This window comes from Melospiza melodia, chromosome 1, assembly GCF_035770615.1.
Source record: "Melospiza melodia melodia isolate bMelMel2 chromosome 1, bMelMel2.pri, whole genome shotgun sequence".
Classification (NCBI taxonomy): Eukaryota; Metazoa; Chordata; class Aves; order Passeriformes; family Passerellidae; genus Melospiza; species Melospiza melodia.
Window position 1 is genome coordinate 17981587 of NC_086194.1, and position 576716 is coordinate 18558302.

The following is a 576716-nucleotide window of genomic DNA, read 5'->3' on the forward strand; positions in this document are numbered from 1 at the left end:
TGCTTCTCTGCATATCTTGCATTTTGATTTGCTCAGAAAACAGAGCAGTGAAAACCCCTGTTGTAATCAAACTTGTTATGCATGCAAACTGTAATTGATTCTAGCTACCTTGAAAACTTTAATTTTCAGTTTCAATTAAAAATCAGAGTCTCAAAAGAAAAACATTACAGGGTTGTGTAGCAAGAGACAGAAGGATTCCTTGCCCTTTTGTAAAACAATCATATTGGAGAATACTTTTTCCTTCTTTTACCTTTTAAATGTTTTCCAAAACCTCTCATAATCTAAATATAAAGATCTGACATGAATGCAGTATCTCCATGTACTGGGAAAAGTATCCTAAATTCTTCTTCTCCTTAAATTGGAGGGAGAAATGTAGATACATAAGTTAATGTAGGTGTGTGTTACCTCAGCTCAGTCTTCCAAAAGTCAGCTCTGGCTGTACCCTCCGCAGGATGAAGGTGGCTGAGTCAGCCTCCTCCTGTGCTTGTCTCAGTGTCCCCATTTGAAATCTTGTAGGTGAGAGAAGCAGGCTCTCAGGTGCTTTAGCCATCCTTTCAAAACACTGAGAATACAGTGGAGGGAAAATAAAAGCTTGTATCCTAATTTCATGCACTTTTCACAGTTCTTTTTTAACACCATGTGCTTTCCCCTGGGCAGGCAGCCTTGTCCAGCTATCCCAGTACCTGGCTGAGATGTTTGCACCACTAGGGAATGACTGCTGTGCTTGCCAGGGATATTCAAAGCAGTGACAGCACCACAGCAACACTTGGACAGCTAGAAAATTTTGGTCACAAGCCATAAACTATACTGTGGCATTATTTTGTAGTGTTAAAAGGATAATTATTTATGAAGAAACAGCACTTATAAGTGATTAGAAGGGAAAGACACCTCAAATAAGGAAGGCAATACAAACAGACTGAGGAAAGGTTGTCCTTTATTTTGCAGAAAACACATAACATTTTTTAGAAGGGAAAAAAGGAGACATTAGTTGTGGGTGAGGCTCTGTGAGGCCTTTGAAGGCTGTCAGCTGTAGTTTGGATGCCTGTGCTGTTACGCAGAGCTGGCTGACCCTGCCTTCCTTTCTGTCAATAAAGCAGAGCTTGGTTTCTTTGTACCTTCTCATGGACACATGCGTATCCGCAGCTGAACCTTTCACTGCTGCCAGCAGTTGTTTTGGAACACCAAGGGGTTTCCAAATGCAGAAATTTAGACTCAATTAGTTAAATACTTGCTGTCAAGCCTTGTTCCTTCTGCTGCTGCATGGAGCAATGAGTTACTGACAAACTATTGGAGTCTGCAGTACAGCGATTTATGTCTAATACTAAGTTTTGGATACTGTTCAGAGGATGACCTTTAGTTTGTTTCAGGAGTGGCATGAAAGTTTTTCTCTGTTTTTCCATAGCAGAATGAAACAGAAATTACTTTAGTACTGTAGTTCTAGAAGTTTGTCTTCAACCTGCATGATTGAGCCTCTGATAATGGTAAGAAAGTGTTGTTTCTAACCATGACACAAAATTTCATTAAATGAACTCATTACTGCATGTGTTCAAAAATACATTGTCCCTACTGTTAGTAGAGCTTTGTACATTTATCAGTGCTGTTAAGTCATGAGGTTACACAAGGGACAGCTATTGCTGGAAGACATATGTTATGCCTTCATAGCTATTGAATTTGCATAGAAAAACATTGGAATTTAGCTAAGATGTTTTGGAAGCAATGCCAGAATACAGAGTTATCTTGAAGTGCCTTTTCTCAGTTATCTTCCATTTTCCTAAATTTCTAGAAGCATTACTGTCTTTACTTCAGATTTCTTATCTGCAGCTACACATTGGTTTTACACTCTATCACAATGTCTTTTAAGCAAGTTCTTTCTAATCCTGTGTTTTTTAAGGGCATTCACAAATGCTTGTTATTTGCCAGGAAACTTCAGTCCTTTTTCTGAAACATTCAAGAGCAGATTTTCAAAGGTGCTTATGCATCCAAGGAAATTGCATGGGGTTTCACCTGCTTGGATAGGTGCCTAGCTGCATCCTTCAGTGACCATGTACCTTTGAAAATATGTTTCTTGCCTCATCTAGATAGACTGGGGAAATATGCAGTAACATAACTTGGGATGAAAGCAGGAGGATATCACACAAAAAGAAGAGGCAAGCACAATCATGTCATTCTTTCACGTGGGCATGAATATCTCTTTGTTTTTCTGAATCATGCAAGTGTTTAATTGATTTATTTGTTTGGGTTTTCATGAGAATTATTGAAGTAGTGTTTCTGCTCTTGCTTTGGAAATTTGGAATGCAGTGAGAGTGCTCAAAATTTAGCTTTTGGAAATAATAACTCGGCATAAACATTAGCACAGAGAGACAGAAAACAGATCAGCTACAAAGGAATATTCAACAACAGTGGCAGCAGAGTCAAGGGGAGTAAAAAATGAAGTGTCATAAAAAAACCCTGAGCCATAGAGTATTGATTGGAGTGGATCCACCAGTGGGTGTACAGGCAAGTTATCAAAATTGGTTAAATATGACCTGCTGAATGAGTGTAGAGATGGGAGCTTTCTGCTGAGAGCCAGTTTGGTCCTAGGCCCATTTGTGCCATATGGGAAAAAAAACCATAATAAACTGAAATTGTTTATCTTCCTTCAGAAGCATTTCAGATAATAACATGATGCTATTAACTGTGTTCAAGCTTTTAACTGCAAACACCCAACTGAAGCTTCCAGTACTATTTTGCCTAAACTGTAGACAAGACAATCTCAGCCCTGTAAAGTCAATCTCAACCTCTCTGTTTTAAATTTAATCAAGTACTAGACACTGATGTTACTCCATCTGTATAGATTCCAGTGTTGTTCCTCACAGCCTCTCTGTCCTATTTTCTGAGATTTTAAGATCTTTCCATCTCAAGCTTTACCCCTATTCCTTACATCTTAATTCATCCCAATTCCTCTTAGCCTATTAACCAATTTACAAGCTTAGCAGATGCTGGGAGAGAGGTGAAGAATGATCTGCAGACAGACACTGCTGAGTTTGCAATCCTAAGAGAAAACAAAACCCACAAAGTGCTGAGATACTCTGTGGGGTGGCAGTCATTGGCCTTTCATGGGAGATTTTAAGAAAAGTAGCAAATACTTGACTTTAGGAGGGGAAAAAATCTTTGTGTCCCAAAGCGTCAGAGGGGAGGTGACTGGCTTGCAAGGCATGGAGGGAATTTTGTGCCACCACCACTGTCCAGTGTGGTTTTGTTTGCTACCAGAGCTGGAACACAAACCAGCACAACCAACATCCTCCTTTGCTGCAGCTTTTCCAGCTCCAGCACTCAGACAAACACAGAATAGGGTTTATCCTGGTCAGGTCTGGCACATTGTTGATTCTGTCAGGCCTCAGCCATATCTCACAGCAGTCTAGCCAAAATACGCCTCAAAGTATTTGAATATTTTCCCCACACAAGTCACAAGCTGGACTCCAAAGCTAGCAAGTGCTTTCCTGATTATGGTCTGTTTTATTTATAGAAAAAGAGTCAAATATAAAAACACATTTCCTATGCAGAAGGGAAGAAGGAAATCAAGGGACATCATGGCACTGCCCCAGGCAGATCTGAAGTCTTTAGTTGGGAACAGATTCACCATGGTTATTTTCCATCCCCTAAACTGTGTTTAGACTGTCTCAACTTCAGCAGTCTCTGAGACATGTAAATTATTTTATGCAGAAGGACAACAGTATTTTGTGAAGCCAAAATAGGTAGTGAAAACTGTATGTAAAGCTGCTTAGGAAGGAGTGCATACTCTGTGTGTTTGAATGGGACACTCACCCCACACATACAAGCCCCATTCCTACAGAGGAACTCACCCCAAGTTAAGCCCCTATGGAGTCTGAGCAAGATTGTACCAACAGAATTTTGTTATTATAGGTGTACACATGAACATGCTGTCATTTTCAATATGGATGTTATTCCAAACATTCTTTTTGAGTCCTTTTGCCTCCTTTAATATGACATCAGCCTAAAATTAGGAATGGTGGTACTATTGTTAACTACAAGAATGTAAATTTTGGGCACAAAATTTCATACATCATGAAATGTGATGGGAAAGCAGCCATGCAGTTTGAAGTGAGGATCACCACAGGTTCATCCATCAATGTTTTCTTGAAGTCTCTGCTGCTGCGGTAAATCTTCATTACCTGAGGAGACAAAGGCACATTGTAGCTCTTCTCAGCCATTATTAGGCAGACTTTTCAAATTCAAAATAATTTACAAGGCACATTTCTAGTAAAGCAAAAAGAGTAGAAAATAAACTCTTGTTTATGAATCATAACAATCATCACAGAGCACAGCTGCTTTATTCTCCTCTGTAGTTCACCTGCCCATGAATTCCAGGGCTTTCTCCCTTGAAGCTCTTCAAGACCAACCTGGCCTGCCTAAAGCCACAGTTTCATCCACAGCCATTATCCTGACAGAACAGCCAGAACCTTTGTGTCTTCCACCTTAATTTGCTAAGAGAAACCCTTTCCCAGCCAAAGCACTAAATGATGTAAAATTATTATCAATTATGTAGAGCAGGAATGGCCACAAAGTACTGGGTATCAGCACAGCCTGTGGGGTAACAAGCTTGGGAAGAACTGGGATGGGATGGTGCCATTTTACCCTGCCATTCTTGGAAGGCTGGGCTGGCAGGATGAGAAGGACAAACCAACTTTGGTTTATGCAGCAGCCAGAGCACCTCATCAGAAGCACAGTGCTCCCCCAGGGCCCAGAGCCTCTCCTGGCAGCTCCCAGTGTCAATCCAGCACCCTGCTGACATCTCCTGCTATTTTCCAAGCTCAGCTCCCAGTGTTTGAGCAGATGGGATCACAATTTAAAACTGTAAAGGTGTAGGAGTTCGCTTTTCACCAAGAACAAGCTCTAAATAAAAAATGTCATCATGCTACCTTTAGAAACATCCCTGCCCTTCTCCTGAGGGTTTGTGCTGCTCTCCCTGGCTGCTGTTGCTGCCTTGGTTCAGCTTCTTTCCTGAACCAGTTTTTCTCACCCTCCACTGGCTCTTGCTCTTGCCCAAGACTGCTTCATAAATGTGTTTTACAGCTCAAAATTACCATTCCTGACCTACCACTCCCTCCCAGCCTGTGGCTACAACTGAAATAATAGGGTGGGTGGGAAAAAGTTATTTTGAAAATCAAGAAACTAGGTGATTTCCATCTTCAGGTTTAATCAAAATTATAGTAATGAGATATGTGAAACACCAAGGCCTGGCTGATATTCTCTGCTGCTGCTGAACAAAGCTGCTGCCTTCACTCCTTCAGACAGTTTTGATATATAGGGGAATGCAGTGTCCTAGTAGGCAATACTGGAGTTGTTGTAAAAAATGGAGAGCAAACAGATAAAAATCTGCCAACTTGTAAATAATTATTTAAGAATTTAGAGTTTGGAGAGATTTTGTCTTTTTAAAAAATTTTCCTCTTCCCTGACACACTTTGCAAAGGTCCCTCACCAGCTTATTTTCAAGAGTCTTCTAATTAGTAATTCCAGGAAAAAACACATTTATATTTTGTTATTTTGTCTATATGTTCACCTAAGTTGAAATTCTTGGGAAACTGCCACGACTCTTCTGAATTAATTCATATCAGATTTGCTCTAAATGTTAGTTTTAAAATAGGCAGTTAAAATTCAGGTGTCACTATCTGCATTAATTGCTTTATGAAAGACAAAAATATTCTTATTTATGTATAATGTTCTTATAATAGTTGTTAGTAGAAATGTGGACATAGAAAAACAGCTCAAAATAAAAATCAGTTTTTTCTATCCTTGCTTTGATAAAGTCTCAGCTAAAAGGTATTTTTATATTTCTCATATTCTCAGTGATTTTCCAGAATTCTACCTGAACCTCTGTGTTCAATGTTTTAGGTCAGTAAATTTTAGTCACACAATTCCTGCTCACTGCATATCAAGTGTTCTTCATTAGCTCTACTTTACAGACTTTAGAAATTCCAGTTAGGGGACTCCTCACAACTCTGGTTTTAACTTAGGATTCTCACTTTTTATACTTCCAGCAAGTATATTTCAAAGGTGGCAATGCAGATTGTTCATCCAAATTAACTTTATTGTTGCCCTCCCTTGTGCTTTCCACAGCAGCTCATTGCTCCTTATTCCTGCTGATACATCTTGCCTGTGTTCCAGTGGATCACGTTAAGTTCTGAATTATCTCAGCAAGTATGGAACTGTTTCCTCTTGCTCCTGTGACATTTTATGGACAATAAGGCAGCCTTGAAGTGACAACAGCTGGCTTTAGAGGAATATCCTTCATCATTTCAGCCCTTCCGGCCATGACAATAGGATAGAACGTACACTGGGCCTCATCTGAGTTCCTGCTGCAGATTTCTGTGCCAATGCCAGAGATTGCTGAGCTGCTTTTCCCAGTGCATTGCAGTCAGCAGCTGTCTCTGCAACCCCAGGTTTGCTTTCTGGACTGGGCAGGTGCAGGGGGATACAGTATGGGAAAATGAAGGTGGTATAGAGACTCTAGAGAGCTGCAGCTGAGCCAATTATTAAGCATTAGGAGCAGGCCTGATGTTAACAGGCCACAGCTGTAGCCAAAAAGAAGAGTGTTATAGAAGAGTGGATTGGTTGGCTGAGGGAACTGGAGTCAGGTGGCTGCTGTGAGGACAAGGAGGAGTCAGTGCTTAGAGGAGCTGCCTGCAAGAAACATCAAGGAGGTACAAAACTCTAGCAATATGGAACCTTTGCAACATGTGACAACAGGCAGGCACCTGCACAAGCTTTACAGGCTTTACCTCACCCCCTTGGGACTGGTTCTGCACTCAGGCATGGGGCAATGCCAGACCACAGCCCAGTGCCCTGGGCCTCTCCTGCTAGTTTTAATTGTTTGCAACACCTGGAGAAATTTCCAGAAGCCCTGCTTCTGGATTAAGTCTGTTTCTCCTGTGCACCAGCTTGCTCCTCTTTGTCTTTATAGATCTGTCAGTCTTTTCAAAAACAAGAACTTTTTTTCCTGACAAAGCCAGATTCTTGGCACATTCTTTCAGCATTCCTTTGAACATCCAGTCAGCAAACAACATCACAAACACTTGCCTGCCCCCTCATTGTTTCCTGACCCTGATTTATGAGAGGTCAGTGTGATAGATGTTTAAACTAACCACAGGCTCAGTTTATGCCAGGCCGTTCCATCTAAGCTTTCATCTCATATTAATAACAATTTTTTAAAATTCTATTGCAATTCAACTAAAAGAAACAGCTGTATGCTTTCAGCTCCCACCCAAATATCAGGTATTGCTGAAGGCCAGATTCCACCCCTGTTCTCCTTTCTGGATATCATCTTCTCTTCTATATCTTCATATTTTCTGATCAGTCTTGAAGAACATGGAAGCTCATCTAATTGAGTGGACAGCCAAGTGCAGTGGCATCCAAGAGAAAAGCACTGCATTAGATAAGACTGTTACAGGTTGGCCCTTTGCAGATATGTCTGAGCTGGCTTTCACAGCACAAATCCAGGATGAGGGCAAAACCACAGATTTTCTGTTTCAAAATTGAGGAGTTACATGTATGTATAAGCATTACTTTCAAGCCATTAGGGAGTTTGCCACAACAAATGAAACCCAGGTTCTGCAGGGGCTGAGGTGTCCCAGCTTTTCATCCCCAGCAGTGGACACTCCAGAGTGTCCTGTTGAGCAGCACCAGCACCCTGAGGGGATGCCCCATCGTGGGCCTGCCAGGAGTGCTGGGGTTCAGCTATTGGCCCCTTGCCCAACAGATCAGCTGCTAGATCTTACACTGCTTGCAGAACTTTGGCTTCTTCCTATTCCCATTCTCTTCTTCCCTCACTGCATTTCTTTTATTGTCTTCCTGTATCTTTTGTTGTATTTCTAGCTCTGCTTTGTCTTAATTTTGCTGAAACCAGCAGCCTTCTGCTGGACTCTCAGACTGAAGGATCTGCTGCACTTCCTTTCTGGTCTCACAGGACTGCTGCTGAAGCTTCTGGCAGAATTTCTTTCTTGTAGCTTTTTTTTTCCCCAGACTCTACTGAAATAGCTGTTTGCCTTTCCAGTAAGAGATGCTGCATTACTACCAGGAGCAGGTGGTTCTCGTTTCAGAAATTCCTGTCAAGAAACTGAAGCATGTGACAATCTTGTGAATCACAGATTCTTGCTGTCTGTCCTGACAGTTTCTCTTATCTTTCTGAGCTGAAGGCTGATCCTTAAAATTGATAACTAAGTGATATTGCATACCATGCCACTAGAGTCCAGCCAAATAATATCAAGACAAATGGCTTAGGTGGAGTCACTGGAAAATGCAGAATTAGAAAACAATTACTTGATGTTGGTCTAGACAAAACTTTTATATTTGTACTATTGCCTCCCAGATGAATTAAAAATTACATAGCCTTACAGCTCCTAAATCAGTTTAAAATATCCTAACATTTTACAACCCCTGATTTATTTTCTTCTTCAAAAAGTTCAGCTTGAGATCCTATTAGCCATTTTGCAGCCTTTCTTTGTTCCTGCCTGACAACTGGAATGCTGGTGACCCTAGTGAGCTGCCAGGCACTTCAGCTTGTTCCAGAACAAATGAAAATGTGCCCCCTTAAACTGGGCAATCTGTCCAATGAGAAAAAAAATGCATAAGGGAAAAAAGCAAGAGGTTATAGAGAAAACTAATTTTTAAATATGTATTACAGAAGGCTATCCAAGAGTGGATATAGGGTTTAAACTTCTACAATTCAAAATCTGAATGTCTTACACATTTTAAAATCTATCTCTGGGCTTGGATGGCTCTGGCTAGGGTCGGTCTATTTGGCATTATCTGAACTGAGCTAGCTGAAAGGAGATTCTGCTGTCTCCAGACGAGTTCTTCCAGTTTCTATCACTAGCCATCACATAACAACAATAACTTTACACTTAGCTCATGAAGATATGCCAGAGAATTTTCTTCCACACCTCACTGCAGTCCAGATGGGCTGGAAGGCAATGCAGTGTCCTGGGAGCAGCCATGCCTGAGCCCATAGCAACTTTCTGTCCTACTTAGTATCTGAATGTCCTTGTTTTCACTGGTGTGCAAAGGACAAGAGCCTGGAGCTTGTGTGCATGCTGTTGGAGTGGCCCCTGATAATGTCAGTGCCATGCAGTTACAGTCATTATCCCTGATAACAGCAATGTTCTCCTGCTGCCTCCTCAGTGCATTCACGGTGAAAGAGGAAGCAGTGTATCTGCAGGTGCAAGGAGCAATGCTTCCCAAGGATACTTCAGTCTCTCCCACCTGAAAAAATCCTGTCCTTGACTCTGGTTGTCCATCCAGCTGCTCTCTCCTCCTTGCTGAGGGTCTGCTCCTTGAGCAGCACATCATTGCTCATGAGTTTTCTTCTTCAGTTCTGACCTAACTCTTCCCTGACTCAGCTCCTGCCACCTGTGCTCCACTGAATCAGTGTGCTTGGCCCATGCTGTTCATGAGCTCAGAACTAGAGGGAAGGTCAGTCGTTCATTCTAATTTTAAACTGTCACCCTAAAAACATGTTAAACTGTCATATGTAAAACTCAGGTACAGTAAAGACAGAAACTCGTGGGGAAGGAGAAGGAATTGTGCATCTCTCTCAGCAGCTTCCTTATAATGAGGGCAAAGCAGGAACAGACTGTTCTGTTGATGCTGCATTTTAGACTGAGCTTCCAGAAAGCCCTGCTGTCTGCTGAGGGTCCCACAAAAGCCCCTATTGATTTATTTCTAGCTGATACTACCTTCCTCCTCTGATCTGTCTCCTGCTTTCACAGATTTGCTCAGGTCAGTCTCCATTCTTTCATTTGGCTTCCAGGATTCTATTTCTGCTTCCACATTTTTAATCTTTTTTACAAGGTGTTAAGGGATCCTTATTCTTTTTTCAGCACTTTCTGCAAATTCAAGAAATAGCTGTATTCAATCACCTCATCTTCCCTTTCTGTACTTTGCCTCTGAAAGATCTCATCACAAACACCATCTTGGCAGCTTTCTCCATAGTTATGATTCACCAGCTTTTCTACTTCCTATTTGTCACATTCAGATATTTATGGTAATCTTTTAATGCCACTCCACCAAACACATTTTCCTTGCAACTTCTGTGTCCTCTTATTATAGGAACCTGATTTTGGTTTCTCACATCCGTTCCTCCCACCTTGTACAGCTTCTGTTCCCATAAGTTCTGATATGGGTAGGAAAGTGCTGATGGGTTTGTGTGGGGTCACCAGTCACTGTAACCTAAAAAATATGATCAAGTCTCACTGAGGTTTGGTGAATGGAAATAGATCAAGTCTTGAAAAGATCCTTTAGGACTAACTTGTACTAACTTTACTCATATTTTTGTTTGTTTTTTCTTTTTATTTGAGAAGGTGGATAAAACATAATCAAGACTACCAGATTTTTCTAAAGACAATTGTATCCAACTGTGAAGGTGTAAACACAAAAGAGAGGGGCTGAGTTCTTGGCACTGACTGACAGGGAATAACTGGGAGTAATGAGATTAAACTGAACAAAGGAAAACCACTGAAGGTTGAACATCAGGAAAATATCCTGACTGTGTCTATCAGACCATGGACTAATTTCCCACGGGAAGAGGTGGAAACTCCATCTCCTGAGTAATTTAAAATTAGAACAGATAAATCACTAAAAAACAGAGGGTTGGGAACAACCCAATTGGAATTGGAAGGGGATGAACTAGACAGTTTTGAAAGATGCTTTTAGTCTCAGTTTCTCTTCCCCTGAAATTAAATATCAAGCCTTGTTTAGGGTTTGCTCACGTGGGACTGACAAACCTGCAGCTGCATGTGTTCTACTCACTGTGGCCAGGTTGAAATGCTCATGTGACTCTGTCTGATCAGTTTTCTCTGCTGTGGCCACATCGCAGCTAAAGCCTGGCAGGGTGACCAGAGGACTCCTGTACAGGCCCTCCTCCTCCCCAAATCACAGCCCTGGCTGGCCTGTCCCTGGACTGTTCTGCCAAAATCCTTTGTCTTTGATGTGTTCCTTGTTATTTCCTATAGCACATACCCTGCTGGGCTGAGCTCCCCTAGATGGCAGAGCTGAAGCAATTTACAATGCAAAATGCTTTACACAGCCCTTCTGGAGCAGGGACTGCCATAGCCAGCCCTCTAGTTTCTCCAGAGGTACTGGCTAGAAACAGCTTCTGTTGCCATGGGTCACTTTTTGCTGCATGTGAGGGATGCTCCAGCTCCATGTGCAGTAAGGCCTTGGCCCCAAAAGGACATTGTTCCTCATAAACGATTCAAGTCTCCAGTTCTCAAAACCAGCGGGCCAAAAAAGGGTTCATTTATGGTTGTGTCTTTAGCAAACCCCCAGGGTCCAGCCACACTGACTTCCTGAAAAAAATCAGCCATAATACACTTGTGCAGATGCTTGGAAAAGCAACAAAGGTGATGAGGCAAGTTCAGAGAAGATACAAGTGACCTTCTTGTGTATTTACATTTTCTACCCTTCTGTTATGTAACACAAGGGGTTATCCTGTCAGCAGCATCAGTCACCCAGCACTGCTCTCCCTGCACACAGCACTGCTCTTGGTCCACACTCAGCTCTTCTTCCAACTCACTGAACTCTACTGCAATGCATTTTTTGGAGGTTGAAGTGCTGAGGAAACCTGAATACAAGCTGGGCCACATTTTGAGGATTTCTTCTGAAATTAAACACATAACTTCAAGCTTAAGGATCTGATAAAAAAAAATACTTGAACTCTGTTATCTCCAGAATTGTCTTCATTTTCTATGGTTTGCTGAAGAGGACAATAAGTCAGGGGCTTCTTCTGTGTGTTATTTCTTTTTCATGTGGACTACTGTATTTCTCAGTTGGCAAAAGACTTTTTTAAACACTGTTGTTGGAGTAGCATGAGATGCCTGACAGTTTCCCATCTTAGAGTCAGAAACAAGTTAAAATGCTGACAATGGCTGTGGTAGATCTATGGAGGGGAAAAGGGAATTCCTTGGGAAGCAACAAGATTGGTCTGAACTATTTAATGAGTCTCCCTTTGTTACCTATCTGAAATTGTAAGTTCAGATAATAAAACACAATCCAAATCAAGAGCTCTGAGTACAACATAGCGAAAGAAATGAAAAATCATCTATGTTTATAAATGATCAGTTCAGAATCAGGCTAACCTTCTTAGCTCTGATGTTGTATAGCTTTACAGTTTGTTCCAGAACTTATTTCTCCTGTAAGGAATATTGTGTTTGCATCCAGTCTTTTACTGATAATTTCCTTGTTACTCACTCTATATTATATTTCCCATTATTTTCATATCTTTTTTTTTGATGAGTTTTATAATTGCTATTTTACTTAACTTTGCTTATCTCCAGCTCATTTCAAATTTATTTTACCAATTTTGTCAATTTTTGCTTCCTCCCTGTATCTGTTTTATCTTTATAATCACTCTGTATCTTTTTTGATTTTCCACAGTGCAGCTTCTCAGTATCAAACACTCATGTTGCAAAATTTCCCCTTGTATAAAGATCAACAGTAAGTTAGCTGGAAGTCATCTGTATTTCATGATATTTGGCACTGAGAAGTGCAGCTTTAAAAGAGCCTCCACCCTGCAGCTGCATCACATCATTGATCCATTTAAATGCACTAATCTAGCCAAAAAGCCAATGTTTCCCATTACAACCTGTCTCTAAGTGACATCTATGTGCTAGTTTAGGAATAGATCTTCATAACAGAGCTACTTTGGAGGTAAACCAGGAAAAGATATTCTGGTTCAGCACTGAGCACTTGCATGCTTTTAACCTGAAATAAGTATGGAGCTGTGTAGTTCCATCCAGTTATGCAGTGGGTAAAATAAACATTGTGAGTGTAGCTCACTGAACACAAATTCTGCAATTATGAGTTGTGTGTATGACCATTTAGGTGACTAGAAATTGGTTCCTGCATTGGAAAGGATTTCTCCGCATAAAAGGAAAATTATTGAAAACTCTGAAATTCACAAGGAACACAGGGGAGGAGATCTAACATGTGACTAATATCCCAAAGGCCCTCAGGTCTTTATAAGAGTGATCATAACAGTATAAAAGCTTCATGAAAGAGGAGCAATGAGGCCTGATCTGCTCCCAGGCTATGACAATAGGGTGTGAGATTGTTTCTGAGTTACTTTGACTTTGTTGATATAGTTATAATTCTGGAAATCTTGCTAATCAAGATGAAGGGTCTTAAAAAAACCCACAAACAGGGACTTACAGGCCCTGTGACAGAGATACATTTTGATATAACCCTCATAGATGAAAAAAGGGTTTCTTACAACAAAGAAGAAAAACACACAGTACATTCTATAGCATATTCATTATTTCAGATATATGAAATAATGATCAATATCCTGTGCAGATCTTCTTGCAGTGTGATGCTGCCTTCCTACACCCTCCAGGAGCCGGTGGGCTGCAGGACCCGCGCCCAGCACTGCTCCAGCAGCTGTCACAGGAGAACGAGAGGGTTTCATAACAAGAGAGTGGGCAACTGTAATTTGGGTACTCAGGAACTCGTGGGAGGCTGTTTCTTGACTCCAAAGGCAAGTTGATAAATGAGGATATATAGTGGGAGATGCACAGGCTTCGGAACACTTTGCAGGAACTGCTACCAGGAGATCCGTGGGGGCCATACCCAGCTACTTATGTCTTCTGGCACCTTCAGAAATACTATGGTTTCTCCTGAAGGACCATCTTGCTGCCAAATGCTTTTTGCATGTGTTCAATGGATGCCTGAGTCACAGATTCTACACAGCTAACACTCACAAAACTAAGTTTATTTTTGATCTCCTTTCCAAAACTTCTCTTCTAATTCATAATTGTAGTTGACAGCACCTTTGACATGCCTTTCCATAAACTGAGCCTTAAGACAGACATACAGTGAAAGCCCTGGGTTGTATTTGCTTTCTAAATTAACATCCAGGCTGTGATCAATGTGGCAGTGCGTGGATAACAAAGTTATTGTTTCAGGCTGTTTGCTGGCAGCATCAGCAGAATAACCCCAGTGGTGTCGGTTCAAGTCACACAAGAGTGAAAAGCCTCCTGCTCTAGGGTGGCCTTGGTTCCCAATCCCAGTTCCATGAAAAGAACACCTCTCCAATCACTGTCTTGTCCAGATGAACAAGATAAGGACTTAATCACTCCTTCTTCCAGAGTAGTTTAAATAATATCTGTACAGAAGGTTTTTCTGTGATGCTGAAATACAGATTACAATGAATAAAAACCCCCCGGCCCTCATGAGAATGTGTACTTTGAATTTAGTTTTAATGCATTTGGCACATAGTTTATAATGTTTCTTCACCTCAAGAGAAGTCACTTATATCCTGTTTCAATATTTTATTTTTCTCTGGACTTACACACAGTGTAAGTCAGTGAAAGAGATCTTCTAATAATTTCCTGTGATAGGGGACGTACTGCTCAATTTTCTATTATGATTAAATGGACCAAATTTCTACATTAAGAAAAATTGCATGTATTAGGTATATTGTTTCTAGGGTCACAACCAGTCTTGATATAGTTTGTGACAGCCAGACTGCTAAATTTTTTAACATGATGAATGAAACTAAACTGAAAATCAATATTTTCTTTTACAGAAGCTTTCAAAGTACAAAGCCTCTTACCTTGCTCAGAGTAAACAATTCTTCCTTACTAAAGACAAACTTCTAGTAATACAGATCCTGCAGCACAGTCACACTTGCTCTCACCCCACAAAATGGCATGACAATCTACAAAGCTAAAGAATTAGACAATAACTAATTAACATAATTGAAATGTCTCAGTTAATATACTTGGTTAACAGCAATGTTGTGTTACCAAGAGAAAAATCCCCCTACACACTTGGATGAAAGCCTTGCTGTTACCTCATGTCATATTTATTTCTTAATATAGAAATAATTAATACTTTTATGTATACAGTTATACAGAGCAGAATTGCACAGCTGTCCCTGGCCAGCCATCAAAGGGATGTCTTTTATACACAAGAATAAATTGTTACTTTTTCTGTAATTCTCCCAATATGAGGGTGGACAAAAAGAAAGTGGGCTAATATGTCATTGCAGTTGCAGTAGTCTGGGCTTTCCCAGAAGTCACTGGAGAGAAACAAGAGCCCTGAGAGGTTGATGCAAGCCATCTTCTGTGTGGTACAAACGTGCCTGGCCAGCTTCTTTGTCCTTCATTGACTATTGAGGGAGCATAGCTGATTAGCTCAGATCAAATGAATAATTTATAGATGGGTAAAATCAGGTGTCATGAATACCATCCTCAGTGCCTAGTGCATTTGGAGAGCACAAGGCAAGCAGAAAATTTCCCTTGCCTCAGGATATTAAAGGGTTGTGTTATTAAGCTCCTGTTTGCCCAGAGAGGAAGTCCTATTGCAGCCAAATTTGTAAGGATTTGCTTTCTCCTGGAATAAACAATAGTGGCTGTACAGGAACACCTGTATCTGCAACAAGAGCCCCTCATTCCTGTCTTCCCATTGAGCTAAAGTGAAGGTGAATAAGACATTCATATTTTTGAAGGAGAGTACCCAGCATATACTTTGATAATCCATTAGTGTTTTCAGTATTTCAGCAGTGCTCCTGCTCTGAATTGGAACCAAAAGAAGTAATTTCATTAAAAAGAAGAGAGTATGAGATCTATTTAATTAAAGCTTTTCCAGCCAATACACTAAGGAACATTTAGATTCTGCAGGCATCTTATGTATAATCAATGGGAATTGCATGAGCAGTAACTGTAAAGGCTTGCAGGAAGCCAATGCAGAATGAGCAAAGACTAATACAAACTAGACCCCAGATTACAGGGCTCTGGCATTTATCAGAGAAGAACCAAAATATTTGACTACTAAGTGGACCCTGTCTGTTGAAGGGTGGCAGGTGAGCCCTGCCATGGTGTAAAGCACCCTGCCAGTCTGCTCTGCACCAAGTGACCCATCTGACAGGAATAGGTGCTCCTGCAGGAGCAGGATCATTGGCCAGCACAATCCCATCTCTCAGAAGTACCAGTCTCCCTAGAGCTGGCATCCCCTCCAGCTGGGTCAGTTGTTCCCTCTCTCAGTGCAGAGCAGCATGAAAAGGAAGGGGGTGGGGCACTATTTCATTAGTCCAGCAGCCTGTGAAATCACCATTTAGTTTCAGATGCAGCTAAATCAGGGAGCTGTTTGAGGTAGCCATGTTCAGGCAGCGCTAACGTGGACCATCCTTTCCCAGGGATCCAAGCAATGTGCCTCACTCTCTGCTCTCAGCTCTCATCTTTGTTCTCGTAAGAACAGTATTGTCATGAGCAAGAAGAGCATAATCCTCTGAGCTGGAGTCAGAAAACACATCTTGCAGGAGGAAAAGCCAAAAGATGACTGCTGCAGTGTTTCCAAGTGGTTCACCCCCTTCGCTAAAGCAGCTAAGTATTGGAAGGGACTTGAGCTCTGCACAGATGTTATTTACCTCTATTTTGAAATGCAGAAAGTTGCAGTAATCTGTTTATTTTTCTTTAACTCTTTTGTGCTTTGGAAGTATCACACAGTTCAAAAGACAATATAAGTAATTTTTAAGAAATTATTGAGCTGCCAGTGTTTTAATAACTATTGTTTTATAAAAGAAAACAATAAATAAGGAAAAGCAGATTAAATAAACATAGAAGCTATGAGCAGCACACAAACGAAGTTTTAGTGCATAGAGAAGTTTGACAAATGATGACTGCTGCAAATCTTTGCTTTTTCTCTGGCTTTCATCAAGATTTCTCTAAAATTAAGACCATGTCTCCAGAAGAACGGCCTGACACATTGCAAATGGAATAGAACCTGTTGCTCCTGCAGCTGGTCTCACAGGGGATGAGAAGAGCAAACAGGAATCTGTATACCAAGAGGGAGGGTTTTACTTTGAATGTATTTTTTATATTAATCATATCCATTTACTCAGGCTAATTACCTTTATAAATATTGTAAAATACTTGTGGCCCTCAGCTCAGGTAGTCAAGCAGATCTGAAGCTAATAGTCCATCCCCACCTGATCAAAAGGAAAGAACACTCTTAATATATCAAGAATATTAATCCCTGACCCTAGACATCAGGGCAAAATGCTTTGCATTACTGTGCTCATAGTTTGTTTTGTATTTTGCTTAGGCCCTAAGGACTGCCTTGAGAATTAAACTAACTTGGACTGCTTTCCCTTGCCTCCCTTGCAACTCTTTGGTCTAATCCTGAAAATGACCTTTGTGTGGACATACTTTGCATCCACAAGGAGCCATTTGGAGTCTGGTGCATACGAAACAGCACAATACTGCAGCGAAGAGTTCAAGTATATCTAATGAGTTAAAATATTTGGCTGCTGCTTTTTTCTGGGAAAGCAGCTCTGAAATGAACATCTGAGAGTGTCTCAGCAGAAGACTGGGCTGAAAATATTCTGTAAACGTGGCTTTGTTCCTTAGCTCATTACTTTAATTTCAACTTCTCCCAGCATTATGTTTTTGCTGATCAGATTTCTGGATTGATTTTTGACCAGATTTGAAGTTGTAAGTCCATTGCCAAACAGGGACAAACTGGTAGAGGGTGCTGATGATTAATTTAGTCACACTAGAAATGTGTTACACGTAATGCTTTCTTCAGTCAGTTCAAAAGCATGTTTCTTCTTTCCATACTACAGTTTGCTTAGGCAATCAACACAGCCCGTTCACAGAAAATTAATGAGCATTTCTGTTCATTAGTTGCAATAATTTACATGGCTGGATTCTAACATTGTTGCTTTTTTTTTTTCTGTAAAGGCAGATGAGCCACTTGAAACCTGACCCCAACCCTGGGTGTCCCTAAATCCCACAGTTGTCCCTGTGTTGGTCCCTAAAGCTAGAGCAGAACCAGTCATTAGATAATATCTCTAACTCCAAGCAGTCAGCATCTTCTGCAGCATTTGTTGAAAGGGTTTGTAAACCACTGAAAGAGAATGAATCGTGTACTTTCTCCTTCTTGAAAGAAGCATTCAAATATAGTCCTTTCTCTGGAAGCAGGATATAGCTTGCTCAGGAATTCATAATTTTTTTTTCAGGAAGCTATAGTAAAAGTTTAGTTCTGTTAAAATACCAAAGATATTCCTAATCCAGTCTCTTCTGGGAAATTTATAACCTACAGACATAAATACAATCCAGCTTGTTTTACACATTTTGTTTGGTTTTTTTGTTGGTTTGTTTTTTATTTTCTTGTGGGGATCATGCTTCTCTGGATGCTGTCTCCCCATTTTCCATCTCACTTTTTAAAAGCTTCAGCAGAAAGATGGGTGGTGGGAACGTGGTGGGGAAATAAACCAACCAACAACCCCCCAACCAAGCAAGCAAAAAGAAACCCCACCCCAATGTAATATCACTTTCAGAGCCTAGTCCCCATAAATAGTAATCAGCTTACAGGTTTAGACACCTTCTGGCCTTTGGATGACTCCTGCTGTCCTAGAGAACATCTCTTGTGTCTCTTCAGTGAAAAGAGAGCTGAGCAGAGGTCGGGTGGCGTAAGTAGCAGCACATGAAGTCAGGTTTAGAAGCCAGGAAAAGCCATGCGCCTGATTTCTACAGGGTATCTAGCAGGGAGGTTCTGATGAGCTCAAACTGAAGTATAAGCTCTTTGGACAGAGTAGGTAAAATGTGGGAGCAGCAACTGACACATTGCCTTGGGGTGGGGCACATCATTTTTGGAAGGAGGGAGAGTTTGAATGAAATCCACATATTCATGTGATACATTTAATTTTTACTCCTGAGCTTTTCCTTAATGCCTGAAAGCAGTCTTGATGCAGCCCAGTTTTAGAGGCAGATCTGTTATGTGGCAGAGCTCAAGAGAAAGCTACCACACTTTGTTTATTTAAAGGGAAGCAGTGGACAGTCAGAAAAAATACAAGATGGCTAGCCTGAACCTTGGAGATGGCTGCCAGCACCTCTGTGCTACTAAAACAAGGCTTTTGCTAATCAGTGGATCAAGCTGCTGATTATGTGATAAAGCAAAGAGAGAGAGACAACACTGTTGTCAATTCCTCACCAGCTACTTCCACCTAAATTGTCAGTTCAGTAGTTAAACAAAACATTTTACAAACTAGGGCTGATTTATTACCTTCCAGTCAGAAGCACCAAACACAGAACTGTTATTTCAGTAGAGAAGCTAAGGTGACTCAAATCATCATTTCACTTTTCTCTGTCATTCAGGCACTTAAACCTTTGCTGTCATGGCCAGTTTTAGATTGGATATTTATTGTGTTGAACTCTTTTAAACTGTGTGTGTGTGGGAGGGGAGGGTTTCTGAGGGAAAATGCTGCACATGTAATAGTCCCTGCTGGCTTTCTAAAACAAGTTAACATTGTTTGACCTAATGTGAATAAACCCTCAGCAGAACTGAGGCCGATGACTTTATCTGTTAGATTCTGGCTCCTCTAATTTAAAACAAATGAAAGAATGTAGATAGTTTAAGTGAATGCAGAAAAGACTGGAGTGATTTTTTTTCCCCTCGACCTTTAAAAAATTAGGAAATCCTCTGAAAACAGGCACAGCATCTTTAGAAACACTGTCACTGTTGTTATTCCACAGTGACAGTTTCCAACAGCAAAGCATGAAAAACATGTTTTACCCTGCTCATGGTTTCAGAGTGTGTCAGTAGATTTTCATTCCTAGGAACCCAAGTTAAAAGTCTTAAATGAGTTCTGCTGGGCTCCTCCTAACCATAATCTTGCTTGCTCAAATTTTATACTGCAACTCATTCTCCAGGGCTCACTGAATTATACTCAAAATTGTTTTTGTCCCTGGCGGGATGATAGTAAATTCCTGCAGGCTTGAACAACTTTGTATTGTTTTTACAGAGTACCAAGTTTGTGGTCAGAGCTGAAATACTAATGCTGCAAACCCACCAAAATGTATCCAGCTCCAGACTCAGAATAGCAGGGGTGATTGTGTGAACAGCTGAGGCTTACTGCTGTAAAAGCTGTGCCAGCCTGCCTTGGGGCACACTGGTAGCCTCACACAAACACTTCTGGGTCCAGCTCAGGAAGACTGGCAATGGATTAGGGATGCTGGCCAGGAGGAAGAGTCATCTTCCTGTCCACTCCTGGCTTCTCTTTGTGCTTCAGACATTGTTACCCTCTCCACATCAGGAGTGCCATCCTGACACAGATCTCCCTTTACACACAGCTTTGCTGTCTGAGAAGACTACACTGAGGAGCAGAAGAAACATCATCTGAGACACTGCTTTTCATAGCACAGCTTCCCAAAAGTGGACAAATGCCAGAAGCCAAATGGCTCCTTTCTCCTTACGGTGCAGCAGGATAAGAATTAGATGTCCAGACTTCTACCCAACCTGCAATGTCACTCTCTATTGGCACCCCCAAGCAGTGATTTTCCCTGAGAGTATTCTTGCCAAATTCTGTATGCATTTAAAATGGTGTTACTTCTAGAAGGTATTGCCTAACACCCTGTGACTGATGGAGATGGCTGACTGAAGCTCCAAGGTGTCAAAACCCTCTCTTACTATGGACCCAGTGGTAGGCCTTGCTGCAGTTCTCTCTGGCAGTGTTCTGAGTACTTTAAAAGCATCAGTACCCATGGCCAAGTGAGGAAGGTGTGATCTCCTGTGAAGAGAAGACTGAAATAAAAGAAAGGAAACACATTTGTAAAGATGCAGTGTTAAAGGGGAGCCAAGATGCAGGCATGGCAGCAATGACATTTATTTCTGTTGCCTGAGTATTGGTGATAGGAACACCTACAGAGCAAAAGGGGAATATTGTGGTATGGTTACCAAGAAAACAGCCATCACTACTGATGTCTAAGATGACTACTGTACTAGTGCTGGACAGGAAACAGATGCCTGTATCATGACTGAATCACAGGAATTTCAATGCAGAAATCTGTAAAGCAAATGCAGTTGCAGACAATGGTCACATTACTGTGTAGCTATAGTAATGATTTCATGGCTTTTACATGTCTAGGAGGGACTGACTATTATCTGCAGTATCTTGGAAATACCAGTGAATGAAAAATGTATGTGTAGTCCAATCCTCAAATTCCATGCTGGGAAGAATCTACTGAATCCTTCTTGGGCACCTGTCAGCATCTTTGGGGAGCAGGGACACTGTTAGCTGATGCCAGTGATGAAAACCTGTAGCCAGGCACACTGTGGTGCTTGCAAACACTTCCTGCAAAGGTATCTCTTATGCCCAAAACAACATAATAGAGGTGTCCAGGTTCAGCCTGAACCTCTCAAAGCAGGCCCTGATCATGAGATTAAAGCCACTGGCAACTACAGCAGAAACTGTAATCAGAATGATCATTACCTCAGCAGCTCCTACAAGTGACAATTTCTGAGGGCAAACATCAGTACAAACATCTACTTGCCTGAGGGCTATGTCCGCCCACTCACTCCTCCTTTCATCCCTAAACTCAGGCCCTGTTAAACTTGGACCTTTTCCTATTTAACTTTTCAGGCTTCTCCTTAGGAGAGAAGTCCTTATCCCAGCACAAAATACCCAGGATTTACTGCTATCTCCTACAGCTGCCTATCTAATCTATTTTACTCAGGTACTCCACACTAATCTAATCTAAAGAGTCCCGTAAAAAACCTGCTCTCACCTAAAGTTCTTTTTCTCTCCACTCCTGTTGCTGTCTAACCCAAAGGCTGGGCATTTGGGACAGGCTATGGCTGGGTCTCCTCAGTGCCTGTGGCACCTCAGGTCTGACATATGGTGGGCTAAAGGTGGTGAAAAATGGGAGAGCCTTCAAGATGGCAAGGACAACAGAACTGCTTGGCAAATGGATTGCTTCACCTGAGTGCAGGTTACAGGTCTGTGCACTGGTGCATGTGAGGGAAAGGCACGCCCCTGTGCCCTGCCAGAGGCAGGTGCTATGCACCATCTGGAAAGGAGGCAGCTGCCAAAACCATATTTAGTGTTCCAGTCTACCTGGCCAAGTGAATTTTGATGTCCGCAAATTAGCCTCTAGAATGTCTATATTCTCAACACATCAACACGTTCACTCAGCAAATGATAGTTTAAGAAGACAGAGCCCAGTAATTGTGCCACCACTGAGCCAGCAGAATGGGCAGAACAGAATGACTGAGTACACTTTATCCCCCAGACTGCAGGACAGGCTTAACTCTGCCTACCTGGGCAATTTAAATTAGCTGCTAGACTTTGCACTGAAGAGTCTGAGATGTGCTCAAAGATGTCTGCAGCAGCTCTCCTGTGGCATGATACTCTTTAGCAAGGAGTGATAATAAACAGTAGGACAGTGCTAACACTTTAAGCTGCTGCAGCTGCCTGCTAAGTGAGTATGTGTCAACACCTTCAGACTGGAAGGTGAGAAAGTGAAATTATAGCTCTCAGTTACCCTATTTCTGCTTTTGCAACCTCTTTATTTAATAACTTTCAAGGATGATTAGTGGACTCAAAGGTTTGCTTGTGCATTATGAATCCAGGATACTGAGCACATTTCTGAAAGTTTGTGTGTCCTTCTTCAAGCTTGACAGCTTATGACACCATAGAACAAAAAACAAACAGCGAGATAGTCTTATACAGGAGAGTCCTAAAAACAGTCCAGTGTCTTGAATAAAAACATCTGCTGCTAAAAAAACATACAACACTGTAACAAGAGGAAGAAAATTAAGTGCACATTCTAACAAAGGTTTGTGCAGCCTGAACTTTTGATAATTACACAAACATAAACATCTCAGCCAATAATGAGATCTAGTCCCTCAACCTAGCAATGAAGTAATAAGTGATTCTAGGATCAAATTTTCCTCTGTTATATTTTCATCTCCCTGTTAAAGTTTGAAAGCTAAAGCTAGAGAAATTGATTAGCAATGTAAAAAAAAATAAAACTGGAAATTTTGTCTCTGTATTGATGCAGCTATGCTGATATGGAGACTTGTTAGACACTATACTCAGAGTCCACTTGTAGTTCAAGCTCTCCAAGACACTTTGTAAATCTGACAACATTCTATATAGGTATTAGTGATGATGCTAATTTAGATTTGGAGGCAATACTATGTCTTCTATTAACAAAATTATTATGAGTACATGAACTGATTTTCTATACATCATAGATTCTTGATATTGTTTTGCAGATTGTCATGATGACTCCAGTGCAAAGAAAAATACACAGCCAAGCATATAGCTACACTTCTTGGCTCTGTTTGATAACAGTATCTCAACAGAAGTGTCCCAACTGTTCCCCTTCTTCACTCTTCAAAAAACTCAAGTGATTTTAATTCTGGTCTTTTCAACTTCTTGACAACCATTGTGCAAACAATATTATAACAGTTTTCTCTGGGTCTGGATGGCAAATAAATCTTTTAATGTTGTAGGACGGTGAGCTGGGAGAACCTTCCTGTAGATTGCCAGATGCAGAGCAGCATGCTTATTCAAAATATGTGTATGTAATCCCTGGTCCAGATCAGGTTCAGCCACAACATAGTCTTTAACATCAGAAATTTATGAGCAACCCAAATTCAGAAACTACCACACATTTTAAACTATATATGTATATATGCCTTATGAGATCCACAGCAACATGCAGCGTGGTGGGCAAGCACCTGAATCAGTGCGACAAGCTGTGAGTCGTAACACCCTTTTAAACTCAGCAGATGTGACCTTGGTTGACAATAATTAGCATATGGGCCTTGAGACTTTTCCTCCAGCTACTGGAAATAAGCTTGTTCTTCAGTTCTCTGGATACCAGTATTCATCCCTGCTGACAATGCAAGTTGCTAATGGATAACCAGGACAGGCACCTCTTTTCAGAGATAATGATCTCATGGGCAAGGGTAGCAGAGTTAAAAAGCCACAACCCAAAATATTACTATTGTTTTCAGAACACAAACTAGACACAACCCTTCGTTTCACTCAATTCTTTACCAATTCTTGCAAATGCTTTGTTTTTCTTTGTTTCCTGCCACAGAGACCTTACTCGTCCAACATCCAGGCTGGAAAACACCATCCTAAAAACCGAAAAGAAATTTCAAATCACATACACCGATGATGATTAAGTACAGAAAAAGTCTGCGTTTACCGCCTTCGTGGCTACAACAAAACCAAGCTCGCCCCCCCGCCACTGGCTCAGGGGCGGCTTCGGCCGAGACCGTCCAAAGCCAGCCGAGAGGCGGTGTCCGTCTCGGTCCTCCCGAAGCCAGGTACAGGTGGAGCTGGCGGCACAAGCACCAAATCCTGCGTTAGGGCGGAAAGCCTGAGATCGTGTGATCACCCCCCGAAACCGCCCAGGGAAGCGGCGGCAAACGCCGCCGCCCCAGGCCGCGCTGGCGGGCGGGGGCCGGCGGGGCTCTGCGCTCCCCAGCCGCAGGGCGGGTGCCCTGGACGGCAGCCGGGAGCCAGTTCCTGCCCTCGCCGTGCCGTCTCAGAAGGTGGGTGGATTTTTGGAGGGAAGAGAAACCGCCAGTCGGGAGGCAGGGGAAGGGGACATGCTCCTCCATCAGCAGAGGCAGCGGGAGCCGGCAGCGCCGGGAACGGCGGGGGCAGGGGTCGGAGTCCCGCGGGCCGCCGAGGAAGAGGGGCCGGCTGCAGGGCCGTGAAGGCGGCGCCGCCGCCCTTCGCGGGGTCGCGCTGCCGGCCCGGCGGGCTGGGGGCGATGGTCAGCCCTGTTCCTGTGAGGGAGGGGGCGCCTGCGGCACTGGGACTGCCCCGGGGCCCGCCCGCAGATGGGCTGTAGTGCGTCGGGGCAGACGGGGGGCCGTGCGAGGGCCCGGGGAAGCGATCGCGGTGAGCGGCACAGGCGAGGCGGCACAGCCGCGCAGAGCCCTGTGCCTTCGGGAGGGCGCTAGCTGGAATGCCCCGCCGCTCCCCCCGCGCCGAACCCGGGCCAGTGCCCAGGTAGCCGGGGCAGCCCTGGGAGGAGCCCGGGGGGCGCAGCTGGCGCGGCGCGATGGCCCTAGCGCCGAGACGCCCTAATTGCCGCCGGCGGGGCCGCAGCGGCTGCCGGCTGCCGCTGTCGAAGCGAAGCAACGTCCGTGCGGGGGGAGGCCCGAGGGAGGGGCGCGGGCGGGGCGTGGGGCGCGGTGGTCTGATCGCGAACGGCTCCGGCTACGTAGACGGGGGGAGGGAGCGGCCTGCGAGCGGGGCAGACCCGCGTAAGAGACAAAAGCTCGGCACGGCCTCGCTGCTGTCTGAGGGGTCTTTTGTTGCCACTTCTTCATCGGGGCTTGTGCGCTTTCTGCTGCTGCCCCCCCCCCCCCCGCCCCAGCACGCCGCTGGACACAGCCGGGGCGGGAATCGTGAGCTGGCGGCGGCTTCCGCCCGGCCCGGAGAGCGAGCGGCTCCTCGGCCCCCGGTCCCGTTCTCCTCGTCCACCAGTTGATCAAAGTTCGGCTGGGCCGAGGCGGGGAGCGGCCCTACCGCCCCCACCGGCCGGGGCTGCCGGACAGCGCAGCTCCGTCCTCGCTCCCTCCGGCGGCGTGTAGTGAAGTAGGAAGGATCGGACACCTCCCGCCTCTCCCCGCTTGCCCTCTCCTCCCCGCGGCTGGGGCTCTGGATAGGAGGAGCCGGAGGAAGAGGAAGATGACGGAGTGGGTGCAATTAGCCTAACAAGGGACGGGCGGCGGAGGCGGCGTCGTCCCCGCGCCGAGGACTGACACATCTGCTCTCTCTCCTCCTCCAGCCATGAAGGCAGCAGCCGGGGAGCGTAGCTGAAGCCCAGGGTCGTTCCGGTGCTCTTCCCTATGGCAACCGCGTGAACGGGGCCGAGCCGTCCCCCGGCGGCGGGGCTGGGCTGGCCGAGCCTCGCCTGCTGTGCGCGAGTGGCTCTGGCGTTGGTTCCCTCCTCCCGTCCCTTCCCTTCCCCGATGTGGGCTCCAGAGGATTTGCGCCTCCTTTGTAACCAGGAATGAAATAATGGCGACCCGGTGGGCAGCGGGGCCACCCGACGGAGATGGAGACAACGAGCCCCCCCCGGGCGGCGGCGGCGGTGCCGGCGGCCAGGTAGGAACGGCAGAGGCGGGCGGGGCGCGGGCCGGGCCGGGCGGCCGCCTCCCGCCGCGGGGAACGGCTTGGCTGGAGCGGGCTTAATGGCCGCTCCCTCCCGCTCTCCCTCCCTCCCACTCTTCCTGCCCGCCCGCCCGCCCCGGAGTTGCTGGGAGTTGGACGCTGGGAGTGGTGCGGTTCCCCAGCAGCGGAGGGGAGGCAGCCGCCCGGCCGAGCGCTCGCCGCGCACTCGGGGCACCGCTCCCGGGCCAGGAGGCGGCGGCGTCTTCGCTGCCTCACGGGCCGGGCGGCGGCTCCGCTTCGCGCCCCGCGGAGCCGCCGCCGCCCTCGCCCTCGGGACGGAGCTTTCCCCGGGGCCGCCCCTTGGGCCTCTCGCCCCCCCGGCCCCGCGGGCAGAGCGTGGCGTGTCGCTCCCACGCCCAACCTGCCCGTCTTGGAGGAGCGCTTCGCTGGGCGCTCCGGAGTACGGCTTCGTGCCTGTCACATTTCTATCGTGCTGATTTTCAGTAGAAATAAGGATCTGGCCTCTGTCTGCTTGTAGCCAGTGCTTGCCACTTTCCTGACTGTCCCCACCCGCTTATATTAAGGATATTTCTATCCATAGCATTTGGAACGATCCTCTGTGTGTTTAGTTCAGAAGCTTAATAGCATGCCCTATGGTGGCACCATTGCATGTTTTGACTTGCAAGACAAAGTTTTTAACACAGAACCGTGTCTGATCCTTCTGTGCTCCCTATTAATAGTAATGTCTCTGAAACCACTATTAACTCTGGATTCAACAAAATAACAGCTTTAGTAGATTTGTTTTCGGATTTGCCTTAAACTTTACTTACAAAGGCAAGCTCGATTTTGTATCTCTCAAAATTGGAGTATGTATGTTGTGCTGAAGAAAATGCTGATTTAAATCCACAAAGGGCTGTGAAATATATGCCCTTTATGTAGATATTCCCCCTTTTGTTTGCTGAAGTTGAAATATAGTTGAGTGATTTTTAGGCATACAGAACTTTAAAAGTGTGGGTGATTTCTGGCTTGGTTGTGGTTTTTTATTTTGTGTGATTTTTTTTTTCCTTAGGACACTGAGTTTTAGCTTACTGCTATCTTGAATTCACCCTTTTGCCTTGGTTTGGAAGTGTCACATATGGTATTGTAGGATTTTCCTTTCTGCTATCACCTCAGTTAAGAGGTTCCCACAGTCTCTTAAAGCCAGGTGGGTTAGGTGAGGATAAAATCAATCTTAAGTAAGAGCACAGAAGATGTTAAGACTTTGTGATAAAATACAGCTCAAAAACAGTGCCATGTTTGGAGAACCTGTTCTTCAGTACCGTTCAGGTGGTGTGGGAAGAAGGAGAAAACTGCATGTCTAAGGGTAAAAATTAATATCTGCTTTTTAATTCTGTGACATTGAAACTTCTGGTCTTTGGCACTGGCCCTTGTCATAATGTACCCCTCCCTGTGGCGGGAAGCCTGAACAAGGCCTGTGGCACTATTGGAGCTCATCGTGTTAAAGCTGTCTAATTGGGGACTACTAATAGGCGTGGAATTGCAAAATGGACTGCTCTGCCTGTTGTTTTGCCAGGTACTTACATGTTGGAGTTAAAATGTAACTGGTAGAAAACATGTGCTGGGACCTGTGATTGCCTTAATCACAGCAGGCCTGATGTAATCTTCGCTTGAACTTAGACAGCCCTGGTGAATGTCTGATCAAGGTTGCAGTGCGTTCTGCAGTGCCTTCGTGTAGTATTGCTGCGTGTTTTAAAGTTCAGTTTATTTTCTTACAACTTTACTTTCATAGATTTGTGTAAAATGCCCAGAGAGTGAGAATTTGTGGCTTGACATCTGCTCTGTTTGTTTGATATAATAGTTGCTGTACAGTGCTCCACGTGGTATATGTGAACAAATCCCTTCAATTGAAGTCTCTCATGTTTGTGTTGAACAGTAAGAATGGCTTTTCTGTTTAAAAGATCAGAAAACACCTTTCATGAAAAACATTTACTATAAAAAGGGACTTCAGGTTTCAAAAAAATTGCTGCAGTTGTAGGGATTTCTAGTACTCTAATACTGATGTGCAAGGTATTAGCAATTTTGGGAAATGATTTATGGTTTTGGGACAATGGATCCCATATGGTGTTTGTATTATAATGCAGTAATTAAGTAATCTACATTTAATGCTTAGGTCCAGATATACACACAGCAGGCTGTCATGAGGAAGACTCCAGGCATAGCTGTTGTTCACCACAGTCAAGGGAGTTGCAACAGAAATTAGGACTTTAAATCAGTTTAAGTTTTTGGAAATGCACAACTGTAGTAGTCTTCAAGGTTTGAGTAAGAACTGAAAAACTTGTGCTCTATCTTCAGGATCATTGCTCAGACTAAGAAAGGGAATGTTTGAGAAGTGGTGCTTCTGTGGGTCTTTGTGTACACAGGTAGGAGAACAGAGGACATGCAGTTTGAGTCCTCTGGATATGTTGGTTGATAATTGTGTTTTGTTTTGGACACCTGCCTACTCTGATATTAAGTTCTGTTTGGTCACGCCTTGCTGTTTTCTATTTCTATTTTCACTTAAATTTTTTTACATTTGTTTTCCCTTTGACACTGTACCTGGTGGTCTTCCAGTACCGAGCCCCTTCAGTGAAACGAACGTTGCCAACAAAGATCGCGCATTGAGGCTTGCAGGCTCCGTCTGAGCACAGAGCGCCTGTTCAAAGGACAGGTCACGTATTCTGGGCTCCTGGGGGAGCTGGCAGAGAGGGCCGGGGACTCTCAGGGCTGTTTGCCATTCTGTTTGAAATCTGACACACATTTACAAATGCAAGAATTGCTGGGCTTATGTTCCTAAGGGCAGATAAGTGAGAGCGTGTTCTTTTGGTTTTTAGATTAATAAGCGTTGGCTATCTCTGTTCTGTCAGGTTGCAGCGGTATTTTGCTGGAGAGTTTAAGCCCTGCTGAGGTACAGGCAGTACTGCTTCAGTCATAACATCCCACGTACAGGTCTGTCCAGATTCGAGGCTGGAAGTGGTGTCTTCATTAGTGTAAATTTAATTTCCCATCCTTTGCCTAGAAAGGCGAAGCAAAAAGTGCTTTTTTAAAAAATTTTTTTGCTTTTCTGTTCCTACTGTTGTGTGTTTAAAGAAGTGATGTGTCTCTTTGTGGTATAGTTTACTGTTACTCTATATTAAAAGTACATTCTGAATATTAAATGAAGATTTAAGAAAATATTAAGCACAATGTGTGTGGCCTTAAAAGCCAAATTTTAATTCTTAACAATACTATGTCTTCAGTTTATGAATAATAAATAGAAAAAGTACCTTATCAAATAACTTTATTAAGACTGATATTTTTCTTCTGGTTACGTGTTTTTGTTTTGCTTAGCAGATGAAATGTTAGGAATAGTGAATGGTCTTTAGTGATTCCTAAGAGCTTCTGTATTTGTTGAAATTTAGGAATATATTTCCAAAGACTTCTGTAAAAAAAAAAGAGCAGCTGATCAGTACTTGGTTTGTAATCACAACTGTTCAATTTCAGAGAAGAAGAAAGCCCACAATATTCTTACTCCTACACCTTATCAGAGAGAGTGCAACTGCATAAACTGAAGACAAACATGTGCTGGGTCAGGAACCAGAGAAGGGCAATGATGGCGCTAAAAATAGAAAATCATTTGGCTTCTCGCTAACAATAATGAATAGATCGTTTACTATTTTAACAACCCAGTTGGGATGACTTTGGTAAATTTCATGTGTGAAATTTCCCAGGTGTTTCATCTCTCTACTATCAGAGCAGAATGCCAGTCTTTGTGTAATTGTGCCTGTAAACATGTGAACTGTTCTGGAACTCTCTGTTGTTGGGTATTGATGCTTTTTCTATGCCTGATACTCAGAGGCCGGAAGGTTTAATCACAGTGTTAAGGATCAGCATTAGAAAAATCCATTTATAAAATTTGATATGTCTAATATTACACAATACTGATTGTTAAAAGTGTACATTACTTAGGGTGATAGAGAATTCTGCACAAAGCTTCCATTAATAAATTAATTATAAATAGTAGCCTTACATGGAGTTTTGGTTGCAACTGTTCAAAAAGCTTGAGTCAAATCCTATTTAATCGTGCAAGCATAATGCTGACTTCTGCTCTGATTTATGTCAGCATAAGCCTAGGATAAGTTGACAAAACATGGACCTCTTCCATGAAGAAATGTGAGGTATTTGATAAGTGACAATATGGAGCAGGAAGTAGTTCTTCAAGAAAATGAAGGTATCTGCCTTCTAATGTAGCTGTGTTTTATATGTTTTTCTGAAGTGACTTCTTGCTTCCCAGTTACACAACTTTGTTGATTGTACCACTTTAGTATAGTTGTCTGAAAAAAAAAAATACTTTGGCAAGAGAAATGCAGTGGACTGAAAGTATCTTGAACTGTGTTCACATGAAATACCTGCTCTTACTGCACGCAGTATATGCATTATACAACTGAACTTTTTTCTTTAACAAGTTGGACAAACATCAAAGCACTAAGTTGACTTTATCTGTATAAGCTATTTGTAATGATTTTTAATAAGATGCAAAAATAATGCTTGCTACTTCAGAGATATTATTTAATGTAATTTTTATTTACTTACATGCAAAAACAATTGAGAGAACAGCTGGGGAAGAGGAGCTATTTCATCTCACACACTTGTACTCACACACTTGTATGCATTTGTGATCTTTTCCCTCTTGTACCTGTGAAAACATCTTACTGGATGTGGATAATCAAATCATAACTGAACAGTATGGACTCTGAAAAGAGTAAAAGCTGGTATATTTTTCTTTATTCTCTGACTACATGTGTATGTGTCTGTGTAAATGATAATGGTGATATAAACATGTACAACCTGTTAGCCTTACTAAGAGAAAAAAAATATCTTTCCAAGGAAGTCCAAGTAACAGTGTTAGGCTAAGCTGTTAGGAATATCTGCTGGTGCTTTGTAGCTGCTGTTTTGTTTTTTGTCTCTGATAACAAATGGAAGAAAAAATTGAGGCTTTGTAGCATTCAGAGGTTGAATGCTATTCTTCCTTGCAGTTGTTTGTGTCCTGAACTGCATAGAATAGGAAGCAGATATAAAAAATTATGCAATGGTGTTAAATGAAAACACGATTTATTGATTGTGGTTAACAGGAATCATTGTTTTTAAAAAAGCATGAGTTAGCCCGGGTGTAAATGTTGAGGCTTCTAAACTGCATTGAAACAATCTGAATTGACAGTACTCCAGAAGTCAGTCTGGTGGGCTGTTAGCTACAATTCCATGATTGTGGAAGCTGTCAGAGCCTATGATCTCGTCAAAACCTTGAACTTAGGGCCTTGATACAGAGGAAGTGTTTGTCTGCTTGCCACAATAGGTAATGCATATATACTAAAAATATGTTTTGCTAAGCATAGTATGCAGACAGTGGATGTGAGTTATGCTGTCTGGTCAGATTGATTTCTTTCTACAGAAATCTTGTAACACTTTGCCTTTGTTTATAATATGAAATGTAGATTATTGTAAGTGCTGTGCATTTCTGCTGTCAAATCCTTCTTATGTCTTGTAATTTTTATTTTTTTTGCAAAGACATTCCATGGTGTTTTTTGCCCATCACCCAGTAGTAGGCACACACAGCAGAAGTATAATGGGTAGGAGCAGTGACATCAAACAGGCTTTGGTTGTGTTCATGTCAGAGGCCTGATGCATCTTGTAAACCTGGAAGTGCATAATCGTGGAGCTGCAAGGTGGGATTAAACTGTTTTGTGTGTACAGTTCCTGGGTACATAAAGGTTATTTAATGGGAAGGCTTCGTCTGTGGTGTTTTTTCTTTTTGTTGAATGTTTGTTTTTCTTTGGTATGGATTCTGTTGTTTTTTTTTTTTTTTTTTTTAACCATGGTGAAATGCATTTTTCATTTACATTAGTTAGATGGGAACTCTGGCTTCTCCCTGTTTTATTGTTTACTTTGATAACAGGGAAACAATCTTCTGAATTTATTGTTTGATGACTGCTGTTGGATTTGAAGAGAACTCTTCTGGGGAGGTGATACTAGAGTTTAGTGGTTGGGAACAGGATGGCAAAGATTAGGCACAACTGTATGCTTTGTTCTCTGCATCTCTGTGCTGGGGGGCTGGAACTACTGCATTTTTCTGAATTGGTGTACCCTGTTGTTCTGTATGCCAGGGAATTGTGTTCAGCAAAAAGTGTTGCTGCTTTAAATTTTCTGTTCTACATTTTTGCACTGAGAACTTGTAGATAAGTGTTTTAATGAGGCCTTGGGATCTGTTGCAGCTCTCTCCAGCCTATTTGAGAGAGCCTGATACAAATCACTTTAGTAAATATTTGATGCTGGGCCTGAGAGGTTCTGTGTGGGCATTCTGGAAAAACACAAACAGCTGTTTAGATTTTGACTCTAGCTTGCAACTCTGAGTATACACCTTTGGGAGTGTAGGTAGTGGGCTTATTTTTGTTCTAAAATTCTTAATTTCCATTTGCCAGCAGCTGCTGCTTTGGTGAGAGTGAATGAGGTGCCTCCTTAGAGGACATGGCTAATTACGGATTGTCTGCTGGTGCAGGGGGGCACTCTGAGATAGACATTTTCTTTCATGTGTCTCTCATTTGCATAATGTGTTAGGACACACAGTATGGACTGCATTAAGCACTAGCAAATATGCTGTAGGGAATAATCCTGCACTGGCATCACTAAGTTGTCTAGATAACATAATCTTCATATTTTAAATGTTGAGGTTTGTATTTGTCTATTTGAAGGGCCGGGGACAAGAAATCAATAGAAAACCATATAAACTGTAATGAGGAGAGAAATTTTAAATGCTTCTGAGTAACAGTTGCAGTTGGTATAAATAGGTTGAAAAGAGAAGCCTGAACTTGTGTGGAGATTTGGGTTTTTGTTTGTTTGCTGTGGGTTTTTGGTTTTTTTAGTTGGCTGCTTTGTGGGGTTTGTGGTTATTTTTGGGAGGGTTTTTTTTTATTTTATTTTACTTAATGTAAATGGCAGTGTGCCCTCCTACTTGTATGTATGTATGTATATCTCTTTACACTTTGATGAAATACTGTTTCTCATTAAAAATTCACTGCAAACCACTCACCCTTTAAAGGACTGTGTTTTGTTCTCTTCTAGTTAAGTTCTTCATCTTAATATTTGGGGCTTTTTGTGTTGCAAAGTTCAAGGCATAAGAGAGTGAACAATCCTGTAATAAAAAAGGTTTAAAAAATCAAATCTTAACTTTTCTGAAATGTTAGAGTTGAATATATCTGTGAAATTCTCTTAGTCTAAGTACAAGGGCAGAAAAGACTAAGATTCAAATGCTGATGTGGTTTAAAACTTTGGGATGAATAGGGTCTTGGATACAACTTGTTCTGTCCATGGGGTGAGCTAAAAGAGAATCTTTGAACTCTCAAGAATCCCTTATGGCAGATAGATACAGTCTGCTCAGTGATACATTCACAGCATTGAGGTGAACTACTCAATTTTGGAAACTGAAACAGAGCTCAATCTACACCTTAAGGTGCAGTTTTATATTGGGAAACTGCATCAGGAGAGGTGTTGTTCAAAAACTAGTTTATGGAGCTAAAGTCATATGGATTTCAAAACCATAACACAATTCCAGTTACTTTTGAGAAAAATACAACATTATAACTTGTTCAGGTCTGTCCAGATGTAATAGAATGTGGAAGGGGTTGCTTTGCTAAGCAGCTTGACAGATACTTAAATACAATTCTGTCATTAAAGTCTATGGTGGTTTAGACATGCCTAAATGGATATGTCCTCAGTTCCATAATGTTTAACAGAGCTAGAAGTCAGTCAGCATTTTTAGGAGTATACAAAGCTATCAAAATTTCCTTTTGATGCAAGAATTGAGAACTGAAACATTTAGCTGTTGTCTTTTTTTGTTCAGCAAAAGAAGCAGCAGTTCTAGTATGTGCTCCTCAAGCAGGTGACTCTTCTTACCTGTGGGTTCTGACCTGTTTTTTGTAAGATAAAAATCTGTTTAGAGTTATCTCCAAAAGAAATGCTGCAGTTTTCATGGAACAAGCTGCCCCATTGCATTTCATGCTTTGTTGTTGTGCTTTTCTTCTAATTTTGATGCAACTTTAATAGGGAGCCTGTGGCTCCAGTGAAAAGCATTCCTGTGTAGAGCTGCAAACATTTCTTACTCATCAATGGCTGTAAAATCTGACTTGTTCCTTCTTGCATGCATTTTAAAATTTTATTATCCTCAGTCATCATGGTAAAAGGTGAGTAAGTAAACTTTGCCCGGAGTAATCAATTTTCATGGCAATTTTTCAGACCTTCTGCTCAATTCTCTGTACTTACACTGTTTTGGTATGGATCTGTCTACATACAGTCTCACATTTTCTGTATGCTTTAGTTATATTTTAAAATATGTTGGAGAAGTTGCTTTGGAGCTGCTTGTGAGGTGGGATTTGAATATGATCTTTCTTTTCTTAAGGAAAAAAAAATGAATGGCTTGTGTGCTGCTCTGAGGGTATTAAAGTTTCCCATCTTGCCAAATTACCAATAACATGGAATTTGGAAGAGTGAAACAAGTGAACATGAATGACCTTCAGTATGCATTGCAATCTGTGTATCTGAATCAGATGCTGAGTAATTCAGTATCAGTAAGTAGTCTGGCAAGCTGGTATTCTGATCCTGACATCATGGAGGTGATTTTACAACTTCATTTCTTGCATCTCTTTTGATGGCATTTTCATTTTTTTAAAACATGAGAAGTAGCCTTCTCACTTTTTATAAATACTGCATACAGAACCAAAATGGTTGTAGCTGAGTCTGTGCAACAAAGGGCTTTTTCTATATGAAGGTGTTATGAAGTGTCATGTTGTATAATGAAAGCTGGCCAATACAAGTGGCATTTTGTAGCCTATGCCCTCTAGGTGTTTTTTTTGTGAGTTCAAAACTGTGGATGATTTTGAGTAATTTTCTCTCCATTTGCACTGTGACTGAGGCTATGATTCAGCTGTGTATCTAAACAGGTCTGGTAACTGTCTGCTGTCTTCATGAATTTAATGGCAGTGGAGAGGTAAAAGTGCTTCTTTTGTTATCTTTCTTTGTAGAGCACTTTTGCCTGCTGATTGTTATTCAGATTAGTGAAGATGAATTGTCTGTGCAGAAATGCTCAAGGACTTTCTTCAGCACTAGTTGATATAAAATGTGTGTTAAGTGCCAAAGTATTATGTCACATATAAAATACTGAGAGGTAATGATTAACCAGGAGCTCATGGGTGAAATCTTAAATGTTCTGGTAGGTAACTCCAAGGATTAAACAGCACCTTAATGCTTGGTGTTGTTCAAAAGAGTGAATTGTCATCCATTTTCTAATAATTCTGGACGTGTTCTCTGTTATGCCTCAGTATGTAAATCCATAATACACTTGGAACTGATGTGTCTGGGTCCCATCTCTCTCCATTTTTCCCCATCTCAGAAACTATAGTAGAGCTAGAAAAGTTGTGGAGAAAGGCTATCTATGATAATTGAATATATGGAGTTATTTCTGTATCAAAACCAAAACCAAAAGCTAGGACTTGGCAGTTTGGGAAACAGGACACTAGGGACAGGTGATGCTGATATGTTGTAGCTTTCTCTGTTTTCATCTTGAATTTCTGTGGATCAGCTCTTTCCTATCTGCACCAAGAACTTGGCAGTGTCAGATGAGCACAGTGGGGTGAGATCAAGCAAAAGGAGAAGTTAATTAAACTTGTTACTCTGCTCCTTAATATTATGAAAGCTAAAAGCACCTGTGTAGTCTGGATATATTTTTGAAAGAGCAATGCTTTTAGAGTTACTCAGTACCCTTGTAGTGGAATGAATTACGGATTTGTGAATAATTAGAGCTGGGAGGATAGTCTTGTGATGCTTGTTTTTGTGTTCTTTCCTAATTATTCACAGCTATCACCATTTGGTCAGTGTTAGAGCTGGGTTAGTTGAGTTTTCGATCTGGTCTACAGGTGTTCTTACATGTTACAGTGCTGATTCCATAATAGCTCAGCAGGGTTCCTTCTGCTTTCAGGAGGTTCTGTACCAAGCCTGATGAAACAAGGCAGCTGTTGGTGATCAGCAACAGGAAATGGAGTTTTTCAAATATTCAGAACTGAGCCTATTTTTGCTTCTTGAAGATACCAAGCTTATGTCTTTGGTTTTACTCGGTTTTGTTAAAGTTGTTGCATCATATGGGTCTAATGTTCTCCATTTTTAATAAGCTAAATGAAATGCACCATTGCCTACTCTTGTGTTCAGTCCATCTCTTCTCCATCCCCCCTACCAGATGGAGAGCTCAAGGTGATTGAGGATTGTACACAAAAGTTATATATGCTGTCATACTGTTATTTCTTTTCTACTTGTTTGCAGTCAAACAAGTGCTTTTTTTGCCTGTGGAATAGTTTTCTGTGCCACCTTTTTAGTGGACTGCATTACATTGCAGGACTTAATTTTTTATTACAAGTCTTATGTGCAGCAGCAAACTCAGTAAACCATTTAGATCCTGTGGGAAACTCCTTTCTCCTTTTGTGGTGAATGATGCTGCTGGGACTTCTGTTTGTTCTGGAATAGTTACTTCTCTTTCACTCTATTTCTACAGCTTAAGGGAAGGAAATAGCACTTTCAGAGGCTGCACAGCAAGCTACATAGCTCCAAAGGAATGGGACTGGGTGATGTAGGGATAGGGAAAGGACCGGAGGGAGCAGCTCCCTCTGGCAAAATGAAACTTCTCCCCTTCACGAGTCCTGAAAATCAGTTATCCAGAAGGTAAGGTAAAAAAAGGTAAACTTCTACCTGAACAACTGGGAAATGAGATGGCCACAAAAATAGTTTTGTTGAGTTGGGGTTTTTTTCTTTTGTGTAGACAAAAACCTCCACCCCCAAAAACTATTTTTAAAGCTAGATCTAAAGTGTTAAAAGGCATCTGTGGCTAAGAGGGTTTCTGGTCTTGTAATCAGTGATTCATGACTGAGAAACTAAATTCTTTAATGCAAGTGAGTAGAGACAGTGGTAATATTAGACAGTTACTCAGCAAGGCGTGTTCAGGGTAAACAGTCCTCACTGGTAAGTTTGTCTGTGGAGAATCATTTTTTCCTTGTTTCATTTAAATCCTAGACTTGGATAAACTTAGGAAAAAATCTTGTATTCAGTTAAGAATTCAGTGATGCCTGTTTTTCACACTATCCCAGTGTGAGTTTATTTGGGAAAAAGATTCTCCCCTTGCAACTCCTTCAGCATGTTAACCTTTATACATGTCATGGCTGTCATTCAATGGCTTAAAGTTTGGATGATGCAATGTGGGTAAGTGATGTAATGGCTGTCTGTAAGCTGCTTTGCAGTTCACAATGGGAATCTGAAGTTTGGAAACCAGATTTTTTTTGTGTTAGGTTCTGTGTCTTCTGTAAGGGAGGTGAAGCACAAACACCACAATCATCTTATTTTGGATAATGCAAAAAAAAGTGTGGTTTTTTTTTTTTTTTTTTGTAGTTATTTGGTATGTTTTTTGGTGGTGCGTTGTGGGTGATGGTTTGTTTGGGTTTTTTGTTTTTTTTTTTAATTATTGGATTTTTAAAAAATTCAAACTCTTAATTATACCAAATGAGTTAAGGGGAAGGCATTGTGTGAGATTAAAACCAGGATTTGTGGGACTGACTTGACCTTAAATTCAGTTAATACTGTGGTGACTTCTCCCACTTGGATAATCTGGTCTGGCAGATTTCTCTTTCCTGCTTAGGACCTGAGATACCTTGAGCTTTCATTCCTTGGAAAGTGCCTCTAGTCTTCCCTACTTTTCTAAGTGGAAAAGCTGGGTTACAAGAATATGTCCTGACCTGAATGGTGCTAACCTTTTCAAGGCATGAGGAACAGTGATTGTCCTTCTTTGTATTCTTTGTCCCATGGTGCAGTTGTTTTTTGTGGAACTTGATTTCTTTATTGCAAAGACACTTCTCATTTGGGAAAGAAATACAACTAGTTGTATTTTGGAATGACTCACTAGAGAAGGATCTTCCAATTTATTCTTACTGCTTAAAAAGACTGTTCTGGCCTATGTGCTTGTTATTTCACAAGCCTATTTTTCTCTGTTACCTTATTTACAAATGGTGTTACAAAGTGGCAGTAGAGGCTTTACTTTTCCATTATACTGCTTTGTACTTTGTGTTCCAATGAGTTCTGAGAAGTTCCATTGTATTTAAATGGTTGAAGTCCAGACTATTTTTTATTCTTAAGTGCAGATTTAGGTTAGATTATTTCAGAAATGATAAAAAATATGTCAGAAGACATCTTGTGTTGTTTATGTTAATAAAAGTTTTTTTAATAATCGGTGAAAAAAAGGTATTTGGTCTAATTTAACATATAAAAAAGGGGGAAAATTACATTTATTCTTACTTCATAAATAGCCTGTATAAGTCTTTTCAGCTGGAGATGGTTCTGGATTTCAGCAGGCTTTGGATCAGTGGTTCTGATAAACAAGCCTTTGGAAAAAACACTTTAATTCTTTTCAAAATGACTTGTGCCTATAACTGTTCTTTAATGCTGACTGCTTTTTGTATTATGTCCTAGAATATAAATAAATGAATTGTATACTTTCTTCAAACCTTCTTTTGGAGAGATCAGTGTCAGGTCAAGTAAAAATATCCCAAGCAACTAACATTTCTTCACTTGTTAGAGTAAAAAGCCTACAAATACCAGGTCTTTGGATAATGCAAGACCATACATGCTATAGAAAACCTGACATGCTGTTATATATGAAGTCACAATGTGAAAATTTGAAGGAAGTAAAATAACTGTATATTGAAGCTAAACTCAGTGGAAGTAGATACATTTGTTTCAGGAACAAACTGTTTGTCTTTTTATACAACTCCTTTATTCTTGCTCAAATTTAGAGGGTGAGAAAGCTTGTCTGTTTAAAGGAAATCTGTGAAGAATGAAGCCTGCTTTTTTGAACGTGTGCAACTTGAAAGTGTTGTAGGTATGTCTCCAAAACCAGGCAGATAAGACTCTTTGTTGTAAAAGTACTACAAGTTGTGAATTTTAAAAATGTAATTTTAATCTAAAAAAAAAAAACAACTCAAAAGCAAAACCAAAAGAAATTCATGAGCATCTTTCTGTAGCAAGTCATGGACTTAAGTATAATTATACTTCATCTAGTGTCTCCTTCCAGCATTAACAGACTTTCCCTGTTTTAAGAGAGTTTTGTCTTCCTGGTGTGGTTTTCTTTTCTGTAGCTACCACAGGATTTTGCCTGGAGCCTGGAAACCACTTCTATACTGCAGCATTCTCTCTTCAGTGTTAGATCTATGACTTGAGAGTTTCTGGCCCTCTGAGAGCAATATTGAGGTGAATTTGTTCTTCTGTTTCCTCCTTCCTTCCAGATACACCTTTGATTTTATGTTATAATTGTGAAAGTGGTTGCTGAAGCCAGAGGAGCAATGGATACACTTTTGTACTTCTGTTGAAAGTCCTATGTGCATGTTAGCAGGGGGTATTGCAGACTGTTGGACATGAACAGGTAGGGGATGTTAGGGATTTGAGCTAGAATGCAGCACTTCACCAAAAACAGTCTGAACCTGATTTGCCTGCAGCTCTGATTTGTGGAGCTGCTGTAAAATGCTTTCTCACTACTGAAGATACAGCACAGATTTAAAACCAGTATCAGTGAATCATTGAGGTTGGAGGGCACTTCTGAAGATCACTCAGTTCAGTAAACTGGAGCAGGCTGTCTGGGATGGTGTCTAGGCTGGCTTTGACCACAAGTATGGAGACTCAGCAGGTTTTCTGGCAACATGTTTCAGTGTTTGATCATGCTTATAGTAAAATTTAGGGTGGTGGTAGTGATATTTTTATGGATTTTCCTCTATTTCAGTTTGTTTCTGTACATTTTCTAATTTCATACTTGGCCTCCTGCTGGACCTCTTCCTGTTGTTCATAACCCCTTCAATTTCCAGTTCAGTTCACTATTCTTTTTTATCTGGCCCATACTTCATAAGTTTGTCCATAAGAGACAGTGTCAAAAACTCTCCTGATGTCAAGGTAAAGAAATACCTGCTGCTCTCATCTACCAAGCCAGCCAACTCTTTACAAATGGCCATCAGGCTGATTAAGCATGTTTTATTCTTGATAAATCTACCTTCTTGTCTTTTGTATGTTTGGAAGCTTTTCTTGTTGCCTTTCATGTCCCGTACCAGATGAAAATCCAAGTGGGTTTTGGCTTTCCCGGGGGCTTTGGCTTTCCTAACACCTATCACTGCATGCTCAGACAGTGTCTTTGTTTCTTCTGGATCCCCTGGATTATGCTTGTGATCCTTGTACACTCCCTTTTTCATCTGAGCTCAGCCAGAATCTTCTTGCTTGTCCATGCAGGCCTCCTGCCACCTTTGCTTGATTCTTTGCACGCTGCTAAGGATCATTCTTGAGCTTGTAGGAGGAGATCCATGAAAATCAACCAGCTCTCCCAGACTCTTCTCCAGGACAGCCTCCTTTGAAATTCTTCCAGGCTGATCAGTGAGCACTTCTGTTCTGTAATGTGGCTTTGCTCTCTGCTCCCAGGATCCTGAACCTCGTTGTTCAGTCACTGTAGCTGAGGTGGCCCCTGCACTTCATGCTCCCAAGAATTCTTCCTGTTCTGTAAATACGAGATTTAGTAGATTGCCTGTTCCTTTTTGGAGTAACAGTCACTGGTGTCAGAAAGGAACTATTAGCACATTCTGAAACCCTACTGGATTGCTTGTGTTCTGTTCTGATGTTAAAAAAATTATTAAAAATAATACGTATTTTATTGCTTATGTTTTTGTGAATAACATAATTCTTCTGAATTGGTCTTGTACAAGGTAAAACCTTTACAGGCTGCTGGCCAGGAACTTTTACAGGGGAATTAAATGCAGAGAAGAGGAAGTTTCATTAGGTGATTAATCTGTTTCATCATATGATATAATTTGAAAGCCAGGATGTAAATTTGATAAGAAAAGCAGTGAAGACGTTTGGAAAAGGACTGTTAAATAAAACTGAAACAAGAGCTTGAATTTCTGCAGTTAAGTAATTTTTAGTTATTGTTGATGTCTGTTTAGTATTATTGATGTCATTTTGAAATCTGGTTGAAAGTATTTTGGTAAGTTGTGCTGTCTTTATGTCTTGCTGCATCTTAGTGGAGTGCAGGTGTCCTATCGTTGTTTTACACATAATATTTTGTGCAAGCACACCCAGGTCATGGAATTTCTGCCATTTGGCCTGAAGTTGCTGAATGGTGATTTTTTTAAAAAATAATTTCTCACTTGAAAGACAATATATTAGGAAATATATTGTCTTTTTACAGACATAGTAAAAAATGAAAGCAAAAGCCTCCAGAAGAGAGTCAAATATTTTTGCACAGGCTGATTACTGTCACTTATGTATGAGGAGCTTGGCACATGTGTAGTAGTTCATGATTGATGGGTCACAGTGTGTGTACTCACACTTGGGACAAGACTGGTAAAATACATTCCTAAGATATACTGTGAGCTTAATATGATGTTAGGTGAAATTTTTGTTAAGGGTCAAGACCTGCAGCTGGCTGAAAGGTTGTGGTGACACAAGGCAGACTTTCTGCAGAAATATAAGCAACTCTGAATTTAATTCATGTGGCTTTGTTATATAATAAATAGTCAACCTGTAGTTTTCCACTGATAAACCTCCTGCTTGTTTCTTGGTTTCTGTTAGTATGTTGCTTTTCCCCTCTATTCCACACATTCAACTGTGTTGTTTTTCTTTAATTTCTTTTTAATGTTGTAGCTTTCTATGTCTTGTTTCCTAGGATTTTTTTGGCTGTAATATTAGTACTCCCCTGAGTACTGACAGAAGTTTGATACCTGATATATTATGATTGATTTAGGACTTGCTTGTTGAAAAGGTATGTTTTTCTTGAAATGGTAATTTCATTAAGTTTCAGTGGCACATCAATTTCAGACTTTGAATGTAGCTCTCACAGACTGTCTCAAACTTGTTGATAACATTTTGTGTGGTGTGTTCTTTTTCATACAGAAAATGTGTTGGTGGCTGAACAGTTTTTCAGTCTGTTAGAATACACTGGCTCGGGTGGGTTTATGTACCGTATCCTGGGTTTGTGCACCTGAATTTCTGTTCAGGTTGCTTGTATCAGTCTTTAGTTATTAAAAGTTTCTTTAAGATTTTAAGTGCTAGTACATTTATTCCTTATTTACTAGGAGTCCTTAGAGTGGGAATTTTTTGCCTTTTTAATTACTTCTGCACTATAGTGCTGAACTTTTCAGTTAAAAAAGTAATAAAAATCCTTGACACTTATTCTATCCAGCTTTTTTTAGGCAGGGAATCTGTTGCTCATTTATGTACTTTGTGCTTAGTATTCAGTACAGAGGTAAGTTTTTAATGTGTGACAGATTATTCATGGTCAGTTAAGTCTTTTTGTGCCTTTGTATGTTGTCAATCACACCTGCCATGCATCTTAAAAATAAGGACCACTTTGTGCCCTCTCTCATCCTCTCCTTTTCCTACTGAACTGTTTCTTCCTCCGTTGCTGGGGTTTCTTTCCATTTAGTGTGTGGCAAGACTTTAATGAGTAGAAGACTTAAAAAAGGCCAGGGAATTACATGCTGATTTTGCAGCTCTGGAGGTCATTGAGGTGAGGGGAAAAAATTAATATCAGTATAAGTAATGCTGTTGGTGTAATTGTTATTGCTGTGCTTGTGTAGCATATCTGTTTGGCCATGCTGTTCACAATGTTTTAGGCATTTGTACTCTGTAATCTCTGGACATTGTGTTGGTGTCCTTCCCAATCTGTTTGCTGTTGTGTTTTTCCCAGAAGACCATGCCCAGTGTTTGGCCCTCTGTGTGGGGACATGACAAACTGGAGAGAGGGCCTGGAGTGCCTGCCTGGACAGGAGGCCACTGAGCCCAGCTTTGCCCAGCCTGGAGCAGGGAAGGCTGAGGGGGCTGCTGGATGGGGCCTTCAGCCTCTTGAAAGGGAAGGGATGAGAAAATGGATGTAGGAGGGGAAGCTCCAGGTGAACACAAGGAGAAAAAATTACTGTTTAGGGTGGTTAAACATTGGAACAGCTTGTGAGAGGTCCTGGAACCTTCCTCTTTGGAGACTTCTGGGACCTCACTGTGTGAAGACCACAGCAGCCTTTTAATTGACAGTGTCCAGTGTATGCAATTAGGGCTATGTGTTTGTCACTTCTTCTTAGAAGAAAAACATTGCTACATTATAAAAAGTCCTACTGGCCTGTCCTTTCTAATAAAAATGAGATGTTTCTTAATGTAGTTATGTGATGAAAAGGACACCTGTCCATAGAAATCTTAAAAGTCTTTAGAAGTCTTTAAAAAAATCGGAATTAGATTCAATACAGAATACTGCTGTGGGGCTTTTTTTCCTCCCAAATATCACCTGTAAAATGCCTCATGAAGAATATATTTTCAATATAAAGTAAAGCTCAGTGAAATTTTGTTATTTTGGACTAGTCTGTTTTAGAGATAAAGGTGTTCTAGGCATAAGAAAAAACCAAACAAATGATAGGTCTTGGTTTTAAGCCTGTCTCAAGAACTTCAGTGGAATGACTGCAGAGGATGTGGCTTTTCATCATCCAGCATGAATTTTTACTAGGGTGATGATTAGGTCAAATTTACAGTTCCTCTTAATTGTCCAACTTTGCAGGATGAAATTTCAGTGAAGAAAATGGGAATCAGGTTGACTTTCTTAGGACTGTTTTCTCTGTGTTTCCTGTATTAGCAACTTTTTTGGGTTCAGCACTCAGGAAAAATGAAGGTACAGATTTGCTTTCTAGAGTTTTCTTTCTTTCTTTATCCTTACATTGGGGAATTCCAGAGATTGGGTTTTAAACTCTGTTCTTGGAAGCCCTTTGATTGTGCTTTAACTTCTCAGTGTAATTAATTCTGTCTGTCAAGATCTTGGGAATAAGGAGTAGAAAAGATGGATCTCTAGGAGTGATAAATCTGAAGGAAATAGTGGATTTAGGATTTAGACCATCATACCACAGCCACCTTGCTTGGCCTTTATTTATTAGTGAGATAATAGATGTTATTACTGATCTCTAAAGAACATTAGTTATGTGACTATTTGTTATGTGCAGGGTTGGCGATAGGCTTGGGAGTGGCTCTCGACTTGGTGGATGGAACCCTATTGGCCAGAGTTTTGGTGTGGCTCTGCTTATACCCTTAATAGCAAACACCCCAAAATATTTTCAAGCTTAAAAAAAAAAAAAGTTTTTGCACAGCTTTCTCCTCTATAGAAAGCTGAAAGGAAAACAAAGTTATTTTATTGGTTTAGAAATTAGGGGAATGTATCTCCACTCCCTACTGGCTAAATCAGAATAAGTCTTTCCTTCTAGAATTAGCTCCAGGTGAGGCTTTTTATTTATTGGTTTTCTGTTATGTATTGAGTAAAGATGGTATTTCTCAGAAACCAGTTCCTTCTCGTTCATAGGTAGGCAGTTCTTCTCCAATCTCCTCTGAGGCCAGGCTGCACTTCTGGGGCATTCTTAGTAGTCTCTGGCTGAGGTGGTTCACTGAAGGGGCAAGCAGTATGCTGTTAGGCTGGCCAAGCCCATCACTTCTAGAAATGTCATGTATGCTTGAGAGATCATTTGGAAAGTGGAACTTAGTTCTGGACTTTTTGTGCTGATGAATGATAATGTGCTAATATGAGCAAACTTCTGTTTTTTAAGATGCTTCCTGCATTTAGGGAAGCAAACATTCTCCTTGTCTTAACCTTTCAGAGGATAGCTGACTTTTCTAAGAGTTTTGGAATGATGAATTGTGCCACCAGCATAGTGAGGTTTAAGACTGTAATTCTAAGCGACACATCATTACTAAGATCTACTTAGATACCATCCCCACAGAGCTACATGTGTTGAGTTCTGTGGTTTTTTGCAATCAGTGTATTTCCCTTTAGTGGTAAGCAGTAAAAATTACCCTGGGTTCACAGTGTAATTGAAATGTTAAGGCCAGAGGGTGAAGCTATTGACTTCCTCTGTAAATGTAATGGGGCAGTGCTTCTAGTTGACGAAAAGCAGGTCTTTGCCAGTGCTACTGTAGTGTTTTGCATACTGTGTGTTTTTGTCATAAAAGTTCCTTTTATCCCACGGTTAAGAAATAAAAAGGTTTTTAATTCCATTGTATGAAAGAATTATTAAGTATTGTGTCAAGTCTCTTTTTGTGCCACAGCTAATTTGCCTGTTACATGCAGAAGAATTCAGACACCTGGCTTTTCGCACATTGTATCATTTACAGTGCATTGCAGTAATTTATATAGTAATTTTTCACATTGCATCTGAAAATATGTTATGTTGTCTGAACTGTAAAAAATGTTGGGATTTCAGATGTACTCCTTTCTTCAACATAATGCTGCTATTAGCATCTGCCTGGTCTGTACTTCACTGTTTTGAATTTCCTAGCTAGATGCTTAGACCTGGAGCTATACCCTGTTAAGAAAAGTGCAGCACTACCTTTGCTCTGCCTGTGTTTTCTGAATTTGAATTCTTGCTTCCTGGAAAAAAAAAAATCTTTGCCTCTACAGACATGCAAAAAATGAGGAAAGTACAGTTTAATCTATTGGAAAATGTATGTTGATCAGAAAAAAAGTAGTTCGTTGTTCCGCCTGTACTCATGAATTTTTGCAAAGAATATTTCTGATTCCTTAATTTTCAGTTATATTTTTTCCTAAATAATGTATATAAGCATTATTAAGATCAAAATGTATTAAAAGTGCTAGCTTATGATCCTGCAAGTTTCTTCTTTTACTTTTGATGAAAAGATCACAATATCTGCATTTCTGTAGGATAACTGCATGCTGAAGTAGCAGAAGGCACTACGGGTGAAAATGCAAGGCTTGTTTTCTTCAGGCAGAAGATAGTGTCAGAAGCAAGTGGTGTAATGGAACAAAGAAGTAAAAATTCTTGAATCTGATTTCTTTTGTTCATGGCATCACTCTGCCCATCTGTTGGTTGTTCTGCAGTTGCTCTTGAAGGTCCCTGGCCAGTTTTGGTCAAATTTCAAGAGAGGAAGATGGTCTCAGAGATAATGAAGTGCCTGCAAATTCAGAGTCACTCAGTAGGTATTGGGAAGCGAAGCCCTGCTAATGCCTTGCACTGCTGGTGAGGTGGGGGAGCTGTTGTGGCCAGTCAGCACATGTGGGACTGCCAAAAAACCATTCTTCCCCTTACAGGGGATCTGACAGGACCAAAGAACATGAGGGTGAGTTACAAGATGTATGAGACCGAAGTCAGTTCTGCTACTCAATGTAGCAACTTGATATGTTTGATTGGTTTCTAAAATAAACCTTAAGCCTTCTTAGAATTCCAAAGCTCACTGGAAAATTTGCTGACTTCTTTTAAAGGATATTTTCTTCCAAGTGAATCTACCTTTGCATGAGTGAAGACTTTTGAGAAGAGATGGAAATTTGCACAATGGTGGGGAAGAGCATTGATCAAGTCCACATATTTTATAAAACAAAAAGGAATGGAAGTCGTGAAAGTTAGTTTCAGATTGTGTCACATGACTGATCTGATAACACTGTTCATGCAAAACTGGGCTTGTTCCTAATAGAAAAAAATTATGGAAAAACTGAAGGAAAATCTGAATTTTTGAATCTCTTCCTGTTATATAAATTGCCTAGAGAGATTACTAGATATTATAGAGATCAATCTTTGAGATTTTTTAAAAAAAGACCGGTGTTTAGCATATGGAGGCATGGTTATGGGGTCTAAACTGAAATTTTTTTTAGTGCAGGGAACAGGGGTGTTTGATTTTATTTCTTTGTACCTCATCTTAATTCAAGTGAATGAAAGCTTCATCAAGTTCTAGACAAGCCTCTGCACTGTGCAGTTCAAAATTTGGGGACAGTCAGAAGAGAAAGCTAGGCATAAGTCACCAAGCTGTATTAGTTAACAGGCTGTTTTTATTTAACTCTTCTTCTCTTGGGAGTGACATGTGGTGATGCTTGTTTCTCTGCTGGGTTCTGTATCTTGAGTGTGACAGGACTCTGTACTGCATTGTGTTGTCTGTAATCAATACAACAAGTTGCCTGACAGATTTGAAAACCTAGCCCAGAGTAGCTTTATTTGTACCATATGTCAGCTGGTGTATTTATACATTACAAAAGGAAAGTAGAGGTGCAGGTCTGAAAAATGTTGCTCATTAGTAATCCAGTATCTTAGAGTCTATGTTCCCTGCCCATGCATCTGCAGGAAAAAATGTGCTGGCAGAGGACTTCAGACTGCACTGAGTAACCCAGTGTAAATAATGTTTCTACATGGCACCTTCCTGTGTAGCATTTGTGTAACACTAACAGAGTGGGAGTTCTACTCAAGCTTTACATGTGAGACCACAGGTGGGAAACAGAGAAAGGCTTTTGGAAAGGCTCCTGTGGAGGGTGCTTGGAGCTCTCCCTTGGTGTGGATGTGAAGTGGCCAAGAAGGGTGTTCAGCACCATGGGTCTCGCCAGCTGGGTGCAGCAGCCTTGAAAAGGTTTGCTCTAGGAGCTTAGAGTTCCTTGCTCTGTGGAGACCTGCAGGAAGGTATTAAGGAGTGTAATGTTCACTTAGAAGTTTTTTTCTAAGGTTTTTAGAACATGTGTACAATGTCTGGTCATTACTTGAATTTTGGGAGAGCAATTCTAAAATTGTCATTCTTAAGTCTAACACCTTGAAGAGCTAGTGCTGAGTTTGAAGTGTTTTGACTCTGATAGTGCAGATGGTAAAGTTTAACACTATAGAGATATCCAATCTGTAAGGGTGAGTTATCATTTAATAAAAACATTTTTATTCATGGAAAAAACCTCCCAACCCTGTATGTTAAGAATAGCAAAATAAGGGTGTTCTGTGAAAAATAACATCAATAATACTATGTTATATGTTTTCCAGCATGCCCAAATTGATTTTCTGGGTTTGTTTTTTGGTTTTCGGTTCAGTCAGTAAACTAGTTAAGTGAAAGAAATGTTTGGAAATTTTTTGTTGTAGTTGAGATTAGACTTCTGCTTTCTGAAGCTGGAGCTTACCTTTCTGACTGAGAGCTCAGTACAGTCCCTTTCTTATTTCACCGGTGGACTGCCTTCCAGCTGAGGGAAAAAGGGAAAGGAAGCAAATGTGATTATTTTGCTAGCTGATAAACTCACGTGGCTTCACACGTGCTCTCGTAATTTTATTTTGATGAAGATTTTATTTTTCTCATTTTAGCTGGCTTCAGGAAGAGCTCAACTGTTCTGATTGCAAGTTAGGCGAGGCGATGTTAACTTCAAAATTTGTACTTGGTGTTGTAGGACGATTCTGCTGTTATTCTCTATGTATCAGAGTTGTGCTTTGAAGTAGACCATGTAGTCAAGTACTGAGAACATACTATTCTAACAGAAATAGGAGGACTTTACTGAAAATGTTGTAATATTTCAATAGTTCTTGTGTTTAACAACAGTAATATTTTTAATTCTGGTTCTCACAGTCTGAATGCAGGAAAGCAGGAATGTGTGTGTGTTGTGATTGGGCTGGCACTGTGTCTGGAGTGACAAGGGTGTTGCTTTCTGGGATTGTCTTTCAGGAAGGCGGTTCTCTGTGCACAAACAGTTCAGCCTTCTGAGCATCCCCTGGCCTCAGTAAGAGGGCATTGTGCTGCGATGAAGAAAAGTGAAGGTGCTTCAGGTGTGGTCACAATTGGTGATTACTTTTATCCTTGTATTTAGAGATCCCTAGATTATTGAGAAGATTTAAATTTATTATAATAGATTTGCTATCTAAAGAAATGTCCCAATAAATTGAAAGGATTTTCTCTGTAATCACTAGAGGTAACACTGTATTTTCCTGTGTCTTTCTATAGGGATTAAGGTATGTAGGGATTCTCTTTTATTACAGTGGAAATTTTAGGATTCTGAAGCCCTGTCTTAAGCTGCAAGTGACTTAGGTCTGGCTTTGTGCTGGGATCAGAAAATGGCTGAGCTGATTGCATGGCACTGCAGTGTAGTAGTGAAGAATGGAAAGACAGCAGGAAGTCCCTGTTAGACTTTTCTTCCTGTGGTGGTGCTCAAGCCAGTTGTGAATCCATGTGTGTTCAGATAGGATCGCTGATACTGCAAGTGAAAAGCCTTCTGTAAAAGAGAAATGTGTGTTGTTGATACCAAAGCCATTATATTTGATATGATTCAATTTATATGCTTTTACCATCATTCCTGGGGGTAAGAAAAAAAAAAAAAAAGAGGAAGACCTGCCTACTTTTTAGCTTGATCATGGCTAGTTCATTGCTGATGTGTACACTGTCTTCTAGAGTTAGAGATTCAGCTGTAACCTAAAAACAACTAGTAATGTATCTTATTGTTTTCATGGGGATAAATAAGTGATGGTAGGTACTGCATTATGGTAGGAATAAGCATTGCAGTATTTTCTTTCCATGTTTTGCTTGGACATGAAAAATTACCATATAGAGACATTTCAAATTAAGTCACATTGCATTTTGTCTTGGACTGGAGATGATGTAAAATAACCAGGTGAATACTACTAATATGATCTAAAATGCATGTGACAAACAGACTTTTGTAAAATTTTTGCTAGATTTTGCTGTTTTAATCTTCTGCTGACGTAAAAACTAAAGATAGTGAGAGCAAGTGGACACTGAAACAATACTGGTATAGTTGTGTGGACACTGGATTAGACAAACAGGAATTTCCACAGGAGCAGTACATTTGCCACCCAGGAACTTGCAGGTGGAAAACAAGTGATCTGCTCTTGTGAGACATTGAGCTTGTAGGTAGCAGTGGTGATAGCTTCAGTAAACTTACATATTCTCAGGGGCTTGGTCTCGTTAACTCTGTAAATGTTACCAAGTGCTTAATGGTGTGACAGAAGTATACTTTGCATGAGAGTACATATGGCTTTTATTTCTCACTCAGTCCTCACTAAACTTGGCTGTGCATTTCTTAAATAAAGCAGTGTTAGAAGTTTGCTTCCAGTTTCTAAAGATTGCCAGCTGCTTTACTAGAGTGCAGCTTGAGGAATCAAAGTATATTTGAGTATATTCATTTTTATGGGATAACATGCAAAATGATACTTTCCTATAGCTAAAGCTAGTAAAAAGTCAGGTTTTGTTTGCATGTTGATTGTTCACTGAAACAGAGGGTCTGTAGCTGAATATGTCAGATAAAGAAAAGGAAATGCTAGAAGTTGGTTAAAGAAAGGAAACACAGGACTGGTCTACTGAAAATGCCTATGGCTAAAATCCAAGGAAGTGGGCACTACTTGTGCTTAACTGCTGAACTGAACTGATTGCTCAAGAGAAAAGGACTTTTCTATGTTGTGACTCAAACTGACTTGACAGATCAATCCTGCTATTGCATGTCCTTCTTGGAAGTAAACATGATGGTGAAGTTGTCTTGAGAGTTGGTGCCGGAGAATTTTTGGAGAATTAGGCAGCCAAATTGATGATTACCTCACTGCATGAGTTTTTAAAACAATTACTAGAACAACTCTCTTTATATGATGTAGATATTGTGAATTTGTTTGTGTTTACAAAATGCATTATAAAATACATTGTTGAATTAATTAGATGAGTTTATACATTGATAAAATACAAGTTGCATTTGTACAGAAGAAGAATGACAGTGATGCTTATCTCAGTTATTTTCTTTTGCCCTTAGTTTCTGAAGGAAAAGTGATATGTCTTGTGTACTCCCTTAGTTTCTCAGGTTTTGGACTGAAATACCAGTAGAATTGTAGCAGACTGGTATGCATGTGTTAAACAGCCTGAAATGGTGCTGTGCCACCATTTTGTACCCTGCATTTCCCCCCGTCCAAAGTTCTCTTGTGTTTCTAACTCTATGAACTGTGTTGCATCTTAAAAAGGAGTCATTACAGAGGGAAGGAAACACTCCCGATATTTTTTTCCCACTACAGAGAGAGATGGTTTTTGTATTTACTTTTTCTACCTTTTTTTATTTTTAATGTTCATAGATTTTTTAACAATTTCAATGATAGGAAAGAACTCAGAATGGAATCATATTTCAACTTCTTCCTGCTGTTGACTTGGTTTGTAAGAACTTTTTTCCTTGTCAGTCTTTGCGACCTGAGCAATGAAAACACCTTTTCTTCAGACACATTTTTCCTTTTTGTTATTGTGCGCTTCTCAATTTCATTTGCTAAAAACCCCCCACTTTTCCACCAGCGCTTCACCATCATGATTGTCAGTCTGCACTTTGTTAGTAAAGGATTTACCCTTTCAAAGAATTGTTGCAAGTTCTGAACAGCATCTTTCTGGTGCACACTTCATTGTATGCTGCCCATCTGCTGACCCTTGTGTGTGGTTTGCGTATTTACTCATGTAGAAGAAGTATCTGGAGTTTTAGGGAAATGGAAGCCCTTCCTTTCTGCCAGTATGAGCTGTTTCTGTTTCAGAAAGCTCACTGCAGTTTTTAGAGAAAAGTCTAGATACTTGAAGGGCACAATTTTAGGGAAATTGTGCCTCTTTTCTGCTGTTTCTTTTTAACCTTCTAGAATATGCATGCAAAGATGGAGAGTTGTGAAAGAGTTTAGGAAGTTGTTTCTGAGCTGTTTTTAGTTTAGTTACCTCAAAATATTGAGATCTTAAACTTGGTTTTTAAGAGCAGGAGATAACACTGGATTTCACAACAGATGTGAGAGGATATTGGATGGACTCTTGACTTTTTAAATTTAATAAATTGCATAACTGAGGTTCAACTTCATTGTGTTCTCTCAATTCTTAAGTGGTCCCTTCATTATTTAAAGAGGCAAAAAGCTGACCAGTGTAGAACTTAAACCTGGATATTTTTTCAGTCAAAGCTCAGTGTGTGATAAGGAGCTCTCTGGGCAATTGAGTGCTGGACTCAAATTGTCTCTGGATGTGAGTCCTTTGGTGCCTGCTAATGTTGATTTTGTCATCTCTCATTCTCTAGTTATGCTGTGGGTGCATCTTTAAGTGCTCTGTGGACCTCCAAACTGAAAATTCAGTGTGTAAGCATTGCTTTTTTATTTTGAGTGAAACTTTAAAAAACTTTAATGCTTACAACAAAAATTACTTCAGTTTTACTTCTGCATTAACTTTTTCAAGAAATGCATGAGTTAAATGAATGTTGAAGGCAAAAAGGGAAGAAGACCTCTCTTGATTTGATGCCTTTTTTAAGGAAGCTTCATACATAGGAACTATGCTCAGGAGAAGTAAAAATGGTCTCCGAAAAAACATGTTAACAGTAAAGAAAATAAGGTTATAACAGGGGAGTGCTGAATTAGTGGAATTTGATTTAACATCATGCCAGTAAGAAGATTTATCTCTTGTAAATTAGGGCATTGTCAATCTGGCTGATGATGATCAGGAACAGTTTTCAGTAACAGCAGGTTCAAATTTACAAGTATAAAGACTGACTTGGAGAAAAACATTCAGACAGTCCATTTTAAGCAATAACTGCAATTTACTGTTGAAGGTGCTGCTCTTGATGCAGTTTGTGAACTCCTTTTACCTGAGACACCTTAATGAAGACTCAAGCTTGAAACAACTTGTCCTCAGGCTGTTCTTGTGCCCACTGGAGTTTACAGGCATTTCGATATTAACCTTTGGCAGGAACTGACTCTATCTGAAAGTGATCTACTACTGCTCTGTATTGCTATTTATGGGCTTGTCTGCTGTATTTAGACACTTTTGCATAAACTGCAGTGGTGTTTAAGCACTGTCCAGATTGTAGGAGATAAAAAAAGATTTAGGATTTCCTTAAAACAGATTTGAAAATGAGTGGAAGGTAAAGGGTAAATAATGGCTGCTGACTTTATGGAAGAAGTTACACAAATTTGATTCTGAGTTGTAACTGCTGTTTTTAAAATAATAACATACTGTACAGTAGGGGATTCTTAATATAATATATTGAATGCTTATTAGGAAGTTGAGTGCTTAATAAGAAATAAATATGGAGTGATATTTGATGAATCTAGAAGTACATAGTTGATAGTAAAACCGATCACTGCAAAATTGTACTAAAATACTTTTTAGGAAGATCTTGGTTGATGTTGATTTTAGTATGGAACAGCAGTCTTCTTTTAGTTTTCCAGATCTACTTTCCCTCTTCCCCCTGCCTTATTTAGTTGGTGACAGCATTTTTCCACAGTCCAGCAAATGTGCAGCTGGCTGCATTTCCAGCCATGTGCAGGCTGCCCCACAGGCTCTGCCAGCATCCCTGCTGCCAGTCCTGCAGGGTGCCAGGTCCTTCCTCATTCCAGCATTGCTGTCCTGGGGACTTCACTGCCTCAGTCTGCTCTGGCATCTCTGCAGTGACCCCCTGCTCCGCAAAACCTTCCCAGACATCCTCTCCAAGATTTCTCAAGCTTGGATAGTTAATGGTGTCTCTTGTGAGGAAGTGTATCTGTTCCACCTAGTAATAGTTGCTAAGCAGGACATTTCTTCTAGCCACATGTCATGTCAGCCCTGCCTGCTTCACTACAGACCATCTAACTGGAGATGTTTTTGTTCTATTTTTTTTTTCACCTGAGAACACATTAATTTTGTGCTGTGTTGTTGTTCTCCCATTTGCAGAATTAGATGTAAAGATAATAGAGGATCTCCTGCCATATCTCTCAAAATGAACCAGAATAGATTTTTTTTTTGTACACAACAGGGTCTTGGAAGTTTTCAGACTATTCACATTGGCAAGAAGGGAAGAAGTTGGCTTGGACTCTGGTATTAATTTCCAGGGTCCTTTGGATGAGAAATTGGAACAAGATTTTTTTTAATTTGGTTTGGTTAAAACAAATGAGGCCTTATTTGTATAACTGTCTCAAAGTTAGAGCTGCTCTTTGGCCGCACCATTTGTTTAACTCTCATGTACAAGTTTATTTCCAGGCTGCTTTTTTAGCACACATTTTCTTTGCCATTTGAAGTCCTTTTCAGTCATTTGTCCATTACTGAACCAATGGGGTGAATTGGCCACTTGTTCCTGTTGCCTTTCCTCCATCTTTTCCCAAGAGTTTTCTGTCTCTTGCATCTCATGGATGTTGTTAGATAATTGTATCACTTAAACTGCAGGTTATTCTGCGTTGGTTCTGTGACTAATCTAATAGTTTTTGTAGTCACCAGATAAAATGTGTATTTCCTGTATTTCTGAATCTCACTTTAGAATGGGAATATTAGGTAAGCAGTCAAGATACAGTAAGTGAGGTTCATGCTAAAATAGGATTGTTGTTTGCAAATTGCAAAAAAGGAATACATGAAGGAAGGAAGAAACTTTTCCAGTATTTCTTCAGTTTCTCAGGATCCCTCTGGTGTGGCAGCCCTGATCTATAGGATGGTCATCTTTCATTACAGAGGGCTGCCACAATATCTGTGCAACACTAACAGTACTTTTACAGGTTTAAAGAGAAGTCTTCTGTTAAGGAATACAAAGTAGATAAACCGGTATAATTTTTATGAACACTGTGATGTTCTCCTAACTTTGAAAAGTTGCTTGTATTGTGCTGTTTTAAAAAAGGCATCCTAAGCTTTTGAATCTCAGGTACAGTATGGGGAGCCGTCATCACAACCATGCCTAAGGAGGTTTTAAGATTCATATGATGTGAATTATGACACTAAATTGTTTATATTTAAAGTGATTTCAGCAGGAGCAGAAATGAAGGGGGTAGGGAAAAATAATAAGTGCAGTTTGAGAGTGCCTTTGCTTGCTTTAGTGTGGTTTCTTAGGATGTTCCTATTTCCCATATATTCGTAAGAATGCATAATTTGTCAGCTTTGGAAGTATTATTTTGAAGAATGTTACGCAATTGTGTCAATTTATCTTGTTGACTTGACACATAGTTGGGGTGGGAAGGGAGACTGAACAGGAAGGAAAGTCCTTGTTCCTGAGTGCCGTTGCTGCATAGCTCTCATATCCTCGAGGATCACCCGGACAAAAGCTGAGTCAGAGCACAGCAGCACCGAGCACCGCAGCAATGGCCCAGTTCAGGATTTTGGACTGCGTGATCAATCACAACTGGAGTTTCATATGTAACCTCTACTGTGCATGGAGTGACCAGGTTTGTCTTTTGCTTATCCTTGCATACAAGATGATTATGTAATTTAGTATAAAGGGAGAACAAAAAGGCTCCAGCTGATCTCTTCTCCCCACCCCCAGTCTTACTGAGGATGAACTGTTAGAAATGCTGCTATTTACTAAGGAGTTTTCTAGAGTTAGTAAGCATACAAAACATGATTTGACTATATAATTGCTTTTTTCACACTTTGAATACTTTACTTTGTTCTCTTTATAGTCTTGTGCTTTGAGGGATTTTGTTTAATGAATTGCACAAAAAGGTAAATATCATGTACAGGAAGGGGGAGGTATGCCAAGACAAACTAAGTTGTTAATAAATATAAAACTGATTTATTTTCTTGCTTTGAAAAGACTGAGCATCTTGGCTATTTCAAAATACTTGATCATGAACAGGATTAAAATAAGTGTGGGGGGAAAGTTGTTACCCTTTTTTTCTTTTAATATACAGGATTAAATAAATCACAGGATGCTATTCAGTTTTTAATATGGACTGATATACTTCTTATTCACTATTTGGCTGTAGAACCGGAGGGTAAAAAAGCCAAACGAAATTGCCTAGATTCTCAGTGGAAATGTTTTAAAAATGCAATTACTAAAGCCTTTTAAATAGTGCATGCAGTTGTAATACTGCTTTAAAATTACTCTAGATATTACCTGTATTTCTCATATAACATTCAGCGAGTCACTGAAGAAAATTTTTTTTTTTATTTGGTGCAAGGGGAAGGTAAGCAATCCTTATAAAGTTGTAGTTTCAGTACAATTAGTAGAGATGGGTGATTCAGAATTTTTTTCTACTCTGCATAGAGGTCCTTTGAAATAATCTGCTGTTTAAAAATGCCTACAACCCCTGTATGTGACATCTATACTGAAGCTTCTTAATCAGGGAAATACACTGCAAGGTGATTGTGGTGGGGTTTGGTCTTGTTTGTTTGTAGGTATTGGTTTAGTTCTTTTGTTAGCCTGATTGATGGTGCCTGGGTTTTTCCAGTACTTTAGTTAATGTGACAGGTAAAAAGTATCTTCTGTTGAATTTGAAAAAACAGAGGAAACATGATACATTCTCCTAAACTTTTAACTTTTACAGATGCCCAACTATTTGATCTATTTACTTACATATGTATAAGAATTCACCTGTCCAATCAAATGCAGTATGACAATTGCTTCCCATGCTTCAGAGGAATCAAGAAGAAATAAGAAAAGGCTTAGGATGTGGGCAGTCCTGCCAAGTTTTAGAATGGATTTGATATAACTAGATGGAATATAAAAGAGAATTTCTTTTTGAGCATACTGAAGTGGAAGGTTTTAAAAAACCCTAAACACTACCCCCCACCCCAAAACCAAACCCCAAGCACTTCCTTTTTCAAAAAAAAATCAAACCCCTTCAACCAAGTCCAAACAAACAAACAAAACCACCAAAGCCCCCTCTCACCTCCATGCAGAACAGGGTTCACTTAGTCTAAAAAATGTTTCTTACCAATATGGAAAGAAGAAGAAACAAGCTTTAGATCAGTACACCCTGAATTAATTGCATGGTTGAGGTAGTAATGGTGCAGAACTGTTTGATCTTGCTAGATTTTATTAAGTAGATTATGCAGTTGTTATGTGTGTTTGGGGTTGTTTTGTGTACTTTAACTGAAGTCCAGTCTCTGTGAACTATACAATTTAATGAGCTGTTGCTGATACTTTTCTTGGAAATGAAGCTGAAGTTTGTTTATGGGATGGATATTCCAGTGCAGCTACTCTGTTCCTGCTGCACTGAAATGGTGTGGCAGAAGTGGAAGCTGCCTGGCCTGGGGAGAGGTGCATGCTGCTCCTCACAGCAGTGCTTGCAACAGTGCTGCTCCTCACAGCAGTGCTTGCAACAGTGCTGCTCCTCACAGCAGTGCTTGCAACAGTGCTGCTCCTCACAGCAGTGCTTGCAACAGTGCTGCTCCTCACAGCAGTGTTTGCAACAGTGCTGCTCCTCACAGCAGTGCTTGCAACAGTGCTGCTCCTCACAGCAGTGCTTGCAACAGTGCTGCTCCTCACAGCAGTGCTGCAACAGTGCTGCTCCTCACAGCAGTGCTGCTCCTCACAGCAGTGCTGCAACAGTGCTGCTCCTCACAGCAGTGCTGCTCCTCACAGCAGTGCTGCAACAGTGCTGCTCCTCACAGCAGTGCTGCTCCTCACAGCAGCGCTGCTCTCCACCTTTCCCACCTCACAGTGCCCAAGCAGGCTGCTGGTGAGAAAGCAGATGGGTCACCTCTAAAGTTTGTGTCACTAATAATATCTCAAATTAGGTTGCAGTCATTCTCAGGATTTCTTTTGTTTTTATTGTTCGCCACCCACTCCCTTGGCTCTGGAGCATATATTTCCCAAAGCTTATTTTTTAAAACAGGAAGTGCGCAAGTATGAAATATGCAGGGATATTTTCTTCTATCATGGTGGTTTAAATTTTAGAAAACGTATTTTCATGGTGTGAAATTAAAGTTACTATGGCTGGGCACAGTTGCCCTTTCCACTCTGATACAGCAAACTGTTATGTGTATCAAAATGTTTTCAAAGGATATGCAATATTTCATACGAAAACAAAAACCCTTAAAATAAAATTATTCTATGATGTAAATCAGTGACATTCTGTTGGCATCAGTGAATTATAGTTTTTAGTCCAAACATTGAATGGAATTGATGACTATCACACGGTGATCCTTAAAGAACAACTCAGAAGCCTTCACTCACAATAAACTTGATTACTTGCAGTTTTGCATCCTTTTTGTTCATGGGAGAACTGCACTACCTGTGTTAAAAATATTTCTTAAAATGAGTTATTAAGAAGTGCCAAAGTGTCTTGCTTCCTGCAAGACAGTATGTTGTCTGTGACAGTTGTCTTGTGGGACATGGGGTAGATTCAAGTGTTACTGTCTTACTGGCAATTCAGAGCTCTCCAGCATGACTGCAAATGTAGGATTAGTGAAGCCAAGTAGTAGGCAAAAAGTTTGTATCTTATGGGGGACCTTGGTACAGGAAATTTACCTTGGTGGAAATTTATGTTTGTACTTATCCAGATTGCCCTCTCAGAATCATAAATGATTAATCCTATTTTTAATATAGTCTGGTCTTAGTTTTTAGTATTTTTTCTTAAAGAAGAAAAAAGAGAGAGAGGGTGAGAGTGCCTTAAAAAGTTAAAGCAATTATTTTTTTATATGGTAGTCTGATGTTTATGGAGTTGTAATCTTGGAATGATAACTTAGTATGCTAGCTGTGGTCCAAGAGGAGTTCCTCAATGAATGTATGGAAGAGCTAGGTAATATTTTTCCTCAGTAATGTATGGACTAGGCTCATCCTCAGTAAGATGTAGTAGGAGCTACTCCCTCTGTCCTTGTAAGGATGTCCTTTATGAGCCTCCAGCACATGAGCATGCTCTGGAGATGCCTGCTATGTCAGTTCACCTTGTGGCCATGATGAGATGCAGTAGAGCAAGTATGCCTAAAACAATAAATTCCACCGCTTCAGATGTTTGGAAGGAGTACTGGTAGGTAATATAATGTAGGCAATCAAGTGGTTTTGGATTTTTTCCTTCCTTTTATCACAAATGCCTTTCTTTCATGTGTTAGATAGGGAACAGTAGACCACAAATTGAGTGTAGGTTGTCTTCTTACCAGTACAGAGCATAGGTCAGCACTGTGCTCTGAGGAGACTTCTAGTTCGAGGAGAGCCGATCTGGTCTTCCCATGTCCTGTTCTCATTGGTTCTTTGATGAACTGCATCAGTTTTCCTTTTATCAATCTTATTACTGCACCCTAGCATATAAAAATAATGATAATATTCTTTCAGCCATGTAAATACTTAAATCTTGGGTTTTTCAGCCAGGGGTAAGTATTTTGCAAATTCTGTAAACTTGCAGTTGGTCAAATTTCACTGCACAGTGTGGGCCTCATCTTTGCAGTTGTTGGTCTTGGAGAAACCTTCTCATCAAAGAATATTTTGATGTACATGAACGTTTGTTGTTAGTGCTGACCTAGCAGCCAAGGTGTCTGATTTCTGTTCTTTTAGCTGGAGTTCATTATTGCAGGCAGTGTGTGAGAATGTGCTGTTACAGTGCAAGCTGGGCTCTCGCATCACCTTCGTTCGGGCCCCAGAACGCAGCAGTGCTGCAGCAGCTGCTGCACTGCAGCTATTTCCCTTCCTCTGGAGAATCTCCAGTGACATTAAAAATGCTTTTCTGTCTTCCACATGTGTCATTTTGGAGGATGAAATAACAAAGGTGTCTGCATTTCTTCTGAAATATTTGCAGCTGATGATGGTTTTGAAATGTGATATTTATTATCTTACTGTGCTCTTCTATTCATCTGCCTCAGAGAGGGAGGGAGGCAATATGATAAAAATCTGTCTTGGTAGCAGTGCAGGGTGTGCTGTTTTCAGTTTAAGCAAAAAGTGTAAAATCATTGCATGAAACAGCTGGTGACTTAACTCCTTGTGGAAATTCACATTGCCGGAGAAACATTTTGTAATGTCAGAAATACAGGGAAATAACTTGGCAGCAGTGAGCAATTCAAGCCACAATAATAGGCACGCAAAGACAAGTAGTTCTTAAATAAGCAAACAGATTTGTGTTAAAATAGATTTCTTCTCTCTCCCCACTGCATCCTCCAGACAGAGAAACAAATGTAGATTTAGTTCCCCTATGTCAACTGACATGCGCAATGCAAACTGTGAGGAAATATATGCAGGGCACATATGAGCATGGCATAAGTCAGTGTTCAGAAGCTTTTGGATTTGCAGTTAAACTGAAAATCCTGTGGACAACTTTCTCCTCTTTATCCTCTTAGTGTCATCTCTGTGCATAAAGATTTAATATATTTTTTCACGTTAATGATTTCACACTCCTTTTTTAAGCACTTTCCTGAGCATTGTATCTTTGTAAAAGAAGTTATTCACTGAAAAGATTGTTTTTTTTCCCCTCTGTTTTATATGCACAATAGATGACAAATTTAGAGGTTGGTCATAATTTAATTTGGGTGTTTGGATATGTGGCTTTACATCTGTGTATGCTAATTTTATTTTATTTTGTTTTACAATGGACAAGCCTTTTCACTTCCAAGTTTCGGACTTTGAAACGTAAGAGTGTGTTGATGTGCACATTATATAGAATGTTGAAATTAAATGTCTTGAAACACAGGACCAGGATTGTTTTTAAGTGGTGAGTTAGCAGGAGTTTATTAATAGAAGTCACTATCAGAGAGCTTTAACACTGAGTATCTCATGCTGTATGTAGATCTTTTTAGAGGTTATTTTTGAGGAGGAAAGCTGTGTATGTGGGGTGGTAAAGAATCTTGACACACTGGTCCTTTTTGTGTTTTGAGCCATGTTCTCTGTGTTAAAATTTCTATGCTGTTATTTAGCCTTGATCCACACAGTTGTTCTTAAAACTTCCCCCATATGTCTTGGTAAATCTTCTACAAATGGAATCAAATTCTGGAATAACAACTTGCATGCAATAACCATGTTTTTTAGGTTACTGTTTAGATTTGACTTTGAAGGTTCAAATCCCTGGTCTTCCAAAGGCTTCTGTTTGGCTTTGGGCAGGTTTAGAGACTTTTCTGGTATACATGAAATAAAATCCCAGGTAGAGCTACCTTAGTGCAGTACTGAATGAGCTTAAGCCTTAACAGCTTGAATTACCAGCAGGTACAGTGATGCACTTATGCAGATGAAGTGATATGTCTAGTCTCTGCATGACCTCATTTTCTTGGTTTTAGAACAAAAATGAGCATATTCTGTTTATGTTGCAAAGTTCAGTAGTTTCAGTAAGAGAAGGTCAGCCTCATGCTTACATTCAATAGAGAGCAGGTATAAGGATGCACTGTCCACTTTACTCCAAAGCAGTAAAGCTCTTACTCAGTATTGTAGCTGCATCCTGGAGTAGCCTAGTCAACATAGAGGTTTGCCATAGGGACAAAGAAGCTGAGCAAAACTGGTTGTTCTCTTGGGTGGTTTGGTAAATTTTAACTGTGTCCCTTGTGGAGTTAATAATTTGATTCAAGTCATAGTTTCTGGCTGCAGTGGAGAAAAACACTATGAAGGGAAGGAAATCTGTAGGTAGTTTCAGGGCTGGTAGTAGTTTCAAGTGTGGAGCATCAGTTTATTGAAGTGGGGTCTGTGCAGGTGATTTTGGTGATTTTATATTGTGCAGTGGTTTTGGTTTTCTTGAAGGCTTCTGCAAAGCTATTTCACATGTAAATACATTTGTGCTTATACTGTGGTGGAAGTGTAGTGGAAGCTATCTGGTATCTTGTGTGTTTGGTGAAGACCAGGTTATTCTTGAAAGCAGAAAGAGTACAAACTTCATTGACACTCCTTCCTATTTTTGCACTAGTGTACTTAGCTGGGGACAGAGGTGGAGTTTTTATTGTCCTCTCCCCATTTGTAGGAAGCAGAGTGGTCATGGGACAACTCATAGTCTTGGATCTGAAAAAGTTCCTATCGGTTGAAAGAGCCAGTATAAGCCAGCCCTTGACAGCTGGTGTCTGTGCAAGGTGCTCTTACCACTTCTGTTAGACTGCTGAGAAGGTTCTTGTATCTTGCATGGAATAATCTCAGACATTTCTTCATTTCTTCAATGCTGAGGAGCAGAAGCATGCTTTCTTTGTCTCCTGTCTCTGATATTTCCACATTGCACTGTAAGGTGAGGACAGAGAATTTCCTATTCCTAACAAGCAATGACAGAACAAGCAGAGAAGGAAAATTTTCAATTTAGCTAAATTAAGATCACATGATATTTTGCTGTTATGCTAGCTACCAACCCTGCAGATGTTTCCTTTCTTTCCAGTTTAAGGATGTAGCTGTTAAGAGGGGAGGCTTTTGCTAATGGTTCTATAAGAAAACAAGGAAGCTGTCAATTTCTCTTTGTTGTTAATGTTTTTCTGACTAAATTTAATGTTATGAACTCCATGTATGTTGTTATGAATAACAAAATTCAAGATACAAACAAAACGCATTGTGAAAATAGTGTGTGAAGTGTTTCATTATATACTTCTTACTCTGTGTCTTAGTGCTGTTGCTGTTGTTTGAAATGGGCTGTTACTCTGTGGCAGTATAAATTATTATCTGAAGCCCACTTAATTAGCTTTGTAAAGAATCTCAATCAATTAGTGTACTTTTTGGATGTGTAGAAGCAAATACATGTACACACACAACACAGTATACTTAATTTTGTGTGTATTTATGTATATAAAACTAAAATAGACATATGCTAGATTAATGAATTGAAATATGCTACACTTGGTACTATCTAGAGTTTAAAGCATTGTTCAAAAGATCCAGCTGTCAGAAATACTGTCTAAGAAAAAACAGAGATTGTGCTGTCTAGAAAAAGAAAAAAGTTACATTAAGTCTAGGCAGCACTTAGTAAGTTGGAATTTTCCTTACTTCAAAGTAGCACAACTCTTTCTGAACTCACCTGGCCTGGGAAGCTGAAAGCTGCTTTCATTCAAGCAAGTATGTCTAGCTAGGTGCAGTTTGCAGAACCACTTGGGGTATTACTGCTTTTAATGCAGAGCCAGGTAAACTGAAAAATTTTCAGTTGAACAGACACATGAAGGGGGCATTTTTGAGATCATCCTTGCTGTAGAAAGCCTTCAGCTTTGCTTTTTGGGTTTTGTGGTGAGACTGACATGAGCACCAACTGCTTTACAGAGCCGCCTTTCATGAGCAGTAGAGTGCAGTAGGCAAGTTTGAGCTGTGTAGTAATAACATGCACACATGGAGGTTTTTACTGTTTATTTTCTGTGTATGCCTTGACCTTTATGAGAACTGAAATCCTTTATCTTGAAAATGCTGTTTCTCCTTTGAATGGGTATGTTTGCTACAATGCTAGTACTACAGAAGTAGGCAGAAAGTACACAGAAACATGTATCCCTCTGTCCTGCTTCCAAGCCAGCTCTGTAGCCTGCATGGTGCTTGACAGAATTTTGTTTCCTTCCCTGTGCCTCCCAGCCATCTGCCATGCTGGCACAGATGCTTGGCTTTTGAAAGGTCGCAGATTTCCCACTTACTTCATGCACTGAGAGTAGTTATGTATTGCCATCTTAGCTGCCTTTCTCCTCACCTGGTCTTGGTTTAAGGATATGGTTTATGTATTTTATTGAATTAAAGTTTTCAGTCTTGAGATGCACTTCAAAGTTTGGTGTCCTCACTAACCTCTGCTGCTGGCAAGCAGCTGCTGCATTTGTTATTGAACTATACCAGCTTCTATTCCATCTGGGTGAGATTCACAGTCCTGAAGGAAAGATAGGTTTGCTCCCAGGGTGATGTCCTAACACGTGTCTGAATTCAGTTTGGTTAGTCCACCAAAAAACACCCAGGCTTAGTGCCATAGTGGTGTGTTAAAGTGATGAGAGGTGAGCTCCTGTGAGGGACACACCTAGACCGTGGTCACTCCATCGGGGGATGCTCCCATCTTTATTGCCTTCCCTTGCTCTGAATTGTCTCACTGTGAGTCTTTGCAAGACCCATGAGGGGCGTAAGAGAGGGAGAGCAGCTCATGGAGACCACCTTGCTGTTATTGGTGGCTGCTTGAGTCCCACCTCACCAACCCAGGTGAGCAGCAAACAGGAGGAATGGCATTGCCTGTCTTCCCCTTAGTCTTATTGTGATCACTAATAATCTGTTCCTGTTTTCCTCTTGTTTGATATTGAACCATAAATTGTAGTGAAAGTCTCCACTTGTAGTCATAAAGGATTTGCATCTTGTTCTAGTGGCAGTTGAATTCTTCAGCTTGTTTGCCTCTATTGCCCTTTCCAGTTAGTGCATCCCATTCAGCTGCAATACAAGAGAAATGTTAGTGTTGGGATGTCTCAGCAAATATGCTGCTCTTCATGCATGCATTACCCTTGCCCAGTAAGAGATATATGGGAACCCCAGTGATTCTGAGTGCTCGTACTTCCCCTGAGTTTGGGAGTTGAAGTCTTCCTCTGGAAACTCTTACTTTTTTCTTTCCCTTCCTCCCCTCAACTTCACAAAGAACTGTAGCATGGAAGAAGAGCTGTGTCCCCAGTTCCAAAACCAGATAGCAGTGACCCCAGAGTGAGGGCCCTGACTAGACCAGCTTTTTCTGTCTCTGTTAATGCTATCTACTGATGGTTTTATGTGTGTGGACTAAGGCTGTGTTTATCTCCATATCTTGTCTTGTGGTGAGTGTGGTTCTGTAGCTGTTTGATCTTTTAGAGCTTTGAGGTTTTGTTTACATCTGCATCTCCAGTTTCAGGTGCTTCATGATGAGGCAGCCTCCTCACATGCTGAGCAATTACCAGCCCTGAGCAACCAAATCCTTCCTGCAGCTTCCTTAAATATGTAGCACTGAAGTGGCCAGGATGGAGACAAAAACCTTCTGTCTCATGCACTGAGGGTCTTGCTACCAGTCAGATCTGTTGAGTGGGATCCATTTCCCTGTGGCCCATTCTGCAAAGAGGAATGGACTGCAGGGAGATGTGGCCCATTAGATGTGAAATGTGGCCCACTTAGAGATGTTTGGGATAGGAAACTCCTCTATGCTTCAGTACATCTGTCTCAAACCACCTGATTTTTCTGTTTGGGGAATGCTCCTGCAGTGTCACTCTGTAGATAAAGACTTTGTCAGTGGAGTGAACCAATTTCACTTCTGTGTATCAGCACGTAGTAAATGTCAGCAGTCACATAAATGTGGTCGAAACTGTTAGGTTGATTGTATTGTGCTGTGAATCTCTATTGCATTTTAGTTGTATGTTGTATGTTCAGCTCATCACTGGATTGAGGGAAATTTACTTTTAAATTAGTGACTTATTTCTGCTTGGCAAAGTTCACTTTGATAGGTGTTGATTACATTCAGCCATGCCCAGGTAATGTTTGTATTTCTAAAAGGTAGACAAGAAAAAGGATGTACTTTTGGATTGAAGTAGGTAGAGCATGTTGGTAGGAACAGTTACTTATTCTTTATTATCTGTCATCAGGTTAAATCTATACATAAATTTAACATTTTTCTTTTTTGTAACCTTGTTGCTTGCTCAGTGTGACGGGTGACACTGGAGTAACATGCAAAAATGAATGCTCCAGTTTGACACTAAAAATACTGAAACATTTGGGAAATTTATTAATTAACTGTGTATGCTAATTTTGACGTTAATAAAGAAGGGACAGCTTTGGTATTATGCATGCACTGCTGCATTCATCTTTGGAATTTGGCTGAGAGTTTTTTAACAAGTCTAGCATGTACAGCTGTTAAATATTCAATTGGTGTTTTTCTCAGGTTTTGTTTTGTTTTTTTTTTGTTTTTTTTTTTTTTTTGCCTCTCTTGCTTTCTGTGGATTCTAGATTTTTTTTTTTTTTATGGTGTCAATTACCATCAGCAATCTTACATTGAGGATTTTTATAGATTTCCTCATATCTCACCCATTTGGCAGACTGATTTCTCACCATCCATGTGGTTTTGGAGAACAATGTTGGTTATACTCTGTAGCCATCTTTCAAGGGCATAAAATGATGAAACACTCCTTTGAGGGAAGGACACTGTTGGTATATATACTGACAGGTTATATTTCCTGCCTTCATTTCTGTCTCTGTCATCCTACCTATTCAGGGTGAGATTACAATTTTTGGTAAACATAAGAGTCAGTCAGAAGTTTAGAGAAACGATTTGGATTTGAGGTTTTCTGTGTTCCAGTTTTGCTGCTGGTCTCTTTGCAGTGAGTAAGAGATGATTGTATTTCCCGAGGCTAAAAATGATGGAACTGATTTGTCTTGAGAAGAGGGCTGTGTTCTGAATACCTGGAAGATGGATTTACTTAATGTCAACTTTGTGTCAGTAATGGAATAACTTCTGTGTAAGATGTTGTTTGTGCATTCTAGTTTGATTTAAAGATACATTAGAAATTACCTCACTACATCTTTAGACTGTTTCAGTACATGATTATGGTGACCCATTTCCCTTCAAATTTTGGGTTATTAGCTTGAGAACTGAAAGAAAGACTCAATTTACACCTTGTGGGAGTGATCCTGCTATTTTACTAAGATAAAATACAGTCTTTGTATGCTCGATATGCCTTCCTGTGCTGCAAAGATGTAGACAATGTATCTCAGAAAAGGTTGTATAATCTTTTATACCGCTGCCTTATAGTCAAGTTTTTTTTCCTACATATTCTCTAGGCTTAGCCAGAAAAGGCTTTATTTCTTTGTTAGCTTTTTAAAGAATCTATTTTCTTGTCACATTAAATAAGGCAAGACTGTCCTAGAAAAGCCTTTTTCTCTGCAGTAGCAGATATTTAACAGGGCAGTTAGCTAAGTGATAGTGACTGAGTACAAAAATGGGGAAAGCAGATGACCCTGTACAAGAAATATCCCTGCTTTCAAGTCAGTCCAGCTATATTAGAGCATTTGGAATATTCTGTCTGTGTCTCAGGAAGATTTTAGGGATTAATAACTATGGTTTTTTCCTCTGGCTTATGTCAGTAGCTACTGAAAAGCCCTAAACATCATATATACGATGGCTGTTGAATCAGTAAAATGGGTAACACCAGCTCATTTTCTGTTCAGCATATATCAGTCTAGCTGAACAGCTGTACCAGGTATCACTTTTCTTGGTAGACAATCTAAAAGTTGAACATTTGTTAAGTGCAGCTGAAGCACGTACTGCTTAGCCCAGGCTGTCTCCATGTTGTGACTGAGGTTACTGATAGGTAAGTCCCATGGATGGTCTGGTGGGGGGGATGTTGTTTGGTTGGTTTGAGAGTTGGGGATTTTTTTGTTTGTTTTTTAAATACAGATGTAGGCTCTGAAAAATGTAATGTGGGAAACCCTGACATCTACAATGAGACTTTTATTTACATAATTGATTTGTGAAGCATTCTGTATGGTAAAAGACACAAACCAAAACAGTCTAAAAAGGTAGCAAATCTGGATGCCAGTCTCATGCCCCATTTCTTTAGGGATAATTTTGAATTTGGGTACTGAACACAAAATAAAGATAGAAATTGATTGCTCATACCAGCTTTAAAAGGGCTTGAATGATTTTTCCAGAATAGATGGTACAATGTATCAATTATTTCTTGTGTTCACAATTTTTCACCTTTTCAGTGTTCAGGCCTGAGACCATACCTGTTTATCTGTTTAGACAATATGACTATTTATAGCTTTGATTGCAGTTGCCTGCAACTGTCACGTAAGGATTTTCAGCTTGTACAGTACTGCACATTGAGATCTGGAAATTGATGAGAAGATTAAAAATCAGAGGGGCTTTAGAGGGCATGCAGGCTGGATGTGCTAGTTTTTTTAGACTGATATAATGGGAAACTATTGCTTTGAGACTTACTTTTAATTTGAAATAATATTATTTACAAACATAATGCTACTTACTGATTTCTTACTGATAATTCTGTTAGTGCATGTTAAGCTGCCAGTGATTCATGTAGTTTTTTGTAATGCCATCTGATTTTTCATGGATGTTTTCATTGCTCAGAAAGAAGGTTAAATACAATATTAAAAACAAAGTTTTCGTTTTACAGTGCATTTAAGCATCTGTTGTATGTCCTTGCAATTGCATAGAACAGGAAATGATGCTTTGAGATACTTTGTGCAGAAACCTTGTACAAAAAATTCCCCAGGGAAATGATGCTTGAATAATTTTTAGTAGCCTGGGATTCTTCAGTCCTTGAACTCGATTGTATGCATTCTGACTTAGATTTTGAGGACTGAATCTATAGAGAAATAAACATACAGGTCTTCAGTAAGGACTATGGCACAATGATCTTTGGTTTGTTAGATCTTAAATGAAAATGAAACATTCATTTCTCATTTCTTGTAATGCAAATGACTCTACCCGAAAGACAGATTCTCTTATGGATATGAGATACTTATGTATTTGTAACTTAATGTTTGATTTGCAGGGAAAACTGTAGGGACTTTGCCTTCAGTAGTGTGTACTTGTCTGTGCTAAACATCATCTGTTTCTTGCTTGCTGTCTTGCATCCTTGTTTTGTTTATGTTTTTAAGAACTTCTCTTGTTCCTTTTTAAAGCTTTTTCTGGCAAGGGATATTCTGATGCGTGTGCTGTGGTTGGAAGTGTCAGAGGGTTACTGAACAGATGTTGATTCTCTTTATAAATCAGATTCTTGCTTGTTTGAAGTGGTGGCTGAAAGTTGCTATTACTGAACATATCTCACATTTATTACTGATACTGCTGGCTTTTTCTGTTACCCTGTTGGCAGAGCTTGCAGGGGGTCCAAGGCTGGCGTGAAGTTCACCTTTCCCTTTTAGTGTGCTCTTTCAAGAAATAATTGACTGTGGGTTTATGAGTAACCTCTAGTTCAGTAACTTGTGAATGCTAAACATTTAAATGAAATTACAAGGAAATTAGGGGTTCTCTTGCTACACTGAAATGCTGAAACTCCTGTTTCTAAAAGTCAGTGAAGTTATCTGTATGGGTCTATTTTGAACTGAGGTTGCAGTACTTCTGTTATGGAAATTATAGTCTTTACTTGTTGCACATACTAAAACTACCTTTTGGCTAATTAAGGAGGGTTTTGTTAGAAAAAAGATGCAAGTATATTGAAGACTTAGATTTTTTCAGTGCTACATTTAAGCTTGCTGGTTACCTATTTGTAACTATGGATATTTGCTTATGGACATTTTTCAATATCTGTGGTTAGATAATTTGATACTTTGCATCATGTCTTGTGTATAAAAATCTGAGAGAAGAAACAAAAGATTGCAGGGGAATATTAAATAGAGGGGTTGCTGTGAGTCACTTGATGGAGGAAATCACTGTCATTTTTTAGAGGCCAGTGATATTTTTCTTACTGGGAGCTATTTCTTTTGCCAGTTTACTAGGATCAAGATGTTCTTCCTGGCTCCAGTTTCTGCATGTGTTCTGAGATTGAAAGCCTGAAAAGCAACATTTATATGTGCAGAACTGATAAAATGCTCTTGTGTTCAGAAGCTGAACAGAATGGTTAGGAACTCCTCAATAACAAACTCCATCCTTAGGCTAAAGGATTATGTAAATTTTACTAATCTTTGCATTGTTTGAACTTTAAGCTCAAGCCTCTCATCTTGGCAGTTCTGCAGTGCTCACTAATTTTTCGTTCATTAGTCATCTAATTGCAGAGTCTTCTCGGTTTCACACTAGCACTTTAAAACATGAATGAAGATGATAGATGAGGACAGACTAGGCTGAGATGGAGTCCTTGATATTTATAACTGTTCTTGCCAGAATCTGCCATTAATTCTTCCAGACTGTTTGGGAGAGCAGGCTGTCAGACTGCTCTGGTTTCTCCATATTTTCTTGTTCCTGAAGCAGCTCCATTTCTTGGCTTGGCTGTAGTGTCCACTTTTATGTTTTTCTCTTGCTGAAAACAGGGTTGTTGGAGGTAGGGAGGCTGGTTTTTGGAGCACTTGCTGCTAGTGTTTGCTGGTTCTCCCTGTTGGACAAAAGCAAGATGTGGGTTTCTGAGGACAGACTGTAGCGTCTGTGGACAAATGTGTTGTGTTTTACATACCTGAATGCAAAATGTTATTCTGGTGGATTAACTCTCATTAAGGTGCTGCAGTATTTTCCTTGTAGTAATGTGTTGGTCTCCTTGTGATTAGAGTGGAAATGCTCTGTTCTCTGTAGATGTTGGTTGGAGCTGGCTGAGTCCACCTTGCCAACTAGCACTGCAGTTTGAGATTCCAGCTCTAAGACTGAAGCAAAAGAGATTATTTTGGAGTAAGACAGGGAGAAACTGAGCAGTAAATTCTGGCACTGATCAGCCAGTTGCTGAGCCACAGCAGCAGAGCTACTGGAGGACAAGAAGACTATTATTTCTGTTTGAATACCCTTTGAATAGGCTATAGGCTCTGGTATCTAAATTTGTTTCACGCATCGTTGAACTAGAATCTTTAGAGGAGGGTCATAGAATTTTGCATGCTTTCTTTGTGTCTCCTGCCTTTGAGTGCTGGTGTGGCACTCACTTGGAAAGTTGAAATGAAAGATTTTATATAAGGCTGAGAAAGTAGATATTTTAATATGTTGCTTGAGTCATAGGTATATAAAATTACCCATAAGGAAAAAACCCACCCAAGATTGCTTATTTGAGAGGAAGGATTGCAGTAGGATTGTAAAAGGAAAGGGGATTTTTTTTACTTTTGTGTTTAGAATTCGCATACTGAAATGTTTGGAGACAATAGCTGAGGGTGGAAGAAACAAAGGTGAAGTAATAGATATGACTAGAGAAAAATGTCTCTGGAATCTAACCAATTGCATGTTCTGTTTTACTTGTCTTAAATGAGGAGATAGTAGTCAAGAAAATCATCCCTGAATTGTGTGGGAAGGATAAATTTGTTTTGTACTTGTGTATGTGAGATATGTACAGCCAGAAATGGGGTCCCGGAAGTCACATGTTTATCTCTAAATAGAAGGCAAATAAAACATGCAAGCTGTATGCATTTCTTATGGTTCCTTCAAGTCTTTCACTGTTGAATGCTGATTTTTTAAATATCTAACCTCATTTAAAATTTAAGTGTCATTCTATGTGCAGTATGACTAGAGATGCAATGGTGTAAAGGGTGCTGCTTTAGCATACACATTTGAAAATACTACTGATCTTCAGGTTGTTTTGGTTATGGGGGGAGAAATTCTATTTTCTAGTGTACAGGCATGTCTGGGAATTCTTGCTCTTGTTTTCTTTTTATTTTTCAATGATCCAAATTAAAACTCCTCTATCTTTTTCTCTTTTAGGCATCAAAAAATAAAGATGGAAAAGAGCAGAGTGAAGCTATATCACCATCAGAGGAGGAAGAAACTTTCTCTTGGCCTGGTCCTAAAACTGTCGTGCTAAGGAGGACATCTCAGGGTTTTGGCTTCACCTTAAGACACTTCATAGTTTACCCTCCAGAATCTGCAGTTCAGTTTTCTTTTAAAGTAAGTGGAATTAATAATGAAGCCCTTTATATAAAGCCTTGTACCTTTTAGGGTCATAAATCCCACTTACTTGAAAGTAAATGTGTTTATAGATCTGTCTTACCCAGATGAGAGATCCCTTGTAAGGTGGGTGGTTCATGACACTGTTTAATAGTTTTTGCTGATCTGTTCCAATAAAATGGAATTGACTGAGTTTGTTAGTCAAAAATAATTGTATCATGGATAGGAACAGTGGTCATTGCAGAACAGGTAAGTATTTCTCTGTAGATTGTTTTTGCCCAAAGCCACTGTCATTACTTAGTCTGTTGTAAGTTTTGTTCACTTCAGAACAGGTAGTTCTGAAGAGCTACCTATTCTGAAGTGTAGACTTGAAGGGTAGGGTTTGGGTTTTTTTGCTGTTGTTATTCCCCTCCCCAGTTGAAGTTTGTCACACCATCACATTAAGAGATAAAGAAGAATGTTTACCTTGGTTTCTGAGTATCCTAAACTCAGTTGTACATTAGAAAGACAGATTATGTTTCAGTGTTACATTCTTTCTGCTGAAAAGAGGACATGCAGTTGAGATGAATATAAACAAGATATATACTGGCCTACATTAAAAGACAACTTTCTTAATGTATTTTACATTTTTTAAAATTTAAAGCAAGAATATCTGAATGTTAAGTAGCTAATTGGTCTTCCTTTCTCAAAGCATGTACATGTTCTTTTTTGTGACTGGAGCTTTTGAAAGTTGCTGTAATATGGGGTGTTGAGAAAAAGTCCATTTAATAATGAGAGGAATTTGAAAATTGAGAGAGGCTGTTTCTTAGTGAGTTCAGATAGCATTTGCTCATTTTAAAGGCATCAAGTGTAGTAGTTTTCATGAGCCATGCTACCCCTCAGTTTTGCTTTTGCTTTTCCAGTCAGGCAGAAGAATAAGTTCTTACCAAGCTGGGGAAGGGGTGATGACACTTTCTGGAAAGAGCATGAGGTCAATTGACTCATGTGTCTCTGCAGGTGTCTTTCAGTAAAGTTTTCTGTCTTTGCTTGCCCTTGGTGGCTGTAAGATTTCTTTTGAAGTAGAAAAAGCTTTGCAGAAGAAAGTTGGCACATTTTTCCAATTTACCTCAGCTATTCAGCCTTTGCTTAAATGCTCAAAGTTTTTTCCTTGACAAGGAGTCACTGAAGTTACATGGAAGTGAAACTGTTAGCAGTGTCAGGTGTTTCCAGCATTTCTGTCATTGAGCACAGGTAATAGCAGTCTCTGGTTGAATTCAGTGTGAAACAGAGGAAGGAGGGTGGGGAAGCCTTAGCCTTGAGCAGAACAAATGACATGTACTTGTTAGCATCTCTCAACAAGAGCCCCCGTTTGTGCAGGGGGTGAAAATAAACAGCATAAGCAGGATTAGCCTCCTTAACTAAGAATTGACTGGGATATGTTCTGGAAAAAAGCCATCACTAGATGTCTCTGAGGGAGTCAATATGTTTTTCACATGCAAAAGGAGACAGGCACAAGGGAAGGACATTAAAAAAATTAAATATCAGTCCTTTCTAGTTCATATCTGATGGTTTGAGAGACTCAAGCAGTTACTAGTGAGCCCAGCACCTTGTCTTGAAGCTCTTAACTCCCTATTTTTCTGCAATAGAGATCTTCATGCCTTCTTAATTTTTTCTCTATTTCTTCTCTGACATGTTTGAATCTGGTTCATTCATTCCTATTTCTGTCTGATTTTGAAAACGGAATAATGAAATGATTGGATACTGTAACACCTTTATTCATGGATTCAGTTACATATAAAGAGGGTAAGGATCATTTGGACCGAGCCCTTTTCCTGAATGGTTATATTAACCTGAATGGTTGTATTCTCTTCTCTTCCTTTTAATGTCCATGAGGTGAAGCAAAAAAAAGTACAGATGTTACTATTTACGAGTATTCATATGATCGCTTTTGTAGAAATGTATGTACCTGAGTTATGGTGCAAAAGAATGAAATTCACCTATTGTCATCCTGATCCTAATATGAGGCAAATCTGATTTCTCAGCTGTTAAGTAGGATCTTTGATCAGATAAGGTCACCAGCTAATTACAGTCTCTGTCATTGATTGTAAGCTCAAGTATCAGTCCTCTCTCTTTCCTCATTGATCAAAATTGTAAGTGCCTCAGGAGTCACAGATGTTTCACTTTGCACTCCTCAAAGGGAGTATAATAACAATGAATATTATTTGGCTTTCTGTAGTAGCCTTGTCCCCCCTTCACACCTGAGGCTGCAGCCACTGCTGATATAAGACAGAGATGACAGCTGGATGTTGAAGATGCCCTTTACATAACAGCTGGAGTCTCTCAATCCTTGACCTGTTTCCCAGAGCCACAGCCCCTTTGTTATCACAAGTGTCAGTGGGATGCTGGTGCTTTCCCTCTAGATCAGTGCAGAAGTCTCTATTGTTTACCTGAGGGTAAAAAGCATTTTACCTTCTTTATTTTAGTGTTTGTTAATTCCTCCCTGCCCCTTCCCCCCAAGGTAAGCTTGCTCTCTTAAATTTTACTACAATTCGACATAAACTAGTAGAGGTAGTGAAAAGAGAGAAAAATATCTAAAAGTGCTTTTGAACAATGTTTCCACATTCTTGAGGATATATATATGTTTTTGATTTTTTAGTACAGACTGTAGGTTCCCATTCAGAAATACTCATGAAAGTGTCTCCATTCAAAGTTCTGCTCCTGTTGCTTGTGTTTTCCATGTTTGAAAAAGCTGTTAATGAGTCAGGTGGAATCCTGTGGGAAGAGGAGGACAAGATTCTTCACAAGGGGCAACAGTAGCATCTCAAGAACATAGAGCATAATATTCTTAGCCTGCAGGGTGTGGTAAAGATCACACCACAGCTGCATATTCCATGGGAATTGGAAAATAAGCTTTCTGTATGCTGGAGGATGCTGCTGCTTGGAAAGCCACTGAGGTGAATTTTCTTGCAAGCAAAGAACTGCCTGCCAGAGGATATATTTGAGTGGAGAAGAGTGGGCATTACTTCATAAAATGTATAATCTGTTCTCTAGTTAGGTGTGTTGGAGGTGATCAGCTTTTAAATTTTGAGAGGTTCAGTGTTCTAGTTGTTAGTCTAATAAAACCTTTGCTCAGTTGTAAAGCCTTTTTGTTTATTGTCTGAAGAATTCAGTGCAAGGAAGGAGATCTAGGCAGATCTGCCTCTAAGATGTGGCTGACTGCTCTGAGTCCCAAAACACTCTTGTCTTGATTACATAAACTCCTTGTAGGACTTCAGGTGATTTTTTTTTTTTTATTGTGACACCCTTTCCCCATGTGAAAATGATTGGTTATGATCAATTCAGGGAAGTGAATCTGCTTATTTTAAAATGGAATGCTTTTATGTTGCATTTTGATTGTTTATATTTTTGTTATATGTGTATATGTATATATATATACACATAATATTTTAATATCTAATTCATTTAGCATTCCATATGTATGTAGTGGTGCAGGTCTCGGTCCAATTCAGGGTATTTTGCTAAGTTCTACTATCTTTTCATGATTCCTGCACAAAACAACTATATAAGTAGAAATCAAGGGTCTCTTTCTCACTGTAATTGGCCTTAATTAACTAACTTTTAAACACTGTGATAGGTTAGGGAAAAAACTGTTGTCTGGTCAGTCTCTTGGGAGGGACAGCCCTGTGTGAAAAATGACCTTGGAAACTGAGGGTGTAATTTGACACACTTCATTTTGGCAGAAGTACTTGACCATGCTTCTGTGGGGACATACACCAAACTGGGAATAGCTGCACATTCAGGAATGACCCATTTATGTATTGTGCTTGCCTCCTTTCCCTTAAGAAAATTAATATGGAATGTGTGGAAGATTTCTTAAGCTAGCATTGCAAAAAGCAAGTGTTGCATAACGCCTTTAACATCAGGTGTTCATTAGGATTTGTTAGAAGCTCAGTTTCTGCATGTGATGTTTGTTCTCCCAAGTTCATTTGCCTGAGAAGCAAGTAAGTGATAAATTCTTCTCCTCAGGTATGGATGCGGCATATACTGACATCTTGTCTCGTGTAAGGGGTGAATGTAGGAGGAAAAGCTGGTTTCAAAACACTTGTGTTATAAAGCCTTCATTCCATTTTTCAAAGACTGATCTCATTGGCTTGATACCATGTAAAAATAATGTTTGCAGCTGTTTTTGGTAACAGAACTTTGCATGACCAGTGACAAAACTGACAAAACCCACTGCAGTATTTAATAAATTATGGTATTTCTACATTGGCTAAATTTTCTCTTAAAAAATATTTGTTATATAGCATCAAACCAAGTAGCCTCCCAAACATGTAACTCAGATTTTTCAGGTTATGAGTTCTAATGTGTCAAGTCCTAAAGATGTCTTTTCACTTGACAGATAGGGCCACAACTCAGTATGTGCAGAAGTTACCCATGTCTAATTCTAGGCTGCTGATTGTAGTTCAAAACCAGCTGACTGTTACAGAGCTTCAAGAATAAGCAGTCGTGGTACTTACCTTCTAGTGTGCCATTTTTACCAAAGTATAGAGCAGACAGGACTGTCCAACTTGGAGATACACTGTTGGGGCAGCAATAACATTATCATGGCTTTTTAAAAGTAGAATATATGCTAGATTTTTGTTAACTCTGTATTTTGGTTTTGGGAGAGTTCTTTTACTCTTTATTTCTTTGTCTCTTTAAGTTATCTTTCAAGTATCTTTCAAAGCTCCAGCAGAACTTTGTATTGTTGTAAGAAATTTCTTGCTCCTAGGACAGACTTGTCTTTTCCTCACCATTATATAGTGGTCATATCTGCATCATTTTCCTGTCATTCTTCAAGACTTTCTCTCTTGAATGGATTGCTCAGGTCAGTGTGTAGTTGATTTGAGCTTATATAATTTGAAAAACATAGTGATTTTGCTTTAAATACAAAATAACTAGAAAATTTGAGTTAGTCCATCTAAAAGTAGGAGGAATTATCCAGGTGAAAATTATTTCTAAAATTGCTCCTTCTTTCCTTCAGGACAAAGCTGTTCTAATTAGCTGAGTAGTTAGAAATATTTTTGAAATACTGCCTATTAGTCTCAGAAATTGTATTTGATTAAGTATTTATTACTCTATGAAGTTTAGAAAGCAAGCAGGTGTTTACCGTGTTAGGTAATTTTGCTTCTTAAGTGGTAGAACTTTAAACAAGGTTAACCGTGGTGATCTTCATACCAAAATGTTGACAAGAAGGTAACATAAGTAATATTTTTTTTTTTTTTTTTTAGTTTAAGCATGCCATTTTCCTCCAGTACTTTCCAGTTGTGTGATTTTTGGGATCAGTGAGCAGAAGGAGACTCTTCAAGGTTGTTACTAAATAGTGTTTGGGGTACATGTTTTCCTCTAGTAGCAGTAGTAGTACTGAAGGCAAAACAAACTTGTATGGTTCAAATTTCAGGAACCATATTCAGACATTGCTTACAAAATATTTTGTATCTCTTGCATATGCAGCTTGAATGGTGAGGTGATTAAAGTGTAACCTTTCCTGCCTGGCTTTCAGGGTGAAATATGCTTGCAACAGCACAGAGTGCAGTATGAGGCTTCATGGAAGTATTTCATGGGGTTTAGTACATTTGTTTTCAAATAATCCTGTTCGTGTTGTTTCTGTGGGAATGTTTCATAGGATTGTGATTAGCTGTCTTTAAAATAGCTATTACTCTACATTCTCAAAATAAGAGCCTTAATTCTCTAAGTTAAACAGTTGTAGAGAAAGTAGGAGGTACCAAAATACAGACTTTACCTGTACAAGTTCACTTCAAGTCTTTGTATCTTAGAGCTGCCTATGCATTTTTTCCATTTATTGAATTTTTAATATGCACTCTTTCTTCCTCTTTAGGATGAAGAGAATGGGAATAGACAAGGTATGTCTTGTTTTTACTGTCTTACAGATCCAGTATATTGAATGCTTCAACTGTGTAATGGACTTGAATTGTTACCTAAGAGCTTGAAATTTACAATCACTTCAGTGTGAACATCAAGCTCATTGATCAGTCACTTAATTCTAGGTTATGCCAGTCAGCTCCCCTCCATTTTCATAGCTTTCTCCTTCTCACATTGCCTTTATCTTCTTTCTTTCTTAATTCACTCATGAACTTATTTTTTTATAAATTTATGCTAAATCTCCATCCCAGTTAATTGAAGTTTCTCTTTGATATTTAGCTGTTTTCTCATCCATGCTTCCTTTTTGCTGATATCTTACTTTTCCTTTAAAAGAGTGAAAAACATGTTGATTTAAGGAAGATGGTTTCCAGCTTGGGAGCCCATTCCCACTTTGTTTCCCCAGTCTGTCATGATGGTGAGGTACAGGGGCAGTGGGATTTTGTGCATTGGGTTCCCCTGGTGCTCTGCCTGCCAGAGCAGTGCAGCTGGCTGGGGGACAGCATGGGCTGACTGCTGCTTCTGGTGGTGGCTTCTCATTTCTAGCAAAGCATGGGAGCTGCTTCCAGTGTGCCTTTAAGTACCTCCTTTAGTTGGAAGACAAAGAATATATGTGAATTCCTGTTTCCATTTACTTTGTGTAGTTGTGATATATTAGAAGCATTCTGGGAAATACTAATTTATTTGAACTTTCTTACTTTTCTCTTGGAAGCAGATGGATTCATACATTTCATCCTCCTAGTTTAACTCAGCTGTCATCACCTGTGTGTTAAGCAGTGAAAAGTTAATCTCTTCCTACTTCTTATCACTCCCTAAACATGAAGCATCCTTTATCTGTTTTGACTTAGGAAAAGGCAGGTTCCTTTAGGAAAGGAAGGGAATTGATCTTTTGTGCCAAACCAGTATGGAAGACACCACTTGTGGCCTAGAGAAAAAAGTTCTGTGGTGTTCTTATTCTTGCAGGGAGAGCTCAGGCAGCTAAAGATGTAATGTAGGTCTGTTTATCTAAAATGTTATCTGAGAGGTATTTTTCAGTAGAGAAACAGCAGTGAACAAATCCTTGGTTCACCATGAGACCTGTCAAGGTGGAAACAAGATTACTTTCTGGAAATTTTTATGTAACTTCTAATCCCATGAATCATAGCTCAACTATTGCTTATTTATAGCACCATGGTATGTTGTATGCCTTGAAATACAGATCAGAGGGCACAAATGCCCTGAAAGTTAACAGAATTCTCATGAAGGAGAGAAGGTTGGACTTGTCCCGCTGGAAAGAGAAGATACAACTGTGTGGCAGAGGATGTAGATGCCAATAAAAAATAACCTGCCAGTTTTGTGTATTAAACCTTTAAAAGCAAAAGGGGACGAAGTGTGTTAGACACTTTTCTCCAGCATTTGACATGATCTTTGGGGGTTATAGGGTGGATGAAACTCTTTACATTGCTGCAGGTTGCCTGTTCCCAAATAAGGGGAGCAGGCAGCTTGTGCGGAGAGAGTGAGCAAAACTGCAGGTGTCATTTCACATGTTGGCAGCAGCGATGTTTGTGCAGCAGCAGCAGCAGCAGCAGGAGGGGCAGGAGCTCCGTGCCGGTTATCCCGGGATTGCCGGAGCGCTCCGCAGCCGAGCTCGGCCCCGAACGGCTCCGCTGGGAACGGCGCGCCCGGGGCGGGCGCTGCAGCCACCTGGCGGCCGGTCCCTGCATTGCAGCCAGATTGGGAAACGGGCTCTGTGAAACCCTGCCGAAATTAGCTGGAAACACCCTACTGAGAAACACGTCACTTTTCAAGTTTGTACGTGATAATTCTCTTAATTCGCTTGATCTTTCCTCTCTGAAAGACTAAGCTAAGGGGATCCAAGCATTTTGTTTTTGTGAAGCAGTGTGTGCCAGTACAGAAGTGTCGTTTTTTTTGTGTCAGTTTTCAGTGAAAATTTATAATTACCCGCCCTGTATGCTTTGCCCTTGTCATAGATTAAGCTTGCCTGTTAAAAAGGAGGGTTTCATACCAAATTCAGCATTTATATATTTGATTAGGTGAGTGTGGATTAAAGCATCTCTATTGCTATTGCCTTTCATTGCGACCACTTGAATATTTTTCCAAAGGATCAAAGCACCTAATTAAGTCTAGAGGGCAGAAGATAAAAGCATGTACCCTGTTTGATGTATTCTAACAGTGAAAGAAATGTTTTTTATATTTTTTAGGGTCTGGTATAGAATTTTAATATTTAGTTAGTTCAAGCTCCTGGCTTGCATTAATCTTCCTTTTGGTAAGCAGTAAAGTTTCAAAGCATTTATAATGGAAGGTTATGCCAATTTGTCCAGGAGAGCTCTTAAATAGGAGTGACACCAGAGGGAGATGATGGCCTAAAAGCAGGTTTGGGTTGTCAGGCAAAGGAGTTAGGTGTCTCCTGGTCACAGCATCCTCATGGTCAACAGCAGGGACGGAAGGGGGCCACCTCAGCTGTGCACATGAACAAGAGAGAGCCTACAGGACAACAGCATGGAGCTCTCGTGCCTTTTTCAGGAGCTGGCTGAAGTCCCTGCACACCCACCCAGAGGGTGGTGCAATCTCCCACAGGAGAGGGCCAGGGTGCTGCAGGGGCTGAGCAGAGACACTTGGGGAAGAACAGGCTGGGAGACCACAGGGCTTGAGTTGCCTTTGTGGTGCAGTTGTGAGGACAGCAGGGATGCATGGAGCTCTGGCTTGGGGTGAGGAGCTGGCTTAGAGCCTGTGGCCAGGGTCTGTGGCAGTGTCTTGGTGGGTGTCTGCTGCTGCCCTCCCATGGAAGAAGTAGCCAAGGCTTTCTTCAGACAAGCCATGGAGGCTTCAAATATGCACATGCTGCTTCTTGAGGGAGACTTTAGCTAGCACCCTGTTATCTTCTGGAAGGGCATCAAAACAGATTTACCCCAAATATTTTGTTATTTTTTAAGGTTATTAGTTCTTTTCGTACTTTCACTGCTCCAGGTTGTTGATCTTAAGCCAAGAAGTTGAAAGGCTTCTCTAACTGGGTGCATTTTATCAGAAGATACAGATTTTCCACTGTGGATTCATTGGTCACTGATTGGAAACTTTTATCAGCATATACTGCTTTCCAGGGAATCTGTTATACTGACCAGCCTGTATTACCTATTTCTTGGAGTTGTTATTCCCAGAAATAACTTGAAGTATTTATTTTGTGTGTTTTGAGGGTGTCTTGCTATCAGTTTGCCATTCTTCCTATTTTCTGGAGTTGCTCTGTTTCAATACTCAGTTATTTATTTAAGTGGTACCTCACAGGTAGAAGTCTTCCAGGAGAGCATTTCAGGAATATTTGGAGCCAGACTGAAAAATACCTATGCGTATTAAAAACCTAGCATTCTTATTAAAAACTTGCACCTCATTAGGTATATCAAGACCTAATGAGTGGAGCTGGAGGAAAAGTTCATGCCATTTGATATGATTGTGCATTTAATATGATTCCATATCTTCTTGTCCTTCAAACATTATTTAAGTTGTAAATGCCAAAACACAGGTTTTGTACATATGAAAGTAGTTTCTTGTAAATTGTCCTAAAACATGTTTTCCTTTAAAAAGTTTTGGCTTGGTGATTGTGATTAAAGTGAACAGGGATGAGCATAAAGAAATAGAATGAAAGAAATTTTATTTTTCAATAGAACAAAGCTATTTTGTGTCTAACATAGTATCTGGGGATCCAATATCATTATAATCCAGTATCTTTTTTTCTTAATAGTATGATCTTGCTTTTTGTGCTTTTATCTACATTTCTATGTAGAAGTACCTGTAGCAACTAGGAGCTCCTTTTTCCATAAAAATTAAAGTCAACCTTAGGTACATTATTCAGTGTATTTTTCTATAGAGTCCCAGTGTGTGCTTGTTAATGAGACCTTAGACATGTTTTCACTGAGAAGTCTAGAACATTAGATTTTATCCCCAGGCTTTTTTTTTTTTTTTTAATGTGCCTAAATATGTATAAAAGTTTCTACCCTTCAGTTGTCTGTGCTAAATAGTTCCAATTCATTACCTGTCCTTCTTCAGCTCTGTGCAAATCTGCTCTGGCAGGGTAGAGCCTTTGAGAGAAGGGTGGAAAAAACACAGGAAAAGGATTTTTTCCTGCATTACTGCTGCTTACATAAGGCCTGGAGTTTTTAATATTTCATTTCTTTTAACAGACTGTTGATTTCTGTACTGTAGTTTGTGTTCTCCCAGGATTTAATTTAATCCCACGTTTTTTAACATCCTGGTCTATCGGCTCAGTCTGTTATGAAATAAACATACTGTGCCTGTGATGGTGGGAAGAAGGTAGGTAAGAACAAGAGGATGAATGTGAAAGCAAATATGTGGAAAGGTCATAGATGGCTGGACTGTGAGGGTCCAAGGCATATGGTAGTAGAACTAGGAGTAAAAGACAAGAGGTGTTTAAGAGTAATGCTTCAGGATAGTGGGACAGTAAATTGCCCTTTTTTGTGGATTTTTGATCCAAGTTAATTTTTTAACACCTAAGTGTTGAGAATGCTAAAAGAAGGCTCACAGTTTTCCACTGAGACCAGAGCCTGATGATTCCTTGTTCCCTTATAGTACATCCAGAATGTCTAATGGACTCTCTTCCAGCTTGTCACATGTATAATGTTTCTCAGTGGTTTCTGTTGAGTTCAAATCATCTTTGACTTTGAATAAAAACATGAAGTGTAGTTCCCAAGGATTTAAGGGAGAGTTCATAGATTGACCACTCTAGATAAAAATTGTATTGCTCTATGCTTATCTAATGACTGTAGTAAATCCTCTAGACTAATCATAGATTAAATTTTAAACTTAAAAAGGTTTCATTTGAGAGAATTGAATGAAGTCCTAGTAATGGCAAATAATGCAATGAGAAAACAGTTTTGGAGAGTTTGTAACTAAGCTGAACCTGTGTTACATATTTTCCGTAACATTGCCAAATTATTTTCTCATCTTCTCCCCCTACCTTGGCACGTAGATAGGGTTGAGGTTGTATTAGTCAAATGGTTTACAGAAAAGTAAGCGAAAGAAGAAATACCATTTTGGAGTTGCCTAATCAAAATGCCAGAGGTGCTTTGAGAAATAAGTATGTATTTTTCCTGTGTTAGAGAGTTGAATGCCAAGTGTTTTTCTGCTAAATGACTCAACAGCACTAATTTACTTATCACATTCTTTCAGGGGCTCATCCCTGGCACTGTGTTTCAGCCAGTGTTTTTCGGTTGAGTTGCTTTGAGCTTGACAGTTGGTGAAATAAGCTCTGTTGGGACTGGGTTGAGACCTTTGGGCTCCTTTTCCAGAGTGGATTGCTAGTGGAGAAATGCTTACTATGTATGAAATTCACTTTGCAGATTATAATATGCAGAATGAGCTGTAGTTGGCCCCCCTCAGTTAGATGTAATCCAGACAGGTTTGTGATTTATATTTAATTAAACACAATCTCAGTTAATAAATGTAAGTTCTGCTGTAGTTTCAGCAACCTTTTTTGAGTAGTTTGGGAAATGATTAACAGGTTTTTGATTGAGTAATCAATGTGAAGCATTTGCCATGCTGTATCTGTTCCCCTGAAAGGCATCCCAGGAATCAGTGTCACTCAGCATTGTTGAACCAGTGGAGCTCACATGCCTTGGATACCCAAAAGCATACTTGTAGATCTTCATGCTCAAGAGGAATGTTCCTCCTGCTTGAGTCAGAGAAAGATGTGCATAAGAGCCTGTCTTAATTGATTAATCTGAGGTGTTTCATGAGGCTAATTTCTTAAATGTAAAAGTGTAAGTCATCCTTTTGCTATCTGCTGAGCATAGGGCTGGGAGTAAAAATGTTCTACAATAAGTTATTTTACAAACTTCCGTAGACTTTATTGAATCCCTGTGTTATGAGGATTTCTGAGCACAGTTCAGCTGTCCTGAGCAGAAGAATTTTTTTTCTCCCCTTGAGGAAGAGGAGCAGTGGCATGTTTTTAAGCAGTGGCTAGTTGGAGAGATTTTGTAAGAAAGTATGTACTATACTGTGTTTCAGCACTTGCTGGTTTGTGTTCTGCAGGTCTAAAGGAAGAGCTCTGTCAGCATTAGCACTTTGGCATGAGATTGTTTTTTCTTTTTTCCTTTCCTATTCAGAATGTAAAGGTTGTACTTTTCATAGTCTTTATGACTCAGATGTTTTAATCTGTGTTTTATATCAGAAGGTTAATGACTTCAGAGAAACGAGGTGCTTGTTGCTATGTTGTAGTGTGTTGGTAGATTAGATAGCATAACTTCTGCCATGTCATTTTGTTTTCCAGGTGAATCATAGAGCATACAGTAATATTGTCTGGTCTGCAGGGAGTAATTTAAAAGCTAAGTCATGGTTACTGCATTTGACACAATACTAGTTATGTTCCTTGAAGCAGCTGTATTTCAAACTAGATTTTTAGGGGATTAAACTAGAATTGGCACCTAGATAAAATTAATTTCTATGTCAAATTTGGGGGAGTTAGGAGAAGCCTTGCAGAATATCACCCCCTAGATGTAAGTCAGTTTTAAATGTTACTTAGTCTTAATTCTACTGTTCTGTTTAAAAGTAGTTTTTTTAAATATTTTCTTTTATCAGGGAGAGCACGTTTGAATTCTATGATTTTATAAATGTGATGGTTGCTAGTGCAACATATTCCCCTCTGCCTCTTGAGGCCTCTTAAGCATTTGTCAGGAAAGCTTCCTTGTAACTTTGCCATGGGAGACTTGTTTTCTCCTGTCAGGCTGTGAAGGCATTATTGACTTGAAGTCTCAGCTCCTAGATCCAGGCAGTATAAAGGTTAGATCATGAATGATTCCATGATATGTGCTATGAATAAAGTCTTTGTTTTGCAGTCATTTGAACAAAAACTAAAACAAGGCACTAATTTTAGTTTCTAGATTTTACTGTGATCTCTGTGGTTATTGTAGGTGGCATGTAGTCTCTGATTTATTAGAAGATTTGCATAGAGTTATGAAAAGGCATATTGGCTCAGAAAAATCTTGTTTCAATACATGGGTTTTCTATATTTGTCTTGCATTTGATTTACACATGTTAATGCTTCTTCAGGCTACTTTTTCTTTGGTTGTCTAGGCTAAGGACCTTATTATTAAGACTCACCTGATTCCTTACTATCCGTGTTGAAGCCAATGAATTTTTGTCTTGAGCCTTCTCGGTACTTGGGTATTTATTTTCTTTCCTTATTTCTGATGATGCTGAATCTCTGATTAAAAATTCAGACACCAGTTTGCTTACTCTAAAGTAATATTTTCATTTGGATAACATAATTGAAGGGAGTCATAGCACTGCAAGCAGTATTTTAGTTGTACTGTTAGCAAAACTACACTACTGGCTGGACAAAAACTTGCCTTTGAATTTATATTGACTGGTGACCATTTAGTCATGCTGGAAATTTTCATGTGCTTACAAAAGTGATACAGGAAAGGACAACCTGATGGGCTTTTTCAGTTTCAGATCAGCTGAGTTGTGTACTTACCAGCTTTATTTGCTTTTTTCTTTTTTTTGCCCTAATGTAGGAATACGTATTTCTTTATAGCTACATTTAAGAGGGAATGAAGTACAAATGAAGTTGTGCTTTTCATCTGTGCTGTTTCCTTGCATATGTGAATGCATTACTGGCAGCTCACACTTTGTTCTTTGTGTGTGCATGATGTCTTATTTTTCATTTGCCATTGAAGATTTGGGAGAATTTGTTGTATTTGCTGGTAGCCTGCAAGGTAATGCTCAATTACAAAGTATTTTGTTTTGTTTACAAAAGTATGGAGAAGGAGGCAGAATCACATGCAGTAATGAGCACTGGAAAAGCACAAATAAGTCTTATATGTCTTACAGACTAGAGGCCTGAGGTGCTTTTGCTGTTCTTTGTTGTATCACCTTGTCAGGAATTGCTGGCATGCTCAAAAAAAAAATTGGTCTTTTCAATATTAGAAACAAAAATCATGAATCCTTACAGTACATAGTGCAGACCTGGAGAGCTTAGTGTAAAACACTTGGCTGTGATATTCTCTTCTAGGTTGTGGTGTTCAGGAGGTGGGCAGTTTAGGCTCTCATTTCTAGGCAGCATTTTGCTTTTGCCTGATAATTGGGTGCAGACAGGATCACAGGGAGATTTAGGCATAATTTAATCAGAGTGTAGTGAATGTTAAATTTTGAGACATGAGGTGAGTTATTAGATAATCCTTTTTACTTGAGATTTATTTCTATGATGATTGAGTATACATTTTCATGATTTATTCCCCTCAGCTGGTCTGAAAAAGTACTGTTAACTTCTGTCAAAAAATATTGCTTAGCTTTGCTTGAGTTTCAAACTCCAAGTATAAATGTACATTGAGGTTATGTATTCAAGGAAGTTCATTTCTATGTTACTGATTAAAAAATATTTGGTTTGTATCCAAATGCGTAGAAGATCAAGGAGAAGTGAAGAACACATATTTACCTAACAGAACTTGAGAGTTCTAAGATTTCTTCTTGTTTCTACTTGTATTTGGATAGTGCTGAATTGTGAAATGAATATGCAAATGTAATCAACATTTTGAACCTTTTATCCTAATTTTTTCCCCTTAAATTGATTTTTTGTTTAGTGGTTGACCTTTTTTAGGAAGTAAGAATGACTGTTTAATATAGCCTCCTTCTGCAAGTAGGACAAAAAGCCAAGTTTAATACGCAATTAGCTTTCTGAATTGATTGATAAAATCAATCTGTAGAAATGTGAAGTGAGTGCCTGTAATGTGCCTGGTGTAGCTGACAGGCAGGTCAGATGAAAGGGAAGGCTGCAGTCTCTGTTCTCCATAAATTGTGGCAAGTTTCCCCTCTTACTCAGAAGTGGGAAGTGTATTAAAGGAGTTCTGTGTTGCATACTGAATGGGAGTAGCTTTATCTGCCTGACCTCTTGATTTGCATGTTCAGGTATGGACAAGGCATAAAGCAGCACTTGAGTGTTAAGCAAACTAGCAGTAGGTCACTAATATTTTTTGAAGAGTATTTTATAAAGGAAGCTGAGATGTGATAAATGTGCTGTGGAAGCTGTATTATTTTTATTTTTCTTGCCACTTTAGGAAATGTATGTGTCTTCAGTAAAAGATAAGTGGCAGCACTGGGAAGGATGTTTGGTGGTCCTGTAAAAGGTCATATTTTAACTTCATTCTTGCAAGCGGTTGAAGCAACCTTTTGTTCATGGCATCTGGGTAGATTAATCTTGGAGCTTCTCTAAACTTTTTGAAATGTTACTGGCTTTTTAAAAGACAAGACCCATCACATGTTCAGTGTCTATTTAAATCTGCAAATTAAAAATGACAGATATTAACTTTGGCTCACAAAGAGCATTTTGTATGTTTTGTAGCTGTATCCTGCTAATCAAATTTTAAGTATTTGGGGACTGAGCTGCCAGCTGGAGTTTCTTGATTTGTAATTCAGTTGCTATATATATAGTATTTATCTGATTCTATCAAATAAACTTTTTGATTATTTGCTCCCAATCTGGAACTATTTTGAGAAGGCCATTTAGAGCCATTTTGTTGAACTGTTTTATGGTAAAATGGCAGGACACTGAGGATCTGCACAATAAAGGCATTAGGCTAAAACCAGGATCTGAAAAACTGAATCAGAGTCACAGGGTGGTCTGGTTTTTTGCAGTTACTAAAGTTTTTCCAATGAACTTTGCCCACATGGAAACTGAACTAAAAAAAAAGAGGTGAAGAGGGCACCTTATTAGTATTCAATAAATACTACTGTGATTTATTAAATGTTTTAGGTGGAACATTTAAAGCTGTGGGGAAAGTACTTTCAAAAGCCTAAGCCTAAGACTTGTGCCTTAGTCAAAGGCCAGTCATTTCAGAAATGATTAGAACCTAATAATGCCAGTTTTAAGGAGTTACTTTTATCAGCAATGCCAATTTTAAGTAATACCTTTTTTCTTTCATGCTGTTCCTTCTTTTTCTGCAATTTAAGCCTCTCTCCACCAAGCCAGGGTTTCCTGCTAACCTGGAGCATAGACCCAGCTTATTTTTGCGCTGTGTCAGTTCCCTGGGCTGGCTCCTCACACAGCCTCCAAAGGTGGCATTTCCTTAGCTGGGAGTGTGCAGCAGGGATGGAAACTGGAGCCTGAAGCTGGGATGGGCCAAGGCTGGCAAAGCCAGCTCTGACACTGTGAGACTGAGTGGATCTGGCTGGAGCCTTTCAGGTTGTGCCACTGCTTCTGTGAGCACGGGACCATGCAGGGCCATAATGGATGCATTTATTTATTTATTATTCATTATTTATGGGTGGTTTTCTTTGTGAATATTTGGGGGTTTGGGGGGTTTGATTTTGGTTTTTAACTTCACTGGTGAAGCTCTAGATGCTGTAAAATGGCTTACTCCAGCTGTGTGCAAATGTAGGACAGATGTACTGTATTTCAGCCTGCTGTATAACCCTGGAGTTTTTTGTTTATTTTACTGTACACACCCCCACCCTCCTATCTTGATTTTCAGAAGCTTTTACTACTTAGCAAAGAATGATTTAGCTTTGATGACAGGCATGTAAAACCAAAAGGTGCCCGTGTTTCTGGAAGTATAGAACTTAAGTGTGTATTGAGAAAGCAAGAAAATACAGCTGTACGTGGTTTTTAACTACTGTAGATTAACTTCAGATTATATATAGAGACATATATAGCATGTGCAAACATATGCTGTGTATATAATTTGAATTATAAATTTCTTTTTGAACCTTGGTAAATCTTCAAGAAAACTTTATACTTCATCTTGGAGGTTCTGAAGAACACTGTTGGAAAATCACTTTAGTGGTTCATGAGAACTGTAAATCAATGTTTTTTCCATCTACGGGAAGATTTTAAAATTTTATTTTTCACTTTCCATTACATTACTATTTCTTTGTATGTCTCTGTGAATGCAGCAGGATTGCTTCCCAAAGTATTTTAAAATGAAACATTGTAATGCAGTACAATGAAATGCAATTGAGATATTCTTTCTTTCTCAGGAAAACAAAGAAATAGACTGGAGCCAATGGATACCATATTCGTTAAACAAGTTAAAGAGGGTGGACCTGCTTTTGAAGCTGGGCTGTGCACAGGTACTGTTCAATAGCATGTTCATGTACATTATGTAAAATACATATGATTTAAGTTTGCTACTACATAGTTCTATCTTCCATTTAAACCTTGTTTTTTCCTTTAGAAGCTTTTAAGTTGTCCTCCAGTGTTTTTCACCTTGGAACCTTGTTTTGCTTATTAAGGCATCAAAGTCCTAGTCTTTCTGATTTGCTGTCTTAAAGAGAGTAACAAAATACATGAAGAAGAGGGAAAAAAGGAAAATAAGACCTGTAAGCTCGTATTTCTTTGGTTTGGGGCAAATTGGTAACCTGAAAACATTTAGGTCTTTGTACATGAGATAAAAGTTTTCTACTCTACCTCCTTTAAATCAAATAGGAACAGTCCAAGTCTGTCTGTTCTTACAAAATTCTTTTCAATTGCTCATTTAATCAAACTGGAGAGCAGAAAACATGGAGGTTTTTTTGTGAACTGGTTCATACGTTAAGTGCTGAAAGAAAACAACCAAACAGTATTAGAGTAGAAAATCTTCCAGGTGATAAAGTTACATATATAGATGGATGCCAATATGAACACAAGTTTCTTAAAAAGGTGGCAAAACTTCTATTCTGTGAAAGGCTTGTGCTTGTGTCAATAATGGGATGTTATATTTTTAGAAAAGTTATATACCTCAAATTGACTGGAATGGAATAAGTTTTGTATGTTCTTCCTAAAGAAATACAAAGTTCCTAGGTTGATCAGTTTAAAAACAGTTCTAGATCCCACTTGTACACCATAAGGGTTTTAGGTTTTTTTTTAACTCCTCCTTAAATAGTTATTTAGAGAAGGGATACTTTGGCAGAATTTGATTGCTATTATATAAAGATGTTTTGGCTTGATAAAACGCAGCATATGTTGAATTTGTACAGAGGAACCATGTTAATTTCTGCTCTGTTCAGTGTCTGCCAAATTGAGAGAGATGAAATCTGTAGAGAATTTTTTTGGTTTTTTTTTTTTTTTTTTTTAGTTATAGAAGAGATTTTTAGGAGCCCAGAATAAAGAGCAGAAAATAAATGAGAGAAGACATTTTTAATAAGTAGAATCTTCTTAAACACACTGCTTATAGCAGTTACATCTAATTAGGTCATGCCAGTATTTCTTGTTTATGAATTTTAGGGTGAAATATATTACTGTATCTCTGTCTTGGTATTATAAAACATTTAGGGAATAATCAGCCAGGTAGATTGCTTAACCTCTCATGCAGACACTGTATACATTTATTTTGTAAAATCAACTGTTATTGTTATTACCTGGTTTTGTTTGGTTTTTTTTTCTAATGTAATTTTGCTCTATTTCATGGTCACACCAATGAAAACACTTAATATTCAATATGAGTTTAGGAAATTGTTTGTCAATTCTTGTTTCACTCCTGCAGGGTCCTTTGTAATACTGAAAGTTCAACATATGTTTCATCACTGGTGATAAATGAGCTCCATTTCAGGAGCTTACTTGTCTGCTTCTCACCAGAAAACTTGAAATATTCTGGCAAATTTGAGGAATAGCAAAAGATATCTTAAATATAAGACAGAATATAAAATTCAGAAGTATTTTTGAATACTCCTGTAAAATCATCTTTATTAGAGTTAGAAAGGTAATACCTCTCCCATATTTAACCTCTAAGGCATTTAATTAAAAATAACATATCCTGGAGTTCATAAATACTAGAAATATTGAAACATGAACAGCCAAAACAGATCAAACAGATCTGTATTTCCCATGTCTTGATCTTCGTGCTGTCATTTATCTTTATGTAGGAATATAAAGAATTAAGTGTATGTGGATGGGGCATTCTGATTAATCTCTACTTTGATCAAAATATGTAGCAGGCTACCAGACTGATGGAGAGCTGTTAGAAAAAGCCTTCATGTTTCTGTGTCCTTTTTTGCACTACAGTTTTGCACTGACTTCCCTTCCTATGGATCTGAAACAGAACAAAGTTGCACTTGCAGAGTTGTCTGTGCTCATGTCATTTATGTAACCAGTTCTGCAGTGTGTCCCCATCAGATCTTTTGGCAGATCCGTGGAATGCCTATTTCAAGTAGACTTGTGTCACTGCTGTGTGTAATCTGGTCTGCTTCTGTGAAAAAATAAAAGCTGCACAAGTATAGATAAAATTATATGACCTACTCTAATGATACTCCTAATTATAGTTTTTAGTGGGAATACTGAGTAAAGATCTGTGGCAATGTAGCCCACATAGCAGGCTGTTCTTAAACAACCTGGAAAAGAGCCAGTTGAAGTCCCAGAGAAGGATCTGGTGTGTTCTGGGGAAGTTCTGCAGTATGACCTAGCCAGGATTCAGAGCTTGTTGCCACCAAGCTTTCTTTCATTGCTTAGGAAGCAGGAGAGAAGACTCAGGGTTCTTTCAGGCAAGAAGGTAACTGGTGGATGAAGGGGAGTAGGTAAACTTTATAAGAAAGTTGAAAATATCATACCAGTTTATTGGCATGATGTTTTACCTTGTGCGCAGACAAAATTAAAAAGTCAGATCTGTGTAGTTTGTTAATCCATGGGGTTTGTGTGGGGAACCTCCACAGAGCACAAGTATTTAAATCATTATTGTCCCCAAGACAGGGTGGGTAGTCAGAGTGAACAACTTTTTCCTTGCTTTGATTTGATTTGATCGTGCCAGAAAAACAAAAAGGGCTTTTAAAAAGTTTCTGAAGCAATGTTGAAAAAGCCATTCCCTTTGCCTCACTTTGCACAGGTCCTTTCTTTCAGCTTCTCCTCCTCCAGTAACTATTTCAAGCTCCCTGTCTGTAATCCTTCAGACCATTTTCTCCTCATTAGGAAATTCAAGATACCTTTCTGCTCTTCTGATCAGAGATGTCTTAGATACCATTTGGTCAAAAGAGCAGGATAGGTTTTTCATCACAGGCTAAAAACAGCTCTACACAATATATTTCACGATTAATTTATGAGAGTGTATTAAACTCTAAATGAGGACAGTGTTACAAAATATTCGGAGAAATCTTTTTTGATTTTTGAGGCAGACATTTTACCTTGAATTTAACATATGGGTGTTCTTTATTTTGTGAGGTATAGAAATACAAAATAAAAACTGTTTTACAAACATCTAGACAAACTAATTTCAGTTAAAATTTTTCCCTCTACAGGTGACAGAATTATAAAAGTCAACGGAGAAAGTGTTATTGGGAAAACATATTCTCAAGTCATTGCATTAATACAGAACAGGTAAGATAATGGTATTATCATTATATTGGTATATAATAGTATTATAATTATCAATTAAGTATTGTATTATCATTATACTTCTTATATACTGAGCATTAAGTGCCCGCTTACAGTAGTTTTGAAAAGTCATCGTATTACTAAATCTTCATTAATACACACTCAGTTTTATTATTTCTTTTTTTCATATATTTGCTGCTTGCTGAGAAGAGTTTGAGAATAGATGTGCTGAATTGTACCACAGTCTTTTTGTTGTTGGTACTTGTCCCTTGTTAGCAAATAACACCAAGTGTTATAGAGGAAGTTTGAACTGAAATAGATTCGGTATTTATACATGTGTCAATTGGAAAAAAAAGATTATAAAATCCACCTTGCTTATGAGATCTCAGAACTAGAAATCAACATATCTGGTGAAGGAAAAATTTATGCTAGTGCACACGTGCACAGTATCTGCAGTAAGTCTTTGCTTTCCTCTGTTTTGCAGCAGATTATGAACCTTGCTCAGAGCTGAGAAAATACTGATATTTACTGCTCCTTCAACTTACAAGCACTTGTGAAATTATGTCTGTGCATGAGTCTAGACACTCTTTCATGTCTCATGTCTGCTTCTTTTTACAGTTTTCTTGGTGTCAATTTCTGTTCTATAGCAACAAGTTTTCAATATATTACTGAGTTATGTGGCAAAAGGATGTATTATGATCAGTATGAAAGAATGTTTTCTAAGTACATCTCATGGGTCATAATTTTACTGGCTCGTCATGTGTTAGATATGCTTACTGTTTGGAGAAGGAAAAATCAGATTCTAATTTTCCTATTTCAGTGATGTCTTCATTCAAGATTTTGTTCAAAATGTGTCCACCTAGGGTGGTTTGTGTCTGTGGTTTTGGTTTGGATGTTAGTTGTTATTTTGGGTTTTTTATAAACAACAAAACTGTATTCAGAGATGTGATGGACAAAGTAGACTGAAACATGTTTTGTGTCATTAATGCTGTCTGTACAAGAGCTGGACAGATGGGCTTTTTTATTTCCTTCACTGGACATAACATAGCCATGGCTTGTTTCTGTATTTTGTATTTTTACAAGCAGCGCTATTGTACAATAGTGTATACCCAAGATACATTGTATGCCCAACTACATAGATCAGTCAATCAACTCTCTTCATCCAAGAAAGAGACCAGTCACATCTTTGAGTGCCTTGTGTGCTCAGTGATTCTTAACTCTAGGTGTGCCTGGGAATGGAGTGTATTTTCAGTGAGGGTAGGTAGTGAACTGTTCAATAGGACTGAACCCCTGCCCCCTGTGGGTGAACTGGGCACCCCTGAACAAGCCTTGTCAGTGATTTTCTAGTGCAGCCAGGGAGGATGTAGCACACTGCTGCATCTATCCCCCTGATTTCCATCAGGGCAGGGAGGATGAAGGGATGCTATTGTGTTAGGAGAGAACAGTTTGTTTTCTAAAGCCAGATGTGTACATCACAGAAGATCGTAACAAAAGGTCATGTGTATCCTCGAGCATTTTATACAGCATATTCAACCATCAGGAAGTCTACAGCTGAACCTCTTAGGATAAACAGATAAATATTAATTCTGATCTGTAGTGAGAGCTCAGACTCCACATCAGGTGTATCTTGTAGCTTACAGACAGTACTTCTCATGTGCCAGAAGAATCAGCTGTCTCTCATTCTTTGCTTGAAAACAGTATTTTTGAGCTCAGAGCAGTTTGGTCTGAATATAAGTTCTTTTACTTATTATGCTGCCATTTCATGGCAAATAAAATGGCGTTATGGTACATGCTGCTCTTGCATTAGCATTGCCACCTGGGCCAGACTGATGGTCTGTTATGCCATTATCCTCTGTGATAATACCCAGTAAAGATTTCTTTGAAGTCTGTGAAAACACTGAAACCACAGAGTGATTGAGTGGGCAGATAATACCAGCCTTCTTTCTGTAAATACTTGATTCAGGAAGTTGCTGGACCACAGGGTTTATCTTCATTGATTTAGTAATTCTTCATAGGTTGGCCTTGCACAAATTCACTTTTGAGTGTCTTCACATCAAAACCACCCAGTGATAACAGTTTTTATTGTGTTTTTGTGTCTTTGCTGATCTTTCATCCAGCACACCTTGTCTGCTTTAGTTGGCCTTGTGAAGGCAACTTACTGAAAGGCTTTTTGAAAGGCAGAGTTGTCTGCTGAAATATTTTTTATGAATAAAGATGTTTTCTTCATAGTCTTAATGTGTTGTATGTTGGTTTTCTAGAAATTTTAATTGCTGTACTTTTATTTTTTTAATTACTCATTCAAACATATTGATGACAAAATGCTTATTTTGTCATTTTACTCATCATCCGAGCAGTTTTTGAGGTTACAACACATTTTATCCTCTTCTCTCTAAAGAGGGGGCTTCCCCATTGCTCACTGTTCAGCTCTTTGCAATAAAACTCAGTGCAGGCTGACAGATCTTTTTAGATTACTTCTGTGGCTTCATTTTTCTAGCTGCTTATGATTTTTCTAAAAAGTTGTTCAATTTTAGCTGCTTGTCTTCATTATATAATGCTGCAGACATCAGAACTTAGCTGCTTTGGGTGAAATGATACCCTTATCTTCCAGTGGGACTTAAGGATGGGATATAATTCAGACATGCTGAACATTACTGTTCCCAGAAAAGTTTCAAGCTGTGTCTAGAATGTTTTCTATTTTCCTCTGCTTGGAGATAGCAAAAAATCTAAAGTTACAGTAGTTATTTCCTCTGGGAGATAAAAAGCACACCTCAGAAGAGATGGTAGAATTAACTACAGTCCTGTGAGATTAATCATGGCTACACTTTTAACTCTATATTTCCTACTTTTTTGCCAACAGTTGCTGGTTTGGTCCATTAAGAATTTATTCTTATCTGTTTGCATGTATAATCAACTTGGAGATATATGGATTGCTAACATAAACTCTGTAAATTATTTATTATTCCAAATAAAAGAAGAAACATTGATTTGCAACTTCTCTTTCCTCCCCCTTTTTTTCTTAAACTGGGGAATTTGAATGATTGTCTATTCTGCTTGTTTCTCCTTTCAAACTGTTCTTGAAAGTGTTTGGATTACTCAGAAATGTAGAGAGTTTAGCTACTGAATCTGTTTCATTAATACAAAATAATGCATCAGAAGATAGACTTTATGATTACTGCTTTAGTTTGATGACTTGGAATCAAGACATTTGAATTTAACTCTCAGAATGTGTAATTAAAGTAATTGGAATGATAAATACCTTTGAGAGTTCTGAGTACTGTGTCTGGTGCTCCAGTGTAGACTATCACTTTCTGTGTGGTGGTTCTTACTAACACTTTCTAGTTCATAATTTGCATTTACAGGATATTGTACAATAAACCAGAAGTCTTCCTTAATACTTTTTGTTTCTGATATGAGAAATAAAAAATGTCCTTAGAGCATGTCTCAAGATACGAAGTAAGAACATCCAAATTGTCTCCAAAAGGCAATTGTCTCTTCAGGCAAACAGGAATAGAATAGTTAAGTAGTTATTAGAGTTACATGGAAAACATTGTTTCTGAATGGAACCCTTTAGTCCTCTGAATGTCTTCTAAGAAGATGCTAATTGTGTAAATGGATTTAATCACTTTCTTAAAAAGGGAGAGGAGGAGAAACATGCAAAATATTTCAATGAGTATGGTTTGTTCTGTGTAAAGTTACATTTTTTAATATAAAAAGTACTTCAAAAGGAGCAATGCTATCATAATTTTGACATCCAAGGTCTTAATCCTGCAAGTAAACAGTTGCCTGATGTGATATTTACATCCATGTGTAGAACTGAAATCTGAACACTTTGTTAAAAATGCCTCAAGCTGTTTATGCATTCAGTCAGTATGGGAAATGCTATTGTAAGTGCACATAAAGTCAATACTCCTTTGTTTCTTAAAATTCAGTATTTTAAAATAATCTTCACAAGGCTTTTGAAGACTTACTTTTACCTAGATATGTGGGGACTTAAAAAAAAACCCCAACTTAAATCACTGCTAATCTTCAGTTTTTAGACTAAAGTAAATGTTATGCTGCTTGGAGAACACTTTTTTCCAAAATGAATAGTAGTTTAAAAAGATTGTGAAACCAAATACCCATACTCTGCTTTTGGAATTCAGCCTTACGTCTGTGGTTGCTAGAAAATGGAAAAGGAACCACAAAATAGAAACATTTTTTATATGAGAAAGCATAATAAATCACACATTACATTTTGAGATGATGGCTTTCTTTTCTGCACAGATAAACTGAGGTCCCTTGTCAGTGCTTTCATAGGCTGATTGCTGTGCCCTGCAGCTGGGCCAGTCTTTGTGCTGGTTTTGTCTTTTGTCACCTAATGCAGTGAACTAACCAGTACAGATGAGCTGATTTCGGAGATAGCCACTTAGCTTGCATTGATACTTATGCTGAAACTGGTGAGATTTTTTTTTTTAATCCTTTTTTTAATTCTTACAGGTGAGATTTTCTAAGTAATGGTCACAGTAACTTCATTTTGGTTTTTTTGCCCTCCTTAGAATAGGCTGTACATTAGTCTTTTGTAGTCCTTCTCTGTACCTGTTCCATTTCACATTTAATGAATGTGAACAGATTATTCCATTATCTCAGATGAGATAATAAATTCACCTGTTCTGTATCCAATGTGGCAAGCATATGCTTTTCTCTTGCTTGTGAAAATACCTTATTCTGGTAGATACCAACTGCGAATTTCACTGTTTAAAATATTCAAGTGAGTAGCTGGTACATTGTACATTCAGTGTCCTGGTTTTCCTTGTGTTTGAGTCACACTGATAGAACTATTCAGATTCCTGGATCTTTATGCCACTGCTGCTGCTTGTTGTTTCAGCAGCTCAGATGACAAATGGAGCACTCAAATAAGAAGTGTTTTTCATCCATCTTTCAGATATCATGTGAATGACTGTTTAAGTTGATCCTTCTAGGAGGTGATTGGAGTGGAAAGGTGTAGGTCAGTACTGGCCTTGGTATTGCTCCTCTTTGCAGATGAAGTGGTGATTATAATGTCACCACAGCAATTTTAAAGAAGTGCTAAGAAACTTTAGTTTTAAATTGAAGAAAGAGGAAAGTTTTAGCTTTTATTCACAGATTTGTCACATTGTTTTGTCCAAAAAGCTCCAAACAAGTAGTGTCCTTTAGGACCTAAGGGAAAAAAAAAAGGAAATAAAGCTACCCAAAGTGTTGGCTCAATAAACTGGCTCAGTCAGATTTCTCTTCTACTCTTCCTAAGATTCTCAAGCAAGTCTTTGCTATTATTGTGTCATGTGTTTGTCATAATAGCTGAGTGTTGGAGTTTTTGAAGAGTTTTCCTCTATGGAAGTAAATGGATTATCTTTGTAATAAGAATTGAAAATCTCTGAAAGTTTATATGTGATATTTTTTTTCTGTTTCTTTCAGTGACAGTGTATTGGAACTTAGTGTTATGCCAAAAGATGAGGACATCCTTCAATTGGTATGTTTATGAAGCTTCTGTTCAGAGAGTATATTACCTAACAAAAATGTTCTGTTGTTGGTTACAAAGTCTTAGAAGTGTGCTATCAGCAAATAGTTAGAGTTAATATTTATCTCTTTGTAACTTCTTTATTATCCTACCTCATTGTCGTGCCTGAAATTTCAGGGGAATCTAAATATAGGGAGTACTGTCTTCACATGATATTTGTAGCATGTTAAAAAATACATCTTGTTCATATTTTTACTGTAATTTGGATTAATTTCATTATGTTAGAATGTATGAATCAGATTGCTTCCTTTAACTAGGTTGTCCAGTTCTAAAGGATTTGAATTAAAAAGCTAGTATATGAAGCCTTTATTAATAACTCAGTAATTGGTGAGTGGACTGAGAAGTATGATGAATGGGCCAAAGGTTATTACCAAATTTTAAAGTTGTGACTGCTGTAAATGTTTTGTTGCACTAGTTCTTATTTGTTCTTGATTTTAATTGAGGTCCTGCATGTGTAGTAAGATGATTCATCTCCCATTTAGTGTCTCTAAGTCCAAAAGAGTCTTGAATAATACATGATATGTAAGGGCATATTGTGAAGAATCAAAAACAACTCACCTAGTATATTGGTATGTGCTAGTTTATTTTTAATTGGAAGCAGAGGAGAGGAGAAGATGACAAGAAGGGTAGATTTTCTTGTTGGTATTTGGAGAAGTCTGTTTTCTAATCCATACAGTAGTAGTAAGATGACTGTGTTAAAAAAAAAAATTATGGGTTTCAGTAGCTGTTTTCCATTATTACAGACCAAATTAAAGGGTAAAGGAAAAAACAGACTTTGTCATTAAAGTGAAAGTAGAATCTAGTACAGGAACTCTCCAGCTAGGACAACAAGCCAAGATTATTAGAATAGAATAGTGATATTTTAGAATAGAATAGAGATATTTTGAGAACATTTGATGAAGACATATTTCAGTAATCCAACACAGAACACGCTGGGGGCAGGGTGTGAGTTTTGATTGCATGAATAAGTGAGAGAGAAAAGCTGTTGGGGTGTTTTTTCATGGTCGGTTTTTTGGTTTGTTTTTCCTTTTTTTAAATGGGAACTGTGAATACGTATAAATGCAGGGATAGTACTGACATTTAAATTATATGAATGCCCTATGCATCTAATGCAGTCTTATTGCCATAATAGTGTAAAAATCTGGACAAGGCAGGAGTTGTAGTTTTAAAGTTAAACATTTCTGTTTGTCTGGATGGAAAGACACATCATCTCTCTGCTGGCAAAACACAAAGTGCAAACTTCAGGTGATGTAGATGTGTAAAATAATGGGTTGTACATAACTTGTTATATCAACAGGTGAGATGGGGGCAGAGGGCAGAAGAGGATGATTGTTGCCATTATGGGTTAGGAAGGGATATTAACAAAAAGAGAATAAGGTCATTGTCCTTGAAAAGATTGAGGGGCAAAGAAAAGAGGAAAATATCTGACTCTGGAGGTCCTAGGAAAAGATTGGATATATGAAAAATCTTGAGGTGTCATTATAAAAAAGGTCCTTCTGAGTTTTCAGATGTGATAAGAGTTACGAGTTTTGTATGTGAGGTAGCTCCCTTGAAGATAGGAGGATTAGGTTTGACAGGTAAAGTCATCACTTTGCAAAAAATGCTTTGCATTGACCCTGTAGCTTGTGTGAGTTGCTTCAGTTGTTCACTGTTGGGTTGGGTCATGTTACCAGAAGGGTTTTGTGCTACTGTTTGCTAAGGTACATTTGTTTGGGATAAAGTGAACTACCTTTGAGGGCTTCCAGTTGCACATAGCATTTTCCAGAGGAAAGCCATGGAGGCACAGGTGTTTCCTGTATCCATAAGGCTGAGCACTGGGTGTACTTGGGCCTATAGGAAATGACCTCTGATAGCAGCAGTTTGTTCATTCAGTCCTGTCACTGAACACTTCAATATATGTGTTTCCAAGTGTCAGTCTTTGATGGCTGAGCTGCAACTTGTGAAGAAAAAGATTATAAACATGAATTGCATCTTACAACAGTCTATCGGTTGTGGCCTGTAATTGTATCTGTTTTAACCTACCACACAGGAGGGAAGGTTTTGGCACTTCTAAAATAATTTGCAATCTCTTGAGACAGTACATTCTCAGTAACTTCAGTAAAATGAAGAATCTGTACAATTCCTCTGAATTATAATAGAGGAGAAACACCTGAAGTTGTGTTATGTGAGCTGTTATAGAATGTTAAATAACTTGGTTGTTTTCTGTGACAAATGTCACTGTAAATGTCTTCAAATAGTGTTGCTCATTGTAAATTGATGTTAAATACCAATATGCTATAAAAATGCAAAACTCCAAGCATTGCTGGATATTGTAGTATGAGCTAGCAAGTGGTATATCTAGTGCAAAGAGGATGGAATAGTTTCATTATATTCAGGAATGATGCTGGTTGTGCTACATTTTATGGTACTTGGCAGTCTACTCCATGTGCTCATGACTGAGGGCTGGAAATACAGTTGCTTGTTTCTATCCTTAGTTTGCTATTTATAAACCTTGAGTTTAGTCTTCAGAAATATCCATATATGTCTGTGAACCTCTTGGTATATTGAGCTTCCAGAAAACAGGGGCTTCAAATCCAATCATCAATAGTAACAATGAAGTGGCCCAATCCCCTCTGTGGCATGTGAACAGTGCTTACTTGGAAGGGAATTACATGTGAAATCCTACCATTAGTGAAACCAATGCCACTCGTGTTGGTTCACTCATGTGATGTCAAAAATGTCACTTTGTGGATGGGGAAAAGGATATTTAAAGCATTTGTATCCATAACAAAATCTTGAACTCTTGACAGCTCTATATGTGTTGGTCCTCCTCAACTTTATGATAAATTTACTTAAATTTATCAAAAGAGATTATTTTGAAATATTTTTAGGTATATGACCATTTTTAAACTAGGAAGAGGATTATTTTTATGTCATGCTATTCTTGGTGGTTCAGATTTGATGCATCTATATGCAATTTCTGTAGCATTCTTAACTTTTTTTGACAGAATTTTGGCATCTTGTAGGTTTTAGTACTGCTGACTTTGTGCAAATGGGAAGACGCATTTAGGTCAACTACAAATAGTTCCTATTTCTCAAGTGTATTAAATGAAATTGTTGCTGTTTTGTAGCCTTTGGATAACAAGTTTAATGCTAAAATGCTGTTTAAATTTTGACAACTTTCCAGTTGTTCAAAAGCTTATTGTGCTATGTGGAAAATACTGAATGTAAAGGTGCTCCATAGAGTAAATTGAGTTTTCTAAGCCTATTTACAGGTGAGCATTATTATGAGTATTGTCAGTAGGCTTTGTTGTGTCTAGCATGTCCTCTGTATGCAGGATTTTTGGACCATTTTTTCTGGGAATGTTTCATCTTGGAAGATACTGACTAACTGTTCCTTGTGCATGCAAAAAAGAATACAGCCTTCAAGTCACTGATTTTCTAAGTACCAGGCACTTGAAAATAGCACTCTTTGAAAAATGGTATCTTCAATATGATCTGCATTGGAGCTGTTTATTTGGAAAGTTATTTGTAATGTATGTAGCATATTAATCATTATATATGATGCATATTACAGCTAAATATATGTAGATATTATTTTGTAAAGTATATAACTAGGTTGTGTATAAAACATACATACTATATATAAGGTAACCTTTTGATTCACCATTCATTTTCTAGCACTTTTCTCACTGCACTCACTCAAAAGTTCATCTTCCCTAACTTTTAGCCTATCTCCATTAGTTTCATTTCTAAAAAAAACGTTTCCTTTCAGGAATGGTCCCTAAAGGTAAGAGGTTACTTCTGGTCTTAAGTGTTGTCACCATTACATTTAATTAGTCTCCAAATCTCTTGAAATGTTCCTTAGCCTTCCAGAAAGAACTTTGCAGTTTCATTTACAGAAAGATGTTATTGAAAATTCTATGAATAATGGTAAAGGTGGAAATGAAAGGTGGCTGTTTACTACTGTGTTTTTGATAAATTTAGAATCTTGCCGTAGAATTACAGACCAATGAAGCTGCAGATCAGTAACTGAAAGTTTACCACATTTGAACAGAAATGTTTGTTTTGTCATAGATACTAGGGGAACCAAAAATCCTAGATGGGAATTACCAGGAAAATGAGTAAAAGTCAACTGAAGCACAGATTTTCTTTTTTTTTGTTTTTCCTTCTTTCTAGTCAGATAATATGGAAATTTCCAGTATATTGGAAGATCTGTACAGCAGGGGTGTACAGTGCTGCATTATCATTTCTGATCTTAGAATTTTTGTGGGATTTAGTGGCTCTCAAGGCCTTGTAGTACCCTGAAATTGCCAGCTGTGCACCTATAATTAAAACAAAAAAAAAGGGGGGGAGAACCCCCTTTAGCAACAGCAAAAAGAAAAATAACTTCAATGAGGGAATGTATCCTAGAGTTTTACATGCCCCAGTAACCTCGTGTCTCTGACTACAGGTCTGCCCACCGTTGGCTTCCATGTTAAATACTGCCAGTTTAATTTTGTTTTACTTCCTGTGACCATCCAGTTGCATCAGACCTAGTGGAGCAGCATGGCAAACTGTGAAATACTTTCATTTGCTTTATCTTTTAATGAAGATAGAGATGTTTTTCTAAGTAGCTGTATTTAGTCCCAAGACTTGGAGCACTTTTTGGTTCCAGGTTTTGTGCTGAGTTACTGATGTGCACAGAGGTTGATATTAAAGCTGTGGCAGCAAGTACAGTGGAAGGCAGGGTGTGGTGTGAAGACACAGTGACCTAGAAGAAGAGATTTAAATTTTGTTGTCAAACAATGCATGCTAGAAAATACCATTTGCATCAACACTCCTAGCCACAATTTAGACTTCACATGAAAATCTCTTACACAGCTTGTATTTGGAAATAAAACTTATTTGGCCCAAGGCATTAAATTTTGTATACTAAAAATGCACTGCCTTTAGGAAGAAAGGATATGCATTTTTTGGATTTTTTTTCAAATAATATTATCTGACTGTAGTGTTTGGGTGTCTCAGAGTAAAATGAAAGCACTTGAACTGTATTACTAACATTCTTGCCAGAACAAACTGTAACTAGAAAATGTTTCAAGACAGAGGTGAACCTATTCTGGTGTGCAGTTTCCACACTCATGATAACAGTGAGTATAGGTTAAGACTGGGGAAGAGAACAATTTACTAGTGAAGAAATAAAGTCTGAAGCCAAACTGGTTGTAGAAGTAAAGAAGAATGCCTCAAGCCCAGTCTTGCGAGGAGTTGGGAGTGTTAGCTTCTGATTCATCAAAATGCTTATCACCAATTTGTGAATAGTTCTGTTGAAATTGGTGTTGTTATTCACCCTGTAGTGGAGTGAAGCACACCCATCCTCAGTGAAACATAGGGCTGCATGTTTTCATGGATTTGGGCTGATGGGTGTTGGGTGTGGTTGGTTTGAGCTTTTGAAAGTACAGGGTTTCCCCGCGATTCTTTCCCAGAGGAATCTCCATGCATTTGGCTGTTACTGTTCTAGCATCTAACAGCATGAAATCAGGGGGGTAAAATTCAGCTGAATTTTAGGTGGTTAATAAATACCTTGTAAAATTGTTTATTTGCTTAAAATGTATTTTGCCTATCATGAATGTTTTACCTTAGGAGTTAAACCCTTAACGGTTCTACAGATTCACAGTAAGAAATTAATCCTTTACCATAGGAATTTGCAAACTTTGGGCAAACAAAACCAGATTGCAAGGTGGGAAGAAATGGTACCCAGTAACTAGAAACATGCTGAGTTCTTACTGTAAGAGCAGTAATTTTCGTCTAGTAATTGTTGCAGAGCTGTTAACCATCAGAGCAGTTAATGTTACTCTAAATTGCTGCATTTGTATGTTAGTCTTTTGAAACTGCCATTGTTTTGAGAAGGTAAAAAAGAGCTCATAAAACATCTAGACTAATTTTGGGACCATGTTGGGACTTCTGAATAACTGCTGAGTATCCAGTTCTGGATGGAAGGCTGGTGTCTGAATCAGGAGCATCACTAATCTGGATATTAAAAAAAAATTTTTTTTGTTCTCTAAATTGTGAGCCTTTTTTTGTTTGGCTGATTTGGTTTTTGTTTTAAGACTGTAAACACTTAAATTCAGCCATACCCTAATGATACTTTTATTAATGTGTCGTGTTGCAATCACTTAGAGATTAAGGTAGCTTTTTTCATATGATTTTTTGTTAGAGAAACTAAAGAGAGAAATACTCAAGCTGTGTTTTGTGTGGTTGCAAAATATGTTAAATATCAAAACAATGTATGAACTAATAAATACATTGGTGTATTTCAAATTTCTTAGTCTCTAAACCTCTTCTAAAAATCTCATCACTTTGTGCTTAAAGCAGTTAAAATATTTCATTAATAAAAAGGCTGATAATACATCCTTCAGTGTGACATTTGCAGGATACATCCATCAGTTTCTTTGTCATTTGCATTATTTTCTGTAGGCCCTTAATCAGAGTTATGAAACAAAGATATCAAATACTCTTTGTGGAAGTATCACAATCTCTTTCTTGAAAGTATTCTCTGCTTTGTTTCAGTGCTTTATTGGGTAGTGGGTGGAATGAGATTGAGAGGAGAAGTACACTTTCCAGTAACTGTCTTACAGAGAACTGGCAATCTGTCTGTCCGAATATACCTGCAGTCATGGAAATATAATTTGTGGGGGGAGGAGAAAACCTAGCTGATCTCGTTTTGGACCCTCATTTTGTGGGAATGCTGTCTTCTGAAGGTGATATTTTAATACCTGTGATAAATTTTGTCAAGAGCTGAGAACTTATTTTTATACTCACTTGTAGTCTTTGGCTACAATCAGATCACACCAGCTTTGGAATTTAGCCTTTCTGCTGTCAAAGTCAATGAAGCATTGTTTGTCAGGGGAATGTTTTACAAAAATATAGAATGGGTTATTTTCTGTTGGTGTAATGTGTGCACATCCCAGAGAAGGTGGGATATCGGCTGTTTTATCAGCTGTATAAATTGATAATTATTTTCTGATTAGGGGGCAGTGTATGATGATTTTTGTTTGTCTTGCATGCCAGAAGGATCTCACTCAATCTGTTTTTTGAGTCTTCAGCATCTGTTCAATTTTTTTCAATTTAATTCTTCATCAAGATCTTAAATAGCCATTTATTTAAAGGTTTAGAAATACTTATCTTCATACATTCCTTCCCCCCATTAAATGTGTCAGTGGAAGCCTGTCCTGATTTTTACTATAAGCGGAGGGAAAAAATTACAGATCACATGAGGAGAGTATTTCTGCAGCATCATTCCTCTAATTTCAGATGTAGAGGCTGAAGGCAGCTGCAGTCAGCTGACGGTTGGTGGTCATGTTCGGATATACGTGAGGAAGGGGCGTGCTGTTTCAAGTGCATAATGAAGCCGTTGTTTCGTCACCAGGAAGCAGGGATGGATGGTAGCAGCCCAGGGAAATGAGAGACAGTGATGTTGCTGTAGTGGAAGGGAAATCTCATCACACGGAACCAGAGCTCTCTGCAGGCAGCTGTAGGGATGCACAAGGCAAAATGGCACAAACGTGTTTTGCTTTCAGTAAAGGTACAGGATAAACGTAAGGAGCAGATTAAAGCCTGAGATGGACATGCTCACAAGGAGGGTGAAGTTATTTTTTATGCTCTACTGCCCTTTATGTCTGTTGGTACCTTCCAGTGAAATCAGTGTTAGCTGTATTTTTAGCTTGCTGTAGTCAACATCAATATAACAAGATAATTCTGTCTTTACATCTGTAAGCAGTTTTTACTGTGTTTTCCTGTTTTCTGCCAGCTGCAGTTTACAAAGGATGTCACAGCACTGGTAAGAAATGTACAGTAGCCATTTCTCTGATGGTTTTGTAAGGCATGTTTTTCTTAATGATTTGTGAGAAGCAAGAATATGAAACAGCAAGTTTTGATAATGAGCTAGATAGTCAGAGCTGAATTTTCTTCATAATGCTGATCTCTTGATTTGTGGTTTGTGCCTGTGTTATTTGGTCTGTTTTCTCTCAGTATGCTTTAATATTTTGCACTTCACTAATGCTCGGTGTAACATTGCAGCAATATTGGAAATGCCTCGCCCTCCTCTCTACTTTGCTCTGTGTTAATTTTATGGCTGCACTTGGGCTTTTATAACTGTCTGCTCTTAAGGCAGAGCACATTGATGTACTGGAATTGAGCATGTTATGATTTGAACAGGAAATGCTGTGATATGATAGCACTCCTAAGTGTATAAAAGCCCTGAGAAATTATTTTAATCTTCTGTTACATTGGCAGGCTCTGCATTGGCTCTTTATTTCATTATGTTCAAACTGAACAAAGTCATGCTGAAGTTTTTCAATAATAGAATATTGTTTAAGTATGCTGTATGCTTCTCACTGATATATTATTTTGAATGTTCTGTTAATTTCACAATGACAAATGCTGCTTTCAGAAATGCTGCAGAAACGTACTAAGTATAATATAACCATCTTTTTCTTAGGAGTCAGGTTGTTATGCATGAAGATGCAAAGTGCACTAAGGAAATTAGAGATTTCATTTTGGGTTTCAATAGTGCATGGGCAGTGGTGAATATGAATTTTCATACTATTTTTACCTCAAAGTAAAAATGCTAAATATCATTAATATTTTTACAGTAAAATTTATGTACCATCTACTTGCTGTATCCTGTAAAATATAAGATGACTTACAGGGTGTTGGCTCACAACAATATGTTACTGCTTCAATTTATTCATTAGATGTTTAGGAAGAGTAGCTTATATGTAGAAGACATCTTATTATGTATGCATATTTATTTATATAAAAATTATTTATTTATATTTTGTGTGTGTATGTATATTTATTTGTCTGTACTTTTCATATGTACTGCAATAAGTGAACAGAGTTGTTTTATACCCTAAGTGTATAGAGAATTTTCTAGTGCTAGTTGAATTTATTATGCAGCATTTTAACCTATTGAGCGCTGTGAAATTCCAGTTTCCAGCAATGGGAGGCTTAAACAAGAAAAATGTGTGAAGTATCATGTTATAAAGCAGAATTAATGGGGAGGAAAATACTGTGTTGTGTGCTCATGGATTTTGAGAAACCTGACTCAGTGCCCTGCTCGCAGTATTTCCTAGAATTCGTCATCAGTTCAGTTTTTTAATTGTTGAGGAAAGGAATGTATGTCATGATTTTGCTTGTTCTGTTTCTGCTCACTAAGGGGCTGGAATGCTGGTTTTATCTTTTGAACTAACATTTTGTCTGAAATTAGGGGAACCTGTGCTCCCCTCCCTTGAAGCTTGATCATGCAAATACTAAATGGTGAACTTTTCCATCTCCCTCACTACTGAATACTCACTTAATCTTCTCTCCACAGGCGTATTCCCAAGATGCCTACCTGAAAGGCAACGAGGCCTACAGTGGCAATGCCCACAACATACCTGAACCACCACCAATATGTTATCCACGCCTGACATCCGCAGCCTCTGTTAAGGCACAAGCTGGAGACAAGCTCCCTTCTGACTTCTCACTGGGGAAACAGCAAGTCAGTAGACCAGTCCGGGCATTGACGCAGCCAGAGAGGGCCTACAGAATGGAAATACAAGTGCCTCCATCACCAACAGACATTGCAAAATCGAATACAGCCGTGTGTGTTTGCAATGAAACTGTAAGGACTGTTATTGTGCCTTCTGAGAAGGCTGTAGATTTGACGTCTTGCAGAAATAACCATGCTGGTCCATCACACAGGACAGAGGAAGTAAGATATGGTGTAAAAGATCAAACCGGTCTAAAAACATGGACCACCACATCACCACCATCTTTAGTGTCCACTGCCATTGTACTTCCTCAGACTCCAATAACGAGACCAGTTGATACAACTGTAACAGTAAGTAAAGCTTCAAATTATGTAGTATGTCCTGAAGGCATCCCAAACACTAGACCTTCTACTCAAGCCACAGACTCGCCCTCAGTCTCTACTAATCACTACAGTTCTCCAACCTCCCACCAGCACATAGACTGGAAGACCTACAAGACTTACAAGGAGTACATTGATAACAGGCGCATGCACATGTATGGCTCCAGGACAATACAGGAAAGGTTGGACAGCTTAAGGGCAGCTTCTCAGAACACAACTGAGTATAATCAGGTGGTGCCAAGTCGCACTGCTTCTCAGGTACGGCGCAGGAGCACCTCGCACGACAGGGTTCCGCAGTCTGTCCAGATCCGGCAGAGAAGCGTGTCCCAGGAAAGGCTTGAAGAGCCCATGCTGGTGAAAGAATGGCCACGAAGTGCTTCACAAGATACTCTGACTTCGCCTTCAGCCAATGCTAGAAATCACAGGGCTCGGTCCTGGGATTATCTCAGCAAACAGGGTGAAGTGCTAGAAAATTTTCATTCTGAAAATATGATTGCAGATGCAAATGGAGATAGGAGAAAGACTTACAAATGGACAGGCTTTACCGAACAAGATGATCGGCGAGGTATTTATGACAGGTCTAGACAACATGCATTTCATATGTCCCTTCGAGGTCAAAATTTTCCTATTTCTCCAAATACTTATATTTCAGACAACAGGAGAGCAGGTAGTAGAGCTTCTCTGCCTGGTTCTCACTTTCAGAAAGTTTCACCAGATCTCAAAATGTTACAGCCTTCTCGTGATTTGCAAACTCCTGGGGGAGTTTCAAAATCTGCAGGTGTTTTACAAGAGAGATTGTGTGTCACACCAGCCAGAAGTTCTAAAAGTAGCTCTCTGAAGAACTCCACTCCCTATGCAGCAAAACCATCAATTCCCCTTAACCAGGGCCTGGATGCTATTGCTAGCAAAGACCAAAGAACAGTAAATCACTTGCATCAAAGCAGTCTGTTAAACCAACAGTCTAAGACCCGAGCTGAAGGTGCCCCAGATCACAAAACAGAAACCGGTAAAACCATCCAGCCCTCCTCTCTGGCTCCAGCTTCTGCCAAACTTGTTCAGCCAACAAGTGAGTGTTTAACTACCTCGGACAACATAGATGGTTCCATCAGACAAAAGATTCATGGTATTGAAAGGGAAGATGTTCGTGAGTCTGAAAGTCTGCAAATGGATGTTCAGGGAAATGACAAAGACACAGTGGTCATGAGGGACAAATCACCTTCTGGCCACCAAACTCCCCAGCCTTTGAGGCATCAATCCTACATTCTTGCTGTAAATGACCAAGAGACAGCCTCAGACAATACCTGTTGGTTACCTAACGATGCTCGCAGAGAAGTCCACATAAAAAGAATTGAGGAAAGGAAAGCATCGAGTTCCAGCCCACCTGGTGACTCTTTGGCTTCAATTCCATTTATTGGTGAGTTAAATTATTTCAGTGTACATCAAATGCTTTTCTCTCCTAAAGGTGATGAAAAACAAGATGCCAGGTAGCTGACTGCTATTCCTGTAAACCCTGAGGTTGAGAGTCATGGGAGATTTTTCTCATCTAAAATAACTTCGGGTTGATAAAAGGAAAAATATTTTTCAATGGAGAAAAATAATATTCTGTTTTGTTTGGGGGTCCTGGAGAATGAATGTAAAAAAGCCCACAGTGATGTAGTATTTTTCTAGAGTTTTCTTTACCCTCTGGGTAAATCTGTGTTACATAACTCCATCTGGTTGTCACTCCACATAATGTTTGTGATGTTACATATATGGACAACTGGCATTTGCAGCACCTTTCAAATACTTGTACTTCTCTAGTAAAAAAACATACTTGGAATCCAGTACAGAGAGAATATGGATGCAAATCCACGTCAGAGTGATTTGTGGGGAACAAAGATGTTTTTCAGCTGAATAGGTACGGTGAAAGCCTTCTGAGACAGATGGGGAATAGATGAAAGCTGTTTCAGGTGAAGGGATAGCAATAAAAAGAAGTGGATTTGCAAGTAAAGATGCTAATATGGATATGAATGAAAGGATCTGTGGAAGCAGAATCTGAGAAGGCAAAATGGATTTCCTGTGTGCTGTGACACAAACAGGATTGGAATTATAGGGAGTTTCTGGGAAGGGCAGTGAAGAAGAAAAGAATCAAAGGAAGGATTGGATATAATAGAAAAAATAAATTTATATTGGATGTTGGATATGCGATGATGAACTAGTGTCTTCTGCTGAAGAGGGAGTTACAGTGGCAGAGCATTTCTGTTCTATCCAAGTAGTCAATGCCTCTGTTGTCTTCGTCCTGCTGTTGTTTTGGGTTGGATTTTCTTTTGTTGTGGCTGATTTAATCCTTTGTAGTCTGGATGTCTGTGCATCATTTTCCACAGGAGTTGATTTATACCTGACTCTCTGTGCTCATGAATTTAGTGTAGGAAGTATTTAGAAAGTACTGAATATGGAATTTTGATTCTCAGTCTCAGCAGTGTGAAAAACAACTCTTTTTAATGATACTTTTTTTTTTTTTTTACACATGATGTTAAGGGAATTACAGTGTCTTAGCATAATTGTCGTCTGTTGGGGATCTGAAGCAGTGATTTTTTTTCCCCCTAGCATTATGTATAATATCTGCTACTAGTTGAAAGTGAGTAACCAAAAAACAGTGAAGAAGCTTTGTGTTCATCAGAAAATGGAAATCATACAAAAGATACAATAATTCTGTTCTTTTGACAAAATATTGGTAAGACATTAAAAAGTACTTTCTTAGCAAGCAGGTACTGCTTTTGTTGGGTTTTTGATTTTGAATGGGAGTTGTATAGATCTTTTTCATTCTTGTTACTACTGGATGCATCAGTGTAATTTTAGATTCTTATTCAGACCCAGCCAATCTTTAAGGATTAGCAAAGTTTGTGAGGCATGTAACTGATCTTTGTGCAGGATTTTTCAATACTCTGCCTAAAATCATTGTTGGGCTCCTGATAAACATTCCGTGTTTGCTGGAAGCATTTTAATCCTGTACAGTTGAAATGTCATGTTAGAGTCAGATCAAGATTGGTAACATCAAACCCAACCTTTTTGCTCACTATCTCCTTCCTTGGTTTTGTCAAAGATTTCCCATGAACTTTTATTTATGTGACTTGTTTCCATATTTTGGAGAAATGTGTTTTCCATATTTTGGAGAAATGTGTTGAAAGTTCAAAGAAGCCTTAAACATGTCAGTTGAACTGTATTTGGTAGCAGCTGAGCAGTTCTGAAGGAACAAAATTTTAATTCTCCATTGCAGCCTCTTGGCATAACACCACATGGGATTGACTTCTTATAAGCCTCTTGGAATGAAACCTCCTGAATGTTCCAGAAATACTGAAACCTGATGCTTCTGGAGCTTGGGCACTCTCTGAGTCAGCAGGGTCCTTGTGGCTGTCTTCCTAGCAAGAAATTCCTGTGCCAGTACAGGGGCTGTGGAAAGTTTCTACCCCAGCTCCAGCACCTTGAGGAGGAAATAATGGATAGGAAATAATGAATATTTCCTTGAGGAGGAAATAATGAATATTCTCTGTGAATAGAAAGAACATGAGATGTTATGGAAGTGGACCACTTCTTATGTTAGAGTTTATATGCATTATTCTAACTTTGCTTGTTTTGCTATCATTATGCCTAATTACAACTTCACTTGTTAAAAGCTGTACTTAATCAGGCAGATAAAGCCCTAGATCTGCTTTGAAATTCAGTTAAAGGCTTTTTAACTCTTCAGATGGAAAATCACTGGGAGTTTTGGTTTAGGGTTTTCTTTTGGGTTTTGAGTTCTTTTTTCCTTCTCTGATTATTGAGAAGGATCTTAATTTGAATAAAGACATACCTTGGAGTATGGCAAATGGCTTTATTTCCCTTATGCTTATATCCATGGAGTAGGGTGTTTTGCATTCTTAGGTTTTATTGGGTAGAACTAATTTAATACACTTACTGAAGTTACTCGTACAGTAGATACTTGGAGTAGTGTAGAAATATAAATTTGGGGGAGGGTAACAAATATCTTCCAAGGTCACAGATTGCTAGCTTTTAAAATATGTGTGGTATTTAAAATATTTGTGGTGTGTCTATTTTTATCACCGCTTTCTGCTTATTAAAAGTAGTAGATATGGCCAGGACTGTATTTTGGTAGAAATTCAGCCTGGAACAATTTGCTTTTGTAGCAGTGTTTTGTGACTGGCGCACTTCTGAGAACAGCACAACATCAGGGTGATTTTAGCTCTGGGTAAGTAGTTCAGTGTCCTGCACCACAAACAGAAATTCAAGCTGAGTATTTGTTGAGCTGCCTTACAGCAGATTCTTGCAGGGATCGTGGTGGGTTACTGAATAACTGCCTTTCGACACTAGTATTTTCACAAAGGTTCTTCAGAAGCAGGGAGATTTAAATTTTAATCTCTCATTTAAATAGAAATGAGAGATCTGTTCAGACCAAACCTAGTAGGTAGCTGTAACATCTTTTATTGGAGAAATCAATTTATTTGAAAATATTAGATAAAATATTGTGTATTCAAACTCTTCAGGTAAGTACCTGTTCTTGGGGGGTGATGAAGCTGCCAGCTTTACAGATAAACATACAGTGGTATTGCACACTTTACTGCTTTCCATGTGCTACTAAATGCAGGATATTGTGGTTCTCAGAAAGCTGCTCTTTCTATTTCAGGTCCAGAGAAAAGCTATGTTCTTAAAATGCTCTCTATTGTTTCAAACTATACAAGTTAGTCTTGTGGCAGTCTACTGTTTTTACCCAAAAAAGGTCTCACCTGTTCTCTAGACTAATAAAAATACCATTTTCTCTATCAGTGATTATATTAGCAATTGTGGTGTTTAATGTGCATTTTTCGGACTTGCAATTTTTGCATGATTTCTGTGCTAGAGGACAGCAAATGATAATTTTCTGGCCTACTTGGTAATTTTTGGATGAGTTAATCTTCACTGGAATGGAAAGTAGAATGCTGCTAAACATCCTGATAGACGTGGATGACAAGTGGTGTCTCTCAGGGGCCCTTCCTGGGACCAGGATTATTAAATATCTTCATTGGTAACACGGACAGTGCTGTTGAATGCACCTTGGCAGATTTGTGGATGACACCAAGCTTGAGACGTCCTCTTGCCACACCTGAAGGATGGGATGTCATCCAGAGGGACTTGGACAGCTCAAGAAGTAGGTACATGGCAATCTGATGTGGTTTAACAAGACCAATGCAAGGTGCCCTGAGTCAGGGCAACCCCTGATATCAGCACAGGCTGGGGAGTGGGCAGAGTGAGAGGAGCCCTGTCCAGAGGGGCTTGGGGGTGCTGGTGGGTGAGAGGCTGGACATGACCCAGCCATGGGCACTCACAGCCCAGAGAGCCAAACCTGCACTGGGCTGCATCAAAAGCAGCCTGGGCAGCTGGTAAAGGGGGGGGATTCTGTCCTTCTGCTCTGCTAGTCAAGGGAGGGGATTCTGCCCTCTGCTCTGCTGGTAAAGGGAGGGGATTCTGCCCTCTGCTCTGCTTTGGTGAGACCCCACCTGCAGTGCTGCATCCAGCTCTGGGGTCCCCAGCAGGGAAGGTGTGGACCTGTTGGACCAAGTCCGGAGGAGGGCCAAGTTTATTAGATGAAGCACCTTTCCTATGCGGAAAGGCTGAGAGAATTGGGATTGTTCAGCCAGGAGAAGAGAAGGCTTTGGGGTGCTGTAATTGTGGCCTTCCTCCTGAAGGGAGCCTGCAAGAAAGATGGAGAGAAACTTTTTGCAAGAATGTGTAGTGAAAGGACAAGGGGCAATGGATTATTTAAATTGATAAATTGTTAGGAGGAAGTTCTTTACTGTGAGGGTGGTGAAACACTGAAACAGGTTGCCCAGAGATGCTGTGGATGCCCTGTTTCTGGAAGTATTTAAGATCTGGCTGGGTGGGTCTCTGAGCAACCTGGTCTAGTGGAAGGTGTCCTGCCCACAGCAAGGGGCTTAGGTCCCTTCCAACCCAAACCATTTTATGGGTTTTGTTACTTTGTTGAGAAAATGTTGATTCAGAATATAGTTATTTTAATACATTTCATAGACATAAATGTCTAATATGCATGTCTGAGATTTACAGCAAGGTTGAAAATATTTTTTACTTTTTACAGTATTTAGTGTAGCGTAGAAAGAAATAAAAAAGAGGTTAATCCAACCCCCATATTGAGTTGCATGAACTACCCACTGGAGAGAAATGGGGTTGCTGCTTCAATGCTTAACCTGATGGCAGCATGTGCAGCTGTCAGGCCAGCTTGCTTTGGCCGTTGCTACTGGGTGGATGTTCTTTCCAGCTTTGCAGAGGCCTGTCACATGAAAATTAGTTTTAAACAGATATGTTTAAAAACCTTAGCCTAAATGTCATCTTGAAGTTCAAAATTATTTTAAAATAAAATCAAGTTCATAGCCATCCTATTAAAGAGTTTTTCCTTATACAGTACCATTACATAAGTACAAAGATTCTTCCTTAAAGGTGTGATCCCATTTTGAAAATATTTAGCACATGCTTACCCCAGAAAAATTTTAGGTGACTTCATTCCACTATTAATTTGTGAATAACTGAGGGAAAATTAACAGATAAAAATATCTGACCAGACTTTGATAGCATAAAAATATTGTAAAAATTAGATGAGTGTTCTCCCCCTGACTGAAACTCATATGTTAGGAAAGGTATAAGAACAGGACAAGGGTATGTGATACTTAATCTTGGTACTTTCTATTCTCCCACTATTTGCACTTTAAAATATTTCTGAGCCAAATGTGATTTTAAGTGTACCATAAATTTCTCTATTCTCTTCTGTATTGCAGTAAAATTTTCTTATCCAATCCCCTGTATTGATTCAAATAAAGATTTGCCAGGGATTTCACAGTTGAAACTACATGGTATTTATTCCCTTAGTGTTTGTCTACGTTTTTCTAAAATATGTCTCCTGTTAACTAAATTCACAATGTGGGTTGAAAGGGTCCCTAAGGACCATCTGGTTCCAGTCCCCTGCCATCAGTGGAAACACCTTCCACTGGGTTGCTCAGAGCCTCCTTCAAACTGGCCTTGGACACTTCCAGGAATGGGACGGGCACAGCTTCTCTGGGGAACCTGTTGCAGTGCCTCACCACCCTCACAATAAATCCCTCTGTTTCTTCTGCCCTTAGTGCAGGCAAACCACCACAGCAATTTCGGTGCTGGTAATCAGACACACTCTGCTGTTCACCATGATTTAAAAGCTGATCTTCATGCTCATTTTCAAAACCAAAAAGTTTGGGGGGGATTTTGGTTTTTGTGATTTTTTGGGGGGGAGGTGGGGGTGGGTTTGTTTTGTTTTTGTGGGGTTTGATGCTGTTTTTGGTTTGTTTGGGTTTTTTTTTGTTTTGTTTTGTTCTGTCTTTTTGTATTTCATGACCTGTTTTTTTTTTACAAACATGTCATAAATAAAAGTACTTGGGTACTTGGTGATTAGCAGATAGGGTAAATTTACCTGGCTTCCAGTGAGTTCTGCTCAACCCTGTTTTTATTTTTCTTTTATGTTGTTCTTGTTGTTACTGCATATTTTTTTAAAGTATATTAACTAAGAAATCAGGAGTTGAAACATTCTAAACCACCTAACCATACAATTAATTAAGCTTTTCAGGCAACTGCATTATATGTGTGATTGCATTTATCTTCATTAGTGCTGGAAGTAGGGGTGTATAGCTTTACCTTATCAATAATTACCTTTAAATCCTACGTAGTGTACTCCAAGTACTTTTTGGAGAGTGTAAAGACTTTACTGTCTTGTCTTAGTGGATTATGTGCCATACTTTTCCTATCCTCCCCCTACATCTTAATGCCTCTCTCTGCAGGCTGCTGGGGTTTGGAAGATGACAATGTGAATACATTGAATGCATTTGAAATAAGAAAATAAATTTATATGGTTGCACAACATGCTATGAAAAAAGGTTATGATGGTAGAAATAAACAATTTGGGGAAGCAAGCAGAAACATTCTCGTAAGCAGAAAGGAAGCGGTTGAAAGAATGTACTCATTCTATTTTCTCCTTATGAGGAGAGAGAAGCTAAAAACCTTGGACTTCTCCAGCAGAGATTGTGGTTCATCAACTCAAAATGTGTGGATTTCTTCAGGACAAATGGTGGCTGAATACTGATGGCTGATATGCTGTGTTTTAAGGCAAAACTGCTGGCAGTCAAGATGAAAATGAAAATCTTCAGCTATTGTGATAATTTTCTTTTCTACAAGTTCCTGCCTAGCTATTCCAAACTATGAAAATAGAAGTGCAATTGCAGTAGAGATTAGGGCTGACAAATGTTCATTTTTGAGGGCTGTTTCTTCCATTATTATCGTGATAGCATTGGAACAGCTTTTAACATGTCATCAGTGTTTCTAAGATAAGCATCAGTCTTGTATTTTTTTTCCAGGGTTTTACAGTGTGGCCTGCCAAATTGCTGTTGCTCCAGGCTGAGCATTTCAGTGTTTCTTATCCAAAGAACAGTTTTTAAATCATCGTGGTATTCTAAAGTATAGCGGCCAAAACACAACATTACAAGTTAGCTTTTTAAATACCATTTAAATGCTTCTGTAACTCAAAAATATTTTTTTAATTAAAACTTAAAATTGGGAGCAATAATTCCTAACATCTAGAAGAGTTTTAATTGAGTAGAAGCATCAGATTTGCTTGATAGTGAGTAATAATTTCAAATCATACATCATCCTCAGTGTATCATTATAACTTCAAAATTGTAGGTAGTAAAGGAATGCTGTGGGGTTTCTTGGCACAAAAAATATACTGAGAATTGTACTTTTTGGTTTGATGGGGTAGCATGGCAAGCAGGAACCTTTAGAATTGCTTTGTGTAGAAAGATAGTTAAACTTTTGTTTGACACTGAAATAAACAATAGACCTCCATAGATACAGTTTTCACCATAGTCTGAAGAATAACCTTGGGAAGCCTTTTTTGTTTGTGTGAAACATAGTCAGTGTGACAAACATAGTATTTACATGAGTGCATTAGCAGAGGACTGGATTTGATGATTCAGGAAGCTTGTTCCAGTCATGTGTTTCTGGGGCTTAGAGCCATGAATGTGCTCAGCATGCAGACATGTTTCCATTCTATTCTTTTGGCCACATGAGGATAATTACATAAAGTAGATATATGAAGTTCTTTGTAAAGACAATTAGTGCTGGAAGTACTTAAAAAGTAGCAAAAAAAAATTTTTCAAGATTCTTTTTTGAAAAAATGAAGTAACAGGTCATGAGGAATCCAGGCAATAGAGTTATCTTTTTTCCAAATCAGTTATTAAAGCCTTGGAAGTCAATACATAAGGGAGCTTTTAACCTTGCAGACTGAATTATAAATGCAGCAGTTTTTACTGCAGAATTTAAAACAAGAAGTTACTGCTGTGGGGAATTTATTAGTCCTTTGTGCTGTCTTGTATGATAGCAGAGTTAATTCAGTGTAGTTTACTTTTGATTCAACAATTCGTTTTTGTTTGTTGATTGTTTCTGGCCTTCTCACTACTGCTGAAGTTGTATACATGGTGTTTTTATTTATTGTCTTCCTGACAGGCTTTTAAGAATAATGCCCTACATTAGTGTGTCTGTGTTTACCTTATTGGCAGCGTCTTCTGGGGTTTCTTGGTGACAGACCTTTTTTTTTAATTTCCTTGCCTGTGTGTGGATGAGGATCTTTTTCCTAATCTGTGTTATCTTGTCCATGCTCTGTCCTTCCTTTCCTCATTCTTCTCACTGGTGCCACTTCCCTGCAGTCTCTGTCCCCCTGCTGTGCTGTCCCTTGCTCCACTTGTGCCTCAGCAGCCTTTTCTCCATGCTTTTGTCCTGCCTGCTGCTGAGTTTAAGGAAGGGACATCAGTGCACATGTGTGTACTTTAAAGGAAGTGCTGCCTGTAGCAAGCTGGAGCAAATCTAACTTGAGAGGCACAGAAGGTGTATTAGACATTAAAGCTTTTACCTACTGCATTTAGGAAGAATACTTCAGAGTAAAGTATTGTTGGTGCATCATGAAGATGCAGAGCCTGTCATGGTATCATGTACTGTGGAGTACTTGGACAGGCCAAGGATTTGGAGTGCAAAACAGTTGTAGACAAAGGGCTGAAATTCAGTAAGGCAGTGCCTCTAAAGTCGGTCCTGCTGCAGGGTCACCGGCACATCCTGTCAGTCCTTCCATAAAGAGATGATTAGGGTTTATTTAATTCTACTAATGAGTACTTGATAGTTTGTTCCTTTTTTTGTTACATAAGCAAATTAATTTGACATGTAAGATTCATTCTTAAATTACATCCCAGAGCCACAGACTGTTGTTCAAGTGAACTATTGAAGAACTAGAGAGGCAGTTATGAAAATACTTACTGTAGTGGCTGTCAGGTAGATGCCATCTCAGTCTATAAGGAACCTTGACATCTGTGGCTCAGTTGAATGAAAATAATGTTTTTAATGACTCTTTTAGCCCTGTGCTTTGCAGACAGCAGCATGAGCTACCTCTAGCTTTCTGTGGAAGGCTGGGCTTTTTACAATCGATCACTGATACATTTACACAAGATCTGAGTAACCAAAATTGCATTAAATACTACAGGAGCATTTATAAACAAATACCCAATCCAAGAATTTGGTATAGTTGTCAGAAAGCCAGTAATATTAAAATACATTTATCTCCTTCAGTGCATGCATTTTGGGAAATTATATGTTGGATAACTTTTTTTTGTTTCAGGGAGTGCATGCTGTCTCAACACTCTTCATGGGACATGTAAAGCTGTTTTTAAGTGTGTATTACTACACAGCTGTTAAATTTTTATGATCTGAATCTTTAAATCAGGTAGTCTTTGATAAAATACATACTTGTTGAATTAAGCTTTGTGGCCTCATATTCACATTGTTTGTTTAAATTGAGATGCCCAATTAGTGTTTCAAATAGTAATGTGGTCTGCAAAACATTTACTAAATAACACTGTTTGTTCCTAAGGCCTTCTGAGGTATTGAAATATTGCTTGCAAGACTGCCATGCCTGGAGGAGAATACATGTGAAGAATGATTTTAGCCTTTATAAGCTAGTTTTTTTTCCAGTAATTTTTTATTACCAGTGAAGAAAAGCTTTGGCAAACTGAATCTGTATGGACTGGAGGAGCAATCACCTTTCTCTGTGAATAATCCCTATTAAAGCATCCCTGCTGGTGGCTGTATTAAAGTCTCTCTGTGAATTTATTTCCCATGTGTGTATGATTCAGTTAACTAAACAGCTTCCTTAAACACCTCTCTCCCTTGCTTTCCCACCACCACAAAAAAAGAAACCACCAAGCAGCCAAAGCTCGACAACAAACAAAAGCAAACCCCACAATCACTACCAGCTTGGATAAAAAGGGTGCTCTTACGACAGCTCCAGTGCAGTTCAGCCCATACCTGTCCATGCAACCCACTGAGGTAGTGCCTAAGTGTTCATGTTCAGCCTGAAGGCTGGTTACAAGTGACCATCTTGTTTCAGGACCATCTTGTTTCATGTCCATGATCTTGAGAGGAGATAGGAGATGCTTATTAAGTTTGGCAACACTAGCCTTAGACTCTCCTAGTCTGTATCAATAAGAAAGAACACAACCAGAATACTGAGGGAGATCTCCCCCTCTATTTGGCACTTATTGGGTAAGAGCCTTCACCAATATGGTCTGAATTCAGCATTATCACTGCCTTTGGAGAATGTGAGCCTAAGAGCCCTTCCAAGGCTTGCTTCCACCTGAATAATTCTGTGATTCGTTTAACTTATATTTGAGGCTCTCAAAATGTGCCCCCTTTTGTGTTCAGGTTGTTCCTTTCAAACCTTAATGTTTAAGGGACTGCTCAGGAGATGGGCTAAACAAACACATGGAATGCTATACTAATCATGATAAAATTGTATTGTTGCAGCTTAATACGTTATAATACAGATCTGTGGTTTTTTTCAGTGATTTTGTGTCAGTTTCTTTGAGTAGCTGATAAATTGGTTAATACTTACTTATTCATTGACATAGTGGGGATAGTATGTCCTGTTAGTCGTGCTTTCTTGCCCATGGAATTCTCAGTTTTGAAATCTGGTTCTGCCTCTGAACCCATTCTGTATAAAACTTGTCTGTATCAGGTTTTTTTCACCTCACCTACATTGTGTGCAGATGCTTTCTATCTTTGTAGGTCCCCAGCCTCCAGCTGCATGGCAGTACAAGCCTACTGTGATACACAAATGTCTCTGTGCCTTAGCTAGAGGATCAGTCAGTTGGAGCTGTGTTGTGTTACAAGTTTTCAGTGTCTTACCCCCATACATGTTTTTGTGTTTTAGGGCTCTTCCTGAAAATCATTAGTTGCAACTCTTGACCACTTGCACTCTCATGCAAATGCAAGTGACATCCCCCCCTTGGCCAGAGAGAGGCTCTGTCACTGTGCTGGTTCTGATGGCCAATCTCTTGTGTCACTTCATAGACAAAAATGCAGAACAGATTGTATTTGAAAAGTATAACATAAAGTAGTCCTGGAATAACAGAATCTAACTCCTGGCCTTGTGCAAGACACCCCAAGAATCATACCATGAGCCCAAGAGCATTGTCCAAACTCTTCCAAATCAGGCTTTGTGCTGTGACCACTTCCCTGGGGAGCTGTTCCAGTGCCCAGCAACCCTCTGGGTGAAGAACCTTTTCCAGATATCCCCCCTAAACCTCTCCTGACTCAGCTTTGTGCTGTTTCCTTGAGTCCTGTCTCTGGTCACAAGAGTAAAGAAGAGATCAGTGTCTCCCCCTCTTCTTGTGAGGATGTTGAAGGCCACAATGAGGTCTCCCCTCAGCCTCCCCTTCTCCAGGCTGGACAGACCAAGGGACCTCAGACAGCTCCCCTCCAGACCCTTTACCATCCTTGTGGCCCTCCTTTGGATGCTCTCCAACAGTTCAATCTCTTTCTTACATTGTGGCACCCAGAACTGCCCCCAGTGCTGCAGGTGAGGCTGCCCCAGGGCAGAACAGAGCAGGACAATCCCTCCCTTGCCCTGCTGGCCATGCTGTGCCTGATGCCCCCCAGGACAGGGTTGGCCCTCCTGGCCCCAGGGCACTGCTGGCTCAGGTTCAGCTTGCCATGGACCAGGCCCCCAGGTCCCTTTTCGTGGCACTGCTCTCCAGTCTCTACACACCACCAGGGCTGCCCCATCCCAGGTGAATAATCTGGCACTTGCCCTTGTTGAACTTTATATGGTTGCTCAGCTTTCTGACTTGTCAGTGGTCTCTCTGCCCTTGACAGGAGTTGACAATTTAATATTGTTAGCAAAGTTGCATGGTATTACTTTGAGTCCTGTGTCCGGGTGATTAAAATGAAGATGTGGAGGAGAACTGGGCTGAGGATGGATCCTTGTGGAACCCCATCAGTGGCAGGTCACCAGTGTGGGGTCACCCCCTTCACTGTAACCCTTGGTGCCCATGATCCAGCTGGTCACCCATTGTGTAACAGGGCTGTCCAGCTGTGAGCCGGATGCTTTCTCCAGAAGGACACTGTGAGAGACAGTATGAAAAGCTTTGCTGAAGTCCCAAAGGCTTCATCTGCTGGCTTTCCTAGATCAGTGGGTTATAGAATGAAATCAGGTTTGACAAGCAGGACTTCCCTTCATGAAGCTGTGCTGGCTCTGACCAATGACTGCATTGTCCTCCAGGTGTTTCTCAGTACCTCCCAGAATAATCTTTTCCATGGAGTCTTTGACCTTTTTGTTGCAAATATTTAAAGAGATGCCAGTAATTTGAGGTAGCAAACTGAAAGAGAATTATTTTCTGTGGTTTCTCTTCTGGCTTGTTCTTTGCACTTCACTGCTTTTTGGACACAGTCATTTCATTGATGGGTGAGCTGAACACATCCATTCACATGCTGTGTGAGGAGTTTTGGGGTGCAAATATGTCAGTCAAGGAAACTGAAAAGGTTAACAAATATTGCAAGCACTTGAAAGAAAGATCAGAATACAAGGAATATGTGTGGTTGTTTGGATTTTGTTTCTTACTGGACAGCAGCAGTGGCATTTACTAGTACATTGAATTAATAGGCAGAAACTCCTAAGGTGTATGCCATGATTTACACCATCATCACTTTATATTACATAAAAGCTTGCTGGCTGACCTTCAGCCTCTTCTGGGGCTGAATAGTTATGCCTCTCCTATACCAATGTCATTTGCAGTTCCTCTAAAGTTTGCATATTTCTAAAACAACTTTAATTTTGATTCATCTGCGAATTAGATCCACTGTGAAGTAATAATGATTTGAATAATTATTGTTGCTTTCAGAGACTTACAAACTGTTCTTCCTCATCTGAATTCTTGGATTTAAGTGTTGTGGGAAATGCTGTAGTGTTGCCAGACATGTTTGTGTTCGCAGCTCGCACAGATCTATTTCAAGTGCCAGTGTTTTTATAACTTTTGGGAGTAGAGTCTATGACATTTGAGATATGTCTGTTAACATAAATAACTTTAACCTGAGCACTTTCAGTCTGCGTGGTATAACTCAATCAATTGTGCAGTGATTGAGTGATTATATTCCTTAGTCAACATTAGTTTCAGGGAAGCTCAGCACATTAAAAAAAATAGGAAATTGAGCTGTTGTAGGCTTGAAATTGAAGTACAGCTGAGCTTTTTCCTGTGTCCTAGTTGTTGTCGTGAAGTCATCTGTAAATGCTTCTAATTTATCGCTTTGGATGGAAGTAAAACATGGAGATTTTTTAATTGTAGCATCAGAGTTCAGTGTGAATTCTGTTGCTTTTCCTTTTTATTAAAATTTCTAGTTTGTAGCCGGGTTTTTTGGGATACACTTTTTTAACTTTTAAAGTTATTATATTTTTCACACCAGACAATTTAGAGGCATGTTACTGCTAAACTATCCTGTACTTTGTTTATTGCCTTGTTCTGTACATTGCCAAATTTTGATGGTACAAGTGCTGCCTTAACAGAACTGTTAGTGACTGTTGGAACAGCACAATGCAGCACACGCAGTTGTGTTCGCACAAAGCAAAGAATAAACCTCTGTCTGTGAGTGTTCATTGGTTTCAATAGGCTTTTCAGTAGCTCTGCATATTACAATTCTTAGCACCTAGAGTACATTCATATTCATTACAGCAGTACAGTTCAGCCCCTGCTCGTGATTCTTTTTCTTTTCCATCCCTTTCTCTCTACCAGAGGGTGAAGTAGAATGAATTTTTTTGTGCTAGCAATGTGCTCTAGAAGATGTTATGGCTCTTTTCTCAAAATGATGGAAAATGCATCTTTTGGCTTCTTCCATCTTATAAAGAACGTGTTAAATACCAGAATATTTAAAGCTTTTTGGAATCTTTCATGATGACCCTTGTGGCTATTGAGACCGAGAGGTGCTGGGCATGTATGGCATGCAGTCGTTTCTATGAACAATTAGTGGAAGAACTGATTGGTATGTAATAGTCCCATCTTTTAAAGCTCTGAGTACTTGCTTCTTTATTTGAATGTACTGAGGATGGGGGGATTGGTTCTTTGAATGCTAGACAGCTGTTTAAAATGCTTTTTTTTTGTTTGCTTGTAACTTGACTGTTTTATTTGAACACTGTAAATCAAATGACTTTTGATAGTCTGCCCCTGTTTTATTGTAGATGTCTGTCTCTTGAGCTCAAACTTACTGATACAATGAGTGTGGGTTTTGCTTATGCATGCAAACAAAAATCTCTACTTGCAAATAATATTGAGAGATTACCAAATAATTCCTGTTTCTTTTGCACACAGCAAAATTGATTTTTTTGCCTTTATCTCTAATGTACAATTATCATCCCTATGAAATGAAACAAGCTTCTCTTAATGAAAAAAAGGGTACATTTGACAGTGTGAATTAAATGGACCCTTTTGTTTGTTAGAATGACTTCATGTTTAAGATATCTGATATCCCAGTAATGAGAAGTTCAGACAGCTATTTGATTTGAGCATTTGATTAATGCATTTAATATGTTAATATATGGCATATTACCTTTGTAGATGAACCGACTAGTCCTAGTATTGACCATGATATTGCACACATTCCTGCTTCTGCTGTTATTTCTGCATCTGCTTCTCAAGCACCAGCTATAACAGCTGTTCCTCCCAGTCCTACATCTCCAATCCCTTTAATTCGGCGACAACTTTCACATGATCATGGTGAGCGTTGATTTCATTCTTGTTCTCTTGCAACTTTTTTCCTTTCACACTCTGGAAATCAGGAGTGAAAATTGTAGACACTTCATTGCTTGAAATAAATCACAAAAATAAATTCAAGTTCCTGCATACTCAAAAATATCTATTTCTTTGTAGAATCCATCCGGCCTAGTGTCCTGGATAGCCAGCCTGCTACAAAAACAGAGAGATCAAAGTCATATGATGAAGGACTGGATGACTACAGAGAAGAGGGAAAATCGTGAGTTCATGGAAAAATTAACTTAATTTGGACATCTGTTTTTTTAAGTGTTTAAAATCTCATTTTAACATTTGTTTTTCTTCCCACAGATCCATTAAGCATGTGTCTAGTTTAAAGGGGATTAAGGTAGGTAAATATATATGTATAACAACTCCTAAACATTACCCATACTGCTGTGATAAATGGTTTGAATTGTACAGGTCTGTTTTATGAAGTGATGTGCTAAACAGACAGGAAGTTTATTGGAATTGCTACTGATCAAGTTGCTGATGTATGCATCATAAAAGTAAACATGGTCTCTTTTCCCTGGACCCATCACATGGTCCTTGATTTTCATTTTCCTCATTCTCTGTTAACAAAGCATATTAAACATGGTGGCTTTTTGTGAAAACTCACTAATGAGAGTCTAAGATTTGTGAAGTTTCTTAAAGTATTCTTGGCATGTGTAAGGCATGTGCAAGTTTACACACTATTGTTGTGTGTAAACTTCAGAAATTGTTTGTCTGAGACTATATTCCTGGGGACATTTTTAAACTGAGAAACATTTTGAATGCAGGAACTGTAGGCAAATGCCTATAGAATTACACTGTGGAATTCTTTCTGTGATGTTTGCCCTAGGTCCCAGACAGCCAGAAATCTTCAGAAGACTCTGGTTCCCGGAAAGATTCTTCTTCAGAGGTGTTTGGTGATGCCTCCAAAGAAGGATGGCTCCATTTTCGACAGCTTTTTACAGACAAAGGAAAGGTACCTGTCATGTTTGAGGTTTTAACCTAGGACAAATGCCAAGCTGGTGACAAACTAAGATAAGAAACTTCAGGCCTTCCAGTTTAGGTTTTCTTATTTTTTTGGAGGGTACAATATCATCAATAAGAACATAAAAATTTTAGATCTGTTAGAAATTGACTTCAGTAAATTCCTCAGCTTTGTCTACAGACTGCTTTCCAGACTTTTTATTTTTAATTTTTAATTTTTATTTCAAAATTTTAATTTTAATTTTACATTTCAAAGCATCTCTTGAAGTAAACTAATTTCTAATGACTAAATAAATAATAGGAAGCAGTCCCTTGGCAGGTGTAGTTGCACTTTTCCCCTCTCTCCTGATAATGAAGAAAGTTGTAATTTTTGTGAATGTTGTGGAGTTGAGTTCAAATTAACCTGCTGCACCAATATAGACTGATGCTTAGGGAAAATTGGGTGTGTGGAATTGTCGTGGTGTGAAAATGCCATTCTGACTTGGAGGCAGTTTAAAAGGCATGGGCAAGAGTTCCCTAAACACCGGACCAGAAATGGTCTCATTCTGTTTCTTACCTGCTGTCACATGTGAACTCACACTCAGTGGGTGGTCTGGGAGGGCAGGTTATGGAGCAATTCACTCCTCTCATGGAGAGCAAGAGTGAATCCCACTTTGTGTAGTCATTCTGACAGGTTTTCTTTGTAAAACTTCTGGAGGTAGTTTTGCAATCCAGAAAGGGGCACTGTAACAAGTAAGCAATCTGACACCTTGGTTGCTGTTTTTCAGCGAGTTGGTGGGAGCATTCGGCCATGGAAGCAACTGTATGTTGTTCTTCGAGGTCATTCCCTGTATTTGTACAAGGATAAAAAGGAACAAGTGACCCTCTCTGAGGAAGAACAACCTATAAGCATCAATGCCTGCTTGATAGACATCTCGTACTGTGAAACCAAGAGGAAGAATGTGTTCAGACTCACCACATCAGACCGCGAGTATCTGTTTCAGGCTGAGGACAGAGATAATATGTTAGCGTGGATTAAAGCAATACAAGACAACAGCAACTTAAATGACGAGGTGATTTTATAATATTTAAAGCAGAAGTTGTAGTTTTTGCATTTTAATTAAAAATGCGTTGTGTTTTCTTGTAATAAATACTTGAACAGAAGAATTAACTTTTAATTAACCAGTTGACCAGGTTTGAACTGGAACATAAAGGAAAATGAGGTGAAAGGAAGGGTACTGAGTAAATTAACAGAGTTTAAAAAAGTCAATGGAATCAAATTCAGAAAACAGATGTTTGAAATAAATTGGTTAATGCTGTTGCTGATTTAACTAAAGATACACTTTATAGTAAACTGATCTGCCAAAAACACCTAAGCTTTTTAAAAAGATAATTGCAGATTTTGGACCAGTGTGGTCCCCCTTCAGACTTGCATTGCAGAGTGTCAGCAGTAGTACACTTTGAAGAGTTTCTCAGTAGTTAAAGAATGAAACTTTGAAGAAGCCTGCTTCTCTGATTAAAAGCTGATGTTTCTGTTAATTAAGTCAATGCTTATTGCCAAAGGCAAATAGCTGCTGTTGTACATAAGGTATCAATATCTGTCCCAATATTGTCCAATGTGTTTTCATTGCAGTGATGAGCAACAGAGGAATATTTTATGTCTGTGGTCATGCACATCTACTCAGATTCAAAATAATTATCCAAAATATTACACAGAGAGAACAAAAGCAGATTTGAATTCATGTCTTTTTCAGCTGTATTTGTAGTAGCAATTAGTTCTCTAAGTACTATGTGCACAGAGGATTAGATTATTTTGAGTAGTAATATGCATTTGCTTGCATTTTTTCTGTTTAAACTTACTTTCAGTTTAAGAGGTATTAATTAGATCATACTGCTTTGAAAAAAAAAAACCCTGTAAATACCAGTACTTGATTTGTAATTACTCACTTTCATTTTCCTTGTTGTTTTCAGTGTTTGGTCTTTACTGTGCTCAGGAACTGCCTCTTAGGATGTTTGGTTTGGTTGAGGGTTTGGGTTTTTTTAAAGTGGACTGAATTGTTGAATTCTATACTTATTTGGTTACCAGAAGAGTTAATCATATTCTGAAAGGATTTTTTTTTTCTATTTTATTAGATTATAAAGTATTTCTCAATTTATTTTCTAGGATACTGGTGTTACTAGTAGAGATCTAATTAGTCGAAGGATTAAAGAGTACAGTACAATGATGAGGTGGGTGAATTATATGGTGCCAGTGGTCTTTGTAGAGTTTGTATTTAGTTTCTTTCAACCTAAGTAGCCTCTCTTGTTCAGTTCTTCAAGCAGCAAAACAGAACCATCTCCCAAAACACCTCGCCAGAGTCTGAGTATCAGACAGACTCTACTTGGAACTAAAGCAGAACAGAGGACTCAGAGTCCACATTCTCCTAAGGATGAGACAGAAAGGAAGCTTCTCACTAAAGGTCTGTATGTTTTGTGTATTTCTGTAGTTCCCTTCTGCCCCAGTGCAAGGCCATCTAAGTGCCCTTCTCAGATATTTTTGAATTCATTAATATACAGATGCAAAGCAAGTATTAGCCCAGGGGTTTTAAGCTTCGGCTTTAATTGCTCATTTCTAGGAACTACTTAATCTCAGATCCTGAAACTTTTATTTTAGTTCCCTCTCAAAAAGTTTTTATGGATTTTTTTTCCTTCAGCTCTATGTCGGGCTAACAGTAGTAAACACAGGTGTTAAGCTTCTTGAGAGCAAAATTTTGCCAATCTTTGGAAATAATTATGTGTGTAATTCATACTTCTGTCTCCTGCTGACTCAGAACTGATAAGGTAAATTTTTCCACTAAAGTGCTTCCAAAGTATAGAAAAGATTTTTTTTGTCTTAATTTTTAAAACACAGGAGTGAACTTGTATTATTTTTTCCAGAACAAAATTAATGCCTCCTGAGTTCTAAAAAAGTATGATGAGCTGGCACTGCAGACTTGAATCAGTATCTGAGCTCCATCAAAAAAATGTCACTATCTATTCTTTTTTATTCTCTTTTTCTTTTATTTTACTTTTTTTTTTTCACCACATAGTGTGTAGACATATAGTACATCGCATCAGATTGTTGTTTAAAAAACATTGTGTACAAATTCAGGCAACTGGATAAGCAACCACTTTTGATCAACCACTTTGGAGTGATTCAGTCTTGAATTTAAGCTGTCGGTGAATTCTGGTTTTTGTTGCCAAAAAATGTCTCCTTGTTTCTGCAAAGCTACACATGTAACTAAATGGCACATGTTGGGTAAACCTCAAATCTACTGAAAGAATATCTCCAGAAATAAGAAAGAAGTACTTATTGTGTTAGATGACTTGCAGTGCAAGATAAATGGGAATTGCAGTTTGTTACAAGAATTCTATAGGAGATGTAAACAGAGCAAGTGAACTTTTAATCTGATTTTTGGATAGAGAATATTTGAAGTGAGTAATGTTTGGAATTACTTAGGAGTGACTAAAATCTGATAATTTCTGAAGGAATGAGTAAGTCTGCACAAGTGTGAGCATGGCTCTAGAGTCTGATGGGTATTTCGTGCAGCAGTGTGATTCCATGGAGACATAGTGTTGTGATAATAAATGTAGATTTCAATTTTTAAAAATTTTAGTAGTTTATATAAATACCAAGTTTAAATTTAGTAGTTTATCTGCTTTTAGTCTTAGAATGATAAAATGCTGCAGTAGCATCCGGCTCCTTGCTTTTCTAAGTCCAGGGTGTGAGTATGTTCAGATTTATCTTTTGAACCACAGAAGAGTAACAGAAGTTGTGTTTAAGACAGATGCATGTTTAATGAGTTGTTGCATAAAGCCAGGCTGGTAAAAGCTGAAAACGCAGCAGGTATCACTTGCTCTTTGCAAATCTGTTACCTGTATTTACAGTTGGTTTTGTGGCATAAATGTTCTTGTTTTTCTTCTTTATTTTCTTTTTTTTCCACTGTCCTAACAACAAAAAGATGAGACAAGCCCACCAAAAGACAAAGGGACATGGAGGGGCATTCCAAGCATTATGAGGAAGACATTTGAAAAGAAGCCTTCTGCTGTTGGAACATTTGGTGTTAGACTTGATGACTGTCCTCCAGCTCATACCAACAAAGTATGGAAGTAGAATTTTTCTTTCATTGGGAATGTAAAATACCTTTTAAATCACTTACTTATCTATAGAACTCTTCTTTTTTTTCAGTATATTCCACTGATTGTTGATATATGCTGCAAACTGGTTGAAGAAAGAGGTCTTGAGTACACAGGTATTTACAGAGTGCCTGGAAATAATGCTGCCATCTCAAGTATGCAAGAAGAGCTCAACAAAGGAATGACTGACATTGATGTTCATGATGATGTAAGTCTTTAATCACACTAGTTTCATATTAAAATCCCCAAAACTTTTGGTTGTGTTGTGATCATAGGAGTATAAAGCATGTCTGACCTTTTCTTTTAAACACGTAGAAATGGCGTGACCTGAACGTGATCAGCAGTTTGCTGAAATCCTTCTTCCGAAAGCTCCCAGAGCCCCTCTTCACCAACGGTGGGTTGTTTTCTCTACAGTTTTGTCTTAGGAATTGCAGTTGAACAGTTGTCTTACAACATTCAGTTTATTTGAGAGAAAATTTAGGGAAATCATCCCACTCTGCATTAAATGTTGTCTTTCCTAAAGAGTAGGGAGTCATGGTGATCATCTTAGGAATGAGAGGTGTAAATATAATTTCTGTGATGTGAAGGGATTATGAATATGTAACCAAAAGAGTAAAACTTTCATTTCTGCTATTGCAGTATTCAATGAAAGCTAATTTTTTTCCCCTACTGTCATACAAAATATGACATACACTTATAATATAATGGGCTAATTTATGACTTCCAGAGGTCATTCTTTTATGTATGTTACTAGTATTCAGGGGAGAAGTGGGGCTGGCAGATGGGGGTTTATATGCATACACATATAGATCTAAAAACTCCTATATAATTTCTGCTTTTTTAACAGACAAATATGCAGATTTTATAGATGCAAATAGAAAAGAAGATCCTGTTGAGCGTCTGAAAACACTGAAGAGACTGGTAAACTAAAATCAGTTGTGTTGTAGGTGCACTACCAAATTAGCATTAAATGTTCAGTGTTCTGAATAATGATTGTTTATTTCAGATTCATGATTTACCTGAACACCATTATGAGACTCTCAAGTTTCTTTCTGCACACCTGAAGACAGTAGCAGAGAACTCAGAAAAAAACAAGGTATTAGAAAGAAACATATAACATATTTTGGTTTGTCTCATTAGTATTATTATGTATTATAATATATATAATAATATATAATATAATACGCAAGTATTATTTTTGTGCAGGATCATTTCTAGTTAAGGTGATAATTTATTGCTGTAGATGAAATGAGGGAGTGCTGTTATGTGGAGAAAATTTTTGTAATAGGCCAAGTACTCATGCAGAATATGCACATTTAGTGTGAATTAAGTTTATTCAGACTGGTAGTCAGTTTTAACTCCTTGCATCCTAAATTTATCCCAAATCTAAATTTTCTGTAATCCAATCTAGACCCCAGTAAGACTGTGCCTGGGCAGGGCACAGGTGAATAAACCTGCTGACAGACGTTGTCACATCAGCTTTCTCTGAAGCCTGGCTTATGGATGCTTGAGATTTTTAAGACTAGGACTTGCTATAGTTACTTAAATGATTAGCCTATAGGTGCTGTTAAGCTGGTTTTAAGAAGGAAGATTCATAATATAAATGGTGGTAGTTCATCACTACTGGATCTTTTTCCACCACTTAGTATAACTTTTTGTAATTTAGGTGGTTTGTGTTAAGTGCTCCTCTACATGCTGTAGTCCATCAGTAAATGCTAATAATAGTGTCCCCTTTTTCAGCTCTCAGGGAGGGGTAGCTGAGTGCAAAGCTGTTTATAATATGGGTGTGCTTATGGATGTTTACCTCAGGGCAGATAACGTGGTAGCTTGGCTACCAATGTGCAGGGTACAGGAAAAATTTGATATAATTGATGGTATATCGAAAAGCCTGTGGCCAAATCATTTAAATCATCTTAAATAATTTAAAAGATCAGTTGAATATGGTAGGTCCTGCAAATAATACCTTCCAGTTAAATATGAAAGAAAAGTATTTGTGTGTTCATTAAAAAAATTCAACAGATTATAAACTTTAGTGAAATTACAGACAATATTATAAGGAAATTATAGTAAATGTCATTTTTAAGTGCAGTGCCTAAAGGAAGCTTCTCCATCATTTTATGGTTTTGGTGGGCTGTATAAATGTTGTTAAATACTGTTAATATTGTTGAATATACAAGGCTAGATCAATGAGGTGTTGTTGCAATTGTGTGACTTGTCAAAAGACACAGTTCAAGAGAGCATTAGGGGCTTGTGTCATGTTTGCATCTTACTTCTGGTAAGCACAAATTCTTTGCCTCCTGTATATTACTGGTCTATTCTGTACCAGAACAGTAAACTCTTAACTTAAAAGAAGTAAGCAAAAATAGAAGGTAAGTTCTGCTGCTGTTTCTTGAAATTATTTGTCACAGATATAACATTAGTTATATACTTAATTCACTGCTAAACTAGTGACCTGATCACACAATGCTGAGCCTGTCTCACAAATAGATGTCTTGGGTCCATGATGTTTGTTCTGCCACCTCCTCCGAAGTTGGTGCAAATTGAATGGGGTCTTTGTTGGTAGATATAATACAGTATTTGACTACCAGCTTAATTTTGTGTGTGTGTCATATAAATGTTTTCAGGAGAAAAACGGGGAACTATCAATGCCTTTTTATAAAACAAAAAATTCTGAAAACACCAGTGTTTCCAAGCAGCAGTGTTTCTTCAAGGAAAGAAGATCCCCCTGAAAGTGTAAAGAATATGTCTGGGTTCTTGAGTTTTCTGTGCTTGTGGAGCCATTTGCTTGCAGTAGGTTAAGGAAGGCTGGAATTCTCAATTGCAGAAGCATTGGGTATACTTATTGCAGCTGCATATAGGAGAGTTTTGTTGTAGTGTAATATCCTGAGTCATGTATTTTTAAAAAACTCTTTCATGTCTTTATTTTAAATGGTTCTCATATATTTTAATAGTGTTGTATTAATATACTTAGCCTATATTACTGTATTTTCTCATTATAAATGTATGATGTGGAAATATTTCATTTCTTAGATGGAACCAAGAAACCTGGCAATTGTATTTGGTCCAACACTTGTGAGGACATCTGATGATAACATGACACACATGGTTACCCACATGCCAGACCAATATAAAATTGTAGAAACACTCATCCAAAAAGTAAGTGGATGCATTTCATTATTGAAAAAATAAGATCGTGCACAGATCTGACAGCTTTTCTCTCATTGGGCCAGTTTGGGTCTGGTATTTATCCATCAAACTCTCACTTTCAGTAAAATCTATGTTTGATTGTGCCACATTTGGGTTTTGAATTTCTGTGGGGTTTTCACCTTCTTTATTTTAACTTTTAGCATGACTGGTTTTTCACAGAAGATGATGCTGAAGAACCTCTTGTAAGTATTATGGCATAAATACTTGTATTCCAACTGCCTTAGTTTAGAATCTGCTTCTGCTGCCTCTAGAATGCCTGTATATTTTTTACTATGTCACTGTATGGTTTGCTCTTCAGAAGCACCTTTATAGCTTTTCAGTCCTTGTAGTAATGAATTCTATTCTTTTTTTAAAAAGCAAGCCATGCATTTGTTTTAAAAGCATAAAGGAAAATAGGACACGCTTTCCTCGTGTTCTTCAGGTGAATAATGCAGTTTTCTAAATGCTGTTGAATCGTAATGAACTATTTGTGAAACGATGATGAAGAGATCTTTGTTTATTAACTGTAGACAGCAGTTCAGGAGGAAAACACTGTAGAATCTCAGCCAGTGCCAAACATAGATCATTTACTCACCAACATTGGAAGAACGGGAGTATCTCCTGGAGACGTATCAGGTAACTCTTGCCTGGACAGTGTTAATCCATAGGCTAGAATAACCTACTCTGTTAACTCAGTGTAACTCTCTCTTCCTATTTTCTTTTACTAATAAATTGTTTTCCTTTTTTCCAAAAGATCATTTAACATTTCTTAAAGACTTGAATTGTTGATAATCATGCATGATACAATTTGGAAGACTTTTTTTGTCTAACAGGAATTTAATCATGAAAAGATGAGGCTTGCACATAGTATTTTATTTATTCACAGTATCCATGCAATCATCATCGTGAGGTCAAGCAGATACGCTGCTATAAAGTGGTTTGTTGTGATGGCAGAAAGACTGATCTTCAGTGGTGTTCTAATATTGCTCCTTGCCAACGTTAGGAATGCAAAAATTTGAGTTATATTTTCTTGTCAAGTGATGGACACTTTAGTATGTTGCCGTATGTTTATACTAAAGCTGGTTTCCTTCTGTTTATAAATGCCATCCTCTTTTGTGGCTAAGGATAAGCATTAAAGGCTCTTTTTTGGTGACTTTTTCCCTTCCTCCCTTCACTCTACTATTGCACTAACCCAGCATGTTGTATCCCACGAATGTTATCCCTCGTCTGTAGCTTTTATTTCAGTTTTCAAGGGGTTGTTCAGCACTTACTGAAACAGTCACTTTGTCCTGATGTTGTAACAGGCGAAGTGGGAGGAGTCTATCACACGGTGATGTCATTAGTGGATTCTGTGATGTCACTGATGGACAACTGGAACTGTAGGAAGAAGGAGGACTGTTGCCCACACTGTAGCTGCCTTGTCTGCAGAAACCCCCGTTTCTTGTAAATGGAAAAAAACCCAAGTTGATCTGTGCTGTAAATTTTCTTTTAAGAGTCTTTTAAACAGATCAATGCTACTTTTTAAAAGTTTTTCTGCTGTTTCTTGTTATCTCTGAAGCAGACCCTGAGGAGAAATAGCATGGTATGGTCTACCAGTCTTTCTAGTCATAAAGCATTAGCCATGTGTCAAAAAGGGGTGTGGCAGGGGGCTCAGCTCTTTCTTCCCAGGGAGAAAGTCCCAAGTTCATGTTTTTTAGTCATTGTGCTAGCCCCTTCCTACCCCCTTTATAATTGTATAATCTTGGGTTTTGCGAGACAGTGAAACTATGGTGTCCATTTTTCATTTCATAAAAGCGCTTCTTGTGGGAAAGTACAAAACTGGTAGCTGCTGACATCTAGACAATTTAAAAATAAAATTTTACCTGTATGTAGTAAGAGGTGGAGAGAGATGTATAATTGGGGATTTACACAGAAAATACAACTTAATTCCTTTAAAACCTCACAAAAAGAGTATGACTACAAGAACATTGATTTGTAGCTAGGAAGCCAACTGTACAAAGACCCCCAATTTTGCTTTGTGTATCCTGAATCTCAGGAGAGTACACAGTGCCATCCTGAAAAGGTCTCTCAGCTGCGGTTTTGCAGGGGCTGTATACTTAAAGCATCGAATAAACATTAGTATTTCTGTTTTTTATTTTGAAGAACAGGGCTCCTTTGCCATTCCTATCATTGAGCTGGTTCTGCCTACAATTCACAGCATCCTTTCATGGCGGTGGCTTTCTGTGGTGCAGCTTGCATCTTTGTGAGCTCTGACTATTCACTCTGTTCTGGTTTTAATTTGCTTCACATCTTGTTCTGTGCTTGTCTTTTTCATAAGTCCAGCATTGTCTGTAGCAACAATTAAGAAGTTGTACAGAACTGAGCAGAATTTTTTTTTTAATTTCTCCACAGATTCAGCTACTAGTGACTCAGCAAAATCTAAGGTAAATAATTTTTTATATCATATAGTTACAAGCTTCTGAAATCTGTTAGATGCTTCCTTTATTAAATAGCTGATAATGCAGGTGTACTATAGAGCTTATGTAGAATTTCTTGAGTACTGTTTTCTCATAACCTGTTTTTGAAGTGTTACAATCAGTGGAAAAGGACTTGTGTGCAGTTAGCTGCATCTACCAAAGCAGTCAGCTGCACACAGCAACAGCTTTGTTCCAAGCTCTCACAAATGTGAGCACTTAGCTTACCCCCTTTTTGCATCTTATTTAGTAGTGGTAAATGTATATTAAAAAATGTACCAAATGTATATAGCATGCTCCCTGTTGTTGGCATAGTACTAACTCACAGAGAGAATTTATGTTTCTCTGTTTCACTGAGAAAAGTATAGTTTTATACTAGAATTCAGCCTGTTCTTCAGGAGGTAACAGCTCCTCCTCTAGAGGGAAAACAAAGGCTGTGGTTAAAGGTTGCTCTGCAGAATCTCCCTCGGAAGTGTTGCTGTGCTGGGGAGGAACTCCTCACAAAACAGGGGAACAAGGCTGGAACGTGGCTGTTGGTTCAGTCCCCAGTTCAGTGACAAAGCCCTCATGTGACACATGTGGTTTGTCCCTCGTGGGGACAAGCCTTTGTCTCCTGGGCTGTTGTTCAAACACTGGGTGTGTGTAGCATAGGCTGACAGGCAGCACCCAGCTGACCTCAGTGAGGCTGTGGCACAGCTCTGTGCTGGCCTGCATTCCAGCTGTGGCACTGATGCCCCCTGGGAGCTGGGAACAGGACTCAGAGCATCCTTCTGGTTCATTGTGGAGATGCCAACGCAGCTGCTCTGTGAGGATGTTTGGTGGCTCAGCTGTTTCCTCAAAACAGCCCAATTTCCAGAATACCTCATCACACTGCCTGTAGCAGTGAGGCTCTAAGTAGGAAAGGTGATAATGATAGAGTATGGAAAATAGTTTTTAATTCATAAACTGGAATAATGTGTCTTGTACTTTTAGTGTTTCTGTGCCATTTTAAAAGTAAGTTCCTCTAAAATAAGGAAGTTTATTTTTTAATTTTCTACACTTAAACTAGTAATGAGTAACATTGATTTTATTGGCAGTAATTAATTGGTACCACCATTTACAAACTCATTCTGAAAGATGAACTGAAAAATGGAGCAATTAGCCTTTTTGAATAGGTAAGACCTTGAAAGGAGGAGGGATTGTGAGGCATCTGTGAAGCACTTGCAAGCCAGTCTTGAGAAGGTTTTCTTACTGTAATGGGGTCTGCTTATTAATCACTCAAAGACTAAATAGTATACACAAACCAGTCTTGGCTAAGTGGAAGGGACTCAGATAAAAAGTGGAATGCTCAGGAAGGAAATTGACTTATTGGGCAATGTCATTTCAGCTACAGAAGGAGCATGTAAATGTTTCCTGAATGAAGATGCACTTCCTACTGTGAAGCTTAGGATGTGTTTTTAAATTGTTTCAAGCTTTTTGACTTTAATTATGCCCTCTCCCTTTTTTTAACAGGGTTCTTGGGGTTCTGGAAAAGATCAGTATAGCAAGGAACTGCTTGTGTCCTCCATTTTTGCAGCAGCTAGTCGCAAGCGGAAAAAAACTAAAGAGAAACCACAACCAAGTAGCTCAGAGGATGAGTTGGATAATGTGTTTTTCAAGAAGGAGCTTGCAGAACAATCTCGTGGTGACACAGCAAAAGAGAACACAGCTAAAGGGGAATATGAAAGAGAGAAAGAGATAGGGAGAAAACAAAGGATGTTTGTCCTGAAGGAAAAAGAGAACAGCAGTAAAAAAGATGTGAATGTTGTAAAGGATGAAAAGAAGTCATTAAAGAAGGAAAGTATACTGACAGAGGAACCTTCACTGCCTTACAATGAAAAATGTACAAAATCATCAAATATCAACTGTCTGCAAACCGTGCAGAAGAATAGCCCAAAAATGCCTATGTCACAATCTTCTTCCCAGGTTGAGGAGACAGTGTCTGACTCTGGCACTATGCTAAGCACTTCCTCCCAGGCTTCCCAGCACAGATACTCATGCAAAAAAGTAGCCAGCCCTGAAATTAAACACAATGAGTTCTTAGCAGCTGATGTCAGCTCCATCACCTCAGATTACTCAACTACTTCATCTACGATGTATCTGACTGGTTTAGATGCCAGTATGCTGAGCCCTGAGGTGCAGTCAGTGACAGAAAGCAAGGGAGAAGATGCAGATGATGAAAGAAGCGAATTGATCAGCGAAGGGCGTCCCATGGAGACGGACAGTGAAAGCGACTTCCCTGTCTTTGCCACCAGCGCTGCTGCCGAAAGGCTGTCCAAAGGGAAAGGCCCAGAAGCGGTGAAGACCAGTCGGAGGAACTCTGAGGAAAGTGAAGTAAGTTGTACTGAGGGAAGTTCCACGCCAAAGTTAGAGAGCCGCAGACTGTTCAGCTCACACAAACTCATTGAATGCGACACGCTCTCCAGGAGAAAGTCTGCGCGGCACAAAACGGACAGTGAGGGGTCAGGGGACGCCAAGAGTGAGAAGGACTTGCCTACTGTGACCAAAATGTTCGACATCATGAAGAAAGGAAGATCTACAAGCAGTTTAGCTACATCAGCCAAAAGTGAGCCTGACAAACAAGAACCTACGTGGAGACTTAAGATTACAGACAGGTTAAAGCTGCGACTCAAATCATCTGCTGATGATATGTTTGGAGTTGGGAATCAAAAAGCTAACTCTGCAGAAACTGCAAAGAGAAAGAATATCAGGCGAAGGCACACGCTTGGAGGGCAGAGGGATTTTGCTGAAATAAGTGTCCTGAATGCTTGGAAAGCTCAAGAACCAAGTCAAAGCAGAGAGAAAGAATCTGAGCTTTCAGCTGTGACTCGGTTGAAGCCAAAATGTCCAGCCCAGGACCTCTCGATCTCGGACTGGCTTGCACGAGAACGTTTACGCACTAGCACAACTGACCTTAATACGGGTGAAACTGGAAAGCCCAGACTTGAGAACACTAACTTAGCAGAGGTATCAAAGGTAGAGCTGCCCTCATCTGCAGAGATGCAGGCAGATGAAGGCAGCTCTTCCAGCAGCTTGACTTTAATTAATAGAACACCACCTTCGGGACCATTTCAGCCACCAGACCAGGTAAATGGTGAAAATTATCAGAGCATGAACAAAAACAACTTCAGCCCAGCGGTTGATGCCCATCCTCATAAACTGTCTGGGACCCAAGTGGTTAGATCTCGATTTTACCAGTATCTTTGAAATGGGGAGATATGTCCACTGCAGCAATTCATTAACTTGCCCTTACACTTCCCAGTAACTCTGCGTGTGTGTGTGTGTGCGTGTGTGTGTGTACATATATAAATATTTTTTTCCTGTACTGTTGTTGTTCTGCAGCCTTCATTTGGGCTGGTTTCATCGATGTGCTCTGTGGAACGTCTTCACAGTGCATTACCACAGCCAGAAGAACACTAAAGTTAAAGTATATATATATATATATATATATTTTAAGAAAAAGTATATTTGATGGCTGCATACAAATGTTGAACAAAGCATCTGATGCAACATGCTGTGTAGTGTATACATGGTTTTCTGACTGAGAGTTGGCCTGGCATTAGTATGCAGGAAAATTGTTCTTTTGGTTTAGTCACTAACAAGTGCCTCATTATAAATTCATTTGGTTTGTTAGGGTGCCATATTGCTAAATTAGAGAAACTTATTACAAACAAATAAATGCATTTTACTGTTAATGAGTTTCATTACATTTTACAAATGTTAACACAGGTGGCTACAGAGCTTCCATTCCTTAGGCATTCCAGTAAATATTGGAGTTTTATATTTCCAATTTTAATACAGATTTTGAGTTTTATGTGACTTGAATTTCTAATCTTTCTGTAAAATAAGTAACTTAACTGTACATATTACATGTGTATCTTTTCTTCAGATACCAGATTTGATATAAATGTTGTAACATAGGCGTGTAGATAGTGGATACTGGATGGAACTGGTTTCTTTTATTGAGAATATAATTCTGCATGAAGACCTAATGAATCCAAACCTGTATCATGCCTGTGTGCATACCTACTTAAACACTGGAAATAAAATTGTTTTGGTGACTCTTTGTGTGATTTGAATTCTTTCTGATGAATGGTTCTGAAATGTCTCATTTAAGTTGCAGTCAGCAACTGCACTTAGAATCACCAAACCTGCAGTTCCTCCTGGATGAAGGACACCTCTCATTAATCTTTTGTTTGTGGGGCCACACTGTGCAGGTCAGCAGGTGAGAGACATGCAGTTGATTAAATATTTTCATCTTTATACATAATTTGATTCTTAGGTACGTAGCAAGTGGGTTTATGTTTAATGTGCAGGTTTTGTAAACTCAGAATGAACATCAGTATCTGCCAGTCAGAACAATACTGTAGTTTGGTCTTGGACTTCTCATAATTTTAACTAAAAAAAATGTTCTTCTGCCCTAAAAACTCATCTGGGTATGAACTCTATCAGTTATATTTTTTCATTGTATGTTCTTCCACACCAACTTGAAAACAAAGCAGCTGTTCATCACTTTGGGTGTCCTTGTGTCTTACACTGTTTATTGCTTGGCAGGGGATTCAGCCTCTGTCAATGTGTCCAGTTACTGCAGGGAGAAGGGATTGTGGAACTGGGATGTGCTGGCTGATGTGCTTTTAGGCAGACCTCATTTCTTTCCCGAGTGACTGTTACAGTCCTGTGCTTTGATCTGCTGTGGGTTTGTTCCTTCTGAGAAATCACAGAAATTGGCTGTGAAGAAAAGTCCCAGATACAACAGCTGACCTCTGTGAAAGTTCTCACTACATAATTGGGTGCATCTAATAGCAGGTCCCATAGAAATGAGCCATGTTCTTGTGGTTCCCATGCAAACTAAAATGCCATTTTCCCGGAGCAGAGAGGATGTGGATGCATTAGCAGTGTTGGGGTGTGCTGTGTCAGGAGGAACAGGTGTGTTCTGGGAAGGGCAGAGGAGCTGAGGATGGTTTTGGTTTCAGTTGTAGCAGTAAAGTCTACCTGAACATCTTACTGGGCTTTCAGAACACAGTGCTGTGACACCTGCAATGCTGTTCATCAGTGAGTACCCATTGTCTTTTACTGGAGCTGTATTTTGTCCCATCACTAATCTCAGAATCTCATGAGTGTGTGCTGAGCATCCACAGCAAGTCACAGAGGTCTCTCAGTGAAGGAGTGAACTTAGGGAGGTGCACAGGAGAGCCTGGGGGTCTGCACCTTCCTCTGCTTTGACAGCCATTTTGATGGGTTAATTCCCATTTTGTTGTGTTTATAGAGAACTGATAATTTTACTCCTGAACCCAGACACATGGCTGTCAACTTTTGTCTTCGAGAACATAGAACTGTAATTGTATTAAATGAACACAAGATCATCTGAAAAATTAGGAACTGAGAAAACAAACACAAAAATCATGACTTGTATTGGCTGACGGTGCTGCAGGTACAAATTTATTTACACTCATCAGCCTCCATGGTGTTCTCTGCTGCTGCACTGGTAGCATAGAACATGTAGGGGAAACCTGGGGGCAGAGATGCAGGGAGCATCTACCAGGGAGAGGAGGTTACTGAGCTGCCCCTGAAGAAAATACTGTTCTTTGTGCTTCTTGAAGACTGCCAAGATTTGGGTCACCCTTAATTTCAGCCAGTGTGGCAGCTGAGAAAAACGACATTTTTAGGAGTCATTGCTGTACCCTGATCTTAACAGCAGCTACCTCAGACCCTTATCTGTAGTGCTTTTTTTTTACTGTGTTGGGGATTTGTTTTTTCTTTTTCCCCTTCCTGTGGAAGAGAAGGGTGACAGTCTGCTTGATTGACTCAAGAAGGGAAGTGCATGCCTACAATAGACTGTCCTGAGGTGGGTACTGTCAGTATTTCTCTGGAAGCTGGAGTCTGGAAGCTGGGTACTGTCAGTGTTTCTCTGGATGGGGAGCAGGTGAGGAGGGCAGGCATCACTGAGCCCCCCAGCTCAGCCACGTGTGGCCAGGGCAGATTGCTCTGGGCTGGGGCTGGATTTGGAATATTTCCACAGATGAAAGCTCCACAACTTACCTGGGCAAGCTGTGCCAGTGTTTGGTCATGGAGCAAACAGGGATGTTTTTCATGTTTAAATAGACTTTCTAAACATTGCTGTTTGTGTCCATTGTTTTGTTTCTGTATTTCATTAGAAGGGTTCAGACAGGTTTGGGAAGTACTTCTGATCTGAGGACTGTTTGCAGTTGCGAAGCTGCACGTTGTTAGGGACAGGATAAGCTGAGATCTGATGGAGAAATAATAAAATGTGTTGGTAGCAATGGTAGTGTTTGGATTTCTTAAATGGTTCCTAACAGCAATTCCTGCTTCGGTGGTGATCAGTGGTTTAGTCTGAGCTGCCTTTTTGGAGTGTGGTAGCTGGAAGGTGCTGTGTGGCTGCTTTTTAAGATTTTTAAAGGGCTTATTAGGATTCCCATTAGTATCACTCACAGCACTGTTGATGTGGAATTAAGACATGGCCACAGTCCAGACAGTTTCATACCTTCTTTAGTGCTGCTGCAGAGCTGGAGGAAAATTCTTTGCTGAGCTGCACATTAAGGGCCTCGGGTGCCTGTGCAGCCTCTGAGAGCCTCTCCACTTTGGTCAGGCAAGACAAAAGAGTTTGAAATGTGGCCTCATTTACTACAAAAACTCTGGTTTTGTTCCCAAAGCCAGGTCATAACACCATTCACATTTAGATAGTAATTAAGTGGGCTAGCCTTTGGAAAGGGATGTGGTTGTTGCCTGGAGGGGGAATGTGTTAAAGCTGGGCTGCAATACACCCTGATGTGGTGCAGGTACCCGTGGCTCCCAGTCAGGAGACTTTAAAAAAACCATCTGCTATTGAATCCATGAGTTTGTAAGCCTGCAGGAAGGGCTGCCTTTCAGTGGGGATCAGATGGATTTTGGCCCTGCACACTTCATCTGTCCTGCACATCGCTCCCTTTTCCTGCTGTATGCACCTCCTTTGGCTCTGCCTTCCCACCTGTGTCCTGCCCAGAGCAGGGGCTCTGTGCTGTGACAGCTTGTGTGGTTTTGCTGCAGTCCCTCCCTGTAGGAGGAACTGGCTGACACAGAGATGATGCTCACTCTGCTATGAAGCCCTTGGCTGGCTCTGACTGAGCTCCTTCAGTGAGCAGCTGCCTCACTGCTGGATTTCAGAGCAGTTTGCAGTGGTACCTGTCCCATGGCCTGACCCAAACTTCAGTGGCAGCCACCTCCAGCAAAACTGCTCTTCATAACCAGTCTGCAGTGGGAAAGCTGTGTTCTTCACTAGTGTCCAGTTCTGATTTCTTCTGTGTCCAAGGAATTTATTTACAAGCTTGATGGTTTTGCTAAGCAGCAGCCTTGTACAGCTCTTCCCTGCCTGTGTTTGATAACGCCATTGCTGGACAAGCAGGATGGAGAAGGAATAAGCATTGCCTGACTTGTGACACCAGCAGTGCTGCCTGTGCAGTGGGTTATGAGCTGGCTGAGCCTGTTGTTGTTTCCTGGGGGTGCTGCACCCCAGTACTGAGCAGGTGCACCAGAATTGCAGATCACAGTGTGGCTGAGGTCTCGAGTGGGTGTAGAGTTCCCTGCCTGATGGCAACTTCACATCACCAGCACAAGCAGTGAGCACAGCACAGCCTTGCTGCCCGTGCACACCAGTGACTGTGCAGGGTCATTGGTTAATTACACAACCATTGTCCATATCTGAATTCAGCCAGATACAGACAATGTGCTGCTATAGCCCCTCACCTGCAGAGGCTCTGAGAAGCAGCTGTGGGAGCAGTGCCAGAGCCACAGGGACCCTGCCATGGCTCCTGGGGACACCTCCCGTGTCACTAGAGGCAAGCAGTTGTTTGTTAGTAAGTCACTGTTGTTCAGAAGTGTCCAGTCCTTCATTCAGCCTGAGGTGACACTTTGGCTGTGTGAGGGGGGAGCAGGGTAGCCAGAGCTGTGCTCTGTGTGTGTGCTGTGGCACGGGGAGCTGGTAACAAGCTGCAGCACTGGGACAGGCAGGCTCCCTTTGGAGCCAGGGAATGCCATCCTCCATCTGTGAGCAAGCAGAGAGCAGAGCAGGCCCTGGAGCCACCAGCCCCACTGCTGTGCCCTGGCTGGAAGGGAACTGGCTCCACTGCAGAGGGGCCGTGTGGGTGCTCTGACCCCGCCTCAGGCGTTGCTTTGCTGAGCTGGGCTCAGCTCTGTGCTGGGCAGTGCCTTTGGTGCCGGGCCAGAGCAGGGGATGGCAGCACCTGCCCCTGCTGGAGCAGACTGTGCTCTGCTCCTGGGGAAGGCTCAGGGTTATTCTCACCCTCCGAGAGCGCCGCCTTGGAATGATGCTTCTGGGAAACCTCCCCTTTCACAACAGGAAATAAAACCAGGAATACCTCAAGGTGGAAGGGCTGATACCTCATTCAATCACTCAAAGGTTTTCCTTTGCTTGCTGGTTTTCTAACTTGGAGTTTCAGCAATAAACTTTTATTGACAGCAATTTGAAAGACCCCATTTTGAAATGAATAACCGTGTATGGCTTTAATCTAGGGAAAATCAAATCAGGTTTTCTCCTGATGGCTTAACACCCTCAGGCAAACAGCTGAACAGCCAATTGAGCCCATCCGAAAAGTTACTAGTGACAAAATACAAATATATAAGCATGCAGCCCTTTATTTTTGTAAAGATCTTTGCTTATCATAGTTCCGTATATTACATTTTGGTGTTATACAAATAAATTTATTTACAAAACCATTAGCTATGCAAGTTTCTTTCTCTTCTCCTATTTAACTGATATCCATCTTTTTCAACCCTATCCCATATATATTTTTAAGCATGCATAAAAATTAACTTTGGTGTGGTAAAACTACTCTATGTGCCCAGCCACATACAGTATTTATTTATTTATTTATAGATATTTATAGATATGTACAAAAGTTTGCCAGTATACAGAACAGTACTGAAGTGTACATTTTAAAATCCACAATGCAATACATTAATGGGCTACCAGGTCTCAGTAAAATAAAAATGAAGGAAAAAGGGTGGATTGAGCTAAGAAAAAAAGTAATCAGCAACTATCTATATGTGTAAAACAATTTATTTTTTTCCTTGTCTGTCAAATTCTTAAATATAATCTGATTGGCAGTGCAATAAGTTGAGTTGCCTCATACACACATTAGACCAGTCTTGTTCTGTTTCTTGTGCAGAGGTTTACTGTCCAGCATACTACTTTCAAATGTACATTACAATAGTATCAAAATGTTTTGGCAAAAAGATCTCGAAAGGAACCATGACATTTGTTGACAAAAATAGAAATCTGTAACAAAGCTAAATAACACCAAAATAAAAGAAAAATATTTTAGTTTCAGTTTTACAGTTGAATATAATCACACTTTAGTATATCTCTGTTCACTTCTAGACCTCATAATGAAAAATAGCTTTATACAAAACAACTTAGTAAATTTTTAACCATACAATTCCCCATGCTCAGTACACCACTGTGCACACGCAGTCAAGTTCACTCACACACCTTCACACTTTTTTTAAGAGGTGCTGCTTCCTATAGAAAGAAAATGCTCTTTTATCATTACAACAGCAACTGTTTTCCAAAAAGCTTCACTCTAGTCTAGTGTAGTAATTCAGTATTTAGCACGTGATTAGTATTAAGCCTCCAGCAATACAACAAAATGGTTACATTCCCTGGTTAAAATATTGGCTGCGGATTCTGTGAGCAAAAAGCCTCGGTGACCTGGCAGCTGTGCTGTGCTTAGCCTCTAGGATGGCTCCTTGACCGTGGATGGGGCGGACTTGCTGGCATTCCCGTTCTGTGCCTTGTAGCTGTTGAAACTAGGGGTGTGGATTGTCCTGATGCTCTTCATACCTTGGCTCAGGGAAGGGGGGGAGACAGAGGAGGGCGGGGAGGTAGAGGAGGAAGGAGGGGGTGGTCGGCCGTTCTGAGTCTGCAGCGAGAACGAGAGGTGGTGACCTTTCCCTGGGTAAGTGGGGCTCTGAAACTTGGAGGAGCCGTTAGAGACAGAGGGGATGAGGGAGGTAGAGTAAGTTATGCGACCTGTCTGAGGAGCCAGAAGGGAGGAGGAAGGAATGGAGCTTTTAGTAGGGGGATTAAGAGGGTTAGAGCTGTCACCGCTAGAAGCAGGTGCTGAGCTGCTTTTCCCAGAAGTGGGAGAAAAGGCTGGGATCTTAGAAGCAGGTAGGGTAGGAGAAGTAGCCTTATAGTCCCCACCAGCTTTCTTAGCACTTCCATTAGCCTGCAAATAAAGATGTCAGGAGACAGTTTGTCAGAAAGCCAGTAACACGATAAACCAACAGGACCTGGGAAAACAGCCCTGCAGAGAATCAGAACTAACAGTTCGAGGCCTGAGCTAAGTCCTGCAGCCATGGACTGGACCTGGTAGAAAACCCAAAGTGCCCAAGGGAGAGTGCATAGAGGAAGAGGCAGGAGAGCTTTGTGAGAAGGCGCGACCTACGTGTTACAGAGCAGGCACTACGTCGGCCATGCCGCGCGGGTTAATGCGCCCACCGCCACCTACACCAACGGGTTAGTGTCCAGGGCTTCCTGCAAAGACATTCCCAGTTCTCCTACAGAACCACCACATGAACCAAATGGAAAGTAAACAGGTAGTTGACATCTTAAAATTACAGCTGAACACTACAGTTTAAAAAAAAATAAAAATAATAAATTAAGGAAAAAATAAAAAGCCAAACCCAATAAACAGACAACCCAAACCCCAACCAAACAAAAAAAAAGCAGCAGGTGTTTTATTGCAGACATGCATGCACAAGCATGGTGAAAAGATCAGTACTGTCATGCCCCCAGGATCCAGGATGTCCAGTTTGACCTCAGGCATCCGATATTTGGTATAATCACAGTCAGTTACTGGAGTTTTTAAATAAACAAACAACATGAAATGTCCATCCAAACACCGGGTTTAGGGTAAAACTACCTGTCTGTATTGGCGTGGATCCTGCAGCTTGTGCTGTTTGCCTGATTTCTCCATGCTTGCTTGTCTAGTTTTTGAAGCCATGGGGACTGGCATCCGGCTGGTCTGGGAGGCAGCGCTGGAGCCCTGTGGAAAGGAGTGGAGGGGCAGGGAGGGGAGACAAGAAGGTGTGGTCAGTGCCAGGGTGCCTGAATGGAGGCCTGCACACCATGCGCTGAAAAAGCCACAGTACTACATGCAGGGAAAGTTCAGGAGCTTCACACCGCGGGTGTTAATTTCCAGAATCACATGGAGAAAACTGCTCAGCTACTGATCAGCCTGGATTTCATGTCAGTGACACTTGTCATTTCACACAGCGGATTATTCGACCCAGCTCCCCTGCATTTGCCCATCACCAATCAGCAGCAAAGATTTTAAAAAACCCCAAAAACCAATGGTCTATTAGCTGTTAGACACCTCGTGGGGAGCCCAAACAAGCCACCTGAAAGGAAGCAAACAAATCACAAGACCGTCTTGTTTAATGGTGATTATTGCAGATTTTAGAAAGCAGCTGGAGGTTTGATTTCTTGGACTAAGGTACCTTACGTGAAGTGGCTGGGAGTGATGCAGGGGGCTCTGCACCAGCAAGGCTCTCATCCAGCACTACATGCTCTCGGGATGGGGTCTCTGGTACTATCTGGGCAGAGAAGGGGACAGTGCTTCCCTCAGAGGTGTATGTGTTTTCAGGGACAGGTTTTGGACTCATTTCACTGATGGTATTTTCCAGCTGCTTTATAGTCTGCTCAAGGCTGTCTAGCGTTCTGTATGTACTCTGTCGAATTTCATCAGTCCTGGACAGGGACACGGCAGCTCCAGAGGGGCCCTCTTGCTTCCCAGAAGGACTTTTATCACTCTCCTCAGACTGAGACCTAGAAATTTCAAATCTCTTTGCTTCTTTGTGCTGCTTCAGTGTCCCATCTTCCTCCTCTTCTTCGTAGACCACAACCTGCAATGTCTTCTTCCCAGTCTTGGTTCCTGTCCGTATTGCCTGCGTCAGAGCTGCCAGCTGCTTTTTAGGGAATTTAAATTTAAATTTTTTCTTCGAATCCTGCCTGCTTCCCAACTGATCAGCAGAGTCTGAGTTTGCTTCTGTGTTTAGCCCATAGATCTGACGGTATTTGTTAAAATTTGTCTTTGTGTTTTCCTCCTCTGCTGGAGGTCTGGTTTCTGCAGAGTCAGGCTGAAGGTTAAATAGGTATGGTCCCTGGAGACCATGAGCTGCAGAATGCTCTGTGGTTGCTTTTCTGTCATTAGCTACTGGTGACTCTTCCTTCTGCCTCTCAGAGACTTCATGTGCTTCATTTTCTTCCTCCTCCTCCTCTTCTTCTATCTTTTCATCTGTCATCATTTTTTCCAATTCCTCATCACATTCCTCAAAAATTGTAGAAAGCCGTTTGTAGGCTGACCTAATATCCATGGGTTCATCGAAAATGATGATGACAGGCTTTTTGTCCAGACACACCACAGGCTCTTCACTGTCTGTGTTCTCAGGGATGCCCTTCTCTGATGCCACATCCTTCCTGGCATCGATGTTGACTGTTTGCACATCTCCTCCTTTCCGGCTCACTATGTCGTGAACCTCCCCGCTGGAGAGCACCTGGACAGCTGTTTTAGTAATCATGAAGGCAATGTTTTCTGTGGGTGGGGTGTCTTCACTTGGAGAGCTGGCTGGAGAGTCTGTCTCTTCAGCGCTGCTCACACTGTTTGCTCTGGACACTCTGGGTCTCAGCACGACCTGACTGTAGCTGCCTGCAGAAACTTCTTGCTCCTGCAAGGAAGGCTGAGGCCCCGCAGCCTCCTGCATGTGCCTCAGGAGAGGGGCAGCGCTGCTGATGGGCACGGGCTTGCCTGTGCTCTGCAAGGCTTCACCCTGGGGAGCGTCTCTCGACAGTCTGTAGTTTGGCTTCTGTTTCCCAGTCTCAGCGGCTGGAAAATGTGATCCTAAGATATCTTGAGCCCCTCTTTGTTTGTCCTCCTCTGGCAAACTGACACCAGACAGGTTTGTGCTCATATTCTGAAGGTGTTTGTTAGAATAGTCTGTACTGTCTACAAACAAACCCTTGCTAAGTGTAGGACTGTCATTCATTGAAAAGCCACTTTTACTGTCAGCTGTACTGGATGAATCAGAACCCAATTCTTCTTCAGTTCTCCCTTCCCTCTTCTCTTTAGGATGGTCACTATCTGTGGGAGATCCTGTTGTAGCCCCATACACCTAAGGGGGAAAGTTGGATTACTCAGTTATTCAGGGCTTTTATCTTTACAGGACTTTTATTTTCCCCCAGATTAATCTCGGGGAAGCGCAGACCTCATGAACTCACCACTCCATTTACTGCTGCAGAGACATGGCTCAAGCTGTCATCTGATTCCTGTCTTTCTTCAGGGCAAAATTCCAAATTCTGGCAGAACAGTGCACGATGTTACTGCTTTGTGCTATGCATTAGGTCAGGATGGGATGTTACCTTGTTTTAACAAGGCCTCCAGAAGATGCATAAGCACATTAATTACCTTATTTCCAACACAGTGCTCCATGACCTGTTCACCTTCCTGCTAAACCCCCCAGCCCCACCATGTTTTTATAAGATTGAAGCACAAAGTCTCACAGTATCTGATGACATTCTGCTGCTGGGACACATCAAAAGGAGGCTGATATGAAAGGGCTGACAGCGAGTCTGGCTTGCCTTGAAAGGATGTTTTATACCAGTAAAAGCTGATTTTCAAGTTACATTTTGCTCCTCCTAATGTTGGTCACACCTGAGCAGTGCTGCTCCATCACAATTAGAATCATTACATTCATTAGTCTGAGCACTTCTAAATCCTTGCTGCATTAGAAGTGTTCCATCAGAATAACCAGTGACACCCTGTGGTGCCTGTGGAAGTACAGAATGAAACACTGAGCTACATTCACTAACAGCAGAAATACCAAACACCAAACAGAGGTCATCCACTGGCTCAAAAGAAGTATATTTATTCCCAGCAATGAAACTTCAGGGGGACTTTTTTCTTTATTTGCAAGTGAGGACCCCTGGAAATGCTGTTTCCTAACACCAGGCTTTTCTCTGGGGTTTAGTTTAAGTGCAAGTGACAACTCAGGACAAACACAAAGCATCAGGATGAAGAATTGACCTGAGGAGACACCAGGACAGTGAATAAGAGAGAAATCTACAGTCAAAAGACAGCTCACCAAGAAGGAAAGTAATTTGGCCTCAAGTGCCTGAAGGCAGTGAACCAAAACCAACAATGCTGACATTGCTTGCTTGAGTCTAGGAGCTGACTCCTAACCCAGCAGAAGGACAGATTATACTCATGTGAGCATCAAGACATGCAGAACAGTCAGGAGCACTGCTCTCCCAAATGAGATGGATGAGTGACAGTGCAGAAATGCCCAGGCTGGCTGTGCATGCACACCCCATGCATACAGAGCTTCACCAGGTCTGGTTTCTACACCTTGTGTGACATTTTCTTATGAACTGTTGGAGGATTTTACAGAAAAGCTTTACTCACAATCAAAACACAGAAGCAAGAAAGTCACTCATACACCAGAGTCACTTCCACAAAGGCTTGTTCACCAGTACAAGGACGAACAGCTGCTTCCTCATGTTTCTAGGTGAGGAAGAGCTCTCACACAAACCAGCACAGCAGCAAGGACTCAGTGGGAGGCTGGCAGTCTGCACATTGTGCTGAGAGGCACTTTGGGATCCAAACTCCAGGGCTTGTGATCCCCTCAGGCCCTGACCTGCTCAGTGCTCAGCACCTCCCCGTCCCAAACACGTCAGACCCCCCAGAATTAGGCCAAGCTACTTAAAGGCACTTGCTGCCTCTGGATATGCTGACTGTGTATCTTTTTTTAGCATGTTCCACTTCTAGTTCCAAGCACCAGTGAAACACCTCAGAGTGTCCTTGTACAAGGTGTCTTATTTTAGGAACTTCCGCTTTTCTACTAAAAAATAAAACCACAACAAAACTCATTTCCTCAATGATTTTATCGTGACCATAATGTTCCATATTTAAAGCCAATAAACACTCTGTCACATCAGATTACAAAACCAGATCTCATTAACCTTAATTTCCTGGACTCTGTGTTATTCAAATAAATATCAGTTTATGGCAAATACTTGGCAGCACCTTTCAAAGAAATGTTTGTGCTACAGGATATGCAGTGTCCTGAGTGATGACCCAGGATTTCATGTAACAATATGATCTTCTCATCCTGACAACAGCAGTAATGAGGATGCATTCACACTTTTTTTTCCTCTGTAACACTGTCATAGACACAGAACAGTTTGTTCTTTTTCCTTCATACCAAGGGACCTGGACCCTCACCCAGGCAGCTGTTTGCAGCTTTAGACCAGAACTGCTGTTTGGGCAGCTCCAACACGAGTCCTTGAGTGCAATGTCCTGACCTGGCAGCATTTGCACATACACACAAAATGCACAAGAAGGTTGAAATGCTGCGCTGAAGAGCTGTGTTTCCTTCCCTACCATACCCACCTTCATGGCATTTGGCTGACAGGTTGTCCTGCCTGCACAACCCCCTAACCCAGCAGTGATGCAACTCATTATTATTATACATAAAAAAGAGGTCTGCAAGGGCAGAAGTACTTTTGTCCTTTTCTTGTCCTGCACATTAGCTGATGCTAAGTCAAATCAACTCAATTGGCAACTCCAGTCCAGGCACAGCTGTGAGATTTAACCTTGACCTGTCTACAGCCCCACACACACAGCACCTCTTCTCAGTCCCATGACTGAATTTTGGGCATTGCCCTTCAGCATAAGGGCAAATTCCTCCCATCCACTTTGACTCTGTCATCCAATAAACTGAATGGGATTTCTGAATATCTAACAACTACTTATGGAACCAACAAATGAAACAAAATAAAGCACACATTCTCAATAGGCTCTAGAGACTGAGAGGAACCATTAACTCCCCTCAAGCTTAGGAGAGATGCTTCACCATCCATCACCAGAATAGCTGGGGAAGGATGTTCGAAATAGTGTGAGCATCTCTGACAGAAACTGACAGATCCTCTTTTGATGTCACAGAATTATAAAGCTTCATGCAACCATTGTACTCTTGCTGATGAGACACAAAATATAGTTTAACACAGAGCTCTGTATGAGCATTTCTGAGCCATACAGAGATAGAAGGAAGGAAACTGCTGGGCAGTGGTGGGTGGGGGTTAAAGAGAACAGGACACAGGATGTAAGATTAGTTTTGAAGGAAAGAAGGTTATGCCAAGACCGGGTGGCATGTCTACAATTGCCACTTGTTACCTTCTTTTCCTTGTGATGCATTAAAGTCCCAGGCCTTATGTCTTTAACATGTGTATCATTTCTGGACTGCTCAGCATGATTGTTTGAGTTTACATCCATAAAAGAGCACTTCTGGAAAGCCTAGGAAATAAATACTACAGGTTATCAGGAGACCAAGAACTTTAACAGAGAAATATCTGGAGATGACCAACTACAAAGAGAGCACTTGTTTTTAACAGTCACAGCTCAAAAATGTTTTGTATAAGCCCATGAGATAATAATAGAGATTTCAGACTATCAGACTCAGAGAACCAGGGCATCCCTTCCAGCCTCTCAAGACTTTAACATCATGCTGACCTCAGTGCTCCCTGTAAGGAGGACAAGCTTGATTTCTGAATTTGCAGACAATGGAGACCCACAGAGGTGCTACAGACTATCCAAACTCAAGTAGGAAACCCATGACAAACTTGGGGCTTGTGGCAGCACCTATTTCCTCATGGCTGATAATGTAAGAGTTACATAACTCCACTTCTCCCACACAAACTGTAATTAAAACTTTAAACATGGAGATGTGCCTTTGTCACAGTCTTTGATAATGAGCCATAAATTGACTGTCCCAGCCTGTGGGTTTGTGGGCACTGGCCTCTCATCCCACATCCTCCAGGTCATGGCCCAGACTTTTCAGCCTTTATTCTGCTCTCCTCCTTTCACTTCCTTTGAGTTTCTCTACTCAGCTGGCTCCCAGATCTGGAAGAGCAAAACTACCACTGCCACTATCACTGTGCAGTGCAGGCAGGGCACAGCAAAGAGCAGGGAGTGCTCACAGGAGTCAGGCACACCGTGACATGCAGGAAGATTCCATTGTTGTACCACACAGTAGGGAAATTTGATTCCTGGCAACTCATGCAACTAATAGCCCTGATCCCAGACTAGAATCAGGCCTGTTCTTTAAATACTGTATTCTTCATAAGTATTGCATGTTTATGCAAAATTAGAAAAGGATAACAGAAAAAATCCAGGGCAAAAAATCAGGATGTAGACTTCCTTCTGGATTTTTCATTACATCCTGTTTGTATGTGTTAATAGACCAGAGTACCTAAAATGACATGAAACTACTAGAAAAAATAGTCTTGCTCCCCACAATAGGGGATATGGACTTTTCCCCAACTTACCCATTTGTGAGACCAATGATGTGGGTTTGAGTAAAGCATCCTCAAAGTCCTTCAGAATTTAGTGTCAAAAAAGCTATTTCCCTTTGGCATTTTTATTAGCACCTTTGCTCTGAAATATCTGTAATAGTCTCCAAATAGCTTGTGCCACAGCCACTGATTATTATGATGCCTTTTCCGGCTACATTAAAAATCTTCACGTTGCACTCAAGTTTCTTCTGAACCCTCATATTCTTAACAGGCTTTTCAGATGGGAGGCACATGGATACTTAGTCATGGATGCAGCAGCACAGTGTGGATCTCACTGATCTTGCACACAGACATAAAAACACACCACGTTTTCACATCTACTCCTGAAGCAGACACAATTTTGTGGCAACATCACTGACCTGGGAGCTCCTGTCAACTTGTTACTGCAACTCCTCTGTTTTTTCCAAGGCATGCAGTTGTGGCCTGTCCAATATGTTGTTGCTCTTCATGTGACTTTTTATTCAGCAAAGCATTATGACCATTAAATGATTGCTATCATGTCTCTGCTGTCATACTTCACTGATCTGAACTAAGATGATTTTACACAGCAAGGATTTTAAATGTATTTCCAGGATTTTGATGAAAATACAGAGAGATACTGGGCCTGTTGCTGCTCCCTATGAGGCCCGTCTATAAACACCTGCATCAAGGTCAGCGATTTCAAAAGCAGACAGGTCTCAATTATGCTGCAATAGGGTTTTTTTGGTACACTCTGAGGTGCCAGATTTTTATAAGAATCTTGTATAATGTTTGATCAAATGTCTTACCAAAATGTTTACAGGTATACAACTCAGTTGAAGCAGTCAAACCTGTTACTTGATCAAAGAGTGTTGTTGCCTTTGTTCCATTACATTGTGCTCACTGGAATAGCTGTTTATGTCTGTCCTTTAGTTCTTCAATGATTGAATTCCATATCTCATTTTCCATCATTCTGCCTATGACTGACATCAAACTAATGAGCCTATAGCTCTCAGATCAGGCAATTTGCCCCTTCTAAAACATGGTATTCTGTTAGCTTCTAAAATATAGCTGGTATTTGGTATTGGATTGAAATGAGTATTGCTAGCTCCCAAAGCTAGCATTTAAACACCCATTCCCTGCTGAATGCCATTCCCATGCCTATTTCTCCTCCTCAGCTTCCCTCAGCCCCCTTTCCGTACCTTAACCTCCACTTCACTGCCCCCACTTGCAAGGCAGAGGTTGCTCCTGGAGACAGAGATGCTGTGACAGCCCCTGTGTCCCCAGCCCCGCTGCCTCGCTGGTCACCAGCACACGGGGGGACAAGGGTGACCTGCTGCTCTCACTCCTGCAAACCAGCACTGGTGGGAGGGAGCTGAGGGAAGGAACAGGGTGCACCCCTCAGACTAACAGCTACAGCCCAGTGCCCACATCTCCTGTGCTCTGAATGCCCCTGGGCAGCACCAACCCTCCTGCTGGCAGGTGGACAGCAGGGATCATCTCATGTTGTGACAGTGCTCTAAACTACCAGAAGTTATAGCCAGGTAGGCTGGTCCACATCTCCCTTCCTCAGGTGGGCATGGCAGAGGGCAGAGGGTGCCCCTGGGAAGCTGATGGTAGCAGGAATAGTTGGCATTTACTGCAGCATTTTCATCACTGAAGTGAACTGTCCTACGCAATGCCAGATGAAGGACCAGCAGGAGAGCACCCTTCCATGCCACTGGCACAGTGATGTACCACCTACCTCCCAGGGAATGGGCAATGTCTCAGTGTTCAAACACTGGGAAACTCTGGAGCATAGCACAGCCCACCAGGAGCAGACTCAGTTATTCTCTGTTCCCACCAAGGACAGCACACATGACTGCTCTCAGCACCTGACCAGTCTGGTACTAGTGAACAACACTAGGCCAGGGACAGCCACAGAAATGCACACCAATGTTTTACTTGTCCCATTTGCATGTGCAGGCTTCTCCAGTGGCAGCTACTGCATTCTTGACCACTGTCTCAGCTCCAGACCTCTTGGACAAAATTAGGTAGTACTTCCAAAAAGTGACCACTCAGTGCAACAAAGTAGTACCAGGTGAGGCTAGCAGACCTACTTTCCTTCATGTTCTGAGCTGGAAATTGCACTGAGGCCCTAGAAGTGATATTGGGCACAGGTGTCCTCATGTGCAACCCAAAAGGAATGCATACCTGTAATTCTGCCATTATTTTATCCCCTTCCTCTTCCTCTTCATCTTTTGCAGCTGGTGCTACAGCATGCCCTGTGCTCCGAGACAGTGCCTGGTCCTCTTTAGGGGCTTTGGATTGTGCTGTTTGCCCAGCATCCTCACTGCACTCCTACAAGGGGATGACAGACACACAGACAGATAACACAGCTGAGCCCTCCTGATGCAAAGTAAACACCAAAATTCAGCACTACTGCAACTCCTCTCTTGCAAGGCCCCTCCTCCTGCTACTTCATCAGTTCAAAAGCCACCAATATTGCTGATGTGATTATATGTTCACAGATTAAAAAGCTTCCTAAATTGGACTTCCCACCACTTCCTTCCCCAGAACAGATGGGGAAAACAAGCCCAAAGAAACTAATTTGCAACATTTCTGTAAAAACACTCTCAAATCTGACCCAATCTTCCCCATCTGTTTAAGGCATGCTTTGTTTTTTTTATTTTTAATCTTCTTACCACTCTAAATGAAAGCAGCCTGTGACTTGCCTGCTGCACTGCTAGGAGATAAGAGCAGAAAGACTCCTGTAAACAGAACTGATCAAATCTTACTTGCTCATTTGGCCTAACAGAAGTGCATCCTGGTGAGCAGTTTCAGTAGCTCTCCAGGACACAGCTCTGCCTCAACTTATTTTGTGGTTTATAGGCCCAAGCCTGTGTCTTGTCTCTTTCCCCACCTCTCCTCAGGAGTCTGGCTGCCTAGAGTGTGAATCAGCAAACCTTGAGGGCAGCAGCCTCTTTCCTGGCTGTGTAGATGACATCTCCTGATCTGGCTGTGGTCAGTCCTGAGCCTGGCAGGTAACTGCGCCGTGGAGGTGGAGGAGGTGGAGACTTGCTCAGCTTCTCATTATCCTGCTCTCCATCAGCAGCTTCTTCTGCAGGTAAACAGAGCAGCACAAAGTAAGCATAGGGCAAGGAGAGGAAAACAGTATTTGCATACCTGTCTCAACTGGAAAGGAAAAAAATGTCTGAAAAAAGGTTCTGTTGCTGAATGCATGAACAGAATCACACTTGGTATTCAATGTAACTTGGAATGAAAGTAAACAGTGCTGTCCTTGCACAGAGAAACCCGATCACTTCCCCCAGAATTTTTCAGCAAAACTCCTCTCCTTTAGGCCACTGTATGTGGGTGTAGCCATTGCTGTACAAGTGGGAGAGCAGAGCACAGTGTGCAGGATCAGGTAAGGCACAGGCTCTGGGTGCCTCTTACAGACAGGGCCCCCCAGCCTCCTTTGAGAGCAAGGCCACTGACATGGAGACAATGAGACCTGGAGGCTTCTCGTTGCTCTCAGCAATTCTAAAGCAACCAGCACACCTTTCTGCTCTGCCTGGGAGGTGCTGCAGGCAAGGTGCAAGGAGCTGAAGAGTTCTGTCCATCTCATAGTTGGACACAGTCTAGCTAAGTTCACACAAATGCTGAGCGAAAATGCAAGCAGTACTCTGGAGACGCCACCCTCGCATTTCAGTGAGTCCTCTCATCTCTGAGCAGGGCAGGGGATCACCAGAGGCAACTGCACTTGCTCCTCTTCTTAGGGAGCATTTGTTTTCACTTAACTTGCCATAACTCCAGGAATGCAGAGTTTTGCCTTTGAATTACCATATAAGAGCCCTACACATGTTTTTCTAAGCCAAGAAGATTCAAATACCAAATGCAAAGGCCAAGCAGAGCCAGCCCTTGCTTTCTGAGGAGAGTCTTCCTAGAGAAGAGCAGTTTCAAACTGGCATTGCCCCTGAGGATGCTGCCCCACCAGCTGTCCCTGGACAGCATTATTTCCAGAAGCAGCATGACCCAGCTCATGACCTGTCCCTGTGTGTTTCTGCTAACAGAGTAAGCATCATAAATATGGCAACAGCCTCTGTTTTCACACTGCTGTTTACAGTGTTTGTTTCCAAGAGCAAAAGAATGACCTTTCTGCAGCTACTCAGCGTTATATAAATAGCTGGAATAAATATAATCCAGAAAGACAAAACATCCTGATTTTGGGATTACCCAGCTATTTAGGGCTAAGTGTTCCCTCTGGGGAAATTACTGCATAACTGCCCACTCCTGGGCCTCTGTCAGGCTCCTCCAACACTCCAGCTAGCCCTGGGGACTGGATGGAGCCCTTGTCTGACCCAGTCTCATCTTTGTTTCCTTCTTAGCTCAAATGTTCTTTGAAGCTGCTTAAGCTTAAAGAAATGCTCAGTTGTATTATCTCCCTCCCTGGTTATCTGGCACTCACTTGCCAGATTGCAAGAGGAGTGAATTTCCAGATGCACTTTACATTAGACCACTTCTTTGGTCAACACACACCACTCAGTTTTTAATTACATCAAATGTACTTCTGCTGTAAAATCAGAGTAATTCTCTAAGATGGTCTTTAGCAGACTATGATGTAGGGCTTCTGCAAATCCCTACTCCTTCTAATGGGCACAACCCATTACCCTCAAACTGGTAGTGACCTTGATTGCAAGAATTCCAAGTTTTTCCTCACACTTAATATGTGCAAGGTTGGATGAGAGACACAGAAGGCACAAAGAAAACATGATTCCTACCATCTCATTCACATCTCTGAGACACTCATCCATTTCCATCCTCAAAATGGGAGATAAAAACACAGGCAAGAAATACTGCCACTGAGTGTGGCAGGTGCACTGGTTATTGAAGGCTAATCCCTCTCACATCCTTTAGCTGGAGTCACTAAGGAGAGGCTGTCATGGGTTTGCTCATGTCAGTGCAGTGACATTAGGCTGCACATAAAACTTCAAAGATGGATTTCTATTCTATTTACTAAGCAATTATATTTCCCCAATATAAATGGGAAGGGAAAAAAAAAACCTAAGAGGAAAAAATGTAGGGAAGATATTATTCTGGTTTTTTTTTCCCTCCGGCAAATTTAAAGAGAAAGGAGTAAATGAACAAATTCAACTCACTAGGCCTGAGACTGCCCATGAACAAAACCTTCACATTATGGAACCTTTGGTGCCAAAGGGCTCAGCACTTCTGTGAACAAAATGGGACTTGTTTGTCACCAGGTGTTTCACTAAACTGCAGAATTTTTCAACAGGCACAGAGAGATGGGAACTAATTGCTCTCACAAGACTTCTACTTGTACCAAAACAAATCCAAAAGGTTTCAAAGTAATAATGCCTGCCTTGAGGCAGACTCTGCAGTCAGATAAACTCTCTTTAATGGAAGTTACTGATCACTCACCACTTGCAAAAATCAGGGCATTCTCACATATGAAGGCACAAAGAGAGATGAAGGAGACCAATTTCTAATGTACATGCTAGGAAAAAAATAACATTTTTCATGGAACAGTCTTGATACCATGTCTTAGACAAGACATTAAAGAAATGTTTACAGTCATGTGGAAAACTGTGTAAAGTGTGTGATTTTACTTTGCTTTGTGCTTTGCAGAGACAAAAAAAGAGTTTCTTCACTGGGAGAGGTTCTGTGTGGAGAATGGATGAGACAACACAATCTGGCAACATGATCTTTCTGGGTTCTGCAGTTGAGCCAATGAGCTCTGCTCATTTATGGCCAAATTTTTTTACGTATTGTATTGGTACATAGATGGTCTGTCTTTTCCTATGCTGCTCACTTTTCAAGTCTGCAGCAGACTGGAACTGAACTTTTCATCCTGTCATAGAAGAGCTGAATGGTATGTGAGATATTTAATCAGATATTAAGGGAAAGTTGTGCTGTTCCTGTATTTATGTTACTATTGCAGGACTCATTATGCACAACAGAAGGCAAATGTCTCAATCGCATAAAACTTGTTCTCAAATCTGCTGGCTCCACACTGTGCAAAACTGTTACTCTAGAAGTGGATTAGTTAACTATGCAACTTAAAAACTTCTCAGTTACTGTGCTCTGCACTTTTTAAGATGTCACAGCTCACTGCACCCATATGGTACTTACTTTCACTGACTTCTTCTATTTATGCCACACATTATACAAGCTAATAGTGTTGATAGCCAGTAATCTCACTGAAGGGTGCCAGAATTCTAAAATTATTTTATGAGGTTCAACAGAATTTATTTTAAACATGTATGTTGCAAAACATCCAAGAAGACAAAACTTGGCAGTGTCAAAGGTACACCCAGAACAAAATGCTGGATCTGAAAACACTCCTTCCAAATTCTATATGAATTTGTCTGCACAGCCCCTAGGGCATTGTTTTTCAGCTTTTTACCACGCTGGCATGCCAACACCTTGAGTGCAGCAGGCAGCTCTGACCTCCAGAGTTCCAGAAGGACAAAGTGGGGTTAAACGAGGGTAATTAATCTAGCCTCTAGGGGAGGGAGCAGCTGGCCTGGATGGAGGGACCAGAAAGGCTGGAAGTTCACAGTTTGAAGTCTGTGGGGCAGGAGAGCTGCCCACTCCCACTCCAGGAGAGCTCCAGGACATGATAAAGGTTTATCCACTGCCTCCATGATTTTATGAAGGAAATGAAGAGCTGTTGTTTGCCAAATTGAAGGATATTAGAGCTTTGGGGAACTCAGTGAAGCTGGTGTGAGACCAGTTAAAAAGATGAACGAAAGCTCCTTCACAAGATGGGAGCTTGCTGCCACAGCAAGAGGAAGCAAATTGTACAAGTGTAGAGGAATTGCTGGATAAAAGTTCCAAAATGGATATGAAGAGGAGGAGATTTGGACATTCCCTTTGAAATCCCATGGGGGTGCTGGAATACTCCTAGCAGACTGCAGAAGGCAGGTGGGTTCTGTGCTCCCCACACACAGCATTGGCAATTGCCTGTCAGAGACTGAGCTGGATGGACTTGCATATGCAGCTGGGTAACAATTTTACAGCTGATGTGTGTTTGGCTAATGGGATAAATCCAAGGTTTGGCTGAGGCATCTTTTTTGCTCCTTGGATTTTGAATAAATTCAGACATGGATTTGTATGTTAAATGGCGAAAGAAATAGGACTGGAAGGACATCTCACCATCTTGCTACCTCTAAGTAGCTCTACCTATGTAATTCTAGTTCAGTGCTAGTCTAAACCATTCTGTCCAGTAATGGGGACCTTCCATCCTCCTCACTGCCTCATGCAGCTTCAGTGCTTCACTTGCCTTATCTTTATGATATTTTCCTAATGCCTAACCTGGATCTTCCTTGCAATTGCCAGTTTTTACCACTGTTCTATCCATACACAGCAAGTTATTCTTGCTTTTTAAAGCACATTTTTGTGTATTCAGAGATTGTTTTGTCCTTCCTCAAGATTACAGCAATCTATAAACTGAAAACATTCTAGAAGGTAGGAAAAATAACCTCCCCTTTCCAGATATGCAATTCTTTAGCCCCATTTACTCTAGCAAACCTTACCTGACACTTCTAGCTTTTCTGCTGCATCTCCTTTAGGCAGGGCTGCTGGCTGGGGAGGCATCTCCAGGTTAGGAATGGACTTCATTATATTGGCCTGGGCCTCTTCCAAGAGCTTTTCAAATTCCTTTCCATTATAGTGATCAAGGTTTTGTCTTTTCTCTTCCCACTTCTTTTCAGCTTTCTAGACAAAATCAGTAAAGCATCTATTTATTTTCCTGATTTCCATTGTGATCACTTACTTAAAAATAAATTCCATGTGTAAACATTACAGGTCAGTATGGATAGATTCTTTCAATTCTAGTCAGCAACTAAAGGAAATACATGAACAGTAATTGCACACTGTTCTGACTTGTACTGTGCTAGAATTGACACAAACACATGGCAGACTGACAGTGGGCACTGCTCACTAAAGGAACAAAGGCCAAATTTAAATCTGGGTCTCTGCCTTACTACATCACACTGGTGATTAAAGTGCCTGTCTCTAATAAGCCACAGCAGTTCACCTCTGGGTTTTCCCACTGGAAACCACTGGAGCTTCACACTCTTTCACTTTTACTTCTCCATAGTAATGGATATGGAGATTTAAAGAGTGAATGAAATCCACGTATGCAAGTGTTGCCAGAGAATTATATGCTATTGATCAAAAATAAGGTATTCTAAAATTGATAAAATAGAATTCTGATTTTTTTTCAATAAAGATAATTTTAAAAACACAGTTACCTAATTTTGGTTACATGTACTTTTTCTGTTGCATTTAAAATCATATAATAATTTGGGTAGTAAGGGACCTTTACAGGACACCTAGTCCAACCCTTCTGCAATGAGCAGGGACAAAATCAGAGGGTATCTTCAGAAGTACAGTGCAATTAGGGGTTAAGTACATAAAGCCCCAGAATGCATTTGAAAAGTCCCACCTGCAGCCTCAAGAGTGAGACTGGGAGCTCAGACCCAGAGAGAGGACAGCTGGTTGAGTGGAATACACCGTACCTCAATTGATACAGCTCGATTTCTGCTACTTGCACTGTGAATTTCCTCAATGAAAAGGCTTTGCATGGTGCTGCCATTGACAGAGACCTGTGCTGCTGGTGTGGCTGCTGTGGGCTGGGCTCCTGCCGTGGGCTCTGGCGGGGCTGGGCTGGCTGAGGGGTGTCCAGATGTGGGCACAGCATCACTGTGAGAGCCTGCAGAAGGAGAGCCCTGGGCGTGGGGCACCAGGGCTGCCGAGTGCTGGGACTGGTGCATGACAACAGGAGAGCTCTGCACGTGGTGGACGGTCATGGATGAGAAGGGGATGACTTCTGACTTGACTGACGACACCTGGGACTCGGATGGGACTGCTGGGAGGGTTTGCTGTGCGTGTCCCTGCGTGGGCTTGTGCTCCTCTTGGTTTTTCAGAATGTCAGCTGCAGTGGGCTTTTCCATGGCAGAGTATTGCACGGCTTGGGATGGATCCACACCCCTCAGCAGTCCTTCTGTAACGTGTCTGCCCAGCCAAATGGAACACAACAGCACAGGGTGAGCACACAGGCCAGTCAGGAGCAATATGCAACAATCAACTCTTGCAAAGAAAAAGCACCAAAATCTAAACAATCAAAATAGTGGCTTTTTATTTCCCTGATGCCCTCAGCTGTATGATTTTATAGCTTTCTCTCAGGGCCAGGAGCTCAGAATTTTAAAGAGGCTACTCTAACTCGGATGGTTTTGCCTTCTAAGGTGCTTACAAACCTTCAGTGATGTACTGGCAGTTTCTCACCAAACCAGGAGTTACAGTGCGATGATTTTAGAGTGAGAATGAAAATCAGTTGATTAAACTGTATACAATGTATCTAGCTAAATAAGATGTTCCTGCACTAGAAGCACAGTAAAGTGAAGCTACATATAATGAGAGGCAGCAGTCTGGCACATTGTCAAAACAGAGCTTCAAATGAAGGTTCTGCATCACATAAAGGTCTTTCCTGTCAAGAGTGTGGGGTAGGATGAGCTGAGGACATAAAGAAGCAACTATTTCTGGCAGCTAGCTGTGAAATGTCTGAGCTTCTGAGTGTTGCAAGCCATCAAATGCCATGAGTTTTCCCATAATTGAAACAGACTTCATGAGGCTTAATATGCAATTTTGCTGCAAAAAATTTGGTAAAACTTTGGTATGCATAGCTTATTGTTCTATTTTTCTTTGCAAGACAGGAAATAAATGTAATAATTTTTAAGAAAAGAAACTAATATGAAAGGATATAGACATTTGTCTGCGTGGAAAAATAAGAAATGGCTCTTAGAAAACTTGTTACATAAACCATTTTATCCATCTGCCAGTATTGCCAAATCCATTTTACATATGCTCCAGGAAATATAGAAACACTGGCAACACTACATTCCTTACAATAATGGTAGTGACAACAGGCTCATGATTTACATTTTCCTGTAATTGAACTAAAACTGAGACCACCACCACTTGCAGTTTTGAGCAGGAATCAAACCCAATGTCCATTGAGTTAAATCAGCAATTATTTGCTGTTCAGATATTCTGACAAACATGGCTAAACACTGGCACTTAGTGGACATTAATCTTTATCTACTATTTCTGCTTTCTCTAATGCATCTTCCTTGCAAAAAAGAGAAAAAGAATTTGAAGCCTATTCTTTCAGAAATTTTGGAATAACTTTACCCACTTACACTAATTTCCTATTTTATTTCTTACTGTTACCTTTTAGAGAATGAACCTTTCAGTGTCAGAGAATGTTTCTGTTAGTTTAAATTGCTGTAAACACCTAAAGTTAATTAGCTCAGGTATGAGACTGTTGCCACTGTAAGTTCTCTCATCCAGGCACTTCCCAGATCTGGAAATGCTGACCTGAGAGGCATCTAGTCTCAATTGTGAGATCTCAGTGACTGAGGCTGTTGGACTCACTGCATAGAGCACAGCAAAGGCTAATTTGATTTCCCTTGAGAAGGCTTTAAGATTAATCTATAGATACTGCAAGCAAGCTGAATTTCTCACATTTGCCATGGGCGAGGGGGAGACCACAAACCCAAAAGCTGTTTCAGCCCTGCTTGAGGAAAAATTCTTTAAGAAAAAAGCAAAGCAAAGCAAAGCAAAGCAAAGCAAAGCAAAGCAAAGCAAAGCAAAGCAAAGCAAAGCAAAGCAAAGCAAAGCAAAGCAAAGCAAAGAAAAGAAAAGAAAAGAAAAGAAAAGAAAAGAAAAGAAAAGAAAAGAAAAGGAAAAGAAAAGAAAAGAAAAGAAAAGAAAAGAAAAGAAAAGAAAAGAAAAGAAAAGAAAAGAAAAGAAAAGAAAAGAAAAGAAAAGAAAAGAAAAGAAAAGAAAAGAAAAGAAAAGAAAAGAAAAGAAAAGAAAAGAAAAGAAAAGAAAAGAAAAGAAAAGAAAAGAAGTCACCTCCTGAGCACGGTGAGGACATCGGTCATGCTGCGCACTCGTTTGAGCAGGCTGTCCAGCTTGTGGGGCTCCTCCTTCAGGAACCTCACAGCTTCCACCTCGATCCGCAGGATCGCTCGCATTTTGTTCTGCAATGTGGGGAACTCTCCTGCAAGGAAAACAATTGTGAGGCTGAGGAGGAAATTATGAGAGCCCTGGGCAGTAAAAGATGATTGGGTGAATGTCAATTACTTGAATGTCTATCTCTCTCCAGGGGCCATGCAGCATGCTCCCTAATCCCAGCTTTAAATCTTTTTGAAAGTTAATGCCTCCAGATCAAAGGCAAAACTGTTCTGTGTGGTTAAAGGAAAAGAAACACAAGTAAAAAGGAAAAGTACATACCTTTCAGGGTAGCAACAGCTTCTCCCACTTGACGCAAAAGAAAGGCTCCATCTTCAACATCCTTCAGTGTAACTGCCTTGCTGGAAGCAGCAGAGTCCTTCTTCAGGTCTTCAACAAATGTCTCCAGCTCACTGGCAGAAGAAATAACATGGACAGACAATTTAGGCAGGACTTTCATATTGCAAGCAAATATATGTAAACTAATGGAGTAAACTAAACCAGAAACTTCAACTGTGGCCCCCTTACATCTGACACCACAGGCTAAACAAATGACAGGACACCATGAGGGGAGGTGAGAATGCTGGACACTCACAGCACAGGAACAGGCTTGCAGCTACCCCAAGTCATTGATTCCTGTGACAGGCTGCAATGTGCAGAGATCTTGACCTCAGGGCAGCTGTGCTACAAAGGGCAGGTGGGCTGGTGAAACACAGGAACAGCCAGCAGCCCTCAGGGGACACAAGTGCTCCAAGGGGATAGACACTGTGCCACTACATCCAGTACTGGTTTGCACCTTGTGTTTTCTCTTTGTTGATGACACACAGAGGAATGCCCAACAGTTAAGAAACAACCCAAAACCTGGCACCAAAAGCCTCTTGATACAACCTTGTTTATCTGCCAGGTACTTGTTTATCTGACAGGACACAGGATGCTGTTTTTATGAACAGCCAGACTGAAACAGCAAGTGTGCATTGTGTGCAGCTCTTGCTCAGCACTTGGATTTAAGAGTGAATCACTTCAGATGTTTTTTCCAACCACTGCCATTCTGTGCTCACTCCAGCTCCATCTGGTGCTCCCTTCTCATCTTTCCCAAAATTTTTTCCAATCTTCTTATACTTCACATAAAAATTTGCAATACTTGAGACACATAAACTCTGTTTTTGCTTGGGAAGGAACCACTTCTTCCCATTTGAACTCGAGACAACACTGCTTTAGCTGGAGTTTTCCACAGCTACATAAAATTTTGCCAAAAAAGCCCAACCCTGAGATGCTTTATGGGCAGCTACACAAATACCCATGCAAACACCTGAAAAAGATAATCTCTTGAATATCTAGGAGAAATTCACTTCTATTAAGATACCAAATTTACTCACAGGAATATTCTAGGAAGCATTTTAATTTGTGCAGATTAATGCACAAATCAATCTATCTTAATGCAGACAGAAAAAATTGCAATGGAAACTCTGAACTGACAAATCAGCCACTCATTTTAACCTAATATTGCGCATAACTTTTCTCATCCATCAGGGATCAGTTTTGCAATTGCTGTAAAAGAATCAAGGTACAAGAGGATTGCCAGGAAAGGGGTGGGAAAAGCCTGCTCTCTGCACCATCTGCAAGTCTTGCATTTCCACATATTTCCCGTGCACTGCCATGCAACGCCAGGCATTTCCCAGGCCCATCTCAATGGGGAAGAAAAGTAGGTGGCCAGTAATGGGATAAAAATAAAGAAAATTCCTTACAGCACTACTGTACATGTAGGTCTGTTTAAATCAGAAGCACAGTCCTAAGAACAATCCATGGCAACACAACAAACAGTATTTCTCATACTCAGAGGAACAGAAGCAGGAGCAGCATCTGAACATTAAGCATGCACAGCAAAGAGTTCATTTCAATCCAAAACTAAGAACTTTAGAAACTAAAAAATTACTTTGAATCGAGAATCATAAGCTGTGTCTGAACAGAGATCGCAAACAAGGGGAGGTAAATGATCCTGTTCCCACTTTCAGACCACTTTTCCCAATGCCTCTGCCTTCAGAAGGCTGTGGGAGTCGCAGTTCCTCCCAACACAAGCAGGTTTGCAGGAAACAATTCACTGGACCACACGATGGCAGCAAGGGAACACTTCTAAAGGTGTTTTTTCAGTGGCAGACACTGCTAAAATGCAGGTATCTGCTGTCTCTGTCTTTGCAATAAGGGGCACAGACACACTCTAGCAGAACTGGAGGAAGAATGTGGCCTGCTGTCACTGTCACTAAGGCAAAGGCTCCTACCCTGCAGGACAGTGCTCTGCAGTCATGCATTCTCCCTAGCCCTGGTGCCCTGGTATTGGCACTGAGGCTGGACAGTGCTGCTTTGGGAATCATGGGGTATCCCTCCTCCCTTTTGTAGATCAGCACTGGAAAAGCAGCTTCTCAAATATTTACATCTACCAGGCACTAAAACAGATAAAGAAAGATGCTTAAATTTGTTCATGTGTAGAGAGAAGAGAAAGGAAAACAAAGAACAATATTACAATGTTTGAAGGACTTTGAGGTAGCTGACAGTGGCCCACTTTCCCCTTTGTTCTTTGAGCAGAAATGGAAGGGTCATCAAAAATCCCCTTGATTCCATATACTGTCAAACAAGACAAGTGATCCTAAAATTACCCAGGACCACATCGCACTGCTTCATTTTGCTAACTGCAAGGGAAAATAAACTTCATCCCTTAGAACCCAAAGACTGAAACAGATTTGGTGGTCTCTAGAATTTCTCTTCTCTCACTGGAGGAAAGAATGCTTTACAGATTGGCCTGAGCAAACTAGCCAGACATGCACATTGATGCAGTTTCAGAAGGCTGATATAAGATAAACAATTTTTCTGCATCTATATTCTACACTGAGGCAACTCTTGTGCTGAGATCTTTCTTCAGGCAAAAAGAAGCTTCAGAGGATCTGCCTCAGACTGCAGTATCAGTAGAACAGGCTACAAAACATCTGACAAAATGAGTGGTAACAAATCACCCAGACCAGATTGCATTTGCCCAGGAGTTCTATAGCAACTTGAGGTTGAAACAGCTGAACTATTAACAATAAGCATCTAACTTCTTGAATAAAATTGCTTTGGAACCAGATTAGTGGAAAGTGTAACAAATTATACAAATAAAAAATTTTTAATGGTATGGAGATATTCTGGGAACTGTATTCTAGTGACACTGGCACTTAGACACGTATGATGGATAGGTATCAAAATACAGAATAAACAATAAAGAATCAATGAACAATGGATAAATTTGCTGTGTTAGGTAGGAATTAACATGGCTTGTGTAAAATGAAGGTAAGTCTCACAAATCCACAAACAACAGAAGTTTGGGGACAAAGTATACTGCAAAAGGCTTTCAGCAAGGTGTTTGAGGAAAAGCTTTCAAGAATGCAAAGCTGCCATGGGACAAGAGGAAATAATTTCACGGGTAAAGCACTGAAGTAAAGATAAGGGATCAATGAACAGCTAACTCAATGAATGTACTTTGCTGGTGGGTTCCGCAGGGACCACTGCTAGCGTTGGTGCTTTTCAACATACTATAAATAATTTAGGAAAAAAAAGGATTAATAATATAACAAAAAAAAAAAAATCTCAAAAGGCTACTATATTATTCAGGGAAATGCAAATGAAAGGTGGCTGCACAGGACTGCAGATGGGCCATGTGGTACTAACTGACCAGAAAACATCAAAGATGAAATTACCTCCTAATACCTGTAAAATGAAGAGGAGAAATAAAACCAAAATCAACCCCACCTAAAACCAATACCTTCCCAAAACCCTAAGGTTTTATATACAGTGATGACCTTAGAACTGATGGTCATCCACTGTGAGTGAGATGTTGGATATTTAATGCAAAGCTCCTGTGGCACATGAGGACAGGGAGATCACACCATGCATGAGGTCACGGTGTGCCTCCATCAGACAAAGCTGCTGCAGGGCTCTCCTGTCTCCCATCCCCATCCACAGCTGTGCACCAGAGCTAGAAAGGGCAAAGAGAAAGACAAGAGGATGATGAAATGTAGAGAAAGGCTTCTAGAAGGTTAACTAAGCAGACTGAGACTTCCCGGGCTGGAAAAGGCATGAGTGGAGTAAAAGGGAGTGTCTATAACATAATGACTAGCATGGCAAGGGTGAATATTCTGCTGTCCATTATTTAAGAGAGATGAACAATTCAAAAACAAACAAAAGAGATTCTTCTGATACACTTTCCCAAATATCTGCTACTAGTAGTTCTCCCAGATTGCCCAAGTGAAGTTTTGCTTTCATGGAGCATGGTTACTATTATTTAAAAAAATCTGATACTTCTCCTAACAAAGTATAAATTGTAAGCTACTATGGATTGTATCCAATTGAACAGATTGGATGTGGCTACAATTTAAATACTGTGCTTATAACTCCCTTTATTAAAGTGGTTAAAAGGTACAATATTGAGTGGCCACACATCTACCATGCTTGTTATGACATATATACTTCATTACTCAATGTATCAGAACATCATCATTTGTCCTTGATCTGGTAAATCTTAAATCTAGTATCTACAAGTGCTATATATAACACCTCTAATGCTGAGTCAAAAGACTAGATTGAAAAAAACCTAATTAAATAAATTAGGTAATAAATAAACCTAATTTAAAAAATTAAATACACATTTAATTCAGTGTATTTTACTGTCACTATGTTTAACAGGTTTCATTAGATACCTTCTGAACTGTAATCCTGCTACAGTTGTGACACACATGGGCACACTTTTGTAGGCACCATTATGAATTTGTTGAGCAAGCTTTCTGCTCAACAGAATGCTTGCTTTGAAACCAACATTTCTGTTGTTTGCCCCATGAAACTGCCAATATGTTTATTTCCTTATTTCACAGAATCACAGAATGGGTAAGGTTGGAAGGCACCACAGTGGGTCACCGGGTCCAACCTCCCTGCTCAAGCAATAATCTTCAGTTGCAGAAGGAAGGACTTTTTAAGCTAAGATTTACCACCTAAGAGTGGTAAATACACTTTTGTGAGTATTGCAGTAATCCTTAGGCTCCAGTGTCTCACATGAAGACAGTCTACTGATTTAGTCTTATGATTTAGGAAAGATCAAGAGGGTGACAGTTGAAATCCTAAAAATGACAATTTTTATGCCCTGTTGCTTTGCATTTGTTTGTATATCTGCAGTGGGATCAGTTTAGTTGTAAATGCCTATAAAGAATATTAACCTTTTTCTCAGTAATGTCAGTGACATTTGATGTGTAATTTTGTGCTGTATGCTCTTACTATGAACAGCCATCAGCTGTTGAAATTATTGTTGTCAGATGTGCTTTTCTTTCAGGTCTGACCCTACAAATGAGCAAATACATGACAAAGAAACCTCATTGGACACAACTGATTAAAAGTAAATGTTTGTTTCTAGCATCTCTAAAAGAGGTGAAGTAACATTTGAACAATTTAAGAAATTTTCCTGTAACTTTAACAAATGAAGTAGCACAGAAGTAGCAGAAACTCTGGGAATAGGAAAACCTCCAAAACCTGGTAAAACAGAACCATTGCAATCCAAGTCCTGTCCTTAATGAACAGCTGTAGCAGAGAATGACACTGGCACTTGACCTCACTCTGTATCCATTTTATGAGGCAATGCCATAAACAGCCACCACACAAACTGCTCTTTCCATAGAGATCAGACAATCCAGGAACTTGGCAATGAGGTACACAGGAGTAAAGTGAGGTCATTACCTAAGGCTACAAACCAGCTGAGAGGATTAATTACACCAGCATTATTGCACATTCAACCCTTCTTCACGGGACTCTCCCTTAATAACACCCAACCTTCTCTTTACAAATGCACCTTTTTATTACAAGAAGTATTAATCTGACAACTTATTGATCAACAGGAAGGATTTACTCTCTTCAGCTGTCAGGATCTGTACTTTATGGCACTTCAGTTATAATTTCCTGACAAGCTGACTATAAATTTTTTCCTTATTATGAAGCAATTCTTCAGGTGTGAGATAAATGCAGCAATGAGAAATAATTAGTTATATAACATCTTACAAATGTGAGTGTTAGAATTAGTTAAACTGTTTATTAATTTCAGCTTTATCTTGTCTCCTGCTGACCCTGAACTAAACCAAATTACTTGATCCCACCAGTCTTGGTGGGCCAAAGTTCTGGGGAAAAAAATCCAGAATCCAGAATCTTCCAAAGGCCCTTTACATAACAACAAAATAAGGTACCCAGTTAAGCAGATGGAAACCTCAGTGAGTTCATTTTAGACAAGGACTGGCATTGAGGACTGTAATTAAAAACTTCACTCCTCTTTTTGAGCTTCCCCCACCTCTCCCCTGCAGTAGCCAAAGCACTTAGTATTGAAATGCAATTTTTGTACTTAAAGCCAAACTCATTATCTTCCTTTGAATCCCTCTGCTCTTCAGGAAATTTCTCCCTCCTTCCCTAAAGCATAATACATAAGGCTGAAGGGGAGAACTAGGGTAGAGGGAGGCTTTCAGAACACAGGGGTGGGCACAGTCCTTACAGGCATCCCTCCCTTTACAGGGGACTTCTGAAGAGGTTGAAACTCTTGGTGCTGCTGGGATTTACCCAGTGGGCTGTGCAGAGAAGGACTCCCAGTCAGGACCAGTGAGCTGAACAACACACACACAGCCAATGTGATACACAGCAAGGACACATAGCTAAAACACCATATACAAATGCAATTTACCTGAAAACAGTGGTAAAAGTTTCTACTCTATGGAAGAAAAAGACAGGCAAAAGCAATAAATTTGAAGAGGTTTCTCAACCCACCATAGCTTCTTTACAATCTTTTCCTCCTCGCTGAGGTATTTCTGCCTCTCTTGTTCCACCAGGTTGCGCTGTCGCTGCACAGGATCTTCAAGCCTCTTCACTGTTTCGATCACTTTGCCATTGATTTCTAGCTCTGCTTTCTTCACCATTGCCCTCAGCATCTCCTGGTTCTGCAGCTGTTGCACAAAAGAAATCAACTTCAATTTTTCCTGCTTGACTGACATTCCTGGCAAAAGAATACACTGCAGAGCTCAGAAAGTTGGGATAAACACCATCCTACAGTGAGTGAGTGTTTTTACCTTCTCCTTTCCTTCTTTAGCCGTACCTATAAACATTACTCCATGTATAAATATATATAACTTCCAGTTCCAAACTGATAAACAAAAGATGTTGGAGATGTTGGGATCAGTATATCACCTTCAATGCATAAATTCTGCAAGGATTGTGGCCCCTTTATTCTGCTTGGTTCAATATGAATCAAGAATTAATTGCATCTCATGAGAATGCTGGATGCTTGACTTCCACTTTCCATCTATCTCACAAGCTCATGCATCCCACAGCCCATACGTGCCTAGTGGATAATCCCACACATTAATGTCATGGCTGGAATGCACTGCTGTTTTCAGAATGGAGGTTTTCAGTCTCTCAAGTGGCAGAGGAAGGACTGTAACATGTGGTGTAATTTGGTACAGGCATACAGCTCACCTGCAATACATAAAACCTCCTTTACCCACCAGAAAAACCCCCCTTTACAATATGGCGATTTTCTGAGAACCTCAAGTCACACCTTCTTTCTTGTCTTAGCCCGATGTTAAATAACGAAAGCATTCATTGTCTTGCTGATAGTAAGCTCACAGAGCAAAACAAAGGCAAGAAGGCAAACTAGGCTGCACTCTTCTGTGGGTTGCCCTGGAGCAGCTATGAGCCATGCTCACATACCAAACCTGTTTAAGTCTGTTAGGCAAATCACAAGATTCAAAGTGATAAGCAGGATTCCACCTAGTCACAGCTTTAGGATACAGGCAACATGAACACAACTCTGTTAGCCCAGGAGTCATTTCATACTGTAAGATTTTTAAAAAACACCCATGTTAATTGGGGACAAAATTCCCATTTTAAAACTAGCACTTGAACTGTCAGCTGTCTTCTAAACATCCAGGCTTAACAGCCAAATCACATTTAACACACAAAATAAACCCATGACCTAACAGGAAGAATCACAAAAATAGGATACCTATAACACAGTATAATGTAGTAAGCCTTCTTTAAAATCTATTTCAGAAAATTCATGAGAATAAAAAAAAAAAAGTGCCTTAGCAGAGACAATTCTTTCCAACCAATGGGCATGAGAGAAACAAACTCAGTTCCTCACTCATGACTCTTCAGTCCCTGCGCCTGACTCTCTTACTCACAACTGTGATGAGAGGGAGGGTAACACCTCACTGCAGGGGTGTGTGTGTGTGAAATCTGAGCTGTTACAAGCAGGAGGAGTTAGCTCAAAATTCAGCTGAAGAGACGTGTCAGCAATTACTGAAAAAATGAAGCTGAAAAACATTTCAACAGCCCAGAACTATATAAACAACATCTAGATTATTCTGAAGACAGTATGTATTTTGTATGTGTATTTTCCCCATGACTGGATTAATGTTTGGATTTGACAAATTAAAATCTCTTACTGCAAGGCCAGCACAACTATTTGAGATACACACCTCTTTCATTGTGTCATATTTTCAAGTAGGAAAACCTAAATGAATGAATAAATGGGTGAATGAGCATGTAACACTTCAGTCACACAATTTATTCCCAGCTCTTTAAAAAGTGGGGAAACTTGATACATGGAAGTGAGTTAGAATCTGTAAAATATCTGATCCGAGGTCAGTGAGAAGGTCAGTAATAAAGTTAGACTTTAGTCTCAGGTGTCCAGAATTTAAGTCCTTGATGTTCCTCAGCTGGTAAAAGGGACTTCCACTAACAGCAAAACTGAGTATGTGTGAGTGCGTGAGGTTGTAAAATGGCAGGCACATGGTTTTTCCTATTATGGGGGTATGTAGAGAAGCTATATTTATTGTGGTGATGTGTACAGCTAAGGTGTTTGTCACCTCCATTTATTAAGTGCTTGAACAATACCAGGAAGTTTCAGTCATAAAAGTTCATCTATTTCTGATAATGAGGACAGGGAATAAAAATGTAACACAATACGATTTCAAAAAATCTTGTATGTTGAGGACTCCCAAACCTCAGAGTTCGGAGTGAGCTCTTTAATTTTGGAACATGACTCAATCTTGGTATCAAAGAAATGTTTTTACTATTTCTATGAAAATTCATGCAATAATTGGCAAGTTATAGAAAACCTGAGTTTGTTCATGCCTGGGGAACAGGGTCAAAAGATGAGAAGGGAGAAGTACATATGGGTTCAGAGAGACAAAAGAAAGAACTGTGGGAGGGGAGCAATTGTGTCAGTCAGCAGCCAAAGGACAGCATGAGTCAGGGAGAGCAGGAGCAAGAAGGAGAAGGGAGTCTCTGGCCATCACATTTACCTCTGTGCTCTGGAACTGAACTTCATTCTTTCCTTTCTTCTGCCAGCAGAAACACATGTGAGACTCCCTGGATAAGTGCACACCCCATCTGCCCCGCTGAGCACCTCTGCTCCACCATCTCAATGAAAAGATGTTTTATGGATCTGCCACAGTTATTCTGGTTCCACAAAACAGAACCTTTGTACTATAAGCTTGCTTGAAAACAAGCCAAATAAACAATCTTAAACATTCATTCTTGAAGAGTCTTTCTTGAAGCAGTACTGAAGTTCTAAAGGCATGTACTAAAAGTAAGGAAAACCAATGCAGGCTTTCCTGTCACCAACAAATGGCAATTTCTTGCTAATTTGAGTTACCTCACCTTATAACTGCAAGCAGCATTCATACAGAATTTAGCATGCTTTTTTTGAATTCTCGCATCTCTCATACATTCTTTACCCTTGGTTCTCACTTTCAGCCTCACCAATTTCTCCAGATACCTTCCTTGCCCCTCTTCATCTTGTGCTTCAGCCATTATTTGTTACTGTTCTCACACCAGCTCTGCCTCTGGTACCCACTCCAAGCATAATCTGATAACCAGTTCAATTATTATCTGATAACCAGATAATAATTGAACCAATTATTATCTATTATCTATGAGACAGGTAACTAGAAAATCAAGTATTAATTCACAACCCTGCTCCTCATTAGGAGACAAGCATGACCTGCCCAGTGGTATCTCCCACCTCTCCATGAACTCCAGGGCATAGCCACATACAGGAGCTGGCTGCCTGCAGCTCAGCACCTTGCAGAATCTAAGTATCTAGCTCTGAAATTTGTCACCATACACTGATTAAAGCTAGCAGCTCCAGTTCTATAATGCAGCTCAAATATATATTAATTTCTAATTCAAAGTTACACTCATGAAACTGAGTATCATACCATTTATGACAGTGTTATTACATTTTCTGTCCTTTCTGCAGCACTCACTTCCCTGCAAACAGTTCACTGAGTGAAGGAAAAGCATGCATGCACACACGTTCCTAATGGGGAACATTAATCATGTCTAACTGTGTTCCCTTAAAGTGAGTTCAGTTAAAGGAAAGGAGTAGCCAAAAAATCCAGTGCACATATAAAATAATGATATAAACCATGCACATATATCCAAGGCTTGGTTCAAACCCAGTACTAAGAGCTCTCAATACCTGGGAGCACAGAATGAACAACCCCACTAAGTCATCATGGACTCGGTTGTTACCAGCGGCAAATCCATTCAGGACAAAGGCTGGGTTACAGCCCATCTCTGGCACTGAGGAAAACTCCAGAGCACCATGAAATGAGTCTGTCCTGAATGTCTCTGAAAATCAGAGCACTTAGAACATGCAAGTGTAGTAGCAAGAAGTGTACACAGCCTCTAGCAACAGCCATGAGGTAAATGTATGTGTGCCAAGGATCTCTGTTGAAAATCCAACCACATCTAAACATTTTGGTGGCATCTCACAATATATGTTTATCTGGTGTGTGAATCAATACATCTGAATCCATTGCTGCTGGATATGGTTTAAAAAGATTTTGCCAGCACAAACAAAGGATACAAAAATTAATGGGTTTTTTCTATCATGCATTTCTCTGATTCTATTAAGAAAATTAGTATGAACTTACAGTGGTAACATCAATTGAAAATTAAACAATAGACATTATTAAACACAGTTTTATATCCTGTTCCTGTTTCTTAGTTATCCTGCCAAATTTTGTGCCTGTATTTTTCTGAAGTGTTTCTTCTAGTCTGTCACTGCATAAAAAATTCACACAAACAGGAACAAACTGACTGCCAGACCAGGAGAAACAGTGAAATTGAAAAATAGGAAGCACTGTCAAACATGAAATGAAAACAATCTGGGAAACCAGAAAAAATACTTTTTCCTTCTACTTACAATTATTTTTGAAAAAACGTAGCACAAAGTATATAATTTAAAATGTGATATTGCAACACTCTTCAGTTTAAAACACTGCCTGTTTCACTTGCTGCCCTACAAACTGTGAGCTTTTTTTCAAAATAGCTCAGGAATGCCATGACAGAAACTCTCATCAATGGAATTTATGTGTAACATACCAAAGTTTCCCTTGAGCTACAGGTTCTTCCAACTGACTATCAAAATTTCTCAACTTCCCACTAGCTCAATGCACCAAGTTTGCTATAATTTCTGAATTAAGGGAAGCTAGCCAGAGTTAATGAGCACACTAGGGATATGTCCTTTTTCCCTTCTCAAGACCTCCTTGGCAGCATTGATTTGTGCAGATGGTAGAAATTCCTTCACTCCTGTGTGCCACAATGTTATGCCTGATCACAAGCAAGGCTTCTGCCCCAGGCAGGGCCATGGAGACAAAGCTCAGCCAGGGAAATGCCACCTCCTTGGTGGGCAGCCCTGTGGGAAGGAGGAGCTCCCTGCCTCCAAGCAGCCCTGCAGCCTCCAGCCAATTCTGGGGCCATGTGCTGACCACAGCTGGGGACCAGACCCAAGGCATTTGCCAAGAGCTGCATTTGGCACATGGTGTGGAGGAGGACAGAGGGGCTGCAGTGGTTTGCAGCACAAATGTGGAAAAATATGCACTTCTACGTAATGTGCCAGGGCAGAGATCACATGCCAGTGTCTTCAAACGAGATGAGGAACACGATGGCCGGCACGTAGGCAGCACTGCTGAGAAGCGCTTTGGAAAGGGACATTTGCTATTGGAGCATACTCATCCTAAACTGAAAGTTTAAACACAGGGGAGTTGTATCGCAGGCAGAGGTCACCTGATACAACTCTTTGCTCCAAGTATCATCTGCCATCTCTGCACTCCCAGCAAACAGAGCACAGGACATTGTCACAGGACCTTCAGTTGGACACATTTTCCTACACTGATGTTTACCTCACCCTTCTGCTTCTTTGCTTGATGACTGGTTCATAATTCAATTTTCTTTAGATAAGGAGGTGAAGGTAAAACACGCTCTGAACTCTGATTTGCATTATCATTATTTTGTTCTAAAATTTATCAGCAAGTCAAATGTGATTGACATGGTACCATCATCCTGGTTATAAAACCAGCAGTTGCAGCCCTACAATAGCTAACATATGATGTCATTTTCTGGGTAAGAGGGACTGGCAGAGTATTGAAGCTTCCCCCACCGTCCACAAAAGTGCTCTGCCTTCTTTTCCATCTTCTGAGACAATACACAGTGCTCTTCAGTTTCCAATTAAGTAAAAGGCTGAAGACCTGTACAGCTGCATATGCTTATTTTTACAGTGTCTGAGATGAACAGCATATATTTATATTTGCAGCATGACTGTATGTGCCAACATACTATTTTTGTTAACTCTTCATTGGTTGTATTCTTTCTTGCAGGTTTTGAGGTATTGACATGTATTGGGAAGATATTCTTGAAACCTGAGTGTAAGTGGGACACAACAAACCTTTGCAGTAACATTTGAAATACCTTTTTTCTTACTGTTCAAGTTGGCTGCTTTTCTGGATTCTGTAAATACAGCACTCAAACTCTGGCTTAATGCATATCTACTGATCCTCAGCTACATTTGGGTTTCCTGACATCAAAGTTGTTTATTCAGGGACTTAAGATCTGTCTCAACTGTAAACAGTATGGAGCAGGAACATGGTTCTTCTGACATGTTTATACAGCACATAGCATAGCAGGATCCAAACTGTAATCACAGACTTGAAATTATTGTAATATAAATAGTGCTTTCATCTAGAGAGTCATCCAACAAAGCTAGAAATTGATTTTTTTTCTCAATATCTGAGCAACAGTAGTTTAACTGAGCTAATTCTCACACCTCAAGGACTATGCAAGCTTTTGTGTCTGTAGTACTTGGGTCTGCCCTTTGCTAGAATTCTGCTACTGAGACTGTACAAAAGGTAAAGAGAGAAAATGAGAGAGAGGGAAGGAGCAAAAAGGCATTTGCTGCCAAGCCACCTTTTTTCCCAGCATTGTCCAGATAACCATACCTGTAGCTGCTTCATCTGGTGCAGCTGCAGGCGCAGATCCGACACGCTGCGTTTCATCCCGTGCAGGCTGAGCTGCATTGCTGGGGCTCCAGAGGGGTGGTGGGTGACAGCTGACTCCACAGCTCCCAGGGCATTCTTCCCCCCAGAGATGGTGGCAGCACCTGCAATGAGCAGCAGCACAGGTTGAGTTCACAGCAGAGAAAGTGCAAACGTGATCCCTCCTCTGCCCACTGAAGCCACAGGTATTTCACACAGGTGGATGAGAAAAGCAAATGATGGATGCCAATGCTCAGTACCAACAGGGACTGGCACCTCCTCACCCAATTGATATATAGTTTTTTTAAGCCAAGTCTCATAAGCTCTTAGATATTTATATTACACCTAAAATAGCTCAGCTACTTTAAAAAGCATAAAATTAGTAAAATAGCTTTTGTAGTAATGTTAAAAACAAAACAAAACAAAACAAGCAAAATAATAGAACTCTTTACAAAAAAAAACCAAGCCAAGTGCTAAATGTTCTTGGTCCTAGTAAAACATCTCACAAGAGCAATTAGTTTTTTTGTTCTCTTCTTTTTTCTAGTAAATTGCTTAAGCAATACTTCTTCACTCTTGTCCAATTAGCTATCCTTAAGTTTAAAATAAAGTCCCTCAAATCCTATAAAGTGCCTTTTTACCTAATTAAAAAAAAAAACTTCTAAGTTTTTTCATTTTTAAAAACAAAAAAAAGTTTTGTCACTCCATGAACAAAAAGCACATTCCTATACAATATATTTTGAGGAAAGCCTGCACAGCATCAGAGTGTATCTGTGCTGGAACCTCAGTTCTACCAGAGCACTGCATTACTCCAGGACTGCTTTCGACCACATGCAGTGGAGAGGGGACAAGTTTTAACTGCTGATAACAAAAAACAGCAACAAATCAAACTGGTTCTGGAAGTAACTTCAGGACTGTCCTCCCAGGAGATGTCTGAGACCAAGTTGATGCAAATTCATTCACAGGACTCCTGAATGACGTATTTCTTGATTAATCATCACAGGAGATGGATTCAGTCAAGCTGCCAAATATGGGGAAAAGATTTCTATAGAAAATCTTGCTTCACTGCTTAAAGGACAACTGCATTATTTCTAGCAGGCACCTCCAGCAGCAACCCTATAAAACCAGAGGAATTAAATGATGGTGTGCCAGAGGCTCTCCAGCCATGTTGCATCCACCCACTCCCCCTTAGTCTGTCAGAAAGGAATACAGCATAACACAAGGAAATGAGCCGAGCCACACTCTGAAAATAATTACTGTTGTCCTCACAAAACTTTCTTTGTTAAAGAATGCTGTTCTTCTGCACAGGAACAATGCCAAGCTTGTTCTTTTCAATCTGAACTACCTGGGAAGAAGCTCTCTTTAGACAGAACAAGCAAATTCCAGCTCATCAGGTACTAAAAATGTCAGCTCCTTCTCACAATTTGCACTTACACACCCATATTCTTCAAATTTTTTTCCTAATGCGTCCCTCCCCCCTCCCCCAGCAGACAAAAAGACAGACCATCAGTACAACAAACTTCATTTTTTAAGTCCAGTACTTTGTAGTCCTGCAAACTCTTCCCATCACACTGTCAAATCCACTTTATTCCTTGATCCCAAATGGCACAGAAGGCTGCTGCTCCCTGAACTACAGCATTAACTGGCCCTGACTACAAGAAAGACATTGAGAGGTGGACCATGTCCAGAGAAGGGCAACAAAACTGGTGAAAAGTCTGGAGCACAAGTCTAATGAGTAACAGCTGAGGGAGCTGGGGGTTTTCAGTCTGGAAAAAAGGAGTCTCAAGGTCCTTATTGCTCTCTACAACTGCCTGAAAGGGAGTTGGAAGGAGGTGGGAGTTGGTCACTTCTCCCAGATAACAAAAAATAGAACAAATATTAATGGCCTAAAGTTACAGCCAGGGAGATTTAATATTAGGAAAAATTTCTTCACCAAAAGGGTCATCAAGCATTGGAAGAGGCTGCACAGGGACGTGGTTGAGTCACCATCCCTGAAGGTATTTAAAAGATGTGTAGATGTGGTGCTTAGGGACCTGGCCTGGTGGTGGACTTGGCAGTGTTAGGTTAATGGCTCAACTGGATGATCTAGAAGGTCTTTTCCAACCTAAATAATTCCATGATTCTATTCCATGATTAGGTCATTCCCTACTTCAATTTCATCCTTCTCTATGATGAAAAAAAGGATCTGAAGAAACAGAAAATAGCTCATCAATGGATTTACACAGGGATTTTGGTCATCATCTGTTGCCACAACCACACATTCTATCAAGTTTAATGAAATCAAACAAAAAACAGTGTTGTGAGCTTTGCCTGCTGAAGGCAAATTTTCAGTGCACTAAAGAGCATGACACATCTTCTGACTGGAATGAGTACAACTCCCAGAGTGGGAAGCTCTCTACCCATGCTCTCATCCCTCATAATCTTTTGAACTACTCCTCCAAATGTGCCTGAGTACAGCTCAGCATAATAACACAGTTATTCCTTTTCCAACAGGTGTGGATATCTCAAATACAACCTTTGCAAAATTCATCTAGGGGAAGGACTCTTAAATGATGGACATCACTCCAGCCTATTTTTATTAAAAAAAAAAAAAAAGTTTTTTAGGAATCATGTTTGTTACTTTACCTTCATTTGAAATTCTGCTCAATAAAAGCACAGGCTGGATCCATGCTACATAGAGTGTGCCATGCTATGAGCTTCTGGAGACATGTTTAGACAAAAAGTTCTTCTAGCTTGGTGCAGGCTGTTGTAATGCTATACCATCCCTGAACCTGCTCCAGCTAGATCTGCTTGGTGCTTCAACAACAGTACTCATCATTACACTGCTGAGCAAGCTGCTGCACATTTTTGCTATACTCCAGTATGATTCAATGGTCTCTTGACTTTCAAAGAGCTCCTTAACAGAAAGCAACACTCAAGAAATAAACAGTCCTTGTTCACTGCCATTATGTACCCACTCCATGCTTGTCTAATGTATGCTCATACTTATCTGTCTACATGTACACTGCAGTTTCTCCTATAGTCAAGCATCTATTTCCCTCCCACATGCACTGTTTTTTGCCTTTTTTGTTTAAGAGAATGGTATTTAGTTCATAAACCTTACAGACAGAAACCACCAGAGAGTCTGAAAAATGTGGATAAGCCTCCAAGAGTTCTGATCCCTAGCCACAAATCTGGACTATTTTTGAAAGCACACCTACCTTTGTGCTATTCTTTGCCTCAAGCAAAAGCTCCAAAACCTCAGCCCCTGACCCTGTGATGAGGCAGCCAAGGCATGAATCAGACCCCACCAGTCCCTCCCCCCATGCTGGACCCCAGTCAATTCACATATTTTCTCAGGAAGGGGTGCCTGCTTTCCTTTTAGTGTAGATGGACTGTGATCTGCTTCTGTAAGCAATAAATGTCTCCAACTCCCTACAAAGCAGCTCTCCTCCTCACTGCTGCCTCAGCCACCTCTTTTCAGCATGAGGTGCTCTTGGCTGCCACAGTGTCCCGGCTGCAGAGTGTGCTCAGAGCCTGGGAAACGGGGCAGTGGGACTGCTGACTGCAGTGGGTGTGAGACACAGGACACTGAGTGAGCCATAACCATCAGCAGCTGATTTCTCACACATTCATATTTTCACCAAGAAAGAATAAAGGGCGGCCGAATGAGGGGCTGCTTCATCTAGGGAGTGTAGCTCACTGTTGGAATAGTCCCAGGCTGTAGCTTTGTGATTAGATGTGAGGCCAAATGGATTAAAGGGAAAGAAACAGCACTGGCTCTTGGGTTTTTAAATAAACCCCCTCTTGAGCTAGTTAAGGGAAATTCAACCTCCCACCATAATTTCCTAATACTTTGGACAAATAAAAAAAAGTTAACTTTTTACAAAGGCTAATGAACTAAGCTGCCATTTTACAGTACAAAGAAAACTGAAGTGCAGAAAGAGGAAAGGTTTGCTGTGTGCGCAGGGGATAAGGAACATGAGTTCTACTCACTGACACTTGACCTTTGCTATGGTTGTAAAGACACTGCTCTCCTTCCGTTTCCCATTTTTTTTTTCTTTTAAATAAAATGCTAAGATTTTATTTTGAAGCAGGTTGGCACAAAAGACCATCAGAAGACACACCACAATATTTTTTTTTTTAAATAACTAATCTAATTAAAGGACACAATATTTTCAAGCATTATTTGGGGAGATGTGACAGTTACTAGATGGCACTAAATCAGCCTCAAAATAACAAAATATTCTATCTATACATTAGTGTGCAACTTCATCTCATTGATCCAAAATGAATTCAGCATCCTATTTTGTCTGCAATTGCTGATGGAGTTCTAAGACTAGCATAATCTATCTTTGAGATAAGCAAGCAGATATGGACAATGATTTAATTCAGAGGTCATCACAGCAAGAGTCATGCATGTGAGAAGGGCGCACAGATATACACAGATGACAAGACAGTTCACAAAGAATGGGGAATCGAATCTGAGCCCTATGTTTGTAATACTACTCCCTGCTGCCATCTTCCTCTTGTTTTGTATTGGTGGTGTCAGTGCAGAAAATTGTACTCCCTGATCCCCTTCTCAAATAATACTGAAATGTCTTCCTTCCTCTTCTAACAAGGCAGCAACTAGCAAAAAGCCATTGCGTTTTTTTGGTTATCCATGAAACAAATGATCCCAATTTAATAAATGAATCCAGGATTTAGTCTATCAATCTCCAGGTGATGAACAGAAATATGACAGAAAAGAGAGTATGCAAGTATTTCTCAGGGTATTTGTTAGTAATCTCATGGTGACTCTTACTAGTATGGTTTGGTTTTAGAATCATGTGTTGTTTCTAAATCACGAGTTCCTTGATGCCATGATGGTGTTTCAGGAACTGAAGACCTTTATAAGGATTCAGTCATGGAATTTCTCCTAACATTAGCAGAAAAGACATAGCCAGTCTGTGGAGGGTTACTGCTCTTTGAACCCATCCCCCATGAAAGAACTGAGCCTAAAGCAACACAAGATAAGAAATGCAGACAAATATTGTTATTCCAGACTCATCTTCCTCAGTGAAAAAGCTGGGTTTCTTCAGAGTCCTTAATATTTGGGGTTAAAGAAGTCAATGGTTTCTACAGACCAGCACAGCAAAAGCCAATTAAATACAATTTGGTTCATATGACATACCAAACAAAGTATTCACAATCTAGCTATATAGAGCTATCAAGGGTTTAGAATTTTTGGTTTCTTTCCCATCCCAAGGGATGTAGTCTATTTTTTGCACAAAAGTCTCCTATCATTGGAACACATACTATAAAATACAATGTTGGTTCAACATTGATGAGACAATATTATCTTTCACAGATGTTTTATTTTTTAGAACGGGAAGCAATTCACATTTTTGCTTATCAGAACTCCAGAAAGGACTGTTCAATCAACATTTTATACCACTCTATCTTTCAAATAGACTTTGAAATTGCTAAAACTGGTATCTCAGTGCACAGTTGTCAAGTGGAATTGTAAAGTGAGAGAGTCACTGCCTAAATGTCTGTATGTAATAAAGATTGGGGTGAATTGAAGAACAAAACAGCGGTCAGCAGAAGTGTGTCTAGCTTCTCTTTGAACCCAAGCATATTTACAAAAAGGAGAAACATTCTATTCTAGCAGATTGCCTAATTTTCAAGTTAAACTGCATTGACTCGTTGGACCATGTCCTGAGCAATTCCGGGCACAAAAGCGGGAAAATATTCCATTATACAAGATAATTCTTTTACACAGCAGTCTCCACTAATAGCTGGTGTGGGCTACAATACTGTAGTACACTGGGGTCAACACACCTTGTTCCCTACCTACTACAATTTAATTTTGTGGCTGAGTCGTGTTGGAAGGACAGCATATAGAGATGCAGGCGCTGTAGTTACAACTGTATTTTATAGTACTGATAGGGATCCTTGCAGACTGCTGGCTGCATGGCCGCTCCCACTGTCCTTTCCCTTTCTCCCAGGTGATGAGAAAAGCATCCATAGCACAAGCTGAATGCTGGAATCCTTACTCACATGCTGGATAGGCACATGGCCATGTGACAAAGCAATGTCTCAGTCAGTAAGTGACAGATGATGATCTGGCCTTTGACAGTAAATAAAGTCCCCACCCTCCATCTCCTCCACCATGGCTGCACATGCAGCTGTTAGATGTAATATTGTCATTTCAGGGATATGTCAGTCATATGATAAGGTAGTGAGTGAGGAGCATTTGGGAACAACAGTGCCAGGAAATGGCTGCTGGTCAGATGAACCACACTATTCTGGTGGGCTGGGCATGACTGCCCAGGGAATCTCCGTTTTTGCTTTATGTAAGGTTGCTTTCCCAATGAATAGTGTTCCATTTCTCATTTGACTGAGTGCACATTTACACATGCACACACAAACCACAACATAATTCAGGTTTAAAGAGACCTCTGAAGGCCCAAGATCCCACTCAAAGCAGCACCCACTTGGATCAGGTCCTCTGACTGAGTGCCCCTCACCAAGTCTGAACTGGTACCACCACAGGGAAAGCAGAGAGGCTGCTGTTTGCAATGCACCACAAAAAGGAGAACAAGGCACTGTATGTGCTGGTTGTGAGAGTTTCATAAGTGCTTTATATGAGGTGAGGCCTGTGCAAGTGGGAAATGCCATAAATTCTCTGTCTGTAATGACACTGCAATAGGGAAAAATCTGAAGACCATTTTGCAGCTGCTTTGAATAATGACAGACTTTTCCCTATACTGTCTGAAACTGAAAAATTACAACTTATTTCTTCAAAGCTTTAAGTAATCCTCTCCCCATCCAGGAAGGGAAGAGTTGGAACAGCACCAGAGAGTGGCTTGGGAGCAAAGCTTCAGTACCAGGACTTGAGCTCTTTCTCTCTTCCATGTGGTTGATAGTTTCCAGGTCTAGTTTGGTTTCTGTCAATTAGGAGGACACAGTGCAATTCCAGACAAACAGGAATCCCGAACGTGAGCTAACAGCTCCAACAGAAAGGCTAGTTAGGAGCATAATAGGTTTGCTAAGAAATGTGTGTGGTTTACTACCTGCCGGGCACAGACCTCCCTGTGGGAGCAGCACTACCAGGAAGCAGGGAACTGCCTGGATTTGCATTCAGTGCATGACAAAGGTGAAGGGGAGGCATATAAGCACACCAATACCCTGCGGACTTCTCCAGCAGCAGCCTCTACACAAAGGGCTTCAACCTCATGGAAATCTTCTTTGTCAACAGTTTTAACTCAATCTTTTACACACTTAAACAGCTCTCCAGGAGGGATGCTAAAACAAGACCGGCTCTTACTGGCTTCATAATTGATGCTTGCTCAGAAAGGTTTAGATGCACACTAATAATTAGGAACAGATCAACGTGGCTTAATTAGGGAAAGTGCTGTCTTGCTGACTGCTAAGTTTCTTGATGTCATTACATCAGTAGTATCCTAGTGACAGATGGACCTTAGAAAAAGTTCAGGTGACAAGAAAAGGAATTAAATATTTAGTCTTCTACAGGAATCTGGACACATCTAGGGTTAACTGCAGATATACATACATCCTATAGACAGGATGAGTCACTGGAAAATTCTCCAGATGCAGAGGCTCTGCATCTCATTTAAACTATTCAGCACAGGTGGGAAATTCATTCCAAATACCATCTCAACCTGTCAGAAATTCCTCTCTTAAAGATGTGATCAACTCCCATATCCTGCACTTAAACTTCCGTTCTGACAGTACAGCCATGGAAATTTAAGTAAATTTGACATTTCCATAAGCTGGGATGTTTGTAATGTTAGAACTATTAATATACCTGAATAAGGTGTAAATTAAAAGTGAATTATCTTACCTGCAGTGTCGGCGCTGCTCTTGCTGGACACAATTTTCATCATCTTCTCACTAAATAATAACAAGAAAAATTGAAATTTTAATTTACTAACTATTAAAATTGTAGTGAAGTTTATATTCAACAAATTTAATTGCCTTAAAACATATATATTTATTAATTTAAATCACCAATAATTTGTCAGTCATCAGCAATTTTTTTAATCACCTTTTAGCAGAAGTTAAGCAATGAATGGAGTATAAGCAGTAGAAAGCACAGAGATGTAGCTACATTAATTCTTTTTATCACAAAGAAGAGTAATGCAGTTCATATCCATCTATCATTTGGCATATTCTCCCTCTCTGCCTAGCATTCTCATGGAGATGATAAAGAAACTTAAAAATGATTGAGCATTTAGGATTTTTTTTTACTATTACAATCAAATATATTTTTGTTGATTGATTACTAAAATCATTACAGATGAATTCTGTTTTTACCTAGAAGAATCTTTGCTATTACTTGTATTTGGCCCTTTTAAAAGCGCAGACTGAACAAGACCAGTTAAACTGGCAATCTGTTTCTCCATGGCTTGTATCCTCTCTCTGTAAGACAAGAGAACCGTTCGTTAAAGCCAGATATATTTGCTTTCAGACTTGTTTTTTTAGGTGAATGATTACCACAGGATTGGAAAGACACTACAGAGTTTGTGCAAAGGCCCTTGGGTACAGTTTGCATATACCTTATTGCAGCAGCTTACCAGATCTCAGTTTGGACAGCTTTTGCAACTTAACAGACAATTTTAAAAAATCTGCTTAGTTAAAAAGAACAAAACAAACAACCAAGTAATAAACTTCTAACGACCTCACAAGACAGGCACCTAAAACAATTTGTTAATGCCAGTTGGTACTAGTGAAAAAGTCTTTTTCAGCATTACATGAATTTTCTCTTTTACCTACATTGGGCCAATCATTTTGCCTGTACTTAAGGTTTCAGAATTAAAGACTTTACACTTCTTGTTACTATTTTTACTTTCCCCAGACTCAGAATTTTTGTCTGGGAAGCATTTAATCTGCCCAAGCAGACGACTTTCCAGCCCAAATCCTTTCCACCTGACATCACAACTGTCTGCTTCGAAAAGGACAGAAATGTGACAGAGAGGCACAAAATGCAGACTGTACAGTAATGTTACAATAAAACAGATTTTCTTTTGTGCACATATCCTGAGAAATTCCCAAAAAAACAGAAGAAAAGAGATGTAGAGTTATAATAAGTATAACCAGTGTTTTCCATAGGAACCAAAGGTCACTAAACAAGAACAATAACTTTTTTTTGGATGTGAATGCTAACATCTGCGTGTTTATCTGTCTGCATAAATCCATATATTAGTTAGGTACCAGGGGACTTCCTCAGTTGGCTCCAAACCAGCCTTTTGCTCACACAGGTGCCTACTTGTACATGCCAGTATGTCAAAGACACACCACAACACAGACACACATCAGTATGGCACCTTCTGAAAAGGCATCCCTCTACCACAGCACTTACGTGTGTGGGGAGACTTGCAGGAGGACATTCTAACAGCAGGCTGTGGCTTTGGAAGATGACTGGGAAGAAAACTTCTCAAAAAGCAAGATTAAGGTTAAGACCAGCAGCAGGGACTGATGAGAGAAGATGGGACACACAAACTCAGACACAGACTCAGCATGCTGCATGGCCTATCCATCACCACAGCGGCATTCTGCGCACACGGGAGCAGCCAAACTCTGGCCACCCCAGCTGCAGTTGCACTTTGGTGGCCAAAGCAATAGCATCAATCAATAAGAGTCATAGAAACTCAAATGTAGGTACCAATAACAGGCAAAAGCAAGCTGACATGATAAAAAGCAAGTAACCAGCCCTGCTTGTAGCCAGACGGATTGTCCAGGCTAATTATTTCATTCACATTCAGGGAATGAACGAGGTTTCCTGGGATAGCACACAGATACCATAGCCAGGAGAGACTCAGAGACACCCAGAGGTTGAGAAAACAGGGCAGCAAAACAAGCAATGAGATGCTAACAGACACAAGCCGGGAAGCAGAGAGTGCTCAGTCAGTCCCCAGCCAGCAGACATGTTCTTACTGCAATTTAATGCAGTGCACGCATCTCACTTTTCTGTCTTGATGTTGAAAGGTATTTTGAAGGGTGATGAGAAGACTAGTGAATCTGACTTAATTCACTTCAAACCAAGAAATATGTTATGGAATTTCCACTATTACAAGTTTTAAAATAAGCAACTGGTGCAGGCTACAGTAACCTTTGGAACAAAAACAAGTACTAAAACCCAGGGATAAATATACTCTAACAAACTTTCATGCAGCATTTTTGACACTTAATAATGAAAACATTTTTTTTCCCCCAGATAATCATCACAAAACCTTCCTGGAACTAAGCTCAACTGGAAGTCTATCTGTTTTACCAATCCATAAATATGATGTTTTTTTCATCCCACATTAGATAATCTGGAAACAATTTTCTGCTTCAAAAGATATTATGGCAACACAAAGCTGATCTTGTCCTTTGCCATGAAATCTAGGAAAGTATGTTGTTAAGAAGGAGAGGGATGTTCCAAGATAGGAGATGATGAAAAACGAATGAAATACTGGAATCAATTGCACAGAACACATTATTTTTCATATGGTAAAAGCATTAAGAATGTGAAGAATTTACTTGTGCTCTGGAGTTACTCTGTTAGAAACCAGGCAGATTTTTCCTGTAATAATTCCACTGTAACACCCAGACTTGTTATGGCCATTAGCATCAAACATTTCAAAAACAGGTGTCTGAAAGGTGCCTTTTAGGCATTAAATAAAACAACCTGATCTTTGGAGGCAGTCAGACTGAAGGTGGAGGGAGGCAGCTTGTTCCAGCATGGGCAGGAAGGGATGCAGATGGCCTGGTGGTGGGGCTGTAACCTGGCCTGGTGTGGCTGGAGGGCTGGTGGCCCAGTTCCGTCACCACAAAGCCCCAGAGGAGCACGGACAGGACCTGCAGTGGACCCCTTTGCCTCCAACTTCCTTGTGAAGGGCTGGAGCAGACTCAACAATGCTTTCCTCAGGCTGCACAAGGCCAGGGTCTATCAGGGATACCAGCATTGCCATGACAAAAATAGTGATTTTTGGTTCTCAGCATTGTGTTTTCTACCCCTCACTGTGCTCACTGGTGTGGAGAGGGGAGATGGGACCAGCCTGTCCCAGCAGCTCTGCCTGCACAGGGCAGGCCAGAGTCCCATGGATGGGGCAGGCAGGGTCCCCAGGCGTGGGACAGGCTCCAGTGACACAGGGCAGGCTGGGATGGGGAGCAGTAGCACAGAGGGCAGACAGGGAACAGAGTGGTGCCTCTGCTTGCTGCCACCACAAGGGCGGTGGGCCAAGAAGAGCCAACCCGTCTCTGCTCCCAGATTAATTTCCCAGATAAAGCTGCATCTCTCCACCACCCAGGAAGAGCAGGGAGGGTCCCTTTTACAGCAGTTGGGAAAGAAATGGCTATTTTATCAGCCTGAGCACAGAAAGGCATTGTTTCACGTTGTTTTCCTGTGAATGCTGGGAGAGTCAGAGGTGGCAGCATGCTGGGGAGGAAAGGAGAGGACAAGGTCAGAAGCAACGCCCAGCAGAACTCTGTCAGACTTGGCTTTGGCTTCTCACAGACCCTGGCCAAGAAGGCAGGGACAGGCCCCTTGCCAGCCCTCTTCTCCCCAGCAGCCTGACCCACAGCTCTGGCTCTAGGGATGTCCAGGAACTGGGGCCCTGCCTTAGCATCTCACTCCCCAATTTCAGCAGAACCAAAGCAAGCCCTTGCTTCTCTGGGGAACATGATACACCAGATATCAGATTTCTTCCTTACAGCTTCACTGATCTTTCATGTTACTCCCTCTATTGCAGTGAACTGGAAGTAATTCCAAGAAGGGGTACAGCATATTGCTGAATTGGTATCCACTTGTCACAGCAATGCTATTAAAGTGTGACATGCCACTTGCATGTTACTGTCCTTTCCTGGGGACATCTTTAATATTCACATCACAGAAGATACTTTTTACACATGCAGAATAAAATTGGTCTGTGTAACTGTTCATTCACATTCCTGTCCAACCCCAGGCAGCGCAGCACATCACCCACAAAAGATGTACTCAAACACCAAATCTGCACCATGAACTACCTGGCACACCTTCCTGGAGAAAAAATTTTCTGTGACTTCCTATTTAATAGTTAAGCTCCAAGTGAAGCAATGAAAAAGGGGTCAGAGACAGAGAAATAAACATTTCTTTCTATACTGTATGATAGAAACGTTTCATTACAATTTTTTTTTACCTCACTGGGAAAAGAAAGGAACAGGAGTAGGCTGTTTTTCCCAATGACTTTCCCAGATTCAAGTGAAGGTGTCTTAAGACTTTACTGCAAATTCCCCCAAAACAGATGAGAGGGGTTCTTGAAAGGGTGGGAACCAAAGATCAGCAGAATTTTTCTGTGTTCTGCTTTCTTCCCACAGAAGGATTCACACAGGTGAATATGTCATTCCTCTAAGGAGAAGATTAAACTCAAACCTTCTGCATCTTGAAACTAAAGGGGAAAGGAAGTTCTGAAGCACACCAGCTATTACATTATTTGACAACTCTCATCCCAGAGCCTGCCTCTCATCTTCCTACAAACAGTTCCTCTAACACAAGGAAGACAAAATACAGTTTACCTTTCCTCCATCCTGTATTGGTCATTTGACTTCATTTTTTCTGCCTGGCTATTCAACACCTTTCACAGAGGAATATGCAGTTCTGGTCCTGTGAAAAGTGTCTGAGACAGTGTATTTGTAAAGCCTCCCCTTATAAAACACTCCTTTAACTCTCACTGTTCATGACTTTACAAAACAGGGTCATTTTTCCTAATGCATAGAGAGTCCATCTGTACTTCAGCATATCAAACAATAAAGTGGTTGTGGGGGGGGGGACAAGATCTAATAATCTACACGTGGCCATTACACTTTAGTCTTGAACTGCAAGCCATGAGCCCATAATGTGATCACATTTTTTGCTCAATCCAACTGTCATCTTTTCTCCCTAGTATGGCATAAAAAGAAGAGGACAAAAGTTGCGTTCAGGCAGAAGAGAACCAAAGTACACCCTGAAAATGCTTTTGGAGGAGAAGTATTCCATAGAGTTATTTTGCTGTTTCAGAGTAGAAGGATTTATTATATATATATTTCGCACTATCAAATAATCTAGAATTGTGTTGTAAATGCAAAGATCTTAGGTTAAACAGCATTTAATTTAATGCACTTTTGGATAAACAGCTTCTTTTCCAATTTATCAACATTTAAACATCTGCTTTGCCTGTAGTAACTTCCAGAAATGTCCCACAAGCTACATGAATGAGCCATCCAAAAATATGACAGCAAGTCTCTGTTTAAACAACTCATGCACACAAGAATTTACTCATTCTTCCAGTAGACCACAGATTTAAGAGATGATGACCCTTTGAAGGTGAACTGCTGTAACCTGTTATAACTTCTAATATTTTTCTGCACATGAATACTAACATCTTTTATTTCTTTAAATCTCCATGAATTTGTTTCTTCTCACTTTTGTAAAAGAGCTTTATATGGGACTCTTCTGGTAAATGAATTAACTGTGAGAATTTAGTCAATCCTTTATACCACTACAGAAGTAGTTATCTTGGAAATAGCCAAGGTAAAAGAGTTACAAGAAAGCATTACATGAAGTAATTAAATCCCTCTCAACTCTGCTTTAAATAACTGGCTTGATGAAACTGGCTTCCGTGGTGTCAAATTAAAATGGGAAACTCCAACAGAAGAGCTCAGAAATCCCAGTTTTCATCTCTTGTAGATCCAAATTTGCTGCAGATAATGTTCCAAAGGTAATGGAACAATTTCCTTCAACAAAACCAGGATATCTGTTTTAAGTACCCAACATTTTCTGATAAAGTACAGAGATATCCCAGTTCAGCCTTGGACTGCAAAATTGAAGAATTGAGATAGGAAGAGAGATTCACTTTTACTTCTGACATTGTCACTATCCCTTTCAATCTTTCCCCTGATTTATACTTAAACTTGCATTGTCCTGAGGTTATGACAGTGCTGCTTCGAGGAAATTTCCATAAAGTCATGACACAAGAGATGTTTTCTTTGCTCTCAGCACACTCCACTAGGGATTAAAGCAACAACAGTGCTGAGATGATGGGTTTGGTGCCTGCAGGGTCCTCAACCTGCTCCTGAATGAGTCAGGATGGGGAGTCTCATGTGCCACAGTGCAGAGATGAAAAAGACCTCTCTCCTCAGCAGCTCCAAGGCCAAGAGCTCCTCTGTGTGCCCAGAGCTGACACCTCTGCAGGCAGGCTGACTGAACACACTGCCCTGCGCTTGCCGTGGCCTGGCTCTCAGGCACTTGGCATCAGCAAGTGGGTTACATATACAACAGAGCAGCCTACACCTTATTTATTTTATCATGCCTGGAAGAGAATGAATTCAGACCTATCTCTACAATCCCAAAAATACTCTTTCTCACAGAAGCAAGCCCATACTGTTTACGGGTGTAAACTCTAAGTCCTACACAACAAGGTAGGGGATACCATTCTGCCATTAGGAACATCGCCCTTCAGGTATCCATAACAACCTTGTAACAACTCAATCCCAAATGAAGCAGGAAAAGAGCACCTCAACATGGATAACTCCTTGTTTAGTTTAGTATGGTTTAAACAGTGTTTGCTTTCAAAGTTCACGAGATTATTATAAAGCTAAATTAAAGCTTAGTGCATTTTGTGTTTGTAGAACTCAAACCCAATTCTTAATATTGCATGCAATTTGCATGAATTCCTTTTGATATTTACAATTACTTTTAGAAAGTCACACTTCCTCAAGGTTAAGAAAAGCCACAACCCATAAAGACAGCTTTCAAAATTATTCTTTCAGTGTCATGTGCCTAATACACACCATGCTGAATTTTAAGATCATGTATTTATTTGGAAGTGCAATTATGCAAATGTTGTTTTCTTCATTGTTAATATATTCTGGGACCAGGATTAAAACACCTGGTGCAAAACTCCCTTTTAAGGAGCTGCAGAACTATCTGTGGAGTTTCTCTTTATCCATTCACAAACAAACACTCTTGTGCATATCTGTGCAGCTGAGTGAACAGCTGAGATGCCCAGAAGACAGAAAATTGTACAAACATAAAAGTTTTCGGTGTCCTTCCTTATTTTCAATTCCTATAATGAACTTTGTAGAATTTTCAATCTGTAAATGGACTAAAATTGGCAAATTTCCTTCAAATAATTTCCTAGATATAATAATGACGGCTTGAAATGAAATTTCAGATACCTGCAACTTTCTCTCGGAAACAGATACATAAAAATCCAATTTCACTGATTTTACATCGTAATATGCCCTATCTCATACTCTTATGTCATAACTACCAAGCTATAAGCCTGTAATTTTTGTGGGTGGCTGTTTTTCTTTATATTCTTCCATTTTTTCCCCACCAGTGGATCTCATGACCCACTTTTTTTTCTGGCCAAGCATGGTAAGCAGCAACTAATTATTGAGCAAGCTGCTTAGATAGAGGGAAAGCCTAGGGTCTATATGAAGCTCTGTATCTTCCCAGTGGTTAAGGCAATCAGCAGTTACCTTTGGCCTCTGTGAGCTCAGCATTTTCCAGCTATTCATCTTCACTTCCCTAAAGAGCTCTATAAAAGTTAACAGCACAAACAATACGCTAGAGATTAACGCAGCTCATATAAACACATAGCAACCACCTGGCAGTGCAATGATTTTTTCTCTCCCAGGGCAGGGTCTAAGGCAGGAGAAGCCTTCACAGACCTTTGTATAAATTAGGTCCTTAAAAAGACAGGAGAGATCATTGTCATCATTGCCATCACACTGAAGTTAACAACAGTCAGGTCACCAACTACTTGTGATGCTGGAAAAATTATTGGGAACAGTATTCATGTTTCGATTTCTTCCCTGGGACAGACTTGCTTTTCTCAGCAGTTCCCCCTCAAGGAAGATTATTGTAAACAACTGTCCTATTTTTATGCAAATTCATGTTTTACAGGAGATAAGACAGTAATGATAAATTCTTCCCATTTCCTAACACTAGATGAGAAAAACTTCACTCCATAAAGAACCAAAATTGTAATATCAGAGTGTCATTCTTAACGGGGGTGAAATATATTCCCTTATTACCAGGAACAGAACATCATTTGTTCTTGTAACATGATCTGGCTGTCTGCAAAGAAAAATCCCAGTTAATCATTTTATTTTATTATATTTTTTCCAATGACTGAAATTTACACAAATGAAAATAACTAGGGATTCATCATGGGTTGACAATACTTTCAAATTAATAATGGATGGTGTCACATCTCCCCTAAATTACTAAGTACCTTGACAGACAGCTAATAAACACTGCAGCCGGGTGCAGCAGCCTCCTACACATTACATTGTCCCCTGAGTCTTAAACGACAAAGGATGTGCAGATTAGGAACGTTTCTCATTTGCATGAATTAGCCCCCAGCTCTGCCTTACCTTGTCTCCTTGTCCTTGGGCATGGTGGGTGAGCCATAGCCAAAAGCCTGCTTGTCCACAGGGGAGGGCATTGCCTCGGCCATGCCCACAGCACTCCGCACTTTCGCATCCACAAACATGGGCGCTCCCGGCTCCTTTTTGAAGGACTGGCGGCTGGGGGAAGACCTGTCAGGCTGGATGGTGTGGGCGGGAATGTGCGGGCCATGGTGAGGATGAATATCGATCATTCTCATGTCAGCCACCCTGTGGGGTGAGGCTGGAGGTGTTTTAGAGCCGAGAGTGGGCAAATGGCTCTCCGGGTACTTCCGTGACTTTTGTCTGTACAAGGACTGCTCCAGCATTTCGGGCTGCATGGAGGGGTTGCAGTAAGTGCTCGATGACCTCATGGCACTGCGATGGTAGGTGACAATGTGATCGGGGACATCAAGCGGGTGTCCGGGGTGTGGCGCAGCCACACTCATCCTCCCCTCGTGAAACAAGTAGGGGTCACCGTACAGGCCTTCATTTCTCATCAGGGTAAGGTTTTTGTTACTCATGTCCTCATCCGGCTTCACGTCCCGTCTCTCCAGAATGGCGCTTGGGCTGGGCGATATGGAGCGCGAGGCTGGCACGCTGGACAGCCGGTCCCTGGGGATGGTGGCATTGCCTGGCACGCCCATGGGCCGGCCCCCACCATAGGGAATCCTGGATGGAGAGGGAGGCATGGAGTGGGGCACCGGGGTGGATGGGGGAGAGCTGGGCATCGCGTGCAGAGGGTGTGTGGCAGATCCAGGGCGGGAACCACTTGGGCCATCTCGTCCCGTGTAAGCAATTTCCCTCTGCATCTGGAAAGAGAAGGAAAAACACCTCAGATACAAAATCACTGAATTAGCAAAATATGATGTGGGTTGTCTACAGAAAATTAGGAAATAATAACAAACCCTCGAGAAAAAATAATTTTACATCTGCATAAATAAAACACTTTGGGACCTCAGTGCCTAACAAAAACAACAACTATAAATAGCAATAAAATGGGCTGTATGTTAAAGGAATATGAGAGGTTTAAAAATGCTTTTACTTATGCAAATATAATCTCACCCTAATCTGATATTCACAGCTACTGAAGCTGAAATCAGGGGTTGTGGTGCCAGGTGTTCCACGTACATGTAGCCAGTGAGAGACTTACACAGTTTATTGATCAGACACACAGACTAGAATTCATTGATTCCAAAGCAGGATAAAAATGCTGGTGCTCTGGCATCACAAACATACCTGAAGTTCTTAGACAAGAAAAAGAAATTTTACAACTAATTAGCCATTTTCTTCAGCGCAGGATTTAAGCTTTTGCTAATGACTTGATGTGGTCTTTATTACATAGAGGATACACAAAGCACAGTAGAAAAACACACATTGACTATAACACAGTCAACTTATATGAAAACAGTCTGATCATATGTAACATGTGCCATTGCAAAGATAAGACTGATTCACAGGGTTTGTGGAGCACATGCTCAGAAAGTCATTGAACATTTTATCATAGTTTTGCAAGCAGCAGCAGCAAGGAATGAACAAGCAAGGAAAAGAAAAGGGAAACTTCTAAAACAAATGTATTAGTGCTTTGTTAAGAGAGGCTTGGCAAAAATCTGCAATGGACACATGTGCTTTTAAGAGTGTAGAACCTCACTGTGCCCAGCCATGACCAGTCTGGATTGCTGAACGCTGTCAACGACAGACAGGGGAAATTCTCCCTCTAGAAAGCGTCATGTGTCTGCTCTGGTGCCCTTGGGGTAAGGTGGATGAAGAGGGATATGAAAGAGTCAGCTGAGGACTAACTGCATAAGAAAAAAAATTATAATTTCTAAAATTCATGCTGACAATTTAATCTTCCCTCTCCAGCACCTCCAAGGGATTGTAGAAAACTGTGTATCAGCAAGCCTGACTCCACATTCCTAAAGTTACAGAGCACAAAATAATGTGGATATTGCTGATCTGAAATCTACACAATTTTCCTCCCCTTTCACTCCTTGCTTTGATAATGTGACTGGATTCATTGTAGTTACAGTGATCCATGGCAGATGAAGCAAGAGATTATTCCTGCCCTACCACAGGTTTTTCCACTGGTAAGGGAATTGCAGTGTCAGTACATAAACAATAGCTGTTCTTATCACAGCAGGTTCTGCACTCAGGAATTAGAAATGACGTTCCCCAGGGCCAGAGATCAACAGTCTGGAGTATCACATATTAGCAAGAAGAAAGGAGATAACCTGATTGTGGCCACAGCAATAATAAATAAGTGTAACAGAACAAAGGTGTGTACTGGGATGGGTCATAAGTGAGCCAGACAAAAATTGTTAAGTCAAACAGGAACATGGTATAATTTTTTCATTTACACAGAGAATAAGTCTAGTCTGGAATTTTAAATAAGATATAATTAAAATATAACTAAACAGTATTAATGACTTTATAAGAAGGAATTCAACACAGTTTTTTCTATTGGTGTGAAGAACCACTGCAACATACTAAGCTATATTGTGCCTACTGACTCTGGCCCTGGGCCAGCAGAACAAAATGACTCCTACTGACTTGAGCAGTTTTGGGATCATGTCTTCAGGGACAGGCAGATACAGGTGTTTTACACCAAGAGAAGAACCCAGATAAAGAAAATCCTCCTAGATTTCTACTGTACAAGCTACACAATATCCTGTTTAGTTGCTTCACATAAAGCTACAACAATTGGAATAGTATCTGTCAAAGAAAACACAGCCATTAGGATAGGCTGGGTTGCAGTGAGAGGAAAATTCCAATGTTACGGAATTTTGTTATGGAGAGGAGAAAATTTCCATGGGAAGATTTGAAAGCAACGGGTTTAATTTCCCCTAACTTCTGGACTTCATATTCCTGTATATGTTCATTCATTACTCATAAGTCAAAGCAATCTGTCAAAGAAAAATTCCCATCTTCCACCATAACACCATTTAGATGGAGTACTTTAGGATGGAAAATAATTCGAATATGGGACTGAGCTATTGCTCAAAATCTTGTGTCTGAGTCCTGTTGTATGTAACATTATTTACTTTTGCTTTAAAGTAGTGCTTGGAGTACAGAGCCTCAATCAAGACTCCCTTGGGCTGGGCAGGGCACAAACACCTGGGCACCCAACCCCTTTCTGAGAAGTTCACCTGCTATTTTAAGCCAGGACTCAGGCCCTGGGTAGAGTGTACCAATGGGGAGACTGCTGGAGCCAGAGAGTCCAGGGTGCTCAGGAAAGATTCACTGGGGCATGTGGGCTGGGCAGGGACCTGAGCTGGTCACCAGGAGCCAGGCAGCTTTATCCGGTGGACTACAGTGTCTTCTGCCACATGGCTGGTATGTTTTCTCTTTCCACTTTTCTCTCTCCTCCAGACTATTTGCTAATAGTAAGTTTAAAAATGTGAAGGATGGTCTTTTCTTGCTTCTCATCTGTAACTCTTTGGTGTGGTAGTCTAGGCACACCAAAGACGTACAGATGAGAAGCAAGAAAAGACCATTCTTTATATTTTTCTTTTCACCACTCTCTCATATATAGCCCACTTTCTGTGCTGTTTTTCATCTTCTCTCCTCCACCAAAAAACCCCCATGTTGCTCAATGAAACCCCATACTCTTCTACAAAGGCTGTCTTGAGCCACATGTTCCTGGACTTTGCATGACTCAGGGACAGAGAAAGAGGATATTGGGTTTATCTGAGCCTGTAAATGCTGGGTGCTGTCCCACACGACTGCTTTGAGGGCAAAAGAAATATTTTTTAGTGCAAGCACAGGATCATTTGCTTTTCAACTGCAGCCATGTCATATGTTTACCTGAGGGTGGAGATTCCTTTAGCACATAGCTCTTCCTTGTTCCTACTGCCTACAGACCTTACATCCTTGAAATGGAAACTTGTCTTACCAATCCTTAGGTTAAAATATGGTAAACAATTAGCAACCATTTCTGTATAAAACATTTGAGGGAAAATCATATCACTGAGAATCTTTCCCTTTCTGCAGTAAAAAAGAACATATCATGTTTAAAAATCTGCTGTGGAGATTTTTGGTCAGTCAAACAAGACTTAAGTCTAAAAGATACAGATTTTGCTAATTTTTTTTAAACTGAGTCTCTATATGCTAAAAGAGTCAATGTTCTATAAAACCAGTTATGTTCTTTACTTCAAAGCCTGTTGGCACCCTGAGCAACTTGCTATCTTTTGAAAATGTCTATATGCACAAAGTCAGCAAACCATCCACCCAGGTGGGCAGAGGGAGCCTTGCTCTTGGTGGCTGCACAGAGGACAAGCAGTGGCGGTGTCTCTGCAGCCAGGGCTCTCAGAGCTGTGCCTGCATGCACCAGGGCAGTGCCCGCCGCGAGGGCAGTGCCCGCCCCGAGGGCAGTGCCAGCCGCGAGGGCAGTGCCAGCCATGAGGGCAGTGCCAGCCGGCACCCAGCACCGCGCTGCCACTGAGTCACCGGCACAGCACCAACGCTCCTGCTCACTGTGCAGCTGGATACCAGACACAGCCTGACTCAAACCTTTATCTGCTACGATCTCAACATGAAACTCGGGCAAAGGGAAAAGTAGGCCAAGTTTCTGACCTGGCAGCCCTTCCCTCTGCTCTCCTAAGCCTCCTCTACATCACCAGAGAACACAGCAACTGGCTTTGCCCCAAGATTTTCAGCCTGCCAAAATACCTACAGTGAACATGTTCCCAAGGTGAAGGTTATCACCCTCTTGAAGACACTGGGGAGTTCCCGACAGACTCCATTAATCACCTCTCAGCCATGTGAAGCTATTATTTTTCTTACTCTCCCTTTGACACCCTGTACTTCCCCAAGGAAAGTGCTCCTATGCTCTGCAAACTGGCTCACCCAACAGTAAACACAGGACACCTGCAAAGAATTTTATTGAGACCTTGCAGTCTATGATGAAAAAGCTACAGTAATACTAAGTACTGATACAATACTGATAAACTAAACTGTAGAGAGATCTTTTATGAAAATTGCTCAACAGAAAAAAAGCCCTCTAAAAGTAAGGCAATCCTTTACTTTTCCACTTGAAGAAAGACTTAATGAAAGAACCCTCAATCCAGCAACAACAGAATCCATCACTTTGTTCTCTCTTCATAAAAATAAACTGACAAATTCACTGTACTAGTTGTCCAAACTCCTCAGCTTCACAATTAGTTGCACTATATGATTACAATCCTGTCATGACTGATCTTTCATTCCAGTTGGATTTGGAGAGCTGAAAGCACAAATCCACTTTTGAAAAAAAAAAAAAAATTCGAATTTTTTAATATTTGAAAATATTCTTAATATTTCTAAAATAAGATAATTTACAATAAGAAAAAAATACACTTGAAAACTGCAGAATTGGTAAATAGTTAAATAAGAATTTTAAGTATCTGTACCAAAACTATCTGTCACACTTGTCTCTTCTTCCTTTCTCATAGAATGCCTTCTAGCACCTATAAACTTCCCCATTCTATTGAGTAATTACAGAAAAAAAAATCATGCTGGTTGCAGTTGTGGGTTCCTTCACTAACCAATACCATATTTGAAAACTTCAAACACATTAGCATAATTTTTAGCTGTTTCTGAGCAGAAGCTTTTCAATGATATGTACTTTCAGCAGACATCTCTAATCCAAGAGAGCTGAAACATTTCAGAAAAGTATCAGTAAAGACAAAAGTTGAAAAAAAAACACCCACCAGACTTCAGTCAACGGTGATGTTATTTCTTACCAGACATCCCTGAGGTGCTCTAGAGCTTTCCAGATTCATAGATCTGGGTCAACTTGGTCATAGTCTGACCTGGGGTAGGGACCCCAACTCTTCCATGTTCTCTTCTGCAGGGTGGGTATTTGGGGTTACCACGCAGTGACACGTGCTGGGGTTTCAATGGCCATCACTCCCTGGCAGTGCTTCCAGAACAGAAGTTTACTTGGCAATCTTGGCTAAGAATGGGCCCTCTGATGCCCAGTAAAATGATTTCAGACCATGAAACCACTGACCTTGCCTATGTTGGAACCTGGCCTCAGTTGAATCTGGCCCCACAGTACAAGGTTCTAGGAGCTGCCAGGGTTCACAATTGTTTTTCATTATGTGAACCACACGCTGGTAAAATAAAACTGATTTCAAACACTCAGACTTCCACTGAATGGGGAAGTCCAAGACCCAGCTAGCTGTTCTTAACATGTTCCATATATTTCTATTATTTTTTCCTGGTTAGTTTTCCAGAAAAGGAGTTGCAGAGCTCCCCAAGAAATCTCAACATTTATAATTATCTTCCCAGTATTAGCATGCATCTAGGTTTCAGTTCTTTCAGTCCTTTTGTATAGTTTGGTACATGCCCAGCTGGAAAAACCTCTGTATTACGGTGAAAGGAGACTTGAGATAAAAAGTCAGAACATCTATGAAACAGGAACTTTTCTCTTCCTAAGGTCTGATTACTACTATGGTGGATATGTCAAGAGAATAACTGGGTCTTTCTTCTTCAATTTATGCTCTTAATTCTATGGGTTTTCCTTTCCTTTGATGAAGAGCAACACAATCAGTCAATAGAAGATGTTTCTTAGGATGAGCCTGTGATGGTTAGTGATGGTGAAATCATCCAGTCCTCTAGTTTCTATGTTCACAGATTACTTTTTATTTTGGCCAGGGTCAGCTAGCTAGAAGTTGACATGAATAAAATAGGAGAAGCAGAAGGTAATGGTCACTGTCTTAGAAGGTGGAATTTAGAGGACATTTTAGAGGAAAGGAGGCATTCTGACTGAAACATAATTAGGTTTTGTCACCATACTACCCAATATCACTGTGACATCCAGTCCCCCTATCTTTCTCCCAGTTGTGCAGGTGTGCAGAGAGGTTATGACAAAAGCACTATTTGATACTCAAAAGCAGAATTTCTAGGATACCATACTGTGGCTACCAATACATTGACTTGAAGCTCAGACACACCATCATTTCCCTTGCCATACCACAGAGCATCAAACACATTCTTAACACTATTTTCCCTTATTTTATACATATATGTTTAATATACACTTGTGTATGAATCCAGTCCCTACAGTGATCCAAATGTTTTACCTCAAGGTATTTTACATGTCTCAGTATGTCCTTTTATATCCCTGACTATGTATAAGCTTAATTCATACCATATCCTAAAGCTCCCATGGGGAAAACAAAGAATACCTAGTTCACTTTTTACTGAACGTAAAACAGATCCATAAAATTCTAAGCTAACCACAAAACAAATGTAATGGTAACATCAAAAATAATGTTTGAGTGCTTCACCTGTGCAGGCTGAAGATGGATCATGCAAACAAGCAGAGAGGAGAGGTTGCAAACCAAATCCTACACAGTCTACTCTTTTGGACATAACTTCTTCAGCTATCCAGATGCTACCCTGAGTATTTGTTTTGACAATTTAAAATATTACCACTCTTACTACACTCTTAGACAACATTGTTGCCTACTGACCAATAAAACAATCTTTGATAAGATCTTTGCTTTGAAGTAATTAAAGTCACTTACTGTTTCTTAAGGAAATCCCCTGAAAGGCTACAGCAGTGAGATGAACATTTGGTTCCACTTCTTCTAATAAAGCACTTTTTGTTTTCAGTCTTGAATATCAATCCTTGGTTTATAGTAAAATATTTTGTATATCCATGTCTTCTGCAAAAAGGTTTTGAAGCAGGGAAAATGTTCCTTTTTCCCTCTGCACACACCAGGCCATCTTGCTTTATCCGGTCATCTAAGTAATGCTGTTTGAATAGACTGAAGTACTTTTCCACGTGACAAGCCTGCAATTTCTCCTCCCCTTCAAAATTAGTCACTAAATAACCTCCTTGGCATGTCACCCAGTCACAAACTGTGCAACACTGTGATTCAGCCGCTCAATCATTTTTTAATGTGTGCCTATAAGATGCATAGAAAGAAACTAACATACTGGAGCGAACCACAAAAGAGACTCACAGAGGGGAAAGCCATAAATAAAATAGTGAGTAACCTCTGTTTCAGTAACACAGTGCACTTCAAAGGCAACACTATGAGACCTATACATATTCATTCCCCAACAGGTGAAACCTCCAACTATTTAGCAAACCCAGTAACAGAATTCTAGAAAAAAAATCAGCAAAATAAACCTGAGAAGCTTTTCACCTCCTCAGATTGGCAGTGCCACTGTAGAAGGAAGCACAAGCTCCTCCCGTGCAGGAGCTGTCTACTCATTAACCAGGCACCTGAGCCACCTGGATAACCTGGACTTCGGGGTCCCCATAAATCAATCCCATTGTTACCTCTGCAGCAAACCACATAAGCCATTATGTTTGGTTTGATTTGTTTAGTAGGATTTTTTTTTTCTTGGTTTTTTTTTTTCTTAAAGAGGAAGCAATAGAAAAGGTAAATACATTTTCAAAAATTTGAACAGAAAGGATGCTTCGCTCCCTTCTATACCCTCACACAAAAATACTATAGAACATGGAAATTGTCTCCTTAAAAAGACAGCATTTGCAGCCTAAAAGAGATGACACTTACATATCATAAGGGCAAATCTCATGACACAAACCGTTCCCAGTCCTGCAGTTATCTTCTGCTTTGGGGGGTTGGTTCTTTTGCTCTTGGTTTGGATTTGTGTCTGATTTTGCTATTGCACAAGTAAAAAATTGTCTGTATCATCATAAATGGCATTCAAAGGAATAAAAATACAATTTAAGCATAGCTAATACTGCTGTACAGAATCAGCCCTAATGGGACATTACAGGAGCAGCATTTCTGTTTCACAGTACTGCTCTCAGTCTTTGCCACTAGTGAAAGAGGCATCATTCATTCCTGCTATGAAATGGCAATTTGACACTAAGCATTTAAGTAACAGGAGAAAGATCAGAGCAGAACTGGTAGCCAAAACTAAAAATCCAGGTGTTCTACCCCTTACTACCCCCAGCCCAGCATCAAAGAATTCTTCCAGTTTTCTAGACAGCTGCTGTGAATTCTGATTTGTAATGCATGCCATAAATTTGTATGCCATTATTGATCTTGACTAGAACTTTACAAAATTTATATGTAGTATAATATAAACAGTTTTTTCAGAAATGTAAAAAAAATCATTTTGTCTTAAATGCCTACTTTTCAGTTTCCATGTAAAATATTTTAAAACATTATTTTTATTAAATATTTGCACTTGCACTATAATAAAATATTACTATGGCACAGAAACAATGTTAAACCTATTTATTTTTATTTCAAATTTAATCAGTCAAGGATTGTTTCTTGCAGTGTAGGGGTAAAGCAGTATTTACCATTCAGGCATCTGGTTTATATTTGGCAGGTTTAACTAACCAGTCAAGCATCCCCTTTTAATGAATGGATGTATATACTTGACCTAGTTAGAAAGATGCTTAGGTTGGCAGACCAACCAGACTCAGAAACATCAATAGTAAAAAAAAACAAGCAAATTATCCTAGAACACTTTATTGCCACATGTGCTTCTCAGCAGTTGCAGAGAATATTCTTCTATCTATGTTCTTCCTTACAGGCCAACAAACCTGAAGTGAGAAATTATTATGCTAACATGCAGGATAAAAAAGATGACTGCTCTTTGCTAAGTTTCCCAGCAATGAATTGCAAGCTGGTAGGCTGCACATTTTCAGTAATTGGACTCTAGCATGACAAAGTATATCCCAGAACATCAGACAGGGATATAACCAGTTCTCCATACACATGACATGATATTCATGTATGTCTGATGTATACAAGAAGCTTTTCATTAGAGGAATTAATCTGCTTTTAATTTTATAATATATCAGGCACAACATCGTAAGTATTGCAACTATATCATTACCAAGGCTGTTATTTAATTTGTAGGTTCTAACAATGCATACAAACAATTCAAGCATCACTTTCCATTTCAATTACTTTATCAGAGCCCTCAAGCATTATCTAGCTTGCCATGTATTATCCCATGTACAATTACTTGTCATATATTTGTTTATAAAGTACTGTACAGAAAAAGAACTTCTTTTCAGTTCAAGCCCCTGTGTAAGCCAAGGGCATGCCCCTAAGAGGCACAACACCCTGTGCTTCACTGAGACCAAGCCTGGAAGTCCAGGTTAATTTCAGACTTTAAAACTCAATGTTAATGTCTATATTAATGATAGGCTCAAATCACCACAGACCTGTAACGCCAGTCACTCTCCTTTCTTCTAAATCATTAATAATGTTGGTCTGGTGAACATTTCCATCAATTTGCTCATCACATCAATTTATTTTTTGCTTGTTTCCCTCATCTTGAAACAAAAAAAAAAAAAAAAAAAAAAAAAAAAAAAAAAAAAAGCTAGAGGCAAAACATCAGTAGAATACACTATTATAAAGCCAGAAAATATTCTGAAGTCTCCTGTGGGGTATACACATGTGGCATAGACATAACTTATTGCTTGAATGTTGATCAAAGTTTTTTCTGCTCCTGATAACAGCTCTTTAGGTTCCTATTCCTTTAATATTACTTTAATGGATGGAAATAATTAAGTAGTTAATGCCTCACGGTGCTGCAAACAACTGTTCCCTTGACAGAAAACATGGAAGCACTTCCGGGGATTGCTGGTCAATAACTCAAGACCTGGTTTTATTCTCAGCACTCCAGAACAAAGTGTGTGATGGAGTCCATGGGGTTTTGCTTAAATTCAACAAGTTTGTTGAGTCCAGGAGAATCCAAATGGAAAGACAGTTTGCTGAGGACAGCTTTCAGAGCTGAATTACAAAGAAAGCATATTTTGTACTGTGTTTGGGGTTAGGATTTTGGGTGTGGATTTGGTTTTTGAGATTTAGGTTATTTTCCTGCCACGGAAGGTCTCACACCACCTCACCAGTTCTATCACCCTAGAAGCTGGGTAGCTTCTAATTTTGATCCAAGAAACAAACAGTTTGAGATGACAAAGAGCAATCTGAAGAGTTGTCTGCAGGATCTCCCAGTTCTGCTGGCTCTGATACACAAGACTCATGAAGGCAGCTGGGGAACTGCCCTCAGTATCTTTCTTCTCTCTGCTTAGGGTGGCACCATGACAAGATCAATTTCTTCTACAAAAGGAGAGTGATGCTTAGCTTTGCCTCCAAACACTCAGCAGAGAAGAAAAAAATGTTCTCACCTCATCCTGATCCCAGTCTCAATTGCTTCCCCATGGCAAAAATGAGGGAGCAGAACACAGCCCCCAGGGTGCTGTCCTTCACAAAGTCACCCAGGTGACACACGCTGGCATCCAGCCAGGCTGTGCTGTTGCCACTGCACCCCACTCTGCTCTCCATGACCCTGAAAATCTCTTTCAAATTGGCTTTGACTTTTTCACATCAGCTCTCCAGCCCCCTGCCCATGTTTAGACCTACAAGGATGTGTGCGTTGTTTCCTTGAAGACTGAAAATCCTACGGAAGCTCTTTGAATTTGAGAGGCCAAGCTAAACAAACAGGGAGGGAACAGAACAGTTCTGGCTGCCTAACACACACTGGATTTGAGATTATGTGCAAACCACATTATCTTCTCCTAAACATGCATATTGTTTGGACTCCCTCTGTTTACTGGTTCCAAAGGCATGCAGTGAAACAGATATGTCTTGGAGTAAACACAAGTACCATAAAATTCTCTTACACTTATTTCAAACTCCCTAGTTCTTACAACACACATGCAAACAAACAAAAAGCCCCTCACGCCCCAGAGCACATTACTACTGGCTAGAATACACCACTATAAAGGGGACAGCAGCTTCACTGCTGGCAAAGCAGCACTCTCACTAGAACAGCTGGAGCTTGCAGTGTGCACCAGCCTGTGCACAAAGCCTTTGAACCAGCCCACAGATAGCATCTGAGCTCCCAAGAGAACAGTGTTGTCTTGTAACCTGTATACTAACATTAGGTATACACACATACATATATGTTTTGCATAAAAGCAGTAATTTTTTGGCCTATCCTTTGGTGATGGCAGATCAGTATAATCACTATAATCTGAAAATTTTGATTTTTAGGGATTAAAAAAGTTAAAGGCAAACAAAAGTGGGAAGTCATCTGCTGGAAACTCTATAAGCCCCTCAAAAATTTTTTTAAGTTTACTAGAGCAAATATAGCCAACTCTCACTGGAGTTGCATGAAGAAGGTTCTGCAAAACTGAACTATTACGTCAGATCTGCAGTCTGTCTCTCTGCCCTGTAATTCAAACCTCATGCTTCCCCCTTTTTTCTGTCCTGATTTAGGCAAGGACGTTTTCCTAGCTATAGGAAAGTATCACAGCATGTATTGCAGACATATATGCATTAAGCACCTCTCAAAAAGTCAAGAAGCAATATTAATTTCTCTGGATTGAGGATTTGTCTCACCTAATGTTTCATTAAAAGAAAGTCAGCCAGACATCCTCCAGAGTCAGTTCACTCCCCTGGAGCTGGGTGGGACAAGCTGCCCTTTTGCATTCCCAACCTCTCACCACTGGCTGCAGTGGGCGGCAATTTTTACACTGATCTTATAAGGATTAGATTTTTTTAAAATTCTTTATAGTGAGCCTGCCCATATGTCTTTTCATTTAGCTCACTTTATGTTCTGTTTCTCATCCTACTTTTTTCCTTTTTTCCCCCCTTCTTTATAAGAAAGCTGAGATCCTATAATCCCAAGGACACTGATGGCTTCATTCCATCTGCTGCTTGCTGGTCCATGCAAGGGACATTGCTGTGATCTGCCCTGGAGAATCCAACTTGACCTGTGGTTCCTGTTTTATTGAATTAAAAATTAAGCATCTCTCTCCTGAAGCCAGCGATAAACATTATTTATTTCTCAGCAGAGCAATATGGAAGGACATTCATTTTCCTCTTCCTCTGTCCTACTATTAGTACACTTATTTATACCCAAACTTTCTAACTTTTTAAATGCAGAGAACTGAGTTTGGGGCATGAAATTTTCCCTTCTTAGTTCATAGGTAATGCAGAAATATTAATAAAAATAAGTAGGTCATATGTTGCAGATATTTTACTAACACTTAACTCATGACTTGGACTAATGACTTCAAAGATCTTTTCCAACCTAAATGCCTCTGTGATTCCCTGAAACAGGGAAGAGAGGTAAAGAAGTATTATGTGGAAAGGTAATAGGGAATTCTCAGTGTAGAAATACAAAAGAAAGGAAAAAAGACAAAACAAAAAGGGAATGAGGCAGTGCAAAGAATAGTAAATAGGAGTTTGTGAAAGATGAAAGAGAGTAATATTGGAGATGGAGTGCTGAAAAATTAATAGGGAAATAAGAAAGGGATAATAAATAAAAAAGGAAACAAAGACAATTAAGATGGGAAGAGAGGAATTGATGAGAAAAAGAGGAGTTAAAGAGATTCGCATATGACGAAAAAGTCAACAAAAAATTAAATGAAAGAGAAAAACAGAGTAAGTAGAAAAAGATGAATTAATGTAAATTTTCTTCAATGCTAGAAGATTTTGCATTAGTTCTTGTTATGACAATGCTGTAGCCTAGCATACTAGGCATGGTAGGGAGAGGGAAAGAGCAAGAAAGGAGGGAGAAGTGGGACAAGAAAGAACATCCAACATAAACTTATTTAATTTTGTTTTATATTCTGAGGCTTCATGGGTTTTTTGGCAGATGGGGTCAGACCATAAGGGTCGTTTTTAAGAAAGAAGTGAGCAGAGCACTTCAGGTAAATGCAAGCTGGAGTGACCCACTAATGCTTGAGGACATGGGCAAAGAAAGTGAGACCATCACTGGCCTTTGCAATTCACTCTCATATTCAAAACAAAGATATTTGAGATGCACTTTAAAGCTATAAATGGCTTTTGAAACCCAACATTTGGTTCAGCCATTACCACTGAAGATGTAGTTAAGGCTCCAAACAGCTTCATCTCCCTCAGACAGTGCAAGAAATAACAATTCTCTACAAGTGAGGCCTGAATGCAGCATCTCTGAGACGCCCCAAGCAGTGGGCCTGCATGCTGAGAGAGAGCGCTGAGCTGGCTGCTGCCCTCTGTGCATGTCTGCTTGTTAGTGGGGCACAACAGAAGTTCTGCTTTGACTGAGCCAGCACCAAGCTCTGACAAGTGATGGGACATGTCATATATGTGTGTACATTCACACGTGCATGCAGCCCTTGCTTCTCAGAAAACATTTTCCTTATCAATCCATTGGGTTATCAATTCCATCGTGTTATCAATCCCCTGATCACACAGATTTATGACCTCAAGAACACCTGCACATCAAGAGCTCTTTGGCAGTCCTAATGTTCAACAGGCCTTCTCATTCCTAAATTGAGATCACCTTTTTTCCAGGTAAAACGAGAAGAAGCAAAAAAATAAGAGGAAAGCAGTATCACACTTCTTCCCATGAAATGTGAGCTTACAACATGCCACATCTTAAATACAGAGCCCATTCCTTGAGCTGTATTTGGACTAGCATGGCTGTACCTGTACTGAAGCTGCTGTCACAGATTAAGTGTCAATGAGAAAACCTTGACAACACACTGGCTGAACTCTGCTTGGAAAGGAATGGAGAAGAAGGCCACTTGGAGCTTGACCCAGAGCCATCCCATGAGAGCCTCCAGTCTAGCCACACTTTAGGCAAAGTGAGCAAAAAGATGGATGAGAGGCAGCACATTTTGCATTGGCCTGTCTGAAATCACAGTGCCTCTGTGTGGAAGTCTATTTCCCCAGCAGCATTTCATCATTTGAGCTATCTCCCTTCTACCAGTCAGCACTGCTTTACTGCTGATTGGCAAGACAAACACCCAGATCACTTAACAGGCACTCATTTCTGCCTATTTATGTATTTAATTTCCTATGAACAAGTGAAATGTGAGAGTTAAAAAAAATGTTTAGATTATCCAATTAAGCAGAGAGAAGTTAATAAATTTCTCATGCTTTATTTTCCTACGCTTCCTTCATGTGCTATGCAGACAGAATGGTGAGTGCATTAAGAAACTGCTTGGCATTTCAGCCAAGATTTTTCAGGGTGTTATCACAAATGACAAAAATATAAACACACTAAAACATAACACATTTCAATCCTAAAAAGGTCGGATTTACATAATTACATCATTGGTTTGCCAATATCCACATTTATCTCATCAGTATAGCATGGCCCACCCATCCCATAAGCTATTCAGATTGTTTGGATTGAATGTATAAAAGCTGTTACTGATCTATTTTTCTAAAGTTAACATTATGACAACCCTCATAACTAGTGCTGCATTCAAACCAATTGTTGCCTTTTCTTTCAAACCAACTGCTCCTTTCTTCTGATTTTCCACTGATGCTTTTTATGGCAGAATTTTCTGAGAACAAACAGAGTCATGTAATTCATGAAAATGCAGAAAGCATTTCCTCCTCCCTCCCCATTCTCTTTGAAGAGACGAAGGACACCATGTACATAACATAGACAACCACCACCAATGAAGAGAGCCAAACCCTTCAGACCAATCCCTATTTCAGCATTTCCTTAGGGCACCACAGAACTGATGGGGTCATCTCTTTTTTTTCCAAAAAAGGAATAGTTTCAAAGATGTACAGCTCTGGTACAGATCAGCATTTTTATTTGGTTTAAATATGCTGTATATCAGATTTCTGCTATTTAAAAGAAAAATACTTTTAGTAACTGCACTCATAAATCAAAATAAATGCATGGCTTTCTGACTCCCTGTACTAACTCAGCCTTATTTTTGTTCCATATTTGTATCTCTTCTCATTGCATTGAAAACAACTAAAACTGAACAATTTGATATAGTTAAATGAACTTAAAGAAAGTGTAACCCTTGGCCTCATCTTACATTACCAAACAACTGAATCAAAATACAATTCCTATTACAGATATATGAAATGTAAAAAATGTAAAAAATACAGAAATATTATAAAACAGAACTGATAGTCAAAAGACATGGGCAGCATGTTTACACCTGTTTCTTCCAATACAGTGACACAGAAAATCAGAAAAAATAATTTGCTGTGCTGAGTTTCAGAGTCAGCACTACTGGCAAGAGAAATGGTAATGAAAAATCTGACATTCAATTGGATTTTGCAATGCAAGTGTCCAAGCCACACCACAGCTCATAGCCTTAAGGTTGCACAGCATTTGCAGTTTTATGTCTTTTGAAAAGACAGAAGTGCTATCAGTGCATCAACTAAGAGTCTTAGATCACAAACTTCTTCCTTCCTACACTGTTTGAATCCTACATTTTCTTTTCCTTTTACTTCCTTCTATCCCAAAAATATCCAAATTGGTCAGCACAGCTGAAGTAAACAATCTAGTTTACCCAAAGGTCAAGCTATCTATAGCAAATATTAAGTGATACCTTTACCCAACACACCCATTCAGTCTTCTCACTTAGTCACATGGAATTCAAATTTGCAATGATGTAAGAAAGACATACATTCAGACAAAAAATAATTTCAGCATCACATCATTTCTCACGGAGTCCTATTGCGTGCTGATATTTGCAACTGTCTTGCTTTTGCCAGCTGAGGCTTTTTTTAACCCCAGATCTTAACCTGTATCCAAGGAAAGATATTTTTACTGCTCATATTTTCAGAAGACTGATTAGTTTTCCAGAGCTCTTAATAGAAAAAAGTACAATCCAGCATGGAGAAGAATCAAGATCCTCAGATGTATAACAGTGTTTTCTTAAACACCAGGTAATGGTTCACTCCTCTTTGTTAAAAGGAACATAGGGACAGAATTAATTCTCTTTAGTACTCATAAGGCTAATGACTAATAATATACTGATGTAAAGACTTAGTGGAAAGCAGAGAATCTGGGACACGATCATAAGCTAACACATTTTGGATTTGTGGAAAACTTACTGGAAAAGCTAAGGTTCTGCATGAAAAGAAGAATGGCTTTTTTGAAGAAGAAATATTCTTGCTAACTTCACTTGGTTCTGGGAATTGTGGTAGCAAAATGCTCACCTTCAAGAAGTTATTTTTAACCCCTGGTCAAGTAACAGCCCATTTGGAAACCTACCTGGAAGTCATAAAACTTGACTGGACTTTGACTTGCGTGACTCCTGCAATTCAGATAAGCTACCTGGTTTAAAAAGGAGGTAAAGAAGGGAGGTCACAGCCACAAGCATTTTTATCATCTATCAATGTGTTCAGGGAGCTCCTGCAACATCTGAGTCTGTCAAGTATTTAGGAATTTCAAGTAACAGTCAAATTAGTGCAAACTGCTCCATTAAAAGCAAGGAAAGCGGGGGCGGGGGGGAAAAACCAACAAAATTTCTAAAGAATTGGCACAGGGAAACATTATGTAAAAAGAGGTGGAGTAAGAATAAAACCAGAAACTAGTAGACAATAAAAAAAGGACTCAAATCCAATCCTTATGTTTTTATTCAGGGCAAGCTCTTACTGAAGGCAGCAAAATCTTTGCCTGAGAACCTCAGATGTATGAGAGATAAAATTTCTAGTTTTAATGAAGGGCTGGAAAGACCTTCACCCAAAAGAGATAATATGTTGTCTGTGGGCAACTTCATCAGCTGCAGGGTAAGCTCTCAGCAAACCTCAACATGAAAGGCAGACCAGCTTGAATACAGGCCTGTTAGTGGGAAATAAAGAACCCTCCCCCTAAAATTTCCACTCTCTGCAAGTTTCCAGGTAACTGGTTTGTGGTATCTACCACATGACACTCCTCAAACTGACTGGGAGATTATTGCATGGGTGTGGCAAGCTCGTGCTCCTTGAGCCCTTTCATATCAAGAACATGACACTTTCTTTCAACAGCAGTTTCACATAAACTTAAAATCCATCCTCATTATTTGAAAATTAAAGAAACTCTAAAAAAAGTATCTTTTAAAATGTTGGTATAGTAATAGTATCTACAAGGTTATATTCCTTATGCATACATATATTCCTATACATACATATAATACTATTCCTAATGTTTGTGAAATAAATAAAATACACCAAAGCATAAAGCCATCATATTAAAAAAACCACAGTGGAGTATCCATCCAACTGTTACAGAGGATCTGTATCTTTAAACAAAACAGCTTTGGGCTAGAAAACATTTGAGATTAATATACTGTTTTATGTGTAGCAAAAATAAAAATAACATCTTTTTCCTTATGATTCTATCCTTTTTCTCCCTAATTTAATCATTGCACAGGAGTAGGTATTGTGTATCAAAGGACACATGAACGAAAGAGAACAGGTACATTTACAGTCTTTCATCACAGACTGATTTGATGCAGGTACTCCTTGGTATCTGCAGGTCTGTAGTTGCATAAATAATTGTTAACTACTGAAAGCCCACTCAAAGCAAAAGTAGTAACATCTGTATCAGTAAAAAGAAAATCCAGAACATCAGAGACTTCTTTTATAAATTTTGTCCAGATCTCAGCAAGATTTGTAACAGTAAGTAGGAAAATAACTGTTCGTGTCTATGTAAGTTTGAAAACAGACATAAAATCTAAGAGTAGAGGTTGATGGTTTAAAGAGCAATTAAATATTTATTTTCTCACACAGCTGAAGGACGAACAAACAATTTTCATTGTTCTGACTGAAATTCCCAGTTAATCTGAATATATCTTTTAGTTTGGAAAATATAAAGAAATATAAAAACAAGAAAAAAGGAATTATATATCCTTCATTATTTATAAGCATCATCTTACCTTACATCTCTTGGTGAGTTCTGTTTCTAGATGGTTTTAGCAGGTATTTTAATTCAGAATTAGTTTCAGCAATACGTGCCATTACATCTGCTCTTTAAAATAAAGTGCTTTTTCTCTTTTCGTCAGACCAAGTATGTGGCCTGAAAGAGCTGCAGCGTCTCTGCTCAAGAGATTTCATGGACACTCAGAGGCTTTCTTTCCACTGTATGAAAGTTAAATCTGAGTAAGGAAGGCATTTTTCCTGTCCCGGAAATCAGCATAACCAAAACCAATGCTGAGCTAATGAGAAATGTTTCTTCCATGTGTTCTGTTTGGCAGACACCGCGAGTCATATCGAGGAAACACGTGATGTTTATAAATACAATATGGCTTATGTTGTCATAACCTCTCAGTGACAAAAAGAGCACTAGAAAAAGCAGACAGCAAACAGCAGGAGAGATGAGATTTGTATCATTTGGAAGGTCTCTATCAGATTATAGAGGTATTAGCAATTGCCTTTTCATTTTGTTTTTTTTTTTCTTTTTTCCCAAAAGGAAACAAAGTTTTAAAGTAATAGGATCAGAAAGGTAAAAACAAGGCAACTTATATAAATGCTGTCCTATAGGCATCTTAGCACTAAAATACAGGCACTCAATTTATTTTTTAAATTATTTTCCAATAAATACTTTTTTCTTAAGGCATAGTATGCAATTTAAAGACATAATGGTGGCAATGTTTGCATCTTTTATGTTTATTGATGTTAAGGTCATAAGCTACCCAATGAAAAGAACTTAAAGATGCTGGATGTATGTTTACAGGTACCTTAAGCACACAGAAGAATTATTCTGCTTTTATTGTTTCACTATCCTTTCTGCAAAGCAGCACTGAATTTTAGCCTCCTTGGAAGCCTCACGTTTTTGGACAGTTGTTTAAGGGTTTCTAGTACTTATAGGGTAATTTTAAGTTCACACATTGCATCTAGCTCTAGAGAGTTAAAATGTTGGCAGCCTGCTAACCAGTCACTTTCAAGGGGAAAAATGAAAAGTTGGAGGTGTGCAATTTCAATAATAAAAGCTACTTAGCACAAGTTTACAGAAACTTAACAAATGTCTGTCTTGTTTTCCTATACAACTCATTTTAACTCCTCTCCTCTCATCCTGGCAGCAAAAACCTCCATTGTTGTCAGGAACATTATTAACATTTTGCCACTCTAACTCCCACAAAACGTGGAATTTCCAGGTTCCCTACACAGCCCCAGCTCAGCTCTGACTCAACTTGCACTAATTGTTCTTTCTTGGAGAAACAGTCTCAAAAAAAAAAAAGATAAATTCCAAAACGCCTCAAAGCATACCTGAAGACAACAACAACCACAACAAGCATTATTTGGATATTCTGACCTCACCCAGCAGAGATCTTATGCAAGTCAGACAATTAAGTAAAACCATGGTAGGTCTAGGACACTTTAAAATAAAGTGTACCTCACAGACTTTAGGGCAGGTGGATGCGAAGAAGAAAACTGCCAAGCAAAATAGCCACTAGTTTTTATGAAGTAAAAACTCCCTCCCAGTTCTCAAAATTGGCTGGTAGGTGAAGCCCAAAACCAACCACTGCATAAGCCAACATTATTAGAATCCAGCTGAGCCACCAGAAACACTGACTAGTTTCTGTAACAGAGGGGGAGACTGCAACTTAAGTTTCTTTAGCCTTCAGTCACTCCAGAAAAGGAGGGTGTAGAGAATGAGGATAGAAAATAGGCTGTGCACATTCAGTAGGGGAATCTCTTCAGCTCAACAGCCCAGCACGGAAGGAGCAGTGCCCATTCACTCAGCACCATATAAAACCCCACAGCCAGTTCCTTGCATCCACGTCCTGGCATTCAGTCTGGGCACCATGGCTGAGTGTGTGCCAGCCTGGGCCCTTCCCTTCCACCCCATGCAAATCACAAATGGCAATTCCAAGGGCACAGAGCAACATGGCTGTGTACAGGTATTTACACCGGAATTCTGAAAAATGCCAGGAGGAAAAACAGACCATCTAAACATTTGTTCATAAGACAGTATTTTGTCAGAAGAAAGTACTGTTGCACAGACAGCTAGAAAGTGCTGATAAGTTATACAAGCTCAGGTGAAACAATAAATTAATGAAAGGTAGCAATGTGAAGATATATTTTTCAAAAAAACCCCAGCTGTTGCAGATTTACAGATTACATTTTGGGAAAGGAAAAATAAAAAAGAAAAAGCACAAGTACAAATAGTCAGTGAGACAGCACTATGTGGCTACTTCTTGCTAAGCAGCATTCAACATGGCAGACCTGTCAAACAGGCCATGCTCTTTGAGAGGGAAAGGGCCAATACCAGTAAGCAAGTGAGGCACTCAGAAGGATTTCAGAAAAACTCTCTTTTAGAGATTGCTTGGACCCCCAGCCAATTCCCTTTTCTCAAACACAACTCGCTCAGAAAAAAAAAGCATGAACAAAGAGCAGGAAAATTAGAATTAATGGACATGAAAGCTGAATGGCTCAATAGAAGATCTGAAAGTTACAGATCCCACATTCTCCTTGGACATTAGAAGTCTTCTTGTCCATATGGGTAATACTTAATACTTCAAGTGTTACTGCCAATTCTTATACAGGTCTAACATCTGTTTGGTAGTTAAAACAGGTGTTCAAGCTGGCAGCTAACACTATTTTCTTAGATTATTTTGGGCCAGTTACATGGAAATTATTATAAAGCACATGAATAGAAGCCTGAATGTCATCAAACCCAGGGATAAACATTCCAAAGGGACAAGAAGAAACAGTAGAAAAAAACCAGTAGAAAAATCTGTACAGGCAAAACTTTCCCAGTCACCAGGAAAATAAGGATTTAACTCACAGATGACAGGAGACAACCACACTCTAAGTATCACCATGGAAAAATATACTTACAATGACTAATGCATTATATTCTAAATACTGTTTTTCAATGGTCCGACAGTCAGCTGCTTTTCTGTAGGTATTCTGAAACAGTTAAACATGATACCAAGCACACACTCCCTCCTTCCCACTGCAGTGAATTTACACTCATCCATCATATGAAATTGATGAATATCAATTTGCCTAATGCAAAGATATGCAAACATAAAAGGAGAGATAAAAAGCAAAGGTTTTTCTACAATCTTATGGGTACTCTGCAATAGCAGTACATAAAATGTACACGTTTTTCACTTAGAATCCTCATGTTTCCCCCTCCTTTACTCTGGTCTGCTAAGGAAGGAGGGATAAATAATCCATCTGGCTATTGGTGTTTTCTTCCTGCTGAACTAATAACCTGTGAATCCCCAGGCAAATTTCTACCAGATTTAACCAATGAGTAGAAAGACTACTATGCCCCTATAAATTTTGCCAAATTAGTGATATGACAGAAGATCCTACTGTACTTCGGCCAAAGAGAGAAACAGTTGCAGTGTGGGCTCCAGCTTTTCAGACTCCAGAGGTTGAACACTGGAGAGTGTCATTACTTTGGGAAGAGTCTCAGTTTAGGACCTGAGTACTGCTGCATAAGGAAGAGCCCAACCAAAAGACACACATCCTTAGAAAAACAGGTTTCAGTATTTCTGAGCTCAAGAAATCACTTGTTTCCATGCTCATAACTTTGAAGTGCAGAAGTTCACATAGATCAAAGGAAAGACTTTTTGCATGTTTCTCCACAAAGCCCCTATGAACATCCTGGCTCTGACTTCACCTCTCAGACCAGAAAGACAAGAAATCTGCCAATGCAAAGCAAAAGACAAATGAGAAAATATCTCTTTTGCTGGATGCACAGAATTTCAAAATGGCATCTTTGCACTTCTATAAAGTAAAACACAATATTCTGCCATGAAAACACCACCTCTGCAAAGGCTGTCACTGTGTCACCATTACATTCTAGTTATGGCCAAAAGGTGCTAACTCAGATATAATCAGGAGATGGTGAGTGTGCATATCTGTTGTATGACACAGGATTTTAAAATACACAATTCAAATAATTGCAGTTTTTGCACAGAGGCAGCACCTGTGTTCAAAACAACTCTGCCACGCAGCAAATGCCTGGAAGAGGGCCAAAGAATTAATTTTTACTTTCAAATGTATGTAGTTAACTACAACAGTAACTTCAAATAGGCCTAGAACACACAAATAATGCCACAATATATACCTTCAGCATCCACTGTACCTGGAACAAGAACAGTATAAGATAACTTTATAAAGCCACAGTTACAAGCATTAATGTCATAATGCACAGTGACAGTACGTCATGCCTTTGAATATTATCAGATACATCCAGTTACTGCCACAGGAATGTAACTAGAACTAAAGAATTCCAGGATGTTACAGAATACCCAAAAAACTATCACATCTTCCCTTTGAAGAACATCTATTTCCTTTCTCATGTTGTGTGTGCAGCTGTGCGAAAAATCAAGTAATTAGATTTCTGACCTATCCAAATGACCATTTTATAATTGAAGTGCATAAATGAGAGGTGGTTGAGAATAGTGCCTGTAAATAAGTTATTTCAATCTTTCTGAAATATTGTGGCCTTAAACTGTTGAAACACAAGAAGTACTTACACAAAATATTAGTAATAAAGCAGGGAGACATGCTCAGAATTAATAATGAAACCAAGTAGCAAATGCATAGTTGCAGAAATCACTTCACAGGAAATTTTCTGCATAGTTGAATCAGCTTTGGAACACACATAAAAGCCACAAAGCAGGTAGGACAGTAGTGGCATTGTCTTCTGGCCCCATGGAGTTAATTTGGTTGCACGGTTTCCTGGACAGACCTAGGATGGGTGGGGAGGAGATGAGGTTGTGTAATCTCACCACCACCCCCCTGTACTGCAACAGCAGCTGCAGGTAACACGGTGCAAGAGGTGTCCCACAGCTGAATCTTCTGCCTCTTGGCACCAAGGGAAGAGGTAACAGTGCAGCAAAAGACTGACACAGAGAGAGAGAGAGAGAAATCAAATGTTCCAAGTGCATTCTCTATAGTTTCCTAATACAAAACGTTCACCAGAAAGTACAAATATACTCATCCTTTTTCAGTGCAGGCAGAAAATTTAGGAAAAGACAAAACTATTTATACCACAATGAGGATTTATCAGAATTTCCTATCCAAAACTATCATTTACAAAGAGTTTCAATAGATTTGAAGTGAGTTGTAGTTGCTCAGCCACTGAAAGCCAATCCCTGCTGAAGCTTTGCTGGAGTGCACTAACACTATGCCATACTTCACCGTAAAGGGTTTGCAAACAAAGTAGGAAGCTATAAAACTCTGAGTACTGTTTTTGTCACAAAATACCTAATTAAAGGCTATCTTTTGCTTCACAAACTTTTCTGCATTTAAACAAGATCAAAAAAACAGTTGATGCCCAGGGCAAATAATTGGAAGAAGAAAAGCAGTTAAAACACATTACAAGAAGCATTATTTATTCCCTTTTCTGTATATGTGCCATACGTATAGCCTGGATTTGCTGAATTGCTATGTACATATTACATTTCAGAGTTTAAACATTTAGCAGAAAAGCTGGAGGAAAAAAGAGTATAAATGCAGCATTAGTACTTACCCTTATATCTCCATTTACAGCTCTGGAAGTGTGATTAAATGCATGTGCAGGGTCTTTGTTGTAAACTTTAAGGAAAGATCGGTCTTGAATATTCCTGGAATTAAAGAATCAGCAATGACAACAGATGAAAGAAGTTTTATTTACTTTGTTGCCTGAAAGTTTCAGGTAACAGACAAACATAGTAGGTCTGCAGTCGATCTATAAGAAAAGCGTAAATGCCATAACTAAGACACACACAAACAAACAAAAGCCTGCTTTGATTCTCTTTCCCATGGGAAGTATCACTCTTTCACTAGAACTCCACACCCATAAAAATTAGATAGTGTTAAGTTTCTTTCAAGATCCTGCCATAGAGTGAAAGCACTTTGAAGACAATAGAACTTCAACATTTACACAGCACTCAAAAAGGATTTAGTTAATATTTACATGTCTTATTGTGCACTCAGCCCACATAAATTTTTGCTATTCTAAGAAGCAAGAATATCAAAAGAAAAGCAGTCTTTCTAACTGTAATGAGGAAATTTTAATTATCAGCTTGTTCACAAAGCTAAAAAATCCACAAAAGCTGAAAATTCAGTTGTAGATAAATTCTTCCTCTAAACTTTATCTATAATAAAGAAAGTTTTTAAAGGGAAAAAGTATTGTAGAAACAAATGAGCAAAAAATTTGATGAAAGCTTACACAGAAATAATTTAGATGAAAAGCCCTACAAGAATACTTTTGTTTTATTTGGTCTCTACACTTTGTCTTTGATTAGTTAATTTTTTAACTACTTCATTTAGGAAAGCGATGATAGTTTTTCATTTTGTTTCAAGACCTACCTTCCAATAATTTTATGGCTTTGACACTTGCCCTGAGCTCTGCTGATTTCTAGTTCACATTTAATCAGTAGCAATCTACGCTCACTTACATCCTTGCAAAGCTGCGATTCCTTTCATTTCCCTGTAGTGATCTCTAGAGAATTTACTTACACATGTGACTGAATTCCTTTCCTCCAGGTGCAGCTACAAGTCTAGTGAACTGATCTTAATCACTTGGATTATAATTTAAAAATGAAGGGAAGGATTGTTGGGCAGGTCCAATTTCTTTCTTACAATGTCATATTACAATCAGTGATTGCTTTGAGTGGGTAGCTAGTCAGAACTTGTGTTGCTGCTGCTGTAGATGTCAAGTAGTTATTAAAGAAGCCCCGCAGCTTGAGAGACAGATCAGTGTCTTGTGTTTAAGAACTGGAGGGCTGATGAGAAGTTTAGTATTTATGAGTGTTTACTTGTAGACTGCATAGGAAAATAGCTACCTTGCGGCAAGTTCAAGTTCTTCAATTATTTACGGTAACATAAACTGTTTTCCATCTTGCAAATGTGACCCTTTGGCTCTGAGACCGGCACTGGGACTGCCTCGGACTTGGGACTGTGTTCTTCTCAATACAAAGCAAGCTCTCTCACCTTCCATTCAAGAAATGGCATATTATTCATTTAAATACATTTTATCTGCTGCCTTTTCTGTATGATGGCTATGAGATGGTACCTCAAACAACTGGAGTTTTTTAAAAGGCATTTTCCATAAATAGTTCTTGTAGAAACATGACACTTTAAAGTAAAACATTGCTGCAAGGCAAAGCACCAAAATACTAGGCATTTGATCTCTGATATGAATGCTCATGTTGCTATGCTAAGATAAACATTACTGATAACAGGTATGTATTACTGCACATTTATTATTACTATAATTTGCATTACTGTAGCTCCCAGATGCCCTTGGCATGTTCAAGGGCCTCACTGATCTGTGTGTGCTGTGTAAACACACCAGGAAGACAACTTTTCACCAACTTACAAGGTGAATAGGAGTCACAAAAGACAATAGAATAGCTGCAGGAAGATAAGGGAACAAAAAGAATACAGAAGATCACAGTCTCTCCAGCCAAAGGAGCAATAAACAAATGCTGGAACCACGGGCATGCTCTGAGTAGGCAGTGCAACAGAGAGAGTGGGAAGGAGACCAATGCAGTGGTTTTGCAGATGGTTTGTCTGTGGACAACACCTTCCAAGCACGTTAGAGGGCTGCCTGAGAGAGAGGGAAGGCACTTGCTTGAAAATTAAAGATGTAAAATTCAAACTGGCATTATTCACCAAGTGGAAGCAGATGGCACTTGGTACTCAACAAGAAATGAAAAGTAGCATTGAAGTGGGCTTGGAGGAGTCTTCATAATGAGGACAAGTGGTTTAATGAGATGGAGAAGATACAGTCAGAGGACAAGTGAAAAATGAACGCATGCAGAACAGTCTGCTTGTCAAACAAGGAGAATGATCTTTGTTGCTTCATTTGAATGGGTAAGAGCAAGCAAGATTACAGCAAGATTACCTATTACCTGTGCCAACTGCCAAGAAAAGCCAATTACAGCAGTTGCTATTAAAAAGTTAAAGAATTACATGAGTGTTTTTTCTCTGTGTGATAGGAAATGAAGGCTGTAAAATAGGGATGCTCTGGAGCACAAATCTGAAGTCCACACTAGATCCAGAGCCCTGAACCACTTTAAGAAAAAGACTGGACTAAAGTAGAAAGACAGAGCTTTGACCCCAGTGATAAAAAAAAATTTAAAAGGAAGGGGGAAAGTAAAAGATAAAAGGAAGAAGAAAAGGAAGATGGAAGGGGAAGGAAGGGGAAGGAAGGGGAAGGAAGAAAGAAGGAGAATGAGGAGAAGATGAAAAAAAAGAAAAAAAAAAAGAAGAAAAATAATAATAAGAAGAAAAATAAGAAAAATAAGAAGAAAAAGGGGAAGGAGTTTGATGGCCTAATGCAAGGCACAGAAGAACACGGAGCAGCCTCTGAGGGAGATGGAGAGCTTAAAGACCTGAGTGAAACCCCTCTGTTTACAGGAAAGAAAGCAGAGGATTGAAGGAAGACATGGCAAACAAAGGAGAGAAAAAGGATGCTTTATTTCATCTGTTCTCTGAGGGGAGACACTGAGAAGAAATTTTGAAGAGTAAGGAACAGAAATGGAGAAATGGTTGTGGAAATTATTTAAAGGTGGTGAAAATGCATGTTATGGACTCCATTAACCTGGAATTGCTGAGGAATCCTAAGTGAGAAGACTGGCAGAACTGAAGGAGAGAATTTTGTTATGAAGGAAGTCAGCTGGGTTGTGGGATTTCCTCTAGAAGTGCCTGACAATGCAGGCATAGGAACAGAGGAAGCAGATGTTGGGGTTGAGCCAGGCCTGAGGCTGGCAGGGTGACGCCTGCAATGGGAGCAAGGGAAAAAAGGTGGAGTGGCATTAGGATAATCAACAACTGCATTCTCAGGGGCACGAAGTCATAAACTGTTAGTCTGAAACTCAAGGGAAGACGGAGGGATAAAGGGAGAAAGAAGGGCTAGATGATGGTTGGCAATAATGCACTTAGCAACAGAGATGTAGTAACCCCTATCATGAGTCAATCAGTTGATCTGATCTTGTGAACAAACTGTTTGATGCATAAGAAACTTGGGTACATGTTGAAAGATGATGATGTTTGATGAAAAAAATCAGATGGGTCTTCACATAGGCATTACAGTGGCCAAACATGGGTGTGGCAGTCTGCAAAACAGATAAGATTAAAAGAAACTGAGATCCAAGAGACTGCCTAATGACACTGGACAGACAGCCTGAGGAAAGCAAGACAGAGGTGAGAAAATGGAGTGTGGTGCTGTTCAAAGATTAAGAACAGGAATGGGGAAATTGGATTGGGACGGGCTAGAAAAGCTCCAACTTGCTCTTTTAACTACAGCATGATAAGGAGGAACACCTTAGCCATAGGATCTCCAGAAGAAACAAGGCAGCAGTGGACAGTACACTTCTCTTGCACCACAAAATCTTCCTGCATTAGTGGCAGACTAGTGGAGAGCAAACAGCTTTTCTGCTTTCTCCTCCATCTTGTTAAGCAAAAATGGACAAATCTCTGTCCATTTTTATCACAGTTTATTTATAAGGTGTAGCATGTCTGCAGTGTACCTGAGAGCTTTATTTATGCATGATTTGGGACTTTCTAGGGACCCTGAGACCCTGGAACTTCTGCTGAAGAAACCTGGTTAATTAAGAGGCTGCACTCACACAAAATAAAGGATAGAAAGGTGAACCATGTATTGACCAAGCTCTGAATTAGTGAAGTGACTGCATCAGTTGCTGCATCCTGACATATAACAGGAAGAAGGTGCAGCAGTGCTCCCCAGTGCCACAGAGCTTTGGCTGTGTTAGATGGCCCAACAGGCCCCAGTGTGAGGACATCAGTGACATTCACGTTTGTTACTTCAGGCTCATGAGATCAGGCTTTGCACTCCCAGTAAAGAAACAACCCAGCTTTTCTGTAAATGTTTACTCTGTAGTCTGTATTTTAAATGATTGTGTCTCTGGTAAAATTCAATAAATGTATTAAATATATGAACCTTTGTATATTATACAGATATTTCAACAAGGCATGCCATTTATCAGTGGCTTGTGCAATGGATATTGCACCTACAGCTAGAGGTATTGCCAGACCAGACCTCCTGGATTATTCAGATACCACTGAACATGCCTTTATGTGTCAGGCCACTCTCTGTCAGACACTTATCAACCCCATTCCTTTCCATTCTATAAGTGCACAACAAAACAAAAAACACACAAAAAAACCCCCAACCCCATGAAACCAGCAGCTATAATGTCATGTCTTACCTCACATCACACAATTCATAGTATATGTTTCTGCTCTCATCCTTGATGTAAATGGCAACACTGGGTGATTCCAGCATTTTCATTGTCAGCTGCTGGGGGAAGGCACTTACAAAAAGGGCACGAATTGTGTCTGTGCTTGTGATCTCATTTGGCATCCTCAACTGCTTTGTTTCATCTCCATACTGAAGATACAATACACCTGCAAGCAAAAGCAATAGGAAGTTACATATTCTTAAATGCACAGTAATGATCTGGTTTCAAAGTCTATGTAGAACACAGACCAAGCCCATAATGAAAAGAGAAAAAACAGCTCACTCTCTTTAAAAAATAAAGCACATTTGTCATTCTCCTTTTCAACAGACTATTGGAATAGAGCACAGAACAATGATATGGTTGGGCCCTGATGAATGTGCTAGTCCCAATACTGAGATGCCTCTTATTTTACTTCAGTTTGATAAATCAGAAGTTTACCTCAGAAATCCTAATGGAAAATCTCAAACACAACAAGTTGGTTCTGTAGCGGAAGTTGTTGGTAAATCACAAGGTACTTTTAAAAAAAGTAGCTGAGGAAGAAATTTATCCTTTTATAGTATCCAGCTTTCCTTATACATAACCTCACACTTACCAATAAAACCAAAATTTTCATTTTAGCTCAAGGAATTTTATATTCACAGTTCAATTTGCTGGCATTATATAGCATGAAGCCTCAGGTGAAAACTCCTTCCAGGAGTAAAACTGAGGTACCCCACAAAAAACAAGAGCAATTTTGGAACCTTTCAGTTTCACAGCACCATTAATAATCACGCTTAGTGCTCAGGGAGAAACATAAGTAATCTCAAATGCAGAATTTCAAAATATGGACATTCTTACTCACTCAAGACAGAACACGCTTCTGATACAGCTATTTTCAGGGAATGGGAGGCTGTGATACACTCAATAATGGAAAGAACCATGAATAATACAAACCAGGGGACTGAGGGAAGGGGTATGAAGTACCTCTTCCATGATGGCTTTGTTGGCCCTGCCAGGCCTATGCTGACTCCTGTACAGCCAGCACTGGCCAGTACTGCATGAGTGTGGCTCATGAGCATTGCTACAGCCCAGTCCAATGTCATCGTGACCTCCAAAGCCCTCCAAGAACTAAAGCACTTGGAAAGAGCCATCCCAATTAACAGAAGAAATCAGTCTGGACTTGATGGTGTTGATGAGTTCTAACCATGCTGAGTCTAGCTCCTGAAGAAAACCAAAAGATCTTCTCATGAGCATCTCCAGTGTGGGAAGGTTTATTAGGACCTGCACAGCAGGAAACGAGCTGCCACAGCACTGCAACTAAGCAATTTCCTGGGATGTACAGCACTAGGGAGTGGATTCAGAAGTGTTCAGCTGAACTACTTTGGATACAAGGAGATGGGGACTGGTAAACTCAGTTGAGTGCACTGTGCTGTTTCTGAGCCATCCCAGGTGTCTCTGTACAACACTGCATTGTCCCAGGGGGAAACACCTTTACTGTCTTGCTGTCTGTACGGGATGGAGCAGGTGTAGCTTCCACAGTGGTATAAAAAGACAGGAGATCACAGAACCACAGAATGGCTGAGGTTGAAAGGAACCTCCGGAGGTCATCTGGTCCACCCCCATCCCACTCAAACAGGGACAGCTACAGCCACTTGTGCAGGACCATGTCCAGACAGTGTTTGTGTATCTTCTAGGACAGAGACTGCAGCCTTTCTGGGAAACTTGTGTCTGCTTGGTCAATCTCACAGCGAAGAAGGGTTTCCTGACGTTAGGGGGAATCTCATGTTTCATTTGGTGATTATTGTCTTTGGCCTTCTCAGTGGGAATGAATGAAGAGAACCTGGCTCTCCTTTGCCCCTCCCTTCAGGTTCTTTTGCACACTGATGACATTACTGTCCTTGAGCCTTCTCTTCTCCAGGCCAAACAGTCCCAGCACCCAACCTGTCAGAGCAAAGAGGCTCCAACCAAGTTAATAATCCTTGCGACCCTCTCCTGGATTCTGTTCAGTCTTGGGAGGATTCTGTGCTGCCAGGCCTTTGCATCAATCAATAATTTACACAGGTGGGCTAAAGCCTGGCAGAGCATTTTACACAACCTGAATTCACTACAGCAGTTGCAGTGTAGATGCACTGTAAAGTTGTTCTCCCATGACCAATATAATCAGGAGGGTTGGGAACACAAGGCCCTCAGTGCAGTTGCCATCAGCCATCAGCAAATCTCAGCAAATCACAAAATTTAGATTTGACTCAAGTCAATGAGCGGCACTTGAAAGTCAGCAACAGGATGGGCACTTTATGGTACTGAGGTACAAACACTGAGCAAAAGCATTGGGAAAAGTTGATGTCCTAGAATACAAAGGCAAATAATGAAAAGAAAAGAAGGCATTCCAAGCTAAGATGAGCCCTGTTTCCCCTTAGTCTTTAATATTTTTGTCTCTATGTTTTCTGTAATTGCTCTGAAGGAGGGCAGAAACAGTCAGATGTTCCTACAATCAGTGGGTAATTGTGCTGGCACTTAGGGAAAGAAGATGTTAACTTTCCTGAATACTAAACAGACTAAGCATTACCTAACTATTATTTAATATTAGGCTGCTTTTATAAAATAGAGCTGTTAACCTAATCTTTGTATTATTATCAAGAGCTGATACCTCTTTCTTCATTAGATTGCAATCAAACCCCATATAAATCCTACTACAAATTTCCATTTTCCTTTGTCTGGAAAAACTTTTTCAGACTGAAATTAAACTAGTTTTTTTTCAAAGACTGAGAGGAGTTTTCCTATGAATTTTATTTATAATGCCAATATTTAATGAGCTATTAAACCCATTTTTCTCTTTTTTAAATTATAATTGGAGACATAATTTACTTCTTTATGTTCATCATTTATGTCTTTATGTTTCTAGATAAAATTGTCTTTTTAGTGCTCAAATATTCTATGCAGCTAAACATTCTTTAGGATTCAGAAACTACATTCGTAAAAAAAATTAAACAAGTTAATGATTGCATTTATTTCACTTTTCCAAGATATGCAAAGACATACTTACTTTTGATGATAGCTTTCAGTTATGAAAAAGTTCTTCCTTATGAAGAACATAAAGAACCTTCTATGTTTTGGCATTTACATTTTATTGGATTTAGTGACAAAAAAATCCACCTTTTTTTGGCAAAAAAGACAGGCTTTGCATACCAACTTTGCAGTTGGGTGTGACTCGCTTTTCTGCCCTGTTTAAAAGTTAGCGCAAAATTTAGAAATGCTAGCTTTGAATTTCAGACCATTAAAACCACACTCAGTATTGAGCTACTGAAACCATTAACACAGAGTAAGTGGAAGAGTTGAAAAATCTTCCTTACACACAAGTCTTGATTCTGCCTGTGCTTCAATGCTCCCACAAAATAGTTACCCAAAGCAAAATCACAGTTGTCCTTGAGTCCCGAATTTTCAAAGCAAATATGCATATTATGCCTTTAAACAGACAGCTTAAACATACAACTTGGAGAAATGTTTTGGCCCCAATCTCACTTGAGAGAGGAAAAGATGTTTTCAAAGGCATAATAAATTCTTTTTTCTTTATCCTCCTTTAAATCACATGCCCTTAAAAAACCCTACTGCCTTTCCTCTTGAGTTGTCTGATCCACATCATGATACAGCAATGCTTTAGGGCATTTCCTATTTGACAGAACTAACTGCTCACTTCTAAAAATCCTTTTTGAGCATGACAAAATAAAGAGACTCAAAATCCATTAGTTAAAATCATTCACAATATTTTTCTTCCACACATTGCCCAGGTGAAATTCTGAACACCAACAATACCCACAGGTTCCACTTCATGTAAGCTGCTGGAGCTCTGAGGTGTGTTTTACCTTCAGCTAAAAAATGACTCCCACGGAGATTAAAGCAAGAAGAAATAGAATATAACTTAGACATGGTTTTTGTTAGGGCACAGAACATACATCAGCAAAGCTGCTGGAAAGATAATTAGACACAAGGGATGTTCCTGTCTCCATGTTCCCTCAAGTCCCTCTTGCACTTACTTATGCTTCTGTTACAATGGATTTACCTGAAACATGAAGATTGTGCCCATTTTTATACATCACAAATCAAAGAGGACTATGAAATTCCCTGCTGCTCCAGGACAACATGTATGAAGATGGCTGTGCACAAGGTAACAACGCCACGCAACAGTACTGAAGGTGCCCATCAGACAATGCTGTGGCTCCCACTTCCAAGAACTCTGAGGTACTGCCAGCCCTGCACTGTCCTACAGCTACAACACAAACTAGAATGTTCAGCCATCCACTCTGTCATGTAGTATAACTTAGCTGCATAAAAACCTCTGGAATTTTTGATCGTTCTTTGCCCTACAAGCAACAGACCACAGACTTAAACACAGGCCACAGCAGAAAACATTTACATGTAGGCCTCAGTAATATCAGCCTTGTAACAAATTGCTTCACAACATCCCTGTCAACAAAGAGATACGCTTTAGAGAGGGGCAATTAAACACCCAAGAGGCAAAAGAACATGTTCAAAAAAAGGCTTACAAGCACCAAACTCAGATCTGATGATGATCCTGTGAACACACCACATGACTGCCCTTTCCTTCCCTACATACAGAGCTCTTTCAAAACACAGTATTTTCTGCTGCCTCTTTATCAGTGGTCAGTGGCAGGATATGCAAAATATTTCATCATTTCTCTCAGGGATGATCTGCATGAAACACAAGACAGTGCAATGAAAGACGCAGTTACCCTGACTTGGGTGGCTGAGCCCATCTGTGCTGGATTGGGATGCTTGAGCAGCCTCCCTGTGCCTTCAGCCAGCACAGCTCTGAGCTCAGGCAAACACACCACATTCACAGAAAGGCCTTCAGCTCACACAGTGCTGCTGAGCTGCAAAACCCACCTGGGAGCTGAGGACATGCCTCACAGAGTGATGGTGAATCTCACCTGAACACATGGGGTCCAGGCTGGCTTTAGAGCATGGATCTGCATAACCACAGCAGGGTTGGCACAGCACCCATACTGATAAGACCATAACTCCTGAGTCACAACTGTAAAGGTTTACTCCTTATGGCAGGAGCTAATGTCATGCAGGTGTCGGGAAACCACCCAGCTCATATCTCTCAGCACCTCCATCACATACACGGTGCTGACCTAACCCTAAGCCCCACATTATCATGGTTATATTGCTAGCAATCATCTCCATGTAGGGCAGCTTACATACTCAGGAGAACTTTAAACACAATTAGCTTTTGTTTAAAGAACAAAAATTATCTTTAGAACTGCATTATTTAAGAGACGAAAGTTAAATACCTGATAAAACAAGAGTAAGTAAACAAACAAGATTGTGTCCTCTTTGGTGACCTTTACAAGTATCTGTTAGTTCTCTCAAACAATGGATTTTAAATGGAGAAATATAATTTCTCACATAATTCTCTTCAAACAAAAAAGAAAAAAAACTGAGGCAGAAAGTTATTTAACTCCTTAGTTTTATGAAATAAAATACAGTTAAAGCTTATATTTGAGTTCATGAGTTTCTTTTCTGTGAAGCTACAGGACCCCCTCTCTGTAGGCAAGATCTCTTACAAATTTCTGCACTGAAATATCTTACTGACATTTGGCAATACCTAAGTCCAGCTAAAGAGAAGTATTAACTGAAGAGAAAATCTGTATTTGGCTGGTATAGGATACTTGGGCGCTGGAACATTGAAACCTTCCCACAGAACCAAAAACCACTGGCATGAACAAGACACTCCTACTCTCTTCCAACACAGCTATTGTATGTATCCTCTGGAAATTCTGGGTCAAATCTGAAAATTTCTAGTAATAGTAAAGCTGGATGGACTGCAGCAATCAAAACCTGGATGCATTGGGAGCTCTAGACTTTCTTGAAATACAACGGTATATACAATGGTACAACTAAAATGGGGAAAATACTATTAGATTAGTTTCACTCTTTACCCCTAACCATCAGTGAACCATATCTTTCTAATAAGATGGGTAATCTTTGTTTTTTCCTGCTGCTTTAGCTTGATCTGCCACCCATTGAGTCAGTCTCTGTCCCTCATGCTGAAGTCAGCAGCAATGGTAACAAGCAAAAGTGAGAAAAAGCATCCTTGTTTCTTACTTATATTTATGTCAAGTCATTACTTGAGACTTGCATGAGTTTTAAAAGCTAAGGATAATCTTTAAAGTCTCAATGATAACTGTTTATGTTAGGGCTAGGTCTTTCCTCAAAAGCACATTTTAAAATTTTAATTTCTTATAACTAAGATTTCAAGATATTTCCATTTTTTCTTTGCTTTTGACAAAATTGTCAAACATAAGACCACAAGGACGGCAGAGGCCCATATTGTTGTTCTCTGTTCCCCATCCCTCCTTTCCCCCAGCTATCTAATAAACAGAGCAAACACACATCACCAAATTCTGCCAAAGTTATGCAGACACAAGTTTATAACAGTAACAACTCTTGCAGCATGGAAGAAATTCCTCAATATTAAGTTCTTACTTTCCATACCCTCAAGACTTACGTCTCCTATTTCACCACAGTTTCAACTAGTCTGAGGTCATTGCCATGATCCTTGTGGAATTTCTAGCCTGAAGCTCTCATAATAACTTCTGTTAGTAGTCCCTCCTGAAAATCTGTCCTCCACATTCAGAAAATGTTCTATAAATATACTTAGCTGTCTTAAAGTACTAAGAGAATAAAAAAGTAGATATTTTAATGAATAAAAACAATTACTTATTTAATTTCATTTTTTGCACAATAGTCTGAAGTGATTTGTTCAAGGTATTAAGTTGTTTGATAACAGTTTCAATAAAAACAAGAACTGTTTCATTTAGATTTCACTGCTATTTCATTCTTCTCTGCTACTTACAGTGACTTGCAATAATTTGCTACTTAATGAAAAAGACAGATGGAAAACTCAGTAGTCACATAAATTTTCTACCAAAATGTTATGAAAAATAAAGGTTTTCAACGGCCACTAAGCACTTTTCTACAAACAAATGCATTCAGCTGGCTAAGAAGAATAAGTAAAAACAAACAAACAAAAAAAAGGACAACTTTTTTTACCTAAAGAAAACACAGTATTTTCCCCATCTGATTCCTGATAAAACCTGTGAAAAAGCATCTTCAAAGCTGTCAAAAGGCAACTTTGCCTATACAGCTATATCAGCAAGTCCAAATACTGTGAACAGTTACTTCTATCATCTAGAGATTCTGAGAGAACATTTCAGTTTAACCAAGTTCCCCAGGTGGAAATCAATGTTCTGGCAGGATCACTTTTGGACAATAATTGAATTCTGTTGCACAGAATAGCCCAACTGACCAATAAGGAGACTTATTCATACCCTGAACTGACAAAACAATGACAGCAAAGAACACAAAACCCCTATGATACTGGATGAAAAAATATTCTAAAAATTACAAGCGAACAATTCAGTGAGATGAACAAGAAGTTTCATATACCACAGTTATTTTTCAGAGGGCCCCCAGAGGCTCTACCATGCTGCATTTACTGCACTCACATGCACCAGTTTTGCACAATAAAATCAGAGAACTCCACACACACTGGCACAGGACATGCCCATGCAGGATCTGCTTTAGTCCACCAGAAGCTGAGCCCCTGATCTCTGAAGAAGGTCCCAGCCAAAGGTGCCAAGCTGGCCAGTACAGTTTCCAAGGATGTGCCTGCCAAATCTGTGCAGATATGTGAAGCATTTAAGGTCACTGTAGTCAAGTACTTTACAGAGGGGCGCTTTTGTTACTAACATCTAAATGGGCAAAAGCAAAAAAGACAAGAAAATATCAATTAAATTTCATGTTCTTCCTCTTCAATAAACGCACAAAAAAAAGAGATCCTACCCAACTGTATTTCCTTTGTGTATAAATCAGCTGTATCAAATTCATTATTTAAGTAAAAACTATTTTTATAAACCATGTTTTTTAGTACTAAACGAGGTACAATTGATGTGTTTAAGGGCAGAATGTGACCATTTTAATAATCCATAGCCATGAAGCATTAAAGTAATGCAGGCCATGCATGCCTTTACAATTTTGTTCCATTTACCAAATGGTCTGTATTTACAGCAAGAAATTCTCTTCAATATTTCTGAAGTTATTTCATTTCTAAAAAGTTCACTACTGTCAGTAGAAAATTGAGGGATTCAGCCATCAGCATTGAAGAGCACAGTTGGTTAGGGCACCACACCAAAAATTCACCTCTGTGGGCTCTAACAAACAGCTTGACTTTAAATGAAGTCCTCACAAGCTACTTCCGACAAGATCTTGGAACCAAGCCCTTAGTTTGCATGATTAAGAAGAATGCCAAGAGGCCATTCCCTAGACTCACTCCAACTTGTCATTATCTTTCATGTATTGGGGAACCAAAACTGGACACAATGCAACCTCACAAATGGTGAGAAGAGGGGAATAATCACTTTCCTTGACCTGCTGGCTACATTTTTCCCATAGACAGCTATGCAGTGTTCCCTCGCTGCGAGGACATGCTGCCAACACACAGTCAGTCACCTTGTTGTCATACCCTAAGTCCTTTCTGCAAAGCTGCTACCAAGCCAACCTGTCCTTGCAGGGCTGCTCTGTCCCTGGTGAAAGGCTGCATTTGCCTCTCAGGAGTTTCACGAAGCTCCTGCTAGTCCATTTCTCTGGCTCACTGGGTCCCTGTGAAGTGGCCATCATTGGGCACATCAACTGCTCTCCTTGGTGTCAGACTTGACCCCACTGCTGGTTCATTCCATCCCAAAAACAAGGTTTCTGATGTCAAAAATCACTGGAGAGAGTCCAGCCCTGAGAAGCACAGCTAAAACTCAGCTGCCAGTTACACACCCTGAAGGCCACCCTACCTCCCCCATGTGGGTACAAGGAGGCTATGAGAGATATGAAAGGCCTTGTTAAAGCCAAGATAAAGAACATCCACCCTCATAGCCACAGATGGTCTATTCATCACAGAAGGTAATTGGGCAAGGCAATGGTACAAGCACCTCTCTCCTATGAAACAGACGAGTAGTTAAAAAATATCCAGAAGTGCTCCCATCTTCAGAGCTGCTTCGACCATTGCCCCTATTGTACCAAGAGAACACCCTAATCAGCAGGCTATCAACAAGCTTCTGATGCAGTGATTATCCTCTTATCCTGCTTGAATTGGGTGCTCTGTAGCCAGAAATGCAGAAAAGAGACAGAGAACAAGAAGTAATACAAGAGACAGTCCTATATGATGCCACAGAGATGACATTATTTCCCTCTGGGAACAGAAACTTGAACTTAGGCCCAGCACAGTAATTATCTGTTAGAATCACTACTAAATGTATAAACAGTACTGGGACCAATGATTAAATCCAAGAGCTGCCCTCATTCAGGGACTTGCTGTTAGCCCTGGCAGCAAATCCTAACTACAATGTGCTGTGGGACAGGCTATGCTTCTCTCCTTGGCTGAAGTCTTACACTTCTTACAATGCGTGGAATTGCAATACAGTTTTTTCCTTTGCATAACCACATCAAATGGAAGGCTCTGGTGTTTGTGTGACTTATTATATTAGAGGTAGACTTACAAATTTTGCCTAACACAAAAATTAGATCAGATTTATCCAAGTGATAGCTCCTGTCCTAGATACACCCCATGGGACAGTTCCATCTGGCCTCCTACCTTTCCTCTAAAAGGAGGCCTGTACATGATACTCCAGCTGCTAAATCTGTCTTCCAGCAGACACCAAATGCTGAAGGCTCAAATTGCTGCTGCTAAATCAGAACATGAAGTGATGATAGAGCTCAATAAAGACATTACATCTTTTATGAGGGCATAATTTGGGATAAAGAGAAAAGCCACTACCACCCTGGCATAGCTTTATTCAGTTCATCCAGGTTGCACACTCTCTACCTCTCCTACTATCTTCATCACTTTTCATTCTGATTTATTCATTTTGCAAGGTTCTGAAATTGGAGTATTTTGTCACTAGGTATTACCCAACACAATGAGGCACTGGCTTTGCTCAAGGCCCTTCAGTATAACTGGAGTGCAAATGAATAATAAAGTTGCATTCAAAAGTCATTTAACAGATGTAGCAGTGACAGACACAGACTTACATAACTAATGTGTTTGTTTTATACACTGTACTTATTATCTTCTACTCCAGTATCACTGCAATGAACCCATCAGATCCATGCTGATACAACCTGCTGCAACAAAATTCAGCTCCAGTGTGACACAGCATCTAAAATATCCTGCATATCAGCTTTTTGGTGGCAGACAGAATGTGCCTCTGTTGAGACAGTATGTACTAAATAGTATCTTGCTCCTTGGAAGCATTTTTTTTCAAGTTCTCCCCACACATTTTATTATAGGAGAAAGAAACTCTTAAGTAAACAGTAATTGTGGGTACAAGTGCTGGGGAGTCACATATTTCACTCTTTCCTATACCTGCCTTTCATATATCTTGTAGAGATAATAAATTAAACAGAAAAAACTCTGATATGCCAATATCATTAATGATATTCTTTTACTCTTTTGCTACAAAACATTTCAGGTAAGAGGTGTGTGTTTTTTTCTTTCCAAGTCCAAAACCTTTAGTTACCATAATTTGAAGAAAAGGAAAAGAAAACAAAGTCTTGGAAAGTTGGAAGGAAAATCTTAGAGTATTATAATTTCCTAGGGTCCCTGTTTCAATTCATTAATTGGAACTAGTTGTTTTAGTCTGTTTTTCCTATAGACCTGTCGGTCTCTGTTAAGCCATCTGACCACAACAGCAAATATTTACATGACCTTTTTGCATGTTGGCTGCTTTGCATACACTATAAAAGGCAAGATAGGGAAAATTCTTTAAGATGTCTGAATACATTAAAGTTATACTCAGCCTTAACTTGAAATGCACTTCCCAGGGAGTTCCTCTCCCATGAACTAAACTGAAGTTCTTGTGGACTTCATTAGGCTTAAACCATGCCCTAGGGAATCAGAAGGCAGTGCCACTACTAGCAAATCACAGGTTTCTCATATGAAGTCTATGGCCATTCACACATCTTCTGTCTGATTTTACAGGTCTATTTTAATTTCTAGCTCATAAATAGTAAGTACCAATTAATTACCTCCAATATAATATACCAGTCTACCTTTAGCATTTATATTTTTCTCTGTGTATCTTACAGTATTTTGCATACACATGAATAGAGAGTTATTTCCACTGCCAGCTGAAAAGCAATGATCTGTCTCTCTGTAAAGGTTTTGCTATGAGTGAAAATGACACTGTGGCACTTTCTTTTTTAACAGTCTGAGAAACATCTGCAAGAAATGCTATAAAAGATTGAGGCATTATGATTATAGCCAGTAATGGCATTTCCATATAAGGTGGCAGCAAACTAATTAATCAGACATGAAAATCTGTGCCTGCCAAAACTTGGGTTTGGGGGCTAATAAATAATAATCAGAATACTCCATGATTGCTTAAGACCCTCCCCATGCCAATCCTTAAGCATTTGTATAATTTTACTCCTTTATGTAATCCCTCCAAATGCAAATAAAATGCAAATGTTGGCAGACTCAGACATTTCTGAAGAGGCCTTTTCACACCACCTAGCATTAGGCACAGGTTTACCAGTAGGAAGCTCAGTCTTCCTCTGCTCCTCATCCATCTGGACTAGAGTGGCTGGGCACCCTGGCTGGGGCACCCAAAAAAAGATGAGCCATAAAGCTTCATCCTCCTCAGTCACTACTCAGACCCAGCTCTTTGTTGTGCATTTATGGAAATCTCCCCATCCCACATCCTTCCTTCACCCAGCCCTGCAGGAGCACCAAGAGCAGCGGCTGCAGAGGGAAGGGGTGGTGACCACACCTGCCCTTCCAGGCTCTGAGCCATCACATCGCCTGCCCCGGGCACTCCATCCCCACACAGCCTGCCAGTGCCTGCCCTTATGGATGCTGCCCATTGTTTGGACAGATGTCCCACATGAGAGACCACAAGTGAAGATATTTGTCAGCCTTCATTTCCCCGAGGAGGTACCGGGGCAGGGACAGCAGCGAGCAGCAGCGCGGGCACAGGCGGTGCTGCCGTAACCTTGCTGGATGCCTGTCAGGTTCTGCTTCCTCCAGGCAAATTGCAAGTGAAGTTTGCTGAAAGCTTTTGAGCACTTTCCAGGTTTCAGATGATTCTCACTGACAGTTTTGCTAGATAATTTTTTTCCCACAGTTATCGCACTGGAAAAGCTCCCAGTTTTCAAATACGTATTTTAAAATACATTTAATTTTCTCTTGCACAGTGAATTCATTTATTTTAATATCTTGCTTTGTCTCCAGGCTGCACAATGGTGAAGCAAGTGTTGATTTCTACTTTTCTTAGCCAAGAAAGACCTTAATTTCAAAAGCTGTGGCTGAAATTTTAAATGGGCCCACAATAGGAAAACTGTTTTCTAGGTCAACTCCACGTGAGTACCATGTCCTGTCAGATTAGCCTGACTGACAAACCCATGATAGTGAGGTAGCCAAAATGCATTTGTGTTGTTCCTTCTCAGGCTCCATGTTAATTCAGACCACAATTTGAAAACAAACTGACTCATATATAGCTAGTAAAATAGAAACCCACAGAATAATTAGAATTTCAAAAAGAAAACATCAGTTTTTTTTAAATGCATTGAGATATACAACGTAAAATAGAAGTTTCCAAAAGTTGATTATTCTCCTGGCTGAAATTATGTTCACTTAGAATCAAAACATAATTTTTATTTAAATTATATTAAATTAAATTAATAGATATAGAAAGAGAGGTGATGATACACAGATTATTTCAAATCATGACTTGAAGTACGTTCATGACACTTTTAAAACTGAAGTTATAAACAGTTTTCTGTTTTTTAAAAATAAACTTTCCCCTTTTACAGTTGGAAATAAAAAGGACCACAGCATGCAAAGCAACTCAAAAGTAGAATTTCAGAATGTTGCTGATGGTGTTCTTAGAACACAGTGGCAGAAGAGATCAAAAAGAACATTATTATAAAAGAAATGCACATAATAGTAACAATAATAATATTATTGTTGAACTATTAATAATGAATAATGAACTATTTTGGAATACTTTTTATCTTTTAAAACAAACTGTTTGTTGCTAATTTGTTCCTGGAATTGCTTGAAAAAGGCAGATTGTGGGGTGATGACAATGTATTACCTTCTATTTGCCTAGTATGATGATCCCTTAAGCCACACACATATCTGTGACCCCTCCTAAACACTATCAACTGAAATGCTTCATATTACATTGCCTCCCTGTTGTTTGTTTACTTTTTTCTTTCTCCTGCATTTGGCCTGTTCATGATGGGATAGGCTGGGACCTTGTTTCTGGCACATGAAAGACAGGGGGTTTTGCAGGGTCTGAAATTCTGGCCATTAAATAAAGTAGTGTATCTTCATGTGGCTGTCCTCCTTTAGGGCATGGACAACATATTTCAGTACATGCAAGAGATGCTAACAAAAGGGTTTAAGAATGAATTCTTAACAGTGAACTTATGGTCCTCCCATCTTCGCAAAGATACTATTGAACTGAAAAATTTCAGAGCAGCAATGATAGTCAAGTGTCCAGGATGGTTTCTGGATGAGCAACAAGTGGTTACAGCAGCACTTCTCAGCTGGAAAAGAAATGGCCTGAGAGAAATGACAGGCCAAAGCAATCAGATATGGCCTGAGGGAGGCAGATAGCAATTTGATGTTTGCTGTCACTTCCAACACAAGGACTAAGGGGCATAACCTAGAGCTGATAAATAAATATAAAACAAAGCAACAGGAAAGCAGTGGTTGGGCAGTAAACCAACAGGAACTTGCTGCCTAAGTCACAGATGCACTGTGGAGGATGTGGAAAATTTACATGGGAATCAAAGGTGGACTGAACAAATACCTGGAGGAGACAACCCTTGGTGGTTATTACACAGGTAGAAACCATAACCAGGAAATCCCTAAGCTGAAAATACCTTGAGGCTGAGAACACTTGGGGGAAGGATCACACAGACACACAGAGGACAGGGAGTGATTCAGGACAGCCAGCACAGGCAAGTTCTGTCTGACCAAGCCAGGGGCCTTCTGCAGCAGGCTTCCACAGCAGTGGACAAGGGAAGGGCTACAGATGCCCCTTATATGGACTTCTGTAAAGCCCCTGACATTGGCCCCACAACATCCTTCTCTCTAAATTAGATGGATTTGATGTGTGGACTGGTAGACTGACAATTAAGTGGTTGGATGGTTGCATCCAGAGGGTAGTGGTCAATGGCTCAGAGCCCCAATGGACATCAGGGACAATTGTTGTCCCTTGGAGTCTGTACTGAGACCAGTGTAATTTAATATTTAAAAAAAAATTACATAGATGAAGTGATTAAGTTCACCCTCAGCAAATTTGCAGATGGCACCCAGCTGTTGACAGGCCAAAGGAGCAGGATGCCATCCAGAGGGACCTGGACAAGCTCAAGAAGTGGGCATGTGGGAATCTGATATGGCTTAACAAGAGCAATGCAAGGTGCCCTGAGCTAGAGAAACCCCTGGAATCAACACAAGTTGGGGGAGGAAAAGAGCAAGAGCAGCCATGCCCAGAGGGGCTTGCTGGTGGGTGAGAGGCTGGACATGACCCAGCCATGTGCCCTCCCAGCCCAGAGAGCCAAACCTGCACTGGGCTGCATCAAAAGCAGCCTGGGCAGCTGGTAAAGGGAGGGGATTCTGTCCTTCTGCTCTCTTGAGGCACCACCTGTAGTGCTGCCTCCAGCTCTGGGGTCCTCAGCCCACACGGTGGGGCTGGACTGTGAGCTCCAAAGGCTCAACCACTTAACATTACATTGAAGCAAATACAAATTTTACAGAAAATCCTGGGGTGAGGTAAGTCATCCTGGGGATGCCCTAGCCAGCAAAGACTTACAGGCAGTATAGTATAGTATAGTATAGTATAGTATAGTATAGTATAGTATAGTATAGTATAGTAAAAGTAATAGTGCATGTATAGTAAACATACATATGCTCTTAAAAACATCTCAAAAGCACAAGTCTTATGCAGGTTGAAGTACTGCAAATTTCTTCTCCGAAAGCCCAACATACTGGTGGCCCAGCAGGCTGTGGGAGAGCAGCCATTTGTGAGCTGACATGGACAAGGATCAGCTTCTTGTTTCCAGCCCCACTGCTCTTCACTTTTCAGCTCTGGGAGAGTAAGGGACCCTTTCCAGCCCTGTTTTCTTCACACTTGTTGTGTTTGTCAGATATCATAATACTCTTGACAGAAACTGTCTTAGATTATTGAGGAATGAGTAAACCACCATGACAAGCTTACAAGCATGGCATGATTTACAGTCCAGCCTTCGATTTATGTCACTCTGTATATTGGGAGATGAGCCTACAGGAAAGCAGCATTTCAGTTTATTACCTATGAGCAAAACCTGCCTTCCTCAGCAATCCAGAGATGAGTTACATGCCTTCCCACAACGCTTTAACTGCCCTCTGGTGTCTTTCCTCAAAAGAACAGCCTTTACTCCTACTATCCATCAGCTGAGCTGAGTCTCTGAGACAAAATTCACCATCATAAAAGGAGCTCTGGCTCACAGCTGGGCTAAATTCAACCCTGAGTTATGGGAAGAATGCAGGAAGCAGAGCTGTCCACCTGTGCTGACACATCTCTCGTGTCACTGTGCAGACGGAAGGGCACTGCCCCAAAGTATAGGGATCTCCATCAGCATATCCATTGAAATCCTTGGCCTGGAAAGCTACTGCCACACAAATACAAACCTTTTCAGTAAGATGGATTACTAAGACAATAGTATCCCTTGGTTTCTTTCAACTAAATCTGGCTTTGAAGATATGACAAAGTGAAAAACCTGTGTCTGCTGTCTGAAAATGAGGGTACAATCTTGCATTAAATTCATCGCCAAATACTGTGCAGGCTTGGCAGGAAGTATTTGCAGCAGTGGATTTTAACCATTACTCAGCATTTCATCTCTCTCTCCTTGCATTTCTACCATGCTCTCATCACACTTTCAGATCTTATGAAAATAATTTCACCATTCCCCCAAGTTACTCAGTATCCCCTACTGAGTTAATTTCCAAAGAACAACCTGACATGAAAAATAATGTGCTACCAAAGTCTTTACTTTTTCAACCCCAACCTATTTAAAGACTGTTTTAAATCCACAAATGGAAAACACAGACTAAACACAGAATGGAGAAGGACTGGAGCAGGCTCTTACCCAGTGATCTTTCCTTTGTTTGGTTTGCTGACCGCACAACGGGAAGACTTGCCCGCGTGCGGCTGCCCCTTGCAAAAGGGGTTGGAGAATCACCTTCAGACATGACCTCTAAGGAATCAGCAGATGCTTCAGAGAGGTGTTCTGTGTGGTCACCCAAATTGGACTGTGGGCTCTGGGACGGTTTCGGGATTCTTGTCTGCAAAACAGAGTATTTCCTTATTAGTCTACTGAAACCAGAGTGTGGGAGGAAAAAAAATCAAAGAGAAGAAGGAAGAAGTCCAATTCTTCAAATTCTGGTATGCTGGAGGTCACTTGTACAGATTATTTAGGAAAAGTGTCCTTGGATATTCCGCTGCAGTTTTTACAGTTGTATATCCACAGTGCAAATTTTGTCACTAATAAGGCCATGAGGATAAGACTTGTGCTGAGGAGACATACAGTAATGCCATTCTCCTTGTCCACACACACACACATATATACTCTAATTTTATCAAATCTGCTAAGAAAAATCCTCTGAAAAGCAGTACTGTAATGGAGTAGTGAAGCTATCAATTTCAGTATCTTCTGCTGTGCCATCTATGGAAGGTCCAGGTCATGCAGCATAGCCAAAATAGTGATCCAACATTTCTTGTTGAAATCATAAACAATTACTTTTTGTTGTTGTTGCACCAGCTTAAATCAGAACTGTCTTCATTAACTGACCAAATTAATTATGACTTTTACTGCAAAATCATATTAGTAATTGATAAACACAGCTGCTGGGAAAAAACCCAACTCTTCCAGCAGGGGAGAGATATGGTTTCATTTATGCACTTCTACCAAGTCTTCACGGTAGGATCTGCCTAGTAAAAACACATTCAATAGGAAATAAAATGTCCTGAACATTTTTTGCAAACTATAAATGACATTAAAGCCCTTTCCACAAAAAGGGGTTGCTTTAAGAAGCATAGTCAATATTGTGTAGTGAAACCTTCTCACTCACAACCACATGTACTATTACTCTGGAAGAATAATTTCCTGATCTCTCTCAATCAAACCATATCACAACAAATGGGAACATACAAAGCAAAAATTCAAAGCAAAGCAAGCTTACTAGGTTCCAAATCCAGTATGTAAATATGAACTTTATAGACATCTATAATCAGCACCAGGCACAAGATAGCATTAAAATTATATGTTTTTACCTCCCCTATCATTTAAGGTCAGATGCTATTATGTTAAAAATTGCCTGTATCAAAATCAACTTCAACTCTAGGTTTGAAGCTGCTGTCAAGATCCAAACAAGATTATGCTTCTTTCTGGAAAGCTAAGCTAACTAATCTTGCTGACATCTGTTTCTTTCAGTGGTTTTTCAAGTGAAATGAGCAAAAGTCATTTCAGCATCACATACTATTCCTTATGTGACTTTGAATGTATGAAGAGCTTCAACTTTTATTACATTTTCATTAGCTGGCTGTAGAGGTCTGTTCTTGCCAAGTTGTGCAGTTGCTCACAAATTACAATTATTAGATACACCTCACAAGAAAGTAAATCCTCCAGAACTACTCACTTTCTAAATTCCAATATTAAAATAGTACTGGTACTATCCAAAGTCCTACAGTGAAATTGTTCAAGAGCATTGAATATTATGCAGGACTTAAAGCTAACAACATTTTTTCTAAAGTATGCTTTGAAGTGCCTCTGACATGGTCAGCATTAGTCTGCAGTTGTAAATACAAGGACTTGTGCCAGGAAAGTTACAGAGGTGACAAGTGACCTGCAAACACAGAAAAGAATCTGATAAGATAGTACTTCTTCATTAAACTTTCCAAAATGGCTTGTGAACCATCACTGCTGAAGTATTTTGTTTACACAGGCACATTACGGAAGTATTACCAAGCCAAGACATTACAGCTCTGTAGCTCCTTGTAGTGATTAAAAACTTATCTGTATAAATCCATTCATAGGGAGCTAGAAGGCAGGTAATTCACCCTTTCTAGAAAACCATGACTAAAAGAAACAAGATTAAAAAAAAATTAAGGCAACAAAATCAATCTACAAAAGAACCTTCGTTTCAGAGTTTGTTGGGAAGGAGATTGCTTTTATTTCTTAAAGAAAATATATACTGATAAAATAGAAATATGGATCAAGTTTACTTTGCTTTTGCTTATTTTTTTCTCTTCAATTTATAATAAAATAATCCCCAAATGTCATTTGAGACATGCAGTTGCATGTGTATTGTTCACTGATAATATGAACAGATGTATATTTGAGGAGTAAGGGGACACTTTATTACCAAAATCAACAGGCACAGATTTAGCTGAGCAGTTGCCCAGGGTGTCCTGTGAATGCACAGATGGAGCCAACCCAGCACTGCTGCGTTTCTTTGGTTGTCCCTGGGGAAGTGCTGTAGGACCTAAGACACAGCACCCCAGATCCCCACATATGACATGATGTCATTACTGCAGCTAAATCTGTTGGGTCTAGCTGAGATAATTTTCTCCATAGCAGCCTTCATAGTGCTGTACATTGTATTGGTGGCTAGAAGGTGTTGATAACACACCATTATTTCTGCTACTGTTGAGCAGGGCATGCACAGCATAAAGGCTCTCTCCAACATTCCCTCACTCACCCAGGAGGCTGTGGGTGGGCAAGATCTTGGCAGAGGATGTAGTCAGAAAGGCTGACCCAAAATGACCAAAGGAATATTTGATACCACTTGATGACTGTTCAGCAATAAAAGCTAAGAAAAAGGAGGAGAAAAGGGACCATTTTTTACCACATTTGTCCTATGGAACAACTGCTACATGTACTGGAGCCTGAAACCTCAATTCCCAGGAAGAGCCTGGACATCATCTGCTGATGGGGAATACAGAATACTTTGTTTACTTTAGCTCCCGCAGGTGACCTTTGCTTTTTCTTTATTAAACTGCATTTATCTGAAGCCATGACATTTTTCCATCTTATTTTCTCCCCTGCATCCCAGCAGAGGAGGGGGGATGGAGTGGCTTGGTGGGTAGCTGGTGTTCAGCCAGGACAAACCCACTACACTCAAAAAGATTGGTTTTGAGCAGCCCTTGTTTCTCACCACCTATGCTGCAGCTTTCTGAGGCAATCCAGAGACACATAATGGATTCTGCTCAGATACAAATCCCAGTCCTCCTCTTAATCCACCAGCTCCAATCCATAGGAGTAATCCACTCTAGTAAGTGGAGCAACACCAACATAAAGCCAATGCAAGCTATAAATGAGATCCACCAAATACACACGTGAAGCTTATGAAAGACTTCAAGTTATTTGTCATGCTAAACTTCTGTAAACACTGCATTCCAGGATTCTGAATTTTAAACAAATTCTAAAAAAATTCTCAAGCTCAGTAACAACAGTGGGTATTCAAAAGAGATAGGAGTGCAGATTTGATAGGAAAGCATTTTTGTTATCAGCAACAAGCACAAGGCTTGATGCTACTTAATAATCAAGTGGATTCCTAGGTATGACTTAGGAAAACCAACTCATGTGGTGGGGAAGGAGCCAGCAACATTTACAGAGCTATAGCTACAAGTATTTGTAAAGATTTTTGAAGAAAGTGCAGAAACCTTCAGCATGCTCCAACCTTGTAATAATTATTCAGGATGATGATTCTAATATCAAATAAGAAAAATAAGACAAATGTCAAATAAATACTTAATAATAATGCCATATATGTTTTTTCCACTGAATGTTCACTAATATTAAATTGCTTAAAATACCCCAGCAAGTGTCATTTTAAGGACTTTTCAGGAATGAGCACACAGCACAAGCTTTCACAAAATAAATGCTGACCCCAATAGTCAATGTTTCAGGACTCAACAGAGGACCCAACTAGAGTCATAGTCTAGACTGCTGCTATGTGAGTCAGAACGGTGCTGTAGCAAAAAACCCTGAAATACCTAACAGAGAAGAAAACTCAAGATATACCCACTAAGGAACAGCATTATCCAAAATTAAAATGTATAGAGACTCCACAGAGGCAGACAAACTCAAGGAAATGCTGTCACATTCCAAGCCACCTCGGGGATAAATGCCAGAAAACAGAAGAAGGTTCAGAAGAGGCAGCAGGTCTCTCTCCCCCTCTGCCAAGACCAGTTAGGTCACATTTCCTCAGCCAGCCATGGTCTTTTCCCCCAAGATGAATGTTAGGAGGCACTCCCCTGAATGTTTGTGCAATAAGGTTCATCTTTCACCCAGCTGAATTGAGCTGACCCTCCTTAAGGACTTCTCTGATAAAAGATACTCTCTGTGCTAGTTCTGGGTCACAAGATCATCAGAAAAGATATGCCAAAATAGGGATGGACCATTCTGGTGTAAACATACACGTAATTACAGTGTAAACTTACAATTAATTAGTGCGTCTTGATGACTCTTTTACTTAGGATACACTATTTTATTTACAAGGATATAGACCCTTGTAACCTTTTCAGGGAACATATTTAAGTATAACACATGGAGCTAGCAATTACAGAAGATCTTTCATCCACTCCTGGAATTTAACAAAGAATTTAAACTGTAGCTGATCATACCTCATGACAGACATCTGTCTGCTACAGCTTGGCAAAAGAATGCACTTTCAATACATCTGCTTTAGTCCTTTCACTGACTCAGGAAAAAATAAAGAAGAAAGTGCAAGGCTCTTTAAATGCAGTAAAATTGCTAATAATTAGGAATAAAGCCTGAAAATACCTGATTAATGAAAAGTGAGATACTGCACAGATGCCAATGTAATGGGCAGTCATGGAGTAGCAGAGATTTTCATCAAGTTCTCTGCATGCCTCTGGTCCTCTGCTCACATTTGTCCACACTAATCCTCTCATGCTTTTGTTCTAGCTGGTTTTATGTTTCTGTTATTCATAGTGTTCTTCTATGTTCATTTCCAGTTATTTTTTATACTAATCTATATAACAGAAAACTTTTTTCCCTCTTTTCCTTTCTCCTGCAAATTTGCTTCACACATTTCCATAGACAAAACCTAACTCAGAAAAAAAAATTACACAACCCAAAGAAAGTTTTAATTTCATCCCTCAATCAATTCCCACTTTTTATTTCTTGTCTCCAGGAACTTCCTTAGCCCTTATCTTGATAGAAGCTTATCTATTCAGGAGATTAATTTTACGTATCTTGAAAGTTGCTAGCACTCCTGGCAACACACAAATGGTAAAAAAAGGCACCAAAAAATAAAACAGAGGTAGTAAAATACATTTTTCTAATCACGTACTCTAACAAACATAGAATAGGCAGCTCCCCTTCCCCCACATTGAAGAGTCTTCTTGACATTTCAAATAGAGAGGAAAAATCAGTAGAAAAATGGAAGCCTATTCTTCTTGACCTTCCAGTAAGCTGCTTGTCCTGTGACATGTGCCAAAGGATATGTGACAGACTGCACATAGGCATATAAACAGGCTGTGTTTCATGTATGATGAGTTTATTAACCCTGAAGTATTACCACAGCATGTGAATTCTTACTGCTGCAACAGTACTTCTTCATCACATTTATGTCACATTACTGTTGTCTGAAGGACAGATCTGCTTTTTCCACAGATACAGAGTCTTTGGGTTTTCATATTAACACACCAACAGGGTTTTACTTGCCTGGGCATGCTATTAGTGACACATTATTGTTGAAGAGAGAGCGAATATGACCCATATTATCTCTTTTTTAAGCATTTTCCATATTTTTCCACAGCACTTTCTCAGAAAAGTTCAATGCTTATACATGATTGTATAAACTAAAGTTCATATTACCTCTGTGCAACTGATGTATTTGGATATTCTGTCTCACTGGAGGTGGGGAGATGACTCAGCAGCTGAATGCAACATCAAACCATCTCTTGTAACAAACTCACTTCTGTGCTTCTGGTGCTTTTTTCACCATTAAAGATGTAAAAATCTGTGGCATCTTTCTTTGGGATACCCTCAGCGGGAAATGGTACCATGCCAGGAGCAGGCACACGCCCGCATCCGTGTTCTCCAGAGCTGAAGAGAGTGGGAGGCAGCTGCCCACTCGCCCACATACAGATCCTGTAGGTGCTAGTTACGCTCCTCCCTGATGCCTGCTCATGTACTAACACATCTCTAGCATTCATTTCTCTATTTCTTCTCTATTTCAAACCCAAACTTTTCACTATTTTCTGTTGAATCAACAACAACCAGTTACAAAGCCAGTTCCTTCTCACAAGCATCTCAGTTTGGTGGCAATATGGATTTCTATGGTATGAATGGCCAGAATGATTTCCTCTTTGATAAGGAGAAATGCCTGAGCCATGGCTGCCCACCACTCCAGCACTGAAGCAAGGTACTCCACTTGCCTGGAGCCTCCTTGGCTTGGAGGCATGTTCTGTGCCGGATGCTGCCCAAGCTGCTCCTTCCCTGCCGGGCTGCTCCTGCCCCGGGGGTGCCGAGGGCAGCCTGAGCTCGCCATGCTCAAACGGGAGCGATGCCAGCAGGGCACAAGGCACAGAGCCCGATGCCAGCAGGGCACAGAGCCCGATGCCAGCAGGGCACAGAGCCCTCCCCGGACCACCTGCGGTGCGGCCATTGAGCCAAGCAGTGAATTCGGGGAGCTGCGAACGTGAGGTGCTGCCCCAGAGCAGATCTTGGCATGCTCTGAGAAAGGGAGGAAAAAGACCCAGAAGAACTTCTCCAAGTAAGGTAAAAGAAAGCATTCCTCCTCCCTCCCGTGGTGAATGGGAAGGAGGGGAAGACACCTCATCCATCAGCTCTGGCAATGCTCAGTCACAGCCACGCACCACCCATCCTGTGACAGGGTCTGGATGCTCCAACGAGTGGACGTTTTGCTCAATTCAGTGAATTTATGTGAAGGTAAAACTCCTCTCTGCTTATGACAGGATCTTTATCTACTACTCTGTATTCACTGATGCTGATACCAGTTTCTTCCACCTAGAGGGAAAAAAAACATGTGTAATGATGGGACAGAGTTTATCTGCCATATTTTTAGGTTGTAATGATATTCAAATCATCCTAAAAATCTGCACGTTTTCCCACGAGCCTTGCTAGCTCCTGTTGGTGGCCAGCTGCATGCTCCCTGCTGTGGCAAGCTGCCAAAACTCATTTCTTTTAATCCTGAGTGCTGTGAATCACCGAGCAGGACATCCACAGGCTGCTCCCCCTAGGCAAGACCATGGCTTGCTCTTCAGCTGGTTGATCCCCAGAGTTAGGAAAAAAAAGTTTTTCATGAAACTATTATAAATTACTAACATAAAACAATATTTTCCATTTTTTTTTACCTGTAAGCACATAGATAAATTGAAACCAGTTTTTCAGGAAAGCTGTGTGTCTATAGTAAAGATATTCATTAGGAGCAATAAAAGCTGTAGGTGCTCAGCACTTATGCTGCCAGACCTCTTATTCAGATGTTTAATTGCAGGAACTTGCATTTGAAAATGCTGCCCTAAGGAACTCAACAGCCCGTCTGAGAGCAGCTTAATTGGTCCAGACAAGTCCAGACTGAAATATGCAACATGCTGTGACATCTCTTTGGAATATGTGTAATATCAGAAAACCCCAAGCCATCCACATTAAAGTGTAAAAATATTTTGCAGTATGTTTCTGTCCAAATCCAAGGTTTTCTTTTTCTACAAACACCTGAGATTTGAGGGTAGAAAGTGAAGAAAAACAACACAGAAAACTATTAGTCACTCACTAATAAAAAGCAAAAGTCATATTTAATGAAAGAAACCTTTAAAATAAAATAATTTATCTCTCTGCTTTATTCTAATTCTTCATCATGTGAAGAATTTATTCACGCATGAGAGTAAAATTAAAAAAGCCACAGGTCACCTCACTATTTTTCCCTGCCAAGGCTTCTATGGGTCCATCAATTTTCCTCAGACCAAAATTTTGTCTTTCACAGTCTCTGTCATATTCTTGCACCACAGCTTCAGTTTATTATTGCTTTGTTTAAATAAGTTATCCATAAAATCCAGCCTGGACATCAGCATTTGTCTTAATTAAGACCTTATGGCAGTTTCAGTTGGAAGCTATTTTTCTTTTCCCTCCTGAAAAACTCTACTGTGAAGTATTCACAACCCAGCACGACCCTTTGTTCCATCCAGGAGATGGCTGCGTTTCATCAGCAGTGGGTGAGGTAACTCCTACCTACACAACCCCCAAAATCGCCATGAGAACTGTGAAGATTAAAAGGGATGATTTAAACAAAAACTGTCATTATGCTGATTAAAGGGGAAAGATCTTTACATGCTTAAAACCACATGCAAAAACTAAGGGGGGGGGGGGGGATAGAATATACACCAGATGCCTAAATGTACCTAGGGGATCGTGAGTTCTGATTCAAGATTATTTACCTATCCCTGTTCCTCCCACACGTCCCTGAGGAAAACAGGAGGAGGGTCTGTTTCTGTGCTGTCTGTTTCCCAAAGCAAAGGCACACAGTGCAGCGATCCTGGAAAAACCTGTTTTTCTGTGTTTCTACAAGCTGAGAAGGCGCTCTGCATTAACAGGCTATTTTAAAAATCCCCAAAGAAAGGTCCATCGACAGGAGAGCCCACTCCAGGCGGGCGGGGGCGAGGGCAGCAGGCAGGGTGGCTGCCGGCCCCAGAGCAGCCGTGGCCCGGGACGGGCAGCGCTGCCGGCCCCAGAGCAGCCGTGGCCCGGGACGGGCAGCACTGCCGGCCCCAGAGCAGCAATGGCCCGGGACGGGCAGCACTGCCGGCCCCAGAGCAGCAATGGCCCGGGACGGGCAGCGCCGCCGGCCCCAGAGCAGCAATGGCCCGGGACGGGCAGCACTGCCGGCCCCAGAGCAGCCGTGGCCAGGGACGGACAGCGCCGCCGGCCCCAGAGCAGCAATGGCCCGGGACGGGCAGCGCCGCCGGCCCCAGAGCAGCCGTGGCCAGGGACGGACAGCGCCGCCGGCCCCAGAGCAGCAATGGCCCGGGACGGGCAGCACTGCCGGCCCCAGAGCAGCAATGGCCCGGGACGGACAGCGCTGCGGCCGGCGGCAGCACTCCCACACCATGCACTTATTTTTAGCGTCTACTCGTGGAAGGAAACGTGTTGAAGCACTTACTAGAGCTTGTTGCTCTGGCACCTGGTAGAGTTAGGGGGCTGCCGCAGGAGAGAGGCTGTAGAAGCTTCTGCTGCTCCTCTCTCCCAACTCGTCACCTTGCTCTTCTGCTTCTTTTTCCCTCCCTCGAGGCCACCTTGACGAGGGAGGAGAAGCCTTCCTACTCTCCACACCTCAGCCTCTCCCACCCTTCCCTGTGGTCCCATGTTTATTTGCCTCCTTAAATCCTGACAGGGGAAACACAAATCAGGTGCAAATGAGCTCTGCCTGCTCCGGGTCCTCCCTGCTGGCTCCCCCCGGTTATCCTGGGGCTTTCACGATTGTGTTCTTGGCTTCGATCGAAACCACGCAGAGACACCTTTAGGTGTGTACCTACAAGGCCTGTACACATCCACTGCCTCCCCGGGGGAAAAAAGGCACCTGTTGTAGGCATCCATTCTGGATGGTGTTACAAGCCATCTAGAAATGGAAGAGAAGCTCAACAGGATGAAAGGTGAGATACAGGTGACTTCAGAAATACACTGTGCATATAAGATAATTCTGAGAGTTGTAGGAGTAAGATTTTTTTGCATGTTCAATACAAAAATATTTACTGCTTTGCCCACAGAGCTGCCCTTAATTTTGCAGCAAGACTTGTACCACCTAAGCCAGTTCCATGTATGTATATAAAAGAAATAAATATAAAGCTGGAATTGGGACAGTGTTTAGGAATCACTTACTTATCAAGGATCTCCCACTGAATTTTGGTGGATTTCAGAGCATCTAATACAAGAGTTTCATGTCTATCATGCCATTAAAGGAAAAGTCAGATTTTAAAAAATCATCAGAGGATGCACATGCATCACACTCCCATATGCAATTAATCTATATGCATAATACTTCATTGCTATGAAATACAGAGAGACAAAGCATGCAGATTCATATTTATTTGAGAATTTTAGTTGTGAAGCAAGACACACACAATTAAAGGGTAACAAACTCAATTCACAGCAGAGTGCAATAAAAAGAAAGTACAGTACTAACTCTCTGAGAGGATTCAATTTTCATCATGTACCTTTGAATGTCAAGTTCTGAATGAAGAGAGACCAACATGCACTGCAAAACCTGTGGATCAAAGAGAAAAAAGAAGGGGAGGGGGAGAGATAATTGTTAACAGGAAAAGAAAAAGGAGAACAATAGAAATTCAAAAAGAATAATGTGTACATACTAAAGTATATAGAGAAGAGAAGCGAAGAGAAGAGAACTGAAAAACCATGAAGGAAATGCACATGTGGCAGAGAACAATATGCTCTATCAATACTTAATATGCAATATTCTCAGAACTCTTGCTGGAACTCAGTTCAGATGTGCTACATGTGGTTGTATGTCAAAGAAACAAAGAATGTTCTAATATAAGAGTTAATGGCTGAAAGCTGAGCCATAGAGATTCATATATATATACCATATATATAAATCATAACTGACAAATAAGAAAACATTTCTTCCTGAGAAATGATACAGCTCTTGGCTAGAATTAGCAGCAGTCATTACACTTTTGTGTTCATTTCACACTTACTACAGGGACATGGAATCCTTCAAGCAGAACTTAGAAATACTGTGTAACTCATGTGTAACCACAAATGAAAAAAGAATAAGAGAAACTACGGTATGAATAGCCTTTGCCAATCACATCTCTCTTTACTATTCTACCTCTGATCTTGAACCCTACAGAATGTGAGAATTTGCTAAAAGGGGTTTAAGGGCCAAAAAAACCCAACCATTTTTTCCTCCAACACATGAACGAGATGCTAATTGGAGGGGAAATTGCCTGCTGCTGTTTGAGTTCACAGAGGTGGATGTCCTCTATTTTCCTTAATCTTCATTTGCCTGTGGGTAAAGGAGATTTTTGTAGAGTGCTCTAAAAAACCTTCTCTAAGCAATCAATTTCTCCTTCATCAGTCAGGCTCCCACAACTGCTGCTTCCCAGTTCAGAACATGCAGCTATTCATACCAGGCAAAGAAATGCAACTGCTTTGACAACAAGGACGTCATTGTTAAAGAATCTTATTTAACAAGTAATTATAATGCCAACATCACAATTAAGAGTCTAATTCAAAAAATCTTTTGAATTTTACAAACCCAGAGGATATGAGCATGTGAGAGCTGATTCTGGGGATGAGATAAGCAACTTATAAGTATGCTATGATTTTTCATGCTTTTGTCCGTTGGATACTTTGGAAGGGCAGTACCATTTTATTGTAAAGAGAACAATAGATCATTTTTCTCCCTATGATAACTGCATAATTTAGAATTGTTCAAGTAAAATGTGATTTTTACAAATAAGCTATTTATGCAAACACAGTACAAATTAAATGTAGCCTTCCGGCAACAACTGGAAACATTCCAGTTCCAAACCACAAAGACAAAACAGTCTGTTGCTAATGTCTCGGTAATACTGAAACTGTATTGGAGTTTTTCATGTTTTTATAATGTTGCCACCCCACATATGCAAACCTGAGAAATCCTCCTTTGCTTTTATTAAGCAATTCTCTTTAAAAAGAAAAAAAAAAGGAAAGGGATTGTATAAGACCAAGTCCCTTCTCAATGCCAAACACACAAGACTTCCAAGGGAAAAAAATCATCCTGCATGTTTGCTTTACATTCAGCCATCATTACACGTCAAGGCCACACGTCAGAAGGGACATTACTCTGCCCAATGGCAGCTTTAAAATTGTGCAGCAGTCACCCTTCCTAAAGCCATTGCATAGGATCAACTTGAGCTACTTCTGTTTCCTCAAACCTTGTCACCTCGTGGAGGATTACAATTGTGTCACTTTTCTCTGGACTTTCCTAGTCCCTAAGGAAGTGAAAAATGAATTCTGACTTAAGGGTGGGTAAGGAAATGAGGATGCTTAAAGAAATCTGCAATGCTTCTCACCCTCAATCCAGAGAAATCCCTCTTTCCCTCCGTTCATCACAATACAGTATTTATTTTAAAGAAAGTAGAAAAATGAAGATATGCAGTTAAAATGCATAAAATGAGTCCATCTTAGATCCAGAAATCTCTCCCTGCAGGAATTGATTTGAAATCATATGGATATGCTGCTGGATCAGGAGCTAGTGTTCTCTGAATAAACACAGCCTTGCAGAAAAAAAAGAACCACACACAAATCCAGAACAACAAAGGAGTGCACAGGAGGCTTCTTCTACTCCTGCATAAGGCAGCTGCAGGAGACTAACAAGGCATCCACGGTGTTGTGTAGCAAACTTCAGATCTCCTACAGAAGATTCAGACATGCCAGTGTGGGAGAAATATAATTAGGACCATTACTGCAGCCCACGTAAAGACCTTATTATGAATGAAATTTGAAGACATTTGGGTCTGAATCCAAACCTGAAGCATGGCTTCCTTTGGATCTTTCCAAAGTATTTCTTAACTGTCTGCATTTCTGTCCAAACTCAACACCACACTGATGCCTTCATCAGCACTCCACTAACCTCAGGGGTATTTAAAGATGGAAACCAATAATGATCTCTTTTTTCCTTTACTTCTGGATTGTAGAGGAGTATGATTTTTTTCCATCTATCAGCAAGCATATGGTTATATATAGTCCACAATGATGGGAAATGAATCCAAGGAAAGCTTTCCAACTTCCAAATGCAGCAAGGGCTGCGATCTCTCGACTCCAGGGACAGGTTTCTGGGACAATACCCTGTCTTCTGCTTCCCTCACCAACTCAGTCATTGTTCCAGAAAGATGAGACATCAAAACAAATATCCAGCATGAGGAGAGAGGATGTTGGAGCAAATCCCAAAGAAGATTAAAAAACCCTGGACTTGACTTACTAAGAAATAAGGAACTGTAGAGTGCAGAACACTCAACTAACGTGCTCTGAGCAACCTCTGCTGGCCAGTAGATAGGATCCCATGCCTTCTCCTAAACAGAGTTGTACAAAGCCTGTGATTTCATTTTCATCTATGACTGCAGATCCTTAGCTGGCTTGAGGACATTACTTGACCAGCTCAAACAGTGCAAGGAAAACCTGTGAAAGGTGGGCCTGTGATATCCCAATGAGATTGAAAAAAGACCAGGATTTCCAGTTTTGGTTAACCGAATACCCTCAGAGCACAGAGACTCCTGTTGAAACTAGTGTTATGTTTTTATGAGTTGTGGAAGAAAATAGTCAGACTACAAGAGGCACCAGTGTTTGCACATATTGGACTGGCATGCAAAGAAACAGATTAATACAGGCAGATGCACACAGAAAAGTAATACATAAAAAAATCAACAAAAGAACATAAGTAGTTTCCCCTGGATAAAGGTGGAAAATATTAGAGGTCAAGAAGAGTAGAAGCTGGGGCTGGAACACAACACACAACCAAGAAACACTTGCAGTGTCACTACTGGTATGAGCAGGAAGGGCTGTTCCATTTGAGAAAATTTTGGGAGCCAGACATCATTGTAATGAGAAGAGTACCAGAGACAAGGGAAACAGCTGCAAAACATGTTGCTTTTGAACTTTAAACCTGAATGGAACAAGTGGTGGCCCTAAAAAAGGATGTAGAAGGCTAAGAGTCACAGGAGAAAAGCAAAATTTTCCAGGAATGTGCTGAATGTCATCAAACGAAGATATAAGGAAAGTCTGGTGAAAACCACTTGTAAGGTGGTGCCCAAAGGAATATGCAGCAGCTTAGGGAGGACAAGGATTAATACCCTGAGGCTGACTGCATTAGTCATTATCCCAGAGCCCTCAAAACAAGGGTGAACGAACTGCAAGTCTGCCTTGTGGGATCTGCTTGCAAAGCAGATCAAAGGAACGTATTCACCATTTAAAGCAGGATCAGACCTGTTGAGCACTGAAATTCTAAGTCTCCAGAGGAAAACACAGATGCTTGAGACATTTGTGTTGATGATTTAGTAGGAGACATCTGTCCCCCTGAGTCAGTCTGAAATAATGTCACAGAAGGGTGTTAGGAGCACAATGTGCTCCCTCCACAGGAATGCAGCACTGCTGTTCTGGCTGGCAGTGACATACAAGCTGAAATGCCTTTTCACTGGCAGTACTGCAAAAGAGGAGCATTTTAAGTTTTCCCTTTTTTTTGGTCTGTGTAATATGCCCTTGATTTATGCTTCTAATGGATTTCAAAAGGGAAGTCCTTACAAAAGCAGAATACATTAAACACATTGCATTTATCATGGGTCACCCAGGAAGATGACACTGTTGTTGAGAAAAAAAGCAGCTAAAATCAGAGAAATGCAGGAGTACAGAATGAAGCAAAGGGGGGCTAAGCCAGAACCCCAGGACATTAGGATGACAATTTGTGTTCCTTAGGTTTACAGTCTCTGGGTGAAATCCTGCAGAGACATGCAATCAGCTGAAGCTGCAGGGAAATTATAATGAGAACACAAAGGGCTTGAGATGAGTATGTAGATGATATACAACTAAATGAGATGCTGACTCATAAGTCCTCTAAAACAGCTTGAAACTGAAGGAAGGAAATGAGGATCAACTGCCTATTTCCTGTGCACAATGGTTTTGTGGGGAGGATGCAAGAAAATGGTGTTTCTCAACAATGCTGGGATGGGAAAAAGTGAGGATAGTAACTCAGCTGGGATCAGGCCCAAGAGGTTCTTCCAACAGAAATGTTAAGCACACAAGTATTTGCCAAAGATGGGAAAGGGTGAAGTCTTGAATCACATGAAAACACAATCAATGTACAGGATCAAGTGTAGGCATCTACATGACAGCACTCAAACAACTGCAGGGGTGAGGGGCGACACAGGTGGTGATGGCCAATGACAAATGGTGCTACAGGAGGCATGGAAACAAAAACCCTGAAATTCAAACCAGGAATGTATGCAGATAGATAGCAAAGGAAGAGGTCTGCACAAAACATTATGACTTCTTATGTTTCAAGATTTACATTTTCCAGGACACTACATCTACATATCCCTCAAGCTGCACACACTCTTTAGCTCAAACTCATTGAACATTACAGCTGAAAATGACATATGTAAACCCGGCAAACTATTTTGGTTTTGATTTCCAAACAACAACAACAAAAAATAAGGGTCTTCTCTTCATTGTTGATTTCATCTTCCTCACAGTTCTTGTAAAAAAATAGCTAAAACCTTGTGTTTCATTTTAGTGGGGATTAAACCTATTATTTTATATAATTTCATATAATATATATAGTAGATTTTAAAAGCAAACAGCCAGAACAAGAAAAAAAAAAACCTCAAGGGAATTCAGATCTCTTTTTCAGAGATATAAAACATTTACACATTTAAAGTAAAAAAATAATCTGGTATTCAGGGGGTTCAAAATTTTTTCAGGGTCACATAGCCTTCTCCATTTCTTGTCTCTCCACCCATGCAGAGTTGCTGTGTTGAAACACCTTATTTTTGCACTGCCTCAACATAAATACAGTATTGTATCTGTACTCCAGTTCCCCTACAATAGCAAAGGAAAATGTAACTTCTTGTTCACCTTAGATGACTTTTAAATCTGGTGGTTTTTAAGCAAGAACCTGCAGGGTATTGTATATTTCAGTCTTGGCTTTATGCTTTAAGTATATAATTAAACATATAATTAGGAATAATCATAGAAGAAATCCATCAGACTCTTTTTATTAATGAAGTTAGGTATGAATATATTGTTTGGTTGCTCTTGGGCCCTGGCACGTACAGGGGTGGGGGCTTATCAGACACTACTCTTTCCACATTTCACATAAAAGCAACCAAGACAATATATAAAAGATATTATTCCTGTATTTATGATTTGTCTGTCCCCCACTACAGAATTTAAGTAGCACTCTGCAGTGCCACAAACAAACCCAGACTGGTTAGTGCAGGCTGAAGAAAATATTATGACTGGTCCTAATTTCTCTGAGCTAATCTGAACCTGATTTGAATCCATGAACCTGAATTTTTATCAGTCCTTTGTGATTCAAAATTCTGTATGCAAAAAGCCTCCATTGTACAGACCCAGAAAACTGAAAAAACATTGGCTGAAGATCTCAAACTCAGCTGCCCAATGAGGCTTATGAGTTTACAAGGAGGTACCTCCCTGTGCCTCCTACTAATTCTGGTAAGATGTGCATGAAACAGACCAATTTTCAATTAGTGGTTCAACTGAGAGTTTTCAAACACTGACATGTAATATCTGAGATAGCCAACAATATAAATATGGATTCAGAGACTAAACTTAACTGAGTGTCAAGAAAATTGTTTACAATTTTTCCATATTTTCCCCACTGTTGGAAATTGGGAAAATTAGACAAATGTAGTATTTTGGTTTCCAAGAGTGTATCTCTCCTATTATTCACTCCCTTCCTCCTATCATTATCATCTCTTCTTGGAATCACAATATATTGCTGAAGATAACCAACAAAAAAATATTATAAATCTTTATAAAGGAATAAAGAAACAATGATGACCTAAGAAGGAAAAGATTTTCATGAGCTGTCTCAAGTATTTTGAAAAGTAAGAATAATAGAGAAAATGTGATGTTTAAAGAACATAGCTGTTTCTCTCTCTCATTTTTCTGTGGTATTTTTCTCCCAACTTTATTTAAACAACTGGCTGACCTGGTTATTCATACAACAACCATTGCTGAAAAGCACAGTATGGTGTATGCAAGAACAACTGATGGTCTACTGAGAACAACATCCTCTGAAATGCAAAAAAATGCACGGACTTGTCGTCTTTCATTGCTCAGACTTAACTGTAATGTTTCTTTAATAAGTTATTTCTTTTGGACTTAATTTTATGTACCTAATTTTTTAGGCTGTGATCTGCTTATCCATTTAAACCTTATAGAAACTACTCAAAGTGGTAAAAATTTGAATTACTTCCCATTCAAAATTATAAGGTTACAGGAGTTGCTCCCTCACCCCAACAGGAAAAAAAAAAAAAAGGTATTAACTTAGAAGACAGTATAAACAAAAATGTCTACACACATTTTGTTCCACCATTTTACTGTGTACCTCCAGAAGACAAAACAACTTTAATGGACAGGTTAGCTAAATCTTAAAGCCCACAACTCCAAATGATAGTCTCAGCCAAGAACCACCATTCTAACTACTGCCCTGGACAACCTTAGAAAGGGGTTTATGAAGTAGAGTACCTGCCTGTCAGGATGCCTGCCTGCTCTTCTATTCAGCTTTTATGAAAAAACCAAAGCCTACTTCATTTATACACCTCAAAGCTCTTAATTTCTTTTAAGGAAATAAGTTGTAGAGCAGAAACAATTTAGAGAGCACTCGTTGAGGGTAACCTGGGAAAGAAAAATCAATGGAGAACTGCAGTGGCAACCTCATATTTTGGCAAGTCTTACCAAGTACTTCTCAACATACTAAAGCATTCTTAGAAAATTTAATTAGAATTCCCTTGACCACAGAGAAATGGGTGAATAACATTGATCCAATCCTAGCTTTCTATGGTCTGAGAGTTAACAAGCTTTGGTTCCCATTCCAGTCATAAAACCACTTTTCCTGTCCTTGGCCCACCATGTACAACAGAACTCACAGTACCTTTTTACCTTACATGGCTTCTGCAGTAAGTAACTTATGAACAGCTTCCAGCACACTGCAGGGAAAACTGCTACAGAAAAGTATTACATTTATACACCACATTAAGTTTGCTCTTAACCTCTTGTAAGGATCACTGTCTTAGCACAGTAGGAAGGTTTTGCTAAGCACAGTCTCCTACATTTTCCCTTAGAATGCCTAAAACTTTGAACTACAACATCAAACAGAAAAAGCCTACCTGTTTTGTGATTAACTGAATTTATTATCTTCCACATTTTCTTAAACACATACTTGTCATTTACACAATTAGGAGTGAACTATGAGCTCAGAAATGCCTTTGTGCAGCACACACCAGCTTACAATTGAATAGTTACAGAGTAATTAGAGTAGAATCCAGGAGACTAAGTCAGTCTTACTATCTCATAATATCAGTTATCTCACATAAGTGAGACAGATACATATCAAGTACATATAATATACACAAACAGCAGACAGTGAGATTCTGCAAGGTCCCAAGTGATTCCTGTTTTTATTCAATCAGATTTCACTACTATGATGCTAGGGGCTAATTATCTCCAGCCAACTTTAGGCTGTGGAAAATTATTGTGACATCACTATTACAAAGCAACACTTTAAGTTTTCATTGATAAGAATATTTACATATTAATTTAATTTTCAGATTTATATATAGATAGTCAAATACTATATATTGTTCAGAAGTTCTCATTGCAATACATTTTATTATGTACTTCAAAACTTTCCTCTTAAAATTATCTTCTCACACTTAAGGCATACAATGTACAAACCATAACATCAGCCCATTAATCAGATATGTCAGTTTAAATATATCCTATTTGGGAACAAAACCAAATGCTACTGGCTTTATAAACCTTACAGAACAGGGAACAAAGCTAGAGTTGGATTTCAAGAGTTGACGTCATCATTGTTCACAAGCCAACACAGGGCTTTAAAACTGAAAAGAATCTACAGAATATAAAATGGTTTCCAACTTGTAAGGGGCCAGGCTGCTCACCAGTGGATAATAATCTGCAGTAGAGTTTAGGCTTTTTTCCTGAGGACAGCCTGGGGGAGGGGATCTAACACATTCATGCAGAACAGAATGTGCAATTCCGTATTCTCATGTGCTGTAAAGAGAAATGTCATTTCTCTTTACAAAAGAGAAACATTGCACAAGTTGGGATCTTTACACAGAATACCTTTGTTCCCCAAAAACCTTTCTGGCTACAGTGCTAGCATCACTCTTAAACGACAAAGAATCAAAAACACAGAGGAAACAAGCCTAATATCCCTGAATGTCTTCAAGGACAGGTTCCATGAAGCTCTGAGCACCTGCTCTAGTGGAAAGTGTGCCTACCCACAGCAGGGGGAGGAACCAGGTGATCTTTAAGGTCTCTTCCAACCCACACCACTCCATGGTTAGTATGAGCCAACAGATATCTTTTCTGCATATCAGAGAGAGGTGCAGTGACAGGAGTATGTACATTTGAATTTTCTCTTCCATGATTTAGTTTTCTTTTAGCACATACATACATTTCAGAATACAGCATCCTTAGAACTGCTGAAAATTTACCAATTTGAATCTTAAAACTTTGAAATGAAGTAAACTTTTTTAGACAAAACCAGATGAGCTTCTTCTGCTCTTTTGTGACTATTCAATGACCTCACATTACTTAGTGCCTTCCCTCTCCTAAATTCAGCAAAAGAAAATGTTATCTGTTCAAAGAAAAAGGTATACACAAATATTTGAAAAAACTGTCTGTTTCTTCTAATTACATGGCACAGCCTCCAACAGCCAATATATACTGTAGATAGAACATAATGTAGGTTTGTACTTGAGATTATCCACTTGCCTGGTTACTGATACTGCTAGGAACATGTCTTGTGAGCTATAGGTATGCACACAAAAGGAATCCTTGCTCCACAGAAGCTCCTGGGATGTGTTAACTACAGGCACCCCTACAGGTTATTGTCTTCAAGTGTCTTTAGGCCTCAAAAACAGATTAAAAAGATTCAAAGTGAAGAAAGAATGGGCTCGAATGTATTGTTTGTGAAGGAATCTGAGATTAATCTGCTTTCCAACAGATGACCCTGTAGGACTTAAAAAGCAAAACATACTGGCAGTGGTCTTCTAAGATGTGTCTGAACATGGGTGAAGGTGCCTAGCCTGTGAAAATAAATATGTTCATACACTCTATGGATATAGCTTTGCTTCTGTCTGGTGTTTACTGTATGTCTTGGTGTTATCTTGGAAACTAGAAAATAATTCCTATTTTGGCCATGGAGCAAGACTTACTTTTTTTCTCTGCTCCTCATCCTTCACTTGCCTGTTTTTTAGATGGAAATATAACTTGTTTCTTCAAGCAGCAGTGAAATGTATATTATCTACTTACAATCATCAAGGCCTTCTATTCTCTGATACAGTTGTTAGCAAGGAAAACTCTGTGATGGTAGCTCACAGCATCTAAATGAGCATTGCAGAGGTGCATATTTTCCCTTCAGTGTCCTCAAGAGATTATCTTCTGGCTTGCACTGGTATCAATTCTGATTGAGAGAAATCATGACCCTGAGATATTCTCAGCAGTACCATCCTATTCGGCATGCTGTTCACAGCATTAAGTGATGACAGGCATTGTTGTTCCCAGAAATAATATCCAGGTTGACCAGCTAGAAAACATAGATCTTATTCTCATCCACTCAGAAAGATGGTTTATGTGGGAGATAATAGCTGTATGGCAAATATTCCATACTATAGGAGTTTATATTTGGTTGCTGCAGAAGAGAGACTGAGAAACTTTTTTTTTTTTTTTTAACCTGAAGGTTCTGGGCTAAAGTAATTCAAAATTGAAGAGGTACTATGATCTGATGAACTCAAAAGGAAATACTAAGTTCTTACGAAGATATGAACATATTCAAGACTTTCATTCAAACTGACAGTGTTACTCTATTATCCCTTTAACCCTCTTAAAAGAGTTCCCATCCTCAATCATTTTCCTGTAGTTATTGAAATTACCAGAAGTATCACTATTTCTCTATTTCTAAAAGTCAAACCGAAAGCCCAGCCTGACAATGAAGGTGGATTAAGGAGAATTCTGTGAAAGCAGATGTTGCAGGGAGTTCACTGAAGGTTAGGTAGTGTAAGAAAGCCAAGTGGAAAAAAATCTAGTGGATGATCATATCAGCCCTGACATGCATTGACTGAGCTTTCAGTTCTGTTTATCTCAGGAACTGAATAAATAGCCAGTAATTTCAACAGTGTCCAGCGAGGCAAGGGTGCAAGTTGTACAAGAATGCTGAAAGAAATAAGATGATATTTCATTTTTCTGAAGGAGCACTGAATTCTAAAAAGAAATAATAATTTGATTATTTCAGAGCTATTAGTAGGCAATTTTATGTCATATATCTTTCTGCCAGAGCTTTAACAGAAGAAAGTAGGGCATAACAAAAGAACCCAGGAGCAGCAAAACCTAGATATCTCCTCTGATTCACTGGTGTAATTCAAGAAATTGATGATTCCACAGACCCTGTCAGAATGTGAACTGAGGGACTGTTTGTTGATGTTATAAGTAATGGTTTAGATTCTTTCCCAATATCTATTACTTTTTCTTATAAATTCATTTCAAGCTCCCTGACCAGAAATCTGAAAGCTTGTAAGAGATTTCTCAAAGAGGAATTTTAGGTACTAAATGGTAATAATTGTTAGGACAGCATTTTGCTGAATTTCAGAACTCAAAGGTCTGAAATGTAAATGCATGTGTCTCCTTTCAGAACATAGAGATAAGTCAGCATCAGATTACATGATTTATAAATTAATGGCCTAAAAATCTATAAAAAATGCATTTTTCCATTGAAAAGACAGACCCTCCTTTAGTAAAGGTTTGTCTACTCATAGTGCATAGAGCTCCCCAACAGTATTGCTCATGCTGACCTTTACAAAGATAGTTTCTGTGCTGAAGGAAAACAGAAATTGCTCTCCCAAGAGGAATCAGAGAAAGGCAGACAGTAGAAAAATATGAAGAAAAAAACCATAGATGGATATCATCCAAAACAGTATGTTTCTAAATTAACTAGATATTCTTATATTTTCTTTCTGAAAAGCAAACGAAAATTAAAAAAAAAAAAAAAGTTTGTACGGCCTAAGAGTACAAAAAACCTCACACATGTTTTCAAAAGCATTCTGCAGACAATTCTAATTCAATCTAGTTAACAGAACCTGCCTGTCTTGTTTGCATGAAATACCTAAAGGAATCTAAACAGAAACTGTTGTGAAACTGTGCAGCCCTCTTTTTATGGCTTGGTAAATACTACACAAATAATGATAACATATGGTCTAGAAAGAATCCTTACTAGATAGCATTTGAAATGGGGAGAGGGGAAGAGGGAACAAAACAGTACTCACCCTTTGAGACCTTTCTTCTGAGGATCTACAACAGATACCAGCTTATTGAAGTCTGCAACTCCAGCTGCACCATTTATTGTGCAAGGACTGAGACAGATGTGATAACATGGCCCAAGAAACATGCACAACAGTTTGCAAACTCCTCTTACTTTGTCAAATATATACTCCAAGTAAGCAAGCAAACAAACAAAAAAATCCTACCAAATGTTAACCTTCACAAGGATTTTCAGACGGGCTGTCGGACTCTGGACCTCACATTAATAGGTGGGAAATGCCTGGTTTTGGCTGCAGGGATGATAAAGACAAGCAGCTATCAGCCACTTTGAACATCCTTGGCCCCTTGAAGCAGAGGCCATAAAAGCCATGTTATGACTCAGTTAAGCTGGCTACAGACCTCTCCTAAATTGCCCCACACTGGGCAGTCTGAAGGAGCAATGAGCAGTGGGAGCTCCAGCCACACAACCCTCACTTGCCTGGTGTCTCCTGTAGAGCTGCCTCTGCTCAAATCTCTGGCAAATCCCCAAGCAGCAACTCTTGCTTCTTCTCAAGCTACCTGATTCATGTTGGTGCTGGGCAGATCACCAAGCAAAACAAGGGCCTCTGGCCCACACTACAGGAGCCCTTCCAGTCCTGGCCCCTGTGATGGCACCTCAGCTACCCTTGCATGTGCTGCTGCACCCAACGTTGGGATGGCTTATAGGTGAAAAATCTCTGTGGCAATCTATGGGATAGGCTGAGCTTGCATGCAAGGAGGAGAAAAGTCAGTCACATGTGAAGAGCCAGGTCTCTCTTTTTCTAGACTGCCACAAGTCATCAATGGGACATAGCCAGGAACAACTGAGTGACCTTACCCAGCCTTCACATGTATCTTACAAATATGATCTTTTCCAAATGCTTTTAGTGTTTGCCTTTTTGTCTAAAAGCAATCATAAAGCAGTATTTTAGAAGTGTATGACAAGATATTAAAGCACTTGAAAAACTCTTCTAAGTATCTGATCTTTTGGGGTAAGATAAAGTACATCTCTTCCACAGTCAAAACTGATGAGACCACAAAGAAGGGAAAGCCAATAACTATGCAAACTGAAAATCTTCCTGGTGGATATGGAATAGTGGGATCAGGAAGGGAAACTCTTCCTTTGGCCACTGTCATTTGCAAAGGTTTCTTTGCCAGAAGGGGTTCTTCCACTTCTTTATCATGGGAAGTGAAATAGCAATAAAAGTAAACTGATAAAGACTTGCAAAAGATGCTTTGCAAATTGCTGCAAGTAGAGTCACAGCCTGCCACCTCAGAGTGCTGCATTCCTAATGCCTGAATCTGCTGTTTCACAACATCCTGTATTAACAGCAAAGCACATGTCCAAACTGCATCTCTCCATTCTGTGCATATTCTTTCTAGAGTAGGCTTAACTCATTAGAACTAAGGAAAATCCCAGAGACAATTTATATTTCCTTCATCTGTTGGAAAAATAGAATCTTCACATGAAATCTTCTATCAGTGACTGGGAAAAAAATCTAGGAGGCAGAAATGGGATAGAATCCTTCTAGACTTCCTTACAGTTTAAAACTGGCCAATTCAAAGAATAATTTCTAAAGCAACAGACCACGCTTCATCTCTTTTCCAATTACTGTTTTCTGGTTAGTAAATATTACCTCCCTAGCCAGTACAACAGCTTTCCTAAGGCACTGAACTTTAAGAAAAATGTATTTTAGTAAACTAACTGGCAAAAGAAGTACATTTTGGTATGAAAGTATAAAAGGTTTTCCAATTATGTTTAAAGCTATCATTCCTTTTCTTGATTTTCTTATGTTAACTGGAGTGGTGCAGAGGAGCACACAAAAATGCTTACTGTGAAGAACATTTTGCTGGAAGGAAGAAGTCAGCTATTCATATAGTCAAATTCATTGGCACAGAGCTGATGTGAACTGTAAAGTACTAATGTTGTATTTCTATAAACTGCAAACAAAAGCTTGGAACTCTGAAAGTGAATAGCTTTAACAGCCTGACTTCTAGAACAGAGTCCTCAAAATGGTCTTAACTATTAATTATTAGTCTCATGCCATGGAGAATAAAAAACATAATGCCCTCTATCTCGAGGCTTTGCTTAGAATTTTCAGTGGTTGTTTTGTTTCTGACAAAGAGATCTCCCACTAGTCAAACAGTCAAATTCTGCTAGCCTAAGTCAAGCTGAACAGCGATTAATCCTGCAGTAAAGCTCTGTGAATTTCTAGCATTGAAAATAAACAAACAAAAACAGAGACAGAGTGCTCACAAGAAACCTCCAACTACTTTTAAGTAGGTGGAGGCAGAGCAGGTGGCGTCAGATGTTCAGGGGATTTCTTCTGTATATTTTGTCTTCCCAGTTTTAGATCTGTATTTTCATCACTCACTGTCACCTTCATATTCTTCCTTCTATTTTCTTCAACTGGTGATTCTTAAGGCCATGTCTTACCCCTCCAATACTGTGAAGCCATGCAAAGTGAACAAGTCACACACATCTGGTGACTTGTGCATTCCCACAGACCACTGTGACAGGGAGTGAGGCTGCCACAGAAAGGAGCTCAGTGTCACACGGCCTCTGAGAGTGACCCTGATTTTCAAAGCAAATTGCTGCTCTCCCTACAGATTCACCTTTGCTGGTAAAGAATGCCCTCATGCCAGCTGTGAGCAGGAGAATATACAATATCCAGCATTCCACACTTTGCCACACTCTGGTACCACTCTGGAGGCACATCCTGAACCGTGGGAGCAAAGTGTCTGGGGAGGGAGATGCCCTTAAAAACTTTATGCCTGGTGCTGGATGCACAGGGTCACATACAGACGTTATACAGGAGGGAGAGAGCTCAGCTAGTTTTACTGGTGAGCTCTTCCAGAAGTGTTTGTGAGGAAGCCCCTAATTTGTAAAAATTTCAACAAGATGAAGGAGACACAGAGCACAGTGCTAATAATACTGCTGAAATAGTTCAGATCTTCAGCAAGGCTGAATTATTCTGCACTGTGTCCCTCTAATGGTCTGAAACCTTCCATGTTTATACAATACCAGATACCCCTTCAGGCAAAGAGCACTCCACATTTCAAAGCAAAGTCAAATACCAAAAAATTATTCATTTGGAACCACAGCAAAAGTTCAGACATGTTACTGAGCAGATTTCACTAAAGGCTGTAATGATCTAATCAGGGTGACTTAATTGCATTTGCTTTTTGAAAGCAAAGCCCAGTGCCCAAAAAGGAGAGGGTTTTTCTGCAGAGCAGTAGCAGCTCCCAGCTGTAAGAGGAACTGAAGTGAGAAAGGATCCTCACAGCCCACAGATAACTCTTTGCAGAAGCTCCATTGTTGTAACAAGATCATCTGGAACTGCAAGCACAAACAACATCCCTATTTTTGGAAGTACACTTGATCTATTGCACATGTGGAGATTTGAACACCTTTTGAGAGGGAGAAAATTATGAGGTTATGAACATTTGCACAACAATTTGTTTAACAGCTCAGAAAACTCATGAATAATAATCTGGGCTAACCTTTTAGTAATCACCTCCTTCCTGTAGTTTAAAATACATTCTTTGAAAACCCTCCTCCCTGCTATCTTTATTTCCATGCTCCCTCTTGCCCAATATGTATCTTGTAATTACATTGCAACTGTGCTCTGAAGGATGACCTGAAGACAAATTTTGAAAATTCTCTTTGTAAATCTGTAAACAAAAAAGAAATATAAAAATCCTATGGCCCAAACAGCCCTTTCCATTGATTAAGGTGCAGAGTAGCACTGCTATTTTAATTCAAAGGGTTTCAACAGTTCTTTGTTCATAGGACTGTTTCTCCAGTCTGCTACCCTATTATTGGAAAGATTTCATCTCCAAGTGTGACAGAGAAACAGAAAAGCTGCTATCCCACAACCTGTTATTATAAATTTTCTGAATTTTTAAGAAGGTGAAAATTAGAAATGCTCACATTCCTGTTGAAAATTAAAACACACAAACCAAGAATCAGTTAAGAGCAAGCCACTACTCTGAACACAGGCAATGGGGCTAATCCAAATTAATTTCTGTTAGAATAAAGCACATATTTAAAAAACAAACAAACAAAAAAAAAAAACCCACCAAAACCCCCAAAAACACAAAAACAAAAAAAACCCCAAAGCAGCAACAGAAACAACAAAAGTAACAAACTAAAACAAAACAAAAACAAAAAAAACCCTAACCAATATCTATTCAAGTGGATAGCTTTTCTCATGCAAAAACATGTACTCCAAAGAGTATGCATCTTGTCTTGATTTTGACCTATTTAGAACTTGAAACCCTGCTTATTCTGATGAATAATCTTAGGGTATTAACTAGAAGGCTTCTCTGGGTCTTTACAATTCAACACACTTTTCAAACTGGGGAAAGCAGAATTGGAAAAAAAATTTAGGAGTAATTCCTTTAATTTCAGCTTGGTAAGCAATGTCACCTTCCTAGCACTATTCCCTGCTCCTACAGACTCCAAGGCCATGAAGGCCCTCCCACTCCAAGTCATCTGCAGAAGTCAGGACTGGATGAATATGCAGCAACAGCTCTCAAGTTTTTCTCAAGTCCGTGGTTCACATGCCAGGTCCTCAGGATCTCACATGGCCCAGGTTCTTTGCTCCTGCTCCTTCCAGTCTTGGCACTGGAAACTGATTTATTGTTTTGAGTTAAGAGGTGGGTGCAGATAATTTCATACAAAGAAATTTGTTCACTATTTCTCTATCATGTACCATCTGCTAACTTATCCCACCAGCTGATATTACTGTTTTATCCAGCTGAAGCCCCAGAAAACACCACAGTCTATCATGAGCAAAACTTTCCAAAATCACTGGATACACTGAAAATGAGTGTGACCAGCCTAAAAAACTAAGTGAAGGTGGATCCCAGCTCCTCCATTTTAAGCAAATTTTCTGGAAGACTGTTTGTTTCAATTAATATTGAAATAGTGTAAACCAATATTTAAACTCAATATTGAGCTTGTAAAATGATGTAAAAATTTTGGGGTTTGTTATGTCTCTATCATTTAAAAGCCCTCAAATTACAAAGGCTGTAGGAAAAAAACTTTTCAACCTGAGCAGCAATCAATATAAGTAAACTCCTCAGACCAGATATCAGGAGAACAAAACCAAGTTAGAGAAAGGAGCATAATTCTGTACCTTTAAATGGAACAAAAGGAAAAGAAAAAAAAAAAAAGAAAAGCTTAGGTATGGGCATACTGCTGTAGTGAAATAAAACAAAACTAAAAAGCCCTGACACAAGTAAGCAAAGAAAAAATAAAGAGGAAAACAAGCAGTAGAATATTTGCTCTAAAGAATAATGGCCTTTTGGCCAATAATGCAGGTAATCTTTCAAAAATACAAAATGTGACACATCTGTGTAGGGTGATCAAACTTCAGACATGTTTCCTGGAGGTGATCTACAAACAATAAGGTTAAGACTTGAAAAGATGTGATGAAAAATGAAAATATGTTGTTTCACTGCAAAGCAAATGGAAATGCACAAATGAAAACAGATAACAGAGGAGAAAATATTTGAAGGTAAAATGTAAACCACAACTGTTGATGTCAAATGAGAATAAATAAACTTGCCCTAATGTCCCCTGTCAGGATGTACTTCTACCAAAAATGCAATTACTCTTTTATCCATTCCTAGAGGAACTAATTAATTAACCAGATTAATCACAATAATCCTCTACCACATCAGCAAAAATGCACAATTCACTTTACTAGACTAGGGAAAGATCTCTGAATATCTGTTGTCATAAAGAAGTGTGTAAATCAATGTGCATACATATTCAGATGAAACTGCTGTACCTGCTTGCTGGATCATTAAAAACAGAGCTTTTACTGGCAGAATACAAAACAAAAATTGAAGAATACAAACATATAAACACTGTGTCCTAATGCCTGAACAGCTGCTTTTGACAGCCTAAATGCCAAATGCTTTGAACTCAGATTCATGTGGGGCACAGTGACAGGCATGAGCTCTTTCTGTAGGAATTTTATGTGTAGACATGGTCTACACAGACCTGTGCATTCAGTGTATTGGTATATTTACACATAGAAACTCCATGCTAACCAGTGTATATAATGATGTATGATTACATTAGTAAATACCTCCAGTTTTTCATAGCTTTCCCTTGTGTATCATCTCTAATTTGACAGGCACTCACTGTGAGCTTTCTACCTTAGTTTCTTTGCTATCAACAAGAAACCTTTGAAAGATGTGTCTCTGCTGAACTAGGAAAATAAAATATTAACAGATGAAGTTTCTTGACCAAAGAAAGTTTAGCCTGTTGACAGATTTTCAGTCTGTTTGCTGTTGAACTCAGTCACACTAGAAGGTGGATCATTAAGCATAAATCCATATCTGAGTTTGTAATGATCTCTTTTCTATCTCAATGCAGAGCAGGTCAAGTGCTATCTTTTTTAACCTGTTTCAGAAAAAATAATGAATGGGGAAGATAAAAGAACTGCTGAAAGTTTCTGAGTAGAACTTTCTTCTTCAGATCAACATTTGAAAATCATTCCCAGCTGTTAAATCTGAATTCTTAATTGTACACAAGAGGCTAAGAAGAAAATAATCAGCAGATGCAGCTACAGTTTGTCATAGCTGTGATTATCTATTCGCTTCATGATTTACAGTTTTCAACCACTTCTGGAGACACTGGCACCAAATTTATTCTCCCAATACTGCTATCTGTGCACAAGTATTTAATTATAGGATCACTCACATTTTCTATGGAATAATTCTTGAGTGCAGAATGCTATATTTCAATTCCTGGAGCTTACAGTCTCAAAAATCAGGAAAAAAAAAATCAGGGATTCATGGTGGCAATTCCATGATGCTAAAAGCTCAGCCCCACTCCCTGTGCTGTTCTGGCCCCTAAAGACCTGCTTTTCCCAGAAATTCGAGTAAATCTAGCCAGAAGAGAAACAAAAAAGGGAAGAAGTAAATGCATGGGGAAGACAGGAAGGTGAGGAGGAAAGTAAACAGCAGTTGGGAGTTATCCCTTTTTTTTGACATCATGTTACGTATTCCATCTGCATACCCCAAGGTCTCAGACAAGTCTATAAAATTATGCTCTACATGTGCTTCAACATGTTGGTTGTGGGAAGCAATTTACAAAGAATTCAAGCCCGAACACTTCTCCATTTACAGCCTTTAGTCATGATGTCTTGCAAGCATGTTCACCCGAGTGCTGGGAATGACATGGTGCTTCCAGGTGTGCAGAAGTGCACTGGGACCTCCTCACATCTGCTGAAGCCTGTGTGCAGACAGTGAGGGTGACAGCATGGGCTTCCAAACTCACAAATGTGGTAGCAATTTATTGTATAGGTCTGTGGCACTTTCATGTCAGAGAGGCAAGAAAAATGGATATTTAACCCAGTAAATTTTGTTGCTCCGTAACACAGAAGCCATTACAATATAGATGAGATCTGGAATCTATTAAAAGACATAATGGAAAATAAAAGCTAAACACATAAATAACTCATCCACTTGGAATTTCTTTTAAAAATATTGAAAAGCATTAGACACAACCAAGATTAAGTGTCTGTAAAATATTTTTTAAAAGAAACACTTTTTTCACTATGGCATATGAGAACAAAGCAACATCTAAAACCTCAACAAAGTGAAACTTTATTAGTTTTGCCTAGAAATTTTAGGCTTCAGCCTTAACTCACTTTGTTCTTCCAGGATGTGGTTGGGAACTATAGAAGTTTAGTTGGGACTTTATCTATTATGGTAAATATTCATTGATGGTTAAAGATGGCCAGACATTGAAGTATTGAACCTTTCAAAACCAAGGGCTAAATTTCAAGGGTGCACTGAGTATACACTGGACCGTGGGAGCTCCTCCTCAATGACCAAATATCATGTATTATTGAGGACAAGGTTTCTTTAAAACACATGGGTCAGTGGTATGGAAATGGTTTTGCACAGACTGAAAATTTTTAACCATTAACCATAACCATGCAATGAAAATTAGTTCCAGCATGCTATATTTTATGCAGGAGAACTTACATCTCATAAAACAAAAATATTTTCTTGTTAAATTATTCTAATGGTCACTTAGCTATCTTTTGGAAGCAATCAGAATGAGAAATGTACATGTGCAGAAATTCTGTATATATACAATGGCACTGATTCAATCAAACCTTTAGCTATGTATTTTATCTGAAACAGTTACATATGGAAAGCAGATGAAGCAAGCTGAAATTATTTTTTTAAGCTAAAATCCTAATTTAAAAAGCATATATTCAGTAGAAATACATCTTCTGTTAAATATACCTTTGTTCTTCAGTGAACTGTGGAATATTTCTCTGATCGTGTATACATTCTATGAGCACTAAACTAAGGCAGAAATCTCTAGAACTACTTAAATAACCACAATATATAATCTCCCCCAAAGGCACTTTGTTTACAATAATTTATGGTTTTAACATTTCCAGACTACACAGAAGTGGTGGGTTAACATACCAGCATAGCTGTGGACTTCAGACATTTAAAACAAACACTGGGTAATGACCCTGCAGTGTGGCAGTGACTGCAAGGATGAAGGGGCCACACAGCAAGTGGCATTTCCCTCTGCGAGTACTTGGGCATTGGCTAAAGAGAAGAAGACTTAGAATATCTCTGATAATTGCACTTAAAAACTAAAAAAATTAAGAACCTTATGATCTTGGATATATGGCAGGAAGGCAGAGTAAACAAACATTCCCTAACCAAAGCTAGGGACTATCTTCTTTGATGGTTTCCAGCAGTGGTGGATCCCTGGCTCTCTGGGTAGCAGAGGACAGGATCTTGACCTGACTTCTCTGGGGGCTGCATCTAACACCAGACCTGCTGAGCCAAGGGCCTGATCACTGGGCAAGGAAGTGGGCTTGGTCAGGGCAGTAATTTCAAGCAGGATCCCATTTTCTAGACCTCTAGAGATTGATTTGTGCTCTGAAAAAAAAAAAAAAAAAAACCAAACCAAACCAGCCACAAAGTAATAATTAAAAAACCTCTTACATTCTCTTAGCAAATGGAATGTTGGACAATTCAGCCTGGGGTTTATGAATTGGAAAGGCTTGCCCTGCAGTGGCAGGCTGGCATGGGCAGCACAGGGCAGACAGCTAGGCTTGGAAGGCTGTGTTGGATTCTCCCCCACTTCCCTGATCCACAAAAAGTCCATGGCTGTGCCCTTGGGAAGCAGCAAGCTGTGCCCAGGCAGCAGGGCAGCCCTTCCTTCTGCCTTGTGCTGTTGCAGCAGAAAAAGGGAAAGCAGAAGGGCTGAAACTGTAGCTCAGAGGAAAACATCTCAGACCAGGATCCCTTCAGCTTCTCCTGGATTGGCACCAGCACCTTTCCAGCTCCAGCTGCCTGAACAGCTCTTGCCTTTACTTCCAGACTGTGCAGGCACAGAAGACCAATCCAGGCTGCAAGGCACATCTGGCTGTCATCAGGGGACAGGCAAGGCGAGACAACAGCAATCATCTTCCAGATGAACAACGGCTTCCAGTCTGAGAGGGGCTCCAAGAGCCCAGAGATCAGAGGAACAACTGGTCTCCTCAGCAGAAAAATGAACATCCCAGAGTCCTTTTCTACAGCAATACTGTTGATCAGGGTAAGGTAAAAGCATGAAGTACACTGAAGCAAAAACCCTCTGTCTTTGCAGGTACAAAAAGGACTAAAACACACATACTGCAAAGAGGACAACCTGCTCCCCAGGAGATGCACAGTATCTGGCCCAAGAAAAGTATCCAAAGTTCCTAAAATAGTTATTTTAGTTTAACTACTAGGTGAGCTTTTCCTTCCAGTACAAAAGTTTCCATGATGCAAAAGGTCCCATGCTGAACTTGACCTGAACCCCACGTCCTTAACAGCAGAGAAAAAAAGATGCAAGATTGAGCAAGTCCTTTGAAGCACTTAGTGTCTGTTCTCCACCATAAAAGATACTTTAGTAGATTTGACAGGATTTCTAAGGGTGGAAGATCATTTATCTACCAGGGTCTGACAACTCTCAAATTCATTCCAGTGAGGATGCAGAGGTGTTTCAGGAGCTCAGGTGCTGGAGCACAGCAGGCTCTACTGATTGAGGGCTGCTAAGCTGAGGGAGTGCCAGGAGTGAACCACAGGAGACAAAACAGTCACTGTGAACAAACTCCTAAGTGCACACTTGAAAGTCTTCAGCTTCTGCTGCTTGATCTTATTTTTTTTTTTAAAGGAAAAAAAAATACAGTTTCACAATCCTAACAGTTGCTCTATAAATAATGAGATGAAAGGAGAATATGTAATGATAAGCACTTAAATATTTGCCTCATAAGCCATTAGTGAGGAAGTGCAGCACTATGAAAACAATAGGTCTGGACACCAGCAGAATTATCCTGCTCCCTGTGCCAAGGAATGCAGACTTGCTGAGCAACTGAATTCATGCTCCACGGTGCATTTCATGCACTGGTAAGAGACCACTAACCTGCACAGGACTGTCCTAAAAGCAGGTGTGATGTCCACATGTAAGGAAGCACTTTCAGAATAACATCACCATGGGGTGACATTAACTATAAAACATTTGTTCTCCTAAGCAGCTCAGGAAGGATGAATGAATGAAGGTTGTGGACTCAGTAAGTGGGTTCAGTACAAATATAGCAACCCTCTGGCCAGTGACAAGTTTGTGCCTCAGTTTCCACACTTCAAAATAAAACTTCCTTCCCAATCTACAGGGATATTGTAAAACTGCAATTCTTCATTGGATGTGACAACTGTCAAAAACCTTAAAGATATAATAAATTACAGTATTTATTATATGAATATTGATATGCCTTGCCATCAGTTAAAGAGTTTTGCTTAGGAGTAAACCAAATTTTTCCACCTTGCATAATAAAGGAAATTTGTGAGAACTTTGCCAGTTCCGCCACCAACAAATGACAATCTTTAGGGCAATGGTTCAAAAATGTTTTAAAAAACATGAAGCAACAGCAGACCATGAACTCCCAATGCTATGCTGCAACCAGTGAATACAATATATGAGGGGAATGCAAAGTAAGAGCAGGGAAGCAGCATTACTCCTCTATGTGACACTGACAGGACCATAAAATAACGCAAGCTTAGTTCTGGAGTGTGAGTATTTCAAAAGTAATGTTGAAAAAATTCAGCACATTCAGAAAAGAGCTATAAAATTCTGAATTATGGATGATGCCAGAGAAGTTCTCCCTTCAGGCTTTGTTCAAAAGAATATGAAAAAGTGATAATATGGGTACCTATGAGAAACTTCTGATAAAAGACTACACTCCAATTCAGAAGAAAAAGTATGTGAGACAGGGAAAAAAAGTTATTATAACAATTAGTTTGGTCTTAAAGTGTAGAGATGTGCCTTTTCTAATATTAAGGTATATTTCTGGAGGTGGAGCCCCAATTTTAGTTGATGGAAAGAGTTGGGACTTCAGCAGGACAAAAATTAGAAGCACAAGATTAACTTTCATGTCGCTAAAGTGAACTTTAAGAGCGATATTTGTTCATATTTTATTTTGTAACTTATTACTAGTTCTAGTTATCATGGTATTAAAAAAAGGAAGGTCATAATGAAAAAGGTACAGGATATAGGGGTTTCCAACAGTTTAACTAAGGTGTTGAGCAAGAAATGGATGAAAGTCTACACATTATCTGTGTTTTTCAAGAAGATTGTTTAATATTGTTTAAAGGTATATAAAAAGATATATAAATGGCATATTCCACTCAGTATAGAGAGAAAAAACCCCATAAAGAAGGATGCTGGGTCAGCTGTCAGCTGGCCAGTATTTGGGTTTTGCTGTGATTATGATTTACAGGTATCATATCAACCATATCAACCTTCTCAGCTGGTATCAGAGCACCAGCTTTCTGCCAAATTTAGTTTCAGTGAGAACTAGTGACACATCAAAAAAGCATGTAACAAATGCCCTGAGTCTATGCATTTTCCCTTCAATTCAAAACAACTAAGAATCCTCCTCACCAGATGGGCTCAGCAGCTTTCTGCCACAAGATAAGGCCCTGAACAGGTTTGAATCCGGTTTCGTGATGCAAGATTATACTGAGAGTAATCTTAATGGAAATGTCAAAGTGAAGCAAAGCAGGTATTTCCTTTGCACCTGCAAAAAAGCTTCAATGCAAATAGATCAAAAGAAGAGCTAAAGCTTGGTTTTATTAGAAACCAGTCAGGCATTGATGAGACAGAAGTTTGTTTTGAATGTTGTTTAAAGTTATCTGTGTTTTAACAGTGCTGTGGTTGCAAACTGAGCAGCAACCTTGCTGCTGTTCCAGTGGCTGTGTCATTAACAGATAAATTTCTCAGACCTTCTATCTCTTGGCAGAAAGACAGTGCCACCTGCAAATACACAATTACAGCAATTGCCACTCAACTGCACACAATAATCATCCACTCAAGTCCCAATTTAGTAATGAAACCTATGGGAAGAAGTATTCTTTTTTGGGAAAAACATTTTCATCTTTTCAGATGACCTACACAGTGAAAACCACATAAAGGAAAAGTTTTCTTGTTCTGTCCCCTACATCACTCCAGTAAAACCAAGTTGGTTTTAATCAGGACTGCAGAAATCCGACTGAAGTCAGGGACTGAATGAAGTAATGTCTCACAGCATTTTCTCTAAAAGACTATCCTGCATGAAAAAGTAATGAGGAATCAAGAGAGTTCATGCTGAAAGGTCAAAAATAATGATTACTGTGTAAGCAATATAGGTCACAAACATTTGTATCCATGATACACACTGCCTTTAATTGGTCTGTTGATATGACCTGCCTTCAGTTTTATGAGCTTTCAGTTTTGCCCTACAACAGCCACAATGAGAACATTAAATCTCCAAGCAACCCAGCTCTTGTAATCCTGACAAGAGTACAGCTTAGCTCCAGATACATCAATGTCTAATTGCCACAAATATATATTTGTTTTTATCATCACTGGCAGTCCACAGTCCTATCACCATCTATGAAACTGAAAACACAGCCATGAGAAACCTTGGAGCTGACTCAGCTGTTCTAGGAACTTGACACAGAAATTTCCAAATCACTGTACATCCTGCCTGCTGAGCTCCTACAGAGAGGATAAAGGGAGTCAAAATGTTAGAAATGTCTGTGTTTCATCTCACCCAGATGAGTGGCTTATGCACACCAGAACAATTCCAAGACGTGAGGAGCAGAGTGCAGCACACAGGACATGCTGTTCTCTGGTGAGCTATAGATAGCCAGGCTCAAGGATACAAGTTTAAAAAAAGTTCCTGGAGTTGCTTATATGAGCAGCAGACACCCCATACAAACTGTGCTGTACAATCCCCTGGAGCACAAGAGCTACTGAATTAGGAAAAAAAGAAGTTGGAATTAACTGATGCTGTTCATCTCCATTCTATTAAAACACATTACTGGTTAGAGACCAAATAATAGTATTTTCCTGATAGTGCACTTTTCCTTTTAGATTTTCCAAAACTGAAGAGGCAAAACAATTTATGATCAGAGAGTTGTTTCAGAAACATGTAAGCTGCTTATAGTTAAATATTTCCCCAGTAATTAGGCAGCACAAAGAAAAAGATAAGACTGATTGATTAACACTACAGATGAACAGAAGTTCTGTTTCCTTCTTATTTAAAGCTGTGAAATTTAACAAATATTACTCTCTGAATGAGGAAAGAAGACTATTTTTCATGTTCTGCCTTCATTCAACACCCTTAGTCTGCCAGGCACCCACGGGCTCCTCCCAAGGCAGCAGCAGGTGCCCAGCAGAGATGGCCAAGGACTGGGAGGGCAGTACAAAAGTGTCTCATCTGGAAACAGAAAACAGAATACATAGTCTCATAAACACCTGCTTTCTTCTGAACCTGCTTGATCACTATCACACTCAAGAGTATTTGGGAAGTAGCTCTGCTCTGACACACATGGTCTTCTCAAGGACTCCCTCTCTACCAAATTATTTTGATTGTCATGTCAGTATTTTTCTTTTTTTAAGCCTCCCATGTGCTAGTGTGGTATGACAGGAAAGATACTGCAATTTCTGTAACATCATTAGAGTCACCATTTTCAGCACTGCCAAAGTGTTTGTTTTGAAAGAAGTTTATTATTTTTCACTTTTTATTTGCATTCAGGAAAGTTTCACTGTCATTATTAGAAGACGATACATAGGCTTTGAAGAATATTTAACTGTAATTTATGAATTAAATAAATATTCTACACTATACTCTTCTAGGCTGTCATTACTCCTATTTCTTCCTTCAACTATCCTGCACTAGCACCCCACAGAGAACATATGAAACACATGTATTTCCTTTCAAAGGAAAGAGCACAGGATAATTAAATGTTGCAAGTACACACACATGGAAAAATGTAAATGAAAAAATGAATTAAAAATATATGAGTTAAAAATTTATAAGTTAACTATAAATTCCCATCCTGAGAAAAATTGCTAGGAAAATAACAGTACCAATGAGCAGAAGAAGCCTAGACTAAAGGACCACAGCACGGTCACCACCTTCACTGCCCAGGTTACCAAGAGTAGCCCCAAACCCAAATGTTCCCAAAGCCAGAAGCCTCCTCTTGCCTCCATAGTGCACTCAACCCTTGGGAGGCTCCAAGGGGGTATTTTAAATGGCTACAGAGTCATTAAAGCCCAAACAAACAATCATAAGCCCCATTTACACTGCTAAACAATGAACACCATAAGAGCAGTAGGAGGGAAGAAACAACTGCTTTGACCAAAAGGCAGGTTAATGGCCATTGAAACCAGTGACCTGGCCAGGGCACAGACATGTCATGGCTCACAGGTTGGCCCAGTGACAGAGCTGTTCTCTGGCTCAGCAAGGCCAGGATTTCACCTCACCATGACTTTTGCTTTTCTGGTAATCATCTCTCTCTCTTTTACTTTCGGAAATAGATGAGACATGCTGAGAAAAGTAGCATAACGAAATGATGACCATACATCTTTTCCAGCATCAGCATTTTATTAGAGGGGTTTGTTTGCCAGCTTATTTTTACAGGAGCTCAAGAGGCCTGCCTGCATATTTGAGAAGCTGTGCTCTGTTCCAGTTTTAATGACAAAATGCCAAAGTTTAACATGCAATGCCAAACATTCCAGAAACCTCCTGCACAATAGCCACTTCAAATGATGTCTTACTTTTCCTGCTTTGTGAGGCATACACTGTAGCAAAAACATTCTTCTCTCTTTTTAAAAAACACACAGCAATGACAGCTACCATTTCAACGTGAGAATGCAAACAAGCAGACTCCAACTCTTTAATCCCGTGATATGCAAAGCTAAAGATCTGTCGTAAGTCACACATCTTACCTTTTAAGTACACTAGCATGTACTGTGTGTACAGGCATGCTAAACATCAACCCCCAATCCATACATACAGGGATTTGTTTCTTATGTTGTGCAGTGGATGATTTGCAAAACACTGAAAGTGTTTCCCCCTAATCTGCTTTAAATAGCCAGAAAATTACTGTAAAATTAGTATGTCAAATAGGAACCGAGAAATAACAATAAAACCCATTCTGAATGAGGCTGAAATCAAACAAAAAATGTTGAAATATAATATAATGTATTTGTACTGCATTGTTAGAGATGGTGCCCAGCTGTGGATTAGGTCTCATAGTGCACAGTGGAGTACACAAGCATTGAAAAGCTTGAAGCAGGCAGCAAAATCCACTCCAAAGCCACAATAATTAAAATGTGTGGTCAAAGTAAAAACGTTAATGCACAAAAAGGTTGCAAAAAGAAAAAAAGCCATGCCATTATAGTTGGTTCAGCAAGGTAGCAATTAGCATACCAGCTGCCCAGTCACTCGTGAGTGCTGTACAGGCAACCTGACAGACCTGAGTTAAAGCAATGCTTTGAAAGAGGGTGTGTGAGTGACTTTGAGAGATCCTAATAAAAATGGTGAGAAGCATGTGGGAGTTTGAAAACGATGATGTAGCCTAGGGCCTTTCAGCACCTCTCCCATAATTGTCACAGCAAATGTCAAAATGAAGCACTATCATTCACAGCAGAACAAAGTAAATGCTTCTGAACCTGAAACACAGTGGAACAAAACCCACTAAAATAAGGTAATTATAGAATGACCCTACACCATAGGCCCCACAAAATTTTCATGCATTAAGAAGCTCATCTAAAGACAAATTCACTGGATGTCTTTCTAACGATAGTTATATTGTTGTCACTTACAAGAAGTTTCAATAAGCCACTCCATTCCCCTAAACAAATATATTAACCTTTTTTCTCATTATTGAAAACACACCAAATCAGAATATAAATTTTCTGTTTAGGTGCAACTAGGAAAAAAGGGACACAAGTGGGGGATATCGGTAAGAAATTGCAAGCTATTGGAAAACTGAGGAATTTGAGTGTGTTTGAGTAGAGGGATATATGGTTCATAAGAGAAATTAAAAGCCTCTAGTTCATGTAATGGTTTTCACTTAAATGATGCTTTTTTCCTGCATTAAAAAAAAAAAGAAGAAAAACCAAAGGAAACAGAAGTAATGCCTATTATATCTGATATTGCATATATTGCATCCAAGAACACATGCACTACTCACATTCCTCTTGCACACAAATTTTAATTTCTTTTATCCCCTTCTTCTCAATATTTACCCAGACAAATCTACCTTCTTCTCAATGTTTACCCAGACAAGGCAGAAGACACCACCTAGTATGACTCTCTGCAGTTTCAACAGGGTGTTACTACTTGACATCCTCACATACACACCTTCAAAGAACACTCACAATCACAGGGCAAGAGGAAGGTAAGTTCTGATACCTACTGACATATGTAAAAATAATTTATGAATGGGCATAAGGTTCTATACATATATGCATATATACATACAAGCATATGTCACACAGTTACAATGTTGTGGAAAGACTTATTAAGAGTAATTTCTTAAGGCAGGTGTGCAGTATGGAGAACACAGTGCAATCAATTTTACTTTACTCATTTTTGTTTTATGGTACAGTCTGACATGTTCAATTACTCCATTTCAGTATGGAACTCAAAGCAGACACAAGATCCTTAGCAGTACCATACACAGAGCTCGCTTTTGCAGTCTGATTGAGTTAGGAACTCCTAAAGCAAACTCTATGATTATGAACCACTCAACAAAAAAAGTCCACCTAAAAGATAAGCTATTCTAAGCAAATTAGTTATCTTTATTTTTTTCATCAAACACGATTAAAATATTTTACAATAAGCTTTCTTTTCCTGTTCTGTTCCTCCCCAACAGGAACAGATTATGATGATTATATCCAAGATTTGTTATTCAAGTTCTGATTCGTTGATGATAAATCACAAAAGTCTTCCTAAATTATGGCCAAGAAAAACAGCCCTGCCCACATAATAATGCAAGGCATTACTTCACACGTCTGGAAGAATTTCAGAGTTTCTACTTCTGTAGTTCTTGCAGATCTATTATGGTAGAATATCTAGCCATGCAGTATCTGGTACCAGCTACTTTTATCAAGCTTTGGTAGCTTTATAAAGTTACTTGCACTCCTTTTTTGTAAATTTTTAAGTGCCTTTGTTCTTGACACTCATACAATTACTAAAATAATCTTTCCAATTAGCTTTAGAATCCAAATGTGTTTAAAGCCTTTTCGAGGCTTTGAAGTGGCACAAGTTTCTTATGAAATTGCCTTTCTTTCTCTGAAAAAACTTTTCAAACAATCCCTTATCAGAGATGCTTTCTTACATTCAGTTAGGTTCTTCTTGCTTGTTGCAAAGGCTGCTGGGGACACTGACACACTTACACAAGTTCTGTACTACACAAAAGCTTTATACATGGCACCCACAATCATCTGAGAGCACCTACATTAAAAGCTGACAGGGACAAATGCACATAGATATTTAAATAAGTTTTGCCACCTTATCCATGCTGTTGACCATGTTTAAACTAAAACTCACCACATGCAATTCTGGAAAGCTCATACGTTAATTTATACACTGATTATTTCTGCAATATGATGACACCACGAAGTAATAATGTAACTCTACACTTAGGGTGTACACAACAGTGTAACCCAAGCTCTTCTGGTTTGCTTCACAGTTGCACTGGACAGAAATGCAGTTTCATGCTTGAAGCTCAAGAAAGAAGTAGCAAGAGTCTTCAAACGTGGTTTTGTGCTTGTGCTAGTGACTCCAAGCACAGCACTACTGCAAAGGTCCTTGTGCATCTGGCTGTTTTCAGTGAAAACTGACTGACTGATGCAGAAAATGTGATTACAGGGTTTTACATGAAAACAAGATTAATGCAGAAGTCACAGTGAACAGCGATTTACTAATTTAAAGTTACAATATAAAATTTAAGTATATGGTATATTTTCAGCTGGCTGCATTTACATGAGCTTCAGTCTACTCCCAGTACAGCATGAAGGACATCAGGACACAAACAGAGAGACACTTTAAAACAACCTTACCTCAGGGGTGTAGTGGATGCTACACTTCCTGGTCTACCAGCTTCTACAGAAGTGCTGTGGTTCACTGCTAAAAGAATTCTTGCCTTACAGGTAATGTCTATGCTGGTCACAAAAGACACAAGTCCAACGTTTTTTTTTACAGTGTTCAATTAATTGCAAATAAGGTAATTTTACTGGAGATAGTGAACACAGAACTGACTGTCAGCACCAGCAGCTGAACTTGACACGGGATGAAGGTGGAACCAGACAAACCTCAGACAAGACACGAGCCACCACTGTGTCTGGCTTCCCGGAAGACAATTTGTGGGCTAGGCCCCACCAGGGCATTTCTCTTTCACAAACAGTAACAATGTTTTATTCTTCTCAGAAACCTGACAAGAGTAAACTTGAATGATTCTACTTCCAAGGCAAACAAGGAGCATGCCTCTTCTTTAACACACCCTAGTTATAAAAAGAAAATTCTCTTGATAATAACCATGTGGTGATAACTCACCTCATTATTACCAGGGTTTTGTCATTTCAAGACTTCTCATTTCCTTAAAATCTCAAAGTAGATAAAATATAAAAGGCTCATTTGTGTAGCACAGCAGTGGTTAATGTTCACTACGGAAGGCAGAGTAATCCCTCTATTGCTCGGGTCCACAAACTCCTGTGGTTATTGGCTAAATGGCTCCTGGCAACTCTTCCTGTGGAAAGGAAACTACTCCCCTCATATCTGCAGGGCAGAAACAGTTGATGTGAACAGTGCCCATTTCTCCTTAGGTTGATTTTTATGTTGGTGTTTTGTTTTTTTTTTTTTTGTTCCCAAAATAAAATAGGTATTAAATAACGAACAGGAAGGAAGACCTTAGAGGCAGGAGCTATCCTCAGAAGAAGTCACCATAAAAGCACTAAATTACTCTCTCAACTGCTGCTTGCAGGCAACAAACCCTTCTCTTGGGAGCAAGTACATTGGTACCTTCTCCTGACAGAGTGGAGGGGTGGAATGGTGTAAACAAACTAAGCTATGGATGAATCCTACCCACCAAACAGAAATAAAAGACTCTTTATAGAGAGGAAAATAAATAATAAGGGAGTAAACTTTATAGCTGAATTCTTCTTTTCATCAGTAATATATCACTGTAATGTAATTTCTGAATACTCCCATTACCTCCTTCTTTCCTACCCTAATTTCAGACACACTAGAACCATGAGCATAGTTTACAAGAAAACAGAACAACTATGAATTTTCTCCTCATTCCTTTAATCTGCTGGTCAGGCAGGTGTCTGCTTGCCACTGCACTGCCCTTGTACTGTGACATACAAGAATGAACATACTTATGCTCAAATCTAACAAACAAGAAGTGCACATAGATCAGTCCCCAGCTCATGAAGCCTGTCTGCAACCTTCTAAGGAACATTTCATTTCTCACATCTACTGAAAATGAAGGTATTTTTTATTCAGATGGCAGTTCAACGTCTCTCTGTCTCTCCTTAACTTTGCAGAAACTCACACATAACTGCAAGAGACCGGCCTAACATTTGTAGTACCATAATACTGGTGCCTTTAAAGATAAATTCACATACAGGAGCCTGCAAAATGAAATCTTTAGGTTAAGACCAAGAAATAAAAAAGTCTGTATAAAGGAATTGGTAAACCCTTCAAACAATAAAAGGGAGTAGCCAGCACATTAGTAGCCAATCTTGTGCCTCTTGCACATCCACAAATACTTTTGAAGGCAGTGAAAATATGGGTACACACAGAATAAAAGGTACAGACAGAACAAACAGACCTTACCTTTTCCCAGCTCATAAGCCCCAGCTTTAAGCTGCAGCTAAATCAACACAACACTAGATATTCCACATAAATTTAAAGACCGTAATTGAGCACAAAAGTATTTTTGCAGGTTTCTGTATTGTACTATATCTTCAAGGATATAAAATTAATTCACATTCATGTATGGTAATGTAATATCTAATAATATAAATTAATTTGCTTCAAGAAATAAGTTTTTATCATTGTACACTAAGAAATATTTAACTTCTAAACTATTTTCTCTTCACTTGCTTCCAACTAGTGCAAGTGAAACTCACATGCCTTTTGTAAAGGGCAGAAAAAGCTGCAAATCGATTTTTGTTACTGATTTTCTACCACTAGATGCCTCTTAAATAAACATAATCAGCCACTTTGACAAAGACCACTGTGTTGTCACCATTCAGTGGAAGGGGTTCAAGTCACATGAAACCAAACTGCCTGGGGAGAAAAAAAAAAAAGTTCTACAGTGGACACAGCCCTGGAACTTGGGAACTTGTTTTGCCTTTCCTTTATGTCCTTTGTCCCCTACCCCACCACGACAGAGTGAGACCCACCTGCACTCCCCGCACCGCCCTGCAGAGGAAGGACAGCCCCAGCTGGGGCTGCAGCAGTGTCTGTGCCGCAGGCAGGCAGCTGCTGCCTCTGCTCCCTTCCCAAGCATTTTGGGGCAGTGTAAATTGGGATTACCTCCTCTGCCCAGTGACCTTTAGGATAGCTATTCCCCTTCCAATCTTAAATAAAATCATCCAAGATCGTTTTGCAGACAAAAAGATACATTCTCAGTATCTCAGTATCACATTCTCAGTCATGTGAGCTTTCTCCTCCTAGGAAATGAGTCTAAAAGCCAAACACACCAGTGCAGCTGCTGAGCCTGTGGACTGCAGGCAGGGCAGTGAAAACTGAGAAATGCCCTTGGGGGGACAGATGAAAAAAGGGGCTGGCTGATGCTGACAGAGAAATCCAGCTCAGTACATGCTAATATTGTCCCCGGAGCTGATCACATCAGTGACTGGGGGGGAAACAGGAAATCCTAAATCACTTACTTTGCTAGTAAATTAAGATTCTTAGAAACATTACAAAAAGTCCTGGATCTACTGAAGTCAAGACATGCTATGACATTGATGTCAATGCACTTACAATTTCACCTTCCTCTGTACGAGGATACCAGCATGAGATTTATTATTACAGTCTGGATTACAAGATTTCATTGGGTGTACTGGCTTTCATTTAATGCTTAAAGTCTGATTTAAATAGAGAAAATAAATGGTGACTCTGTATAAGGTTTCCATGAATTTCAGTTCATGACACAGCATTTTGGCACAGGACCATAGGCTTTACTCTGTCTCTAATTAGGTCTGCAGAACACTCATTTACTTAAATGGAATCTGCTCATGTGTCTCTGGAGGAACAAGTGAAACAAATGGTTATCTCGTGTCTGAATAAATATTCTTGCTAGTGAAGGAGCTTCAGCAGTGATTCCTTGGGAAGGGGAAAAATGAAGGATTACATCCTAAACTTATCTAAGGCTGAAGATACATTATTTATGGCTCAGCTGATCTAACAGCTCAGCATAGCTGGAAGGGAGGGGGGCAAATCCTCAGTCCTTCTGCCCCCATATATATTTCTGCCCCATCTTCCTCCCTATGCATAAAGTGAAACAATTTGTCTTATTCCCCAACACTGAAATAATTTTGTTGTTTCTGCGAGTCTTTAATTAGTGTGTGCGAAAAGAGAAAAAAAAGGATTGTTAGATCAATACAGATATAACATGTAACTGTACACTAAATTATGCTTTCTGCTGTAAAAGTTAATGGAAATTACCTACTTATACTTATTGGATAAATGGCTGGCCTAAGGTTGAGAATGAGGAATCCAGTGGCCCTGAATACCTTCATCTTCAAGCTGGAACTTACATGGTTCAGTGAAACCTGGGCCTTTCTCCTTCAGCAATGCATTTTCGTAGCTTTTAAGAGAGGAAAATCTGGAGTGCTCTGCAGGAACTCCACTCCTCACCGTGGGGATCTTCACCTCTGGGCCCTGAGTGAGAACTGCAGAGCACCCCACGGACCCTGGAGTGTTACCCTGACCTGTGTGCAGGGGTGACAGAGGCAAGTGATAAAGGCAAAGGAAAGTCAGTGTCTCATGCTTCTCAGCAGAAGTTAAAAAAGCTCACAGCTGAGAAAAGAATATAATGTTATGATACAGACACACGAAGCTGATGGAAAATTCACCTAAACCCACCTGTAAAACTATGTTTCATTAGTGATTTCCCTTATCAGCATTATCTGCACAGATACATGGGCTAAAGCATTTCAACAGCAAATACAAATGGTGAGGGAAAACACTGTATCTGAGCTTTTATGCCAAATACAGCCTATAATTAATTGCAACATTTTGACAGCTTAATTCTGCAAATTCCCCAGAACACATTTCAGATCAGGATTGATGGAAGAAATGTGCAATACTTCTGGAGCTGTGTGAACTCCTGCCCTGCCAAGATGGCCAATCTGTGTGTCAACACCACCACTTGCGTGGTGTCACCAGCTGGTAGGGAAACATGGTCCTGTGAGAGTCAGTTCAGAGGATTTTGAGGTTTTGAGGCAGAAGGTTGACTTGGCAGCCTCTAGAGCACTGATGGTTCTCCTGTCACCCAGCCCTATCCTCTCAATCAACCAGTCATGTATTTACCAAGGAGGATGGCACCAGGACAGCTCACTTGGACAGGCCATGGGAGCAAAGCAGCAAAACTGCTTTTGCTGGATTATCACATTTCTGTTCCTGACTCACAAATACTCACTACAGGTTAAGGATCTTCCCTGAACTGTGACTTTGAGCACAAGAAGACAAAATATCTCATACCTTTCTCTTCTTCCCATGCCATGGGTTGCAATTACTACAGAGACACATATCCTTCAGGACACATTTTCCCCAGCCTTCAAGTCTACCACTGCCATGAAATTCTCCACTGATTGGTTGCAGCTGTTTGTGAAAGAGCTGGGCCACATCACTGTTAGGTCTGGATTTGAACATTGTCATTCTGTTTCAATAGATGGATAAAATTATGACCATAGTCCAAATCTGACATTGGGCTTCCCATGAAATTAATGAGCTCTGGACCAGCGGTACATTAAATTTCAGTGTGAAAAGTATTTTCTGTTTCAAACAGTTTCAGCATTTAATTACAGGCTGATTAGACATTAACATAAAAAAACCTGCCATAAAATCGACTTTTTCAAAAATACCATTGTAATTGTGTCAATTTCCATTCTAAATTAATACAATTATTTAAACAAGCAAACTGTAGCACAAAGCTGTTCACTGCTACTGCCAACCAGCAGGTGTTATCTGACCTATCAATCAATTACCTAGATAAAGGTAAAAAAGTCTCAAGTTTCAATTACACATAAAGAAAGTTTAATTTAAAAAAATCAATTTATATGCAAGACAAAGTTGCACTGCAGGCATGAAAAAGTATAATATTTTAGATAATTGGTTTTAGGAAAAAATACAAATTACAAAAATATCTTCAAAAGAAAGTGTCTTTAATTGCATATAAAGTAATTTATGATTATTTCCTGTAATTAAAGTCAAGATTTGCTGGGACTAGGCCTTTTTGCAGATGAGTAAGGTATTTTTGATTCACACAATCCTCACTAAACCAGAAAAGCAGAATAGTTGCTGTATTTAAATGCATGATCATAGATTTTGCTTTTCATGTGTTATTTAAATCAAAGCCAAATGTAATTACAAGCCTTTTTGTAAGATTTGAAAGGGCCATGGCAAGGCTGACCAGATGGCCTCTTCCTTGCCATGGCACTGGCCCTGGTCAGAAAATTCAGGTTTACTCTGGGTTTCCCTCCCACATGGTGTGGTCCCTGCTATGAGACAGAGAAAGCATAAGAAGATGGAAAGGACTCTCCATGCCCTTTGAGCTGGTGGTGCCGTGGAGCCACTCTGTGACACTGCAGCGCTGCCCTGGGCTGTGGAGCAGCCCCAGGTCCCACCTTCACTGCTGCTCTGCTCCCTCAGGAACTCCACAACTGCCTGGGCTTCGACTCTGCAGTTTTTAAGAGTGGATTACAGGCCACTTGGGATTCAGCTTCTAAAATTTGGTTTAGGAGTACATTCTTGTGAGATCTGAATGAAATAGCCCCAGGAGACACGGGTGAGATGTATTTTTAACTAGTGTGGAATAATCTAAGTCTCAGTGGGCAAGCTTCTCATTGGCCATCAGAGGCTAGTATGTTTGAGGACTTGCCTGGCTTGAAGGCAGCATCCCTTCTTTCATTCTACCTGCTCCCAAGATCATTGGTAAGTGTGGCCTGCTTTTATTCTCTTAATAGAGGTTTATTTATTAGACTTAAGCTAAGGTGTTAAAATTTATATTACACTTAAATTTCTTAAGAACACCATGAATAAGAGCCTTCTACTTCTCTCTAATGCTGTCAGTGCTCTGGTTTCCCTCTTCCTTTCCACGCAGTCTCTGATGAGTAAAACACATTTGAGACAATCCTGTCATCTCTTAGTGAACAAGAACTCCAAAAGAGGGGGAAATGACTTTGTTTTCTCTGCCTAGCATCCTCCCAAACTTCCTGTCAGTATCCTGGGGACACAGTGCACTCAACTCCTACACAGATCAACTATCTCAAACATGCCTCCAGAAGAAGAGTAGACCTTAAAATCTAAACATCAAGGTAAGGAGAGCATATCTTGAACATCTGTATGTGTGTGAGAGAGAGATCAAGTTCCAAATCCTGCCAGGCAACTTTGTGGCAAGTGAAAGCATCTTCCCTCAGGTCTGCATTAGCACTGGAGCCTTCCTACGACAGTGAGAAGATGCCTGATTCTCACTCAGCAATACTACCCTTCTTTACCAATGTAGAAGAGACACTGATTTTTCTCTTAAAAAGAGCAATATCAAAGAATATCTATTCCAGATCAAGATATGCAGACAAAGAGGGGAACAGGACCAGCAAGTTCAGAAGTGTCATGTACAGGCACTTCCACCAGACTAAATTTCTTGAAGAAAGGGAAAGGCAGAGTTCCCTGTCACAGGGCTGAGTCACAGCGCTTGCCTGCCCTCTGTATTAAATCATCCCCATTTGTGCTTCTGCTCCACATATCCTCACTTCAGTGTCTGCATCCTTTCTCAGACAAAGGCATGCTCTAGAAAGGTCCTCAGCAGCTGCGGAGAGGAGCGAATGAGGGTGTTCCCAGCCAGAGCAAGAGGCAGTGACCTGCCATTCTAGCACACAGGTCTGCAAATCAAATGTGACATGAGGAAATGCAGGGCACAGTTTCATAACAGCTCAGCACCACACCAAAGGCAGCCAGCAAGACAATACAGATGCATAACTCAGTTTCTGACCTGCCTTTTTATTTCCACCCTGCAGTTATTGCCTTTCTGTTTCCAACAGCAGCAGGTAACAGAGGTTTACTTTCTTCACTCCAGATTACAACAATATGCAGAAGTATGTCCAAGCCTCTCTTTTTTGATCAAATAACCTGACTGCAAATCATCTCACTCTGTACTTACCCCCTGCAAACTGAAAAGCTAGCAAAGCCACAGGACTTGGTACAATTTCACCTTGCAAATACTCAGAGGCACAAGGACAAAGACAGAATACCTGAGGATCTAGCCAATGACCCAGAGTGCAGCCAGGAAAATGATTAAATTGAATTTGTTATAACCCCAGTTTCCATATGAAGGCTCATGTTTTTCCTGAAAAAGTCTGGGTTTAAATTTGCTGTGTACAACAGTTATACCTCATGGGGAATGTGCATGTATGGCATTTCCTACTACACAAAGGAGGAATTCCCCTTTGTGCAGTGAAGCATTCCAGTCTAAGCTGCAACCTCTACCTATTTTCTCTGTTACAAAGATTTTCTATTAATAAAGTACGTTAAAAATCAGGTAAAAAATGTTTGTAACCCCATCTCTATACAATTGAATGTATAATTTACTACATTTCTTTCTAATGCTTTTGTTCCCCCAAGACTTGTTCCCCAGAGATCTGCTCCTCCAGCAATGTGCCTGAGGGACTGGTTGGAGCTTTACTCCTACTGAAGGGCCAGAAATCAAGCAAGGCCACCTGTCCCTGTCCTCTCCTTCTCCCAAAGGAATCCTCAGGACAACTGAGACACAAACAGCAGAACACCTTTCTTCTCAAACAGGATGTAGAAAGCAGTTTTAAACCTGGATGTCTTTCCATTCCTTCTCTCTGAGCCAAAACACTCCTCACGCCATGCCCCTGAATCTGCAAGACTTTATCTCACTTAGCCCTCCTTCTGTGCTAAAGCTTTGTAGTTTGTGTCGTGGGAGGGGTGTGTTGGTGGGATGCCCAGGCAGCCAGGCCACACAGGCTGCGGCTGCAGCCACTGCTGTCTGAGGAGCAGCAAGCTTCAGGTCCACAAGACCCCAGAATGTCTTGGAAAAAGTAGAGGAATGTGCTTCCTTCCTTCTGTTCTTCTAGAAATGGGAAATATCTCTGCCTCACTGTGGTAAGTCTTCCTTCTGTTAATCCAATAAAAGCCAGCCAGGAGGATGCTCAGTCCCAGGACTGAGATTGGAGCTTTAGTGTTGGTGATCAAACAGTGATGGAACTAAGATGATTTAGGCAGGCATGAACAGTGCACTCAAATGGCAACATTCAACAAGAGTTCCAAGACCTGGAATTGCAACAGATTATTTTTATTTTTGTAAACCTATGAGTTCTTTTCTTTCTCCCTCACATCCTAATGCACTCATCTTTAAATCTTGCCAAAGTCTTCTTTGGTTGACATTTCTTCTGAGGCAATTTCAGGAAAAAAGCTCTGGATTAGAAAGTATTAATTAATCAGTCTCATGGTGGCAAAAAAAATGCCGAAGTCTGTTTTCAAGTTGGAATTAGAAGAAACCATGTGAGAGTCACACTGAGAATCAACTTTGCAAATATCTTAAACATAGGTGAAAACTGTCCACTTCTGGATGTAATTACCTTAAAATTAAAAAAACTAGAACCAAATTAAGCTACTAAGCTGTACACGAGAATATTGTTAATTCTACATATTTTCATCTTTTTAAAGGCTTGACACAATGTCCTTAATCACTATAAGCCAATACCCCTAATTACTCCCCACTGGCCACAAAACCTCAGGAAAGGGAAGCAGAAAGGCACTTGGCCACAAAACCTCAAAAGCAGCTCAGACACACTCCTCTGCCTTGTTCTCAGGGCTTACAAATATACCTCAGTCAAAGTTATTCATGAGTAAGCAGGCTATTAAACACAAATTTATTCTTTCTGCTAAAATCAATTCTAAGGATTTAAAGTCCTCATACTACCCTTATCAACCACTATCAAAGGAAGATTTAGTTTTGAGTAAGTCTATAGAAAGAAAGAGACCATAGGTCACAACTATTTACACAGTTCATTTGGGTTCTGATGATGTTTTGTAATCAAAACAACAGAGAGTGACAAAGTGCTGAAAACCAGCAGAGAGACACTAACAGCATGTCCTAGAATAAAGATCTTTACCCCCATAAATAACTACCCAAATGTACATGTACCTTGGATAGCAATCTTATTGAACAGTCAAGAATACTTAGTTAAACATATTGCAAAATGTTTTCTATTGCACACGTATGCATTCTTTAGGGAGAAATAGAAGTCAGACCATCAAATTCTATTAGCATTAAAAATATCCTTTTCAGTAATGTTAACTTACTCTAAATTGAATTTATAATAAATACAGCCCCCTTTATAAATCAGTATCAAGACACCTTTTCTTTCAACTAAGGAAAAGTGGTTTACAATGATTGGGTTACTCATTACTGCAGTGGATTTAGAGTTATATTTTCTTCTGAAAAAAACCCAAACCAATCCAAATCAATCAACCAAACAAAAAGCCAAAGTATGGACCAAAGGTACAACATATGAGCAAGAGGATAAATAGGATACAGGATACAAGGGAAAATTTTCCCTACATGTTCTGTTTAATGACTTCATTTATCACATGCACAACTTTTCCACGACAAACTGCAAATTCTCAGTCAATTGTTTCTTTAAAGGCAATAAAGCTCAAATTTAATAGTATGGTGAGCTGTCACTTATGTTCTTGTGCTGTTCTGATCTGCTCTAGCTTTCTGACATTGAAGTTTCACAAGTTCAAGCCCAATTTAGCAGGACAAGTTCAAAGGTCATATGTAAGATGATATAAGCTGCATGTCACTAAGTAGGTGACAAGTTTAACTTAGTATGACACAAGGATGGATGTGGATGGAGAATTTTCAATGCTGCACTCCTGTCTCCCAATCCTCAGACTTCCATACCTGGGACAAAGCAAGGAGGCTACATAGAAACAGACCTTTATTTGTACTACAAACCAGCTACTGAAAAAGCCTGGAAAACTACATATCCAAGTCAGGGAAGGATAAGGTTTAAGCACCCTCAAGATAATTCAAACAATAGCATGGTGAAGGAGAAATTACTGACAAGAAAACAATTTTCTAGAAATAAGGAAAACTATTTTAAGCAGGATATTGGGGAGCAAATGGAGAAAGGCAGCCTGAAGAGGTTTGGAGAGCTGGAGACTTTCTGGGCTCAGTGCTTATGGCAGGGGACTCAAATAGCAAAGTTTTTTCTTCCCCAAACCTGTTTTCTTTCCTGGTGTTATGTGGTACTTCATCCTTGTCACCCAGGGGCCTAAAGATTATTTCAGGAATAAGAAGGACTAGCTCAAGGGTCCAGCTACTCCAGTAGCCCATTTACACCACCAGCTTGAAGTAGGTAGCCAGGAAGTTGGTTTAAGAACAGTGATGCAAACAGTGATGCTGCTCCAGAACTCTCTCTCAGTCTCTAGAAATCTGTACTTCTGTAACCTCCTGTTCTTTCTTCCCTCCATCACATCTCATTCAGTCATCTAGCTTCTTACTGCACTGATTTGTACCTGGAGCTACTCCCTAACTTAGATCATTGCTTTCCTACAAACCTTGTCTCCCTGTCCTGGTACACCATTTTGTCGTTGGAGACACCTGGATGACTACTCAACTTCTGTTGAGCATAAGGAAAAAACCCAATCTTTTCTTTCACTTCAAAATACCAAAACACTTCCAAAATAATCTACAGACTAATTGTCTAATTCTGGTGTTTACAGAAGCTCAGTCTTTTGGACTATTAGAGCCACTGTCCCCTTGTGCCTCCATAAAGCAAATCAAGTGAAGCTATAGTGACATAATTGTGTTAAGGTATATTTCCCACATCCTAGAGATAATATTTTCCTGATTATTCAAAACTATGAAAATACTCTCAAATCACCAATGTAAGTACTGTTGTAGCTTAGCATCTTTTTACTGTTTAGTAAGCATCAAGATTGTAGGAAATGTTGAGCTACCAGATGTCAAGCCTCTTTCAACTCTGAACTGGACAAAACCATCCCATTTTTAAAGACCAGCTTATATCAGGTACTCAAGAACAAGTACCTAGCCTCAAATTTTTGACAGGAGAGTGGTTGCTATGTAACTGCTACTTAATGAATTTGCACCTTAGAGATTTGAACTGCATTTTTATATAACGATTTTTTAAGGAATTCAACTGTAGAGATTCAAATGTCCCATAAATCCCATCTTTCAAAATAAGACACCAACTGACAACAACAGCAATTTTGATACTGTTGTACCTATGTATCAAGCATCGTACTTCACGGTGTTCTCAAGCACCTCACAGCAGAGGTCATTAAACATGTTTTTAATAACCATTATTTTTACACACATACACATAATATATAGGTAGATAATGTGTAGATAGTTATTATATATAATAAAAGCTTTCACATGAGGATGCACTTTAGGTACACTTCTAAGATTTCTTTTACTTCAAGGATTTCTAAGGGTCAAAAGTTCTATGAATAATCATGGTTCTTATCTGGTCTTTATGTAGCTTTTCTGCCCAGTTTTAGAATACTTGCATATTCTTATCTGGTTTATATTAGGACAAACAGAAGCACAACCAGCCCCCAATCAGCATTAGAAACCACAATGGCTTTAAAGTAATGGTCTTTCATTGCAAGCAGCTGTTTACTAATAAACATCTACATGAGAAGCCTTTGAAGGAAAGGCTGTTGGAAAAAAAAAACCAGTACTTAAATTAAAAAGAAAAAAATAAGACATTTAACTAAAAGCACTTCTGAACCGAAAACATCTTTCTGGCATCCTTCCCAGCTAACATTTGATTCTCTGCTGTATGTGATATTTTATATATCCTCGTATTTGAACGACACTAACCATATTTTGCTTCTTCCTTCTACTGGTTTTTGCACTACTCACACAATGGTGTTACTATGTAAAGGAAGTGCACCATAGAGAGCTTTATGCTTTCTATTTGTAAGCTGATTGAGGAAGCTGTTAAAAAAATTATCTAAAGATTCTTAGGTATCTCAGTATTATTCATTAAACAGGGCAGGATCTGCAGTAAGAATTCTGAATTTTGAACTGAGTTTTGCATGCTTTATGTTGCCTCATAACATGTGGTTTTTTCAGCCTTGACCCTAAGCTCTAAAAATTTTAATTTCTCTAATTAGCTAACATCCTGACAGTATCCACTATTTAAACAAGAAATTAGACGGCTCCTTCCTCACAGAGCTCAAACTTTAAGAAGTAAAAGATGGCAATGCACTAATTATAATTTTTTAGAAGACAAAACTATTCAAACACGGATCTTCCCTAACACTAACCCAGGGCACCTACACTGTAGATTCCCACAGGGTGTGTTTTAAGTGTAAGCTTATCACCTTTAAAAATCAGTGGGCATTTTTAAGACACATGTCATCTGATCCATTTTAGACAGTTCCTTCGGGGTGAGCACAGAACTGAGATTCCACTCTCTAAGGGGAGCCTCTATTAATTAGTGAGATTGCTTGTGCTAAGCAGCCATGCAGCTGCACCCTGCTAGTCCACTAAGATGCCATGGTAGGCACAGATCTCACAGAGGAATGTGTCAGTCGGCAAGAGGGATCTAAAGACAGGAAATCTTAAGGAGCAAACTTATTCAAGCAGCTTGTTCAGGGCTTAACGGGTGTAGAAAAGAAAGCAAAAGAAGCAAGCAGAGAAACATGCTGCAAAACAAAGGAAAAAGTGTAATGGAGTGAGCAATAGTAAATGAACTCCCACAATTAGTTTGCTGGAAATAATACTTGGCAATGGAACTGAGAACTTCAGAGAAATGCCTAGTGCTACACCCTGTCCACAAAGAGAAAACAAAAGAAATCCACCAGGAAATTGTTCATATTTCACTAAGCCATCCCTACAAAAGCAAAAAAATATGCTCACAAATATTATCTCAATTACTTTAACATACAGAGCTTATGCATGTCATCAATGATCTGAACTTACTATGAGCTGCTCTGCTACCTGGGGGAATCATGCTAATCCTGTAAATCCTGAAGAACTGTTTAAATAACTGCAAACTCCCAAACATCTCATCATGTAAAAAATCAGTGTCATCCTTCCTCATTCAAGTGTCTCTTCTCAGTGTAAGTACACAGCTGTCCAAAAGGATCAAGTTTCATCTTCCTAAGCCATTTCAGTTGTGATGGATCCCATATTGAAGTCTATAAACAGCCTTAGGTACATCATTGGTTACCAACTGGTACATTTCCTAACCAACATCATTAAAACACAAGGCAGTTCAATGAACTTGGAAAACAGTAAGAAATTACTCTCCAGAGTGCAACATCTGGTATGAAGGAGGAGAAAAACACTGTTTTGAAGAGCAAGACATTTAAGAATTGGAGGCTAAACCAAAATCCATTAATCTATCTCCACCCCCATGTTCAAAATGAAAAACAGAAAAAATACCCTTTGGTGCTTCACATTAGGGAGATACAAATCCGAGATGTCTTCCATCTGTTTTGTTTGCTGTTTTTTAATAAAAAAGCAAAATCACCCTGTTCTTTTTTTTTTTTCTCTGTTTCAGTAGAAATCCTGAAGGATATTTTCAGACCTGTAATTCTAAGGTTTTTACACTGTTCTCATCCCATGCTATTTGGTTGCCTATCAAATTTAACTACTCTGCCTTAGTGAAGCAGTATCTGAGCTTTTCAGACATTATTTAAATGATCCTGACTAATTTTACATGTATCACAAGTCTAGCTTGTGACTAGGGAGCCAGGTGAGGAGGTAATTTCCTCTGTGCTCCTGTAATAAACTCTTGACCTCTCTGGTACATTTGTGAATAGTCCATGGCCTTGCCAAGCCCCTGCTGTCCCCAGAAGCTGCCAGCAGGCACAGACCACCAGACAGTGACAGCACTGGCCATGACCCCTCTGCCTCATCCTACAGTACTGGCACAAGGAAATTGGGTGGAATTGGATATACTGGGAACTTTCTTTCACTGGAGAAATTCTTGCTGCCTCATGAGAGCTTATGGATCACCTGCATGGTCAGAGGAATGAGTCGAAATCCCACCTGCAATGGTTTGGAATGCTGGGAAGGCTCCTTGGCCACTGCCCCTTAACTCTCATTGCACAAACACTTGCACTCACTTTCAGCTACCCACTGATCTTAGATGAAGAGCTAAGACTAAAGCTTGTCCTTCCTGGGGCCAAGAAGTGTTTGAAGCTAGCAGAGGGCTATCCTTTTTCCTATCTACATGTATCCCTGTTGTACTTACAGGTCTGAAGAGCCACCTTTGGCTCAGTTCTATCTGGGTAAGATTTTGTTCTATTTCTCCTTTTATTTTTCAGAGAAAGCCTTCATGGCCTGGCTCACCAGCTGGATGAGTTCTAGTTAACTTCATAAAACTTACAATAGTTCCTGTAATAGATACTACTCTCTCTACATATTAAAACTGAATATAAAGCTTGCCACCATTTTGAAGGGACATAAAAATGCTTTAAAAATCCTTATGTGCCAATGTCAAATTCTCTGTGATTCACACAACTTAAAGCCTTACATTTTGGATATTCATGACTGCAAACCAAGGCAGAAAGTGGATTTAACACTTGGGTTTGTTTTTCTAAAATGTCTGCCTTCATTTTAAACCAGCATCACATATTATAATACCAATCTCGTTCAAATTCTCTACCAGTGGTGGAACATGTCTTTGTATTTTTTTAAGATATTGAGTGAAATTTTTATGTTCATTTAAATCAGGAGTATGAGTTTCCTTAACTTTCAGCAAAGAATTAAAAGTAAACACCTTCTAAAGACTTGTTTCCCACAGCTGAAATTTCCTTATGCACAGTTGAGTAAATCATGTCTCTCCATCTAGATACAAACATGATTGCACAAGTTAACTTAAATAGTAAAACTCTAACTGCTCCTCAGCATCTTGCCAACTTTCAATGCAACTGGTGGGAAAGTTGTATCAATCTTATTAGAAAGAGAAAAATATTTTCAAGGTCTCAAGTCAAATGTGCTATTGTTTCACTCTTGCGACACAACAGCACAGAGACACTCCTTCAAGTAGTATTTCCAGTATTTAAAAGAATTACAGGGACTTTTAAAGTGGTATGAACTCTTGTCCTCAGCTTTATGCTGTGCAAAATGCGTAACTGGCAGCTATCACCAATCTGCACACACAGGGCCAAACTCCCCTCCTCTCCAAGCCTGAATACAAGAGACTTCCACAAAAATGCTGTGGGAGAAAGCTTTCCCATGGGAAAGGTCATGTGGTGATTCCACTGACCCTGGCCACTGGCACGAGATGACTGAGGGACACTGAAGGTCACTGCTACCCTGACACACTTGGCTGATGGCACAGGGCCACACGCTGTCCCTGACATTTGCCCAGACTCATTCATTTCACAGCCATCCCTCCCCTCCACAGGCTCCTCAGCCTCCCTACAGTGAGAGGAGGAAGGAATCTTTTGGTATTTTATGAAGGAAATACCTTAAAGGTATCATTTATATAAAAATATGAGATTGCACTAATTCAAATATACAACCTGCACACATTTCAGAGAAATATTTGATTGCTGGCCTCACTTCAGTGCTGTCTGGCAGGAGGGAGCCATGCAAGCCAAGCACAAGCCCTGGAAAGAAAGGGTGCACCACAGACACTGCTGATCCCTTCAGACCATGCAGAAATGGTCAGAAGCCTCCAGAGATGACAAAACTGAGGCTTCACCAAGGGGTGGGACAAAGCAGGGCAAGTATTTGCAGAGAGGATGGTTAATGAACAATGTGTAGGGTTTGTCACAGCAGCAGAGTCAAGGGGATGGAGGAAAACGACTTCTGCACCCCAGCATGCTTTCCAGGAGCTTTACAAACCGAGTCCCTTAACATGGAATTTGAAAGTTCTTCCATAGCGTGGTGCTATTGCCAGTGCTTATATGGCACTAGCAATCCACAGCCTGAGAACTACAGGCAGAAATGATGACAACCCAGGTCAAGCATCAAGAAATACTGGAAGCACATTCTCCATCAGCCACAAACCTCTGTACACGGCCTGGAGACTTTGTAGAGAACATGACCCAAGCTCAGGAAAGCACAGACAGAAACCCAGGACTGTGTAACACACGTCAGGGTGCATTCTGGTGTTGTCCTCATCAGTAATTAATTGGCTGAGTCCATCACCCACACCCTACAGGTGTGTTGTAGTTGTCAGCAAAGCTTGAAAAGCCTGTGTGAAATAATACTCAGCCCCACCAAGAACTCTAATAAAAGCAACTGTACACTTGAATCATTAGCACATACTCTGGATGCTTTGTTTTCCTTTAAATTATTTATACCATGACAGATGGAGAACTGAAAGTGACATGTAGACTAGACTTCTATTTTATATACCAAAACATCCACTTCTTTTAAAAGAGAGAAACTACAGGTTCAAATTAATATTAAAGGGAGTTTAACATACTCTTGGTGTAAAGAAGTGTTTTAGATCACAATTATTTGAGAAACAAAATATAACTTTTATCCTTTTGAAAATTTCAGTTCAAAGATGCTTCTTTTTATAGGGGCTTAAGAAACAATGTTTTGGAAGCAGAGCTTAAGAGACTCAGTTTAACAGAGTAATGAATAATGTTAAAGAATGAACTGCCATGCTCATGGACTTAGTTCTTGACTCATCTGCATAAATATGGCACACTTTTCATCTGAAACTGATAGAAATTTTCAGTCTCTACCTTCAAGTAGGTAATTCTCATGAAAAGATGAACATTCAAAGCATTTCAGTATTCCTCCTTTTGGCTGACACAAAATTTCTCCACAGCATTTCAGAAATTCTACTTCCAAAATTAGGAAATACTGCTAAAACAAAGAGCTTTTTTTAATACAAAAATAAATAAATATAAAGTTTGAAAAGTTAACTGCTGAGACTGTGAGAAAATTAAGAATTTATTTGCTTCATTCAGACTGAAATTTCAGGGGAAAAAACCCCAGGAAAATGTTCTGAATTCTTGGCAACTGCATTTCTTTTTTACTAATTCCTTTCCTCTGCATTTAAACACCACTAAAAGACCACAGAGATGAATTTTTCTGCTTATTTTGCTCAGACACTGCAGCTGACAGTGATATTGCAAACCTCTGGGGGTCACCCACACAAACCTGGAAGGCCCACCACTGCAGCATGGGGAAAAATGATTTCTTCTCTTTATTACTGTCAAGCTTGCTACAGCCTAATGCAATAGCAGTATATTTACAAATGCAGGCTGTCTTGACTACACAAAGTATAAACTTTGTGTTTATATAGATAGACACAGGATAGAGGCAGCTTTTTTCTTAAATTATCAATTTTTAGGCTATTATCAATTTTTATTACAAATTTGGTTTTCTCAAAACAGAAGCAAGACTTAACAAGAAAGAAGGAAACAGGCACTAAAGAAAGCAAGCAGAGCTAGATTAGCTACTTTACAACTGACAGGATTACCAATTTATCCCTCACTTGACTGGAAATTGTAAATTACAAAAACTTTCATTTTTGCTGCTGGTTTCAATGAAGAAATTATATATTCTTGTGTACATATATTTTAGGGTAAATACAGTTCAGATGGCTTCTGGAACCATTAGGTCAAACCCCAAACTATCCACGCAGTGGAATGAAGATCACAGCATGGGTCAGGTTGAAGGGGCCACAGTGGTCATCTGTCCAACCTCTCTGCTCAAGCAGGGCCGTCCCAGAGCACTCTGCACAGGACTGCCTTCAGGCAGTTCTGGAGCTTCTCCAGTAAATGAGACTCCACAGCCTCTCTGGGCAACCTGTTCCCCTGCTCAGTCTCCCACACAGCAAAGAATTTCTTCAGGTGGAGAAAGCTTCCTGTCTCTCTGTTTCTGCCCATTGCCTCTTGTCCTGTTTGGCACCACCAAGAAGAGACTGGATTCATCTCCTTGGCATCCTCCCTTCAGATACTCAGGCAGGAATGAGGTTCCCCCTCAGAATCCCACACCTACCTCCAGCTGGGCTGCACACAACCAAACTGCAGCCTGAATTCCCCAGGAACAGACATACAGACCTCCTGTACATCACTTAGGGAATCCTTCCCAGCTACTGGAATTAAACTGCTCAGCACCACCAGCTTTGAGCAGCACTCATTCACTGAGTTCAAAATGCTCCCCTGCTGCTGCAATCAGCTTTGGTGCACAGCTTTGGTCCCCCTGACCTCTTCTAAAGCTGTGTGTGCCTTTCTGACACTCCCAGGTTATGCCCACAGCCCATCATACTACATGTGCAATGTATTTCCCTACCTCATTTTTTTCATTCTGCTATGATTACAAGAGCAGATCAAGAATTATTTTCTGCTTAGAGATTTCCCATATTACTTAACATAGCCCTTGTCCTTTCCTTGTTTCTGACCCAAGTCCTAACAGAAATTTCTCATTCTCAGACTATGCCACTTTGCTCTTATTCTCCCTTGGAAAATTCATTCTGATTTTTGTCACCACCTTCTCCCAGACAGACTGCTATTCCTCCTTCTGCTGTGCCCACAAATAAATGCCAAATAGTGCAAAGTCCCATTTTAGGTATACTTCTATCCATTAAGGAACCTTGCTCCAGTGAAGGGCTTTTTTTTTGTCTTCCCCCTTACCCCAAAATAATTTGGTTGTGGGTTATTTCTTGACTCTGTCAAGGTAGTAGTAGTCTTGTCCTTGTTCAGAAAAAATTACTGTAACCAGATCCATTACTTGCAAGTGACAGTACAGGAAGAATCAAAGGGGGACTTTGGTGGTACCTTACAAAGTATCAATTTCAGGGCAGACCAAGCCTGGGATCTCTAACATTGCCAAAACTCTTGCTGCTGTAAGTGAGAATTTTCCCAAGGAATAACTGAGGTGAAATTCAAAGTTTAGGTCAAAGTAGAAAACTCCTCTGAATTAAGTGCATCTAAGGCTGGGAAATTTTTGTGGTGGCAGTCACACAGGCCTTTTTGTGCTTATTAATGATAGCTGTATATTGGTATTCTGGCTAGGATAATAATACCATATATATTAATATTCTAATTGTAAACGGCAAATACTGTTTATCCTAACTCAACCTTAACTTTATGACTTTTTCTTGTAATATTTTGCTTACTACTACTTTTTATCTTAAATTTTCAAGTAACCTAAAATTTTAAATATTAAAGCAATTTTTTTTTCTAAAACAGCTCATTCTTATTGCAGTCCTATATTAAAAAGCTGGGTCAAACTCAGTTTCATATGAACAGCGCTTGAAACATTAAAATTGCATGAATAGCCAAGAGTCTCAGTTGCATAACCAGGGCCAAGGAGCAGCCAATAAGTCTCTGCCAATCACCCCTACTCATCAGCAACTTTTGTTTGACTAAAGCATGCTAGAAAAGCAACCTGTCATAGTTCAAAGATTTAGAGATATGAAGAACCTCTTGCTTCCCTTGATAATTTGCCAGAATAATGAATCATTTCTATATGAAAAATACGGTGCATTACTCCTGATTTGAATCTGCCCAGCTCTCCAGCTATAACCTTTAGTTTCTGTTATGATTTTTATTGCTGTTCTAAAAAGCCAGTAAAAACTCAGTATATTTTCTCCTGCTTCCAGAGAATTACATTTCTTAATCAAGGAGAATCTCTATTTTGAGTGGGTCAATGGATAAAAAAATCACTGTTTTCAGAGAGAAACAATTTCATGGATTTCAAATCTTTTGGATGTCCTTCTACAATGTTCCCATGGTTCAACATCCCTTCTACAGCAGGCATTCCTGTCACAATGCACACCCATAGGTAAGGCTGATTTGGGTCCTAATCACTGTCTTCCTGGAAAACAGCTCCTTCTCCTTTTATGATAGCGTCACACTAGGAACTCTTGTGAAAACAGAAACATCAAAAGCTCCTTACATCCCTTCCAGACTTACTGTTTTCCAGGGTACAGTTTACCCTGTTCCTGGAAATTCCATTTGGAGAAGTGATGGAAACTCCTCCACTGGCAATATTCAAGACTCAGCTTGATGGGTGTGGATAATCTAATCTAAATCTCTGCTTTCCACAGCCATTCAGATGCCACCCAGAGGTCCTTTTCAGCTTTGGCATCACTATGACACACAATTACACATTTGCTCAAATGCAGTTACTCCATTCTCCATTGCAGTTTTCAAAAGCTGAGGCAAAACTTTACTAAGTCATCTGATCCTGTGGGTTTATAATGCCACTGCTGGTTCTTTCAATACCAACTCAGTATCTTCTTTGGAAGTCTTAACCTGTGAAAAGTTTTGCCATGTAGTATTGCAGTGTATTAAACACTTACATCATGTATTTACACCATGCTCGTGACCATTAATTGGCTCTGCTCTTTAGCCCTAAAAAGTGACTTTGCAGGCTGCTGCAGGTCTCTGCACCACCACAGCAGACTCAGCAGGAACTGTGAGCAGAGCACACATTTGTCAGTGCACAAACACTGTGCACATTTCCTAAGGTGGTTACTTGCGTCTGAGAGTTCATTACCTCTGGCTTTATCTCTCAGCCCAAAGGATATGTTTGCACATCTGACTAAAATATTTCCTTGCCTGTTTTATTTGTCATTTTCTTTGTAAAAGCACCATTCTCTCACATGTCACACTTCACATCTTTACAGAATTGCTTGCCAAACTTCTTTGTCTATTTTACTGATGAAATACTGAGGAAACAAAAGATAATGCCATATGAAAACATGCTCTCTGGCAGGGATACACTCTGCTTTTGTAACAAGACACTGTGTACCTACCAGGACAATATGTCATACTCCTATGGCAAAAGATTGTACTGCAATTGCTGGCAGCTTAAGCAGAAAGAATATCTTCACCAAAGTCCAGATTCCATTAAAAAGAAAAAATTCTGTTAAAGCTGCCTGTCAATATATTCCCAAGAACTGTTTCAAGAGATGACATTTAACATTCTTCAATATGAAAAGTCTTAACTTCTAGCTATATTTACCTCCTCTCAAATGAATTCATTTCACCAGAAATTTACAAAAAAATATAAAATAAGTTTGAGTACCAAACTCCAGCTGGAAAACCAGGTGTAAGCACTTTATTACCAAACTTGGAAGAAATCCATGGATTTCTTCAAATGTTAAATGTCACCTGCTTCTCCCTGTGCTAGTCCCAAGGGCCGGCAATTCTCAAGCCAAATTTCATTTTCCTTGCAATTTATGCATGGAAAAATCCAGAGTATGAACCTTCCCCTGCCTGTGTCTACAGGTAAATCAAACTCTTGATTTCAGATTTCAAGAAGGAGGTGTAGAAACTTTGTCAAGCCTAAAACCATGGCAGATGACTTGTTCTGGTAGTCCAGCCATACTGGAGGCTAATACACCTCTGGCTACTCTACCAGGATTGAGGCTGGGAAGGATCTGAGTTAGTTGTTTTTTTTTTTTTTTTTTTTTTTTTGGATCTTTCATCATTCAGATAATTTCCTGCTACAATAATCTTCTCTTTCCAGCTATCAAGAAAATGATCCCTAAGCACTTACTACTAGTAGTATTTCTGTAAAGGTCACTGTACTCTAGAAATGATTTATGGGAATCTGTAATGTAAGAGGGAAGACAAAAAAAATACCCTGCAAAAGAAAAAAAAAAAGCAAGCAAAGTGACTACATCATGGTTTACTCTAATTTTGTTGAGCTAATACTGTGGCTGAACAAACTCTCAGAAGCTTTTTGGCCTGTGAAATAGTATCTGCAAATCTTTAAACAATGTGCTTCTTAATGGTTGGATTAACTCAGACTGTAGAAACCCCCTTAGATTAAGACTGCACTGCTTTCATGTGAAGTAGCAAGGCAGTGTGTCAGGGAAATAAATAAAGATTTTGTCCTGTTGACTCTCAGCCTACCAAGCATGGAAAAGGGGGAAAAAGGCCTTGTTATGCGGCCTGTGATCTTACCCCTTATCCTTTCTGACCAGCACAAACTGTCAGGAAAGAAATAGCTCTGCTGATAAGAAGGAATACCTCCCTCTCTTTTAAGTGGAAGTATAGTAGCTGTTCTCCTTCAAGTCAAACAGAGCTCATAGTGCTGTATTTATTTAAGAAATTTTCCAATATGATGAAATATTAACTTGTTTTGGTTGTGTCGTTTTGGATTAGGCTGAGGAAAAGAAGTACAACTCCCACAATGTCTCCAGATCTCAGCATCATTTTTCTTTTGATCAGTACACTTTGGACTTACAGAAGCAAATTGCAATCGTATTATCAGTCCAAAAAAATACTGTTGAAATCCAGCACTTGTATTAACATTTTAATCAGATGCTTTTGAAATCATCTTCAATGAACAGCAGTCAACTCAAACACCCACCTGGGACAGCAAAGTCAGTTTGATGTTTGTATATTCCTACTTACTGAGACCTTCCAACAGGAAGAGCTTGGTTATTAAAAACCAACTGCCTTTGTATTTACATGGAGCTTTCAGGAAAGGCAGTGGGGAAAAACGATGCCTTGCTACATCGCTGCCAACCAGCTTCATTTCCACAGGGGATATTTGAGCATCATGCCTAATGTTGTCTGAAGCAGGGGCCTAAATGAGAAACAACTGGTGGATCCCTCTTCCCTTAGATGAGAACAAAGTGACAGGAGAGATAAGAGGAATTGCATGGGCTGAGTCTGGGCACATTTGTTCTTTGCAACACTTCTTGGTGCCTGAGCTTTCAAGGGATCAAATAGCAGAGCTACAGTTCTGACTGCTTACCTGTCTGTTATGAACAAGGAAACTGGAAATTCTCCCTTTATGTGTGAAACAAGGCAGTCTAGTCATGGAAAAGATAAACTATGTGTTTTTACTGAGCATGATACCACAATATGCTGTTAACCTTGCACTGGTGCCAGTCATTAGTTTTCAAAAGGATTTTAATGATTTTGCTCTTTAGTGCAACACCCAACACACCTACAATGGACTCAAAGCAAAACAATCTCTTTGGCACATCCAGGCTTTTCTTCTCCTTACAACTCTTATTCAACTTTTTCAATTATTCCTCCCTCCTGGATTTCAGATAAAATTACTTAAATCTGGCTGTTGCAACAGAACCCTGCCTGACTCAGATTCTTTGCTGAATTTGGGTGAACAAATGTAGGTGATTTTGTGGGTTGGCAGAGACAGCAATATGAAATCAGGCTGGCTGTTCTGGTTAAATGAGCAGTCAAACAGTATGTGAGATTAGGTTTCCAAACATAGCTCCCTGCCATACACTGAGGTAAGTAAAACCAGATCATCGCCCTCGTCTCCACTGGAAGTATCTGAAGGCAGAATGAACATTTTGAAATTATGACTGCATTTTAAAAGACTTCTGAAGGATCACAGAACCCAGACATATAAGAAAGTTTTCAAACCACAGGGAAGATAAGCTGAAAAACAAAGTAGTAGTGGCTAGACAAACCTCACTTGAAAGGCTTGATAACTTTTGTCTGACTGCTTTTGCAAAGGAAGTTAGGAATTAGAAAACCTATTCTGCTCTCAAAATCTAATACTATGTTCCTAAAATTAAAAAAAAAAAGAGAGGGAGGGGGGGAGGGGGAGAGAGAGAGAGAGAGAGAGAGAGAGAGAGAGAGAGAGAGAGAGAAGGACAATGACAAAAGCACAGACATTTTGGCAGTATCCAGGGAAGTTTGACAAGTGGCAGCAGAAAGCACAGATCAAAAGACCACGTAAGTTCTTTTATTGTGGAAAATACCTAGAATTCCATGTTTATCTTACCACAATAAGCCACCGAATGGTTATCTAAACTGCCCTTGTTTTGCCAGGCGACTCAATACATCTGTAGATTTTACCTCACATTAGTTTTAGTCTGGTGTGTTTAAAAGGCAACACAGCAACTCAATCTAATCTAGAAGTTTATGCATCTTCTTACAGTCATCACAGAAACTGATCACTTTAAACAAAAATCTCTTTGGTATCAGTTCAGAATTACTTGCCTCAGTTGCTACACCTAAAATCACATTGCTGTGATACATCACAAAAAACCTCAGCCCTTTCTCTGACAGTACATCACTAATAGGTATTGTGAGAAAAAGTACATTAAAAAACCCCCAACCCCACACAGGAAGCATCTCACAAGGACCTGTTTGAATACTTGTGAGTCTTTTTTTTTTTCCTTCATTTCCTTAGTTCTCCTTTTACAAACTGTGGAAAGTTTCCCTAAATTCCAAGCTGGCTTTGCCTATATACCACAGCAACAAAGAAATCTGTCTAACATATTGTAAGTGGAACTATTCTTGGCAAAATAATGAATCTTAGACAGGTTTTTAAGTCATGCAGAAACAAGACGGAACTTGTGAGTTCACGGTTTCTTTAAAACAAACCAATACCTCCTGTCACAGCAGAAGGAAAAAAAAGATATGTCAAACTCAAAATATTACAGCAGAAGCAAGAGAAGACATGAGAAAAAAAGTCGCTCACTCATCTTCACTATTCAAGTATCTTCAGAGTACAAGTCTACTGTTTCCTAAGCCTTCAACTCAGAAGAGGCCCACAAAGTCCAGAGTCCTGGAAGACTTCCAGTAAGAAGATTAAACCCTGCATACAAACATTCTTTATAATCAGGGAAGAAAGCATCTTGGTTTTTGAACAGTATATGACAAATTTTGAAACCATGAGATAAAATCAAATTGCATTTTAACCTGGTTCAAGAGAACTCTTTCTTTGGTAGGCTGTCAGTTTCCCTCTTGAAAACATCTGATAACTACTGCAGCAAAGTCACATTTTTTGCACCTCTCAAAATCAACCTAGAAACATGTATGGACAGTAGGATAATAATAATGAACACTTAAGGACATTCCTTCTGACAGGCAGCAATGTTTTGAATATGAAAGCCTATGCAAAAGCTTCCATTCTCTCTTACACAAGCCCCACAGAAGAAAGTCATGGCTCTTAATCACAGCTGTACCTGGCATGCAGGAGAATCACCAGAGGAGCAGCAAAGAGCCGAGAAGTTCCTTTTTCTTCTTGGTTGTGCCACAGGAGCACAAGGAGTTACCTCCTCCCCAAAAGCCATCTCCTCAGTAGCAGACTGCCACCAGCATGGAAGGGCAGAGGCAGGAGCAGCACAGGTCCCTCTTGCTCCTGGTGCAGCTTTTCCATAGGTGTGCACGTGTGGCAGAGCCTCGTCTGATGTGCAGCTTCATTACACATCCGGGTGGATGAATGAGTCACATCTAGAAAATACTGGTTTCTCATGGCTGCGTGTTCGCACACGGGTGCGGATTGAGCAAATACATGGGCTACAAACTCCCTTTTGTGACAGAATTAATACCCAAGGCCAAGGAGGTCACAACTTAGCGATGAAGGAAGAGGCTAACACGTGTACAGTAAGACATGAAAGAGCAATCAAAGTAACAAATAGTTAATGCTGTGGTGAAATGTCTTGAATATTTCAGCATAAGCATCTTGAATATTTACAGCAACAACCAAGTATTACACACGGCCTCTGCAGTGGTGCTGCATTACTGAAAGCCATTCAGCGGCCTGAGGGAGCAACCTGACTCTCCATGCCGCGGGTTCCAGGCTGGGATGGATGCAGGCAGTTGCTGAGGCCAGGATTAGGCCCCGTGGCCCGGAGCCCGAGCAGCAGGGCCCGGCAGCTGCGGCCGTGAGGGAGCCGCGGGCCCGGCATTCCACGGCGGCAGCAGGTGCTGCAACGTCCGGTGTGGAAAACACTTGGTAAAAATAAAATAGAGGGGAAGTACACATGAGCCAGGAATGAAATGCTTGCATCTGATATCAGAGGAAGAGCACGTTGGTCAGGCAGTCCGCTGGGGGTTTGAGCCAACTGTACCCTGGTCAGCAGGAACATTTTATTTGCATCAATAGCAGCACCACGAGGGCCAAGAAAAACATTTTTGTGATCTGCGCCTCCTTGCTCCACCCCATCCCACCCTTCTGCGATGTTCTGAAGGGAGAGGTTGTCCACTGACTTCCAGAAAGGTTTGATGCTGTTTCTATCACATTCTCATTTAAATTCCCCAGTGACAGACACAACAGTAATTGCCTCTGGTAAAGCAGAGTCCCTGGTCTGTGTAGAACAGAAACCCTCCTCTGCCCACTCATCCACACGTGCAAGAGGCTGGCAGAAGGCACCATCCTGCCTGTATTCCCAGTGCTGGACTTGGTATTAGCCAAAAAGATGGCAGCCTGGATTACCAGCTGAAAACAAACTGGAACAATTGAGATCCTCTAAAAAATTAAAAGATACTGCCATAGTAACTGACAAATCATGGTCATTGCATTACTGTGGTGATCCCATTCTAAGAGCACAGAGGTTCTCCCACATCCCTGGGTAACAGACGGTGACACAATGTTTTCTGTTTAGTGCAAAGCTATTAAACAATTTTAATATGAAATAGCTTTTAAAAAAAATAAAGATCATGTGATATCCATAATGAAAGAGTGAAATTGGCACACAATATCTGTAAGGTTTTGGAGTAGGTTTTTCTTTACAGACTTTTAGAGAAATACATAACAGATAGAAACAAAAGTAGAACAAGAATTTACTCAACTTATCACTTCTCTGTCAAAAAAAGAAAAAAGAAAATAGTTTGTTTAGATCAACAAGAAATTTTATAAATGTTCTAAATTTTGGGTACACTTTTTAAATGGAAGCATTTATGTTACATGTGTACTTTTAAGTTAATTTTTTACATTATCCTAAAAAATAATTCTTCCTTCCACACAAGATTTTCACTCATTTAATTCAACCAACCAATGTCGTGCAATGGTTTATTTGTTCAGCCAATGGGAAATAAGTGACATTTCTTTTTACTTATTTTAATCAAAGTCAAATATTTGTTCCTTCTGTGAGTAGTTTGCTACTAATTACAACAGTCTGATGTACAGTATTTTGTGTTACTAAAAATAGGTCTACAAATTAATAAATGCAGCTAAAATTATGCTTTCAAAGCACAGTGGAAGAAAGCCCAAAGCTCATACATAAACACTGACAGCAGGTCTGTTTCCAGACTTTAGACACCCACATACCCACAACATAGGTGCAAATTGGAAAAGTTTCTGCGTGTTCCTCTGGGAGGAACTGTGTCTGAAATTAAAATATTGTGTAGGATTTAAAATCAGAATCAACTTCTTTCAAATAAAAAAAAAACAAAACTAAACTCTTTTAACAATGTTTTTCCACTCTTTACATTTTCCTCTTGCTGCCTTCTTCCTTTCTTGAAGGGCAGATATCTCCCTTCAGACGGAAGAAATATTTAGCTTCAATTGAAATTGAAGTAAAACTAGTTTTGCTCTTTTGAATGAAATAATTGCAATGAAGACAGCTTATTAAAGGTATGTGTGAGAAACCCCTTAGAAGCTGAAAGAATCTTAAAACTTAATTGAGCCCTGGAACTTTCAGTCATGAGACATTAACACAGTCAAGAATTCAGCAGTACAAAACAGAACTGGACATTCATGTAAGTATCAGGAAGATCCAGTCTTACAACTAGCAAGAAGATAATTTTGGAAGGTAAATCTCGAGATGTGGGACAAAACAATCTGTAACTCCTAAAGATCAGAACATACATGATGGCTGATTATCCCATATCCACCACCTGACAGACGTTAAGAAATTGTCCTTAAGAGGCAGAACTCAAAGTGAAAAACGTATTACTGGTCTTTTGGATTTCGTAATCCAAAAATAAGCTGAGAGAATAGCTTCTCACTTCCTCTGTTTAATAACTACTTTTGAATTTTACACTTAGTGTTTTTCTTAAAGTGAAGTACAGCTATGGCAGTGTATTGATCAGCCAATGAAAATCTTTCCCAAACTGAAACAAATGGCACTGCTCAGTGCTGACTAAGGCAGCAGTCTCCTAGTGAATAACTGGAATCACTACAATCCCCTCCACAAGGGGTCACACAAAATGCAGCAGCACAAAAGGCACTAAGTAGGGCAAAAATCCACAAGACCAAAAGAGGACCCTTCAAAAGATTCTTGACCAACCAGAAGTCCCAGCACTGACTTGCTATGTCAAGATGCAAAACTTGATACCACAGATTCTGAATTTACTGAACTGGCACAATTATCATGACTGGGTGAATATTAAAAACACACATCTCAGGGGCAGCTGTCAGAGTCACAGGTGTTGGATGCAATTTTAACAACAGCACTGTTTTTCCTGGTGTACTCAACTCATTTGAAGAGAAGGGAAATTGGAATATATGTATATAAGCCATTGACTTATTTACTCTAGTTCTCCTATTTGAGCCCAGAAAAGACATTTAAATTCCAGTGACTATGGTTAAACCAAACCAGTTAATGAGGTGACTTCAGCGCAATCTGCCTTTGTTAGAAAATCAACTGACAAATGCTGTAAAGCAGTGGCAATAGTCCTGAGGTACATTTACTTTGATAATGACTGACACCAATATGTGCTCCCATCCCAACTGACAATGTGCAAATAGCACAAAAGTGCTTCCCAGTGAGAAGCTAACAGGACTATTCAGCTGTAACAAGAACAACCCAAGCATATTCACAACAATTTGCAGGGAAAAGGTTTTCAGACACAGCAAATTCACCAGTTCTGAGGCTAATCACAGGTCACCCATGGAATTACACTGTCACCTCAGCACTAACACCAACCAACCTGTTGCCCTCACCCAACACCTCTGCCTGGCTGTGATCATCTGCCAGACAAGTGCTCCTCACACGTTCTGCAGCACACCTCCAGAGCTGTGGCCAAGTGAGAACGCCTGCTCAAAACCAGTGTGGCCAAAAGTACCTGCAGACCAGAGCTTGCAGGTCTTCATTATCACTTCTGTCACGAACTTATTGTGCTCTCTTAAGTAAATAAGGGGCTTGAAATTAATTTTGGGATTTAGGGATCACAGACAAGCCCAATCTGGAATGGTGTCCTGAGGATGCCTCCCACACTGCTCATTCCTGAGCTGCGCAGGAGGCAACTGGAGGTGCTTTGGTTTAAAAGCAGAGTTGGAAGAGGAAGCAGTGGCAAAGCACCCTTTGTGCAGACAGAGGAGCTGCTGCAGGAAGCAGTGCTGCCCTGAACCCATCCCCAAGCAGGGCCCTGCTGGCTGCTTTGGTGCAGATTTTGGCAGTCATTGACAGAGGCAACCCAGGAAGAACAAGGGCTAAACTGAGTATGTGCAAAAACACACCTATAAATGCCTTGGGACATTTTGGCCCAGAAAAGCTTAAGTTTCTGAAACCTAAGGAATCTCAGGTGTCTACAATAACTGGGAGAGGTTTCCATGGGCAACACTTTTGAAGGCAGCTGCCTGAAATATGCTTTAAGGGATACCAAAGTCCTAGATTCCTTACTGGATTTAACAACAGGTACTGGAACAAGATCACTGCAGGCATTTACACAGTCAACTGAATACAAAACATTCTAAAAATACTTTTGCTTGTCATAAAATAAGATTAGAAAAATATATGTACAAAATTCACATGAACAAAGGTACGTACAAACAACTACCTGGGACTTCTGAGTTACAAACAATACACACTATTTGAAATGCAGAGGCGTTGCCACAGAAAAAGTTACTAATCCTGTTGGGGCAAAGTAACTGCACTGCTGTGTGGTTTGCAGGGGAGGGAAGGAAAAAGAAAAGCATTTGCTTTATTAATTTTTTGCAGCTTTGTTTTGTTTGATTTTTCAAAAAAACCCCAGTTTTTCAAATTACTTTTAACTGATAGATATAAATGAAGAAACTTATATTTATCAAAGCAAGTATTAACAATCTAGTTAAACTTCATTTACTCCCAGAGATACCTTAGGGCTAGTAGTTTATTATGTACCTTAATAGGTTGCCTTACTTTTATAAACTAGAGGGCAAAATTGAAAGACTTTCCACTGAGACATTCTATTAGAAATATTCTTCTTCCTCAGCATTTTCACTTTGAGTGAATACAAAGTAAATCCACTTTACTTTGCTAATGAACCAGCTCTTTGTTCATTTATCTATCAAGCTATTTATAAATATCTTGCAATCACAGCATTATCTGGGGGCTAAAGAGCATGTTTCAACTCAAAACAAATGGACATGTCATCTCATGTCCTTCCATAAACAAAAGCTAAGGGCTTGGAATCCAGCAGAGATTTAACCTCGTAATCATGTCGCATATGTTCATTTTCATTGCTTTTCTTAGGTGCTTGTAGCAGTGTAAAATATGAGCAGTTGCCCTTAACTTAGGGAGGCCCTGAAAGCAATAAATTGTTGCACCAGCTGTAGGTTAGACAGGGGACACGTGTGGACACTGGGGAGGGTCCCCCTTCCTCAGCCTGCTCTGCTGGGTCACACAGACTGCCAGGGACAATGGGGAACTGCCTGCTCGGGCAGGGGAGCAGTGCCCATTGGTGGAGAGGAGGCAGGAACTCACAGAAACCTCCGCAAACAACTTCTGAAACTTTACTTTTCCTCCGCACAAAAACCTACAACCCATGCCGACACAGCAGCACGTTCTGGCTGCGTGACCCTGACTTCTCACATGCAAACAGGCATTTTTTGGTGACACGTTAAGTACAGCAGAATGTGAACCAAGTGGTAATTCAATAAAATGGATGTCCCAACTAGAAAAATTTGCAGCATATCCAGATAAAGTCACATTCTTCACATTTTAAAACTGAATATAATTTTTAACTCTGCTTTTTAACTCACACAGACCAAAGAAGTGTTCATGCAGTAATAATACTAAATCAATTTCTCCCTACCGGATTCCATGGCATCAACCAGCAACAGTGTAATGAACATGAAATATACTAGTTCATTTTGCACATTGTTATTTGTACATAAGCAAGTACTAAATAACTAACACTTAGACTCTGGCAGACAGGTTAAATTGAAAGGAATTCTAAAAAATTCCCATTAATAACTCAAGATATTAATGAGCTGGGTGTAAAAGCAAAAGAGTTATGACTAAAAAAACCCAGTTTTTTAAGTGATTTCTTCACTCGTAGTGCTTTCAATTCTTTCACTTTAAAAGTCATGACACATTCCAAAAATTGTTTATTTAACCTTGCCTAATCAAGCAATGCAGGATATCAGAAAACCTTTATCCCCTGTTTTTTCACCTGGAATGAAACAATGTGCTTACCATATTCTGCAACCCCCTCATTCCCTAAATCCTACTGAGGATCTACATGGACGTGGAGTTCCTCTCCAGTTTACATCTTTCAGTAGCCTTAGGCAGAACATTACTATTTTTCTCTTTTCACATTTTTAAGCTCGGGTGTTGTTCCCAGCCTTTCCCACCCAGACCACTTCCATTCCCGTTCCCATTCCACACTGAGCCACCTGAACCAGGGGGACTCTGCAGCCCCAACGCTGCTTCCCCTTACCACATCCCACCGCGCCAGCCATCCCTTCCTTACCTACTGCTGTTTACTTGATCTGCCCTGGCTGATGTGAGCACGAAAGTGCTTGCAACTAAGAACACAAGGTGCATACTGTCCCTCCTGAGGGACTGAAAGTATCCCCTTTTGTTTATACCTCAGATCCCAAAGTCCCAATAGCCTTTCTGTTGCTCGACTTTCACCTCCAAATAAGTTTATCCTCTACTAACGTACTTTTACCCAAGGAAAAAAATCTATTTAGAAGTTCAGAAGTGCTCAAACGTTACCTATGATATCAAAACATAGATTCAACGTCAGTTTAACCAACTGATACTGTCATTAATTTAAAAACGAAAAAACTTTGGTATTTTAACAGATATCAAATCCTGGAATAAATGCTGTTAGAATTTTAGGGTTCTATTTGAACAGTTAAAGGAGAGACATCTGGCAATAATCTACAAATAAATACAGTGTCTCCATTCTTAGTTTCTCCTCCAAAACACTACCTAGGAAATTTTTGCAGCATGATTCATATAATCAACATGATACATTACAATGCCTTTCAAATAATTCCGAATTCTTGGTTCATTCAATAAAGAGCTCACTTTTGAAAGAGAAAAGGGAACATGCCCTGCCAGAAAACTTGCTTTATTGACTCAGCCCTGCTGCCAGCAGGAACATGGTGAAGCAAACTCCAGGATTTCAAAAGCATTTTTTCACAGCGAGGGCAGAAACAGAAAGAGGCTTATTTACCGAAATGTGAGATCCCGCAGGCGAGGCCAGAGACGGTTTGAAATCCTCTTCTTTTAGTTCCAAAAGTTTTAATTTATGATGAAATCTGTAATAATCCTTTCAAGCTGCCAGGTAGAATGCACGCCATATCTCAGCCGTGTTTTCTTTCGCCCCTTTGCAGAGTAACTTTGTTATTTGCATAAAGCTTAGTCCTGGCCTATGGGACTTTTTGAACATCTACATGTTAGATTAGCTGTCTTGACATGCTCTATCAAGCATGACATCATGGATCTCCATGGTAACCTTAGCCACACCTGCCCAGATGCCAGAGTTACCTGTCATGTTCAGATCTAAATAAACACAACAAAAAACCCTAAACCACCATTTTCTAGGCAATCACCCCTGCAAAGGCACCGGAAGGATTTGAGTTTTGTTTTTAATTGATTGAAATCTGATTTCGTTTGCTAAGAAAATTTCTTCTTCACGGAGCACGGAGCACTGCCTGAAGCACTAGAGCTGCTCCTGACCCTTCCACACCTCCCAGCCTTTTTCCTAGTCAAACAAAAACTGAAAAAAGCTGTGGCAAACTTCTTCCAGCTCACTTTCTTACCCCAGGCTCACAAGCTCCCGCTCAGAAAAACTTCTACACATTCATTTTTGTTCTCTGCCCCTCAGAAAGGTTTTTTTAGAGGTGACTTGTAAAACAGGTTCACAGCAGGGATTACCCCCTCCCATTGCCAGGTTAGCATTTTAACCTCTTAATTGCTAACTCCTTTTCATGTCTGCAGCTACAGACCTAGCTTTTACACTTGTTCCTACTTTCCTTCTCTGCTGACTGGAGTCAACCTCACCTAAGCAGGTGACCATGTCCTTCCATGAGCTCCACAGCAGATGATTCACACTGTCTGAAACTAAAGACATCCCAGACTTTTTCTTTCTTGCTTTTTTTTTTTTTTCCCTAACTTCCTTGGGGATTACATTAGCACCTTCCTTTCATTACCAGAGATGAGACAGTCTTGGCAGAGGCAATGTATTTAAAGCTCCTACAGAAACTTGCATTACCTAAAAAAAAAAAAAAATAAAAATTGTTCCTCAGCTTTACAGGCTTCCAGGTGGAGGGAGCTCTGGTGCCCAGCTGTGGATTCATCTTAGAAGGGGGAAAAGCTGCAGTGAGAGGGTGAGCTGCTGCGCTGTGGGTCACAGAAATGTGGCCATGGGGTGCTGCATTCTCCTGTGTTGGGGCACACAAGGCATGTCTGCACCCCCTCAGGCTGCTGCCAAGTCATGCTCCAGTTTACACAGACCAGCTTAGCTGCAGGCTATTTGCCTGGCTGCAATATCCCAAGCCCCTTGTGCAAATAAAGATGGCCCCTGCCTCTGTGAGCTTTCCTTTCCAGAACAGGCTATCACAAACAAGGCAACAAACCTTCGGAGGAGAGATGGTCTGTGTGCACAGCTGGGAGGTTTCAGGTCATCACATTAGCTAACCATCAGTAATCCCTGCTGGCATTTTACCTGGCCATGATTGTACTTCTGATTTGTGGCAGATTATCAGGAGCAGAATTGGGTCCTCGGGAGGCACATCCAGGGAGGTATTTATCTGAATAAATGAAGCCTGGAGGAAACCATTAGCACATAGTGGAAGATGCAGACAACATTCAGCTGCCCTTGCTGGTGGAAGTGATACAGTAGGATGTGACAGCATATATAACATTTTTGCCCTGATGTTTATTTCCTGCAAACAAGGAGTCAGTTTGCCATACTCAGATAATGATGGCTAAAATGGACAAGAGAACAATGTCCACAAAGAAGAAACCAGACAATTACTAATCTAGATTTTCTACTGGTTGTGGAGGTGACAGGGTTTAAAGCAACCTGGAGGAGAAATTATATATATATATTTCAGCTGCACCATTTGACAGAGAGATTAGAATTAACTACTATCCTTGATAGGTGTCCTACAGTGTGGAAATTCCCACCATGGACAATGTTGCCTCTTTCCAGATACTGGAGCAGCAGAAGAAGTAAGAAGGGAAAAAAGGAACCTGGAAAATAAATTCTGACATTTTAATTTAAAATATGACATTTTAAATCATGTCTTCCCATACACCTTACAAATTTTTTTTTTGTGATACATGTATATGTTGCATATGCATACCTACTACATGTGCATGTAATCTGTCTTCTATACCATTGCTACACACTCATATATATAAGGGTAGAAAAAAGGAAGCATGGATGGTAAACATACATATACACCATTCAAGGCAAAATTATTATTATAGTCTTATTCATGGAGTGGCTAAGAAATCACACATTATACATACACATACATGCACACACACAGCTGTGTGTACATATATATATTTATACACACATACCTATGTGTATCCATATACAGTTACATATAAACACACACAAACACCAAATACTGATGTGTCGGTGTGCACACAGAGACACAATTGGTAAGAAAATCCCCCTCTGAATTAATGCTATGATCATCACAGTCTTACTGCATTTGATGAGCCAGACAGTTGATACATCACATGCCAACTAAGCAACTTTCTTACAATCAACTTCTATTATTTATTTCTGCATGTTTTCATGTGGTTTTAGTTTGGTTAATACTTTTTTAAGTAAGGCTGAATGGCTGGAGTCTTCAGTATTTCCCACTTCCAAGAAATACATTTTGATGCTGTAATAGTAGTTTTAAAGTTATTCTGTTTTAAAAATTAAAATTGTTTAAAAACTCATTACACACAACATATAATACATATGTCTAATCACCAAAAAATAGAAGCAGGAGAATGAATTTTGCCCTCAATAAATTAGCACGGAAGACACATTTTAAACAAATATAAAGAGCAGTTACTGCATTCCTTCTGTAATTTACTGCCTTCAGAAAAGGCTCAAATTACAAAATGTGTAGGGTGTAATGCTGTAGGCTGTTCAAACTAGGTTTGCAGTGTCTGCAACACTGGAACTAAATATTTACATGACTCCAAAAGATCTAATCTCTGGATTTCGCCCCCCTCCCACCCCCTTTATTTAATTTGTATGCTATCTTTATCCACCACCCAGCACATTCCACACAGTCACTAAAGTTCATGCAAGAGATAAGTGGGGGAAAAAAAAGTCAAGACTTTAAAAAGAAAGGAGTAAAACTGTTTAAAAATGAGGAATAGATCATCCTCATTAGAGCTGAAGTCTTGCAGCAATTTTAGCTGGATACAGATGGTTTCTAACAGTGATAGCACCTGGGATCTCTAGAGACCCTGTAAAAGAGAAGTTCTAGGGGTGAGTTAACAAATTACAATCTTTCTAAACCTCTAACAGTCTGATCTTCAAAGTCTCACAAGTATGCAAAGCTTCAAAGAAGCTTGGAATTCACTAAGAGCTTCCATAACAGAGTACAATATTTTTCCAACTCATTTTTATTCCTTATTTACACTTAATTTGCTGTTAGCACCAGAACACCTATAAACCACTAAGAAAAATGAGCTTCTACAAAAAGGCTTGCTGTCAATCATTTGCTAAACCGAGAATAATGAGCACAAGATTTTTTAGACCAAACTCCAAATTCTGATGCTTGACTGAAAAAAAAATTAATTATGGAATAGATGATAGATTGCAGGAACAGATTAAACTCCGTTACTGCACCCAAAACCAGAGCCCAGAGTTAGGCAGAGATCCTTGCACGGCAGTCCCTGAATGCAGAAGGTCGGCGAGCGGCAGCTCCACCTGCTCTGAGAGATACATCAGCGTGTCAGCTCCCCTCTGACCCTGCATGGACTGCTGGCTGCTGGGAAGCAGCTGCAGGCAGAGGCACACCACCCTCAGGTATGCTGCTGACAGACGAATGTGGGTGTCAAAGCTCCCTGGAGGAGGCAGACAGTTATGGGTAAGTCTGTTCTGTTTGCATTACAAAACTCAAAAATAGAAAAGAAACCAAATGAAAGGGTAACACAGCCAGCTAAAGCATACAGACACACTCTGCAGGTATTTTCTTTTCTCCCAGGCAGTGGTGCCAATACTGAAAGTGTAACAGAAGTCAGCAGCTGTTCCAGATTTTCCCTTCAGCTGTGAAAAGTAGATTGAGACTCATATACTAAGATCAAGAGTCTCACCTTCACTCCTTCACTGTGCATGCTCTAAAAAAAAGGAAAAGCTCTTCAGAAATGTCAATTTCAACAAACAAGTCCAAGGTAATACTGAACAGATTTATTTTGTTTCTTTGAATTTCAAGGCAACATCTGAATCACAGGCCACATCCAAAAATTTGTTTCATGCTTTGTTAGATTCTCACCTTTTGTAATGAGGCAACACTGAGTTTTGTAGGAGTTATAAGGACCATTAAACACACATGATAGAAATTTGACTTCCTTACCTGATCTCTTAGTCTCTCCTGGTGTCCCATTATTGCTGTGGCATGGTGGGGATATTTCTGTTTCAGATGCTCCAGAAAAGCCTCTCTCTTCCTGTCCATTTCTGAGGTTTGCATTCCCAGTATTTCTTTGGAACTGCGAGGGCCACCTACAGTGTGCCTCCGAGGGATGTTGCGGGTGGGCTTTGCGCTGGGAGAGGTGTGACTGCTCGGGGTGGAGAGCAGCTCTTTAGATCGGAGGCATTCTGCATCGTCCAGTGATGTCACATGCAAACTGGGCTTTGCCTGGTCTGCAAAGAAATAAAAACCAAAACCAAACATAGTTTGTATTATAGAAACTTAATACCAACATTCACATTGGTGGCAAAATGGGAAAAAAGACTGATATGAAAGCTAGGTACTTTTAAAAGTCTGGCAGTGTGCAATGGCATGTTCTGCATCATTAGGCATATACATCTCATAGTAAGTGGCCCAGAAATAATCCCTTATATAAGCTATGCACATACTTATCTGCTTTTATCACACAATTGCAGTATTGCCTCACAGAAAAGTGAGTATCATTAAAGTGGATGTTCCTTTTATATCAACTTTACCTACGTGACTTGAAAAGAAGATCTGACAAGGCCCTTATTCCCTGACCTTTAAGATCTACAGGATGCTTTCTACAAGAAGAAACAGATTTCTTCAATAGGGTCCAGTACACTTAATGGCCCCATAACTAGTATACTTAAGGATACAAACTGATAAAATTCCTTTGACAGAGCAGATTTGTAATCCTTAATATTTTTTTCAGTGTGTTTTCAGCATGTTCTGAAACACCTAGGAAATAGTAAGAGGGTTTGGGAGTCTCTTTCTCCTGATTTTTGACTGTGGTCTGGTTTTAAATTTCATGGATCTCCCTCAGATTTTATATGTCTCAGGACAGCAGGCTGGAAAATTCTACATCATTTTTCCATAAACCATTTCTTAAGAAACAGAACAAAAGCAAGTTCCGTGGGATCTAAAAAAGGAAAAAAAAATCAGATAAATTTTACTACTTTAAAATCTACTTTAAGACCAAAGACCATGACAACAGTTGTAAAGAGATAGGCAGACACTGTGGGTATGTAAGTGCTGGCTTATCTTCAGGTAACTCTGTAACATGAACCCTCTGGTGCTCAAAAAATTGTAGACTGGAGCCTTGTTACCTAATACCTTTGAAAAAAATCCCTCATTCCTTTGTCAGCAAAGGAAAAAAAACCCCAAAAACTAACAAAAACCTGAAGTACTGAAAAGGCCTCTCCAAGTCTGATGTGGCCTTCCTCATCTTTACCAGACAGACTCAAACTCAGATGTCCCTGACTGTTAACCCTTGCCAGCACCTCCCCAGGAGCAGGGAGCTCCTTCTTCTACCTGTTTTGAATAAATCTTTATTTCTCTCTGTCTGACACTTGTTGCCTCAGAGCCCCTTTTGCCCACGTTGAGCTGCCATTACACAGCACCACTGCTTGGAAACAGGCACCTACTCGCTTCTTTTAATGGTTCAGTCACTCATTCTGACACTGTATGGTAGGCACACCACTTGCCTCAGGACTTTATGCTGATGATTCTCAACTTTCTGGTGTGCACTGTAAATAGCCTGCCATGTGCCATGGAACCTCAAGCCCCAGTAATAAAGCAAATCCTCCAATGGTGGAGTCACTGCTGGATGTCCCACCAACGCACATAGGGAATCCATTTCCTTGGGCTCCATAACAGAACTTGGCACTGGATGGTCCTCAAAGACTTTGCACATTTCAGTAAACTCCCTCTACTGTCCAAGGGCTCCAAAATGTTCCACAGTGTCCTCTTGTCTGCATTCATGGAAACCTATCCCGAAAGCAGATGCAGGCACAGGGGCCCAGACTGCAGGTGACACCATGGTTTGACGAGCAGAGATCTGGACACGACTTTGTGAGCAGGTTTGGTTCACAGGGAGGTCTTACTCTTACACAGATTCAAAATGTCATCTGCGGTCTTCACATCAGCTTCTAAGACCTTCTTAGCAGCACAATCCTGGTTAAATCCCCAGAGCAGCAGCCTCACTTTCGTGTACAAACACGCATACACTCAACTTTTTCAAGCACAACTCAATTAAGAAACATCCGTCCTCTCTGCTTGTTGAAAAGTCATGAGCCACCAGGTACACTGAGCTTGCCTGAGAAAAATGGTAAACAGGAAAGTTTTGCTTGCAAGAAGCCAGTGTGGCTACTCTAGATATACTCAGTGAAAACAGCTTCTGAAAGCTGCACAGTCATTCCGATGGATTTTACATGGGAGGGAAACTAGGTGGGTTGGGGCTGGATGGAATTTACCACCTTTAATTTGTTGTGCCAAGAGCCTAGAGTTTATATCCCTCAGGCTGCTGGAAAAAAGGCACAGACATAAAATAAGGGATTTTCTTGGATCTGGAGGGAGTCAGCATGAGCTCGGGTGACTGAGTGCAGCAATTTGGTATAAACCCTCAAAGTACGGTCACAGCAGCAGTTTCAATGACTGAAGTGAGGCAGGCACTTCCTCAAGAAGGCAGGTAGGTAAACCTGTGCTGACAAGCACAACTCAGAACTCATAAGTGTGTATTTTGGGTCCTAAATCTCTCTCATGCAAAGTCTTTCCCTACTTTGCACTTCTGTCATTTCAGTAGCTTAAGAAAGAGCTAATTATTTGGCATATAAAGAGACATATCAAGCAAAGTGTTTTACCACTGTTTGTTATTAGGTGAAACCTTGAAAAGGAATCAAAAATAACATACTTTTCTTATACAGTATTAGAAAGATCAACAAATTCTCTTATTTTTCCTTCATATATTCAGAAAACACTGCATAAATACCAGTGAAAAGAAAGGAATGTAAACTATGCAAACTAATTCCTCACCTTGCCAGAAAGCTGACTTGGGCATCCAACAAGATCCTGATCCTGCATCATTACAGCAAATTACTTTCTTTGCAAACTAAAATCTATTGTTTCAGTATGGGTCTTTTCTCTACTGACTGCTGAAAAAAAAACAGTTTTGGACCACTTTCTGGACAGGGATAAGTGACTTCATTGTCACTTGCCTAGGGCTGAGCACTGGGCTGTTTAAACTCCCCTGTGTATCTCGAGACACATAAGTTGTACAGATGCTGTGTTTGCCACAGTGCTATAGGGGGGAAAAACAGAGAGATTTTCTGGATTTTGGAGTGCTCAATAACATAGTGGGTAAAGCTTCCATATCTTCCAAGTGAAGATAATAGGCCTAGCAAATCAATCTCCACAGACAACTGTGAAATGTGTGAAACACCATGTGATGGTTCCCAGATGAGTCCTAAGAGTAGGAAAAAGATAAATTATGCAAGTACCCTCCTAAGGAAAGGAGCAAAGAGAAGGCAGTAGAAAACACAGAGGTGTGAGATAAGCTTGTCTCCCTCTCTCCCTCCCTCATTTTCAGAAGCTAAAAGTTAAAGGTCTTTCTGTTCAATAAAGCAGCAAGTCTGGAGGGCAACTAAAAGCAAGACTTGCTGATTGACAGGAAGGAATTTGGTTATCCAAAGGCATGAGTAACTCTTACACTAAATTTGCTTCTCTGAGCTGAAAACAAGTTTCAAGATTTCTTAACATCACCAACATCACCCATTACTCCAGTAAAGACCCAGGTCTGCAGTGTAGAGGGAGTATGCCTAGGATAAGCAGCAAGATTATCATGACAGATTAATGGCTGTGAGCTAGGAGAAAAAGAATAGAAAAATAAAAAAGTCCTTTGATAATGTCCTGGTATGTAATTCTTTTAAGTCACACCCTCCATGAAGTCTACAAAGGTCAGGAAAGTCACTTTGCTTCATTACTTTAAATGCTATGAAGATTTTAATAGTCCTGTTTTGCAAGCCAGGTGACATGAGAAAAGAACATTTTCAGAATAATTTCAGAAAGGAGCAAGTGTAGACCTGACTCATACTGATACTGTGAAACTGAGCCTTGAAGCAAACCCCATTCAATACTAACATTTTAAAAAAGAATACGGATTTAACAGCATGAGTCAAACCAACCTCTGTTACATTTATGTTAGCTGTAAATTTGATATTATTTGGAATTGTTCTAATTTACTTCACTGTCTTTACAATTAGCTCTCTTTCCAATGCAAATTTTGGAAAGGGGCCAAAACTACTGCATTTGGTTATGAGCTTTCAGCACTCAACATTTTTGGGAACCATAGAATCAGTCTGGCCAGCCCTCTGTTTTCCTAGCTCCACATGTATTTGAGGCAGTTTCATACAACCCCTACAGAAGAAATGTGTTACTGAAGGCAGTTTTTTTCCCTAGTCAGACACATTCTTGAAGTGAAGATTTCCGTCCCACTAAACATAAACATACACAGACAAAGGTTACTTGCAATGCTCGGTAATTTTACTTGAAAAATAATTCAAAAGAGCATAAATCAATTAATGAATACCCAATTAAAAAAAAAAAAAAAAGAAAAAAAATAAAAAAGGAAGAGCATTTATTTTCCTCCTAAATTGCTAATACACTATTTGTTGGCATTCCATGCTCATAAACTAGTGTGATTTTTTTTTAAACCACATGAACTATTTGTTTTATAGAAGCACAGTAACACAACTTTTCCTGAAGTGTCTTTGAGGAATACATCATGCAGGAAATGGGAATGTTCACAGGTGTCCCACAAACACTGTAATAGATACAGATTACATTAGGTGTTTGTCAGGCTACCTGAATGTTCTGTTTCACATGGAATGGCCCATGTAGAATTCTCCAGGAAATAGTTTTCGTTCACTTTTTAGGAAATAGATAGCGCAGCAGTGAATGTGTGAATGCACAGTGGCGGAGCCGCCGTGGAAACCCCGCTTGGCTTCGCTCCAAAACAAACCCCAGCGGTTTCACTCAAAGTAAACTAACCCTGTCACAATCTGCCGTGGATCTCCCTCTTTCAACAGACACCCCGAGGTAAAGATGAGCTCAAACCCACTTTTAGGAAGGAAGTGCTATTTCTCTGCCATAGCTGAGGCTGGCAGAGCGTTTAAAGGGAAGGGCACACGCTTTCCGCACCTCAGCCTCCGCACCGGCAGGATGCCGCATCCCTGACAGCCATGCAGCGTGCTCCCGGCTCCGCGGGGCACACAGAAATCTCTCCAAAGAGAAAGTTAAACTCACAAAGTTTCAGTGCTAGGGAATGTGCACAGCAGAGCCATTAGTATAAGAAAAAAAAAAGATTTTTTTTTTCCATGCATTTTGCCTCCAGTTATATAAAGCAGCAACGAGGGACATGCTTAAACATAACTCCATCTTTGCCTTACTTATACCGCCGCTTACTTACCCCTCGTCTGCCTGCTGTCTGCCGGGCAAGCCAGGCACAGCTCAAGTTTCTGGCTTTCATTTTCCTCCATTGTCCCTGCCTAGCGCACACGCTCCCCTCTCCGCTCGGAGCCGCAGCGCCCGCACGGTGAGCCCGGGCCGGGAGCAGGAAGGAAGCGCCGGAGCCCCCGCGCAGCCCCAGCCCCAGCCCCGGCGGCCCCGGGGGCGCCCGGCCCGGCCCGGCCCGGCCCCAGCAGGTGACGGCCCCGCCGCCGCCCCTAGCCGGCCCGCGCCCCGCCGCAGCCGCGCCGCCCTGTGCACGGCAACATTGCCAACGCGATTACAGGCCTGAGCCTCCGCTGGAATCCGAACCCGCAGCCCTTTAAATCTCTGTCATGGGACAAAAGCCTTTCCACACGGTATTTTTTTTTTTTAAGCTCATAACCACCAAGCCCACAAACATTCCTGATAAATGCTCCTCTGTCTTTTTTAGCGTCTAGTTTAAAAGTAATTCATTATATAAACTCTTTGAGGTTTTGTTTTCAGTTGGATTCTTTCAAGCCGCTCAGAGAATGAATTGGGGAAAAAATCAAGATAGAGGAATTCAACTTTAGCGAAGCCAATAAAAATGAATGGTAGCAATATGTAAGCAGGGACTTGGGTTAGGAGGGATTTCGAAGCCTCGGTAGCAAAACATATAGAAACATGTAACTAATTCTCTTTTGGCAGATCAGAGGGCAGCAGCCTGCGTGAAAATCAATAGATCTACCCGGCTGCAAGGCAAAAAAATAGTGTGTCTCAGAAGGATGAGATCAAATCCCACAGATTCCAGCAGATGCCACATGTGCTGATTTAGCAGAGAATATCAGACTGATTTAGTCTATCCGAATCATAACATTGAGTCAGAGATGGTGGAACCAACTTAGTGTTGAGTTACAGCATCAAGACCAGAAAATTTATCCACAGACAATTTGAATTAGATTAAGAAGAAAAACTGAGATATTAATAGAAATTGGCAATTTCTCACTTAAATTCATACTCCAACACCAGGTAGCAGTATCTTGCATGTCTTTTTAAACAGACCTAGTATAATATGGTCTTGCAAGTTTTCCTCAACTCTGACTTCAATATAACATCAGCCAAATTGTTTGCAATGACCTCTCAAATACCCAGTCCAGACAGGCTAGGAAAATTCCCCTACATTTCCATCTACATCTCGATCTGGCAGAAATGTCATCCTGTCTACTTTGATTATTGAACACAGAAATGTTTTGTGTATATATAAATTCAGTACAGAAGCTCCAGGAGGATCACTCTCCTCATGTTCCTATGCTCTCACTTCCAGGAAAAAAAAAAAAGGCTTTGAGTAAATTACAATGAACAATTGATAAATGAACAAAACTATTGTTCATTAGTTCAGACATACATATTCTCTAGCACTTCAGAAATATTTATTTTCCTTTTTAACAACTAATTCTATATGGTCTTAGAATCTGGCAAAAGTCCCAGAAATCTGACATGGAAAACACAGAAAAGATGAAAATACAATTTAAACATTAGCACTGCTATTTAAGGTCTGCAGTACAGTGCTCCCAGCAGAATACTCCTATAGTTGCCCTGCAATTATAAAGAAAACAGTGTGATTTTATTTAGAATAGTGTTTTTACTGGCCCTGGGTTCCTCCTGCTCATTCTGATTGTGGACTATTTTAGGAGAAGAAGTGATAGCCAGCCATCCCACTTATCTGATGTTTCTTTTGTGATATAAAGGAATGTACCTTTAACACCAAGATTTCCCAAAGTCTGGACAATCGCAATAAGCCTCTTGCAATTTACATTCACAGCCAACTGGAAGCATGAGAGGTTTCTTGCAGGAATAGTGGACACTGAACACCTCCAGCTTCAAGAACTGTAAAGTAACTCAGAAACCTCTGATGGAAAAAGAAAGCCAGTGTGGTTGCCTGGAGCAGGACCATGAAAGCTGTACCAAGACATTTATCTGTACACAGGGCCCAGAAACTGAGAGTTCAGAAACTAAGGGCATTTAAAAAGCCCTTATCCTAAAATAACACAAAAGGAAGTACAAAACATACTAGCATTAAATGCCTTAAAGGAAGGAACCTTTTCAGTCTTGTACAAAACCAGGGTTAGGTGTGGAGGTCAGTAGTGTTTGTACCAAGAACCTTAATAAAAACAGAATCAGTGCACTCTAGCTCCTTAAAAGGCTTTCCCTCCATCTATTGTGGGGAAGAATACCTAGAAAATTAGTCTAAGACTAAAATAATGATGACAACAACAACAGCGACAACAACAGCAACAACAACAACAATAATCATTAAAATTTAACTCTACTTTTAGCCAGCATCTTTGGTTTCCATAGCCAAGAGCACAAGACAGAGTTATCTCTTGACTTTCCCAGTCCCAGTGGGCAGCCAGGTGCCCCTTGGGACAGTGCCAAACTGGTCTGGAACTGCTGCTCTCATGGCCACAGCAAGATGCTCCCACTGCTGAGACTGACAGTAAATGGTACTGATAGTGCTGGTAAGGGGCCTGAGCAAACCAGACACCCAAAAGGTAGAGATGGTCTAAGAGAGGTTGTTTTTTTGGTTGTGGACCTGTGACTTGAAAACTGGGCGTCAGCCTCGGAGAACTTCTGCAGCTGCAGAAAATAGATTCTCAAACAGGATTAAACAGCATTGGCAAAGGAAGACACTAAAGATGGCACACTTTGGTATCATCAGAATCAAACCAAACCGAAGAGCCTGCCCATAAACCATAATCATCACTCAGGAAACATAATGACCTCTGCTGCTGCTCAGGACAGGGAGCAACTGGCACAACAAAGTCGCAAAGCATGTCTCATTTTAGGGGAAAATTCCTTGGCCTCAAGCTGGATTTAATTTGTGTATCTAACAATGTCATTCCTTACAATGTTACCAGAGTCTGTTTAGAGAATTAGTGAAACTCCTTTAGCAGCTGGAGACAGCCAGAACCATTATATTATTAGGCTCAAATAAAGAGCACCCAGTACAGTCACTGGGATGAATCACTACAAACAAGTTAAATAAACTTGATTAACCAGTTCACAGCACGCAATCAGCATTTGTTTATCTGTGGGATCAACAATAACAGTGGTTCCTTTTAATTACTGTGCTCAGATCTGGGTCCATCAATATCAAAACAATGCACAGAGAATAATTGCCAACAGGTTATGATGTTTTAATTGTGTTTAAAATTAATGTCCCAGAGCGACTTCAACACTTCTGGATTTAGCATGTGCGTAAGAGGAACAATTAACAAATTCTGGCTGCACTCAATTAGTCAAGTTTATATTATAAAACAATGACTCCATGGCTCTAGCAATTATTCAGAGCTAAAAATCTGGGAAGGTAATTATTAATAGTTAAATCATAAGAAGTGTTCCATAATTAAAGACTTGTCTCAAGGTCCATGTGAAATCCTGTTGCCACTGTGAAAAATATCATGAATGCTCTCCACGGGAACCAGCCTGGCACTTTTTGACCTGTTGTCCAGAAAAAAATACTAGACCTGGAGTGGTGAGGCAGAGGGGAATTATGAGCACTCAAGTGGGTCACACTGCTGCACCTTTCCAAGCCTTTATATGGCCAGAGATGACTTGGGACTGCCCTGCACGAGGGGAGCTTCACAAGGATGCTCCAGCATGTCAGCAAACCTCCCCTCTGTACTCTGGGGAGTCATGGGTGGCTGTTCACTACCAACCAGTCAGATTTGAAAGGGAGAAAGGAACTTCATCCAGAGAAAGAGCACTGACTGTGATGAAGTTCTGATTTCCTCCTTGGACAGCAGAGAGCAGCTTCAGGGCTGCAGCTTGTTTGAACACATCTCTGTTCTCATTCATCCTCAGCATCTTCACTGCCAGGCTGGGTGGTGATCTCTCAATGCTTAAAATCAAAATAGACTCAATTCTGAAAGAAGAGGACTGTGTTCAGATAGCATATTATCAAAAAAGATACAATAACAGCCACTAGCTTGTACAAAATGAAAAAAATGAAAAAAAATTCTGTGGTCTATCAATATGAATCCATGTAAATACATCTGGAGGCAAAGAGGCTTAATTTTTAAATTAATTGTTTATTAATTAGGTATTGTACTACCTAAAGAATTCCAGATTATTAAGATATGGAGGGGGACTTTATGATCATTTGGTCTCATCCACTTGCTAATAGATCTCAATGAAGTGGGTCCTATTTTTAATGCAAGCACAGTGGTTAAAATATTCAGTGCTTAAATTAAAAGAAAACATCTGAACTTGATTTTTAAAAGTACAATGACAATCTAAAACAACTTCTGGGATTACTTAGCATGAAATTACCTTCCCTGTTAAAAATCTGTGGAGAGTTTCAGTATTTATACACTGTACATTCCAGTTCAGTTAAGAAGTCTCATACTTTGAGGAAAAATTAGCCCAAGGAGTGAAATGGTAACACTCAGCTGAAGCAAAAAGTAAATAGAGTATGAGTTTTTCTGCTCATCTCCACAACAGAATTTCATGGTCAGACCTGCAGGTTTCAGCTCTTCAGAAATGTTGAGGCTTAACAGTGGTGCCAAGAATCCGGCCTAATCACTAAAACAATTATACAAAAGAGTGACTAAGAAGTGGAACATTAAATATTCAGGCAGAAGATATATTCATTCTTCAATTCCATTTCAAATACAGCTCTGGGAAGTGGCTATAATCACCTGTCACTTGGCTTTGCCAAGCTGTCAGGTGCTCATCTCCAACTAACACATCCATTTTTGTGCACTCCAAAAAACATTATTTTTAAGTTCACAACTCTCACACCTGGACTTAAATCATGTTAAATAGGTTATATTTTCTGTTTTCCAAGTTTACTTTTTGTTTCCTTCCTCTCCCTCCAGTATTTTAAATAAATTAAAAGGTCTGAAAGCAGTAAACACTTTTGCATGCCCTAAATCAAAATGAGAAAAAGAACTGTGGTCATCACAAAGAAGTGCTGACATTCTAGTGAGGACACAAACAACAACAAAAGAGAGGTGATTCTGTTCTTTCATCAGTAACTTTGTCTCCCTCTCTAATTTGGAACAAGCCCAACAAAGCTAACAGTAGATACACTTAGCATGAGTTCCCTTTCCGTCGCCCAGGGGAAGACTGAACAGAGCTAAATGAGCATAATTACAGGATCCATGTTTCTGCCTCATGCAATGGAACACCTTTTTCCAGCTTCTGTACCCTCCTGCTGCCATCCCAGCACCAAACTAATATTAATAATATTAATATGATTGCCCTGCCAGCAGCACAGCCAGCTCGGGGCTGGAGACCCTGACATGCCCCAGCTCCTCTGCCACCCGCCAGCCTGGACTGCCCTTCCTCCACACATCACATTTTCACACAGGAAGGTGAAGAAAGAGATCAGCCTGCAAACCCTGAAACAGAAAATATGATCATGTTTCTGTAAGGTACCAAACAAATTACTCTATGAAAGCAAAACATGCCTTACATTGCAGAAATTTTAATCACTACAGTTTAATGGAATAAAAAGCAATATGTGGGTGGAAAGAACAGTGAAGGGGATTGTTTCTGAAGGAGGTGGACAAAAGGGAAGGGGGAAGGTTGCTTTAAAGTACATCTGCTCTAAAATCAATTTCTATTTCTCCCCAGTGTAAAGCATTTTGATTTTGATAAGTTCACTTTGGATGAAGTGACTCAAATAGAGCTCTGGTTGAGTTTGGATTCAAATTGATCCAACTTTTTAGCAGTGCCAGAAGAACGGACTTACTGCTTGAAACACTGATTATCACTGATTTCATGGACATCTGCAGGATCCGGTTGTAAATTTATGAGGAAAGAGCTTTAGTGATCAAAAGTACCAGGAGCTGCTCTACATAAAGTACATTTGTACTTGGAAATAATATGAGAGATCCTTTATTTCAGCTTTTACCAAATATACATTCAATTTATAAGATTGTCAAGTGACTGCTTGAATAAACAGGAAATACAAAGTGTACTTCAATGGAGACTGGGTTCAGAAATAAAGTAATAGTTCAAATTATGCTGTGACTACCATAACCACCTACTTATCAATCAGTATTTCTGATAAATAATCTACCACCAAAAAAAAATTCAATAAAAAATTCGTAAATAATGATTAGAAATATAACACAATGGCACTAGTGTTGCCAACCCACAGGATTCACATAATTCATGATGATGGTCTTTCTCAAAAAGTAACACTTTTGGGAATAACATTCATTTTATTAATCTCTGGACTGTACCCAATCATATATTTGTCTCCGGACTGTATGCAATCATATATTTGACTTTTCTCAACAATGTCACTGGGAAGAACTAGATTTTTTTCTCAGAATCAGACTAAAATCAAGTGAGAGCTCAGGACCATTGTGACTGAATGAGTTGGACATTTAAAATAATTTTTTCTACCTGTCATCACAACAATGGCAATATTATACAACAAATGAAAATCTGAATATCTGAAAAGAGATAAAGACAAGTAGAATAAATTCTTACAGCTTTGTTTCTATGCAGATCTGGTTTCTAACCCAGCAGGGATAGTCACAAGTTGTGGTATGTAAAACTTTTATTTCTACCCTTTGGAGGGCACCAGCCTCTGTGGGCAGATGTTAGAGCAGATGTCTAATGTAGACCTTTCAACTTGTAAATGTATCAACGACCTCTCCCACAGTATGCACATCTCCCTCCTTCAAAGTGCCTCTCTGACCTCCCCAGACCATGCTCATGCTATTATTAAGACAGCTGATTAGTAAGAAAGCAATTGGAGTTGACAGCAGTGGCACTGCTGTTCTTTTTCAGGCCTACCCAGTCTGTTCTGCTGGGATGCACACTTACTAATTCACTCTTCAGTATTTAGGGTTTCATAGCTTTAGGGCAACAGGGACCATTTGATTATCTTGTCTGATTTCCCATCTATCACAAGCCATTAAATTTGATGTAGGATGCTTACACAAAAGCCAAAAGCTTAAATGAGATGAAGAAGACATTACTGATCTCCGGACACCAATGCTGCATCTGCACTAGCATTTGTTTAAAACCCCACCACACATGCAATGAGATCCACCCAGATGAACAGCATAAGAAAGTGAAGGACATCAAACTCCTGTCTGAGGGAGCTTAACCCTGAGCAAAGTTCTCTCCTCTGCCTTTAATCCCCCACATGTGACACTCACCTTAAAAAACCTCCAAACCATCCTAACCAAAGAAGTGATGCACACATCCAGTCACTGAATCCAGCACAGTCCATCTTTTATGCATGACAGAAAAACCTGAAAGGAAAAACACCTCAAAACATACCTGTCCTGATATACATGGAAGGGAACAAATCCTCTTGAGCACTGCAAGTTTTCTACTGCAAGGTGCAAGCACAACAGCTGATGACAATCACTGCCTTTAATACAGAGCTGCCACTGCTGTTATTTGAGGGTGTTTCAGCAGGCAGGACATGGCTGATGGAGCTGCTGACTCGGGCATACCACGTCCAGCAGCAGCAGGACTGCCACAATCCTCCACCCACCAGCAAACACCCACTAAATACAGGCTTTCTTGCTCCTCAAATGGCTCAATGGCTTTGCAAATATACCTGTTCTCATTTCACACACTGTGTAACAGTTAATTAACTCATATTTAATTACCCTCAGTGCTAAGAACTTGCACCCTATTTCTTCATGGCAAATTTGCCTTAGCTTTTCCTTTTTTCCAAGGATCAGTTTTATTTCCCTTTGTCAGCCAGACCCACCAGTGCTGTATGACATGTGCTAGGTAGGAAAGCCATCTTGCAGGCTCCTCCTCACTCACTCACATCAGCTGAGCTCCATAAAACTTGCATTATCTTTTTGTCTCAGTTTACTTTTTGGAAAACAAGTCTTTGCCTCTTTTCACTTTTCTTTCTAGTATCTTCATCATCTCCTTGCAGTACAGCTAGTGGGATTGGCAGAGCCCATTCTTCTGAACTTAATACACTCCCAGTAAGAAAAGGGTACATGACCTAAATTTACCTCTGAAAGCACTGCTGCAGCTGGATGCTGCATGAGAACACAGAGCCCCCAGGGAAAGGGAACCTGAGGCTGGGGCACTCTGCCCAGCCAGGACAGGAGCCTGTGGCTGCAGCAACCTCCTCCCAAAAAGGGAAAAAATGTTTCAGGTTCTGCAAGGTAAAATGTCCAAACACCAAGTGAGATACTGCGTCGTGACTCACGTCGTATCTTATTCCTCCTACAAGGGGAAGTCTGCTGCTCCTGTGCAAGAAGATAAAAAGGGAGGAAAAGTAACAAAGCTCTGTCTCATCAGGCCACAAGAAGCATACAGAACTGCCTGGGGTGAGGACAAGAATAAGCAACGTCAGCATAGGAAGGTGTCACACCAGGTTTAAGTTTTTCAGTGATAGAGTCTCTGTCTCTCTCATGAATAAATACATAACCCAGGACAATTTAATTCCAACTGTTCTGTGTTTCTTACAAAAACGTTTCAAACCGCAGGATGACTCACAGGTGACCATTCCACTGACAACACAAAGTGACATTTTATTAGGTATGTCCCTTTACAAACTGAAGTCTGCACTGAGATATACAAATATGTCTCCTAACACAGCACATGCCTTTACCTGCAGCACAGTGCAGGGTAGGGAACAGGCAGTAAGTAGTGACAATGACAGCTTTTCCTCAGTCCAGAAAAAAGGCTGTTAAATATTAATTGGCAACATAGACAATATGCAGCTTTTACTGCATATGTAAATACTACAATACTCTGATTTCCAAGACTCATTTGCAAAATGTAACTCTGTAATTTGTTCAATCTTATTTATGATTTTCATACTATTCTTTAATATTTTATAACTAATATAATAAAGTCCAGTAATAAATTCCCTTTTTTCCTCACCCTCCTTTTGCTTTTTTGCTCTAGAACTGCCATTAAAAGATAATAGTTCAAGACTGCAGCTGGAATGATATTTAAATCTCTTCACCAGCTGGAGGATATTCTGGGCAAAGTGCTAGAAGGAAAGAAGCACCAAGATCTCTTTGAGACAAGATACAATATTACTTACATGCCTGCATTTCAGTCTTACAAGCTCCTGTAAGTCCTCTCTCACAACAGAGAGTAACGCAGGAGTGCCCTTGGAAGAGGGTGAAGGAGTAAGTGAAGGATGAGCTTGCAGCCCATGAGTAGTATTCATGTAATGCTTTTAGTCTGCTCTTCTGCACTGTCTTCCAAAGTGCCTAAACTCAGCCAGAAAACACAGGCTGAATGCCACAGTTAGGGGTAAAATGCTGCAGGCAGTAATTATCAATCACTTTCTTTTTCCAACCATCAAAGAAGGTAATTTGTTTGTTTTCCCCACCCAGCAAGTAAAAGACTGGGTGGTCTTCTGACTTCAGAGTCTGAGAAATATTCCTTTCCAGGACGGGGCTACCCCAGGCCCCTTGGGCAGCATGAGGTCCTTTTTCAGCATGGTCTCACACTGTACTCGATTTTAGCCACAGACATTAAGACTGTGGCAATGTTTTGCAAATCATCACTAAATACCTTTTCTCCATAGTGCCATGTAAATCTTGGTAGCGTTTCCAAGAAAGGAATAAAGCCTTGCTTGTGGAAAGGTAACATGTTTCCAGTTCCTCAGCTGTCTTCATCAGCATGGGACTGCCATGCCACCGAGATTTTTTTACCAGGTTAAAGACTAATTCCTCTCCATTTTGCAGTAGTTGTCACCAGTTGCAAGAACATAGTGGCTTTGTTCAATATGCAAGTAACTGTGAATTCTGATGGTGTTATTTCATTGAGGGAGAGACATCCCAATTAAACATCAACATAAAAACTCCAGCACCTTGCAGGAAATTCAAACAATTATCCTATTTATTTAAAAGCATCTCTTGGATTGCTACACATTCAGACTTCAAAAAATGATTTAAATTTTTTGTTTCCCATTCCCTTCTTAAACAGTGTACTTCTGATAGTACCTATGCTGAAAGCCATGCCAGTTAAAGTTGTTTGCATACTGAAAAACTGAAGTCATGGAGTGTTCAATGTTACAATTCAGCCTCCCTTTGCAGTGAAAGGAAGCTAGGAGAAAATGGGACAGGAACCAGGCTGAAAAGCTTTCTGAAAGCTGCAGCTGCAGCCAACAGCTGAAATTTAAAATCAGACATTATTTTCTCTCCTCATCTTGTGGGCTCTGCTACAGTTTCAATAAACCACAAATTTAGCCACAGAGGCACTATCGCTTGTAATTTTCTTTTGCTGATGGAGCTAAAATAAGAACCATTAACACTTCCCCAACTTCAGAAAGCAGCGTATGTCACTCTCCAATAGGGCTCTTGACAGGTTCCATGTGGACATGTTAAGCAAGTAGCAATCCCCAAATGCAGCACTGTGAAATTAGCAATTTCATATTACACAGAGAACCTGAAAAACAAGATCATATGGGTCAAGGAAGGCACAAGCAAGAACTGCTGCCATTTTCCAAACCAGTGGGAGAACAGACCTGTGACAGCCAGCAGACACGGCTCCCTTGGATTTCCAGAGGGCATGTAGCAACATCCCTGGTGAAGAATCAAAGAGAGGAGATCTTCCCACTGATAAAAATCTAAATAAAGATAGGAACAATCCCAAACCCTTTTTGTAGGTACAAAAGCCAAATTTCCCTGGAGATGTAGATAATCAATCACACAGAGTGGACTGGTTCAGGCAGCTCTCTATATTAGTGAGCTGAAAAAGAGGGTTTGAGTGAGATGGCAGAGCTTACTGAGCACATCCTGATATTCAGAGAAGACTTCAAGGGCTGGTTACAAGGAAGAGACCTCACAAGATTCACTGAATGGGTAGTAAATTGACAGATGAAATCCCATGTAGACAAATGTAAAGCGATGCACATTGACATCGAACAAACTATTATTGCTCAAAAAGAGAATTTGAGGTTATAACAATTTTTTAAAAATTTCAGCTCAGTGCTCATTAGTGATTAAAATACCTTGCATAGTTGCTAGAAGATACTAGGAAACGAATAGCAAATAAGGCAGATAGTACCATTATGCTACTGTAGAAATCCACAGTCCACCAACATCTTGAATACTGCATGCAATTTTAATTTACTCCAGGTCAAAAAAGATAGAATGGAAATGTTAAGAAAAAGGCAGCATGGATGATCAAAGTTACAGAAGAGTTTCTGTACAAGGAACATCTGAATTATGTAGGACTCTCCATTATAAAAACAGATGACTCAAACATCTGCTTGACGTCTATAAACATGAGTGACAGAAGTTGAATGGAAAAAGACTGGTCATTGTCTCTCTCAATACAGACTGTAGGGTCATCAAATAAAAGAAGTAAGCTAATGATTCAAAACTACATAGATGTGAATATTAATTTCACAGAGCATTATGGAAGTGCTGGTAAGATGGGGAACTTCCTGCTACAGGACATTGCAGTTACCAAGTTAAGAATAGTTTAAAAAATAAAAAACAAGTTAATGGGAAAAAAAAATCCATTGAGCACTGACATAATCTTTGGTTTCCCTCAAGTAATCTTTTAATTGCATATTTCTGGGAACTGGGAGGGTATTCCAGGAGTATGATTACATACTTTCCTTGATCCCACATCCGTCTTTAGGTAACAATCACCAGTCAAGACAGGTTGTTGGGCCTGGTACAACTGCTCTTACACTTGACAAGGTACAAGAAGCCCTAATGCTGACAGCAACACTTCATAATATGTGCTAAGAAATAGAAACACATTACAACAGAAAAACAGCAACCACTAGACCTAATCCAAACACTCTGCTCTGAGGTGAGAATCACATGGAAATCTTCTCCGAAGAGAGGCTATGGGAGAAAATGAATGGCATACAAAACATTAAGTCATGTCTCATCTGTTGTAGAAAACTGTCTACACAGGAAAGTTGTAGCAGTGGAAGCCACAGAATGAACTTGCAGTGCCTCAGCTATTCCACAGAGGTGGCAGACAATGCAGGGTAAATCTTACAGGACATCAGCATCCAAGGCTCTGCACACCATCAAGTGTCAGAGCTCTGTTAAACCTTTTGAACAAGGGATCTGTACAGCACTGGGGAGCTGAGATCATCTTTCTCCTGCATCAATTCCCTTCTGCCATGAAGCCTCTCTGCAGGACTGTGAGTGCCCTGACTTAGACTGAAGCACAGCGTGGCACCAAGCCTCCGTGCCCTTCCCCATTTCTCTGGGATATGGGACACAGGGAAGGCTGTGCAGATCAGCACACAACACTCCACAAGGCAGCACTAGCATCTGGTATGTCATTGGTAATTGGCTTGTTTAGAAGCATGAAATCTGAATATCTGCTCACACTGCTGCACACAACCTTGCTATGAAGGTATCATATGCTTTTTGTTCCTGTAGTTCCTTGGAGATTTGCTTTGACTATTCCCTATTTGAGATGTGTAACCATCTCTATGCTTTCTCAGTCCAAGGAAACAGGAGATTTTTTTATTTTAAGTCAGGAGACGTTTTTCAAGGGCAAATAATAATACACCTTTTATTAAGCAGTGATGCACAGTAAGAAACCTTTTACTAGCAATTTTTCAAGGAATGTTATAACTGGCTGACTTGAAAGAGACCTATCCAAAATCTCATTAGATTTTCAAGTACTTTAGAAAGCAGTTCTTACAGAATTACCGAACACACAGGAAAGCAATGACAGTTTCATACCTGGATATTGTACTTGTGTGTTAACTGCAGAAACACATCAGAGTGGTGAGGAGCACTTGGAGCTACTGCTGTAACAGGGAGCTCCAGGGATTGTTGCAGCAGACCCTTTGTAAACGTTCTATTTGCATGATTAAATACTGTTTCTCAAGTGATGTACATATGATATACAGTGATGTGTCTCAGTAACTCCTCACCCAGAAAATCTGAAGTAATAAAAATCACAAAATCTTCAGAGGTGTGGCACACACACAGTTTGTAACACCTTGCATAAGGTGCACAGTTTGTAACACCACATATGCACACCTTTGGATACTGTGGTTTGTGTAGAGCAGCCAAATCTGTCCTCTGCTGGAGACCAGGGCTCTGCACATGGCCCTGCAAAGGTGGCTGCAGGCTGGCAGATGCACTGCTTGTTCTGGAGATGTTTCACACCCATCTGCACTATTGGCACTGCAAATGACAGAAAATAAGAGTGTTCTTTTCTAGCTGACAGGACTTCTCCTTAGATACCACCAAAGAATCCCATTCCTTCCTTCTTTTGAAGGGGGGCCAACCTGCCACATCTCACTTTGCCTCAGCCATCAAAAATCCAAGGAAATATCCACCTAGTATCCAGTTAGTAACCACAGAGGAGAAGGAGGAACTACTGAAGGTAATTTATTGCACTGAATTTAGACCCCTATTTGAAGATGGGGTGAATTAGTCTCCTGAGACACCTCTCCATGACTGCACAGCAGCACACACACCAGACAAAATGCCCAGCACATACAAGGGCCAATATTACAGGAGCTGACTCTTGCATGCAGCACAGCAGAGCATTTATTGTTCAGTGGGCAGCTCTCCAGTGGAGGTAGTGGTGAACACTTGAAAACATCTGCACATATGACTTTTTGGATGGCATGACACTTCTTTAAATACTTCTGAGAATAAAATAAAATTAATTTTTATTTGGAAAAACATGTACTCTCTATACATGGAAATATCTCCTAATACTCTTTCCAGCATTTCCACAATGTTTTAGACAGTGAGTGATTCCCATGTAGACTGTTTTCCTCAAGAGCCAAGCACACATTTAATTCTAAATTTTAGGCTCATGTTCCAGATTCTCTGTATGAAGACTTTGCTATTTCTATTTTTGCCCAACACTTTTTGTCACACAGTTTTGCTGCCAGCAGACTAGACAATCAGTTTCTTAAACACTTCTCTCTTGAAACAAAACAATCCAACCCAGACCATATTCTGAGGAGACTCTCACTGCCATGAAATGCTGTTTTACAAGGCCGAGGACGGTCTGTCTTTCCCTTACACTACATTTCTGTTTGCAATCTCATACCAGATGGAGTTGTTGCATGATCCCTGTCCAGACTTTGAAAATCCAAGCATGCAGCCTGCTCTTAAAACTTGTGTCAGTAACACTCCATGAGTGGCTGCTGTGGCTGTGCCAGAAGGCTGCAAGCAGCTCTTCCTTCACCCTCTGACCCCAATCCCCAATCCATCCAGACACCCTGCAGCTCCCACCCAAGCTCTGCTGAGCTGCCTGGGGATGCCAGGGCTGTGCAGCACATGGCAGCACACAGGGGTAACACCTCTGTCCCACTGACACACCTGAGCACCCTGCAAATGCCTGCTCAGCTGCTGCTTCTCTCACCTCCTGCTCATCATCTCTGGCATGTTTTGCTGACAGCATACTTTACTCCCCGAGAAACACAGGAAGAAAAGCTATTTTTAGACCAAGGCATAGTGAGAAGGCTGTTTTTGAAGGTGTTGGTAGTTGGATAGAGTGGATAGCTGCGCTGGAGAGAGGCTGGGAGCTGGCCTGGGGGTTACAGCAGCTGAAAGCTGAGCCCCAGCACACCACCACTGACAGGGAGAGCAAACACCCACCTCCTGCAGGCATTAAACTGCTGTCCCCTAAAACACACAGCCCAGCAGCACGAGGGGGAATTCACTTCCCATCTTGATGCTTCATCTCAAGACTTGTCCTGGCCTTTCACTCTGGGCCATGACCCGACTGTGCTCAATGTCCTGCCAATCAAATACAGGCAATTTTTGCAAAACTAAATATTTCATACCATGGAAAGTCCCAGAGCTTAGAGCAAATAAGTTGATCTCCACCCATTGTCTGTTTCAAAACTTCCTTCACTGCTTCAAATTACAGCCCTCTAATGAAAGTATGGGGAAATCAGATGAACAGAGAAATCAGACTTTGACAATACAGACACTAACCACATGCAAACCACTTTTTTTTTTTTTTAAGTTCTTTTTAAAACTTCCATTTGTATCTCATGCTCAATGAAACACAATGAGTCCCAAAGGAAGAACATGCAGAAGCATGTCCTACAGGCTCCCTGTGGATGGCAAGATTCCCATATGAAAGTCCAGAAACTTAATCAGGCCTGGATAGGAAAAGTTAAAGCTATTCTTAGATGCTGCTTTGGAAACCACAAACTGATTTTGAACACAGAAGAGCAGAAGTCCTCCTTGAGAGTCCTGAAAGAACTTGAAATCCTCAGTCTTTTTCTAATATCTCATTTTCAGGGTGGAGCCTAAGGCTGCTGCCTCTCCCTACAGCCTCAAAACTGGCTGACCACAAGAGATTCTGCTCCAAGCCAGTGTCATAAGATTGATGAACCGCTTAAAACTCTGTGTAAGACCTCAGAATAGGTCATAAGCAGAGGTGACTCTGTAAAACCCATGACACTTGTTTTTGCAGCTACACAATGATGCAGGCACACACATTTAGCACTCTGCACACACTGCAATGCCATCAGTGTAAACTCCTACATTCTGAAGGAAAATGAAACTTTTATAACTGCTTATTGGTTATTAAAGTTAATGCCTGGTTGAAGATAAAAACAAAACAAAAATTAAAGTTTTAGACTAAATACAAGTTGTAGTGCTGGCAGAATTTTGAACTGATCTTAAAAAATACCTGCACATGGGATAATGAGAACTATTTCTTAATTTTACTGAATATTCTTCACAGGAACAGTGTTAGATTTAAATCCCAACAAGACATTAGTGTTGCCTATGGAAAGAAAAATACCCAAGGGATATATAGCTGATATACCCCCCCCCCCACAAAAAAAAAAAAAAAAAAAAAAAAAAAACCCAAACAAAACAAAACAAAAAAGAACAACAAAAGAAACCAAACCAAAGAAACCCAAAACAACAACAACAAAAAAATACACACACACACAAAAATCACTTAAACTTGACTTGGCAAAGTCTTTACACATATTAGATAAAAGATGTAGAAAACAGATGCTCCTCCTAACCAGCAGCCAAGATCTTCTAATAACCCTACAATTTGTTAATCAGCTAACATATGGTACTGCTTTAGGAAAACACACTATTTCGATTTTGCATTTACATGGTCAGTTTCCTACAAAACTATTGTCAAGATTTAACTACTGTTAAATAACCTAGTAATTTTTATTCCTATACTTTGAATAAGTCAGTAAGTACAAAATAAGAAGATAATAAATTTTAATCCAAACAAAATCTCATTTTTACATCATTTTCAGTGATGAATAAATTTCCACTTAGCTATTCTGAATCTCACAAATCTATAAAAATCACAAGTTGCTGCAAAATTATGACTTAAAAATTCTGTTGACTTTGACTTCAAATCCACTACATTAAGATTTTAGGGCAAAGCAAAACTGTGAAGGCAAAATTTAGTATAACTTCATAATATCTGCACAAGGTGGTTCCCACATATACATAACTTCATTAATGTGTTTTAACCTCTATTTTAAATACATAAGAAGCCTTGCTGTCTCCTAAAATGATGCCAAAATTTCCTTACACAGAATATATAACTTCTAAATATCATTAGGTAAAAAAATTTAAAATTTGGTTATTAGGTTTATTACGGATGTTAGGATATTATTCACTTAAATTTAAGTTTTAAATCAGTATGCTTCTGCTGATCTGGTCTCTCTCTGATTGTCACTGGCTTTGTTTACCAATACTCGGCTGCTGAGCCAGAACAGCTTCTGCCACCCTGACACAAATTCAGTGCCAGTCCCATCACAATGTCACATACCTTGCACAAACCTGCCACCACTCAATCTGGGTGCCAGGTCGTGGTTTGTGCTGCTCAGCTCCCACTGGAAATGGGAGCAGGCTGCTCTGCAAAGGCCTTTGGCACACCCTGCTCACAGACACAGCAGCAGCTCCCCCAGGTCAGCTGCTTCCACAGCTCTAAGTGGGTTTTGGCCCACAGTCAGCAGGCTTGGGCTGCCCAGGGTCTCTCTGCAGTGCCAGGGCCACTGACCAAGGACCCAGCTCTGCCACAGCTGGCCAGGGCCACTGACCAAGGACCCAGGTGTGCCACAGCTGGCCAGGGCCACTGATCAAGGACCCAGGTGTGCCACAGCTGGCCAGGGCCACTGACCAAGGACCCAGGTGTGCCACAGCTGGCCATGGCCACTGATCAAGGACCCAGGTGTGCCACAGCTGGCCAGGGCCACTGATCAAGGACCCAGGTGTGCCACAGCTGGCCAGGGCCACCGACCAAGCACCCAGGTGTGCCACAGCTGGCCAGGGCCACTGACCAAGCACCCAGGTGTGCCACAGCTGGCCAGGGCCACTGACCAAGCACCCAGGTGTGGGGCCCTGGGTGCCCCAGGTTCTGCAGCCAGAGGCTCCAGTGCTTTCCTGTGCCACCCTGCCGATGAGGTGACATCAAAGCAGCTCTGCTCAGAGCATGGATGGAACGGAAAACTGTCTCTGTCCAGACAAGAAAACTGAGCAAGAACAAGGGAGTTTGGCAGAGAAGGTCTGAAACACAGTAAAGCTCATGGAGAAAGCTTAGGAAGGCATTTATGTTTCAGATTTGCTATTTAAATTAAAGATAGGCAGTTTTGAATATGTATACATATTCTGCAGTTTGAAGCCATTAGGAGGGCTTGTTTTTTGGCTGTTTTTTCATGCTTTTACCATCTGACACAGATGTAGCACAATTTTAAAAACACTTTCAAAGTACTTGCATATGGAAGCTTGTTTACAAGTACAAAAAGAATTGCCTTACAATGCCACTTCTCAGCACTGGACATGACAATGCATTCAGCTCTATTTAAAGGAAGAGAGAGTTCTAAAATTTCTGAATATCTCAAACACAGTAAAAGCATCCAACATGTTTTTCAGCAAATTAACATTTTTTTTCTGTATTTTCAACAGCAGAATAAAAATGAAAGTTGAGCACATGAATCCCTGAAATTTTTCTAACATTTGGTTTAAAAGTTTAAATCTGGGCTTTTACTTACAAGAAATGCAAGGCACAAATTTACAGGAAAATAAGGTGATTTAAGAAAAATTAAATAAGAGAATGCCATTACCTTTAGTTATTTGATACTATTCAAAATTTTATAAATTTATATAGACTAGAAGACAGATATTCTTAAGTTATTAATTATTAAACTTTGAACTATCCCATATATACACCTGTATTCACAGTCACATAATGCTACAACTCTGTTTCACAGCATATCTCTCCCTCTCTAAATTGCTCATCATCAATTAAATTATAAACTCTATCAAGACACACAAGAATTTCCTGCACAGCGTGTGATATAATGGTCCAATGAATTCTGCTGTGAGTTTTAGGCAATTACTCATCATTTAATAAATGATACTTTAAAATGCATTGCAGAAATTCTCTCTAAGTTAAATACTTGTCTCTCACTTAAATGTAGCAATAATCTTCTGAAACAGATGCATGACTGAAATGAACATTAAGAGTTTCACATACTGGCACACATATCTGACAGAGATCTTTAAGAATTCAAAGCAGGTTATACTGTCTGCAGAAGATAAAAGTCCCACCTGGCCAAGTGCCAAAAGAGATCATGGGATGGGATGGGATGGGACACTCAGTGCTGGAATGTGTCTCCTCTGAAGGGCTCGCATGTACATGGTGGGGACAGTGTGTGAGGGTGGCTCACCTGGGTATACAAGCAGCTTCGTGAGCAAACTCACACCTGCAGCAACATTCTTGGCTTGAAAGGGGTTGCAGAGAACACTTGATAAATTACCTGGCAGAAGATGTTTCTACAATCTCCAGCTTATTCTCATTTTAGAAAAATTAATTATTTTGAGTTTTGCTGCATAAAAGTTCAATAATTTGCTTACCAAACCTCAGTTCCTATGAGTGGCAAAAGGAAAAAAAAAGTGAATTTTCAGCAGTGTGAGACTTCTGGGGGGCAGAGCTCTTTGGCTTTTGTATAATGGCTCCTACCAGGAGCCCATAAACAGCAGTGGAATTGCAGCCCCTGGGATAAGGACAAATTCCCTTCTGACGGCTGAGGAGCAGCAGGGAGGCACAGACAGGTCCTGGGCTTTGTTTTACTGCACCCAGGCTGCCTCCCTGAGTCTGCCCTGTGGGGAGAGAGCAGAGGGCAAGGGGGCTTTGGGGGGTCCCACTGTGCTTGAGCACAGCTCACGGCATCAGGAGCACCCTCCTGAAATGGAGGAGCACAGGGGCTTCCACTGTGCCTCCACACCCCTGTCCCCACGGCCCTGCTCCCACAGTGACAGCACACACTCCTGCATTGTTAGGAAGGCACTGAGTTAGGCACACCTTCAACACCACACTACTTCTGATTAGAGCAGAAATGTACCTGGACAAACACTCTCATTCTACTCTGCTCACCCAGGGTATCTAACTCTGCCGCAAAGGTGGTTTGGATTGCTCTACTATTGATATTTAAACAGAACCCTTGATTCTAAATTATTGGTGGAGGTACTCCAAAGATACTGAAAACGTCTGAAAAGATAACAACATTACAGATTTGTGGATGGGCATAATTACCTCTGTCTCTTAATCCCAGACCCTGGATAATGAAATGCACTGCTGGTGTCTCTCAGAGGTACTCCAGCAGCTTAGACTGGTGCTTTGCAATACAAGCAGTAGCGAATCTGCTGTTGTTTTCTTCTCTTACTGAACATTTGAACATTTCACCCTTGCTGTATCAGCAATTAGTATCTACTGAGTTCAAAGCTATTACACAATACCCCCAGTCCCTCCCCCTTAACAAAGAAAATACTGTGTAAAAAAAATTAGATTTCTAGATAATAACAAGATGTATGAAATCAAAATTTCATTTAAATGTTTTAACTTACTGAACTATTCTCCTCCTCCAGCAGAGCGTTCTGCACCAGTTATTAGGAACAAGAAGGGAATTTCCTCCTCCTCAGACTATTCTTGAAATAGATTGCAGTAAGTCTTCCTTTCCAACCCCAGCCTTCAACAGCAAAAGGAAGCAACTCTCAATCTACCGGCAGGAACAACCTCACAAACTAAAAAAAACCCAACCAAACAACCCCCACCCCAAAATTTTAACGATCACTTTATTAAACGTCAACAAAGACATTTCAGAAAGAAGATCTCTATGAGCTGTTTTTTTAAAGACTTCCTACTGCAGAAACCTAAATCACAGCATAATGCTCGCTTGTCTTGCCTTTCAAGTCCGGAAAGCTCTTTGTTAAGATCACTTGTGGTAAGGAAACAAGTTTTCACTCACTCTCTGTGTGTATTTTTGTAAGGCAGTCTTGTAAACAAACCAGTGATAGTTTATGGATGCCAACAGAGGACAGATTGCCTTTGCCATGAATGTTAAATGAAAATTTCTACATCAGCCCCACATAGCCTTGCAAGATTTGGGAATTCACTCCATATGGCAGGGTCAACAGTCAGAAGACAGACAATGACAAAAAGGTTCAGGTGGCAACAGACTCCTGACAACTTTATTGTCATTAATAGGCAAGGAAAAGGCAAAATATGTAGCAAGCAGCTGTATAAATGTGCACTGCACAGCATGGAACAATCTCATTTCGAGATCTCAATTAAGTGGAAGCCAAATCAATAGCTAAAGCATATGCTAGACCCTGAGATCAGCCTTGGTACAGCAATGACGAAAGGTGGGCATCAGCTGAATTCAGCAACTGAGAAAAGAGAGGGTCCTTTGGTTCCTGGGTGTGTTTGGGTTTGCTGGGTTTTCCTAAAGAGAGTGCTCTCTGTCTCTACTTCACTTCTTCAGCCTGGAACACCTCCCCTCTCTTATAGGCCAAAGAAAAGGACTTTGCGCAGCAGCTTGCAGAACTCCCTCTCAGAGGGAGTATCAGTATCTCTATCATTGAGGGATTTTGGAAGAGAGATTGATGCTACAGCCTCAGCATCTTAAGAAAGGTGGAAGGCTAGAATTGTCCCTGTCTACTCCATGCCTTCACCCTGGGATCTAATATAAAATCTTGAAAATTCAGCTGTTCTGTGAGCACTTCAGCCTTCACAGGACTCTTCTATGGAAACTGTGTTGACAAAAACCATTCACAAGATTTTTATGTAGCATTGGATTGGTAATCACAGGCTTCTTCAATACAGCATGCCACTCCTAGACTTAGCAATCCCTCACTCATATCTTTTTCTGACCTTGCTGCAGACTTGGAAAACAGAGAGACCATGATCTAGCCTTTTAATACTAATATGTGAGGTGGAAGATCTGGAGCAGCACAACAGGATCATCACCTTCCAGAAAAAGCAAGAGACAAAGAAAGTCCCTCCTAAGGACATACCTTCCCCCATCCCTCATCAATTTTAGACAATCTGATCAATGATCAGGAAGCTGAGAGTGCTCTGGACTCCTCTGTGAAGGTTTTATTTGCTGTATCAGGAGCCCAGGCTGCTCATTTAGGGGCTGAAGTTTCATGACTAGAAGTCAGTCATATTTGAAAATAACAGACTGAACTAGAAATCATCACCTCACTGAAACAAAATGGCTTTTCACAATAGAAAATCACAAATTATGGGCAGATGCTCCATCAGTGCAAAAGAATCATCACAAACTGAAAACAGAAACTTGGAAAAACAAAGCATGCAGGAAATCCAGAAAGAAAGGCGTTGGGGTCAATGTGACAGAGGAAAAGAGCTGAAATTGAAGGATACTCTCTACTGGGAAAAGTCTGAAGAAATACAGGAAAAATATTTCCACAAGTTTTCTGGCAAAGGAATCCTCCATTCGGAAGCAAGGAAATAAAAGTGGTCCTGGGATAAATGCAGAGAGAGGTGTTTGATAGCTCGTGGCTACCTGCCATCTGATTAGCAGTGAATGCTCCTACCGCAGAGGCAGCAGGTATGAAAATGTGCTGATATACTGAAATTCTGTCCTGAGAAAGCATGTGACAATACTTTTAATTGACCCCAGCAATACTTGCACCTCCCAAAATGTCAATAAAATTTGTTACAGATTTATTCAGTTGATGATTTTTGTTTCAAATGAGAACAAGGAGTGCCGTCTCAGAGTAATTAGGTTGCCATACCAAAATCATGTTCATTTAAATAGCAGACTAAATGCGAACAGATGCTGTCTTGATTTCACATTTTAATTCCAAGACAATGGTTCCCAAAGCAGGGTCCCAAACTATGTATGGCCTGTTGCAGGGCTCTGCAAAACTGAAATCTCATTTTACAGTACCCAAAAAGCATTTTGGGGAATAAAGGGAATAAATTGCAGTTACCCTTCTTACACACATGAACTTTGCCTCTTTTTGGAAGAGAAATGGAAGGAAGATAGTAGCAGGACCCAATAAAAAGCTGCAGCTATTTTGCATAAAATTGCTATTTAACAGTGAATGAACTTTTTATAATGTTTTTTACCATATCCTTATTTTACTCATCATGTTATCTCTGACTATGGAGTTACAGAAGGTAATACTTTTCTGTTAATACTTTTCTCTTTTTCAAATGAAAACCCACTCTGACTGTAGCCTCCCCTGTCAGAGTCACCCTGCACACAGCCAAGGCGTAGGTGGGGAGAAGCAGCTGCTGCCAGGATCACACACCACAGCTTAAATAGAGACTCAGAACTTTCATTCCAGCTCTTCCAAAAACTTGATGTGTCCCTGTTTTGCCTTAATTCCCTTCCAGGAAGTCGGGGTGTAACCTGTGACAACTTGCTATTGCTGTGCATGCCTGTTTTGCTGTTACAGAAGTATCTTTTGAAGGTTTATCTTTGCACTCCTCAGAGCAGTCCCTTAAATAACCCACTGTCACACATTTCACAAGTGTCCTCTGCAGTGGTAATGTGTCAGTATCACTGGGGACATTTGTTGCAATGATGCAGATAATGCTTTTATCTCAGCTACAAAATTCTTAAAACTAATAAACTAATTCTTGTAGTTCTGGTTTTGACAATCCTTATGACACAGAGAGCAAAAATTGTATACAGATTTGATTCCATCCTCCAGACATGCTCAGCCAGATCCAAGGGGGAGTCAAAAGATGCCCAGAACTTAGAGGAGGGCAGAGGCTTTCCCATATCCAACACACAGCAATCCTGCCACTTCTCCTCACACCTCCTTGCTTCTGGAGCTCTGTCCTCTGCTCTCACAGCTGAGGTTTTCCCATCTCTATCAGCCTGATAACAGCATCCAGGGCAACACAGCAAAACAATGCAGCACAGTCCAAGGTGACAAATACATGTGAACTTATGCTAGTTCTGTGGTCACAGAGCAGTACCTGGAGCACCTCTAGTTCAAGAGTAGATTAAGACCACAGGACAAGAACCCAGGAAGTGCTCAGATAGTGCTCAGGTAGTTCTCTTGGATTTATGACATTTAAAACAAATCCTGAGTGGGTGCAGGCAGCTATCACTATCTCCCTGCCTGTGCTGGAGTGTTTGGCCTCCAAGAGGCAGGGAGTAGGTCTGATGCTGAAGACACGGGCATCACTTGAGACTCAGCTGAACAGAGGCTGCTGAATGTCAGTAAAAAACAGTCACTCCTGTGGCCTTAAAAAGAGGTTTCTGAGATTACAAGCTTTTTAGAGTCATTTAACTTAAATTCTTATTCTGACCTGGCAGCATTCCCACAAAGACAAATTACAACTATTATTAAATTGGTGTAAAAAAGCTACACAGCACTTGGAGTACTTTTTTCAAACTAACCAAGTAAAAAACTTGTAATTTAAGAGCCCACTAAAACAGAATAAAGAGAGCTCCACCAATGGGTTCAAAAGCAAGCAAAAGGCAAACAAAGAAAAACAAAGCATCAGAGATGCAGAAGGCTGGGAAGCTGCTTGTATTGGGTTTGCTAGGGAAAGTTTTGGTAGTGAGGGGACAGGGGCCTACAGGGGTATCCATGGGAAGCTGCCAGAAGCTTTCCCCATGTCTGATAGAGCCAATTTCAGCTGGCTCCAGGATGGACCCGCTCCTGGCCAAGGCTGAGCCTATCAGCCATGGTGGCTGTGCCTCTTGGATAATGTATTTAAGAAGGGGAAGGAGGATATTGCACAGAGGCAATTGTGGCCAGAGAAGAGAGGAGTGAGAATATGTGAGACAATCAACTCTGAAGACATCAGTAAAGAAGAGCAAGGAGGTGCTCCAAGAGCCAGAGCGGAGATTGCCCTGCAGCCCACGGCGAAGGAGGTGATGAGGCAGGTTGTTTCCCTGCAGCCCAGAGAGGTCAGCGGGGGGGGGAGCAGAGATCCACCTGCAGCTCATGGAGACCCCCATGCTGGAGTGGGTGGATGCCTGAAGCAGCTGTACCCCCTGAGAAGCCTGGGCTGGAGCAGGATCCTGGCAGGACCTGGGCAGCCATGGAGAGAGGAGCCAGCTCTGGAGCGGGTTTGCTGTGGGGGACCCACGCTGGAGAGGAGGTGAAGAACTGCAGCCTGTGGGAAGGATTCATGTCAGCTTGGTGGGGACTGCCTCTGCAGGGAGCAGAGGAGTGTGAGGATCCTCCCCTTGAGGAGGAAGCAGCAGCAGGAACAATGGATGATGAACAGACTGTTACTCCCATTCCCAATGTCCCTGCATTGCTGGCAGTGGGGGATAGAGAATCAGGAATAAAGATAAGCCTGGGAAGAAGGAAGGGTTGTGTTTTAAGATTTAAATTCTCATTATCCTACTCTGATTTGATTGGTTATAAATTAGACATTTCCCCAAGCAGAGTCTGTTCTGTCCAGGATGGTACTTGGTGAGTGATATCTCCTGGTCCTTGTCTCAACCCACGAGCATTTCATTACATTTTTTCTCCCCTGCCTAGCTGAGGATGGAAGTGATAGAGCAGTTTTGGTGAGCTCCTGCCATTCAGCCAGGGTTGACCCACCACACTGCTTCATTAAAAAACAATAAAATGAAAATTCATTATGGTGAAAAAAGAAAAGCATTCATCTAAATATACAAGACTAATAGAAGAATATTTCTGTAATATTATAATAGTTTTACTGTGCTAAGATACGTTTTTAAAATTAAGGGTCATTGACTGACAAAAGCTGAAAATTAGTAGTAAACATATGATCCAAAAATGCAAATTATAAATGAAGAAGTGGTTACTGAAACTTCCAAAGAATATATGTGCATTGCCTGAATTAGAATAGAAATTATGGAATCACAGAATAGTTTGGTTTGGAAGGGACCTTTAAAGATCATCTAGTCTAACCCCAAGAGCAGAATGAACACAAAGATAGATCTTTGAAAGACAGTGAAATTCAAGATAGGTGAACCTCTGAAAAGATCATAGTAAGGGCAGAGAGTTGTGGATTTTGATGCACAGAACTGCAACATCCTGAGGATGAACAGTGGAGAAGAGGAAGAAGGTCACACTGTAACTAAAGTAATGTAATAACCTCAGCTGTGCTATCTCTGGGATAGATTAGATCAGGATTCCTATTGTAAATTAATCTCTCAAGAGAGGGCATGGGGGCAGGAGAGGAAAAAGGTGCTGTTCCTAAAATAAAGGGCTATTCTGGAATCAATGTTGGTCAGAGAGAAAAGACAGCCAGGTGAAGCCATCTGATTTGGATGGATATGTGCATGACTCAGAGGAGACACAGCTCTGGGGAGTTTTCAAACATGAGGGACAAACTGAATGCACAGAACACCAGGCTATCCTACTGACCCAGCGGCACAAGCAAATCTGGGTTGATTTGTTATTGTTACATGAAAGTTTGCTGTGCTGTTACACACATGCTAAGAGTGTTGCACACATTTAGTGCTTGAAACCATGAATTTACTTCATGCGCTGAAATGCAACAGGAAAGTGCATGGCTTCATTTATGCTGTCTTCTTTTGCCTTTCCTACAAAACTGAGGAAAAAAAAACCTGCTCTTAACAGAAATACATTGTCAGAGTTTGGAAGTAGATCTCAGAGGAAGCAACTCACCTCTTCAAGGGAGCAAAAGCCAACTAATGAGAAGCAAAGGAAGAAGCAGCCACAAACACCTAAAAATAGAAAGTCCAGTAGGAAGTTCCCCTACAGAGATTTAATCTGCTATTGTACTCAGATCCTGGCATTAGGAGTTAAAATCGACAAGAAGCTATCATCTTTAATACATCATCTCCTTCCTACTGTTCTTTAAAGCAAAGAAGCTGATTAAACATCCTGCCACACTCCGGTAACCTTAACAGCACATTTCTTCATCTTGCTCTGAAAAAGGTCAGTCACATGTTAAATTGCTCTTCTTTGTGTGAATTTACACTCAGCACAGGACTAAGTCAATAAGGGCTGTACTTCTGATCTTTTCTACAAACCAAGCACTAAAAAGTAGGACATTGCATCTTATTTCAGAGAGATGTTAAAAATTCAAGTATTTCTTGCTCTTTTAAAAAGTTTGACTTTTACATTTGCTTACTGAAGACCCAGATTAACTAGTGTGATATATTTCACTAGAATATGAATATCTCCCAAAGCACTAAAAAAGCAAAGAGCTTTACCTTCATTTTATAAAGCAGTAATGATCTTAAAGGCAATAGCTTTATTGTTCCCTAAAATGTAAGTATAAAAGTCAGAAGAACGCTTAAAGGCTTTTAATGAAACGAATAAAACCAAAAACACAAATGTGAAATTATTAGATATTAGTATATATTAGCATTTATTTTATTTAAGAAGTAGTATCAATCCATACACACTTCTCTGAACAGATGAACTATTGACTAAAAAGAGATCATTTCTATACAACTGCCAAAATCCCATTTGTCAAAAAGTGCAATTATTCTGGGGGATACAGCAGTGGGGTCTGGGAAGAGCAATTCTTGAGGTTCCTGCTGTTACCTGACAATTCTTTACAGTTTTTGTGCCTTTGAGTACCTGTTGAAGTTGGTAGGAAAACATGTTTGCTTTTTAAAGGCACAAGATTGAAGGTTCTGCTGGATGGTACTTTTCACATGAGACACCAAGGCATAGGTCCCAAAGCACACTTATAATCACTTTCCTCTCACCAGCATGAAAATAAAAACATGTGGCTTCTCTAGATTGTCATGGCAGCACAAAGGGTCAAAAAAACAGAGGGGGATTGTGGGAGGACTTTCCCAAACATTTTCCTACACAGAGAGACAGGCTGGCTATTACATTTGCACCCTTTCAGTACAGGAGGTTTTTCAAGTGGTAAAGGTGTTTGTTCTTTGCACAGCAGAAATGCTGCAATTCTGGCTAGGGAAAGGAATGATGGACCAAACAGCTTTCCAATGTGTACAGTAAGTATGAAAATGAAGGTGATTTTTGAGTTGGAAACCAGCAAATCTGTGAGTGTGATTCAACACCACCACTGCCCTTTGGGACAACCAGGGAGTTGAACTGGACAGAGGAATTCTCCTTCCACTTGTGGGCTACCAAACAAAAGCAAGCTGCCAGAAGGTCAGGGCAGCACTAAGTCCAGGCTTGTGGGCTAGGGAGCTCCAGCAGCCCCTGGCACCCTCTCTCCCTGTTAGGCCAGGGGCTGTGAGGCACTCTGCTCTCAGGAAAGCCAGGGGATGTCCTGTGATGGTGTTCACAGGGGTTCTTGGATTGGGGAAGAGACGAGAATGTTGACTCCATGTTTCAGAAGGCTTGATCTATTATTTTATGATATATATTACATTAAAACTATACTAAAAGACTAGAAGAAAAGGTTTCATCAGAAGGCTAGCTAAGAATAGAAAAGAATGAATAACAAAGGTTTGTAGCTGGAGCTCTGTGTCTAAGCTAGCTAGGCAGTGATTGGCCATTAATTACAAACAACTACATGAGACTAATCACAGATCTACCTGTTGCATTCCACAGCAGCAGATAACTATTGTTTACATTTTGTTCTTGAAGCCTCTCAACTTCTCAAGAGGAAAAATCCTAAAGAAAGGATTTTTCATGAAAAGATGTCTGCGACAATGTTCCACAGATGGAGCTCTGGCACATTGTGCAGTACTGCCAGGTCACCAAATACAACCTGCAGAGTAACTGTGGTCAGCAGACATCCACACTCTGGATTTTACAGGATTTGTCAAATGAAGATGAAAGGCAGTACTGACCTTCACCTCAACTCCCTTGGTTTTTTGTACTTTAAGTTCAGCAATCTGGATGAGTAAATGGATACACTCCATGCCACCCTGGAGTACATCAGCTGTGCTCTCTTACCTGCATCCAGAATGTAACCAGGACCTTTAAATTCCACTCCCCTTTCCCTTCTCTGTGAGCTTAAAAGCAGTAAAGGTACCATGTTTTGGTGCCACTGCTAGTTTGTCCCCTTAGTATCAGTGACAGTAAAAAAAGGACAGGCAATTATTTATGGCTATCCGCTGTTAATAGTGCACGCAGAACTCCTGATTGCACAGGAAGCATGAACCCCTTCCTCACAGGATAAAAAGACAATATATCACAATCTGAATGCACAATGCACTTATTGCTCTTAGTATTTGCACCTGGTAACCTTTGAATCTAATAATATAACTTTAATATCCTATAATACAGTGCTAATAGAGAATTTTTTTTTAATATGCAAACAAAAGAAACCAATTCTGTCACGTGAAACAACTGTTCAAGATACCTCTGGAGCATCAATTTTCTTATTTTTTTTCAAGAAGATGCACAGAACCACAGAACTCCTGTTGTTCTCCTTGCTATACACACACACACACACACACCCCCCAGAGACACTGGGCACTCATGCACTAAGCACAAGAGGTGGCAGCACCTCTGGGAACTCCTTCACAGAATGACAACAGAGAGGGTCTACAAGAGCCCACCAGTTGGGAAACTAAGCAAACCAAATATGTAAGAGAGGAACAAATGAAAGGTGGCTTTGTTGCAGCCTCAGCTGCTGGGAATGCAAGGAGCCACCTGCACAAGAAGGACAAACCTGCCCCACTCAGCTCCCACCAGTACCATGAGGTTTTTCTGCAATGGAGGAGTTTCAAAATGTAAAAGAAATTAGATTTATTTCATTTTAATTCCAGGCTCCCAAGACATAAGCCATAGCTTCATTAACTTGTTATGAGGTGGTAATGTAGCTGCAAGAAGACATCCCTTCTTCCCTCAGCTGCTCACTTCCAGTCCCTGTCCCCACAAACCTCTGCACAGCCACACTCTGAACCATGACAGCTCAGGGAAGTGAACCTGCAGAAACTAACCTTAAAAAAAAATCTCTTCTTTCTCTGGGGTAGAGGTTTCACTGCAAAGCATAACTCACACTGAGACTCTATTAGAAAGGAGGAAATGATTAATTGTATATTGGGTTAATTATTAAAGAGTGAATTGGTAAAAATATTATTCCATATACTTTATTGGAAAGCTAACCACAATTTCCCCCACCAATTCCAGTAACAATCTGGATATCTTTTTTTGCTTGTAAGTTAATTTAAATTTTCTTTGATACTGCACCTGTTGGGGACACTTAGTGGGTGTGCTGAACATAAGGCACAGAAGAAAATGACTTTGCTCTATTTGGCAGAGGTACCCTATAGGTCTGCTGGTCTCACTACATCCAATTTCATCTAGTCTTGTAAGCAAAGAGGTCCTGAACAAGTTGGACTGAGAGCTCTAAACCCCCCCACAATGTGCAGCCACTTCTGGTGCAAAGTATGGCAGCAATCCTGTGTAAGCAACGTGTACAATAATTGTCCAGAGGAAGAATGAAGAGGAAGGTCTCTGCTTGAAACTGAAGAGAGATTTATCCCACAAAAGTATGCAGCACATCATTACCCAAAGCAGAACAAAGGCAGGACATCAGTATTCAAGAGCTATGGGAACATTAACAGGGAAGGGTCAGGGATTTGATGTGATGTCCAAGTGAAAGGCCAGTTACAGTTTGCACAGTGCCATCAGACAGATAATACAGTTTTGCTGAGAAATTATTAATTTAATATTATGGAAGAAAAATATTAAGCTATGAGGTTTCATTATACTGAGAGCCTTTGACCCTGGTTTATCCTGGAGTTCAAGCCCTGATAATCTATGTGCTTGAAGCTTCTTGGTGGATAATGGAAAATTCTGCTCCATTTCCTCTGGGACTTCATGCTCATTAGTCACAGCATACCAATTAAAAGCTTTGTTAGAAAACCAGAGGAATGTGACACAGCACATGTACAAACCAGGAAGCTTCATTCACATATAACATGGATGAATGGCTCTGTATGGAAAGCCAAGCACTGCATTAGCAGGTCGTGTGCATCAGCCTGCAAGATCAACAAAAGACATGCAAAAATTTTTAAGTCAGCACTCTCACTAAGCAACGAATTTTCATTTTGAACAATGGGAGTTAAAGTATTTTTCACAGCCCACACCTTCTTTCTAACCAAAGGTAAAATATTTAAAAGTTGAGTTTTCTTACTTTGCTAGTTTGGCAATTATCTAGCAGGAAATCACTAAACATCATCAGCTACCAACCAGATTTTTTTCCTAACTATCAGAGGTGAAGCTGGGGTTAGTGCCCTGGCAAGCTACTTATGACTAGAATAACAACCATTTTCAAAAGGGATTATTGCCACTATGAACCACTGTCAAGTATCTGTAACAGCAATTCTCAATTAAGGAAAGAATGGGACTCAGCGTCTGTGCTCTGATCATGCAGTTAATCACTGACTCCGCCTCAATCAAAACAAAAGTAGGATTGAACATGCAGATTGATTTTTGCAACAGTTTGTGTTACAATTCCATGCTCAATTATTTATTACAGAATTTAAAAAATAATGGTCAGCTATAGTGGTAAAAACTTCAATTTGCCACATTTTATTAACCCTTTATGGCTATTCCAGCATTTCCCCCACAGGGAACGGGCTGCTCCCAGGAGGTTTTAGGGTTAACACCTTCCACTGACAGCATGCTATAAACCCAGAAGAGGCAATAGCTCTACCTTTCAACTTCTATTTTTATTTCTACATTTCAAATGCAGCATAATAGAGATGTTTAGCATATTTCTTATATTATAGACAGAATACTTTGTAAAATATTCCATCTGTGACAGGGATGATCACATTAGAGTTTATTCCTCCTCCAGCACACTGGGAATATTGCTTTTTTCCTGCCCTTTTTCTTACCAGCACATCCTTACATCCTTTATCCTTGGGGATGGCAACTCACCAGATGGGGCCAAAAGCCAAGGTAGTGACCACACTCCCAGCACCTCTGCAGCTCCCACTTTGTCCTGGGTGGCCTGGGTGCTGGCAAGGGACAGGGACAGCTCTTGCCCCATCTGACCAGCACAGTGCCAGGAGGTGGCCAGGGGGAAAGAGGCAAGAACTGACCTTGTTCTTTCTCACCTGAGCATCAGCAAAAACTGTTGGCTATGGTCATTGGTCCCACCAAGCATAGAAGAAGCCAAACTTCACTCTTAAAGCTGCTCCTTACAGAAATCTTAACTCAGTATTCTTTCTGTTGAACTACAAGTAATTGTGTCTAAATTTGGGAGCACTTAAACTAAATAATTGTTCATATTGTATGAAGGAAATGCCCACTTGAGCAAACCACCACCCCTCCCCTCCCAGTTTGCAAATCCCCACTGTCAGGAGTGGTGGCACTGTGCTGCCTCACTGAAGGAATGGGCTCGGAATTCCTTGGGGTCAGGCTGAAATTTCATCAACCACAGCAGAGCACAGCCCCACTGCACTGCAGGCCCTCCCACCTCTACACCTGGCAGGGACCCAGGAGAATCTCAGGATGACTTGAGAAGGGATCTGGTATCCCTGGTCTTCCTCCCTGGTATCAGAGGAAAGGTGGGAGCAAACCCGGGGTGACTCAGAGACCAGCTCTGAAGGAATACTGAGTTAGCAGGATGGCTCCTTCTCCTTCCCCAGAGCCTCCCAGCCACAACTGAGACTTTCTCTTTGAAAGGCTGTGGTTTTCCTCACATTCAGATCTGGTGTGAAGCTGCTCAATGGTGTACTTAGTGCATGTAGAAATACTACATGAGAAATGAAATTACAAGTACCTGGCTTCTTTTTATGAATTCAAAGAACAGGATTAAAGCTGCTCAGAACACCTATTTCTTTTTTCAGTTTTCACAGAGCTTTTATTAAAAATCTATATCCTACTTGGAAGATGTGAGAAGGAGACAGAGTAGAAGCTCTACGGTATTTTGAACCTAAAGAGCTGAGATGTCCTTTGGTTTAGCAGAGCCCTGCATCCCTATCCCCACTAAAATCCAAAATAAATTTTAGATTCTTCATTTGTTTTTAGATTTTGAGCATTTAAGTTACAGGCAGGTAATATCTGCACCATTTTCATTTTGTAACTCTAATGCTGAGAGTCTTTTTTCTTTTCCTGGAATCAGAGGTTTAAATTTGCATTTAGGATTCCAGGAGCTGGAACACCAAGAAAATCTAAAACCATAAAAAGATGTGAAACTTTTTTTTTATATCAATGTCAAATGCGGTTTACCTCAAACTATATATTTGTGGGTTTACAGTCATGCTAAATAAATTAATAAGAAAGTAATTTTTTTAAAATCCTTTCCTCATAATCTCTTTTTCTAGATCAGTCTGATGCTAACACACCATCCTAAAGTTAAATAGTTTTAGGAAGGTAATTTTTTCTTAATGTAATTTTTTCTTAACCAGGGCAGCCCACAGTCTCTCACTAAAGCAAAGTATCTACTCTTTATTACTCTAATTTTTCAAGTTGCCTTTGTATTTGATGGATACAGCTGCATGTAATACACCATTATCTTAAGAGAGTTATACTCTCATTCACTGACACATTAGGCATACTCTCTTTTTAAATGGAATTATATTTTAGTGTAACTGAAAATAATTGAAAAACTACCAGTATGTGCCTATTACTCTAATCACCTACTTTAAAAAATCATGGAATTAAATTACATATGAATGAGTGGAGCAGAATGACAGGATTTTTGTTCAGATACCTGCTTACAGCTCATATCATAAAAGTTACTAAAAAACACCCAAAATACTTGTATATAGACAGATTGAAGTAATTTATCCATTTTCATCATGAGAAAGATGAAAATAAGTTTCAATACTAAAACAAAAGTAAACTCTGAATCAATAAAATATTTTTTATATGTACAGGGAAAGTATTTCACATTTTATTTACAGAGTAGGAAAATACTTACTCCTAATTTTCTTGTTAAAATAATCCAGATTTTCTAGTCAACAAACAAATCCAAAGCACTCGGTGAGAAGTTTTTCCTTAGGGGATTAGTGAAATCTCTTGAGCTTTTTCCATTCTTCTACATTTCTCATCATACCCCATTCTATCTTAAAAAAAACCCCAGAACTTTTATTAAAAATACATATTTTTCCAATGGATAAAAATTTAAGGCAGCAGAGTCCCCCTGAGCTCTTCAACAGATCCCTTGTATTCCCGGTGACATTTATCACCACTTCATTCCCATGTGCCACAGCAGTGTGAGGACATCTGAAGGAAAAGAGCTCTGAATTTGTGTGTGCTGAAAGGTTTCCTGCTCCAGGCTCCCTGCTGAGGCACAGATTCCGGGCGTGAGGAACTGGCTGGCTGAGGGTGTCCCTGTGCAGGCACCCAGAGCAGCAGGGAGGGATGCACACCCAGCAGTCGAGGGACGTGCTGGCTGCCCTGCCAGGCCATCCCCAGTCCCAGCAATGCTCATCCTCAATGCCAAAGGATCACTTTCTACCTTCTCATTTTCCACATTCAGAAACTAGTAATTTTTCCAATCACATTTCAGTTTATAGAAACACATAAAGTTACCTGTGGTGCACCTAGAGTCTGTGCTTAGCTGTTTCTCTTCTTTCCTGTCCACAGACATCTGCCCTTCCCCTCTATCCTTATCAAAGATAAGCAGCTTCAGTTTACACACTCAGTACCTTGCAAAAGCATAGTCTGGAAAATTAATTCTTGAAAGGATTAATATTTTTCCCCCTCTCATCACAAGTATGTTTCTGCTTCTGTAGACAACATGTTCCGCTTTGCAGACAGAGGGGGCACTGCCTTCTCTGGCAAGAGCATTCCTCTTCCATACAAAAGGAAAATGCACACAGCCCGGTCAGGAACGATTCTTTCACCAAAGTAACATGGTCTGTCATATTGATGTGGCCATCTGCAGGCAAACCAGGGTGAAAAACCTCTCCTTGCCTGCCTTTGATTTCATGGTGCAGTGCAATGGAAGCCCTTGCAAAGAGGCTCTGAGTCCTGAAGGTGCTCATTTCACACTATCTCATAGAAGCATCCTGTGAGTGCAAGAATCAGTAATTTTCCCCTTGAGGAGTCAGATAAATCCCTTCCCTTCTAAATTTGTCTAAAGCTTTCTTCCCTACCATCAGCCTCCTGTGTCACACATGGACTCCTCTGCTTCTTGATTGCCCAGTGCAGGGGCATGAAAAACATCTATTCAGCCACCCAGATAACTTTGAAGGGCAACCAACTTTATATTATGCAATGGCAGGGAAAAAATGGGCTAACTTTCCCACCCCTTATTTTAAGGAAGATGTGGTCTGCTGGCCTTCAGCACTCAAACTGACTGCGTTATTGCTACAGCCATGGACTTGGCCATTGAAGCAATAAATTTTCATCCTCAGGACCATGTTCATTCACTCTCACTGCATCCAAACATAGACAGTGGTCTATCACAAAATTAGAAGAAAGAAAAATATACAGAGAGAACAAGAGAAACAACAAACTAAAGCCAGGCACAGTGAGGCAGCAAAGGGAAATAAAAGCTTGTTACAATGGGGAGAATAGTAGGTGAGAAAGCTCAGGGAGGGCAAAGGAAAGGTACGAGAGCAAGACAAAATGAAGCTAAAGGAAAGAAAACCTTAATGAATAGAAATAACATTTTAAATCTTGACTACAAGACAAACTTTTGCAGTCTGTGTCACACATGCAACCACAAATTGCATTCTAGAAACCTATTTTCATGGGGGATGGTGAGCTGGACACTCCATTGACTCAGAATTCTGCTCTTGAAACTCAGTTGGTCAGGGGCTAAAACTGTCATTCATATAAAAGAAGAAGGCAAAGTGGGGAAACTGTATATCCAGATATGAAAGACAAGAACTGACTTTGCTAATGTTGATGAATATATTACCTAACAAAAAGTTATGTAACTTCATCATTGCTTAAATAAACAAGCAAATAGCAAATGTGGCTATTACAGCTTTCTAAGGGAGAATTGCCTCTGTTTATAAATTTCAAAAAGGAAATATAAGTTTTTAGATGTCCTTTCTCCATTGGTTTAGGGGGCTTTTTAAACAGAAAATAGAACATTAAACTTGGACTGTCCCACTTTCAAAGTTGGAGCTATGTGGTCCATCTCCCCACACTGACTACTCTCCCAAGTAGGAATTTGCAATCTCTGTCAGTAACTGAAGCAAAGAGAAGATGATTTTAGCTTTGATAATGATTGGCGAATTTCAAATAGTTTGAATAAGCAAACCCCAAAAGTTCAAAATGAATATTCAAATTTTGTTTCACAGCATGGTTGCAAATTGAGGATAGAAATCTCAGATGATAGCTATCTTAGATCTTCTCCAAGATACTCCGCATGCCCTAGTTATGTCTAAGCAGGAAATAACACAAAACCCACCAGTATATTTAGTTATGAAATGCAGAGTTTTTCTGAACATTCAAAACAGAAATATTGAGGGAGAAGATTTATTGAGAAATCACAAACTTGCAACTAGGCTAACTTCATAATGGGCCCATCCCTATTCCACCTACATTCCTTAACCAGCGGATCGTTTGTAATTCCCAAAATAAGCAGTCTCCCACCTGTGGTGAGTCCCACTGGTGACTCATCATTGCCTGGCAGAGAAATCCCTCCACATGCTCCCACCCACGGTGACCTTGCTGAAAGCAAGAACAGTGCAAATCCAGCCTGAGAATAGTGCAAATCCAGGACAAGGCCAGATCCAGTTCTGCGTCTCCGCAGGGCTCATACAGATCCCTTGCCTTGCACAGGTCACTCCTCCCCTGCCTGGCAGTGCCCAGCTCAGCAGGGATGCCACTGCTCACGGGCAGCAGGGCCAAGCTGGCAGGCACAGGGACATCCTCCCCACCAGGACCATACACCACATTCCCATCTTAGCTCCTCCACCATAACTGAGCTGGAAGCAATGCAATTGCATTGACGGAGCCAAAATTCCAAAAGGCACTACATGTGCAGCAGGACTACCCATTTTCAGGGGAAATGGCAGGATAACAGCAGCCCAGCAGAGCTCATGGCTGGCTCCTGCCCTGTGGCAGCTGTCACAAATGCCACCTCCTGCAGGAATCCTTCTGCCTCTCTGAAAACACTGTCTCTTCTAAACAAGACTGTGGGCAATCACCTAATATTTTCCTGGGATTCATTTATTCACCAGGCCCTCCAAGTCTGTGTAAATGATCATCATTTACTTGAAACGAATTGGAAAGAATAACAAACAAGCAAAACACTTAACCCAATGCTCTAGTTCCGGGAACACATCACTGTATTGTTATCTTTGCCCTCAGACATCTCCCACCATGTATCACCTCCAAGGACAAACATTTTGGCGGAGGGAGAAAGTTCACAGCATGCCATCAAAGTCAGAGATTTGGTTTTGCTCACACTATGACTTACACGATTCACAAAATCAACAAACAATTTACGCTATTTCAGATACAGATCTTTTCCATCTCAATGGGAATTAATTCCTTCAAGCTGAAAAAGGAAGCCCAAAAAAAGCGGAATAACTAAAGTGACATTATGGGAAACATAGCCTGAGGCTGCCAATATCTTTCTATGCTGTTGTAGGAAAGACTGCATTACTGAGCTACACCAAATGCCATTTCCAGCAGAAACCTTTCCTCCTTCTTTGCTGCCATGAGGAGGACTGCATTACACAGCACTGCACTAAGCCCATTTATACAATTCTACTTTTTTAATCAGGCTATAAAAATAATCAGCTCAACTTCTCATACTAATCATAGAAATATTAATACAAGGCACTAACTACTCATATGCTGTGAGATTTTCTTCTCTCTGCTAAATATGAGAGTAATAAAGTTTATGCTTCCCATAAGTTGCAAGAAATTGTGTCTTACTGCAGAAAGGTAACATCAAAAATAATTACTGTTATAAATATGTAGCAAAATATAGTCACATTTGGCATACATCAAGGCTTTACGTGAAAAACTCAGCAAAATTCCAGATGCAGTATGGTTTTCTTTTTTTTTTTTTCAGATATACAGTGTGAAAATCACTTTTACTAAAAGAAAGCAGAAAAAAATGTTTAAAATGCTTAGAAATGTAGGTAGGTTTTGATTTAACAAAACTCTCCAAAAAGTAAAAAGGGGCCAAATTAGTCTAAGTCTCCCCAGACAAGAAAAATTCTGTTTAAAAACCTATTGTGGTATGTAGTTTTTGGGGACATCTGTATTATATGGGGCTTTCCATCCTTCTGAATCAAAACCACATGAGTTTCATAATTTGTAAGTATATCATAATGTTACCTTTACCAGTATTATTTTAAAGTCTTCCCTCCCCATCTTTCCAGTGTCTCCTTTCATTAGGAAGGGAAATCAGTTTTATTACAAATCCCTTCCTGTAGGCAGCACTACATGATATACTATTTTTCATTAATCAACACATTTTTCTTCTAAAAATTAGTCAGGTGCCTTTTCCCACTGTGCTTTATATTTGAAAGCTGCCTAAATTTCCAGCCCACAGATTCTCAAGATCAGTGTGCAATTATTTCTTTTTGTGCTAGAACTATCTTTTATATACAAATCCTCCTCTGTGTGAGACAGCAACTGTATTTCCTCACAATTTTCCTTTTTACAGAGTCAGACAAATCAAGGATTTTATTCTCCCCTCATAAAATGGTCTCTCCCCTCCCCAATGCATTTTAGAAACCTGCCTAGGCTCCTGAAACAGTTTAAATTTACTTTTCTTACATATATGATCACACTGGCACAGATTTTTTATTTGTTATACTTTACACACACCTAGCAGCACTAAGGCTTCCTTGCATGGGAACATATTTCCTTATACTGCCAGGTGATCCATGCTAGAATCAAATCTGTCTACTTTCCACAAAAGTCTCATTTTGATGCCTCAATTATCTTGTAATTAGCACTCCCATGCCTGTCCAGCCTCTCCCTGATACAAGCTCCCAAGTCCACAGCCCTTTACTTCTGACAGCAGTCTGTCATATTTTTCAACTCATATGCTCATCCCATTTCTTCTAAATGAAACTCCAGTTTCACCATAATCCTTCTGGTAACCTGTGTCATCAAGACTTTTTTCCCCAGTATTGTCATTTTCGTGGTACAATCAGTAAAGGAAACATTTCCTAAGATTGATCCCATAGTCAGTCCTTGGGAAATCCTTTGGTGACCTCCAACCCATCCTCCAGCTCCAATTTTCCTTCTAGTTAATTTTCGCATTCTCTTTTCCCTCCTACAACTCATTCGTAATTCCTATGTGAACAAATCTCTACTCAGCAGATGACAAGTACAGTATTTTACTGAAGCCCATGTGGATATGCCATTACTTCTTTTGGTTAGAGAATTAACTTAGCTATTTTTTCTACTAAAGGCATCAGCTTAGTCAGGCATGACCTCCTTGTGGAGATCCTACATTGTATCTTAACTTACTTACCATGTTTTGTGTCATTTGCTTATTCTTTCCTTAAAATCTTTCCCTTTTTTCCTAGAAGATTTTACATACTATCGAGATTACAGTAATGCTCTCTAATGGAGTAATTTTTTTTCCAATTTAAGTACTATTTTTCATTTATTTCCCCAGGTAATACCAACTGATGTGATATATTTATTAAAAGTACTTGCTTTTGGAATTGGAATATTATGCAAGTTCTTGGATGTGGATGATATGGTCTCTTCTGATTGAAACAATTACATAATTTAAGTTTTGCTTCCCCCTGGAGGTAAGAATTTCCATCTCTGCATAATCATTGCTATCAGATGCCCTGCATTTGTTTCAGGTTCTATAGAATCATTAAAATATGAGGAGTGCTACCTATTACATCTAAACCCCATCCATCTAAATCACCATTCATGTCAAAATTCTAGCGTTTTTTCCATTGACAGCATTTCCATTCTTCTCTACTTTTTGCAATTTTTATTTTTAGAAAAATACTTACATCTTTGTTAGTAGTTTCTTAGACATTTACAATTCATTCTCATGTTTTCTGAATTTTGTGGTACAGTTCTTTGTATAGGCCAATCCTCTTTCCATTACCTTCAGACTCCTTGCTTATGCTTAATGCTATTTTTAGGATCATTATTTATACAATGAAACACAGGGAACTGTTTTACAATGTATCTCAATTATATATTTTTTATTATTTCAAGCAGTTTTTTTGAACCTTGGGCTAAGGATGACATTCATGCCTGCCTTATATAGTAGTCCCTGCACTTTTTATTCCAGATAAATTAACTGCTGTCTGCAACCTCTCAAATATTTGCCCACTGGAAACCTCACAGACCTATGCTGGTTTCTGAGTCATTCTCTCCCTGTCTTTATTCCTATCCACCTTTGGATTGCTGTGACACTACCTCACTAAAGCTTCTATCTTACTTTTTCTTCCTTTTTTTTTTCTTTATTTATGGAGGTTCTATTCTCATCCCACCTTCCTTTTCTCAAAGCTTTATGCCCTTAATGTGTGCAGACACTCAACTGATTCTTCTTGCCAACACAAGGCTTCCTGGACACATTGCCATTTTTGGGGTAACACCTCATTTCCCTTTAGCACAGATAGCTCCTCTGCACCTGCCTGGATCCTTACACTGATGCAACAACAATTCCACAATTCAAAGTGACCTCACCCAACTCTCAGCCAGATGAGATGGGATTTTTTTCCATAACTAAATCTTCATGTCAAGATTTTTCTAACAATGGAACTAGCTTTTCCTTGCTAGCTATCACCTCATAATATCATTCCTTTATCTACTTTTGTAGTCTCATTTGTCCAATTTTAATTTCTCTGTGCCTTCAAGGCTTGTACAGGCATCACTTGGGTCTCTCTTGCACTTTCTCCCGTGTCCCTTTTCATAAATTTAAAACTATTCTCATCAATCCCACAAAATGAGGGAGCTGCATACTGTCCACCACTCACAATGACCTTATTTTGTTTCTGACATATAATAATGAAGCTGCCTGGAACTTTCTTGCTTTCAAGTCTTCTCTAGGGATGATCTACTGAACAGATCTGTTGGAGATCATCTCAGCTCTCACCTGTGTCATTCTCCATCTTTATATGGCCCTTGTTGATCCACTCCAACAGGAGTATCACAGTCATTCTTCACTCAAAATAGCATTTGTAAGAACTTTTCCCATCCCTCTTCTGTTTCTTTTCAGGTTCAGGTATCTCATACCCTTACAAGCAGCAAATATTTTACTCTTCAGATCCCTTTTTGTGTCCCCATCTGGTCTCTGCAGGTAATCAATAATGATCACAATCTAAACTCAACATGTGATTTAATTTTTAGACATTCATCTGGCACGCAGGAGCTCACTTGGATGTCTGTGCTCACAGCGTTTTTAAAATTTTCTTTAGTAATTTATTGCACCTAAAATGCTGACAACAGGAGAGAACAACACTGAATAATTTTAAAACAATGGTCTATTAATATACAGTACATACTATTTTAATGCATTAACAATAACATCAGACAGATTCACAGCCCAGCCAAAAATTCTTAACCGCTTTACTTCTCTCTCATTTCAGTGTCTCTGAGTCCAATTACAGTCATCTTTCAGTACTATCATAAAGTAACCCAGATCTCAAACTGCCCCTTCAATGCAGGCTAGACTTTACCAGATGGAATTAGTAGTATGATCCCAAAGCTTTCTCCTATCTCTTGTTTCCCCAATGAGAAGACTTTGATGAAACCAAAAGAGTTGTCTTTAGATGCATTATGCTCAATTGTCCAGATACAACATTTATAAGGCATCTTGTACTATACTAAAAATACCAGAACTTCAGCTTAGCAGGAAGGAACATGCTCCTTCCAGATATCCATTTATTTTGAAGTCAGCATTACAGCATTCACTAAAGTGAACTCAGGGAGACTGAATACCCATTTTATTTAACTGAAGCAGTTTTTAAAAGATGAAAGGAACATTCTCCAGGATGTCTCACAGGATGCAATTCCTTTAACAAATGGCACGTCTGGATTTAATAAGTGGACACATTTCTTTATAAACTGCAGAAACAGTTAAAAAGGATTTATTTGGAGTCAAATGTATTGGAAAGTAGGTGGAAGAAATACCAGAACCTTTTAAAGGTAATGTTTACATTACTGTATTAAGATAAAGTATTTCATAAGATACAAGCATACTATTAGATTAACCTAGCTACAAATTTTAAGCCTGATATTAGAGACAGTAAATAGCCAGCAAGGCAGTGTGCTATATTATTGTGACACTGAGCATACTGATATGTTGCTGGTCAATGATATTTACTATCATTACATAGACACCTGCTCAGCAGGCACATCCAATACAGCATCAGTGCCCTCCCCACAGCTCAGCCTTGAGCTCATCAGGTGCTCGGGGGGACAGTGGCAATTTGGACAGGCTGCAGACAGAGCTCCCTCCCTGCTGCCCAGGGGACACAGACAGACACACGTCCTGGCACGCCTTGGCTGGTGAAATGGGAGGGTGCAGCCATCAGAGGGTACCTGGCTGAGGAAATGTGCTCTCCAGCTCCTAACCTGTCCAGAGGGCTGCAACAGGACTGATTACACACAGCAACAGAGTGCTCAGGCTGCCTGCTGCTGACAGATGAAGGGCTCCCCAGCTCCTACAGACAGATGAAGGTGAGAGCAAAACCAGACAGATAAATAAGGAATTGCATTACTCCTACGGTGCAAGAATTTTCTTAAGGCTAGGAGAAACCATAAATCTTGTTTGCTATCAAACAAAGCCTAAGGACTCTGTAGCCCGTACACTGAGTGAATAGATGAGTGACCAGTTAAATCTACTAGTGCAAGTCACTCTTCTTCCCCTCCTTACAGCTGGCTGTTTCACATATCAAGACACATCAAAAAACTGAAATCCACATATCTATGAATATGGACTATGGCTACTCAATAGAACTGCTGAATACACATCACTTTGGTTTAGCAAAATCATGTAATAATTAAAAATATTTATGACAATGTTTAGTACCAATGCAGATAGGGTGCATTTCATACTGATTGCATAATCCAAACCCACTATTTTCTTTAGTTCTTTGGGGGTTTTTGCTCTGTTGGAAATTAAGTTTGTGACAGTTTCACAGCACTTCCCTTCTGAAAAAGTGTATAAATATCATGTGTAGATATCAAGGGTCTTAAAAATGCTGCTGACTTTACAAGGCTTGTCTGTGCAAAGATGACAAAACATAATAAGTGGTAAGGGTGCTTGCTTTCTTTACCTCTAGTCTATATAAGTCCTGTTTCAGTGAACTAAGAAAGTAAAACAGAAAAGCTCACAGCTCACATGTACTTCTTTCGATCCTTAGAAACATCTAATCACAAAATTAAAGCTGAAGTACTTAGAACTTGTTTTGAAGTTACTGAATGTATTCTTTTGAAAATCACTGAAAACTGAAAAGGTATTTATATCAATTTCTGTACAACTAATTTTGTGGTAATTTAAAAGAGATCTTACACAGTATTTTTATCATCTTCAACACAAGTGCTATCAGATGCTCATTCAGTTTTTCCTTTGAAAATATCAGTAATGTTGTCTGCATGTATATCACCTTTCATTTAAAAAATTCATAATCCTTTACAAGGGTTTCGAGTATTTCAACCATGTATCATCAGGGTGCAAACACAGATTTTGCCACCAATTTTGTTGAGAATTCATCTTCCAAAGAAGCTCCTAACACACACCTCATCCCCTTCCTTTACAGCACTTTTAATCCACCAAGCAACCCTTGCCCCAAACCCTTGCACCCATGGCACGACTGAGGTAAGGCAGTCCTGGCTGTTCCATCCGTAGGCACAGGCTGTGTCTGCATTTCCACTGACCAAAACACGTATTTTTTAAACAAATCTTCTGATCAGGAATCCTCAGTCCTGGCAATGAGCAGATTGCCATTCCACACTGACACTGCCCACAGGTCAGGCAGTGGCCACTTCATCACAGCTTCATGGCAGCTAAAGCAAACATGCATAGAAAAGGATTCAAACTGTAAGTGGACCTGTACCTGCTCTTAATGTCCTCTAAGCAAACTTACAGATGAAAATAATAAACAAATTTACTTACAATCTTTTTAGAAGGTTAAGAAACTCTCTTTAGAAATAGTTCTGTCACAATCTACAGGATTTTCATCTCATGTGTTAGCTTTTTCAATGATGCAAGAATATCTAGTACCATCAGCTGGCTGCATTTCCTTACTGCTAGAGAATACAATGTGCCTCCTGGAGAGATAAGGACACTTGGGTAAACTTCCTCTCATATCTTTCCAGAACAGTGTCTGACAAACTCCTGAGTGCCTGGGCTCATCAGCCCCACATCCTATCAGCATCACTTCAAAATGGTCAGTAACTATTGGATTTGGCTTCCAAATATGTAACATGACAACACTTCTGCTTGAGAGATGACATTTTATCAGAATTATTATATGAAATACATAGATATATGTTCTATGGGATATAAAGATATGAGCTGTTGCATGCCATTGAGCAGCACAGAACAGCTCCAGCTGTCAGGAATGTCAATGTACTGATAAGCATTACAGAACTTTTTGAGGAAGATAAAAACCAACTGGTGCTAGGACTGTGAGCTTAAACATGCTGCAATGAAGAGTGAAAATTAAGGCTGCACCTGCTATTTTCTACCAATATTTTCACAGAGGGTTTGGAAAAATCTCTATCATGTCATCTGGAATAAGGCCTGTGCTTATGTACTGAGCTAGACTAAAGAAAAATCAGTGCTTTTAGCTGTAACTTGTCATTTAAAATTTAACTCCTGTGTTACTATTGAGAGGAAAATACAGAAATCTTTATTAAACTGGTACTGTAGTTCACATCTGTGTATCTTTAGGGGTCAGCTATGATGGAGCAATATTCTCTACCATGCAGCAATGTTCTTTATCATGCACTAGGGAAGCAGCCTGGAGCATCACACATTTTTCTCCTAAAGCTTTTGGCTTTGCACTGGTGGAAATTTCCTTCTTTTGACAAAATATGATTTTCTGAATTTTCAGTGATTAGCTGACTAAAAAAGAAATTAAAAGGCAGTCCATTTTTGACTTGAAAAATTACAGTTTTCATTCAAGGCTGAACAGGAATTACTAAATACAGAAGATGACTACAGGCCACCATTTTTATCTCTGGATGCATAGTTTAGATTTAGCACATGAGTAAAAGGAGAGATCAAGGCTATTGCCACTGGTATTCAGTCCTTGAAACGGGAGGATATTGCTAAATGAAGCTCCTAGATATTTCAGGGAGTAGCTCCATGGCATCCAGGATGAGGCAGCAGCTCCTAACACCTCCAGATAAGCAACAACAACAGCATTAATGTTAGAAGAGGTCATGTCAGTAAGGCAGTAACCCAAGGGGATTTCATGCAACTAGGAACACCACTGAAATCTTTAATTTACACTCCATTAAAATAACTTGCCAGTCAAGCAGGAAGGAATTGTTTTGTCTGCTCCAAACAACCCAGCTAACAAGCAGCAGCTGCCCTGACGCTGTGGATCACCATTCCTTAATTTCAGCAGTTGTGAAGACAAGCACTGCAGTGGGTTACTTACAATGAGTCTCTACAATTCCATCATAACTTTCCAGCAAAGACTGGTTTGTAAGAATGTGGAAAACAAACAAAATATGACATAAGTTAAGCTCCTCTTTACTATGCTTTTATTTTAATATTAGGACATAGTGGCATCTGAACAAAAGTATCTTTCATGGAGAAATACTGTATGGTTGATCAGCCTCTTAACTCCTTTAATATTGCAGAATTAGATTACTTGGAACAAGTATAGTTTGCTCCTCGATTTACTTTATATGCAGTGATACACATCAATTTGATGTTGTTCAAAACAAAGCCCAACAAAACAAGGTACTATAAACCAACACTTTGTCACCAGCAAATTCTAGTTACACTTTTTTCCTACTTAAAACTATCTCCTGAGCAGATGATCCAGTCTGATATTTACTCAGCAATAACTACCACCACTGTGTCTCCCAGAAACTCCCCTGGCAGCTGAAGGCAGAGGACTCATGTAGAGGTATCCATGTGCATGTGCACAAACATCCCAAAGGATGCTCTGGTGCCAGAACCAATTTAAACCATCACTAAAGGCAGAACAATTTTAACTGTTTGCTTGATCTGGAAGGATTTCTGAGGTTGTGTAGAGACAGCTTTCCATGTTAGTAGTCTGATTTGCCTAAAAGCTGCAGTTTTGCCCCACACCAAGGCTCTTGCCCAGCCATGGAGCATGCAAACCATTGCAGTACACAGGGCTGTGAGCTACAGAGCCCTGCAAAGGAAGAGCTCAGTTAGTTCCAAGACATCAAGACAGCATTCTTGGGAAGTGATACTTCCCTTATGGTAATATGAGAGGTAATTCAGCACAAAGATAAACTGAATCCTGTAAGTGCATACACTGTATAACAATGGGGAACACAGAAAGGCAGTGGGTGAGCCTCAGATAATGACAAAGGGTGGGCACAGGATCACTAGGAAAAGCAAACTGCACAGTGAGATGTGCAGGCTGGAAAACATCCAAGTGTAACATGTGAGTTTGCATGGCTAGTGCATGAACTGAGTGCATGATTTTAACATTTCCTGGAATGTCCAGTGTGTGAATGAGGTAATTTATCACGTACTCAAGGCTTCATTGAGAAATCTCTGCCACAAAATAATAACTTACAGCTCAGCATAAAATGTGTTTAAGTGAAGCTGGATGTTGGTCTCAAACTGCTGGATTAATTTTAACACCTCCAGGTACTATTTGATCACCCTCACTAGTGATGTGCATAGCATTTATCCTCTGCCCTAATGAAAGCGGTACATGAGAGAGAAAGGAGTCGTAATCTCCTGGCTCTGGCAGCCATACAGGTATGGGGGAGAGAGGAACCATCTCCAGACAGGCAGAACATCATTGGCAAAAGGTACATCTGCAGCCTCAAAAGGAGGTGATGCACCTTCCAGGTGATGGCCAAGATGCAGCCAGGCAGCGCAGCTGTCTGTGAAGCTTGCACATTAGCCAGGCAGTGCCTGCACCTCACACAGCAGGGCTGTATATACACCTCCTCTGCCTAAACCTCTTTTCCCATGTCTTCTAACAAGAGGTGCTTAGAAAGTTTAATTTCAAACAATTAATGAAGTCTGTCTATGCCACATCTAGATGCTGCAGATGAATCTGTGTATTGGAAGACAGAAAGCTGAGGAAAGGTCTCCAAAGTTTTCACTGCAAGGGAAGTTACTCATATGCTGAAGCTGCAGCAAGGGCCTTAGCATGTTCACAAACTCAAAATATGAGGCTCAAGATAAATTTTATCTAGGGCAGGACACAACCTCAACCTATGTCAGCAAGAGATGGCCATCATAAAACTTATTTCCCAGTAATAGTACAGCTTTGCCTGCTCTTAAATGTCTGGATCCTAATGGCCTAGATGTGTTCAGCCAGCTAGCTGTGCATTCCAGATGTTTTGATTTTTCATGTGTCTGCAGCTTTGCCTTTTTTTTTTTTTTTTTAACTGGTTCATGACTGGGCCCAGAATGTTTTTCCTCTCCTTAAAATGAACATCAGGCCTGGGTGACTTCTTATTGCCAGAGGAAGGGCAAAGAAAAGATGGATCCATTATTCAATGGGAAAAGACAGTTTTTAACAAATGGTGTGGGGAAAGCAGAATTTTGAATGCCTTTCTCATATCAGACTTCAAGAAGAGGGTCAGCTGTGACCATGTGTCTTCCATAATTAATACCAGCAAGAAAATCTAAAAAGGAAAGGAATGAAACCAGACAGTGTGCTGGGATCTTACAGATCTCATCCTAGGGCACTACAAGAACTAACAGATGAATATTTCTGCGTTCTTAATATTTACCTGAATTCACTCACGATGAATGAAATACCAGAAGATTTAAAAAGAGCTGATGTTGTGTCTTCACTTACAATACTAGAAAGGATTCAGGAATTAAGATCAGCTGGAATGATTGTCTTTCTGGGTCAGGGGGAAACCCTCAATGCCTAAAGTTAAAAGATGATCAACAGCAAAAATAGCTTTAGGAGTTAATCAGAAGCTTAAAACATTACCATGCCATTGTGCAAAAAACTGTACTTGCACTAGGATTTATAAACATTTATCCACAATAATTGTAACATAATCCTTCCACTGCACTCAGTGATGGAGCACCATGTCCAGCTTTGAAAATCCCATTTCAGAGGATGATGTGAGCTAACCTGAAAATTAAAGGAAGTTCAATCCATCACTTAATTAGCAGACAAGAATAACAACAGATAGTGATAGGAGCTGAATTTCAGCCTAGAAGGACACTTCAGTCCATCCACCAAAAGAAAACATAGCTTATCAAATACATGTTAAATAAATGAGCATTGCTATTTCTTTTCACTGTATTTCAGTGATGTTCTTTCCATTTTCAGTCAAAACCCTCTCAACTGTAGAAAAACTCCTGTCTTGACATCATATAAATAAACTAACTCAGGACTCACAAGTAACTTTTTAACCTACTAGAATATCCACAACATTAAATAAATGAATAAATCTGAAAGTTATGCTTTCGATTCAAAATGCTAGCTCTTGTTTTGATAAAAGGGTACACTCAAAAATGATACATCCTCTATTAATAGGGTCAATTCTGGACAGAAAAAACCTGTTTCACAGAAACAGTTAGGCTTGAGGGGATTTTGACAGTAGGACTAATATTTCTGAGCCTTCTCATTCAAAGTTTGCTAAATTAGTTCAGATTTGCATGGTACTGTTTGACTGACACCCACTGAAATCTCTAATACTGAAATACTATGGTTCCAATTAAGTCATGTCACTTAGGTGACATTCTTCCACTGTTACAGATTTTGTATATACATGAAAAATTATACACTCTGTATAAAATATATACCTACAGCCTAAAGATGTGAAAGTGATATTGATGTGTTGATTTACAGAGCAGGAATCCAGTGAGGAACATTTGAATATCTACAGTCTGTGCCATCCATTAATTTCCTTAATTTGATCTAAACTTAAAAACCTCTGACAGATTTCAGAAAGACATAATTTGAGGAAAAATGAATGTTCAAAAATAAAAACTATTACTTGGTTTTCCCCAAAACTGTAACCTCTCCAAAATTCCCTCATCTATATGGTTTAAACTTTTTAAGAGTTGTGGAAAAAATTGGTGAAGTTTTTGCTCATCCCTCATGCCTTTACAGCAAAATAATCAGAAGATCTTGAGCTTCCCAAGGGGATGCATAGAGCTCTCCTCCTTTTCCTGCCAGGTCCCAGAGGCAGAACTTTTAAAGTGGATATACTTTCTGCAATTGAAAAATAGTTCTCTAAGCAAGCCAACTACTGTAACTTGGTTTCCAAAGCAGCTTTTTCTTTTATTATTTTTTATTTGGGATTGACTACTGACTTGGTAAACTGAATTATACTTAGGCTGCAGTATACATTCTATTTCAAAACGTTACCATCAGAATTCATGCAGTCTCATCCATAATCTGAATTTTCTCTTCTAGTGAATTACAGGAGCTGTGAGCTCCAACCCAAGTTTGTCCCTTGGGTAGGGCTCTCACGAGGTGTCACCCACACGTGAACTCTCTGATCTGCAAGGGGAGCTGAGCACACACTGCAGCTCTTCCCTGAACACAATATCAATCAGGTCTTCCCTCTCCACCCAGCCAGCAATTTTCCACAGCATTATAGAAAAATATAGACATGTACTATTTGACAGGTAGAGAACAGCATATCCCACACAGCTCAGTGTATTCAGTTTATCATAGAAATGCAGTTTTTTGGAGACCCTTACCTCTCCATCATAATTGCACAAATTCAGATAATGGGTAAAAAGGTTACCAATGAAAGAAAGCCTGCCAGGTATTTTTGACATGACCAATTTTTGGAGGAAATCATGCTTAAAAAAATAGCTCAAGTATACTTTATGCTTGGGTCTGAGTCATGATCTCACAGCAAATAAGAACAAAGGTAGGCCAATTATTCTTTACCTAAACAAATGTCCAGACATTCAGTTTTCAATAACCATAACTCCACTTTATATACTGCATAATCTTAGCTGGAAGGAGGCATGTTCAGCTGCCCTATTCATCCTCCATGTGAAGTCATCCTTCAGCAGATATAGAAATAAATGTTCATATAGGCAATTGAAAGAATGTCTACTGTTTCATGCCTGGCCTCTGTTTCTACATTGCAACTATAAATTCCAAGAGTTATCTTAATAATGCTCTTTTCCAGCTTGATTTTTTTTACCTAGATTTATTGTGTAATCTAATGGCCCACGTTATTTCTCTATTTCTAATACTAATATACTAAAATGAAATAATATAGTCCCTATACATTATCAAAGCTACATCTCAAGCTCAAAATTTTGAACCATTAACTGTATTATGTTGCATATCTGAAACCAGCCCTAGTTTCACTACAGTTTTTCAGACTACTCTAAAAGACAGTAAAATTTCTGATTTTTCTTTTTTAGATCACAGTAAAAAAACCTGCATTTCAATTTGAAAAACAAAAAGTATTGGTAGTAAAGAAGAAATCTAGCATTAATTTTGTGAAATAATGAACATTTGTATACACAAGTACTATATATACAAGATCTTTCTTCTCTGCCCTCGTGAATCTAAAACAGTTGCAGAGGAAACAAAAATACTTTAGGCTAAATACTAACATTCTTTCCTTTGCTATTCTTTTAATAACAAACCTCCTTGGATAGCCAACCCCTAGTCTTACATGTGTTCTGTATTTGTAGGTACATCCCTGTCAGGAAATGCTGTGGAATAGAAGTTCCTGACAAATAAAGTTCTTGGCCTTAAACATTCCATAGATATTACTCAAATGTCAGACAGAATATTTCCTAAACTTTGGCCATTATTCTGTATCTATTTAAAAACCATAATTTTTATGGTTCTTGGAGATAATTAGTAATACACATATGGGTTATATGGTCACTGGAGTTTTTCATAAAAACAATATAGGGAAAACATAATTAATTCCACTTTCTATGGTGCTCTTATTGCTTGCTTCACATGAAGAGAGCATAGTTATGAATCCCACTATATCCCCAAAGTCCTTTGGCCCCCTTCTAATAACTAGGGATGGAACAAACAGGTTTTGTCTAGTTTTGGATCCAGCTGAATATGAGATAACCAAAGGTTTAGTCTAAAAGTATTGGCCTTGCATTCCAATCACCATGAACTGCAAAGTAAAGGGCAGAGGAAAAACCGGGGAGGAAAGTGCAATGGAGAAAAATAGAGTAAAAAATAAAGTAAAGTGAAGCAATGTGAAGCCAAGTAATAAGGCAAATATCAAAACTCAATAAAAGGGCACAGAGGAAGGAAATTGAAAAGACAAACATTAGTATATTCTCTGCTTTTCTTGGAGGAAAGTATGGGTAACAGAAATTCATAAAGTTCTCCAATCAGTAACACATCCCAGAGGTGAAGAAATCCTATTTTAATTGATTCAGTCATGAAAGTGAAAATTAAAAGAGAAAGGTTTACCTATCTCCACTTTTATTTAAACCAGCAGATCCTTAAATGATGTTCAGTCTGCAAACAAAGTCCCTCACCAGGTGGGAAATGCCAGACTCAGACTGTCTCTGCAACCCTGTTTCCCACTCTTGGTCTGAAGATTAAGCAACAAATTTTGTAGCCTGGGTCAAAGTATTCCTCATTATAAAATAATACTTCCTTTCTCTTTTAGCAAGATGAACCTGGCACCCAGAGAAATTACGGTCTAAGTTGTCCATTAAATTCATATGAAGAGTAACAGGTAAGTACAAAATGACCTTCTTGAGTCCTTTGCATTAGACAGTATTTCACACAATAAAACTGCAGCTGACACTGACTTCAGTTACTGTTACGTGGTTTCAGCTCTGCAAATCAGAACCCATGGTCTCGGATTTGCACTTCCAGCAACTAAACCAAACCACAAATCCATACAGCCAGCCTTCCCTTGTGAAAGTTGAAGCAGCATGTCTGTCTCTGCCACACAGCCCTCAGTGTCAGAGAGATCCACTCTGACCTTTCATGGCTTCACCTACAAGGATTACTTTTGTCTCTGCCTTAAGGTGCCCTCCTGCCAATAGAACCCAACCTCTCAGTTAAGTACAACTCACCTTGCACAACGCAGGGCAAGAATTCTGTAGAAACCCCTCCCAACATATAATGTAATTAAAATGAATCATCATGCTTTACAGTCCTTGAAATTATAGCCACAATTTTGTATTTCCTATCTGTTGTGTGCTGAGCTTTGCTGGATTGCTGTTAGCACCACTCATTCGTGTTATCTCTTTGGTATTAATTGAAAACTATAAAAGAAACCAAAAACAGCATTGTGTTGCCCATGTAAAATTCCACAGTAGAAACAAATCCAGACAAGCCAGCTTGATCTCCTGTGTGCACATACACAAAACCATGGGGTTTCACTGACATGACACAACAAAGAATGACATTTGGTCAAACTCCTCTTCCATGTCAGGTTGTTTAGGACCCCACTCTCCACGTAACAGAATCTCCTGCTCCCAGTTCTCCATGCCAGCCCCTTTGATCCATCTAAAAGCCATTTCCTACTTTAGCCATCTCATTCAGCCTATACCAGCCCTCTGCCACCTCTTCCACTTTTCCTCTTCAAGACCACATAAACACCCTTGGCTGCTGTTAATGCTCTCTTGTATTACTCAGCCCTTGCCCCAGAGCCCTGCCTTGGGGCTTCTATGTTTTTTTTGCTTCTGCCATATCTACTGTCCCTCCACCATCCAGGTCTGTCCCTGCTTCTCACAAAACTTCTTTCAAATCACTTTGGCCAGTGTTTGGAGTTTACTGGGAGTCATCCAGACAGTCCCATTTCCAGAGAAAAAAACCCACACTGTGCATTTCCATCTCCCTTATAGTATGCTCCCTTCAGAAGTATCAATATTTGTTCTTCAGCATCTCTTACAAAAACAACTCACAGTAACATCTTGTCTAAATTAAAACAACCATCCCAATGCAGAAAGCCAGTACTTAACAGGTTTAATTCATGCTCAAGAAGACAGTAAGTGTAAGCTATAAATACTAAAAGCACATGCCATGCTGTAGCACAACTGATATACACTAAACTTCCCTTTACAGAAATTTCACCTAAAATTCTAAGCAATGATTGAAACCCTTGCTTGAAGTTGTAAAGCATAGTCCAACAACATTTTGATAAAGTGAGGTGATAAAGTGAGTAAAGTGATAAAGGAACAGCGATTGCCATAAAAATCACATCCCATTAAAAGGATACACTTTTTGTTCTGTAAATGCCACATGATTTCCTTTTCTCAATGCACCAAATAAATGAGAAAATACAAAGGGAATAAACTGCTGTTTAAAAAACTTTAACCTGGTGAAAAACATACTGTTACAGGATTTTCTATGAAAGTTTTCAAATTTTAAAAACTTGACTGGGAAACATAATTTACTATAAAATCAATAAACATTGGTTACCAAGGCATAAAGAATTGTACATCTATTGTTTTTTGGAATAAAGGTTTTCCTTTTTGCAATACTTCTCAAGATCAGAAATGAGTTTCCACATTACAGTGCTAAATAATCAAGAGGTTCTGTGAGTGAGATCAGTAATTTAAGCCCTCCCACCTCCAGCTTTTCTATTTGCTCTCTTCTGCCATTAATAAAGTGCTTCAAACACAGTTTCCTTTGTAGAAACAAACAGATCATCTGTCTCCCTGAGTAAGACTAGGTGTCATCACTTTTCCCTTCTTTGTGAAATAATAAAAGTCATGCTGCAGGAAAGAAAAATTCTTTTAAACCTTATTCAAGTGGGAATAAAAACTGTGACCTTGGATGCCATGTGTGTGAAATGAAAGTACAGTTTCAAGTTACAAAGGTCTATAATCTACACTTCTTTTTCCTATGGATTTAGGATGGAGGGACAGCAATTTTTATTCTGTACTGAAGGGATTCTACTTCTTGTTCGTATTTAAATATAAACTCTATGAAGAGTAAAATTAGAATAGTACTACTTTTATTTCCTGGTTGAATGGCAATTTACCTCGTTTTACACCATGCAGATTAAATGGCTACTTTTAAATGCAGTTCTAAGGAGTACTGTCAGAAAAACTAAGTTAAAAAGAGGCAGGGCTCCTGCAGCCCATTGCTCAACAGCTCAGTGAAAGTAGATTGTAATCTTATATTATCCTCCACATTTGTTTGCATTCTGAAAGCATTTAAGCCTTTCCAAATACACTTGATCTGTTTAGTTTTTATACAAGAAATAGTTGCAGCTGCCTTGTTAGGACCCACAAAGAAGAGTTTTACTTGTAGGGTTTAAAGATTCTGTGCCTGCACTGATGTCTATTTTCGCTTTATTTTTCCCTTTTTAATCTTTCTCACACTTCTCCCACTTCAAACCAATATTTCAAATAAAGCTTCACAATACAGTAGCACATTTAGACTGTAAAAGATTTTGATTTACCATTTTGACAGCTCAACATTTTTAGCTTGTACACAGCACCCAGCCAAAACTGAACAACAAAAATGTTTTGAGCCCTTTTATTTTCAAAACAAATGCTTTATGTACAAGAATCCGTTGTTTAGAAACAACACACACAGATACACACACACATATACCCCATATTATGCAATAACTGATGCTTGGGGTTTATTAAAAGCACAATGATTGCAAATGCATTTGATTATTTTTTTGCAGCATGAAATTACCAGTTACCTTTCAGGAAAGGAGCCCTCCGTGGCACAAGCCTTTCTGTGATTTCCACCTGCTCCTGCTGATGCTGTTTAACCAGGTTTCCTTCGCTGCCAGCTCTCAAAATCTTTTCCCCTAGCCTAATTTTTCGTGACCGGCTGTTAAAATCTTCTTTCCTAGACAAAGGCGATTTAGGAGCTGTGTTAGCCGACACAGGTCGAGCCAAGCGAGAGGGTTTGGACATCCTGCCTGTGCAGGAATGTACCTGCTCCAAAAGCAATTCCTCAAAAAATCCTTCGCAGCTCACTTTCCAGCACAGAGGCTGGGGAGTTTGTGTGCGCAGCGCAGCTGGATGTGCAGTGCTGTGCTGCCAGCCTGATCAGTTTTAAACGCCCAGCGTTGGGTGGTCACGCAGCTCCCCAGACCTGTGGAATGCAAATGTGTGCTGGGATAAAACAGACGGCTCTGTCCCGGTGCTGAGCCCCAGCCACGGCGTGGGGAGCAGGAGCTCTTGCAGGGGCTGTGTGGAGCTCCTGGCACCAGGGGAACGCTCCACCTACGCAGGTACAGCGTGGAGAACCACCCAGCTCGGGGTTACCTCTGCCTGTGGGACCCTCCCGGGCTCCTCTCCCAGCCCTCTCTCTCAAACAAACACTGTCTTGTTTCAGCAGATTTCCTCAGAGTGTGCCAAAACCACACTGCTTCAGTGCTGCATGGTACATGCCTGATGTCAAGAACACATTTGTCTTTGAGTTAAGCACAGTGCAAGCTCAAATTGGATTAAATGATGCATATTCTCCTAGCACTGTTTTAGCTAACTCACCAAAAGAAAGGACGGATTGACAGCAAATATTATCTCTCTTTGAAAAATGGCCCAAATCCCTTATTATTAACTGGCATTGTTTAAGAAGCAACACTGCACAGAATATTGCCCATTATACTTTCCTATTTCAATGGTATATATGTATCTAGAAAACCCCTGGCTTCTTACACACTACAGATAATCATGTTCTTTACTGATTCGCTAAAGAAAAAATTCCAGACCTCAGGCTACATTATTTCAAATTTCAGTTCCTGGGTGCTCATCTTTGAAAATGCCCAGGCAAATCCTGCCTAACTTTCTCTGCCAGCTCTGTGCTTGTGAATGCTGCCAAGACAAAGAGCATTTGGTCACATGAAAAGAAAATTCCATTCACCATAATTTTGGAAACAACTTCTAAAGAAAAACAACACAGTGCAAACAAAAGAAAACATCACAGCTACAGTTACAGTAAAATCTTAATGCTGTATTTTAAAATGTATTTCTCAATATCCCAGGCAACCAGTATGCTGCATCTCTAATAGAATATGAGGGTCCATTTTATTTTAAAACTAGAACAAACAAGAAAATCAATATTACACAAGCTAAACCTACTAATAGATATTTAGGAGAAATGCTTAATAAGCAAAAGGTGAACAAAATGTGCCTTAATTATTACAGCCCTTCCTCATTTTCTGAGACAGCAATTGTGCAATGCAGTAAAATATTTTTGCAAGTTATTTCTATATTGTTTCCAAGAGTCCTACATTAAATAGGTACTTGTTTATGATTCTCTGTAAAGCATGGTGTCTATTGCTTTGTTGCCCCATCAAGAATGGGCCAGATTAAGTGCAATACAGAAAGCCTTGCAATGATATTATTCTGCATATTATATTATCAACACAGAAGGAACTCTGAGTGGCAAGATTTCTACTCACAAGGAGAGACCTGAGGGGCATGAGAGTAACTGGGCTCATTAGCAGTGCTCAGGCACAGCAGGTCATGCAGAAGACAATGAAGAACAGAAACAGGGGTGAGATACAATGATGAATGGAGAATTAATCACGTAACTGGAGTAAAGAATGAGTGAAGAAGGAAGAGAAAATGTGAAACCCAGTATGTATGTGACAGCTCAGTTGTACTGAGCCTAAGAAGTACTGTCATTGCCTCTCAAGATCTTGGACTGTTTGACCAATTGTAATTTTTAATATCTTCCATTATGACTTCTCACTGTGCAAGCAGACACAAATGCTGTATGCTTAAGAAGCTTTTTAAAGCCATGACAATAATGCCTCTGACACTACAAAGACATATTTTAATTCTGCAAAACACAGAACAATTGTGAAATAAAATCCAGTCTTGAGTGACAACAAAAATAGTATTTCAGTTTTTAAATCACTACTGCTAAAGCAAAATCCAACTGAGGTTGCTGTACATTACAAATTCACCCAAACTAAGCATCCTTATCACAGGTTGCTCATAGAAAGAATGACCTCATCTGTGAAGGGGAATCTAATTAGATGGTCATGTTTCCTGTAACTTAAAATAATTTCTGAGCAAAGCAAAGACATCATGAATGCAAGATTTTCCTAAGGCTCTCTCTAGTGACGTAGCAAGAAAGATGAAGAAAGGGAGCTCCATCCATCAGCTTTTGCTAGGAAAGGCCCTAAGTTGTCCACTTGGATGCTAAGGTGACACTTCTGCACTGAAAGAGAGCAGTGACATCCTGGTTTTGACAAGAAATCTTTTTCTCACAGCAGAGATACAGCCCTGCAGAAATGGGGTGAGTCAAACACATTCCTCAAACACGGGAAATTCCTGGAATACTCCAGTCCAAGATAACCATTTTCAGGAACAGTGTCTGATGGCACTGTGTCATGGGAGGAGAGGCTGGGAGAGCTGTGCCTGCTCAGCCTGGAGGAGGCATCTTCTCCATGTGCACCAGCATCTGATGTGGGCATAAAAGGGGAGGGAGCTGGGCTGTTCTCAGTGGGGCCCAGCAGCAGGACAAGAGACAACAATCACAAATGGAAACATGGGGGGGAAAAGAATTTAAGGCTTCTTATAGAGTGAAGGTGGTCAGACACTGGAACAAGTTGAACAGGGAGGGCATGAAGTCTCCATCTTTGGAGATAAGCAGCACCCAACCAGGCACAGCCCTGACCTGCCTGAGCTGGGGGGTGGATTATGCAATCTCCAGAAGTGCCCTACCACCCCACAGAGTTTTGTCATCCTGTATTATCAAACTTCTCAGAAGCTATTTATAATCTGGAAGCTTAAATATCTTTTAATCTGTCCAACAGTAGATGTACAACCTTTCTCCAAAGCCCCAGCATCTAAACTATCCCATGCCTGACTGCCACTTCTGGGAGGATTTGCTTCCTTTCTGGTCATTCATCCCTTCTAGCTTCCTGCAATCTATGGCACAGTGTTGCCCAAAAAATGTCCTCTTTCTGTTTGCTTCAAAGGCTCCGAGATGTGAAGTTGGTGATTCCAGCTATCACCATCAAACCCTTAAAAAAAATCCCCCAAAAAAGCAAAACACCAAAAAACTCCACCCCAAAATCCCCCCAAACCCTGAAATAAACCATCCCAGAACATCAGCAGGCTGTGTTCAGGCTGGATGCAGACACAGTAAATCAGGGCACCCTGGGCTGGAAAAGCATGGGGATGGAGCCAGGGCAGCTGCAGCTCCCCCCTCACCTGCACAGGTCCCCTCTGCCCTGGGGGCCCGGGCTCCTCCCGGCTCTGGGCAGGTCCCTTCCTGCCAGTCCCTCCTCTTCACCACAGGCTCTCATTGAAGTTCCACAGGGAGCAAGTCTTTCATCAGCTCTCAGGCTTTTTGAAACCCCAAGCTACTCTTTTGAACTAAAAAAACCCAAAACAAACCCACAAAACTGAAAATAAACAAACAAAAAAAACCCCCCAAACAACAAGTTCAAAACAAACCCAGCCCTTTTCCCTTTGATTTCAGATAACCAACTCCAGCTAGATAGAGACATCATATTGATGTAACTTACCATTCAGCAAAAGCAGTTCAGTTTGTCAGGTTTTCAGAAAGTGCTGTAGGAAGTTTTCTAGTGCTTTGGGTCAATGAATGAACTCTGCCACAGCCTCACACAGCAGAAATTAAGGGACCAACAGTGCAGTCTTTGCTTTTGAATAATCACACATATAAGTAAACAAGTAATATTTTTAGAAAACCATACACTGTTTAAAACGTTGTCCTTTTAGTTTTAAAACTAACCTCTCCTCTTTCCGGCCTAGAAAATAAATTGCTGCTGAAATATGACAACAAGAATTTGTTAAGAGTTAGCAAACAGAAGGCATTTTTACCACAGCATATTAGATAGGTTATGATACTGCTATTAACTTCAGAAAAGTTTGTGCCCTCTGGGATAAAAGAAACGTGACTATAGATGTTATTAATCCAAACAAAGCATTTGCAAAGCTTGAAATTTCCTTTTTAGGGCAACCATGGAATTCTAGTTTACATTTGCACATAAAGAGCTGGGGAGAGGAGAGGATCCCTTGCATGTGAACCAGGAAAATTGGGACTTGATGCTGTACAGTTCAGGATTTGGTGCTTTCTCAGCCTACCAAATCCTCCCCCAGATTTTGGCCTGCAAGTATCTAAAGACAGAAAAATATGTATGCAGAAATATTTCAGCTTCAGCAGACTCTTTCTAAACTATTGACAGGCAACAACTGCTACACCAGTAAATGGAAGTTGCAGGTGCAGAAGTTAAAACTGCAAATTAATGAAGTCTTCTCTTTACAAAATTACGCAAGTAACCAGATGGCATAACATTTTCAGCATGAAATGAGAAATAAATGTATAGGCACCAGAAGAACAAGATCAGTGATGAAAACAATTTCAGATGCAAGTCACTGATAGGTATGTAATGTAATAATAAAAAAAAAGCTTGGTGCTTCAGAGAGCTACATTTTCCAGTAACTGAAGCATGCAAAATTAGTGACAAGTTAATTTTGCAGATGTTAAAGCTTTCTTAGAACTATGTACCAGTGCTTTATTTCTTCATATATGATTTCTGAAATAGTTGCATACTACAGAATATGCTCCACATTCAATATATTGAGACCCATTTTAAAACATTTCCAATAGATCTGAGGACATTCTTGCTGGGAAAATAAACCATGCAAAAGGAACCTAGTCATTCACTCAAACACAAGTGAACACCTCCAACAGAAAGCAAGCAGTATTTATGGCAAGTCCTGTTACTCTTGAATATGGTCATAAAAAGGAAAGTCTGTTAAGGACTGCTCTAATATAATAGCTGCCTAGAAGATTCTATAATTAAAGCAGAGTTGTCATTTATATGAGGAAATTCTGTTCCAGAGATTTACTACTCAGCCATAAAAATTTTATCTCAGTTCCAAGTCTTAAAAAAAAACCTAACTCAGAAAAAAATCCTTTAGTTCTATTATATTTCCTTCTATTCAAAATTTAGAAAATTAAACCATAACAAAAACTTTCTCAAACATAAAAGCATTTACAGCTGTAGAATTGAAATACCTTATTCTGCCACAAACCCATAAATACCATCAGCAAGGACAATTTATTATTTTATCACTTCTGCATCTTATATTTTGCTTTGGTTCCAAGGCCTTCAAAGTCCTGATTTGCCTGAGTACACAGGCCTACTATTGAAGTGTTTGTAAAGACTGAACTGTATCAGGGCTATGGTTTTTCTAAAGCAGAACAGATACACCACCACTGTCCCTCACCTGGTGTTGTCCTCAGGATGCCTTTTGACAATTGCTCTTGGTTCCCTTCCCTGCCTGAAGGGTTACACGAGCCCAAGGACACTCAGACAAGGTAACTGCATTTATCAAAGGGTACACACACCATCTAAAGAACAAAGCAATGGGGCAAGTTTGTGAAAACACAGCGTTTCACGTTTGAAACGTTTGCCAAGATTGTTGCTAAGATTTCCAATTGATGCCAACTCTGATGGCAGGCTGTGGTGCTTCATCCTGACGAGATGAGTGAATCACAAATTCCAGACAGAACAATCAACTGCGAACAACTGCCCATGCAACTCATAATAAATACTTTTTTTTTTTTGCAGCATGTCACTGTTTTCTATATATCAGCCACTCACAAAAGAATACAAAATTCAAATATTTATGCCATATTTAAATATGCTAAACTCTAGCAAAGTGTTCTGTGATTTGGCTGTTCTTGGTGCTATACTGCTTGGCTGTAATAACTAAAAGTGCTAAAATCGCTACAGTCTTGGTTCAAAGCTTTTTCACTTGTTCTGATCTTTTAATCAAATCAAATAAGAACTTAGGCTCAGTAAGTTCTTAAAGGAATACCCATTAGCTATGAATCACAGTGGATCATCACTATTATTCCTTCATTGTTAAGTAACATGTGAATACTGCTTTCCACATCTGCAGTTATTTCACATGAGATTCTTAAAGCATTTAAAAATGTGCACAAAATTATCTTTTGCCAAATTTCTGGCATTAGTAGTTTCTTGATAAAAGTGAAAAGTATCCAACTTTCAAAGTCTCTTTTGAAATTATGTAAGTGAAACTATGACTGGCTTAGTTTTTATTGCCACTATAAGTAGGGGTGGGAAAGAAACAATTTGTAACACTACACTGACATTTTACTCTGAAGAAAATGTTAGTTCCAAATGTTAGGTGCTAATTTGTTTTAGCATAACTGCAGCCTTCTCTAGCTTTTTGGATCATCATTTTCAAATGACCACCTCTTCATAAAAGAATAATCTTTAGAAGAGCTCTAACACATCAAAAATACAACACAGAGAGCTTAAAGCTTTACAAAAGATAAACTATGCCTTATGGAAAATCAACCTCTTGAATGAAATCTTGGAAAGAAGAGAAGAGGAAATAGGTAGGAAGCAAGAGCAGATTGGCTGTGCCAGGAGACAGAAACACAATCCTTGACTGACAGAATCTTGTGCATATGGTCAAGGTAAGATAAGTCCTTTTCATTGTTTCAATACTCCACTTTCATCATGAAGTTCTGCATCATCCACACAAGGGGGAAAAACAGGTAAGAAAAGTAAGCACGAAATGAATGAAGGGAGGACAATCTTCAGGCATGAGGGCAATTCACTCATATCCCACATGAAGTATTTAAACTGTTCCTCATCCAGCAAGGCTCCATCAATAGCACCTGGGCATGGGTGCTGTGGTGGTTGCTCTCATAAGGAGGAGAAAACTACAAAGAAAAGAGAACAATGGGAAGACAGTGGTGGTCCTTTGAAGATGGTGGTGAGAAGGAATATCTCTGTAGGGCACCTGTAGTTCTGGCACTTTTGGCTGGACTACCAGAGTCTTTTTCCACCACAGACCTTGGATCTAAAGCAAATCCTTCACAGGTCTATGGAAAGCCAAAGGGAAGTAAGCAGATATAGAACCCTTTATAGTCAGGTATTATAATAACATTTATTTGGGGGCTTTTTTAAAAGAAAAATAATTAGTCAGCACCATCTATACTGCAGACACAGAGAGTGTTCTACCAATCCAGTGTCCTTTCCTCAGGAGTGTACCTGGAAGTGATGATTTAATGAACCACAGAATATAAAATGTATTTTTCTACTTCTGAGACACAATATTTTTCAGACATCCATAAATGAATATTTCAAGAAGCTAATCCAATCAGCTGTCTGTGATTTTTGTGTGGTTTTGGCCATCACAGAAAAAGAAAAAATACTTTTTCTTCTAAGTCCTGTTTAAAATGTGCATCATCAGAGTACTGCAAGCTTTAATTTTTGCACAATTTTACTTACATATATGATGCACAAGGTTCTTTCCTGTGTCAAAATTTCAAGTGATTGGTGCTGAATTTGATCCTTTCTGTCACTTACACTGTCCTTACAGTGAGATAACAAGAGCTCTATAATGCTGGCTGCATGGGTTTGAGCTGTCTATAAACAGTCAGCTGCTTGATCCCTTGCTGTCTGAACAGCTCTGGAGAGATGAACATTTTTGTTAAATAACAATAAAAAAATCTGCAACTCCATTTATTGCCTTTCTGTAGCTATAAGCAATAGTTCAGGTAGTCTGAGTTTACCACTACCCATCTGAAAAGCACGGCCATTGCACCCTCACCTGCTCAAGCCATCAGGAGAGATATTTATTGGTTACAATCTGCCCATACTTGCAGAGACTAAATGTTTTGAAATCTGGAGATTTTGTGCGGATTACTTGATGTCCTGCTTTGCTGGACCATATTTGATGATTTATAACCTTATTTACATAAATGACAACAACTGGTCCCAATTACTAGCACTTAAGCGTGAGAAGATTGCAGCACACTTTGCTGCAATTGTTTTAGGAATGCAGCAACTGTTGCTTCCTTTATTTCTGGCAGATATTTGGGGTGGTATCCAGTTACCCTGATGGATCCTCCAACCTCCATCATCAGAAATTGTTCATCAGGAACACAAAGAGAAAATCTAATACAGTGATCAAACAGCAGACAATATCAGATGGCAATGAAGCAAAGAAATCAGAAATATTAGTCTTTCCAACCAAGAAAAAATCTTGAAAAGAACTAATAACCCTATCAATAAAAATAAGGGCCTATGAAGTATGTTATTTTTTGAATGGAAAACTGAACTGATGACCATGTCAAGTACAATATATAAACATAAAACCGTCTTTATAAAAAAGGTCAATGGCCATTTTAAAGTAGGTTAGCCCAAGTTAAAATAAAGAGGACACTGCATGACCAGCAGTTCTGCCTAGACCCATAAAGGAAACTGGTAAAATGATGTTTGGAATATATATTCTCTATCCCAAGGACCACATTATTTACTATGTTCTACCAAGAAGTGTCCTCTGATCTGACTGTTCTTGATGCTATATTGGTTTGCTGTAATGACTAAAAGATGTAAAAAACACAGAGTCTTAGTTCTAAGTTGTTTCATTTGTACTAATGAATTAATCAAATAAAGTAAAACTCTGACTTCAATATGTTTCTGTTTGATCCCAAAGCGTTAAAATAAGATTGATGTTACAAGGATTGCTACATAAAGAACAGCCAGGCAGGTACTTAAAAACACATGCAAAGAGAGACAGAAATAAAATAGGTGAAAAGAAGGAGAAGAAGAACAGTAATTCCCCTCTGCTAAGACCTCCAGTGCTTTTAATGGGCATCAGTCTGCTATCAGGGAGATTTCAGCCAATGTGACCTGAATTCCTCCCACTGAAATGCAACCACCACATCTACCATGTTATCATATGAACCATAAAATAAACAGAATAATTCAGAAGCTATTAAAAATTAATGTTACAAATTCTGACAGTAAGCCTTCATGATGTCTCTCATTTTAATAGTCCTTAAAATGCCTTTCAATGAAAGGGCCTGTAGGGGGAAAGACTGGAATAACTTGGATCAAAAAAATCAGGTTTCTTACCTAAATAAAAACTTCTTGAAGGGGAAAACCAGGATGTGAGCAACTTCCATATTTAACATTAGAATTGAATGTGTCTTTTAAATCTTTGCTGGACTTTGATGACAAGTTTGTAAATCATTTACTCCCATGACAAAGTGAAGTTTTGCAATTGGGAATTCAAATAACTCCCAGATAATGTATAAACCTAAAGAAAACTACCGCCTTCTCCTTTAAATATAAAAATCTGCAATGCCAACAGCCATAAAACATGGTGAAAATGGAGGCAGTGACCATAAACATAGCTTTAAGCAAGTAACACTATTCAGGTCCAAAAATGAGACCTTAATGTATATTTCACATAAAGCAATGTCTTCCATGGAATAAGATAATCCCATCATCAGTCACCTGCCAAGTATAACACACACCTTAATACTTTTGAAGAGCACTATTACATGAAAACAGGAAAAAAAAGGGAAAAATATTTCTTTGATTAGCAATGTTTTGGACATTTTCAGCCTAAACTTTTCCTTCCAAGCTCTCCAGAGTTTTGTACAGCACAAACAAATTACCCATCTTCTTCCACTAATAGGGACTACCTCTATTTAGTCTATTTTGCAGCTAATAAGATCACAGTCACATATCCCTTAATATACATCAATTTCATTCTAGTTATTAAAGCTACATACTTAGAGTTCTACACTCAAAAGTAATTTCACAGGTAATTTTAATTTGGTGGAACCTGAGCATATAACAAGAGTCTGGTCCAGATTCAGGATTTAATCCTATAATTTTTAAGTGAACTATGACTTATTTTATAGCAGCTGTTATATTCTACATAAGCCTTGGTTCCACCTCTAGCTCAGCCACCAGACTCTGCAGGTAGAGTTGCTTCTTTGGTGGTTATCTCCATTTATTTGATAGAGCATCGAGTTTTACTTGATGTAACTCCTAAATATACTACAAAACTTGTCACTTGATGTTACTCCTAAATATACTACAAAGGCTGTCAAAACAGGAAGCCTTGCAGTTTGCAGCCTAATATCATCTACTTTTATTTGTTCATAAATAAATGAGGGACATGTGAGGGTGAGGGAACCTGGTGGAGACCAAGAGGCAATTTGGGTGAGAGAAGAGGAAAGAAAAGAGGATAAAAAAGGGAAGGAATCCTGCCAGCTATCACAGTTGTACTACATTAGGCATATTTTCAAGTAGGTGAGAATATATGAGGATAAGTTGCTACAGAAATGGGCTGTGAAACACAGGAGATGTGTCCATCTACCTGCTCTCATGATTGCCAGGGGCTGCCCTGATGATTTTCTTTGTGGAGCAGCTTTGGCTTCCCTTTCCAAATACCTGGCAGAGCATTAGGGAAGGGACCCCTTCATCCCTCCTTTCACTCTGGAGGGCAAGCCCTGAACAAGCCTTGGGGCCAGAGGAGTCAGCACAAAATTCACTTAAATCTATGCTTAGGTGACACACAAATGTGATCCCCTGGAGCCTCTTTGACCACAGCTGTGATTACCATCCATTGTTTCCAGAAAGTTTATAATTGCCTAATATTTTTATTTTGGTTACTATGAAGAACACAAAGTCACATTTCAACAGGGTGCTAATGGAGTCATGCAATCTGCAAAACACAGATCTCAGATTTACTCTGTGAGAGGTTAAAACCACCACGCCCCGAGATCTTATCTAAACCACTTTTCTTTAGAGCTAATATTATTCACTAATTGAAGTGTGTTATTTTACCAATGATTCATAAGACTCTAATAAAATCATAGACTTACCAGTTAGACTTTGGGTAACTGTGTGGTTTTACTCATTTCTGAAAAATATCTACTACTGATGCAGAAAAAACTCACTTTCCTAGCAATACAAATGATGTAGTGGCAGGCTGGAGTGATGGTGTACTTCAGGGTGATTTGTTCAGCAAAAACAACAGGTGCAGCTGGTGTTTTCCAGCCATAAATCTTCCCTTTTGCAAGCTAATAGTACCTTGCCAAGCCAGTGTGTACATCTATAGATTATGTTACATAAAAGGAATTGTTTAAAGGTGCATAATTATCACAGAAGGTTAATTTTAGATGAATGAAGAATTTAAAGAACAGTTAATTAAACCCTCAAAAAAAGTCTTTTATTAATTTGGGGCAGAAATGCCCATTCCCTTTACAGAATAGCAATTAGGATAAAGGATAAATCAATATGTTTGCATTTGTCAATTAGTGCTATTCAACAAGCAGAATTTGGAAACTTTGATAAAGCATCTTCAATTCCTTCAGTCCTTAATTACAACTCATTAAATTTTCATTAACTTCAAGCTCAGTAAAAAGCAATAGAAATCTTTGATGATACCAGTGTTGGCAGGACCATGTTAGATGCCAGAGATGTTCTTCATTTTGTGGAAGTTACTTGCGTTTAGCTAGTTATGTCATTGCTATATCACAGCAACACCATCAGGAAAAGATAAGAAAATGTCCCATGTCTTTGCATTTAAATTCACTCTATGTACACTTTAAAGCTTTAAAGCAACTTTAAGATAACATGTAACTTGGACTCCTAAAGAAAGGGACAGTGAATTGTGAAAGATATGTGGAGATTATTCAGGAATGCCTGCACTGCAAAAGTGCAGCCTGCATCTCACCATGGCAGCAGCAAAAGGCTTTGGGACCAGGGTAGCAGTGGTGCAGGAAACCTCACAAGGAACTGGGATGCTAAAGACACAGAGGAGAAGAATTTAACTTGAATCCCCACCAAAGAGCAGAGCACCAAGATGGAAGTTGTGGGAAATCATTCCCCTAGGAAAACCTCCTGCTGACCCTGGGGCAGATACCAGGTCATACCAAGCTGCTCAGGCTTTGAAAGCCTCCATGGATGAAGCCTGCACAAGCTCCCAGGGCAACTTGTGCCACTGCTTCACCCTCCTTGCATGGAAAAGCTTTTTGTGATACCCACTCTGAATCTCCCTCATTCCAATTTCCGCCTGCGGTCTCCAGCCCCTCAGCGCACACAAGCAGCATTGTCTCCTCACTGTGACCTGAAGGGCTGCAGGGTGCCCCAAGGAGCCTCTGACCCTGTGTGAGCCTGCCCTGCTCCTGCAGCTTTCCCCAGAGCCCTCAGAGCCCTCTGGCTGGTGGTGAGTGCCTGTGCTGGGCAATGTCCAGGCAAGGTTCAGTGAGTGCCAAGCAGCGGCAGCGATTGCTCCTCTCAACCTCTTGGCTGTGTCCCTGTCCATGGGATCCAGGACACTGCTGTCCCTGCGTACAGACAAACCACCTTTTCATTTGGCCTTTTGACTCCATGATTGATAGAGTCAAATGTCCAAATGAAAAAGTTATGATTGCAATTTTTTTCATTTCAAGTAAAGGTGACCCAAGAAATAAGCATTTAATGGAGGAAATACAATAATCAGCATGAAAGCTGTAAGAGAGATGTATAGAGAGGATGAGCAACTGAGAATTGACCAGAAAAAGCTCTTTACACAGGGTTTTCAGAGGTATTTCAAGGCCAGAATGTAAATTTAAACATGTAAACAGACAGAGGAAATGAATTTAATGCACTAAGGAAAAAGCATAAATCCTCTCATTAAGAGAAAAATTATTTGGTGTCCATTTGGTGTCTATTTTGGTGTACATTGATTTGAGATTACTGCTTTCCTTCTTTGGTCCAGTGCCTGATAAAATGGTGTTAGATGAGAGTCTTGTGCGTAGTCTAATTTAGTGAATCACAGTTTAAAAAAAGAACTTCAATATCTTCTGAACTGTATATAAAAAACCTGTATTCAAACTAATTTTACATTAGAGCATTTCTATTTTTTTTAAATCAGATTTTCCATTGCATATTAGGATATTTTCAAAAATATTTTTAAATGAGACCCTTAGTATTAGTCTCCTACTACACAGCTTATCTTGGCTTTAGATACCAGCTGACAAAGTTTTGTGTGTTTGTGACTTTAGCTTTTCAGTAGATGGGGCAGGTTTTTAAGCTGAGGGTGTGATTTGGACTGTTCCAACTTCCTTTTTTTATGCACTTGTTTTTGAATGAGACAAAAAATTTTATTGAAAAGGAAATAGCTCCCACCCAGAACTCATAAAATGCGTACATCTTTGAAAAGGTTAAAATGGAACTCAAACATGATAACTTAGCTACAGCTTCTGTACTATGTGGAATATTTTTTCATAGTACCACAAGAGAATCTTTCTTAAAAGAGTAGTTCTCTATAGAATTTATTCAAGGGCTTTACTTATTTTGCCAGCAGCATGGAAGCACGAGTGCTTTGAACCCCTGTGTGTTCAGTGGTTAGACTGTGCAAGTTTTACAAATGTTGTGCTGAACTGTGCAGTATAAGAAGGTTTTAAAGCACACATACATATATAGGTATATATCTGACATTAGTGAATATGATTACCATATAATAAAGTTAAAAATTTAAAACTTTAAGCAAAAAACAAACCAACAAACAAGAGGAACAAACAAATGAAGAAACAGAAAATAATCAAGAACAAATGGAAACAATTTACTTTTTTCTCAAATTAAACTGCAACCATGGCATACATTGTCAAATTTCCTACCTTGGAATCAGCCACAACAACCAGATGTGACTTAAAAACTGCATGCAAGATCCAAGGTTGATTAGGACAAGAAGGAGGAGCATTATAGTCCTCTCACTCAGAGGGCAACATTTGAACAACAAATCAATATGTAAGTATGTTGCTGCCTTTGTAATTGTCAAGTTTCATATTACCCATACTTCACAGGGTAATTGCTGACTGCTTAAAAGCAAGATCTACTTTTCTCCTTCCTCCAAGTCAGACCCAGACCTCACACCTGACCTTCAAAGCAAAATCAGAAAACACTAGATGGCCCAAGCCTGTCAGTGTTTAGGAGGCATTTGGACAATGTTTTATCTTTTGGTGAGCCCTGAATTGGTCAGGCAGTTAAAAATGAATGATCATTGTAGGTCCCTCCAAACTGAAAATAAAGACACCAGTTCTCTTCCAGACTTAAGTTCTGCTGTGAATAGAAAATCATACAAGACTATATGTAAGATATTAAAAAAAGGTAACAGCAAAATATTATTCTGAACACTGTCACTCATTTATTCCTATGAAACATGCACACTTGCAGAAAAATACAGTGAAACAGAATTTGGATCTAGTTTGTGGCATTCTCTGCAGAATGCTGCACAACACCTATGTGCCTGTGGGATACTCACTTCTTGTTACTCCATGTGCACCCTTCTCCTCTTTCACCAGGTCATGAGGATAACACTGATAATAGAAACACTCTGCAAGCTTAGCACCTCAGCTTGGCAAGAAGATTGCTGCTGTTCCACAGCGAGCTGGCACAGAGGCCATGCTGACACAGCAGAGCAAGGCTCAGCCCCTGTGAGCTGTGCCCAGGACTGTGCTCCTCACCAAACAGCTGCCTTCTATCACAAAGCCCACACTTCCTTTTTCAGCATTATTAATCTTATAAAAAATTGTTGTTTTCCTGGTGGCTTGACATAATTCACGTGGCCGCTCAGCAACATCTTACATAGATGGCCATTTAGACCCTTTTGCACAATAAATGCCATATGGGAAGGTTGGGGGAAGAGGTGGTGTTGAGTGTGAGCCAAACTAGTCCTGTTTTGACTCCAGTGCTCTGATGAAAACTGAGGTCTCTGCACACATGGGGGTCTGGTGCAGAATGGGCGAGTCACGACACAGTGTCACTCTTGAAAATACAGTCAGACAGCAGCCAGGAAGGGCTTGTCAACTTCCAGGCAAGGATTTGCCAGCAAGTGAAAGTTACTGGAGCACAGCAAGAACAGCCAACTTTTTGAGGTGTTCCGAAGGACAGAAGAAGTAAAGGCTCTCATGGGGACGAATATCTTCTCAGAATTATTTCATTAACAGGGACTCAAAAGTTAGAGTTTTGAGTTCTGCTCACTTTGAAGCTGCTTGCTTGATACCTGTAATTTCTAGACAATATCATACTTGTCATATTTCTGAATGCAATGCATGCATTATACAAAAATTAGAGTAAAAAGAACTTCCATCCAAATTGAATTCACTGCTTTTTGTTTACTAAGAGACCGAAGCTTCCTAAAAGATCACACCAGATAAAATTTGAAGAATTTTTCCTACAGCAGACACAAGCAAAACACAAAGGAGAGCAAGGAAGCAGAAGTAATGAAACATTTCAAATCATGAAGATGACATGAACTGTAAGTTATCTCCAAGTGTTAAAACTACAGGAGGCTGTCAAAGAGCACAAATAACTTATTTTCCTTCATGGGTACATATGAAAAAGTAAAATTGCCAGACATACAAAAGCAAGTGTATTATTGTATATATGGACTGAAATTTGCCATAAAAAGTACCGAGGTTTAACTCGGTGCAATCAGCTCAAATTGGTGGTCTGCCACATCTCCTGATCTTTCACAAGGTTTCTTTTAAAAAATCAGGACATCACCTGCTATTTCTTATGAAATCCCATGAAGTACACAGAAATCTAAGATAATGACAAAGAAGCCGGAAATCAGTTAAAGGTGTCTGGATGACCCATTATCTTCTTCAGAAGTTTCTCACAAAGGCTGTATATTAAAAAAAATTGCAGCTTACCGGTAGTCCAAGATGAAACCAAATTCTCGCCTAATGGCTCAGTCACAACCCCGAAGTCAAATAAAGGCTTCCTCCCAATCTCCACAGCCTTTCAAGGGTCTTACAGAGTATGTTGGGAGTGGTCACCCCTAGAGTTGTGTGCTCATGGCTCCCAGCTTGGGACACCCCTGCACCACGCTCAGGCACGCTGGGTGCAGTGACAAATCTCTGCTTTCTATCACCTCAGTGAGGGGCTGCCATACTTCTGCAGTGTGTTTGGCTGTTTTCTAAGAAATTAGGATGAAAAACTGATACAAGTCAAGACATCATAAGTTTGCAAAATTTTGGTTTTCTGAACTAACTGAAGAGGAACTAAAACACAATCAAGAAGGCATGTGCAGGAATTCTCCTCCCTACAAGTGCTTCATGCTGGGCAGATTAGAAAGGTGCCAAGAAAACAGTAAGTCAAGGGCTACAGTGCCTCATGAGGTGCTGAGACAGTCTCAGAAACCCTTCACATGGCTGCTAGCATGAGCTGAGACTTCTAAGGCTTCTGATTTACACAGTTAGGAGATGTTGAGCACCGTCTGACACAGAGCCCACTTCAGAACCTTCTGATTTATTCCCGCTAGGGTTGACTTAGGTCAGTCTTTAAATATATCAACTTCAAATCCAGCTTAAATCACAGGCAAAAAATACCCCATGTTTTGTCTACCAAAAATACTGGTATCTGATTTTAAGGACTCACAAATCAAATTAAGAGTTGCTTGTTGTAAAATGGCATTAGGAATCCAAAATACAAGTTCTAGAAAGGATTGTTTTAAGAAAAATTGAAATGAAAACATTTATTAACAAAGTAAAATATAACTTTCAGCCTCCTTATTTTCCCCTCTCTTAATCTTCTTGGAAGCCAGCAGCTCTTACCAATACTGTTTGTTGCTGAGGTATTACAGAAGTCACACCATGGGGCAAAACCTGCTAACATTACCCACACTCAAACATTGTCATAGCACAGGTACATCACCAAGGGGTTTGCTTTAATCTGTAGTTTGTTCGGCAGATTTTACATTTTGCTTTGGAATCAAACTGGTGGTAAGGAGAAAAATGGTTCTGGTCTGCAGCCTCTGTGACAAAGTCAGGTAAAAAAAAGGGTAGTATGTGAGAACAGCATCACCTCCTCTGAGCACGTGCAGCTGCTCTTAGAGTACACAAATCACAAAGGAATCAAAGCTGTAAAGTATAATCTGGTGGCCAGTGTGATGCTGTGGAACACCGTTCTGCAGATACCAAGCCCCTTCTTATTGTAACAGAGTGATGCCAACAGAAGGACTAAGTTAAATAAGTTAAATAAAATCTTCCAAATGTGGGCACCATTGTCCCTGAGTTTGCTTGATCTCAGTTTTCCCATTAATAGCCAGGCTTCTTGTAGCCTCGTTTTAATCCCTTTCCTCTGTTTCAGTTGACAGAGACTGGAGAGAGTCACAGACACTCACAGACCCAGCCCCACATCCCTGCAGATCCTCAGATAAGAATAAGCTGCTGCCCCTCTGTAGAGGTTTGTTTAATTAACCCTTTCCTTGTGCCACCTGCCCCAGGGCTCATGGACTCTGTCACAGACACTCAGGGTAGATTTAAAAGGTTGCTTATCCCTCAACTCCCAGTGACCTCGAAGGAATCTGCAAATACTTATTGTTTCTGACAGGCCATGTATTCAGATTGATAAACACAACCCTGTCAGACGACAAAAGAAGTTCTATTTTCATTTCAGTTAAAAAGAATGAAAAGCATTCAGCATTTCTTGGTCCCAATTTTAGGCACTTGACTTTGAATTTCAGCTGAAACACTCATTAAGGTGATCCATGCCACCTTATCTTTTCCACCCAGACAGGTCCTTTGGTATCTGTCTTTAGATCTTTACCTCCTTAACAATTGTCTGTATTCAAACTAATCTTGTATTCAGTAACTCCCCTCCATCAGATGACTTACAGAGTCTAGTTTTGTCCTACCTGTATAAGAGAATTTTTCAAATACAAACACCACTTCTATATAATCTGTGATGAAGGAATGACTACAGACACATGGTAAAGAATGCTTCATCTGAATAATAAATAATGTTTAACTGCATTAATCAACCTTAAATAGAAAAAAGTAAAATCTGTTTTTACAAAAAACACATTTCAATTTCAATGTCATGAACAAATGATTTTTTTTTCCAATGTGAAAAAATAATTTCCTTTAAGTAAGGGGCTGCAGATATGCTTAATCAAAGTGTATGCCAGAATGAGAGTGGCATTCACAGTGTGATGGCTTCAGTAGATTTGTGGACAATAGGATAAATTCAGCTGAAGTCTATGAAAAAAAAATAAAACAATTCAGAATTGACTATTAAATTTATTTTGAGCCTGAGTACCGCTCCAGAATTCATCCCACTGCACTGACATTATCTAAAATCTGTGTGATGTTCTGCAGTTGCAGTATGGTATCCCAAAGTCATCTCAGAGGTACAAGAAAATAAAAAGTTAGGCAGTAGAGAAGGACATTTCCTTCTCTCTATCAGGATGTTAATGGAGTGTGAACTATATCAAATGAGAACAAGGAAGAACATTTGCTGCAAATTTTACTCAACAGCAGTTCAAGTTATCATACATCAGGAAATGAAAATAAGAGGTGAAGAGTACATATTTTATTATTTCAACAAGCTATTCTACTAATGGAATAAAAACCTTTCCACATAAAAAGACATTAGACTATGCTGACCATACACTTTCTCTCTCTGAAGGAATGACTGGTGATACAGAGTTGTGTCTACTTCAGTACTTACAAAATGAATTGTCAGTTGAAAACAACTAATATTCCTCTACTATATTTCACAGGCTTGTTTTACAGCTTCTACTTTATGACTCACAGGTTAAAACCAAGTTCCTGCTGTATGTGAGAATTTTTTTTTCCTATGACCTTGAACACTACAGAAGTTCTGAGATTTTTTGTCAAACTTTCATAACATCTGCAGCTACAATGTATGTCTGTCCTACCTTTCAGGAATACAGATTGATGCAATTGATCTGCTTATCATATCAGTTTTAAGGCAGCAAAGAAAATATTCTTCAGAAAGAAAAAATAAAGGTAATAATAAGGAACAGGTGTTCAGATCTATCAACTCACAATGCAACATGTGTTATGTGCATGGGCTTTGGGCTAAGTTTCACATGATCTTAAGTTCCTTGTTCAAAAGGCTGATGGAAATATTTCTGGATAACATGCAGTTGCTGAAATTTTTAAGTAAAGTAAAACTCTTACAGCTGTATAAATATTATGAAAGTATATAAGTTACTCATATTTTTTTTCTTATCCAGACTTTCAGACCACCAGAGGACTCTGAATTCCTTCAGCTCCAGAGTCAGACCAACAGCATTTCACTCAGGGATGCAAATTCAAGCATAAGTAACTCTTTACTAAGGGTTCTACTACTAAATAGTTTTTGCACCTCCATTCATGACAAATATGAATTAGGTTGTGTGCAGACATGTTATGTAGAGCTTAGATTAGGGACTACCTCTATGGGGGAGCCCTATTCTTTGCACCAAAGTCTTATGAGCACTTTGGTGTTAAGGATGGCTGAATGTTATTCCTATTGCTCCCATATAGTGTCCATCCACTTTCTAATGGATATAGGGCCTTTATCAACTTCTCTTCTTCTCATTCTCTTTGGTTTCTCTTCTGTCTCTCTGTGCTTTCCCACAAGGACTAAATTATCCTGTATTTTTCAAAGTAACCTGAACCTGGTATTTTCTACTGCCTCTTGTTTCTCCCTCTGATCCCCCTCCCCTTTGAGCAATGCATTCCCTCTTCCCTTGACAAGCCCAGGTCTCCCTCTCCACCTGTAGTAGCTGCTGTTCAACACAGTACTGCAGAAAATGCCTGGCTCCATGCACAGTCTCCATCCTCATTTTACTTGTTAAAGAGAGGAATTACATAAGAACACCGAAATTAGCTAAAAGAAAGCCTGAGTGATAAAACACTAAAATATGTGCTTGTGCCAGGTCACTTCCATCAAGATATAAGAAAGGCATGATTCAAAGCACAGCAATTAAATAAAAATAAAACCAACCCCAAACCCAGAAGCAGTCTAATAGGTCTCCCTAGTTCTCCTTCTCCAAAAGGCAGTATGAGGAAGAGAGCAAAGAAGGCTATCGTGACATGAAAGGCATTCTTCTAAAGACAAACTATGCCCTAAAAGGAAAACAGAACTCATGAATGGAAAAGGAAAAGATTATATGAGTCTCAGCAGTCCAATATACGGAGTAAGTAAAGCAAAACCTTTATACTTAATGGACATTTTAAAAAGTATTAAAGTATTATGAAACAGAAATGAGAAACAACAGAAAGCTTCACTCTACATATAATGTTGCAAAGTAGTAAAAGCCATTGCATTGAAAAAAAGAAAAGCAAAAAAAATTCCAAGCCCTTTAGACTTTAAAAAAAAATTAGCAAAAATAATTTGCAGTCTGTTCCTCAAGCAACAAAGCAATATTAAGATACAAAAGACATGAACTAAAACCTGATGCACTGAACAAAGGAGCAAATACTGAAAGCAAGCATTTAATAACCTCTCCTAATCAGGCTTTAAGAGATTTAGCATTTTGTGAAATCTTTGAAATATACACTGACCTACTTAGGATGGTCACAACCAACCTGAAAAAAAAAGAAAAAAAAAAGCCTGAAGTCTAGGAGCTGCTCAGTAAATTCCTCCTCCATTTAGTGCAGTGATACTTTGAAAAGTACCGCTTTTCCCCACAAACGCTATCTCCCTGCAACACTACCAATAATCATTTGAGTTCTGAATTAATCTTAAATATCCTGTTTCTGCCAGAAATGTAATCTCCTTCAGGCCAGAGAGTGCTGTGCTGCTGAAAGCTTACATCAGCACTGGGCAGCTCAGGGCTCACGTCAGTCTGTCCTGCCACCTCTCCCTGGGAACAGAAGCCAAAGGGGGAGCTGCTGGAGCTGGGGAGGTGCCAGCAGGCAAACTGGGCACCCCCACAGTCTGAAGGCAGCCCATCCTAGCCGAAATTACCAGGCAGACAAGAAGCCAACTCACAGATGCCAGGTGTGGGCTCTGTGCTCTCCTGCAGGTTTGTCCCTCATGCTGTCCTGGGCGCTGCTCCCCGGTGACTCCGTCCTGTCCCCGCAAGTGATGAGCCCACCAGCCAGACCTGATGCTCTGGCCCGCTGCAGACCAGTGCAACACAGGGATTGGGGCACATGCAGACAACTCACAAAAGCAGCAAAGTCAATTTTGAGCTCCACTGATTTCTATATTTTGCCTTTAGGTCAAGCCTGTGTCTCTAAAAATAAGTTTCTAACCTCGACCAGGTGAATGTTTCTATCAGCAGCACTGAAAAGAACACTGAATGTGTGTTACCTCAAATCCTGATGGAAATGATCCCAAAGCCTTTCCAGCAATGTCAAAGAGGAATTTTAGAGGGCAACTGAAGGAATAAATATCCTAAAATCCTGCAGGACAACTCACTGGGGATTCCGAAATTAAATAGGTAACACAGGGAAATAACCATGATCCACCATCTTCTGCAGTCAGAAATGAAGATGTTTTCAAACACCTCCAAAACTAATAGAGTGAAAGAAGTAGTTATCAGAGTAAATATTTGGCCTTTCAAAACAATTCAATAATATCTTGGAGTGAATGAAAATTACTACATCTCTAACAAGAAAGTAAACACTCCTGCCACCTTTCTGAGTAAATGACAGCAAAACAGTGGATTTGCAAGGACAAAATTACCTACTGAGTGCTTTAACAGAAGACGCAACTACAAGGATTCACCTCTGTGGCTTAAGCAGGAGGGGACAGGAGCTGGCCCTGCTGAGCTGGGTGCTACAGAGCAGGATGGGCTGCTGCTCTGCAGAGAAGGCAAATCAAAACACAGAAGATCTAATGTGCTGGACTATTAGCTTGTTATTGCAATGAGAATCCAACATTTTGATTATCCATGTTGAAAAAAACCCTCCAAACATGGCCTGGCTAATTTGAGGACCATATTTCATTTGACTCTCAACACAGTAAACCACAGTTTATCCTCTCCAAATATTTCTTAAGCATCTTTTAAATGATGGACTTCCTTTACTGCAGCACCATTAAAATCTGTTAAAGTACTAAAATAAATTAGTACTAAATTAAATTAAAATACCTAGAAAGGCAAGTTGCATACACTTGCCTCTCTAGGTATCACCATACACCACAGAACGTAGACTGCTGGCTTCATAGCAACACAATGTTTAATACTCTGTCATTCAATTTTGCTTAATACTGAGACATTTCAGGCACCAGACTGAAGACACCAATATCCTAAATAGGCATTGAATATTCTTTGATCATGAGCTCTGGAAGGTGGGGCAGTCACTCACTTAGCACATGCCTGCACAGGCCTGGCTCCAGGTTAATCACACACCAGGCTCCAGCACAAGGCAGACTCAGGCAGGAGGGTTTGGCTTATGCTCAGTGCTAGGAAAACAAAGGTAGGGAACAAGCAAAGGAAGAAGGGAAATTCCCAAGCCAGCTGTTTCTCCATTCCCAAAGAGCTCTTGTGGCCTGGCACTGAAGCAGCAGGAGGCTCTAGCAGCCCTGGCAAGCTCCTAGAAGGGACCCCTGAATAAAACAGTCAAGGACACTTCTATTGTAACATCATTAAAACCCCTGGCCTGTGGTATGGCTTGTTTCTATATATGGGCACAGAATGCAATAAAGAAGAACATTAATTAACTATTTGACATGTGAGTGATTGTGCTGGCAGGCAGAGCAGGCTTTAAAGCTTTCCTACAACAATCCTCTAACTTCCTAGAGCAAGTTTTACCCAGGCACTTCATCTCTTGAACCTGAAACCAGATTCAGGACCTGCTGTAGGGTTAGTAAAGATGTGTGTTTTCACATGGTGGTGAAGTTCCAGCCAAGACCAGGGTGGGTTTTATCTTGCTCCGATTGCTGAAGGTTGACTATTGGTTCCAGAGATGTTATCCTTTGTATTTGACTGTAAATTATGGGAAAAGGAAGAGGAGAATGGAACTGTCAAGATTTACAGGTCAATAGCTGTATGAAAGCAGAGCCTTAGGCCCAGCCCAAAGCTTGAGCCATTAAAACACCTACTTTTTAAATATGTGACTGGTATGAGTAACCTATAACTGAAAATGGTATTGCACACATTTACTGAGTTTTCATTTAATATGTCTTTCAATGGTTGAATAGGCAAGATGTCATGTTGCACATAAAAATAATAAAATCACTTATGTGTAATGTTTTTCAGCCACTACAAAATATTCTTCCTGGTTCTACCTAATGTTTCTCCAATTTTCTCCCCTTTTCAAATTCCTGGGAGCAAAATCAGTAAAAATTTGTGTAAAAAATCTGATCTTGTGAGACACAGAGCTTCACAGTATAAGATAAAACCTACTAGTGTAAGCTTACTTAAGTTCATCTGGAAATGAAAGCACTAGGAGAATAAAAAAATCCTACATCTTTTTCACTCATAGCCAAATATTTAGCTTTTCTAACTTAAAACAAACATTAATCCAGTAGACTCAAGCAAAGTATCAATAAAATAAGGTAGGTACCTTATGACTGAGGGATGTGTTTTGATAGCAACTCTCCAGCTCCTTATGCGGATTCTATTAGACTATCTGCATTTTAACAAATGGTTTGGAGCCTCTAAATGAAGATGATAAAAACGCCTATATGGAAATACTTTGATATAATTTATTTAATTCAGCCTGGGTTGTTTTTTTTACAGTTGCAGGGACAGCGCAACTCATTGAGGCAGCCATGGCCTCCCTCCCATCGCATAAATGAAATTTTTGAATTTACTACAGATGATGGGGCAAGGGAGGATCCCTGGGAAAAGAGAGTAGCTGGGAGCCAACAGCTGCTGCCAGAAGGAATAATCCTGGCTGCAGAGCAGCTGCTGCCTGGGCAGGGCTGGGTTGGGCACGGGCTGGGGCAGCCCCCAGCCCCGTTCCTGGCTCTGCTGCCAAGCTGCCGTGTCAGCTCAGGCACTTGGACTCCCAGGGCTCTCCATTGGAAAAGGAGAGCATAGACATTTCTCAAATACCTATCAAAGCAAGCAGAGGTTTGGCTTGGTTTATAATTAGCAGCTCTTTGAAGCATTTCTGAGATCTGGAATGTGGAAAATGAGACCGGTGGCCTAAACCTTGCAACTTAAGTTGCCAAAACCATATAAACACACATGTATATCTCTTGTGCTATTTATCTCATTTGCTGCCACGCACACATTGTAAACATACACACAGATCTTGTCAAAGGCAACTCAGTGTCTGACTAACTTATTTACAGCCACATCTCAAACAGAATTTACCAAGTAAAATCATGTTTTAAAAATGTAATACGCATGTTTTGCACATTAGGAGGGATATTTTTACACAACTGTCTTGTCTTGGTCACTCTTCTCTACATTCAATTAGCAAAAATTTTTGTTTTACAGGAATATTCTGTAAAGCCAGTTTAAATATTTTTCTCATTGACTTGGATAAATATGGAAAAATATAAAGCACTGAAGCAGGCCAAATGATATACAATAACCACTGAGATTTTACATCAGACAGGAAATGTAAATAAGAAAAGATGGCAAAATTGTTAGATCACAGCTGCCAATAATTCACAAATATTAACAGTTCAAAATAGAATAACATTTGGTAGAAACTATTTTTTTTGGGTTTAAAGTGACCCCTTTTAAGATACTGCAAAGAGTTTTAAATCCTGTTCTCCAAGGAAAACTTCATAACTCTCAGCAGAATCTTTACTGTCTTCTAGTATTTCTGTCAGAATATTTATTAATCATTAAATATTCATAATACATAGAAACTTACCATTTTGAGCTCTCAATATTCCTATCCATGTAATTTGGCTTTGTCCAATCACTATGTTTCTCCAATTCTAGGAATTTTTTCTCGTCCCATCATCATAAAATGCCTGCTTTCCTGGAATGTTAAATCAAATGCTTATCTATGTTTATTATGAATTACATCCCAGAGACATTCGTTTCCCTGCTTGCTGGTCTTTATGTAAGTTACACTTTACAGACAAGCAAACATGACATGCCAATTCAGCAAGTTTTCCAGTAATTTTCATTTGTTTTTAATTTTTTAATTTTTTAAATCATATTCCTTTTTTCTTTTTTTGTACCATGTTCCTATTTTTGAAATGTGTTGAATTAGACACAACAATTCCAAGTGATCCATAAAATTACTGAGATAAGAGTGAATAGCTTTGCAGCTAGAGTTACTTCTTTCATTAGGAGACCAAATGAAGAAATTAATTCACATTAAGCTTTCAAGAAAGAAGAGAGATGGATATTGCAACATCCACCTTCTGTCTCAGCAGAAGTGAACCAGGCAGAAACAAACCTGACAGTAGGAAAAAACAGATAAAAAGGGATAAGAACAAATACACAGAACAACTATGTATGCTCATTGTCCTGTCCCAGGGTAACAAACTAGAGAGATACAAATTTCTCTCACTATTGTAGTGGTGTTGAGATATTTTTTATTTCTTTGAAGAAAAACTTCTGATTTTAAGTCCCAGACAGGAAAGAATCACTAAACCAAGCACTTTTAAAGGCTGCTGCTGACAGCAGCTCTGTCTTAAGAGGAATTTGGCACCTTTAGTTCTCCAGACTACTTCACATTTTCACTTGACTTATTGAGGTCACCTTAACACCACTCCATTTTGTAGGCACTTGATCTTGTCATCAAGGCAGTGTATCACAATGGGAAATCTGTGCAGACCCTTCCAGGGTTGCTGCTCTCTTGCACTGCAAGACATTGCAGCTAATAGTCCAGGAAATCTCCCTTCCATCCTCTGGTACTTGTCCATCAGCAACCAAGTATTTGAAGTGCAATAATTAGTGACATTCTAATGTAAAGGTCACATTATTCATTTTTTTCTTTTTGGTTGTGGGAAAACTGAGATAGGAATCTCAGAATCTTGGTCAGCCTATTTTCATAACATCCATAATAAGTATATCACAGTCTCACTGATTGCAGGATCACTTATTCTGAAAATATGAATAGTCATAGTATCTGGATACAAGGGTTAAATGTATTTTTCTGACAAATATTAAAGTATAAAGAAAGAGAATAACATTTAAAAAATATTACATGACTACTGTAATTTGTATAGCAACATAAAGTTGCGTACGGTTTATGATTTTATAGGATCTTCTGGCTAATGTGCACACTTCGTGCTGACTATCACTACATAAAAGTTCTTTGATTTAACATTCATAAAACAAAGCCAAGTCAAATTAAAACTCAAAAATAAAAAAGGTTTTACCAGTATTTCTGCTATTAGTTCATATAATTCTCAGTATGAGAATTGACCCTTTTTTACCTGTCTTACAAAGGGCCAGTTACAGCACCAATATTTAAATTCAGTACTAGGAAGGAGACAGATTAAACCTGTCAATAATATCAATTATTTCACATTCTATAAATGGAAAGACCAAGAAATAATTTAATTCACTAACACACACACACAACAACAATGCTGGAATGAACCAGAAGATTGTTTCCCTAGAAAGGAATTTTCACGAAACCAAAAGCTCAAACAATTTGGTTGCTTATAGTAAAGCCTTCACCAGTTACTTTGAGGCAACATTGCCACAAATTGGCTCATCTCTAGGTTCAGCTACCAGAATTCAACAGAATGAGCAACCCTGCCCCCAAAAATGAAGCTTTGTATTTCTTAAGACTCTGCACCACCACACTTTTGGTACATTAATGCAGATGGGAAGCATTGCTTCACTCTCTGTTGAATTACTGGCACATTCCTCAGAGAAATGCACCTTTGGTGGGCAATGGGACATGGTATGCCTCTAAGTGCCCTACAACTCAGTGTTCAAGTGGGGAGAAGTTCTTTAAACCAACAAACAAATATATATTCCTGCACAGCAATCATACACTCCTAAAAAAATACATCATGTTCTAACAAAAAAATAGACTAAACAAATTTATGGTAACAGCATTTTTTGCTCTTTGCATTGCCCATTTTGAGAATTTCTCCATGGTAACTTGCTCTTCTTCTCTCGGTCAATATGATACATCCTGCTTCAATTCAGCAGATGTTTCCTCTTATTCTTTTCTCTAAGATTCATTATTTATTCTACATTAGTACATACTGCACTGCATCTGCCATCTGCTAACCTAGGCACATAAAATATCAAAATCCTTTTTTACTCATCTGCAAGGTCCCTCAAAACTCAGTGCTTCTCCTAGCCGAGCTCATCCAGCTTTTAGAGATAAATCCTGGAAGTGCTGCCCAGGCTGGGGGCCCTGTGCCTGCAAGCAATCAAACTGGCCCCAAGGACAACTCTTCATTTCCAGGGGTTCCAAACCTGCCCACTAAGGACAGCATCACTCTCGTGCTCACCTTCACTATTTCTCAGACGAAATGAAATGGAGCAGCACAGCTGTGAGAAACACTCATATGTGTCAGAGCCACCAATACAAGAGGAATACGAATAGCATTAATGTCTGGATGGATAGTGTACATGAGCATTTCTAGCTTATTTGAAAAACCTCTCACGTTGTGTCTTGTCTGGATTATATAGGCTGGAGTGAGAACCTGACATGAGATAAAGGAATGGACTTGTACTCTGATAATTATTTAAATTTAAAATATAGAAGCAGTCCTGGCAACAGAGAATGGCATAGAAAGACTCTTCCACTGGTTTCTAAGCACCTTAATCACTGAATTCCTAAAGCACTTAATTCAGAGTAGTTTTGAAATTCTCTCTGAAAAAGAAAATATTTTAACAAAATCTCACTTTCAGTGTAAGCACTTTAATCACTGTGTTCATGAAGTGACATTAAAGATAAACCACCCTCCTCTGCATTCCACTATTAGATAGCAAAACCTAGACAGAAATGGCAGATGATCATATCATCAGCTATTCTAATTTCTGGCTTCCCCCCTGCAGGCTTCCCTGCATTTCAACAGCTGCATCTGCCATTTGCACTCAGAACATCTGGACACCAATTTGAGGTGACTCCTGTTGTGATTATTCATCTTTCTGGACTTTCAGGGGAGGGTGGCCAATACTGATACACCTCCACACTGTGTTTGTTCCAAATGTTAGCCAGGAAGACAACTGCTCAGAGAGAGGGCTTCCAGAAACCTTGCACTCACTTTTGATCTCATCAAGTTCATTAATGAGCTTCCCCTGCAGCTCATTATCTCATAAGGTCTAACTCTGAGTGCAGGAATTCCTTCAAGGCTGAGCAGTACTTTCTTCTTAGGAAAGACAACCCCACAACTACCAGCTACATCTTGCCAGACCTTCAGAGCACCTCTGGTCATTGTGTGGCACTAAACAGCAGCATGCTGCAGAGCTCTGTGAAATCAAGCATAACAAGAGATCTCCTGCTCTATAACTAAAGTCACTTAATGCTTCTCCCAAGAGCATCAAGTGAGAGAGAGCAGTCATTGAGTTCACTGGATGAAGAGGAACATGCTATTCATTGAAAAGCTACTGCTTTTGTACCACCCAAGTGTCAGCAGGACCACAAACTGGAGGGAACCGCAGCCTTTGAGTAAACCAGGGAGCTCTCATCACTCTCAGTTCCTCAGGTACAAACTCCACTTTTGGCTGGAACCACAACTGTGTAATACTTAGTAACAGGGAGAAAAACTCCACAGAAATGTTTCTCCTCAGCAATCACAGGCAATAGGTGAATAATCCTCACTAATTCTGGCAAAACACTGTGTTTGGACTTAGTGCAAAAAAAACCCCAACCGTGCATTGTGTCAAAGGATAAGGAATCAAAGTAAGTTCCAAATCTTACCCTTCTACTGCTCATTAGACTGTTATGTACATGGTCAAGCAGAACCCAGATTCACAACACAAAGAAAAAAGAAATGGCACTAAATAAATCTTAGTATAAGAGGAGAAGTTTTGATATTAAAGGCCAGAACTGTCTTAAGTCTTAATGTATCTTTTCATGTGAGACAAGATTTATCTCCTAAGCAATCAGGCATAAAAACCTGAATAAAGACATGTAACAGACAAAGTCTGCAGAACTTTTCATCATCAACCACAGCACTTGGTCTCTTTCCAAACAGAACCCAGGGAAAAGTCATCTATCAATCAACATTCCAGAGTAATCTATTAAACAATGAAATGAAAACAAGCACCCATATTCCTTTTCTTCATATTGACTGAATGCTCCATTTTAGTTGAAGATGCCTTAGATGAAATAGAAGTTTGAAGTTTGTCATATTAAACTACATCTTAGTCACAGGCCACAAAGAATGACTGATTAAATTAGTACTTAATTCCATGGCATGCTATAGACCTGTGCACATATTCAGAAAATTAGCATAGTGTAGAAAAATTCGCTTCTCATCACATAATATTGTAATTTTCTAAAAATTAAGTCTCTAGAGAAATTAAACATTGCCTTCTTTTTGCTCCACTACATGAAAATTAAACCTTCAATTTTACCCAGGTACCTGAATTAGTGTATCTACAATTTTGCACCATGCAGGTAAAAGTAATCATCAAAACTAAATAAAGACACAACACATTTGTCCCAAGAAAGAAGCCATCCAATTATCTTTTGCTGCCATCCACTTGCCCCCATGCTGGTCATCCTTGCCTGGGTTGCTAGTTGGGGTCATTGCCCAGAATCAAAGTAACCTTGCAGGGAGAAAAAAGGGCTCTGTGCAGGATTGTCTCTCTCATCATCCAAGAGTGTTTACTTAGAGTTGTCTGGTCCAAAACAACAATTCTTTAATCAGAGATGCAAACAGGTTTTAACAGACCTACCCACCCCATGTTTTATCTCAGCAGACATCTTCCTGGCACGTGACCCTCATTCCTCTTCTTGCCAAAAGCAATCCACCACCCACACCCACCCTGAACACCCACATTACAGACACTCATGATTTATGTCAGAGGTAGAACACCTGAGTAGATAACAAAACATTTAAAGACTACTTCTGAAAAACTTCAGATAGAAGCAAAAATACCTCCACCTCTCAGCATAGCAAACAACCACCAACACCTGTTCCAAGAATTAAAACCAAACTGGTTTTGTTTTTTAATACATAGTTCAAATAGAGTTTCCACAGCTTAAGAAAGATAGATGTTTTGGCAATACAAAGAATTTTGAGGGAAGCTTCATGGAAGCTGGAAGTGTTTGTTGACATGGAAAGTACAGAGAAAATTACTCACATATCACCTACAACCTGCACTTTATCCATGGAGCACAGATTTCCCAGAGGCTCTTTACTCCATCATCCAAAATGCAGAAACACAAAGTCTTATAGAGGTCCTAACAGGACTTGAAATAACTGATTTCAATGGTCAAATTATTTCCAAATAAATAACAAATGGACAGAAACATTTCAGAGGGAGAAATGGTGGCTTTGGGGCACGAAATAAATGAAGGCACAGCAGCTGGTAGGTGTGCAAAACAGACAGAGGGAGATTGAAGATAAGATATGGTAGTGAATTCTACACAGAGTGACTTTTCCAGACACTTCAAAGACCAGAACAGATTCTCCTCCAGTTTGGAAGAGCTTGAATATATGACTCAGTTAAAGCCTCGCTTCTGCTCCATGAAATCTTCAGCGACAGAAGTCGAACGCTGCCATGCCACAAGGCTGGTGAGCTGCAAGGGAAGCCCAGTGCTCAGCCTGCAAAGCAAAGCCAGAGGCAGACACAAGTTCTACTTGAGCCTCTGTCATCACAAAAAGGAAGGCAATTGCAAAACAACACAAGTTTAGAACCCTAACAAGAGGAGGTACCCCATAGTTACAGTGCACATGCCAAGGGATTGATCTGATCATCAGATGGATCTGGAGTGGAACCCCTCCAATGGAATGGGCAGAACAGCACCACCAGTAGCTGTGGAACAGCAATGGTTCCATACTGTCCAGAGACAACCCCTTGTTAATCAGAAAAAAATATTTTCTTCCTCCTGAAAGGAGCAATTGCTGTCTTTTGCTTTAAAACAGGCATGATAGGATATTAGACAATTTAAAGCTAGCTAGTGTAGTTGCAGAACATTTATGGTTTTATTTCTATGCCAAAAAACATAAAAGAAGGTTGCTAAAGCAGCATTATCTCTGCTGAGCTCTTGGGTAATTTTTCACCTCTGCTTTGCCTCTTGCACATTGCCTGCTGCAGGGCAGGTTAGGCTGGTGTTTGCACTGCTGAATGCAACACAGGACCACAAAACAGGCACGCAGGGAACCTGAACCAATTTTGCTATGGGACACTTAACTTCAGTATTCCTTGAATTGCTATGATTTTTAACAACATAACCTTAAAGTTCCATTAGTACAATTTCCTGCTTTGAAATATGTAGTCATTTTACACAACTTAATACGTCTTCTTGTAAACATCATAATTTTTATCATTCCTCAGGCAACCCATCCCTCCCAGCCTTCAAGCATCAACATCTAACAATGGGCTTTTTATTTGACAGGCTGCTTTGTTACTTATTCAGATTTATTATTTCATGAGGATTTTGCCCCAAGGCACCATCTCAGCCACATATTCATTTACTTATGGTCTACAAGAACTTGTAAGGCCTTGCCTGGCATGCAAGGGAACACAGCAATTGTTTCACATACATTCAGTGTTTGAAAGAAGAACTCACCCATTTCTTTCATTTCTTTAGCCTGATCCATAGCTTGCACCAAACACTTCAGATAGGCTGAGACTGGAGTTGTTATAATTAATGTCATAAATTTTAAAGGGCTGTATCATACTTATGATCATAGATTGTAATCTACAGTTACAGTTCCACATGATAAAAAAGTGAATTTCTAATAGATGTTTCCTTCTACATTAGACATTGCAAAAAATAACACCTGGGCATCATTGACTTGCATTTACAAATGTACTTAGAGATTTTTCAGGAGCTTCACTGAAATGTAAATAAATAAAATCTCTTTTTCTTCATCATCTTATTCTCATTTGGAAACTTACATCTCTCACCTTGAGTAGAACCAATCCACTACTATACACATGAATGCAGACTAGGGCCATAACACAAGTGAGGATTTTTTATGTTTATATGATGTTAATATATTTCTAGAGTCCCATACTGTATTTTCTTACAGCTGCAGATCTTCACAGCACAGCCTCCTTCTTCTGCATGTTGTTCCTTCTTAGTCAGGGCTCCTCCCAAGCTCTCCCTGACTAGCCAACCCACCCCCTTTTATCCCGGCTACCTTCACTAGCCACAGCTGCAGCCCAAGGAAGGACATTGCAGCTGCAGCCCATCAAGATCAACTGGGACCTACCAGGGCAAGGCTTATGTACAGATATTCAAGTACAATACAGATATTTTACTGGGACTCAAAGGCCACCTATACTATATTTCCCCCTTTTCTTTTACTTACAGAGCCAAAGTTTACATAGAGATATTCACATATCCTGCTTAGAGTTAACAGTTATACAGATATTCAAGTACAACACATACATTTTCCCATGACTCGAAGGCCACGTTCCTCCCCACAGCTCCTTGTTTCAAAGGCCACATTCTTTCACAGCTCCTGGCTGTCACAGCTCCTTGACTCAAAGGCCATGTTTCTCCACAGCTCTCGGCTGTCTTATCTCTATCACATCAGAGTCACCAATCGTTGTTATCACATTTCTAGAGTCCCATACTGTTGTTATCATATTTCTAGAGTCCCATACCTCCTCGGTGTTTTCTTATGGCTGCACATCTTCACAGCACAGACTCCTTCTGCTGTTGCTCCTTCTTAGTCAGGGCTCCTTCAGGGCTCTCCCTGACTGGCCAACCCACCCCCGTTTATCCCAATTATCTTCACTAGCCACAGCTGCAGCTCAATGAAGGCCATGGCAGCTGCAGCCCATCAAGAACAACTGGGACTTACCAGGGCAAGGCCTATATACAGATATTCAAGTACAATACAGATATTTTACTAGGACTCAAAGGCCACCTATACTATATTTATATATAATTTTCAGGGTAAAAAAAAAAGAATGAAAGAGTGGGGAACAACCCATCCATGACATACAAGCAATTGGGAGACTACTGGGTAAAAATAATTTAGAATTTTATCACCAAAGCTCTCACATTAACATCCTTCTAGTCTAAAAACCTGCCTTTTACATTGTCATGATTCATCAGAAGAAATAGGCAATTGTGCAGGAGATGGGGTAGAAGGGACTTAGTTGTCACTCTACAGATCTATGAGAGTTTAATACATTTTCTCATTTGTTTGCTGTCCACCAGCTCCCAGATATTGCCATGACCTGCTATAAGGAAGCAGAGCAGTTCTAGATGTGTACATCTAGATGTGTTCATCACGTTCATATCCTGTCAGGAAAGGCCCAGCATGCTGCACAGAACCATTAATAGTAGCTTTTGTCCAGCTAGATTGAGTACAGAATTAAGTACAGAAGTTACTCTGGAGTAACTTCAAGTTTACAGTACAGTATGTGTGCATGTGTGTATACAAATAGATATATATATATATATATATATATATATATCTATATCTATATATATATATATATATATGTCCCTTTATGTGGTACCTTTCTCAAAGCACACTTCACAGAATAATATCATTCATTGCTATAAATCATTGGATTTGAATGCAACGACAGGCAGACAGGACAAGAGAAGAGTATTTTTATATAAGGAAAAATATGTCCTTTTGGAAACATTGCCCTTTTGGGTGTAACATTTTTCATAAATAGCAAACAGAGACTCTTTGGAAGAGCTCACTTGAACTAGATTTAATGGGGTGGAGTTACCTATCATAGATAACACAAAAAAGCACAACATGGCAAAGAAACACTTTCTAAGAAGCACTAAATATTTTAGCCAGCTGTATTATGATACTAACACAACCTAACAGTCCTTTTTTCATGCACACTGAATTCACACCTTGCTCCACATTATTGCAGCCTTCATCTTCCTCGCCCTCCTCACTCCCTCACTATGGAAACCCCTCATCAAGAAATGTGCAGCAGCCCATCTTCTCCCATTTCTTGGGTCACACCACTGCCATCTTCAAACACTTTGACGTGCCTCATTATGCTCAGTAAGATAAAGGTGTCCCTTCCCAGAGGCAGAGGCACAAGGGGGAAATCAGAGATGAGCACACCAGCCCAATCTCCCAGCCCTGGTAGGTGCTGTCCCTGGCTCTCTCCTCAGCAGCCAACTTTGGGTGGAATTGCTCCTGCCCTGAGCCAAGGCCAAAGGCAGCTGGGCCATGGGAGATGGCTTTTTGCAGGCCTGGGAGGGGAGGGAAGATGCTGTAGGTGTGCAGACCAGTAGCTAATTTTTTTACTGCAGAGGTTCTGGAAGCCACCTCAAAGTGGATCAGAAGCACCAACTGGATCTACACTATCTAGATGATTTTCTTCCAATTTTCATAACTTGTTTAGCTTGTTTTGTCCACATGCAATCATTACTTATTTATTATATATAGACTGTCAAATATGAGGCCTTTGAGGAGGGGAAAAAAAAAGAAGTTTGTACTGCTTCCTGACCTACATTCCTATGAATGAAGTTTCTCTTCCTTTCAAGTTGGTTGTACTTGGAAGAAATATCCACAAAGTATACTGTGTTTGGGGAAATGAATTCAACTGATTCTCTATTCCCATACAGCTGGTATTTTTTCTAATGTTGTTTTTACATAGGCATTTTATTATTTTCAATATAGTTCTGAACTGGAGGATATTATTTGCTGAGGAATTCCCTTCATAATTTGAATTTAAATAATCTAATACATCTGAAGAATAAATAATGGTGGATATAATTTAGGGTACACAAAAAAAGTCTGCATCAGCAAAGCAGGGTGATCCCATGCTATTCCTGCCCTGCTGGGACAGGAACCATATCTCCATCCACAATTAGGATGCTCTGATACTGCTGGTGCCTCTTTTGTAGCCTGTCAACAAAGCTAGGAGCTCCTGGCCTGTGACAGTAAAAATACCCCTGTCCTAAAACAAATAACTTAATTCTTTGACTGTTTGAAATGCAGAGGCAGGAGGTTTACTCTTAATGAGCAACCTTTAGTACCACAAGAGTCTGTCCAAAGATTGACTCAATAGATGCTATCTTTGAAAGCATTAGGAGAGAAATTCACAATACTAACTTAATAATCTTGTTTACTGACCTCTGGTATACAGTTTGTGGAGCAGAATTTTTTAGACTCTGGTTTATTTTTTTTTAATATTTTGAAATACTACAATATTTGTTAAACACAATTCATTTGTACCCTCTTCTCCCAGTAATTTATCCTACTTACATCATCCTTGAAAGATTCTTCCAACAAACATGTCTGATCCATAGTCCAACAATATCCAAAGGAGGATAGGATGACACCTAAGAAGTCATAACTTTTTCATCACTGCAGACTCTGGATTCTCACACATAAGATTGCATAGGACAAACCTGGTTTTCTCTAAAGTCCAATTGTGTTTACACCATAAATTTTACCTGGAAGGCCAGTGTGAGGAAATCCACCTATTCATTTGGGTTTTACTCCACGTATCAAGTGAGTTTCAAAGTGGCAATAACGCTACTGGATAGTTACAATTTTTGCTTTCCTTAACTATATTATTAAAAACAGAGGCAAGTTAACTCCTTTAGCAATGGGAAGGGGACAGCAGCCTGGAAGGGGAGAGTTGCTGGCACCACCACATGGGATTTAATAGATTAAGCCAGTGACTTAACAAATGGAAGTCTGGAGTTTAAGGAAAGACTGCAGGTGACACTTAATGCCATGGTCAAGCTGACATGGTGCTGTTCAGTCCTAAGTTGGACTCAATGATCTCAGATGATATTTGATTCTGTGATCCTATTTAAAAGATCTCTAGATAGAACCAGTTGAAGCACTCAGTTATTTCAGCTTTCAATAAGGTGTGAGTGATGACCAATCATTTGCTGATGAAACAGGGAAAGTCACAAAGTCATCACATGCCAAGAGCTCTCCTGAGACCTCAGACACAGCAGAAAGAAAGGCCAGAAAATAAAATATGAAGGTGAAATTTAAAACCTACTCAAGCTGTACAACAGCTAAATTCATTCATTATTCAGAACTACCTTATCTCCTGGGTACTAAAACCCAATAGGTGACTCCTTACTTAATGTTTCCAGGCAAAGTTCCCTGTGTGTTAACCTAAATTACCCACATTAATGCTTATAGTAGTCAGGCATCTGCTGATCAGCTGTGCTCCAAGACATGTAGGCTCCAGCACACAGCTTAGATCTGTTAAAAACACTGAAAACCAAGATGTGGCCAACACTGCAGTAGTGGCAGAAATTGTGGAAGCACATGAATGCCTTTCACACTTTCAACTAGTGGATAAGCATTTTTTTAAAAGCAAGAGCTGTCTTGGAAACAGGGACTGGGCAGATAAACCCTTCAATCCCTACCTTCAAGCCTGGCTCCATGTTTATTTGTTCCATGACTGTTGAATTCTTGGCTGCAGGGTGACTGCAGCTCAAAGAGTGGACACTGCTTGCACCTTCTGTCTCCCTCAGCTGAGATGCTCACACAGGATGGGCAGGCTGACACCCTGTCTGGGTCTCTCCTCTGAGGTATTTGTGCTCCTCACACAACTGACGTTCCCAGGCAAACACCTAAGGCAGGATTTTCCATTCCAGGTCTCCAAAGCTGCCCAGGCAATGCAAGTGGTTATGCTGGGCTGGATGGGACAGGATCACCCTCCTGGGAAAGCCACCTAAAATTTCAGTGGGCAGTGCCTCGATGAGACACCTAAACCAAAGGCTAGAAGCCGTCCCAAAGGGTGCCCATGCAGCTCCAGGAGGGCCAAGTGACAACAGCTGCATCACCCATACCTTAGGCTTGAGTTATTTTAACATCTGGCATGATGTTAGTGTTACTTATTCCAGCTCACTCAAAATTAATGTGGGCTATAGCATAACCCTCTTGAGGGGGAATCAATTTTTTTATATTTATTATTAAACATGGAATAAAGCTGAGAGTCTCTGAACTACTTTAGCCACAGAAACTGACTGCTTGCATTCCTTTCTAGGTCTCTAAGAACATTAATTAGGAATCCCATAAACATAAAACACTGAGGTTTTTTTTCCTTTTCATTGCAGATTTTGGACTGAGTTTTCAGGGCAAAAGCATACAATTAGTTAATTAAACAAAGGTTTTTCAATTTCTACTGAGACTGAGATATATAATTACCAAATGCAGTGAAAAGGGGTAAGTAAAATTGTTTAAATTTCCATATCTCTATCACCCCACCAAAAAACCCCCAGTTTTACTAGTAGACCTAACCTGTAACAGGACTAATGAGGCAAGGCACTCCTATCAAAATAACAGTCCTTGCCTTCATACTTGCAGTTCAGTTGTTGTGCTGAATGTGGGTTAATGTCAATTGATACATATAGAATAGATATTATTCTTACACGATCAAAAGAAAAAAACACTACCTAAATGAGGAAGAAAGACAAGAAACTTTCCAAAATTCTAATTTTTCACCTTTTTTCACTCGCTTGGGTGTGTAAGTACCCAAGAAGAAAGTGGCCTTGCTTTCAGTTTTTCCTAATATTTGTTTTATAAAATATCTTAAAAACTCCTCAACCCACAAATCTGTAAAAGAATAGTCCTGTTACATTTGCATGAATTGGAAATGTGAATGATGGCTGAAGGGCAAAAAAAAAAAATCCAGAAAGAATTTTCCCCATGCAGTGGCACGGACTGAGTTACGTTATCTGCAGTCTATTCAAAGCAAACCACAGAAAAGGAAAGATAAGTTTCATCCAAATTACAACTAAGACCAGGCTTTTACTAAAAAATATTGATACAGAATAAAATGAGTTCTGGCTTCATCTTCTTTACTTTGCTGGTAGACCTTTTACACCTAATGCAAGTGAAAAGTCACTGCAGGTTTACTGAGCCCCAGGAACTGCATTGATGAGGCATAAGCCCACTGCAGAATGTTAATATATTTTGCTTCTGATACATTAATTTTATACTGCAATCTTTTATGTCTACTTACATTTATTCACAAATTATTTTCAAATTTGAAGTTTAAAAAATAAAAATATTTGTACCTTAATAACAAATGCATGGTTAAAACACAACAAATAAGATCCCCAGTACTGGAGAATGCAGGCACAAAATTACAGTAATTAAGGAACACTGACAGAACAATGCAAAATACCATTTATGCACTCCAGTGAGCCACAGCTCTATGCTAAAAGACAGAGAAATCCAGATGACCAGTCCTCAAAATATGCTCAAAAGAAGGGCTCAGCTCCATCTATGTCACCTGTCAGACAGATCCTGGCCCAGGCAATTTCACTCAGAAAATTGAAATGTGTAGTATGTTTGAATACGCAGATGCAAGGTGTAATTTTATTCAGTAACTGGCACTCACCTTCCAGTGTTCTCAAATGCATTTCTTTTGTTACAATTCAAACTAATAAGTATAAAAAATTCTTTCTTGTGACAGCAGAGTGAATCCTGTTATCAATACAGATAATGCTGGGGCGTCTTCCAAGGAATCAGTTGTGACTCCACTGTCCTGAGATGCCAGGCACCAAGGAGCTTTATCACAGGGTAACAAATGTGCCAAAAATCCCTAAAAATCATTAATAATAAGATACCCACCATCCCCAGGGATTCATGATGAGAACTTAATTCAGAGAGGTCTTGAGAATTCAAATTTGAAGAGGTTTCAAGCACTTATACCCTGACACACAATTTTAAAAATGTTTTTAACTTATACATGCATGTATTTCACATAAGTGAACACTTCATATGACTTAATTTTTGCTACATGCTTAGCCTGCTGGCAGGTTAGCACCAGATAAAACACACTAAAACGGATTTTTTATATTATGTTTGCATTGTCTAATATATTTTCAGAGTACTGTCCTCCTCTCAGAAAAAAGCAGAAGAATTTCATGTCCTCATGAGTCATAGAAATAGATAAAATCTGGTATATGAGATTACTAAACAGTTGGAAAGTTGGAAAGTAAAACATCCAAAATCCTGATTCAGTGAGTTGTTTAAAAGTGGTCCTTTAGCTTTAAACAAAAGTGTTGGAAGAGACTAAAATTTATCTTCCTAAACACTTGCTAAATCAGGTTTACCTGATAAAATTTACTGCCTTTACTATCAGAAATATTATTACTACCAGTGTAAGAATGACTGAGATCTCAAACTACAGCCTTTAACCATGCCAAAGTACAGACAATTGGTGACTCATTCAGAATATTGCAGAAGTGTAACTGAAAAGGTTATGCCAGTGCTAGGGAGCATTTTTACATTAGATTTATGCTAAGAATGAAAGCTCATGCCATCCTTTCTCATCCATTTCATCCATTTTTCCTTTTCCTGGAGTGAGACAGCAGCAGCTGATGTGGAGGGGCCCTGTTGGCAGAGACCAAGCAGCTGCTACAGCTGATGCTCACAAACGAACTGACACTGCTGCTCTCACCACCCCCTCCCCTTCGTCTTTTTTAAGGGACATTTTTCACTAACCCAAATCAGAAACATGTAAACATGAATGGCTGATATCTGTATTCTGATTAAATCATTAATACTATGAACCAGATACCAATCCAGTCATGAAGTACTTCCTGAAATCTGAGAATACTTCAAGAGTAACTAGAGAAAGAGCATTAATCTTTTTAGATTATGTCTCTCTACATACTATGTAAACATAACTTTAACAATTGCATCAGGAATTTTTACTGAATTCTGTTGCAGTGATATTAATTATATTTTAAAAAATATATAAATAATATAACCCCAGATATAGTTACAGACACAGACAGAGATAGCCACAGCCATCCAAGAAGTCATCACACAAGATTACTGAATCTGGTCAAATACTTCCAGAGAAATACAGAGTACTTTGCTTTTACTTTAAATCCTGTGAGTTCTTCAAAGTTTTATTCTGAGATATCAACTAATCGAGGGTTTTCTCTTCAAGAGGTGAAATAATTGCTGTCCATCATCACCTGAATTTTTCTGACTGATTTATATCTGTTACATACAAATATTTGCCTCCCATAAGCCTAGCAAAAATTATAGAGAAAAAAGTAAAACAATATCACTTTATTTACATGCAAGTTTTAACCTTTTCAATTAGATACAAAAGTAAGAATTAAGTAAGTAAAAAGTAATAATTACAGTAAGTAATTATTAAGCATGTAAATAATTATGGATTTTTTTTTTCAATAATAAAGACTAGCTCCTAAGAACAAAAATGTGAAAACATATAAAGCCTAAAAAAGAGTGGATTAGACTTGCTCAATTATCCAAGGGTTTACTGGAGGCACAGAGCACAATGTCACTGAATGTCTACAGTATTTTGTTGTTCCCTTAGATTTCTGAACAAAGAAAACCCCATGGAAGGAAAATCAGCATAGGTTGGATCCCTTTCTATTTCTCCCTCAAAAAACCCTACATGCTTATTCACCCAGTGATTGCTTTCTAACTTCATCCTTGTAAGCAGAAGGAAAACCTGCAGGTGAGAATTTCATTGCAGCCAGGTTAAGCAGAAGGACTCAGAGTTGGCTGAGCTTCACTCTTTTTCTGAAGAGACACACTTCCAGTCCCTCTACCCATCTCCCTTTTACTGCCAGCATTCTCTTTTAAGTGGTTATTTGGACACTTTTCCTCAATGTTTTCCTTTTGCCCTCAGACTGTGATCAAAGCCCTGCTGCATCCCTTAGCAGGCAGGAGTCACTGCTCTCTTGGCTGCTGCTGCTGACAGCAGTGACTACAGGTGCCTCTGAAGCACTGAAAAGGCAGCAGGAAAGCTGATGTGAGAGGAGAGGATCCACTGTTAAAACAAAAAAAGCTGAAAAATAATGCATGTTTAAGATATCACTACTGCTTTTTCCCTAGCCTCATAACACTTATAAAAGTCAACAATATTGTCACCAGATAACCTCTTAAAGATGAAGATCTGCTAAAGCCAAAATCAGTGTAAATAATTATATTAAAAATTTGTTTTTTCTCTGGATGTATCCTATCTGTTGTCATATTCAAATAGCATTTTTTTAAACACAGCCTTAAAAAGTTCACTTCTGCCTCTGCTGCTTGCTCTGCCTTTGCCTGCTGTCATACAGCAGCTCCCTAATCTCCCACTCAAAGCTGGGCTGTAGTTCTGGAGCTCAGCTCAAGAGGAGGTGGCTTGGCAAGCATCTGCCTTGCTGCTGAAACTGGGGTAGCTCCCTGGTGAGAGCAGAGGAGAACAAAGGAGCCTGTGATGCTACAAGAGGACTGCAAGGAAGCACAGGAAGGAGCTCATTCTTGTTTGGAAACAAACAAACAAAAAAATTCCGATCCAAACGCTGAATTAACGTTATTAAGCAGTTTCTTTGTTGCAGCAGTCAGAGCAGCAGCACAAACAGGCCCCAAGAGGTGCAGGCAATACGGATCTTGTACACACACATGCAAAAATACATAAAACTTACCAGTGCTAGTTTGTGCTTTTGAAAGCAGAAAAATAACAAGTAGTCCTACCAATTAGACTTTCAAAAGAGCATAAATAACTCATGTGTTCAAACTCCACAAAGTTTCAATGAAGTTAACTGCCTTAGTTCTCTTGAGGGCTTCTTTGAGTAGCTACACAGCTACTCAAAAACTTACTGGAGATTAGAAAAATCATTATGATAAATGAGGACCAATTCAGAAACAATCAGGAAAAAAATAAAATCATTAAGATATTGAGCTCTACCTTGAGATACTGAAAACAAATTACTGCTGAAATTCAGAGCTGATGTGGAAGTTCTGCATATTGTGTACTCACTTGTCAGGCTTTGGCAGGCAGAAGGTACACCAGCAAGCTGTCCCTGCCCACATCACCTATTAATCGACCAGATTCGTATGAGAATGAGAGACCAGCAAGTGAGATGCAAATTTCCTGAGACTGCATTTCATCTTTTTCCTCAGCAAAAGAGGATGAGTAACTGCAAAACCTTGTTGTTCCCCCTTCTGTTTCTATCACCACCATTGGGACTTTGCGAATGAAGGCTGAGTGTGTATAGATTTAATCTCCACTGGGCATTTGCTTTATTCCCTGACTGTTCTTACAGTGCAGACACAGCGAAAGTGACTGCTGACTCCTCTGTCTGGGCATTAGCTCAGAGGCAGCAGCCACCAGGTCAACAGACACAAGTTATGCACCAGCCAACTATTGTGGCACTTCCAGCGTGAGGCCACTTACACTGCATCTGCTAATCCCTCAGTTCTGCATGCCCAACACGGACAAAGCCAGCGAGGCTGCACCCAAATACCCCCCTTCCCTATAGATATGAAGAGGACTTTCCTTTCTAACCCCAGGGATTGGAGTCTGTTGTGCAGCTTCATTTGATGCTGTCTTGTTTTGTTTTCTGAGAAAATCAGTGCTTACAATGTGCCAGATAAACTTCCCCCATGCAAAAGTGCAAGGGGGATTAAAAAACTGAAATGGTCAAAATATTGTCTCATTCCCATTGAATAAGATCTTCCAGTGCTGTTTAGAAAACACTTCTGGTAAGAGTGACTTCCCCTGCACTCCCTTCCCTGGACATTCCTGGCAGCTAGGGTATATTAAACACTTTAAATTACTAAAACCTCCAGGCACCCTGCGGACCATCCATGCTGCCTCCATACCTCATAGGTCATACACTTAAAATCTGTAACAAAGGCCAGTAACTCCTCAATGAAGATATTCCAAATATCCAATAAAAATGAAAGATTATGGAATGGCATCCAGAATGCTCCTTGTCCTCAGGGAGGCAAGGTCAGCATGGGCCTTCCCTTGCTAAACACACCGAGCTTTCATAACTCTCATTTATATAGACTATATGAAATCACCCGCTTAGAAGATTTAAAACCCACATTTCTTCTTAACCAAAACCAGAAGTGGAGTAGAGACACAAAAAGTTCTTACTAGCAAATGATAAAGACACTCATAGATCACAATATATGCCATTTTTCTTATTAAAATGTTCAAAGATCAAGAATTTAAACAACCAGTTACACTATTGACATGAATGAAGTATCCCAACTCAGTTTCTAGATGCTGCATGGAAGCACACGCTCACAGAGTGCACTGCCCTGGTTTCCCTAGCATGCCTACATTGAGGGGATATCTACATTTACCTAAAGCAATGCAATAGGACTATTTTAAAGTGCAGGGCTTTGAACAATTGTTCTGTTCAGCTGCACTGTAACAAGTTATGGAAATAAAGGAGACTTGCAGCAAGTTCAAACAGGGACACACGCTTGAGGCACGAGTCTGTACACACATGGCCACACATACACACCTCTGTGTATTAACCTAATTTACACAAGATACTACCCATGCAGCATAAATATAGTAAATCACCTAAAAAACTTGCTTTAGTTTTCAGTGGATAAGGCTAAGAAAGATAAAGAGGTTTGTTCAACTACAATTCACTTTTCCTCTTCCTTACTAACCAATGTAACCAATTGTGCCTTGCCATGGAGAAAGCTTATAGAAGGCAATTTAAAAAAGGAACAAAAAGACTGAGGGAGAGGAGGACACCATTATGAGCTAATGCCTCACACTGACACTGTCAGCAGCAGAGGACAGACATCCTTGTGACAGGATTAACTCTGTCTGTACCCTCACCATCCTCCCCTATGAAGTGCAAGGCTGCATACAGAGGATAATCACAGCAGCAGGCACCAAAATATTTAGCAAATGTCATCAGTATTGGGAGAGGTGTCATGTTTGCATCACCAACACAGGAGGGAAGGGAAAGATATTGCTAAAGACCAAGCAAACCATAGCTGGTTAACACACATTTGGAGCATCGAGAACTGGAAGGTGGAAATAACAGTGATGACAAGTTTGACACGGAACAAAAATTCCTTGAGTGGTTCATGGAAATACTGTGCATATGTGCACACTTGCCATTTATATCCCTGCATGATTTTGCATGATTGTCCTACTTTCAAAACATTTCACTCTTTACTGAAACTTTTCCATAGTCTAGGCTATCCTTACATAAAGCATAAGTTTGTAGATGGCTTTTTGCCTTCCAAATTATTTTCACTAGTTTCTTGAATAATAAGTACATGCTTGCAGAAATTTGTCAATTTAACAAGTTGTTTATTAATGAGAGGCCAGCAAGGTTGGTTAGTTAAAAAAATTCAACAGTCTGGTTTAATTACATCAAGCACAGGAACTGAAATGGCCTGAATGTACATAAACACTCTGGGAGCTCATAAACACAATGTAAGAAAATCCATAAAATTCTAAAGTATTGGTTTGTGTGTTCATTGTACATTGACTCACACTACTATTACTTAGTATTTGATAGTATCAGCAAAATTATTGGGATTTTATTACCATAAATAGGCTTACCTTCAAAAAAGCATTTTCACATTGGATAACAAAAAGAAGATAACAGAACAGAAAAACAGATGAGATAAAATAAACTGGGATAATGAGAAATCATTACATTCATCACTGTTAACTACTTTGATATTGCATAAATTCCATTTATTGTATGTAGTAGGCTGGTCCACATATCTCCATGAGCTGTCCTTTGATTATGAAGGTGAGACCCTTTTGTCCCTCATCCTGAGACAGCATTAACTGGAAACATCTGGGTATAGCCTGCCAGACTCACCAGACAGATAACACCCGGGACAGCAAGACCCCAAAGCATTGGGGAAGTGCAGTTTGAAGTGTCCAGGGGTATCAACACCATCCAGGTAAATGATACAACCCTGCCATGCAAGACACTGGCAAAGTATTCCTCAGCCTTTTCTGCTGAAGAGTTGTCCCTAAATAATAAAAACATATTTCTGTGAGGAAAAACTTCTTGAGAAGACAAAGGAATGGAGAATGCTTCACCCTAATGGAAGAATGGAAGGGTTTAGGAACTCAGATGACAGGACTCAAAACACAGAAGCTTGGTGCTTATGTTTTAGCAAATTCCGTGCAAAAAAAACCCAGGTTGATGGGACAGAAAATAAAATTTAAAAAAAAAGAACACAAAAACAGAGGCAGGAGGCAGTACTTCACACAGATAGCCCAAATCCTACAGCCCCAAACATCAAAGAGGTTGAGATATCAAAGTTCTAGACTGGGAGAGACTGGTTCTCATGTTGTTTTGGTGTACAGGTGATTGTTACAAACACACTTTACATAGACACTAACAGGACCAGTGGTAGCAAGAAGTTGCTTAAGCCTGCACTAATTACTACTGCAGTGGAGTGGCAGTCTCAGAACTGCTATGCAAATCTCAGTTTCCTGAGCAGCTTTACAGTAAATATCCAGTATTACATCTTTAAAAATGAATGTCATAATTTTGTAGAGATTTATTCTTTAAAATTGTCTTTAAAGAATTCATTAAAAAGACATAAGAAACTAATTGAAAATGGGAAATATAACTTGTTTTGCAGCTAATTCTAATCTAGATTTCAGGGAAGATGAGCTATTAACTGGCTTTTTCTTGTCCTATGGTTCCCTCTCACTGGAGCACATCAAAACCAATTGCATCATTTACACTCCCAAGTATGAATCCAAGTCCAGAAGGTTTTCTGTAACAGAGATAAAAGAACAGAGAGCAGACATGATCCATCACACAAGTGAAACACAATAAAGCTTCAACCCTAGGCAGGACATCTGTATGCTATGCTGCAACACGAAGCTTCCAAAGCCCCCAAAGTCTTTGAAGACTGATGTGGCAATTCAGTTTGATGAAAAGGCCCATATTAAATTTCTTATATAGCATACAAAGTGAGTTTATATTTCAGTTTTGGTTTATAATGTTTAATCATGAAACATCTGAATCAGCAAAACAAGGAGGATGGTTCTCTACATCAACATGTCTTCTTTTTGTTTGCCATGTTTAATAAAGAGCACATTTATGAATCCCCTCTGTGGATTTCAGTCTCTTTGAGGAATTCAGACCAGAAGCGAGGTAGAAATTGAGAAAGGTTTTAATGCAAAGGGATGAGTCATCCAAAGATTTCCTAAATATTTATTTGCCCTACAGGAAACCCTTGATGGGTGGAGCATGCAGTCGGGTAACAGCAGAGAGGTGCCCCCACCTCTCTATTTGCAATGCGGGGCTGGCACCACGGCAACACAAAAGCTTCAAAGGTTGTGAGGGGCTGTGGGCACATCTTTGCATGTCTGTGGGGACAGGAAGGGGAGGACAGCAACACGAATTTTTCAGTCCATACTTTTCTTTTACAAGAGCAATGCAGAGAGATTACAAAAGGGTGTTTTCTTTGGACCTGAAGTGCTATTTGGGAAATGAGTACTATTTCAAATAGTCTCACTATGTTGTTGCAAATAGTCCCACTGCTTAATGAAAGGTCCCTTTTTATTACCTCCTGCCCAAGTGACTATATGAAGCAGCGATGGGCAAACATTTTTAAGCAAGTTTTTTTTTTTTTCAATTTTCTACATCACAGGCAAATAAAGGCAACCTACAATGTGAATTATTTGCGGGGGGAAAGGGGTGATTTTTAATATAGTAACAACATCAGCCTCAGTCAGGTAATATTACCTTTAACAACACCTCATAAAACTGCATAGCTTTAAAATCTTAAATGCCAGAGAGCAGACACAGCAATAAATATTGATGGTGGGGGGTGTTGCTTTTAGAGCAACATTTTTGGCTTGTCTATTAGTACCATAAGAGTAGAAGGCTGCTCTTCAGCACAGCTTTTGAAACTCTTCTCTTGATGCTCCTTTGGACATCTGCAGCACAGAAGGGACACAGGTAACTCATACTGAAATTTGTTGAATTTTAATGCATTAGAAGCTGACATGCCACAAGCTCTCCATTATTGGTATACAGTAAAATGACTCACTTTGTCAGGTACTTAATGTGGTGGCAGAAGGAAGTTTTGGACCACGGGCATTTATTTCAGTGGAATGTCCACAAACACAGCCTAGAAGGGAAGTAACCTTCTATGGTCATGGTATTATTTTAAAATTATCTGCCTACATAAATATGATAGTGTCCCCTATGCACAATATAGTGCTCCTAAAAACATGCTTCCTTAAAAATGTGCATCTTGAAAATGCTTATGTTTACTATCTGAAAAAAAACCCCAAATAGTTATTAACAGTGCTAAGACCAAGAATTATTTTTAATTTTCTCAAATCACATTAAGAATGCTTTTAAGTTTTACACTTTGGTTTACACATATAGCATCAAATGTACCCTTTTTGCTCTGCCAAGAAGCCTGAAGGGCACCAGATTAGTGCCCTAATAGAGAAGCTTGCAAGTGAACTCATTGCTACTGAGCACAGGCTGTGCTGAAATGCTCTCACTATTCTCTCTGCTACCCTCTAGTGAACAAGGAAAAGTAAGTTCCAAGTGCCTTTGAATCTTATACTGAATTAAATCATTAACTGAGTTATTAATCAATTCAGTTTTCCAGTTTAAATAGAGACCTTTCTCAACAACACTTCTGGCAATTATTTTTCCTGACTTTGTCACTCCATAAATTGAGACATTTAATACTGCAAACTGCCTTTAAAGACACCTTTTTGTTGAGGAGGTCATTGAATTAGTTGATCTTAAGGTCTTCTCTCTGCATTCAGGACTTTTTTTCCCCCAGTGATACACACTGGGAACAGTTTAAAACATTTTTTTCAATTGTAACTTGCTTTGAACCAAGTTTTTTGAAGTTTTTTGCTCATGGTGAGGAACTACTTGTCTTCTTTTTAGGGGGAATATTGGGAAAGGAGGATGCAGTGGAGAATGAAGCCTTGGAGAAACTTAGAGAATTTGCAGTAATTTGGTATCTACTGCTAGACACAATAAAGGGGTATTTCACTGAACTACTTAAGAAAAGTGACAACATTCAGGACATATTGTGAAGGTTACTACACTGTTACTGTTTGCTGTTCCTCTACACCATTTCTAGCTCCTTTCCTGCCTCTTTCTGAGGATTAAACAGATGGTAAATAGAAACTAATGCCTGTGTAACTCACCATCTGGCTAATAGATGCATTTTTGCATAGGCTCATTAGCATGCTTGTTCCATTCCAAATCCTCCATAACAGTTTAGTCTCTGTCTGTATCATCTTGGTAACATGGTTAATAAATGCAAAATGCATATACAAAGTTGCAGTTCATGTGGAACATAATCACAGCTTTTAACTAACCAAAACATCAGAAACCCAACCCTCCCGAGCATCAGCTGCATTTGCTGTCTGGTCCACTTTTTGTTTATTATTTTATCCTGTTTGAATATCTGCCTTTAATTTACCACTGGTTCATTTTTTTACCTGAGATGCTCCCTGCAAGAAAAAGCAACCGCTAACTTAATCTTTATAATCATTGTTTTACTTAGAGGGAAAGGCAAATCATTGAAAAAAATGACTTCAAACCAAAGCTTATTTGAATTATAGCTTGGCTAGCTTTTCCTTTTATAATTATCCTGAGATGCTTAAAAGCAAGAAGAATGACAGGGCTAATTTTAGCCTATTCAATAGCATTACACAGTTCATCAAGAACAGGGATTTTTTTTTTCTCCTTGACCAGTTGTGTCCCCATTTAATAATACTGGTCAGAAAGTTCAAAACTGGGGTTATTCAAGCTCAGCAAATTACAGCTCAGAAGTGGCAGTGTCATGACAGACTAACAGTCACACAAACACAAAGTCAAAATATACACACAGGTCAGGCTGAAGGTGGGATTCAGCAACAGCCAAGTGGAAGTCAAGAACACCAGTATTGTGCATTGCACTAACTAAGGATATGCTAAGCCACTCCTCAGCTACTTGTGAATCAGCTTGAAATGAAAATGGGAAACATTCAGAGGAGAAAAAAATATACTAGCATTCACTAATATGTTATCTATGAGTGTTTTAACACAGTTAGATAAAACAGTAAAAGCATGAAAATCTTATGCCAAATACTGGGGGAATGACAGCAAACCCAGTGGACTGGAGCCCACACAGGATTAGGATGCTTCATCAGCACAGGCAGCCCCTGCTCTGCAGCCCATCACTGCACCAGGCTGCAGATGGGGCTCAGAGCCACAGCATTCCAGACAGCCCAGACCCAGGGTGGGTTTGTCACTGCTGCCAAGGTTTCAACAGAGAGAGGCAATCACAAGGACACCAGTTTGTCATTGACCTGAAATGAACCCAACACCAACATCAGATTTTGGTTGGCTCGGGTAGCACTGTGGAGCTAATGGAAAGGGAAGAATAGAGAATAAATAAGAGTGGAAGAAGCAATGATGGAGAAGAAAGGTAGGCATGAAGGAGGACAATACCAACAGAGAATGAAAATTGGTTGAGAAGAGGGAAAAGCTAAAAATGAAAAAAAAATGTTGGTTGCACAAGCCAACAACAGCTGGAAGACTAGATATGCCTAGTAATTTTCCAGAGACAACATTTCAAATGCACCAAGGATATGCTGCAAATAACTTGTTTATCCAGATTTATCTACGTGCAAATACAGCTCATGACCAGTTTTTAGAGAGCCCAACTCAGAAAATCTTCTTTGGCAAAAATTCTGATATGGACAGCAATGCAATTTCTGACTGTAACTCCAGCACATCCATCAGTGAGCCTACACTTCCCTAGTGGTCTGATAGGTTTTGTCCCAGTTTTATTTGGCAAGACTATCACTACTCATTTATACTTGCACATCGACATGAAAACATGAAATCATTTCACCTCAGATTACTGAATTACTAGCACGACTCTACGAACTCTGGTTTTAAAAAAGAAAACTCTAGAGAGTGCTACATTGACCCTGAGGACAGGTGGCTAATTTCAGATCTCTTTCCCCAAGATGTTGCAGACCCTCAGTTTCCAGTGATGATACTGTCAAGTGCTTAGCATACACAGGTTTTGACCTTAGTCATCTAAGTTTTAGAATTCCCATGTGGTGCACTGGCAAAGTCCTTCAGTTTTTAAAGTGCTGTTCTCAAGGCAACAATACATTCATTGCTTAATTCCACACTGGACAAATTCCACACTTCAGCAGGAAGTTCTGTTCCAAGCAGAATTTGCAATTAACAGATCCAGTAAAAAAGGAAAAAAAAAAAAAAGTCTGGCCTTTTTTGTAATACCAACCATTCATGTTTCTACAGCTCTTTTCCAGTCCTTTGTACTTCTGTATCTGAGCTGTACTTCTTGGCTATGGGGTTCACAGTGTATGGGCTTCACAGCTTCAGAAGAAAATGAGGCATCAGGATAAAAGGGACATTTCAGGGTCCAAGGACCAATTTTTCTTCACTCCAGACAGCAAACCTGTTTCAGCAAGCTCCCATCCACAATCAGTACCCCACACCTGACATGGCAGTATTTGGACATAAGGCTCACTCTTGCAGCAGGGTCTAAAGCAGTACAAAGAAACCTTCCAAAGACAAAAAACCCCAACCCCTAAAATTCTACATACAAGGAAATTAATTGAAAAATATTTAAGTTATCTTAACTGACTGGTGTCTGGGCTTGTGTTTTTGGTCTTCCAGGCAAGGTTTGGGTAGTGGGGGGGGCTACAGATGTGGCTTCTGTGAGAAGCTGCCAGAAGCTTCTGCTATGGCTTGACAGAGCCAATGCCAGCTGGCTCCAGCATGGACCCACCACTGCCCAAGGCTGAGCCCATCAGTTATGGTGGTAGAGCCTTTGGGATAAGATATTTAAGAAGGAAAAGAAAAAGTTAGTGGGCAGAAGTAATTTTCAACTAGAGAAGGAGAATGAGAACAAGAAAGCTGCAGACACCAAGGTGAGTGAAGAAGGAGGGGCAGGAGGTGCTCCAGGTGCCAGAGCAGAGAATTCCCTGCAGCTCCATGGGGAGGACCATGGTGGGGCAGCTGGGTCCCTGCAGCCCATGGAGGACTGCAGCAGGTGAGTGCCTGAAGGAGGCCGTGGTCATGCAGAAAGCCCAAGCTGGAGCAGGCTCCTGGCAGGACCTGTGGGAGAGCCATGCTGGAGCAGGCTGTTCCTGAAGGACTGCACCCCATGGAAAAGACCCCATGTGAGAATCCGCACTGGAGCAGTTAATAAAGAACTGTAGCATGTGGGAAGGACTCACATTGGAGAAGTCTGGGGAGGACTGGCTCCAGGGGCAGGGACTACATGCTGGAGCAGGCCAAGGACTCCTCTTCCTGAGGAGGAAGCAGCAGCAGAACCAGCACAGCATGAACTGACCATAATCCCACTCCACATCTCCCTGCACTGCTAGGAGATGGGAGGCAGAGAACTGGGAATAAAGTCAGGCCTGGGAGGGAGGGAAAGGTGGGGGAAGAGTTTTTTTAGGATTTCGTTTTCTTGTTCTTACTTACTTTTTGTCCTACTCTGATCTTTTGATTGATAATGACATCAACTAATTTCTCCAGATCGGGGCTGTTTTGCCCATGACTGTAATCAGTGAGTGATCTCTCCCTGTCCTTATCTCAAGTCATGATGTCTTATTTTATTTTCTCTCCTCTGCCCAGCTGAGGAGAGTGATAGAACAGATTTGGTGGCACCTGGTCTGGCCAGGATCAACCCACCACAGGCTGCTGTCACAATCAGAGTGCACCTTTCTCAGCACTACTAATCTGCACTCATTAAAGGTCACCAAATAATTCTGTAGCTCCAGACCTTGGGGCAGGGGCAGTGCCCACAAAACAGGCCTTCTGAGTATAAATCCTTTCAATAGCTGATGGTGGAGTTAACACAGGAGCAATGCACAATTCTAAGGTCTTCAGCAGGGACCAAGAACATTTAAATAAATGAGTTTAATCAATTGGCACATGTTCACAAGAAAAAATTCAAGAAGGGTGTGGCTTATATATGACATTTTGCAATGCCCATCCTAGGTGGGGATTAGAACAAATACAAAAGGATAATTACTACCTAATTAGAATATAAAGTTATGACATTGTAGTCTGCACTTAGCCTGATAATGCTAGAGATACAAAGCAAGCACACACTTAATTATTTCAAAACTTGAACAATACAGAGATGAAGAAACATTTTCTAGAACTGAGATTCATCTCAGCAGAAAATTCCACTTTTTTTTTTCTTTTCATTTATTTATATTTTAAATCATCAACATTCCAAATCAGGATTAACAGAAGTGAGGGTTTCTGAGGCAAAAAATAAAACAATTAAATGGGACTTCAGGTAAATTATTGTATATGATAAAGCCAAATTCTTTATTTCAGGTGATTTTAGATTCTAGGAGCATACACACAATATAAAAATGGCAGTACAAATCTAGAAACCTCATGCCACCTCATACCACCTTGCAACTGGTGTTTTTAATGAAACAGTACACTGCTTCTCTTTCCCTCCTCACTGCTTCCCCTACCACAAAAATAAAATCCAAAGCACCACCACAATATTATTTTTCTACCATGGAAATTTGATTTTTACCAAACAGCATTTTGCAGGAGAAAAAGAACAGGATGAAAAAGACCCTCACCATTGCTTTCTCCTCCTGTGGCAATGCCAAGGACTGTGCCAGGCTGTTTGTCAGACAGCTCTATCAGAACCTTCTCTGTCTCCTACCAACTATCTGCCCAGTTAGAGCAGACACAAAGCGTGCTGCCTACCTTTTGCTGCCTACCTTTTGCTTAGTTCATTCCCAGCTTGCTGCTTACAGATGGGGCAAAATCACCAAAGCCATCTGGAAATATTATGATTATACATTTGCAGAGGGAAGTCTGGTGGTTCTTTCCATCTAACTCCTATTATTGTTTTTCTGTTCAAGGATTTCAAATGCGGGGTTTTTTAGAGTACAATAAGCCAAACTCGGAACCACTGCAGACAGAAGTCCTGCCAAAAGTAAAATCCACAGACTGAAAAATGTTCACCACCCACCAGGAGCAGTGCAGAGTCCATCCCAAACCAGTGGGACAGGCTGAGCAGCAACTCAACTTCTGCCACTCAAAACCCTGAGCCAGGAAACCTATGGGACAGGGTCAAATGCTTTGCACAAACTCAGGCAGGTGGTGCCAGTCACTCCTTCCTCATCCATCGACACCTTCACCTCATCTTAGAAGGCCACCAAATTTAGGTCAGGAGTTATTTGCCCTTAATGAAGCCATGTTGGCTGTCAGAAATCACTTTCCAACTTCCTATGTACCTCAGCATAGTTTCCAGGAGGATCTGCTCCGTGATCTTGCCAGACACTGAGGTGAAACTGACAGGACTGTAGCTCCCTGGGTCCTCCTTACATTCCTTCTTAAAATAGGCATTATTTTTCCCTTTTCCCCTTTCCAGTCAGTGAGAACTTAACTGGACTTCTCAAATACAATGGAAAATGGCTTAGGCACTTCATCTGCCAGTTCTCTCAGAACATTTCTCTCAGATACATTTCACCAGATCTCATGGACACGTGCACCTTCAAGTTCCTTAGATGGTCTCTAGCCTGATCTGCTTCTAGACCAGGTGGTTTCTCCTTGTTCCAGCACACATTTTTCACTCCTGCAATTTAGGCAGTGTGGCTGGAGAACCTGTCAGTGAATACTGAGGCAGAAATGTCATTAAGTACCTCAGCCTTCTCCAAATCCCAGGTATCAAGGTCTCCCATTTCTTTCTAGAGAGGGCCTACTCTTCCCCTTACCTTTCTTTCACCACTATATATACACAAGTTTTTCTTGTTGCCCTTGATGTCACATTATATCCCTGATCAGCTTTAATTCTATCAGGACTATAGTTTTTCTAACCTAATGCCTGGCTGGTCAGACAACCTCTCTGTATTCTTCCCATGCTACTTGTCCTTGCTCCCACTCTCTAGAAGTAGGCTTTTATTTTGTGTTTGAGTTTGTCCAGGAGCATCTTGTTCATCCATGCAGGCCCCCTGGCATCTTTGCATAACTTTCTTTTTATTGGGATGTATTGCTCCTGAGCTTGGAGGAAGTGATCCTGGAATATTAATCAGCTTTTGTGGGTGCCTTTTCCCTCCAACGCTTTATCCTAGAGTATTTTACCAAGCAGAGCCCTGAGGAGGCCACAGCCTGCTTTCCTAAAGTCTGGAGCTGTGAGCTTTCTGTGCCTCCTCCCTGCTGCCCCAAGGATCTTGCATTCCATCATTTTATGGCCACTGCAGTCCAGTTTGCCTTTGAGTTTCATCTTCTGCATCAGCCCCTCCTTGTTGGTGAGATCAAGGTGACACATAGCATCTTTCCTTGTTGGCTCCTCTATCACTTGAAGAAAGTTATCAACACCACCTTCCAGGAATCTCCTGGATTGCTTATGTCCTGCTGTGTTGTCCCTCCAACAGCCTTTGGGGAGGTTGAAGTCTCCCAGATGGACTATAGCTTGTGAATGTGAGGATGCTCCTGTCTGTCTATAGGGACCCTCATCCACTCAGTGCTCCTGGTCAAGTGGCCTGTAGCAGACCGCCCGTGTATTGTCACCTGTCCCTTCCCTCTCTTTAATCATGACCCAGTGCTCCTCATCTATCCCCAGGTAGAGCTCCAAACATTCCAGCTGGTCACTATCATAGGGAACAACACGCATTCCTCATCTCTGCCTGTCCTTCCCAAAGAGCCCAACTCCTTTCATTCCGACACTCCTGTCATGGGAACCATCTAACCAGTGATAACAACCAGATCACAGCCCTGCAGCCTTCACACATCTCCTGTTTATTCCCCATGCTACGTGTGTTTGCACAGATATTTAGCATGGGCCCGTGATGAAGCCAAGTTACTGATGCAGTGGAGCAATTCCTTTATCCTGCTTTTCAGGTGCTCTCCTAACAATCTCTGTCATCCCTCGCCAGGCTCTGGGCATCTCCTGCTGGCACTGACATCAAACTGGTAGGAGTGGGATAGATTGTGGTTCCCCTCCCTTAGCAATCTTGGTTTGAAGGCCCTCTTCACCAGCTGGGCAAACCGATGACAAAATACTGCAGTTTCTTCTCTCCACAAAGACATTATTATTATTCAGGCGCTTGTATGATACAGCAACAGCTCATCTGCTGCAGATAAATCTCCATCTCCTCTGATTTTAAAAGGACAGCCAAATTGATTGCTCCACACAGCTCCTCCTGTATTTTAAATAAACTGGTAGAAATCTTCTATTCTCAGGCTGGTGGGAGCTACTACAAAGCTGCACCTTAGCCTGGCAATATAAACTTTACACCTTGCACACTGCTATTACCAAGAGCCTTACAGGAAACAAGAAGAGTTCTGGGTAGTTTTGCTCCCTCTCAACAATTTAAAGCATAAACATTTTCAGTCCAGCACCTTTGCCCATGTCTATCAAGAAGAGTACCTAATGTCCCAGATTGCCACCGACCACCACCAGCATTTCAGAAAATAAAACTAACCTTAACCATAAATATGCTCAAACAAGCCACAAACTTACCATAACTTTTCAAATGTTTCCCTCACAGATAGGCCAGGGGAAACCCAAGGAGAACTCCACAGGTCTTATCAGCTTGAATTCCAGGGAGGGAGAGAACAGCAACAGGATGGAGCAGGCACAGGCACATCAGGGGAGGAAACTGAGACGCTCCTTCTTGCCTCACTGGGATGGAGCAACTTCCAGTGACTGTAGCCCAGCCCTCCACCAAACTGGTTTGTGCCTTGAAGGGTATGCCAGGAAATTAAAGGCTTGCCATGCACTTCTGCTGTGGCAACATGCTTACATACAATTTTCAGCAATACGTATGTTCAGAAGATATATACACACCACATGAGTCTTTGTTAGACAGATGTGAATAAGACATGAATATAAAACTAAGAAACCATCCTCTCTGGTCACTCAGCATCCTGTAGGCTGTAAATATGCACTGTTAATGCATGGCTGTTCTACAGTAGTTTTCTTGGAAAACATCATTAGAATTAAACATGTTCAAACCACTCAAAACATAAAATTTAAGCTTAAAATAATAGCAGAAAAATGAAAAGACAGTTAGATGGAGAAAGGAAAAAATTCTTTACATGGAAAACACACATGCAACTCCTTACAAAAAAAATCCTCTCTTGATCTTCATGAATTGTTTATAACCTCATTCAGTTAATATATGGATTTTAATTACTATGAGACAATTATGAAGAGAACTCTTTAGCTCAATAATATTCTCTCTTGGATCACTAACTAAGGTCCAGAAATTAAGGAGGTAAACTGAGTTCCTGCCTTACTGCTTTCAACAAGATGTGGAAACCCATCTCCTCAGAACTCTTTTCATCCACCAGGCCAGGATGTCATCATGACCTCTTGTGCCACAGCTGCACTGACAGAAATCCTCATCCTTGCTCCTTTTCCACATAAAATGAATGGGAAATACAGAGAAGTAGAAAGCACCAGCCCCAGGAATGACAACTGCAGGGACCTCTGTACTGCACTTTGCAGAGTGGGGCTGTGGTGGGTGATGGAGATTTTTGCTGTGCCCAGAGACAAATCACAGACTCCTCACAAATCAGTGATTTATTTCCAAGGGTGCTGCTGTGCATAGGGAGAGTAACAACATTCAAATAATACAAAAACCTATGCAAACCATGCTGGTACCACCAGACAGACCCAACAGCCCTCCCTCCCCTGGTGTGTGACTTCTTACTGTGTTCCTTCCTCATAAAATTATAGATTCATGGAATAACTAAGGTTGGAAAAGATCATAGAGTTCAGTTTTTAACCCAGAACCACTGTGCTGACCAGTAAACCATGCAGAAGGCAACAGAAGCAGTCTGAAATCCAGAACTGGCAAAACCCATCATCTGTAGAGTTCCAGGCAGAACAAGGTCCTGCAAGCAGCATCCACCATTTATTCCTGCCAGCACTGCACATCTCTTCTTTCTAGATAGATGTGCCTTCCTTCTTTCTAGATAGGAAGCAAATTAAGCCTTTGGAAAATAAGAAGTAATTTACATAAAGTATTAATGCCTCTTGATGCAACAGTATTCAATATTTTACTCTTTGTTGATTCACATCAATCATAGTCCCTTAGATTTCAGAGGAATGTTTGCCCAGTCACTGCATAAAGCCAAATATTTAAAAAAAAAATTCTGCTCATTTCTTGATGGAAATTAATTATGTATTTATAAGCTCATAGTCTGGTCAATCTCAAGTATTTTGGAATAAACTAAAACATAAAAAAATCACTATAGACTACATTCCGCATGCAAAACTGGCAAATTCTACAATTTTTATAATCAGTTATAAAGATGAATAAAAAATTATTCTAATCAAACAAAGGAAGACAAAAGCTCTCCACAGAATTTCTCATAAATGTAGTCAGGTTACTATAAACTTTATATATCACCTTATAAAATTGAGACACATACAGACTGCTGTTCTTGCAAGTACTGTTTGCCAAAATGGACTTTCATTTTCCCTTCCATACTTAATTCATATTTAGATACAGGTGTCTAGAGGAAAAACCTACACCTGAACAGAACAATGTATCAGCTACAGGTTTTACAATATTATCCTTAAGAATTCAATGAGGAGGTAAAAATCACATTATGATGAAATGACTTTGCCAAGGTTATGCAAAATGGACCTAGAAAAAAATTGGAATCAAACCTTTAATCACCAGAGCCTACTTAACTACAAAAGTCAAATTTTCACTCTCATCAATATGAAAAAAAAAATGTAAGTCAAAGTGCTTCCGAAACACACTAGAAAGGCACAATATAATTGGATAATGAATAAATAAATCCCAGTTTACATGCAGTGCTATGTCCATTTTGCCAATATTGACATATGTCCACTTCACTAATACTGACTGCTTTTTCTATATTTTAATATTAATATATAAAAATTTTATTCAGATTTGCTGTATAATAATACCTTTCTCTGAAACTGGACCATTTTTTTAATATATTTTTAAGTACTTCTTTTAAAACCTGTAATAAAAATTTGTCTGAAATTTATTACATTTTTTCCTAGCTCAAAAATATCAGCCTCTAATTCTATAAAGTCCAAGAGTAATATCAGTGCCTAGTTTATTTAAGTTTTGTGTGTCCCACTTTCAAACCAAATGCTTCTAATGAGAATAAAAGGGGAAAAAATCAACTAAACAGAACAGCTCACCTGGCATCTTAGACTATCATTTCAAATCCATATAAAAAGCTTGCCTGGGACAGACACTGAGGAATAACATATTGGCCACAAGAGTCTGTGGTTTACTTTAGTACTGGGGTAATGAGAAAAGCAGAACAATAAATAAATGATCATTTTTCTCACTTTCACCGGTGTTGCATGGTATGTTAAAACAATGTAAGCCTGAACTGCATAAACCTCTATCCCTCAAAAATTGTTAATAGTTTCTCTGTGCTGGAATGTTTCACTGATTCCTGCTAAGAGATTTGCAAGGTTGAGTAGAGAAACAGAAATACCTTCTCTGTTTACCATATGAGGATCACCATCTCTCTGAGGTGCCTTGGGAACCAGCAATGAGAGAGGATCAGAATGGGCACTGGTTGCTGCAAGGATTGTTTGAGTCCAAGCAATCAGATGAAGATCTTTCTTGGTGTCATTGATGATAACAAATATGATTGTATTAATTCCTCCCTTGCTCATCAGTGTGAAGGGATCTTCATATATCTGCAAACAATTCATAGCCATATTTCATGAGCTCTGGAACTGAAAGTGTCACTAGCAAATAAGGTTGGTGCTGCACTGGCTTAGTTCTATTAAAAGAAATAAAGATCAAAACAATACAAAACCCCCACACTTGTCTCAGGGACCACAGAGATTTAAAAGCATTATGATTATTCTTTGCTGGGAAAATGTTATGGTCACTCAGACCTGTCTAAATGATAAAAAAGAGAAATTACTACTAGAAATAGAGACTTAAAATTAATTTTAATAACATCTATATTTAAACTCCAAAATAGCCACACGCCACAAAGCATTTATTTCATAGTAAGCTCTGCAACCAAACAACATTTAATTCCTTAAACATAGAACTATTTACCAGCCTACCAAGCCTTTAGGAGTACTACATTAAAATACAACTTACAACCTCAAAAGCCAGCACAAGGAAATGGGAATTCTTATTTACAGGATGTTATAAGGCAACTTAAACCCATGCACAAAGATTATGCTTTACTCAAGACTACTCCCCCTTTCTGTTTTGGAGCAAATATTCCCAGACCTCTGGTGGTTTAGGGCACACCAGAGGATGTCCTAAGACAGCTCAAGGCTTTGCCTGGCAGCAGCACAGGCATTGCTGTAGGAGTCTGACCTGCCCCACTGCTGTTCCTGGGACACTCCAACTGTGTTGGCTGCGTATCTCAAGGCAGACTTACACAGTTCTGTGTGTGACTACCTTGACCTCCTTGCCCCAGTTGATGGTAATTGTGTCATGGGATACTCAAAGAGAAGGAAGATGAGTGTGAGGATTCATCCAAGCTCAGTAAATGTCCTTCCTTCTACTCTTCCCAACTCCTCTATGCGGAAATCACTCCCACTTACAGCCTTCCTGTTTCAGTGGAAATCAGAGATGATACTTGAATTAAGCTGTTCTCCACCAATCCTTATTAACCCATGCACAGCCTGCCTGCTACACAGCACCTGAGGCAGCCTGTAGTGACAGCAAACTCCTCAGCTGGCTTAGCAAAGGTTTCTCCTGCCACAGAACCATTCATAAGGCCCATGTTAGGTGAGCAGGGGTTGAATGGAGCCTTCGAGTGTTTCCAGCTTAAAAACTCCTATGGAATGGGAGCATCTTTTAAACAACATAGAATCTAATATTTAGAGAGTAGTAACTCTCCCTGAGATTAGTTCAGCTGGTCAGAGCAGGGTGCTAGTAACACCAAGGTCATGTGTTTGTTTTCTGGATGGACCACTCACTTCAGAGTTGACAATTGTTGTGAGTTTCTTTCAATACAGAATTTTCTGTGAATCAGGTGAGATCTTTATCTCCTGTAGTGATGCAATAGCTCCTGCCTGCCACTGACTGGAAGCTAATTATCAAATAAATTATATTTTTAATATCACAGTACTTATTCTTTGATTCTTCCTGGACACCAATTCATCATCATACTGAAAAGACTGAGAATGCAATTTACAACCAGAGAATTGGCCAGGACAACCTCACACAATGTCACCATTCACATCACTATTGGTAAAGCTAGAAAGAGTAGCAATTCACATAGTTTTTTTGCCTAAAATTCTTCCTACACAGATAATTTAACCCTTCCTTAGACACCCTGCCTCTCTGGTGGGCTTTGAAATTCAACAATAATAAAGCCTCAGCCTTAGGTGCATGCCTTCTGTCATGTTGTGAAGTTTCCTTCTAGATTTTGGGAGACAAAAACAATTACAAACTTTCACATGCCTTCTTGAAAACACTAGAAGCAATTTGGCACAACTGAACACAAATCCCTTCCCACAGCCAGGCCTTGCCACCCCTCTGGTCTAGTGAAATAGAGCTCACCCTGTGATCCCCCTTTCTGGAGGATGAAGGAGACAGACCAACAGATGGGATGCTTGTACAAAACTTTAACTCAAACAGCTCAAGACAGCATTGGAGAGGTCACCTGGGAGAGAGCAGCTTCTTTCCAAAGGGAGGGCAGACTAAGGAGCAGCGTAAACATAGGTCAGAAAAATTTCATCTCCCAAATCATCCTCCCCAGTCCCCACTGCTCCTTTTGTCCCTGAGCTGCAAGGTCCTCAGTGCTTCCAGCAAGACATTTTGGGCAGGACTTCCATCACTTCTGCCTCACAAAAGCCCCCAGGTCTGGCAGGGCTAGGGTTGCTAGAGCCCTGCTCCTACCTCCAGCCACATTTTAAAGCTAATGCCTGATTCAGAAAATGGTATTCTTTGAGAAGTGCCAGAAAGTTCATTTAGATGTGATTATAGTTTTCTAAACTCCTTAAAATTCAGAAGTTGGAGCTAATTTCAACATTAATTACCTAAATATTCAGCCAAATTGCTTCCCTGCTCCCAAGTGAGAGGGCAAAAAAACCAGACTCATCTCAACGTTTGCAAACATAATTGCTTTGGCATCCATAGCTGTGAAGTAGTGACAGCTCCTCATAACATAAAATTTACTTGAATATTCAAAAGTTTGACTTCAGGGATCACTGGAATTAATGTAGTTTTCCTTTTTTTGGTTTTTTGGGGTTTTTTTGTGTTTAGTTCTTTTACGAAGTAAACTGGACGTTGTGCAAATTTTACCCAAATAATAGTTACACAGAAAAATTAAATATACACAAACATAGATAAATCAATCTCATCAACAAAAGTTATTAGAAACTCAAAACAGGCAGCTAGACTCAGGTGCAGGAAGCAGGTTAATGTTTACTTTTTGGTGCTTTTCTAAATGTTTCTCAAGTTCACTTCCATCCTTTAAATATAACTTCTATACCTTCCAAAACAGCTATGAGTGGCACTTCCCCACACCTTTTTTAGTACTTGGCCTTGAAAATAGAAGAGCAAAAAATGCACACAGCCCATTTGGAATTGGATTTTAATTCATAGTTATATCCCTGTTAGAAAACATTCTTATACGTAATATGTATTGAAATTTCTTTAATCTATTTGTAGGTGACTTCTGTCAATCATAAACACAACAACTCTGTTTTTTCAGAGCAGCAAAAGCTGTAATGGTTGACAAGCACATGAAAATGGACCTTTTGGGTACACCTGCTCCATGTTTCTGTTTCAAAGAAGGAAAAGTTAAGAGTTTTCTTCTGCACAAAAATATACTGTAAACAGTGCCATTGTCTGACAATTTTGGCAGGAATAATTTTGTAAGAAAAGAAAAAATATCTTAATTTATCTTAAAAGAAATCACAGACTCACAGAAATCACACGGCTGCTCTGCTATGTTGAAAACTTCACAATAACTCTGAGACTGCTGTGCCTATTTCATACAGAAAAAAAAAAGGTGTGTATATATATATAATTATTTAATTCGAGTCCTAACCACTTAGCACGTCCTCTTTAACCTCCCTGCCGCTCGTTGAAGCATCACTTCTCTTTCCTAACATACACTACACACACTTAACAAAGCTGTGGGTGCCTAAATGTTCTCCCACTTGACATGTTGGAATCGTTTTTAACGCTTTAGTTTACAACTGAACTGCTGTAATTTCCGAGCATGGCCTGAGGCATTTTCCTAAACTGTGTCATTATCTCGACAAGTCTTCAGGGACAGGGTTAAACAAGGTTTAAAATGTTATCTACAGGGGTCCTTCGGGCTTCTTAAAGAGTTTTTCTAGTTATTGGGGTGCTTAATATCAATGGGGGAAAGTGCTTTGATTCTTTTTCATTTGGCATTATCTTTCCACCTCCATGTATTCTCTACAACTAACAAAGTTATTGCCCACTTTCATTTGTAGAAAACCAGCAAATTTTTATTGCCTCTTGTATCTCCTTAAAATTTCTATAATTAATTTCATAACACCACCTTTCACAGAACATATTTTTCCCTGAGCACTTCCAAAATTACTATTAGGAAGGTTCTTCTCCCTTATTGTACATTTAATCTTTCTAAAACATTACCTCCACTAAATTTTACAAGAATATTGTAAAACCTTTCAGAAATGGAAAAATAAAAAGAGCAAGTGCCTCACATCAGGCTCCACATGACACAAAATGCCCTTGAGTCATTTTTGTTACATTAATTATACAAATACTTCAAGTTTACAGGAGTCATTTTTTCAATTTCTTTTACTTCTATTCACCACCATCTTATTCAAAATGACAGCCATTACACATCTCACTGTTCCAGTAAAGGGAAGAAATCTGCAACCACAAAAAAAGCTGTACAATTTTTTTTCCTCCCTCTCCTTGAAAATGCACTGCAGAACTACTCTGAACATCTGGATATGAAAGGGAACTGGTTTTGTGATACAAACAGCTCAGCAGAGTTACTTTTCCTTCATTTCTTTCTTCTGTACAAACTGATAGAAATGGGGATTGTGTCTTCAGTCTTGGGGATACATAGTACATGAGCACTAGAAAAATAGTGACTCCTGCTTATGCTTTTGACTGAATTTGTGGAGTTATTTCAAAATAATACGGTGAGCCACAACCTTTGGCCAGACTTTTGGTACCTGGGAGAGTCTGGCCATTTAACACTAAAATCTGTCAAATTGTTGAAAATTACAATCAAGAGATAATTTGGGGTTAGAATGCTGGCAGAAATAGAAATGCTTCTTAGAAAGACATCTGCACTTACAGGTGTTCCTGTCTGGGTTTTGGTTACACTGATGGGATTAGGCAGCACCCACTCTCATCAGAGATAATACTTTCAGGCCCTTAAGCTTTTAAGGCATTACCATCAAATGTTTCCACTTTCTCTATTGATGAATATGTCATTGGATGACCATCCCAACAGTGATCAATCTAGGTAGCAGAAGAAATAGACTCAAGGGCATTTTGCATTGTGGGGAGCCTGATGTGAGGCGCTTGCTGTGGCTCACACAGGAACAGCTGCTCAGACAAGGCTTAGCACTGATTTTTGTGAGTGGGTGCTGGCACAGTGTGGGGCTCCCAGGCACAGCTCTGGGTGGCTGGCACAAGATCCCCTTCCCAGCAAGCAGAGGTTGGTGCTGTCCTGGAGAAACTGCCCAGAGCTGGAGCTGAGCAGAAGACTCACACTGCAGGGTGTCAGTGCTGTGCTGCTGTGAAGTCCAGAAACACAGAAATCCTGCATAACCCATAATATCTATTCTTTTCCAAACTCTGCAACAAACATCCAACAGCCTCCCATTGGAGAAATCTGTTTCCTGTGTTTATCTGCTAACTTTGATGAACAAGATGCTTCTATAACTCTGTAACATGTCAAACCAGAAGAACAAGCAAGATTCCAGTCAGTCACAAACCAAATTGACATCCCAGATACCACCTGGCCAGAAGGAACATCAGTAATTTCAATCTATAAATTCCAGATTTATACAATGCTAATGAATAAAATTCCTTGGCCATTTTTGATTTTCAAAGGTAAAACTTATTTTTTGCCATATTTTCATACTTACTGAGACCAATAAAATAAATCTCTAATTGAGAATTAACAATTAGATCTCCAGGTACAATGGAGAATCACTTTTAAATTCTCTGTTCTTGTTTGAAGAAACATAAATAATAAAAACATGAGAATTAAAAATGGAAAATTTAATATGGATTCTAGCCTCATACAGCTACATTTTTCTTCCCCACATAAAACTACTTCTAGCATATCTCAGTTAATAAAACAGAAAAAATGTGGGGGAAGGACCATTATTCCTATAAATTTAGTGATACTGTATCCTAATTAATAGAAGATGAGTTTATTAATACTCAATTAATTAATAGCCTGGTTAATATTAAATAATAATGAATAAATATTATTGACAAATCGTTAATAAGCTGGTAAGACAAATCAGATATTTCTACACTTCATATTTAAACATTTTCATTTTCTTAAGTCAGGCAACTTCCCTTGACTACATGATAAAACCAGCCACAGATAATATCATTAAAGAGTTAACAGTCTGCATCTGAACATTAAATTATTAAATTAATTTTATTTTTGTAGCAGAATAATTTCTTCATTAAAACACATAGTTGATTTAAGATGAAAATTGATTAAACATGTAGTTGTATAATACAACTAAGAGATCAAAAGTCTAGAAACAAAACACTAACACTTCCAAAATATTTTAAGGAGAGCAAAATATTACCATGAGAAAGAAATCCACAAATTTTTGCCTTAATACTACCAAAAGAGTATTACTTCTTCTGATAAGTTTACAGATTAAATTAAATTTGTCCAAACTAATTTTTTTACCTACAATAGGTTGTCTTACCCATTTGAATGGGATTTTGGAAGGAGAGTCAAACATTTCTTATTCTTAAGCTTTTACCATTAAATTTGATTTACAAGGTAATAGATAGTTAAATGCAGTTCAAGAGGATTCTTTGACCTAATTACTGTGTTTAGTGAACTGTGGTATTTTTCTCCCCAGTTATTTATTGGTTTCACAGCAGCAGCTCAATCAATTTCTTTCCTGTTGATAGAAGGATTTAAATGTCTATCTTGTACATATTCTCAAGTGCTAACAATGATATAGAACATGATGAACTATATTAATTTATTTCTATTTTATCTTGAACTACTAAACAAATGGAAAGCAGAAAAAGGGCTCTGCAGGAAACTCAAGATTATTTTCCTTCCCAAATCTAAGGAGAGAGGATCCCTGTTTCTTTAGGCCTTCTCACACCCTTCTCAGTACCCTTCCTGTACATTAATTATTTAAAATATTCAATGGACAACTCATATAAAATGTATCTTTCTCACTGAGATCAATACAGGATGTCCTGCAGCTGAGAGGTTCAATTCATGACAAGGAGGTGGCACACTTGGGCCTTTGGGCACCAGAATGAGGTACATGAACACAACTAGAGCCAAAATGTAAATTAAATCTATATTTGCTCAGAAAAAACAAGACAGATGTGTTAGAGGTGTCAAAGGCAGGGTGAGAGGAAGGCACAACAGAAGAGCTTTCACAAAAAATGATTTAATTTCTCCTACAGAGAAAGCAAGCGAAGAGAAAACTAGGAGAAAGTATCCTAAAAAAGAATACAAGTACAGCCCACATTTATTACAGAAAGTGGTGTCACCAGGTATAACCCAAGCTGCCATGAGGAAAGAACAGATAGCATAAATCACCTACAGTTCCTGCTTTGAGTAAATCACTCTCACCATCCTGACCTCCCACAAATTTGTTTTGCAAAGCTGGAACTATCCATCAAGTGATCTGTTCTGAGCAAGCTGAGGAACAGCCATACCTGCATGTACAGAGAGCTCTCTCCAGAAAGTCACGTTAATTTCAGCTTGTTAGTGCTCCTGCACACTCATGAGCTCCCAAACTCTTCCAGAACCTGGTAAAAAGTTACACCCAGGAGATTAAAATAATGAAAAAGTTTCCTATGCCGATTGCTGAGGTCAAAAATATTTCTGTATGACACAGAACTACTGACTGATGCTGACACAACTTGTACCTCACCATCCTTGAAACATTTACTGGGCTAAACTTTCAGCATAATGATTTTATATGGGCATTAAAAAAGATGCTGTAACAGTTCATCACAAGCTTCTTTCTGCTCCATAACAGAATGTGAAACACAGGAAATGAGAAGTCAATTGCTTTTCTGTCCATAGATGAATGAGCAAGACGTCAAGCTTGTGTAACAAATGCAAGGCATTCATTCCCTACAAATCAGAATATAGAGATTCACTATTTGTGCATTCCCTGAAGTGGCAGAAAGGCATGATACATTTCAAGGTAACATACACTGAATTTGAAAATCAGTCTAAAATGTGGCAACTAACAGGGGCATCCAGACACTCACCTTCAGAAGGTCTTCATGCTTCTAATGTCTTTTTCAAACTCCTCCCACTTTCAACGTTAAACACTGCCTTTTAAAATGCAATTTATTAGGAAAAAAAGGCAGACATTGAGGAAAGCTACTTTTCTGCCAGTGTCACTACTCAGGACTTTTAAAACATGCACGTTTCACAAGGCTTTGCCAGTTTGGAGATGGCCAAATCGAAGTTTTCAAAGTACAGTAGCTCAGCAGCAGCCCCCAAGGCACTGGGAAACCCCCACTGGGATGTTTCAGAATTCAGCAGCAGCCAGCAGAGTCCCAGGCTGCAGCAGCCAGACCTCTGCTAGGAATTCACATCACCACCTGGAAGCACCCACTCAGTTTCCAATTCAGGGCCATTTTAGAAATTGAGTCATTTTAAATCTATAGCAAGAAGTGCCTAATAAAAACTAAGTAGGAGTTTATTATATGCATTCAGAAAAGACTTGTAAATGCTGAAGAATGTGACTTTTAATCAAGAACCTTCTGACACCCAGCTGAAAGCCCAGAGCAAAGCCCAGCTGGCTGCTGTGGTCTGGGGGACTCTGCTTTGGCAAATCCATTCCCAGAACACATTGGAGGGGGAAAGCTCTGAGCATTCTGAGACCAAATTGCTCTGTGCTTTGACAGACTCCTTCCATCCTGCAGATGCTCATGGTAGACCCTGAGACACTTCAGCACACAAAGCGAGATGAATTTAATCCTCAGTGGGGAACAGCAGGTGGCTGTGTGAGGTGGAGAATTTTTCATTAATTCCATAAAATGGTTGTAAATGTAAAAATATTTATATTTGGGTTCATGTGATGTTGATTTGAGAGGGACAGGAACAAGCCAAGTAAAATCTCCTGAGAAAAAGGTTGCTGAGATTTTGATGCAAGTCAGGAAAAACTTCCAAATAGTGACACTATAAACTTCTTCAAAAAAGAAACAGACCTTCATCTCTATTTTGTGATAGAAGAAATAGATAGCACACAGTAGAACACAGCTTAGCTCACCACTAAAAATATTAAATTGTAGGTCTCTGGTCCACATTGTCAGAGGAAAAAAATAAGCCATGCTTAGAACAGGAGATGAAAACAATTCTTCTTTTGTAAGGTATGAAACTAATAACCCTCAGGAAGTAAGCTATGTTTCTGAAAGGAAGGACATAAAAAAAACCCCTCTTCCCCATGTTCTCACCCACTAAATTCCTCCCTCTTCAGAGAGTGACAATTTCATATCAGAGTATATGTTCAGGTACAGAAATCAAAGTACAGGCAGTTTCAATTCCACCAAGCTGCTGCATTTGAAACCCGTGGTTAGCACATCTTTCCCAACACTAGTTTTTCTCCAGAAACTTATATGGCAAAACAGAAAATTTTCTTGGAAATGCAATTTGTATTTGAAGAAAGAAAAAGTAGTTCACAGACATGCTGCCATGTAAATTTTATGCATATATATATATATCTTTGAACTCTTTGTGAGAAAACCATACATATATGCTAACATATTTGAAACCTATATTTAGGGAGTTACTTTATCCTGGACTCAAAACCCTTTACCTTTAGTTAGGAGAAAAAAAGTAAAAGATGTTTTCATTGTAGTGTCATGTGGATTTTCAGCTGCAGCCAGTCTGTATGATATTTCTTTCTAAACTAAAATTCTTTTTTTGTCTTCAGGCTATTGTCTAAACACAGACTCTGTGTTACAGCTGGGATTGTTTTCTACAAATGAATTCTGCAACTGCTACAGGAAGAGACAACAATTGTTATTTGGAGAATGACCAAGTTGCAACTATTGCTTTAGTTTGGTTTTTTTTTGTATTTGTCCTTCCATTCTTAGCTCAAGATGTTTAGAGCAGAAAGCACTCTTCTTCAAAACAAAATCCAGATTTGAGGATGGGTACAAATTACTGCAATGTCTGAGTGTGTGGGCATCCTTACCACTCCTACTCTGCTCTTGTGAGACTAACAGGAGCCTCAGAATAAAAAGGATTTTGAGGAGCTGCAGCGAGTCCAGAGGAGGGACATGGAGATCATCAGAGGGCTGAAGCCCATCTCCAGTGAAGACAGGCTGTGAGAGGGGGGGTTGGTCAGTCTGGAGAAGAGAAGGCTTCAGGAAGACCTTAGAGCAACCTGCCAGTCCCAAAAGGGAGGTCTACAAAAAAGCTGGACAAGGGCTTCTAAATAGGACATGCAGTGATAAGAAAAGGGGAAATGGCTTTAAACTGAAAGAGGGTAGGATTCGATTAGATATTAGGAAGTGTGAGGGTGGTGAGGCACTGAACAAGTTGCCCAGAGATGTTGTGGACCTGTCCCTAGAAATGCTCACTTTCTCCAGCCAGGCTGGATGGAGTTTTGAGCAACCTGATGTACTGGAAGGTGTACTAGCCCATGCCAGGGGAGCTGGAACTGGGTAATCCTGAAGGTCTCTTCTAACCCAAACCATTCTTTAAGTCTAGACTACTATTTCTTAACCAGCAGTGTGCAGTACTTGTAAAGACCAGGAAGTATCTGGGTATGTCCTGTAAAGCACACTTCTTGCAGCCACCTCCATTTCAGACAGATCTCCATTTTAGCAATTACTTTCCTGTGATTGCCCTTTCTGCGAGCCAGTGTCTTCTCCCTCAATACCAGAAAGTTGCACCTTCAGATATGTGCTGGCAGGCTCTAACATGCAGACTCCAAAATCAGCATCCCTTCCCATCAGACACACTCTCAGCTCAAAATTTATTAAAACCAAGTCTGTTAAACACAAAGTTGGTATAAAATCCTCCTCAATAAATTAAATTTCATGGTTTGGAAACAGTTAACTGCCTTACTGTTGAATTAATGGCTTTCTTTTCCTGTTTTCTCTGCCTGGGTCACCTACATGCTGGCCACAGAAGAAAATAGGCTTTCTATTTCAGATTGGGAAAAAGGCAACAACATAGAGGTATATAAAGGGAGGTTCATCTTTCTCTGAGCTTCACACACATGGTAGGCAAGTGCAGACTCAACAACAAAGCTGCTGAGTAGCATGGAGACTAATATGACCACCCTTAACATCAGAAGAGACTACCTGAGCTGCTGACTCCATCCTGAGCAGCCCATGTGCCCAGAGAAGAGGATGTCAAAATCCATCCACACACACACTTAACGCACACCCTGAGCTCCAAACACTCTGTGCCAAACCCATGACCAATGACATGAAATGCTACCAGTGTAAGCCACAAGTTAGGAAGAACCAAAGGCATTACTAATTAAGAACAATACCAGTAACGGGAATTTCTTAGGTTAAAAAGCTCAGTTGATGTTAAATGATAAACCATAATCCATATTTCAATGCACAACAAAGAAAGTTTTGAAAAATCAGAAAGTAATTCCTAGATTAAAAGATCCAGTCTTAAACTCAGTCCAAGCTTCCCTGTTTCTCCCTTTTTCACCACACAGACTCAGCCATCAGCTACCATTACTAACTTTGCAATTACAGCCAAGTCCACTGTCTGTACAGCTTTGCATCCAAGATGACAAAGTGGCCATTTAAGAGAGAAGTGGCCACCTGCAGTCAGATGTGCAGGGTCATCACTGCCAGAGGTGACCAGAGGCTCTGTGCTTGAATCAGAGCCCATCCAAAAAGCTTTCTCACGAGCTGTCTCTTCCTAGCCAAGGCAGCCTCACCACTTGGGTGTACCCAGCAAAGCCAAAATATGTCTGTAAAAACTGTTTGAGTATTTTGTAAGAATTATCATGTGATATCAGAAGATACAGCATGGCCAGTCCCCACCCAAAACTCAGAAGTTTTTGAATGCCTTTTGCCTGGCTCCTCTCCCAACCCCTATTTTTCCAGTTTACATCTGTCCACAAGGGCTTCAATAAGGATCTGTTTAACGATAAGGGCAAATATTCCTGAGTAGGCTCCCTCTTGTGGAGTAACTAGCTATCCTATGTGTTTTTCAAGGAGATGGGGTAAAAATTCATCAGTATTCCATGTGGCACTTTTTCTGTGGTGGCTGAGGGAAAAGGTTCAAATTCTTTCTCACTCTGAAAACTCTCAATCCCTTCAGGTCCCTTGACCTCGCACTGCTTATGCAAAAAGTTTCCACTAGATGGTGTGGGATCTGTAGGACATGTAACTCTATATTATTAGTAAATACACATTCCATAAATAGTATTTCTCCTAGTTTCAATTTTAATTCCCTTGCCTTTCAAGAGAGAGAATTAGTTTATAGGAAAAGCAAAACACATGCCTCAAAAAGCATTAATTCTACTTAGGATGTGTGCACTCTGGTTTTCCAGGAGGATAAAAGCAGTAACCCTGAAATCCTATTATCCAGTGAATTGCCTTAAAAATTAAGCATGCCATTATTACTTGGAGTAGGAAAAAAACAAAACACAAAGTCATTCCTTTTGAGAGGAGAAATCTTTTTTTTTTTTTCCCCTTACGAAGAGAAAACACTAAGAAGTCCAAGAGAATGCAGAAAATCCTGACATTTAGCCAGTCCCATTTCAGCCCATATCTGAAGTGCTATTCTGCTTTGAAGGTGTGACTTTCTTACTTAGGAATCTTCTACCAGGGACCTGATGCAACAAGTTCTCTGGCCCTTGGTTGTGTCATGGCACACACAGAGCTCCTCTCCCCAGAGCTCTGACAATGGGATCTGGAGAAGGAGGGAAGGAAATTAATTATCAGAACTGCTATGCACATTTCAACACTCATTCTTTTGAAAGAATTAGTCTCAGATGATCTACACAGCTATCACCAAGGACTCCATAAGGCTCAGGTACAATACAATTGTTAATTAAGATATAATTTCTTCAGAAAAGTTGCATTATTGAGTGAAAATAAATGAACTTGACTCTTGAATGAATTTGCAGAGCTCAGAATAAATAATAATAATTAAAAAGAGAAAAATCATAATCCTCACATATCTTTAACCTTGGCACATAATAAAATAGAAACTATAAAGACAAAAACCCCATCAAATCCTGCTGATATTTTTAGGCAATTTTCAGTGCTGAATTGCATGTTGACTCTATACACTGTTGAAACAATTGTAAGCAAGCACACATGATCTAAAGCAGAAATTGATTCATTCCTCTCTGACTAATAATCAGAATAACAGAATAAAGCCAAAGTGCCACAAGGAAAAGAAGTGACATGGAAAGCCATAATTTTTTTCTTTTTGGGTGGAGCTCTTTGTGTCTTCCCTTTCTTACTTCCGAACTCTCTTACTCTTGAGTGTTTTCTGAGCTCTGTTTCTTTCTTCCTCAGACAGTTACTTTTTTCCCCTTGCAGCTTCCCCAAAGAGCTACAAGCTGTTCCTTGGGAATATCATAAATTTATATTTTTTAATTGCTTGGGAGCTACATTTGAGGGTCTTATTATTTTATAACTCATTGCCAAGCAGGCCAGTTACAGATTCAAATAAAGAGGTAATTCAGCTTTATTTTTAAAAATCCATGACGAGACAGAGATACTTATGGAGCCAGACTATCTGGCAGCAGATGCACAGAATTACTTTATCAGGAGTTCTTGTCAAAAACTGTCTGGAGTTTGTGATTTTATACGCTTTTAGAGCTAACTATCACAACACAGGTAGCTGAGAAAAAAATAAGTGCTACTTGCTTATCCCACTTCAACAAAAGCCCCGTGGGAAAAGTCTGTTCAGTATCCTCATAAATTATTACATGGAATGTTCCAAGGAGGGGGAGGAAAGCCATTTCATAATAAACTGGATTTGCATGACTGCAGACATAATCCATACCTGCCTCAGGAGGGGCTGATGTAATGCAGTCACCCCAAAACACCTCTGTCCTACTGCCAGGATGTGGCATTGCATCTGTCAGGTGCTGGCCATGAGAAGAGCATCCTAAAAAGCCATCAACAAGTGGGCTACAGCTGCCCCTGCTGTGCTAACAGAGAAATTCAGGAGCAGCAACCACTATTTTTACCCTCCTGTGTGGTGCTCTACAGCATATATCAAGTTTAGCCTATCTTTGCTTCTAACAAAGCCAATGTAGAACCTTCTCAAGGGCTTCTGTGTCCCTGCCTCCTACTGTCCTTTACAGGGACATCAATTACAGCCAAATTCCTATTACACTATCTACAAAAGGTTTCCAGGATCAACTCCATCTATTCTATAGCTTCACTAATCACAATTATCCCTAAAAATGCACAATGATTTGTCTATGAAAAACAGTAGATGCATTTCTATCTTTAGAAAATCACATGCTAAAAAAATGAGAGGTAAGATGACCTTGCTGGGTAGCCTACCACCTTTTAGCTTTTAAACTTCCCATGTTGTGGAAATTGCATTTTCAAGGGCCAGCCCCTGACGCCATGGCTGGAGTGAAAGCAGAGAACAACCTCCAACCCAGAACACTGAAATGCAACATCAGCATCATTAGAGAGCATGGGAGAATAGATTTTCAGATAAGAGTTAGAGGACCGAGAACAAGAAAAGAGATTATTACAGTGATTACTTAATATATAGGACAGCCCAAAAAGATGTAATACAGCCTTGTGCAACATGGAGAGAAGAAGCATAAGAGACTGGTATGCAGGGAGCAGACCACAGAACTTCTGACATAGGAATTAAAATAAGAGGTTTTTAAAAATCTATACATGTTACTCTATAAAGGACTTAATTACTGCAAAATATTATGCTAAAACCTAATTATTTCCTTCTTCCTATACCAGCAGACAATATGTTATGAGACGATACAGACACATAAAATCATTGACTTAATTAATTCTTGCATAAATCAGGAGAAAATCCTATCCACAGGACTACAGCTGACACAGAGAGGAGACAGCAGCAGACTTGTTCAGAGTTAGTCTGGAGCATCACATCAGCATGACCCAGCCTGAGGGCCAAGGCAGGAGCTCAAACACAGCCCCTTCCCAGTGCTCCACCTGCAGTCCCTAGGGCTGGTGAAGCCTTGCACCCCCTGGTCTGGCCCATTTATGCCCCAGAGAGGCTGAGCCCTGGTGACTGGGAACAGCTGCCCAGCTGCGGGAATCACAGCTGGTTGTTCCAGGCCACACTGAGCTCCAACCAGCTGCTGGAGCTCACACCAATGCCCTCATCCTGCTTGCCAGCCCAGGTGGAGCCTACAGGAGGCCCAATTTCAAGCCTGAACTAATACAAAGCTGTATTTCATACTGTGATTTGCTTTGCTGACACTGGACAAGCCCTGGGGGTGCCACAGCACCAAGACAATTATAGCCACTGCAGAAAGAGCAACTAACTAATCAAGACCAGTACCCTGTTTCTCCTCAGAACCATATTTAGCTCCTTTTAATTTATTTTCTGAGATCCATATTACAGGCACTTGTATTTTTTGCCCTTGACACCCTCACTACAAAGCTACTTCCCAGTATTTTTTGTTAAAGAGATGTTCTTTTCCATTTCTATTTATAAACGTCACTCAAATGCAATGTCCTTTTCTCAAAAATGTCTCCCTTGGCTTCAGATACACATTCCAGATTTGTATGATTCTGAAGAGGGGAAAAAAAATAGACTTCTACATTCAAGTCACTTTTTTATTTGAGCAGCACAATCCATTGGACTTAGATAAACTAAAGGAATCAGATTAATTCAGTCTGTCCTTTCCAAACCCAAAACCTTACATGCATGCTTGTACATATCTTTCCATGCATTTTAATTTGTGAGAACTCAATCCAAGCCTATTTACTGGAGCCAGCTGTTTTAATGGCCTCATTACTTCCCCAAACCCACATCTCAATAAGGTTGGGTAAGCTGCCAAAGGATTTGGCTGAACCTCTCACAAGGCCACATGATAAACGGTAACTCTCATTTTATTATCTCAGTGATAGGAAGGTCTGGTTGAATTCTCCAGTTCTGGATGATTTAAGAAGAGTGGTGACTTTCTGCTTTCTGCCCATCACGAAAAAGAAGATTTTGACTGGACATTCAGGCATTTCCTAAATGTGCAATACATACCCTGTCACCTCTAGGCTCAAACTCTGGAATTCTTGGTAGATCAGGCAAAATCCGTGGGTATTCAAACACCAGAGCACCTGCAGCCTGTTACATTCCTGAAGCAAGAATTCCAACCTCTGCACTTTGCACTCAGCTAGGACACTGCTGGTTTTCCAGCACAGCAGTTAAGTGAAGACACTTGCCCAACATCACACACCACCAAGAGTGGCAATAGAGGCCACAGAGAGCTCCAGAGGTGCTCCCTCAGAGTTCAAGCTCACTTCCCCTGCACCTGAAGCTGACTGCTTTACTTTCAGACTGCAGAAAATCAGGTTTCTGAGCAGACAAATGGGAATGGCTGAAGCTCTCCAAGAAACCCCAGGATGGAGTGCTTCTGAGAGAATATATCTGCTTTAGTGCCTGCTTTCATGCACACAGTTGTTTTCAGTGACCATTACTGTATTTCAGTGAAGAATTAACCCTACCCTGATATTCAACTGAAAGAAAAAATTGTTCTTTGTTTTAAATATTTATTGATATTTTATGAGAAAGAAGGAAAATTACATATGAGAATAAAGAACTTCAAGTTGCTTGACAGTATCAACTTTCTCCAGTTCTTTTAGAAAATAATAGTTTCCACGTAATTGCACTAGAAGGAGCACAAATTACAAGAGCTTTGGCCTAAAACTTTATTCTGAGACTTGTCTCAATGAAGCCTGATGTGCACTGCCTGCCTCCCCACAGCCTCCTGTTTGCTGGCCCTATCACTGTGTTTCCATCACTTCTGATGTGTTACTTAAAGTGCTGCAATAATAACAAGCAAGAAAATGTGGCAGGAGAGAGAACAGCAACAGACTGAAAAAAGCCATGCATGAGGCAAGGGATGTCTGAGAGAGCAGGAAAATAAGAAACTGCTTCTACTATAAGACTGCACATAACTATCACAAAATCCATGCAAGACAGATAGACTCCCCTGAGATGGTTTCTACAACTGAATTTCTCCTTCACCTCCAAAAAGTATTTCAGCTGACAACTTTTCAATTGCCTGACATTTCAAGCTTTTCCCATTACCTCGAAAAAAATGACATCTCTGAGCTCCTATAGATGACCTTCCACAGCACCAAGAGAGAGATTCTGTTAAACATTAAAACATTCACATTTAAAAAATACATGATAGCTAGAGTTTCTCTGATCCTGAGTTTTACTCACCATAACACCGAAGAACAGCTCAGCTCAACAGCAGCTCTACACTAAGGGGAGCCCCAACCACCAGTCCTGGAGCCAGGAGTGGGCTCCCAGCAGGGACCAGCCTGAATGAAGTGAAATGAAAAGTCCACTATTTCAAGGTTTCCTGTAATACTGGCAAGTCATCCTGGAAGTTTTGCTACTGCCTACAAGTAAAGGCCTCCTCAGACTTACTCTTCAGCAAAGTGGAAATCATTCAATCCCCAGGATGCATCCAGACCACACAGAGCCAAGAGAGAGAAGTGGCACCTCTGGTGTTCAGGCATTCACATTCATGCTCTGGGACATGATACAGGAGTAAATACAAATGCAGTTTAAAGCATCAGAGAAGGAAAGGAGAAATTAATTCTCTGTAGAGATGATTAAAGAGTTACAATCCCACAAGAGGTCTCCTCTTTCTCACCAGACCATGCTGTAAGTGGCTCTTCCCACCCTCTCCCTCCTCACCAGACTAAGGCTGCCCAGGATATATTATTCCAGCCTTTATTAAAGATAAAATCAAACTCATCCTTCTTAGCACAGATCAACCGCTAAAGAAATTACCTCAACAATATTCTCAAGTTCCCAGCAGTATTTCTGACCCATTACCCAGGTATCTCACCTGGTGTTATGTTGTCTCTTGCATATTTATTAACTATTCATGTTCCAAGCAATGTTTATTTTAAAAAGAAAAAAAAAAGTAGCAACATTTACACTTTTCCTTCCCAGAGTGCCTTCAGACACTTGGCTAGAATTCAAACTTTGAATTTAGTGCTCTTAATTGTGGGGTGTTTTCCTATCAGGCTCTGATATTAGACTGCTGGCGCCTACCAACTCATAAATTTGTCTCTACTTTTTTAGTATTTTTCGTACATCTTGTCTTAGCAAAGGTTCAAAAGTTCAGTAGAAAAATACTACTTATCTCTCTGTTTGCTGGAAAGTCTTATGACAGATAATGTCAAGAAATTTAACACAATTATGACAACTAAATGACACAGCACTACATAGATCTTGCAAGGTTCCAGAAAACATTGTAAGTAATTAACTGTTGTTAAGAGCTTTATGCTGCCTCACCAACACATACTGAGACCTAAATCTCAACTGCTAATAAGTGCATCAGTAAATTTTGTAAGGAGTCAGACTGAATTACACCATGGCAGGATGTCACTTAGTTTGCTTATTGCTTTCCTAATTGATAAAGGAGTGGTTCTTTACTAATCTATGTATCTTGGAGGACTTTGTAAAAGATTTTTCCATAGTACAAGAAGCCTGTTTCTCCCTCTGCCCCATCAACATCCACCAACAAAGGCACAGAGAAAAAATTCTAAAATACCTTTTCTTGGAGAAGATCCAAGTGTGGAGGGAAGTAAGCACAGGGTCACAACCTGTGCTTGGAAGAAGTTGTTTTTCTGTCAAGTGGGATGGCATATGGCACTGGAACAAAGGTTCTTTGAGTGTACACAGAAAAGCATACAATGCATGGGAAAATGGAATAGAAAAATGCAATCCTCCTTAATGGACAACAAGTTACCTTCACAGATATTTTAAAGTGTTCTTGATTTACGAGAATGAGTATGTGAATAAATCTGGGGGGGAAAAAAAACAAGTTAATAAAATATACTCATAAAAATAGAGTGGCTGTCTCTACTGGATTTTCTTCAGTAAATGCATGATATTATATGCAGAAATAAAACCTAGTCCACATTAGTTTTCCCTCCTACTTCTTGCAAGGGATCTGTGCAAGGAAATAGAACAAAGAGTATCACAAAAAAAATCTTAATTCAATTAGTAAACACATTCAAGCACCAAAATCAGTAATTCCGTATAATCAAGCTTTGCCTTTTACATTGGGCTAAAAGAAAATCACTTCTCTTGACAGAGAATATTTATTTTTAAATTCCAAACTCATGTGCACATTCTCTGAAGATCTATGAGCAACAGACTTGGGTTGGTAACAGCTGAGTGGTTTCCAACTTGCACTCCTTCAAAAATTACCATCCACCTGTACCAATGTCCTACTGCTTCCTGGTGATGTAACTGCTTAAATGGGAGCCAACAGTACAGGCCAGGCAATGGCAAGTGTCAGTTAAAATAGAAAAAAGAACAAACCAACCAATTCTCCTAGGATAAAAAATCAGTTGTTCTCGGTTATTAATTAAGCTGGAACAGATTTTGTTTGTTTGTTGTCTTTTCTTTTTAATGGATTGGGATTGCATGGCCAGGTTGTGGTAGCAGAGGGGCTACAGGGGTGGCTTCTGTGAAAAGCTACCAGAAGCTTTCCCCATGTCCAACAGAGCCAATTCCAGCTGGCTCGAGGATGGGGCTGCCACTGGCCAAGCTGAGCCCATCAGTGATGGCGCTGGCACCCCGGGGAATCACATTTACAGAATCTGCTTGGAATGACAGCAGCCCCGAGAGGAGTGAGAATATGTGAGAGCAACAGCTCTGCAGACACAAGGCCGGTGCAGAAGGAGGGGCAGGAGGTGATGCAGGAGCCAGAGGGAGATTCCCTGCCCCGTGGTGAGGCCATGGTGAGGAGCTGTGTCCCTGCAGCCCGTGGAGGGGGAGCAGAGATCCACCACAGCCTGTGGAGGAGCCCACCCTGGAGCAGGGGGAATCCCAATGGAGGTTGTAACTTCACGGGAAGCCCACACTAAAGCAGGGTCCTGGCAGAGTCTGTAGAAAGAGAAGTCCATGCTAGAGCAGGATTTCTGACAGGACTTGTTGTCTTGTGAGGGATCCATGCTGGAGCAGCCTGTTCCTGAAGGACTGCACCCATGGAAGGGACCCATGCTGGGGCAGAGTGAGAAGAGATGTGCTCCTGGGAAAGCCTCACACTGGAGAAGCCTGTGGGGGACTGTCTCCCATGGGAGGGACCCCACAGCGGCAGGAGCCCCCTCCCTGAGGAGGAGGGAAGGGTAGAGACAATATGTTATGAGCTGACCACAGTCACCACTCCCTATCTCCCTGTGCTGCTGAGGGGAGGAGGTAGAGAAAATGGGGAGTGAAGTTAAACCCAGGAAGAAGGGAAGGATGGGGGGAAGGTATTTCAAGATTTAGTTTTTATTTCTCATTACTCTGCTCTAATTTACTACCTATCAAATCAAACTAGTTTTCCCAAAATTAGGGTCTGTTTTACCCATGACCCTCTCCCTGTTGTTATCTCAACTCATGACATTTCATTATATTTTCTCTCGCCTTCCTAGCTGAGGAGGAAAGTGATAGAGCAGCTTTGGTGGGTACCCAGTGTCCAGCCAGGGTCAACCCAGTCTTTTTACTGAAAAAACACACAGTGACAGTGGGTTTGTGACAACATTTTCAAGTTCCCCAGAAATCTTACAAAGGTAAAGGGAAAAAAAAACCTCACAAAAATGTTTTGAGTAATTTTAAATTTATTATATTCCTCCCTAGAATAACAAAACAAAATCATTTTAGGGCCTTGAAAGAGGCCTTAAAATTACATAATCAGTGTCACTATGTTTCCCCATTCACTGAAAGAAACTGAAGTTGAACAGTAGGTTAAAAGTCTTTTCAGTAGTGCAAATACAAATATTTAGCAAAGTTTTCAATGACTCTTCATAGAATTCTTAAACAAGATCTACAGTTATTAAAAAAGCAGTTTCAAGTAGGACAAAATGACCTTCAGTTACTACTTGATGAGCTACTGAGGAAAGGAAATTTCATTAACATAATGCATTCACCTAAAAAAAAAAAAAGAAGCACACACATATTTGCAGCAGTAAATGATCCAGTTTGACCGAAAAAAGGAAACACAATGTGAGTACTTAGGACTCACTCAGTAAAACTACTACCACAGTAAAAATTACTGAATGTCAGAGAAAGATCAAGTGCTAAAGCCAAAAGCATACACACAGTTCTAAAGGGAACAAGAAATAATACTCAAAAAATCTGGAAAACATCAAAAAGTGCTCAGGGGATGTAATACAAGCCATTAAAAAAGATAGCATGTGTATTAGGATGAACTGAAAGACCATCAGTTCTCTAAATGAGAGTTTTGATGATTTTCAAGTCACAGGCAAACAACATCCTGAAGGAAAGCAATTGTTTGGTATGCCAAGCGGTGGAAACAATTATCAGTGGTGCTTTGGCCCTGCAGCTGTAGGATGTGCTATGCTCTTATTCACAGCCTTAAACACAAAGGATTAAAGAGACAGGAAAAGACAAAACTCCAGCACCAGGCAGATATCTCTGAGTTAGTAAATTAAGCAATTTGTTCTGTGATCACAGGGACAGCCAGCGTCTGCAGAAACCCAGTTTGAGACTGAAGAGGGTAGCTGGCCTTTCATCTGCAAATTATGCAGTATTGTGCTGCCACATCTAAAAGACATTAAGTAGTGCCAAATCTCATTTGAGATGGTTCATCCTTTGCCTTTCTCCATGGAAATGCTATCCAATTTAAGTCACAGTCCTGTGCTTCTAGGAAACTGCTGTGTGTTCACACAACCAGCTCCATCTCCCAGCACAGCCAATATGAGCAGCTGCCCCAGAGCCACCAGCAGAGACTGCCCAGGTGCTCTGCATCCTGTATCCATCACTGTCAGCACTTCCAAACACAGCCCTGAGCTCCACTTCCACCACGGATCTCTCACCATAAAAGCAAAACAGAAATGAAAAAGCTACCCACAGGACTGTCCTTCCCCTCAAACTGTTCAAGCATCTCTACTTTAGAGAATACAAGATCTTTTTTCTCCAGAAAGTCTTTTCAGCCTACCTGTGAACAGAACCAAATATTGCAGACATATCAAAACAGAAAACTAAGTATAAACATTACAACTGATCAGTGTCTTTCGAAATTCAAGATGTTCTTTTCACACCTGGAAAATAAAATCTTTTGGGTTCTCCACCCTATAGCAGCTCATGCTTGGCCTACCTGTGCTTTCACAAAATGCATCTTCATGAGCTTTCATTGACTTTTTAAAGCATCTGAAGAGGGTACTAAAAGTTTCTAATTTTCTCAGATTGTATGACATGATTAGCTGTCCACCAAAGTACAAAACGGAGTACAAAAGAAGGAAGTGTCACCATGCACTCCAGAGGTATGCAATGATAGAAGTTTTTGATCAATCTAAGGAGCCAGTGAGCAGTTTTCTGGATCACACTTCTCCCTCTCCCAGTCCTACACTTGCGGTGCTCTTAAATGGAACAGATGCTCCTATGAATCCCACAAGAAGTTGTTAATATACAGTTAATTATTCACAACATCTGGTAATAACAATGCTCATTTGAAGTTAGCAGCTGCTGGCAAAGGTCAGATGACAAAGCCATTGGCCTCTGCATGACATCAGCTGCTACTGCCCTGCTTCTGCAGTGAGTGGGGTGAGTCCTGCCGATGCTCAAGCAACAGCCTTGCTCTCAGGTAGTAATAGTAATTCACTTTAAAACTCTGATAGAATTTTACCAACAATATTTTTTTCTCATTTTTTCTCTCCATGCTCTTTTCTGGTTAGAAAACAAGTATGGCTAGGCAGAAAATCTGTGTAGTCACAGCTGAGGAGAGAGCAAGGATTGTGCCAAGTAGGGAACAGCAAAGGAGAAAAAATCAGAGCAAGTTTAGCAGGGCTTGCCAGCCAGGTGATCCCACTGAACCACTGCTTTGCAACCAACCAAAACCAGAAGGAAGGACAGTTATAGCAAGGAGCCATAGAAACCTACCCAGAGCCATTGGATGAAGAACATCAGGCTGAAGGACAGGATCAGAAGACATACAAACAACAGAAGATCAGGTGTGCAGCCTGTGTCAGTATTTTCAGAGCAAAGCACTGCCTCACACCTGGGTTAGCAATGGCCCATCCACATCCTTACCACCATCTATCTACTCCTGCTGGTGCCAACCATTCCCAGCACATCCCCAGGAGCAGGAACCTCTTCCTCTACATATTTTTAATACATGTCTATTTCTCTATGTCTGCTAATTTTTCTACTTGCAGCCCTCCATGCTCTCACTGACACTCCCACATGTTGCTGTTTATACAGCCCTGGTGTTTGGAAACAGGCACCTACTCGCTTCCTTTCATTATTCAGGCAGTCTGACACCCTGCCTATCACTTGCCTCAGGATTTTATGCTGAGGATTATTCATCTTTTAGTATGTTTTGTAAATTTCTGCTATGTCCCACAGAATGTCAAGCCCTAGTAGTAATACACCAACAGTGTATTACAGCATTCTGTGTGATGCCCATCAGTTGACATGGGAAAGACTTTCCTTTTAATTTCACAACAGATTAGGACCTTGAAAGGCCCTCAAAGACCTTGCATGTTTCTGTAAGCTCCATATACTGCTCAAGGACTCCAAAATATCAAAAACAAGCACCCATTTACATATGTGAAAACCTGTCCTGAAAGCAGAACTGGACATGGGAGGTCACATTGCAGGCAGGACCATCCTTTGATGGGAACAGATCTGAGCAAGACTTTGGGAACAGATTTGGTTCACAGGAAAGTTCTGCTGTCATGCAGATCCAAAATGCCATCTCTGATCTCCCAGAACTGGAGAAAGAGCACAGCCCAGCTGTTACAGGGCAATGCAGATTCAGATCACTATGCTGTAGCATCATGCATTACCTGATGTGCTTTTGCACCTTCAGGGAACTGGCAGCACAAACTGTAGGATCCTGTAGACTGCAAAATGAGGTTTCTTTTCTTATCTTCTCTCTTTCTGTGGTCCCTTGGAGAAGGGCAAGACCAAACACAGCATACAGTGCTAAAAAGGTCCAGCTCCTTTTGAGGAAGATGTTCTCAGAAGCACCACCCCAGCTAAACCTTCACAGCAGCAGCCTCGTGTTTGTATGTACAGACACACAAACACCACAGCTGCAGCCACTGAACTGGTGCCACATAATTCCTCAAGAAGACAGGTAGACCCATGCAGAGAAACAAAACTGAATACTTCTGAGCATATATTTTGGCTCCTAACTCTCTCTTATTCAAAGTTTTGTCTACTCTGAACTTCAGTCATTTTAATAGTTCAAGAAAATATCTAACAAGAAGTATCAATAGATGTCAGGAATATTTCAGAATATGTCAAAATGCCTTCATTAGATTGTATTGTACAGAAACCATCATATGCATAAAATTAAAAATGCTTCCCTCTGTTCCACAAACTCCTTAGTTCACAATGGAAATAAAGGAAACCAAAGCTCCCATCTGCTTTTGCAGTGCTAGGCCCTAAAATACTGGACATAGCTTAGAAAGGTCTTTAAATCTTTCATTAACAACAAGACCTTAATGAAAAAATAATCTGTATAATGAGCTAAAGATCAACAAAATTACATACAAATTCCTATTGGGTTATTAGGTTTGACATCAAAGCCATCATATTCTATCTTACGAACATTCTGAAAATAGCATTTCAAGTATATGTGCAGTCTACATAACCAAAAAAGTTAAGTGTACTTTTCATCTAAAATATGTACATTTAATGTAGAATCTTTCAAAAACAACATGAGCACATACTTCAAAGCAAAAAAATAATGGACTTTTTCCTTTACTGTGATAGACTATTATGAAAATTCAAGCAAAATGAAAAAGGTATAGCTATCATCGCTTTTTACCTGGGCTATTTCAGAATGTCTCAAACAACTAAAAAAGAGAGAAACATTAAATCTATGCTAAATGCCACAAAGAAGCTTAGTGCTCTAACAGGAGGGGGGTGGGAAGGGGGGATTTCTTGTATATTTTTTAGAAATAGCTTATTCCATTGAAAATACCATCTTCCTTTCTCTCTATAAACATACTGAAGTCCTAGGGTTATATATTTAAGTATTGGTCCCCTTTAGGAAGGATACCTACAGATACATTGAGGCACAACCAAATTCTCCTCACAAATTACAAAACCTGCATTAAGTTTATGTCTGTAAAATTTTGAGTTTTATATAAAAGGCAAGTTAACTTCATGCATAGAAAGGCACAAGAGCAGACCTGTTACACAATGAGCAAACAAAAGTACTGCTATAAAATTGATTGAAAAAGGTGAAAACACACATTAAACCTAATAATGTCACCTTAGCTGAGCTTCATACAGAAACTAATTCAAAGTTAGGACACTTTATAAAAACACAATCGAAGTACTATAGCAACCGAGAAACAAAATGTTTTATGGTTTTTCAAGTTTTTGCATATGTTTCTACCAATTTTTATTGCAAACATCAAGAAGCACAAGCAGATTTCTTCAGGCAAAGTAAAAATGAAGCAAAAAAATTGGTGCACTAACTTACCTGCTTATAGGTATGATATTTGAATACGGAATATTCCATTTCCTTTTGGATCTAGTTTACTTAGAAGTCAGACCCAAAGATGCCTAAAGGAAGCACTTAAGTCAACACTGTATTTAAGAACTATGTGAACATGACTAGCTTTCTGAATATATGGGGCATGCAGAATTCCCACTAAAGCCAAAGAGCTTAATATATTTAAATAAAAACAGGGACCTGTAAATAAGATGCATTCCTTCCAGCCTTCACAAGCTGATGCTGGCCCTAATTGTGCATATAAGGTGTATTCCCTTCCATTTCCAGTTTTCATGTGACTGGTTCTGATATAGAGGTAAACTGAATGAGACTCTGAGATCTAAAAGCAAATCACAATTAACCATTTTATTGTGGATACAAGTGTCACTAAGGTAATAGAAACTACATAACCCCTTAGACTCAACGCAAAATTCACCCACAGGAAAAAAGCACACGTGCTTTGGATAGGAGATAATTTCTATCATTTTATCAAATTCCTCTCTTAATCAAAAATTACAGCTGAAAACTGCCTTGATCCAAGTGAATAGACAGATGAAGGTATATTTTAAACCACAGGAAGTCATCAAAAGAAGTTTTAGTGTCAAAAGGAAAAAGAAGAGATAAGGTCTGGGGGAAAAAAATACTTTTTTATGAACACATGGTAAGCACTTTTAGTTCCAAGAACCATAAAATATTACCAAGTTCACAATCAGTAATATAATTTAAAATTTGCTGTGACTTTCCCAGATTTGAGTATGGAATGTTCCTCTTCACCTTCTCATGTGAGCAGACCTCTAGACATGCAGCATTGTGTTCAGATAATAAAGGTAATCTCAAGAAAGGTGAATAGTTTTCTACCAAAGACCTTCAAAACTCCAAATTACACAAGAATTAGCCTCGTGACAGGAGTTCAGTAGGGTTTGCTGTCCTTTATTTACTTTGCTAAAAAGAGTGAACTCACTAATAAACACCTTTCCTCATCCCTGCTACAACCATAACAGTGAAATGACATAGGCATGATTTCTTACCTTTAGGAAAAGCAACATAAGCAGAATAGTCACAAATCTTTTCATCCAGAAATGGCTACATTTTAAAATTACTTTAGGTATCAAAGATGTATTTTTAAGGAACAAATTAGTTTAAGATGTCCTGTGAATCTGCCCTTCATCTAATTTACGTATGTCTTAAGGTCTCCTAAATGGAAGCAATAAGCGGAGCCAATGATAAAATACTCTTTTAGATGATTATTTAAACATTAGTAGATCTTAAATCTGGAGCTCTCTCTTGTTAGAAATGTTCTTATTATGCTCATTACCAAGCTTACTTTAGGCAGTTAAGAAAATGAAGAGTCATCACTGGCATTGAGTGAAATCTTCATGCGGGAAAGGACATATTTGAGCCCTTCCACATCTCTCAGTTCTATTGGATTTACCCTGCAGATGATCTACTACACATACTTACTTTAAAGCATATTAAATATTAAAGTAAAAAAGGTAAAACTAGATGCTTGCAAAAACATAGAAAGCACTTCTATAACTGTCTTATGCTGTTAGCTTCCAATTTTTGTGCCTTTTGCTCATTGTTACTCTATGACAACCCTCAGCCTGGCTACAACAGGCTCATGTCCTACTGAGCATCTGACAACCTCTTCTGAAAAAAAGTTGTTAAATTTTGAGCAATAAACAGCTAATGTACCAAACTGCATTTAGGGCGCTCCAAATTCTTGTCATGTCATTCCAGCAGCTTTGCTCCTCTGCATCTTTGGATGGTTTCCTGGTTTTTTTCAGACCTCCTATTTCCAGGTGTGCCAGGTAAGAAGAACACAGACTTTCTGAAAACAGATGGTTTGACAGAGATTACACATTTCTGGGAAACTCTTACCTTCAATGGGAACTCATCTCATTCTGAAAAACTTAAATGTAAAATGTTTTAGGAGAATATCAAAAGACAGCAAATATCCTAGGCACCATCTTTTATTCAAAACACCTACAGTTAACACAAAGTACAATAAAATATCAGGATATGACAAAATTTAAATAATGTGCTCTCAAGTTCACACACAGCTGTAGAGAAAAGTTGCAAGCTACAAAGAGTAGAAACACCTCAGTTTGGTAGTAGGACCAGAGCAGCCCTCTGCAACCAGGCAGGAGTGCTCTGTAGCAGAGAGATCTGCGGCTGCCTCCATGGCTGATTTGTTTTCAGAGCACACCAGCAGCACTGCCAGTTACAGAAATAGTTTTTGAAATGTGAATATGGGTGCTCTGAAAACTGGACTGAGACCAATAACTCATTTTGCAAACATCTAGCTAGTTATTTGGATGTTAATGTTCTTCAGCCAGTAAAACCAAGACTGCATTTAAACCAGTTCCCTACGAGAGAATAATACCATTTCCTCACTGCCTACTCATCAGCCACCTACCTAATGCTTCCCAAAGCACTAAACATTTTCAAGTGCTATATTGCATAAATATTGCTATACCTCCAACTGTTGCTATGCAACACTACATCTTATATTTCCTAGAAATATGATGAAAATTGGACTCCTGATCCTTAGCTTAACTGCTATTACTCACCACCACATCATACATGATTAGGATTAATACTCATTGAAGAAACCAGGTTATGGTCCTCAACAACTTACTTACAGAATCCAGGCACTACTCCAAGGTATTTTCACCCCTCATTTAATATTTGACTCTTTTTTGAACATGACCCACCCTGCAATTTTAATAGAAACCACCTTTGCTCTTCATTCAGCTATATTATAGTCATTTTGCTTCAGAATTACTCCCACAAGAGTACCAGGCATGTCTTAGGGATAATTGTGTTTTATGGTTATAAAAGTTAGTGCTGCTGGAATCGAGAGGAGTAAGAGCGGAGTGCACACACAAGGTTCATAATGCAGCCCTTCTCATACCCACAGGAGAAGGAATCCCACTCCACCAACAATCCCACACACACCACTCATCTTCAGGCACTCTGGGCAATAAATCACCATATCAATCAGCATAACTTTCAGAAGCATAACTTTCTTTCAGCATAACAGCAAGAGGGTTTTTTTTTCTTCCCAAGGCAAATTATTTGCTCCTCTGCAGACAGGCAGACAATTTTAGTGCCACTTCTGGGTAATCAGCTCTATCAGACAGATGGTATACTTTTTGAAGCAAGTGACATGGGCTGCTTGTTTCACCCCAAACTGGGGCAATTCATTTTGATAAGAATTTAATTCACAGTTAATACAGATTGTTGGCATCTGGTTTTATATGAATTGATTGCACAGAGAAATCAGCTCTGGGAAAGAGGACTGACAGATCTAATGGTGAACTCCTGTCACTGCACATCAGCATAAAATGCAGCTAGCCAGAGTTTGACCATTCTCCAGCAAAGACAAGAGGATGTGTTATGTTTGCCCACACCAATGCATTTAAGAAAACAGTAGAAAAAGGAAAAGACTGGTAAATGCTTTGCCATTTCACTTGGGTAGGCACATCAGCAGCAGAGTCCTTTTCACCATGTCATACCAGCCTTACTTTTGGGTATCTAGGTTTCACAGTGCCTCAGTTGAGAAGAGAGTAGTCAGCAAGAAGTAATGATGAGACTGATACAGTTTCACATAAAGTATGCATTAAAAAAATCAAAAATTAAACCATTTTAGTGTAGTAGATTCAATTTATCAAAATGTAATCAATAGTCAGGATCATTGAAAGTTCTGAGGAATTGCACATTGTATTTGCAGTAATTTCCAAAGCAATTTTCAGCAAATTGGTTCACCTATTTTCTCTCTCTGGATTTACTAGGTGAGTGCTAATTACTTTGCCACATTAGAAAGCTTGTAAGTGAAGCTGTCTTTGGGGGAAAAATCACCCCAGTTCAAGTTAAAACTACAAATAGGCTTTGAGAATGTGAACAAAATTATGACCAGACCTCAAAATATTTACTTTCAGAATCAGCAGGTGCAGGGTGCAAGACTACAAAACTGACATATAGCATAGTAGATTTTTCTATCCTTTGCATAATAATACACTTGATACATGTTCTATTTTCTATTTAAATTATGGTATAGAATCTGGACTAGACCGTTTGAAAGCAGAGTTATGAATCTAATACAAAATGGCATTTTCCTGCACACCTCAACTGTTTTCTGACAGTTCTGCTAGAGTCACAATCACAATGAGAATAACAAAAATGGTTTCCCACCAATGAGAAAAATCAGTTCACCATTAAGCAGTTTCATCATATAAAGCTCATTATTCACTGAAAATTAAGGGAGTCAGGTTCCTAATGTACAAAATCAACACCTAAAACCAGCATGTTTATGCTGTTCTCTGATTGTAAACAGTGCTCCCAAGCCTAAGCACTGAAAAAAATATGACACAAGAAAAAGGTGGGGTTTAGCAAAGGAAGCTCAGAGGGGTTTTTATTTCATCATCACATATTCACATTTTTCAGTAATTACAAAGGCAAAGAATTATTTGCACTTGTGAAACTAATGCTGCATCTCCCACAAACATCAGCGTTGGAGATGAAACTGCAGATAGCAACACAAACTGGGTACAATCTCAATAGCTACCAGAACTCAGCCAAAGCATTTCAAATCCCCATCACAGCCAGTAGCCAATGCCCCGCTGCAGGTGACACGACACACCTGTGTGGCTTTGTGACCCCTTCACAAAGGGCTTTGTGAAACCCCTTCACCACCTCTCCCTCCAACGGTCCCACGGGACGGTTCATGGCTCAAGTTTACGGTCAAGTTTCTTTAGGCAGAAGAGCAGAAAGATTCAGGTTCTTTCTTATGCCTCTGGGACCAGCAGAGGAGGTCAAGAACAGGGAGGAGGGAAAGTACAAAGCCAGGGAAACAGAAGGCCTGCAAAGTTTGCTGTTGTCTTCCTTCAAACACTGCAATATGCAGAACACTTGGAGGTCAAAAAACTCCAAAATTCCTGCAGACTGAGACTGAGTCTTCAGTTCCACTAAAATCTGGGTTTGCCTGAAGCAGTTATTAAACTTCAGCAGACAAAATAAAGGGAGCCTAGAAAATTCAGTTCTTCTTTCTGGTGATCTGCACTTCTTTGGATTTTTTACTTTAATGTGGAAATAGGAATTTTTGTATAGCTTGAGGTAACTTTTGTTGCACAGACAGCACCAATCAGAATGCTTTGCTTTTTTTAAAATAAGACATGAACATAACCTTTTCAAAGAAAACCAGTAAAATATGCCACTGGCATTGCAAAATGTGTCTTTTTGAAACCACGATGGGAGAAAAAGTGTTTTAAACCATGGTTAACTACCAAATTTAAGTTCTGTTTGACAGTAGGCAATGGAATCCAAACCTGAATTTTTGTACCAACTGAGGAAACAGTGGTTGTTTTTACATGGAAATTATTAGAACAGGAGTTTGGAGCTCCTACCAGACACTTACAACACAGAATACATCATCACCTAGTACATTATGAGTAGAGGAGGATCCTCCTCACACTCAGCCTCACTTCATACAGCTTTTGTTTTGCAGCGACTCTGTATTGTACTTTGAAGGGCATTGTAATGAACCTGCACTTCATTACTAATGCCAAATTTAGCAAATTATTGTGACGTTTCAGACATAAAGGTCATTAATTCCTGTATGTGATAGTTTTATAGTAAAATAGCAGCAAGTAGCCACTAGTAACTTCTGACATTTGATCGAAGTAAAACTTGTAACCCTTCGAAATCATTTAAAATATGTAAGTATACAGTAAAAGCAGCAAATAATCTCATCAAAAATGGAAACTGATGTAGAGCTCTGACAGCATGAATCTTCAAGTTAAAAGTGGATAAGAGAAAGATGTGGGGGGTCACATTTATTTCAGGAATCCCCTGGCAACATTTCAGCAGCTACAACGAAAGGACAAGGCCCATTTTATTCCACCTTCTTTAGTAATCTGTGAGTACCACTGAAGGTCTCTAATGATTTGTGCAATTGGGAGTTATTCCATTTTGCTAGTTAGCCTAGAAAATGCTTCCAAAGTGGGCCATACCCTTCTGCAGGACACAGCACTAAATCAGTCAAGCGCTCAGCAAAACAGATCTGCTGTTTCAGGGAGGTTAAGGCCAGGAAGGACTATTCAACCACCTAGTCTGAACTCCTGCATTGCATGAAATATTTCTCCCTCAATCTCACTTCAAGCCCAATGGCTCTCAAGACATGCCAGGGAATGTTTGTCCCACAGGTGGAAGGCCTGTGTTACACAGACAGCACTGATGGTGTAACAGGATGGAGAACTGACAGCCTGTGACCAGTCCCAGACATGGGTGAATACCTGACCTGGAGAAGGGAACATTTCTCCTAAAGTCCCAACCTTATGACCACATGGGTAAGAAATGTCTCATCTTCACAAAAAGCGGAGTGCTCTGTACAACCTCCAAGCTTTGAGTATCCCACAGAGCATCTCTGCTGCTGAGAACTTCTGTAGCTTCAGAGAACAGCAAGAAAACCCAGACAGAAACCCAACCCAAATATATTTGGCCAACAATATATCAGTTGCACTAAATCCTGGCTTGGGCCCCTGAATCCAGCTGCACGTGGCACTCACAGACACCAAGCACAGAGCCAGGAGGGTGTAAGCACATTTGTGGAAGCACAGGCAGTTCTGCTTCCTCTGTGGCCCACCAGAAGATGTGCAGAGGCTCAGATCACAGCCCACAGGGCAACTCACTGCTCCTGAAAGGAGTGCCACGACTTAGCAGGCTTAGCAGTGCTTGCAAGAAAAGGACACAAATTGTGAATTCAGAACTAAGCAGATTAAAATGCCAATAAAAAGGTTTATTTTAAGAGAGTGCATCTCTAATATTTGTGTGCTATTTATGTTGAAACCTAGTGGAAAACTGCAAAAGAAAGTATGTATTAGGAAAAACTTAACTATATACATAGTAAAATCACAGATATCTCTACAAGTACTTTTATGGACTCACCACATTCATTGTGATTTAAACCAGATTAAATCTATAAAGTTAAACAACTCTAAAGAGTGTGATTCTTCAAGGATTATACAACAATTATTTACTGACATTTAATACTCTCATTTTAAAAAAGTGAAGAAAGAGAAAGAAAAAAAGGGGGAGGGGAAGAGAAAGAAAGACAAAAAAAAAAAGACTGAGTAAATAAGGAGTGCACGCAGTTTTGCATCATGAAGTTTGAATGGCAATCCGTCCACTGCTTTTCTTAATCAGAATAAACTTGTTTTTTCCTTCAGACTGTTCTCGCATTTCTCTCATGCTTCACACAGTATTACAGTGACCATTACTGTAACCATCACTTTTGCTAGATGAAAGAGCAATACAGGATTCTATCACTGGGAATATAATAGACTAAAAAAATTAGAAAAAAAACAACCAACTGCAGCAAAAGGAAACCAACAAAAAGACCCCAACACCCTTTCAATTGCTAAGTATTTTTCTTTGTTTCCTGCCTTAGGTGCTGTTCAAATCCATCTAAACATCCTGCTGTTTCCATTCACCTTCTTTCAATTGACAAAGCAATTTTGCACAATTTGACTACACAGGATCTTCTCACTTCTGTTTATTTACTCTCCTCATTTTCTGGGGCTCCTGGACAGAAACCAAACATGCCAAAGCATTGTCTTCTCTTAATACCGTTCCTCCTCTCAGTGTTTGCCAATTTCCCCAGCACAGCAAACACGTAGCATTATGACTGCTGAGCACTTTATTATTTGCTATATTATAGCAAAGAATAGTACCATGAAACTTTCTTGCCCTCACGTTTTTATTCAGCTCCTGTGCCTGTGCCCCTCCCTCATTCTTCTTTCTGAATTGCAGCTGGACAAAGGAAGAAAGGTAACAGCTTTGTATTTCTAAGAGAAATGAACATATCCAGGAGGCCCTTAGGATCTAAACCGTAAATTGCCTGGGAAAGGACAAGCAGCTAGTAGCATGAACCTGCTTTCTTATGTGACTTTAGCTTGGGATGAGCAGAGGCAGCCCTTATTGTGCCAGGATGCTTATTTGCTGTAACACAGGCAGTAAGCAAACCTCCTTTCTCCATTCCCACTTCTCTGAACTGTGTTAGAAGTGCCTTGTGGCCCTGACAATGAAAAGAAAGGATATTCAGAAACACCAGCTATGTCTGCCCTGCAGCCTAAAGCTGAGTTTTGTCAAAGTCTGAAAGGTCAGCATGATCACTGCTGGTGGCAGCTGCTGCGTGGTGCCACAGTGTCCCTGCCATGCAGCAGGTGCCACAGGGGAACCTGCACCCCAGGAAAGGCCCAGCACCTCCCTGCATTCCAAACACAGCTGAACAGTGCCCCAGCTCCCCCCTGAAACAGAGGGGCTTCCTTCCCCCAAGTGCTTTCACACAGAGCACACACGCATTCCCTCTCCTGCCCGTTTCTGTATATGACTCCTTGTACCCCCATCTCATGGGCTTGACCTGTTTTAACAGCATTTTAGTGTCATGGGGGAGAGTAGCAAATGAAAAAACTACAGGCTCTGCCTTTTGAGAAGAAAGACTATATCTGACCCATCTCTGAGGTGATGTAAGGGAAAATCTATTGTCAGCTTTTGGAGGATAGGTCCTTTTTCGATAGAAGGAATTTCTGACTTTACAAGGTCCTAGAAAGGAAAAATAAATATTTCCTAAAATGTTTCTAAAACACTTTAACAATAAAAGAGTTGTTCATATTGTATTCCAGAAGTTTTCTTGCACTTTAAAATTAGTTTTAAATAAAACTGCCTTATACAATAGTTAATCAACAGTATTTCTGAGGTTACCAAAATTCCCTTTGCTGCCAATGCACAAAAAAATTCTAAATGCTTCTTCTCAGGATAAAACTGGTACAAGCTAAGTATGCAACAACTAGACTATAAAAAACCCACCATACACTCTCACCCTGTCATTCCCAACCAAGAGCAGCCAATTTGTGACAATTAGCACATTGTGCACAGCACAGTTCATCTGGCCCAGACGTGTTCTGGGTGGCGTTTGCCTTAGCGCTTATCAGCAGCGCTGACAGGAGATGCCGGGCGTCTGCAAACACCTCCTAAAACATGCCAGAGCTGGCTGCTGGTTCTACCTGTCAGCCACTTCTCAGCAAGCCCTTATCAGGAGGACGAGCACTTAATCACAGCTCTCCAACAGCTAATATTAAAGGAGAAGACAGGATGACTTCTGGCAAATAAAGTCGGCTGAATTTATCACCCTCTCCCTCATGGCCACACTGTTTCCTAGAACAGTGTGGGATAGTTTTAATCCTTTGCTGTAAGATAACCACGGGTTCTTTTCTCCTTTTTCAAATGCTTTTTCCATGAAAGGAAAGAATAAGCCTGCAGAATTTTAGCTTGCTAATGCAGGATCTTGTTTGTCAACCATAATTTAACTTATATTGAATACTTATTGCAAAGGTATCCCAACACAACATACTAAAGGTATAAAATTTCTAAGCAGCACCACATTCTGAAAACAGTCACCATACTATTTACTTAGTAGCTTAAAATTGCTCTTGGATGCATCAGAGGTACTTTAACACAGAATTATCTTAAATATAAATGTGTACTATAAATAATGCATAATAACATCTCAAGAAAATTGAATATATAGATATAAGATATATAATATAACTTCTTATGGAGAAACTAAATGAGAGATGAGGTCCTTCAGGGGCTGTGGTCCTCACACATGATGCCTTAACAGATTTTCAACAGGTTTCAATTTTAAGAAAAGAAAAAAAAAGCAACATCTAAATGTGACCTAGGACTCATTTTCCTTTAAAAAATTCACAGAAACTTATGACAGCAAAAATGCCTATGAATTTCTACTTCTCCCTTCCTTTACTAGTCCAATCTCAAAACTAAATTTTTCCACTGATATTTTCAAGAAATTACTGCATCAACAGTCTGACAAATGCACTCTTGAGAAGTGTGAATGACAACAGCCAGGGAGCTGGGTTCAAACACTGATAATTTAGTCTGACAAAGAAGATTCTGAGACATGCATAGAATTGCAAAATCAATTTTCCTCTTGAGTCCATTAGCAGACCTGAATAAAATAGTTCTGACAAACGCAGCACATTCTGACTGACCACAAAAAAATTCAACATTGAAATGCGATCTGAAGGCACTCCCAGAGCTGTATGGAAAATAAATATCTTACAGCAAGGTTTGCACTGGATTGACAGAAAACCAGAGGTAAACTTTCAAATCACAGCCTCCACATGCTCTGGATTCTGTAGCTTCACGTCTCAGCATCAGCACTGCCACAGCATACCAGAGATGTGACCAAAGGATCAGGTGCACATCTGGAAGGTGGAGCTGTGCCAGCTCTACACGTCCTCTCTGGGGCTCGGCTGCATCCCACAGCAGCGCCGTGGGCTCGGCTGCCCTCACACCCTGCAGTCCCCTCCCACTGCCAACAGCAGTTTGCTGTGATTTGTTAGCAGAGAAGTCAAAGGAGAGAGAGGAAGCTGTTTAATTCTGGCAGAAACCAAGCTTTACTGATTATCTTGTCCTCAAAAACCCAACACATCTGAGGCTAGTGCTGCAGCAGTGATGACTAACCTGGACAGCTGCAACACTTCTGCTTACTCAGAAAGAACCAAGAAATTGCAATTAAAAACACCACGAAGATCAACATATTCAAGCATCCCAAAGACAAGCAAGATTAATTTTAAATAGGGCTAAATGCTTGAACAAAAGCAAATATGAAACAATAAAACAGACAAAAAAGAAAACTGAGTATACATTAACATGCGAGTATATGTTAACACACTCATGCCACACTGTACCTCAACACTACACCCAGATCTCTTCAATTTTTATTGATTTTATTTGGTTGCTGTGTCACATAGAAAGCAGTGCACACAAGCTTGGGAACCCTTCTAATTGGCATTTCGCCAAAACAAAAAGAAAACCCTAAGTTTAAACTTTCCCTTTGGCACAAAACAAGGTGTATCACTGTAGGACACACTGCAGCAGGAACTGGTGTGGGTTTCAGCTGGAAAATGAAGCCCCTGAAATTCAGGTCTGTGCATCCAGTCCCAATACAGGCAGAAGAGAGTGGAGAGCTGGGCCTCACTCCAGCCAGAGGAGGTGACTGTGCTCCAGATGGCTGCATGTCCTGTGACATTTCACTCCTGTACAAGACTGTAGCTAACAGGAGCTGGAGAGAAATGGGGCATTGTCTTGTTCTTTTTGTGCAGAGCATCATAGAATGGCTTGGATTGGGAGGGACCTTAAAGGTCATTTCACTCCAAATCCCCTTCCATGGGCATCTTCCACTGGATCAGGTTTCTGGTCCATGGATACAATTCCTTCCATCATGAGGGGATCCTAAGCATGTATCCTGATCCTTGTGGAGAATGCTCTGGAGTACCAGGTGCTCCAGGACAGGGACTCCCCTTTCCCCTTACCTTTTTCTGGGGTTCTGCATCACAATATACACACCCTGCTGAACAAGGGGTGTGACAGGGGGGTCTCTTGTTCCAGGTGAGTGGTCACAACAAACAAAATCCAACAGTTCCACAAAACTGTTACTGACGCCAAAGGATGTACCTTCAGCACAGCATCAAGGGAGTCCCTCTAGCCACAGCTCAACAAACTTTCCCAAGGTGAGACAGCACAGCTCAAATTCTGCTGTGAGGTAAAAAAATAGATTTGAAATTTGATTTCTTCCTTCTAACATTTTACTTACCAAGGTAAGGAAATTTCAGTAGGTGGGTCACTGAAATGTAATGACATGCATTATATGGAATAATTTTTAAAGCACATTGATACAATGGCCACATAACTGTATCAACAGTGCAATAAAAGCCATACACCAATATTCACATATTTTATTAATATATTTTAATGAGACTAAAAGCTCACATACTTTCAGGTTCCCATAAGTATAATGTGGGATATGTATGAGGATGAAGATTGCAGGAGCTATGAGTGTTCTCAGGTCCCTGGGTATAATAAATTGATGGCTCTGGAAGAAGCCTTCCTATGTACACAGCACTATTTCAAGGTTTTTCACATCTTCTGATATGGATAATTGGTTAAATAGCCAGAAGAGAGAGTTATCAGTTTGAGCAGTTGTACTGTTTTCCTTGGGATAGTTTGGAAGGAATTTGCTGTGGCCATTTTTTTAAACTCATGCTGCATGCAAGCAAGAGACAGAACAACACTGAAAGGAAATACTACCACAAGAGAGGTGGAGAAGGAGGAGGGCTCCCTCCAACCAAACAATATATTCATCAATCATGCAGAAGATTTTTGTTTGGCTTTTCTCCTATTTCCATGGCAAGTGCTGCCTCTCTGGCATAAAACTCATCCCAAGGGATTACACAGAGCTTCCCCAGCTTTCTGCTCCAGTCAGCAGCACAAACCAGCACTGCACTGCATAAAGGAGGCTCCTACCCAAATATTTCACATGATGCTACTGACTTTGCTGTTCATGATCATCGTCATGCTTTTTGGGACATAAAGAGATATTGAGCAGTTATCAAAATCTTGACTTCAGATTTCCAACCTGTTTTTAAACATAGGATGGACCAAAGACTAGACCTAAAATAGTTAATGATTTTTCTACAATAAATGTGGATGTGTTGAACTACTACTGCATTTTTCAACTGAGAAAATTTCCCATTATGTACTATTGAAAAAAACAATAACTGTCAATGAAGAGGCTGCAATAACTCCAGAGAGCATTTCTGTTGCCTGAAAGCAGGCTTAATGTGATTTCAATTGGACAGTCAGTACAAAAATTATTTTAATAGTCTGCTGGGCTACTGAACTCCAAGTCATGCAAAAGGCACAGACAGCCTCTAGGAATTTCAATTATCAGTGGTATCTGTGGCACACGTGCAAGCAACACCGAGTTTACTTATCCATTGCAGCCAGTGAATCTGATGAAGCTGATTAAATAACTCAGGGATTCCCAGAGAATGAATGCTGAATGAAGTTATACAGCTACAACTTCACCTAGGTAAAGCAGAGTAATAGGCAGACACAAGCCTCTAGCAAGTTTGAGGATGACTTTTTTTGTTGTCATTCAAAGTACCATTAAATGATGGAGAGTGGGCATTATTTATTGATTGGGTTGTTAATTCAAGAACCTTGCTAGAGAGCATCCATAAGACCAAATGCCTGCACATAAACATAGCACTGTAAGTAGAGAGTTTTATTTTGAAGGGTTACTTGATATGCTAATCCATGATTTCCACTTAGAATTAAATCCTTTCTATGCAAAAACCCTTGTTATTAACATGCAGAAAGTGCACTTAAGTTGCTTATAAAATACCTATTAGGAAATGACACCTTTCAGAAAAAGCTGTGCTGGAAGGGAAGTTATTGATTTTGCCCACTATTGTACAAGGCAGAATTAGCAAAGGTATTCATGGCTGGAGCATTCCACCAAGATGAACAGTTCCCAGTGCAGTTTTTCCTCTGTTCTCACAAGGCATGTTTCTCACCCTGTCTGCCAGAATTCAGATCTGTTTTAGTTACAAGACCATCTGCTTTTTGAAAGGCTTTTTTTTTTTTTTTTGATGACAGATGGATGAGGTTCAAATTCTTGTTGTAAACCAGCAATGAAATTTTACAATTCATTGTCTCTGCTGCTTACTGTCTTGCATTAATTACTTGAAAGAAAGAACTCTCATGGGAAGAGACAGTTTTCCAAATGCATACAATTTTAAACCAAAATAAGCATATAAAATAAAATTCTGATGCTTTAACTACAAATGACCTAGCTTCAGGTTTGTAACCTAGTTCTGTAATCCTGTATTGGCTCAGGTTTCTCTTTCATGTCCCAGAATAAAGGGATGTGGAAGCAGAGGGAGTACTTTAAGGAGCTATCTACAGTGTTAGATAAAGCACCATATTTTTCCCTCCAGAGTTTCACAATATCATCTGGCTCTTTCAAAGTCTTAGTTCTTCAAGTGTGATGTTTGCATAAGAGACTCATATTTTAAAAAAACCCCCAAAACAATAGACTTCTAGCCCTTAATATTAAAGGAATAAAAACATTAAAAGTTTGTAGACAAATATATGGGTTTTGCTTAAAATATTTCATGTTTTAAAAAAGGTCTCCATTTTTATTTCCCATTTAATACCATTTTGCAGTGACATGCTTGGAACAGCAAACAAACCTCCAGGACACCACTAAAATGTAGTAAAAGCCTACTCACTAATGCCATGCTGGCAAGTCTGGCAAGCCTTGATCTGCAAGCCATAAATCCACTAGCCACCAGCTCCCTGGTACATTCCTCAGGAGAAGGGAAATGTCAGGACGTGCGTCAGTCACAAGGGATTTGGGCACCCCATTGCTGACTGCAGCTGTATCGGGTCTGTGCCCTGGTTCCAAATCAAAACCATGATGGGATTAACCACCAGCCCCTGCCAGGCATGCACATAGCCCCAAACAGGATGCATTCCTGGATTAGGAAGAGCTTCAGGCAGAGCCCCATGTTGGCTACTCCGCTGTGACAGGAGCCTTAATCTGTGCGCGACCGGGCACGGACCGGAGGGGAGACAAAGAACAAATAATCCAGCAAAATGCTAAAGAACCCCCAGTTCACCTCCCTAGGTAATGCCACAGACCCCTTCCACCAGTGAAAACGGTGAGCTACCTGCCATGTTTACATTAATTTCTCCACAGCAAATGAGTGGGGCCCACAGAGCTGCAGGCCCCGGCCTTGCCGCGCAAACACGCACTGCCGGGAAGGGTCACGGCCGGATCCCAAACCAGGCACAAACGCTGCAGAAAAATCCAGCCCAGACCAACAACATTTGGAATCTCTGTCCTTTATTATTCGTTCACTATGGCTCCTTTGTAGGCTTCAGTCTTGGTTTCAATGAAGCGACTGTTTCGAGAAAAAGAGAAACTCTAAGAAGCAGGGGAAGCGTGACAGGAGATATAGAAGTGAAAAAATATCCAACAAGTGTTTTGCTCCAGTTACTTCATGATTTCACAGAAAAATCAAAAGCAGATGCTTTATTTACTGTTCCCATAGTACTGTTTACTGTGCCTTCATGTATTTCCTGAAGTTATTCCCATTTTTCCCCTCTCATTTACTAATAAAAGAAATGAAGGACACAAATAGTATAGACATGGAAAAGAAACAGACAGATGAGACATTTTTCATCATGTTAAAAATAATTTTCAAGACAAAGTCCCTACTAACCATGTTCTTCTCTGAGAGTAAATTCCATAATTACTCATCACAACGAGTACAGTCTAGTTGCTTCCAAGCCTTCTAGAACTCCCAGATTTGGGGGTTTTTTTAGTCTTTTTAAAAAACCCACCCTAGACCCAAGATAGTACATTTTACTTACACAAGTATTTTCCAGCACTGCCATGATGACTGCTCAACATCCACATCCACTCTGGAGCTATGACCATACTCCATGCATTCTTTTTAAATCTTGATTATTTTAACAGAAAAAGAATATACAAGAAGGCATCTCTGTACTGAAGATATTTTGTCCCTGAAGTCATATTGGATCCAAAGTAGTCAGGACTATATATTACAGAAGCAGTTAATTTAAAGTTAAGATAGCAATAAAAATGGTACAGAGCACTTGAACATCACTGACAAACCTGACTGCTGTAACATTTTCTTCACATTATGTCTCATCATCAAAATTCCAGCACTGACTTTTTTTCCCCCAAATGCTGGGATATGCCCAAGGTAGTTTTAAAACCACCCAGTACAAGATGTTCAAGATGCTACTGATTGATATCTGCTGCACTTTACAGCATTTGCTTGTGCATCACACTGCTCCACAACATGTTCTCCTTAACCTGGGTGGCACTGACAGCCCTGCATTCTGCTCCCTGCACATCACCAGATATTTTCAAGAAAAAATTTGATAAATCCTTTCTCCCTCCCTCAACACTCAAAGGCCAAATAATCTCTTGATACCTCAGCAATGCCTCAGTTCATGGCAGAAACTGGATGGGAGACTCCCAGTGTTCAGCAGGGGATAAGTGATGCTACTGACCTCTCCTGGGCTGTGGCCAGCAATCAGAAAAACATCAGGAGCTTCATAGCATGCCCCTAGACCCTAGTGAGAACTAAAAAGCTGTAGGAATACTTCAGCCCCAGAGTTAGGTGGAAGGTTAGCAGCAGAACACCAACCAAACAGAAAATCCAGAGAGAAAGTTGACAGATAACCAAGAAGGATCTTTGAGGGAGAATGTAAACCTTTCCAACAATAAACACTCTGCAGAGGAGCGCTGGCAGTGCAGGTTGGGATGTTTCCTGAAAATGGTGATGGATAAGAGAGGGATAAAACACCTTCAGGAGAAAATGCAGAACTCAGTGTTTGGTCTGAGGTTCGAACTACTGACACAAAATATTAGATCTCATCCTGATTTGGGCAGGAGGCCGTGTACATCACAACAGACCCACAACAATGTCAGCTCTGCAGGAATAACATACACCAGCTGATCATTAACTGGTGGAAGTTGAGCAAATAAAACTTCCTCACAGAAGCAAAGGGAAACCTCTCTATCCTGATACTCCCATGTTTGGCACTCATGTCTTACATTAATGGAGGGACTTCAGCTTCAGACTAGGATCCAGTGTGTTTCCCTAATTACACTCCCCATTGCTAAAATTACACATTCTTCTATAGCTCTCACTGCAAAACCACCTACCCTTCTCAAGTTCATTAGGGTCAAAAATCCACCCTTCCCTATTCAAGAGGAAAGTAAACATCCTTCTTGGAAGGAGTAATCAGATGGTCAGAGTCCAAGACACCTTTGCAGCTCGTGAGGAACAAAAATGAAAAAATCAAGCAGTCCCTCAAAATGCCACCTCAGGGCTTGCTATGTTAAAAATCAACACTTTTCTCCTCCTCAGAAGGTTCTGTAAATCCTCTTGAATAGAACAAAGGAAAGAAAGAAAATAACACCTCCTCCACTCTTAATGAACACCCAGCTGGGTGAGGACTCTGCTTCTTAGGCTACAAGCTGGGGTCTCTTTTCATCTTCATGTGCAGATGTGTCTGCCTTGAAAATGGGCAAAGGCTCATTGCCTAAGGAGAAGCATGGTGCCCTGGGTCTCACCTTGAGGGATCATACATACACTGTGCTAACACTGCCCAAGTCATGGCCCTGGCAAGTACTGTGCCCAGCCTCTGAGGTCACTGTGTCTCCTTATTGACATTTCAGTGGAAGACACAGCATTTCTACAGCCTGGGGAGGAAAGGGTGGAGCTATCACCTCAAAGAGCAGATAAATTTCAGTCTCCAATTAAAATAGACAGCTTTATGATTACACCAAAAATGTACCAGGGCAGTGCTGAGGGCTACAGAACTGAGACTACAGTGAGTGGTAAATGAATCTGCTCCAGCATGAAAAAATAAGGAGGAACACAGGACCTCTTTATCACGGCTCTCTTCAGTGTGTCAGGATCCAGGAGCTACTAAGAACTACATCTTGGAGCACAGAAGAAGGTAAAAAGAGTTTTACAGTATTTCTTTCTACAGACCATTTGCCTCTCTCAGGATGTTGCACTCCTCAGAAGAATATTTTGCAAAATTTACTTAATATATATATGCATAAGGTTGCAGAGATAAAGAAATGCTCTCAGTGCCAAGTCTCTTGACTTGCCAGGTGTGAGAATGAATCCAAACTGATGAAGTAAAGATCTTCACACATATACATACTCTGTAAAATACTTTTTTAGCAAACAAGGTAGAACTTAAAAGATCAGGAAACTGGGCATTTGTTCAGAATGAAGTTTCCCCCCATACAATTCAGGCACCTCACAAGAACATCTGTGACACAAGTATCCCATCACAGGATGGGCAAAGGTTGCAGTTATCCCAGAAAGAAAGAAAGGAAATTAATAAAAAGGAGGAAAGGGCTGATAAAGAAGTGCCAGAAACTAAGATGTTTCCTTTGATTTCCAAAGAAAGGTGAAAGCAGAAGAGAAATACAGAAACCACACAAGCCAGAGACACACCAAAGAACAAGGAGAGAAAACAGTCCTGAGAACAACACACTGGCAAAGGCAAAATCTGTAAAGAAAAAGAATTCTGACTCATTTAAATGACTGAGAGAAAGTCAAAATTGTTTATCAGGTACATCTGTTTTGCTTATGCACACAGGCACAGGAAAGATACAGTGCAAATACCTTAGGCACACTATCAAGAAAAGTCAATTTCCAACTTGGGCACTTAAAATACAAACACCCAACATAAATATATATGCAGAGATAAGGACTCAGAAGGAAAACTTGAATTAAAAGATACCAGGAGCACACACACACACTGCCCACCACACTCAGAAAAAAAATCAATTTGAAAAGCAGAAGTGAAAAGAAAAACACCCTCTGAACACGCTAGTTTGGTAAATGATGAGCATGTAATGCAACTAGCCAAATATGTGTAGTGATTATTCATGGCAGCAGGAAAATAACAATAAGTAGCCACAAAGAATCACAAGATTCCCTTTAACCCCACCATTTTCACAGGGGTTTTCAAGAACAAGCCCAGGAGTGGTGCCAGGGAGGGAGAGGTAGAGTAGTGCCAGGCTGATGAAGCTCAAGCTGCTCAACAGCTTTCAACTCCAGCTAACCCAGCTACTGGAGCTGGTCCTTTCAGCTCCTAAAATCACTGTACTGGGCTGCAGCAAAACTCCAGCTCACTGCTGAGAATCCACACCAGCTCAGCCAAGGCTGGGAAACTTCCATGTGCTGCAGCTCTGCCCCACCACACAGCCATTCCCATTTTGAAATGAGGTTGCGTAAAATAAACCTATTTCATCTGGTATAACCAAACTGATCAAAATCAGTTATTTTCAAAAACAAGCATCAACACACAGTGAATGCCAGTCATGGCTGATATGTGTGAATCAACTGACCCCCAAAAAACCTACTACTGGAAAGTGTCTGCATCATTAAAAACAACCATAAAGCAAATTTCTACTGAACTACATCCACCCTCTTCCAAATAAAATTATTGAAGTGAATAATCAACTGTGGAAAGAGTTTTTTTAAAAACATGAAAATATTTCTTTAAAGCAGATACAAAAGGTTGTAGTGTCACTAACTAGAGATAGAGGGAAAGACTGATACACCACCCTCCTAGACCCCACTTCAAAGCCTTGCTATCTCCCAGCTTTGGCTGGAAGCAAAATCCCAAAGGAGAAGTAATTTTCAAGTACTAAACCTTCTTTTAAAAAGTGCTTCAGATTCAAAGAAGGTGTCTTGCAGAGACTCAGAGTCTGTCCGTCAGAACTACAAACACAGCAGTAAGGTGAATTTAAACTCAGTCTGTCTCAAGACAGCCAGTAAGAAATGCAAAGCATGGTGAACAGAAACAGCTTCAAACATTTGAGCTTACAGCATCACAAAACCTGATGACAAGGTAACTCCACTGGTCAGATCTCACGATGAGAGGAGCAGTTGCTGACATCCACCCAAGAGGCAAATAAGAGTACAGTCCCCTCTGGGGGCACAGATTGCAACCACAAACCTCAAAACATTTATTTTGCCTGAACAGGACCTGGTCATCAGTTCAAAAGATCGTTGCCAATGTACTGATGCTGCTCTGCTAACAGTGACTTCACACACAGCTTCACATCAGCATAGATGACACAACAATTCACATTTCTTCTCAGCAACAGCCATCACCCACCACTGCTACAAATCCTCCCAGAGACATTGCTCCAGTGCCCCAGCCCTCAGACACCAGAACAGCCCACTGACAGTGCTTTCAAGATCACAAAGTGGACCAGTTTAACAAAATAATTTATTAACCCTGACCATGCAGACAGATCTCTCAGCCATGTAGTTTCCACCCCAGGGAAACCAGGACAACAGGCTCAGATTTCCTCTGAATTTGTGGGCCTCTAGACAGAAAAGACTCTTCTTTGCAATCATCTTCTCCCAAACAAGATGATGGGACCAGACAGGAAATAATCAGTTAACAACATAGCTTTGAAAGATCATTTCCTGGGAATCAGACTATTTTTCAAAATCAGCAGTATCTCTACCTGTTGATTCAGACACTAATGATGAATGTCCACCACTGGATTAGTGAGCTAGCACTTGCTAAAGCAACTACAGTAGTAGATCAAAAACATAAGTATTTGGCCTTGGGGAATTCAGAGAATCAAAATGCATTCTTGTCAGAACCTAAAAGAAATCCAAAAGGCAACAGTCCATCAGTAATCTACAAGTTTCCTAAACCAAAGGTCTGAGGAATTGTCCCAGCATCAGACTGCATTATCAATATAAAACAGGATAATTTCTTCTTAGCTCTGCTTGGCATATTCAGGCTTCAGACTGCTCAAGACAGTTCTTTGTTGTAGAAAAACCAAGAGAATATGTCTTCATTTCAGTTACATTTCTTCATCAGGTACTCTCCTTCCTTCCATATATGTAGTTAAAGCAAATGTCAATGAGTACTTGATCAGATGTCAATGATTACTTTAATTGCCCTTCCTCTTGGACAGCTGGATCAATTCCTAGAGCCATTCCTTTAGACCCATGGGACTTGTTGCCAAGGCTGTTAGAAGGATCTAGGTCCAGAAGTCCACAGTTCTGTTTAGCAGCTGACAACCATATGAAAATATCTAGATTTATTCCCAAATATGACTATTGTAAGCAGAATTTTCTGTGTCTCATCAAGACTCCCCAGCAACATAGTGATCACTGATAAAATCATAAAGAAAGGCCCAAGACCAATTCAGGCACAAAAAACAGCCAAATGCCTCCCTTAGAGGGTCAAACAGGGGGTCCCAGCTACCCACCACACCTTACTTTTGCAAGAGGGAAATGATACAACTGGAGTAACACATAGAAAGTAATTATTCCATAACAAGTAGTCACATCTAACAAATTTCAGCAGTACACGGAAGATGTGATGGGGCTCATAGCACATGAAGGAAATCAGCAGTGTTCATGGCAGAAAAAAAGTTTTCCAGAAATGAATTTTTTTAAAGAGAGGAACAAGAAGGTATTTCAGATGCACGTCCTCTAACTCACCTTCCTCATCCCAATGCTTATCTTCTGTACATATATATGTATGTATATAAAGGCAATGAAGGTATAATTCACAACTTAGTGAGCATGTCCAGCTCCTGTTAGTTCTGCCCTTATATCCTCACCATCCACCCATCTAACACATAATCAACTCTCCAGAGGAAACTGACCAAAGCATATTAGAAATAAGAAACCCATGCATCCACCACTTCCCAACAAACCGCCCTCCAATGCGGATGAAGCCAGGAGAGCGTGGTGTGACGCACAAGAGGGGGCTGATGAGACCAGCAGAAAGCTGTTGAGCAGGTTTGTGAGGACGGGCCATGGGGTCAGGCAGCATTTTCCATGCCGAGGATGAGGTTTCACTTACCCAGCTCCCTACAGGGCAGCGCCACGCTCCAGCGGGGCGGCCGGGCGGCTCTGCCATGAGGCATTCCGGGGCATCACCGCACAGGAGCTTCAGGAAACCTAAAACAGGAAAGGAGTGAGTCAAGAGTGGGTGTGCTGAAGTCCCTCTGGAAACCAGCACTGGCAGCCTCCCACAGACAGCCTCGGCTGAAAACCATGCAAACGACGCTTCATCGAGGCTGACTAACCAAAACATTGCTTGTTAAAATGCAGTTAAAGCTGGAAGTATGAGCAATTTAATAGCTATTCGCTTCAGAAAAATATTGCAACATCAAATATTTTTAACCCAGCAGAAATGCCCTGCAGCAGCTGGGTGACAGCAAGGAAAGACAGTCAGGTCTTTGAGTCCTATTCCCCACACACAGGCACCCACTCCCTTGCCATTGCCTCTGATTGGAAATGTGATTTTCCCTAAGATTAGAATGCCAGGTGGGAATTGCAGGAGGAACTGTTTGTACGACCACATAACGAATGCATTCCAAAGGCAGGGAAGCTGGGACGACTGTGACTGATTTTGGTACAGATCAGCCTGCAAAAGGGTACAAAGTGCTGGAGTCTGGGCCAGCTGGTCCCCTAAAGTTGCAGGCAGCTTCCAGGGGGGTCACACCTTCACCCTTTCCCCAGGCAGAGACACCTGCAGGGTACATCCAGGCTGAAAACAGGGAACACACACGTTTGGACAGGTGAGTACCAGCAGTAAGATCTGGTCATGTGAGAAGTAAAATCCAAAAGTAGCCACAGAGGTGCTTTGTAGCCTTCTAATTGTGCATTCTGCAGGCCAAAGACTGCAAACCTGTGCATTTCTAATTGAACCTGCTTATGGTTCAACCCTTTAGACCTGATTAGCTTATACACTGCATTGGCAATATTTAGATACTGTATTAGCAATAGATCTAACCACAACCATCCACATCATCAGTGAAATACTTTTCACACCTGAGTCTTGTCTCTACTGCTCTGCCACAAGTTAGCAAACAAATGATCCAACTTCTTAAAGCATCAGCTCCCCTTTCATCACAAGGCAGAGCTGACATATGCCCAAAGATATTCTGAGCTCTCAGCATTTCTAAAATTTTATTTCAGCTTTATTTCACTGGTACCCATTTCCAAGCTTCATCCATTTGTTATTTCTAGCAATTTTAAATAAAACATTATATCTAGAAGCAAGAAAATAAAGAAGAACATAATTTTCATCATTCAGGAACACTGCAAGTTTAAAGATTATCAGTGCCATTAATGTGATTTAGGTTCAAGGTGACACTATCTTGAACTAATGACCATTATTAAAAGTACACCAAATAACGTGGATCTACTGAAAGGCTGAGATATAATTACACAATTTCCCCTTTAACTTGCATCTAAGTGGTTTAATAGATATTTCCCAAACTTAAAGACAACACTGCACATTTACAAAGCCTTGTGGGCTGATAAATACAGCCTATGATCTCAAAATTTCAAAACAGAAGTAGTTTTAAGAACACTGCTTGATAATAGGGAATCACTGGTCACACCTACCAAAGGTTGGCCACATTAGTGAGCTTCCCACTACCCCAAGAGAAAGCAAAAGGCAGAATCCCAGTGCCTCTACCTCTCCTTCCCCCAGTTTCCCACCAAAAGAGCATGGCATTGGAAAAAGCATGGCATTGCTCCAGTATTGCCTCCACATCATGCTTCAGAACAAGCCCAGGCAATCTGTTAGCAAGAACCACAGATTCGCATCTAGGATTGAAAGGGCCAAAGTGCTTGACCACATGCAAATAAGTGAGCCAGGAGAAGGAAAAGAAGACAGAAAGAATAGCTGGGTTTAAGTCTTCAGAACTGAGAATGGCAACACTGCTTATTTAAACCAAAATGCAGTCTACACAATCACAACTGGCAAAATCAAAATCTTTTGTACAGGCTATACTTGATTAAATTAGTTTAATTTTCACTATAAAATTAAAAAATAATTACTGGTTAAAAAATAACATAAAATATCTTTTCTCTAAGGAGTGCTGTAGCAGAACATAGTTCATTCTTCATAAAAAAAAAAGAGACTGAATTGCTTGAACACAAAAGATAACTCAAATTCATCTACCAAGTTGTACCCAGCAACTCTGTAATAATTGCATACAGAACACAAACATGCTTTGTTGAGAACTCACAATATCTAATCAGCTATAATTCCAAATTTTATTTTCCATTTGTAAATTACCAAGGGAGAAAACTACACAACAGGGATGTAAAATAATATTCTAGCTGAAGATATTTTGCTAACACATAAGTTGCTACCCACCCCTTCCCTAATGCCTGCAAGGTTCTTCTGCTTCAGAACTTATTTCAATTGTTAGTTTCTCTTTGAAGGTATTTCAACTACAATGCAAGCAATGCTCTAATGAATTCTCAGTGCTGCACTATCTTTCCCAAACAATTCTTTTACGTCATCTACAAATTTGGATGCTGAGATGTACTTGCTATGCTCGTGTACATCTCTGCTTCTGAGGAATGTCAATATCATCATCAATGGAGATGTTTTAAAGTTTCTAAACTTAAAAATAAAAAAAAATGAACACACCAAAAAAAGCTCCAAATATAAGCCTTCTGTGGGTTGATTGCTTACTCACATTAACCTGTTTTGGCAATTAACCCTTCTCACCCTACTCCACGTGCCCAGCTGCTGACTGGTCCTGCACAGGTCTCTGAGCAGGGGAGGGGGTTTGCAGAGTCCTGCAAGGGGCACAGCCCGGGCAGCACCACACCAATGAACTTCACCCCTCTCCCTTACAAGGCTCATCCTCTGAGCAAGCAGACCTGGTAGCTTGCCTTCCTCCCCAAACCTGCCTCTGTGACCAATCATTTTTCGGATTCAAGGGTAGTCGCTGCCATCCTGAGCTCCCAAAACATCACGAGCTGCCCTGGGGACGTGACGTGCTGGGTACCTCAGCAGAATGCAGATGGCAGCTGCCTCATGCTTGGGGCATCCAGAGACCTCAGCCCTTACTGCTAAGGGACACTTCTGACATTGTCCCATGTCATGCCTTCCCTGTGATGGCATCTGAATACATTTTGCCACCAGTTAAGGACCCTTCTGGAAGGGCAGAGGCAGTGGCAGCATAGCTCAGGCCTTTGTCTCCTGCTGCAGCAGTGACAGGCAGGCTTTCCAGTGAAGGAGGAGTATTGTCAACTGCATCTGTACACTGAACTGTCCAAAACTAATTCAAGTAAGTTATAAGGAGAATATTATAAGAGGGAAACAAAAGGCTACTGGTTTGCCTTATGAAACAGATTTTTTTTTCAATAAGCTGAAATATGCTTCTTTGAGGGCAGCAGTCAAGGGAGCAAATACCTCATTTTCACCAGCCCAACTGTAAGTCATGCCAAGCTTACTAAAAATGTAAAGGCAAAAACGCAGCCAGAAATTCCCTCTATTCCAGAGCATTCAAGTATTTTATCAATGAATGAAAGAATTAAGCCAAAATTATACGCCTTTTTGGCACAGATAATCATCCTATGTTCTTTGAAGAAAAGCAAACATTTCCAGGTTGTAAAAGAGCAATGACAAAAATGTCTCTTCTTGTGTAACCAGCAGCTGACAATTTTATACAATAAATAATGCTATTTTATAGTAATGAGTACAACATCAGCAACACAGTAAAGTTAACATAGTAACACTGACAGAAATTATCTCTGTTCTCTATTAATCTGCATTCTTTACAGATGGTTATTTATAAAAATTAAACATGAAACTGAAAGGTTATCTATGGCCATATTAGCAAACATCTGCTTATGATTCTGATTTCGTGTTTGCATGCTATTCTTGGAAAAGCAACCCTTTTTAAGATGTACCAGATGTGACCAAGTGTTCTTAATGGTAAAATATTTGTTTCAGCAAGATAAAAGTTCAGGGCCAGGAAAGAAATCACATATTCTGCAAAGAGCAACTGCCTTATACTGCTGCTGCTGAATTCTCCAGAGGAAAAGTGTTTCTGAAGAGGGAAAAATGCAGTTTATTTAGTGTGCCACTACAGATAATGACTCTTATTTTTAAATATGAGACATTCAAATGTATAAACATGGACTCAGTTTCAACTTTCAAGCACAGAAGTTATGCATGACAAGAGCTGCATCACCTATTCACCCTCCAGCATGGGACTGACAGAGTAACCTTCACTCTCCAGTGGCAGCAGCTTAAGCAGCCTTCCACAAACTGACTTTTGCTCCCCAAATGGCCTCACCAAGACTTGTCCTGCTCACAACAAGAAAGAAACAGTTACCTGTGGGATGGGAAGGTGTTGCAGGCAGCAGATGAGAGCTATAGCAAGCAACATGAGGGAGTTAATGTAGACCAAACCAAGGAGAGATGGGTTGTTCAATTCTTTCTTATTGTTGCCCTATAACCTAGTAACTGCTTAACCTATTTCCTAACAGTAATAATTTTTAAAAAGGGTTCTGGACAAAATTATTCGTTAATTATGTTTGACAGATACCCTTTGAATGAATAATACTGTTAATCCATAGGAAATAGATATAAAAAGAAAGGAAATTAACAACAAAAAATAGACTAGCTGAAGATTAATTTAATGGCAAATAAAGAGATTAACAATTAAAATTAAATTAGGAATGTGAAAACTTCTTTATGCATCTCAGAAAACTGAGCTATCCCAGTCTTTCAAGACTCACATTTTGCTTTTCTCTCCCTTGCCCCACTAGTTCACATGCATCTTCAGACTCAGATGAAGTCTCCAAGAAGGGAACACGCCATCCTCCAAAGAAAGCCCTGGAAGGTACAAGAGTTTGACCCTGGTGGCCAGGCAGAGAGGCTGGCAGGTCCTGCCCCAGGGGCGCAGGGCCAGGGTGCTCACCAAGCCTCTGTACCTCTCAGCCATGCTCCTCCTGGCACCAGAACGGGTTTTTATTTGGGCCTGTTGCCCAGATAATATTTGGGATCTGCAGAAGATTCCTCTCCACCACCACACTAGGGTAAAAAAAACCCCAAAATTTGTAAAAGTGTGTTTTGCTCTCTTAGCTTCCCCTTCCTTGAAGCACAAGAATTCAAACAGGGTGCAATTGACCCAAAAATCTGTCACCACACACACACAAGAGGCAGGTCAGAGAGCTGCCCCACGGGAAGGGGCCTCTGTTGAAAGTTATATCTCAGTGAGCTATATAAAATGCAGCTAATTGAACTGCATAGCTCAGTGTAAACAGAGAAGAGCCTGCTTCCACCTCCCAGCCATGGACCAAGCAGAGCTGATGCTGCAGACACAGAACCAAACAGAGCACACCTGAAGCCACCCATGCAGGAAGGCAGTGGCTCAAGGACTCTACCTGGGACAAACAGGCAGTACGATGGGAAAATGCAAAAAACAAACAACCAAAAAAAAAAATAACCAGTAGCAATGGAGCTAGGGCAGAGGAATAGAAAGACCAGAAATCATTCATTTAATGCAAAAGCACAAGCAGATCTGAAATCCTTCCAAGCCTCTTCAGCGATGATGTGCGCTTTTGTAAGCAGAAGTAGCTCTTAACATACTTTCTGCTTGAAATGGATTCCTCCTAATGGAATTCATTTCAATCTAGAGCTGAACAGCTTCCATTTTGGATATATGAAAGCATCCAAATGGTGTTTTTCACACACCTCTGCACCTTTGACATCATTTCAGATGCACCCCAGACAGATGAGCAAGTCATATACACACACAAGTGGTACATTAGCTACAGTGAACAGGAACATCTGCATTTAGCTATGGTACTCTGAAATCAGTAATGTAGCCAAGAAAAGAATTATTTGAAGCAATCAGATAAGTCATAGAGCTATTATTAATTCATATGGTTTCATTCTCTGTTATTTCTTGAAATTCTTCAGGATAGAATCATTTTGTTTGGAAAATACCTTTGCAGTCATTTAGTCCAATCATAAACCTAACTCTGCCAAGTCACATTTAACCATAGAAATCTAACCATAACTGCATGGCAAAAGCCAAAGAGCAAGAAAAACCTACCCTTGGTGAAAGTGAGTTAAAGAGCACCATACGCTATATAAGAGTCTTAAAACTTTGTAGAAAGTTGACTACCCCTAGAAACTGAGTCATAGGAAGAATGCCTAGACTCCTCAGCCAGCCATCAGCAGGACACAGTTGAATTTTTCTTACCCTGTGTTCTGTCTGCTCAGAAAGACTTACTAAAACAACGTTTTTATTTCATGTCTTCAAGTATACATCTCAAAATAATGTGATTAATTGACAAATACACAAATATTCTTCCCTCCCTCCTACTGACATTAACTTATTCAGAATAAGTATCCCAGCTGTATCTGGACCACTAATTTTCACACAGGTCTCAAATGAAAGTATGTCAGCAAGACAACTGGTATTCTTCCTAACATTCATCATGTGTTTTCATTTGAGTAGCACGACTAAAGACAGGACAGTGGAAACAAAATACAGAGTGCTATACCCTCCCTCTGTCTGCCACACTGAATTCAGAGTACCTGTAGATGGTAAAGCAGTCTCCCACCATTGCTCCTGTTTTTTCCAGCAGCAGAGCTGCATTGATGCCACAGCAGCAGTGGCAGCTTTTCAAAGGAGCTGCAGCATGTACAGAAATGCCTTACACAGCCAAACAGAAAATCTTCCTTCCAGTTTCCTCTGGCTTCAGACTAAAGAAGCAAGTTTTAAATCAAAACAATTCCTGAGCACATAGGGAAAGGCAGATGCCTTGTTTCTACCTGCACTAGAAAAAGTCATGGTTAAAAAGTTCATGTTGGCATAGCTTCACTGAAGGATCAGCAGAAGATCTGAGCACGCTGTTGATGCAGATTTGGACAATGTAAGATCCAAATCTTACCTGCAAATGCAGCTACTGCAACTCTGAAATGCACACTATAGTGTGTGAGTGAAGACAGAAGAATTTGCTGAAAGACAGCTGCTTCTATTTTAAAGAAAGATGACCAGTGATATATTATTAATCACCAAAGGCATTAATATTTTATCCAAACTGTAATAGCATTATTTGTTGTACTTGAAAATAAAAATGAGAAGTCAAATTTGTATCTTGCATTTTTTAAAACACAACTCTTAGTACCAAAACTTCTACTATTAAAGAGCAATTCATAGCTGAACAAAAACCAGTTAATGCAGTGTTCCACTAACCTTCAGAAAAGCTGTTAATATTCAGGATTCTGCACAGCAGGGTAGTGTTGAGAAATTATTCCTTTTAAAGTTGAATTTCCACAACAGACAAAGGCATGTGTTAGCTGAATTCTATTTATGGCAATCATCCAAATATCAAATAAAGTTTTCCTGGCTGTGCTTCAGTCATCCCCATTTACAGCTAAAGAGTATTTTTATAAACGTAGACAGACAATAAAAAACCTGTGTCTTGTTTGCATCCAGATCCACACATCTCAGAAAGAGAAGCATTACTTAGTAATTGTCACTTCAAGAAACACACCAGGAATGACTTATTGAAAAGTCCATCTGTGCAGTTGTAAACTCCAGACAAAAACCCAGGAACTCAGAAAAGACTACTAAAATACCACAGTGGACAAGGCAGAGCAACTAAGCAATGGGAGAACTGCACATATGTGAATATAATAGGGTACCACTCTGCTAAAGAGTTAAACACTTCAGCAATGGACTTGAAAGGTTTTAACGCATATAAGGAATAGAATTTAAAGATGCATATTTCTCTCATAAACAACACAAAAATAGGAAGTGGTGGTGGTGTGGAAATCAATCTGTGCACAACATCTTAAAAATTAAAAGTGTAAAAAAATCCCTGATGGTGCCATGTTTTAATCTTACAGCATGCAGGAAAATGAACTAAGCTTGTGTGTGGAAAGAATCCAAATACACTATGTATGAAAATTCAATTAAAAAATTCAAACAGCTTCATTTTGCTATACAACACTGTTGGATACAGTTGTTATAACAATGGCACTTCCTTATTCACAATTCTACACTAAACTGGATTCTAAGGGTTCTTGGTTTTTTCCCCATCTTCACACTCTGTCACTACAAGGATTTCATTTCTCAAATGCTCAAAGAAACCCAAACACAGTATGACCAAAGTATATCAATAACAGCTATTTATCAACTGTTTTAAAACTTTGCTATGGTTTCAAAGTCAAATCTCAGAAATAGAGGGGTGATGAGGTGCTCCAGCCAGTCATGCTGGTTCTGTCAGTGCAGTGCACCGTTCAAATTCAGATGCACACAAGCCCACCTGACCCTCTGTTTGTTCTTGTCATCTCTTATACTTGCTGTAGAACAAGAAAGGCAACAGCAGCAATGTGTGAGTACAGGCACTGTTTCCTTTTGAGGCTACACCACAATATTTGACATGAAGAATTAAAGCATAAAGGTATTCAGACAGACTGTCCCTACATTGCAGCCATCTGTCAGGTTCAGAATTTTATTATGAACATGGATGTAGAGGCTTTGTTTGTAAGATTTGATGTGTCCTAGTAGTTCCTAGCAGGATGTTTAGCATCTTGAGCCCACAAACCATCTTCACATTTCATCTTTACACATTTTATTAAAGCACTGTTATTCAAAGGTATTTTCGTTCATAATCCCCAAAGGTAAGAAATATTTATGCTTCATACAATCATTTTTGGTTTCTACTTATAATTCAACTACTATGTTTGATAATAAACATAATTTTTGAAAAGGAACATGAAGTACTGTTTGTTAAACACGACTTCATGACACAGTTAAAGTAAATCTATGCTGAAAGCCTGACAACTGCAACACCACTGCTAATAAACTGAGTGATCAAGTACGTGAAACCTGATGTGTTGCATGAAAGCAATGGAGCTCAAGACTCCTGTATCACTCCAGCTTCTCTCTCTGCTATCACAAGATCCCAGATCAGGAGGTAAAACTGTACAAACTCTCAGAAGGAAGCTCAAAGCATGGCATATGAGTCCCAGGCTTCCTCCTTAGCTTTCTGTCACATTCAGCACCACCAACAACTACTTTGAACACACTCATGATGGAAACTGAGGAGAAAAAAATAAAAATAGGAAAGTGAAAAAGAAGATTATAAAAAACACCCCTTTATAGTAAGAACCTGAATGATATAGCAGAAGCATATCTTATGGACAGCATTTGTTCAAAGTAAGCTTCATCAAGCAGAAGGTGATACAATTCCATCTCAGGCTCTGCATCTACAGCCCTTTGTTCTTTCTAAAAGCAGCACTGCCAGTGCACACCAAGCCTCTCTTACAGTGCAGATAAAGATGGGTGCAACTAAGGATGTGCATACTCAGCCACAAAGGCAAAACTGTGTGATAAACACTGCACCTGAAAGGAATTCCTCAAGGAAATAAAGGTGCAGGTTTTTTGTAAAAATGGGCTATAAAACTATTAAGCAAGTTCTGCAAATATACTCACATATAAATCTCAGGAGACAAGGAGGAACCTAAGCTGAGGACAAAACATGAATGAAAGATTCTTTTCTGTACTACAAAGCTAAAGCACCAATAGAATTGGAGGAAGACAACAAGGGAAGTCAGGGGTGTAACTGCTCTGGAACTGCCACTTTGTGTAAAAATCAAGGCAGGCTGCAACATTTCAAACTTTACTATTTATTAGCCCTTTTCTCTGATAGTATCAAACTATAGGAAAAGAAATTGTCAAGTTCAGAAGAGTACTTCTATTGTGACACCCTCCAATTTCTGACGATTAGCTACAGATGTGTCACTATCACCTTCCTCTCCCACTTCACAAAACAACTTGCCCGACCCTATCAGTTAATGGTCACATTAGTAGGTCCTGTTACCCTATGCACAAGAGAGGAAAACGCTCAGAGCTCACAGAAGCTACTGAAGTCTGCAGCCTCCTGTTTTCCAATCATTCTGGGGTGCTACTATCAAAACCTCCTGATTCTTCCACTGGAAGAGCTGCAAGAGGCAGATGTGTGCAGTACATCCCTCACTCAGCACTGCTTGTCCAGCACAGCATCTCCTATGAGCCACAGGAAGCAGGCAAGTGTTATTACAGAAAGAAGCTGAGTGTTGATTCTGTTCCTGAGAACTGCTAGCATTAGTTCCAAAGTTCAAAACTAAAGCACCTGTAAAGCATCAGTTCCATCAGTCACTGTTTTGCTTATCCTTTTTGTTATAAGGATAACTCTAAGTTATCCTTATAGAAACCAAAAAGTTCTTTTGGAGAATATATCAATAAATAAGTAAATCACCAAACCGCAAATGAAGTGTCAACAATTCCCAACAAGCAAATTGCTGTCATTTAATATTTAGCCATGCAGGAAAATTGTGGTTTGATTATATGACATCTTTAGGACAAAAAAGCTATTTAGGAGACTACAAACATTTATCTTGTTGCTTCCACATGACAGAAAGTCTCAGTTTTACAGTTATTCAGCTGTGTAAAACAAAGCTGGGGGGCCAGGATGGTGAATAGAAAGTTCTGCTCATGCTTGCTGCAATGCAAAAATACCCTTTATTAGTACACACATAGTAGTTTGAAATTCTTCAAAATCAATGCATCAACTAAACCAATTACACATTTAATCAGTTCAGATTTAGTACCTGACATTTGCTGAACTGTTACAGTCACAGTAATTCAGCTTTCTGGTTACAATGAATGGCTAACTTTGCTGTATTTGAATGTTTCATGTGATGTTCAAACACAGAATAACTAGCCACAAGGTTTGAGGTTTATGCCTCAGTGATTTTTTTGTCCTACATTACTAATTTGTTTGTACATTTGGGTTGGTTTATTTCAAACAGGACAGTATGTGTAATGTCTGTATCTTTCTAAACTAAGGGGACAAAGGTGAAAGGATGGGTTTTGGGCTCAAATTGCTATACATCATGCTAGAAGTTGCTAGACCCGCCAAATCTCACAAACATAGCCTTTACATAGAGGTCTATAATAAAGCACTGAATCTGTGAGGTGGCTACAATATAGTGACCTTTTGTCTGAATACCTCTGTGCTTGAATTCTGTATGTCAAATACCATTGTATAGCCTCAAAAGGGAAAAGTGCCTATATTTTTCATCACTACCTTTGCATTTCTTCTTGTAGAACAAGTGTAAGACATGGAAAAAATAACCCTCTCAGGAAAAAAAATTGTGCAAATCTTAAAAGGCTGAGAAACATTGTTCTGAACATCAGTAAACTGAGGGTCAGGAGGACTTCTGTGTGTCTGAATTCAGAGGGTGCACTGCACCTAAGGAACTAGCATGACTGGCTGGAGCAACGGATTTGCTTTGTGTTTCTGGTAAATTTTGATTTTAAAACAATAGTTATGTTTTAAAGAAGTTGATAAATAGCTACAGCTTGGTCATGCTGTGTTTGGGTTTCTTTGAGCATTTGAGAAATGAAATCCTTGTAGTGATAGAATGCGAAGATGGAGAGAAGACCTATTATCCTTAAAATTCAGCTTAGTACAGAATCACAAATAAAGAAATGCCATTGTTATAGCAACTGTGTCCAGCAGTGCTGCATGGCAAAGTGATGTTCTCTTTGAGGGGGTGGGCAAAAGAGCTTGAGACAGAATTTCACTGACTAGCATAATCCCCCAAAGACAGAATAAACAAAATTGTGGTTTGAATATTTACATCACTGTACTTCATATCTTTGAATCTTAATAATTTTCAGCTTATTTGGTGCCCTTTGGAGATATTTGCTCAGAATATTTTTTTTAATGTCAGCCATAAAAACAAAACGAGTAGGAAAATTACAACTTTATCGCTCGTTAAAAGTTGCCAGCAACTCTCGAACCCGGCAGCCTGCAGAAGAAAGAGACTCTTGTTCTCGCCCCACGTAACCTTTGAAACTCCGCCGGACTCATGGAACAGTGTTGATGGTGCAGCGCCTGGCAGCAGCCGGGCTGAGCCGCAGCTGTCCGGCCAAGGACAGGACACACGATGTGCCCAGCGCGCTCCGCACGGCGCCGCGGGGGCGCGCACACAGACGCGGAGGCGCGCACAGAGCCGCGGGGGCGCGCACAGAGCCGCGGGGGCGCGCACAGCCGCGGGGGCGCGCACACAGACGCGGGGGCGCGCACAGAGCCGCGGAGGCGCGCAGAGCCGCGGGGGCGCGCACACAGCCGCGGAGGCGCGCACACAGCCGCGGGGGCTCGCACACAGCCGCGGGGGCGCGCACACAGCCGCGGGGGCGCGCACACAGCCGCGGGGGCGCGCACACAGCCGCGGAGGCGCGCACACAGCCGCGGGGGCTCGCACACAGCCGCGGGGGCGCGCACACAGCCGCGGGGGCGCGCACACAGCCGCGGGGGCGCACACAGCCGCGGGGGCGCGCACACAGCCGCGGGGGCGCGCACACAGCCGCGGAGCCATCGCGCTCCCTCCTGCGGCCGCGGAGCTCTGCGGCAGCGCCCGCCCTCCTATCCCTGCTCAGCCACAGATCTCCTTCCATTTAACTTCAGAGTGCCTCGTTTCTCTTACCGGTGTTCCCGCAAACGCAAGGAGGATTTTCTCCTCAATAGGTTAAAAATTTTTTTTAAAAATTATATATATATATATATATATATAGCCATTGGTTGCCGGGCTGGATGCTACTGAATGGGCTAATTTTTTGCGAATGCTATAAGGCATTGAGAGGTCTGGTCTTTATTGAGCAATCCAGAGACCGAGCTCTGTGCCAGAGGCCGTAAAGAGAACCCCATAAAAGAACTGGTTACAACTAGCATTATGAAATAATAGAGGTAAAGTAGTAGGATGTTAGTAGCTACCCGTGGAGACACTTGGTTTACAAGGAAATTTGTAACATTTGACATAAACAAGACAACACCTTGAAAACAGTAAAAAATGAAAAGGTTAACCTACCAGCAAATCTGCACTTATGAGTAGCCAAGGAAGGCAGAGCAGCCTCGCTGCATCAATTGGAAACTTTTAGATGTTAGTGCAATTACAGTAATGACATCAGAAACTAATAAATGGTCATGGATCATTAGACATCCAAACAATAACTCTAAGCAAACAATTGCAGTGCATGCTGGTGCTCTGTTAACATTAAAGCAAACATCAAAAGGAAGAATCTCTCCCAGACTCACCCACCTCCAAGCTTTTGCCCTCAGGTTTTCCCTCAACGAGCTCCATCCATTAGGGCCTAAAGAGGAGCTCAGACAAGAGGCTAGAGTGCAACTCCTGCCTTTTCAACAGCTGTATCATTTAGCTGCTTTGAGGATAGTTAATGATGCTTATTAGCATGCTGACAGATGATGTATCCATCATTAATACCTTTAGTGAATACACCAGCAGCTACACACTCCACTGTAACACAGATAAAGCCTGAGAAACTGCATCTGCAGACAGTGAACTCTAGCTCAGTGGCACTGCACTCACAGGTCCAGCTTTCTCAGCATTGCCATCACTTGAAAAGAAAGGAAATAGCTTTATGTTTTCTTGCCCCCAAGGATGTTGGGTTGCTCATCCAGCTGCAGAGTTTTAATAGGAGACATATAAACAGACCTCAGCAAGTTGCAATGCTAGGTACAGAAGTGGGTTTAAACTTACTTAGGCTGAGGATTTGCTGAATGTTTTTCTCATTTTCCTGCCAAGTGATGCTGAAAGTGCTAACTAGGGGCTAAAATAATTTGAATTCCTCAAATTACCACTCACAGAATTGCCTAGTACATCTTAGAAGAACCTGCTATGGAAGAACTGCTAGTCTGAAGGCAGCTATGTACAAAGGTATCTTGAAACACTGCTGAAAGTGCTTCAAACTAACCTTGTCTATCAGCCAAAAAGCTGATATTCATTATCAGGCCTTATGTTTCAGAGGAGCAGAGATGAGTCAATTAAACAACTTTTCTAGCTGCACAACACAGACAAAGCTTTGGGAGCTAGGTCCTGGTCTTGGCCCCACATTTGCTTTGCAAATGCCAGACTTTGGACTTGTTGCACACTCAATACTTGGCACTGCCTCATATGCCTAAACTCCATGGTGACAGGATATCAAATATAACACACACAGCATTCCCTCACTCTCTGCACCTCCTGCCCCAAGAAGAGCATTCTACTTTGGATTCCAAGGCACCCAACCACTCTGTGTGCAAAACAGCACCAAGGTGAACCACGCAAACCAGGGAACTGATCACCTCTTCTAAAACTCAAACCACAAAACCACCTGGTAGGCAGCACAAAGAACAGAGTCAAGATCTAACACAGGTGCACACACCAAGCCTACAGGCTGGAGAACCTGTAATCCCTAAAGGCATTTTCACTGTGAGGAGGGTCAAGCAGCAGCACAGGCTGTCGTGAGAGATTTGAAAATGGTTTTAGCCTGCACAGACATGACTGGATCAAGCCCTGGGCAGCCTGTTCTGACACCACAGCTGCCCCTGCTGTCTGCTGGAGGCCACTCTAGAGACTTTATGAGGTCCCTTCCAGCCTGATTTTCCCATGAGTTCTTTCCATACATGCCACAACGTGTCATGCCACTGGACTTTGATGTTATTCTGGCCCCTGGAAGGTACTATTAGGGAGTCACATACAGATCAGTTAAAGCTGATTCCACGAATAAGCATTTGTATCTTCCCATTTTCAAAGTTCCAATCTGGCACGAATTTTCCTTATTATTGGGAAGAGGCAGCACAAATAATTTTGAAAATACTATTAACTAGATACTGCAGTTCTTTAACATAATTTCTGAAGCATGATGTTTGAAAAGCAATTTATGTATAAAATGCACTGTCTTCATCCAAATTTTACCTCACCCCAAAATAAAATAATGAACTATTTCTACAGGAAACCAATCAGACAGTAGACCACAACTCTTTTCAAATTCAGAAAAATATTTTTGTTTGGAAAGAGTCACTAAACTATGAACTAGATCTTACAATTTTGTGATAAACATTAACTTTATTAAATAAATAAATTAAAAATACTGTGTTCTTTTAAAAGCCTTAATTAGGGAAACAATGTTGCCCTTTTATGGCTATTTATTAGACACTAGCTGAATTTCAATAATGAATTGTAATTCAGCACCATATCATCTATTTATATCCGCTGGTCTGAGCCAACAGCATCTTACTGCATGATTTTGAAGATTTTGGCCAGGATTTCAGCATAGTTGGCAAATGCAAGCTGGCAAGCTCTTAGGCAATTAAAGTCTTTATAATTATTATACCAGCACATACAAGAATGATAGAAATGGGACTGGATGAAATACAGAAATCTTGTAGTCATGCTTATAGCACGTGACTCCTTCAATATTCCTGTGGTGATTTTACAGTAGCATACAACAACTATCCCATCGGTCTTTAAACTGAAAATGTTTAAGTATTAGCTCCATGTTTCCATTATGTTAAAAGAGGATTATCCATACTAAAAAGTGGTTTATTCAAACAAATATTACAATACAAAGCATTTGCTCACTAATGTTCAGCCAAAGTACTAATTACATACTCCATGACTGAGTAACAAATACGTATAATCCATCCTTGTGGATTTCAACATGAAGACAAATAACTTCAAGAAACTTCTTCCAGCAAACCTTTCCAAATAATCTCCATACAAAGTCATAGCAATAAAGGATAGAATAAATTTCCTAATCACAGAATTTAGACTCTTGCCAGACAGAATGCTGTTTCCAAGGTAGGACTTGTCATTACTAAAGCAATATTCAGTCCTAAGTATTTTGCAGTCCATGTTCTCTTTTACATGATCCCAAGAGAACCTTCTTGCTTTTCTCCATTGGCTTTCTAACAGCCAAAAAACACAATGCTGGCATGCTTCTAGAGAGCCTTCTATTACCCTATTTCATGCAATATGACAAGGAAAAAAATGGTTTAAACAGAATATAGTGAGTTCATTATGATGAAAGAAAAGTATTGCTATGTTTCACTGATAAAATCCTTCCTAGGTCAAAAAGCTGTACACAATTAATTTCTAAAATGAAAAATTATTAAATGCTTAACTATAGTAGTCTTGCATAATACTCAGCTGACCATTATACCTGAATAATACAAAAAAAACTCAATTTATGCAATGTAGTTTCAATGTATGCTAAGGAAAGTACAGAATGGGGTAGTAACATTAGCCACACAGTGAACACCACAAACTGTAAATTAATTTATAAATATGTATTTTGTTTCCCAGAAAATCTTCTCTGAGAGTGGGACTCCAGCTAGGAAAAGGTCTGTTTGAACTGCATATCCAGACTCTGGGACAGAAGAACTGCAGCACCCACCAGCATCAGCTGCACCAGGAGAGGAGGAGGACGATGTGGGGATGTTTGTGGTCCAGAACTCCTAACTCTGACATGATTAAGTTGTGTTCTTCCAGAGTTTAGGGCTCCTTTAGTCAGTAGTGCAAGCAGGGCTTCCTTCTCCATCCTTGTAAAGGTAATTAGGATTTCAAGGTTTCTTGTGCTCATACTCTTTTGGCATAGAGATCACAGAAAACATGAATGAAAGTAAAGCACCAGGTAGGCCAGCTGAAGAATAAAATGTCAGCTTTTGTGAGTTTGAGCAGCATAAAGCTGTATAAAGCATCTTAGCAATAAGCAAGCCCCTGAAGTTTTTGGTTGTGGTGGTTTAAATTGCATCTTTCATCAAATACTCATCACCAATCACAAAGATGTTAAACACTCCTCTAAAATTCCATCACAAAGGAATCCACTTTTTTTTTTTTTAGTAAGACTGTCTGAGCACAGGGTATCAAGAGAGGCTCTGGAATCTGCATCCCTGGAGAAGCCGGGATGGACAAGCAGTCACCTGGACAAGCAGCTCTAGGTGGGCCTGCTTGGACAGGGAGGTTGGACAACATGATCGCCAGAGATCCCTGTCAACCTTTGCCATCCTCTGCCTTTCAACCCAACTCCTACCAAATTCTTCAAAGGCACCATTTCACATCTCACTGTGCCCAAAGAAGGGATGTAGAAAAGTAATATGTGTCTCATAAGATCTAAAAACTGATTTTAGTTTATATGGCATGGGAAAGAGCAAAACAAAACAAAAACAGACAAACAAAAAACTCTCACACACACAGAGCTTATATTTTAGGCAATTTGGGACCTAAAGTAAAAGGTTGCAAAATGCTGCAGGAGAAAGGAAGAGATACAGGAAAAGAACCTAAAGCTACCCTGTTTTAAAGAAACACATAGTCCACAAGATTTTACAGACTTGCCATTAAATTGCACAAATCCAAACACTGTATCAAGCAATTTGGAGCTACTCCAGCCTCTCTGGGTTTCCTGAGAGATTTTCAGTGGAGAACTACAGAAGGGTATGTTTCCCCTCTCCAAATCCAAAGGAATTGGAACAAAAGGGATAACCAATCATTTTCATATCACCTTAATTTATAAAAAACATAAATAGGGGGCAAAGCCCAAAAGTAAAACAAAACAAATCAAAACAAAAACCCCAAACCACCACCAATATTTATTATCAAGGGATGATTTTGGAATAACCACTGCACTGTCCCAATTCATTCTGTCCTCAACAAAAAAACCAGCTCTTCCCCTGGTATTACCCACTACCCTGGGACAGACAATGTTGTTATCCCAAGGCTTAACAGTATACTTTAATGTTAACAACAAATACCTCAGCATTTTCTTTTTGTGTATGCATGTTTAGAGTTATTTCATTTCATGCTGGCTTGGAAAACTACCATTCCATTACTTAATGAATTCTGAAACATTCAGGAATATAGCCAATTCCAGCTTATATTGGATAAAAAATGGAAGAAACACTATTATTCAACAGTGCTGAGGGAGAAAAAAAGAAGAGAAACAGTCTTGCATCTATATAAACTATGTATGCAATTTCTGAGGCATCTTTAGTGAACCCAGATCTACGACTACAAATCTAGAAGAGCTTACAGATAAATATAATGTCAAGCACTATGTGCAAGTCTTCAGTGAATCAAGACCAAGGACCATACCTTCTCCAGTCAGAGGGATTGAGATGTTTGGTTTCACAGCAGAATGTCCCTTTGCACCACAGAATAACACATTTGAGGAAAAGCAATTTATTTTTTGCAGAATTAAAGAATCACCGATGCCTAGCTGGAACGCACTGCTTTGGAAGAGGCCCAAAAGCTCAAGTAATTGCAATGGACTGGAAAGGCCTTCACCCCCAGGTCAGCAATTTACATTCCAGCTGGGCTATTTATGAGACAAAGCAGTTACCACCAACCAGCCTTTGAATGCTCGAGTTGCCAATTTCAGTGCCATTGCCGAGGTGCAGACACACACAGACACCATGGCAAACCAGACACATGCACTGCTTCAGCAGAAGAGCCCAGGACTGAGGTGGTGCACAAATTATTTCGTTGGTTACCACAAGCCAGCAAAGCTGGTCTGCAATAAAATTCCTCTCTAAGGTCTTGAGGTTCTGCCCACCACAACAGTGTCAAATACAAATTGGCATAAGGAATGGTAAGTAAAAATCATGTTGTTCTCCATTAGATTTAAACTCATTACAGTTAGATAAAAGTGATGGGTCAAATAGAAAAGAAAGTCCATATTTTTTCTCCTTCCCTGCCAGCTAACATTAGTTCCATCCCACTTTCCCAGTTATTTCTTTAGTTTTCCCCCCCCTCAGCTTGCTTTGCACCCTCTGCTTACTGCTCCAGAGCAGACCCTTTTTCTTCATCCCATATTTACCACCCTCAGTCTACCTTCTCCTCATTGCTTTCTTCATTGCTTCTAACTTAACTTCCAGTAGACTGCAAACTCTAAATGACTAATCAACATAACTACTGTAAAATGGGTAAGGTTTATCTCTAAAACTTCTGTATCTTTAAAGCAAACTTTAAACACTTAGGTTCTCAGTACATGCATAAATTTTTTTGCATGCTTGTAAAAGCTTCAAGTGAGATAGGGATGCAATAGAACATTAAAAACAAAAAAAAAAGGTGAAAAATCAACCATGGCTGAGAGTTAGAACAGGAACTAGAACTAAACATCCTCATTTTCAACTCTAAGTGAAAGACAAGCTTCAAAATCATTAACTGTCTCCTTTTGCTTACAGCAGGAGGTCACAGCAAATGTCAAACACAAGAGAGCTGTTCAATTAAGGGCAACCTTACAAAATCCAAACTGTTACCAACAGCAGCCTAGACGTCATCTTTACCCCAACAAAACCACTGTCCAGACAGCCCCTATTACACAAGGCTTCACACTAAAGAGCTGCCAAGCTTTAGCCTTCAATGAGGAGAAATCAATTTAGTCACTCAAGAAACTAAACTGTCCTACCAGAGCACTGGCTTCCCTAGGCAAAGTAAAGGGAAAAAAAAAAAAAAGGCAAGCTGACTTTTCCCAGCTCTTTCTATAGCCTAAACCAAAACCTACACTCATGGAGTACCAGTACAGCAACTGATCACAGAGCAATAAAGCAATAAACAGGAGATTGCTATGTCAAGCACTGAAAGTAGATAGACAGCAAATTAGCTAATCAGAACATCTGTTAAGGAAAAAAGGTCACAAAATAAAAGCAAATAAACAAAAAATCCTGACAAAACCAATGATGAATAGAATACAAAGGCAATGCTTTAATGCTTTAGGTGGGGGGGAAGTATCCAAATATAGGAGTTTTATTTAATGGCAATTTTATTGTTGCACATTGAATGCTTTAGAAAACATAGCTAATTTCAATTACAATAAATTGTCAAAATAGCTTTAGAATAATTTTTCTGCCATAGAGGAAACATATATAGTTCCAGACACAGGAGCATTAAAAATGCTCAATACTAAACTTCCTCCTCTTATTGTGCAATGATCTGAAAATAAAGGTTTTCTAAAATCCAAGACTGAACTATGGCATTATATAAAGTCTTTGGGCCTATGCACATCAGTCAGAGCTCCAGGTATACACAGTGTGAAATCAGAGGAGGTTCTGGCTGCAGAAAGAGTTGTGCACTATCAGTGCTGCACCCTGACCACTGCACATACAGCATGACCAGCTGTGTGCATAGAAATTCTGCATGCATTAGTTTGGGTGCTACCAAGTGAATTTGAGATTAGGTTTGGCTTGGTGAACACAGAGTTAAGAGAAAATAGTTGGTATAGTTAGTCAGATATCTAGCTTGGTCCCGGTATGAAAATGTCATTCTTAGACAGTTAGAGGATACAGATTTCTATGCATACTCACTGCACTTCACACAGTTCACAAGGTCAGAAGGAAAAAATGAATAATATGGGTTTGATAACCATCTCTAACATCCAGTAAGTCAGTTTATCAGAAGTCTACAAGATTACATCTTAATGCTTGATATTATGCAATACTTTGCCTAATAGTCTAACTGCGCTTTCCCAGTAAGCAGAAGCTACTGTCCAGGCAGCCTTCCTGAGCTACCAGAGATGTGCAAACGAGCAGCTGCTGATTTCCATGGGCAGTATGCAATGCTCATCTGCACAACTCCAAACAAGCATTTTGAAGGTATTAGGACGGAGAAAGAACAGGAAATAAAAGCACATTAAGAATGACTGATTTTAAACAGCAGCACAGATATGAAGCACTAAACATGACATTTAAATATTCTGAAAAGCTGACATCACCATACTGCCCAGTACTGCATGCAGGGGCTGAACTTTGCCAAACACGAACAAGCCAAATCCTGCTATTCTTAAAGCTAACAATAGTTTTGCTTGAACTCCAGAAACAGCAGAAAAAGTTGACTCTCGGCTGGGAACAGATCATACCTCAGGGCACACACATGGGCAAAGACATGCAAAACACCCCACTGTAGACATCTTCCAGACCCTCACACGGTCCCTGCGAGCAGAGCAGCAGGGCTAGGGGCGCGGACCCCGCACTTGGAGTGCTCAGGGAGCTCCGCTTTCGTCCTCAGGTCTCAAAGGAAAAGCTTTCGACTCCAATCGCACATTCTTAAAGGATTTAGGTTGGGGTTCTTTTCCTCCAAGAAGCACAGTCATTTTGTTGTGGAAAGCTTCTGCCAGCCAAACATGCAATACACACACACCACGCACACCCCACACCCCCCCTCACGCTTTTCGGGGGAAAAGCAGTTTCTGTGCTACTCCATGCTTACCAATAAGTAACTTCTAAGTTTGACACCTCCCTAAGTTTACTCACAAGCGGAGGGCTCGCAGGCACAGGGACAGCCGGACCGGCCGGAGGACGCGGCGCTCCCGAGCCGGCTGCTCCCGGCGGCCGCCGGTGCCTCCCCCGCGCCGGGCAGCGCTGGCCGCCCGCCCCCCGCCGCCCCGAGCTGCTGACGGCACCGGCAGGAGGCGGCGGGGGCAGCGCCGACCCCCGCCCGCTCAGCGCCACCTGCCCGCAGCGCGATCGCCCAAGGTCACCCCCTCCCCGGGAGAGCCAACTTGGGCACCACTCACTCCGGCCGAGGCGGGAGGATGCCGCGGCCGCGGAGCGCCGGGAGCTGTGCGGAGCCTCCGCCGGCCGCGGCGCAGGACGGGCTGCACGCTCCCTCCTTCTCCTCCTTCTCCGCCGCCGCCTCCTCCTCTCTCTCCCCGACGACTTTCACTTCACCTGCAGGCAGCCCGGCTGCGGCGGGGCGGGCGGCTCCGCAGCTTTCCGCGGACCGCAGTCACTGCGGCAGCGCCTCCCGCACCGCGGGGGGAGCCGCGCCGGGCCGGGCCGGGCCGGGCCGGGCCGGGCTGGGCTGGGCTGGGCCGCGCGTCCCTCCGCGGGCCGGGGCGAGCCCTGCCCTGCCGGTGCCCGCAGCCCCTGAGGGGGAAGGCACGAACCGTGGAGCTCCGAGGGCCGTCCCAAGCCCCTCCGCGGGTGCGGAAGCAACGCGACCCTGGCACAGGCGAGCCCCGGCCCGGGATGCTTCCCCCGAGGCGGGTGCTGCCTGCAGCTGTAGGGTAGGGATTGCCCCCGTGCTGCCAATCACCTCCTCGGTGAGGGGCTATAAATATTTATTAGGCATCCTAATAGCCGCATCGAGCTAAGCGGAGCGCTTTAGTCGTGCCGCTCCTGTGCTTCGAACCTCCCAAAGCAGCCCCACACGGGCACGGTCGGAACTCGCTCACGGGCTGGCCCCGCACCGGGAGGGGCTCTCCTGCCACAGCCGGGGGGAGAGAAAGGCCAGAGGGGCACCAGCTGTGCCCCAGCCCCTGAAACCTTCCTCCCTCCCTTCTAAGCAGAGTGCTGGCTGGAGAGGTTTCCATCAGAACAGGGGGGCGACAGTCTTCAATGGGAACATCGTACGAGCAGTTCTGTTCGGACAAACTGGGCTTTCACACTCGAACTGGGCTGTGAAAAATATCTTAAGCTAGAAGTTAAATGCATGAGGAGCCCAGAAACAAGAATTTATGCAATTATCTGTGCAATCCGATGGAAAATGAGGATGAGACATTATGGAAACTTTCAACAATTTCATGCATGTTTTAAAAATATCAAACAAAATAAACAGGGTCTCAAGACAGAAATAAATGTATATGAAGGAAAAATACTCCATTAATCTCTTTTTTCCTGTGGTGATTCCCCCCTCCCCCCCCTGCCCCCCACAAAAATGATTCTTGATGCTTCATGGAGCCATACAAGTATTGCAATCTTGCAATACCAGCTGCAACAACTACCATGCTTGTAAATTTTGTTCGTCTGAGAATTCCAAGTGGCAAGAGCAAGAAATATCAAGACAGACAGCATTTTAAAACTCTGATTATAAAGTCACAATCTTGCTTAATTTATTTTGATGGAGGACGATGCTTTTATTTTTGCAGGTATGTTTAAAATGGAATCTGCTCATAATGCAATTTTGGTTTCTGCTTTTCTGCACCTCCTGTTCCCAACTAGCTGACACTTCTGTCTGGAAGGTAGACAGCCTGAACCTGGCCTTTCTATCAAAAGGCATGAAGCTTTGCCTGCATAGCGTGCTGGGCAAAAACCAGCAGCTATGAAGTTGAATAATCCACTTAAACAAGAGATAGAGCAGCAACAAAACTTCAGTAGTGTATATCCTTCCAAACTTCATGCTTGCTCATATAAATAAGGTGGTTCCTCCATCTCTCTGTGATTTTAAAGTATGAGATGCTTTAGAGAGGTCTTATTACCATAACTTTGGTTTTGCCAAGTGTGATACACTGCATTTATGCCTGTGGTAAGAGGCAGTAGTTGTAATACAGCAATGCACAAAGGCTGCAGGTGAACTGGGACTCAGTTGGGCTTTTCACTGATCAAACAGGGAGAGAGAATGGCTGTCTTGGAAACTTCCAGTGCAGACTAAGCAGACAAGACAATCCAGTGATGGCAGGGGAAACAGAAGCACAGGAAGAAGAAGTAACTTGCCCAAGACCATGCAGGAGGTCCAGCAGCCCATACAACAGCTCCAGTGATGCCAAGCCTTGCTTTAAATGATGCAATGACGGACTGAGCACAGACCTGAAAATGTACAAACTGTGTTTTCAGTAAGACTGGTGTATTAATTTATTGAGGTTTTCTTCTTCTCACCAGCTCAAAGCACTAGCAGCAAAAGGTATTCAATACAATTTCATGCTGGTGTCCTAAAACCAGGCTATTTCAGTTGAGTTCTCCTCTTTCTTGCTAAATATACCCATTTCTTGCTGAATTGCAAAATTAATGAATTCAGATTGGATTTTCCAAGAGTTAGGGCAAATTATTGCCACTCCACTGAAGATTCTTATGAACAGAATAATTTTGAATGATGTTTGATTTTACACACCAGAAATAAAAGTAAGTGCCTTTATTCCCTATATGCCCTTATGTAAAATACAATAGTGGTGGCTTCATGTTTTATCATAATATTACATACATTTTTCCAGGTTTGAGTTTTTCACTTAAAGTAATGCTAAGGACTTGTTTATTATCCTTACTTATAATGCCTCTTGGGCCATAAATTCATACAGTAGAGATGGTGATTAATCCTAACTGGGTTACTGTAAAAGAAACTTCTATGTATGAAATGTATGAAATCATAATAGTAACAGTATCATAATAATAAACTCAAAAGAGAAAAAATGCCTTTGCATTTAGCAATGCTTCAGATTATTTCATTCCAGAATGTCTGAAATTATCTACCTCAGCATTTTCAAAGGAAGCATTTCAGTCCAGCTGAGACCAAATCTGTATAATTTCTTTCCAGAAACATTAGAAGGAAGTTGTGAGGGACTGGAAGGAAGATGCTGCCTTGCAAGCACCCATCTAAACACTGCCATGAGCTGCACAAGGAGGTCCTGCTGCAGAGTTCTGCTCTCACCAACACCAGCAGTGAAGGGCTCCTGCAGGAATCTCACAGGATGCTCCCTGAGCCTTGCCAAGTGGCATGACTGAACATCCCACAGTGACTTGTACGTGGAAAATTACTTCCTCTTGTAGGAAAATCCTAGTGATGCTCTTCAGATTCAGGACAGGACCAAGATCCCTGTCTGTTGGCCTAACAAGCAGGTTAGAGCCCAAAGCCTTTTAAATGTGTATTAATTATTGCAGAAAATAATTATACCAATGGAGACTGCACTGAAGAAATCCTTGTCTGGGGTTGATTCAAACCCATTAATAATAAACTTAAGATGACCTTAAGAAAGCACATGCCAGTCTTTTCTTATGAATTAATTTCTAAAAATTATTTTGAATTAAAATCTTACATTAAAATAGTGCATTTTCATCTGCAGACCAGTACTTTTTTTTTTGGTATATTCCTATTGAAGTAAACAAGTTTTTCCTGCAGACAGAATAAAGGCCTTAGAGATGCTAAAAAGTACCATCTTCTCCATTCAGTGGGATTTTTCAAGAGGAATCCAATTTCAATATTGTCCTTATGTAAAGTTAGTTGTTTGATATCTGTTAGCTGTTCCATACAGCTCCTGAAATGCACAAACAGGAAGATACCCAAATGCAGCCATTCATGAGTGGAATGCAGTAAGCAAAGCGTTGAGTCAGAAGGAAACACTCTATTATAGGATGAAGATTTACTTTGGTATTCACGATAGAGTTCTTGTGCAGGTGTGTTGTGCTTCTCCAAACCTTTACAAAAAATCTAATTGTTGATTGCACTGTGAAAAATGAAGGGAATTTTTGTAGATGTGATATCCATAAAACTTCTGCATCCACTGATTTTATTGCTCTATTGTTTTCCTGAGACAATCATGAGGTTGCTTTAAGTTACTGTTACACCTAAAACTTATTAGCCTAAGAACAACCAGCCTAAATAATCCCTTCTGTTTTCCAAGAGTCAAGCAGGGATGAGGAGTATTAAAACAAAACAAAATGAAAAATGAAACAAACAGCACCAATACCACCCCCTAAAAAAAAAAAGAAAAAAACACCACTGAACAAACTAACCCAAACTTCCTCAAAGTTTTATCACCTTTTGAAAGGGCAGAAAAGTCTGACACAGTATTTTCATTCTTTCTTTCACTTGCATTCCACCATCTGTTTTTCTACAAAAGAATGTCTAACTTTTCTGAATGTGGGCTAAATACATTCTCTTGGTCTCTGGGTCTGTGCAGTGACTTTCACACGGGGCAATGAGGTATTTCTAGAAGCTGGATTGATTAAATATAGGATTGCACTGCTGCAGAGTCGCAGAGGGAAGGCGCAGTTCCCAGAAGTCGCTGTTCACAGCAGCAGAGACACTGCAACACAACCAAACCTCTGGGGAGGCTCTGAACTTGCAGCTTGGCTTCTGAGCCAAATTCATCCCCTTTGCAGCACAACTTGGCAACCACCTCAATCATTTAGCCTTTTACATTTTTGTGGCTAGAGCATGCACTTGTTTTCATTGCTTTCTTATGGAATTATCTTTATTAATATTTTCCTAGGTTTAATTCAGCTCTCCAAGCAGGGAGCTCTGCAGGAAAAAGAAAATGTCCTTCAGAACTTTCTGCATTTGAAAAAATAAATAATACTGCAAGACACAATCTCATCATGGCAACGTTCTCCCCTGTTTTGGACCACACAATACTCCTTTGAACTTCAACCAACAGGGGAAAAAGAGGATTTTAGAAAAATTAGGAAAATACACAAAAAACATTTATGTTTATCAAAGATCATCACCAGGTTTTGCAACAGTATGTAGCAGAGCACCCAGCCAATTTCAACAATGTTCTAAAGCAAGAGAGAGTTATCAAAAATAATTAAATTCCTATGAAAAACAACTGGTTCAGTATCCACACCCAGGACAAGACAGGCAGGATCCAGCTGTGTCCTCTCCAGCTTTTCCCATGGTGGCTTTTCCCTGAGCCAGGAGTTGCTCTGGAATGCTGGCATTTCCCAGAAACCTCTGGGAAGCACAAGGTCAGGTCTGTGGCAGGTGGCCAGATTTGTCCTACATGTAACTGCATGGACACAGGGAGAGTCCTGGCTGGGGGGTCAGGGGAGCATCTGCAGCTCTGGCACCATTACCATCAGTATCTCTGGTGGGGGCGTTTGCCACACTCCTGGTTCTCCTTCTGGACCTGATTCCAAACTTGCATTTTCCTCTGCTTCTATTAGAAAAAGACCCTGACTAAATATTTCATTCCAAGGCCAAGTGGACTTCTCAGATCCCTCAAAGAACTAAAACTTATTTTTGCCTTTCCTCACCCCCTTGTTTTAGTTAAAAGTTTGACTCCTCACTTTGACACTGAACTAGAAATGGGCAATATTCTGCCCCTCCCAGCAATTCAGTTTCACTCACTTTACAGTTTAATTTAATTGCATATTTTCTATGCATTGCTAAAGAACACCAGGTTTCTGATGCTACATGACCTTCAAATAATCTAGTTTTGAATAAAATATATTGAAGAAAATATTAGAAAATAAGTCTACAGATAAATGAAAACTGAGGTTTGAATTCTCTGCTAGACTATGTCCACCAAAATTACATTAAAATGCTGAAAGTTACAACATTTCAAGAAAATGGAAATCAACAATGACATTATTGTTGTCAGGAAGGCAATGCAAATATTCTCAGTTCTCTTCCCAGCTAAGTCAGGTGTTCCCCTCGTCGCTTCAATAGGAGTTCATTTGTAGATGAGAGAAGAGTGATAAGAGGAATGTGTTGGAAAATAAACCATTTTTTTCTGGTAGGATATTGAAGTCTCCTAGTTGTCAGTCTTCCTGGGGAAAGTCAGAGGATGGGGACAAATGCTGTATCCTTGCCTTCACTAGCAGCTGTTGGCATAAAGATGTCTAGATGCTGCTGAAGCATTGCCAGTCATGGTTTTGCAGCAGGAATTGACCAGGAGCTGCTCTGCAGTGTAAGAAAGATGCCAGAGGGAAAGGATTGTGTGTGTGTGCACACGTTTAGTTTACATGTCTGTCATTTGGTTTGGTTTACATGTCTGTCTTTTACATGCCTGTTGTCAAGGAAGGGTGGGCAGCTAAACTCTCAATATAAAACCAAATTATGGAAAGCAATGCAACTAAAGTAAGCTCACACTCTCTTCACCTGTACAATAAGGACTAAGAAAATTTCCTGAAACACCAACATGAATCTATATTTACACTGTCAGATTTCCTCCTGGAAAACCATATCTTTTAGACGTTATGAGGTTTTAACTATGTGTGGCTTTTGCTAGGCAGTTAAAATACCTTTTAACTAGTCTATTTGTAATGGTTTGCTTTTAGAGGTGCTGAAAAAAAATCTGTAGATAGTTCTCAGCATAATCTGAAGCCTATTAGAGCCTAATAATTTTGTAATAATGCCCCTACAGAGATCTCACAGATAATGATGCCTCTGTTAGAAAAACAACTGACTGGGGATAAAGCAGTCTTCTTGCAAGGAGAAACTGAGACAACCCAGAAGTCACCAGTTTTGAAAAGACATAACTGGGAAAATGCAACCAAGGAATTAAAATCATGGATGATACAGAGATGAAATATAAGAAATCATTATTTGTTCTCCCTCATAATTCAAGATCTATAATCCACCAGTTGAAATTATCCATCTTCAAGTTTAAAGTAAAGAAATAGGTCTAAGTAAGACAATATCTGACTCAGCCTGAAATACAAATGTTTTCAAAATCATTTATGTTTTTTACAACCAACATCCAAGGAGAGCTGTTGAATATAGTGATGTGTATGTAGTTTTTGCATAGAAGTCCCTAAACTGACTTAAATGTGTTGTTTATACTTATTTTTGCTCATACTGACTTTCCCATAGTGATCTGCCACTGGTGACCATTAGAGAAAGTGTACTGAGTCAGGTGGGCCTTTGCTCTCATCCAATTTCATTACTCTTACCTCATGATTTAGCAGTTCCCATCAAAAGAGAAGCACTTGTGATAAAATGCTAAAACTAATGGTGTCTTTTTTGACTTATGGAAGCCTATGGCAAATACATCAAGCATAAAATGATGTGCTTATACATTTATTTCTAGATTTATGGAGTATTATGTTTTATATTTTGAGTAACTGAGATAGTGCTCTGAGCAGAGAATGTTTGGAGGTGGAGCACCATTATGAAAACAGGAAATCATTATATCAACACTTGGAGCTCCAGCTCCCAAAAAAGAAGCTCCTGTAAAAGTGGCTAATGGTACAAGATTCATTTTACATACTCAATGATTAACTACTGATCAGCATCTCAGAATAGTTCATAAGTACTGACAATACCTGTTTGCTTTATAGGGACTGTTATTTCCAAAAGGCTAATGGGAACACAAAGTATGTCAAGACTGCATATGTGATTACTATAGGAAATAATGTACTAAAACTGTGTTTCTACATAATTCATACACTAAGCCAAGATGACATGCTGTCTTTTGAATGGTGACAGTGATGACATGATTCGAAGCTAAAATAAACCTCCATAACAAGTAGTAAGATGTTGAAGGTTCTTCAGCAGAAAATGTTTCTCAAATTGCATCTGTGCCTGGGGCTAAAGGAGAAACATTACATAGTTTACACTTTAATATCTATACTGTATTATATTGGTCTGCAGTTTATACTGGTTCCTAGAGTTTTTAATCCACAGAAATCAGTAAATGCTGGATTCAGTGATGCCCAAAGAATTGCTCAGGTGTGTTTGGTTGCCATCCCTGCACACCAACACACCATTTGAAATCAGAAGGCAGCCACCAATTCAGCTATAAACTTGCAACAAAAGCTGTTATTTTCTATCATTCTAAAACTCACTACATGATAACAATTTGTCAGGACTCAGATGAAACTTTTTTTCAGCTGAAAGGCACAACATCACTGTGTGGCAAAGGGAATGGGAAGAAACCTTTCCCCACTACCAGAAATTCCAGCAGTTTCCTGTGCCCAGCTACCTTGAAATGGCTCCCATATCAACTGTCAAACCAAATTATTTTGCCAAGGCTGGAAAAGCTTTTGTCCTTTGGACAGGCTGCCTTCACACACACGGTTTTGTGGATATGCTGTGTCCATGTCATGCTCTTATGGAACCATACAGATGACTGAGTTTCTCAAGGCAAACTGATGACACAGAAGCTGCTCTTTTTTCTCTGCCTTTTAAGCCTCACTCTATTTGTTTGGGCATACAAAAGTTGCTATGGATTAAAAAAAAAATACTACTGTGACCTAGATAGGTATCCTTTAAGCACCAGTGGTCTCAGCTGAAAATCTCAATGAGGTACTGAGTGCTGGTGCTATTGAAACGTTGTTCAGTCTTCCCAGAGGCATCCCATGCAGATTCTGGTTTTGGCCACATCACATAATTCTATTTTTTTTTTAATTTATTCTTTTCTTTCCCCCAGGCCAGTAGGCTAAGAGATCTGAGAGGAAGATAAAGCCATTTGAAAAGAGTAGTTTTTTGGTAAACAGGAAAGTGCTGTTACTGAGTGGTTTTAAGACAACTGACTTGTAATTTTAATATTCCATTAGCAAGAAGTTTTTAGAAGCAGGATTTTCCTCTTAGGTTGGGAGCATTTTTAGAACATACCAGAATTGCATGAAAGAATGCTGCACAGAAGGAAACAACACCAAATGGAAAGTATTGAATTAATATTTTATTGCAAGCAAATGAGACTTTTTTAAAATTATATCATCCAAACAACATCCTTCTCAATCTGAAAATGTGATGTTGGTTTTCATGTATCTTTTGTAGAGGCTGACTTTAGCTGCATTGGTCTTTACTACTAGATGCCAAAAAGAAACCAAAATAATCTGAGGTCAAATCAGAGAAGAAAGACTATGTGAAAACATTTTCTAAATTATCTGCCTTACTTACAGGTTACAGCCAGCCTGTACTATTTTGATTATGCTCAAGGACTTGGAAAGCATGAAGCAAAGAGCATGGTGAACCACAAAAAATGAAGGGAAAGGCACAGCAAGTGCTCCTGTCCTCGAGGAGCAGGATGAAATTCACTGTTATGTGCATCAATCATTCTTTGCTGCAGGGCCTTCTGAGGGGCACTACACAGCTAATACAAAGGAGAGAGACATAGCTATTTGTCTGCTTGGTGATATTCTGCTGGCTTATGGAGTGTTCACAAAGGGTAACATTCACTGCCCTGCCCCACTGCTTTGATAGCAAACTCACCTTGTCTGAGGTAGCACTCTGCTGTTCAAAATTCTCTCCAAACACAGACTGATATTCATTGTTCTACCACACTTTGCTAATTCTGTCAAACATTCCTGTGGAACTAATAAAAATTGTAGAAGAATTAGATTTCTTCTGAATTTTGGAGCCTAATAAATTTAATTGCATTCTATGACAGATCTATCTATCAAAGACCTGCTTCATATTCTGAAGAGAAATGCAAGTAAGGCAAACCCTTGCTCCAAGCATGGAGTCCCCCCACACTCAGGTCTGGAAGTCATTACTCACATCATGACTGAGCAGGATTTTCTCAGCACAAACCTTTATACATCCAGACAGCTTTTGTTAAATGTGTGAGGCCAGTGGGAGGGAGGGAGGCAATGGTTATGTCCATGTGATAACTGCTATGAAAATGATCTGTGCCTAATAGATAACACTGGTGTCAAAGCCTCAGTACCAAATTGCTGCAGGTGAGAGAACAGCCTCAGTTTTTCATTACTGTCACCACAGATTCTGGTAGAAACCAAAGCCCTGGCCATCCTGGGGGCACTGGGTCCAGGGAGGTTATTCCTTATGCTGAGGGACAGGGAGCTGAGTGAAATCCAGCCTGCATAGGACAGAAACAGCATAAGCAAGAGGAAAATGATCCTTTATTTTACAAGCACTCAAACAGGGAGAGTTCCCAATACCTGAGCCTTCCCTGCTGAACATTCTATTTCAGCCAGGCTTACCTGGGTCTGCCATGCAATTCCCTCACAGCTGCAAGGACTCCAAATGGCCTGCAGGAAGACCTGTAACTGAATATTCAATATTCAAAGAGTTTTACTTCTTTTCTCTGTTTAATAGGAGTAAAACAACAGTAGGAACTCAAAAATTTGTACATATTTACTGCACTTAGCTCTGAAAATCACGAACAGAAAAGCACAGAAAAAAAATTCTTGACACTCACAGAGTATTTTGGGAAATGTATACACATGTGAATGATTTGCTTTCATTTTAACTCAAATAGACAAGCTGTATATTGTGGATTTCTTGTTCCTTTTATTCACTGGTTCTCTATCCTTATTTTGCAGTTTATTTAACATCTGTTAATATAGCATAGGTTTAGCTTTTTTCTCTTCTATGGCTTCATATAGTAAAACAACCAGGAAAAATAAATAAGGCCTTTCACTAAACTTCATGTCTTTTCAGCCTTCTTTGTTAACCATACTTCTAGTTCCTCCATTTGTTGTAGAATAGGTTCATGTATATTTTAAAATATGGAATTTAAAGCTTTTAAGAAATCATTTAGACAAAATTCATTTTAAGAAAATATTCAGCAATATTTGGAGATGCTGAAAGTGGAAGTTGAGAATGTCTCATTAAAAATAAAGATTATTTATTCCAACCCAAAGTTAATTAAAAATGCTGAAATATATTTTTTTTCCTAATACATCAACAAAAGAGCTAATTATTGCTGTTTATCCAGGTGTCTGAATGTTGGTTGTTCAGTTAGGGTAGGGAGGCCAGTCATTATTTGACTTCAGATCTTCCAGGATCCTGTAAATACCTGAAACCTCATTTTTTGTTTGGCTGCCTCTGGTTTAAATCCTCCAAATTTTCCCACTATACCAGGCAATGTTATGCATGTTGGTATTTTTCCTGTGATGGGCAATGTCCCTTTCATGATAAATGTGCAGTTTATTTCACAGGTTTTGCAAAGCAACTCTCAGGCAGTAAAGCCTCACTAACCCTTCTGACTTGGAAAGTATCTGAGCCAATTATGTAAAAGCTGAATGTCTTTGCCAACTCCGTTACCCATCCAGCTCTTTCTGTAAACAGATTATCCAATTTCATACAGTTTCTGCACTGGCCACTTTTGGTTTTGAGTTCACAGAATGAAATTCAGGAATTTTCTTCTCTTTCCAGCCACATAAAAATGCTAATACCTCAAGAATGTGTCACACAAACAATAAAAAAGATTTTACGAGGATGGTGCTAAGATGAATAGCACCCCTGAGATGTGTTGGTGTTTATTAATAATAGGCTCATTTTAAGCACTGAATATATTTTTGTGTGACATAAAGTGTCCCAGCAGAAGGCTGCTGCCATGCAGAGCAGCCCACGCCTGGCAGCCTGTTGTCAGAGCAGGTGAAAAAATGGATCGGGCTGGTTAGATAAGGCTGCTCTCCAGAACCATCAGGAGACACACTTACTCAGTGCTTCCAATTTATTTGTTAGCTTAGTCCATTAATTCCAATGTGGATTAACAATTTGACTGAATTTGTAGATAAGGCAGCCTCATTTTTTGAAGTGCCCAGCACCCAAAACATTACTTGAAATCAATGGGTTATGGGAGTGCACTTAGTACCTCTGAAAATTAATTCAAAATTAACTGTAGATGTAAAACCAGTGGCAAATAATTAGTTTGAGCATCCTTCTAATGAAGTCAATGACTATAGTTTTATTGATGTTATTTGGTATAAATCAAGCTCCCTATCAGGAATATATCCAGTGATTTTAAAAAATGAACATTCCATCTCTTTTAAAGATGCTCTGTAATACATTCCCATACCTTACCATGTAGTGCCTCTATCAAGCAGACGTTGTGAAATTTTCATTAAGGTTAATGCGTACCCCAAGCTGTTTCTCCAAAGAGATAACAAAGCTTCTTTTAATAAGAAACTGTTGCACATTGTTAGTGTCCAGTGGTCCTGTTTTGAGACCCATTCTGCTTACAAAAAATAGGAGAGGTAGATTTAAAAGGTCTTCAACAACTATAAAAAATTTTGGTGAGATATAGATGTGAGACACATTGGCACCATCTTATATGAAATCCACCACAAGACATGCATGTATTTCAGTTGCTGCTTAGCCCTTACTCACCTGTCTCCCCAGCCAGAAAAGGTGATATGTGCTTTAAAGGAGCCTACAGGAGTTTTTTCCATTCCTCCTGACCTGAATTCTTCAGCAGCAAAGTATGGAATTTAACCCTTGGATATTGAAAGGGCATATTCTAGTAGTGTCATAGAACTACACATTTACAGAATCACAGAATCAATCCACAGGTTGGAAAAGACCTTTGAAATCATCAGGTCCAACCTGTGGCCAAACACCACCATGTCAACTGGACCATGCCATGTCCACTCTTTCCTCGAACACCTCCAGGAACATTGGCTCTGCCACTGCCCTGGTCAGCCATTCCAACATTTAATCAGCATGTCTGTGAAGACGTTCCTCCTAATGTCCAACCTGTCACGTGACATTTATTTGAAAGAAATATGTTAAAATCCAGCTTCGATAATGCAAATGTCCGGAATTTCTGTCTCATACAATTAATAATTCAAAATACATCAAGGAATGCAAGATGTAGCACATTAGTTTGGAGCTTAAAATAATCACAACAAATCTTTATCTAATTCCTTCTTACAGAGAAATAGACTGTCCTTTACATCTGGGCAGAGCAGGGCAGACACTATGATTGCTCAAGAGGAGTTTGGAGTCTCAGGTTTAGGACCAAACAGCCCCAGTTTTAGAGGATCTCTTAAGCTTCTGCTAGACTTGCTAATCCAACAATCATTTAAAAAACCAAAAAAACACCAAAAACCCACCAGTGAGACATTCCTAAAGAAAGATTGTGCTCCTGGATTTTCTCATGTCCTGAGCAAAAGCTTGTTTTTCCTGGTCCTTGAAGTGCTCATTGCAGCAGTATAAGGGAATTATGGCTTGGGACTGGTCTGCACAAGGAGGAAAAGGGCAGCAATCCTCTTTAGCTCAAGGTGATGCCTTGTTAAGTGCTGAGAAAATGTTACACGTTTACAGCTTGTCCCTTGGGTGTTTCCACAGGAAGCTCACTCATGGCTATTTAGGCATGGTGTGAAGTTGCATAGTGTGTCATCTATTTGTATGACCCTGCACATCATTTCTGCAGCCCCTGTGCTGACACCTGTGCTGCCTGGGGTAGACATGCAAAAAAACTCCTCCCCACAGAGTGCCACAGAAACCACCAAGAACAAGTAAAACACAGCATCTTTTTGCCCCTTTTCAGGGCCCTGTGACATTCTTCTCCTGCCTTTTGTCCCTCTTCCTCCCTCAAAATGCACCAACATCTCCCACCTCCCCCCCAAAAAACCCAATTCACCCCCAAAAGCCTCCAAAAGCAAAAACACCCAACCCCCCCAAAAAGTCCCAAACTATCAGGAAGACGTCTCTTAGCAGGAGTAGAACTGTTGATTGAATAAGTCATCCTCCTTCTCATGTTTTCTCTTTTTTCCCCTTTATTTCCCCATTTTCCTCCATTTTAGGTTATCTTTAGTTTAATTAAAGTTAATTTGAGAATTTAAATGAGTCCAATTATATTTTTGCCTCATTTCAAAGGATAGCTTTAATTCTAGAAGCGAGAAAAATCAGAAAATGAGGCGTGTGTGACTGCTCTTTCTCCCAGAGAAAGCAAGTACATCTTCTTGTTATGGACCCATGCATTAAGACATGTTCACTTTAAGTTGTCTCCTTAGAGTGTAAGAATATTTCATACAGGGTAATTCAGACATCTTTATGTAACACAAGAGTCTGGCTAACGTTAACATTCAAGCAGTGATGACAGAACATATACTCTTCTGCATTTTGATTTTCATAGACACCAGTCTGTAAATATTCCGACTCTTCAAGTTGGAAGAATGTTATTACCTGCGTTTAAGGATTGGATCTCTCACTTGTCTTCAATTTGGGGAAAAGGAAAGCCACTGCTAACTTCCCAGTTTCAAGGGAGATGAATCAGACATTGTCCCAGCACTTTCCCATGTGGCCACCAAGAAAGCCCAGGCACAGAGGAGAAACACGTGTCACCTTTCTTCTGTTGGCAGCTGAAAGCTTCATTTCTGAATAGCATGGGGGAGAAATCTCTGTCTTGAGTAATACTCAGCTATGTCTTTGTTGTGTTGATTAGTCATACAAAACACATACAGCACAAAAGCATTGGTGCACTGGGAAAACTGAATTTCTGTGAAAAGAAAGCTCAGGTTATAGGTCACAATGTACAACAGTTTCATGGGAGAATGAACAGTGCAGATATCTGAGAAACAACTGGAGTGTAAGGTACGTTTTAGAAATATCTATGCTGACATTGCTGGAGCAAGATGATCAGCAGCCCTGTTTCTGGCTGATTCTTTGCAGGATTTCAATGAGAATAACCATGCAAGTCCCTGTCTTTTTGGTTCTAAAGGCAGCTTATCTATTTACTGCAGCTGAAAGCTCTGATTTAGAGGTGTCCTGCCTTTCTGCCTTCTGGGTTTTGTTGCTGGTATCTCAGTGCTCATTCTCACACAGACTTGCTTCACCATTTGGTGGTCTAATACCCAGCATTTCAATAAAAACAATCCTCTACCCCAACATTAAACCATAGAAAATATCTCAGTATTAAAGAGCTTGAGCTCTAAGTGTTGTATTTATCAGTGTATTTTCTAGTTCATTATATAAAATCAGATCTTTAAAAGAGCTCTCAGTCTACAGCATCTTTCTTCTCCATTCAAATCCCTCGCCCTCCATAGACTCTTATGTGTTTCACATAACACAAGCCATAAAATAATTAACAACAGTTACAATTTGCTGAATAACTTTGTGCTTCTTCATTTAAAGCCAGCTGACTCACTTTTATGTGACTTATTTACCTGAAAATTAAACAGGAAGAATATTGCATGCTAAAAAATTCAACACTCTTTAAACAAGATCAAATAATGCAGCTCTACTTTCAGTGGCCATCCTTTGTAGACTCTCTACAGAGAAACTTGTTGGTTATATAATCTGTCAACAAGGTGTTTGCTTTTTTCCATAAATTTAATTAGGTTTTGATAGATTCATCAGTTTTCATCTAAATTATTTTTGGTGAATTCTAATTGGTTCCTGCTGTGGCTTGGCAGCCACATAACTGATCATATGCCCATTTAATCCACTCATGGGATATTTAACAAATTGTTAGCTATTTCACTGTGCACTGAAGTGTAGCTCTACCAATTCTTTTTTCCTGTCACACTACTGGGGCTATTATGACATTCCATTATGTGATTTATTTTGTGAAATAAATGTGAAGCGTTGCAAAAACAACAATACATCATCATCTTTACCCAAAATAAAATAAGGTCAAGAGCTATCTCTCTGCTTGTACATGAAAAACACTAATACCTTTTTTTTTTCCAATCTGTGGACAGTAGTTCACTTTTTGTGACATTAATGCTATAAGTAAGACATATTGCAGTGAAATAGTTACGTGATAATTCATTTTATCCTTCTAAAATAAGTGCTTAATTGGTTAAGAGGAAAAGGAATAGGCCTATTTATCAGATGTTTAGGCTTGTCTACCTGGGGAAATAGCCTGGAATAGTTATTGCGTACTAACTCTTCAGGAGGACATTCTCAATCCATAGTGAAATTGTGCCTGTGTGCTCAGCTTAACCCACACTGGGAATGAGTATACACTGATCATTACACTTTGAATTCACCTTCTGCATTTCTTCTGTAACAACTCCCCCACACAGACAAATTGTTAATGAAAATAATGTAAGGAGCTCAGAAAAATAGCTGTAAACTTAGTTCATCTCTTATGCAATAAAATTTCCACTCTCCTGCCCGGAATGCAGCTTGTTAGGCAGGACTAGAGATTACTTGGAATGTGGAAAGATGTTTCAAATAGAAGTGCCTGAGGTACAGGTCCATATGCTCCCTCTTTTCCCCCAACTGCCCAAATCATTTATCTTATGTGGCATTGATTCTTCTCTTTCCTAGTTGTTGGGGGGAGGGGTTGTTTTGTTTTGTTGTTTTGATTTTTTCTATGGAATGTGGAGGAGAGTTCACATGATACTCTGGAATTTATGGTACTTGTTCTGTTTTTCCTAGTAGAAGGTGAGCTCTTGTGTGCTTGCTCTGCGGAGCAGTCCTGCAGTACTTCAGCTCTCAACTGGAGATGTGACACTCACTCTTCCTTCTGCCAGCACAGAGAGACCTAATCAGTGAAATAATGGTTTCTGGTCAGACCTGTCAGTGTGCAACTTTGGTTCTCGCTCTCTAAAATAAATCAGGGTAAAGATGCCTGTAAAATGGTGTGAAATTTTGAAAGACAAACATGATAGATGTGAAATCATACTAAATCACCTTCTCAGTAGATATATCAAGTTTTCTCAAAATGTGGTAATTTCTGTGTGACACAATTCACATAATATCAGACTTGAGAAATCCATTACTCAGATATCAGAAAACAAGACAGAGCTGTCAATATGCTCGTCCAACAAACAACATAAAGTACTGTTAAACTTTGCTGTAATTCACATGCCATCAGAGACATACAGCAGCTTCTGTATATCCATGTTTTCTTAGCAGATTCTAGTAGGCGAATACACTAGTGCAGTAAAGCACTGTCAAACCAAACCATTAGGGATGACAGACCCCAGCGGATTAAGCCATGATGGTAAGGTCAGTGGGATGTGAAACTTGGCTAATGATGTCATGCCCTTGTCAGCTTGCATTGGCTAAACACGTTAAGGTTTACCAGCAAGCCCTATGGTTTAGTGAGCACTGCTAAAGGGAATTTCGACCTGAAATAGGTCAACATGAGCAGAATACAAATACTTGTGCTGCAAAGGCTCTTGCTGAAAGCCTGGCACTGCTAAGGCCAATGGGAGCTTGGCCAGTGACCTCCATGAGGCCAGGATTTTGCCCTTTGGCTTCTGTGGATATGACATTCAATTAAATCCCTTTGCTTCTGTTCTGTAGATTGGGTTTCATCATATGTCACAAGACATTTGTGGATTGCAAGCTGTGTAGCAGGGAACAGCATCTCATTAAAGATTTTCACAGATACAAGATTAATGGGACCCCCGTCCTTCCAGGGCCACCTCACACACCGTGAAGAACAAAGCAATAAAAGAAAGCCCATCCACAGTGCAAGAATGATCCTGCTGTAGGAATTAGCTAACTTTTATCATCTGAGAATGAGTGCTCAGGATGCTCTGTGCAGCTGAGCAGAGCAGTGTGGGTAAGTGTAGAGGGAGCCACAACCAGCTTTCCCCTGTCAGAAAACATTATGGTGAGCAGGGCTCAGAGGGAGGAGGTGTCTGAGCTGAGACCTAGCCACTCTGACAGCTGGTGCTCCAGGAGCCAGCCAAGTATTCCAAAGGGGAAAGGGGCACTAAAAGAAGGACTGGGAAACCAGGCAGGGTGAAAGTAGGCTGTGTCTCTTGGAGAGACAGAGATCAGTGGGGCATCTTATGCTTCAGATAAGCAACAAACCTTGAAACTCTTGTCTGTCTCACAGAGGTGGTGATTGTGCTTTATGGCAGTTTGGTTTGGTTTTGAACTAACACTCAGTGAATAAGTACTAAAGCTAGCTCCTTCAAGCAGAAATTTTGTTTATTGTGGGTTTTTTTTTACTTCTAGGCAAAAGCATTGCTAGTTTTACCAATTGAGCAAAGCAAAAATACAGCTCTATAGCCAGAGCCATGAAAGCAAAGGAGCAAACATGCTCACCCTCAGGAGACCATCAGCTGAGATTCTCAGACCACACAAAACCACATCTGCAATGTTCTTCAAGCAGAATCTCCCCCTGCAATTGCATAGAAGCACAGCTCTGCTTGGCACATCTACGGACAGTAGAAAGGAAAGGGTAAAGTTATCATATTTAGTCCTTCTTCAGTCTGTTCTGTTGTCACACTTTTCAAAGCAGACTTCTAAACTTCTCCAAATTTATTTTTAGAAACATTTTGACTCAAGAACCTCGAAGTTCAGCAGAATCCCATTGGCCAGTGGCTATGAAGGAATTACAAATCTCATTCTGACACTCAGATCCAACTTATACTCCAGTAAACTTGGGGTTTTTTAGTTGCAAATACATGATGGTTTAATTTCCTAGAAGGTTAAGTATTTAAATTGCACTACATTATTTGCCCTTTTTTAAAAAAAAGAAATCTATTTTTTTCTCCTAATGAGGTAAATAAAACAAGGTAGGAGGAGATGGAATTGACTAATTCTAGAAAGCTGGGGCCAAAGCCTTAGATACATTCAGGCAACTAAAACTAAAGAAAATTTTAGAAGTGCCCAACAGGGCAGATGCCTTGCTTCTGCTAATGTCAAAGATTATTTTACTGTCAAACTGCCAAAAGAATGGCAATCTGAAAGATGGGAAATAGAGTATTATTAGTGTCAGTGTCAGAAAATGTTAATGAGTGATATTATCACAAATTTAAACAGACACAGGCAAGTAGCTAAGAAGAGGCAGGTTTCAGAGAAGAAAAATCTTATACTTAACAAAAATTATTGTCATTAAACAGTCTAGGTGCACACAGCATCTCTAATAATATTAATTTAAGAAAGAGAATTTCATGGAATACAGTGACCTCAAAAGATAGAGTTGGGAACCAGCTAAGAGTAATAATCTTCTAATGAGAAGGCAGATGCTGTCAATCAGGAAAAATTATGAGTAAAAAAAGGAGTACAACAGGACTAAAAAGTTACAATTTTGTTTGCTATTGCCTCAGCTTTTCAGGCTGCCCATGAACAGGTCCATGAGGCAGACCTGGGGCAGGGACACTGTGAAGTTCCTCCTCTGAAGCATGAAGAGCCATATTTTGCCACTGACTTAACCCTCCTCCCAGTTTCTGTGCACGCACAGATAAACCTCCAAAGCCAGGAGTAACAGAATAGATAACGTTCAACAAGACAAAGTTCAGCAAAATTTGAATGATTGTGAATATCCAAAAGCAAATGAGAAACTCCGGGAATTTACTTACACTGTGAATAACCAGAAAGGAGCAGAAATAAAGGCATGAACAGGAAAGATTTCTGGGAATATGAACATTTCAGGTAGGACAGAGAGGAACATAGAAGCTTTCTCTCAACAGATACAAAGATGAAACTACACAAGAGCGGATGGTTGCCACCAGCAGGCAGAATAGAAGCACACCCCACCTCAACACATCCCTAGCACACAACAAGATCCAGGAGATCATTTTAATTCACAGCAGCCTCTATATCAGGAGCTGAGCAGAGAAGTCAGGTTACCAACATGGAAATGTTTAGACAAACAAAGGACTTGACTATTGTTAGTCAAGCAATAGTCAAACCCCCAGACTGGGGTCTGGGCAAGTGCCAAATCAGAAGTACATGAAGTTAAACAGCAAAAATCAGCCAGAAGCCAACATGGGGGTGCAAAGGGGTCTGTGGAAGAACAATGGAGCAGCCAACTGGCATAAGCAATAAAGTGAGCTACAAGTCAGATATTAGCAGGTGAGAGGAAAGGCATCCAAGAGCAGTTTCATCTAGCTAAAGAAAGAGAAGACTAAAATATTACTTCTGTGCATTTCACAGAAGCAACTTGGCACATTCATAAAGAAAAACGTGTCTAGTTGTTTAGCATACAAAAATGTGTCAGAGGAAATGTAAAAATGATTTTACAGAAAAAAAATCAGAATATGCTGTATAACTTTTTATAGATATGTATGTAGGACCAAAAGATTAAGAAATTTGGTGTAGAAGCGTGTTCAGTTGAAAACCCATATATTTTCAGGATTATAAAAATCAATAAGAATTTTCCTTTCTTTACTGAAGTACAAATACAAAAAAAAAAAAAGAAAAAAAAAAAAGGAAAAAAGATCAAAATGAATGCCTTCAGCAAAGTTCTCTTGTTCCTCATTTCAGGCCAGTAAAAGAGTTTGAAGAACAGTTTTCAGAGGGCGTAAAAGCCTCATAATTAATCATTTCTTCAAACACATCAGGAGCAGGAAGCTATAGAGTTTGTAGGCCCATTAATTGATCAAAGTACAAAAGGAACTTTCAGAGAAGATAAAGCAGAGGAGGAAAATTAAATGATTTTTTACAGCCTTGAAGGAGTTTGGGGAAATATCTGGGCTGGAACCTTTCTTCATGCATCAGAGAGGATATGTCAGAGGAACTACTTCAGAGTGAGTTCATTTGAAGAATGTATAGAAGAAATTGTCAAAATTAAGGTAAAAAATCGTCAGGTCCAGATGATTTAAAGGCTGACCTACTAAAGAAAGCTGCAAGGCATTAGAGCTGTCATTGCACAGCAGGAATGGAGGATGGCAAAAGCAATTATGAATTTTCATGAGTTGCAAGGTACATTGTGGAACTGTAGCACCTCCCAGTTTGGCAGCTTATCAGAGGCATGGGCAGGACTTAAACAAGAGGATATTGGGAAAGCACAGTAGCCCAGCTCCCGCCAGGGAAGGAGCTTTCAAAGAGGGGAGTCAGATCTTGCAAACCAGACAGAATTCTCTGAAGGCATCCAATAACAGACCCAGTTAAGAACATGGGCACAAAAAGGCAGAGGAATGGCCAGGCTGGGTTTGCAAAGAATCCTGTCTCCTGAAGTGAATGCCTAGGAAAGAGAAGACAACCAGGACAGATGTACAGGATGTTCCTGATGAATACTCCCAGGGTTTCCAACCATTCTTACTTCCATGAGTGCTTTAGGCAGCCTTTGTTTCTATACATTTAGCGACCTTCAATGGATTTCTGATCTGTGAACCAGACCAGACTGTCCCTTAAATCCACAAATAACAAATACTATCCACATTAAGTGTGGCAACAAATTTTGAGAGCCAACTACAAATTGCATGAAGAATCATTTTGCCTTTTTTAATTTTCTAAATATGCCTTCTAGAAGTGTCCTTCAATGTCCTCTACTTTAGGTACAAGAAGAGATAGTGAACAAGCAATTCCCACCTTATCCTGCACGCACTGATTGTGGTTCAGTCTCTGGAATTCCTGAAAAGTATTTGAAAATGTCCTTCACCAAAATTTCTTCCTACCACAATATATGAAAGGAACTCCTTTGAGGGATAGGTAAAGAGTTAAGGTTTAGAAAAGGAGGAATAGGAATAAACAGCCAATTTTCTCCATGCAGAGCAGGTATCAGTGAGTCTTACCGGGGTATGTGATAAGTCTGCCCTGTTCAACACTTCTAAATTATCTGGAAAAGGACGTGAACAGTAACATGGCTATGTTTTCTGTTGATAAGAATTTAGCTTGTGGGGAAAAAAAAAAAAGAGAGAACAGCAGGAAACTGACTGGATGACTGGATGATTAAGTGGCAGATGAAATTCAAATAGATAAATGTAAAGTAGCATGTACAAGAAAAACAATCCTAACTTTATATACACAGTGGCAGTCTTTAAATTAGCATTCAGGAATAAGATCTTGGAAATATAATAAACAGTCTATGAAAGTGTCAGACCTCAATGCTCATGAGTAATTTTTTAAAAAAAAGCAAATTGAATGTGAGAAATTATTAAGAAAGGAATAGAGAAAGGAGAGAGAGAACATCATCCCATGCTGCATGGTATGGGGCTACCACACCCTGAATCCTGCGGGCAGTTCTGATCCACCCATCCCCACAGGGTGCAGCAGGTCTGAGAAGGGTTCAGAAGTGGAGGATTAGGATGACAAAGGTACCAAGTGGTTTCTGCACCTAAAGTGATTAAATAGATCAGACATTTGCAGTCTGAACAGAGGTGACTGAACAAGACTGTAAAAAAGTCTATGAAATCTCAGTGTATAGCAAACATAAACTAGGATCTTGTGTTCATTGCCTTTTCCAGTGCAAGAATCAGAAAGTATCAAAGAAAGACAAAAGATGGCAAACTCAAGACAAAGAAAATAAATAAGGCACACAGCTGCAAAAAGTCTTTCCAAAGGCTTTCACCAGTTTCCCAGGCTTCAGAAAGTGATGAGTCAAACAGGATAAGTAAAAAACTCAATTCAGGTCTATTAAATATGGAGACAAAATGTGTAGCTCAGAGCCATGGTTTGTCAGAAGATGAGATATTATACTTGCGGAAGAGTTTATGGCTTCCCTGGCTTTGTACTCCTCTCAATGCATCTACAGATGGCTGCTATTAGAGAGAAGATAATGGATAAAACTAATCTTTTGGCTGTACAGGTTTAGACTTTCTTGTGCTCAGTCAATACACTCCAGCTTTTAAGATTCACAGTTAGCAAAATACTTTTATTTTTAGTCTAGTACAGTAAACCTATTTGGTATGGGCCACACTGACAGACAGTAAGCATAGAACCCCACTGGACTATGACAGTGATGATATTTTTTACTGGCTCTTTATAGTTTCACACTTCAAAGCTGAAAGATCCCCTGTGAAAAAAATAAGTGAACAACTTGACACAGGAGAACTGCTTCAACAAGAGGTGTAAATGTAGCATGCCTTCAAGTCTTCACGATTGCTGGCCATTTATGTTGACCCTGGCATATTGATTTTGGTACAGATGGAATTCATCTCTTTCATTGAAGGCATAGTTCAGTGGTGGATATGGTGATGGTGCTGGGTTAACAGTGGGACTCACCTGATGATCCTAAGAGTCTTTTCCAACCTCAACAATTCTGTGATTCTACAATACTCCTCAATTTTAAGTACATCAGATATTAAGAGGGTAGTTTAAGTTTTGGGTTTTCACTTTGTAGCAACCACAGACTGCCAGTTACAGAGCTCAGAGCTCAAGCCTTGCTCTGCTCCTGCTGAACTCAGTGATACTGGCTGGCACTATTTCATGGCATTGATGCCAGCAAGTCCTGGTTCCTTTCTGGAGTCCCAGCTGGGAGGAACAGCCAAGGGGATTGTAAATTACATCAGAGGCAGAGGTGGAGAGCCCAAGGTGAGGGATTCTGTAGCGTTTTCACAGTGACAGGCATGACTGACACACACATGGGAAGAGCACCTCCTAATGTCCTCCCCACTGAGGAAATTAAGAGCTACAAAATGTACCTGGCTTCGCTTTGCTGCACAGTGTGTGATGGAGCAGGCCCTGCTCTTTGTGCCAGTGGCAAGGTGGGGACAGCCTGGGAAGTGTTCAGTGCCACAGCATCGGGACCCCAGAGCACACAAGGGTCTGGCACACGCTGGTGTGTGCACACACTGCCCCAGCAAGGAGGGAACAGCAACCAGGCTGCTCCCCCTCCAGGGCAGAGGGCACTTCCCCACCACCCAGCCATCAATGGGAAACTCCTCAGGCTGGCCAGAACTCTGTGCCTATTCACCGGGTATTTACTGTACCTACTTACAGAATAACTAGAGTGCTTTCTTAACCATTACTGCACAGGGGAGAGGAAAAGCCCATTAAACTGTGATCAACCAGATTGCAGACAGAATTTAAAACATAGTCCTACTTTAGGCAGCATGTGCAAAGCTGTCCTACCTCACATCTCCAGGAAAGCCTGACAATCCAAGGATCATCCTCCTCACAAAGAGAGCAGTGTTTCAAGTTTTCAGGATTACAGTCCCCCAGAAGATCCAATTACCTCCAGCTACAGTTAGTGTTAAGCACTCTGAAAATCAGAGCTTTAAGGGCTTGATTTTCATTGCTTTTACCTCAGATGCAGCTGAAAATGCTCAGCCCATTTATCCCATCAGTGGGAAAAGACACTGAAGTGGTTTGGAAATGGAAGGAAACTTTGCTAGAGCTTCTTGCCTGTATCTTAGTAAACTTCCCAAACTGGAATTTAAGAATGCAAACTCATGACTCAGAATTGGCTGCATACAAAATCTCAAAGAAAAATGAAATAACACAAGAAATCTCCATGTGTTCTTTGCCAGATAATTGAAAAACATCCTGCAAATTGTTCTGACATGTTTTTGAACTTGTGTTTTATTCTATGAATTGATGTTAAACTGTGACCCTTTGCTGGGCCATTTGCAAATAGAAAGATTGTCACATTAAATCATTCTAAAATACAACTACATTTACATTCCAATTTTAGTCTGCATTTCCCTAGTGATGCAGACAAAATAAGAGTTTTCTTTAATTGAAGCGACTCTCCAGAATGCTAATGAACACTCGATTGAGTTTGGACATTTTCATAATTCTAATGTTCTTATTTTGCTGACAAAAAAAAAAAAAAAAAAAAAAAACTAAGGATACAGTTGACCTCCTCTAATGTCCTCCTGTTCCATAGAAGGAAGTACACAGGAAATTGTTTTTGGGTCTGTTTTGCTTTTTCTTAATTACAAAGGTTTTTTCACTTGTCTGGATATTGACAGAGGGTGATAGGACAAAACAGGAATGAGCAAAGTTATCATGTCTTTGCGTTCATATTTGCCTACTGGTAGGATTTTTTTTGAGAGCACAGGCTGTGTTGAACTTAGAAGGGAGAAATGTAGCATAGTCATTTCTGTAGTGGCATAAAGCTGGCCTTCCTTATCATTCTCTACAGCTACCTGAACGGTGGTTGTAGCCTGGAGGGGGTCAGCCTCTTCTGCCAGGCGACCAGTGACAGGACAAGAGGACACAGCCTCAAGGTGCACCAGGAAGTTTAGGCTAGATGTTACAAAAAAATTCTTCACAGAAGGAGTGGTTCAGCATTGGAATGGGCTGCCAGGGAGATGGCTGAGTCACCAGCCCTGGAGGTGTTTAAAAAAAGACTTAATGAGGCACTCGGTGCCATGGTTTAGCTGACAAGGTAATGTTAGGTCACAGGTTGGACTTGATGATCTCAAAGGTCTGTTCCAACCTAATTTATTCTGATTCCTTTCTTTATAAGGCAGACTTCATAATAAACAGGAGCGGAAAATGTGAAGGTTTTTCAGCACAATGTTTAGTGTTTTGTCTTTACCACTTGACAGATTTTGTTTTCAGCAGAAACAGTGATTAGGCCAAATGCTCCCACTTGCATTAGATGCAGTAATGCACACTCCTGCAGAGCAGAGCAAGAACAGGGGATTGTGCTCTGGCTTTGCACAGCTGCCAGTGATCACCCACCCTGGGCAGCAGATGAGAACTCATCCAGTGTGTTTGCCTTCCACATGGCACAGCCAGATCAATCTGAGCTACCCCTCCTGCCAGAGCAGCCATTTCTCCACCATGGCACAGCCAGACCACCTCCTCCCTCCTCTCTCCAGAACCCAGGGTGTACAACCAAAGATGTAACGTCACACAATCAACACAAATGTCTGTTTTCATCAAGAGTGATAAAATTCAAATAACATGCAAGTCAGTCATTCTCCAGAGTTTGTTGAGACAAGAGTTGTGTCCAGGGTGGATGGTGTCTGGAGACAAAATGGAGAAAGGTCAGGCACCCAGGAGAGGGAGACAAGCTGTTGGCACCACAGTTGTCTAGAGCAATGGGGACTGGTGAGCATCAGGCCAGGAGGCATTTCAGACACTGGAAAACTCCTGGAGCCCCAGACTGATCTCTCTTTCAGTCTTTGAGCAAAGCAGCCGTGTTATCATCCTCTTTAGGGAGAGCATGATCCTTAAGCTTTCTTTTAGAAATTTCAAAACAGAGTGTTGTTATGAACAATATTTTTCTTTGTTTTAGCAATTCCAATCAATGTGTGGGAGTTTAACAGTTTTTAAAAATAAAACAACAGAAAAACCAAAATGTTTTTAGTCAGTATTTCAACTATCTCAAATGTTGATTGGAAAGGAACATAGAATCACAGGATCACAGAATCATAGATAATGCTGACAGGGAAGGGAACCATCAGGATCATAGAGTCCAACTCCTGGCCTTGTGCAGGACAATCCCAAGAATCACACCATGTGCCTGAGCATGTCCAAACCTTTATTGAACTCTGTCAGGCTGGTGCTGTGACCACCTCCCTGGGGAGCTGTTCCAGTGCCCAACCAACCTCTGGGGGAAGAACTTTTCCTGATATCCAGCTGGGCCTCCCCTGACCCAGCTTCAGGCCACTCTCTTGGGTCCTGTCACTGGTCACAAGAGTGAAGAGATCAGTGCCTGCCCCTTGTCTTCTCCTTGTGAGGGTGTTGAAGACCACAATGAGGTTTCCCCTCAGTCTCCTCTTCTCCAGGCTGAAAAAACAAATTTATTTCAGCCTCTCCTCATATATATACCTTCCCCTCCAGATCCTTCACTATGCTCATGGTCCTCCTTTGGACCCTCTTTAATGGATTAATGCATTTCTTATATTGTGGCACCCAGACCTGCCCCCAGCACTTGACGTGAGGCTGTCCCAGTGCAGAGCAGAGCAGGATAATCCCTCCCTTGCCCTGCTGGCCATGCTGTGCCTGATGCCCCCCAGGACAGGGTTGGCCCTCCCGGCTGCCAGGGCACTGCTGGCTCAGGTTCAGCTTGCCATGGACCAGGACCCCCAGGTCTCTTTCCACAGTGTTGCTCTCCATGCCCAGAAATGGACATTGACTAGGAAAATAACTTGTGAGGACAGCAAAAGCATATCTGAATAAAGCAGAGCTGGCACAGACTCTTCACTCCATCACCTAACCAAAGTGTTACAGATTCAGAAAGCTGAGATCTTTCTCTTTGTCATGTCCTTGTATTTCCCTGTTTAATTCAGAAGTAGAAGTCATAAAAAAACCCAGATATATGTTATTTCACTTCCCCACAATTAAAGGACAAGTGAATCTTTGTGGAAAACCTGCCTCTTGAGCTGCCAGCTACTGATGTGACAGGCAGAGAAGCTCCCCTGAGATTTAAATACATATCCACAAAATTTTCCTAACTGTCCAAACACAGCATTTGAGTGGCTGCTGATATTGTACAGAGGTTTTCAGCTATAAGAATAGTCTCAGTTAAAAAGGGGGAAAAATAACAAAACAAAGTAAAGCAAAAACAAAACAAAAGCAAAAACAAAAATAAAACAAAAATATTCCATTTCTTAAAAAATAAACAAAAAAAGAAGCAAAACAAAAAACCACTACAACTTTTCCATGATTAGCATTTTCTACAGGCTATGCGATATGACAACGTGGAAAATGTTTCACCTCTTTACTTAATAAGTCATCTTGCATTAAAACAAGGAGAGCACTTAGCATTTTACCCATAGAGAAGTGTGCTGTAATGAAGTATTCCTATAGCAAACCATTCTCAGGGCAGAAGAGGAAGGGCTTGCTGGCACCAGCAGGCTCAGCTGTTAGCTCTGCACAGACCTCAACAAATGTGTACAGCCTGCTACAGGGAATTAAATGTTGAAAGGCTTATTTTGGAGAGCAAAGCCTGCTAATTCTCTGCCTTGAAAATACGCTTGTAACAATGACAGGGCTTTTTTTAGTTCTAGCTCCATGTTAGCACAAAGTGCAAGGTTATATCACACTTCAATTGATTAAGTGCTGATCGCCCCAGTAGACAGATTTGATTATATTGCAAGTATGAGCCTGGAGAGAGTAATTAGTCGTTTCATCCTCATTCTGTATCCTCAGTTCCACATTTAGATTATGAACAGAGCCTTTCAGGCTTCTTAATTTATTTTTACAAGGTATCACAGATCCACAGCTGTTTGGCAGCAGATACAGAAGAAGGTGCATTTGTGAAATGTATTGAGCCCTTAATGATTAAGGCATTTCTTGTTTTGGTGACCTCCATCCTTGTTCAACTTATCTGTAGTCACAGTCAGCAATGGCTGTGGAAGAAATGGAGCAAAGACAGCTAAACTGTTTAGGCAGCATTAATGCTGACTTTGATGGCTTTCTTCACCTGTTCACTTTCTTCTATTTAAAATTGTCATGTGGCTGGCAAAGTACTCAGGAAAGTTTACATTTGTCCAGTCATGACTTTCAGGAAACAGATTGTTGTCCTTGACTTTTATTCTATTGTCTTGCAGGGACACAGGCACAAAACCAGGCTGTGAATTGTATGCTAACCTGATGTTAAAAAGAGATAAGAACAGCCTCTAACATCCAGGCTATCTCTATAAAATATTTCAGTGCCTAGCACCCAGTAATGCACAGTATAGATGCAATTTAAAGTGGTGATAGAAAGAAAGAAAGTATTTAAATACTTTCATAGGTAGCATGCTCATAAGTAGCCCTCAAAAGGACCAAAGATTTGGTAGAAAGAATTGCTGACCAAAATGCAATATACATAATTAATAACTAATTTATCAACCCCAGTAGATTTATTTAAATGCCACAGGTGGAATAGCAAACTGAAATATACTTTTTGGGATACTACAGGATTGCATTTTTTTCTGTCAGTATTTTCTTCCAACTAGTTTGGGGCTTTGAGTGCAGAACATTGGGTCATTTCCATATTTCCCAGGCAACAACTCCTACCTGACTGGCAACAGTGATCTATCTTGACTCAGCTGTAGCCTCAAGAGAAATGTCTTCTGGAATCTGAACATCTACATTGATAGCAAAATTTCCCTCTAATGATTGCCTAAAATCTAGAAATACATTTATACTTCAGAAATATCTTTCCTGAAGGTGATTTGTCTTTATTAAAAACATCAGTTGGAAATCACAAAACAGGTTTGAATATTACTTAACACATTCTTGTTTTAAAAACTCATGTCAGCAATGTGCCACAGTCCTAATTACTGCAGAGAAATTAGCAAAGAATTATATGCAAATAAATGAAGATAATCAATGTTATTAGCACATTTTGCTAGTCAATCATTTCAATTGCTTTAGGCTATGTGACAGTATTGATATGGGAGAACCAGCTTAAAAAAAGCCAAGATAACTTCATCATATGAGTACCTATCATTTGCATAAACATTTCAAATGTAGTGCTGAGCTATGTGGTGTCAAACTGGGCTGGCTCTGGTAATCCACATTACCTACATGGTGAGCATGGTTTGGTATGAAAAATGGGGTTGGCAGTTCAAGATATTCTATGTTTTGTTTCTTCCAGTGTGTGTCTATACAGTTAAGATATTTCTATGCTGGGTTTTTGCTTCAAGCATTATTTGTTACTGAGACTGTCTGGTTTGAGTGCTGCTGCCTAAATGTGTCTATCATTTCAGGATGCAAGACTTGGAGAAATCTGTTGTTTTACCAGCATTAAAATTCCTGATGGCAGAAGAGACAAATCTGGTGCTGCCATGTTTTGACACAATGGCTGGTCCTGCTTCTGAGCTGCATTTTTTCTGCCCTGTGATAAATCTCGCCAGTTCTTCATGGTTTTGTTGGGTTTTTTTATTTAATTTCTGGGAAGAAGAATACAGTTTATTCTTGTTGGGTGGAGACTTCTATTCTCACAGCACAGTTTCCAAGAATTCTCTTTTCTCTGGTCTTGCTCAAACTGCTCCAATGACTGGGAGGGCACTGTCCCCTAAGCATGACTCACAGCCTCCAGGACAACCAGCCAAGGCAGATTTGTCTTTCATGGGTGTTCTGGGTTGGTGAAAAAGTGGAGATCACTCAAAGGCCCCAGGAAGGAGAGAGAGAGGAACCAGTTTCCTGGGAAAGCTGAGGTATTGCAGTGACTTGCGAGGGTTCCTCAGGGTGAGAGAGATGGACGAGAATCTTGCTTCATGATCAGAAGGCTGGATTTATTGATATATGATATATAATACTTTATGACTATATTAAAAGGAATAGAGAGCAAAGTTGCAGAAACTGCTAAGCTAAGAATAGAATAGGAATCTAATCTCAAAGTTCTGTGTCCAGCAGAAAGCAAGGACAAACTCTCCTGTGAGTGGTCAGCAAATCCAAACACTCACAGAAGACCAATCACAGATGCATCTGTTACATTCCACAGCAGTAGATAATTATTGTTTACATTCTTCTTCTGGGGCGTCAGCTTCCCAGAAAGGACAAATCCTAAAAGAAAGGATTTTTATGAAAAAATGTCTGTGACACTGAGGCTTGATGCTGGAGGAGAAAAAGACACCAGCTGCCCAAAGGGAACGGGCCTGAGGCAGAGGGAAAAGCAGTCTGCAGCTAAAAGAGGATGTGACCAGCTGGTGAAAGAGGAGTAACTGGGAGCTCAAGAGAGCAGGAGCCAAGCAGAGAGGTAGAGCCTGGGAGGTGGGAGATGCAATCCCTGCTCAGAGAGGCCCTGGGGCTGTGGGGAAGGTGGGAGCCGCAGCAAGGTAAGCTGAGGCAGGCACACAGGAGCAGGGCCAGGCAGGCAGGCTGAGGGCAGGAGCAGAGGCATTAATCTGGATATTAATCCTGCTGACACTTGCTTTGTGTTCACCACAAGTACTTGCCCAGTTAATTGCTCTCCAGAGATTCACTCTCCCCATCCGCAGGACCGGGTTTTGGGGACTGCGGTTCAAGGGAACGATTGCAGGATTTAAACACACATACTTAGAGAGGAAATACAAATGTAAGCCTTTGACTGTGGTACAGTTCTCTCACACACACATACTCAGCCATTATTTTAGGACTGTCTCTCTCATTGTGCCAATACCAGCAAATTAAACAGTTCAAAGGAGCATCCCCAGGCACTGGAGCTGTCAGAGCTGCCTCCAAGACAGGGCTGGCCTGTGCCACCTCCTGCTCTGCCAAACCACTCCTAGACACATATGGAGAGTTAGCACAGCCTGGGTTCCTTCCCAGGAGATGTGACACCCAGGGCCTGAGGGAATTTAATAGAGGTGGGTCAGCTGCCCTCTGGGTCCAGTACCAACCTGGGCACACTCAGATGACAAGTTCAGACACAGCTTTTATACAACCCTGCAATCAGCTTCCAACTCATTGCCCCTCATGCTTGGTGGGGATTTTATTTTTATCAAGTGTTTTTAATGTATATTGTGCCTTAGAAGAGAAAAAATTTCCAAGGGCTAATTTTTCACAGATTTGCCTAGCTTTAATTAAGCTCCTAGAAGCTGGCTAAGATTGAACATCCACAGAAATTTCTTACAGGCATTAGAATGCAAGAACCTAGTTTGTAGTGCTGTATCATACAGCTCCAGAATGGTGCCACTCTTACAGTAGCAAGGATTATTTCTTTTAAGGCCTTCTATTATTTCTAATATTTGCTCAAATCATTGTCACAATTGCAAATTGTGATGTTCACTTTTATCTTTGTAGCTTGGATCCTCCTACCGATGACTCAGGCCAATACTTGGAAGATTTCTTAGTTCGTGGGAGCTCTTAATTAATTAATTAATTAATTAATTAATTAATTAATTCATTCATTCATTCATTCATTCATTCATTCATTCATTCATTCATTCATTCATTCATTCAGGCACCTCCTCATGAACTCATCCCTCGTAATGTTCCTTCATGTTTTTTCAATGGGTCAAAAGTTCAGCTATTAAATACTGCCCTACTGAATATTACTTCTCACCTGTGAAATGAGAAAGACTTGGTTTTTACAGTTTATGGATTATAAATGACAGAGGAGTCACTGTTTTCATAGCCTGCAGAATCACCACATATATACACATGTAGTGTTTCTAATGATGCAGATATGGAACAGCAAGATTCTTCATTAGATTAAAGCAGGTATACCCTGTGGCATTTTTTATCTATTTTATCTCATTATTCCATTAATGAAATTTTTAGTTGTTGCTGGAGTTAAAAAAAATTAGGTGTGTCAACATTTTTTCTACCATTCAGTGATATTTTGTCTTCTCATTTGTCAGATTTTAAGATAAATATTTTCCTTTATATATCTTTTGTCTATTCAAATAAGCTGATTTTGTTCATATTTTTCCAGCAGAAATCACAAGCATATGACTGAATACAATAAGAATCAGGATACCTTGTACTTCTTTTTATGGGGCAAAATGACATAAAATTTGGAAAAATAAAAAAATATATACTTTGTGCTACATAAGATAAATCCACAATCATATGCTGATTGTGTTCTTCTTCTCTTTCTAGATGCAGTTTATAATTTATATACAATAAATTCATTTACATAACATTCACTGGGCGCATTTAAATTCTAAATAATTGCCTTGAACAACTGGGATAATGCTGTAGGAAGAACAAGGTAAGGAACTACTCAGAGCATCTTCAAGTCCTTGAAAAGGAGAATTATTTATGGCAATTGCCAGATTAAGGTAATTACAGTACCAGTATACCACTCTCATATATGTCAAAGGGATGTGTATTTTTAAATCAAGCTAAATGCCTGTATAGGCTATTAGGATCATTTTATGATGCTGTTGTAGCTGAGACAACATCTCACAACAGCTTAAATTTATATGTATAATAATGGTCTGCTTTGTTTAATATATATTTTTGCTAAATTGGTGTGGCCTTTCTATTTTCTGATGTAGATTGGTGGCAATGTATTTGTTTTAGGAGAGAGGCTCTGCTCCATAACGTTGTTTGTGCAGACTGTGCAATGTTACCCTCTAAGTGTTTACTACATGGGGCACTAAAACTCAGATTTATGCCACATCTTTAGAGGTGGTAGTCAACTGCAGTTGCTATTACAACAATTCAATTTTTGTATAATACCCAGTAAAACCTCCACTGAGAATGGTTTTATACTCTTTTAATGCACTCCATATGCTGAAAGAAATAGTTTGAGATTAAGGGAGGCTTATGGTAGATGCTGGATGAACTTCTTGTTTTCATTTGGAAGCCCCAGAGGCTGTAACAGCCCAGTGCCAGCATCACCCCCAGCTCAGGGCTGGGCTGGCGGCCCCCTCTCTCCACCACCACATGTACCCCTGCACAGGGGTGGGCAGGCCCAAAGAGATTTATAGTCACCATCCAGCCTTCTCTGGACCACTGTTTCTCACATCTTTGCCTCACCTGCCCAGCCTCCCATTCATCTCATCCATTTCTTGTGTTTTCTCCCCATGCCCCAGTTTTGTACTACCCCACATAAAAAACTGCAGTGAAGAAACTTCTCCTCCAATACTTCTGCTCTTTCTCTTATACTGGCATATTATTTATGTATACACACAATTACAGATCTCTGTGATCTTTCTTACCCATAGTCCTCCAATTTCTTTATCATTTTATGTAACTTAATAATGTATTTGTAGGTAAAGTAATATAAAACATCCTTTTATATTGAAAGTAAAATTTTAAAAGGAGATAAGCAAAAAAAAAAAAAAAAATCAGAGTTTTATGTGGACTCAGTATCTCACTGACTTCAGAAAATCAAAAGGTAATCAACATACCCCTGTACAGAGGAAGGCAAATATACCCTATGCTGGGCAGATACACAGAGAACTACTGTATCAAACTTAAGTATCAGACTTAAAAAGCAGTTTCTCATGCAGGTGACCATGCAGGGACAGTAGGAGATTGGTTTGTGAGGCAGGCTTTGTTCCCAGAACAAGGGAATTGCCTGTGCTCGTGGAGCAGGTTGGATAAAAGTAACTTCAGCTAGGACAGATCACCAGAAACAGAGCAATATGAAGTTCCCCAGACCTGCAGGGAACAGATTCACCTCTAATGGTGCAGCATAAATCCAGCTTTTAGTTCCCAATCCAGTAAGTAATTGGTGACTCATTTCGTACAGGTTACATCAACAGATACAGCCACAAATCTACAGCAGAAAACAGGAAAGTCTCAAAAATTTATCTAATTTTATATATTGGGCAAATCAATGCACCAACAGTGATGGATATCCTGAAGTATAATGTGTGTATCCTGAAGTATAATGAAGTGATGGATAATCCTGAAGTAGCATTGATCAAGGACCAGAAAGAGCCTGGCTGTAGCATCCCAGAACTATCAGAACTAAGACAGCAAAGATTTAGGAGAACCAGAAACAAAAACTGCAATAGTCAAGTCATGTGGTGATTTGGACATGGTTAAAGATTTCAAGAGAGCAACAGCTGGCACAGATCTGGGTAGAGCAACTCACAGCCCATCAGGCAGAGGTCACTGAAAGGCAGACAAGGTCAAAGCCAGCTCAAGATATCTGCCTGGAGAATGAAGTAGAAAGCTGATTCAAGGGAAATAAGTACATCTCAGAGAAGAAAACAGTCAAACAAACAAACAAAAAATGTAAGGGTGGAGGAAGTTCTTTCTGAAAGTAAGTAAGATTGTGGTGTAATCTGGAAAGTGAGACAGGGAATAGCAGAGGGAGGGCTGGGTTGAAGAGAGACACAATTGTGCTGTTCAGAAAACAGTTGGAGCAATACATTTGGAGACCACTCTGAGCAACATTAAATTGAATGGCATTCCCCAGAGAAAGTGAACCTTAGTGCAAAAGCCTGTATGTAACTCACTTAGAAAACCAGTGAGCAAATAAATAAATGTTCCCAGAAGAAACTACATTACCACCGGAATTAACTTATGTGAAATTTGTCAGCTTAAATGCTTCAGTGATACTGATTTCACCATATGTTTGTAATTTTTTTCTTGCAGAGCAGCTGGTATTTTTCTAGGATGTTCAGGTCATGTCCCTATTATCTAACCAGGACTAGCAACATTAAAACATTTCCCAACAAAATAAAGTCTGAAAGCTCTTTCTTAACTAGAGGCACATTATTTTGTTTCTTTCTCTTTGTTCTTCAGATGCAGTTCAGAAAAGTGTGGAATCTTTTTCAGGAAATCAATCCCTCTTTAAAGAATTGCAATTCCTTTTTTTTTAAGCTTAATCACTTCACTGAGAACATGTCTGGGAATTGAAGACATCATTATCAATGTTTTGCAGGGAAATTAAAGTGGGTGGGAAGAAAAGGGTTACAGTGGGTATTGCTGCTGTAACAGTGCAGGGAAGGCCAGACAGCCTCTCTGCAGCAACGTGGGTTTTTGGCTGCTGCAGTTAATAAACAGGGACCTGACAGATTGGCATGACAGCTCCTTCCCTCTTGTCAAGGAACTGCTATACACTATCATCAGTGACTGAGAAGAAAATGTAAAGTTTATCCTGAAGCTAAGAGAAATCGGTGAGTAGTAAAGAATGGGGACATGGCAGTAATGCAGAGTGAGAGAGGTGGATCAATTTATAAAGCAGGTGGTACCAGGCAACACATATTCTGGAAATGGGCAAAGCAAAATCATACACCTAAAAATAAGAATGGTGCCTTGTATTATGCACTAATATTCTCAGGAAAATAATTGCTCTGCAGGCAACATTGTGTATAACTGATTGAACATGAGCTCTGAGCAATGTACTGTCATCCAAAGTTATTTTTGGTCTGATAAATACAAATATACCTGTGAGTCTGTAGAAGTCTTCGGTGGGAATAATTTTAAACTTTATTCCTTGTCTAGACATATTTGAAGTTTTGCAGCCATGACCAAATGGAGATATTTGTTGTTTGTACAGTCCAGCAGTTATGTTGCATCTAAAATTTTTGAGCATACCTGCATGCTACATGACAAATTTTGAGGGTCCCCAAGGTGGGAATTACCTTTCTGTGCCCTGCACATGCATATGGGTCTGAAGGACTGCTGAAAATGAAAGATGACAAAGCCAGGGGTAGTGCCCTGCAGTGGCCAGCACAAGTCCAAAAACTGTTCCCTGCATCAGACTGGCAGAGCAACAACAACTCTGCCACAAGACAGGTTTGTGGTGGAATAGCACAGCTAAAGAACAGGCAGACAGATCTCTGTGGACCAGCAGATATGTCAATTGAATGGCTTTATCTCAACAGTCCCTCCTTTGCTATGCTGTTTCTGTTAGCATACTGTTTTCTTGAGCAGGCAGACCTTATCAGCACTTTCTGTTCTGATATTCCAGCTACTGCTCCTTTCTAACCTCATTTTTTATGCCTCTCAGCTGCTTAATGGGAACCCAAAAAAATGCCCTGATGTGAGGTGCCACCAAAACTGTGGGTACAGCCCTGCCTGTGTCCATGGAGATGCAGGGAAGACAGCCTGGAAGGTTTTCCAGGAGCTGCTGGCAGTGACATTGTGGGTCCTCATGGATGTCCTCATGCCCCTGCCATGCCAGGGCTCTCCTGGCACCCGTGCCAGCCTGACCAGACCACGCTGCTGCCTCCAGCGCAGGGCAGCCAGGGACACCTGGACAGCAGGGAGGAGGCAGATGGAGAAGAGCTGTAAAGCTTCAGTCATTTGGTACCACTGCCAGTCCTTCCCTGGGGAAACACCTTGAAAGAAATCAGGAGTTTTTAATGTTCTTGCACAGGGTACCTGTATGGACATTTCTGGTGTGTGATGAGGCCAGGGGAGAGATGATCTAGCCTCCCAACCTATTTTGCCCTGCAATGGTGACTGCCTGCCCAAGTTCATTGCACACATCTCTACGCAGACACCCCCATCTTCTCTGGTCAGAGAAGGGCAGAGTTTACCCCAAAGCTGTGCCAGATGGAAGCCCCACTGATACTGCTCTGTATTGAGACCTGTGATGGCTGCAAACTCCAGAACCTCTTTTCTAGGGAGGCATTGTGTTTCCATCCCACTGTTTGCCCCTGTGGCTTATTGAGGAATTCCCATCTCCTGTGAGCAAACCAACCCTGGCAGGAGATAAAGTCCAGTTTTAAAGAACTACTGCCTTGTCTTACAAGCACTGAAAATCAATGAAACTTGTCCTCACTCATTCAGACAGCCTGTGTATCCTTTCGATTTTTGTCTGAACGACATTCCTAAATCCCTCTCTGGGAATTTAGGAAACTGCCAGCAATTCGGGCTTTGCTATTTCACAGTCAGTATTTCCACATGGACTGGAACAGGGTGTGGTCTCCACAGCTCCTCCGGGGGAGCAGTTAGGGTGCCAATTCTCATGCCCAGCTCTCCTTCATCCTCCCTGCAAAACCAGGAGCGGTAGAGGCCGGGGTTGACCCAGAGGAGTCCAAAAACAGGAGTGGGCTACAGCGGCACAGCCCCGACATAGCGCGGCTCGGCTGGGCCGCGGCAGCCTGGGCCTGGCTCCTCTCCCGATGCTCCGAGGAGCGCACACCGCGGCAGCCTGGGCCCGGCTCCCCTCAGCAGTGTCCGAGGGGAGCACACCGCGGCAGCCTGGGCCCGGCTCCCCTCAGCAGTGTCCGAGGGGAGCACACCACGGCAGCCTGAGCCTGGCTCCTCTCCCGATGCTCCGAGGAGCGCACATCGCGGCAGCCCGGGCCCGGCTCCTCTCCCGGTGTTCCGAGGGGAGCACACCGCGGCAGCCCGGGCCCGGCTCCTCTCCCGGAACTCCCAGCAGTGTCCGAGGGGAGCACATCGCCGCAGCCCGGGCCCGGCTCCTCTCCCGGAGCTCCCAGCAGTGTCCGAGGGGAGCACATCGCCGCAGCCCGGGCCCGGCTCCTCTCCCGGAGCTCCCAGCAGTGTCCGAGGGGAGCACACCGCGGCAGCCTGGGCCCGGCTCCTCTCCCGGGACTCCCAGCAGAGTCCGAGGAGCGCACATCGCCGCAGCCCGGGCCCGGCTCCTCTCCCGAAACTCCGATGGGCGCACCCTGCCGGGCAGGGTCAGCCGCGGTCCCGGTCCCCAGCGCTGCCTCGGCCGCTCCCCGCTGGCGGGGCCGGCAGCTGGAGCGCAGCTGTCTCGCTGTGACCTCGAAAACTGCAGCACTGTAAGCGCCGAGCTTCTTTTCGGACCACACAGGCAGCAGTCTGGAAATGACACATCTTTTTCTGGACACAGCCCTTCAGCAGAAGAGAGAAAATCCCTCTCCTTGTCCAGGCTCGTCCTTGACCTGCTGTCTGGATTCACTGCATTCAACATGATAACAAACATCTGGCTGAATTTCTCTTCCCATCTGGCCTGGTCCTGCGGTTTCCCTGCCCCAGCTGACATTTCCTTCCTCTCTTACTTTACAAGGAATCCTTCTAGTCCTTCCTACATGTTCTTCAAAATGAACAAGAATTAACGAGCACCTGTCTCCACACTCTGCCTGTAACTATCAGTTTAATAGGCCTGGTGCTTCCAGTACCCAGTTTAGGGGAAATTAAATAGAAACATGCCATACAGAATCTTGAGGTATCACACAGGAATTAAAAATGCTAAATGGGTGGGAAAGTCTAACTTTCCTGTGGGGAAGGCAAAGCATATTCTCTTTGCTAATGCTTGAGACATTATTTGAATGCCTTAACCTTTAGGAAGCCCTAAAGATATAATATTTTTTTTCTTCTCTCCAAAGAAGAACCTTGCATTTCCAGATTGTATATTAAAAACAGAGGATGAACTCTTTTATGTATTTTTTAAGATTGCTCTGAAAGCATATTTCAGTAATACAGCTGAAAATATAGGATGTAGTATTTGGAGGTTTTTCTGGAATGTTACATAGTAGAAGATACATTCAGGGAACCGAGTGATAGATGAAAATAAGGGAAAAGGTAGGCAACACAGCATCAGGGAACAGCCAAAGACTAGAAAATCTTCAAGAATTTAGCACAGAAAAGAAAGGTGACTGTGGTTTCTAACCTGAAAGATTAGCAATAAGGATTTAGTGATCTGGATGCTCTTGAGACCGTTATATGAGCACACAGACAAAATGAAAGATACTTTGATCTACAGTTCCCATTTAGGAAACCCTAAAATTAGCTACAGTATATCTGAGGTGCTGAGTGTATCTCATAGACCACTGAGCAGGTCTGTAATTAACTTTGGTTCTTTGAGTGCTAAAGGACATGTGATTGATTATCATTCAGACAACAGGCCTAGAAAATGCAACTCTGCCATGGATATATGAATATATTATGCTCCCTGCTAATTCTAGTTCAGCTATGTGGTTAATATTTGGACAAATTGCTCAATTTTGGAAAACACTATTTTTAGTTTCAGATTTTAATCTTAGGATACACTGGATAGAAGTGCTCTGGAGAATGAAAGCTAGCAGCAAGTGCTGAAAACACAAGGCAAAGCTCAGGCTCAGAGCCAGGGGTTTCCATTCTTATGAAAAGAAACTGATTCCAATCAAAGAATGTTTTGGGGAATCCTCTCAAACCAGCTCTGCCTAAGGGCCAGAAAGGGTTATGGCCCAAGGTTGTCTTACTCTCTGCCCAGGCTTGTGTCTCCAGTGCAAAAGAGGCACCAGGCTGAGGTGGGGGGGCACTAAATGCACCCTTCTGCCACATCTGCCAAACACTACTTGAACAGCTGGTGAGTTTAAAGTCCCCAGAGATGCTCCAGAGTCAAAAGTGGCCTGAAACAACTTCAACAGAGTCCTGTAGCACCCCATGGTCAGGAAAAACCAGAGGGATTCCTTGTTATTAGACAGCATTGAAAGTTTTACTGTATTGCTAACAAAAAATTCTTTAACAAAAGGGACAAAATATTGAGGTTGCAATTCACTTTACTAAGTCCCATTAAATTAAATATAATTGCTGAGAAAAGTTCCCAGCTCTTCAGCACAGAAATCTTATCTTTTCATATTACCACTAGGTGGCTCAAAATGAAAGCAAAAAATACACCACTCACTGCTCAATCCACGACCAGAATGAACACACACGACTGAAAGACTACTACAAGCTATCTCATAATTGTCATGCTTCAAAAATTTCTATAAATCATCAAGTTCCCCAGGTTAGTGATAAATACTCACTTGAGAGAGCAGAGCTGTCATAACCTCAGACATGTTATAGCTCTTAAAGACAGATGTTGCTTGTGATTGTGTGGGAGAGCAACTTCCACAAGAATAATTCGCATTTTTCTCCTTCTTAAAATCAATTTCTATTGGGTGAAGTTACCAAGTGACAGAGAGTGATAGAGGTTGTTTAAATGCATCTAAAGAACAGCATTAATGCATTACTGTATTTTAATTTATTTTAACAAATCATCTGAAGAAGTAACTTGTTTTGTTTCATAGTGATTGCCTTTATTTATAACAGCAGCTTATGACTTGGGGTTTAGCTTTCCATTACACATTGGTTTAGATTAAGGTCAGAGCTTGCAAATCAAACCCATCCTTACTTGAAAGTAACTTACTGATAGGCAAGACTCCTGGGTATAGATATATATCTGCAATCAATCAAACCTGCTGGCTAACAGCACTTTGCTCTTTCCAGGTCAAGTAAAATAAATAGAAAGGACAGTTTCTGTAGAACTCCAAGAGGCAGATTATGTTATCTACTACCTTACAGCCAGCCATTATCCTACCACTGACATATGAATTGCCTCCTATTGAAGATAATGGGACTTGTTAAATAGGAGGGTGTCAGACAGAGTGAGAGGGGGACATAGAAAGGATTTCTATTTTCTCATAACTCAAACACAGTCAGTGTTGCATGCAAATCTCCCATTTCTTATATGAGGCAAGACAGGGTATGAGCCACAACAAGTACCTCCTCACAACCATCCTCACATTTCCCATGCAGATAAAACACTCACAGAAGCTGTAATCTGGGCAGGTAAAATATTCTTGGACAATAAACATGCTTTCATATAGTGGCTCACCAAGGAAAATTTTGGTACCCACATGTGATAGTCAAGGCTGTAAGTGAGAACTATTGAAAGAAAGAGCTCTCCAAAGGGACAATACCCAGGCTGATACCAGATTCCCACCTGCACAACCTTCCTTGGCATCTCTAGAAAAATACGGCATGTGCTTGTTTTGTTCATCTTTCCTGTTTGACCAGGCACATTCACACCTAGGGCGCTGCTGCATCAGAAGCCAAGATGAGGCTGAGGGCCTTAAAACCTGCATCAGACCTCAAATGGATGTTTCCTTGGGCAAGGGAAGCTCCCTGGAGCACACACCAGCACACCTGTGGCCATGGAATGATAAAAACTCCCTCTGTCCTACTAAAATAATCAAAGGATCTTGTTTTTTGCCTCCTACAGAGAAAGACATTCAGGGACCAGTAATGCCAACATGAAGGAAGCACACAGAAGAACACCCCTCTTTACAACAGACAGAGGTATCAGTCTGCAAAATCAGATACACCTTCAGAATCTTCACAAGTGCTTTGCAAATTTCCCTATGGGACAATATCCCACTTTCTAGCAGGACTGAGTTGTCCTCACAGTGCACACCAACTTCACTCCCGGGCTCAGAGGCACAGCACATTCACATACTCTGGGTCCTGGAACAAAGGCCCTGCCCAAAGATACCCCAGATGCCTCTGAACACCACACCCTGCTCCACAGCAGAGCTAGGAATGGCTCTACCTTTGGGGATGCTGAGCCATCCACATTGCTTTATTTACCCTCCCAAAGTGTTTCCTTGGCATTTTTCCTTAAGAGTGAAATTTAGCACTGGCAAAATGCAACAGAGCTTAACTTCCATGGTACAAACCTTGTAGTAATGTCATAAGAGGCAAGCACAGGCCTTGTGCAAGCCTGTTACAACAGGTGATAAGCTACAAGATGTAGCAACTTGCTGCAAGAAATAACAAGTTCCCCTAGATACTTGTTTTTACTGGCTCTTACATGCCTTTCATAGCTCTCATGTTTGTGAAACCTCTCCAGCTGTCCTTGCTGGGGATGTCACTGCCTGTCCCAAAATCCATTGGGGCAGGCATGGGAGGTCCTGGGCTGCACACCGAAGCAGCATGCAGGAAAACCATATATCCTCCACAAAATGACTGTGCTTTCTGGCTTCCAGCATACATATCTAAAAACTCTCATCTCATCAATAGTATCCTGATGAGGAATGACATATGCTGGTCTTGTTTTGTGTGCTGTTGTTTTCTCAAACTTCCACTGTGCTATGTGCATGTGTGCACACACTCAGGCTTGCTATAATTTTTGTTTGTCCACTGTCTCACCGATGCTGGAGCTGCTGTTGACTGAAGATCTGTCTCATTTTGATGCACCACACACTGCTCAGCACCGTGCTCCTGATGCAGAGCCCACTTCAAAGTCCCTTTCCTGGTTGTCAAAGCCTCCATGCTGACTTAGGCCTACAATGACAAATGATTTTCCTTCTCATAAAAACAAAGCCCAACAATAAATCCCATGCTAATTTGCTGGACTATAGGAGCAAAGTTGTGACCAGAAAAGGCTGAACCTTCAGGCAAGGTCCAAAGCAAAGTAAAAATAGACACAACTGCACCAAATCCAAATAACGTCTGAATCCACCCCTGTGCTCTCACTGGAGGAGCTGGTTCCCAGACCAGGTCACATTTTTACTTGCCAACATGAGTCTGGTTCTTGTGGCTGGGTGCAAAGGCAGATCCCTGTCTTAAAAAGCTTTTGAATACACTGAAACAGCACTATGGTAGATGCAGATGCGGGCTATAACCCACAAGTTTCCTTCTGAAGTGTGTGCATCTGGCCCATATTTGTAAAATTAAGTCTTTGCTCTGCAGCTAAGTGGTATACAGGCCGTGCAGACATTCAGGGTGTTGTACTTGCTGTGTGTCCCTAAAGCAGGTGCTGGATACCTCTGAAGATCTAGGCCATAGTTTCTGAATCCAAAAAGTTCTCTGCAACATAACCATGACTTCTCATAGGATGAAGGAGCTGCTCTTGGAAAGTCTTCCTGCCTGGAGGCCAGCAGGGCCACCTTCAGCAGAGGGACAGCCAAGGGGCAAAGTAAAGGATTGAGGATTAGTTTAGGCAAAGATAATCTGAAGGCTTGACTGGAATTAAGAGTTGCAGGGCTGAGTAATAACCCTCAGCACTTTGTGCAATGACTGGTTGGTTTAGATGTGTCTCCCTCAGTGCCCTTCTACTGAGCATTAGGGGTAGATCTGTGGAAAGTAAATATCCTGTCACAGACCAGACCCATCTGGAAAGAAAAGTGCTGTAGTTCATGACTCCTCAGCCTGGCATCAAACTTTCCCACATCCAGCTGACTGCCCTGCCCATGGTGGGGACAGCCTGCCCACTGTGGGCAGATGTGTGTCTGCTCTGTTGGAAAGGACAAGGAATGCCCTGGTGCTCTCTTCAAAGCTCTCTCACTCTGAGGAAAGATGAGGAATAGCAAAATGAGAGAAAATATGTGGGAAAATAAGGTTCATGGCTTACAACTGTTTCTGTTTTTTTTCTTTTGCTTTTTTTATTTTTCTTTTCTCCTTTTTTCTTCTTCTTGTTTTTCTCATCTTCTTGTTTCAAAGAGAAAGGCATTTACCATCTTTCTTTTCTGAAAAGGGAAATGTCTGTTCCTACAGTGCCACCTTCAGTCCTTTTTTGCTTATAGTCTTAATTTTACCTAGACTGTTTAATTTTCTGAAATTCTATTATTTCTGTTAGTAAAGGCTCAAATTAAAGAATTTCTGTGTGTTTCTCTTTGACAGTAGCTCATATTACTAGAAGATAACACTCTTCAGATCCAGGAGGCAATACCTGAACATTTCTGAACAGTGGTAAATGAGTCTCTTGTGTTCAAACATTTTCTGGAGTGACAAAGCAATCAGTTGTTTGCTGAGAAGGTAATGGGTAAGTAAGGGGAGGGCTGGGACATGGAACTAGTGTATTGCTAAGAAGGTGGGATTTTACCCAAAATAATGTGGTAGGTTCAGTGTATGCTGTATGTAAGATATGGAACCATGAATATGAATGTCTACAGTGATAACAGTAATTAATTCAAGCATTAACAAACACAGGTGCTCCTGTCAGAGGATCAAACAATTCTCAAAAGTTATCAAAAAATTATGGCAAACATACTGGTAAGATCATGTGCAACTTTTTGCTGAACATGCTTATCCTCAGAATTAATAAATTTTATACCCAGACCATTCAGTGCAACTATAGCAACTGTTTTGTTAACACCTGCATAAATAGAATCTACAAGAAATGGGAAATACATTATTAATAGTTTTTGTAATTGGAGCTCATTTTTATCTGGGGATATCTAGTCAATAGCTATACTTCAAGAAGTAATGTGTTGTTTTTAGGATATAAAGCTGGTGTCACACTCTTCTCCACACCACACACTGACAAAGAGGTCTGTGGTTAGCTTCCCAGAAAACAGAGTTTTTTGGAGTTCACTGAGTAGAAATGTTCATGTCAGCACTTTGCTGTGCTCAGAGTCTTGCAGGTGATGTTGCCTGTTCAGTCTGCACCAAAGGCCATGGCTGACAGTGACCACATGGCCTTCAAGAGGCCACAACAAAAGCAAAGCAGAAGTACCCACTTCATGGCAGAGCCTCACTGGAAGGTTTTTTGCCCAGTGCTGACCATTTCCAGAGCCTCTGTCTTCCCTGTTGTGATGAAAGGAGTCACCTCTTCAACACCCTGGGCTCTCAGAGGCAGCACAAATGTTCTCTCATTTGTCTCCCAACACAAATGTTTGCAGCCCCCTGCAGCCCCATCCTGTGCTGGCAGGAGGGGCTGAGGCCAGGGCTGTCAGACTCCCCCAGCCAAGCACCAAGAGTAAGGGGGGAAAGGAGCTGCTGTTCACTCACCTGTGAAGAAAGGAGGTGGCAGGAGCTTTCCAAGGAAGCTGGGAAGGGCTGCAGCCCCATGCCTTGGGCATTCCTAGGGCAGAGAAGAGAGAAATAAGGGGGATGCTGGTTTGGTTGTTGGCTGCAAGAACTGTCTTTGTTTCATGTTGTGTGTGTACATACCTCTGTGTGTGTGTGTGTGTGTATTGTGAAAGTTTATTCAGAGTGCAAAAATGGCTCCTGGTTCTTGCCAGAAACAAAGGTGAGATTCAGTCAGAGATTGAGGCATCTAAATTTAAGCCCCTAATCACAAACATTTATTTGTGAACTGGGCATCTCAGCTCCTACTGTAGTCAGTAGAGATCAGCTGGGATTCAGCTGCAAAGCATTGGTGTCTGATGGTATTAGGATGCTCTAGAGTTTTTTGGCTGGCCTCCAGCTGCTGCTCCAGAGGACCAAATGTCTCCTGTAGGTCCTGTGTCACATCTGCAAGCCCCATCTTGATGCCTAAGGGAGCCTCAGGCATCTCAGTTACCACTTACTGCTGTTAGCAACAGAGCAACTAAAGGGAACTTCTCAGTGTCCACCTCACTGTGGACTCAGACTGCAGTCCCCCCCACCTCTGCTGAATGTCCCTCCCTTGAGATTTGCAGACTGAATCTTCACCATCAATAGTGGAAACTTAGAAATCTCATCTACAAATAGACTGGATGACTAATTTCAGTGTCCCAGGCTAAGTCCTGCCCAAAGTGTTTGTCACTTGGCAACACACATCCTAGCTCATGACTCAGTTCCAGGAGGAAGCTGCAAAAATCCAATTGCAGCATGCACAGGGGAAGGGTCTCACCTTCCCCATCTCCCAAGGGATCTGTGCTACCCAGTGGGGATGCTGGGGACCACTGCTGCACCTAAGGTCCAGGGAGAGAGTGAGAGAGAGAGCCTGAGATGAGCAGAGCGAGGGAAGGCACAGGCTGCTGCCTGTCCTGGCACAAGGGGATCCTCTGGAGGCTCAGCCAGCAGGGCTTTGCTTGCTTCCAACTCCAGGCAAGCTCTGGGGAAGCAATGGGGCCAGTTGGGAATCCATCCAGGGAATTAAAAAAGGCTCTTTACCTGTCTTTGTTACTGGCAGTCATGGACAGGCAAGAGGGGCCAGCTGGGCAGAGATGATGGTTGGTCACACTGTCAGCACCTCTCTTGCTGACAATGCCTAAAGCACTGTAGAACAGGAGATCCCAAGGACACTCAGTGCTGCTTTGTGTGGACACATCTGGGGCACGTGGGAAGTGTGGTTAAGACACAAAGTGTAGCTGTGAACTCCAGCTTGGGATGCTCTCCTGGGCCTGTCCCCTGGAGCAATCTGATAAAGCAGTACACACATGGCCAGTGATACTGCGACTTCAAGCATGTGGGTGTCTTGTAGCTAATAAATGTATGCCTTACTTGTCTCCTGCCTTGAAGCAAACATAGCTGTGTTCATGTGTAAGTGAATGTGACACACTGTGGTTTCTATTTACTAGCATTTTATGCCTACACTCCCCAGCAGAAGTGGTTGAAAATGGTTTCTGGCACTGCTAGTTCAGACCTTAATGTAACTGCATCAGAGCTGACTTCTTCTAATGGACTGAAACACTGAAGTACTTATTTTAATTTAAATAATTTAGAAAATGAACCTAGAAATAGAAGCACCTCACCCAAATGCAGCACATATTGCCAGAAGAGCTGCCAAGGCTCAGTTGTTTCCTCCCAGCAGCAAGAGTCAATGCACCAGGGGACATGGCCTCAAATGGGTGTCCACAATCCCTGGACAGTCCCCATCACAGCTTCACAAGCACAATATTATATTTTATCACATTGTGTTTTAAGGAAATGTTATGCCAAAATGTTGTAAGGACTTAAAGGAGTTACATGGATTCTACCAATGATTACATGAAAAAGCTACGATTTTTTTTGCCTGCCAATGAAAAAGGACTTTCCCACACTGTATTACTACCAGTGTTCCAAATTCAGGGGCTCCTAAAAAGTTCATCTAACTATCATCAGCTTCCAGAGGAGTGACCTTTCTCTTACTTTGCTTCTCTGTACCATAAAAAAAAAAAAGTAGAACAGATTATTGTTTGTTTCTGTCTCCAAAATATGTGATCAAAATATCCACATATTTGCCATGAAAGTGAAGTTCTGTTATATTATTTTTATCTAAAACATGAGAATAACAAAGTGTCATTCATAGATGGCATCTGGTGTAAACTATTTTAAGACCATATTTAGAAAAGGGACTGAAATGTCTCTACTGCTTTAAGGCTTCTCATTGATAAAAGGTTTATTTGCATTTATTCTGCCAAGTACATTCTGAACTCCAGTACCAAACCCCTGCCTGATAATTGACATGGCATTTGAGCTTCAGATTAATGTCCTCTTGATTGTTTTCCTGACAGGATTCCAATTAACCAAACAGAACAGCTTTGCCTGGGAAGAAGCTCATAAAACATGAATTGGAGAGCCAGTCCATAAATAGAAGTAGCTCAGATTGTATATCCAGTCCATCACAGTATCAAAGAAGTTCTCATCCAGGAAAAATGAGCACACCCACTTCCTGCTGGAGACATTCATCCACCTTCAACTCAGCCCACTTGCTTCTTGCAACTGACATTAGTTCTAAACAAAACTGATGATCTGAAGCAGGGTGATTGCTTGAGTTTTATTTAATTTTCATTGATTTTTTTTTCCAGGAGGGGAATAACGACATGGTGGGAGAACATAAGCTGAAAGCTGTTTCCTTAATATGTCAGCAAAAAGTAAAATAGGTAGAGTAAACACGGGCAAAACCATTTAAGCACAAAAGCAAGGCATCCCAGGAGAGCAAAATGAGAGCTTATGTAAGAGACATTACACACCTCATTATGGAATTCAAAATATTTGACAAGGCAAAGCCTGTTGAGATCTGTAAATAAAGTGTGAATGTCTGCAACAAACGTCGGTGCTTCAAGGCAAAAAACGAGAACAAGCAGACACCAAAGGATACAAAGGTGAGTTTAAACTCCTTCACCTAAAGTCTTTTAAAACTCAAGAGGTGCCCAAGTGTTTCAGTGACATCCTGCTCATTCAGTCCAGCAAAATGCTGAGCAAGTAAGAAGCAAACCCAATTGCTTAGAGTGTAGAAACACTGCAGTAAAACGATTACCTTGGTATGTTAAGTGTCACTGTAGAACATAAAGCTATTTAGCTGGTGCTTAAATGAATGCAAGAGGAATTTATTAACATTTTTATGAAGAATAAACACATTCTTGCTTATAATTTAGCAGCAAGGTGATATTGATAAAGATCTAGTGGATAGAAGTGTCTCATCACTGAACCTTGTTTGTGCAAGGTTGCTAAAACAGGCTGTGTACTCCTTAGTCCTGCAAGCAGATCTGCTCACTTAGGCGGGACAGCAGAGGTCTGCATCCCTTCCACTTTTATACACATTCAAAGCTCAGAGCCCCCAGCTCTCTCAGCAAGGAGAGACGGCAGCACACTCAGGAGTAGAACACTTACACCCTGCTCCAGCCTGGTGTTGTCGTTCCCAAAGACACCACAAACAGCTCCTAATCTCTCAAAATGTAATCAAAGCTGAGTTTCAAGAGAGATTAGCTGAATGCTCAGCTCAAGGGCACTTTTTGAAGGTGAAGGGCTCAACAAAACTCCCTTGCTTGCAAATTTCGAACCCACTGCAATGTAATATGAGCAACAATTTTAAAGCACTGATAAAGGGCAAACTAACTGACGAAACTGCCTGCTTCAGTATTAGTAGGAAAAACCACACCATGTCTTTACTTGTAACAGAGTTTTTGCTTTTCATTTTTTTAAAGTACATGTTTGTCTAGCAGAGCATAACTTAGTATTCTATTTCTATGCCAATCACAGAACCAGACAACAGAGCACTAATGGTAAAACAGCACATTATCAGATACCATACAGATTTACCTTAATGTAAGAACTTTACATTACACTCACAGTTACATTACACATTTACAGTTCATCCATTTGTACTATCAGCAATTTAATATTTCTTGATTCATCATACTTTTAAAAGAGGTTACCACTGATTCTAATGCCAAAACTAAACACACTCATACCCCTCTAGATAAAGGAAAGTAATTTAATATTCTCATAATATAAAATAATAACATAATATAATAAGATAATGTCTAAATAAAAAAAAAACTGAAATTTTGTTATTTGGGGTATACAGTACAGACTTACTGTAATTGGTCTATCTTCTGTGCAGTAGCAACCAAAGAAACATTCCCTGCAAAGTCTGTTATAGTTATATTTTAAAAAATATAGAAAAACATATGCACTGTGTAGCAGAATAAACTGAACAAACATTTTTTTCTGCAGGAAGTCTGTGGGAGAAGAGCTTGAATGTCATTGCTAACCTGGATTTGGAAGCTCAGCTCATTCCTCTTGACACAGGTCAATCAGCTCAGGACTGTGACCCTGATGGGAGGAGGAAGTGCATATACATTGGGCAGATTGCTTTTTATTCCTTCTTTCCCTTCCCAAGGCAAGAGAAACATCAAAAAAAGTTTAATTCTATCATGAGATGAGAAGACCACACAGAGGAGAGAAAGTTCCACCAGAAAGCCACTTTCTTTGGTCTCAGCAGCAGTTGCAGGTCAAAGGCTTGACTGTGGTTTGAGGATGTAGCTGAGCTGTCCATTGAGAATGGAGACTGTCTCTGTATTCCCACCTGTAACAGCACCTGCAGTTAAACTGACCACAGGACTTTGCAACAGTATTTCTCCTAAGATAGAGCCAGACATATTCACTGAACAAATTTTAACTATTTCAGAAATCAGCCATGCATGCAGGGTTTGATACAAGAGACCAAAGGTATAAATTTAAAACCAAACCTGCAAGTTGCTCCCTACAGGCAGTCAGGCACCCTCCCCCTGGTTTGGCTTTAGTCTCACACAGGTTTGACAGACCAGGGCTGTCAGTCCTGGGCCTCATCCACAGCACTTCAGTGCCAATTCTTCACAGTTTTGCACTGGAGCATAATCACATGCTCTGGTTTGTTGTGAGTTCCTTTCCTAAAAGCTTGTCTGATTCAATCTGCCTTTGACTCTGAACAACCATTGAACTGATGCCTCTAGAAAACTATCCAATTAACTCTTATGCCTCCTTTCTGAGTGGTACTAGGGATTAATTCCTTACTGACAATGTTGGTACTTACAGGGATGGATTTTTTTTTCTTGTATGCATTATATCATAATTACTGACATTGAATTTCAGGTGCCATTTCATTAACCAGTCATCTCTGTAAATCTTCTCAGACAACTTTGGGTCAGACAACTCCAAGAAAATACTGTTTTAAAATCTGCATTGCTGTCATTCATTTCATTTTTCAGATTTTCTTCCCATATCCTTTATGTCTTAAATGGCACAGTCATAAGTCCAAACCAGGTGATTACCCACCAATAATCTCCTATTTTTTCCAATGTTTGGCCATGGAACACCTGAACATGAAGCAGGCTCAGAGCCCTCTTCCAAAAGCCTGCTCCCTACCCTCCTCCCCACTGTGCAGTGTCCCTGCCCTTTGCAATGTGCCCTCCCACAGGCTGTGACCCTCCTTTCTCCTGGGTGCCATGGGATGCAAACTGGGGGACAGAGATGAGGCACAGAGCCCTCATCAACACACATCAAAACCACACCCATGACATTTCCAACCAGCAGCATCAGGTGACAGCAGCAAAGCTGGCCCAGGCCAGCTGCACAACATCTCTGAAAGAGTGAGGAGCACTTCACTCTGACTGTCCTTGTGACTCTGTCCTTAGCAACATCTTTGGTATCAGGTTCTTGGGTTTTCATCTTGGGCCATTGATGAAGACAAGGATCCATGGAAAGAGCTTTCTTATGAGTGAGAAAATTGCTTCTTGCATCTCCCACTGTCTTTTCAATTCTATTGACTTTCTTGGTATGGATGTCAGACTTCTTAATCTATAGTCTTTCAGATTATTCCTCAACCCTTTTTTGAAGACTCGTGTCCCATTTGCAGCCTTCCATTATTTTGTCTTTAAGTGCTTTAAGCTGTATCTCAAACAGGACAATTGCAGTTACCTAAAGCTCCTGCATGAATTTGTTCTGGTCCTGGGCAGAGGTAATATTCAGTTTGCTGGTTTATGCCAATCAGTTTCTCATACTCATCTCCTGCAAAGCCTGACTCCAGTGGGAGCCTCGCTGACCCCTCCTGTAACCAGCACTAACAGAAACACATAATTTAGAACTGCTGCAAGGTCCTATCTTCATAGGGGGCCTGTTCTACCCTTCATCAGTTGACTTTCTGGGAAACTTTCTCCTTTGATGTTTTTAAAGCAGATTTTATAGCAGCTTTCACACCTTTATACTAACTCCCCCTCTAAACCTCTGGCCTACTTTAGTGAAGTGGGATACTCAACTTGCTATGGTTTATGATCTTTTCCATTTTCCTTGTTTATATAAGACTTCCACCTTTGAAAAAATGTCTTTGATTTAATTTAGCAATTTCCACCTCCTTGATGTTTGATTATGACAACATTTTGTTTTCCTTTCAGTCTTTTAAACACTCTTCCCTGGTAGGTGGTATACATTAACTCCATGCTTCTAAAGTGGTGTTCTGAAGCAGTCTCCACACTGCCAACACACATTTTCCTGGTTTATTTAACCTCCTGGTTTCCTAAGTACTATCTTATTGATTTATTGCCATCCTACTTTGCTAAAATTCTAAGGCAGCTGCACATTTTGTCTCAGATTTTTGTTGCTTAAGGACAGAAAAGCTACACTTATTTGAAACACTATCTTCTTATGGGAATAACCCCAGCAGCATGGACTCCTCCCAGAGGATCCCAGTGAAGTCAGTGGACTAGCATGAGGCAGGGCTTTGAGGAGCAGAATACTGCACATTTTTCCCTTAAAAATTGCAACTTTTTTCATCTTGTCTTTTGTGCCTTCATTGTCTGCCTACTTCCCACTTGATTTTGGATATTTGCACACCATAGTATTAATTTGAATTTAAACAGCAAATTAGGCACATTTTTATAAACTTATTCTTAATGAATTCTAATTTTAAAATTGTTATATAAAAGAAAGACTTGTAATTAAGAAGAAAATTTAATCTCTTCCTAAAGAGTAAATTTGTTTTCCATACTAGTGAAAGTTGTGTCTACTACACACAACCCAAACTGCTGCTCTCATCTCCTCAGGACACAAAAGCCTGCTGTGGACTGGAAGTGACAAAAGGTTTAATGGGGCCTGCCTTTGACTCCCATGACTCCCTTCCTAACATGCATGAAGGCAATGCCCACCCTGAGCTGTTGAACAAATGGAGGTAGCAACATCCTGCAGCAAAATGTGGACAGTTATGAAGTTTTGCCTCTTGGGGTCCTGACTTGAAGAACGATGCCTGGGAAAGATAAGGGGCAATTTTTATCTCCTGAGGGAGCACAGGACTGAGGCTGTAGCTGAACTCCCATGGCCCAGGTGACTCCTGTGGGAAGAGGACAAATTGTAGCTCCAGTCCCCTTTGGCCCACGGGCTCCAATCACCTCCTGCAGAATTCCAGGCCCTGCAGAGGCACAGTGCACACTTGCAGCTTCATTCAGTGCAGTGCTGGGACACACCAGGGCATAGAGGTGGGCCCAGGTTCTGCAAGACACTCTCAGCTACTCTGCTTGTGACCTAACTGGGGCACAGGATCAAAGGTGGGTTGGGGCTGCGCTATCCACATCTCACTGCTACAGCACAGCCTGGAACATCACCCACCCAGCACACAGGAAAAGGAGCCCAAACCTGGTGTAGGCATGAGGTACCTGTCCCTGCAGGGAGAGCAGAGTCACCCCAGCAGCTCAAGAACACACAGGGAGCTGATGGAAGGGGTCCTGAGTAAGGAGACACTGGTTTTGGGGCTCCTCCAGGTCAATGAATCCTGCATGCATGGACCACTCTCCTGATTTTCTTACCACATTGGTGTAACTGCAGTGTGATTCGTCTGAAATCAGTGTCTGAAATGCATTAGCCAGAAGAACTGAAAAGTCACTTTTCCTTAGTAAGCCTTAATTGACCTTTCCTCCATGTAACTAATGGTTCCCATGGGCTTTGTAGTGAGTTATTGGTTGTCATTTTTCTGTGAGCTGTCCTTCATGGTGGTCTCTGTCTTCTCCTCTTGTTTCATCAGAAGCAGAGTCAAATCCTATGTGCTAGTTCCTGCATTTTTTTGGAAAATAAAATCTGAAATAGCAGCCAATGTCCCAGTGACCATGTGCAGCAATGAGCAAACTTCAACTCCTGTTTCAAAATTAGCATTGCAACCAGAACAACCACCTCCGGAGCAGGCATGTAGGTCCAACTGCACGGGACAGGTTTATTTCTTTTTTCACAGATGTGTAAAGGTGGCTCATGACAACCAGGTGTGTGATTCCCATCAACTGTGACACAGCAGATTTTCAGGTGTATGGGCAGGTTCCCAAGAGGCCCCATGAATCTGGGCTCCAGCTTGCAATGACACCTGCTATTCAAAAGGGAAATGGTTTCAGCTGCTCACATGAGGCAGCACCAAAAGCGTGCCAAAGAGGATTACAGAAAATTCCACTACAATCCTGCACATCCCTCAGGTCCCTCTCAATTAGGCTTTGTTTGTTTCTTTTGAAATTTATCTCAGACTTCTACAGAGATAGGAATGGCAGATAATATAACCAGGAGCTGGTGATTTTGTTCAGTTTAAGATGCAAATAGAGAGGAAAATAAAATTTGTCAGCTCAACCTTTAGTGCTTAAGTTTCTAATACAGCACTAAAATTACTATTAGGGAAGCTAATAAAATTATCACAGCATTGAAGATTTGATATTTCCTAATGTACATGCAAAAGTTTAAACTTCATTGCAAACAAGGATGAAAAAAAATAGCCCAACAAAGTTCTTGAAACAAGGCTGACTAAGAAGTCTAGCAATCACAACAGATTGCTTAATGTTTATCCTGAAAATTCCTTCAGTAACTTTATTCCTCCACTAAAATAAACTCCATTAGAGATGCTCTGAAAACATACTTTTAGTTTTTAGTCACATTTTCATGTTCATGCTGCAGGTGGATTGTCAGGTGGTTTTAAGATGAAGCTGCTTTTGAATACCAAATCTATGGGATTTACGGGACTTAAAAATGCTGCAGATTACAACACTTTGGCTCTACTTTTTCCAGAACAAAATAAAATTGCACAACAGGTAATATTTTCAAAGATCTGTAAATATTGTCTCAGTAAGCAAATCACTCAGTTCAGGTTTCAGTGGAAAAGAACCACCTTGTGCTCAAAATTTACAGGCATACCCCAATGAATTAAAGTAAAATATCTCTGCTCAGAAATTACAACCAAGTTTTGCTTTCTGTGGCCATCCTTTGCCTCACAAGGTGTGGCAGGAGTTTTGAATACAAACCATTAGTGACAAATTGTATCAGAAATGTCAACAGAAGAAAAGGGATTTATAAATGTCTCTACAATACACGTCTCTCCTTCTATCTACAGTAGGAAAAGCAGTCCTTTAACATCTCATCCAATCATTTGACCATGATATTTTATAGAGCTGGTTTATGAAAATATTTATTCAGTATTTATGTTTCATTCATTTAATTTTCTGGAATACTTGCAGCACTTCTGGAGAATAAGGACATTTATTCCAAATACATGTCTATGATCATATTATATTGAAATTTTGTACATTTCTCCTACATATATCTTTTCTTTCTCATCCAGTTCACTCCCCACTAAATGAATGAGGGAAGAGAAAGATACTCACAAGTTTTATTCTAAAGATACCTTCACAAAGGAGATCTTGCATGTTTCTTCAACTAGCTGAGTACAGATTTTTCTGCTGATGAACAATCCCTTAATTGACTTCATTCAAACCACCCCAGGTGGGTGATTAAAAGATTGATTAGGGATTTGTCCCTTGCCTGTCAGTTCTGACTGCAAATCACTTAGATTAATAGTGCATCTCTCCTCGAGCTTGAAATGATAATGCACTGCTTGATTGACTGAAGTGTCCCTGGGTCAAATCAAATAGGACAAACTGATGCCACAGAACATCTCCTTGGCTGGCATACAATATTACTTACTTTTCAATGCACAATGTATTTATCTTCCATTGCCCTACAGCATTCCATGACCACTGAATCAGAGAAAGAAAATCTCTTTAGAGGTGGGGAAATGAAAAGGGAGGAAAGAAAGTAATCGACAAAAAAGATGGGTTTATTAACACTTGCTTACTCACCAAGAACCAATTTTCCCCTGGAAAGATTTTTCTCTAAACACCCACTGGGTTTCTTCTCTCTTCACAGAAGTTTGGCATCTTTAACTAGCAGTTTCTGTCAGGACCACATGAAAGGTCATCACCTTGCACGCCCTAGTGTTCATCTAAACCTTTCTGGGAATAAAACATTTAAAACTAATGCTGTTCCTTTATTGTCTAGAATCCAAAACAGGATATTGCAACAGCAGGGAAGGTAGGAGGTTGGTAGGTTTAATCTGAACACAGAAAATCAAAGACTTTCTCCCAGAAGGAGATTCCCACCTATCTGTTACGTGCCTTCTGGGGTGAGGCAATATGATGCCTGTTCCCCAAATGAAAAACCAGGAAATGATGAGAAAAGACTTCTCTTAAGTGGAGGCAATCAAAAAGTGGAATAAAAATACTCCTCAGAAGGAAATATCTCTCAAGTGAGATTCTGATTTCAGTGGTGAAAAGGGGTCAGTGTCAGCAAGGATGGCTGCAGCAGTCCTTATGGCTGGTGCCATGAGCTTCAGTACCAAAGATGACTACATAGAGATTTCCATATTGCAGTGAAACAAAGTCCCTAAAAGTTGAAAATATGGATTGAGATGAGGGGATTTGTTTGGAAGAGAAAATTTATTGACAGCATCAGAACAAGCTCAGAGTGAGTTGTAACCATCCCAAAGTGGAGAGCACTCAGTTTGCTGGTGGCCAAGGGGGGGAGCAGACCTGGAGTGAAGCAGAGTTTGCAGAGACAGAGGTGGGGATGAAGGGCCACTGCAGAGGCTGGTGCTCAGGAGTAGCTGAAGAATAATGATCATTAGAGAATGTGCTGAATCTCAGAATCTGAATAAAGGTTTTTCCTTTTCTCCACAGACAGCAGGCCTGGCTGACTGGTTTTTAGAAAGCCACAGCTCAGTTTTCAGAAATCCCTGTTACAATCTGAGCCATCTTGATCCCCTGGGCAGCTGGATTGACCTCAGTTGTGCTGGGATCATTGCTCATCTGCAGCTCTGTCAAGAGACAAGCTGAGTCCTTTCTCATAGGAATTTCTGAAATACAGCCAGCCATCACTGACCTTTCTATTAAAAACAACATTAAATTGATTTCTCAGGCTCAGTACTCCTTGAGAAAGAAATGCAAACTGAACATTTCTCAGGGAAGTGGCCACAAATAAAAACATGTATTTTAACATTTGTCATTTGTGGATCCATCTCCCAGGGTGGAACAGTATTCAAACCACTGCCTAAGTACTCAGGCAGAGATTATAGCACAAGTTTTCTAGTATTGAATCATTACTGAAATATGAAACAAGGCAAAATAAATGAGTGGTCTGACAAGTAATATGACAAAATACCACTGGACATCACAGGCTGCCCTCTCACATTGCCAGGCAGCAGAAAGCAGCAGCCATCAGAAAAGCAGGCAAAGAGCATCCAGTACTCCTGGATGAAAAAATCCACTCACCCCATCAAATCCCATCCCACCCCATCCCAACTCACTCTACACCATCCCACTGCATTCTCGGGGAATGCTAATGAGTAGGCAGGCTGGCAAATCAAGGCTCTCTAAAGAACAAATGATCATTAAGAACAAGAAGAGATTTATTTCTCGACATTCCTACCAAAAACTTTGCTCTGCTCTCTACAGCATTCTCTGCACATTAATTGGCAAAGCAAAGCTCCACTGCTGGGAGAGGCATTAAAAGATAGGCATGAAAGGACAGGACTGGGAATGGGATTTTTGTCCCTCTAATCAGGTTCTGATAACATTTTGGTGTGCATACCACACTACACACAGCAGTCCTTGAAGTATCAAGGATTGCTTTGCAAAATCCCACAGTCCTGAATCTGTGTTAAAACCTTCATGTTTTCTACCATCTGCAATGAGCTGAAGCCACTATATTAGCTTGAGAAGCCTCAGGTAATTCAGCAGTTGAGGAAAAATATTTCAGCAGCTGTTGGGTTTTTTGGTTTTTTTTTTTATTTGTAAGGGGGACAAGTGGTTTAGTTTTTTAAACCTTGTAGTATTTTTGCTTTTAATATTAACTTATTTTGTTTAAGCAGGTTTTCTCTAAATGTTTTGCAAGTTTAATCCCAGCTGGCAAATAAGTACCACCCAGTGGGGAGGAGAATTGGTCAGCTGATCATCTGGAAGCCTTAAGAATATTAGCTTTAGAAGGGTCTTTCTGAAACAAATTGTCTTAATGCCCTGTTACTCTAAGTTCACCAGAGAGCAGGTAAAACAACTCTCTTTCAATGTGAAGCTATGGCTTTACCTCTCTGTTCTAATTAGGGCATACTTAATGCCCAGTACACTGCCTATGCTTTTGTAAAGGCAGATATGAAAAGTAAAATTATTAATGACTGATGATTGACATTTCCCCTTTTTCTCCCAATTAACAACATTTCCAATAATTTCTTCAATTTAGCCTAATGGTAGTAAGACCTAAGACCATTAAGTGTTACAAATGGAAGCAGGAGTCACAATGTGCAGCAGCTTCTTTACATTACTCTAAAAGCTCAGAACTTTAATAGGCCTTGAATGTTCCATTAAAAAATTAACTCAAATAGTTGGGGTTTTTGTCCTGTGAATTCTATATACAGTGCTTAATGATTTATTCTGCTTAAGAGTGTCCATAAATAAAGTTTCTGTGGTATTGGAATAATTCTAGAAGCAGGGTTCTTTAAAATTAGGATAATGCAGTGATGAACAGCTGATAAGGGTGAAAATTTTAAAAATTACTTTCTTGGCAGATAGAATTGTTTCTTTGTGGGGAAAAAAGGTAAAAGGTTCCTCTTATATCTTCCTCAATTTGAGCTGGCTATTTACTGATATATTTTGATTCTTGTTCTTGATGCTTTCTTGTTCTCGATGTTTTTGTTTAAAGGGGGAAGCAAGTAGCTGAATCTGAGACTGACATTCATTTTCCTAATACTAATTCGTTATGGAACACTTCTGTGGCCTTTTGTTTAAACAGCTAATTTAGAGAGATCTTTAATGTTAATATGAATTTATTTGTGTTGTTTTGATAATGTCTTAAATTATAATGCTATTGCGTTCAAATGACATTTTATAAAGAATGTCTATTCTATTTCAATTTTATTTCTGTTTTATCCAGCATTGCCTCCAGGCTGAGAGAGACCTTCTAGCTAAAGGTTAATGCTGACATTTATAGTTCAAGATTTTTGTTTATACCCATAACCATGTAAAAAAAAAAAAAAGTAATCTCATTTCCATATACACTTGGTAGCAACAATTTTCTCCACCACTTTGTATGTAGCAGACAAATGCTTTTACTGCTGTTACTCAAAAAATGGTGATTATAATGAGTTAAGCAACCTTTTGAGCAGAGGCCAATTGCAGAGCTCTCACAGACTTTATGCAAACTTTGAAAATGTAATTTGGTTACCAAAAATCACATTAAGCTGCAGACATATTATTTCCCCTCACAATATAATTGATTATTCAAATATTTTACAAATATATGATCTTTTATGATTCACTTTTCCAATTTCCTCATATACTTATCAACTTTAAACTTCAGATCATAACTTTGGTAGTTGATGATGGCAAAATGTTGAAATACACTGACCACATTGAAGGGAACAACCTGAAACTATTCTCTGTCAAATTAATAGTGAAATACAATATGCTTTGGGTATTTTCTGTTTCCTGTTCAAAATCCAGTAAACATAACAAGCTGTTTCTTTATTTTAAATCACACATTACCTTAATATTGTTATTTTCTGTAATCAGACCTTTACTACAACTCTTGTGTGCACATTAGAATAAGAGGCTTTATTACAAGATTGGTATTTCATCCTTAGTCTGCAAATATGTGCAGGCTTCAATTCAGAGTCCTCTAAATTGAACAGACATGCCACCAACTCACTTATCCCATCAGGATTAGCCTACCTTCACACGTAAATGAAATAAAGAAAATAATTAATTTATTCTTTTTCTATGGTTAGTTTATGTCCAACTCTTTTTAATGGTAAATACGATTCATTGCCTTCTAGCAACATCAAGAAAAAAAACTTGAAAAGAAGCAAGTTTAATGGATAAATCAATTACTATTGCACTCCCATTGCACAGTGGCCAGCTGCTGGATGTGGCTGATCTGCTCAGTCCAACATATGGCTTCAGTCAGTCAAGGGTTTCCCAGGGGGAACATCAACCACAGAGCAGCAAAAGGACAGGAGAGGCTGTATCGTTCTCCTGACTTTGCTGCTCCTCTTCTTTCTTTCCTTTCCCTCACCTCAGCTACAGTGCTTGTATTGACTGCCTGCTATGCAAGCCAAATTTGGGGGGATGCCATGCCCAGCTACTCCTCCCAAGCACTTTGCACTGTCCATGGTCACCCAGGTTGTTGTTCAGTAGGATTTGGGTGACTGCACTGGGCACTGCACCTGGAGAATCCATTTCTCTTTCCTCCTGCCCTGCCCAGAGCCCTGTGGTTGCATTTCTGCAGCAGTTTCAGGCACTTGTACCATTTGCAACCCCTTGCTTGGAAAATATAAAGCTGGTATTATGTTAGGGAAGAATTAGAGCGGATAGATGTCATTTCTACATTCAGAAATGACATTCAGAGAGCTGAAGATTTAAGAAATTCCTTTTGCAAGAGAAAAGTATGACAATCTAAATGAGTTTGGATTTCCTCACTGTGTGATGGAAGAAAATCACACACTGCTTTGCCCTGTGTGCTTCTCTTCTCTTAGAGCGAAGGTCTGCACTATTTGGAGATTACAAGTCTCTGGAAGAGGAGTCATCCAAAGAGTAAACAAGCATACCACAGTAACACTTGATTTCCACAGTGATATGCAGAGCCACCTAGTAAGAAGCAGAGTCTGTCCAAGCAACACCACCAATACTTAGGTTTATACCTTACCTTCCTAGCTGGTTCAAATCCTCATCTAGTCTTTTTAGAATGATCACCATGCTGCTTATTTTTCACATAAAGGAGTGATAGCATTTAACACCTCTAACTTCTTCATTGTTTTTCTTTTAAAGGAAGAAAAAAAATCCTTTAAAACACTTTTTTCCTCAAAAAGTTCTAAATGGAAGCCTAAGAGAAGTTTCAGCAGAGAAGCAAAAGGCCCCAACCCCAACTTTTGAAGCAAGGGCAGCACAAAGGAGATGGAAGCCCCAAGGCCACCCTAACTTGATGCACATTGGGAGTTCATTTTGCAAACTTACAAGCCTAGCTGGAAAGATACCAGCCTCTTGCATAACTTCAGAGGCAATGGTTAGCTAAGTAAAATACTTTTCATTGCTGAATCCTTTATACTCCATAGAGTGTGAAAAATTCAGGTGAAACATGCCTTACTAGTCATGCAGGATACATTTCAATTAATGAAAAAGTAGCAGACATGAAGAATTTTTAAGATGAAATTTTAGAAAAAATGTCAGCTCTGCCAAAAAGAAATATCATATAAAGTTTGTATTTCATTTGGCTCATGGCTCTCCTAAGTTAAAGAAACACAATGTTATTTCTGAACCTGTAATTACTGTCAGAAGCATATTTTGACCTATGATAATGAACTGACTGTCTGTGCATGTGTGTGTGTGTGTGTGTGTGCATTACTTAAATGTTTTGTTTTCAAAAGGTTGGATGCCACAACATTAACTGTAAAGTGTACCCCCAAGCAGCAAGCTGGTACTTTGACTAAACTGCTCACATCATTATTCTGATCTCCTCAGAATATGGAAAATTGTCTAGCTTACTTTATTCATCTGCAACAACTTATTTTCCATTTTTGCAAAATTTCTGACAGGCAGAATGGACTTATTTATCTGTTTGTAGAGTGCTGAAAACAATCTTTATCAGGGCTCTGGTATGTTACTACTATACATAGTATGTATAGGCATGTAAACCACCAGTTTATTTGAGGTTGTGTTTAGACACACATCTACCCTGTAGGTCCTGATCAACCCTGCAGAGTTTGTATTTATCTTCTTAAAGAGAAAGATACACTCGCAAAATAAAAGGAAGACCAGTGGTTTGAAATTTTTTGTTAGTTGGAAATAATATCTCTTTGAAAACTTGATGAACCCCACAATTTCTGGTTTTTGAAAATGAGGGGGAAAAAAGAATAACTTTCCCATTAAATCAAACTACCATAAGCAGTTTTGGTTTTCAGGTTGAAGACCAACACCTTTTATCTTCTAGGAAACCTCAGAAGCTGTGAACAAGATCAGATGTAGACATGGAGCATTCCATAGCTCGATAATTTAAAACCAAAGGACCCCCTCATAATCCAATTAGGGCAGCAGGAAGAGAAGCTGATCCATGATGAATATAGGTGAGCACAAAAAGCTGGCATTACATCAACTCTGAGACTAATATTCAAGCTGTAAGTTCTTCAGGAAAGAATCTCAGGGACAAGGATACAGCCTTTGTTACTGACACTTCTAACATTAATTTCTACCATAATATGGTCAGAAAAAGAAAATAATCAGCAATAGCAAGAAAGCAGAATACACAGCTGTGATGTGTTCTTTGAAGGTTTCCTTCATGGCAAAGCTGCACTCTTTTTTGTAATTGTCAGTACACTTACAACTCATGTGTCTGTGGTTCTTTGCATTTACATCCTCGCCCAGGAAAAAGTAACACTTACAGAAGAACATCTTCCACTTTGAGACAAAGTACAGGAAAGATTCAGGAGCATTATTAGCCTGTGGACAACCTGACTTGCATCCTCCTTGGAACCAGTCAGTCTATTCTGCAGAGGCTGGCCTGGACACAAAGTCACCCAGACTTCAGTACTCAGGGGAGATGGAGTGAAAAGCCCAAACGCAAGAGACACAAATCCTAAAAATAGTAAGAGAGACATTGAAAGAAAGCCAAAAACTACGTTTCACCTGGAATTTCTCCAGTGCTGAGCACAGTCTGTGTGCAAATATAAATCACATATGCACTAAACTGCTAACCACGTCTTTTCCTTAAAATCCCTTTTAGTCGAGCCAGCTGCAGGATGTTTCACCTTGAATGTATCGCTGGTTAAGCTTTTCATCTATTTCCATTTGATTAATTTCAGTTCTGGGCTTTCAGTGCTCATTCAGTACCACTCACTGTATAATATTCCACTTTACTAACACCAGTTACTTCATCCTCTTTACATCAAAAACCAGTGATCCCTCCCCATTGCTATAACTTAATTTTAACTTCTATGACTGCAACAGTATTCAACAAAGGATTGCTGCTTCTCATAATTTGTCCTAAGAGAATGATCACTGACAAAATATAGAAAGAGAACTCAAGCAGGATAACTTTGGCCATTTATTGCTGCTACTAATTATCTTAACCTTCTTATCATAATTACTTATTGGCCTACTTACCCAGTTATCCCAACCTCACAGCCCTGACTTCCGCTATCCTCAAATTCAGTGCTAGGAGAGCTTAAGTCTGTTACTGACACTAAATACACACTGAAAATGGAACACAGCAAGCAGTAATTTAAAAAATACCCTTCCTTCAACAGCCATTTTCTTAGCATAACCATAACCACCATGAACTTTCAATGGCACAAGAAAGGGGGAGTTTGTGGGAAGATTTTTGATAGACCAACTGTTTCAGAGGGGAAAAAAAGCTTGCAGATAGTCAACCCTTTCTTCAAACAGGGCAGTGACATTCAAAGCTAAATACAAGTTGAAGAAATGCCTGTGATTTTAGGCTGGTATGCTAATCATCTGAGGGAAAAGGTAACTGGAGTCTCCAGGACAGTGCTAATGAGGCCGGAAGGTGAGATGTTTATCTCCTACAGGGAAACAGGAGCTCCAGGTCATTACTGCCTGTGGAACTTGATGGAAAGCCTTTTTCTCTATTTACACTGACAGCTGCAGCTCTTCTGAAGGTTCAGCTTCATCTTTTAACAGATTTTTTTGCTCAGAACTGAGAGGTCTGAGAGGGCAGGGGATGATGGTGGGAATGCTGGTAGCAGGCAGCCAGGAATTCCTGCCTGAGTGCAGGAGTGATTCTGCTTAATCTCTGCAGTTTCCCTGAGGACTGTGGTGAGTGGGGTGAGATGCAAGACATGGAAGGGTGCCCTGCACAGCCAAAGGAAGCTGTAGATGCAAGGGAATCCATGGGAGACTGCCCATTGCTTGGGACACCTTGGAAGAGAAAGGGTTACAAAGCAGACCAACCCTATAGACAATCCCCTTAGCTGTGAGAAATCACATGTGGGGAAAATTTCAGGGGAAATATCTCGTATGCTTGGCCTGTCCTCAGTGCTCCATCCAGGTGTCTACTTACAATTACTACAGGAAAGAGAAGACTGGGTGCTGCTGACGGCTCCGAACCAATAAAGCTACTCCTGTGTTCCCCAGCAGAATGTGAGCACAGGATCCTCACTGGCACAGCTGTGTGCTGTTCTCTTTGCTGCTGAGCCTCAATTGGACCTCTTCCCTGCAAATATTTTTCCTAATGGCAAGCTAAGTGATGCAGGGTTCTTTGAAGCTGAAAGGGCAGTTCTTGGAAGAACTGGAAAAAATCCTGGAATGGATTTTTTTCTGATATAGTTTTATAGGCTATAAAACTTGAATTACTTTCTGAACAGGTTCCAAGCTACCAAGAAGATAAAATTACTAGGAGTATAGCTTGGTATTGAATTCATACTCTGAAAAATACAATAATTTCAAAGGGGTGTTGTTACTGGGAAAAAACTTTTTTACATTGTAGAACTGAATATTGAAAAAGTTAAGCTTGGATCCCATTCACTTGGGTCCAAGGGCTCAGCTGTTTGCTGCAAACCTGTTAGGTTTCTTTGAACTGACTGCTGCTGCAGTAACTATTTTGCAGGCACTGCCACATTGGCTGGCATTATCCAAACACATTTATCCATCACAAGAGGAATGGAGTTGCTTGGTCTTAACTATATGAATGAGAAGTTTAAAAATATTAGAAGTTTTACATTAAAATGTCATTTTTACAGTGAACATTACAAGAAGCACACTTTCATATAGCTTTCAGCAAACCCATGGCCATTAAGAGTCATACCATACATATGGCATTTAAAGCACACTGCTCAGTAAAATTTTATTCCCTTTTTTAATTCATGTATAATTGAAAATAACTCCAAAAATGTTTTCCATGTAAATTCCAATTTTTGTTGAAATTAACACTGTACTTAAAAGTAGCTCACCACATCAGTGTTTTTTTCCAGTGTGTTGCAAATCTAAACCTTGATTCTCCCCCTCTCTAGCAGCAGCAGTAGGCGCTCCCAGGTTGTTTATAATACACGCTCTGGGTGTGTTTAGGAATTCTGGCACCAATAATGCTTTCCACATGAGCCAAAACCACATCTACTCATAAGGCTGGAAAGTCCAAACCCACATACCTATATCTCTGCAAATCAAGCAATGTAACACCTTAGACTGCTCATGCTTTTAGTTGTTAAGAGAGGTTTCTAATCCTTTAATAATGCTCCCCTCAAACTATAATCTCTTAATCCACTTTAAGAAGGTACTGAATTCCTCTGTCAAAAGCATCTGTTTGTAGTTACATATGTAACAAATGAACATGGTGTCTGTTTTCAAGATTGTGGACTTTTGTGGCATATTAACAAGGAAAATGGAAGGTAACAAAGTTTAGCCAAAAGCACTCTTAGCTCACAATGGCTGTTAGGATTGAGCTGCAGTTCTGCCTGACTAAACAACTTGTGAGGAGCTCCAAAGAGCAATGAAACACAAGACACATCACAAACAACCTAACTATTATTCTCATTACCATTATTGAGGTGTCTGATTCATTTATTTACAGGTTCAGCACAGTAAGGAACAGGAGTTCTGATCACTGGAGAAGTAAGCAGGAATTGTTATTGCAATGATATGCAGCCCTGTGTGTGACACTTATTTACAGGGGACCAATTTTTTCCCCAGGTTGAAATAGCACAGCAGCACACATTTCAATATATATCAGTACTGGTAGAACTAAAAGTCAAAGGTACACAGTGCAACTCACTTTTCCCTTTCTGTTTTTAAAGGTATTTGTGTTGAAGATTATGCACCTACTGTTTGAGAGAACAACATATCATGGTACTGCTGTTTTCCTGCAAAATTGTTTACCCAGTTACATGACATATAAAAGACTCAATCTCATCTGTCAGTGGAACCTAACATACTGAGGGGGTTTAATCTTGTGTTTTTCAGAGGCATTAAAAGAGATGCTACAATAAACAACATATAAGTTTAGGGACAAAAAGGTTTGTGAACATGTTTCTACCTCTAAAAATGTTTGTGAGATGGAATATTTCATACAGCAAAGTAAAACAAATTAGTGATATGAAATAGCCTGGGAGGAGGGAACTTATTTTGCAAATTACTATTAATCAAAGAGCTGGCACATTTTTCTGCCTTTGCCAAAGTACAAACAGCATTACTGGCCCTACCAGAACTGTATGGCAAGTCTCTGTCTCTTTGAAAGTTGAGAACTTCACTGAAACAAATGTGGGTTTAATGATAATTATATGAATTAGTGTTAATGTAAATTGAGTTAAAGACACCATTCTGTTCAAATGCAAGACATTGTTATGGTATTATGTTCATTAAGGCATTTTATTTGTTACAAATTTGAATATAATATACTTCTTTTGGCTTTTATTAAGTGTTTTCAGGATCAAGTTAGTAACTGGATCTATTCTGTATGTTTTGTCTTTAATCTGCAAAGATCCATGAGAAAATGCTGTATTTCTCTATTACTCAGTTGTTGAAAATGAATGCTATATTTTAGTAAAGAAATAGACAAATGCATAAATATCTATTCAAAAACAAATGCAAAGCAAGTTTGACAGAAAAGGGTTACAGCCTAAAGGAAAACAGCAAAAGGAACCTAACAGAACAAAAAACTAGAAACGCCAAATGTTTCATTTGCATCTATCATGAGTTAGCAATTTACAAGCACAGAAAAATAAGGGAAAATAAAGTGCATGTATTATATCTACCATGACTCACAGAACTCTATTGTACTTTCTGCTGTTTATAAAGCCTGTTAGCTGCAACTCATAGAATCATAAAATCATAGACTCATAGAATGATTAGGGTTGGAAGGAACCTTAAAGATCACCACCAAGGGCTGGGACACCTTCCACTAGACCAGATTTCTCAAAGACCCATCCAACCTGGCCTTCCAGGAATGGGGCACCCACAGCTTCTCTGGGCAACCTGTGCCAGTGTCTCACCACCCTCATAAGAATCAATTCCTAATATTTCACCTAAACCTACTCTCAGTTTCAAGCCATTGCCCTTGCCCTGCCACTACATGCCCTTGTGAAAAGTTCCTCTTCATCTTTCTTGTGGGCTTCCTTTAGGTACTGGGATGCAGCTATATAATCTCCCAGGAGACTTCTCCAGGCTGAAGAGCCCAGCTCAGCCTGTAGCTGAAGAGCTCTCAGCCTGCCCTCATGTGGGAGCTATTCCAGCTCTCTGATGACCTTTGTCACCCTTTTCCAGATTCATTCCTGGAGGCCCACATCCCCATGCTGGGGAGCCCAGAGCTGGAGGCAGTACCTGAGATGAGGTCTCATGAGAGCAGAGTAGAGGGGCAGAATCACCTCCCTCCACCTCCACCTGCTTCCCATCAGTCCTCCTGATGCAGCCCAGTGCAGGTTTGGCTCTCTGGGCTGGGAGTGCCCATGGCTGGCTCATGCCCAGCCTCTCATCCACCAGCACCCCCAAGCCCTTCCCAGGGCTGCTTTGTCCCATCTGTGTTTGTGCTTGGGATTGCTCCAACCCCGCTGCAGGACCTTGCATGTGGCCTTGTTGCACTTGATGAGGTTCTCACCTCATGTCAAACTAATTCTGTGAGAAAGTTGTTCCTTGCTTCTCTAAAATGCATTAACTGAGTAAGAGCATTGCCTGTCACAGCCATGAGCCACTGATGAAGCTGTGGATAAAGCTGTGATACTGCAGAAATCATAAATTACAGTTCCCAGTCAGGTTGAAAATTTTATAGGGTGCCATGTAAACTACAGAATTATTCAAGTGAAGAAGAATTTTCAGTGTAACACAGTTTTCAAAACCATAAAATAATATGCACCTCACAAAATGCCACATTTCCAAGGGGTGGAGAGGCATCATACATATCCTGTCAGACCTCATGTTTCCAGGGAGCAATAACTAAGACACAAGTAAGCTCACCAACTGCTCAGTTTACTCAGGTGTCACTCACCTCCCTTCAGATCAAGCTGCAGGCTCTGCACCATCAGGATATCTGGTGGGCTGATTTGTCAGCAGTGTCTACAGCTCTGATGTCTCTGGCAATGCTAGCTAAGCAGAACATGATGCTAAAATCACCTTTGTTACAGCTTTTGGCAGTTACCAGTGACTATGCAATGAACTGAAGCAATTTAGAAAGAGCAGGAATGGAAATAATAAAAAAGTCATCAGACCTTTTTGCTGCGGCCTAAGCTTCCTTGGCCCTGAATCAGAACAGAGCTGAGCTTGGCCAGGCCTGTGCAGAACCAGCCCTGCCCCAGCAGTTCCTCTGCTCTGCCTACTCCCTGCCTTCCACTACAGCCTTTCTGCCAACAGCACTGAGATTTGTAGTGCTATGAAGGTTTGTGGTTGCATTCAAACTCGTAAATTGTTTAACCTGCTCATGAGAACAAGAGGAAGACAACTTTGTTCCAAATGACTGCTAGATCCCATGTTTAATAAGGAATCTAGTTCCTATTAGGATATCACCAATAAAAACAAGGCTTGCTGTTAATAAGAAGTGTTGCTATGTCCCCTTGAAAACCAGCTGTCACTCTGTGACTCAGGCTTTAGATCCAGCATTACCAGGACACATGCTGTGAAAGGCCCTGGGAGTGATGGATGCTGCAAGGGAGAGGGAAGAGGGACTGGGATCAGACACCAGGGATAGGTTGGCAGAAGGACTGGGAGAAGGGGCTGAGAGGGTGTTGTGGTTTAGCACCAGCAGCAGCTGAGGACCACGCAGCCATTCGCTCACTCCCCCGCCAGCAGGATGTGGGAGAGAATCGGAAGAGTAGAAGTGAGAAAACTCGTGGGTTGATATAAAGACAGTTTTATAGGAAAAGCAGAAGCCCTACATGCAAGCAAAGCAAAACAGGGAATTAATTCACTGCTTCCCATGGGCAGGCAGGAGTTCAGCCATCTCCAGGAGAGCAGGGCCCTGTCACATGTAATGGTGACTTGGGAAAGCAAACACTGTAACTCCAAATGTCCATCCCTTCACCCTTCCTCCCCCCACTTTATTTACTGACTGTGATGTCCTGTAGTATGGGATTCTATAGTATCTCTGGTCACTTGGGGTCACCTGTCCCAGCTGGATCTCCTCCCAGCTTCCCAAGCACCCCCAGCCCCCTCCCTAGTGTGGCAGCACAAGGAGTACAAAAGACCTTGATGCTGTGTGAGCGCTGCTCTCCAATAACAAATATCTCTGTATTATCAACATTGTTTTCAGTACAAACCTAAAACACAGCCCCATATGAGTCACTCTGAAGAAAATTAACTCCATCCCAGCCAAAAGCAGCACAGACAGTTAAGAGCAAAGTTAGAGGTAATGCAGCAGGGGGAGGTGGGAATACAAAGTGGTGGGACAGTGACAGCCCTGCCTGGGACAATGGGGAGTGAAAGACACATTTTTGAATTAGCCAGAGCAAGAAAACAATTTTTGCATGTGCATTGGGGCTGCATTTTGACCTTTCAAGTTTACACATGATTTTTAGAACAGTTAAATTCCTCCTAAACCTTCGGGGGGTGAGGGTAACACCCAAAAAACGTCAATGCCCTAACAGAACCAAGTTTGCATGTTTCACAGAAATATGAGTGTGGAACATCCATTATTTCAAACCACCCTTCTGCACTCTGCAGTTGTAGTGTAGGTGGGAGGTGACAATACAGATCTTTGAGTCCCAAGAGCTGGCAAAGCAGGCAAGTCATATTAGCTTGGGGCTGGAAAGCAGATGTTATGTAATTCCCTCTCATCTCCACCAGAACTGCTGAGAACTGGTTTATGTTATTTACAACTGCTGTAACATTTTCCTGCTTGCAGTCACCATGGCTTCCTATTAAAAAGCAATTTGGTTATATATGGAAGTTTTATATGCAATATAGTATTTTTAACTCTCTCCCAGGGCTACATATTCCTCATACAATTATTGCAGCTTGATATTGCAAGACTGTTGCATGGCAGCTATGCACCAAGTAATACCTTCAAACCAAGTCCATAGAGTTAAATCCTTAAAAACTCACCTATGCTCCTAAGTGTTGACACTTGTCAGAGTGCCCAGGACCCTGTGCATGCACTGGGGAGAGAGCAAAACAACCCTGAGACTAAGGAACCTACTCACCTCCTTCAGAAACCTGCTCTTTACCTAACAAGCACCATTCCGTGGTGCTGCTGCTCCTGCTGAGCTCGATGGCATCTCTGCACAGCACTGTGCTCTGCACAGCAAAGGACTAGCACAGTAATTTCCTCTCTTCATCTCACTGGGCAGCATAGAAGGAAGAAAAATCAAAAATGGCATTTCAGACATGGTACAGGTGATGATTGACTTTCCATGCAGCTGTAGCTATTACATTCTCCCTTTCAAAGATTTTCTTTCAAGAATCTGAGGAAACAGACTCTGCATGTAATTCTTCATCTGCAATAACTAGAGGCAAGGGCTGATCTTTCAGGAAGGTGAGAGAGTTCAGGGTTTTGCTGGAATGAACTTGCCCAGCAGCACAGCAGCAAAGAGCTCAAATAAGCTCCATACTCAATTGTATTTCCCCTGAAGAAATTAAATCTGGAAATTTACAATAAAGTGCATAAGAACATGAAATGTCATATTTTTATAACCTCCTATTCACATATTTCCCATTCAGAATTCCCTTACTATTTATCAAAGTGAACCCAGCTATAATCACTTACTTTAAGAGCCTACAAAGGGGAAATTAATACTCATTTACAAACATACTTTTCACAGCTCTGTGCTTGAATTACACCACAATGGTTGTAAAACTGAAAACAACACATAAATCATGTTTTATCAAGTGAAAATTTCTACAATACGTTTTGGACTTGACTTCCAAGAAACAAGATCTCTGTTCATATGTAATCTCAAGGTAGGAAAAGGAAATATGAAAAAGCAAATAAATTTTTAAAGTAAGTTTAAATGACTTGGCACAGATTTGGGTTTGGTTTTGTTTTTTTTTTTTTTGTGAGAACTTCTGAGTGAACAGAGATAGAACTGATTCCATGTCCCAGTGGTGTACAATTTATTTTTCATTACACTCCACACTAGACAGGAGTGATGTAAGACACCAATGGGATATGATGGAGCACAGGATTCTCTACACAGAGACAGTACCTGCCTCTTGTCTGCCTCCTCTACCAATATCAAGTGACCCAAAGAGAAATGATACTGCTGCTGGCTGGCAAGAGCTTAATCCAGAGAGCCCTGAGATAAAGCTCAAAGGCTTGAGGAAGCACCAAAAGTCTTAGCAGAGATTAACTCAATCCCTTGACTGAAGCAGAGCATCAGCTATTACCTACTTGGGCTGCCAGGGTAGAGTCCCAGTTGGCAGAATGATTTCCTCTGGATGGTACAGCTGAGGCCACGGCCAAGGTTCATGTTATATAACCTGTGACAGTGGTTCCTTACAAGCACAGCCTACCCAGAGCAGCTTCCTTGGCTTTTTGGTTGTAAAAGTTCACATTTTTTTGGGATTTTGTTTGCCATTTTTGTCTGGGGACATTTTTAGGTTTTGTTTGTTTGAAATTGTCACAATCTCAGCATGACAATAAGGAGTTTTGAAGAGCATATGATACAGCATACTGTATCCCTACAGCCCCTTTTGCAATAACATATTTGGGGAATAAGTTATTGCAAACAGTTATTATTTCTCTGCAGATGCTTCTTTAATTTACCTAACAGATCCCAGTGTCATCATATTTATCCATTTTGGAATGTTTGTCTCTGGACAGAGCTAGAGAAGGAGAAGAATCTGATTACATAAATGCCATCAAATAACTGAATTTTTAATTGTTTGGTATAATTTCTAGCAATTTCAGGTGTTGCATAGCCTCTTGAGGGCCACTGCTGTAAAATATTAACTGAAAATGGAAATCTACCAGGAATCCCATTCACGTGAATGGTTCACATGAATTACCATGAGTATATCCAAAAGGACAGCTACCTAACTGGCAAAACATCCATAAATATTTACTTCCTGATGAGTATGATAACGTGCATGCAAAAAAATTTAAAAACTAAGAGCAAAATAACTAAATGGAGATTAAGTTTTCAGATACCTGCAAAGCTTGTGCTGCTATAATGCTGCTTCTCATCCAAGTCCCAGTGGGACTGCAGCTTTGCTGAGCCAAATACAGTATATAACAGAAAGTTTTTTTGCCAACTGTTTATTCACCACTTTTATCGGTATTAATCTGAAGTAAAAAACTTATTCTACATATGTTCAACTTACTAGTTCAGGGAGAACAAAGGCCACCTGCACAAACATTCCTAACTTAAAGCCAAAGCCTTTCACTGGTTATTAGAATGGTGGGAGATAAATGGGGGAAAAGAACATATACTTCTAAAAGCAAAGCATTATTTTCTTTCTAATCTAGCAGTATTAGTCTCTCGTGTAGCAAAGAGATCCTGAATGTTACAAAAATGCAACTTGTTGTGAGATAACATTATTACTTAATTAAGAAATAATAAATTCAAGTGCATTAATGGTTTTACATCAACAGTCACAATGCTGATCTATAAGCTGACATAACCATCTTTCACAGCAAAACAAGTCCTTTCAGAACCACTTCATTTTGGGCACCACCTTTCCCTTTATTATATATAAACAGCAAAACAGCTGTCAACTCCTAAACTCACTCAAATGTCCTATTTAATTAGGTTTTGGTTTGCAGCATAACCACTTTCTAAGGTTAATCCTGAATAGGCATTATGATTTATAATCAACAAAAACAGTCATAAAAAGAAATTTTAAAACTGCAGATAGAGTTTGTAGAAGTAATAGGAATTGTGTTAGTAATTACTGAGACAATAAATTTATCACTGCTCCTACCTTAAACCACAAAAGGCAAGATCAGACCCTGTGAGTAATCTAGTCCAGTGGAGCTGAAGTTTATCAGGAAAGCAAACAAATCATATAAACACGTTAGTTAACTGCTTAATTGCTTGGTCATATCTCAATCTTTAAGTCATATGGAAGACAGGCAATTTAGATATAAAACATACTAGTTTTGTTTATTTACAAAGGGAGTACATTTTGACCATGGGCTCTCCCTAAAAAATATCAAAAGAAGCTCAGCTGGAGTTCCAATGACCATGTTATTTCTAAAAGCAGACTTCTAAACTTGAGTACAGCACCAGCAATGGGAAGAAATATTGCACTTAGTGATACTGGGTTAAATTGACAGACTTTGCCAAATTCCAAATCACACCCAGAGATCTGAAATCATTACTTTCTTGCCCAGATATGCTGTTTAGTTAAACAGCTGAAAAACAATTTTTTACAGACAGCAAAAATAGAAGTTTTGTGCAGGAAAAATGCTGGATCCTTGTACCTGTGAAAATAATATGGTTTTGCTAATGTAATTATGGATTACTTTAAAAAAATAGGTATTTCAGCATACTTCAGCATTTGACTCTCAAAAATCTGTTAACATACTTTATGTGATTTTTAAAATTACATTGACCTTTGCAAACTATTTTGATGGTCAACCATGCTTTAAGTCTTTGATATTTAGTAATAGAAGTTCTCAGGCAAGAAAAGCACCATGTCTTTGCCTGTGAAATCCCTCCCATTTTTTAGTGAGTGTTGCATCCCGTCCTCCATCTGCAGCCCCAAAAGCTGGGCAGTGCAGGAGCTCCATAACGAGACCCCAGGGAGCAGCAGCAATGATCCTGAAGCTGCCACCAGACCAAGGGCACAGCAGGATCTGCCTGCTGGGGATGTAGGTGGAGAGGGGACATGAAAGGGTAGAAGGCAGCCTGGGCTCCTCCACAGCCAGATCCAACTCCAACCTTCCTCCTACAATTGCCTTCTTCCCTGCAGATGCCACTCTGTGCTCAGCTCAACTGTGCTCCGGTGCTGAAGGTTCAAACACTATTAAACAACAATGCCTTGTAAGAATTCAATAGTTTGTTTCCTACAACTTGCAGTAAAACTTCTATGAAATAAAATACTTCTATGAAATAAAATAAGGATTAAAAGCATAATGGTTTAAAAACACACACTAAAAATTAAGGAAATGCCATTTTTTAAGACCACACAAAAAAGATGAGTTCATCCCTGTGTACATAACTCATGCTGTTACAATTGCACACTCACCTTTTCTCCAGAGCAGCTTGATCTTACTCAGTAATTAGGACAAATTTATGAGAAGATGGAGTAATAACCACTCATGCCACAGAACCCTGGAACGTGACACTGGTTTATTTCCATTGATTTGTAGTCTGAATATTGTGTATGGGTTTCCTTGTATGAACAGATTTTAAATACTACCTCCAGAAAAAAATGGCTGAAGAACAACATTGCTGTATCTTTTTATCAATTAGTAGTATAAACTTGTTATAAAAAAGATTATAAATTAAAACTGAACAGGAAATATGAAAGCCACTTTTCTTTTTCAACGGAAACACACATGTACATGTTACAAATTAGCCTGTATGTTAGTAAAAATTCAAAGTTTAAATTTTTTGCTTCTTTTAAAAGTTCTGATGACTACACAATTGCATTTGGCAGAGCTGATTCTTTTTAAACAGTTACTATCTCACTGTATGCTGTGTATTTTCACACAGCCATGCAATTCTGGAATGGGACAATCTTTTTAACAATGAGGCTCAGGAATTTTTTTCATTTCACACCATTTTGCACCAACATCCTACGAACACTTTTCACTGCATATCAATAAACTGTTGAATAAATATAAAAGAGTATAAGCAAATCATAAGCAAAAAACAGTTATTGCCAGGTACTTGTCTCTGTTGTGAGGTACTTATCATCATTTTCTGCTTGGATTCAGAAGCTATGCATGAGCACACTGATAAATCACTAAAACAAAATTGAAATTTTATCCTCAAAAATCCTACCAACTAATCCTGACATCATAAAAGCAAAAGCAGACAGTAGAAATATTTGTATTCAGGTGATTTTGTACCTATATAAGAAGTACTGAAACACACCTTTATTTACAAGTTGAGTTAATGTAAAAGATCTATCTTGCACACATGTCAGGTATCTGCCATACAACAGGACAGATAAACCACAGTAGTTGGCATTAGACAACTTCTATTTCCTAAGAAAGTTACTAAGCACAAAGTGTCATCCACTAAACTTTCTGAAGAGCAAGCCCTTGGCTGAAATGGAAAACAGTGATACATAAATTTCCCTTTCCTACCTGCCCATCACCCTTATTTTTAGATTCCTTCATTGCAAACCAATGCAGTTCTTGCAAACCTTGCTTCATGTAACAAAGTCTGTTCAACACACATGACAATTTTAACATATCCCTTGCACATTTAGTGACAGAATGTCATGGTCTTGGCAACCTAAGGAACTCCTGAAATGCAGCACCCAACATGTCAACTAATTCACAACTGTGTTATAAAATTCAAGCAAAGATGGCATCACAAAGCTTATGCTCCCACCAACTGAAGTTCACAGTAGCTTGGTTTAGAATTAAAGCATTTTCTACTGATATATAGAACTGTACAAGTAGCATACTGAAAATCAAGCTCTTTTTCTGACTTATTGTCAATAACAAAAAGTCTGTTGACCAAAGTCCCCAGACAGGTCTAAGAATTAGTTGGATTATGTAAGTGATTAGCCAAGGTTAAAATAATTGGGCACTGAAATTATGATCCAGGACAATGTCTGTCCTTCCCTTGTTACTGGAATTGTTGAAAAGAGGACAGTAAAGGAAAACTTGCATCTACCTCTGCTTTTGCTGGGGGCAAGAATAGTGTTACAAGCAGTTTTGTAAAGCTCTGTCCACATCAGGATCACTGCTTCCATAAAATTTGTCCACAAAACTGCCTCTACTCCTGTTCAAACAAGACACCACTAGCTCGCATCTGAACATAGTGTCTCAGCTGAACTTTAAACACTACAGCTATTAAAAAAAACCAACACTTTACATATTTTCAAAACATCTGAAATGCCATTTTTGTAGTTTCCTTTTAGACAGAGTACATAATGCAAGCTGCAAAAACAAGTGCCTTGCTACACGCTTCAGCAATACACCCTCCATGTCTTTGCAAACTAGTTCAACAAGTAACCTAGTTTTTTCAAATTCCTTAAAGCTATCTGCATGCCCCTGTGACTCATGCAGTAGATAAATTGCTGAGGAACTCTGTGGGAACTCATCCCAGGGTTGGTTTTTAACACTGCTTTGTTTATTTGTGATATTTTAGTATCATTTTTATCACACAGAGTGAACACTATGCTGTATCAATCCTTTAATGCTTAGCTTACTGAGCATTTCTAAGGTTTGTGTTGCAAAACACAAACAAAATTTGTGATCACAATTCATGATACAGCCAAAAATAGTAAATTTTAGAAGACTTAAAATAAATGTGTTTGGGACTTTTTAAAGTTTAGGATAGTCACAACTTTGAATGAATTAATCACATCCAAACCAAAGCCTAAGCAGCCTCGATAAAATGTTTTTCATCAGTCAACACATCACTGATATCTAGTGATGCTGTATTAATACCTTCACTTTTAAAGTCATGTGAGTAGCCATTTTTCCCATAAACTACTTCTGCTCCTTATGAACACATCCATGACTGCATCTTTGCTGTGCTCTCACCTCAAAACTCAGCTTTCCAAAGATTCATGGGTTAAGCAGTAGTAGACTAGAAACCCGGGGGTTTTCCACCACTGTTTGCATTCTAAAGAAAAAGGGCAAATGGGTGTAAAGAGAACAGGAAAAATATTCTATTTGCCAATATTTTGAAAATAACATAATATTTAAATCTACTCTTTGTACCTCATAAACCAGTAACAAATATATACATCAGTCCTGCAGCTCCATCACGTGTGCTCAACTAAGACTGATGCATTTCAGCTGTTTAGTTACTTTTTAATTGTAACTTTAACCCAGAACCCTTCTGTTAAGGATGAAGCCTTTTACTATTTTGAGATCAGGGACAGATTTGTAAACACATTTTAACAACTTGCAAGGCATTTCCATCTTGTGAGGGGAGTAGAAAGCTGCATCTCCCTATGACATTACTTATATTTGAGTGACAAGAGGGTGCCAAGGCATCACTACTGGCAGGACAAATCTCAAGCAAGTTTGGGGCTAACTGCAGGATGCAGGTTCCCCAAGAGCAATGTCCAAGCCCAAGTGTGCACAGTCCAGCAGAGAGCTGGCTCTCCACCAACCCTGGTGTCACCAGCTCATTAACTATGCTTGAGAACTGCTCCTCTAAGGCATGTTAATATAGAAAATTGTTTCTCACTAGCAAACAGATATACTAAGATCTCCTGCAGTGAGAAAATAATTACAGATATTCAATTGTCTTTAAATGCTTGCATTTCTTTCACATATTTACAGACACCAGAATTATCAGTGGTTCACATCTATAAAGTACCATGCCCCTTCTTCCCACCTCTTAATAGGTAGGGAAGCCAAATAAAAGGTCCCGTGAACCCACCCACAATTCTTCCCCACACCAGGAATGCACAGCATAGAAAAGAAGAGCACAAGTAAAATTATATTCTTTATTCATTCCATTTTAGCTGTGAATATTCCTATTATACAAATACAGTATAAATTCCAAAATCACAATATATTACAAAATAAAAAAGTACAAACTGCATTACTTAATAAATATATCTAACAAGTTAATCAGAAAGTAGAAGAGACAGAATCCAGATTGGAGACATTTAAATGTTTGACCCAGCAAACCATACAAACCTCAATTTAACTATATTTTTCTTTTAAACCATAAACCATTCCTGATTTCTTGATTAGAAAATAAAGTCACGTGAATAAAATGTTGTGATCAGATAACGACTTGTTGGTGAAACACCAGTGCCAAAAAAGAAGCAGGGCTTATACGAAAGACACCATAACCCCAGAAACAAGAACACAAACACCGAGGTGCAGCCAAGGCAATTACTGCCAAAGCAGGAGACTATTATCTAGTCACAACATTCTATTGCAAGTTAATGTTCTGTTATTATAGATAAATAATATAAATGGAGCAGAGAGTGAGCCAACCAGGCAACAGGAGGCCAGTTTACTCAAAACAGTAATTAAAAACAGAAGAGTCAATTGCTCCCTGCTCTGTTCACGTGTAGCTGCATTCCAACTGGCTCAAAGGACCTGTTCTGTGCTCCAGGCAGAGAAAGCAACTGTTCCTAAAAGCAGTCCGTTCTCACTTTGCCACACTTTTACAAAAGCCATTATTTTAATTTTGCAAGAAAATACCCACAATACTTTCATCAACTAGGGGGGTCAGTTTGACATCAACTTCATTTGGTAAAAATATAAGGTTTATGGGTAAAAAACACAGCAAAAAATAGCTGTTACATCATAAGCCTTATTTACAAAAACTGTTTACAAACGTTTTTGGCTGTACAGCTGAAAGCCAGATACTAATGTAAGATGTAGAAGATGGAGGTAACAGTTTAAAAATAGTGTGCAAAAAATACATTCTTATAGAAAATAGACAGTGAGGAGGGGAGACACAAACATACACAGAGAAAATCTGCTTGCAAAGAACCCGAGGCTAAGTTTTTACAACAGAATATTACAACTACGTCTGTATTTATCCCCCGCAACCTACAGTCTTTCTCCGTCGGGGGTGCTGCTGCTTCATTAAGGATTAAGGCATCACCATCACAGCCAGCACACCTCTCTGTCAGTCCCTGCAGCCAAGCTCCCGGCCCGGGCGCCCTCACGAGCAGGCATTCTGCTCTATGTACATCTTGGACAAGGACACCGCCATGGACTTGGCCAGCTCCTCATCCCGCCTGCGCTGTACCTGAGTCTGTCTGCACCACGCCTCGTACTCTGGGTTGGGGCACACGCGGTCCAGCACAGCATCGTAGTGCCCATTGCTAAGCCAGCTCAGCCAGATACTGGGCCGTGTCGGGTCCTCGGGCCCCAGGTAGTGAACCATGGTGGAAACGGTGGGGCTCTCGGGCCGGCCGCCCGTGGTCAGGTGGATGTTCACGTTCAGCATCTGTCCCATGGCCAGCAGCTCCGGGTAGCCGGCCCAGGCCCCGTCCTGGGCGGCACCGATGAGGAACTCTCCCACGTCGCCCTCGATGATGGGGTTGAAGTGGTCCAGGTGGTCGGCGATGTAGTGCACGGTCTGCTCGCGGAGCTCGCCGTGCAGCCGCTGGTCCCCGTACACCGCCTTGCAGACGGCGCGGTACAGGCAGTTCCCGTCGGGGATGATGTGGAAGCGGAACCGGCCCTTCTGCCGCAGGTACTTGTCCTGCTTCTCCACCTCGGCCAGGTACAGCGCCAGCTTCTCGCTGCGCTCCGTTCTGCCGCCGGGCCCCCGCCGCACGTCGGGCCCCGCCGCCGTCTCCTCCTCCTCGCCGTGCGCGGCGGGGCCGCCGGGCTGCGCGGGGCCCCCGCTCCGCTCCGCGGGGCCGCAGCCGGGGACCAGCCCGGGCTGGGCTCCGGCGGCCGCCGCCTGCAGCGCCTGGCAGTGCTCGCTGAGCCGCAGGCTGCGGTTGCTGGGCTCCTCGGCGGCGGCCTCGCCGTCGCCCCCGGCCTGCCGCACGCTCTCCAGGATGCCCTCCAGCCAGGCGCGGCTGCGCGGCGAGCCCGGCACCAGCTCTCCGGCGGCTTCGGCGCGCTGCACGATGCGGATGGGCACGATGCGCTCCAGCGGCCGCCGGCGGCTGACGGT

At 40.2% G+C, this 576716-nt stretch overlaps 3 protein-coding genes across 24 annotated transcripts in view; 1 reads left to right on the forward strand and 2 right to left on the reverse strand.

The window, feature by feature from the left end:
• Positions 1-25373: 25373 nt before the first annotated feature.
• ARHGAP21 (Rho GTPase activating protein 21) lies at positions 25374-137433 on the forward strand. 5 transcript variants are annotated; one of them, XM_063149816.1, is made up of 26 exons: positions 25374-25503; positions 25596-25915; positions 70678-70860; positions 76718-76742; positions 87739-87831; positions 90964-91042; positions 96470-96524; positions 104338-104367; positions 105904-107857; positions 122415-122573; positions 122727-122829; positions 122919-122955; positions 123448-123573; positions 124349-124633; positions 125725-125789; positions 125871-126019; positions 127541-127680; positions 127768-127923; positions 128031-128109; positions 128563-128636; positions 128722-128811; positions 130746-130871; positions 131063-131104; positions 131432-131537; positions 133293-133324; positions 134846-137433. In XM_063149816.1, the coding sequence occupies exons 2-26, from the start codon at positions 25829-25831 to the stop codon at positions 136577-136579; spliced, it is 6009 nt and encodes a 2002-aa protein (XP_063005886.1). In that variant the 5' UTR covers positions 25374-25503; positions 25596-25828; the 3' UTR covers positions 136580-137433. The 5 variants fall into 5 exon arrangements, with proteins under 5 accessions (XP_063005886.1, XP_063005902.1, XP_063005901.1 ...); XM_063149825.1 differs by lacking the exons at positions 25374-25503; positions 25596-25915 and adding an exon at positions 54823-54936; XM_063149832.1 differs by lacking the exon at positions 122415-122573 and having other exon boundaries at positions 25398-25915.
• A 4572-nt stretch (positions 137434-142005) lies between these two features.
• On the reverse strand, positions 142006-477504 carry KIAA1217 (KIAA1217 ortholog). 18 transcript variants are annotated; one of them, XM_063149891.1, is made up of 22 exons: positions 477407-477504; positions 313590-313876; positions 246670-246750; positions 236592-236787; positions 220371-220569; positions 215684-215777; positions 191510-192333; positions 183443-183547; positions 182970-183019; positions 175109-175269; positions 168591-168766; positions 162057-162187; positions 161676-161823; positions 159278-159773; positions 158291-158471; positions 153701-153855; positions 152949-153095; positions 149620-149739; positions 146667-146744; positions 144890-146560; positions 144313-144435; positions 142006-143616 (listed from the first exon to the last, which is right to left on the reverse strand). In XM_063149891.1, the coding sequence occupies exons 1-22, from the start codon at positions 477468-477470 to the stop codon at positions 143122-143124; spliced, it is 5982 nt and encodes a 1993-aa protein (XP_063005961.1). In that variant the 5' UTR covers positions 477471-477504; the 3' UTR covers positions 142006-143121. The 18 variants fall into 18 exon arrangements, with proteins under 18 accessions (XP_063005961.1, XP_063006004.1, XP_063005924.1 ...); XM_063149934.1 differs by lacking the exon at positions 477407-477504 and adding an exon at positions 427751-427830; XM_063149854.1 differs by lacking the exon at positions 477407-477504 and adding an exon at positions 372668-372970.
• Positions 477505-574552: 97048 nt separating this feature from the next.
• The window catches only part of OTUD1 (OTU deubiquitinase 1), a 2649-nt gene continuing 485 nt past the window's right edge, over positions 574553-576716 (reverse strand). The window contains exon 1 of the mRNA XM_063150022.1: positions 574553-576716. This exon is cut by the window's right edge and continues 485 nt beyond it. Within this exon, the coding sequence (XP_063006092.1) occupies positions 575748-576716 (969 nt within the window). The 3' untranslated portion in view covers positions 574553-575747.

Bases quoted from the DNA above. Each gene is read 5' to 3' on its own strand.
- ARHGAP21 (XM_063149816.1), top strand. From the start codon at position 25,829: ATGGCGACCCGGTGGGCAGCGGGGCCACCCGACGGAGATGGAGACAAC. The intron at 91,043-96,469 runs GTAAGATAATGG...TGTTTCTTTCAG, and splicing joins ATTGCATTAATACAGAACAG to TGACAGTGTATTGGAACTTA. The intron at 125,790-125,870 runs GTGGGTGAATTA...TCTCTTGTTCAG, and splicing joins GAGTACAGTACAATGATGAG to TTCTTCAAGCAGCAAAACAG.
- KIAA1217 (XM_063149854.1), bottom strand. From the start codon at position 372,887: ATGTCCAAACCCTCTCGCTTGGCTCGACCTGTGTCGGCTAACACAGCT. The intron at 236,788-246,669 runs GTTAGTACTGTA...TCTGTTTTGCAG, and splicing joins AAATTGAATCCTCTCAGAGA to ACAAGAATCCCGAAACCGTC. The intron at 183,020-183,442 runs GTAAAAACAGAA...GTTATTATTTAG, and splicing joins AATAGCAAAGATTCTTCTAG to TGAGAAGATGATGAAAATTG.